This window comes from Lactuca virosa, chromosome 2 (assembly GCF_052849685.1).
Source record: "Lactuca virosa cultivar CGN04683 chromosome 2, Lactuca_virosa_CGN04683_v6, whole genome shotgun sequence".
Lineage (NCBI taxonomy): Eukaryota > Viridiplantae > Streptophyta > Magnoliopsida > Asterales > Asteraceae > Lactuca > Lactuca virosa.
In genome coordinates, this window is record NC_136427.1 from 97,597,423 (window position 1) to 98,174,138 (window position 576,716).

Consider the following 576,716-nt stretch of genomic DNA (forward strand, 5'->3'; position numbering starts at 1 on the left):
GATAAAAAAACTTAATATTAAACATTTCACATAGAAAACATATTTTTCTATGAACTCATAAATATCCACATGTATTCACCTCATCAATTGGTGAAAACTAACTTCTACTTTGGCCTCTAGTTTGTGTTGTCTAACAACTCAACTACTTGTCTAAACATGTTTGGAAAATATACCAAGTTCTTCAGGACTTATCCCAATTTAATCAGAGTTAACTGTAGCAACCATTTGTCAATAGGCTAATCAACTCCTAATCATAACTGCTAAATGACTTAACCCCATAACTCGTTAGCTAAGTCTTAAATGTGTAGCTATTTTATAGATTAGGATTTACAAAACTTATTGTCCAAATCAAAAATCCTATAACATAATCCATATGTTATCCTTAACATTGAGTTCATAATAGCACCATATCATGTTCCTAGTTAGTACTTTGGGTTCAAATAACCCTACATGATTAATGCTACATAAACACAAATACGTACTACCAGATCTAGATGATACCTTATCTCGTTTAAAAATCATACCCTTGTAAACTGGCATCAAGATCTCTGTGTCAAGTACCCATGACTTGTAGGCACCAACAGTGCAACAGTCAAATCCAAAAGAGCAACAACAACTGTTTTACTCAACTACGTTATTCCTTATCAGAGAATTATCAAATAGAATGCTAAGGGAGAACTCCAAACAGTTACAACCACTGTCAACCTACTAATATTTGTCTTGATATTATATTTAGCTAATATCCCCATGTGATAATTCACATACACACACACACACGCACACACACACACACGCATATATATATATATATATATATATATATATATATATATATATATATATATATATATATATATACTTCTTTTATTATGGAAGAAGGACTAAATAAACTTTAACTACATAGATTTTGCCTATTCTTCATGCCATATCTGGTTAAACCAAGTATGGCTACGAGTTACTAACAATATTGGGAAGAAACCAATACATAACATATTTTGGCACTAAATCTCACGCATCTTTTTTTTAAGAATATATGATATTACCATCTTAGAATTACTTGTGAAAAAATCAATGAAAGAATCTCTAAGTACAGGTTACTGCAATACTTAGAATCTCCATTCCATGTATTTATAAGTATTGGTCGCAATCTCTATGCTATGTTCATATCCATGAACAATAAACCAATGATCAATGACAATCTTAAATCGCTACTAACTTATAGAAGTAGAACCGAATGTGGATGTTTGAATAAATTGATATTCTGGAACTGGGTCAAAACATGCAAACGAGGAACACAGTGATAAACTAATGAAATGATTGATTTCCATCATATACTAAGATACCCACTTAATAATCATCAAATCAGATAAAGAAATATACTACTTAAGTTCTCAAAACAAGAACAAACTATAATTAAATATGCCAATCCAAATCTTTTTCAAATCTAATGCCTTTTTGACCTTGTATAACTATCATACTGTAACGATCGCAGATTTGGGCTACACAGTTAAGATATAATTAGCGATAAAGACGACATTTTGATAAAATGTTAGTTAAGATAAATAACCTTAACCAAAGTTATAGTATACGTGGGAAGGATTCCGTACATATAAAAAACGTTGAAATTTGACTTCGTATGACGAAGTTATGCTTCTTCGAAGTTTCATAATTAAAGAGGAATGAATCTATGTATTGTAAAAAGTGAATTTTTGATAGATTACTTTTTAGCCTAAGTAATCTAAACGAAAGTCGTAGCATTCATGAAAGTGAATTCATGAATATAGAGAACGTCTAAATCTGACTTCGTGAGAGGAAGTTATGATTTTTCAAAGTTTCGGCACAATAGTGAGCAACACTGGTATCAAAATGTAGAACGGTTGATTGTTAGTTGATGCAATCTAAACGAGAATCAAAGATCTTGTTAAAAGGAGTCCGTTAATATAAACACAGTAGAGAATGGACGTTGGACAAGAGAGTTATGAATTTTTAACGGACTTTAACGGTCTAAGTCTGTTATAAATATAACTGTAAAAATAATGTCAAGTTTAGCTGACATAGTCTCAATGAAGGTTATAGATCTCATTGATATCTACGTGAGGATATAAAATAAGTTGAAAATGGAGCTTATATGAAGAAAATATGAATTTTTAAAGAAATCACATTTTCCCACGTGCAACCACGCGCACAGAGTATCTGACCAATTCAGCGAAGCCCTTCGGTGTTTGATAGCCGGTGAACATAAGCTCCCGGATCAGAGTTATGCCTGCATAATTCCCATTTTTCACTTGAAGCTCTGTATGTGAAGCTACACTTATTTTATTCAAGTGTAACTTTTAATTATAGTCATAGTCGTTACTGTGAACCTATAATTAAGATTTATCAATGATTCCAAATCATTATACTAATTGATCTACTTACAGGTATGAGATCTAGGCTGGATTTACTGAGGTGTTTAAATTTGGACTTCCAAACATTATACCCTGTATACCAAACGGGCCCTACCTCCGATATGATCCTACCTGGTTGTTCCTTACTTGATAGATCTTGATGTTGACATTGGGATTAGTGAGGAATCTAGATTATCATTATATAGTCACAAGGAGTATTATACTAATACTTAGTAATCATTATAATAGGTAACATCAAATAAAAAAATAAAGCGGTTAGGCAAAGTTCTCTAGAAATCACCAGTCATTCACCTAAGTCAAGTGAGTGCCTAGTTAGTTTCAACTTACACATAAATACCAAGTAATTAATTTTCTTAGATTCCCTATGTGCTTATTATCTGTGTTCCTAATAATTGTGCTAAATGAGATCATGATTTTTTACTCACAATAAATTATATATGTATTTTTACTATACTTATATTGTCTTGGGCAGAAAGGATAGAGAGAGAAAAGAAACAATATAATGGTGAGAGACCATGCCAGAGATAGAATAGTGGTGAGAGACTATACCAGAGATAATATAATGGTGAGAGACCATGCCAGAGATAGAATTGCAGTGAGAGACTATTCCAGCCATAATATAATGGTAAGAGACCATGCCAGAGATAGAATAGTGGTGAGAGATCATACCAGAGATAATATAATGATGAGAGACCATGCCCAACTGAGAGCATTCATCTAGCGGGGTATTGATGACAACGACACACTCTTCTAGACAGTGCAGTGGAACACTAGCAGACTCGAAATCTATAGGTGTTAATGAATCATACTATACGGGAGTATGGATTGTGTGTTCATTCAAGTACTCTATTCCCCCACATGTTTTACTTACAAATATGCATTGCTAAAGAATCCCCGAAGCAGGTTCGTCTACTTGTTGTTAAAGAGATCCTTTAGGATAGGAGCCCTGAGATTATCATTTTAGAATCAAAGAGTGAGAATAACGGGGATGGGTAATCGGGGTTAAATATGTTTGGCGTGTTAAAATATACTTAAAACAATATAATAGGAATATTGAGGAATGAAAATCCTTTATGCTCACCAGGCTCCCAAGTGTGACCCATCCAATTTCTTTGTATCACAGGTAGCGGTACGAAACTACAATCCACTGAGAGATCCAAGGAGTTTAGGACATTAGTACAATAAGTTAATGTAAGACCTGGAATGATTACGTTTATGCTTATGTTTAGTATTATTTATGAACTCCCAAGTTTTAATAATCAATGATAAACTTCCCAGGCGGTCACCCATCCCGGTACTACTCCCGCCCGAGTACGCTTAATTGCAGAGTTCTTATGGGATCTGCTGCCCTCACGGCTTTAAAACGTGTTGTGACAAGGAAGGTATCCACAACCCTTATAAGGAGTGTTTGGTTCTCCTTCCAAACTGATGTGGGATCAGGTGCAACCCACCTTCACCCCATATTATAGGGTTCGACGTCCCTGTCGAACACATCGACCCGTGCCCTAGCTCTGATATCATTTGTAACATCCCCCTCTGGCACGTATCACAATAATGTCCACTATGGGCTCCCGGCACGAGGAATTCCTAGGGGGTCACCCATCCCGGTACTACTCCAGCCCGAGCATGCTTAACTGCAGAGTTCTTATGGGATCTGCTGCCCTCACGGCTTTAAAACGCATTGTGACAAGGAAGGTATCCACACCCCTTATAAGGAGTGTTTAGTTCTCTTTCCAAGCCGGTGTGGGATCAGGTGCAACCCAAGGCGGGTTTCACCTGATCCCACATCAGCTTGGAAGGAGAATGAAACATTTCCTTAAAGGGGTGTGGATACCTTCCTTGTCACAACACGTTTTAAAGCCGTGAGGGCAGCAGATCCCATAAGAACTTCGCAGTTAAGCGTGCCCGGGCGAGAGCAATCCAAGGATGGGTGACCCCCTGGGAATTTTTCGTGCTAGGAACCCAAAGCGGACAATATTGTGATACGTGCCGGAGGGGGATGTTACAAATGGTATCAGAGCTAGGGCACAGGTCGATGTGTTCGACGGGGACGTCGAACCCTATAACGGGGGGTGAAGGCGGATTTCACCTGATCCCATATCGGCTTGGAAGGAGAACGAAACAGTTCCTTAAAGGGGTGTGGATACCTTCCTTGTCACAATGTCTTTTAAAGCCGTGAGGGCAGCAGATCCCATCAGAACTTTGCAGTTAAGCGTGCCCGGGCGAGAGCAATCCAAGGATGGGTGACCCCCAGGGAAGTTTTCGCACCGAGAGCCCAAAGCGAACAATATTGTGATACGTGCCAGAGGGGGATGTTACAAATGGTCTAAGAATCAATGGTATATATTATATAATACTTATTAAATATTAACAATTGATACATAAATACATTTAAAAATAAAATAATTTTTTATTAAGAATATAAACGGGTTGGCGGGTCAACCCGTTTATTTTTTGAGAAACCCATATATGACCCGTTTAATAAACAGGTTGGCGGGTTAGCGGGTTGGCGAGTTGAAAAACTCAACCCAAACCCATTTATTTTGTGTCGTGCTGCGAGTCGTGTCACGGGCCGTGTCGAGAATTGCCAGCCCTAAGACCACCTAAACTACATTGAGAGACCGGTAGAGATCCTCGACCGGAATACGAAAACCTTGAGGAACAAGGTTGTGGGATTGGTGAAGGGACAATGGCAACACCGGAAGGGTTTGGAGTGGACTTGGGAGCCTGGGGAAGAGATGAGGGAGCATTACCTAGAGTTATTTCCGGCAGCAGACTTCGAGGACGAAGTCTGATTCAAGTGGAGGAGAATTGTAACGCCCAAAGCGCTAGGTATAAAGTTTAGTCATTTTTGTTATTAAAATAAAAGACTAGCTGAGACTACGTTGGGTGTACACAGAGTACGTACGACATACTCCCTTTGCATACACGTTTCGGGATGGCCCTTACGTACGTTGGGCATACCCATGCATACGTAGGGTGTACTCATTAAGTGCCTCAAGAACATCACCTATTTATACTCATTAAGTGCCTCAAGAACATCACCTATTTATACTTATTAGCCTCCCTTGCATCTTAAGTCATATCACGAAATCCTAGCCTCCCATAGTGTGTTCTTGAGCTTTGGAAGTAATTTTGTGTTGTTTTGTGAGCATTAAATAAAGGTGGTGCTTGGTGACCATGCTTTGGTTGGACTTGAGGTTGTAGATCCAGAATCTTCATTAAATTTCCAAGCTCTAGAAGGTATAAAGTTCTCATCTTAAAACCTCTTTGTGTTAGATTGAGATTAGGGTTTGTTTTTTAGCTTATTATGGTCTTATGAATCCTCCTTATGAGTTTGAGCCACTACAAGAGCTAGGAATGTTAGATCTTAACCTCTCAGATGTTCCTTGTGTAAAAAAAGTTATCTTCATGAATCATATTGGACCATGGATGAGTTAGAGTCCTTATTATGGGTCTTAACGGAAAAAATCAAGTTTTGGGTCCCATTAAGACATGCAAAGTGGTAAAGTTGCCAACTTTATGTATTAATACCTTGAAATGAAGTAGATATGAGGTTTGGATGTTAAGAGCATAAGTGGTTAAGACAAAAATTGGACAATTGGGACTCTGGCCAGTACGCGAGGCGTAATTCCTGGTACAATGTGCGTATTGGTTCAACTGCTTATTTTCAAGTCAACATTCATACGCCGCATGTACGAGGAGAATGCCGAGCGTACTCGGTGAAGTGGGCTTTCGACGCTTTGAGCCCTTTTTGGACTCAGGATTCTTTTTGGCTTTGGACCTTAGCTCGATTTTGGGCCTTGTGTCTGTTGGGCCATCGTTGGGCCTTAGGTTTATGATTTGGGCCATTTTTAGGCCTTGGGCCATTATTGGGGTTTTGGGCCAAGTGAGTTGGGCCCATTAAGGGAATGGTAAAATAGTCTTTTAACCTAGGAGTGAAGTTGAGGAGTCAGGACCCCGATTATGGTTATTGACCTAATTATTAATTAGGGTTTTGTTTGTCTGGTTAGTGAGGTGATTACCAGTTGGAGCAGCCTGCATATTTCGTTATCAACAGGATTGAGGTGAGTTTGCTCACTATACTATTGGACACTAGGATACGTTATGTGCTTGTAGTCTTTGTGACTCCTGTTGTATGTGTTATATGAATGTGTGCATGTTTTGTACATGTATGTGGGGTGAAATAGACCCGGTACGGCTTGGGCCGACATATGAGTTAAAATAGACTCGGGGTGAAATAGGCCCGATACGGCTTGGGCCGACACATGAGTTGAAATAGACTCGGGGGTGAAATAGACCCGGGGTTAAAAAGACCTGGCATAGCCTTGAGCTGGCAAATATGTATGGTATGCGGTATTTTAGGGAACTCACTAAGCTTCATGCTTACGGTTTTTCAGTTTACATTTCAGGTACTTCCGTATCGAATGGGAAGAGCTCTGGATGACCACATCGCACACACCATATTGTTCTGCACTTTGTTTGATTCTGATGTATTTGGATGATTTTGAAATACTATGATTTCACTATGGTTTTATAATAACATTTTGGATGATAGTTTATTAATATAAAAATAAAAATTTTTAGACTTAAAATTTGGGACCTTACATATTCTCCTGTGTTGTTTGTTCCATTTGAAGTTGTTTTGACTAAAGCAGAAATCAAACCTCTAGCTTCTTCATTAATCGAAATACCTTTCTTTTGAAATTTCGACCGATCAACATTATCTTCAGAACGATTCGTTGTTGAAGTGGTTATTGTTGAAGTTTATACAACTAGCTTCATTAAAATGGATGTGGGGATTCCTGTTGACAAAACCCTTCCCATAACAACCCCTTTTTCTTCGACTGAACCAGTTGAGGAACCAACTCCCCTTTCTTCCTCTTGCGAGACATGCACAAGACATGGAACATTTGTTGGTAGTTAAAGTACCAAATTTAGGATTAGAGCCAACCCAACGTTGATATTGGACTCAATATTTGAAACCATTGCAGAAATAAAATCTTGAGAGATGGAAGGTTGAGTCGAAATATCAACTTTCGACAATGTTTCTTTAAAATCATACAGAAACTCTTCAATCTTTTTCAAACACTTTGTCATCCTTCTGAGTCTTGACCTAAAGATCATTTGAATAATCCTTGTTAAAAGAAGTAAGATCTTCTATCAACCTAGTTGTTGCATTGGCCACTACATCAATCTTTTATTCACAGAAACATAGTAGTTATCTAATTTCTGAGCTTCTTTGGATATCAATTCTCCAAGCTCATTCATCTTCAACTCAAGAGAAGCTTTCGATTCAGACACCATCTTTTCAAAGAGTTCATGGCCTTATTTCGCAACATCACGAAGTTTAGAAATCTCATGTCAAAATTACGAGACTGATTTTCCACTCACTCTTCATTTTTATGATCAACACTTTCAATCAAGGTTCCCAGACAAGACTCTTGATACTTTAAAAGATATTCAACCTCAACTCCACTAACTGAGTTCTTGACACCAATATCATCCAAAAATTGAAGAATAGAACTCATTTTAGAATTAAGGATCTTGAATTGTTTACCCGACATGATTAACTCATCAGGTATATCTTCTTCTTTAGGGTTGAACTGCAAATCAACAAATGAAACCATAACATCATCATCATATGCTTTAGCTTCAGGAATGGTCTTCTCAGGTTCAGTGGATTGAGATGAGAATAAAATAGAAATTGGTTCTTGCATTACACCAGAAAAACTAGGAGAAACAACATAAGTGGATGTAGGTGGAGTAACAAATGTAGGTGGTGGTGAAGATGGTTGTGGTGGTGGAACAATAGTTGTTTTGATTGTTGTTGTAACTGCGGTTGAATTTTCGATGGTTGACATCCTTCACCCATAGTGACATTTGTGTCTGTGACAACCGTCAAATTTCGGTCAAGTCAAAGTCAAACAAAGTCAACAAGTCAAACCGGTCAACTCCAATAACCCTTGTATGTTAGGGTTTACGTTATGTAATCACTATACAATTCGCTATTTTAATGAGAAATCATAATTTGGAAAGTTCATGTGTTTGATTTTCCTTAGCCTTAACAGTGCTAAACAACGAACCAAAACGATAAAACATTATTGCACACTCATCGGGAGTGTGTACGACACTAAAACACGGTTTAACGGGGTTTACGAACCTTGCGTTATGAAGCCGGACACTCAAATTAATCACAAACGAAACCTCTCTAAATCGTTTTCACTCTATCTCTTTCTATTTGAAATCTCTCCCAAATCTCTCTTAAAAGTTCCCATAACTTTTTGGAATCATTCGGGTCATCCCGACCCTTAACCGGGTCAAAAACCACTTGAAACGGGGTAAAAACGGGTAAAATAGCCTTAAGGACCCAAAACGGAAACTTCAGGACCGAAGCCTCTCATCCGAGGCCTCGGATCCGAAGCCTCTCATCAGGACCGAAGCTGAAGCCTCTCAGGAGACCGAATCCGAAGCCATCAGACAGCAGCCTCGCATGCGAGGGTCCGAAGTCTCGGCCCCCATCCGAGAGGTCTCGCAGACGGCCCCATTTTACCGGTTTTTCGACTACGACTTCGTTTTAACTCCGTTTTTCATTATTTTAACGTGGGATTTTCACCCAAAACTTTATTTTATAAACTAAGGCCCCAAAATATATAAATCTCCAGGGTTTTTATAAAAATATATTAAAAGAATTAGTGGTTGAACTAATTATTGAGGGAATATTTGATTTTCCTTAATTTATGGCAAAAGCAAACCACCACCACCTCACTCTATGATTAGCCACTCTTTCCCACTACCCCTTGTCACCTTAGTGGACCTTTACACCCAATCTCCAGCTCTTCCCACGTTCTAAGAGCTGGAGAATTGGTCATCTCTCCTCATTCTCATTAACTTCTTTCATTCTACACTTAGCAACCAAAGAACACTCTCCAAAATTCTCTCATCTTTTCTCTCAACTTCAAGAACTTCAAGGCTTTCTCCAGGGATTTCTTTCTTCAATTAGTAAGTATCTTCATCATTCATGTAATTATTACACTCCATTCTACTCAAATCATTGATATCTTACACAAATTCCATCTTATTCGGTGTTAGATTCTCAAATCATCAAGACATCTTCTTAGTGTTCTTGGGTTGAACACTTCCTCTCTCTTACTTTCATCTACTGAAACCACATAGGGTGAGTTCATACCCCTACATTTACATGTTTTTCTTAAGTTTTAAGGGGGGAATACAAGTAAAATCATCAAGAACACAATTAAACGTTTTCTATCAGATTACATCAGAAAAGATGAACTTCGATCACGGACTGTTTTGGTCAACTTAAATATTTTAGTTTTCAAAACTGTTCCAGGTGCAAGTAGTTCAAACTCTTAGATTTAAAATGGCTACTTGCACATCTCCATATGATTTTTCTACAATTTATGGTGATTTTTACAAAACTGCCTGTCATTTCAGAGGCAAACCCGGACCAGTCTGTGATTATGAACATTTTCACCTCTGTTAGAGATCACTAAAAATCATGATAAAATTTACGAACAAACTAGACTCATATTCCAAACTCTCAGAATTTGTGGATTTGGATTTAGACCTTGATGATTTTTCTATAAATTTTCTAAGAACAGTAACAGAAATTGTATTCAACGAAAAGTTGCTGTCAATTTCATTTCACCTTGTAACATGTTGAGCAAGGTGTATATCTTTATGTGATTATATGTTATTGCAATATATGACATTTCATCTTAATATTTAGACACACATCAGTTTACAAATGGATTTGGACATATAAAATATAAAGAATAACAAGTGATTATAATCAAAGTACAACCGATACATTCAAACATTTAATAAACTATTTTGAATATAGTTTGCATACATTACTACGTACTGCCCTTGGTTGATAAACTATAATAGGTATAGTTTATGATACATTACATAACACATACATTTAAAAAGGGTACATTTATACAAAGGATATTTTCATTAAGCAAGGTACGACCATACGGTACCAAGTTTTCATAACACGTAATTCCGTTAATGACTTTGTGAGACATTTACTTCAAACTACCATTAAGTCATGTATTGTAACCAGAGTCTCCTTGAGGGAGAGCGTGATAGTTGTGTATAGATCTATATTGGGTTTGACAAACCCACATCTAAACTGCATGCAACAGTTAGACCGATAGGTCTGGGGTGACAAATGTCATAACATTTCCGACGCCTGAAGAACGTCGTTTCAGGCCAACTAGGTCATAACATGGTTATAATAAGTCACATGTGGTATTAACAAACATAGAATTTACGGGGATTTCACTAAAATCAAACGAGTTTATGTCGATTTAAGCTTGCATTGTTTTACTATAAGGAACGAACACTACTTGTACATTTCGGTCTTTGGGTTTTAAGACTACATTTACACATTAAGGAAAATATTGGATTTTCTGGAACAAACACTACTTTTACAAGAAAAGACTTTAATAAACTCACATTAAGTATTAATGAATATTGGAATTTACGGGAACTTCATTAAAATTAAATGAGTTTACGTCGATTTAAACTTACATTATTTATTATAAGTAAGAAAAGTTACTTATATATTTTGGTCTGTGGATTTAAGACTACATATACATTTTAAGGAAAATATTGGATTTTTCTAAAACAAATACTACTTTTACAAACGAAAGGCTTTTAATAATACCAAACAAAAGCTTATGAACTCACCAACCTTTGTGTTGACACTTTTTCAAACAACTTGTATTCTCAGGAAATCATTAAACAGGTAACCAAGTGCTTTTGAGGATGGGACGCTAAGGCGTCTACTATTTCATATTTTGTCAACATATTGTAATTGATTCGTAAACATGTAATTCATACAATGATGTAACTTTTTCAATTATATATATGTTGGTTGTGTTTGCTTGAATTACTATTACAATTGTTGTTATGATACTATACATGAAGTCCTCCACCCCGGACATTTCCGCCATCCTTGGTTTGGGGGTGTGACAGATTGGTATCAGAGCACAGTTTATAGTGAATTAAGTATATCAAACCACATAAGATATACAAACTATAAACACAATTGGGACTAATAGTCTCTGATTTGTGCATTTTTCAAATAAATATACTTTTAGAAAATGAATGGTTTCTTATTAAAAGTATAAATACATGCATACATGCTCACATAGTGTCATAACTAGAAGAACATAAAGTAAAAGAAGAGGAGTTGTACATTATGGGTATGCCTTGGTATATGTAAATCAAGTCTGGGAAGGATATAGCCTGATCAACTATATCTGTCCGAGGAGTGACTTGCATATATTGGGGGATAGTCATAATGGGCAACAAATCTAACAACCTAACTACACCCTACAGGGAATACTTTAAGAATCGAATCTAAACACCTAAAAAATACTATAGGAGTATTTGGTGATACTATAACCAACTTATGTGAAAACTAAAGACCTCTATTACTAGGCCTATGATAACTGAGTGCATACGCCAAGGTTATACATAATTAAAGATATTATAGACTTAGAATCTATGACTATTGCTCTACTTCCTGTTCCTTGTTTGGTTGTGGACATAGAGTAGAGTCATTTATTCGAAAGTCTATTCTATCTCAAATTATGTATAACTGATATGCACTACGTGATTATAGACGTAATTAATAAGGATCACCCCTATAAGTAATTATAGGATTAGGCGTCTATTAATTATCTCTTCTACCCCTATTCTCGCACGAGCAACATGATGTGTAAATTTTAACGCCCGTACAAAACCTACTTCTACCCACTACCATAACTCTGTCTCCAAGACGTTAACAGAAACACCAAGAATAGTTCACTAAAGTGCGAAATTATACATGTGTATATAAATGGTAAGGATATTTACTAAAAGGTTTATCAGTGAAATAGGCATGCATTTTATTTAATTGAATCTCACTACTTGGTATTACAAACAATTTACAACTGGTAACTCTAAGATTCTTTAGGTGTACCTCGAAGTTATGTGTAATTAAGGAATGATTGACCTAGAAATGGTGAGTCCGCCTTAGGACCTGTTCCTTGTTTGGTTGTGGACTTAGGGTAGACTCATTAGGATCAACAATCTAATAAAATTTTAATTACACATAACTGGGGGCATGTCAAGTGAATCTTAGGGGTGGATCAGACATGGAACAAATCACAAGATTATAATCAAGTTATTCCTACTAAATTCATAAGTCTATTTTTATAGACCTCTGGTATAGATTCGTCGGCGTAGTCGTGTCGGCAATCTAGAATATGACTAAATACATAATACAAACTATAATACCCAAATCATACAAAATTTTTTGCATTAAAAATCAATAGACAAATACATAAAATGAAACTAAAAAGGGTATCAAACTATCAAGAGAAAAACACATACAATGTAGATTAAAATCCACTAATTATAACAAATTAGCTAAGGATTGTTAAGTCCTCTCTTCTTATAAATAGCTTTGAAGCAAGCTTGCCTAAGCTTCTTTGTTCTTTCTGTCAATTCCATACCTGGCAATTTCTCCATCATCTTCTTGTGCCCTTCTAACGTCTCTATCTCCTCCTTTAATCCCAACTCCTAATTTTTTTTTAAAGGTAGATGCAATATATTTTTCATGTGAGTTCACAAAATTTACAATGAGTTAAGTTTATATAAATATAAATCAGGAAATCGTAGTAAATCAATTGATTTGATGTGGCATATGCCTAGGACCTATGTTTAGTTATAAAGAAACTAACAATTAAAATTTTAGAAAATACCAAAACTACTTTGGTTACCAAGTGCATGAGTAATGTATAGAAGGTTATTATCATAATTTACCTTGGCATTTTCAATGAGGGATTGAAGGCTCTTAAGTTTTCTATGAGGCCATCTGTTTATGTTTAGCTCTCTGCACCTTTTCTTCAACACTGTTAAACTTATCCCTAGTTCCTTTGCTGCTATGATTATCGGCATCTCAAAGTACTTCTCTATCTCTTCAAACTCCAATGGTCTCAATCTCTTTGCCACCTTCCGGCCACCGTGATCAGTGGTGGCAGCACTAGAACTACATGTAGCCTCACCACCGGATTTACAGTCTTCACTGAAACTAACCAATGGTAAATTACCATCCTCCCAACAATCCCATAAGCTTATATCTTCAAGGGGATCAAGATCGTGAAACTCATTTCTAGAAATGATGTTTTGATCTTTGTTAAGTACTGTGGAAACGTTCTGATCGAGCACTTCATGCAATTTTTCCGACAACTCGTAATCATGATGGTTGAGCATGTCACCACTGCAAAAATCCAAAAAAACTCAAGATAATCAAATCCAACACGATGAAAGACTCTTTTGATCACTACAAATCCAAACCATGTTTTGATCAATGTCGACAAAATCACTTTTCTGTGCGTAAGATGGTGTAATGAGTGACGTTTATATATACCTGAAAAGATCTTGATGATCAAAGTACTGAAACCAATCGAGGTCATCTATGGGGTTTTGATGATCTGCAGGTGGATCCATTTGTGAGGGAGAAGTTAAAAGTCGCGGTAAGAATGTGATGATTTATATAAGTAAAGTGGGAGAAGTAATTAATAGCAAATTGTTGGGAATGCAACAAAACAAGTTAAGCACTTCTGAAAAATTGATAAATGATTTCGGTAACACTCGCGGAATATAAACTAGTGAAAATTACAAATGAAATGGAATATATATAGTCTATGATGTTATGGTTATTGTGTATCTAACAAATGAAGAGAAAATGAATATATATATATATTCTTTGAGCCGTAACCTTCTTCTTCAATTCACACATATATACGGATATGTTGCTGCAAATTATGACTTGTGTGCCTCATGCATTTAATGCATCACATGCCTACTGCATATTCTTGACTTTGAAGCTACATACCAGTTTCCAATTTCCCCAGTAGCACAGTTTTCATTAGAAAGTACTCCAAGTCTTCACACATGAACCAGTTAGAAAGTACTCCAAGTCTTCACACATGAACCAGTTAGAAAGTACTCCAAGTCTTCACACATGCAAATTATGACTTGTGTGTCGCTATAGGTATGTCGTTGGCTCTTGTTAAAAACCTATAGCGACAACAACTCATCGTAATAGATTAAACCTGTGGTGACGACAAGTCGTCGCTATAGGTAACTAATAAAACTTTATTTTTTTTTTAACCCCGAGAATATGATTGACAAAATCTATCCGACGAGACCCTCGTGATACCTCTTGATGAAATTGAAATCAGCGAGAGTCTCCACTTCGTGGAAGAACCGGTAGAAATCATGGATCGAGAGATCAAAAGAACAAAGCGAAGTCGTATTCCCATTGTGAAGGTCCGCTGGAACGCTAAACGAGGACCCGAATTCACCTGGGAACGCGAGGATCAGATGAAACAAAAGTATCCACATCTCTTCCCAAACTCTTGAAATCCCAGTCAAAATAAAAATTTCGGGACGAAATTCCTTCTAACGGGGGGATGATGTGACAACCGTCAAATTTCGGTCAAGTCAAAGTCAAACAAAGTCAACAAGTCAAACCGGTCAACTCCAATAACCCTTGTATGTTAGGGTTTACGTTATGTAATCACTATACAATTCGCTATTTTAATGAGAAATCATCATTTGGAAAGTTCATGTGTTTGATTTTCCTTAGCCTTAACAGTGGTAAACAACGAACCAAAACGATAAAACATTATTGCACACTCATCGGGAGTGTGTACGACACTAAAACACGGTTTAACGGGGTTTACGAACCTTGCGTTATGAAGCCGGACACTCAAATTAATCACAAACGAAACCTCTCTAAATCGTTTTCACTCTATCTCTTTCTATTTGAAATCTCTCCCAAATCTCTCCCAAATCTCTCTTAAAAGTTCCCATAACTTTTTGGAATCATTCGGGTCATCCCGACCCTTAACCGGGTCAAAAACCACTTGAAACGGGGTAAAAACGGGTAAAATAGCCTTAAGGACCCAAAACGGAAACTTCAGGACCGAAGCCTCTCATCCGAGGCCTCGGATCCGAAGCCTCTCATCAGGACCAAAGCTGAAGCCTCTCAGGAGACCGAATCCGAAGCCATCAGACAGCAGCCTCGCATGCGAGGGTCTGAAGTCTCGGCCCCCATCCGAGAGGTCTCGCAGACGGCCCCTTTTTACCGGTTTTTCGACTACGACTTCGTTTTTCATTATTTTATAAACTAAGGCCCCAAAATATATAAATCTCCAGGGTTTTTATAAAAATATATTAAAAGAATTAGTGGTTGAACTAATTATTGAGGGAATATTTGATTTTCCTTAATTTATGGCAAAACCAAACCACCACCACCTAACTCTATGATTAGCCACTCTTTCCCACTACCCCTTGTCACCTTAGTGGACCTTTACACCCAATCTCCAGCTCTTCCCACGTTCTAAGAGCTGGAGAATTGGTCATCTCTCCTCATTCTCATTAACTTCTTTCATTCTACACTTAGCAACCAAAGAACACTCTCCAAAATTCTCTCATCTTTTCTCTCAACTTCAAGAACTTCAAGGCTTTCTCCAGGGATTTCTTTCTTCAATTAGTAAGTATCTTCATCATTCATATAATTATTACACTCCATTCTACTCAAATCATTGATATCTTACACAAATTCCATCTTATTCGGTGTTAGATTCTCAAATCATCAAGACATCTTCTTAGTGTTCTTGGGTTGAACACTTCCTCTCTCTTACTTTCATCTACTGAAACCACATAGGGTGAGTTCATACCCCTACATTTACATGTTTTTCTTAAGTTTTAAGGGGGGAATACAAGTAACATCATCAAGAACACAATTAAACGTTTTCTATCAGATTACATCAGAAAAGATGAACTTCGATCACGGACTGTTTTGGTCAACTTAAATATTTTAGTTTTCAAAACTGTTCCAGGTGCAAGTAGTTCAAACTCTTAGATTTAAAATGGCTACTTTCACATCTCCATATGATTTTTCTACAATTTATGGTGATTTTTACAAAACTGCCTGTCATTTCAGAGGCAAACCCGGACCAGTCTGTGATTATGAATATTTTCACCTCTGTTAGAGATCACTAAAAATCATGATAAAATTTACGAACAAACTAGACTCATATTCCAAACTCTCAGAATTTGTGGATTTGGATTTAGACCTTGATGATTTTTCTATAAATTTTCTAAGAACAGTAACAGAAACTGTATTCAACGAAAAGTTGTTGTCAATTTCATTTCACCTTGTAACATGTTGAGCAAGGTGTATATCTTTATGTGATTATATGTTATTGCAATATATGACATTTCATCTTAATATTTAGACACACATCAGTTTACAAATAGATTTGGACATATAAAATATAAAGAATAACAAGTGATTATAATCAAAGTACAACCGATACATTCAAACATTTAATAAACTATTTTGAATATAGTTTGCATACATTACTACGTACTACCCTTGGTTGATAAACTATAATAGGTATAGTTTATGATACATTACATAACACATACATTTAAAAAGGGTACATTTATACAAAGGATATTTTCATTAAGCAAGGTACGGCCATACGGTACCAAGTTTTCATAACACGTAATTCCGTTAATGACTTTGTGAGATATTTACTTCAAACTACCATTAAGTCCTGTATTGTAACCAGAGTCTCCTTGAGGGAGAGCGTGATAGTTGTGTATAGATCTATATTGGGTTTGACAAACCCACACCTAAACTGCATGCAACAGTTAGACCGATAGGTCTGGGGTGACAAATGTCATAACATTTCCGACGCCTGAAGAACGTCGTTTCAGGCCAACTAGGTCATAGCATGGTTATAATAACTCACATGTGGTATTAACAAACATAGAATGTACGGGGATTTCACTAAAATCAAACGAGTTTATGTCGATTTAAGCTTGCATTGTTTTACTATAAGGAACGAACACTACTTGTACATTTCGGTCTTTGGGTTTTAAGACTACATTTACACATTAAGGAAAATATTGGATTTTCTGGAACGAACACTACTTTTACAAGAAAAGGCTTTAATAAACTCACATAAAGTATTAATGAATATTGGAATTTACGGGAACTTCATTAAAATTAAATGAGTTTACGTCGATTTAAACTTACATTATTTATTATAAGTAAGAAAAGTTACTTATATATTTCGGTCTGTGGATTTAAGACTACATATACATTTTAAGGAAAATATTGGATTTTTCTAAAACAAATACTACTTTTACAAATGAAAGGCTTTTAATAATACCAAACAAAAGCTTATGAACTCACCAACCTTTGTGTTGACACTTTTTCAAACAACTTGTATTCTCCGGAAATCATTAAACAGGTAACCAAGTGCTTTTGAGGATGGGACGCCAAGGCGTCTACTATTTCATATTTTGTCAACATATTGTAATTGATTCGTAAACATGTAACTCATACAATGATGTAACTTTTTCAATTATATATATGTTGGTTGTGTTTGCTTGAATTACTATTACAATTGTTGTTATGATACTATACATGAAGTCCTCCACCCCCGGACATTTCCGCCATCCTTGGTTTGGGGGTGTGACAGTGTCCTTATCAGATAAGTTCACAGTGATGTCTGGAATTCCAACCTCCTTCGTAACGAACTCAGTATGTGAAACCCTGGATGGTATGACTTTCGTCTTCTCAGGGATTGTTGTACTTGGTTGCTTACAAGAATCGACGTTTACATCCGTATAAGATACATATGTATTGACACTAGGATTACTTATCTCCTCGAAAATCGACTTCACAGAGGTATCCCTTCATGGTGAAACATGAAATGAACCTCCCATATATGTATCAATACCATCAACATCCTCCATTTTATCTTCAGCAGGAGTAGGATTTCGCTTCTTCAGTTTTTGTACAACTTCTAAAGCATTCCTCTTTCTCGATGCAGGAGAACCAGGAGACGAAACCTAATGAACCATAACTCCTTTCCTTGTAAACTACAACTTCTTAACTCTCTTTTCAACCCCCTTTTTCATAGCAGGTTCACCTATGTGTATAAGTGTTTCAGCAATAGAAGTAGGAGTCTCCTTAGCAGTATTCTCAGTTTGTGTAATGACGGTTTCAACGATAGGATCTTTAGTTGGTTTTGTGGGTTCAGATTCATACTGTTTCTTAGTAGCAGGTATCTTAGTTCCTTTAAGTACCCCCTTTTCCTGTCTTTGTGGCTACGGTCTCCTTAACCACCTCTTCTTCCACTTCCTTTGATTTAACATCTTGCATCTTTTTCTTATTACCCTTAGATGCTTCCGTTGAACCTCAGCACCTTTAGATGTAACCTTTGGTGGAGGAATACCTGTTGGAGTCAAATCCATAAAAGCTTGATACTTAACCAACAATTGATGAGTAGGATTCACTAACTTGAGCATTGAATCAAGAATTCAAGCAACCATTGGGAAAATCGTAGCATTATTCACCACAACTTTAGGAACTGTCATTAGTGGCAATTCAACAATATCAACATCAGAAGTAAAAATAACACCATCTTCAGTATATACTTCCCTCAAAATAGGCCCCAAAACCTATCACTCGAAACTCCAGTTGCTAGTTTGGAATGAGAAATCGAGTACCCAAATTCTTCCCATAACAAAGATACATAATCAACGTTTAATCCATAATACAACCCAACCATCATAGAGTAAACTTCAAGCTTTGCCTTATCTAATACTGAACTTTGTCCTGTTAAACACTGTAGAGTAATTCCGAAGAAGAAACTCCAAATATATGGAAAAATCGACTTCATGAAGTGACTGATAATAGATAGAGTGGGTTGATGACCCATCTCATTCAACATATGGATGATTTGATCAGTGGATACTTCATAAAACGTACATGTAAAATGTAACTTTAGGATTTGGGAAAATTCCTTCTTGGTAAGTTTCTTCGTCTTGTTGAACATCAACTAGAACGTAACAGCTTTTATGGTTTTGTTGTAAAAAGTTATAGAAGCAGCAAGAGACAACCATGGCATTAGAATTGCAAATGAAGATGATAATACATGATTAAGAACAGAGTTGTTCAAAAACAACACTAACATTTGCAGTTCTTCAGGATACACATCAAGCGAAGGATTAAACTAGGGATTGGTGTGGTGAATCTTCATCATCGGTTGTGAAATATCTTTGTCATTGGTGTTGAATTGATCAACAACGTTTTGCTTAGCATCCATTTGAAAATATTGAGAGAAAATTTTTGTGAGAATACTTGCAATGAACAGTTAGGGTTCTTGAGAGAATTCTGGAAACGTAAAATTGGAATTAGAATTATCAATTCCCTTAAATAACTGGCGCGAAATTTGAATTCAAACGTTGCCCTGTTAGATAACACCACATGGAATATAGGTTACTTAACCGTCACCATAGAAAACCTCCACGTGTAAAAGTGATGATCACTTTTTGTCTCGAGCCACATGAAAATATTGAACCGTCACATCCACCAGATTTTTCACTTTTCCCAACAAAAAAGGAACTGCCATGACTTTCGATGCCAGTAAAGAACCATCATTCGTAATGGAGGCTAGGCTAATTCACTTATGGGAATGATAAGCGAAATCATGTGCCAGAATTTGTGAAATCTAGCGCTGAGTTGGTAATACTCATAACTCAAGGATTTTAGTGTGTCAGTGTGCCAAAGAAAAAGATAGAATCAAGTTAAAAAAAAATTGGTATTGTGATAACAAAAAAATCTTTGATATAAAAGTAGATAGATCCTAGACAAAGATACACTTCATTAGTCATCAAGTGCGACGTCGAATTGCTTGTGTGGTTTCCCGTGAATCACAATTGAAAACTCATTGAGGAGTATCAAAGGGCCTCTTTTCTTAAGGTTCATGCATGGCTCCATTTTCACACAAATTTACATCTTGACATTAGTGTTAATAATTGTGCAAAAATACTTGGATGACCAGTGTAGTCAAGAACAAGTAAGCTTTGAAAAAATTGAAATAACAAAAGATAGAGAAAAATGTTTAAACGAAAAATTCATTTCATGAAAATTTAAAAAATTGGATCTATTGGGCAGAAATGACTTGGGATAAGTACATTTCATTAAGATCACACAATAGAAATGAAAATGAGATTTTGAACATCAAAAGTGGTACAGTGAAACAAATGTTTCGTGATAATCTTGAACATAAAATGTTCACCGTCAATTCGTTAAGTTGAGGTTTGTTGGGTTTCACCTTCATCAAGGAAAAATGATTTGGTATCATTAACATAGACTCGTGACATACGTATATCCTGGTTGGTTTCGACCAGAGATGTATCCGACATGTGTCATTGTGTGTGATCGTGTTAGAAATTTTGAGGAAAAAATTGGATATGAAGACTCATTGTACCTCTGCGAAAAATTAGACCTAGCCGAAATCTCTTTACTCAAAATGAGAAGAGAAAGGTAGCTCTTCAACTTTTGTAAATACAGCCTAATTGGGAAGAAAATTTCGTGTGAAAATTTTCATTAAGGCTTTGAACACAAAGAGTCTATGAGGATTGTGGACAACATGTTGCAGCATGCTTCTAGGGACACCGAACGAGGACAAAAGTTTCGTATCATACATGTTCCCAGTGAATGTTCTCATATGAAAGTGCAACATGTTGTTACAATGAGCTTCCAAAAAAAATAAGGAAAATATTTTTGTGTTTTTCGATTTTCCTTTTGATTTTGTAAAGAAAAGACAAAAATAAGAAAATATTTTTGGATTTACGAATTTTATAAAGGAAAGACAAAAATAAGAAAATCTTTTGAATTTTTGAATTTTATAAAGAAAAGACAAAAATAAGAAAAGGATATTACCAACATTGGTTATTTGGTAGAGATAACAAATACTCCGCAAGCGAGTCAATGCTTTCTAATCTCCATAGAAATTTCCCATAGACAAGCTCTCATAAAAGATATGTTCTTCCCATCGAAAGACTAACTCCATACACGAGTTGTAGACTGGCACTAAAGGAATTAGTGAGAAATCAAATGCAAAGGCATGTAAATGTTGAATGTGAACAGTAACCTCTGAACGACAATTAGAAAAGTGACGAAAGATAGTAAAACACATGAAAGTTATTCCAATTAGTCAAAAGGTAGATAAACATTTGAAAGTGAATCCAACAATCGAAAGTAAGTCTAATACATTCACATATCAAATCTAACAAAAATAGTGTGCAGAATGTGGAACATAACATGCTTCCATCATTCCAAATCCATTTAAAATTCTTAAAAATGATTTTAATCCAATGGTTTTGTAAAAATATCAACAGGTTGATCAGTTGTTTTGACAAAATGAACTTTAAAATTCACATCTTCAACATGATCTTTGATGAAATGGTATCGAAGAGCAATATGTTTTGTTTTCGAATGTTGAACTTGATTATGACATATGCGAATTATACTTTGAGAATCACAATATAATGGAATTTTCTTCATGTTAATCGCATAGTCACGTAGTTGGCTTTGGATCCAGATAACTTGAGATGTATAAGCCGGAACAACAATGTATTCAGCCTCAGCTGTCGAAATTGATACACACGTCTGCTTTTTCGACTGCCAACTCACAAGTTTCCTATCTAGCAATTGACATCCCCCTGTTGTGCTCTTTCGATATAATTGACAATCCCCTAGATTCGCATATGATAAAGCTTGAATAAAGAATCCTATTTTCAGCGGATACCATAGGCCTAGAGTCTTTGTACCATGTAGATACCGAAAGATGTTTTTCACTACAATAAGATCAGGTTCTCTTGGATTTTCTTGATACCTGACACAATTACACACATGAAACATTATATTAGGTGGGCTTGCGGTTAAATACAAAAGCAAATTGATCATGTTTATATATGTTTTGATATCAGCTATTGTCTTATCCAACGATGGACCTAAGCGAGTGCCGAATGCCATGGAAAATTTAACTTTCGTGCAATTCGTCATTCCAAATCTTTCAAGCAAGTTTCGAGTGTTATTTTCTTGTTTGATAAAAATTCCTTCCCTTCTTTGATCAATATTTAAACCCAAGAAATGATTTATTTTCCCCATCATGCTCATTTTGAATTTACTCTTTATCTGCTCCTCAAATTCTTTTGAAAACGAAGGGTCAGTTCAACCAAATATAATGTCATCAACATAATTTTGAATGAGCATCAAATGATCCCCTACTTTCTTACGAAATAAAGTGGGATCAACTGATCCTTGCTTAAATGTTGTGATTTTCAAAAAAATTGTAAGAGTCGCATACCAAGCACGAGGTGCTTGTTTTAAACCATAAACTACCTTCTCAAGAATATAGCAATAGTCAGGAAACTTATCATTGACAAATTTGGGTTGCTCTTCGACATAAACTATTTCTTCAAGAACACTATTAAGGAATGTGCACTTAACATCCATCTGGTAGACGTCAAAATCTTTATGAGCTGCATAAGCCAGAAAAATTCGTACATCCTCAAGTCTTGCGACAGGGGTGAAGGTTTGTTCATAATCAATTGCCTCTTGTTGAAAATAAACTTTTACGACTAATATAGATTTGTTTTGAATAATATTGCCTTCTTTCTCCATTTTATTTTTAAAAACCCATTTGAGACAAACAATTGAAACATCATTAGGTTTAGGAATTAACCTCCAAACCTTGTTTCGTTCAAATTCAACAAACTCAGACTGCATTGCAACAACCCAATCGGGATGTTCTAATGCATGCTTGACTGTTTTTGGTTCTATTTTCAAAATAAAGACATTAAACATACATAATTCTTGATGAACATTTCAAAACCTCATTTTGGCTCTAATTTGTGCTCGTGTTAAAACACGTGAACTTGGATCACCAAGAAGTTGTTCTTTTGTATGATCCATTGTCCATTTCTCCATTGGAGGAAAGGACAGATCAAACTCCAAATGTGCATCCTCATACGTTTCTTATGCTTCTGATAATTCATCTGAAATAGAGATATTGTTATTAGCATCAAGAAATTCGTTACCTTGATCATCATCATCACGATTTGATCCACTTGGCTCCCCCTCAACCAATGGATTCGTTGTCGTATACTCCCCCTCAACACCATCTTGAGTAGTCAATAACTCCCCCTCGAAATTTATGTGTGAATTCAATAACTCCCTCCCAGCTTGAGATGAAGGAATCGAATTCCGTATGTCGTTGTTAGATGAAGAATCAAGTGCTCCCCCTACACTTGACCATCAGTCGGATTCTTTATTCTTTCGACATTGACTCTCGAGGTTGGTGATGAATTTGCTTTAATTTCTTCGTTAGTGAGTGTAGTTTTGATGCCTTGGGAACTTGATTGTCTTCAATATTGACCTCAACATCAATTGGCCGGTTAGGAACACCAAAAATTAAATTAAGATCAATATCAAAAGTAAGAATTTCCTCAAATTCTTCATTAGTTTCAGAGATGATCGGTTTCTTTGAAAATTCTTGTTCAACTCTTTTGACATAATAATAATCAAAAGTGAGATTGAATGTTTCTTCAACTTTTCTTGTTCACTTGTTCAACACCCTATAAGCAACATAATTATGAGAATATCCTAAGAAAATTCCCACATCGGCTTTCTTATGAAATTTGGAAAGATTATGTAACACCCCTGATAGGTCATAATATAGTGGTTTGGGCTAGGCATCCATCTTGTATAGGTCTTGGTAGGATTTTGGGCTTTATAATGGTGTTTGTAGTTTGTGTGTGGCTATGTATGGCCGGACTCGTGTGTACGGTCGTTCACCATGTGTACGGCTGTACATGGGTGTACGGATGTACACACGTGTACAGCTGGTGTTCCTATAAATAGAGTGTGTCTGTATCAGTTTTAGGGTGACGTATGTGTGTGTATCCAAGGTGTACCTGTCGTTTTTGTGATATTAACATGTGCATGCTTGGCTTAATCTTTCCTCTACTCCATTCTTGTTCTGATTGATTGCTATCTGTTTGATCACTGGTTTGGATCATTGAAATTGGGACTTACAATTGGTATCAGAGCCAAATCAGTGTCAAATTGGATCTTCGTGTGTGTACGGCCAGAAAAATTCATCATTTTTTAGACTAATTCGAGATTACCTATTGAGTGAATGGTTGGAGTGTACGGCCATACTCGCATGTACGGTTGTACTCCATTCAAGATCCTTGATTGTAATCGAGTGAATGGTTGGAGTGTCCGGTTGAAGTGTACAGTTGAAGTGTACGGTTGAAGTGTACGGTTGGAGTGTACGGCTGGAGTGTATGGTTGGTGTGTACGGTTGTAATCCCTTGTGCGGCCGTAAACCCACTCAGTTGTTATTTGAGTATTTTAAATTTTAGTATTTTTCTTGTTAGATTGTCTGTTTGATCATCTCAGAAAAACCAAAAAAAAAAACAAAACAAAACAAAATGGAATCTCAAACCTCAGTTGCTCATCAGAAACTGGATGCCATCACGGGTACCACCTCACGCATTCCTAGACTATTATCTGTTGGGGGTTTTCCAAAATGGAAATACCGCATAGAGAAGTATATCAAAATGAAAGACTTCAAAATTTGGAGAAGCATTTTAAGAGGACCAATTCGTATCACCACAACACTCGAAGATGAAACAGTCGTTGACAAGAAAATTGAACACTACACCGATGATGACTTTGAAAAAGTTGAAGAGTAAGAAAAAGCACTGGCTACACTCACAATGGCATTATCCCCAGAGATTGCACAAGATTTTAGAGACTACACTTCAGAAAAGGCTCTGTGGGAAGCTTTGATTGAAATACATGAAGGGAATGAAGATATGAAACAAAGCCGTCAAGACATGCTGAGACAGAAATTCAATATGTTTAATCACATTCTTGGAGAAACCTTGGAAGTTCAATTGCAACGCTTTATCATACTCACCACTGAAATGAGTTCCGTTGGGGTTTCAGTGCCAAGATCAGAGGTCAACAAGAAGCTGGTTAATTCTCCCCCAAAGACATGGGATATGAATGTTGTTGTCATCAAGAAAACCAATAATCTTAATCTACTTAGTTTGGCTGAACTCATGGCCATCATTAAAGATTGTGATCTGGATGACAAACAAAGAGAGATCAACCATGTTAATTCATATTCTTCTGCCAATCTCGGGATTCAATCAAACAATGCTTTTTCATCCTTCACTAATCCTCAAGTTCAACCATTTGCTGCTTCTCAATCATCATCATATGCTACACCATTCATGCAAAGTGTTCAGTCTCTAGTATTTTATCTGCAAGTTGCTTCTTCTTCAAAAACACATGTTCCAGTTTCTGCTTCAGCTCCTGCTTCAACTCCAGTTCCCAAAGAAAATAACGAGAATTTGGCCCTTGCAACTGGTCTTGTCAATTGTTATAATGCTTTTGTAGCTGGTGAGCTGCCCCCTCAATTGTCATTTGCTAATTTGGACCAACTTCATCCTAAAGATGTTGAAGAAATGGACATAACATGGAAAATTGCTATGGCGATGTTCAGAGCCAAACAGTTCTCTAAAAGGACAGGAAAAAATAACTGGGGAATGAATGCAGAAAAGAAGGTTGGGTTCAACAAAGGCAAACTTCGCTGTCTCAACTGCCATGAACCCGGTCATTTCGCCAGAGATTGCCCAAAGCCTGACAGAAGGGAAAACAGTGAAAGAACTATGGTGCCAGTAAATAGCAGCAGAGGAGCTACCATCAGCAACCAGACCGCAAATCTTGCTGTAGTGGCTCAGTCATTTGATTGGGAGGATCAAATTCAGGCCCTGAACATCTCAGGACCTGAAAATGCTCATCTTGCCCAGATCAATGATGTTGCTGAAAGAGAAGCTGAAATTGACCCAGAAGTAGAAATAATGGAACTCAAATTTGCATTCATGGTCCAAACTACGCCAGAGCCTGGAAAGCCGGAGGTTAGTGAAAATGTTTGTTCTCAATCTTGCGTTAAAACTGTCAAATTTTTGCGTGACCAATTCGAGTTGATTAAGAGAGAAAATGAGGACCTAAAATACGAAGGATATCAACTCAAGAAAGGACAAAAACCTCTAAAAGCACAACTAGAAGCCAAAACAAAAGATTTTAGGAAACTGCAAGAAGACTATAGCAACAAGTGTGAGAATTATGATCACATCAAAAACAAACTTGCTGTTGTAACCAAAGAACTTGACACATTGAAAATTCGTTTTGAAAATGCTGATTTTAATTTTAAGAAGTTCGATGGGTCAAGTGAAAAGGTTGCAAAAAAAATTGAAAAACAAATGCAGTGGAGAGACCAAAAAGAAGTAGGTATAGGATATAAGAGTGTCCCTCCTCTATTTAATCATTCGTATTATGTTAATCCTTTAACAAAAGAAGAGATAGACAGAGAACATTATATGGTTTATGGTAAACCAGCTGCCGAACAGGCAATAGGACCAAGTGCTAGGGTTTTGGATACTAACATTTCTACTTCAAAGGCAGATGTGTCAGTAAACCAGGGAAAGCAAGGGGATGGGAAGTTTGAGTCAAATAATTTGGTGTCTAAATTTGGTGTTCCTATTTGTGATGAGTCTGTGTCTAATGTTAAGTCTGATGTTTTTACTTGTGATAATGTGATGTCAAACTTAAATGTTTCTGATGTTTCTGATGTTGTTTTTGTAAAATCCACTAAATCTGGTGCTAACACATCCACATCCTCTACATCTGTCACACATTCTAATTCCTGCAATTGCACATGTGGGAAGGTTAGGAAGGTGTATAGAGCATGAAATCCAAAAATGGCAGTATCAGGTCTAAAGATAATAAGCAAATTTGTTTCAACTATGGTACTGCCGGCCACATTGCTCGAAATTGTCCTAATAGGGCATTTGTGCATTTTTCTTCACCAAGGAGAGAGAGAACGAGTCTCGAGGAAGGTATTTAATTAGAAAGTCCTCAAGATCTCGCCCTCGAGATGATGATTGGAAGGTTAATCATAATAAGGAAAGGATCATTTTTCAAACGAACAAATAGGTTTTAAATAAACAAGTCACGAATAATTTGCCAAAATCGAATAAGGCTAAACCAAGGTCGATTTCATCAAAGAGCGAATCTGTATCTTCAACCAATTCTAGTCGAAAATCCACTTGCTCAAAACAAAGAGAAAAGAAAAATATTTCTAAATTACCCGTCATTTTTCAAAAACCTAAATACCAGTGGGTGCCCAAATCAACTTCCAGCGAATCATCATCACCCTCTGAAAGTGTTTCCAATAATGGTAAAAAATAAAAAAGTACAAAGGATAAATCTGTGAATGTTAAGGGTCAACCCAGGGTTGTAATGACCTGGGTCCCCAAATCTACATAATCCCGCTCATTGTGCAGGGACAGTTGCAGAGGAATGTCTTCAGAGCTTGGTATGTCGACAACGGTTGTTCCCGATACGTGACAGGAGACATCTCCCAGCTGAACGACATTCAAACTTTTAATGGGGGATACGTTTCCTTTGCGGGAGGTGAAGGCGGGAAGATCACTCAAAGAGGAACAGTGTCTAATGGAGTGCTGAGTTTTGAGAATGTCAATTACGCTCCCGAGTTAAAGCATAGCCTTTTGAGCGTTTCTCAGATTTGTGACAAGGGTTATTCAACTCATTTCACTGAATGTCTGATTCTGAAGCCAGGCATTGTCATTCCATATGAATGGATTCTTGTAAAATCTAAACGGGATAGCAATGCATACATCATTGAAATGAATAGCAACATTCATGAACAAGTCACTTGCCTCTTCTCCAAAGTCTCTGAACAAAATGCTATGCTGTGGCACCGAAGACTCGGACATGCTAACGCAAAGAACCTGAATCGTCTTGCAAAGAATGATATGGTGCGTGGACTTCCTGTCAGAGACTTCATCACATTTGAAAAGTGTGTGTCATGTGCCCAAGGAAAGCATCATAGAAAACCACACCTACCAAAACAGGTCAATTCAATCAATCAGGTGCTCCACTTATTGCATATGGACTTATTTGGTCCGGTCAATGTCCTTAGCATCAACAGAAATTCGTATTGCCTGGTTGTGATCAATGACTTCTTACGTTTTACGTGGGTCTTCTTCTGTCCAACAAAGTTGGGGTTGCTGATCTGATTGAGAAGTTCATTGTAATGATAGAGAACCAAACCAATCACCAGGTGAAGGCGCTTCGAACTGATAATGGAACAAAATTTAAGAATGTTGTTCTTGATCATTTTTGCACAGAAAAAGGGATCGTGCGTCAATACAGTTCCGTTCGCACGCCTCAACAAAATGGTGTTGATGAACGGAGAAATCGAACATTGCAAGACGCTGCAAGGACGATGCTATGTGACTCCGAGCTACCAATTTTCTTTTGGGCTGAGGCGATCAACACAGCTTGTTATGTTCAAAATCGTGTTTTGATCAACAAAGCCTAAATGAAGACTCCATACAAAATGCTATATGGTCACAAGCCTTCTGTTAGTCATTTCCGCATTTTTGGCTATCCTTGCACCCTTCTTCACCTGGAATCCAACCCAAACTTCAATGCCAAATTTGATGACTGTTACTTTGTGGGGTATGTTGCACGCACAGCGTATAGGGTCTACAATAAGAAGACAAAACAAATCGTAGAATCCTTTGACGTGCGCTGGTTAGAGGAGAACGAGACGGATGCTAGAGTTGGTCCAGATTGGCTGTTTGATTACACATCTTTATTCAAATCCTTTAATGTGTTTTCAAATGATACACCTGGTTCCACTTCTGGTTCGAAGACTGTGATTGAATATGAAGGCGAAAAAGTTGTTTACAGACCGTCGGTGGTGTCCTCTTCGACTCTTCCAGTGGATGAACCTGTTCCAAGTGGTTCGTCACAATCTCCATGTCAACAACATATTCCAGATGCTGGTGCTACTCCTCTTATTCCTGATGAAAGAGAGTTCATGTCCAAAGATACTTCCGCTGTTACTCAAACATTTATGGAACTGCTCTTTCCTGAACCAATCGCTAACGAGTCTGTGGCAAACCCCTCTCACGATGCACGATCGTCTGAGGTGGATCATTCAGCAGATGATGGATTTGTAAATATTCACAACCTTCCCGTCACGCTCAATGACATCTGCCAGAAGATACATTCTAGAATTAAACACGATCACCCGATCAAAAACATCATTGGTCAGCTGGGCGACAGTGTTCAAACGCGGAGTTAGAGTGGAGATGTAAATACATGTCTCTATTCTTGCTTCATATCTCAAATAGATCCAAAGAATTTTCAAATGGCTTTGAATGAGCCTAGCTGGGTAGATGCTATGCATGAAGAATTAAATCAGTTTGAAAAACTTGGGGTTTGGAAATTGGTTGAATTACCTAAGGACAAAAAGTCTCTTGACACGCGTTGGGTTTATCGCAACAAGCAAGATGATTCAGGTGTCATTGTACGAAATAAAGCTCGATTAGTTGTCCGTGGATTTCGACAAATCGAGGGTCTAGACTACACCGAAGTGTATGCTCCGGTGGCATGCTTTGAGGCTATTCGTATTTTCTTAGCGTATGCCTCCTACATGAACTTAACGGTTTACCAGATGAATGTCAAGACTGCCTTCTTGTAAGGCGCAGTGAAGGAAGAAATATACATTGATCAACCTCCTGGGTTTGTTAACTCAAAGTTTCCCAATCACGTATACAAGTCGGACAAGGCTTTGTATGGGCTACATCAAGCTCCTCGAGCGTGGTATGCCACTCTTACAAAGCACTTGCTCGAGCATAGCTATTCACGAGGCACAATTTATCAAACTCTTTTCATCAAGCATGTTGGTTTTGATCAAATTCTGGTTCAGATCTACGTTGATGACATCATTTTCGGGTCCACAAGTCCCCAGCTATGCAAGGAGTTCGAAGGCGTTATGAAGAAGAGGTTCGAGATGAGTTCTCTGGGGGAAATGACCATGTTTCTGGGGCTTCAGGTCAAACAAGACTCAACCGGAATCCTGATACATCAAGCCAAGTATGTTGAAGATATGCTAGAGAAGTTCGGGTTTCGAGACACAAAACCTGCACTAACTCCAATGGCCAAGAGACCCCTGTTGATTCCGGATATTGACGGCGAATCCGTGGATCAGACTGACTAGAGATCAATGTTCGGATCGTTGATGTATCTAACCGCAAGCAGGCCGGATATTATGTTTGCGGTTTGTCAATGCGCACGTTATCAGGCTAATCCTAAACTTTCACATCTTATTGTTGTCAAAAGAATTTTTTGGTGTCTCAAAGGCAGCCCAAAATTGGGTCTTTGGTATTCGAAAAATTCTGAATTTTATTTATATGCTTTTGCTGACAGTAATTACGGAGGTTATGAGCTTGACAGGAAATCAACCTCTGGTGGGTGTCAATTTCTTGGAGACCGGCTAGTGTCATGGCAGTGCAAGAAACAGCACACCGTCTCAACCTCAATAGCTGAAGCGGAATATGTCGTTGCTTCTGCCTGTTGTTCTCAAGTAATCTGGATCCAACATCAGATGTTGGATTACGGGTTGAATTATCTAGAAACCCCTATCTTTTGTTACAATGAGGCTGCAATTCAGATTGCTAAAAATCCAATCCAACACTCGAAAACCAAGCACATCGATATCAAAGTGCATTTCATCAGAGATTGTTATGAGCATTCGCTCATTCGGTTAGAACAGGTTCCCACTACTAATAATGTGGCGGATCTGTTCACAAAACCGTTTAACAAAGCTCGATTCGATGTGCTTATGGGATTTTTGAAAATGATACGCTTTGAGGATTAATTTTTTGTTTTAGGTTAGTTTAAATTTGTGCATTTTAATTTCATTCTCACCCATGCACAAATTGGGGGGGGGGGGGGAATAAACAAAAACCAAACAAAAAATAGAAAATCAAAAACCAAAAAAATAATAATAGAAAATAAAAAAAAACCAAAAATATAGTGTATTTCTGTAGGTGTTGTGACTGGGGAAGTGATATAAACTTGGTGATAACAGGCAATCTAAATCTGTGTAAGGTACCAAAGCTGAATTGTCTAGACTCTGTGCTCAATGCGCTGGTAGGCACAAAAGATTTAAATGGACTTGACTAGGTGTAGATGAACTTAAGGAATCTATAGATTTGACAAATCTTAACCTAGATAGTTCCATTTAGCCTGACAATATGACGCTTAGGTAGATTGAGCAGGGAGAAATATATGAGAATCCACCGGTCACACTAAAGTAATCTGTATCTAGAACCGTGGTTTAACTCTTCCTCAATGTACGGACTCTGTCCTTAATTCCGGTATTGATGGGGCAACTGGGAATTCCGATAAAGTAGGTCTGTAGGAAATTATTTTCTTGCTTTCTTTCTGTTAGCCATATGTTGCCTCCTCTGTGTGATCGAAAGATCCAACCTGGACTGCAACATATGCAACTCTATTTCTCTGCATCTTCTATCTATGCTATTCTTTTTGTCTGTTAGTCATATGTTGTCTCCTTTGCATGATTGAAATACATCCGACCTGGTACACAGCATATGCACCATTCTACTTCTCAATACCTCTAAATATGGTTAGGCATATGTTTCACCCTCTGCGTGATCGGAAGATCCGACCTGGATGTATAGCATATGCATTCTAAATCTGACTTCTCCCATAATAATTATCTGCTCACGTAAAGTATGGAGTACTTTGGAAGTTCCTGATATTGGGGTATGTCAGGAAGCGGGAAACATGTTCTAGTACAGTTAAAATTGAACTATCACTAGCTTGTCTGTAGATATCGCTACTCTATTTAGGTGGACAACAATATCATTGGTTGTCGTCAGATGAATGGTCCTTAGAAATTTTTATCTAGAAACGTAAGGTCACAATGCCATGTCATTAATAGTATGTCAAAATTTTGTCACGATCTTTCATGTTTATGTGGACCACAATACCGGCGATTGGCCAGATCTATTCATGAAAGAGGAGGTACCGACAAGTGGATGAAGGCTGCTCAATAACTTTGATCCCAATTTCACAAAAATATTATCTGCATTAGAAATTAGTGACATTCAATTTCAATTTTATTTTATTTTATTTTATTTTATCTTATTGTCCTTGAAATGTATTATTTTTAATTTTATTATGTTGTTGGGCTTGAGTTCAATGCTAGTTGGGTTGCAGCCCATAACCGGATTTAGGGGAGTATATAACCTGTGTATGGCCGGACACTCTTCTTCATCTCACTTTCTGAGTACGGTCGTACACCCGACGAACTCTCTCTCTCGCTTAAAGCCTTAAAAACTCTCGATTTTCTTGAAATTAACCAATCAATTGTGTAGGTATCTCATTAACGAACCTTGTGATGTTATTCTTGAGCAAAATCGACCAGAAATTCAGGGTTTATTGAAGGAAAAACGGGTTTTCGGCACCAATGAGGCGTGTACGGTGACGAGCGGTCGTTGTCGCGTCAAAAATAAACCTTATTTCCACTAATCTAGCGAGTGGTAAGTAAGGGTCGGATCCAGAGGAGCTTATGGTTAATAGTTTAGTTACTATTTTGATTTAACGATGAAGAAATAATGATTAATTTGAGATTTATAAATATGATGACAAACAAATAAATATATGATTTTAATTCAATTAAAAACAATGATCGCTTCCGGTTTCAGAATTAATAATTATATGAATTAGAAATGAGTGTTATTAATTTTTCATAGTCGATTCAATTAAAGTCTAAGTCCAAAATAGAAAATAAGTGTAACCGCACCCTCCGTCCTACACACCGCTATTGGATGATTTGGCACGGTGGGGAGATCACTTAAAATTATTTTAAACTTGGAATAATTAATTGATAAATGAATAAAATAAATGTAACGATTTTATAATGTTAAAAACATAAACAAAATCCACAAATAATATTCAACAAATTCAAATGTTCACACCCAAAAATAATACAATAAGTAAGAATTAAAACCTACTCCCGGTTGCGATCACGAGAGGATTTAGCCGCGCATTGTAGACTTATACAAACTCATATTTGTATTCTTGAATTCTTGATGTCTTGATCTTGAATCTTGAAAAGTCTTGAATCTTTGATGGCTTGAATTCTTTGAAAAAGAAAGGAATTTGGAAGACTAAAATGCTTCCAAAAAAATATAGAAATTTCCTAAAGAAGGTGGTGGTATGAAAGTAGGTTGGTATAAGAGGTGTCTTAGAGATAAGAGGTGTGTAAGAATGTAAGAGGGTGTGTTGAAATGGTGATTTTGGGGTGGTATTTATAGTGAATTTTTGGAAAATTAAATATCAAAAAGAATGAAATAAAGCTAGGAATATTAAGCTTTTAGATTGGATCTAAGATCCAATCTAAATCTCATGAAAAAGAATTCAAAAGAATTAAAAAGATGGAATTATTGGGTTTTGTTGGGAAGAATTTGGGTTTAAAATAGGAAAAGTGGTGAAAAAGTGGTTAAAATTGGTTGGAAAGTGTTTAAAAGATAGGAAAACCCGTAGGTTCAGCACATGGCATAAGTACTTGCAGCTGGCATCAAAACGACGTCGTTTAGGGCTAATTCTCGCGGATCCAGATCGGGTCGGAACCCGGGTCGGCAGGCGGGTCGAGGCGCGGATCTTCTGTGAGACGAAACGGATCGCGGGTCGGGTCGGAGCTGGGTCGAAGTCGGATGCGGTTCGGATCAGGTGACGTCACGGATGACGTCATATCCGGATAAAAGCGCGGATCCAACCCGGGTCGGAGCCGGGTATGGATCGTCAATTGTCGGATCGTTCTGTGAGTGAAAACGGTTGCGGGCGGACGGATCGGATTCGGTTCGGGTTTTCCGGATACGGGTCGCGACATTTGAACCTGGGCTCCGGGTTTGGGCTCCTGCTTCGGGTTTGGGCTCCGATTTTTCTTTTCTATTTTTTTTTTATTTTTTTTATTTTTTTCAATTTAAATTAAATTAAATTAATTTAATTAATATAAATTATTTAGAAATTAAATAATTAATTCCCAATAATTTATTTTAATTAAACCTCATTAATGAATTTAAATTCTTTTTATTTTTATTAAAAAAAACATGATTTTTATATATTATTTTTAATTTGATTTTATTAAAAATACATTTAATTAAATTAAATTATTTAGAAAATAATAAAATTATTATTTCCTAAATAAATCATTTTAATTAAATTATAATTATTTTAAAAATACAATTTTTCATTTTTTTATTTTGTTTTCTCGTCTTTCCAAACCCGAACATCTTCAATTCTTTTGTTTTCAATCTTGATTTCTCTTCGTGTAATTCCTTGAACTTCTTTTTGCATCTTTTTGTACCATTTTCATCATATTTACCACCTACAAACATAATTCAAATACATGTCAAAGTAGCACCATTCTTAGATAAAATCGGTTATTTTACATAAATTATAGTATATTAAGCGTGATGTAAAATACACCGATCAAACCTCCCCAACTTATCTCTTTCTCGTCCCGAGAAAGATCCAAATGTAATTGATTAGTGTGCTAGAAAACTTCTTTGATGCTTTTGAAAACTAAAGATATGAATTATAAACTAGTTTTCACATGGAACCATAACAGAATTAAATAGCACCAATCAATACCACCTGATCAAGATATAGCAACAAATGAGGTCACATTTCTTTCTTTGAAGTGGAGACGCGTTTCAAGGTCGATTTAAAGATATCGCTTTACCATAGGCTTGATCTACCTCTACTTAGTGACTACTTAAATAGCAATCAAAAGGACTTTCATGTTGTAATGTTCGGCTAAGGGTAGGGTAGGGATGTTTTTGGATTGGTGACTTGGGTCTTTTAGACTTTAAGAGCACAACAAAGATAATTATTATAACTCGATAAATACAATACAACTATATACAAACATTAATAACATCTACAACTTATCTAAAATGACTCAAAACGTTTAGATAAGACAAAAATCTTTTTGGATTATGTCAAATTAAACTTTTATTATTAACAAAAATACAAAAGTTATTCAAACTAAAATGCTTGGTTCTGTTTTTTTTTTTTTTTTTTTTTTTTTTTTTTTTTTTTTTTTTTTTTTTTTGCACAGCAAAACCCCAAAGTGTATATAAATGGACTCAACTTGAAACAAAAAATTGCAAACGTTTACAAACATATAAAATATTTCTAACTAACCTTCACTAACGCTATACTTTTTTTTTTTTTTTTTTTAATTTTTTTTTTTTAATTTTTTTTTTTTTTTTAAACAAAACAGATATATATCAAAGTATGGAAGCTCAAACTTTAGATTTGTTTCTAAACTTTGATTTTCTAAAAATAACAAATAACACAAAAAAAAATCTCACATCATACAACTTTAAACTTAGGCTTAGATTTTCTAAAAATGTCGAAAATTTATGTAAAATGTTTCGAACAACGTTAATTTCTTGATATCTAACCTTAAGTTTATAAAACTATAAATATTTGCACAAACAAAAAGAGAACATTCAAATAAAGGGGTAGCTGTCTTTTTTTTTTTTTTTTTTTTTTATTTTTATATATATATATATTAAACCAATTTTTTAGAACCAAGCAAGAGAAATTTTCTGAAATTTCACAATTTATTTGACTCGCTAAAATATGAACAATATATATAACAAATACATACATGGAAATGATAAAACTTTGCTTATAAAGTCGAAAGACATGGTAGGAAAGTGTTTGGGATATGGCTTAAATCTGCTTAAGAAATGAACAGGCTAAGGCTCAAAGTGGTTAACAACAGGAATTTTAAATACAAATGGGTAGGCTTAAGGGTTAATTGGCTAAAAATAAAAATAAATGAATTGCCTTTATCATTTTGATATTTAGTATTCTTAAAATAGAGTTAAAACAAGTTCTAGAAAGCTGATCTACTGCATGAAATGTATCAGTCTGTTACGGTCCACTTTCTCACTGTTATGCATCCTATTGTTTGTTTCTATATCCATACAAGTAATACTAATTGGTGCTTCAAAATGTTTTTTTTTTTTTTTTTTTTTTATGTTTCCTGCTATAATTTGGTAAAAGCATACTAACATACTAACACAATTACATTCTTTCCTTTTTGGGATAATTTCTTATTTATATAAAAAAAAATCACACAAAACAAACAAAGAATCGAGATCACCTGATAGTTCTTGGTAGAGGGGGCTTTTATATCTTCAAAAATAGGAAAAAAATGTTGAATTTTTTTTCTTGTTGGGCTCCATCAAAACCAAAAATTGCAGCATATTTGGTTTGTCGCCTTTTTCTCATTTAAGTATACCTCCCCAACTTTAAACTTTGTATCGTCCTCGATGTAAAACACAAAAGAAAACCATAAAACAATAAAATGAAATAAACCACAAACACACCAATTAAAATAAATCCATCATTTTCGCTGAGGATCGCGATTGCACTTGGCATGTGCAACAAGCCTTTTAAACCCCTAGGTTACCCTAGTGGACGAGTTAAGTCTCGTGAGGGTTTGCAGTGAACATACCCACAAAGTTCTCGGGTTGCCTCCCGAAGTAGCGCTAAGTTTAACGTCTTCAGCCAGACGTGTTACCTCGAAGTAAAAAAAACTAGATGACGTAAGTGGGTTGTTCTTGTAAAAAGTCAACCCGTTCTACTTGTACCTCATGTCGTGTGGCAGATGAAATATAGGGCTTGAGACGATGCCCGTTTACTTTGAATGACTCACCGCCTTTTTCATCTTTGATCTCAATTGCTCCGTGAGGTGTGACATCAACTACTTCATATGGTCCTGACCATTTGCTTTTCAATTTCCCGGGAAAAAGCTTTAACCGTGAATTAAATAGCCACACTTTTTGTCCTTTTTCAAAAATTTTGATCTTTAATTTTGCATCGTGGAATGCTTTCATCTTGGACTTATATGTGACAGCATTATTGTATGCCTCATCCCGGAGTTCTTCCAGTTCACTCAATTGTAGTTTTCGTTCCATTCCTGCTTGATCATACTCCAAATTTACTTCTTTGATGGCCCACAATGCTCGATGTGCTAACTCAACCGGTAAGTGACATCCTTTTCCAAAAACAAGTCTATAAGGGGTTGTGCCAATCGGTGTTTTGAAAGCAGTCCGATAGGCCCAAAGCGCATCGTCTAGTCGAAGTGACCAGTCTTTGCGGTCAAGTCTAACGGTTTTTTGTAAAATTTCTTTGATCTGTCGATTAGACACTTCCACTTGACCACTTGTTTGAGGGTGGTAAGGTGTGGCAATTCTATGATTCACACCATATTGTTTGAGTAGTTTGCCAAATTTAAAGTTTTTAAAATGTGACCCCCCATCACTGATGATCACACGAGGGATACCATGTCTCACAAAAATATTTTTCTTGACAAACTTACAAACAACATGGTGATCGTTTGTTTTGGTGGCCTCGGCTTCAATCCACTTTGAGACATAATCGACAGCCACCAAAATATAAATATTGCCGAAAGAAGTTGGAAAAGGACCCATAAAGTCAATTCCCCACACATCAAATATTTCAACAACCAAGATGGGGTTTAATGGCATTTGGTCTCTTTTTGAGATCCCCCCAACTTGTTGGCATTTCAAACAGGATTTAACAAACACATGCGCATCATGAAAAATTGTTGGCCAGAAGAAACCCGTGTCTAGAACTCTATGACCCGTCTTTTGAGCACTGAAATGTCCTCCACACGCGTATGAGTGACAATGAGCCAATAAATCTTGAATTTCATGGTCAGGGACACATCTCCGAATTATTTGATCTGGTCCAATCTTGAATAAGTCTGGATTGTCCCAAATAAACCGTTTTGCTTGTGCCATGAAATGTTTCATCTTTTGCTTTGTCCAATACTCTGGTATTTTTCCTGTAGCCAAATAATTCACAATATTAGCAAACCAAGGTAATCCATTGATGTTCAATAATTGTTCATCGGGAAAGGTATCCCGAATTTCCTCCTTGAAAGTGCTTGATACATCAATGGGGAGTCTGGACAAGTGATCAGCTACTACATTATCACTTCCTTTCTTATCCTGAATTTCTAAGTTAAATTCTTGTAGTAGCAATATCCATCTAATAAGCCTCGGTTTTGAATCTTTCTTTTGCATGAGATGACGCAAAGCACTATGGTCCGTAAAAACAACAACTTTTGACCCCCAAACATATGAGCGAAATTTGTCTAAAGCAAAGACAACTACTAACTACTCTTTTTCCGTTGTTGTGTAATTCAATTGTATATCGGAAAAAGTTTTGCTAGCATAAGAGATTACAACGGGCTTTTTATTCACCCGTTGCCCCAATACAGCACCAACCGCATAATCACTTGCGTCACACATGATTTCAAAAGGTTGTGACCAATCAGGTGATCGCAATATTGGTGCTTGGGAAAGTTGTCCCTTTAGATTTTGAAAGGATTTCATACACGATTCATCAAAAGAAAATGGTGCGTCTTTAGAAAGCAAATTGCATAAAGGTTTTGAAATCGCACTAAAATTTTTGATGAATCGTCTATAAAAACCTGCATGTCCAAGAAAAGATCTCACGCCTTTGACATTTATGGGAGGTGGTAGTAAGGAAATGAGTTGTACTTTGGCATGGTCAACTTCAAATCCTCTTTCAGAAACAACATGCCCAAGTACAACTCCTTCTTTAACCATGAAATGACTTTTCTCCCAACTTAAAACCAAGTTTGTCTCTGTGCAACGTTTCAAAACTTTTACCAATTGTTGGAGACATGTGTCAAATGTTGATCCAAAAATAGAGAAATCATCCATAAAAATTTCCAAGGACTCCCCGACCATGTCTGAAAAAATACTAGTCATTAATCTTTGAAAAGTGGCAGGGGCATTACATAATCCGAATGGCATTCGTCGGAATGCGAAAGTACCATAGGGACATGTAAAAGTAGTCTTGGCTTGGTCTTCAGGATGTATAGGTATTTGATTGTATCCAGAATACCCATCCAGAAAACAATAAAACTTTTGACCTGATAATTTCACTATTATTTGGTCAATGAAAGGTAAAGGAAAATGGTCTTTTAAAGTGGCAGTATTTAATTTGCGATAATCAATACAAACCCGCCACCCGGTTACCGGCCGAGTGGTTATCTTTTCACCACTTGAAGTTTCTACGATCGTGATGCCAGCTTTCTTTGGAACGGTTTGCGTTGGGCTAACCCATACACTGTCAGAGATTGGGTAGATGATTCCGGCATCTAACCACTTTAACACTTCTTTTTTCACGACTTCCCTCATATTAGGGTTCGATCTTCTTTGCGTCTCTCTTGATGGTTTTATCGACGGTTCGGTAATGATTCTATGCATGCAAACTGCTGGGCTTATTCCCTTAAGATCGGCAATTGTCCATCCAACTGCGGCTTTGTATGTGTTAAGCACCTTCAGTAATGCTTGTTCTTGTTCCTCTGTCAAATCTGATGCAATGATCACCGGAAGCGTTTGATTTTCTCCTAAAAAGGCATATTTCAAATGCTTCGGTAACAACTTCAATTCCAATGCTGGTGGTTCTTCCAATGATGGCTTTATCTTTAAATCAATTGAATCTGGGAGATCATCAAAATTATTTGACCAAGTTGACGTGCGACCATGGATAGCATTCAGAAACTCTTTTTGATCTTCAATTGTTTGAGATCTGTCACTGTCACAAAAAACATCCTCCAAATCATTGGTTATGTCCAGGAGCATATTTGCGGTATGCTCGTGAACACAATCCCCGATGGTGTCTATCATAAAGCAATCATTATGATCTGGAGAGTTAGCGTTCGGTTCAAAGGCTTGTAGTCTCAACTTGCGGTTGCCAAAAGTCACGTCAATTGCACCATCTCGACAACTAATTTGAGCATTTATAGTTGCTAAAAAGGGACGACCGAGAATGACATTTTGTTGTTTGTCCTTGAAGTGTTTTTCAGAGTCCATAACTATGAAGTCAACTGGGTAATAAAAATCTTCCACCTTGACTATGACATCAGGCAACATCCCCCGTGGTAATTTAAGTGACAAATCGGCCATTGACACAGTAATGTTAGTTGGTTGCAATGGGCCAAGGTCATATTTATCATATAAACTACCAGGAAGGACATTGATACTTGCTCCAAGATCAAGAAGTGCCTTTTTGATTTTTATGTTTCCAATTTCAATTGTAATTAAAGGTGCTCCAGGATCTTTTAATTTGGGTGGAAGTATTCCTGTCAAAGCGGCACTAACATGTGCTGTGCCGTTTGATTTTGTTGGAATTCGGTGACGTCTCTTTTGAGTACATAAATCTTTGAGGAATTTAGCATAAGCCGGAATTTGCTTAATGGCATCGATAAGTGGGATGTTAATTTTGACTTGTCGAAAAGTTTCCCAAATATCATCATTTTTTTTAAAAACTTGTTTTTCTGGGTTTTTCAAAGCTGTTGGGTAAGGGGTGGTATTTGTCTCCACATGTCCTTCCCCAACTTTAGATTGTTCCGACTCATGCAATTTTCCTTTCAATTTATGTTCTCGTTCAATTGGTGTTTTAAGAGTCTTTTCACTTTCATTATCAGAAGATACATAATCCTCCACCAAAACCTCATCAGGATTTTTTAACGAGTTTGGTGTAGGCTTATGCACTTGATTATCATATGATTTACCACTACGCAGAATACTTACCTCATTTACATGTGCGTTGTTGTTGGTGTTGGTGGTGGTGGTGTTGCTAGTTGAAGCTCTTGAGTGTTGAGGATTTACTTGCGTGGTGCCCGGAAGGTTGCCAGGTGGTCGCCGATTTATTTGCTCTGCTATTTGTCCCAATTGCTTCTCAAGTATTGAAATTGATTTGGAGTTAATTTCATTTTGCTTGAGACTTTCCTTCATCATGTTCATCAATTGTTCCATTTGCTTATCATGGTATGGTTCACTTGTCTTTCCATGATTTGCTTGAGAAGAAACCTGCCCATGATGTTGATTTTGACTGGATTGGCCCGAATTGTTGTTGCTGACCTTGTTGCCTTGCCAGTTTGGGTTGAAGTTGTTGTTGTTGTTCCGCCAATTTGAACTTGAATTGTTGTTGTTCCTCCATCGGTCATTGTTGCTTTGATTGTTGAATTGATTGTGTTGTTGTTGTGGTCTATAGAAATTTCGCCTTTCTTCATTCAAATCAGCCTGATCACCGGAAGAATAAAAGACTTCTTCAACTTTATCATTGCTTTGAGCGAACATGTTCCCTTTTCTGCAGTCTTTAGCCTTGTGTGGTCCTTCACATAAACTGCAAACAGTTTGAACATTAGATTGAGGGTTTTGTTTGAGTTGACTGATTTCAGTTGTCAGTTTCCGCATTTGGGAAAGGACTTCAGTCAGCACTTCATCGGTTTGATGTACACTCTCAAATCTAAGTTGTTTGTTTTTGTTGCCACGATATTGGACCGAATGAGCGGGACTGCCATTCATTGCCATTTCATCTATGAGTTCATACGTTTCTTCTGGTGTTTTGTTCCTTATGGAACCTCCGGCAGCTGCATGGAGTGATTGTTGTGTATGAATGTCCAAACTATTGAAGAATGTTTGAACCTGCCTCCACATAGGTAGCTCATGATGTGGGCATCTTTGGAGTAGCTCTCGGTATCTTTCCCATGCTTCGTATAGCGATTCGCCATCTTCAGCTTGAAATGAAAGGATTTCATTGATCATCATGTTTGTCTTTGATGGTGGAAAGTACTTGGTTAGGAATTTGTCAGCCAAGTCTTCCCAAGTGGTGATGGATTCAGCGGGTAATGTTGAGAACCACCTCTTGGCACGGCCTCGTAAAGAGAAAGGAAAGAGGCGTAGTCGGATTGCATCTTCAGTTACTCCATCCATCTTGAACATGTCACAAATGTCCAAGAAACTAGTGATGTGTGTATTGGGGTCACTATCGGGTGAGCCATCGAATTGCGCACTATTTTGCACCATTTGGATCACATGCATCTTGATCTCAAAAGTTGTAGCTCCTACTTCAGGTCGTTTAATGCATGATTTGGTCCCGTCAAGTGAGGGTCGTGCAAAATCTCCCATGGTTTTTCGGTCTGTCATCTTGTCGTCGGTTTTGTTGGCTTCTTCAAAAATTAGGGCGCGGTGAGAAACACGATTTCTTTTTGCCGCTCTTTCGATTTCTGAGTTAAAAAGCAATGGAGAGGATCGTCTCGAATAACGAGTATGCATGCACAACAAAAAAAAAATACAAACGCGTAAAAGGAATTTAACAATTATAAATAAAGACTATAAGAATCAAATAAAATTTTTTTTTTATGTATTTTTTATATTTTTTTTTTATATATTTTCGAAGTAAAAAAAAAATCAAATAAACAAAAAATGTGAATTTTTTTTTTAATTGTATATATATATTCGAAGTAAAAAAAATCAAATAAACAAAAAAAAATATCAAATAAACAACTAGAAAGAAAATGTGAAATTTTTATCAAATTTTTTTTTTTTTTTTAAATTTATTTTAAAATAAAAATCAAAATAAATAACTAAATATTAAGCGCAATAACTCCCCGGCAACGGCGCCAAAATTTGACGAGCGGTCGTTGTCGCGTCAAAAATAAACCTTATTTCCACTAATCTAGCGAGTGGTAAGTAAGGGTCGGATCCAGAGGAGCTTATGGTTAATAGTTTAGTTACTATTTTGATTTAACGATGAAGAAATAATGATTAATTTGAGATTTATAAATATGATGACAAACAAATAAATATATGATTTTAATTCAATTAAAAACAATGATCGCTTCCGGTTTCAGAATTAATAATTATATGAATTAGAAATGAGTGTTATTAATTTTTCATAGTCGATTCAATTAAAGTTTAAGTCCAAAATAGAAAATAAGTGTAACCGCACCCTCCGTCCTACACACCGCTATTGGATGATTTGGCACGGTGGGGAGATCACTTAAAATTATTTTAAACTTGGAATAATTAATTGATAAATGAATAAAATAAATGTAACGATTTTATAATGTTAAAAACATAAACAAAATCCACAAATAATATTCAACAAATTCAAATGTTCACACCCAAAAATAATACAATAAGTAAGAATTAAAACCTACTCCCGGTTGCGATCACGAGAGGATTTAGCCGCGCATTGTAGACTTATAAAAACTCATATTTGTATTCTTGAATTCTTGATGTCTTGATCTTGAATCTTGAAAAGTCTTGAATCTTTGATGGCTTGAATTCTTTGAAAAAGAAAGGAATTTGGAAGACTAAAATGCTTCCAAAAAAATATAGAAATTTCCTAAAGAAGGTGGTGGTATGAAAGTAGGTTGGTATAAGAGGTATAAGAGGTATAAGAGGTGTCTTAGAGATAAGAGGTGTGTAAGAATGTAAGAGGGTGTGTTGAAATGGTGATTTTGGGGTGGTATTTATAGTGAATTTTTGGAAAATTAAATATCAAAAAGAATGAAATAAAGCTAGGAATATTAAGCTTTTAGATTGGATCTAAGATCCAATCTAAATCTCATGAAAAAGAATTCAAAAGAATTAAAAAGATGGAATTATTGGGTTTTGTTGGGAAGAATTTGGGTTTAAAATAGGAAAAATGGTGAAAAAGTGGTTAAAATTGGTTGGAAAGTGTTTAAAAGATAGGAAAACCCGTAGGTTCAGCACATGGCATAAGTACTTGCAGCTGGCATCAAAACGACGTCGTTTAGGGCTAATTCTCGCGGATCCAGATCGGGTCGGAACCCGGGTCGGCAGGCGGGTCGAGGCGCGGATCTTCTGTGAGACGAAACGGATCGCGGGTCGGGTCGGAGCTGGGTCGAAGTCGGATGCGGTTCGGATCAGGTGACGTCACGGATGACGTCATATCCGGATAAAAGCGCGGATCCAACCCGGGTCGGAGCCGGGTATGGATCGTCAATTGTCGGATCGTTCTGTGAGTGAAAACGGTTGCGGGCGGACGGATCGGATTCGGTTCGGGTTTTCCGGACACGGGTCGCGACATTTGAACCTGGGCTCCGGGTTTGGGCTCCTGCTTCGGGTTTGGGCTCCGATTTTTCTTTTCTATTTTTTTTTTTTTTTTTTTTTCAATTTAAATTAAATTAAATTAATTTAATTAATATAAATTATTTAGAAATTAAATAATTAATTCCCAATAATTTATTTTAATTAAACCTCATTAATGAATTTAAATTCTTTTTATTTTTATTAAAAAAAAAACATGATTTTTATATATTATTTTTAATTTGATTTTATTAAAAATACATTTAATTAAATTAAATTATTTAGAAAATAATAAAATTATTATTTCCTAAATAAATCATTTTAATTAAATTATAATTATTTTAAAAATACAATTTTTCATTTTTTTATTTTGTTTTCTCGTCTTTCCAAACCCGAACATCTTCAATTCTTTTGTTTTCAATCTTGATTTCTCTTCGTGTAATTCCTTGAACTTCTTTTTGCATCTTTTTGTACCATTTTCATCATATTTACCACCTACAAACATAATTCAAATACATGTCAAAGTAGCACCATTCTTAGATAAAATCGGTTATTTTACATAAATTATAGTATATTAAGCGTGATGTAAAATACACCGATCATACGGCCGGACACCTGTGTACGGCTGGACACCCGTATACGGCTGGACACCCGTGTACGGTTGGACACACATGTACAGCTGGACTCCCGTGTACGACCGTACACCCCAATTTTGCCCTAAAAATGAAATTTTCTCCATTGAAAGCTTAATTTAACTGTCAAACGGGAAAACACCTGATGTTTATTGATAAATTTTTTGTGTTTCTCTCACTTAGCTTGTTTTGTGCAGATCAATATGGTAGGACTTGAATTTGCTAAAGTTCACAACTTGGCCATTTACCTAGTTGATCCTCCAGAGGCTCACTCTGATTTCCAATTCATTGTCAATGGCTTAAGAAGATGCTGCTTGTTCACTGCTCTCACCATCAATCCGGTCATCTATCAATGATTGGTTAAGGAGTTTTGGAGGAACGCAGCTGTGATAAAGGATGATAAGGGCACAAATTATCTTGAAGCTTCTGTGCGAGTAAAGAAAGTCTTGGTTACTGAACAAATCCTTCGAGAAACTTTGCAGATCAGTGACGAACTTGAATTCCTGAAGGAGACTGATCTATATCAGACTCAAGAGATTCTGGATCAAATGGGATACGAAGGAATTTTCCCTCCCACTCTCAAGAAATTATTGCCTCCGTATTGGAGATACTTAGCTCATGTATTTGTGAGCTGTATCTCCAGTCGGAAATCAGGAACTGATGAAATCTCTCTGATCAACATCGGTGCAATTGCTGCTTTAGCTTCAGGGATAGAGTTCAACTCTCAAAGTCCATTTTGCACGAGATGATTGTGAACATTGAAGGAAACAAAAGAGATAAGTTCCTCATGTATCCAAGATTCCTTCAGTTAATCTTCAATGTCTTGCACCCAGAGTTAGAAAGAGGAGGAGAGACCTTGGACCTTAAGTCTGTTGGTTCAAGTGCCTTTCGATTAATGAAGCAAAATATAAAAGGAAAGTTTAATTTTGAATGAAAGTATCCTCTGATCAAGTTTGGCATCTTTGCTGAAGAGAGTGATCACGGAAACCGAGGATGTTGTTATCTTGGCTTCAGAGCATGAAAACGAAGAAGATCGTGTTCCTCCTGTCGCAATCGTGGCAGAGAAGCATGACCAACTACAAAACGTGGAGGTTCGAGTGATTACGATGGAGATGGTGATGATGAGGATGAGTTTGAAGAAAATTTAATGGATAATATGACGATAAATGACGATGATGTAGTTGATGATTTTATGAAGGACATGGACATTACAGGCTTTAACAATGAGGAAATCCCCCTTAACCTTGGTCTTGAAGATGATGACTTTGGTCCATGTTCGGATTTTGTAACATACACGTTTTAAAATCGTGTTTTGTAAATTGAAATGTTAATAATATTATGAAATATTATGTGAAATTGAGTGTAGAGTTCTAACAGATAGTTTTTACTAGAAATGAAGTAAAACTATCTTTAGAATCACTCATAAAATATTGAAAGTCTTATGAGATTCCAATTAAAAGCCAAATAGTGAAATTTAGCGAAAATATAAAATTTGAAATATTTAAAATTTTATTATTGAAAGTTGTAGATAATCTCGTTAGAAACATTTAGGCGAAAACCTCATCGAAATCCGAGTTATAACGAAGAAGTTATGACCAGTCGAAGATCCGCGACAAAACCGGCACGGCGCCGAATGACGTAAAAAGTGAGTTTTTGATAAACTACTTTTTAGCCTTAGTGATCTAAATGATAGTCGTAGTATTCGTTAAACCGAGAATTTTGATAAAAAGAACGCCAAAATCTGACTTCGTATGAGGAAGTTATGATTTTTCTAAGTTTCAGCTTAGCAGTAGATAGCTAAAAACTCAAATTTTAGATCGAGTGATTTTTAGGCGACACAACCTAAACGAGAATCGAAGGTCTCGTCAATAGTAGCACAACAGTAAAAAGTTTGATGAAAACGGACGTCGGATGAAGAATTTATGAATTTTTAACGGATTTACCAGTCCCGGTCTGTTAAAAATAATTATATAAAAATAAATTCAAAATTTTCCGACGAAGTTTAAACGAAAGTTGTAGAACATAATTTTCCCTACGCGTGCATATAAAGAACGTCAAAAACGGAGCCCGTATGAGAAAGTTATGCATTTTACAAGATTGGGCACAATTTTCGAGAAAATTGGTAGGAATAGTGACAGCCACGTCATCCTCGCTCTGAGCTGGCCACGTGTCCGAAGCAGCTGCATGGCGCATCCAAGAAGCGACGCGTGCCGCACAGGTGTCCGAAGCCGGTCACGTGAACTTCACATGCTTCCCTCGTGCCCGACCCGCGTGTAGCTTCCTGATTCGACCGAGGAAGTAGTTGTGTCATCCGACCAATCCGAAGCGCACACCTGTTCCGACCCTCGCATCCGAGCATCGCCCTGCTGCCACCTGTTCCGAGCCTCGCAGCCACCTGCCCTCTTCCCCTCGCTTCGAATCCGGACCTTCGCACTATAAATAGTGCATGCGAGATCTCCCGGGTAAAGTTTAGAAATTTGTCATTTTTCACCCTTTTTCCACATTTTCACTAATTTGACATCCCCCGAAGCCCCGGTATTGATTCCAACGCCCGTAACACGCCCTGAAATTCCCGAGAAGCCCGAAAAATTTATCTTTTCAGTTTCGAAGCCCAACCCTCGTAGGGCCCGGTTTTCAAGAAAACTCCTGGTTTTCAACGAAGGAAGTCGTATTTAGAGCCGAAGTGCTGCCCAAATTACTATTTTAACCCCCGGTTATTTCACGGTGATTTTAATATATAGCAACAATTGTATGTTATGTGTTATATGTGCTATGTGCTTTTCCATGTTATCATCTCGTGTTATTATTTCTGTTATTTTTATAGCAAGGTTGTACCTCTGACCATGAAGTGTTTGGCATAGGCATCACTTGGGTATTGGTATGAACCGTTGACCATGAAGTGTATGACATAGGCATCACTTTGGCTTCGGCAGTATGCTAAGATAAGGCTGAAAGCCTGAATATTCTAGCACAATGATATTCCTGAGTATTTTCTGTGCCATTTGTGCTGAAACTTTATTGATTGTATATCAAGTATGGAAATTGTTATGTCTCATTGATTGATATGGAAAGCTTTTCACATCATGCCTTTGTTGTTCCTTGTTCCTCTTTGCTTCTGCCATATTGAAGTATATATATGGCATAACGTTATATTGTATCTATTATTGAACTCACTAAGCGTCACCGCTTACCCTCTTAATGTTTAACAAATTTGCAGGGAATAAGTAACCAGTATAGTCATATACTGTTGCAAGGTTTAGAATAGTTGTAATATTACTTTTATATTTCGGTTTATGTTTGTATAAAATTACAATATCCTGGGTAGTTATGTAAAATATTAAAACATAGTCGGTTTGTATCCAATCTTTTGTAATCACTTTATCAATGTAAAACATTATTTTATAAATATGCATGTAGCATGTTTTGGAGTAACTATATTGTCACGTATGAAAGTTTGGGTTCTTTCAATCACGGTATCAGAGCAGTGGTTTAAGTGAACTAAATACCACGGATTGGTATTTAGAGTTAAACTAATGGAAGTTCAATATATGAACGGATTCATTAGGAGTATATGGATACGAACCATAGGAAATACTTAAGTGGGGTATTGGGTAGTAATAAACCCTAGTATTCTAAGAGATTAAGTTACTTCAAAAATTTTAGAGAATTAGTTTATGTGAACTAGGAATTTTGAGAATTTCTAGACTTAAACATGAATTGTTAAGTGAAGATGAGATATGCCTTATAATCTAATATGTGCTAAATGATAAATGAATATTGCATACCTTAGGTTGCTTGCCTTATTGCTATTATTTAAGAGAGTTTACGGTTTGTTGCGGACTTTGATTTAGAAGAGAAAATTTTATGCTGAGAATTCTAAGAATTTCCGTAATAGAATTTACATGAAACTTTTCGAAGTGATAGAGAGACTTATGATAGTTGACATCAATAAGTTTATAAATAAACGATATCGGGATATCGTAAAATAATAAATATAAAATGTTATCGTAAATAATGTATTAATACCAATAGAGTAGTATTATACATTTAAAGTATGTTTGATGAAATAATAACATCTTTAGAAGAATGATGTACGTTTGAAACACATTTGGGCGAGATAAATGTGTTGGTACAAATCCATGAAGTTGTTTCATCGTTGTCCAGATTGAAGCAGTGATTGTTTATAGAGTCAAAAGAACCGAAGTCGGTGATAAATACTTCGACAATATTGAAATTTATGTGGTACAAGATTTAGAGGAATTAAATGAAGATCAAAGGAAAGGCTAATGAAGTTTTTCAGACTCAGTAGGCCAAGACTTTGTGATGTAGTATGTAGTTCGAGTAGTAACCTTATACAAGATGTTCAGACTTAGTATTTAATAATACTGAGTGATGATTCACTTCTATCACATCCTCATGGAAGTCCCATTGTGTGTTAAGCCGACTTTAATATACATGATTAGGAAGGTGAATTAAGTCATTTAGTAATAAAAGGTTAAGTAACTTACTTGTTTAAGTAAGGTAGAATGCTTAGTTGAAGAAACAATACACCCATAGTATTGTATGAGAAGAAATGTTGTAGTTAGGAATGGTAGAGAACCAAGTTGAAGTTAGTACAACTTGCTGAGATGCAGCTATAATGCAGACTTCTTAGGATAGACTCCTATGAAGTAGACTTAGACTTACTCAGATACAAGAATAACGATGTCATGGAAGGATAATGAAATAAACAAAGGTGCATGGTGAATTACATAAGTTAGAAGATGATGCAAGTAGTTGAAAACTGTTTGTCTCTACATTGCTAGAGTAAATTTTGGGTGTAGTATGTCTTGCAGAGTAGACACTACCCGAGAAAGAATTTATATGAAGAATTGGGAGTAAAATTATATCGACCTATGAAAAAGTATTAGAATATGCTAGATCGAGCATATGCGTGAGAAGAATCTTAGAAGGCGAGTATATGTAATTCAAGATATGTTTGATAGAAACGCGAAAACCCTAGTTGAGTCTAGGAGAAATTGTTGTATGTACTTGTTTGAACACACTCAGGTGTGAAAAGTTGTTTTGTGAAAACTTTTGAATGGTGACTTGGGAATTGCGAGACAATACTTGGGACGAGTATGAGTACGTGTGAATAGTAGTAGAGGCTTATACTACTAGAAGCACTGGACTTACACTTGGATCAGGAAAAGTCACAAGGTTACCAAGAAGCTAGTAAATGATTCCGTTTTATTCATGTGTGTCGTTACCTTTGTTTCGGCAACGACTAAGAAGATAATTATATTTCAAATCTTAAGGTCATAAAGAGTGGAGTCCGATTAATATAAATCTACAAAGATAAAGTTGATTGGTTTAGAAAGCCATGTATTGAGTAATGACGAAACTTCAGTCAAGAAGGAGATGGTCGAGATGGTCGATAGAAATATAATGATCTTCATTAAAGAATTGAGCAACCATTAACTAGAGATGTTACCTATTATGAAGGCGATGAAGAATTTAGTTATTCATGGAAGGATTACAGTATGAAATCCGTGATTTAGTAATCAATCGAAATATTCTGTCATTTGAAAAAATTGTTGTGTATGTCCGAAAGCACGAATTATAGATACGTGGGCTATTCTTTCTGTTCCGAAGCATCCACGTGTTAATCAAACTCTTTTTGTTTTCTTTATTCCATCAGCTTGATTTATTCGATCTGATTCTAACACAAGAGTTTGGTTTGTTATGTGTCTTGTGCGTTATAAAATCAAAGGTCATTAGAATATGACCATTCGAGTTGTTGTTATAGCAAAAGTAAAGGCCTTATCTTGGGTTTAGTCTATAAACCAAGAAGGAGCAGGAGTCTGCAATGAGAATTGAGTTTTAACTCAAATATTAGGATCGAAGGCCCAATAGAGAATGATGAGCGGGTGCAGGTGTGAGCACCGCCAGTAATTAAGAAGTTTGAAGAGTTTGACAATCGTTTGGCAAACCAAAAGTTAAATATCGTACATTTTAGATTACCATAGAGGAAGTAAGTTAGGACTCGAATGTTGTGACTAGTAATTTTCTCGTAAACTTTAGATCTGCTCAGATCTTATTTGATTGTGATGCCTCAGATTCTTTCGTGCGTTATAAATTCGCACATTCTTTTCAAAATTGCTTGTTACGCAATTGTCCAATCATTTCATATAGATAACATAGGAAATATATATCATTACTTGCTAATAAAGTCTATAGAAATAGTGTCATAGGAATTGAAAGTTATAATCTTCTTGCTAACCTGATTCCTATCTTCTTTCCCAACTTTGATATTATTCTCGACATCAATCGATTGTCAAAGAACTACGCAGATCTCTTGTGCTACAAAGAGATGATATGCATCCCTATCGAAAAAAAGGATTCTTTTTATGTCTACGGTGAAAATAATAAATTTCTTTCTTAAAAACTCGTAAATTTATATCGAAGGGATATTCTACTTATCCGGCTTATACAGTTAATACCTTGAAAGAGGAGAAGAAAACTGTGAATGATAGCATTTGGATAATTTGTTGGATTAATGTCTAAGTCCATAACTATAATTGGTAAGACTTGACCCGACCCGGCATGGTCCATTTGGGTTGCATGGCATCATGCATTTGGATAGACTATAATGAGAGAAATAACACTTAAGGTTGGTTAATATATTATAAGTTCTAATATATTAATAAGGTTATTTAATTAGTATTGATCAAGAATTAATTTGGAATTAATTAAGTGATCAAAAGGAGACTAATTAAATATATGGGTTGATTGTGTAAATCATTCATTCTTATATATGTGGGCTTGTGATCCAAGATTCCTTATGTTGGACTAAGTCCATGGGGTGACCCATGGAGGTTAAAATCCATGGAGCATAAGGAATGGGTAAAGTTATGAGTTACATGGTGTAACCCTAATAGCCACCATATAAAAGAATCCCATGGCTCAAGAAATCGTGCACTAATGTGTGAGTGTGAGGGCTAGACGATTTCAATGAGTGTTTAAGTTTCTCTCAAGTTATTCCAAGTGTATTTGGTGTTGTGTGAACCATTTGAGGTGTCACACTTGGGGCACTAGGCACTCAAGCTTCATGAAGACATTTTACATGAAAGAGGTATGTATGTATTCTATCTTGTTATATTTATTATTTTGTATGCTAGATTAGGATAATACCTTGGATGTTCATAATTGTATGTATAATAGAGAAAACATAGATCCAAGGTATTTAGGGTTGCATGTACACTTAGGAGTGTTAGAATGCTCATAAGCCAACAGTGGTATCAGAGCCTAGGCTTGTTTTCTTGTTATACTTGCAAAAGTAGCTGAAAAATCGAGTTGGATGCATATATTCGATTGTTTTGGCTGGAATTGGACTAGGAACATTACCCTAAGATGTTTTTGGACTTATAAACTTGTTTTTGATGTGGTAATGTTCATGCTAATCCAATTTCTAAGATAATTGTCATAATTTCAAGATTTGTATTAGTTTGTATGTTCATGCTAATTTCTTGAAGATTGATGATTTGAATTATCTTGTTCTTATGAGGTTCTTAGATTAATAGAAAAGTTGTGTGAAATAGTTGTTTTCAATCCATTTTAATCTAAGAGTTGATTCCAAAGTGTATTTTTGTAACTTGTCCTCAAGTTATATGAAAAATCACATTTAAGAATCATAAAACTCATAAAAGTTGGCAAATGTTACAAAATGAAGAGTCTAGTTCTAATTAAATGGTTTTATGACTCCATAACTTGTCCTCAAGTTATGGAGGTTCAAGAGTCTCTTCATTAAATTAAAAAAAAAATGTAACCTTAATTAGTTCCATAAGTTACAATAAAAAAAAGTTATTTTTTTTATTAATTAATTTAAAGTCTTCCATAACTTGTCCTCAAGTTATGGAACTTGAAGAGTTTTCTTTTAATTAAAACTACTTTAAACTCATAAGTTATGGAATTAATTAGTTTTGAATAGTTTCAAAACTTGCCCTCAAGTTTTGGAATTTGAAAAGTTTTCACTTATGAATACTTTAATTACAAGTTAGCCCTTAGAATTTTAAAAGTTAAAATTCAACCCTTATACTTTATAATATTATAAGTTAATAATATTTATATATATGTATAAGAGTAAAGTCAGTCTTACCGTTAGTAGGCCTCATTCACGAAGCCGGTCTATAAGGGGGGTATAAGGTTACTGCCTATAAAATGGCAGTTTAATGGGTGTCCACTCTCACCCACCGCTTCCTTGACTAGTGGAGGGTCGTTAGCCGAACGGGTAGGACAAGGACTATAGTTCTCCTTTCATTAAAAGTATTAATGATAAATACTAAGTAACTAAACTCTTATTAATACCCAATCTTAGTTACTTAGGAAAATGTGAATTTGGTGCTAACCCATGAAATTACACTTTGCACTTTGCTTAAGTCGTTAGTGGAGCGTGTGTGGTTAACCGGCACACTAACCTGGACTTAACAAGGTAGGCAAAGGGTAACTTAATATTTATCATAGTATCGGTGGAGCGTGTGTGGTTAACCGGCACACTGATTAAGGGGTAAATATTAAGGGTACCAAGTATATTTTCATGGTTATTCACACCTTGTTTTGTGATCCTCGGCATCCCAGTCACAAAACCTGAAGGGCACACTCGAGATTGAAACATGCCTTTAAAGATCTAGGACTTTCAAATCCAATTAAAACCTAATAAATTATTTCGTTTTTCATAGTGGAAATTGGTGAATCGTCATTCACCTACCTTCAAATATTTTATAGCTTGGATTACGGCATCCCTCTTCTAAGTTATAAAATAGTTTGTTGGGTCCTAGCCTTAATATTTCATATTGGGTGTCATATTAAGGACTTTAAATCAACTATCTTGAATATCTCCCAAAAAGATGTCTGGTCTAGACATTTATGATCTTCCCAAATCTCTTGAAACAAGCTTTCCTAAATGAAGATGATGTCCCATGGATATCATACTTCCTCCACCTCCTCCAATTATTCTCCCTAACCCACAAGTTCTTGAAAAGTTTAAGGTCACTCAAGCCATATTGGCAAGCAAAGGTCTATGTGTGATCACATCTTGGAGATGTAGTCACATATTGACAAGCCGGGAGAGTTGGGTTTCAAAGTCTTGAGAAAGTTGGTGGCTCAACTACTTTCTAAGTCACATAGTGAGTTCCTTTGGGACTCCTATGAAACAGACTATGACAAGACCCTTAATGATCTTATCTATTTGCTAAGATCAACTTCCTAAAACTTTATGGACATTGACAATGATGACATTGGATATCTAGTAAAGCTCTCTCTTCCCAATGGAAAGGCATCGGCCATAGCCAACTCGGTTGACCAAATGGTAAAGAGAGAGGCTAAGTCTTAGATAGTCCCATTATCAAGGGTCCATTGCCAAAGGAAGGGGCATTGGTTGCGAAGCTGCCAAATTTACCTAAGGATGTTAAAGTCAATAAGTTTGACTCTACTTCAGGTAAAGTCCATTGTCTAACTCTATTAAGTTCCTACTTGGAGATTCTTATTACATGATGTGACTGGGTCACATGTTGATGTTTGAAGAATCAAAGAAAAGTGAAGAAACTTAAAGAAAGAATATGCTGAATCTGATCGCGTAGATGGATTTCTATCGCATAGTTTGAAGATCGGATTCTTGAGCTACTTCTTAGGAGTTATGATATATTGCTTAGGAATGGATAACAACAAAGTTTTCATGTGCTTTTGCATTGTAAGGATAGTTTTTTCCGCAAAGTTTTTAAAATAAAAGGAAAATTTTTGATTTTATTTATTTTAAAATATCCTTACAATGGCATTTGTGAAAATCTTTGTTGCTTATAAGATTCCATTAAGAGCAAGAGTGAAAATATGAATTTGATTCTTTCATTTGTGGTAGTGTCCAAATTTACCAAATAAGGAAAGATTCTCATCACCCAAGTTTCAGTTGGATAGAAACTTGGAATCATGCAAGTTGTATAGTATGATGAATGAGAATTTTCGACTTTGGAAAATTAAGACTAGTTCCTTGTTCACATGTATATGTGAGTCAAGTGAAGGACTAAGGGATCAAGTACACATTCTTGTGCACTAATCAAGTCCACCATAAAAGATCGATAAGACTATTCGTCATGATTTACTAAGGCTTAGTAAATATGATTATACTTACAAGCTTAAGTATAATTCTGAGACATTGGAAAAGTTTCAATGTATGATAGAACGAATGAGAAGAATCAAATTAGGCAGAAGGATAAAAGTTTCTCAAATCTGAAAAGATGGGAGAGTACTTTAGTATCATGTTTTAAGATCATCTTAATGATTTTGAGACCTTATCACAATTCATCCTCTAAGTGCATTCTGATAGTTAAGAAGAGGAGTTATGAATTGTTGAAGTGGTTAAATCAAGAAGATGATTCATACATCGTTCCAAAAACAATTCTTAGAGTTATACTCTAAGATTGTAACTTGAGTGACATGTCTTAAAAGATGTTTAAAAACACTTGTCAAATGTAAGAGTAAAAGTTTTCTATACTTGTACATTTGAAATTGGTAATTTGTGATGTTTTGGATAAAACAAAGATCAACTAAGGCCAATTGTGTTAAGTGTCTGTCTTGATTAGAATCCACACTATCTCTTGAATATTTGGCAAGAAAGTCTTATAGGTCAAGGAGACAGTGGGAGTCTAAAAGATCCTGAAAGAATTTCAAGAACTAATCAAGAATAAAACCCGAGGTTCTTCACTAGCACACGACTTGAGGTTTATAACCTATCATGTTGACATATTCTGTGCCCATTCCAGTTAAAGTTGGCTTTGCATAGGAGTTCTAAAAGATCTCAGTTGGTTGAACAACTACTTGGAAGCAATGGCAGGCACCTGAGCTGCCAAATGGCAAGAATTTAAGATTGCACAAGTTTAATCAATATGAGTTTGGATTTGTCACTAACCTTGTCTTGTGATTATGGTTTTGACAAATTCACATGGATAAGAACACATACACTATTAAATCTAAGTGTCATATGGTTTCTCTCCGATTCATGAAAATGATGGTGAGGAAACACTTTCACTAAGTAGATTTTAGCTAGATAGCAATTGTGATATTTGCATTCTCAAAGTCGTTAGTGGAGCGTGTGTGGTTTACCGGCACACTAACATGGACTTGTGAGAAGTGGCAAAGGTCTAAACAATTGAGACTATGATTACGGCATCCCTTTTCATAGTTCTAAAATTGTTTAGACACACATGTGAGCTATCTAAGAGAGGTGTATGATTTTGATAAAGTTTTATCAAAACAATCTAGTATCAGAAATCTGAACTTTGGTAAGAAAGTCAGCTGATTTCTGAGTACATGTCAAAGCTAGTGGGAGCATAAGTGTTATGCTAATAATCATCATGTTAGTGGGAGCATGATAATTATGACAAAGGTTGCAAGTTAGCAATGTTAATTATAGAAAACAAAAGTTTCAATTCGTGAGGTTGCAGGGGTTGAAAAAGTTGTTTTGCTATAATTAAGGAAGAGGAAATTATACTTCATTTCAATTCTAAAAGCTTAGATTGAGATTTTAATCGCATTTAATCAAGGATATATATATGAATTTCATGTTGGAATGGCTCAACATAAGGAAATTCTATATATGGGTCCATTATTTGCGTTCTAAAATTCGATTATGATTACGGCATCCCTTTTCATAATCTGAATTTTGAGAACTTGGCAAATTGAAATGGAAATATTATAGCAAACGACTGGTTTAGTCTTTATGTGAGACATCATGAATCGTGTCCCATATGCTTCGGATATAGGATCGATTACATGTGCTATATTCATCCTTTCTAAAATTTTCCAAATGCCTGGGGCATTATGAAGGGAAAAGGTCTAGAATTGGATATGACTAAAATGATTAAGCAATTGTCGAGGACAATCTAAGGTTTACCAAAGATTGGTTGCTCAAGGATAGTTGGAAGTATAATGTTAATTCTGGAAGGACCATATTGACATAATCTATAAGGAGACAACTCTTGTTCAGAAGTGATAGTCAAAATGGAATATGGAAATGTTTCAAAGTTAGAAATTATTCAATCTGTGTAAGATTAGGAAACTTAATGAAAGAAGGATGTTTCCAAGGAGCTGATCTCCTTTGGAATGCTCTGTAATGATTGTTGTCAAGTCTTTCTGACTTCGTGCATAATCATTAAGAGGATCAATGCATATAAGTTTAGAATCTAACAGATTTCAGTAAATGGCATGAATTTGGAATTCTTGCATTTGCAGTAAGTATTTGGGACTGTGAAAAGAGGATCATTGGAGTGATGTTCAATTGATCTATTTTACAAAGTAAAGATCATAGACAAACATAGTATGCATACTTGGTGTATGGCATGACTAGTGTTTAGAAAACATAGTGTACATGCTTGGAGCATGGGACAACTATTGTTTTAAATTCAAGTATAAAGTTGATAAAACCGAAACAATGAATAATGAGTAATCAGTATGGTGATAAATAAAAGTGTTTATTTATATTCATAGGGTGTGATACCATATTTGATTCATTTATTCTTGTGTTTCACTTTGCATGTTTTGACTTCCAGAATAACTAAGCCGCTCTTCCTGAATGATTAAGTTATTCAAACCATCCACAGTCGGTCATATGTTGGAAGTAGATATGAATGAAGACTGTCATGGGTTGGTTTGTAGAGGTCCAAGTTGGTGGACAAAGTGGTGCTACAACACTCATGAGTGCTTATAAGTTCTGAGTATTGGATTCAACCCGCGCTCATTTGAATCACTTCATGGATTTTATCACGAGTGATCATGAGACGATAATATCTTATATTCTTCAAACCTAGAGATATGAGTTGTTACTATGAATTGGTTATACATTGATTGCACGAAAACGCATTGGTAACTCGATGTTATAAAACGTGCCTTTGTGTATGACTCAACAAGTAGTAGAACAAGCCATATGAGTCGAAGTTTATCCATTCCTTTTACCTTCGGGATAAAAGCGATATATGTGGGCCTCTCGATGATTTAAAGATGATACATGTGAGTGCTTGGCCAAGCCAGGACTGATTTGATTTGTTCAATCAGTCAGTCATCATGAATCGGAAATCGGGAAACAACAAATGGACAGAGAGAATGATTGATAATCCATGTCTCAGTCCATATGATATCTAGAATGGAGGAATATATGATCCCTTATCTAATGCACAAGTCATTGACAAAGGTCAGAGTTCATCGACAAGGTCAGAGTTCGACAGAAGCTTTTGAGAGCTACGATTGCTGATCGGTTCCTGACGTCATACGCAATAATAGTTTTAGACTTATCCAAGTGGGAGACTGTTGGATTAATGTCTAAGTCCATAACTATAATTGGTAAGACTTGACCCGACCCGGCATGGTCCATTTGGGTTGCATGGCATCATGCATTTGGATAGACTATAATGAGAGAAATAACACTTAAGGTTGGTTAATATATTATAAGTTTTAATATATTAATAAGGTTATTTAATTAGTATTGATCAAGAATTAATTTCGAATTAATTAAGTGATCAAAAGGAGACTAATTAAATATATGGTTTGATTGTGTAAATCATTCATTCTTATATATGTGGGCTTGTGATCCAAGATTCCTTATGTTGGACTAAGTCCATGGGGTGACCCATGGATACTCCATGGAGGTTAAAATCCATGGAGCATAAGGAATGGGTAAAGTTATGAGTTACATGGTGTAACCCTAATAGCCACCATATAAAAGAATCCCATGGCTCAAGAAATCATGCACTAATGTGTGAGTGTGAGGGCTAGACGATTTCAAGGAGTGTTCAAGTTTCTCTCAAGTTATTCCAAGTGTATTTGGTGTTGTGTGAACCATTTGAGGTGTCACACTTGGGGCACTAGGCACTCAATCTTCATGAAGACATTCTACATCAAAGAGGTATGTATTCTATCTTGTTATATTTATTATTTTGTATGCTAGATTAGGATAATACCTTGGATGTTCATAATTGTATGTATAATAGAGAAAACATAGATCCAAGGTATTTAGGGTTGCATGTACACTTAGGAGTGTTAGAATGCTCATAACCCAACATAATTATCGAACGGCTGATTAAGAGTGCATATATTCTCGCCATACGTGAAACGACTCCATTGGAGAAATACACATAAGTTTACTTAGACGAAATCATCGCGAGACATGGTGTGCCACTAAAGATTATTTCCGATCATGATACTCGCTTCACTTCTCACTTTTGGGCGAGTATGAAACGTGAATTGGGATCTCGAGTTGCTCTCAGCACAGCTTATCATCGCCAGACAGATAGTCAAACGGAGAGAACGATCTAAACAGTAGAAGATATGCTTCGTGCATGTGTGTTACAGTTCGATAGTAACTGTGGACGCCATTATGTTGGCGAGATATAGGACAGAAGATCCTTGGAGGCCCTGAAATGATTCAAGATACCACCGACAAGAACCAAATTGTATGAGAAGGAATGAAAGCAGCCTAGGATCAACAAAAGACCTGTGTAGAAATGGAGGAGACGATCCATAGAATTCCAAGTGGGTGATACTGAAGGTAACCCCGTGGAAAGGTATTATGAAATTTGAGAAAAAAAAAAGAGATTGAGTCCTAGATTTGTTGGACTTTTCAAAATTATCTAGAGAATTGGTCAACAAGCATATCGCTTGGAATTGCCTAAAGATTTGGCAGATATACATGATATATTTCATATAAGATATCTACGTAAATACTTGAGCGTATATGATGAAACGATTCCATTATCTGAGGTAAAACTGGATAATAAGTTAAGTAGAAGAGATCGTAAATGAAAGAACGACTAATCTACATAATAAAGAAGTGAAGTTGGTGCTTGTTAAGTGGAAACACTATCGAGGCCCAAATTATACTTTGGGAAAATAAGAATGAAATAAGAATGAAGTATCCCCATTTGTTTTCATCATTGTGATTTCGGGGACGAAATCCTCAAAAGGATGAGGTATTTGTAACATACACGTTTTGAAATCGTGTTATGTAAATTGAAAAGTTAATAATATTATGAAATATTATGTGAAATTGAGTGTATAGTTCTAACATATAGTTTTTACTAGAAATGAAGTAAACTATGTTTAGAATCACTCATAAAATATTGGAAGTCTTATGAGATTCCATATAAAAACCAAATAGTGAAATTTAGCGAAAATATAAATTTTGAAATAAGTAAAATTTTATTATTGAAAGTTGTAGATAATCTCGTTAGAAACATTTAGGCGAAAACCTCATCGAAATCCGAGTTATAACGAAGAAGTTATGATCAGTCGAAGATCCGCGACAAAACTGGCACGGCGCCGAATGACGTAAAAAGTGAGTTTTGATAAACTACTTTTTTAGCCTTAGTGATCTAAATGAAAGTCGTAGTATTCGTTAAACCGAGAATTTTGATAAAAAGAACGCCAAAATCTGACTTCGTATGAGGAAGTTATGATTTTTCTAAGTTTCAGCTTAGCAGTAGACAGCTAAAAACTCGAATTTTAGATCGAATGATTTTTAGCCGACACAACCTAAACGAGAATCGAAGGTCTCATCAATAGTAGTACAACGGTAAAAAGTCTGACGAAACGGACGTCGGATGAAGAAGTTATGAATTTTTAACGGATTTACCAGTCCCGGTCTGTTAAAAATAATAATATAAAAATAAAGTCAAAATTTTTCCGACGAAGTCTAAACAAAAGTTGTAGAGCATAATTTTCCCTACGCGTTCATATAAAGAACGTAAAAAACGGAGTCCGTATGAGAAAGTTATGGATTTTACAAGATTGGGCACAATTTTCGAGAAAATTCGCATGAATAGTGCCAGCCACGTCACCCTCGCTCTGAGCTGGCCACGTGTACGAAGCAGCTGTGTGGCGCATCCGAGAAGCGACGCGTTTCACACAGGTGTCCGAAGCTGGTCACTTGAACCTGGCATGCTTCCCTCGTGCCCGACCGCGCGTGTAGCTTCCTGATTCGACCGAGGAAGTAGTTGCGTCATCCGACCAATCCGAAGCGCAGACCTATTCCGACCCTCGCATCCGAGCCTCGCCCTGTTGCCACCTGTTCCGATCCTCGCAGCCACCTGCCTTCTTACCCTCGCTTCGGATCCGGACCTTCGCACTATAAATAGTGCATGCGAGATCTCCCGGGTAAAGTTTAGAAATTTGTCATTTTTCACCCTTTTTCCACATTTTCACTAATTTGACATCCGCCGAAGCCCCGGTATCGATTCCAACGCCCGAAACACGCCCCGAAATTCCCGAGAAGCCCGAAAAATTTATCTTTTCGGTTTCGAAGCCCAACCCTCGTAGGGCCCGGTTTTCAAGAAAACTCCCGGTTTTCAACGAATGAAGTCGTATTTAGAGCCGAAGTGCTGCCCAAATTACTATTTTAACCCCCGGTTATTTTACGGTGAGTTTAATATATACGAACAATTGTATGTTATGTGTTATATGTGCTATGTGCTTTTCCATGTTATCATCTCGTGTTATTATTTCTGCTATTTTTATAGCAAGGTTGTACCTCTGACCATGAAGTGTATGACATAGGCATCACTTGGGTATTGGTATGAACCGGCGACCATGAAGTGTATGACATAGGCATCACTTTGGCTTCGGAAGTATGCTAAGATAAGGCTGAAAGCCTGAATATTCTAGCAAAGTGATATTCCTGAGTATTTTCTGTGCCATTTGTGCTGAAACTTTATTGATTGTATATCAAGTATGGAAATTGTTATGTCTCATTGATTGATATGGAAAGCTTTTCGCATCATGCCTTTGTTGTTCCTTGTTCCTCTTTGCTTCTGCCATGTTGAAGTATATATATGGCATAATGTTATATTGTATCTATTATTGAACTCACTAAGCGTCACCGCTTACCCTCTCAATGTTTAACAAATTTGCAGGGAATAAGTAACCAGTATAGTCATATACTGTTGCAAGGTTTAGAATAGTTGTAATATTACTTTCATATTTCGGTTTATGTTTGTATAAAATTACAATATCCTGGGTAGTTATGTAAAATATTAAAACATAGTCGGTTTGTATCCAATCTTTTGTAATCACTTTATCAATGTAAAATATTATTTTATAAATATGCATGTAACATGTTTTGGAGTAACTATATTGTCAAGTATGAAAGTTTGGGTCTTTCAGAAATATGAAAGTTTAGAAAGGGGTTCTTTCAGATTTCGTTGACAAGTTCTTTACAAGGGTCAATTAAGTTGTTCAATCTGCAACTGAGTCTAGGGTTGCTGATGGGACTCTCGAAACTATGCCTCCTACGTCAAGAACGATGGAAGATACTTCAAGCCAAAGGGATACAACTTCATGGATTCCTCCCCTTGATTATGCTATTCCTACATCTGTGCCATCCACAAGTGATCTGACACCGACACAAACCTCCCTGCCTCCTGTAAAAAGAAGTCGACTCGATCCGAGACAAGGAGTGTTTATTCAAGATCAAGCACCGCCAGCTCCATCCACAATCACCACCACAACAGTTACTGCACTACCTGTACCTACCCAACAAGGCCCAAGTACGATATATGAAACTAGAACATCTTCCGCTGTTCAAGGATACTCCCCTACAAGGCCATTGCTAGATGAAGCGTCCATCAGTCTAGCAAGGCACTTGGCACAACATAGTTCAGAACCTTCCTCACGTGGAAAGGGGATATCTATTGAGGAAGGTCATTCAGGGGATGTTGATCCTGTTGTGACCAAGCTCAAAGAAGAAATTGGCATTCTCAATCAGCAAAATATTGAGAAGGACATTTTGATTGGGAAACATGATGTCAGGATCGCTGAGCTTGAAGCAGACAATGCATTGAAGTCAAAATAGATTTCTGATTTGCAAACTAATCTTGGATCCGTGACTGCTTTCTACTTCAGCTTGAATAACAAATTGTTTGAAGCTTTTGGTGATAAGTTCCAGTCCTTGTTTCAACAGCCTCATGGTATTGAAGATCCTCCCACTGCTCCCGTCCAACCTTCCAAAAGAGAAAATCCTGTTGATCAACCACCCCCAAGAACAACAAGAATTTTCAATCTGTTTGAGAAAGAGCCTGTGAATGTCAATCCCCGTATCACAATTAAACATGGCAAGAGAACAGTCACAACTGAGAAGAAAGTAGGTTTGCTCTTCATGAAGAACTCAAATGAGAATCGTAAAGCAAATGAACCTCAACTCACTGTGACAGATCTTAAAAAGAGAAAATTTGGTGATCGATTTGGTGATCGTACAGGGATCAAAATGTGGGCTTATGATCATGAACTTAAACTGTGGGTGGTTAAGAGAAATTCTGGAAATACAGAGTACTACAAAAGTATTCATGACTTCAACTCCTAGACAAAGGTTTATCTCTCTGAACTCTCAAGGGCTCCATTCCACAATCCTTCAAACAATCCTACTGCTTTCAACTTCAAACAGTTTTTAGATATACAGGTCAGGGATAATTTCCCCATGATGAAGACAGCGAAAGCTTTGGTTAGAAAAGACAAAGATATTCTTGATCCTGAAACTAACAAACCGATGAAGATAATGTTGTGGCCAGCTACAAACCAATTGAAGGAGATTCCAATCCCACAACATTTTCATGATCGATATCTTGATGATATGGATTTTTGGGCCTTTGATGATGAAACAGCAACTGCAGCCATAAAATTCAAAAACAGAGAAGGAGTTCTCGGGCTCGTTAGCGCTAAGGATCTTCTGAGATTCAGAGAGAGAGACATTCACACTTTGGGCCGTCATCAAATCATGTGTAGGAGGGAGATCATGGAGGCTTCTGCAAAAGAATTTACAGGAATTGTTGCCACAATTATCAAGGATAGGCTCTGGCTGGGATCTATGGGAAAATCTAAACTAAGGCTGTTCGAGGAACCAAAAGATTGAAGACCAAGTCTATGCTTACCTCAAACCAAGGGGGAGATTGATAGGTCATAATATAGTGGTTTGGGCTAGGCATCCATCTTGTTTAGGTCTTGGTAGGATTTTGGGCTTTGTAATGGTGTTTGTAATTTTGTGTGGCTATGTACGGTCGGACTCGTGTGTACGGCCATACACCCTGTATACGGTCGTACATGGGTGTACGGCTGTACACACGTCTACAACTGGTGGTCCTATAAATAGAGTGTGTCTGTGTCAGTTTTAGGGGTAACGTATGTGTGTGTATCCAAGGTGCACCTAATGTTTTTTTGATATTAACTTGTGCATGCTTGACTTAATCATTCCTCTACTTCATTGTTGTTCTGATCTATTGCAATCTGTTTGATCGCTGGTTTGGATCATTGAAATCGGGACTTACAACCCCGTTTATTAAATAAATAAATAGATAAATTTAATATGAATAGTAGCCCTAAAATCCATAATATTTAGTGGGGTGTTGGTTTTAGGGAGCCAAATGTTATAAGTTGGATTGTTCGGGGGTTAAAGTGTAAATTCAAGACTTATTTTGTAAAGGTTTTTAGAAGACAAGGGTTGTTTGGTATCATTTGGATTTAATATGAAAGGGTTTACGGAAGCAGGGGCTAAAGAGTAAATTTTGGACCTAAGTTGAAAAGGTTTTGTAGAGGATGGAACATTTGGTAACATAAGGACTTCAATTGAAAATAATTTGTAGAGGGACGGGCTTCTTGGTAAAATTTCAGATTTGATTTGTAAGGGATTTCAGAAGGCGTGGTTTAAATGGTAAATTATGGACTTTTTTTGGAAAGATTTTTATGGAGGAGGGACCATTCCTGTCATTATCGGGTAAAGTTTCTTAAGACCGGGTATATAACCCGTCACCACCCTCCCGAAACCCTAACCGTAAAAGAGACATCAACCTCCACCTTCACCTCCCACTCCCTCGAGCCGCCGCCACCATGTCGCCAGCCGCTTTGCCATCGAAACACCACCACCGGACGTCGTGAACAACCGAGAAAGAGAACCGTCGAAGACCGGAGTCGGAGCTATGAACGCGGATGCATGGGTTGAGAACGACGGGAGTTCTATAGCCGATGTACCGCTTCAGTGAAGACGGAATCATCGCCGGACATCGCGACTGTTGTCCCCAGCGACGTCGGTTGCTCCTTTCTACCGTCAACGAGGACTGGTCGGACGCCTTTCTACCGCTTCTTCTATCGCTCATGGTTCCACCATCCTTCTCCTTTCGCCGGTGATTCGTTCCAGCCATAACCACCGTCAGCTGCCACTGTTGCATCCGCTGCCGGCGAAGCGATAGTTCGAGCCCACCGTTGTGTCCGTACGCCACCAGGTGGGTGGATGGGAACATTTTGCGAACCAATGGAGTGTGTGTGTGCTTTGTTTGGCCGGATAACATCAAGAGAAGCCACCACCACCACCGTGTTGTGGTGGCTGCCACCCTCTACCACCGTCAGCCACTACAAGGGTGGTTGTATGGGTGTGTTTATCGTAGTGTGTGTGGGTTTATTTCGAGATATTGCATTGTATAATTGTAATTAGTGACTAGTATAATCAAGAAACTCATATCCACCACCGTGAGGTGGTGGCTTCCGCCTTCCGCCGCCACCAGCCGTTGTTTTGGGTGGCGGTGTGCTTTTTCTTGTGTTTAGATTGCTTTTGGGAAGCTTTGACATAATTGGACTAGAACCATAACCACCATCGTGAGGTGGTGGCCGCCGCCGTGAGCTGCTGTTGACCACTACCCGAGGTGGTAGTTGGTGGTGCCCTACTTATTTAACCCCAATTGTCCTAATGAAATGTTAATTAACCTAAAAACGAAATTTGGATTAATTGCCTTGTAATTTGGTTGGAAACCCTATCTAGGGTTTGGTAAACCCTAAATTTGGAAATATGTATTTTGGATTTGTCAGGACCCGCATTGGATCATTGGAATTGAATTATGAATTTCACTGGAACACACCGTGTGATTTATCTAGTACAGTGATGGACTTAATGGAGTAAGTCCGTAATGGGTTAAGTAAGAAACACTTAACCATAATCGTCATTTTATGTGAAAACCCTAATTTTACTTAGGCCTTAAGTTGGGCATTTCTATTGGGCTTTGGTGATTGGGATATTGATGGGCCATCCAAGAACAATCATATGGACTAATAATATATGGATGGGTTTTAGGGTAAGGCCCATGTGAGGGGTTGGTCCCAATTTGGAAATTGGGCCATAGATAGGCCATATTGGGCCTTGATGATTATGACAAATTGGACCATCAAAATGACAAGTGTTGGACCAAGAATAAATGGTTGGGCCTTAGGGTAAGACCATGTAAAGGTTTGGGCCCAATTTGGAAAATTAGGCCATATGATGGGCTTTGGTTCATAGTTTGACTTTTAGGCCTTTGCATTGGGCTTTGGGCTTGAATCAAGCTAAGTTGGGGGTAAAGTATCCTTTTACCCCAAGCATGGACTTATGGTTATGTGTTGGAACCTAATTATTAATTGCGTATTGTTTTGATGTTGGTAGTTTGGGAATCTGTCATCCAGCTGTCAGGGCTTTGTCTGCGGGACTTCAGTAGTGCGAGGTGAGTTACCTTCCAGTAGAAGTGGGTCTAAGGCACCAATTTCGGCCCACTAGTAGGTGATTATATTTGAGATGATTGTCTTTGTGATAATTTTCTGGTATAGTACTATATGTCATGCTTTACGTGCTAGTATGTTATGTTATTATGTGGTAGCGGTAGGGGTGAAATAGTCCCCAGTTACCGGTTGAAAGATACCGAAGAGGAGGTCATCACCTAGATATGCTGGGCAGTATATCATTTATATGTATATGTTATGTTATTATTGAAGGGTTTTGAGCACTCTAACAACCTTATGGTGCACATTCAACCCTAGATGCTTTGGATCTATGTTTTCTCTAATCATACATGCATTTCATTTTCCAAAGCATACATATTCTAACTAGCATGCAATTGACAATTGAACAATACAAATGGTTAGAAAGTTTACCTCTTGTTGTAGCTAGTTAACTTTGGCCTTTAAAAGCTTAGCACCTCAAATGTGATGCCTCAAATGCTTCACAAAACACCACCAACAATCGAGGACTTGAGAGAGAGTTTCTTGCACACAAAATCGGCTACTATGAACTCTTAGAACATATGTGTATCCGATTTTAGCTATAGGGTAACATATATATATACATATATATATATATATATATATATATATATATATATATATATATATGGTAGAATACTAAGGGTTATGGTTAAACCCTAATCCATACCCTTGGGCTTATTATCCATGATCCATGATCCATATGAACCAACTCTTTATGGATTCATCCATAAACTTAGTCCATCATGTATCATAAGCCCAAACCATATATATAACTAATTTACACAACTAGTCCCCATTAACTTAATTAGCCTCTTGTGATCACTAAATTAATTCCAAATTAATTCTTGATCAATACTAATTAAATTATATGATTTCTCAATATATTATACTTATAATATATTAGCAAATCATAAACAACCTCTCAATCGTCCATCCTATCAGATTATTCTGGTGAAATGCAACCCAAATGGATCTTGCTACTATCGGGTCAAGTATATACCAATTATAGTTATGGGCTTAGACACCTAATCCAACAGTCTCCCACTTGGCTAAGTCTAATAACTATAACTGCAAGTACAACTTAATAAACCGACTAGCAATCGTAGCTTTTAAAAACCTCTGTCTAACTTTGACACGCCATTTATATAAGTGATCATATAATCCTCTGTTCTTCAAGATATCAGCTGGACAAATACATGGAACGTAGTCATACCTATTGTCCAGCAGTTTGTTTCCCAATTTCCGATTTGTTTGACATAGAACTTAATCGAACACATCAATTTAGTTTTGACCGGGCCCGACACATAAGTCAATGCAAAATCATCGAGGAGCCCAAGATATCCCTTTTAATCCTCCAAGAATTAAAAGGAACAGATAAACTTCGACATTATATGCTTATACTAACCACTTGTTAAATCATACACAACAGTGTGTTTTATAACATCAAGTTACTGATGCGTTTTCGCATTATCAATGTACAACCAACTCATAGTCAACAACTCATATATCTTGGTTTGAAGACTTATATGATGTTATCGTCTCACGATCACTCGTGATAAATTCCATGAAGTGATTCAAGTGAGCGTGGATTTAATCCAATATTCGGACCTTATGAGCACTCATGAATATCGCCTCCTTCGACGCTTCACTTGCTGCTATGTACTTTGATTCGCACGTTGAATCAACTATAGTCTCCTGTTTGGAACTTTTCCAAGTTATTGCTCCTCCATTTAAAGTAAATACCCAGCCCGACTGAGACCGGAAATTATCTATGTCGGTCTGAAAGCTGGCGTCACTATACCCTGTGACTCTTAATTCATCACTCCAACCAAGAGTAAGGACCCAATCCTTAGTCCTGTATAGGTACTTAAGAATATTCTTTACCGTAGTCCAGTGAGCTTTACCAGGATTCCCTTGATATCTGTTGACCATGCTCAAAGCAAAGGCCACATCAGGGCGAGTACAAGTCATAACATACATGATCGAGCTAACTGCGGAAGCATACGGTAGTCGACTCATCTCAGCTATTTCAGCCTATGTACTCGGACTCTGAGTCTTACTTAGTTTGGTATTGCCTTGGATGGGTAAGTTACCTTTCTTGGAGTTCTCCATGCTGAATCTCTTCAACACCTTGTCCAAGTAGGTACTTTTACTAAGTCCAATTAGTCTTTTACTCCTGTCTCTCAATATCCTTATCCCTAGGATGTAAGCAGCTTCTCGAAGGTCCTTCATAGCGAAACACTTCCCAAGCCAGGACTTAACCTCATGTAAGGTTGGAATGCCATTACCTATGAGTAGTATGTCATCCACATACAACACTAGAAAGCTAACTGTACTCCCACTAGCCATGACATACACACAGGACTCATCATCGCTTCTCCAAAATCCAAACTCTTTGACTTTCTCATCGAAACAAAGATTCCATCTGCGAGAAGCTTATTCCAATCCATAAATGGATTTCTGAAGCTTACACACTCTATTAGGGTACTTTGCATTGACAAAACCCTCTGGCTGACTTATGTAAACATCTTCAGCCAACTTCCCATTAAGGAAAGCAGTTTTTACATCCATTTGCCATATTTCGTAGTCATGAAAAGCAGCTATGGCTAACATAACCCTAATAGATTTAATCTTCGTTACTGGTGAGAAGGTTGTTGGGTTTTGAGCACTATAACACTCCTATGGTGGACATGCAACCCTAAATGCTTTGGATCTATGTTTTCTCTAATTATACATGCATTTTATTTTTCCAAACCATTCCCCCTAACTAGCATACAATTGTAGCTATATAATATAATACTTGGTTTGGATGCTTACCTCTTGAGTAGAGTAGAGTTCTTGACCGTTGAAAGCTTGATCACCTCAAGTGTGATGCCTCTATCGGTTCACAAACACCAATATGCAAGAGGAGAATTTGAGAGAATAAGAAACTTGACTGAAAAGAGTGTGTAGCCGATTTTGGCTTACGGGTCACTATTTATAATGTGGCAAATGCTAGGGTTACACTTTGTAAACCCTAATGCTCCATGACTTTTCACATTCTTATGCTCCATAGGTTAACCTCCATGGACTATCCATGGATTATCTAATTGGTTTAGCCCAAATATATAGTCATGGATCATTAGCCCACATTACAAGAATCATTGATTTACATAATCAATCGCCATATATTTAATTAGTCTCTTTTGATCACAAAATTAATTCCAAATTAATTCTTGACCAATACTAATTAAATAATATGAGTTCATATTAATATATTATACATGTAATATATTAATAAATCATTAATAATCTTATTCTCAAAAGTCCATCCTATTAAATTGCACTGGTGAAGGCAACCCAAAAAGGACCATGCTACAATTGAGTCAAGTACATACCAGTTATAGTTATGGGCTTAGACACCAAATCCAATAATCTCCTACTTGGATAAGTCTAATAACTATAGCTGCCAATGTAACTTCAGGATCTGACTTAGCAATCGTAAGCATTCAAAAGCCGCTGTCAACTCTGACCCAGTCAGTGACGCATCCTTTAGATAAGGGATCATATACTCCTATGTTCTCAAGATATCAGCTGGACAAATACATGGAACAATGTCATACTTATTGTACAGCAGTTTGTTTCCTGATTTCCGATTCGTCTGACATAGAACATACTAAACATATCAATTTAGTTCTGACCGGGACCGACACATCAGTCAAGATAGAATCATCGACGGGCCCAAGATATCGCTTTTAATCCTCTTAGGATAAAAGGGAACAGATAAACTTAGACATTATATGTTTGTACTAACTACTCATCAAATCATGCACAACGACACTTTTTATAACATCAAGTTACTTATGCGTTTTCGTGCCATCAATGCACAACTAACTTGTAGTCAACAACTCATATATATTGGTTTGAAGATTATATGATATTATCGTCTCACAATTACTCGTGATAAATTCAATGAAGTAATTCAGGTGAGCGCGGGTTGAATCCAATACTCACATCTTATTTCAGAAGTACTCATGAATGGTGTAGCAAGCTGTTGCTATGTCTAACTCCTTAGACAATCTACAAGCCAACTCATGACAGTCTTCTTTCATACTTACTTCCAAAGTATGATCGACTGTGGATAGTTTGAATAAGTCTTATTATTCTGGAAGTCAAAACATGCAAAGTGAAACAATAGTAAATACATGGCACAATACAATAACTTTACTTATAAATAAAAGCCTTTTTATTCAATCATCAAATGTCAATTACAATTTAGGTATTACATGTTTGGGTTTATCTAATCATTAAAACTAAGATCGTCTGTTAGCCCAATGCCCCTTGCATGCTGCAAGTGCTTAACCCAAGTCGGTCCCTCTGAAGTTTTTTATCTAATCATTAAAACTAATTTCCATAGGCTCCTTTATGGATGGAATGACTACAAGGTATCCGATGAAGTTTTTCAACCATATCGCCTCCTTTGATGCTTCGCTTGCTGCTATGTACTCTGATTCGCACGTTGAATCAACTACAGTCTCCTGCTTGGAACTTTTCCTTGTCACAGGTCCTCCATTTAGGGTAAACACCCAGCCCGAATGAGAGCGGAAATTATCTATGTCGGTCTGAAAGCTCGCGTAGCTATACCCTGTCACTCTCAAGTCATCACTCCCACCAAGGGTAAGGACTCAGTCCTTAGTCCTCCGCATGTACTTGAGAATCTTCTTAACTGTAGTCCAATGAGCTTTACCAGGATTCCCTTTATATCTTCTAACCATGCTCAAAGCAAAGGCCACATCACGACGAGTACAAGTCATAACATACATGATCGGGCCACCTGCAGAAGCATATGGAATTCGACTCGTTTATGCTATCTTAGCCTCTGTACTCAGACTCAGAATCTTACTTAGTTTGGTAATACTTAGGATATGTAGATTACCTTTCTTGGAGTTCTCCATGCTGAAACGTTTCAACACCATGTCCAAGTAGGTACTTTGACTAAGTCCTATTAGTCTTTTACTTCTTCTTCTCAATATCCTTTTCCCTAGGATATAGGCAGCATCTCTGAGGTCCTTCATAGCGAAACATTTCCCAAGCCAGGACTTAACCTCCTGCAAGATTGGGATGTCATTTCCTATGAGTAGTATGTCATCCACATACAATACCAGAAAGCTAACTATACTCCCACTAGCTTTGACATATACACATGACTCATCCTCGCTTCTCAAAAATCCAAACTCTTTGACTTTCTCATCAAAACAAAGATTCCATCTACGAGATGCTTGCTTTAATCCATATATGGATTTCTCAAGCTTACACACTCTATTCAGATACTTTGCATTGACAAAACCCTCTGGCTGACTCATGCAAACATCTTCAGCCAATTTTCCATTAAGGAAAGAGGTTTTGAGATCCATTTTCCATATTTCATAGTCAGGAAATGCAGCTATGGCTAGCATAACCCTGATAGATTTAATCTTCGCTACTGGTGAGAAGGTCTCATCATAATCAACTCCCGGAGTTTGAGTAAAGCCATTCGCAACCAGTCGCGTATTATATGTGTGTAATTTCACATCCATGTCGGTCTTCTTCTTGAAGATCCATTTGCACCCGACTGTCTTACGACCCTGGACATTTTCAACCAAGTTCCAAACTTGATTGTCATATATGGACTGAATCTCGTTGTCCATAGCCTCTTTCCATTTTGAAGACTCGGGGCCTGCCATGGCTTCGTTGTAGTTGTTAGGTTTATCCAAATTTACCAGTGTTCTATCACTGATAAATGTATCACCTTCTGCAGTAATATGGAAACCATAAAGCTCAGGTGAAACTCTAACTCTACTGGAACGCCTCATAAGTATGGACTCGTCAATTGGCTCAACCGGGGTTTCCTCCTCAGGTCGATTACTAGTGTTTGAGGTTCCTTCACCGCTTGACTCTTGAAGCTCTTTAAGGTCAATTTGTCTCCCACTGTTTCCTTGGCTTATGAGTTCTCTCTCACAAAAGACTCCTCTCCTCACAACGAAGACAACATTGTAACTCGGTCTATAGAAGATATATCCAAAGGATTGATGTGGGTAGCCGATGAAAATACATCACTCACTCCAAGGTTCGAGCTTGTCGTGAGTTTCTTTTCTCACAAAAGCCTCGCAACCCCAAATTTTGATGTGGTCTAATGTGGGAACTTTCCCTGTCCACATCTCGTGAGGTGTTTTGGAAACCGCTTTGGTAGGGACTAGATTAAGGATATCGGCGGCAGTCTCTAAGGCATACCCCCGTAGTGAGATAGGTAACGAAGCTCGACTCATCATGGAACGGACCATGTCTAGCAAGGTTCTATTGCGCCTCTCAGCCACACCATTAAGCTGTGGTGTCGTAGGTGGTGTCAATTGTGAAACAATTCCACATTCCTTAAGATAGTCAAGGAACCCGATACTAAGATACTCTCCTCCACGATCGGATCGTAGCATCTTTATCTTCCTGCCCAATTGATTCTCCAGTTCTTGCTAAAACTCCTTGAACTTTTCAAAAGTTTCCGACTGATGCTTGATTAAGTAAATATAGCCATATCTACTATAATCACCAGTAAAAGTCACATAGAAGCGGTTAGCATCCCTTGTGGCGGTTCTGAATGGTCCACACACATCAGTGTGTATAAGATCTAATAGACCGTCACCCCTTTCACAAGTACCAGTGAAGGGTGACTTGGTCATCTTCCCAAGTAAACAAGATTCGCAAGTGTCATCCGAATTCAAGTCGAATGACTCCAAAACTCCATCCTTTTGGAGTTGGGCTATGTGCTTCTTGTTGACATGTCCAAGACGACAATGCCACAAGCATGCCTTATCCAAGTCATTGGAAGAATCAATATTCAACACATTATTTCCTAAGTTATCTACAACCATCACGGTTTCATATATACCATTGCATGGTAATGCTTCAAAATAAAATACACCATTACGATAAGCATAAATACCACCATTTTCATTATTGAAGGAAAAGGCAAATCCTTGTTTATAAAAACTGTGAAAGGAAATAACATTTCTCGTCATATCGGTCGAGTAACAACAATTATTCAAATCTAAATTTAAACCATTACTAAGTAATAAATAATAAAATCCAATCTTGGTCACAGGCGAAAATTTCCTATTTTCCATGATTAAGTTTATCATCCTGTGCTCCACATCCCTACTTCTTTTTAGTCCCTACAAATCAGAACAAATGTGAATACCACAACCTGTATCAAGGACCTCAAGAATTAGCATGTGATGAGTTATTAGATTGAATAATGTAAATACTTGCAAAGGAGGGTTTGATCTTTCCATCCTTTATGTCCTGCAAGTACTTGGGGCAGCTTCGTTTCCAGTGCCCTTTTTCATGACAGTGGAAGCACTCTGCTTCCTTCGGATTAAAAGAGGGACTAGCAGAACCAACTTTGGTTTAACTTGAAGAGGATCCATCAAGAGACTTTCCCTTGCGGCTCTTGTAGGGAGCCTTCCTCTGCTTTCCCTTCCCATGTCTGATTTCCAGAACAGGGGCAGATGTAGTAGTAGTAGGATTAGACACAACCGACTTGCCTTTCAGATTGCTTTCTGCAGTCCTAAGAAGGCCTTGAAGCTTGTTAAGAGTGACCTCCTCCTTTTTCATATGATAAGTCGTATGAAACTGATCATAACAAGAAGGTAAAGAGTGTAGAATAATATATATGGCCAACTCTTCATCAAAATTGACATTCAATTTAAGCAAGCGGTCCACGAATCTCTGCATCTTCTACAAGTGGGTCGTGATTGGTTCACCATCCTTCATTTTCGTTGTGATCATGGAGGCAATGATCTCATACCTCTCCTGTCGAGCACTTTGATGGTATCTTTACATCAAATCATGATACATTTCAAAGGGATAGTAGTCCTCATAGGACTTCTGTACCTTTGTAGTCATGGTAGCGATCATAAGACACGACACCTTTGTCGCATCCCTCTCATGAGTAGTGTGTTCAGCGATTTTTTCAGGAGTGGCAGTGGTTACATCAATCTCCTTAAGCTCTTTATGCAGGACATATTCTTTGTCCTCATAGCGAATGACCATTCTAATGTTACGAATCCAGTCATTGAAGTTCGATCCATCGAAAATGACCCTCCCACATAGGTTCATGAGGGACAAAGAGCCTGAAGGGATTAGGTTGGAAGTATTGTTTGGGATAGACATATGAAAAAGAAGAAGAACAAAGTTTGAATTAGATGAGAATCCTTAATATTACACCCAAATAAAATATTAAGGGTAGGACCCAACACAATATTTTACAATGGTGAAGAGGGATGCCGTAATCCAATTGTAAAATATTTGACGGCAGGTAAATGACGATTTACCAATTTCCAGGATGAAAAACGAAATAGATTATTAAGTTTTAATTGGTTTGAAATTCCTAGATCTTTGAGATTCATTGAACTTTTCAATAGCATGTTTGAATCTCAATTGTGCCCTTCAAGTTTGTGACTGGGATGCCGAGGATCACAAACAAGGAGTGAATAACCATGCAAATTAACTTGGTACACCCAATGTTACAAATCACCTAATCAATGTGCCGGTTAACCACACGTGCTCCATTGATCTATGATTAACACCAAACTAACGTTTGCCACACATTGTCAGTCCCAGGTTAGTGTGCCAGTTAACCACACATGCTCCACTAACGACTTAACAAGGTGCAAAGTGTAATATCATGGATTAGCACCATTTTCACATTTTTCCTAAAGTAACTAAGATTGGGAATTTAGTAAAAGTTCAGTTACTTTATATTTATCATTATACTTTTAGTGAGGGAGAATTAGTGCCCTATCCTACCCGTTCGGCTAACGACCCTCCACCAGTCAAGGAAGCGGTGGGTGAGAGTGGACACCCATTAAACCACCATTTTATAGGCAGTAACCTTATACCCCCTTATAGACCGGCTTCGTGAATGAGGCCGAGTAACGGTAAGACTGACTAGTCTTATACATATATCTATATATATATATATATATATATATATATATATATATATATATATATATATATATATATATATATATATATATATATATATATATATATATATATATATATTATTAAAACTATAACATTCTAAAGTATAAGGGTTGAATTTGAACTTTTAAAACTCTAGGGTTTGGAATTAAAGTTTCATTGATGAGACTTTTCAAATTCTAAAACTTGAGGGAATGTTTTGAAACTTGTCAAAACTCTTCACATTCATAACTTATGAGTTTAATTTGATTTTAATGTATGAGACCTTTCATTTTCCATAACTTGAGCACAAGTTATGGAGGTCATTTAACATCATTTAGATCATTTTTCTAACAACTAAATTATCACATAATTCATGATCTAACTAAACTCATAGGCAAGATAATTTCAAGTTAACAATTCGAAAGCAACTTTGTTTATCATATAAAAACAACAATTATTTTAAAACTTTGACAATTATCTTGCGGTTGGATGAGTACAAGCACTACCATATCATAAAAAATATTTCCAATGATCCAAAACAGTTTGTGGTAGTGTTCCTAATCCAAACCAGACCAAGAAACTAAAAACTCTGCAAACATGGCCTTCAACTCGTCGAGTGTATGAACTAACTCGCCGAGTTTCCTTGTTTACTGAGTGGACTCGTCGAGTCAGTTCATGTACTCGGCAAGTTCATCAGTCAGAGGCCAAAATTTCGACTTTTTCAGCTTCGAAAAACTAGTAAGCATCAAATATAATAGAAAACAATCCTAGTCTCTGATACCACTGTTGGGTTTTGAGCACTATAACACTCCTATGGTGCACATGCAACCCTAAATGCTTTGGATCTATGTTTTCTCTGATTATACATGCATTTTCTTTTTCCAAAGCATTCCCCCTAGCTAGCATACAATTGAAGCTATATAATATAATACTTGGTTTGGATGCTTACCTCTTGAGTAGGGTAGAGTTCTTGACCTTTGAAAGCTTGAGCACTTCAAGGTCAAGTGTCATGCCTCTATTGGTTCACAAACACCAATATGCAAGAGGAGGATTTGAGATAATAAGATACTTGACTCCAAAGGGTGTGTAGCCGAATTTGGATTACGGGGTCACTATTTATAATATGGAAAATGCTAGGGTTACACTTTGAAAACCCTAATGCTCCATGACTTTTCATATTCTTATGCTCCATGGGTTAACCTCCATGGACTATCCATGGATTATCTAATTGGTTTAGGCCAACTATATAGTCATGGATCATTAGCCCACATTACAAGAATCATTGATTTACATAATCAATCCCCATATATTTAAATAGCCTCTTTTGATCACAAAATTAATTCCAAATTAATTCTTGACCAATACTAATTAAATAATATGATTTCATATTAATATATTATACTTGTAATATATTAATAAATCATCAATAATCTTATTCTCAAAAGTCCATCCTATCAAATTGCACTGGTGAAGGCAACCCAAAAAGGACCATGCTACAATCGGGTCAAGTCCATACCAATTATAGTTATGGGCTTAGACACCAAATCCAACAAAGGTCTCATCATAGTTAACTCCATGAGTTTGAGTAAACCCTTCGCAACCAGTCACGCCTTATATGTGTGTGCATTCCCATCCATGTCAGACTTCTTCTTGAAAATCCATTTGCACCCGACTGTCTTACGACCCGGTACATTGTTAACCAAGTTCCAAACATCATTGTCATACATGGAGTGAATCTCGTTGTCCATAGCCTCTTTTCACTTTGCAGACTCGGGGCCTGCCATGGCTTCCTTGTAATTCTTAGGTTCATCCAAATTTACCAGTGTGCTATCACTGATAAATGTATCACCCTCAGATGTTATATGAAAACCATATAACACAGGTGGAACACTAACTCTACTGGAGCGCCTCAGAGGTACGAATTCGTCAACTGGTTCAACATGAGTTTCCTCCTCGGGTTGATTGCTAGTGTTTGAGGTTCCTTCACCGCTTGACTCTTGAAGCTCTTCAAGGTCAATTTGCCTCACCCTATCCCCTTGGCTTATGAGTTCTCTCTCGTGAAAGACTCATCTCCTCGCAACGAAGACAACCTTGTCACTCGGTCTATAGAAGAGATATCCACATGATTTATGTGGGTTGCCGATGAAAATACACTGCTCACTACGAGGTTCGAGCTTTTCGTGAGTTTCGCATCTCACGAAAGACTCACAACCCCAAACCTTGATGTGTGCTAACGAGAGAATCTTTCTTATTCACATCTCGTGAGGTGTTTTAGCAACCTTCGTAGTCCGGACTAGATTAAGGATATGGGCGGCAGTCTCTAAGGCATACCCCTAAATTGAGATAGGTAACGAAGCTCGACTCATGATGGAACGAACCATGTCCAACAAGGTTCGATTGCGCCTCTCAGCCACACCATTAAGTTGTGGTGTCCTAGGTGGAGTCAATTGTGAAACAATCCCACATTCCTTAAGATAGTCTTGGAACTCGATACTAAGATACTCACCGCCCCGATCGAAAAGGTCCACAATCATCAATAAAAGTCACATAGAAGCGATTAGCATCCCTTGTGGCGGTTCTGAAAGGTCAACAAACATCGTTGTGTATGTGATCCAACAAACCTTCACCCCTTTCACAAGTACCAGTGAAGGGTGACTTGGTCATCTTTCCAAGCAAACAAGATTCGCAAGTGTCAATTGACCTTAAGTCGAATGACTCCAAGACTCCAGCCTTTTGGAGTTTGCTTATGCGCTTCTTGTTGACGTGTCGAAGACGACAATGCCACAAGCATGCCTTATCCAAACTATTGGAAGAATCAATGTGCAACACATTATTTCCTAAGTTGTCTACAACCATCACAGTTTCATATACACCATTACAAGGCAATGCTTTAAAATAAAAAACACCATTATAAAAAGCATTAATAGCACCAATTTCATTATCACTTGAAAAACTAAAACCTTGTTTGTACAAACCATGAAAGGAAATAATATTTCTCGCCATTTCAGATGAGTAGCAACAATTATTCAAATCTAATTCTAACACACTACTAAGCAATAAAGAATAAACTCCAATCTTGGTGACAGGCGACATTTTCCTATTCCCCATGATCAAGTTCATCTTCCCATGCTCCACATCCTTACTTCTTTTTAGTCCCTGCAAATCAGAACAAATGTGAAATCCACAACCTGTATCAAGGACCCAAGAACAAGAATGTGATGAGTTATTAGATAGAATAGTATAAATACCTGCATGGGTGGGTTTAACCTTCCCATCCTTGACATCCTGCAAGTATTTGGGGCAGCTTCGCTTCCAGTGCCCCTTTTCATGACAATAGAAACACTCTTCTTCCTTAGGAATGGTAGAGGGAGCAGTAGAACCACCTTTGGTTCCACTAGAAGAGGATTGATGAATCAATGAATCAAGTATAAAACGAATCAGAGTATAAAATGAAGTAAGAATGCGAGATTGAACACAGGATGTAAATATGATCTTGTTTCAGCTCTATTACGCTTTCGAATGTTTACAGAGTACAAAGACAGGTCTGTAAAAACTCTTATCTAACTCTAGTAAATAACCCTATTTATAGGGAACAGAAAGCGTACAAAAGATATACTAAGGCATAGACACTTAAGCTTCGAATAAAAGCGCCTTAGTAAAATAGATTACAACACATTCGAAGAGTGCAAAATACACTTCGACTAATTATAACATTTTTACCCTTACAATCTCCCCATTTGTAATCATCGTCGAACTTCTTAATTTGTACGAAGCTGGATGGAATACAGCATCACTCTTCGAATTTCCGTGTACCAGGAAATTATCTTCTTTAGCTCTTTATTATCTCCTTCATTGTTCTTCTTACAATGATTCATACGAACAATTAAGTTCGTATATTGAGACGTTGAATGTCTCTCCACTTCGCATGCCTGGAATAAGAAACGTTTTGCTTTTCCAGCCTTGTCTTTTCCTGCGAACACCATCCCAAAAGGCTTCAAGCAGATTTCACCATCAACATACTTTTTCAATTCTGCTTGAGTCTTCGTAGGTGCCATTGGAGCTTTTATTTCCATACCTTTAGCTGTAGCTAACTCCACATCTGTTAGATCCAAGCACTCATAATAATTTTCGATGAAAATCTTGATGTGAGCAACCCCAAGCTTAAATTCATCAGGTTCAGTGTTTTGAAGATATGAAAATGATTTATCTTTCAGAATCAATGCAACTTGTATAAGATCATACAAGTTCATTAATGGAAAAGATGCAATTGTAAATTCGCAAACATTTCCATTTGCCCTTGCAAACACATACTTGATATTTTGGACTGTGTTTTCGAACACCACATCCTTTTTCATACTAATAACTTTCTTGATCTTCACCAAAGACCAAACTTCCTCAGGGGTTTTTGCAAGAACAGCATGAAATCTAATTTTCATGTGAGTACCATCATCCTTTTCTTTGAAATTTCCTTCTGCTTTAAATTGTGGCATGATGAACATCATTTCATTCATTGGAAAGTCAAGCTGACTTGTATCAGTATTCGTAACCATATAACTCTGCTTTGGTTTCTTCTCGAATGAATACATATGATTAAAAGCTACCTTGGCTTCAATTGTTTCGTAATTGTAGTGTTTTGACGGATCACCTTTGTCCATACCCTTCGGATCACTTGCACGTTGAGTCATTATGCTTTGAATCAACCTTAGCTTTTCAATTTCAGCTTCTACTTCAGCTTTCTTTTCTTCTTTCGACTTTTCCACAACTATCATTTTCCCTTTATCTTTCAAAGCTGAATTATCTATTACCTCTTTTGTTTTCGAACCACTCCCACCATTATCCGTAGATTTACCAATCACAATTTCTTTCGAAATTGGTCTTGTAATTGGCATAGTTGTTACAATTGTTGAAGTAACCGGCCCAACAGATGCAACAATTGGCTTCGTTGATGGGATCTTCGAAGAGAACACCTATCCCACAACCTTCGCATCTTCGCCACCAGCCTTCATATCTTCAACTTTTCTTTCTCCCCCTTGCACCCCTGTAAAAACAGGTGGGGCATCGGTTGTTGGTAGAAGGCTTGATATACGAGAAAGAGGGGTCAGTTGCTTGTGTAAAATAGCTTCGAATTGGGTGAACTTCTGGGATAAGAATTCTAGAGTAATCAAAAAAGACAATCCTGGCTTGACAGATAAATCTTTTGACTCCTTCAACAATGTAAGTGATGGGTTTTGAGCATTCTAACACTCCTATGGTGTACATGCAACCCTATAAACCTTGGATCTATGTTTGACTATGATACATGCAAATAATTATTTTTCCAAGGTTCTTATCCTATCTAGCATGGCATGGGGAACTTGAATCAGAAAAAGCTAGTAGAATTACTTACCTTGTAGTTGTAGTTGATTGCTTGGAGTTTTAGAGCCTAGCACCAATAGTGTGGATGCCTCAAATGGAAATCACAAATCACCACAAACTTGGAACTTTGAGAGAATAGTAATCACCTTCTTGAAATCGGCCCTCTTACTTTACTCACCACAACTCGTGTGATTTCAGGAACCAAAGCCTCCTTTATATAGTGTGGTGGATTAGGATTACATCCATGTAAACCCTAATACCCATGTCTTTTCATTTCCATGAGATCTGTAACATCCGGATTTCCAGGTACTGTATTTATCTAATTATTTTTGAGTTTTGGAGAGGGACTCGGCGAGTAGGCGCTTAGACTCGCCGAGTAGAGCCGCGCATTGTTAGACTGGATTAATGACTAGACTCGGCGAGTCCATACGTGGACTCGGCGAGTCCACGCTGTTTAATGAAACCCTAATTTCTTGGGTTTGGGACCTATTTAAAGGCCCTTAGGGCCGTCACTTGCGGCTACCAAACCCCAGAGAGAAACCCTAAAAGAGCTAGAGCGTTTGTGAGAGGAAAGGAGCCATTTCTTGATCTTTGTGATTGATTCTTGCAAGAAGGAGGTGAATTCAGCTTGGAGGAGACCAAGAAGGTTGTGCATCTGGGGATTTCGAGCAAAAGACTTCATCTTTGAGGTATTATGTCGCCCCTTTATCTGTTTTGTTGAAGGAACCCATAGATGTAGAGTTTTTATGTCTTTTATTGGAAGGAGTTGTGAGAATATGGCCCTTATTCATTTTGAGACTTCGGATCTGGACCCATAGTGGTCTAAAGAGCTTATTCCAGCTTGCTTTATGTTGAACTATGGAGGCAATGAGCTTAGGTTGTTGTGTTTGGGGCTAAATCACCAAGTAAAGCCTCCTAGACGTCACATGAGAGTCAAGATCCAAGATTTACGTGATTATCAGGCTTGGGAATGTCAGATATATGGTTCTAAGGAACAGATCTGACCTCAGGAGGTCATTTGAGTTTGTGCATGACATGAACTCGCCGAGTCCAAGGGCAGACTCGGCGAGTAGGGTTAGGGTTTCCCGTGAATCACTCAGTGAGTGACTTGCCGAGTTGGGGGAATGACTCAGTGAGTCAGAGGGGGAATAGAGGACTCGATTTCACGACTGAACTCGCCGAGTCACATTTGTGCACTCGGCGAGTCTGGTCAAGAGTTGACCGTTGACTTTTGTTGACTTTTAGGGTTTGGTCAACAATGGAACTTGTGGACTGTGTGAAGGGTAAAATATCCTTTTAGCCTTCTTAGAGGACATGTGAGAGTCTAGTATAGCGTAGAGAGTCGTGATTGATTGAGATGATTATGTTATGTGTATAGGCAGAGGCTAGATCAGTATATACACAGGCGGGATATTATCCGAGACATCCGAGGTGAGTCTTCTCACTATACATTACCTAGAGTGGTATTTATGTGTAGACCAGAGGGTCTTGTATGCTATGTGTATGTATGAGATTATGTGCATTATATAGACCGGACCGAAGGGTCCAACGATATAGACCGGACCGAAGGGTCCAACGATACAGACCGGACCGAAGGGTCCAACGATACAGACCGGACCGAAGGGTCCAACGAGCTATGACCGGACCAGAGGGTCCAACGAGCTACGAGACTGGAGGGTCCTGCTGAGACACATCGGACCGGAGGGTCGTATTGTAGCCTCGAGTGGCGTATGTGTTGTATGTGGTATATTGGGGAACTCACTAAGCTTTTATGCTTATAGTTGTTGTGTGATGTGTTTCAGGTACTAGTGAGGATCGCGGGAAGGCGCCGGCATGATTCGTACACACAAGAGAGGATTTATTTATATGAGATCTTGGGACATGTTTTGTGATGATACAGAGATTTATTATGATTTTGTGATTTTTATGTGGTGGAAAGTATGTTTTGAAATGAAGAATTGTTTGAAAAATTGGGTGTTACAAGTTGGTATCAGAGCCTTGGTTTGAGGGATTCGGGTGCACCTTCGGGCATATCTAAACTCAAACTGAGGATTTGAGAGAATTTCAAAATAAAATCCACAAAATTTTATTAAAGAGTAGAATGTTTTGAAAGAGCAGAGCAGAGCAGTGTGTACGATCAGCCAGCGCCCGAACGGTGAATTCCCAAAATACCCTTACCTTATGTGTTATGAGATATTATGAGATATTATGCATGCTAGAGTAGGCTAGGTAATCATATTAGGACTAGAGTGGCCTGATTTGTGATGCCTTAGCCTAGAAATGATTTTGCTGCTATGTGATGCTTGAGAGCGAATAGGTAGCAGTGAGGAGCTGTTGAGAGGCCTACCGAAGGGTAGTCTATGCCAATGAGATATTGTATACTTGTGATCTGGGATCCAAGGAGGAGGACTTAGAGTGAATGCTGATGCGGTGTGGATGGTAGTATAGGGCCCGTACTACTGAAGACACCGGAGCAGCGCGCACCATAAGTAAGAATCCATTGGGTACTAAGGAGCGAGTAGGGTTGAGTTATTGAGTGCGAGTATAATCGAGCGAGTCTCTGATATCTTGTGATGTGTTTCAGAGAGACATCGTGGTTGGGATGCGCCACCGGCCAGGGACTAGCGAGGGGGTTGTGAGCGATGAGGAGCTCCGCCAGATGATTCATGATGAGGTGGCTGCTGCCATCCGCGCTGAGATTCCAGAGATGTTCGGGTCTATCAAGACCACGATGATGGAGGCTTTTCATGAGCGGTACGCCGCTCTTACTGATGCAGCTGTTGCTGCGGCCACCGCAGCCGTTGCTGCTGCCAGGCCGCAGGGGGGTGACTCGTTGTTGTACAGAGAGTTCAGCAACACGAAGCCACCAGAGTTTGATGGGACGCAGGATCCGATTGCTGCTATGAGATGGATTACCGATGTTGAGGGTTGTTTCTATACCTGCTCGTGTCCAGAGCATCTGAGGGTTCGGTTTGCGCTGAACCAGCTTCGCTTGGGAGCGAAGGACTGGTGGAAGTTTGTGACGGCAGACTTCACTACTGCAGAGCTGACTGCGGTGACCTGGGAGAGGTTCACCACGATGTTTCGAGATGAGTATGTTCCTCCGGTGGAGGGGGAGCGATTGGCTCAGGGTACTGATTCGGTTACTGTGGTTACCCGGAAGTTTCATGAGAGGGCGATGTTCTGCCCTGAGCAGGTGTCTACTGAGCAGGCACGTATGAGGCGGTACTTGGGTGTTTTGAGGAGGGATATACGGGAGTTCGTGTCGAACTCGACTTATCGGACATTTGCTGAGCTCCAGGCAAATGCCCGAAAGAGGGAGATTGAGCTGGAAATGCAGGCCAGGGAGGAGGCCGAGTCTCAGAGGGTGGATCGGCGACCGGCACAGTCTCAGCCGGCAGCCAAGCGGGCAAAGTCCGCTGATTCGAGATCTGGGGGTCCGAAGGGCTGCATTTGTGGAAAGTGTGGCAAGGGCCACGAGGGGACATGCAGAGCTGGGGTGTGTTATAAGTGTGGGAAGGAGGGGCATTATGCGAGGGACTGCCCCAAGGGATTCACGGTTTGCTTTCATTGCAACCAGACCGGCCATCGGAAGGCCGAGTGCCCACAGCTACTGCAGAGATCAGCGCAGGGATCTGCGCCTGCTGTTCGAGCTACAGAGAGTCGGTCGGCGAAGGCCGAGGCGCCGAAGGCTCGCGGGAGAGCCTTCCAGTTGACAGCGGAGGAGGTCCGCGCAGCACCCGATGTGGTAGCTGGTATGTATTCTTTCCTCTGTTTATATTGAGTTTGTGATATTATGCTTATTCTGAGGTATGCATAGGTACATTTCTTGTGTGTTCTGTACCTGCTTTGGTGTTGTTTGACTCGGGTGCGAGTCGGTCATTTATGTCGATAGCGTTTAGTCGACACATCAGTGTTCAGCGAGAGGCATTGAGTCGACCTCTACGAGTTTCTATAGCCGACGAGCGAACAGTGTATGCTACTGATGTGATTCGAGGATGTGTACTCGAGATCTTCGGTGTCGAGTTCCCGAAAGATCTGGTCCCGATTGCTATGGGGGACGTATGTGTCATAGTAGGCATGGATTGGTTGAGCCGATTTGGGGCTGTGATAGACTGCGAGCGACAGTTGGTGACGATACGAGATCCCAGTGGGGGAGTACTTACGGTGTACGGCGAGGGTACCCGTTCTGGCTCAGCATTTTGTTCGGCCGCTAGAGCAAGGCAGAGTCTACAGCAGGGCTGTAGTGGGTTTGTGGCTTATGTGGTGGATACGAGAGTAGATGCAGAGAGACCGAGGTCAGTCGATGAGGTCCCGATAGTGCGTGAGTTCCCGGATGTTTTCCCCGAGGAGTTGCCGGGAGTACCTCCCGAGAGGCAGGTAGAGTTCCGTATCGAATTGGTTCTGGGGGCAGCGCCTATCACCAAGGCGCCCTATCGCCTTGCGCCACCAGAGATGCAGGAGTTATCCTCGCAGCTTCAGGAGCTGCTGGGGAAGGGGTTTATACGGCCGAGTAGCTCGCCGTGGGGAGCGCCGATCCTTTTTGTCAAGAAAAATGATGGTTCACACCGGATGTGCAAGTATTACCGGGAGCTGAACAAACTGACGGTCAAGAACCGTTACCCCTTACCGAGGATCGAAGATTTATTCGATCAGTTGCAGGGAGCGTCTTGGTTTTCCAAGATCGACTTGAGATCTGGATATCATCAGATGAGAGTACGAGATGAGGATATCCAGAAGACAGCATTCAGGACTCGTTACGGGCATTACGAGTTCGTGGTGATGCCTTTCGGGCTCACCAATGCACCGGCGGCATTCATGGATCTCATGAACAGAGTATGCAGACCGATGTTGGATCGTTCGGTGATCGTGTTCATCGATGACATATTGGTGTATTCGAGATCCAGAGAGCAGCATGAGGAGCATTTGAGAGAGTTACTTGGAGTTTTGAGATCGGAGAGGCTTTATGCCAAATTCTCCAAGTGTGATTTCTGGTTACGAGAGGTCCAGTTCCTAGGGCACCTCGTTAACCAGAATGGGATTTTGGTCGATCCGTCCAAGATTGAGGCAGTGATGAGTTGGGAGGTTCCGAGATCCCCCACCGAGATCAGGAGTTTCCTCGGGTTGGCCGGCTATTATAGGAGATTTGTCAGGGATTTCTCCAAGATCGCCGTACCACTCACCAGATTGACCCGGAAGGGTGTTGCTTTTTCTTGGGGCCCAGAGCAGCAGGCCTCTTTCGAGACACTTCGCCAGAGACTATGCGAAGCCCCGGTGTTAGCCCTTCCGGAGGGAATGGAGGACTTTGTGGTGTATTGTGACGCATCGATATCGGGGCTGGGAGCGGTGCTGATGCAGAGAGGGCATGTGATAGCATACGCATCAAGGCAGTTGAAGCCTCATGAGACGAGGTATCCCACCCACGATCTGGAGCTGGGGGCAGTAGTGTTCGCCCTCAGGATCTGGCGTCACTACCTGTACGGGGTTCGGTGTACCATATATGCGGAACATAAGAGCTTGAAGTATTTGATGGATCAGCCCAACCTGAACATGCGTCAGAGGAGATGGTTAGATGTGGTGAAGGACTATGATTGCGAGATCCTGTACCACCCGGGCAAAGCTAATGTTGTAGCTGATGCCCTGAGTCGCAGGGCAGAGAGTGCCCCGATACGAGATGTTTGTATGAGATTGACAGTGATGACTCCGGTGTTGGACACCATTCGAGGGGCGCAGGCTGATGCCATTAGGTCAGAGAACCGGAAGAGAGAGCGGGTTATCGGACAGGTATCGGAGTTCGTTACCGATGGTCGAGGACTTATGACCTTTCAGGGTCGGATTTGGGTGCCGTTCGTGGGTGGAACGCGTACCATCTTGATGGAGGAGGCGCATAGATCGAGGTTCTCGATCCATCCCGGGGCCACTAAGATGTATTTGGACCTGAAGAGAGAGTATTGGTGGCCCTGTATGAAGAGGGATGTTGCATGGTTCGTAGAGAGGTGCTTGACCTGTCGCAGAGTTAAGGCCGAGCACCAGAGACCGCATGGTAAATTGCAGCCGTTGGAGGTTCCCGAATGGAAATGGGAACAGATTACCATGGATTTTATCACCAAATTGCCAAGGACTACTAGGGACGTCGATGCAATTTGGGTGATTGTGGACAGGTTGACGAAGAGCGCTAACTTCCTTGCTATCAGTGAGAGCTCTTCCGCTGAGAGGTTGGCAGAGCTGTACGTGGGGGAGGTGGTATCACGGCATGGAGTACCGATCTCGATCGTCTCAGATCGAGATGTGCGTTTCACTTCCAGATTCTGGAAGAAGTTTCATGAGGAGTTGGGTACGAGGCTGCATTTTAGTACCGCATACTACCCCCAGACAGACGGGCAGAGCGAGCGAACGATTCAGACGCTCGAGGACATGCTCCGGGCATGCGTACTCGACTTCGGAGGAAGTTGGGACACGTACTTGCCCTTGGCTGAGTTTTCCTACAACAACAGCCATCATTCGAGCATTGGTATGCCACCTTTTGAGCTGTTGTATGGGAGGAGGTGTCAGACTCCCATTTGTTGGGGTGAGGTCGGGCAGCGTGTGATGGGTAGTACAAAGATAGTGCTTCAGACGACAGAGCAGATACAGCAGGTCAGACAGAGGTTGTTGACCGCTCAGAGTCGCTAGAAGAGTTATGCGGACAGGCGCCGGTCTGAGCTCGAATTTCAGGTTGGTGACTTCGTCCTCCTGAAGGTATCTCCTTGGAAAGGAGTGATCCGATTCAGGAAGAGAGGCAAGTTGGGGCCTCGGTATATTGGTCCTTTCAGGGTGATCGCCAGGGTGGGCAGAGTAGCGTATCGTTTGGAACTACCTGCGGAGTTGAGTCAGATTCATGATACCTTCCACGTATCTCAGTTGAGGAAGTGTATCGCCGATGAGTCGGCAGTGGTTCCCCTTGAGGACATTCAGGTGGATGCGAGCCTGAACTGTATTGAGAGGCCAATCGCGATTCGGGATAGGAGGATCAAGGTTTTGAGAAACAAGGATGTGTCATTGGTTCAGGTCCAGTGGCAACATCGGAAGGGGTCCGAGCTGACTTGGGAGCCGGAGTTAGAGATGCGTGAACAGTACCCAGAGTTATTTGCTGAGAGAGACTTCGAGGGCGATGTCTGATTCTAGTAGGGGAGAATTGTAACATCCGGATTTCCAGGTACTGTATTTATCTAATTATTTTTGAGTTTTGGAGAGGGACTCGACGAGTAGGCGCTTAGACTCGCCGAGTAGAGCCGCGCATTGTTAGACTGGATTAATGACTGGACTCGACGAGTCCATACGTGGACTCGGCGAGTCCATACGTGGACTCGGCGAGTCCACGCTGTTTAATGAAACCCTAATTTCTTGGGTTTGGGACCTATTTAAAGGCCCTTAGGGCCGTCACTTGCGGCTACCAAACCCCAGAGAGAAACCCTAAAAGAGCTAGAGCGTTTGTGAGAGGAAAGGAGCCATTTCTTGATCTTTGTGATTGATTCTTGCAAGAAGGAGGTGAATTCAGCTTGGAGGAGACCAAGGAGGTTGTGCATCTGGGGATTTCGAGCAAAAGACTTCATCTTTGAGGTATTATGTCGCCCCTTTATCTGTTTTGTTGAAGGGACCCATAGATGTAGAGTTTTTATGTCTTTTATTGGAAGGAGTTGTGAGAATATGGCCCTTATTCATTTTGAGACTTCGGATCTGGACCCATAGTGGTCTAAAGAGCTTATTCCAGCTTGCTTTATGTTGAACTATGGAGGCAATGAGCTTAGGTTGTTGTGTTTGGGGCTAAATCACCAAGTAAAGCCTCCTAGACGTCACATGAGAGTCAAGATCCAAGCTTTACGTGATTATCAGGCTTGGGAAGGTCAGATCTATGGTTCTAAGGAACAGATATGACCTCAGGAGGTCATTTGAGTTTGTGCATGACATGAACTCGCCGAGTCCAAGGGCAGACTCGGTGAGTAGGGTTAGGGTTTCTCGTGAATCTCTCAGTGAGTGACTTGCCGAGTTGGGGGAATGACTCAGTGAGTCAGAGGGGGAATAGAGGACTCGAGTTCACGACTGAACTCGTCGAGTCATATTTGTGCACTCGGCGAGTCTGGTCAAGAGTTGACCGTTGACTTTTGTTGAATTTTAGGGTTTGGTCAACAATGGAACTTGTGGACTATGTGAAGGGTAAAATAGCCTTTTAGCCTTCTTAGAGGACATATGAGAGTCTAGTCTAGCCTAGAGAGCCGTGATTGATTGAGATGATTATGTTATGTGTATAGGCAGAGGCTAGATCAGTATATACACATGCGGGATATTATCCGAGACATCCGAGGTGAGTCTTCTCACTATACATTACCTAGAGTGGTATTCATGTGTAGACCAGAGGGTCTTGTATGCTATGTGTATGTATGAGATTATGTGTATTGTATAGACCGGACCGAAGGGTCCAACGATACAGACCGGACCGAAGGGTCCAACGATACAGACTGGACCGAAGGGTCCAACGAGCTATGACCGGACCAGAGGGTCCAACGAGCTACGAGACTGGAGGGTCCCGCTGAGACACATCGGACCGGAGGGTCGTATTGTAGCCTCGAGTGGCGTATGTGTTGTATGTGGTATATTGGGGAACTCACTAAGCTTTTATGCTTACAGTTGTTGTGTGATGTGTTTCAGGTACTAGTGAGGATCGCGGGAACGTGCCGGCATGATTCGTACACACGAGAGAGGATTTATTTATATGAGATCTTGGGACATGTTTTGTGATGATACAGAGATTTATTATGATTTTGTGATTTTTATGTGGTGGAAAGTATGTTTTGAAATGAAAAATTGTTTGAAAAATTGGGTGTTACAAGATCCATGGGTTAAAGCTCCATGGAGTATCCATGGACTTTCCATGCAAGCCTAGCCCATTCCAAATAAGCATTAGCCCACACTATATAAATACAAGAGCCCATATTTAATTAGTCATACTTTTGATCTCTAAATTAATTCTGGATTAATTATAGATCAATACTAATTAAATAATATGATTTTATATTAATATATTAGGACTTATAATATATTAATCAATCATAACTTATACTATTCTCAAACGATTATCCATAAATTGTTCGGGTGAAGTGCAACCCAAATGGACCATGCTGGGTCGGGTCAAGTACATACAAAATATAGTTATGGACTTAGACACTATATCCAACAGTCTCCCACTTGGATAAGTCTAATAACTATAGTTGCAAGTATGACTTCAGGAACCGATCAGCAATCGTAGCTCTTTAAACTCTGTTGAACTATGAAGCGCCATTTTAGATAAGTGATCATATGATCCTCTGTTCTAGATATCAGCCGGACAAATACATGGAACATGGTCTTGCTTATTGTCCAGCATTTGTTTCCCGATTTCCGATTTGTTTGACATAGAACTTAACTGAACACATCAATTTAGTTCTGACCGGGCCCAGTACATAGGTCAAAACAAAATCATCGAGGGGCCCAGATATCGCTTCTAATCCTAGAAGGAACAGATAAACTTCGACTCATATGTTTGCTCTACTACTTGTTGAATTTCACACAAAAGCACGGTTTATAACATCGAGTTACCAATGCGTTTTCGTGCAATCAATGCATAACCAACTCATAGGCAACAAATCATATCTCTAGGTTTGAAGACTTATATGATATTACCGTCTCACGATCACTCGAGATAAATTCCATGAAGTGATACAAGTGAGCGTGGGTTGAATCCAATACTCAGAACTTATGAGCACTCATGAGTGTTGTAGCCCCGCTTTGTCTAACATCTTAGACCTCTACAAGCCAACCCATGACAGTCTTGATTCATATCTACTTCCAACATATGACCGACTGTGGAGAGTTTGAATAATATGATATAAACCATAACATAATTATTCTGGAAGTCAAAACATGCAAAAAGAAATAATAGTAAACGATTGACAAGAGATAGCAACACTTTACTCATAAATAATAGCTTTTATTTATCATCAAATGTCAATTACATTTTACAAATTTCAAGATTATCTAACTACTAAAACTAATATCATCCTTCAGCCCTATGCTCCGAGCATGCTGGAGATGCTTAGCCAGAGTCAGTCCCTTCGTGAGGGGATCTGATGGGTTCTCATCCGATGATACCCTCTTTGCCACGAGGATTCCTTCTTCTATTCGATGTCTGATGAAGTGATATTTTCTGTCAATGTGTCTGGATCTCCCATGATCTCTTGGTTCCTTGGCTAAGGCAACCGCACTATTGCTGTCACAGAAAATCTCCATTGGCTCCTTTATAGCTGGTACAACTCCAAGGTCTCCGATGAAGTTCTTTAGCCATATAGCCTCCTTTGCTGCCTCGCTTGCTGCTATATACTCTGATTCACAAGTGGAATCAGCCACTGTCTCTTGCTTGGAACTTTTCCAAGTAATTGCCCCTCCGTTTAGAGTAAAGACCCAGCCCGACTGAGAGCGGAAATTATCCCTGTCAGTCTGAAAGCTAGCATCACTGTACCCTACAACTCTCAAGTCCTCACTGCCACCGAGGGTAAGGACCCGGTCCTTAGTCCTCCGTAGGTACTTGAGGATATTCTTTACCGCAGTCCAGTGTGCCTTGCCAGGGTTCCCCTGATACCTGCTAACCATGCTCAAAGCAAAGGCTACATCAGGTCGAGTACACGTCATAGTATACATGATCGATCCTACAGCTGAAGCATAAGGTATTCGACTCATTTATGCTATCTCAGCCTCAGTACTAGGGCTTTGTGTCTTACTCAATCTGGCGTTACTCTGGATGGGTAACTCTCCTTTCTTGGAGTTATGCATGTTGAACCTTTTCAACACTTTTTCCACATAGGTGCTTTGACTAAGTCCAATTAGTCTTTTACTCCTGTTTCTCAAAATCCTTATCCCTAGGATATAGGCAGCTTCTCCAAGATCCTTCATATCGAAACACTTCCCAAGCCAGGACTTTACTTCCTGCAGGGTTGGGATGTCATTTCCTATGAGTAGTATGTCATCCACATATAGTACCAAAAAGCTGACTATACTCCCACTAGCCTTGATATAGACACAAGATTCATCTTCACTCCTTGAAAAGCCAAATTCTTTGACTTTCTCATCAAAGCAAAGATTCCATCTGCGAGGTGCCTGTTTTAATCCATAAATGGATTTCTCGAGCTTACACACTCTACTGGGGTACTCTGTACTGATAAAACCCTCTGGCTGAACCATGTAAACATCTTCAGCCAACTTTCCATTAAGGAAAGCGGTTTTGACATCCATTTTCCATATTTCATAATCATGAAATGCAGCAATGGCTAACAGAACCCTAATAGACTTAATCTTGGCCACTGGTGAAAAGGTCTCATCATAATCAACCCCCAGAGTTTGAGAATAACCCTTTGCAACGAGTCGTTCCTTATAAGTGTGTACATTACCATCCATGTCGGTCTTCTTGTTGAAGATCCATTTGCACCCAACTATCTTACGATCAGGTACATTGTCAACCAAGTTCCAAACTTGATTGTCATACATGGACTGTATCTTGCTATCCATAGCCTCTTTCCATTTAGCAGCCTCAGGGCCTGCCATGGCTTCCGTGTAGCTGTTAGGCTCATCCAGATTTACCAGTGTGTTATCACTGATAAGTGTCTCACCTTCTGCAGTAATATGAAAACCATAATAATGCTCAGGTGCATTCCTAACTCTAGTGGAATGCCTCAGAGGTATAGATTCTTCAGTCGGCTGAACAGGAGTTTTCTCCTCAGATTGAGGGCTAGGGTTTGAGGTTCCTTCACCACTTGACTCTTAAATTTCCTCAAGGTCAATTTGCCTCCCACTGTCTCCTTGGCTCATGAATTCTCTCTCTCGAAAGAATCCTCTTCTTGCTACAAAGACCACATTATCACTGGGTCTGTAGAAGATGTAACCAAAGGATTTCTGTGGGTAGCCGATGAAAATACACCTTTCGCTTCGGGGTTCGAGCTTATCATGAGTCTCGCGTCTTATGAAAGCCTCGCAACCCCAAATCTTGATGTGGTCTAGATTGGGAACTTTTCCAGTCCACACCTCGTGAGGTATTTTGGCAACCTTCTTGGTAGGGACTAGATTAATGATATGGGCGGCAGTCTCTAAGGGATTCCCCCTAAATGAGATTGGTAGCGAAGCTCGACTCATCATGGAACGAACCATGTCCAACAAGGTCCGATTGCGCCTCTCAGCTACACCATTCAACTGTGGTGTCCTAGGAGGTGTCAATTGTGAGACAATCCCACATTCCTTAAGATAGTCAAGGAACTCAGTACTAAGATACTCACCACCACGATCGGATCGAAGCATCTTAATGTTCCTGCCCAACTGATTCTCCACTTCTTGCTTAAACTCTTGTGGCGGTTCTGAAGGGTCCACACACATCCGTGTGTATGAGGTCCAACAACCCTTCACCCCTTGCACAAGTGCCAGTAAAAGGTGACTTTGTCATTTTACCAAGTAAACAAGATTCACAACTATCATCTGACTTTAGGTCAAATGACTCCAAGACTCCATCCTTTTAGAGTTGGCCTATGCGTTTCTTGCTTACATGTCCAAGACGACAATGCCATAAGGATGCTTTATCTAAGTTAGTGGAAGAGTTAATACACAATACATTATTTCCTAGATTATCTACAACAGATACAGTTTCATACACGCCATCACAAGGTAATGCTTTAAAATAAAGAACATTATTAAAGAAAGCATCAATACTACCATTATTATTATCAAAATAAAAGGTAAAACCTTGTTTATAAAATGCATGAAAGGAAATAACATTTCTCGCCATTTCTGGCGAATAATAACATTTATTCAAATCTAATGTAAACCCACTATTTAGCACCAAGGAATAAACTCCTATCTTGGTGACAGGTGAAGCTTTCCTGTTTCCCACGATCAAGTTTATCTTTCCCTCCTCCACATTCTCACTTCTTTTTAGTACCTGCAAATCACAACATATGTGAATACCACAACCTGTATCAAGGACCCAAGACTTAGAATGAGGTGAGTTATTAGACAATATAGTGTATATACCTGCATGGTTGGGTTTTACTTTCCCATCCTTCAAATCTTGCTGGTACTTTGGGCAGTTTCGCTTCAAGTGCGACTTTTCATGGCAATAGAAGCATTCAGCCTCATTAGGGTTAGCAGAAGGAGTGACAAAACCTTTCTTGGTTTTGCTTGAAGAGGAGCCTTCAAGGGTCTTACCCTTGGTACCCTTAGAAGGGTTCTTTCTCTTCTTCCCTTTGCCATGCCCGATTGCCAAGACATTGGCCGCAGTTGGAGTAGGAGTAGGAGTAGTAACAACCGACTTACCCTTTAGACCACTTTCAGCGGTCTTCAAGAGTCCTTGAAGTTTGCTGAGGGTGACTTCTTCCTTGTTCATGTGATATGTCATGCGGAATTGATCATAACACGATGGCAAGGAGTGCAAAATGATGTCTATTGCTAACTCCTCAGGGAAATTCACATTCAGCTTCAGTAAACGGTCCACATACCTTTGCATTTTCTGCATGTGGCCCGTGATGGGTTCACCATCCTTCATTCAGGTTGTTATCATGGAGGAGATTATTTCATATCGCTCTTGACGAGCACTTTGATGGTAGCGGTCCATCAAGTCCTGGTGCATCTCAAAAGGATAATAGTCCTCATAGGTCTTTTGGAGCTCGGCTGTCATGGTGGCCATCATGATGCATTTCACTTTTGTAGCATCTCTTTCATGTACCTCATATTCAGCAAGCTCTTCAGGAGTAGCAGTTGGCTCGGGTACCTTCAGCTCCTTGTCGAGAGCATATTCTTTGTTCTCATACTGAGTGACCATCATGATGTTTCTGATCCAATCTGTAAAGTTGGACCCATCAAAGATGACTCTCCCACAAAGATTCATGAGAGAGAAGGAGCTAGTAGGGTTTGAGCCAGAAGCATTGTTATTGGAAGACATCTGAAAAGAAGAGGGAATAGATTAGATTAGATATAGAGATAGTCCTTAACAAAACACCCAAATGTAATATTAAGGCTAGGACCCAACACAATATTTTATAACTTAGAAGAGGGATGCCGTAATCTAAGCTATAAGATATTTGAAGGTAGGTGAATGACGATTCACCAATTTCCACCATGAAAAACGAAATATTTAATTAGGTTTTAATTGGTTTAGAAACTCCTAGATTCTTTGAGATTCATTGAACTTTCTTCAATGGCATGTTTCAATCTCGAGTGTGCCCTTCAAGTTTTGTGACTGGGATGCCGAGGATCACAAAACAAGGTGTGAAGTAACCATGCAAATTACTTGGTACCCTTAATGTATTACCCCTCATTCGATGTGCCGGTTAACCACACACGCTCCATCGATACTATGATAAACATTAAGTCACCCTTTACCTACCTTGTTAAGTTCAAGTTAGTGTGCCGGTTAACCACACACGCTCCACTAACGACTTAAACAAAGTGTAAAGTGTAATTTCATGGATTAGCACCTTATTCACATTTTCCTAAAATAACTAAGATTGGGAATTCAATAAAGTTTAGTTACTTTAGTATTATCATTATACTTTTATTGAGAATTTATAAGTCCTTGTCCTACCCGTTCGGCTAACGACCCTCCACCGATCAAGGAAGCGATGGGTGAGAGTGGACACCCATTAACTTGCCATTTTATAGGCAACAACCTTATACACCCCTTATAGATCGGCTTCGTGAATGTGGCGTACTAGCGGTAAGACGACTTGATCTTATACATATATAAATATTATTAAACTTATAATATTATAAAGTATAAGGGTTGAATTTTAACTTTTAAAATTCTACGGGTTGGAACTAAAGTTTTTAATATGACTTTACATGTTCCAAAACTTGAGGGCAAGTTTTGTAAACTTTCAAAACTTTTCATTTCTCATAACTTATGAGTTAATGGTTATTAAAAATGAAGACTCTTCATTTTTTGTAACCTATGTGTTCTTTTATTGGTTATTTATAAATGTGACTTTTGGTTATCCATAACTTAAGAACTAGTTATGGACTCCATTAAAACACATAAAGATCAATAATTAATCTAATCAATTATTAGCACATAATTTCTATGATCTTCTAAACTCATATGTTTATGAATGTTCATATAAAAAATTTCAAGAATCGTAAGTACATATACAAAACTTGAAATTTTGATACGAGTTTCTGAACAAAACTTCGATTTTCAAGTTTATTTTTTTTATTTTTATTTTTTTTTTTTTTTGCATCAAGTATCAAATAAACAAACCAGGCTCTGACACCACTGATGGGTTTTGAGCATTCTAACACTCCTATGGTGTACATGCAACCCTAGAAACCTTGGATCTATGTTTGACTATGATACGTGCAAATAATTATTTTTCCAAGGTTCTTATCCTATCTAGCATGGCATGGGGAACTTGAATCAAATAAAGCTAGTAGAATTACTTACCTTTTAGTTGTAGTTGATTGCTTGGAGTTTTAGAGCCTAGCACCAATAGTGTGGATGCCTCAAATGGAAATCACAAATCACCACAAACTTGGAACTTTGAGAGAATAGTAATCACCTTCTTGAAATCGACCCTCTTACTTTACTCACCACAACTTGTGTGATTTCAAGAACCAAAGCCTCCTTTATATAGTGTGGTGGATTAGGGTTACATTCATGTAAACCCCAATACCCATGTCTTTTTATTTCCATGAGATCCATGGGTTAAAGCTCCATGGAGTATCCATGGACTTTCCATGCAAGCCTAGCCCATTCCAAATAAGCATTAGCCCACACTATATAAATACAAGAGCCCATATTTAATTAGTCATACTTTTGATCTCTAAATTAATTCTAGATTAATTATAGATCAATACTAATTAAATAATATGATTTTATATTAATATATTAGGACTTATAATATATTAATAAATCATAACTTATACTATTCTCAAACGATTATCCATAAATTGTTCGGGTGAAGTGCAACCCAAATGGACCATGCCGGGTCGGGTCAAGTACATACAAAATATAGTTATGGACTTAGACACTATATCCAACAGTAAGCACTTCCACAAAGTTGTTACTTTCCATGGTAGAAAGTTGAGTAAGTTGAGGACTCATACTTTCGTATAACTTGACAAATTTCGTGACAGCTTCACAAATAATGTCAACCATCTGACTAAGGGATGCAAAATCCTGTTGGACACTAACAACCTCCTTTTGCATATCTTCGCGAAGTTCACGAATCTACAAATTAACATCCTCCCTGACTTTCTTAACATCTTGAACAAAGAGAACATGTCGTTCCTTTGCAACTGTCTTCAAGTCTTTTAAATCTCCAGCAAACTTTGAATTTTGAGAATTTATCCGTAGCTCATTGTTTTGATCAATATGATCAACCTTCTTCAAAATTCTTGACTCAGAGTCTCTAACCATCCCACAGACTTTACCCATTATCTTGGCTTCGAACATTTGCAAAATAGTATCAACTTCCAAACTTCAGACTGACGAACCACCCCCCAAATCAGCTTGAGATTGAATTATAGAATTCAACTTCATATTCAAAATTTTAAACTGTTTCATTTTCATCAACATATGATCTGGAAAATCTTCTTCTTCGTCATCAAACTTTAATTCATCAAACGTGCCTCTAAAACCTTCATTGTCAGTGTCGGTTTCCATAAGAACAGTTTCTTGAACAGGCGAATTAAGTTTAGGTGTATCAGTGGATTGAGAAGAAAAAATGGAAGTAAAGGGTTGATTGATGATATTTTCGAATGTAGGGGAATCAGTGGTTGAAGTAATTGGAGTGATTGGTGGAGGTAAAGAAACAATATTTTCGAAGGCTATAGAAGTAGGATGACCTTGATCTTCTTTCTTCGAATCTCCTTCACCCATATTGACATTTGCATCCGTATCAGATACATTTGCAGGGATGCCTGAAGTTCGTACCTCCTCAGAAACTGATTTGGCAACCAAATCTTCGGGTGGTATGACTATTGTCTGCTCAGGAGTTAAACGTTCTTCGTGAAGAGTTACTTTTGGTGATTCAGGAATTCTTTCATCGTCATCTTCTGTAGACTCAGTGGAAAGCATACGCTTTCGTGTCTTCTTCTTCTTCTTCTTTGACAGATGGTTGGCCATATCCTCAGCCCTTCGTTTCTTTGACAATGGAGAAACAGGTGCTGGCACTTCTCGAATTAAAACACCTTGATGAGTAACTTGAGGTTTTCGGACCACTTTATGTGTTAGAGACTTGCTTTTATGTGTGGACTTCATTTTGATTCTTCGAAACATACCGGTCTTCGAAGGAATGACCACTTGCTCTTGAGTATCTTCAACAACAGGCTCAATCAACTGTGTCTCAGCAACAGACACTTCAACTGTAAGAGGCTTCTTCTTTGGAGATTTCGTAGATTTCAACTCTGTGACTTTGTTTTCAGAAGAAGTAGTTTCATTCTTCTTTGACCGCTTGGATTTCTTATCTTCCCTTTCAAATAGTATCCTAGTTTCGATAGTAGAATCAATAGTTTTCAAATATGCCACCAAGACAGAATTCGAAGGATCAACTCTTTTGAGCATAGCATCAGGAATACGAGCCACAAAGGGAAAATCTTCAACTTTATCTGTGACATCCTTCGGACTATGAAAGATCTGGAAAACAGCTTTTTCTTCATCATTGGGTACCAAAATCCCCTCCTTGTTGTAAAAATATTGGAGAATCAAGCTCCAGTACCTCGCACACAAAATTCCATGAAGAGCATCCGTGTGTTCTACACTCTTTTGAAATTCCTTCCATAACTGTGTAGAATAGTCCACTTGAAGATCATAGTATAGCCCAGCAACCATGACATATACCTCCATTCGTCCTTTATCGAGACCCACAGTTCTACCAGTTAAAAACCTCAGAAAAATACCAAATAGAAAATTCCAGATACTAGGAAGACCAGATTTCTTAAAATCACTGATCTTAGTTAGTGGTGGTTGATAACCCATCTCATTGAACATATGAACAGTTTGAGGGAAAGTGAAATCAACATATGGTGGTGAATTTCGAATTTCAAGAATTTGGCAAAAGAGTTTCGTTGACAATCTGACCTTTTTGTCATTAACCAGATTAAAAGTAATGGCATCAAAAGGTTTGTTGTATGTAGCCGTTGATCCTGCTTGAGAAAGCCATGACATCGGAACTGAAAACGAACTGAACATAGCCTTTGACAGAACAGAACTACTTAAAGCAACAATTAACATCTTCAATTCTTCAGGGTATTGAGAAACATCAGCATCCAATTGATAATTAGTTCCTTGAATCTTCATAATCGGTAATGAAGTCACATCTTCAGTGGTGTGAGAAGGCTCAGCATCGACATGAACAGAAGTCGCCATTGTTAGAGTTTGAAAGCTTTGATGATCAGAGAGAATTGGGAATTTTTTTTACTTTAAACGCGTAAACTGATATGAGACCTTGGAATCCCCTTTTATATGTAACCCTAGAATTTGAATTTGAAGCGGAATGTGCAATTAATGATATCCGATGTGGCACCTTAAAAGTCGCATCTGTCTGCCAAAAAAATGTCCAGGTGTCAAAAAGTAACTATCACATCGCCTTGAAACAAGGAAACGGCTCCTCCCACAGTCTGTTCGTGTCTCGTCAAGGAATAGTAACCGTCAGCATCCTTCGGATGGAGGAAAGGCTCTTTCACTTTTGGGATGAAAAGCGAAGTCATATGCCAGATGTTTGAAATCATCAGCCTGAGTTTGTATTACTCAGAACCTCAAGGATTTCGTGAGTGTAGTGTTCCAAAGAAAAATTAGATGAGAAGCAATAAAAAGAAAAATGTGGGATACTGTGATGTCAAAATATCAATTTGACACGAAGCCTGATATAACCCCGGGCAAAGATTTCTTCGTTAATCACCAAGAGACATGATCAACAACTTGTGTGTGTTCCCGTGAAATACAATCGAATACTTGAAGAGAAGTATTGAAGGTCTTCTTTTATAAGGTTTCATGGGTAGCTTATAAAAATTTCGATACATATCATCCTAAACATAAGGTGATAAATTGTAACAGAAATTACTTGTTTGACCATTGTAATTAGTGACAAGTTTGCTTTGAAAAATTTTAAGTGACTTTGGATTTCGAATGAAACTCACATGGAAAGCATATTCACGAGAAAAAATTTGTGCTGGATCTTGTTGGGTAACAAACATCATGGGTTTCGAATGTTTGATCAAGACCAGTCATATGAACAGAATATGATTTTGAGTTTCGAATATGGGTATAGAAACAAAAGGTTCGTGAAAATCTGGAACATAGTTCCCCGTCAATTCCTTAAAAGTTTAGATTATTGGGTTTCACCTTCATCACGGTCTCATGATGTCAGATCATGAACATAGATTTTTGATATGTCTAAGTCTCGATTGGTGTGTTCAGAGACCTCTCGGACATATGTCTTCGTGTGTGATCGTGTAAGAACTTTTTGGATGAAAAAGATCGATAAAAGACACGAAATGTACCTCTGTTATATTTGGACAATACAGTAAACTCTTAACTCATTGTGAGAAGAGTCAGGTAGCTCAGGAGACTTATGTGAATACAAGCCTGATTTGGAAGAAATTTTCGTATGAAATTTTTCATTAAGGCTTTCGTAGACACACATTGAGTCATTGGAGGCTTTGGACAACATGCAGCAGCATGCGTCTAGGGACAACTTAACTAGTTCAAAAATTTAAAGATTCGTAAGATAAATCTACCTGACCTTAGTACTGCAAGCATTATCCACTGTTTATCATCATGAATATCTGCAACAAAGTACTAAAAAGAAATAAGAAACAAAATATTTTTGTTGTTTTGATTTTTCGAAAATAAAGAACGAAATAAAGAGAAAATCTTTTTGATGTTTTTGATTTTTCGAATGTAGGACAAAATAAACGAAAATCTTTTTGAATTTTTAATTTTTCGAAAATTTAATGACAAAACAAACGAAAACCTTTTTGTATTTTTAATTTCAAAAATTAAATGACAAAACAAACGAAAATCTTTTTGGATTTTTAATTTTTCGAAAATAAAATGACAAAACAAACGAAAATCTTTTTGGGTTTTTAATTTTTCGAAAATAAAATGACAAAACAAACGAAAATCTTTTTGGATTTTTAATTTTTCTAAAATAAAATGACAAACGAAAATGTGATTGTTGCAAATAGACGAAATTTTATCAACCCTTGAAAAATGATAAATCTACGAATTCGAAGGGGTCGAAGCATTGACTATGAACAGTAACCTCTGAACGTTGAATGACGTTGCATTGTCTTTTATTCAGCGCCTCTGAATCATTCCTGGTCAACCATCATTCTCTTTTTTCGCATGGAACAGAATTTTCATCGATCATTCCAAGTCCTTCTAAGATTTTGACAAAGGATTTTTCATCTAAAGGTTTCGTGAAAATATCAGCTAATTGATCAGTTGTTTTCACGAAATGCACTTCAATATTTCCGTCCTCCACGTGATCCTTGATGAAATGGTAACGAAGAGCTATATGTTTAGTCTTCGAATGGTGCACAAGATTATGACAAATTCTTATTGCACTTTGAGAATCACAATATAATGGAATCTTTTTCATATTAATTGCATAATCACGCAATTGACTTTGAATCCATACAATTTGTGATGTGCAAGCAGCAGCAGCCACATATTCTGCTTCAGCTGTTGAAATTGATACACATGTTTGCTTTTTCTATCAAGATTACAACCACCCAAGTCTGCATCTGAATAAGCTTGTACAAAGAACCCAGTTTTCGAAGGATACCACAATCCTAACGAAATTGTTCCTTTAAGATAACGAAATATATTCTTCACAGCAGTGAGATGTGGTTCTCGTGGATTTGACTGATACCTAGAACAATTACACACAGAGAACATGATATCAGGTCTACTTGTTGTAAGATAAAGTAATGAACCAATCATGCTCTTGTAAAGAGTTAGGTCAACTGCAGGTTTATCTAGCGAAGGTGTCAACTTTATGCCAGTTGCCATAGGAACTCGTAACTTTGTGCTATTCGTCAATCCAAACTTCTCTAGCGGATTCTTCGTATATTTTTCTTGATTAATAAAAATTCCTTCTCTGCTTTGATAAATATTCAGTCTAAGAAAATTATTGATTTTTCCCATCATGCTCATTTCGAACTTACTTTTCATCAGATCTTCGAATTCTCTAGACAAGACAGGGTCAGTTGAGCCAAAAATAATATCATCAACATAAATTTGAACAAGCATTAGATGATTCCCAACTTTCTTTCGAAATAATGTGGGGTCAACACATCCTTGTATAAATTTAGATTGATTCAAAAATGAAGTAAGAGTTGCATACCATGCTCGTGGTGCTTGATTTAAAACATAAACTGCCTTATCTAAACTATAAACATGATCAGGATGTTCTTCGTTAATAAAACCTGGGGGTTGTTCCACATAAACTGTTTCTTCAAGCTCTCCATTTAAAAATGCAAAATTCACGTCCATTTGATAAACATCAAAGTCTTTGTGAGCTGCATAAGCCAGAAATATACGAACAGCCTCGAGTCTAGCGATATAGGCAAAAGTTTCTTCATAGTCGATTCCTTCTTGTTGTGAATATCCTTTAACAACAAGTCTGGCTTTGTTTCGAACAATATTTCCATCTTTGTCGGTTTTGTTTTTGAAAATCCATTTTAACCCGACAATCGAAACATTTTCAGGTTTAGGAATTAATCTCCAAACCTTGTTTCGTTCAAATTCAGACAATTCATATTGCATTGCAACAACCCAATCTGAGTGTTCCATTGCAACCTTAACTGTTTTTGGTACAATTTTAGAGATGAAAGCATTGAACATGCAAAATTCTTGATGAGTATTCAATACCTCATTCTTTGCACGAATTTGAGCTCTTGTTAAAACACCCTATTGTGGATTCACAATTACTTGATCCTTCGGATGATCTCTTTTCCACTTTTCCATTGGCGGATAAGCTGGATCAAATTCCAAAGGTGCATCTTCGTATAAATCATCATTCTCTGAACCTGCAATCGAACATACATCATCAAAATCATTATTATTCTCAATGTTTTCTAAATGCTCCCCCTCAACATCAGCATTGAATCTCTTATTCTCCCCCTCGAAAGAATGCTCCCCCTCAACTAGAGTGTTCGAATCCAAGTGATCCCCCTCCACTGGATTATTTTGCATACTTTCGCCTTTCTCTTTAGAAGTTGATGTTGAATCATCAGTAAACTTTGTTAATTCAGAGAGATGATTATCATTTGCATTAATTTCAGCATCAACAACATGATCTGAAATACCAAAAATTAAATCATAATCAATATCTAATGTTTGTGAAGGTTCAGATTCATCTTGTATTTCGTTTAGAATAGGATGATTTTCAAAATGCGTTTTAGTTTGTTTAATATAGTAATCATCAAATGTAAGATTAAAAGTTTCTTCAACTTTTCGTGTTCTTTTGTTCAACACACGATATCCGACCGAATTATGAAAATATCCCAAGAAAATCCCTTAGTCTGCTTTAGCTTGAAATTTTGTAAGATTATCCTTGAGATTCATAATAAAGCACCTGCATCCGAAAACATGGAAAATTTTGAGTAAAACACGTTGTGGATACTGCTTCAGCCCAAAGATATTGTGGAAGATTCGCATATGCCAGCATAGTTCTTGCTGCTTCGCATAGAGATCTATTTCTTCGTTCAAGGACACCATTTTGTTGTGGTGTGTATGGAGATGAAAAATTATGCGAAATCCCTTTGTCCACCAAAAATGAATCAAGAACATTGTTCTTCAATTCAGTTCCATGATCACTCTTAACTTTTCGAACAATCTTCTTCAATGTTGTTTCCATCTTTTTGATAAAGTCAATCATGATTTGTGCAACTTCGGATTTATGCCTGGGAAAATAAACCCACGTAAATCTTGAAAAGTGATCAACATTTACTAAAATGTACCGTTTCTTGTTGAGTGTTGAAACTGTTGATGGACCACACAAATCAATATGTAAGAGCTCCAGAGGTGCGACAATTTTCGAATCTATCGTAATCGGATGACCTTGTTTATGTTTCTTGCCAACTTCACAAGCTGCACATAAAGAATCATTATCAAATTTAAGTACAGGTAAACCTCTTACCAGATCTTGTACAACAAGTTTGTTGATGTTTCGAAAGTTGAGATGAGAAAGTCGTCGATGCCAAAGCCAACTTAAGTCTGATGAAGCTTTCGAAAGAAGACATATAGCAGGTTTGCCTACTATCGGATTGATGTCCAAAGTGAACATGTCACATTTCCTTTTTGATTGAAGCAAAACTTCTTTAGTGTTGACATTCGAAATAATGCTTCCTTCTTCATTAAAAAGAACTTGATTCCAATGCCCACAACAAGTTGTGAAACACTTATCAAGTTATGTTGTAGACCTTCAACATAAGCAACACGATTCACTGTGAATTGTTCGTTCGTGATCTTCCCATATCCTTTGACTTGACATTCTTGATTGTTACCAAACTTCACTACTCCAACATTCTTTAGGCTTCGAAAATCACGTAAATTCTCCTTCTTCCCAGTCATGTGACGAGAGCAACCACTATCAATGTACCATTTATTATCATATTGCTCGTCACATAGTACCTACAATCAGTGGAAAAATTTAGGTACCCAAGGCTTTTTGGGTCCTTGGAAATTAGATTTCAATTTCGAATGTAATGAAGAACTTTTAACCCAATCACAAACTTTGGTTTTGAGACTATCAATTAAGTTCACATCATCATTTATAGGAACCGAAACATAATATTTTGATGGTTTTGGATGGTCACTGAAATTACCCTTCGTATTCTGAGTTTGTGAGTGTACAGTCTTTGCTTTCATTACTGGTTTCCATGCTTTGACTGATATGTTCGAATCCTTAGAAGACGAACTGCCGTTTGATGAAGTATTCACATACCTCTCATATGCTTCGTGAATTTGCTCCTTTGAAAATGTACTCGACTGATACATTTTTCCTTTGCCTTCAAGCCAATGATCAATGTTCTTCCTTGAAGTTATCCCTTTTTCATGTGAAATTTTCAAAGTTTTTTTCTTCGTATGATTAGGAAAATTTGGCTTTTGAGGAACAAAATCAACTTTTGGATTGGTTAGAAAAGATTGAGCATAAGATGTATCAACAGTTGTTTTAAAATGTTGATGTTGAGAGAATTTTTGAGTTGGATTTGATTTATTTGAAAATTTTCTTGGAATATTAGTTTTTGAAATTTTCGAAAACTTTGGTTGTTTATTCACTTCAGACCTTGAATGATTTGATTGTGATGAAGGTTGATTATTTGTTGAAAAAGAGGAATTTTTAGCTTTGAAAACATTTTTGGGTGATTGTGATTCAGACAAGTATTTATTTGTATGAGCGTGATTTTTCCTTTTGTTTGAAAAAGTTGTTGAATCTGTTTTTGTCATTTCATCTGACATCTTTTGAGACTCAATAATCTGCCAAAATATTTTCTTCCTAGCTTGTCTTTTTGAAATGTTATTTTCCTTCGAAAATTTGTCAATTTGATATTTGAATTCCTTGGAGTTTAGTTTGACAACATTTTCATTTTCATTTACAACTGATTTTGAATTCTCTTTTTCAATTTTGGATTTTTTAACCCATTTTCTTTGTGGTTTTTGACGTTGAAAAACGTACGAATTCTTTGTTAGGTTGTTTTCAACTGTGCTTTGATTTGCGAAGAAACCTTCATCAGTAGTTTTCAAATTATCTTCTTCAACTAACTTCTTTACTTCTGGTTTGATATTCTCAACATTTCCAGTAGTTACGAATACTTGATTTGGAAAAATGACATCATCTGTACACTTGAAATTGGGATAAACCACAATGTTCGTTTCAAGATAGTGAGCACCTTGTTCATTCATTACTTTTTCGAACTTTTGTGTATCACCATACACTTGATCAACCACAATTCGAGGAATTTCTTCTTCCTTTGAAGATTTCTTTTTCTTTGAATTTTTTTCTTCAGTTTCATCATCACTATCATCAGTTTGACTATCTCTGATATCCATGAAGTCCAAATCACAAACTTTCGAAGTTGAGGGTATATCAGTTTCTTTCGTAACCATCAAGTCCTTAACTTTTTCTTTCCCTTTAAATGTTGATGCCACATTAACAATAGACACCTGGGAACAATCAACATCCTCAAGATCACTAATTTCACTAATATTGTCAGAATTATCTTCAATATCGGCAAAATTAGATTGAGAATCAGATGTTGAATTCTCAGTCTTTTTCAAAATTTGAATTTGTTCAGATTTAGTCAAAGTATCATTCACAATGTTAACTAATTCATTCGCATCAATACATTCATCAATTTTGACAATTCCTTATTTATATCTATCATCAGGAACTTTGTCAAATTCAGCTATTATCTTCTCACAATCATACGAAATATTATCTACCTTAGCTCTTTCGTATGCTAGAAAATGTAGTAATTTTCTATGTTGCTCTTTAATTATTTCACATGAATGATGTAAATCAGTTAATTTGCCATAAAGTCTCTTAGCAGAATTACAGTATATGTTTCTTTGTGCTAGCAAAAGTTTGACTTCATTTGATAAAGTATCCCTATCACACATAATATGCGTTATCTGTAATTCCAAACAATCAACTTTACTTATTTTCATGTCTAATCGCTTTTTGGTCTCTAATAACTCCATGGACAACTGGTTGGCCTCATTGCTAGCAGACACAACAATTGAATCAAAATAAGTAACAGTCTCATCAAAAGATATTAGTTCAGAGTCATAAGCATGTGTAGGAATATTAAAATATTCAAGAATATTACGTACCTTTGTTGTCATTGGAGATTTGTCTGCTGCCTTGGATACGAAACATCTTCCTTTCACTTCGAATTCCTCTTCATCCGAGTCCTCCTACATCTTCGCACACATTGCTCCATGTGTTGGATTCCTCATTTCTTCATCGTCTGATCCAGATGACCAGATTTGATAAGTTCCATCATCCTCCTGTTCACCTCTTGCGACCAGCGACAAATTCTTAGCTTTCGCACGAACCTCCTCAAGCCTCTCTGCATAATAAGCCTCATCTTTTACTTTATTCTTCCTCTCATCCTTCTTCCGAAGCATACAATCATTCGCAAGATGATTGGCTCCATTGTAATAATGACAATCTATTCCAGCATCACCTTTCAGCTTCTTCTCACTCTTTCCTTCAAACACCTTCGAATCTTTCTTCTCAGCCTTCTTTTTCTCCTCAACAACAGTTTTACTCACAGCACTTCCTTTTACCTCAGCAAGCTTAGCCTTCGGATTGAACGGCTTTTTAAAAAACTTCTTAACACGATTATTCGAATAAAATTCTATGGCCTCATCATCCGAATTCATGATGAATCCCTCTTCCTCCTCTGAATCACCATTTTCAGGTTCTTTCTTAGATATCTTGGACACAAGTGCCAATGGAGCTCCCAAATTCAGCTTCCATTCCTCAGCTATTTCATTAACCTCAATTTCATGTGTCTTCAACTGATTGTACAAATCATTGAGAGTTGATGTATCAAAACTTTGCTGATTCTTCACCATCATACTCACGCTTCTCCATTCTTTTAGAAGACCCATCACAAAGATGAGATTGAATTCCATTGAAGTCTTGGTAATCCATAGCGATTGCAACGATAGATTAACTCGTTCAGACGATCATAGTAAACTTCAATTGTTTCACCTTCTTTTTGTCTGAAATTTTTCAGCTCAACCAAACACTGTTTGACTGAATTGATTTTCGTCTTCTCACTTCCTTGAAACTTATCTTTCAGATTGTTCCAGATCTCCTTAGCAGTTGTACAACTCCTTACGTAATTGTACACAACTGGAGGTAAAGCTCCTCACAATTCCCTCATACATCTCTTCTCTAGTTTTTTCAGACGATCAGTTTGATTTTCAACACCAGAACTTGCAGAAGATGATCCAATTGCTTGAACATTCACTGGAACATTGACATTCCCAGTGATACATGACAATAATTCTTCATCAAGACCATTCAAATAATCATGCATACGATCAGCCCACTGATCATAATATTTAGGGATTAGCATTGGAATTTTGGTCGATGATCCTAACAGATGAGAAAACGAGGTTATCAAATTGAGATTGAAGCTCGCCATTGTTGTACGGAAGATGATTTTGAAATTTTTTGAAGAAGATTTGGAAATTTGAAAACAAACTAGTTGAATCAAATCGGAATTACAAGAAGAACACTCGATTCAACAATTCAAATGCAAAATCGTTTCACAAAGTAAAATCTAGACAAATTTTTCACTATCAAAAAGTGCGGAAACTTTTAAACCAAAAAGTTGATTCAAAAACTTTTTGAATAGGTGAAAATCATATCACAAATGTGATTCCTGCTCTGATACCAATTGATGAATCAATGAATCAAGTATAAAACGAATCAGAGTATAAAATGATGTAAGAATGCGAGATTGAACACAGGATGTAAATATGATCTTGTTTCAGCTCTATTACGCTTTCGAATGTTTACAGAGTACAATAAGAGGTCTGTAAAAACTCTTATCTAACTCTAGTAAATAACCCTATTTATAGGGAACAGAAAGCGTACAAAAAATATACTAAGGCATAGACACTTAAGCTTCGAATAAAAGCGCCTTAGTAAAATAGATTACAACATATTCGAAGAGTGCAAAATACACTTCGAATAATTACAAAATTTTTACCCTTACAAGGATCCATCAAGAGACTTTCCCTTGCGGCTCTTAGAGGGAGCCTTCCTCTTCTTCCCTTTCATATCTCCAATTGCCAAGACAGGGGCAGTTACAGTAGGAGTAGAAACAACAGATTTACCTTTGAGACTACTTTCAGCAGTCCTCAATAGGCCTTGAAGCTTGCTAAGAGTGACCTCCTGCTTGTTCATATGATAGGTCATACGGAACTGATCATAACATGGAGGTAAAGAGTGTAGAATAATATATATGGCCAACTCTTCATCGAAGTTCACATTCAACTTCAGCAAGCGGTCCACAAACCTTTGCATTTTCTGTAAGTGGGCTGTGATGGATTCTCCATCCTTCATCTTTGTTGTTATCATAGAGGCGATGATTTCATACCACTCTTGACGAGCACTTTGATGGTATCTTTCCATGAAATCTTGGTGCATCTCAAAAGGGTAGAAGTACTCATAGGAGTTTTGGAGTTCAGCTGTCATAGTGGCCAACATGATACAAGACACCTTGGTGGCATCCTTCTCATGTGTCCTAAACTCAGTGATCTCCTCGGGAGTAGCAGAAGACTCATCAATTTCCTTAAGTTCTTTGTCGAGGACATATTCCTTGTCCTCGTAACGAGTAACCATCCTGGTGTTCCTGATCTAATCATTAAAGTTGGAACCATCAAAGATAACTCTCCCACACAAGTTCATTAGGGAGAAAGAGCCAGTAGGGTTTGAGCCAGAAGCAGTGTTGGAAGACATCTAAAAAAGAAAGACAAAGTTTAGATTAGATAAAAGTCCTTAATATAACACCCAAATGAAATATTAAGGCTAGGACCCAACACAATATTCTATAATTTGGAAGAGGGATGCCGTAATCCAATTGCAAAATATTTGAAGGTAGGTAAATGACGATTTACCAATTTCCTCCATGAAAAACGAAATTGATTATTAAGTTTTAATTGGATTGAAATTCCTAGATTCTTTTGAGATTTATTGAACTTTTCAATGGCATGTTTAAATATTGATTAAGCCCTTCAAGTTTGTGACTGGGATACCGAGGATCACAAACAAGGTGTGAATAACCATGCACATGTGCTTAGTATACTCGATGTCATTTATCACCTAATCAATGTGCCGGTTAACCACACACGCTCGATTGATCTATAACAAACATCAAGCTACCCTTTGCCACGCTTACTAGTCCAAGTTAATGTGCCGGTTAACCACACACGCTCCATTAACGACTTGGCAAGGTGCAAAGTGTAATTTCATGGATTAGCATCATTTTCACATTTTTCCTAAAGTAACTAAGATTGGGAATTTAATAAAACATTTAGTTACTTTATACTTATCATTATACTTTTAACGAGAATTAATGTCCTATCCTACCCGTTCGGCTAACGACCCTCCACCAGTCAAGGAAGTAGTGGGTAAGAGTGGACACCCATTAAACCACCATTTTATAGGCAGTAACCTTATACCCCCTTATAGACTGACTTCGTGAATGAGGCCTACTAACGGTAAGACTGACTTGTCTTATATATATATATATATATATATATATATATATATATAATTATTAAACTTTTAATATTATAATAGTATAAGGGTTGAATTTTAAACTTTTAAAATTCTAGGGTTTGGAATTAAAGTATTTATAAGTGTGACTTTACAAATTCCAAAACTTTAGGGCAAGTTTTGAAACTCTTCAAAACATTTCATTTTCATAACTTCTGAGTTTAATGACTTTTAAAAGTGAGACTTTTCATTTTCCATAACTTGAGGACAAGTTATGGAATTCACTAAAGGCATTTAGATCAACATTTTAATTAACAAAATAATCAAATAATTTATCTATGATCTAGTTAAACTCATAAGTCAAGATAATTCATATCAACAATTTGCAAGAAATTAGCCTAATCATATAAACTAATACAAATCTTGAAATTTTGACAATTATCTTTTAATTGGATGAGCATGATCACTACCATATCAAGAAAACAGATTTTACGTTTTCAAAAAACAACTTGTGGTAATGATCATAATCCAATTCTGGCTAAAAACTCAAAATTCTGCATCTAGAGCCTTCAACTCGACGACTGCATGATCCTGACTCGTCGAGTAGCCCTTTTACTGAGTGGACTTGTCGAGTCGGCCAGTGGACTCGGCGAGTTCATTAGTCAGAGGCAAAAAATCATTTTTTTTCAACTTTGAAAATTAGTAAACATCAGGTATAACAGAAAACAATCATAGGCTCTGATACCACTGAAGGGTTTTGAGTACTCTAACAACCTTATGGTGCATATGCAACCCTAGATGTTTTGGATCTATCTTTTCTCTAATTATACATGCATTTCATTTTCTAAAGCATACATATACTAACTAGCATGAAATTGACAATTTAACAATTCAATGGTTAGAAAGTTTACCTCTTGTTGTAGCTAGTTAGCTTTGGCCTTTAAAAGCTTAGCACCTCAAATGTGATGCCTCAAATGCTTCACTAAACACCACCAACAATGGAGGAATTAAGAGAGAGTTTCTTGCACACAAAATCGGCTACTAGGAACTCTTAGAACATATGTGTATATGATTTTAGCTATAGGGTAACATATATATATGGTAGAATACTAAGGGTCATGGTTAAACCCTAATCTATACCCTTGGGCTTATTATCCATGATCCATGATCCATATGAACCAACTCTTTATGGATTCATCCATAAACTTAGTCCATCATCTATCATAAGCCCAAACCATATATATAACTAATTTACACAACTAGTCCCCATTAACTTAATTAGCCTCTTGTCATCACTAAACTAATTCCAAATTAATTCTTGATCAATACTAATTAAATTATATGATTTATCAATATATTATACTTATAATATATTAGCAAATCATAAACAACCTCCCAAACGTCCATCCTATCAGATTGTTCTGGTGAAATGCAACCCAAATAGACCATGCTACTCTCGGATCAAGTATATACCAATTATAGTTATGGGCTTAGACACCTAATCCAACAATTATGTGGTAGTGGTAGGGGTGAAATAGTCCCCAGTTACCGGTTGAAAGATACTAAAGGGGAGGCTAGCACCCAATCATGCTAGGCAGTTACCGATTGAAATATACCAAAGGGGAGGCCAACACCCAGTCATGCTAGGCTGTTACCAGTTGAAAGATACCGAAGGGGAGGCCAGCACCCAGTTATGCTAGGCAGTTACCGGTTGAAAGATAACGAAGGGGAGGCCATCACCCAGTTATGCTAGGCAGTTACCGGTTGAAAGATACCGAAGGGGAGGTTGGCACCCGGATATGCTAGGCATTATGTGTTTATATGGTATATGGTATGATGGGGGAACTCACTAAGCTTCGTGCTTACGGTTTTCAGTTTTTGTTTCAGGTATTTTGTTTTCAAAGGAAAGGAGCCGGCTCGATCGCAGCGCATCACACTATGTTTTCCGCACATGAGATTATTGGGATTACACTCTGATATTGTTTTATGATAACATGTTTTAATTATTGACACTTTGGTCTTGACATGTGATGTTAATATGGATGTTTTATACTATTGGTTTTATGAATTATTAAACTAAAAACGAAATTTTTGTTCTTAAATTTTGGGATGTTACAGATTATCCTTGAGATTTATGATGAAGCATCTGCAACCAAAAACATGGAAAAATTTAACATTAGGTTTCCTTTTGTTTTGATCTTGTAAGGTGTAATGTTGAAACAACGATGAATAAAAGAACGATTTTGCTTAAAGCATGTTGTCGAAACTGCTTCTGCCCAAAAGTATTGTGGCAAATTCGCATATGTAAGCATCGTTCTAGCTGCTTCACACAAGGAACAATTCCTCCTTTCGACAACACTATTTTTTGTGGTGTGTACGGAGACGAAAAGTTATGTGAAATTCCCAGTTCAGTCAAAAACGAATCTAAAATTCAATTTTTGAACTCAGTTTCATTGTCGCTTTTTATCTTATAAACTTTATTCTTCAAACTTAGTTTAATTTTTTTGATAAAACTGATTATCACTTGAGCTGTTTCAGATTTCTGTTTAAGCAAGAAAACCCAAGTAAATTGTGAAAAATCATCAACAATAACAAGTAAGTATTTCTTCATATTGAGATACTCAACAGTCGAAGAACTACACAAGTCAATGTAAAGAAGTTCTAACGGTTCAAGGATCTTTGAATCAATTATGATCGGACAACCTTGATGTTGCTGTTTCCCATGTTCAAAAGCTGCACATAACGAATCATTATCAAATTTCGAAACAACAAACCACAAACAAGATCATTAAGAGAAAGTTTGTTTAGATTCTTGAAGTTAAGATGAGAAAGGCGTCATTTATTAGGGAATCTAAACGAAATAGGGTAATTGAAATCTGGATAACAAACAGGAATCGTGTAAACACTTTCCTTGTTTGATATTTCGACCCTAAATGCCTTGGGTGTCACGAAATCCAAACTGGGATAATTCCTGATGTAACAATTCTGATTTTAGGCACAAAAACAGAATCAATTTTGAGAAGAAGATGAAGAAGAAAACGTTTCCAGTTTTCTGTGTTTCAAAGGAGTCGTCCTTTTCCCGGACTTATCCACTCAACGGATAAACGAGAACAGTTTACATCTTTAAAGAATGACCGATTAGTCCTTGAATTTGCATCTTTAAAGAATGACAGATTAGCCCTTGTACTGTTCTAACAATGCTTTTGGGACTCCCGACTTGACACAGTAGATTAGGGTTCGGTACTAACAATGTTTAGTAAATACAAGTGTGCACTCCCACACCTCCTAACTTGTATTATAACTAAAACATTATTCTTGAAACATTTGTTAAGTCCATTACACTAAAATATATTTGGTAATAAAATCACCAACAATCCTCCCCTATTTTAGTGTAACCTTGAATTAACAAACTTAAAAACAAAAGAAACGAAACTAATGCATAAATGAAAATATCGATACGATTGAATTTTCATGTTAGTATATTACACATTTCAAACATTCGAGAAATCAAGGTATCTTAAAGATTGAACCCAGCAACTCTTTTGAATATCTGAAGATAATATACACATTAGTTTTACAATCATCTCAACAAAATAACTTGATACTAATTATAAAGCCATGTGTCCCAATCCATTCTTGATCGTATAAAAGCCAAGTCCCAAGCTCTTTGAAGTGCGGCTACACTTCACGATCATATAGGTGATTCTTTTATTCATGTACACGTACCTTGGGATAGTTATAATATGTGTTCCAATTCATATAAATAAGCTTTCCTGATTTAATTAAACCTCTAACTTTGTATTATAGGGGAATTGGGTGTCTCATTCATAAGAATTTACAAGGACTTTAAGCCCATCCCTATAACAGACTTGTGCACTAACTCTCGTGCCAAACTCTTAGTGAGATGGTCCGCCAAATTTTGTTGTGATTTTACAAACTCAATCGAAATCACACCATCCATGATTAGATTTCTAATCATCCCATGTCTAACATCAATGTGTCTCGATTTACCATTATAAACTTGACTATAAGCTTTACTCAAAGTAGAAACACTATCACAACGAATAGATAATGGTGAAATCGGTTTCCTCCACAATGGAATCTCATAAATCAAATTCTTTAACCATTCTGCTTCCTTACTTGCAGCAGCCAATGCAATAAACTCAGATTCCATTGTTAAACTAGTTATACAAGATTGCTTCTTAGATGCCCATGAGATAGCACCTCCACCAAGCAAGAATACCCAACCAGTTGTAGAAGAATGATCTTCTCTATTGGATATCCAACTCGCATCAGAATATCCTTCCAAGACCGAAGAAAATCCTGAATAACACAAACAATAATCCTTGGTTCCTTTCAAATATTTGAAAACACGATGAACCGCTTGCCAATGTTGAGTACTAGGATTATGAGTAAATCTACTCAATCTTCCCACTGCGAAATCTATATCAGGACGAGTGCTAGTCATAGCGTAGATCAAAGAACCAATAGCTTGCGAGTAATCGAGTTGAGAAACTGATTTGCCTCTATTAGGCATCAACTTCATGCTTGAATCCATAGGGGTGCTAACGGGTGTAAAATCACTGTAATTGAACCGTTTGAGAATTTTCTCAATGTAATGTGACTGTGTAATAGCAAGTCCCTTGTTCACCCGTTTAATCCTTATTCCAAGGATTACATCCGCCTCCCCCATATCCTTCATAGAAAACTTTGAAGACAATAAATTCTTTGTTGCATTAACTTGATTTTGATCAGTGCCAAAAATCAACATATCATCTACATACAAGCAAATCATCACACTGGATCCAGATGAATCAAAACGGCTGTAAACATATTTTTCAGATTGGTTTAAAGAAAAACCATTAGACAAAATAACTTCATCAAACTTCAAATGCCATTGTTTTGGAGCTTGTTTAAGTCCATACAATGATTTTACAAGTCTACACACTTTTTGCTCATTTCCAGGCAGAACAAAACCTTCTGGTTGTTTCATATAAACTTCCTCGTCAAGATCACCATTCAAAAAAGCTATTTTTACATCCATTTGATGAATAACTAGATTGTGAATAGCTGCCAAAGCAAGCAACAATCTAATGGTAGAAATCCGTGCTACCGATGCATACGTATCAAAATAATCGATACCGGCTTTTTGTCTAAAGCCTTGTATAACCAGACGAGCCTTGAATTTATCAATGGTTCCATCTACCTTCATTTTCTTCTTGAAAATCCATTTACATCCCAAAGGCTTAGAACCAATAGGTAAATCAGATAACACCCAAACATTATTCTCCATAATGGATGACATCTCTTCATCAACCGCTTCTTTCCAAAACGCAACATCTCGAGACTCCATAGCTTCCGTAAAAGTCTTTGGATCAGTCTGAAGATGAGAGGAATATGAGTATTGTTTCTTCACTTTATCCCTTGAACCTTCAACCATAAATAGTTGAAAATCCTCGCCAAAATTTTTCGCGACACGACCTCGTTTGCTTTTACGAAGTTGTTGTGTTTCTGGAATTGAAACAACTTCCTTAACATCTGATTTAGGCACCTCACTTGTGCTTGGAATCAGATCCTTTGGTCTTTGAATTGAAGAATACCGTAGCTCATCAAAAATAGCATCTCGCGATTCTATAATGGTATGAACAGAATATGCCTCATTAGGTTCTATAACATAAAACCTATAAGCTTTGGAATGTTCTGCATATCCAATAAATATGCAGTCAATTCCTCTTTCACCCAAATTTTTCTTTTTAGGTTCGGGTAATTTCACAACTGCTCGACATCCCCAAATTCGAAAATAATTCAAATTTAGTGTTTTCTTGTGCCAAAGTTCATAAGGAGTAACTTTGTTCCGTTTATTAGGAACCCGGTTTAGCACATAATTGGCTGTGAGCATAGCTTCACCCCAAAAGCATTCACTTAAACCCGAAAAGGAAAGCATCGAATTTACCATTTCTTTTAAAACTCGATTTTTCCGTTCAGCAACACCATTTTGTTGTGGATTGTAAGGAGCTGTAGTTTCATGAATTATTCAAACCGATTGAAAGTATTCAGAATCCATGTACTCTCCTCCCCTATCTGTCCTAAGACATTTTATAGAAATACCCAACTGTAATTCGACTTCGGTTTTATATACTTTAAACTTTTCCAAGGCTTCATTTTTGGAATGTAACAAGTATACATAACAAAATCGACTTGAATCATCAATAAAAGTAACAATGTACTCTTTATTTCCCAAGGAAGGTGTAGCATGGAAATCACATAGATCACTATGAATCAATTCCAACACTTCAGATTTCCTATTAACATTTGGAAACGGTTGTTTCGTGATTTTAGTTAACATACAAGTTTTGCATTTTTCAGAATTAATGTCAAAAGCTGGAATCAATCCAGATTTTGACATTTCAACCATTCTTTTAATATGAACATGTCCTAATCTATTATGCCATAACATAGAATTATCAAGATTAGATGCAGAAGTCATACAAGTAGATTTGACATGTGATGCAAAACAACTTATAACATCTAACCTAAAAACACGATCACAATAATAACCAAATCCCACAAATATTCCACATGTAGACAACACATACTTGTTCGACTCGATCACTTGTTTATAACCCATACAATTCAACAAACCACTAGACACAAGGTTCTTTCGAACCTTTGGAACATACAATACATCAAACAAATTAATTGTTTTTCCAGAAGTAAACATAATACTAACAACACCAGTTCCTAAAATCGGCTTTGATCCTTCATCCGCCATGTGTAAGACAGAACCTTTCGTGAACCACCATTCATCATTGCACACGTGATGTGTAGAACAGGTATCAAGCCACCATGAATCTGTATCAACCCCCTATACAAAAGAAACTTCTGGAGTTAGTAGCATAACATTGAATACTGAACTTACAAGATCAATAGTAATTTGACCTTTGGTTGCAGATTGATCATGAGATCCACTGCCACCACCACCACCATCTTTTTCACTACCACTTGCACCTTTATTTCCAAGTTTCACCCGACAGTCACGTTTCATATGCCCTTTCAGATGGCATCTCCAACACACAAGTTCCTTGGAATCCTTGTATTTTTTGTTGGACTTTTTGTTGTTACCCTCATACTTACGTTTTTTACCCTTGCCCTTGTGATTAGAATTATCTTCTTTATCACATTCAGCCATATGAACTTGGTGCTGTCCAAAATCAGATTTGCCCTTTCTAGTTCCTTTGTCATTCTCTTGATCATGAAGTCCTTCTTCGATTTTCAAATGACTCCCAAGTTGAATCAAACTTATCTCTTCCTTTCTATGTTTCAGATGGTGTTTGAAATCTTTCCATGAGGGTGGAAGTTTATCAATCACACTTGAAACAGCAAAGGATTCGTCCATGGACATGTTGTGTTGTTTGAATTGACCATAAATTCGTAGGATTTCATTATATTGTTCCATTACAGATCAAGAATCAACCATTTTATAATTGTTGAAATCAAAAACAATGAACTTTTTACTTGAAGCATCTTCTGCAATATATTTTGCTTCAAGTGTGTTCCATAATTCACTTGCTGTTTCAATGTTTTGATGAGTGTCAAAGAGGGAATCACGCATACCATTCAGAATGTGACCAAGGTTGTCATTCTCCCATTTGCTTCTCCTTCTGATTTGTTCCAGACTTGCATCTTCAACCTCTTCTAGTTTTGGAGTAGAGAGAACATAGACAACTTTCAAAGTGGTCAACCAGAAGTGCATCTTCTTTTTCCAACGTCTGAAATCTTGGCCCTGAAATTTCTCCAATTTGCCAAACGAAGTATTCATGTCTTTCAATGAATTGACAGCCATCTTTCCAGAAAACGAAAATATCAAACAAAATTATTGGGGAATCTAAACGAAATAGGGTAATTGAAATCTGGATAACAAAGAGGAATCGTGTAAACACTTTCCTTGTTTGATATTTCGACCCTAAATGCCTTGGGTGTCACGAAATCCAAACTGGGATAATTCCTGATGTAACAATTCTGATTTTAGGCACAAAAACAGAATCAATTTTGAGAAGAAGATGAAGAAGAAAACGTTTCCAGTTTTCTGTGTTTCAAAGGAGTCGTCCTTTTCCCGGACTTATCCACTCAACGGATAAACGAGAACAGTTTACATCTTTAAAGAATGACCGATTAGTCCTTGAATTTGCATCTTTAAAGAATGACATAGTAGATTAGGGTTCGGTACTAACAATGTTTAGTAAATACAAGTGTGCACTCCCACACCTCCTAACTTGTATTATAACTAAAACATTATTCTTGAAACACTTGTTAAGTCCATTACACTAAAATATATTTGGTAATAAAATCACCAACATCATTGGCATAATCAACTAAGGTCTGAAGAAGATTTGATAGTAAGCACATAGAAGGTATGCCCACTATAGGCTTCATGTTGAAAGTGAACATATCACCCTTTCGATTTGATTTCAACAAAACTTCTTTCGTCTCTTTATTTGAAATAATGCTTCCGTCTTCATCGAAAAGAACTTGATTTCCTGTGTCAACCACAAGTTGAGATACACATATTAGGTTATACTTCAACCCTTCAACATAAGCAACTCGTTTCACCGTTAACTTTCCATTTGTAACTTTCCCATATCCTTTAACTTTTCAGTTTTGATTGTTTACAAACTTTACTACTACAAGATTTTCCAACAAACGAAAATCTCTCAAATTCTCTTTCCGTCCAATCATGTGACACGAGCACCCACTATCGATATACCATTTTTCATTATGTTGCTTGTCACATAGTACCTACAATCAATTAGAGAGATTTAGGTTCCCAAGACCTTTTGGGTCCTCAGACATTAGTTTGGAACATATTATGCAACAAAGAGCTAAAAATCCAATTTCGAACTTTGGTTTTAATTTTTTCAATTAAGTCAACTTCTTCGGCTTTAGGCATCGATATGTATTCATGCAATGGCAAAGTTTCAACTTTAAGTTTCCCTTTTTCAACCTTTCCTTGTGACACATCAACTTTCGTTTCTTTGATTTCTTTCCATTGTGATACTTTTAACACTGATTCTTGAGAATAAGTACTTCCATTCAAGGATTCATTCAAGTAATTCTAATAAGCCTCTTGGACTTGTGCTTGAGAAATTGTTTTCCTTTTCCCTCCAACTGAAGAAATTATCTTCCTTTTCCCAAAATTTGTTAGATTTCTTTTCATTTTCTTTGGAAAAAGATTTTTGACTCTTTTGTCGTTGAAAAACATGTGATCTTTTGTTTAACTTGTGTTTCCTCCATATTTTGATTTGAGTAAAAACCTTCATCAGCCACATTTTGATTATCCTCTTTCAACATATTGTTTATTTTGGGATCAATCTTATCTGCATTTCCTTTCATCACAAACACTTAATTTGGAAGACCTTTGATGCACTTGGGATAAAGAACAATATTCGTTTCCAAATATTGTTTTCCATTTTCTTTCAAAATCTTTGAGAATTCCTCTGTATTATCATTCACTTGAGTTTCCACAACTCGAGGAATTTGCTTCTCACTTGAATCATCATCACTATCACTTTCATTATTTGTAACATCCTCAATAACAACTTTCTCTTTATTTGAGAATCACAAGTTTTGGTTGCCGAATAAGACTCATCGTTTAAATTTGCATTTAAATCAACATTATCTTTGTCCTTGGCCAACGAAGTGATATTAATGACTGGAAATTTCGAGCAATCAAAACATTCCTCTTCCTCAATTTTACTAATATTGTCAGAATCATCGTCAATATTAGCAAAATTTTGTTGAGTCATTTTTATCGATTTCTCGGTTTTGTTCAAAATTTTGATTTGTTCACTTTTAGTCAAAGTCTCATCCATATTTTTAACAAGCTTATCATCATTTAAACAATCATTTATGCTAACTACACCATAAGAATATGAATCATTAGGAATGGTCCCATAGTCAACTACTTCACTCTCACAATCGAAAGTAGTCTGATCAACTAACTCTCTTTTGAAAGTAATGAAGGGAAGAAACTTCCTATGTTGTTCAACACAAACGTCTGCAGAATGGTAAATATCAGTTAGGTTGCCATACAATCTTTTCGATGTGTTACAGTACATATTACGTTGTTTATCTAACATTTTATTTTCCATTCTAAGGGTGTCCCTATTACACATAATATTCGTACTATAAAGCTCTCAACTCTCTATTTTAGATTTCTTCTCTTCCAGTCTACTACGAGCTTCATAAAGGGACGCCTTAGAAGCCTTTACTTCAGTAGTAATCGAAATAAGCATGTCATTTAAGTAAGAGCAGGTTTCGTCAAATTCACATCAAACAATATGATAAGAATTCTAAGGAATATTAAATGAGATTAGAAGATCACACAACTTTGCAGTTATTGGAGCTTTTGAAGTTGTCGAAATGAAGCATATCCCAGTAGTCTCACCGTCTTCTTTATCACTTTCCTCATCAACGTTCACATATTCCTCCAATTCCTCATCTGTATCCTCCATGCCTTTCTCAATCAAGCTCTTCTCCCAATATTAACCTTCTACATACATTGCAAATAACATGCGATGAGTAGGATGATGCATTTCTTCATCGTCAGATGTAGATGACCATATTTGATAAGTCCCATCACTCTCATCCCCTCCTGTAGCCATTAGCGAAAGATTTTTCATTTGAGCACAAACTTCCTCCAGTTTTTTCGCATAATAAGCCTCATCTTTCACCTTCTCTTTCTTCTCTTCCATCTTTCTCAACATGCAATCCTTAGCCAAGTGATTGTGGCCATTTCAATAATTGAAGTTGTAGCCTGAATCTCCTTTCAGTTTCACTTCAACCTTTTTCTCATCTTCTTTCTTCTTGGCTTTCGACATCACATTAAGATTTCCACCAACATTCGGCACTTGTTTCTTTTCAAAGTTGTTCTAAAAAATTCCACTGATTGGTTTCTTGAAAAACTTCTTCTCTTTATTATTAGAGTAATATGCAACTACTTCATCATCAGAATTTATCAGAAATCTTTCTTCATCTTCTTTCGCTTCAAGCTCATACTCATCTTCCTTTACATTTTCTTTCGACACCAATGCCATTGGACGACCATTGTTCAACTTGTTCCCCTCACTAATCTCCCTTACCTCTGATTCATGCATTTTAAGAATATTGTACAAAATTGATAGCAAAAGAGTATCAACATGCTCCTGTGTCTTGATCATCAAGCATATGTTTTGCCATTCTTTTCTGAGTCCATACACGAAAGTAATACTGAATTCCATAGAAGTACGATTTACCCCATATCGATTGTACCTGAAGATCAGATCATTCATCATATGGTTGTATGCTTCAATGTTTTTGTTTTCTTTATGCTTAAAGTCAACAAGTTCAGACACACATTGTGTTAGGGAACTCTTCCTTATTCTTTCATTACCCTGATACCTCCTTGTCAAAGTATCCCATATTTCCTTAGCAGTTATGCATCCACGAAAATAGTTGTAGATAATAGGAGGAAGAGCACCTCTCAATTCACGAAGAGTTTTCTTATCACAAGCCTTCCTAGTGTTTGCTTGTGCAACCATGTTTGTAGCTGTTCCGGCAATACCAACAACTTGAACCAAATCTCCACAAAAATTTCCTTCCTTAACAGATTTCCATAGATTTTCATCGATGCCATTAAGGTAGTCCTCTATACGATCAACCCACTGATCATAAGACTCAGGAATAAAAATTGGAATCTTAATTGCAGATCCAAGGAGATTCACGTAGTTCATCATCGTGTTCACATTGAGATTAGCCATTTGATTTGACGAAAAGAAGAATCTGGTAAAAAGAAATTGAGATGATTGTAAGATCGATTGACAAAAACAACAGCAAAATCGATTAATGACACTTGATTATCAAAGAATTACTCTTTCAATTTTGCAGAAAAAGGAATCAGAAATATAGACTGAAAAAGTTGAAAAACGAGATTCAAATTCTTCAATCAAAGTGGTGATTCCTGCTCTAATACCAATTGAAGATTGTTTGAATTTTTGTTTGAATCCATCGAATCAATGAAAGCAATAAAGAACACTGAGATCTAAATAAGATCTTTTTACCTCAATATATTGTCTGGAAGAGTACACAAGTTTTAAATTACATAAAGTATTTCGAGAGTGTTCGTTACCCTATCACCTAAGTACTTACTCTATTTATAGGGTACATCACAGACACACGAAAAATACAAGGACTTGACAATACAATGCAAAACTGAAAATGCCTGGTAAATACATAAGATAACGAAAGTAGTTAACTTTTATAATTTACAGACACAAAACCTAAAGATATAGATTTAGACTATTCACTACAACTTTTTACTCTACAAGAATTATGTGTCTAAGCCTTCCCTGTCTGTATTCTTGTCTCAGTACAATGAACTCCTACTTCAGTGTACAGATCGTCATGATGAAAACTAAGAGTGGATTAGGAAACAACAACAAAAAATAACAACCTGAGCCTCGTGTAGTCGAGCATGCACTAGAGGCAATACTTGCACCCGAACCAATCACAATGGCAATGATACAGGCGATGTTAGATCACCAGATGGAAGAGATAAGGCATTTACTTCATGGGATTAGGGATAAGCCTTCTGCACCCATCATGTAATGTGGGCTGGAAGAGGAACAGTCAGAGGAAGGAAACTATAGTTGGACTGTTAGCCAAGCTGAACCACAAGTAGTCAGGAGAAACAACCTGGACGAAAGGGATGAAAGTAATGGATGCAAGTGCAAAGACTTTAAGACTTGCAAACCATCTAATGTTTAGTGGAATGGAAGGTCTGATCGAAGTTATGTATTGGATTTTTGAAATGGAGTTAGCTTTCATAACTTGTGGATGCAAGGGGAAGTTGCAAAGCACTTACGTTGTACGTCAGTTTAGAGGTGGGGTTTTTCATTGGTGGAATACGTTAGGAAAGATTATAAGCCCTAACGAGCCATTATGACTGACATGGGCAAAGTTCTTGGTTCACTTCAAGCGCAAGTTCTTCTCAGCTAGAACATGCTAGAGCTGGAAAACTAACTGTTGACATGAAAGATGGGAAACATGTCAGTTGAGGAATAAACCAAAGCTTTCACATAGAAAATGGAGTTCGCTTTGCGCCTTCTACCCGAATAGATTACAAAAATTGATAGGTACTCTAAGGGACTACCATGGGAGAACAATGTGCCAGTTAAGCAGGCTCCTACTTTCGAAGCAGTAGTCTAGGCAGTAAGGTCTGTGGAAAGCATAATCAAAGCGAGAAACACTGACAAGGTTGAAGTTGGCGAGAAAAGGAAGAGTGAAGGATTATCGAAGACCGGTAAGAAGAGTACAATATTAAATTCAAAGGATCATAAGTATAGAGAAATAAGGAAAAGTGGTGTGACAAGTGCATAAGGAAGCATTTTGGGAAATGCACTGAAGAGGTGACCTGCTTCAAATACGGGAAGACCGGTCATTATGCTAACGAATGCATGACCAAGAAAGAATTATGGTTTAAGTGTGGTAAAGAGGGACACTTCAAGCAAGACTACCTAAATAGGGAAGGAGCTACGAAGCCACATGTGCCACCAAAGCCAAACGCCAGAGCATACCACATGATACTCCATGAGGGAGCGAGAGGGCGGGAATTCTAAGCTGCTTGTCAGGAGTACTTGAATGAATTAGTCATGATAGTAATATCTGATGTATCCTAATGTAGAATGCATAATAAGTTGGAATAACAATGTAATCATATAAGAAGCAATATAATTTCCTAAATTATGTTATTCAATATGTTAAGTTTTTGTGTGGCTTTCTTATGTGGTAACTGCGAGACAATACTTGGGACGAGTATGAGTAGGTGTGAAAGGTAGTACAGGCCTATACTATCCGAAGCTCATGACTCGTACTTCGATCAGGGAAAGTCACAGGGTTACTAAGTCTCTAAGTAGTTGAGTTGTTTTGTTCATTTCCATTATTACCTCTATTTCGGTAATGACTACGAAGATAAATATTTTGTTACCCTAGTGGTCATATCGAATCAAGTCTGACTAATCTACAAACAAAGTTCGATGTAGTGTCTGACTTTAGATTATAGGAAAAGAAAATCGAAGGAATCAATAGAAGTATCGAAGTCATCATTAAAATTTAGCGGCCTATAGCTAGAATGTGATTATATCACATTAGAACATGAAGGAAGGTATCTTTCGTGGTAGAGTCTGACTCAAAGAGACCTGAGTCTAGCCTTTGCATCATACGATGAAGGGTCCTTAGAGCATGACTCATTGGTCTATTATGATAGTAGAAGTAAAGACCTTATCTTAGGAAGAAGCAGGAGCCTCCAATGGAGATCGAATTTAGAATGAAGAGCAAGTGCAAGATTGAGCATCAGCAACAGTCAAGAAGTCCATGAGTTAGAAACTCATTTGAAAAGAAACAAATGTTACGGTTATTACCAAAGATTGAAAGGTAATGTGTGGGGTCATTATAAAAGCCCTATTTTGCTGATGATTTCGGGACGTAATCATCGTAAGGGGGGGATAATTATAATGCTCGCAGATTCAGGCTAGACAATTAAGATATAATAAGCGACAAAGACGACATTTTGATAGAAGGTTATTTAGGATAAATAACCTTAGCCAAATTTATAGTATGTGTGGCAAGGATTTCGTACATATAATGAACGCTGAAATCCGACTTCGTATGAAGAAGTTATGCTTCTTCGAAATTTCACAATTAAACCGGCACGCCTTTGTATATCATAAAAAATGAATTTTTGATAGATTAACTTTGAGCCTAAGTAATCTAAACGAAAGTCGTAGTATTCATTAAAGCGAATTCATGAATATAGGGAACGTCTAAATCTGACTTCGTGAGAGTAAGTGATGATTTTTCAAAGTTTAACGCAGTAGTGAGCAGCACTGGTATCAAAATTTAGATTGGTTGATTGTTAGCCGAAACAATACAAACGGGAATCAAAGATCTCATTAATAGGAGTTCTTCGATATAAAGACAGTCGAGAACGGACGTCAGACGAGAGAGTTATCAAATTTTAACCAACTTTAACAATCTAAGTCAGTTAAAAATATAACTTTAAAAATTATTTCAAAATTAGCGGACAGAGTTTAAAAGAAAGTTGTAGATCTCATCGATAGCTATGCATGGATATAAAATACGTCGAAAATGGAGCTTATATAGAACGTATGAATTTTTAAAGAAATAATAATGTCCCCACGTGCAGCCGCACACACAGACAAGAGGCACGACATGCTTCTGACCCACCATACGATTTCGACACGTGTCACTACTCGACAACTGCCACGTCATCTAATATGACCAGTTGCACGGTGTGCTCCGACCATCTGTGCGCCATGCACTCCAAATTTGGCTATATATAGCTGCGAGTTTCTGCCTATTTCTCACACACTTTTCTTTGAGTCTCTCTAGAAATATATTCTAGCTTTTAGCTCTTTACTCCCAAGTTTTTGACCACTTAGGCGAACCCCTGCGGTGTCAGATAGCCGGTCAATAGAAGCTCCCGGATCAGAGTTATGCCCACATAATTCCCAGTTTTCGCTAAAAGCTTTGTAAGTTAAGCTGCACTTATTTTATTCAAGTGTAACTTTTAATTATAGTCATATTCGTTATTATGAACCTATTATTAAGATTTATCGGTGATTCCAAGTCATTATACTAATTGATCTACTTATAGGGATGTTGTCTAGCTGGACTTAGTGAGGTGTTTAAAATGGGATTTCGAAATAGTATACCTTATATACCAAATGGACCCTACCTCCGAAATGATCCTACCTGGTTGTTCCTTAATTGATAGATCTTGATGTAGAAATTAGGGTTAGTGAGGAATGTAGACTATCATTATATAGTCACCAGGAGTATTAGACTAAGACTTAGTAATCATTATACTAGGTAACGTCAAAGGAAAAGCTCATGGTATTAGGCGAAGTTCTACCGAAATCTCCATTCATTCACCTAAGTCAAGTGAGTGCATACTTAGTTTCAGCTTACACATAGATATAAAGTAATTGATTTTCTTATATGCCCTATGTGCTCATTATTTGCGTTCCTTATAATTATTCTAAATGAGATCATGACTTTTTACTCGTAATAAATTACATATGCATTTTTACTATAATTATATCGTATCGAGTAAAAAGTTATAGAGAGAAAAGAAATAATATAATGGTGAGAGACCATGCCAGAGATAAAATAGTGGAGAGAGATTATACTTGAGATAATATAATGATGAGAGAGACCATGCCAGAGATAGAATACTAGTGAGAGACTATACCAGAGATAACATAATGGTGAGAGACCATGCCAGATATAGAATAATGGTGAGAGAGCATGCTCAACTGTGAGTAGTCATTTAGCAGAGTATTGATGACAACCACCGACTCTTCTAGACCGTCTAGTGGAACACTATCAAACTCGCAATCTATATGTGTTAAGGAATCATGCTATCCGCGAGTATGGATTGTGTGTTCATTTGAGTACTCTATTCCCCCTCATGGTCGCCTTATAGACATGCATTGCTAAGGAACCCCTGAACTAGTGTCTTTTACTCGTTGTCACAGAGATCCTTTAGGATAAGAGCCTTGAGATTATTATTTTAGAATCAAAGAGTGAGAATAACGGGGATAGGTAATTAGGGTTAAATCTATTTAGCATGTTAAAATATACTTAAAACAATATAATAATAATAATATTGTGGGTTTCAAAGCCAATGTGCTCACCAGGCTCCCAAGCCTGACCCACTCAGTATTTTTGTATCACATGTTGTACGGAAGTACAATCCACTGAGAGATCCAAGGAGTTTAGGCCATTAGTACAATAAGTTAACGTAACATCTGTAATGATTACGTGTATGCTTATGTTTAGTATCAGTTATGACATCCCAAGTTTTATAATCAACGATAAACATTTTCTTTGAAAATTCTTTTTATGGGACAAATTCCGCATTTATAAACAAACTCTGTTTTTAAATAAGAATAAATAAAATGGCCTCTTCTGGCTGAGAAAAATGGGATATCACACATACTTGGTCAATCACATTGGCCTAAAAAATGGATCGACAAGATTCTTCCGATATGACTTTATTATCTATGATGTCTTCACATTCGACTAACTATCAAATGCGATGGTACTTACTGAGTATACGCCACATGATCTTGTGTGACTTAGGATCCTCACTCAAGGTGATTACACCCTTATAGTTACAAAAGTATTCAAAAGGACCATTAATGACTGAATACACCACTGAGACCACATATGAATCTGTTTTAGTCACATAATTTGTGTTTGAAATCTTACCAGCTGCAATATACTCTAATTTTTTGCTATTAAATCCACTCTAGTGTATTACTTGGCACTCTTCCAAACTACTACTTCACCATTTAGTAAGACCACGAACTCCGAATGCGAACAGAATCATCTCTATTAGAATGAAACTTATAATCGGTGTAACTTTTACTTTGATCTCTTCCATACTAACAAGAGCATCTCTTTTTTCCTCATAGGACAATTTCAAATGTTCTTGATTTTGATTCGTCGAATCTTTCCAAGTCTGTTACTGACCTGTCATACTCAAGGCATACAAGTCACTAGACCTACTACATGACGTGACATACATGATCGATTCCATATCACGAACATGTAGGACCTGACTCATTTCCTCTAGCTTAACAGTAGAAATGGGACATTAGCATTGCTTAATGTCATGGCATTGTTTTAAAGCACAAACTCTTTTGGTGTTCTGCATCTTTACCGATGATGACGTCGAAACTTCTAATGACCATTGGCATAAGGTCGACGAGAAAAGTATGACTATCTAACAATAAGGCATAGTTCCTAAATATTTCTTTAACACTTCCGACTTGACCGTTAGCCATTTCTACTCTATAGGCTTCTCTAAGTTTACTAGATGGGTGATCTAACAACTTCCTAAATTTGGGAGTAATATAGCTTCTATCGTCGTCGATATCAAAAAGTATATTTGCATATGAATTATTGATTAGGAACCTACCCGTAAATACCGTTGGATCTTGGGCGGCCTTTCTGGATCCTATAACAAATGCTCTACTTCTAGCATTACCTCCCCGACCTTTTAGCTTTGGACAATCCCTCCAGATCATATGTCCAACTTCCTTACACTCATAGCACACTCGGCTATCTGCTGTTACGGTTCCTCGATTGGTTGGGGTTTCGCAGTTGTTGGCAAGATGACCTTTTTTCCGCAGCTTGTACAGACCCAACATGCTTCATTGTGATGAAACCCACACTCACTGCATCTAGGTCTACTTCCAGAGGTAGTCCCTATCGAGGGTGTTGAAATCGCAAATGCTTGACTAACTTCCCGCTTCTTCTCTGCTGGTTGACTAGCCTTCCATTTGGACTCTTTCCCAAACTTCCTTTTTCTACCTTCCACCTTTGGAAGGCCATCCATCTGAACCATTGTTCCATGACGAAACTCTTGATGGGCAGACTAAAGGCTAGTCTCGTGGCTCTGTCGAAGGCGGTTGGTTTTGAGGCAATGACAAAGCCTTAGATAAGTTGGGGCAAACCCCAAATATACCTCTCTATTTTCTTATCTTCTGGGGTAACCATACCAGGACATAAGGTGGAAAGATTTTTGAAACGGCTTGTGTAGGTGTCAATGTTAGCTTCCTCCATTGTAAGATTCCACAGCTCCTGCTCCAGCTTCTGCATCTCTTCGCGTGGATAGTATTCCCCAATCATGAGTTGCTTTAACTCACTCCAATACATGGTGTTTGCTACATTAATGCCCATGGTCTTTGTGTAAATGTTCCACCAACTTAGGGCTGCTTCTTCCAGGGTTCAGCCAACAAACTTGATTTTACAGTCCTCCGGACAGAAGCTTATCTCGAAAAGAGACTCCATCTTTTCCATCCACCTAGTTTGCCCTACCACGCCTTCATTTCCATAGAAGGGTTTTGGCTTACAATTCATAAAATCTTTATATGAACAAAGTCTAGTTGGACCTCGATTATCTCCTTGTGAACTCTCACCTCCATTACCTCCTGATCCTAAGTTCCTAGGGGTTTCTACGCTTGTTATGGCATCAACAACGCGTTGGGCAACTAATGCCTCAATCGCGGATGAGCTCATAGGCTCGAGATGTGTTTCGGGTTGTCCTGGGTTCTTTCTAGTGTGAGGCATGAGTCTAAATTGAAGGCATATGTTAGTTGTTATTTTGAGTTTTACTTTGATACTTTTAGTTAGAAGAGTTAACTATATCAAGAAAACAAAGCAAACAATAAACACAATAAACATTAAGATCACATAGTTTTCATTAATTTTCATAATCCTTTTACATCATATTTTCAAAAACAAAAGAGCGTACAATGATGTGATTTGAGTAGGAATAGTATATGTTTTACATAAAAGACATAACGGGTCTGATTATTGGCTACACTGCTATTTCTTCCCTCAAACCCAAAAAAATCATAGTTCCTAGCTTCCCTAGGTTAGCAATATCTACCATAACCACAAACAAACTAACATCCAAGCCACTATTTGTGCTAACTGGTGCTAGAGGTAACCGATCATGACCTCCATAGTGTTTGCTCCTATCGCAGACACCAACACCCTCAACTCCATCTCCATCACACATTGCTTAAGACTCTCAATCATGATCTGCTAATCCTGTACTAGATAATGAGTCTCCTCCAGATGATCATATGCATGGAGGATCCTCATCTCGTCGTAATCTCTCCCCTGCTCTAATCCCTTAACTCTACCAGCTAACAACCTGACCTCCCTCCTCAACGAGTCGTGATCATCCTCCACCAAATGTATGATAATCGTGTCGTGCAACACGCGAGACTAACACTGAGATCGCTCAATATGGGGGATCCTCTGGGATGGGATCACGCCTCAGTGCCTGCGACGACTCTCCGATCTCATAAAAACCAATACTATCCTCCTGGATCCAGTCATTCACTTGGGGCGTCTATTTGTAGGTGAGACAAGGTTTCTTTGATGGATTCCGGGATGATGGTGGTGAGGCTGCCTTCTTGTGGGATGGGATAGGAATGGATTTTCTAGGGGTAATAATAATCTTGCACCATAGGGCATTAATATGAGAGAGGATGGGGAAAGTGGGGCAACAATATTTGGGGATGACTCCGACTCAGTAGGGTTCTCTTCATGATCCTGGTGGGAAGACAAATCTGGGTAGGACAAACTGTCTGCAGGTACTCCACCGATCTCATCGCCAGGACGCTCCTCCTCACTGGGTTCTTCCTCATCTTCAAATGGAACCTTGTCAGCTGATACTGGAGTAGGCGGTAGGGGCATCGTCGGATCGTAATCGCTCTCAATCTTGGGCATGCGTGGCAGCACCTGATCTTCTTCCATATAAGGATGCAACACCCAGTCCCATATGTCCTCCATATCGCTCTGATTTCCTGCATAAGATATCAAACATGTAGATGTTTATGAGAAATAATATATAATACATGTAATTTTCTATTATAGTATATATACATATATATATATATATATATATATATATATATATATATAGTAGATAGTATCATGTCTTAGGTAACTTTCTATATGGGAGGTATGTCGTATGCATGTCTCTATTTCGGATATCCTCACGGTGTACCATCCTCTTGCACTAGGTATTGATCTAAGGCTATAGTCTTCAGGGAGTTGATCTATCCTACTGAACCGAAGATCCTCTAGTCGTAGGCCTCGTCCTAATCTCTTAACTAGGCGTACTAAATTACTGATCCATATATCCTTAAACGTTTAGATTGTCAACTACGACATCCAAGTTTAGGCATGCATTGGTCGGACCAAGGGTGGACGTACGTTCAAGGGGGGGGGGGGGGGAAGTGACCCCAATGGATTTTATTTTTTTACATTAGAGTAGGTTTAATTTTTGAAAAAAATACGTAAATGGTATAAGTGCACCCAGCCCAATATTTGTTTATGTTGTTGGACTAAGGCTTTTAGGGGCATTGCCACACTAGGCTAAAATATTGACCACTCCACCAGCCCACTATATTTATTCATTTATGCTTTTTTCAGCCACACGTAAATAAACATAGAAACAAAATATTGCAATTTGCGTCCATTATCTTCCTGTCTCCTGCCAGGAAGCATCACTATTTCCCCCACTTCTGTCATCGCCACTCTCATTCATCAAGAAGAAGCCACCAAATACAAAAACTTATTAATTTCAAGCTTGTGGGCCACAAAAGACATTGAATATTTGGATTCTTCTTTGTTTTCTTTTAGGTAATTTTATAACCTAATTCTTATTTTTTGCATTTTAAGATTACAAACCCTAATGTTCTAAATGTATGTGGATGTGAATCACGTGATTATAATTACAACTTTTGAACCTTACAATGTTAAATTAGTTTATAAATTATGATTTTCAATCTTTAATTTATGATATTTTTTAATGTTGGAATATTAACACAGGAGACTTGTAATTTATGAAGTTTTATATTTATAGTTCGTGTTTGTTATTTGTTAGATGAGATGTTTAAGTTCTTGTTTGTTATTTGTTAGATGAGATTAATTGATATTGTGTGTATTTCGATTTTGGACAAAAATATGGAAAACTACTTTGACAAGATAACATCAACTAAAAGGAAAACATCATGTCCATATTCATCAACATCGAAGTCCAATATTGGTACTTCTGTTCCACTTCCTCAAAGTACATCTAATTTTACAACGCCTATTAATGTAGTTGATTTGGATAATCTTCCTTCGGATCCCTCATGACGGTATTATTTGCTTAAGGGACCTTGTCAACCAGGCGGCCATACATTCTCGAAAACAAAAACTGGGAATAAGTTTAGAGGTTTTGTCCCTACACGGTTTAATCAATATGGTGCTTGGCTAGAGTATAGTATCAAGAAGAATAAAGCATTTTGTTTATGTTGTTACTTATTTAGAGACCATATTGCAAAACAAGCAGGTAATGATGCATTTGTTACTAAAGGGTTTGATGGTTGGAACAAATCGGATAGACTTTTGACGCATGTCGGTGAGGTTAATAGATTTCATAATAGAGCCTTAAAAAAATGTGAAGATCTAATGAAACAAAATCAATCTATTTCATTTTCCTTTCATAAGCAAAGTGAAAGTGCAAGGAAAGAGTATCGTATCCGATTAAATGCTTATGTTGAGGTGTGTAGACATCTACTTAATAGTTCATTACCATTTCGTGGGCATGATGAGTCGGAAACGTCTTTGCATAGAGGAAAATACTTGGAAACAATTAAAGTCATTCGGAAACTTTGTAAGTATGTTCGTAAAGTTACGTTAGAAAATGCTCCAAAGAATAATCATGTGGTTTCACCAAATATTCAAAAAGATATTGCACATTCCTTTTCACAAGAAATACTTAAAGCTATATTCCAAGAAATTGGTGATGATATTTTCGCATTATTAGTTGATGAGTCGAGTGATGTATCAAAGAAAAACAAATGGCCGTGGTTTTGCGATATGTTGATAAACTTGGACTTGTTAAGGAGAAATTTGTAGGTGTTGTTCATGTAACAGATACATCTTCAAAATCTCTTAAATATTCCACAGACTCGTTATTTAATCAACATGGATTGAGTATGGAAAAAGTAAGAGGACAAGGTTATGATGGGGCAAGCAATATGAAAGGTGGATTTAATGGTTTGAAAGCTTTAATTTTAAAAGATAATGTTTCGGCTTTTTATATGCATTGTTTTGATCACCAACTTCAGTTGTGAATGTGGTTTGTGATTCTTGGAAACTTTTTAAAAGATAATGTTGTGGCGGTTGCAAGAAATCACATTGGTGTTGGAAACTTTTTCGACATGCTTTCCCTTGTTGTGAATGTGGTTTGTGATTCTTGCCAACGAAAAGATATGATTCGTGAAGGTTATAAAAAGAGAGTGCAAGAAGAAATTGATATCAGTGAAATTGAAATCGGGACAGGTTTAAACCAAGAGCTTTCACTAATACGAGCTGGAGATACACGTTGGGGTTCTCATTATAGAACAATGTCAAGTTTGGTTTCTTTATTCCCGGAGGTTCTAAAAGTCCTTGAAGCTATTGAAAGTAAAGGTAAAAATGGATTTAGTCGGAGCCAAGCACATGGTGTTACTTTGTATTTCGAAACATTTAATCTTGTGTTTTATTTGCACTTGACGTTGCACATTTTAGAACTTACAAATTTGTTGTCTCAAGCTCTTCAAAAAAAGATCAAGACATAATTGAAGCGCTTTCCGTGTTCGAGATAACAAAGAAAAAATTGCAAAAGTTTAGAGACGAGGGTTTTGAAAATCTTCTTGAGGAAGTATATGCTTTTTGTGAAAAGTATGAAATTGAAAAAGTGGACATGTCATAAAATTATGCAAGGAACCGAAGAGAAAATACTGACATCAACAATCCACATCATTATAAAGTTGATATCTTTACCATGGTTCTTGATATGCAACTTCAAGAGTTTCGTGATCGTTTTAGCGAGATAAGCACGGAATTGCTTACAAATATGGCGGCTTTGAGTCGTTGTTAATCATTTTCACAATTTGACGCATCAAAGTTAGTGAAATTGAGTATGTTATACCCAAAGGATTTTACGGAGGTGGAAAGGAGGAATCTTGCACAACAACTTGATTTTTATTATGACATCGTAAAAGAAGATGTTCGTTTTTCTAATTTGAATGGAATCGCCGATATTTCTTGAGTCATGGTGGAAACAAGAAAACACATTTCATATTACTTGGTGTATCGGCTAGTAAAGTTGGCATTAGTTTTGCCCGTTGCAACCGCAAAAATGGAGAGATGTTTTTCGGACATGAAACTTTTGAAGTTAGATTTGAGAAACCGGATCGGTGATGATTTTTTGAATGCTTCTTTGATTTGTGCAATTGAGAAAGAAGAATTGGAGAAGGTTACAAATGAAGTTGTAATTGATCGTTTCCAAGATATGGCAACACGTAGAGGACAATTATAAACTTATAATATGTATTTGAACATGTTTTTGTTATGTAACTTTCTTACTTTTATTTGAATGCGTTTTGACCCAACTCGAAAAAAAAACCTTATATTTTTTGTGCCCCCTATCTATTAAAATCCTAGATCCGCCGCTGGGTCGGACCATAATAAAACTTAGTTGCGCATTCTAGGTCTAGTTGTGGTACGGCCGCAGTACTAGTCTAACCGTAGGATTCGTTTTTTACCTAAAATCCTAAGCTATGATTTGAATGGATAGTTTTTATGATACATGAGTGTATTTATAAGAGTTTATATAACCCTTTATTTGATTAGTGTTTGAATAGGGTATTTTACTAATTCCATGTTTGTGTACCTCAAGACTACAAGGATCGGACGGGTAGGAAAAGTTGGAGGGCAAGACCTATTTAGCATATTTCCGTTCTAAAATCCAGCAACCGAAACGATAAATTTTTCTAGCCTAGGCACCTCTCCCTTAAGTTGTCTATCCGTACATTAATTAATAATAATAATTTTATTAGGATTAACTTATTCATAGTTTTATGCCCTAGTTTATAGTCGTAGTTCCTAAGGAATTATTAGTTCACTATAACTTGTAGCTCTGATACCAATCAGTCACACCCCCGGCCAGCTGCGGAAACGTCCGGCGGTGCGAACATAGGAAGAATTGGGTTGAGGAAATATATATATATATATATATATATATATATATATATATATATATATATATATATATATATATATATATATATATAGGTTTAGGTTCTATGGAAAACAAAAAAAACCTAAAAAAACCCTAAAAATCATAAAAATGCATAAAAAAATACTTAGAGATCACAAAACTTTTTTTTGAATTTTTTTATCAAAAAATCGCAGCTTTTAACATAAAATCGCAGATTTTAACATAAAATCGGTGAAATATTTTTTGAAAAAAAAAATTTCCAAAAAAAAAAAAATTCATTTTTTATTTTTTTTTCAGCGAAATTGTCAAAGAGGCTGCGATTTTTTGATAAAAAAATTCAAAAAAAAGTTTCGTAATGTCTAGGTATTTTTTTTTTGCATTTTTATGATTTTTAGGGTTTTTTTATGGTTTTTTTGTTTTCCAAATAGCCCCATATATATATATATATATATATATATATATATATATATATATATATATATATATATATATATATATATATATATATATATATATATATATATATATATATATATATATATATATATATTGTAAGGGTCGAATTGTTGTAATTAGTCGAAATATATTTTGTCTCTTCGAATGTTTTATAATATACTTTACTAAGGTGCTTTTATTCGAAGCTTAAGTGTCTATGCCTTAGTATATTTTTTGTACGCTTTCAGTTCCATATAAATAGGGTTATTTACTACAGTTAGATAAGAGATTTTACAGACCTGTTTATTGTACTCTGTAAACATACGAAAGCATAATAAAGCTGAAACAAGATCATATTTACATCCGGTGTTCAATCTCGCATTCTTACTTGAATTCATACTCTGATTAATTCAATACTCGATTCTTTGATTCATCAATTGGTATCAGAGCAGAAATCACATATGTGATCTGATTTTCATCTATTCAAAAAGTTTTTGAATCAAATTTTTGGTTCGAAAGTTTTCCGCACTTTTTGATCGTGAAAAATTTGTCTAGATCTTAGTTTGTGATTTGATTCTGCATTTGAATTGTTGAATCGAGTATTCTTCAAGCAATTCCGATTTGATTCAACTAGCTTGATTTCAAATTTTCAAATCTTCTTAAAAATTTTCAAAATCAATTTCCGTACAAAAATGGCGAGTTTCAATCTCAATTCGATGACCTCGTTTTCTCATCTATTAGGGTCATCAACCAAAATTCCAATGCTAATCCCTAAATATTATGATCAGTGGGCTGATCGTATGCAAGATTATCTGAATGGTCTGGATGGACAATTATGGTCATGTATCACTGGAAATGTCAATGTTCCAGTGAATGTTCAACCAATTGGATCATCTTCTACAAATTCTGGAGTTGATAATCAATCTGATCGTCTGAAGAAACTGGAGAAGAGGTGTATGAGAGAACTGCGAGGAGCTTTACCTCCAGTTGTGTACAACTACATAAGGAGCTGTACAACTGCAAAGGAAATCTGGAATAGTCTGAAAGATAAGTTTCAAGGAAGTGAGAAGACGAAGATCAATTCAGTCAAACAGTGCTTGGTTGAGCTGAAAGACTTCAGACAAAAAGAAGGTGAAACAATCGAAGTTTACTATGATCGACTAAACGAATTAATCTATCGTTGTAATCGCTATGCAATTACCAGGACTTCAATGGAATTCAATCTCATCTTTGTGATGGGTCTTCGAAAAGAATGGAGAAGTGTTAGTATGATGGTGAAGAATCAGCAAAGTTTTGATACATCAACTCTCAATGAGTTGTACAATCAGTTGAAAACACACGAAACAGAAGTAAATGAAATTGCTGAAGAGACGAAGCAAAATTTGGGAGGTCCATTGGCACTTTTGTCAAAAATATCTGAGAAAGAAGCAGAAAATGGTGATTTTGAGGAATAAGAAGGATTCATCATGAATTCGGATGATGAGGCAATAGCTTTTTACTCGAATAATTGTGTTAAGAAGTTTTTCAAAAAGCCGTTCAATCCGAAAACTAAGCTTGCTAAGGTAAAAGGAAGTGCTGTGAGTAAAACTACTGATGAGGAGAAAAAGAAAGTTGAGAAGAAAGATTCAAAAGTCTATGAAGGAAAGATTGAGAAAAAGCTGAAAGGTGATGCTGGAATAGATTGTCATTATTGCAATGGTGCGAATCATCTTGCGAATGATTGTATGCTTCGAAAGAAGGATAAGAGGAAGAAGAAAGTCAAGGATGAGGCGTATTATGCAGAGAGGCTAGAGGAGGTTCGTGCGAAAGCCAAAAATTTGTCATTGGTTGCAAAGGGTGAACATGAGGATGAAGATGGAACTTATCAAATCTGGTCATCAGGATCAGATGATGAAGAAATGTGAAATCCGACACATGGAGCGTTGTATGTGAAAATGGAGGAGGACTCGGATGATGAGGAATTCGAAGTGAGAGGACGATGCTTCGTATCCAAAGCGGCTGACAAATCTCCAATGACAACAAAGGTACGTAAAATTCTCGAATCTTTTAATATTCCCACACATGCTTATGATTCTAAACTAATATCTTTTGATGAGACGGTTACTTATTTTGATTCAATTGTTGTGTCTGCTAGCAATGAGGCCAATAAATTGTCCATGGAGTTGTTAGAGACCAAAAAGAGATTAGACTTGAAAATATGCAAAATTGAATGTCTGGAATTACAAATAACAAATATTATGTGTGATAGGGATACTTTAACGAGTGAAGTCAAACTTTTGTTAGCACAAAGAAACATTTATTGTAATTCTGCTAAAAGACTTTATGGCAAATTAACTGATTTATCATTCATGTGACATAAGTAAAGAGCAACATAGAAAATTACTACCTTTTCTAGCATTCGAAAGAACTAAGGTAGATAATATTTCGTATGATTGTGAGCAAATAATAGCTGATTTTGACAAAGTTCCTGATGATAGATATAAATATGGAATTGTCAAAATTGATGAATGTCTTGATGCGAATGAATTAGTTAACATAGTGAATGATACTTTGACTAAATCTGAACAAATTCAAATTTTGAAAAAGACTGAGAATTCAACATCTGATTCTCAATCTAATTTTGCTGATATTGAAGATAATTCTGACAATATTAGTGAAATTAGTGAACTTGAAGATGTTGATTGTTCTTAGTTGTCTGTTGTTAATGTTGCATCAACATCTAAAGGGAAAGAAAAATTTAAGGATTTGATGGTTGAAAATGAAACTGATATACCCTCAAGTTCGAATGTTTGTGATATGAACTTTATGGATCTCAAAGACAGTCAAACTGATGATAGTGATGATGAAGATGATGAGAAAATTTCGAAGGAAAAGAAATCTTCAAAGGAAGAAGAAATTCCTCGAATAGTGGTTGATCAAGTGTATGGTGATACACAAAAGTTCGAAAAAGTAATGAATGAAAAAGGTGAACACTATCTTGAAACGAATACAGTGGTTTATCCAAATTTCAAATGTACAGATGATGTCATTTTTCCAAATCAAGTTTTCGTAACTACTCGAAATGTTGAAAATATCAAACCAGAATTAAAGAAGTTAGTTGAGGAGGATAATTCAAAAACAACTGATGAAGTTTTTTTCGCAAATCTAAGCACATTTGAAAACAACTTAACAAAGAATTTGTATGTGTTCCAACGTCAAAAACCACAAATAAAATGGGTTGAAAAATCAAAAATTGAAAAAGAGAATTCAAAACAAGTTGTAAAGGAAAGTGAAAAAGTTGTCAAACTAAACTCTAAGGAATTTAAAGATCAAATTGACAAATTTTCGAAAGAAAACAACATTTCAAAAAGACAAGCAAGAAAGAAAATATTTTGGCAAAATGTTGAGACTCAAAAGATGTCTGAATCACAATCACCCAAAAATGTTTTCAAAGCTAAAAATTCCTCTTTTTCAACAAAACCTCAACATTCATCTCAATCAAATCAATCAAGGTCTGAAGTGAATAAACAACCAAGGTTTTCGAAAGTTTCAGAACCTAACAATTCAAGAACATTTTCAAATAAATCAAATCAAAATCAAAAATTCTTACAACGTCAAAATTTTAAATCAAAAGTTGATACATCGTATGCTCAATCTTTTCTAACAAATCCAAAAGTTGATTTTGTTCCTCAAAAGCTAAATTTTCCTAATCATACGAAGAAAGAACATATGAAAACTTCACGGGAAAAAGGAATGAGTTCAAGGAAGAACATTGATCATTGGCTTGAAAGTAAAGGAAAGATGTATCAGTCGAATACATTTTCAAAAGAGCAAATTCACGAAGCATATGAGAAGTATGTGAATACTTCATCAAATGGCAGTTCATCTTCTAAGATTTCGAACATTCCAGTCAAAGCTTGGAAACCAGTAAAAAAAGCAAAGAATGTTCATTCACAAACTAAGAATTCAAAGGGTAATGTCAGCGAACATTCGAAACCATCAACAACTTATGTTTCGGTTCCTTTAAATGAAGATGTAAACTTAATTGATAGTCTCAAAACCAAAGTTTGTGATTGGGTTAAAAGTTCTTCATTACATTTGAAATTGAAATCTAATTTCCAAGGACCCAAAAAGCCTTGGGTACCAAAATTTTTCCACTGGTTGTAGGTACTATGTGACGACCAATATGATAACAAGTGGTACATTGATAGTGGTTGCTCTCGTCACATGACTGGGAAGAAGGAAAATTTACGTGATTTTCGAAGTCTCAAAAATGTTGGAGTAGTGAAGTTTGGGAAGAATCAAAAATGTCAAGTCAAAGGATATGGGAAGATCACGAATGGACAATTCACAGTGAATCGTGTTGCATATGTTGAAGGTCTTCAACATAACTTGATAAGTGTTTCTCAACTTGTTGTGGGCACTGGCAATCAAGTTCTTTTTAACGAAGAAGGAAGTGTTATTTCGAATGTCAACACAAAAGAAGTGTTACTGAAATCCAAAAGGAAAGGTGACATGTTCACTTTGGATATCAATCCGATAGTAGGGAAACCTGCTATATGTCTTCTTTCGAAAGCAACAACAAACTTAAGTTGGCTATGGCATCGAAGACTTTCTCATCTCAATTTTCGAAACATTAATAAACGTGTGGTACAAGATCTGGTAAGAGGTTTACCTGTACTTAAATTTGACAATGATTCTTTATGTGCAGCTTGTGAAGTTGGCAAGCAACATAAACAAGGTCATCCAATTACGATTGATTCGAAAATAGTTGCACCTATGGAACTCTTACATATTGATTTGTGTGGTCCTTCAACTGTTTCAACTCTCAACAAGAATAGGTACATTCTAGTTATTGTTGATGACTTTTCCAGATTTACGTGGGTTTATTTTCTCAGGCTTAAATCCGAAGTTGCACAAATCATGATTGACTTCATCAAAAATATGGAAACAACATTGAAGAAAATTGTTCGAAAAATTAAGAGTGATCATGGAACTGAATTTAAGAACAATGTTCTTGATTCATTTTTGGTGGACAAAGGAATTCTGCATAACTATTCATCTCCATACACACCACAACAAAATGGTGTTGTTGAACGAAGAAATAGGTCTCTATGCGAAGCGGCAAGGACTATCATGGCATATGCGAATCTTCCACAATACCTTTGGGCTGAAGCAGTATCAACCGCATGTTTCACTCAAAACAGATCTTTCATTCATCGTCGTTTTAACATTACTCCATATGAAATTCTCAACAATCGAAAACCTAACGTTAAATTTTTACATGTTTTCGGATGCAGGTGCTTCATTATGAATCTTAAGGATAATCTTACGAAATTTCAAGCAAAAGCAGATGAAGGGATTTTCTTGGGATATTCGCATAATTCAGTCGCATATCGACTGTTGAATAAAAGAACACGAAAAGTTGAAGAAACTTTTAATCTTACATTTGATGATCATTACATTAAACAAACTACCTCTCAGTTTGAATATCATCCTATTCTGAAAGACATACAAGATGAATCTGAATCCTTACAAATATTAGATATTGATTATGATTTAATTTTTGGAATTTCAGATCATGGTGTTGATTCTGAAATAAAAGCAAATGATAATCATCTCTCTGAACTAACAAAGCTTACTGATAATTCAACATCAAATTCTCCAGAGAAAGGCGAAAGTTTGCAAACCACTCCAGTGGAGGGGGAGCAATTGGATTCGAATACTCTAGTTGAGGAAGAGCATTCTTTCGAGGGGGAGAACGGAAGATTGAATGTTGATGTTGAAGGGGAGCATAATGTTGAGGGGGAGCATTTAGAAAACATTGAGAATAATAATGATTTTGATGATGTTTGTTCGATTGCAGGATCAGAGAATGATGATATATATGAAGATGCACCTTTGGAATTTGATCCGGCATATCCACCAATGGAAAAGTGGACAAGAGATCATCCGAAGGATCAAGTAATTGGGAATCCACAAGAGGGAGTTTTAACAAGAGCTCAAATTCGTGCAAAGAATGAGGTATTGAATACTCATCAAGAATTGCATGTTTAATGTTTTCATCTCTAAAATTGAACCAAAAACAGTAAAGAATGCAATGGAACACTCAAATTGGGTTGTTGCTATGCAATCTGAATTGTCTGAATTTGAACGAAACAAGGTTTGGAGATTAATTCCTAAACCTGAAAATGTTTCAATTGTTGGGTTAAAATGGATTTTCAAAAATGAAACCGACAAAGATGGAAACATTGTTCGAAACAAAGCCAGACTTGTTGTTAAAGGATATTCACAACAAGAAGGAATCGACTATGAAGAAACTTTTGCCCCTGTCGCAAGACTCGAGGCTGTTCGTATATTTCTGGCTTATGCAGCTCACAAAGATTTTGATGTTTATCAAATGGACGTGAAGTGTGCATTTCTAAATGAAGAGCTTCAAGAAACTGTTTACGTGGAACAACCTCCAGGTTTTATTAACGAAGAATTTCCAAATCATGTTTATATTTTAGATAAGGCAGTTATGGTTTGAAACAAGCACCACGAGCATGGTATGCAACACTTACTTCTTTTTTGAAACAATCTAAATTTAAACAAGGATCTGTTGATCCCACATTATTTCGAAAGAAAGTTGGGAATCATCTAATGCTTGTTCAAATTTATGTTGATGATATTATTTTTGGCTCAACTGACCCTGCCTTGTCTAGAGAATTCGAAGATCTGATGAAAAGCAAGTTTGAAATGAGCATGATGGGAAAAATCAATAATTTTCTTGGACTGAATATTCGTCAAAACAGAGAAGGGATTTTTATTAATCAAGAAAAATATACGAAAAATCTGCTAGAGAAGTTTGGATTGACGAATAGCACAAAGTTACGAGTTCCTATGGCAACTGGCATAAAATTGACACCTTCGTTAGATAAACCTACAGTTGACCTAACTCTGTATAGGAGCATGATTGGTTCATTACTTTATCTTACAGCAAGTAGACCTGATATCATGTTTTCTGTGTGTAATTGTGCTAGGTATCAGTCAAATCCACGAGAACCACATCTCACTGTTGTGAAGAATATATTTCGTTATCTTAAAGGAATAATTTCGTTAGGATTGTGGTATCATTCGAACACTGGGTTCTTTGTACAAGCATATTCGGATGCAGACTTGGGTGGTTGTAATCTTGATAGGAAAAGCACAAGTGGTGGATGTCAATTTCTCGATGGCAAATTAGTGAATTGGCAGTCGAAAAAGCAAACATGTGTCTCAATCTCAATAGCTGAAGCAGAATATGTGGCTGCTGCTGCTTGCACTTCACAAATTATATGGATTCAAAGTCAATTGTGTGATTATGCAATCAATATGAAAAAGATTCCATTATATTGTGATTCTCAAAGTGCAATAAGAATTTGTCATAATCCTGTGCAGCATTCGAAAACTAAACATATAGCACTTCGTTATCATTTCATTAAAGATCACGTGGAAGATGGAAATATTGAAGTGCATTTCGTGAAAACAACTGATCAGTTAGCTGACATTTTCACGAAACCTTTGGATGAAAAATCCCTTGTTAAAATTATATAAGGACCTGGAATGATCGATGGAAATTCTGTTCAATGCGAAAAAGAAGAATGACGGTTGACAAGAAATGATTTAGAGGCGCTGAATAAAAGACAATGCAAAGTCATTCAGCATTCAGAGGTTACTGTTCATAGTCAACGCTTCGACCCCTTCGAATTCGTAAATTTGTTACTTATTTTACGGGTTGATTCAGAGGTTACTGTTCATAGTCAACGCTTCGACCCCATCGGATTCGTACATTTATTACAAATCAGGGAATGATAAAATTTCGTGTTTTTACAACAAATACAGTATATTTTAATTTTCGAAAATTCAAAAACCAAAAAGATTTTCGTTTGTTTTTTCATTTAATTTTCGAAAATTCAAAAATCCAAAAAGATTTTCTTTTGTTTTGTCATTTCATTTTCGAAAATTAAAAAATCTAAAAAATTTTCTTTTGTTTTGTCATTGCATTTTCGAAAATTAAAAAATCCAAAAAGATTTTCGTTTGTTTTGTCATTTAATTTTCGAAAATTCAAAAATCCAAAAAGATTTACTTTTGTTTTGTCATTTCATTTCCGAAAATTCAAAAATCTAAAAAGATTTTCTTTTGTTTTGTCATTTCATTTTCGAATATTCAAAAATCCAAAAAGATTTTCTTTTGTTTTGTCATTTCATTTTCGAAAATTCAAAATCTAAAAAGATTTTCTTTTGTTTTGTCATTTCATTTTCGAAAATTCAAAAATCCAAAAAGATTTTCGTTTGTTTTGTCATTTAATTTTCGAAAATTGAAACATCCAAAAAGATTTTCGTATGTTCTGTCTTTACTTTCGAAAAATCAAAACTACAAAAATATTTTGATACTTATTTCTTTTTAGTATTTTGTTGCAGTTAAACTTGAAGATACAAAGTGGATTATGCTAGCAGTTCTAGGTTCAGGTACCTTTTTCGTATGAATTGATAAATATTTCATCATTTGAACTAGTTAAGATGTCCCTAGAAGCATGCTGCTGCATGTTGTCCAAAAGCCTCCAATGACTCAATGTGTGTGTACGAAAGCCTTAATGAAAATTTTCATACGAAAATTTCTTCCCAATCAGGCTTATATTCACATTAGTCTCTGAGCTACCTGACTCTTCTCAAAATGAGTTAAGAGTTTACTGTTTGGTCCTACTATAACAGAGGTACTTTTCGTGTCTTACATCAGTCTTTTTCATCTAAAAAATTCTTACACGATCACACACGAAGACATATGTCCGAGAGGTCTCTGATCAAACCCATCGAGACTTAGACATATCAAAAATCTGTGTTTATGATCTGACATCATGAGACCGTGATGAAAGTGAAACCCAATTTTCACTATACTTTTAAGGAAATGACGGGGAACAATGATCCAGTTTCTCACGAAACTTTTGTTTTTGTACCAAAATTCGAAACTCCAAATCATATTCATTTCGAATGAGTGGTCTTGATCAAACATTCGAAACCCATGATGTTTGTTATCCAACAAGATCCAGCACAAATTTTTATTCTTGAATATGATTTCCGTGTGAGTTTCATTTGAATGTCAAAGTCATTTCAAATTTCCCAAAGCAAACTTGTCACTGCCTACACTGGTCAAACAAGTAATTTTGGTTACAATTTATCACCTTATGTTTAGGTTGACATGTAACGAAATATTTTAACTAGCCACGATGCTTAATAAAAGAAGCCCTTCGATATTTATCAACAAATATTCGATTGTAATTCTCGGGAACCCACACAAGCAATTGATCATTTCTCTTAATGATTAATGAAGTAATCTTTGCCCGGGATTTTATCTGCTTTTGTGTCAATTGTTTGACATCACGATATTCCAAAATTTTCTTATATTTGTTTCTCATCTACATTTTTTTTGGAACACTGCACTCACAAAATTCTTGAGGTTCTGAGTAATACCAACTCAGGCTAATGATTTCAAAAATTCTGGCATATGACTTCGCTTTTAATCCCAAAAGTGAAAGAGCCTTGCTTCCATTCGAAGGGTTCTGACGATTACAATATTCTTAGGGAAAACAAGACAGGCTGTTTATAAATGACGTATGGTATTCTGTCCGTCTTTCAAGGCGATGTGACAGCTACTTTTTGACGCATGGCTACTTTTACGAAGTAATGGTCCGATTTTCAAGGTGCCACGTCAGATATCATTAATTACCTATCCCGCTTCAAATTCAAACTTATGGGTTACATATAAAAGGGGATTCAAGGGTTTATTATCAGTTTACGCGATCAAAAAGCAAAAATTCCCAAATTCTCTGCTCATCAAAATCTTCAAACCCTAACAATGGCGACTTCTGCTCATGTTGATTCTCATACCACTGAAGATGCCTCTTCATTACCAATAATGAAGATTCAAGCAACAAACTATCACTTGGAGGGTGATGTTTCTCAATACCCAGAAGACTTGAAGATGTTAATTGTTGCGTTGAAGAATTCTGTTTTGTCAAAGGCGATGTTCAGTTCATTCTCTGTTCCAATGTCATGGCTGTCTCAAGCAGGATCTACTGCTACATACAACAAAGCTTCTAATACGATTACTTTTCATCTGGTGAATGACAAAAAGGTCAGGCTTACCAAGAAACTCTTTTGTCAAATTCTTGTAATTCCGAATTCACCTCCCTATGTTGCTTTCACATTCCCTCAAATCGTTAACATGTTTAATGAGATGGGATATCAGCCTCCATTGTCTAAGATCAGTGATTTTAAGAAATCTGGTCTTCCACGACTATGGAATTTCTTGTTTGGAATCTTTCTACGATGTTTAACTGGGAGAACAGTTGGTCTTGATAAGGGAAGAATGGAGGTTTATGATATGGTTGCTGGCATATATTATGATCTGCAAGTGGACTATTCTACACAATTATGGAAGGAATTCCAAAAGGGTGTAGAACATACAAATGCTATTCATGGTATTTCGTGTGCAAGATACTGGAGCTTGATTTTGCAGTATTTTTACAACAAGGAAGGGATTTTGGTGCCAAATGATGAAGAAAGAGCCGTTTTTCAATCGTACCACTAGCCGAAGGAGGTCACAGACAGTACTGAAGTTTTTCCATCAGTTGCTCGTATTTCTGATGCAATGCTTAAAAGAGTTGATCCTTCGAATTCTGTTTTGGTAGCCTATTTGAAGACCATTGATTCAACAGTAGAAACCGGCATACTATTAGGAAGAGATGATAAGAAATCCAAGAAGACGAAGAAGAATGAAACTGAGTCAAAATCTTTGAAATCTCCAAAGAAGAAGCCTGAAACCATTGAAGTGTCTGTTACTACGACTCAAGTGATTGAACCTATTATTGAAGAAACACAAGAGAATGTCATCATTCCTTCGAAGACTGGTATGTTTCGAAGAATCAAAATGAAGTCATCTCATAAAAGCAAGTCTCCTACACACAAAGTGGTTCGAAAACCTCAAATCACTCATCAAGGGGTGTTAATTCGAGAAGTGCCAGCACCTGTTTCTTCGGTGTCCAAGAAACGAAGGGCTGAGGATATGGCAAAGCATTTGTCAAAGAAGAAGAATAAGAAGACTCGAAAACTCATGATTTCTACTGAGTGAACAGAAGAAGATGATGAAAGAATTCCAGAAACCCCAGAGTAAAATCCTAATGCAGGAAGTTCAACTCCTGAGCAGATAGTCATCATTCCAACCGAAGATTCGGTTACCAAATCAGTTTCTGAGGCGGTACGAACTTCAGGCATCCCTGCAAATGTATCTGATACGGATGCACATGTTCATATGGGTGATGGAGGTTCGAAAAATGATGATCAAAATAAATCTACTTCTACTCCTTTCGAGAGTATTGTTTCTTTACCCTCATCTACTATTCCCATTACATCTACCACTGATTCTCCTACATTCGAACACATTATCAATCAACCATTCACTTCTATTTTTTATTCTCAATCCACTGACACACCCAAACCGACTTCGAATGTTCAAGAAACCATTTTTATGGAGATAGAAACTGATACTGAGGGGTTTGGAGGAACGTTTGACGAATTGGAATTTCATGAAGAAGAAGAGCAGTTTCCAGATCATATGCTGATGACCATGAAGCAGTTTAAAATTCTGAATCAGAAGTTGAATTCGATAATTCAATCTCAAGCTAATCTGGGGGGTGGTTCATCTGTTTCTAGTTTGGAGGTTGATTCAATGTTGAAAATGCTCGAAGCCAGAGTTGTGAGCAAAGTCTCTGGCATGATTACTGATTCCGAATCTTGAATTTTGGAGAAGTTTGATTATAATGATCAAAATAATGAACTTCGGATCAACTCTCAAAATTCAATGTTTTCCAGTGATGTGAGAAATTTGAAGAATGTCACAAAGGAAAGGCATGTTCTTTTTGTGCAAGAAGTGAAGAAGGTCAGGGAGGATGTAAATTTGCAGATTCATGAACTTCGTGAAGACATGCAAAAAGAAGTTGCTACTGTTCAACAAGATTATGCATCCTTGAATCAAAAGGTTGATATAATTTGTGATGTAGTCACAAGATTTGTTAAATTGTATGAAAATTTGAGTCCGCAACTTACTCAACTTTCAACATCTGAAAAAACAAACTTTGAGGAAGTGATAACTTTGCTCAAGGAGTTAAAAGAAATTTCTGACAGACCAGTTTCTTCTTCCTTGATTAGTCTTGAATTTTTATCACAGAAGTTTATCCAATTCGAAGCCATCCTCAACAAACAACTTGCTCCTCTCTTTCGAATATCAAGCCTTCTTCCAACAACAAATGCCCCACCTGTTTTCACAGGGGTGCAAGGGGGAGAAAGAAAAACTGGTGAATCGAAGGCTGGTGGTGAAGATGCGAAAGTTGTAGGAAAAGTATTTTCTTCGAAGATCCCAACAACAAAGCCAGTGATAGTTTCTGCTGGGATGGTGACTTCAACAGTCGTAACAACATTACCTATTACAAGACCTATTTCGAAAGGAATTGTAATTGGTAAATCCACAGAGACCGGTGAAAGTGGTTCGAAACTAAAAGAGACAATTGACAATCCAGCTTTGAAATATAAAGGAAAATCGATTGTAGTGGAAATGTCAAAAGAAGAAAAGAAGGCTGCAGCAGAAGCTGAAATCGAAAAACTGAGGTTGATTCAAAGCATTATGGCTCAGCGTGCTGGTAATCCGAAGGGAATGAACAAAGGTGATCCTGCCAAACACTACAATTACGAAACAATCGAGGCCAAGGTAGCATATAATCACATGTATTCATTTGAGAAGAAACCAAAACAAATTTATGTGATTACGAATACTGATACAAGTCAGCTGGATTTTCCGATAAATGAAATGATGTTTATCATGCCTCAGTTCAAAGCTGAAGGAAATTTTAAAGAAAAAGATGAAGGTACTCACATGAAAATTCGTTTTCATGCTGTTCTTGCAAAAGCCCCTGAGGAAGTGTGGTCACTGGTTAAAATCAAGAAAGTGATCAGTATGAAAAAGGATGTGGTATTCGAAACCACAGTCCAAAATTTCAAATATGTGGTTGCCAGGGCAAATGGAAATATTTGCGAATTCACTGTTGCAGATTTTCCATTGATGAACTTGTATGATCTTATACAAGTTGCATTACTTTTAAAAGACAAATCATTTTCATATCTTCAAAACACAGAACCTGATGAATTCAAGCTTGGAGTTGCTCACATCAAGATTTTCATAGAAGATTACTACGAGTGTTTGGCTCTTACAGATGTGGAGTTATCTACGGCTAAAGGTATGGAAATTAAAGCTCCAATGGCTCCAACAAAGACTCAAGCAGAATTGAAAATGTATGCTGATGGATAAATCTGCTTGAAGCCTTTTCGCATGGTATTCGCAGAAAAAGACAAAGCTGGCAAACCTAAACGGTTCTTATTTCAGGCATGCGAAGTGGAGAGATATTCAACGTCTCAATATACGAACTTAATTGTGTTGGGTTTTGAGCATTCTAACACTCCTATGGTGTACATGCAACCCTATAAACCTTGGATCTATGTTTTCTCTATTATACACGCAAATATTAACTATTCCAAGGTTTCATCCTAACTAGCATATTATGAAGCACCTATACTACAAAGTTCTAGTTAGATGACATACCTTTTGATATAGCTTAATGTCTTCAAGCTTTAAGAGCTTAGCCCCAATAGTGTGGAAGCCTCAAATGGAATCACAAATCACCAAAACACCTTGGAAGAACTTGAGAGAATATGTATGCACACTAAAATTGGCCCACTCTTATTTTCACACACTTGTGCCAATTTTGTGAGCCAAGGACCCCTTTATATATTATTGAGGATTACGGTTACATCCATGTAAACCCTAATACCCATGACCTTTCATTTACATAGGATCCATGGGTTAAAAGCTCCATGGACCATCCATGAAAGCTTAGCCCAACCTAAATGAACTTGGCCCATTCCATATATATAAGAGTCCATATTTAATTCGTTCTTTTTGATCACTTAATTAATTCTAAATTAATTCTTGATCAATACTAATTAAATAATATGATTCCATATTAATATATTAGACTTATAATATATTAATATAAATCATAAATATACTATTCTCAAAAGACTATCCATATAAATTGTGCCGGTGAAGTGCAACCCAAATGGACCATGCCAGGTCGGGTCAAGTACATACCAAATATAGTTATGGACTTAGACATTAATCCAACAGTCTCCCACTTGGATAAGTCTAAAACTATTATTGAGTATGACTTCAAAACCTAACTGGCATTCGTAGCTCTTAAAGCCGTTGTCGAACTCTGACCTTGCCGATGAACTCTGACCTTTGTCAATGACTTGTCCATTAGATAAGGGATCATATATTCCTCAATTCTAGATATTATATGGACTGAGACATGGATTATCAATTATTCTACTGTCCATTTGTTGTTTCCCGATTTCCGATTTATGATGACTGACTGATTGAACAAATCAAATCAGTCCTGGCTTGGCCAAGCACTCACATGTGTCATCGCTAAATCATCGGGGGGCCCACAGATATCGCTTTTATCCCGAAGGTAAAAGGAATGGATAAACTTCGACTCATATGGCTTGTTCTACTACTTGTTCAATCATACACAAAGGCACGTTTTATAACATCGAGTTACCAATGCGTTTTCGTGCACTCAATGTATAACCAACTCATAGTAACAACTCATATCTCTAGGTTTTAAGAAAATAAGATATTATCGTCTCATGATCACTCGTGATAAAATCCATGAAGTGATTCAAATGAGCATGGGTTGAATCCAATACTCAGAACTTATGAGCACTCATGAGTGTTGTAGCACCGCTTTGTCCAACATCTTAGACCTCTACAAGCCAACCCATGACAGTCTTGATTCATATCTACTTCCAACATATGACCGACTGTGGATAGTTTGAATAACTTAGTCATTCAGGAAGAATGACCTAGTTTATTCTGGAAGTCAAAACATGCAAAATGAAACACAAGAATAAATGAATCAAATATGGTATCAAACCCTACGAATATAAATAGACCACTTTTATTTATCACCATACTGATTACTCATTATTTCATTGTTTCGGTTTTATCAACTTTATACCTGAATTAAAAACACTAGTTGTCTCATGCTCCAAGCATGTACACTATGTTTTTCTAAACAATAGTTTTGCCATAGACCAAGTATGCACTCTCTGTTTGTCTATGATCCTTACTTTGTGAAATAAACCAATTGAACATAATTTCAATGATTCTAATTTCACACTCCCAAATCCTTATCGAAAAATGTGAGAATTTCAAATTCCTATCATTTATCGAAATCTGTTTAGATTTTAAACTTATATGCACTGACCCTCCTGTAATGAATATGTACAAAGTCACAAAGACTTGTCAACATTCATTATAAGGTATTCCAATTGAGATCAACTCCATGGAAACTAAGTCTCATATTCAAAGTACATTGCTTTGGACATGCTTCTTGCATTAAGTTTTCTAATCTTACACAGATAACTTCCACCTATGGAGACAACTCCATATTCTCATTTTGACTATCACTTCTGAATAAGAGATGCCTCTTTTCAGAATATGTCAATATATTCTTGACTAAAGATGATTAAGGTCTCAATCTAAGCCTTTAGAACTGAAATGAAGTATAATCTCTCCCTTAATTATAGCAAAACAACTTTTTCAATCCCTGCAGCCTCACGAATTGAAACTTTTGTTTTCTATAATTAACATTGCTAACTTGCAACACTAACAATAATTATCATGCTCCCACTAACATGATGATTATTAGCATAACACTTATGCTCCCACTAGCTTTGACATGTACTCAGAAATCAGTTGGACTTCTAGAAATCAATACTTTATTGACTTTCTTACCAAAGTTCAGATTTCTGATACGAGATGTTTTGATAAAACTTTATCAAAATCATACACATTTCCTTAGATAGCATGCATATGTGTCTAAACAATTTCAGAACTATGAAAAGGGATGCCGTAATCATAGTCTCACTTGTTTAGACCTTTTGCCATCTGCTTCAAATCTACTTGGTGGAAGTGTTTCCTCATCATCATTTTCATGAATCGGAGAGAAACCTTATGACCCTTAGATTTTATGGTGTATGTGTTCTTATCCATGTGAATCGTCAAAACCATAGTCACAAGACAAGGATAATGACAAATCCAAACTCATATGGATTGAACTTATGCAATCTTAACTTCTTGCCACCTGGCAGTACAGGGCCTGCCATTGCTTCCAAGTTGTTATGCAACCAATTGAGAACTTTCAGAACTCCTATGAAAGCCAACTTTAACTGGAATGGGCATAGAATATGTCAACACGATAGGTTATAAACCTCAAGTCGTGTGCTAGTGAAGAACCTCAGGTTTTATTCTTGATTAGTTCTTGAAATTCTTTTTAGGATCTTTAAGACTCCCACTATCCTCTTGACATATAAGACTATCTTGCCAAATATTCAAGAGATAGTGCGGATTCTTTATCAAGACAAACACTTCACACAATTGGCCTTAGTTGGTCTTTGTTTTATCCAAAACATCACAACTTACCAATTTCAAATATACAAGAGTAGGACACTTTTACTCTTACATTTGACAAGTGTTTTAAACCTTTCTTTAAGATATGTCACTCAAGTTACAATCTTGGAGTATGACTCTAAGAATTGTTTTGGAACGAAGTATGACTCATCTTCCTGATCTAACCATTTCAACAATTCATGACTCCTCCTCTTAGTCATAAGAATGCACTAAGATGACCTTTAGAGGACTAATTGTGATATGATTTCTAAATCATTAAGATGATCACAAACATGATACTAAAGTACTCTCCCATCTTTTCAGATTTGAGAAACTTTTATCTTTCAGCCTAATTTGATTCTTCCCATTCGTTCTGCCATACATTGAGACTTTTCCAATGTTTCAGAATTATACTTAAACTTGTAAGTATAACCATATTTACTAAACTTTAGTAAATCAAATAGTCTTAACGAGCTTTGTGGTGGACATGACCAGTGCACAAGAATGTGTACTCGATCCCTTTAGTCCTCCACTTGACTCACACATCCATGTGAACAAGTAATTAGTCTAGATTTTCCAATGCTTGAAAGTTCTCATTCATCATACTATTCAACTTGCATGATTCCAAGTTTCGGTCCAATTGAAACTTGGGTGATGAGGAACTTTCCTGATTTGGTAAATTTAGACACTACCACAAATGAAAGAATCAAATCCATTTTCCAATATTGCTGTCAGTGGAATCATATAAGCAACAATTTTCCACAAATGTCATTGTAAGGATATACTTCCTTTAAGATTTCTCTCTATTCTTTGATTCTTAAAACATCAACATGTGACCCAGTCACATCATGTAATGAGGATCTCAGAATAGAACTTAACAGAGTTAGATAATGGGCTCTACCTGATGTAGAGTCAAACTTATTGACTTTAACATCCTTAGGTAAATTTGGTAGCTTTGCAATAAACGCCACTTCCTTTGGCAAAATAAACATATGTACCCTTTGGTAATGAGACTATCTCAGACTTAGCCTTTCTCTTTACCATTTGGTCAACCGGGTTGACTATGGCCAATCCCTTTCCATTGGGAAGAGAATGCTTTTTCTGGATTTCCAGTGTCACCATTGTCACTGTCCATAAAGTTTTTGGGAAGTTAATCTTCTAATCAAATTCGCTTTACTATCGTTTCAAATCATTGCTGATTCAGCAGCACCAAGAAAATAGATATGATCATTAAGGTTCATGTCATAGTCTGTTTCATAGTAGTCCCAAAGGAGCTCACTATATGACTTAGAAAGTGCTTGAACATCCAACTTTCTCAAGACTTTGACACCCAACTCTCCCGGCTTGTCAATATGTGACTTCATCTCTAAGATGTGATCACACATACACCTTGCTTGCCATTAGGGCTTGAGTGACCTTGAACTTGTGGGTTAGGGAGAATAATTAGAGGAGGTGGAGGAAGAGAAGTTTGACTTCCATGAGCCAAACTCGGGAAGTCATATTCATTAGGAAAGCTTGGTTTAGGAAGATCATTGTTGTCTAAACCAGACATCAACAATGGGAGAAATTCACGTAAAGTTGATTTAAGTCCTTAATATAACACCCAATATGATATATTAAGGCTAGGACCCAACAAACTATTTTATAACTTGGAAGAGGGATGTCGTAATCCAAGCTATAAAATATTTGAAGGTAGGTGAATGACGATTCACCAATTTCCACCAAGATAAACGAAATGTATTATTAGGTTTTAATTGGTTTTGAAACTCCTAGATTCTTTTGAGATTCATTGAAATTTTCAATGGCATGTTTCAATCTCGAGTGTGCCCTTCAGGTTTTGTGACTGGGATGCCGAGGATCACAAAACAAGGTGTGAAGTAACCATGCAAATATACTTGGTACCCTTAATATTTACCCCTCAATCGATGTGCCGGTTAACCACACACGCTCCAACGATACTATGATAAACATTAAGTTACCCTTTGCCTACCTTGTTAAGTCCAGGTTAGTGTGCCGGTTAACCACACACGCTCCACTAACAGCTTAAACAAAGTGCAAAGTGTAATTTCATGGATTAGCACCTTATTCACATTTTCCTAAGTAACTAAGATTGGGAATTTATAAGTGTTTAGTTACTTAGTATTTATCATTATACTTATAATGAAGGGAGAATTATAGTCCTTGTCCTACCTGTTCGGCTAACAACCCTCCACCGGTCAAGGAAGTGGTGAGTGAGAGTGGACACCCATTAAACTGCCATTTTATAGGCAGTAACCTTATACCCCCCTTATAGACCGGCTTTGTGAATGAGGCCTACTAATGGTAAGACGACTTGCTCTTATACATATAATATATTAAACTTTTAATATTATAATAGTATAAGGGTGTATTTTAGACATTTAAAATACTTGGTGGTTTAATCAATTAATTAAACTAGACTTTTAATTTAATTAAACTCAAACCATATATTTATGGATTAATAATACTCTTTTAATTAAACGATTTAATTAACTATTAATAAAGTCCATAAGAGTTAATTTGAACTATTCAACAAAACATCATAATTCCAATTATTAAACTCAAAATTAAAACCATTTAATTAATTGTTTAAGTTATGAACCCAAGAGTTTTAGAATTCAATTCTCTTTTCATAAAAAACTTTTCTCAAATTCCAAAACTTGAGGGCAAGTTTTGTAATTCTTGAAAACCTTTGGATTCCATAACTTATGGAATTAATGGTGTTTTATGATGAAACTTTCCATGTTCCATAACTTAAGAACAAGTTATGGAATTCTTTAAAACATTAACACCAAATTTTGTAACTCCATAAAAAATTTGAATCGATTTTTTTTTAAAAAAAAAACTTTCATATCCATAACTTATGGAAGTTTCAAAAACCCTTAAGATCACAACTTTAAAAAAACTTTTGGAGCTCCAAAATTTTATGACAAAATATGTAACTCCTTAAAACATTTAGATCAAACTTTTAAAACTAATAAAATAATCATATCATTTTATCTTTTACTAAATTTGACCTAATTCAACTCATATAACAAATGATTCAAATTTTACAAATAATTCATTTTTCACAAAACAAGTAATTATCTTAAAATTTGACAAACGTCATGTTTCATTTTCCTTTTTTTTCAACTTGAAAATAAAACATTTGCATCAAAATAACAGAAAACAACCCATGGCTCTGATACTACTGTTGGGTTTTGAGCATTCTAACACTCCTATGGTGTACATGCAACCCTATAAACCTTGGATCTATGTTTTCTCTATTATACATGCAAATATTAACTATTCCAAGGTTTCATCCTAACTAGCATATTATGAAGCACCTATACTACAAAGTTCTAGTTAGATGACATACCTTTTGATGTAGCTTGATGTCTTCAAGCTTTAAGAGCTTAGCCCCAATAGTGTGGAAGCCTCAAATGGAATCACATATCACCAAAACACCTTGGAAGAACTTGAGAGAATATGTATGCACACTAAAATCGGCCCGCTCTTATTTTCACACACTCGTGCCAATTTTGTGAGCCAAGGACCCCTTTATATATTATGGAGGATTAGGGTTACATCCATGTAAACCCTAATACCCATGACCTTTCATTTACATAGGATCCATGCGTTAAAAACTCCATGAACCATCCATGAAAGCTTAGCCCAACCTAAATGAACTTGGCCCATTCCATATATATAAGAGTCCATATTTAATTAGTTCTTTTTGATCACTTAATTAATTCTAAATTAATTCTTGATCAATACTAATTAAATAATATGATTCCATATTAATATATTAGAACTTATAATATATTAATATAAATCATAAATATACTATTCTCAAAAGACTATCCATATAAATTGTGCCGGTGAAGTGCAACCCAAATGGACCATGCCAGGTCGGGTCAAGTACATACCAAATATAGTTATGAACTTAGACATTAATCCAACAAATTGTTCGTATGATTAATTGCAAGAAGAACAATGAAGGAGATAAGAAAGAGCTGAAGAAGATTATCTCCTGGTACACGGAGATTCAAAAAGTGCTACTGTATTCCATCACACTTCTTACGAATTAAGGATTTCGACTATGATTACAAAGGGGGAGATTGTAAGGGTCGAATTGTTGTAATTAGTCGAAATATATTTTGTCTCTTCGAATGTTTTATAATATATTTTACTAGGGCGCTTTTATTCGAAGCTTAAGTGTCTATGCCTTAGTATATTTTTTGTACGCTTTCAGTTCCCTATAAATAGGGTTATTTACTAGAGTTAGATAAGAGATTTTACAGACCTGTCTATTGTACTCTGTAAACATACGAAAGCGTAATAAAGCTGAAACATACGAAAAATGTAATTTCATATCCATAACTTATGGAGGTTTCAAAAAACTCTTTAGATCAAACTTTTAAAACTAATAAAATAATCATATCATTTTATCTTTTACTAAATTTGACCTAATTCAACTCATATAGCAAATGATTCAAATTTTACAAATAAATAGTTTTTCACAAAAACAAGTAATTTTCTAGAATTAATTTAGAATTAATTAAGTGATCAAAAAGAACTAATTAAATATGGACTCTTATATATATGGAATGGGCCAAGTTCATTTAGGTTGGGCTAAGCTTTCATGGATGGTTCATGGAGTTTTTAACCCATGGATCCTATGTAAATGAAAGGTCATGGGTATTAGGGTTTACATGGATGTAACCCTAATCCTCCATAATATATAAAGGGGTCCTTGGCTCACAAAATTGGCACGAGTGTGTGAAAATAAGAGTGGGCCGATTTTAGTGTGCATACATATTCTCTCAAGTTCTTCCAAGGTGTTTTGGTGATATGTGATTCCATTTGAGGCTTCCACACTATTGGGGCTAAGCTCTTAAAGCTTGAAGACATCAAGCTACATCAAAAGGTATGTCATCTAACTAGAACTTTGTAGTATAGGTGCTTCATAATATGCTAGTTAGGATGAAACCTTGGAATAGTTAATATTTGCATGTATAATAGAGAAAACATAGATCCAAGGTTTATAGGGTTGCATGTACACCATAGGAGTGTTAGAATGCTCAAAACCCAACAGTAGTATCAGAGCCATGGGTTGTTTTCTGTTATTTTGATGCAAATGTTTTATTTTCAAGTTGAAAAAAAAGGAAAAAGAAACATGACGTTTGTCAAATTTTAAGATAATTACTTGTTTTGTGAAAAATGAATTATTTGTAAAATTTGAATCATTTGTTATATGAGTTGAATTAGGTCAAATTTAGTAAAAGATAAAATGATATGATTATTTTATTAGTTTAAAAGTTTGATCTAAATGTTTTAAGGAGTTATATATTTTGTCATAAAATTTTGGAGCTCCAAAAGTTTTTTTAAAGTTGTGGTCTTAAGGGTTTTTGAAACTTCCATAAGTTATGGATATGAAAGTTTTTTTTTTAAAAAAAATCGATTCAAATTTTTTATGGAGTTACAAAATTTGGTGTTAATGTTTTAAAGAATTCCATAACTTGTTCTTAAGTTATGGAACATGGAAAGTTTCATCATAAAACACCATTAATTCCATAAGTTATGGAATCCAAAGGTTTTCAAGAATTACAAAACTTGCCCTCAAGTTTTGGAATTTGAGAAAAGTTTTTTATGAAAAGAGAATTGAATTCTAAAACTCTTGGGTTCATAACTTAAACAATTAATTAAATGGTTTTAATTTTGAGTTTAATAATTGGAATTATGATGTTTTGTTGAATAGTTCAAATTAACTCTTATGGACTTTATTAATAGTTAATTAAAGCGTTTAATTAAAAGAGTATTATTAATCCATAAATATATGGTTTGAGTTTAATTAAATTAAAAGTCTAGTTTAATTAATAGATTAAACCACCAAGTATTTTAAATGTCTAAAATACACCCTTATACTATTATAATATTAAAAGTTTAATATATTATATGTATAAGAGCAAGTCGTCTTACCATTAGTAGGCCTCATTCACGAAGCCGGTCTATAAGGGGGATATAAGGTTACTGCCTATAAAATGGCAGTTTAATGGGTGTCCACTCTCACTCACCGCTTCCTTGACCGGTGGAGGGTCGTTAGTCGAACAGGTAGGACAAGGACTATAATTCTCCCTTCATTATAAGTATAATGATAAATACTATGTAACTAAACATTTATAAATTCCCAATCTTAGTTACTTAGGAAAATGTGAATAAGGTGCTAACCCATGAAATTACACTTTGCACTTTCTTAAGTCAGTTAGTGGAGCGTGTGTGGTTAACCGGCACACTAGCTTGATTTAACAAGGTAGGCAAAGGGTAACTTAATGTTTATCATAGCATCGGTGGAGCGTGTGTGGTTAACCGGCACATCGATTGAGGGGTAAATATTAAGGGTACCAAGTATATTTGCATGGTTCCTTCACACCTTGTTTTGTGATCCTCGACATCCCAGTCACAAAACCTGAAGGGCACACTCGAGATTGAAACATGCCATTGAAAAGTTCAATGAATCTCAAAATAATCTAGGAGTTTCAAAACCAATTAAAACCTAATAATACATTTCGTTTATCTTGGTGGAAATTGGTGAATCGTCATTCACCTACCTTCAAATATTTTATAGCTTGGACTACGACATCCCTCTTCCAATTTATAAAATAGTTTGTTGGGTCCTAGCCTTAATATATCATATTGGGTGTTATATTAAGGGCTTAAATCAACTTTACGTGAATTTCTCCCATTGTTGATGTCTGGTTTAGACAACAATGATCTTCCCAAACCAAGCTTTCCTAATGAATATGACTTCCCGAGTTTGGCTCATGGAAGTCATACTTCTCTTCCTCCACCTCCTCCAATTATTCTCCCTAACCCACAAGTTCAAGGTCACTCAAGCCCTAATGGCAAGCAAGGTCTATGTGTGATCACATCTTAGAGATGAAGTCACATATTGACAAGCCGGGAGAGTTGGGTGTCAAAGTCTTGAGAAAGTTGGATGTTCAATCACTTTCTAAGTCACATAGTGAGTTCCTTTGGGACTACTATGAAACAGACTATGACATGAACCTTAATGATCATATCTATTTGCTTGGTGCTGCTGAATCAGCAATGATTTGGAACGATAGTAAAGCAAATTTGATTAGAAGATCAACTTCCCAAAAACTTTATGGACAGTGACAATGGTGACACTGGAAATCCAGAAAAAGCATTCTCTTCCCAATGGAAAGGGATTGACCATAGTCAACCCGGTTGACCAAATTGTAAAGAGAAAGGCTAAGTCTGAGATAGTCCCATTACCAAAGGGTCCATATGTTTATTTTGCCAAAGGAAGGGGCCTTGATTGAAAAGCTGCCAAATTTACCTAAGGATGTTAAAGTCAATAAGTTTGACTCTACATCAGGTAGAGCCCATTATCTAACTCTGTTAAGTTCTATTCTGAGATCCTCATTACATGATGTGACTGGGTCACATGTTGATGTTTTAAGAATCAAAGAATAGAGAGAAATCTTAAAGGAAGTATATGCTGATTCTGATCGCGAAGGTGGATTTCGATCGCATCAGAATTTTGAGCAGTTGCTTAAGAAGTTATGATATATTGCTAAAGGAATAGATAACAACAATTTTCCATGTGGATTGTAAGGATAAGTTTTTCCGCAAAGTTTTAAAATAAAAGAAAATTGTTTAATTTTATTTATTTGAAGTATCGTTACAATGGCATTTGTGGAAAATTGTTGCTTATATGATTCCACTGACATCAATATTGGAAAATGGATTTGATTCTTTCATTTGTGGTAGTGTCTAAATTTACCAAATCAGGAAAGTTCCTCATCACCCAAGTTTCAATTGGACCGAAACTTGGAATCATGCAAGTTGAATAGTATGATGAATGAGAACTTTCAAGCATTGGAAAATCAAGACTAATTACTTGTTCACATGGATGTGTGAGTCAAATGAAGGACTAAAGGGATCGAGTACACATTCTTGTGCACTGGTCATGTCCACCACAAAGCTCGTTAAGACTATTTGATTTACTAAAGTTTAGTAAATGTGGTTATACTTACAAGTTTAAGTATAATTCTGAAACATTGGAAAAGTCTCAATGTATGGCAGAACGAATGGGAAGAATCAAATTAGGCAGAAAGATAAAAGTTTCTCAAATCTGAAAAGATGGGAGAGTACTTTAGTATCATGTTTGTGATCATCTTAATGATTTAGAAATCATATCACAATTAGTCCTCTAAAGGTCATCTTAGTGCATTCTTATGACTAAGAAGAGGAGTCATGAATTGTTGAAATGGTTAGATCAGGAAGATGAGTCATACTTCGTTCCAAAATAATTCTTAGAGTCATACTCCAAGATTGTAACTTGAGTGACATATCTTAAAGAAAGGTTTAAAACACTTGTCAAATGTAAGAGTAAAAGTGTCTTACTCTTGTACATTTGAAATTGGTAAGTTGTGATGTTTTGGATAAAACAAAGACCAACTAAGGCCAATTGTGTGAAGTGTTTGTCTTGATAAAGAATCCGCACTATCTCTTGAATATTTGGCAAGATAGTCTTATATGTCAAGAGGATAGTGGGAGTCTTAAAGATCCTAAAAAGAATTTCAAGAACTAATCAAGAATAAAACCTAAGGTTCTTCACTAGCACACGACTTGAGGTTTATAATGTCACACCCTCAAAACCAAATGAACGGCGGAAACGTTCTGGGGTGGAGGACGTCATGTACAGTATCACAACAATGCAAGTAGTAAACAAGCAACAACATCATCCATTGCATTAATAATATAATTTCATACAAGTGTGTTCCGTTAAGTTTTAAAGACACCATAACAATATACATCAAAATATAAAATGAGTCTTGAACGAACTCCATCTTCTCAAAACCTGGCTCCGGTACCTGTCTACTGGTGACCTGAGAATACAAGTTATTTTGAAAGAGTTTATCAGCTTTAGAGCTGGTGAGTTCATAAGTATATTAGTGTCTGTGTTTGTATGAAAGCATTTGTAAGATGTTTTGTAAGATGTAATGTGTTTTTGTAAAAGTTTTGTATTTGTTTGAACTATCCTAGAAAACCCTATGTTTCCTACTAAAAGTAGCCTTCTACCAAGGTATCTAGTGTCTGTGTGTGTATCCTTTGTAAAAGTAAGTATTTTCCCAAATCCGACTATCATTAACCAAAAATATAGTTTTTACATTATTGTTTATTGTGTGAAATCACAAAGTAAAATGTAAAGGGAAAATGTTATAGTACTTTAATGTAGTATTATGAAACTACTGCTGTACTAACTACCTTAAGTTAATTGTATATTTTAAGGTAACATGTGATCGGCCTGTATCTTGCTACCGACTTAATAGTAAAGTGACAATGTAAGATGCCACAAAAATGACGTTTGGCACCCGTAGACTTGCAAGTCCCACTGTAGCGAGCAGAAAGGTGTAGGATAGTCAATCCAGTATAGATCTATACACAAACTCATGCGCTCCCCAATTAAGGAGATTCTGATACAAAAACAGTCATGGCAGGTAGTGCCATGCCCTGTTTAATGGCTCACATAAATGTATTAATGTAAATGTTATGTGAATTGTGTGCTAGCTGTATTGTATGTTCTTTCTCTGTCTAGCCTGTATGTTTGTTTCTCATCACTCTGTTTCATGTTTATTTCTCACTATAGTATGTATTGACTCATGTATGAACTGACTCATTGTATGTTTCATCGTTCTAGTAATAGTATCTTCCTAAACTACCCCTATGGTAGCTTACTAGCAATGTATGAACATGTTTGTATACCCTTGCTACCCAAGGGTATGGACTTGAATGTAGGAAAACCTTTTGTATCTATATACATATACATAATATATAACTAGGATTCAAACGACCTTCGGACAGCTAACCTTGATACCCTAAGACCACAATCAAACAAGAACAGGAAGCAGGGTAGACTAGCAGTCCTAAGTCCTTCTTAATCCTACTTATATAACTATATTTATATAGATACACATAATATAAGTTAAAAGAGGTTGATAACAAACCTTTTATATCTATATACGTATACATAATATATAACTAGGATTCAAACGACCCTCGGACAACTAACCTTGATTCCCCAAGACCACAATCAAACAAGAACAGGAAGCAAGGTAGACTAGCAGTCCTAAGTCCTTCCAATCCTACTTATATAACTATATTTATATAGATACTCATAATATAAGTTAAAAAGAGTTTGATAAATGTATTGACAATAAAAGAGTTTGTAAAACAGTTTGAGGTAAAACAGTTTGAGAAATAGTTTGATAACCAGTTTGAAAAGTAAGAAAACCATTTGTTTGGTAGTTATTAATCACATGTAATTGATATAATAACTATAATTGTTCAACTTGTACCCCCCCCATAAAAGCATTTAAAACATTTAAAAGGTTAATTAAGGGGTATGGACTCACCTGTAGTTGGTGGTTTGGATGAACTGAAGAAAATAGGATTGCTAGGTGTGAAGTGAAGACTTGTACACACACAATGATCCTATTCAACATATAAATACAACATATATGTATCTAATTAGACTTTAAAAAACTAATTAGCAAAGTTAAGACATCCTAAGACAAGTTAAATACCTTATATAAGTGTTATAAGTCTCAAGGAATGCATCTAAGTGTTGTCGAACAATGCTATAGGGTTTAGGGTTCAAAAGAAACCCTAACTTGAGTTTACGGTTTTGTGACCTCAACCCAATGGGTTTACGGTCGTAAACTCTAGAGTTTACGGCCGTAAACTCCCCCTCTTTTGACCATTTGTTGATTTGAACGTTTCTAAGTCCATTGAAGTGTTTCCTCTTGAAGTATAAGCCTAAGGAAGAAGCTAGGGCACCATTTCACTCCTATTTGGAGTTTACGGCCCAAAGACCACATCCCTTTGGGTTTACGGTCGTAAACCCTAGAGTTTACGGCTGTAAACTCTTATGGATGTTGGTATTTCGATGATTTCAAGTCCTTAACACATCAAGGTAAGGATCCAAGTTAGTTACATAGGCTTAGGAAGCGACTAGGGACATTTTGGTCCCTTAAAATGGGTTTACGGTTCAAGAATGTTCTTGGACCGTAAACACCATTTTCTTGGTGTTTCTTGGATGATTTCATGTTATAATGAAGTATAGCAAGCTTAAACACACTCTAGGATAGAAGTACTTACTATATGGAAGCTTGAAATGAGCCAAAATGCCAAAAACACTAGTGTGTGTTCTTGGTGTTCTTGGTGAAAATGGAAAAATCAACCTTTTGGAATGATTTCACGGTTAGAAGGGTGTTAAAACACTAGATTAAGTGATCTACTAACTTGAAATGGTTGAAAACACTTACTAGATCGAGATTTGGAATAAATCCCGTGATGATACTTGAGAGGATTTGCTTTTGTTCTTGAGAAATTTGGAAAAATGATAATAAATGACAAGTGTCATATATATACCCCAAATTTCTGGGTTTTTGGCTGAAAATATTTTATTCTGGCAGTAAACTCCAATTTCTTGAAGTTTAGGAATAACAGTGTTGCACTATAACCCTAGGGCATCCTCTCTCCTGGTATCTCCTAAAGTGTAAATCCTAAAATAATCAAACTTAATCCAAAAAGTCTGAAAATTTAACTGTAAGTGATTTGACTTCTATTGAATTGACATGTTGTACAGAATAGAAATTTCGGGTTGTCACATCATCCCCTCCTTAGAAGGAATTTCGTCCCGAAATTAGAATTTAAGCAATTAAGTAGTTACAAGGAACTAATTAAAAAGACGAGGATATTTCAGTTTCATCTGATCCTCTCGCTCCCAAGTGAATTCAGGTCCTCGCTTGGCGTTCCAGCGAACCTTCACTATCGGGATGCGGCTTTGTTTCGTTTGCTTGACCTCCCGGTCCATGATCTCTACCGGTTCTTCCACGAAGTTGAGGCTCTCGTTGATCTCGATCTCGTCGAGTGGAATTACAAGAGTCTCGTCGGACAGACACTTTTTCAAATTCGAGACATGGAAGGTAGAATGTACGTTACTGAGTTCGCTCGGTAAGTTAAGTTTGTAAGCTACAGGGCCGATTCTGGCAAGAATTTCGAAAGGCCCAATGTACCTTGGATTTAGCTTTCCACGCTTTCCGAAGCGTATCAAGCCCTTCAAGGGTGAGACCTTCAATAGAACATGGTCGCCCACCTGGAATTCCAACGGTTTCCTTCGTTTATCAGCGTAGCTTTTCTGTCGGTCTCTGGAGGCTTTCAGTCGTTCATGGATCTGAACGATCTTCTCCGTCGTTTCCCGTATGATCTCCGGACCTGTGAGAGTGCTTTCAGGAACTAGTCCCTTAGCTAACTGGGTATCACCCACCTCAGCCCAGCACAGAGGGGATCTGCACTTTCGGCCGTAGAGGGCCTCGAATGGAGCAGCCTTTATGCTTGTGTGATAACTGTTGTTGTAGGAAAATTCTACAAGGGGTAAATGAGTATCCCATGTTTTCCCAAAGTCAATCACACAGGCTCGCAACATGTCCTCTAAGGTTTGGATAGTCCTCTCACTTTGCCCGTCTGTCTGCGGATGGTAGGTTGTACTCATGTCCAGCCTAGTTCCTAAGGAACCTTGTAGCGACTGCCAGAACCTAGAAGTGAACCTACCATCTCTGTCCGAGATAATGGATATAGGGACACCGTGCAATCGTACAATTTCCCTTATATAAGTTCTTGTAAGCTTCTCCATCTTGTCTGTCTCTTTGATAGGCAGGAAGTGCGCGGACTTGGTCAATCTGTCGACGATGACCCATATGGTATCAAGTCCACCCGTTGTCTTGGGCAACTTGGTTATGAAATCCATAGTGATCCGCTCCCACTTCCATTCTGGGATCTCAGGCTGTTGAAGAAGACCTGAGGGTTTCTGGTACTCGACCTTGACCTTTGCGCAAGTAAGGCATTTACTTACGAAGGTAGCAATCTCTGCTTTCATGTTAGGCCACCAGTATAACTTTTTAAGATCCAGATACATCTTATCTGAACCTGGGTGAACGGAATAACGAGTGTTATGCGCCTCCTTCATGACCAACTCTCTGAAACCACCAAGTTTCGGGGTCCAGATCCGGTTCAAGAGATAATAAGCTCCGCCACCTCTGACTTCCAAGTTCTTATCCATTCCTCGCAGGGATTCATTGGTCACATTTTCAGGCTTTAAAGCGTCGAGCTGAGCCGCTTGTATTTGTGTGGATAACTGTGAATGGATAGTCATAGTCAATGACTTGACTTTACGACCAGAATATTCTTTCCGACTTAGGGCGTCAGCTACTACATTGGCCTTGCCGGGATGATAACGAATTTCGCATTCGTAGTCACTGAGTAGCTCGACCCACCGTCGTTGTCTCATGTTGAGCTCCTTCTGATCGAATATGTGTTGTAAGCTCTTGTGGTCTGTAAAGATTGTGCTCTTCGTACCGTACACGTAGTGTCTCCAGATCTTTAGAGCAAATACAACTGCTCCTAGTTCAAGATCGTGCGTCGTATAGTTGACCTCATGTGTTTTCAGCTGCCTCGAGGCATAGGCGATGACCTTACCTCGCTGCATCAGAACACATCCGAGACCTTGGTTCGATGCATCGCAATAGACAACGAAGTCTTCTATTCCTTCGGGAAGGAATAGTATTGGTGCAGTGCATAAGGCTCGTTTGAGCGTTTGAAACGCTCTCTCCTGCTTTTCTTCCCAGTCAAAGGATACGCCCTTCTGGGTAAGTGTTGTAAGAGGCTTCGCAATGCGGGAGAAGTTCTGAATGAATCGGCGATAGTAGCCAGCGAGGCCTAGAAATTGACGAATTTCTGTAGGCGTCTTCGGTGCTGACCAGCTCTCAATGGCTTTGATTTTGGATGGGTCTACGTGGATTCCCTCTTCGCTAACCACGTGCCCTAAGAATTCGACTCGTCGGATCCAAAATTCGCATTTCGAGAATTTCGCATAAAGCTTCTCCGCGCGCAGGGTTTCTAAGACTTGTCGCAGATGTTGACTATGTTCTTCCTTACTACGAGAGTAGATAAGTATGTCATCGATGAAGACGATGACGAACTGATCCAAGTAAGGACGACACACCCTATTCATTAAGTCCATGAATACAGCGGGCGCGTTTGTTAATCCGAACGGCATCACTATGAATTCGTAGTGCCCATAACGAGTTCGGAAGGCTGTCTTTGGAACATCCTCCCCTAGCACTCGTAACTGGTGATATCCGGATCTTAAGTCGATTTTTGAAAAGAAATTCGCCCCTTGAAGTTGATCGAATAAATCGTCTATCCGAGGCAAAGGATAACGATTTTTGACGGTCAGTTTGTTGAGCTCCCTGTAGTCGATGCACATACGAAACGATCTGTCTTTCTTTTTGACGAACAAGACTGGAGCTCCCCAGGGTGAGAAGCTTGGTCTTATAAAGCCCTTGCTGAGCAGTTCGTTAAGTTGAGAGGATAGTTCTTGCATCTCTGCAGGTGCTAGACGATAAGGCGATTTGGCTACGGGGGTAGCCCCTGGAACTAAGTCGATTCTGAACTCGACTTGTCGTTGCGGAGGTAATCCTGGTAGCTCTTCTGGAAAGATGTCGGGAAAGTCGTGTACTACTGGAATGTTCTTGATGTCTTTCGCTTCTTGGCTCACATCGACAACATGAGCAAGGAATGCGCGACATTCCTTTCGCAAGAATTTTTGAGCTTGAATGATCGAGATGATACGAAGGTTTGTGCCGAGTTTGTCGCCATAAACTACTAGGGTTTCGCCAGACGAAAGATTAAGGCGAACTGCCTTTTCGTAACACATGATGTCGGCACGCTGAAGACTCAACCAATCCATGCCAATGATGACGTCGAAACTTTTAATTGAGACTGGCATGAGATCGATCGAGAATGAATGGCTATCTAAAGTTAAGGTACACCCTATGTAAATGCAGCTAGTGCTCTCTGTCTTCCCATTAGCCATTTCTACTGTGAACGGTTCTTTGAGTGCTCGTGATTTTTGCTTAAGTAAATGAGCAAATTTTTGATTCACGAAGCTCCTCTCCGCTCCACTATCAAATAGTATACAAGCATAAGAGTTGTCGAGGAGAAACGTACCAGGACCACTGTGGGGTCGGCAACCGCCTCCTCATGGCCTATAGCCAAAACTCTTCCTACTCCACCGGCATTCCCTTCCTTGGGGCAGTTCCTCTTGTAGTGGCCCACATCGCCACAGTTGTAGCAAGATTGGCCCACTCCAGCGCCGGGGACTTGGGTGATTGGCCTTGCCGGAGATTTACAGAAACGGGGTGTATGCCCCTTCCTGTTGCAGTTTACACACTGCATGTCCCGACAGGCTCCCATATGATGGTAGTTGCACTTGTTGCATAAAGGCAAACTTCCAGAATACTGCTTTATTGGAATAGCAGCAGTGGCAGGTGCTGTCGCACTATGAATTGCCACCGTCTGCTGTTTCTTCGCAGCCTTCTTCTTTTTCTTGTCCTCCTAGAATTTCCGCTTGGACTCTGCAGTTCTGGCGGTTTCTGAGATGGCCAGGGTGGTTGTTGCAGCCGGGGTACGGACCCCGTGGTCAACTAGCTGCTGTGCCAGTCGCTTGGCACTATCAAATGTAGTAGGGCGTGATGACAATACATTTCCCTGGTATGGTGGCACCAGCCCCCATATATACCTCTCGATCTTCTTTCCCTCTGTATGAATCATGTTGGGACAGAGGGCCACCAGTTCACAGAACCTGGCGGTATATGCTACGATGTCGGTGCCTTTCATGGTTAGGCGCCAAAGTTCTTCCTCTAGTTTTTGGATCTCGCCCCTCGGGCAGTACTCCTCAATCATGAGGTCTTTTAAAGTATCCCATCCCATATCATTTGCCACTGTAAGAGATAGTGACTTAACATGGCTATTCCACCATGTTAGGGCTCTGGTTTCAAAGGTGCAAGCAGCGAACTTCACCTTGCTCCCTTCTGGACAGGAGCAGATTGCGAAAACCGATTCGGTTTTCTCAAACCATTGCGAGAGTACAATGACTCCGCCAGTTCCTCTGAAGGATAATGGCTTGCAGTTTGTAAAATCTTTGTAGGAGCACTCTCTCGAGCGTACAGGGGTTTCAACCTGTATTGTTGGAATAGGAGTCCCTCCTCCAGTGGAACTTGAAGAATGATATTCAGCCATGGCTGTTGCCACAGCCGCAGCTACAGCAGCATTGAGGGCTGCTGTATCAAATTGAGGAATAGGTGGTGTAGGATTACGTCTTGTTGACTTACGTGGAGGCATCTTTTAGCTGAAACTTTAGAATGAACAAGATATTGATAAGGATTTGACATGAAAATTGATGAGAATGACTCATGGACTAACTCTCCATAGTCCAACAGCATAATTAAATGGAATACTTGAATGAAGATGAAAGCATTTGGATAATAATTTCCATTAGATTTTTATATCTGTCAAAGATATTGGAATTACAGATGTAATGAGTTTGGGGAAAAATGACCTAGAAGTAGGTCTTACATCATCCAAGATGGGAAAATTTTGACAGCATACTACCAAATCAAAACCTAGCAGGTCTAAGATTTATAAGGATAGGAAATTAGACTTAAGTTTTTACATAACTAAGTTATATCCAAAAGAGAAGTTGGTAAAATTTTAACTACGACGAGAACTGCTTGAGTGAGTCCTTGAATCCGATAGGAGACGCTCTATGTCCCTCACACGCCTATCAGACCTTGCTTGCTGAGCTCGAAGTTCCCTGACTTCGGCTCAGGTTTCAGCAAGTTCCCTCTGAAGCATTGCATTGCTAACCTGAGCCCTTTCGTGTGCGGACTCCAGCTGGCGAATGCGAACAGTGTTAATACCAGAATTGGCATCCACTTCTACTACCCGGTCGATAGATGCTCGACCCTGCTCGGTGTTCCGAGCAATCCTACGAACCATGATAGGTAGGACCCTATCAGCTGAACCTCCCTCAGTAAGGTTGTAGAAACTTCTGTCTCCATCGTAGGGAAAAGGTTGACCTTGTTCCTGACTCCACCTGTTCAAGTTTGTGGCCCACAAAGGTGTGGGTCCTTGAAATGCGGGACGAGGGTTTGGGTTTTGAACAACTGGGAGTTGGTTGTTGACTTCTGGCTCCGAGTCGGAACCATCAGAAAAACCTTCAGCTTCATAATCATCTAAAGGAATTGGGTGATTATCTTCTGGTTCGTCTTCCAGCCATTCTGCGTTGCCGTGGTTGGGAAAGTACGGGTCTCCGGGAAGATAAAATCCAGCCATTAAATCTACGCGAGAAAAGGGATATAAGAAATAACTAAATTAAACTAACTAACTAAATAATTATAAGATGATCTTTATCAGTTGCCCCAATACTTGTTTAAAGCATACCAGTTATATGTCATGCAGACGGGATAGACCTTCGAATAAGTAACCCTAACCCTAAGCCCACAACCAAACAAGGAACAGGAAGTAAGGCAAAGATCACAGATTCTAAGTCTATAACATCCTAGTACATATAACTTTAGTGTATCCACTAAACAACCATTGATATACTAATAAAGACCTTTAGTTCTCGAATAAGTAATTATAGTGATACAAAATACTCCTATAGTATTTTAAGTTTAATGTTTTGTTCTACTGTTCTTGTTGTAGAAGTGTTGGTAAGTTTTTAGACTTGGTGCAACCTCACAACCACACTTAGGCACACGTTAATCACTCCTTGGATAATGTAGTTGATCAGGCTACATCTTCCCAGGGTTGACCATATGTCTCTAAGTCTACTTGTGTTGTCCAACAATCGTAATACTTTTGTTATGTCCTAGTGACACTGATTTTAGTATGAATGCAGGTATGTATACTTTATTAAATATTTTATTATTTAAAGTATAAACTCTTCATCAGAGTATTTTAAATCCCGCTTGTGTTTATAGTTCGTATATCTTTTATGGGTCGATACACTCGATTCACTATAAACAATGCTCTGATACCAATCTGTCACACCCTCAAAACCAAATGAACGGCGGAAACATTCTGGGGTGGAGGACGTCATGTACAGTATCACAACAATGGAAGTAGTAAACAAGCAACAACATCATCCATTGCATTAATAATATAATTTCATACAAGTGTGTTCCGTTAAGTTTTAAAGACACCATAACAATATACATCAAAATATAAAATGAGTCTTGAACGAACTCCATCTTCTCAAAACCTGGCTCTGGTACATGTCTACTGGTGACCTGAGAATACAAGTTATTTTGAAAGAGTTTATCAGCTTTAGAGCTAGTGAGTTCATAAGTATATTAGTGTCTGTGTTTGTATGAAAGCATTTGTAAGATGTTTTGTAAGATGTACTGTGTGTTTGTAAAAGTTTTGTATTTGTTTGAACTATCCTAGAAAACCCTATGTTTCCTACTAAAAGTAGCCTTCTACCAAGGCATCTAGTGTCTGTGTGTGTATCCTTTGTAAAAGTGAGTATTTTCCCAAATCCGACTATCATTAACAAAAAATATAGTTTTTACGTTATTGTTTATTGTGTGAAATCACAAAGTAAAATGTAAAGGGAAAATGTTATAGTACTTTAATGTAGTATTATGAAACTACTGCTGTACTAACTACCTTAAGTTAATTGTATATTTTAAGGTAACATGTGATCGGCCTGTATCTTGCTACCGACTCAATAGTAAAGTGACAATGTAAGATGCCACAAAAATGACGTTTGGCACCCGTAGACTTGCAAGTCCCACTGTAGCGAGCAGAAAGGTGTAGGATAGTCAATGCAGTATAGATCTATACACAAACTCATGCGCTCCCCAATTAAGGAGATTCTGATACAAAAACAGTCATGGCAGGTAGTGCCATGCCCTGTTTAATGGCTCACATAAATGTATTAATGTAAATGTTATGTGAATTGTGTGCTAGCTGTATTGTATGTTCTTTCTCTGTCTAGCCTGTATGTTTGTTTCTCATCACTCTGTTTCATGTTTGTTTCTCATTATAGTATGTATTGACTCATGTATGAACTGACTCATTGTATGTTTCATCGTTCTAGTAATAGTATCTTCCTAAACTACCCCTATGGTAGCTTACTAGCAATGTATGAACATGTTTGTATACCCTTGCTACCCAAGGGTATGGACTTGAATGTAGGAAAACCTTTTGTATCTATATACATATACATAATATATAACTAGGATTCAAACGACCTTCGGACAACTAACCATGATACCCTAAGACCACAATCAAACAAGAACAGGAAGCAGGGTAGACTAGCAGTCCTAAGTCCTTCTTAATCCTACTTATATAACTATATTTATATAGATACACATAATATAAGTTAAAAGAGGTTGATAACAAACCTTTTATATCTATATACGTATACATAATATATAACTAGGATTCAAACGACCCTCGGACAACTAACCTTGATACCCCAAGACCACAATCAAACAAGAACAGGAAGCAGGGTAGACTAGCAGTCCTAAGTCCTTCCAATCCTACTTATATAACTATATTTATATAGATACTCATAATATAAGTTAAAAAGAGTTTGATAAATGTATTGACAATAAAAGAGTTTATAAAACAGTTTGAGGTAAAACAGTTTGATAAATAGTTTGATAACCAGTTTGAAAAGTAAGAAAACCATTTGTTTGGTAGTTATTAATCACATGTGATTGATATAATAACTATAATTGTTCAACTTGTATCCCCCCCCCATAAAAGCATTTAAAACATTTAAAAGGTTAATTAAGGGGTATGGACTCACCTGTAGTTGGTGGTTTGGATGAACTGAAGAAAATAGGATTGCTAGGTGTGAAGTGAAGACTTGTACACACACAATGATCGTATTCAACATATAAATACAACATATATGTATCTAATTAGACTTTAAACAACTAATTAGAAAAGTTAAGACATCCTAAGACAAGTTAAACACCTTATATAAGTGTTATAAGTCTCAAGGAATGCATCTAAGTGTTGTCGAACAATGCTATAGGGTTTAGGGTTCAAAAGAAACCCTAACTTGAGTTTACGGTTTTGTGACCTCAACCCAATGGGTTTACGGTCGTAAACTCCCCCTCTTTTGACCATTTGTTGATTTGAACGTTTCTAAGTCCATTGAAGTGTTTCCTCTTGAAGTATAAGCCTAAGGAAGAAGCTAGGGCACCATTTCACTCCTATTTGGAGTTTACGGCCCAAAGACCACATCCCTTTGGGTTTACGGTCGTAAACCCTAGAGTTTACAGCCGTAAACTCTTATGGATGTTGGTATTTCGATGATTTCAAGTCCTTAACACATCAAGGTAAGGATCCAAGTTAGTTACATAGGCTTAGGAAGGGACTGGGGACATTTTGGTCCCTTAAAATGGGTTTACGGTTCAAGAATGTTCTTGGACCGTAAACACCATTTTCTTGGTGTTTCTTGGATGATTTCATGTTATAATGAAGTATAGCAAGCTTAAACACACTCTAGGATAGAAGTACTTACTATATGGAAGCTTGAAATGAGCCAAAATGCCAAAAACACTAGTGTGTGTTCTTGGTGTTCTTGGTGTTCTTGGTGAAAATGGAAAAATCAACCTTTTGGAATGATTTCACGGTTAGAAGGGTGTTAAAACACTAGATTAAGTGATCTACTAACTTGAAATGGTTGAAAACACTTACTAGATCGAGATTTGGAATAAATCCCGTGATGATACTTGAGAGGATTTGCTTTTGTTCTTGAGAAATTTGGAAAAATGATAATAAATGACAAGTGTCATATATATACCCCAAATTTCTGGGTTTTTGGCTGAAAATATTTTATTCTGGCAGTAAACTCCAATTTCTTGAAGTTTAGGAATAACAGTGTTGCACTATAACCCTAGGGCATCCTCTCTCCTGGTATCTCCTAAAGTGTAAATCCTAAAATAATCAAACTTAATCCAAAAAGTCTGAAAATTTAACTGTAACTGATTTGACTTCTATTGAATTGACATGTTATACAGAATAGAAATTTCGGGTTGTCACATATAACCTATCGTGTTGACATATTATGTGCCCATTCCAGTTAAAGTTGGCTTTGCATAGGAGTTCTGAAAGTTCTCAATTGGTTGCATAACAACTTGGAAGCAATGGCAGGCCCTGTACTGCCAGGTGGCAAGAAGTTAAGATTGCATAAGTTCATTCCATATGAGTTTGGATTTGTCATTATCCTTGTCTTGTGACTATGGTTTTGACGATTCACATGGATAAGAACACATACACCATAAAATCTAAGGGTCATAAGGTTTCTCTCCGATTCATGAAAATTATGGTGAGGAAACACTTCCACCAAGTAGATTTGAAGGAGATGGCAAAAGGTCTAAACAATTGAGACTATGATTACGGCATCCCTTTTCATAGTTCTGAAATTGTTTAGACACACATGCTTGCTATCTAAGGAAAGGTGTATGATTTTGATAAAGTTTTATCAAAGCATCTCGTATCAGAAATCTGAAATTTGGTAAGAAAGTCAATAAAGTATTGATTTCTAGAAGTCCAGCTGATTTCTGAGTACATGTCAAAGCTGGTGGGAGCATAAGTGTTATGCTAATAATCATCATGTTAGTGGGAGCATGATAATTATTGTTATTGTTGCAAGTTAACAATGTTAATTATAGAAAACAAAAGTTTCAATTCGTGAGGCTGCAGGGATTGAAAAAGTTGTTTTGCTATAATTAAGGGAGATGATATACTTCATTTCAGTTCTAAAGGCTTAGATTGAGACCTTAATCATCCTTAGTCAAGAATATATATATAAATTTCATGTTGGATTGGTTCAACTTAAGGAAATTCTATATATTGTGTTCTCAAAATTCGATTATGATTAGGACATCCCTCTTCATAGTCAAATTTTGAAAACATGGCAAATAAAAATATTGTAGCAAAAGACTGGTCTAGAATCATGTCTTTATGTGAGACATCATGAATCGTGTACCATTTGCTTTGGGTACGGGATCGATTGCATGTGCTATAATATTTGTCATTTCTAAATTTTTCCAAATGCCCAGAGGCATTAAGAAGGGAAAAGGTCTAGAATTGGATATGACTAAAATGATTAAGCAATTGTCGAGGACAATCTGAGGTTTACCAAAGATTGGTTGCTCAGGGACAGTTGGAAGTATAGTGCTAATTTTGGATGGACCATATTGACATATTCTGAAAAGAGGCATCTCTTATTCAAAAGTGATAGTCAAAATGAGAATATGGAGTTGTCTCCATATGTGGAAGTTATCTGTGTAAGATTAGAAAACTTAATGCAAGAAGCATGTCCAAAGCAATGTACTTTGAATATGAGACTTAGTTTCCATGGAGTTGATCTCCATTGGAATACCTTATAATGACTGTTGACAAGTCTTTGTGACTTTGTATATATTCATTACAGGAGGGTCAGTGCATATAAGTTTAAAATCTAAACAGATTTCGATAAATGATAGGAATTTGAAATTCTCACATTTTTCGATAAGGATTTGGGAGTGTGAAATTAGAATCATTGAAATTATGTTCAATTGGTTTATTTCACAAAGTAAGGATCATAGACAAACATAGAGTGCATACTTGGTGTATGGCAAAGCTATTGTTTAAGAAAATCATAGGGTACATGCTTGGAGCATGGGACAACTAGTGTTTTTAATTCAAGTATAAAGTTGATAAAACCGAAACAATGAATAATGAGTAATCATTATGGTGATAAATAAAAGTGTTTATTTATATTCATAGGGTTTGATACCATATTTGATTCATTTATTCTTGTGTTTCACTTTGCATGTTTTGACTTCCAGAATAACTAAGTCGCTCTTCCTGAATGATTAAGTTATTCAAACCATCCACAGTCGGTCATATGTTGGAAGTAGATATGAATCAAGACTGTCATGGGTTGGTTTGTAGAGGTCCAAGTTGGTGGACAAAGTGGTGCTACAACACTCATGAGTGTTCATAAGTTCTGAGTATTGGATTCAACGCACGCTCATTTGAATCACTTCATGGATTTTATCACGAGTGATCATGAGACGATAATATCTTATATTCTTAAAACCTAGAGATATGAGTTGTTACTATGAGTTGGTTATACATTGATTGCACGAAAACGCATTGGTAACTCGATGTTATAAAACGTGCCTTTGTGTATGATTCAACAAGTAGTAGAAAAACCCATATGAGTCGAAGTGTATCCATTCCTTTTACCTTCGGGATAAAAGCGATATCTGTGGGCCCCTCGATGATTTAGCGATGACACATGTGAGTGCTTGGCCAAGCCAGGACTGATTTGATTTGTTCAATCAGTCAGTGGTCATAAATCGAAAATCGGGAAACAACAAATGGACAGAGAGAATGATTATAATCCATGTCTCAGTCCATATGATATCTAGAATGGAGGAATATATGATCCCTTATCTAATGGACAAGTCATTGACAAGGTCAGATTAATCATTATCTAGAATGGAAGAATAAATAAACACTTTTATTTATCACCATACTGATTAATCATTATTCATTGTTTCGGTTTTATCAACTTTATACTTGAATTTAAAACAATAGTTGTCCCATGCTCCAAGCATGTACACTATGTTTTCTAAACACTAGTCATGCCATACACCAAGTATGCATACTATGTTTGTCTATGATCTTTACTTTGTAAAATAGATCAATTGAACATCACTCCAATGATCCTCTTTTCACAGTCCCAAATCCTTACTGCAAATGCAAGAATTCCAAATTCATGCCATTTACTGAAATCTGATAGATTCTAAACTTATATGCATTGATCCTCTTAATGATTATGCACGAAGTCAGAAAGACTTGACAACAATCATTACAGAGCATTCCAAAGGAGATCAGCTCCTTGGAAACATCCTTCTTTCATTAAGTTTCCTAATCTTACATAGATTGAATAATTTCTAACTTTGAAACATTTCCATATTCCATTTTGACTATCACTTCTGAACAAGAGTTGCCTCCTTACAGATTATGTCAATATGGTCCTTCCAGAATTAACATTATATTTCTTACTGTCCTTGAGCAACCAATCTTTGGTAAACCTTAGATTGTCCTCGATAATTGCTTAATCATTTTAGTCATATCCAATTCTACACCTTTTCCCTTCATAATGCCCCAGGCATTTGGAAAATTTTAGAAAGGATGAATATAGCACATGTAATCGATCCTATATCTGAAGCATATGGGACACGATTCATGATGTCTCACATAAAGACTAAACCAGTCTTTTTCTATAATATTTCCATTTCAATTTGCCAAGTTCTCAAAGTTCAGATTATGAAAAGGGATGCCGTAATCATAATCGAATTTTAGAACGCAAATAATGGACCCATATATAGAATTTCCTTATGTTGAGCCATTCCAACATGAAATTCATATATATATCCTTGATGAAATACGATTAAAATCTCAATCTAAGCTTTTAGAATTGAAATGAAGTATAATTTCCTCTCCCTTAATTATAGCAAAACAACTTTTTCAACCCCTGCAACCTCACGAATTGAAACTTTTGTTTTCTATAATTAACATTGCTAACTTGCAACCTTTGTCATAATTATCATGCTCCCACTAACATGATGATTATTAGCATAACACTTATGCTCCCACTAGCTTTGACATGTACTTAGAAATCAGCTGACTTTCTTACCAAAGTTCAGATTTCTGATACTAGATTGTTTTGATAGAACTTTATCAAAATCATACACCTCTCTTAGATAGCTCACATGTGTGTCTAAACAATTTTAGAACTATGAAAAGGGATGCCGTAATCATAGTCTCAATTTTTTAGACCTTTGCCACTTCTCACAAGTCCATGTTAGTGTGCCGGTAAACCACACAGGCTCCACTAACGACTTTGAGAATGCAAATATCACAATTGCTATCTAGCTAAAATCTGCTTAGTGAAAGTGTTTCCTCACCATCATTTTCATGAATCGGAGAGAAACCTTATGACACTTAGATTTAATAGTGTATGTGTTCTTATCCATGTGGATTTGTCAAAACCATAATCACAAGACAAGGTTAGTGACAAATCCAAACTCATATTGATTAAACTTGTGCAATCTTAAATTCTTGCCATTTGGCAGCTCAGGTGCCTGCCATTGCTTCCAAGTAGTTGTGCAACCAATTGAGAACTCTCAGAACTCCTATGCAAAGCCAACTTGAATAGGCACAAAAATTTCAACACGATAGGTTATAAACCTCAAGTCGTGTGCTAGTGAAGGACTTTAGGTTTTATTCTTGATTAAGTCTTGAAACTTTCAAGATCTTTAAGACTCCCACTGTCCTCTTGACATATAAGACTCCCTTGTCAAATATTCAAGAGATAGTGTGGATTCTTTATCAAGACTAACACTTTACACAATTGGCCTAAGTTGGTCTCTATTTTATCCAAAACATCACAACTTACCAATTTCAAATGTACAAGAGTAGATAACCTTTTACTCTTACATTTGACTAGTGTTAACAAACCCTCTTTAAGATATGTCACTCAAGTTACAATCTTGGAGTATGACTCTAAGAATTGTTTTGGAACGAAGTAGGACTCATGTTTTTGATTTAACCATTTCAACAATTCATGACTCCTCTTCTTAGTCATAAGAATGCACTAAGATGACTTTAGAGGACCAATTGTGATATGGTATCTTAATCATTAAGATGATCATAAACATGATAATAAAGTACTCTCCCATCTTTTCAGATTTGAGAAACTTTTATCTTTCTGCCATTCTTTGATTCTTCTTATTCGTTCTGTCTCACATTGAAACTTCTCCAATGCTACAGACTTATACTTAAACTTATAAGTATAACCATATTTACTGAACTTAAGTAAATCATGACGAATAGTCTTCTTGATCTTTTGTGGTGGACTTGACCAGTACACAAGAATGTGTACTCGATCCCTTAGTCCTTTCCTTATTCACATAAGGAATTAGTCTTAATTTTCCAAGCTGAAAGTTCTCATTCATCATACTATACAACTTGCATGATTCCAAGTTTCGGTCCAATTGAACCTTGGGTGATGAGAATCTTTCCTTATTTGGTAATATTAGACACTACCACAACCGAAAGAATCAAATCCATTTTTCCAATATTGCTATCAATGGAATCTTATAAGCAACAACTTCTCACAAATGCCATTGTAAGGATACTTAAAATAAATAAAATCAATACATTTTTCTTTTATTTTAAAACTTTGCGGAAAAACTTATCCTTACAATCCATATGAAAACCTTGTTGTTATCTATTCCTAAGCAATATAAATATCATAACTCTTAAGTAATAGCCCAAAATTCTGATCACCGAACCATGCGATTGAAATCCATCTTCGCGATCAGAATCAGCATGTACTTAATAGAGTTAGACAATGGACTTTACCTGAAGTCGAGCCAAACTTATTGACTTTAACATCCTTACGTAAATTTGGCAGCTTCGTAACCAATGCCCCTTCCTTTGGCAATAGTTACCTATGGACCCTTGATAATGGGACTATCTCAGACTTCGCCTCTCTCTTTACCATTGGGTCAACCGAGTTGACTATGGGCGATCCCTTTCCATTGGGAAGAGAGAGCTTTACTAGATATCCAATGTCATCATTGTCAATGTCCATAGCGTTTTAGGAAGTTGATCTTAGCAAATAGATAAGATCATTAAGGGTCTTGTCTTAGTCTGTTTCATAGGATTCCCAAAAGAACTCACTATGTGACTTAGAAAGTAGTTGAGCCACCAAATTTCTCAAGACTTTGACACCCAACTCTCCCGGCTTGTCAATATGTGACTACATCTCCAAGATGTGATCACACCTAGACCTTGCCTTGCCAATAGGGCTTGAGTGACCTTAAACTTTTTAGGAACTTGTGGGTTAGGGAGAATAATTGGAGGAGGTGAAAGAAGTATGATATCCATGGGACATCATCTTCATTTAGGAAAGCTTGTTTCAAGAGATTTGGGAAGATCATAAATGTCTAGACCAGATATCTTTTTGGGAGATATTCAAGATAGTTGATTTAAAGTCCTTAATATGACACCCAATATGAAATATTAAGGCTAGGACCCAACAAACTATTTTATAACTTAGAAGAAGGATGCCGTAATCCAAGCTATAAAATATTTGAAGGTAGGTGAATGACGATTCACCAATTTCCACCATGAAAAACGAAATAATTTATTAGGTTTTAATCGGATTTGGAAGTCCTAGATCTTTGAGATTCATTGAACTGTTCAAAGGCATGTTTCAATCTCGAGTGTGCCCTTCAGGTTTTGTGACTGGGATGCCGAGGATCACAAAACAAAGTGTGAATAACCATGCAAATATACTTGGTACCCTTAATATTTACCCCTTAATCAGTGTGCCGGTTAACCACACACGCTCCACCAATACTATGATAAATATTAAGTTACCCTTTGCCTACCTTGTTAAGTCCAGGTTAGTGTGCCGGTTAACCATACACGCTCCACTAACGACTTAAGCAAAGTGCAAAGTGTAATTTCATGGGTTAGCACCAAATTCACATTTTCCTAAGTAACTAAGATTGGGTATTAATAAGAGTTTAGTTACTTAGTATTTATCATTAATACTTTTAATGAAAGGAGAATTATAGTCCTTGTCCTACCCGTTCGGCTAACGACCCTCCACCAGTCAAGGAAGCGGTGGGTGAGAGTGGACACCCATTAAACTGCCATTTTATAGGCAGTAACCTTATACCCCCTTATAGACCGGCTTCGTGAATGAGGCCTACTAACGGTAAAACTGACTTTACTCTTATACATATATATAAATATTATTAACTTATAATATTATAAAGTATAAGGGTTGAATTTTAACTTTTAAAATTCTAAGGGCTAACATGGAATTAAAGTATTCATAAGTGAAAACTTTTCAAATTCCAAAACTTGAGGGCAAGTTTTGAAACTATTCAAAACTAATTAATTCCATAAGTTATGAGTTTAAAGTAGTTTTAATTAAAAAAAAACTCTTCAAGTTCCATAACTTGAGGACAAGTTATGGAAGACTTTAAACTAATTAATAAAAAAAATAACTTTTTTTTATTGTAACTTATGGAACTAATTAAGGTTACACTTTTTTTTTAATTTAATGAAGAGACTCTTGAACCTCCATAACTTGAGGACAAGTTATGGAGTCATAAAACCATTTAATTAGAACTAGACTCTTCATTTTGTAACCTTTGCCAACTTTTATGAGTTTTATGATTCTTAAATGTGACATTTCATATAACTTGAGGACAAGTTACAAAAACACACTTTGGAATCAACTCTTAGATTAAAATGGATTGAAAACAACTATTTCACACAACTTTTCTATTAATCTAAGAACCTCATACGAACAAGATAATTCAAATCATCAATCTTCAAGAAATTAGCATGAACATACAAACTAATACAAATCTTGAAATTATAACAATTATCTTAGAAATTGGATTAGCATGAACATTACCACATCAAAAACAAGTTTATAAGTCCAGAAACATCTTAGGGTAATGTTCCTAGTCCAATTCCAGCCAAAACAATCGAATATATGCATCCAACTCGATTTTTCAGCTACTTTCGCAAGTATAACAAGAAAACAAACCAGTCTCTGATACCACTGTTGGGTTATGAGCATTCTAACACTCCTAAGTGTACATGCAACCCTAAATACCTTGGATCTATGTTTTCTCTATTATACATACAATTATGAACATCCAAGGTATTATCCTAATCTAGCATACAAAATAATAAATATAACAAGATAGAATACATACCTCTTTGATGTAGAATGTCTTCATGAAGCTTGAGTGCCTATTGCCCCAAGTGTGACACCTCAAATGGTTCACACAACACCAAATACACTTGGAATAACTTGAGAGAAACTTGAACACTCCTTGAAATCGTCTAGCCCTCACACTCACACATTAGTGCACGATTTCTTGAGCCATAGGATTCTTTTATATGGTGGCTATTAGGGTTACACCATGTAACTCATAACTTTACCCATTCCTTATGCTCCATGGATTTTAACCTCCATGGAGTATCCATGGGTCACCCCATGGACTTAGTCCAACATACGGAATCTTGGATCACAAGCCCACATATATAAGAATGAATGATTTACACAATCAACCCATATATTTAATTAGTCTCCTTTTGATCACTTAATTAATTCCAAATTAATTCTTGATCAATACTAATTAAATAACCTTATTAATATATTAGAACTTATAATATATTAACCAACCTTAAGTGTTATTTCTCTCATTATAGTCTATCCAAATGCATGATGCCATGCAACCCAAATGGACCATGCCGGGTCGGGTCAAGTCTTACCAATTATAGTGATGGACTTAGACATTAATCCAATACATGCTTAACTCAGTAGATAATTGAGTCTTTTCTACAAGTCAGTAACAGTTCAAACAAGCATACTAGTAAACTATAATAGGTATAGTTTAGGGGTTCACTATAACTAGAACAGGGAGAAACATAATATAACTAGAATAGGAAAGAACATACTAATTCTAGAACAGAAGAACAAATCACGATTCACGAACTTATACTTTACACTCCAAGTAACCTAGGAAGGTGTGACAACTAGCATTTCGGCCAGGAAATTCTAGTCTCATGTAAACACCATCTACTATGATTCTCTTATTGGGCTTAATGGACCAATAAACCTCCAAGTTGACTATTTTGGGCCTAGGAACCCTAATTGGGCCCTAAGTTGACCCACATTCCTAAGATTTTAGCATTACGGGCCATGTGGACATAGAATGATCCTTCTTATTTCTAATGGGCCGCAAACCATTTTAATTGGGCTTCATTGGGCCGTGAACCCTCATAAGGGCCTAATGGGCCGAAAAATAATTTTGGGCTTCATAAAATCGAACAAGACCAAGAATGGGCCCAAACCAAATCATTTTCATTCCTCTAGCCCAAATTCTCGGTCCCAATAGGGTTATTAGACGGAAAAAAGGGAAAGTGAGGAATTTTGTGCTACTGACACCTCATGTTTGCATGGTGGTTTTCCATGCAAACATCACCTCAATCTCTCTCCCCCCTCGTCTTATTACCCTCGGCCGAAACCCCCACCACACCACCTCCATTGTTTCTTTCAAACACCTTCAAACACTCTCAAGAACTTCTCCTCCTTCCTCTAAATTTTTCGAGATTTCTAGGTAGTTTCAAGAAGGTTTTTCATCAAGATCATCATCTTTGGTAAGTTCTTACTTGGATCTATGGTTTAGCTTCTTGATTTCTTCAAAAATCTCTTCTTAACCCATAACATTTCATGATCTATACTCTTAAACTTCATAGACTTCAAAAACCCCCCTCAAGGAGCTTGCTAGGGCCGAGATCTTCACTTTATTCTTTATCGAAACCGAACCCAAACCTCAAAGTGAGTTCATACCCCCTTGTTTTCGGTATTACTTTGTTTTGGGGGGATACAAGTACATATGTGTAGATATATGTATTAGTGCATGTTATGTGTGATTTTCTTGGTTTATGTTGTGATTATGTGATGAAATATGATAGATCTCGAAATCTATAACAAAAGATCGTGAAATGGGCTTTTCGGTTTTATTGGGCCTATATTGTAAACATCTTGATTTTTATGAAGTAAATTATCATTTAACTCAAGTTTGTTGGGTCCTAGCCTTAATATATCATATTGGGTGTTATATTAAGGGCTTAAATCAACTTTACGTGAATTTCTCCCATTGTTGATGTCTGGTTTAGACAACAATGATCTTCCCAAACCAAGCTTTCCTAATGAATATGACTTCCCGAGTTTGGCTCATGGAAGTCATACTTCTCTTCCTCCACCTCCTCCAATTATTCTCCCTAACCCACAAGTTCAAGGTCACTCAATCCCTAATGGCAAGCAAGGTCTATGTGTGATCACATCTTAGAGATGAAGTCACATATTGAAAAGCCGGGAGAGTTAGGTGTCAAAGTCTTGAGAAAGTTGGATGTTCAATCACTTTCTAAGTCACACAGTGAGTTCCTTTGGGACTACTATGAAACAGACTATGACATGAACCTTAATGATCATATCTATTTGCTTGGTGCTGCTGAATCAGCAATGATTTGGAACGATAGTAAAGCAAATTTGATTAGAAGATCAACTTCCCAAAAACTTTATGGACAGTGACAATGGTGACACTGGAAATCCAGAAAAAGCATTCTCTTCCCAATGGAAAGGGATTGACCATAGTCAACCCGGTTGACCAAATGGTAAAGAGAAAGGCTAAGTCTGAGATAGTCCCATTACCAAAGGGTCCATATGTTTATTTTGCCAAAGGAAGGGGCGTTGATTGCAAAGCTGCCAAATTTACCTAAGGATGTTAAAGTCAATAAGTTTGACTCTACATCAGGTAGAGCCCATTATCTAACTCTGTTAAGTTCTATTCTGAGATCCTCATTACATGATGTGACTGGGTCGCATGTTGATGTTTTAAGAATCAAAGAATAGAGAGAAATCTTAAAGGAAGTATATGATGATTCTGATCGCGAAGGTGGATTTCGATCGCATCAGAATTTTGAGCAGTTGCTTAAGAAGTTATGATATATTGCTAAAGGAATAGATAACAACAATTTTCCATGCGGATTGTAAGGATAAGTTTTTCCGCAAAGTTTTAAAATAAAAGAAAATTGTTTAATTTTATTTATTTGAAGTATCCTTACAATGGCATTTGTGGAAAATTGTTGCTTATATGATTCCACTGTCAGCAATATTGGAAAATGGATTTGATTCTTTCATTTGTGGTAGTGTCTAAATTTACCAAATCAGGAAAGTTCCTCATCACCCATGTTTCAATTGGACCGAAACTTTGAATCATGCAAGTTGAATAGTATGATGAATGAGAACTTTCAAGCATTGGAAAATCAAGACTAATTACTTGTTCACATGGATGTGTGAGTCAAGTGAAGGACTAAAGGGATCGAGTACACATTCTTGTGCACTGGTCATGTCCAACACAAAGCTCGTTAAGACTATTTGATTTACTAAAGTTTAGTAAATATGGTTATACTTACAAGTTTAAGTATAATTCTGAAACATTGGAAAAGTCTCAATGTATGGCAGAACGAATGGGAAGAATCAAATTAGGCAGAAAGATAAAAGTTTCTCAAATCTGAAAAGATGGGAGAGTACTTTAGTATCATGTTTGTGATCATCTTAATGATTTAGAAATCATATCACAATTAGTCCTCTAAAGGTCATCTTAGTGCATTATTATGACTAAGAAGAGGAGTCATGAATTGTTGAAATGGTTAGATCAGGAAGATGAGTCATACTTCGTTCCAAAACAATTCTTAGAGTCATACTCCAAGATTGTAACTTGAGTGACATATCTTAAAGAAAGGTTTAAAACACTTGTCAAATGTAAGAGTAAAAGTGTCCTACTCTTGTACATTTGGAATTGGTAAGTTGTGATGTTTTGGATAAAACAAAGACCAACTAAGGCCAATTGTGTGAAGTGTTTGTCTTGATAAAGAATCCGCACTATCTCTTGAATATTTGGCAAGATAGTCTTATATGTCAAGAGGATAGTGGGATTCTTAAAGATCCTAAAAAGAATTTCAAGAACTAATCAAGAATAAAACCTGAGGTTCTTCACTAGCACACGACTTGAGGTTTATAACCTATCGTGTTGACATATTCTGTGCCCATTACAGTTAAAGTTGGCTTTGCATAGGAGTTCTGAAAGTTCTCAATTGGTTGCATAACAACTTGGAAGCAATGGCAGGCCCTGTACTGCGAGGTGGCAAGAAGTTAAGATTGCATAAGTTCAGTCCATATGAGTTTGGATTTGTCATTATCCTTGTCTTGTGACAATGGTTTTGACGATTCACATGGATAAGAACACATACACCATAAAATCTAAGGGTCATAAGGTTTCCCTCCGATTCATGAAAATTATGGTGAGGAAACACTTCCACCAAGTAGATTTGAAGCAGATGGCAAAAGGTCTAAACAATTGAGACTATGATTACGGCATCCCTTTTCATAGTTCTGAAATTGTTTAGACACGCATGCTTGCTATCTAAGGAAAGGTGTATGATTTTGATAAAGTTTTATCAAAGCATCTCGTATCAGAAATCTGAACTTTGGTAAGAAAGTCAATAAAGTATTGATTTCTAGAAGTCCAGCTGATTTCTGAGTACATGTCAAAGCTGGTGGGAGCATAAGTGTTATGCTAATAATCATCATGATAGTGGGAGCATGATAATTATTGTTATTGTTGCAAGTTAGCAATGTTAATTATAGAAAACAAAAGTTTCAATTCGTGAGGCTGCAGGGATTGAAAAAGTTGTTTTGCTATAATTAAGGGAGATGATATACTTCATTTCAGTTCTAAAGGCTTGGATTGAGACCTTAATCATCCTTAGTCAAGAATATATATATAAATTTCATGTTGGATTGGTTCAACTTAAGGAAATTCTATATATTGTGTTCTCAAAATTCGATTATGATTACGGCATCCCTCTTCATAGTCAAATTTTGAAAACATGGCAAATAAAAATATTGTAGCAAAAGACTGGTCTAGAATCATGTCTTTATGTGAGACATCATGAATCGTGTACCATTTGCTTTGGGTACAAGATCGATTGCATGTGCTATAATATTTGTCATTTCTAAATTTTTCCAAATGCCCAGAGGCATTAAGAAGGGAAAAGGTCTAGAATTGGATATGACTAAAATGATTAAGCAATTGTCGAGGACAATCTGAGGTTTACCAAAGATTGGTTGCTCAGGGACAGTTGGAAGTATAGTGCTAATTTTGGAAGGACCATATTGACATATTCTGAAAAGAGACATCTCTTATTCAGAAGTGATAGTCAAAATGAGAATATGGAGTTGTCTCCATATGTGGAAGTTATCTGTGTAAGATTAGAAAACTTAATGCAAGAAGCATGTCCAAAGCAATGTACTTTGAATATGAGACTTAGTTTCCATGGAGTTGATCTCCATTGGAATACCTTATAATGACTGTTGACAAGTCTTTGTGACTTTGTACATATTCATTACAGGAGGGTCAGTGCATATAAGTTTAAAATCTAAACAAATTTCGATAAATGATAGGAATTTGAAATTCTCACATTTTTCGATAAGGATTTGGGAGTGTGAAATTAGAATCATTGAAATTATGTTCAATTGGTTTATTTCACAAAGTAAGGATCATAGACAAACATAGAGTGCATACTTGGTGTATAGCAAAGCTATTATTTAAGAAAAACATAGTGTACATGCTTGGAGCATGGGACAACTAGTGTTTTTAATTCAAGTATAAAGTTGATAAAACCGAAACAATGAATAATGAGTAATCAGTATTGTGATAAATAAAAGTGTTTATTTATATTCATAGGGTTTGATACCATATTTGATTCATTTATTCTTGTGTTTCACTTTGCATGTTTTGACTTCCAGAATAACTAAGTCGCTCTTCCTGAATGATTAAGTTATTCAAACCGTCCACAGTCGGTCATATGTTGGAAGTAGATATGAATCAAGACTGTCATGGGTTGGTTTGTAAAGGTCCAAGTTGGTGGACAAAGTGGTGCTACAACACTCATAAGTGCTCATAAGTTTTGAGTATTGGATTCAACCCACGCTCAATTGAATCACTTCATGGATTTTATCACGAGCGATCATGAGACGATAATATCTTATATTCTTAAAACCTAGAGATATGAGTTGTTACTATGAGTTGGTTATACATTGATTGCACGAAAACGCATTGGTAACTCGATGTTATAAAACGTGCCTTTGTGTATGATTCAACAAGTAGTAGAAAAACCCATATGAGTCGAAGTGTATCCATTCCTTTTACCTTCGGGATAAAAGCGATATCTGTGGGCCCCTCGATGATTTAGCGATGACACATGTGAGTGCTTGGCCAAGCCAGGACTGATTTGATTTGTTCAATCAGTCAGTCGTCATAAATCGAAAATCGGGAAACAACAAATGGACAGAGAGAATGATTATAATCCATGTCTCAGTCCATATGATATCTAGAATGGAGGAATATATGATCCCTTATCTAATGGACAAGTCATTGACAAGGTCAGAGTTCGACAACGGCTTTAAGAGCTACGATTGCCAGTTAGGTTTTGAAGTCATACTCAATAATAGTTTTAGACTTATCCAAGTGGGAGACTATTGGATTAATGTCTAAGTCCATAACTATATTTGGTATGTACTTGACCCGACCCGGCATGGTCCATCTGGGTTGCACTTCACCGGCACAATTTATATGGACAGTCTTTTGAGAATAGTATATTTATGATTTATATTAATATATTATAAGTTCTAATATATTAATATGGAATCATATTATTTAATTAATATTGATCAAGAATTAATTTAGAATTAATTAAGTGATCAAAAAGAACTAATTAAATATGGACTCTTATATATATGGAATGGGCCAAGTTCATTTAGGTTGGGCTAAGCTTTCATGGATGGTACATGGAGTTTTTAACCCATGGATCCTATGTAAATGAAAGGTCATGGGTATTAGGGTTTACATGGATGTAACCCTAATCCTCCATAATATATAAAGGGGTCCTTGGCTCACAAAATTGTCACAAGTGTGTGAAAATAAGAGTGGGCCGATTTTTGTGTCCGTACATATTCTCTCAAGTTCTTCCAAGGTGTTTTGGTGATTTGTGATTCCATTTGAGGCTTCCACACTATTGGGGCTAAGCTCTTAAAGCTTGAAGACATCAAGCAACATCAAAAGGTATGTCATCTAACTAGAACTTTGTAGTATATGTGCTTCATAATATGCTAGTTAGGATGAAACCTTGGAATAGTTAATATTTGCATGTATAATACAGAAAACATAGATCCAAGGTTTATAGGGTTGCATGTACACCATAGGAGTGTTAGAATGCTCAAAACCCAACACAAGATTCATCTTCACTTCTAGAGAAAACAAACTCTTTGACTTTCTCGTCAGAACAAATATTCCATCTACGAGAAGCTTCTTTCAATCCATAGATTGATTTCTCAAGCTTACAAACTCTATTCAGATACTTTGCATCTACAAAAACCTGTGGCTGACTCATGTAAACATCCTCAACCAACTTCTCATTAAGGAAATCGGTTTCGACATCCATCTGCCAAATTTCATAATCATGAAATGTAGTTATGGCTACCATTACCCTAATAGATTTTATCTTGGACACTAGTGAGAAAGTCTCGTCATAGTCAATCCCTAGGGTTTGAGTAAAGCCTTTCGCAACCAGTCGAGCCTTGAATGTGTGTACCTTTCCATCCATGTCAGTATTCTTCTTGAAGATCCATTTGCACCCAACTGTCTTACGACCTGGTACATTATCAACCAAATTCCCGACTTGATTGTCATACATGGACTTGATCTCGATGTCCATTGCCCCTTTCCATTTGGCTGACTCAGGGCCTGCTATGGCTTCCTTATAGATAGTTGGTTCATCCAAATTTACCAGTATACTATCACTGATAAACGTATCACCATCTGTTGTAATATGGAAACCATAAAACTCAGGTGGCATTCTGTGGCAAACCGAAAATTTGTATTGGATTAGGTCAAACACATCAACTTAAGGTCAAACTTTAAGGCTTCTAGACCGAGTATACGTAAGGGTTGCATATTAGGAAGGGAACCACGTAAGAACCAAGAGCCTAGAACAACATTTGAGCCATAAAACCTCAACAAGTGAGGTTCATGACCAAGGACCATGTTCACGGTCGTGAACCCCTCATGGGTAGTGCACTCTTCGTATATTAGATGAATTTTATCCACTTTTCCTTCACTTCTTCTTCTCTTGGCCGAAAACACTCCATTCTCTCTCAAGTATCATAGTTCAAGAACACCATCTTTCACTCCTAAACACCCCTTTCCTTTGATACTACATAGAAGCTTACTAGGATCTTCAAACACTCACCAAAACACCTAGATCTTCAAGTGTTCTTCAAGTGTTCTTCACAATTGGGCCGTGAACCCTTCAAGATTAGGCCGTGAACCCTTCATGTGTTCATCATTGGGCCGTGAACACTAACTGGGTCGTGAACCATTCATCAAGTTGGGCCGTGAACTCCATTGGGTCGTGAACCATCCTTCCTTTGGGTCGTGAACACCCAATCAGCCTCCTATCTTGTTTCTAACACTTCTTTGGTGAGTTATCCTCGCATCCTAGGTTGTTTCCCGATCACCTTTGTAGTTAGATTTGCTAATTACATGCCTATATGTATCAATATATGTCATTTAGGACTCGTTTGTGTCTGGGGACTTCATTCATGGAACTTCTCATCCTTACTCGAATCTTCAATTGAATCACCCACATAAGGTGAGTTCATACCCCTATAATCAATCTTTTAAATGTTTTAAATGTTTTTAAGGGGGGGGGGGGGGGAATACAAGTTGAACACAATGTTATTGTGTAAATATTTACCTGTGATAACTATCACATTAAAAGATTTCTTATGCTTTTGTAAGTGATCAAAACGATTCAAAAACTCTTTTTAAAGTTATTAGTTGTTGTTTGTAAAACTTCATTTTTAAGGTACATGCTGTTGGGTTATGAGCATTCTAACACTCCTAAGTGTACATGCAACCCTAAATACCTTGGATCTATGTTTTCTCTATTATACATACAATTATGAACATCCAAGGTATTATCCTAATCTAGCATACAAAATAATAAATATAACAAGATAGAATACATACCTCTTTGATGTAGAATGTCTTCATGAAGCTTGAGTGCCTAGTGCCCCAAGTGTGACACCTCAAATGGTTCACACAACACCAAATACACTTGGAATAACTTGAGAGAAACTTGAACACTCCTTGAAATCGTCTAGCCCTCACACTCACACATTAGTGCACGATTTCTTGAGCCATAGGATTCTTTTATATGGTGGCTATTAGGGTTACACCATGTAACTCATAACTTTACCCATTCCTTATGCTCCATGGATTTTAACCTCCATGGAGTATCCATGGGTCACCCCATGGACTTAGTCCAACATACGAAATCTTGGATCACAAGCCCACATATATAAGAATGAATGATTTACACAATCAACCCATATATTTAATTAGTCTCCTTTTGATCACTTAATTAATTCCAAATTAATTCTTGATCAATACTAATTAAATAACCGTATTAATATATTAGAACTTATAATATATTAACCAACCTTAAGTGTTATTTCTCTCATTATAGTCTATCCAAATGCATGATGCCATGCAACCCAAATGGACCATGCCGGGTCGGGTCAAGTCTTACCAATTATAGTTATGGACTTAGACATTAATCCAACAGTCTCCCACTTGGATAAGTCTAAAACTATTATTGCGTATGACTTCAGGAACCGATCAGCAATCGTAGCTCTCAAAAGCTTCTGTCGAACTCTGACCTTGTCGATGAACTCTGACCTTTGTCAATGACTTGTCCATTAGATAAGGGATCATATATTCCTCCATTCTAGATATCATATGGACTGAGACATGGATTATCAATCATTCTCTCTGTCCATTTGTTGTTTCCCGATTTCCGATTCATGATGACTGACTGATTGAACAAATCAAATCAGTCCTGGCTTGGCCAAGCACTCACATGTATCATCTTTAAATCATCGAGGGGCCCACATATATCGCTTTTATCTCGAAGGTAAAAGGAATGGATAAACTTCGACTCATATGGCTTGTTCTACTACTTGTTGAATCATACACAAATGCACGTTTTATAACATCGAGTTACCAATGCGTTTTCGTGCAATCAATGTATAACCAACTCATAGTAACAACTCATATCTCTAGGTTTGAAGAATATAAGATATTATCGTCTCATGATCACTTGTGATAAAATCCATGAAGTGATTCAAATGAGCGCAGTTTGAATCCAATACTCAGAACTTATGAGCACTCATGAGTGTTGTAGCACCACTTTGTCCACCAACTTGGACCTCTACAAACCAACCCATGACAGTCTTGATTCATATCCACTTCCAACATATGACCGACTGTGGATGGTTTGAATAACTTAATCATTCAGGAAGAGCGACTTAGTTATTCTGGAAGTCAAAACATGCAAAGTGAAACACAAGAATAAATGAATCAAATATGGTATCAAACCCTATGAATATAAATAAACACTTTTATTTATCACCATACTGATTACTCATTATTCATTGTTTCGGTTTTATCAACTTTATACTTGAATTTAAAACAATAGTTGTCCCATGCTCCAAGCATGTACACTATGTTTTCTAAACACTAGTCATGCCATACACCAAGTATGCATACTATGTTTGTCTATGATCTTTACTTTGTAAAATAGATCAATTGAACATCACTCCAATGATCCTCTTTTCACAGTCCCAAATCCTTACTGCAAATGCAAGAATTCCAAATTCATGCCATTTACTGAAATCTGTTAGATTCTAAACTTATATGCATTGATCCTCTTAATGTATATGCACGAAGTCAGAAAGACTTGACAACAATCATTACAGAGCATTCCAAAGGAGATCAGCTCCTTGGAAACATCCTTCTTTCATTAAGTTTCCTAATCTTACACAGATTGAATAATTTCTAACTTTGAAACATTTCCATATTCCATTTTGACTATCACTTCTGAACAAGAGTTGCCTCCTTACATATTATGTCAATATGGTCCTTCCAGAATTAACATTATACTTCCAACTGTCCTTGAGGAACCAATCTTTGGTAAACCTTAGATTGTCCTCGATAATTGCTTAATCATTTTAGTCATATCCAATTCTACACCTTTTCCCTTCATAATGCCCCAGGCATTTGGAAAATTTTAGAAAGGATGAATATAGCACATGTAATCGATCCTATATCCGAAGCATATGGGACACGATTCATGATGTCTCACATAAAGACTAAACCAGTCTTTTGCTATAATATTTCCATTTCAATTTGCCAAGTTCTCAAAATTCAGATTATGAAAAGGGATGTCGTAATCATAATCGAATTTTAGAACGCAAATAATGGACCCATATATAGAATTTCCTTATGTTGAGCCATTCCAACATGAAATTCATATATATATCCTTGATTAAATACGATTAAAATCTCAATCTAAGCTTTTAGAATTGAAATGAAGTATAATTTTCTCTCCCTTAATTATAGCAAAACAACTTTTTCAACCCCTGCAACCTCACGAATTGAAACTTTTGTTTTCTATAATTAACATTGCTAACTTGCAACCTTTGTCATAATTATCATGCTCCCACTAACATGATGATTATTAGCATAACACTTATGCTCCCACTAGCTTTGACATGTACTCAGAAATCAGCTGACTTTCTTACCAAAGTTCAGATTTCTGATACTAGATTGTTTTGATAAAACTTTATCAAAATCATACACCTCTCTTAGATAGCTCACATGTGTGTCTAAACAATTTTAGAACTATGAAAAGGGATGCCGTAATCATAGTCTCAATTTTTTAGACCTTTGCTACTTCTCACAAGTCCATGTTAGTGTGCCGGTAAACCACACATGCTCCACTAACGACTTTGAGAATGCAAATATCACAATTGCTATCTAGCTAAAATCTACTTAGTGAAAGTGTTTCCTCACCATCATTTTCATGAATCGGAGAGAAACCTTATGACACTTAGATTTAATAGTGTATGTGTTCTTATCCATGTGGATTTGTCAAAACCATAATCACAAGACAAGGTTAGTGACAAATCCAAACTCATATTGATTAAACTTGTGCAATCTTAAATTCTTGCCATTTGGCAGCTCAGGTGCCTGCCATTGCTTCCAAGTAGTTGTGCAACCAATTGAGAACTCTCAGAACTCCTATGCAAAGCCAACTTGAATAGGCACAAAAATTTCAACATGATAGGTTATAAACCTCAAGTCGTGTGCTAGTGAAGGACTTTAGGTTTTATTCTTGATTAAGTCTTGAAACTTTCAAGAGCTTTAAAACTCCCACTATCCTCTTGACATATAAGACTCCCTTGTCAAATATTCAAGAGATAGTGCGGATTCTTTATCAAGACTAACACTTTACACAATTGGCCTAAGTTGGTCTCTGTTTTATCCAAAACATCACAACTTACCAATTTCAAATGTACAAGAGTAGATAACCTTTTACTCTTACATTTGACTAGTGTTAACAAACCATCTTTAAGATATGTCACTCAAGTTACAATCTTGGAGTATGACTCTAAAAATTGTTTTGGAACGAAGTAGGACTCATCTTTTTGATTTAACCATTTCAACAATTCATGACTCCTCTTCTTAGTCATAAGAATGCACTAAGATGACTTTAGAGGACCAATTGTGATATGGTATCTTAATCATTAAGATAATCATAAACATGATACTAAAGTACTCTCCCATCTTTTCAGATTTGAGAAACTTTTATCTTTCTGCCATTCTTTGATTCTTCTTATTCGTTCTGTCTCACATTGAAACTTCTCCAATGCTACAGACTTATACTTAAACTTATAAGTATAACCATATTTACTGAACTTAAGTAAATCATGACGAATAGTCTTCTTGATCTTTTGTGGTGGACTTGACCAGTACACAAGAATGTGTACTCGATCCCTTAGTCCTTTCCTTATTCACATAAGGAATTAGTCTTAATTTTCCAAGCTGAAAGTTCTCATTCATCATACTATACAACTTGCATGATTCCAAGTTTCGGTCCAATTGAACCTTGGGTGATGAGAATCTTTCCTTATTTGGTAATATTAGACACTACCACAACCGAAAGAATCAAATCCATTTTTCCAATATTGCTATCAATGGAATCTTATAAGCAACAACTTTTCACAAATGCCATTGTAAGGATACTTAAAATAAATAAAATCAAAACCTTTTTCTTTTATTTTAAAACTTTGCGGAAAAACTTATCCTTACAATCCATATGAAAACCTTGTTGTTATCTATTCCTAAGCAATATAAATATCATAACTCTTAAGTAATAGCCCAAAATTCTGATCACCGAACCATGCGATTGAAATCCATCTTCGCGATCAGAATCAGCATGTACTTAATAGAGTTAGACAATGGACTTTACCTGAAGTAGAGCCAAACTTATTGACTTTAACATCCTTAGGTAAATTTGGCAGCATCGTAACCAATGCCCCTTCCTTTGGCAATAGTTACCTATGGACCCTTGATAATGGGACTATCTCAGACTTCGCCTCTCTCTTTACCATTGGGTCAACCGAGTTGACTATGGGCGATCCCTTTCCATTGGGAAGAGAGAGCTTTACTGGATATCCAATGTCATCATTGTCAATATCCATAGCGTTTTAGGAAGTTGATCTTAGCAAATAGATAAGATCATTAAGGGTCTTGTCTTAGTCTGTTTCATAGGATTCCCAAAAGAACTCACTATGTGACTTAGAAAGTAGTTGAGCCACCAACTTTCTCAAGACTTTAACACCCAACTCTCCCGGCTTGTCAATATGTGACTACATCTCCAAGATGTGATCACACCTAGACCTTGCCTTGCCAATAGGGCTTGAGTGACCTTAAACTTTTTAGGAACTTGTGGGTTAGGGAGAATAATTGGAGGAGGTGAAAGAAGTATGATATCCATGGGACATCATCTTCATTTAGGAAAGCTTGTTTCAAGAGATTTGGGAAGATCATAAATGTCTAGACCAGACATCTTTTTGGGAGATATTCAAGATAGTTGATTTAAAGTCCTTAATATGACACCCAATATGAAATATTAAGGCTAGGACCCAACAAAATATTTTATAACTTAGAAGAGGGATGCCGTAATCCAAGCTATAAAATATTTGAAGGTAGGTGAATGACGATTCATCAATTTCCACCATGAAAAACAAAATAATTTATTAGGTTTTAATTGGATTTGAAAGTCCTAGATCTTTGAGATTCATTGAACTGTTCAAAGGCATGTTTCAATCTCGAGTGTGCCCTTCAGGTTATGTGACTGGGATGCCGAGGATCACAAAACAAAGTGTGAATAACCATGCAAATATACTTGGTACACTTAATATTTTACCCCTTAATCAGTGTGCCGGTTAACCACACACGCTCCACCGATACTATGATAAATATTAAGTTACCCTTTGCCTACCTTGTTAAGTCCAGGTTAGTGTGCCGGTTAACCACACACGCTCCACTAACGACTTAAGCAAAGTGCAAAGTGTAATTTCATGGGTTAGCACCAAATTCACATTTTCCTAAGTAACTAAGATTGGGTATTAATAAGAGTTTAGTTACTTAGTATTTATCATTAATACTTTTAATGAAAGGAGAATTATAGTCCTTGTCCTACCCGTTCGGCTAACGACCCTCCACCAGTCAAGGAAGCGGTGGGTGAGAGTGGACACCCATTAAACTGCCATTTTATAGGCAGTAACCTTATACCCCCTTATAGACCGGCTTCGTGAATGAGGCCTACTAACGGTAAGACTGACTTTACTCTTATACATATATATAAATATTATTAACTTATAATATTATAAAGTATAAGGGTTGAATTTTAACTTTTAAAATTCTAAGGGCTAACATGGAATTAAAGTATTCATAAGTGAAAACTTTTCAAATTCCAAAACTTGAGGGCAAGTTTTGAAACTATTCAAAACTAATTAATTCCATAACTTATGAGTTTAAAGTAGTTTTAATTAAAAAAAAACTCTTCAAGTTCCATAACTTGAGGACAAGTTATGGAAGACTTTAAACTAATTAATAAAAAAATAACTTTTTTTATTGTAACTTATGGAACTAATTAAGGTTACACTTTTTTTTTTAATTTAATGAAGAGACTCTTGAACCTCCATAACTTAAGGACAAGTTATGGAGTCATAAAACCATTTAATTAGAACTAGACTCTTCATTTTGTAACCTTTGCCAACTTTTATGAGTTTTATGATTATTAAATGTGACTTTTCATATAACTTGAGGACAAGTTACAAAAACACACTTTGGAATCAACTCTTAGATTAAAATGGATTGAAAACAACTATTTCACACAACATGAACATACAAACTAATACAAATCTTGAAATTATAACAATTATCTTAGAAATTGGATTAGCATGAACATTACCACATCAAAAACAAGTTTATAAGTCCAAAAACATCTTAGGGTAATGTTCCTAGTCCAATTCCAGCCAAAACAATCGAATATATGCATCCAACTCGATTTTTCAGCTACTTTTGCAAGTATAACAAGAAAACAAACCAGTCTCTGATACCACTGTTGGGTTATGAGCATTCTAACACTCCTAAGTGTACATGCAACCCTAAATACCTTGGATCTATGTTTTCTCTATTATACATACAATTATGAACATCCAAGGTATTATCCTAATCTAGCATACAAAATAATAAATATAACAAGATAGAATACATACCTCTTTGATGTAGAATGTCTTCATGAAGCTTGAGTGCCTAGTGCCCCAAGTGTGACACCTCAAATGGTTCACACAACACCAAATACACTTGGAATAACTTGAGATAAACTTGAACACTCCTTGAAATCGTCTAGCCCTCACACTCACACATTAGTGCACGATTTCTTGAGCCATGGGATTCTTTTATATGGTGGCTATTAGGGTTACACCATGTAACTCATAACTTTACCCATTCCTTATGCTCCATGGATTTTAACATCCATGGAGTATCCATGGGTCACCCCATGGACTTAGTCCAACATAAGGAATCTTGGATCACAAGCCCACATATATAAGAATGAATGATTTACACAATCAACCCATATATTTAATTAGTCTCCTTTTGATCACTTAATTAATTCCAAATTAATTCTTGATCAATACTAATTAAATAACCTTATTAATATATTAGAACTTATAATATATTAACCAACCTTAAGTGTTATTTCTCTCATTATAGTCTATCCAAATGCTAGATGCCATGCAACCCAAATGGACTATGCCTGGTCGGGTCAAGTCTTACCAATTATAGTTATGGACTTAGACATTAATCCAGCACATGCTTAACTCAGTAGATAATTGAGTCTTTTCTACAAGTCAGTAACAGTTCAAACAAGCATACTAGTAAACTATAATAGGTATAGTTTAGGGGTTCACTATAAGTAGAACAGGGAGAAACATACTATAACTAGAATAGGAAAGAACATACTAATTCTAGAACAGAAGAACAAATCACGATTCACGAACTTATACTTTACACTCCAAGTAACCTAGGAAGGTGTGACAACTAGCATTTTGGCCAGGAAATTCTAGTCTCATGTAAACACCATCTACTATGATACTTGTAACCCCAATTTGATATTATATATTATGCTCATTCAATGACAACAAACTTAATCAACATTCTTCAGTAAAGCTCAAAATCTTATACGATACATCTCTTATAGTCAATTATGTGTTGAAAACCCTAAAAATTCCGGTTATAGTTTATTATGAACTAGGATTCTCTTATTGGGCCTAATGGACCAATAAACCTCCAACTTGACTATTTTGGGCCTAGGAACCCTAATTGGGCCCTAAGTTGACCCACATTCCTAAGATTTTAGCATTACGGGCCATGTGGACATAGAATGATCCTTCTTATTTCTAATGGGCCGCAAACCATTTTAATTGGGCTTCATTGGGCCGTGAACCCTCATAAGGGCCCAATGGGCCGAAAAATAATTTTGGGCCCAAACCAAATCATTTTCATTCCTCTAGCCCAAATTCTCGGCCCAATAGGGTTATTAGACGGAAAAAAGGGAAAGTGAGGAATTTTGTGCTACTGACACCTCATGTTTGCATGGTGGTTTTCCATGCAAACATCACCTCAATCTCTCTCCCCCCTCGTCTTATTACCCTCGGCCGAAACCCCCACCACACCACCTCCATTGTTTCTTTCAAACACCTTCAAACACTCTCAAGAACTTCTCCTCCTTCCTCTAAATTTTTCGAGATTTCTGGGTATTTTCAAGAAGGTTTTTCATCAAGATCATCATCTTTGGTAAGTTCTTACTTGGATCTATGGTTTAGCTTCTTGATTTCTTCAAAAATCTCTTCTTAACCCATAACATTTCATGATCTATACTCTTAAACTTCATAGACTTCAAAAACCCCCCTCAAGGAGCTTGCTAGGGCCGAGATCTTCACTTTATTCTTCATCGAAACCGAACCCAAACCTGAAAGTGAGTTCATACCCCCTTGTTTCCGGTATTACTTTGTTTTGGGGGGATACAAGTACATATGTGTAGATATATGTATTAGTGCATGTTATGTGTGATTTTCTTGGTTTATGTTGTGACTATGTGATGAAATATGATAGATCTCGAAATCTATAACAAAAGATCGTGAAATGGGCTTTTCGGTTTTATTGGGCCTATATTGTAAAAATCTTGATTTTTATGAAGTAAATTGTCATTTAACTCAAGTTTGAGTCTAAAATGTAAACCTACGGTTTCAAGGGTTAAAAAAGCAATTTTTCCAAAACTTGGGCCAAAAACGTAATTTCTATGAAAAGTGAGACAAAAATGTAAATTTTTATAATCATGGGCCGAAAATGTCATTTTTATAAAACTTGTGTCGAAGAGTGTCATTTTACTTAAAAATGGGTTGAAAATGTAAATCTTTACAATAATGAGCCGAAAATAATTTTTTTTTATATTGTGGGCCAAAATGTTAATTTCGTGATATTGGGCCTAATATATTCATTACATGTCTATTTGGGCCTTTGTGGCCCATTTACATGTTTGTTGGGCCTAATGTGTGTATTACATGTTAATTTGGGCCTCTGTGACCCATTAACATGCTTATTGGGCCCAGTCCATACATCACATGCTTAGCGGGCCATAGTTGCTCCATTACATGTCTGTTGGGCCTTATACATTCACATACATATTCTTTCTGGGCTTTGCAAATCTTAACTATATATACGAAAACATTATACATAGCGTAATTCAATACTCGCGTGAAAACAATTAATGATCTAGTGAGACATGTTGGTTGACACCTTAGAGTGTATGATCGTAGCCTGTAGTTATAACCAGAGTCTCCTGGAGGGGAGAGCGGGAGTTTGTCTATAGATCTATACGGGGGTGACTCCCCCACACCTGAGCTATTCGCTATAGCTAGACATGGCTAGTCTAGAGTGACAAACCTTACCTAAATCAAGTCGGCGCGTAGCAAAACGCCACGACAGACGAATTCGACATCATCAAGTATGGTTAAAACGGCTCACATAGAGATCCTCTCCAACATAATTTTATGGAACACCTATAAAATCTTGTTGATACAAAAACATACACACACTGATATTCGGTCTTAGGGTTGAGACCACAACACTTTTATAAGCAGAAAATATAGGATTTTCTAGGGTAATACATAGCTAAACCATACATTTTTCTTGCTATAGAAAATACAGAGTTTTTATCTAGATTACATTCTATATACATTCCAAATACAAAAAACACGCATGCATTAATACTTGATTTTGATACATCACGTTCAAACCATTTTCAGAAAATATCGGATTTTCTGGTGTTTACAAACAATTCAAAACTTTTCATTCAAATATGCTTATGAACTCACCAACTGTAACGACGTAAATTTCCAAAACAATTTTTCATTTTTAAAACATCATTGTAATCCAATGTATCTCATGTTATCACAATAAACAAATCCCAGAATCTCAAAAACATAATCTCTATGAGTGTGTAGGGATCATGCCGGCGCCTTCCCGCGATCCTCGCTAGTACCTGAAACACATAACACAACAACTGTAAGCATAAATGCTTAGTGTGTTCCTCAAAATACCACATGCAACACATACGACACTCAAGGCTACAATACGACCCCACGGTCAATGTGTCTCAGCGGGCCTAATATATTCATTACATGTCTATTTGGGCCTTTGTGGCCCATTTACATGTTTGTTGGGCCTAATGTGTGTATTACATGTTAATTTGGGCCTCTGTGACCCATTAACATGCTTATTGGGCCCAGTCCATACATCACATGCTTAGCGGGCCATAGTTGCTCCATTACATGTCTGTTGGGCCTTATACATTCACATACATATTCTTTCTGGGCTTTGCAAATCTTAACTATATATACGAAAACATTATACATAGCGTAATTCAATACTCGCGTGAAAACAATTAATGATCTAGTGAGACATGTCGGTTGACACCTTAGAGTGTATGATCGTAGCCTGTAGTTATAACCAGAGTCTCCTGGAGGGGAGAGCGGGAGTTTGTCTATAGATCTATACGGGGGTGACTCCCCCACACCTGAGCTATTCGCTATAGCTAGACATGGCTAGTCTAGAGTGACAAACCTTACCTAAATCAAGTCGGCGCGTAGCAAAACGCCACGACAGACGAATTCGACATCATCAAGTATGGTTAAAACGGCTCACATAGAGATCCTCTCCAACATAATTTTATGGAACACCTATAAAATCTTGTTGATACAAAAACATACACACACTGATATTCGGTCTTAGGGTTGAGACCACAACACTTTTATAAGCAGAAAATATAGGATTTTCTAGGGTAATACATAGCTAAACCATACATTTTTCTTGCTATAGAAAATACAGAGTTTTTATCTAGATTACATTCTATATACATTCCAAATACAAAAAACACGCATGCATTAATACTTGATTTTGATACATCACGTTCAAACCATTTTCAGAAAATATCGGATTTTCTGGTGTTTACAAACAATTCAAAACTTTTCATTCAAATATGCTTATGAACTCACCAACTGTAACGACGTAAATTTCCAAAACAATTTTTCATTTTTAAAACATCATTGTAATCCAATGTATCTCATGTTATCACAATAAACAAATCCCAGAATCTCAAAAACATAATCTCTATGAGTGTGTAGGGATCATGCCGGCGCCTTCCCGCGATCCTCGCTAGTACCTGAAACACATAACACAACAACTGTAAGCATAAATGCTTAGTGTGTTCCTCAAAATACCACATGCAACACATACGACACTCAAGGCTACAATACGACCCTACGGTCAATGTGTCTCAGCGGGACCCTCCAGTCCCGTAGCTCGTTGGACCCTCTGGTCCGGTCATAGCTCGTCAGACCCTTCGGTCCGGTCTACATCGTTGGACCCTCCGGTCCGGTCTATACAACACATAGCATACATATATCACAATGCACATAATCTCATACACATAGCACACAAGACCCTCCGGTCTACACATAAATACCACTCTAGGTAATGTATAGTGAGAAGACTCACCTCGAATGGCGAACAGATCCTATACATGCTGCTGCTACACTCTGGCTTCTATCACTAAGTCAAACCCACAAATAACCCCATTAGGTTCAAAGAACAACCTTAACATTATTAGGTCTAAATATAGTCCACCAATCCGGTCCATAAATATCTCAAGTCCATTAGACCTACCAATGCCCAATCATGGCCCAATTTTCCAAATTGGGGCCAAACCCTCATATGGGCCTTACCATAAAGCCCATCTAAATATTTTAGTTCACATGACTGCTCTTGGATGGCCCATCAATGGCCCAAACACCAACCCCAATAGGAAAGCCCAACACAAGGCCCAAGAAAAATTAGGGTTTTCACATAAAATGACGATTAGGGTTAAGTGTTTCTCACTTACCCATTAAGGTCTTAACCCATTAAGTCCATTATTCCACTAAGATATCATATAATAGAATTGTCTTGAGTTTTATCTTCAGTCCACTGGTCCAAATGCGGGTCCCAAAAGGCCCAACCAACAAACCCAACCATTAGGCTTTTCTAAACCCTAATTAGGATTTCTAGCCCAATCACTATCCAACTAGTCCAGATCAAACATTTGGGCTAATTAGGGTTCACTATGCTAAGCACCACCCACTACCACCTTAGGTAGTGGTGGTCAGTGGCGGCTCACGGCGGCGGCCACCACCTCACGGTGGTGGTGGGGGGTTTTCCAACCACACATACCACTATTTGCCCTCATAAATCCCGAGAACAACAATTTCACCCAAGCACAAACTCAAAAACACACCCACAACCACCTCTCATGGCAGCTGGTGGTGGCGTAGGGCGGCAGGAAGCAAAATAGATGGCAGCCACCACCTTGAGGTGGTGGCGGTGGATTTTTCTTGTCCAGAAGTTCACTCACAACACCATAACACCACCCAACAATATAGATTACGACAGAACACTGAAAAACGTACCTTCCCACGAACACTTTCGCGGCGGCCCAAGGCAGTCGGAGGAAATGAAGAAGATCCGATATGGCTGCTGCTCGGAATAGAGACGGCGACAGCGGCACAGTGACGAAATAGGCGGAGAGGAAGGAAGCAATCACAGTAGGGAACCGGGCTGAGTTCTTCCCGACGAACGGAAGCCACGATCACGCTTCACAGCTCCGGCGAGCATGAGACGCCCAGCAGTTTCGCGTCGTCCAGCAGCCTCGATGGCGTCCCAGCGGCGGATTAGCGGCGGCAACGGTTGGTCTGATCGGAATGGCGAACGAACATGGAGGGTGGCGGCTGGGACGTCTCCCATGGCGGCTGAATGCTCTTGATAGGTTTAGGGTTAGACGCTGGGAGGGAGCACCGGTTATACCCCGTGACTTTCTTCAAACAATTTGCGATTTTTACAATACCAACCCCTCCCTACCAAATCTTCTTCAACTTTGACCCAATATTTACCTTTTTAACCCATACTTCCATAATTCTTTACAAATTAAATCATGAACTTACACATTAACCCTAAAAATCCAAAATTACATCAATTGGCTCCCCGACACCCTCACCCCGCACGGGATGTTACAATTCTCCCCCACTTAATTAGATTTCGTCCTCGAAATCTTTCCTTGCCATCCATTGCACGCGCGACAACTCGAACGGCCTGGCCACAAGCCCGAGCATAACCCAACCGTCCAAATTGACAGAGTTATCCCAACCAACCACATAACCAAGCAATCACTAGGTTCGCTTACTCCAAGCGATATTGCAACTGATTTGTAGTCACACATCATTTCCGACCTCTGTCGTCTAACGCTCATTAACTCCATGAGTGTTGAGGTCCTCCTCAAACTAAAAGAACCGACCCTCCCAGGTCTAGAACATCAAATACAAACCACAACCACTCCAAATGAAATCCATCAGGGACCTAAAATCTCAACTCATCTATCCTTTACACAGATAGGGCCAGACTCAACTCGAGAGTCCGGTTCAACAGTAGAGTTGGAATCACTCATCTCTAATCAGATACTCGACTCACGACCTGTGATCTGCGAATCTACGCATACATTACTCTCCAATTCTCTCCGAATTGCGACAACCTCTTCCCAATTCAAGATATAATGGATCTGGATCATCATGGAGACCCCAGTCTCATTCCTGATCCGGCCACTAGGTTCCCAAAGACTCAGTCGCCAAGGCTACTTAAGCCTAAGAACTCCTCTGTGTCATGCTCTAACCAAGGAATACTACGGGTTCCCGTAGTCTTACAATACTCTCACACTGAATCGTGAATGCTACAACTCCTCGCAGGCTTACATCACCTACTCACTTACTCGTGAATGCTACGGCTCCCCGCAGGCTTACATCACTTACTCACTCGCCATGGGATCTCCCCATGGTTTTTCCCTGATATAACAAAGTGATTACTCCCACCTGGATCATTCCACTCTCTTACCACCACATAATCTCCTCATTAAGCCATCACCATATTGCGCTCATTGAACTCATGCTCTGCGGCCCAGCATAGATAGGTACACACACACACCCATCCGGGCTAAGCAACACTACTTCGGACGGCCACCGTCGTGACAAAACCTCTTTTTCTCGCTGCAATTCACATTCTCAAATAAATCCATTTGATGTCAATTAGCTGAAGGGCCCCCCACCTGAACCATAGACACTTGATACACCACTCGACATCTCAAACTAAAACTCAAAACAATCCGAGATTTTAGGACATTAAACTCGGATACTCCGGAATACCATCACAACGCCTCGCAGTGTCTCGACTCTACCACTGATCTCATACTCGTGGCATCATACTCAGATACTACATTGCTTCCTCGGAACCTCACAACCGGTCTTTCTCTCGTGTCACTTGTAACCCCGGAATACTCCATCCCCCAATTTAAAACACGGAGAAATTGCCAACGACTCAGAACACGAAGTTGACAATCCGAAACTTCCTTCTCTATTGCTCAAAACTAATGCAAGAATACTCATAACGACCCTGAACTTAGTTGCCCAATCAACTTCTTCCCTTCCCATACTGCATATAATAGCCCATACTCTGAACCAGAAATCCTCAACCGCCGAACTAACCTCACAAGCCAACCACCTCGAATTCACCATTTTAACCTTGAAGGGTTCCTAACCCCATAAGGTCTCCAACCAACGGCTAGTTGCCGTGGAGACACGCATCCTTTCTCAAGCACGTACCACATGCACTATCTCACTCTGCACCTCTCATTGATCACCAATAACCCTGGTCTCAGGAATCCATACCGCAAGCCTCTTTATCCATTTCTCTAACCATTCTTGAACCAATCTCATATCTCCTCAAAAGTACACCGGTTCTCCCCCACTCAGGGTTCGAACCATCACCAATTGGTTCGCCAACAATCTAACCCACACACTGTTTTTACCAATCCCATTGCACCTACTCTTGGAAGGTGATACGCAATGCTTGATGATCCCCCCCCCCCCCCCCGATGGAGGTCAAGTAATTCCAGATGCCCCGAATCTCCGATGAAATCCTCAGAAACTCCTCGTCATGACTACCTCTAGTCCTTCAGAATCTCGTATCATCCCACTACCAGACATCTCAACTGTCCAGTCGTAGCCCTGACTCTCAGTCTGAAAATAACAAACTATTATATTCCTCATCCTCGACTCTTCAACCAACGTTCCATCACGTGGGTTGTAATAAGAGTGGAGTCCTCATTGCCACACTCGATACTCGTCATAAACAATAAGAGCCACTGCCCCGATATCTTCTTCTTGATCGTCTGTCGCTGCAGCTAATACATACCCTACTATGCTCAAATAGGGTGTATCCTTGTCCTTAATCATCTCTGTTCTCGCTGACAACCTGCTCATGCTCTAACATTACCTCACGGTAGACATACTGCCATATACTCTGGTTGGAGATCACCATCCGTGCAATCCCACAGGGATCACCCCCAAACTTAACAACCGAATCCTCATTACCTCTTACGTCTCCCACAGGAAACAGAATAGCACCACTCGGGTCTTAGAAAGGGACCTCTCCACTATCGTCCGGTCGCCCGGTCGCCCAACCCAGACCGTATTCTCCCGTAATGCACCATCCCTGAGTCTCGCGACTCCAACTGGCATATCACCCATAATCCCTCGGAGCTCACTCGATTTCCCTTTTTCAAAGGATGCTCCACTAAAACTCGTTCATCAAGGCCTTCACCTCTGATCTCAGTCTAGACAATCCCCACGGAACAACCGGTAAAAACCAGAAATACTAACTGCCACATGTCATGGTACTCAAACCGCGTGGCCACCTCTCGATCTGCTATGAATCATGGTACCTGCACCATGTTATCTCCTCTTACTCTTCTACGAATCATGGTACTCGAACCATGTTCCCTCTTCTCATTCCGCCTCACATCATGACACTCGAACCATGACATCACCTCTCGACCTGCTACAACTTATGGTACTCGAACCATTTCATCACTTCTCAACCCGCTACTTATCATGGTACTCGAACCATGACATTACTTCTCAATCCGCTACTTAGCATGGTACTCGAACCATGACATCACTTCTCAATCTGCTACTTATCATGGTACTCGAACCATGACATCACTTCCCGATCTGCTACTTACCATGGTACTCGAACCATGACATCCCTTCTCAATCCGCTACTCAAAATCCTCCGGATTAGCCTTCCGGATCATCGCGGTCATCTCGTCATGAATCATACGACGAATCTCATCATCGCTAACACCGCTGCTCTCCGGCGTGTGTGGTGTACCAACCATGATGTCTCTGAAACACAACATGAAGATACCAGAGACTCGATCGAGTATACTCGCACTCGATCGCCCAACCCCACTTGTTCCTTGGTACCCTAAGGATTCTTACTTGGACTGCTCACTGATCTGGTGTCTACAGTAGTACGGGCCCTATACTACCGTCCACACCACATCAGTACTCACCCCAAGTCCTCCTCCTTGGATCCCAGATCACAAGTACTCTACATCTCGCTAGTATAGGCTACCCTTCGGTAGACCTCTCATAAGCTCCTCACAGCTACCTACTTGCTCTCAAGCATCTAATGGCAGCAGAAACCTTCCTAGGCTAAGGCATCACAAATCAGGCCACTCTAGTCCTAATATGAATACCTAGCCTACTCTATCATGCATAACATATCATAACATATCTCACAACACATAATGTAAGGGTATCTTGGGAAATCACCTTTCGGGCGCTGGCTGATCGTACACACTGCTCCTTTCTGCTTTTCTCAAAGTCTTTTACTCTTTTAGAAAAAGTTCCTTTTTATGAAAACTTTCTGAAATCCTCAGTTTAAGTTCAGATACGCCCGAAGGCGCAACCGAATTCCCTCAAACCAAGTCTCTGATACCAACTTGTAACGACGTAAATTTCCAAAACAATTTTTCATTTTTAAAACATCATAGTAATCCAATGTATCTCATGTTATCACAATAAACAAATCCCAGAATCTCAAAAACATAATCTCTATGAGTGTGTACGGATCATGTCGGCGCCTTCCCGCGATCCTCATTAGTACCTGAAACACATAACACAACAACTGTAAGCATAAATGCTTAGTGAGTTCCCCAAAATACCACATGCAACACATACACCACTCAAGGCTACAATACGACCCTACGGTCAATGTGTCTCAGCGGGACCCTCCAGTCCCGTAGCTCGTTGGATCCTCTGGTCCGGTCATAGCTCGTCAGACCCTTCGGTCCAGTCTATGTCCTTGGACCCTTCGGTCTGGTCTACATCGTTGGACCCTCCGGTCCGGTCTATACAACACATAGCATACATATATCACAATGCACATAATCTCATACACATAGCACACAAGACCCTCCGGTCTACACATAAATACCACTCTAGGTAATGTATAGTGAGAAGACTCACCTCGAATGGCGAACAGATCCTATACATGCTGCTACTATACTCTGGCTTCTATCACTAAGTCAAACCCACAACTAACCCCATTAGGTTCTAAGAACAACCTTAACATTATTAGGTCTAAATATAGTCCACCAATCCGGTCCATAAATATCTCAAGTCCATCAGACCTACCAAGGCCCAATCATGGCCCAATTTTCCAAATTGGGCCCAAACCCTCATATGGGACTTACAGTAAAGCCCATCTAAATATTCTAGTTCACACGACTGCTCTTGGATGGCCCATCAATGGCCCAAACACCAACCCCAATAGGAAAGCCCAACACAAGGCCCAAGAAAAATTAGGGTTTTCACATAAAATGACGATTAGGGTTAAGTGTTTCTCACTTACCCATTAAGGTCTTAACCCATTAAGTCCATTATTCCACTAAGATATCATATAATAGAATTGTCTTGAGTTTTATCTTCAGTCCACTGGTCCAAATGCGGGTCCCAAAAGGCCGAACCAACAAACCCAACCATTAGGGTTTGCTAAACCATAATTAGGATTTCTAGCCCAATCACTATCCAACTGGTCCAGATCAAACATTTGGGCTAATTAGGGTTCACTATGCTAAGCACCACCCACTACCACCTTAGGTAGTGGTGGTCAGTGGCGGCTCACGGCGGCGGCCACCACCTCACGGTGGTGGTGGGGGGTTTTCCAACCACACATACCACTATTCGCCCTCATAATTCCCGAGAACAACAATTTCACCCAAGCACAAAATCAAAAACACACCCACAACCACCTCTCATGGCGGCTGGTGGCGGCGTAGGGTGGCAGGAAGCAAAATAGATGGCAGCCACCACCTTGAGGTGCTGGCGGTGGATTTTTCTTGTCCAGAAGTTCGCTCACAAGACCATAACACCACCCAACAATATACATCACGATAGAACACTGAAAAACGTACCATCCCACAAACACTTTCATGGCGGCCCAAGGCAATCGGAGGAAAAGAAGAAGATCCGCTATGGCTGCTGCTCGGAATAGAGACGGTGACAGCGGCACAGTGACGAAATAGGCAGAGAGGAAGGAAGCAATCACAGCAGGGAACCGGGTTGAGTTCTTCCCGACGAACGGAAGCCACGATCACGCTTCACAGCTCCGGCGAGCATGCGACGCCCAGCAGTTTCACGTCGTCCAGCAGCCTCGATGGCGTCCCGGCGGCGGATTAGCGGCGGCAACGGTTGGTCTGATCGGAATGGCGAACGAACATGGAGGGTGGCGGCTGGGACATCTCCCATGGCGGCTGAATGCTCTTGATAGGTTTAGGGTTAGACGCTGGGAGGGAGCACCGGAAACAATTTGCGATTTTTACAATACCAGCCCCTCCCTACCAAATCTTCTTCAACTTTGACCCAATATTTACCTTTTTAACCCATACTTCCATAATTCTTTACAAATTAAATCATGAACTTACACATTAACCCTAAAAATCCAAAATTACATCAATTGGCTCCCCGACACCCTCACCCCGCTAAATATTATAAATTTATTAAACGGGATGTTACACCAACATTATATATGTTCACGTTTTTCAAAATAACTTGTATTCTCAGGGAATCGTTAAGCAGAAAGGTCAGCAGGAAATGGTGGAATTTGTTATATTTTGTTATCATCATACATTAAATATTTTGAACATGTAATTTATGATATTGTACTTGATGTAAAAAATGTTGGCTGTATCTTGATATGTATGATGATGGTGTTGTCTTGTTTCAATTATATACAATTGTGATTATTACAAGATGAAGTCACGCGCAAGCCCCTGGACGTTTCCGTCGTCTCGTTCGGGGGTGTGACAGATTGGTATCAGAGCATTGTTTATAGTGAACTAGCATATCTAATCATACTTGATATGCAACTATAAATACAATGGGACTAAAACACTCTGAATAAAATGCATACCTAGGTATACATTAAAACTATAACACTAAAAGTCTCTGGAGGAAATGGAACACTGTGATTAAACCCGGGCAGTTATGTAGTCATATGGGGGACAAATATAGCCTGGTCAACTATGTCTATTCAAAATATGACCAACATGTGTTTGGGGGTAATCATGGCGGGAAATTGACCTAGAAACTTACCTCGTATCCAAAACTTCTCAGGAACTCAAACACAAGTAATTAAAATACTATAAGAGTATTTTGAAATTCTATATACACACACTCCCTTTACACACTTCTCACTCCCAGTTTTTCGTGCAATCGCCATGGATGGAGCACATCAGGGCGTTCTTTTCTATCAGAACCTAGTGGCCCACAGAGTAATTAAGGAAGACCCTGTGGTGGAGGCAGCCCCCGATGTCGGGCCTGAAGAATACATGGAGATGGACTATGAGTTTGGAGAGTCCGATGAGGTCGCGAGGGAGGGCGTAGATACTAATAAAGTCCACAGTGCCACGGAGAGTCCGTAGTGGACCTCCCCCTTCCGAGACAGTACAGGATCACTCCACAGTGCCACGGGATCCCGTAGATAGGACTCACTCCCTAGAGGAGGAGGTTGCCACTCTTCGGCAACAACTTTTAGCGACAGAGGCCCGAGCTGTTCAGGCCGAGCACGAGAGAGACGAGGTAATCAGGGAGATGGCTGAGATGGCTGATCTTGTCGCACGACATTTCGGCATATGATATCATTGACAGACCCATCTCATTTTAGCTAGTACCCGTTCATGTACTATCATTATCATTTCCTTATATGTATTATTCTATGTACTATCGACCATATATTTAAGTGATTACACTACTCATAGGGTCGTCATACTGTCGCATGTATTAAAAACGATTATTATTAATGGAAATGCTCTATGTTTTATCGTGATGTTGTTACCAGTTATGTGTTTTATTTCATTGTTTTATGTTAATACATGGAATCACTTAGATGCACAAATCAATTCGCCGAGTCTGTGAAATTGTAAACACGGAATGCGATATGTACTCAACATCTTCCCATTCTTTGACATAAAGATGTCTCAAAGACCAAACCGTGGAAACAACGCAACACCGACTCCACCAGAAATAAACTCAGTTGCATTCCAAGCAGCAATGTCTGATGCGGTCACTGCAGCACTTGCGTAGATTCGCAACGGAAACCATGGAGAAGGCAACGGGCAGGGAACCGAAAGCACAAATCAGGGAACAAACCACAGAACCACAAGAACCTGCACCTACTAATACTTCACCAACGCCAAGCCTCGAACCTTCAATGGAACGGGAGGCGTAATAACCCTGAAACGATGGATAGAGAATGTGGAATCAGTGTTTGAAATTTACGGATGTCCGGATGGGTGCAAGGTCAAGTTTGTGGCCTGCACATTCGTTGATCAAGCTCTCTCCTGGTGGAATGGTCACGTAGAGGCCATGACACTCCCGGTGGCAAACGTGATGCCATGGAGAAGCTTAAGGAAATGTTGTTGGCTGAATACTGTCGAATGAGAGAAATCCAGAAAATGGAGCAAGAGCTGTGGAACCTCACGGTTCAAAATTCCGACATCGATGAATACATATCAAGGTTTAGTGAGCTGTCTCTCTTGTGTCCCGGAATGATCACATCTGAAGGGAAGAAGATCGAGAGATTCATCTGGGGATTAACCGCGCCAATCCAAGGGAATGTAATTGCAGCAAACCCTGAGACGTATGATAGTGCAAAGAGGCTGGCCAAGAATATGTACGATCATGGCAACAAAAGGGTGCCAAAGCAGGAGAAGTGGAAGTTAAGAAAGAAGGTGAGAACAAGAAGGGAAAAACAACAAGCAGAAGGGAAAACAAAATTATGAATCATCAAAGAAACAACAAATTGCGACTATCCTGCTGCTACTCAAGCTACCACAACACCACATGCTCCAGCCGCATCCACACCAAATAATCCCAAGCAATACACAGGGACCCTACCCAAGTGCAGCAAATGCAATTTCCACCATCATGGAGAATGTAGAGAGATGCACTGCACAAGCTACAACCGAAAGGGTCACACTGCAAGATACTACAGGGCTTATCCACAACAAAACCAACAGCCAAACAACAACAACAACAACAACAAAAACAACAACAACAAAAACAACAACAATCGCAACAACAACAACAGCAATGTTGGGGCCAGTTACACCTGCTATGGGTGTGGAGAAACAGGCCATTTCCGGTGCAACTGCCCCAAGGAAAACAATCAGGGGGCAGGAACTTCAGGAAGAGTGTTGACAATGGGTCAAGGTGAAGCAGTGCAGCACCCAGCAATTGTTACTGGTACGTTCCTACTTAACAACTCATATGCATGCATCTTATTTGATAGTGGGGCGGAGCGAAGTTTCGTTAGTAATAAATTCAAACACTTACTAAATCAACAACCCCAGAAGCTCAACGACGCCTTCACGGTGGAAATGGCTAATGGGAAAACTGAAACAACCAAAGATATCTATGTAGGGTGCGCATTAACACTACACAATCACTCCTTTCAAATAGAATTGATGCCAGTAAATATTAGGAGTTTTGATGTGATAATCGGCATGGATTGGTTAAGCCCCCGCCATGCTGATATTATGTGTTGCGAGATGGCCGTTCCCCTTCATCTCCCCAATCACGAAACCCTAATAATTTATGGTGATAAACATGGTGCCAACCTTCGCCTTATCTCGTGCATCAAGGCACAAAAGTGCGTACACAAGAAGAACTACGCATTCCTCGCTCATGTGGTGGATAAGACCAAAGAAGAAGTAAACATTCAAGACATTCCAGTGGCATGTGACTACCCGGATGTGTTTTCCGAAGACCTTCTGGGAGTACCCCCAGAAAGACAGGTCGAATTCCGAATCGACCTAATACCAGGAGCCACACTAATTGCCAAATCACCCTACAGGTTAGCTCCCGCCGAAATGCAGGAGTTATCTAGCCAATTAAGCGAGCTGCTGAGCAAAGGGTTCATCCGACTAAGCTTCTCACCCTGGGGAGCTCCGGTCTTGTTTGTCAAGAAAAAGGACGGATCCTTTAGAATGTGCATCGATTATAGGGAACTAAATAAGCTTACCATCAAAAATCGGTACCCACTTCCTCGAATCGATGATCTATTTGACCAGCTTCAAGGAGCTAGTTATTTCTCAAAAATAAATCTGAGATCCGGTTATCATCAACTCCGAGTTCGGGAAGAGGATATTCCCAAAACTGCTCTTCAAACACGATACAGTCATTACGAATTTGTTTTGATGCCCTTCGGACTAACAAATGCCCCCGCTGCATTTATGGACCTCATGAATCGAATCTGTCGCCCATTCCTTGATAAATTCGTGATTGTCTTCATCGACGATATTCTCATTTACTCTCGAAGCAAAGAAGAGCATGGTCAACGTCTCCGCCAAATCTTGGAAAACCTAAGAGCTGAAAGACTTTATGTGAAGCTTTCCAAATGCGAATTCTGGATCCGCAGTGTAAACATTTTGGGTCATGTAGTCAGCAAGGAAGGGATTCACATAGATCCTTCCAAGATAAAGGCCATTGAAGGATGGGCTATCCCAAGAAACCCAATAGAAATCCGCCAATTCTTGGGTCTCGCAGGCTACTACCGGAGGTTTATCCAGAATTTTTCTAAGATCGCCAAACCCCTTACCGCCTTGACACAGAAGGGTGTGTCTTTCAATTGGACGGCAAAGCAAGAAGCCGCCTTCCAAACCCTAAAGTGAGCCCTTTGTAGTGTACTAGTTCTATCCTTACCAGACGGAAGCGAATATTTCATGGTCTACTGCGATGCTTCGAATCAAGGGTTAGGTTGTACCCTCATGCGGCGCGGAAAGGTGATAGCTTACACATCCAGGCAACTAAAGACGCATGAAGTAAATTACACCACATGTCGTGAACCCGCATAAGGGCCCAATGGGCCGAAAAATAATTTTGGGCTTCATAAATTTGAACAAGACCAAGAATGAGCCCGAACCAAATCATTTTCATTCCTCTAGCCCAAATTCTCGGCCCAATAGGGTTATTAGAAAAAAAAGGGGGAAATGAGGAATTTTGTGCTAGTGACACCTCATGTTTGCATGGTGGTTTTCCATGCAAACATCACCTCAATCTCTGTCCCCTCCTCTTCTTATTACCCTCGGCCGAAACCCCCACCACACCACCTCCATTGTTTCTTTCAAACACCTTCAAACACTCTCAATAATTTCTCCTCCTTCCTCTAAATTTTTTGAGATTTGTGGGTATTTTCAACAAGGTTTTTCATCAAGATCATCATCATTGGTAAGTTCTTACTTGGATCTATGGTTTAGCTTCTTGATTTCTTCAAAAATCTCTTCTTAACCCATAACATTTCATGATCTATACTCTTAAACTTCATAGAGTTCGAAAACCCCCCTCAAGGAGCTTGCTAGGGCCGACATCTTCACTTCATTCTTCGTCAAAACCGAATCCAAACCTCAAAGTGAGTTCATACCCCCTTATTTTTGGTTTTACTTTGTTTTTTTTGGGGGGGGGGGGGATACAAGTACATATGTGTAGATCTATGTAGTAGTGCATGTTATGTGTGATTTTCATGGTTTATGTTGTGATTATGTGATGGAATATGATAGATCTCGAAATCTATAACAAAAGATCGTGAAATTTACAAACTATAACACTTTACACACCATAACATGGGAATGAAAGTGTACATATGTGATGATTGTTGGAAAAATGAAACAAAATCTTGAAATAGGGCCATTTTTGACAAGTAAACAAAAAGATGAGATTTTTATGACACTTTCAGTTTTACAAGGACTAAAAGAGTCACTTTTATACAAAAATGAGTTTTTATGATATTCTAGGGAGTAAAAGGGGTCAAAAATGCAATTTTTTGTATATTGGGCCATAAAAATGGGCTTTTCGGTTTTATTGGGCCTAAATTGTAAAAATCTCGATTTTATGAAGTAAATTGTCATTTAACTTAAGTTTGAGTCTAAAATGTAAACCTACGGTTTAATGGGTTAAAAATGCATTTTTTTTCAAAACTTGGGCCAAAAACGTAATTTCTATGAAAAGTGAGACAAAAATGTAAATTTTTATAATCATGGGCCGAAAATGTCATTTTTATAAAACTTGTGTCGAAAAGTGTCATTTTACTTAAAAATGGGCTGAAAATGTATATCTTTACAATAATGAGCCTGAAATAATATTTTTTTATATTCTAGGCCAAAATGTTAAATTCGTGATATTGGGCCTCATATATTCATTACATGTCCATTTGGGCCTTTGTGGCCCATTTACATGTTTGGTGGGCCTAATGTGTTTATTACATGTTAATTTGGGCCTTTGTGTCCCATTAACATGCTTATCGGGTCCAGTCCATACATCACATGCTTAACGGGCCATATCTGCTCCATTACATATCTGTTGGGCCTTATACATTCACATACATATTCTTTCTGGTCTTTGCAAATCTTAACTATATATACGAAAACATTATACATAGCGTAATTCAATACTCGCGTGAAAACAATTAATGATCTAGTGAGACATGTCGGTTGACACCTTAGAGTGTATGATCGTAGTCTGTAGTTATAACCAGAGTCTCCTGGAGGGGAGAGCGGGAGTTTGTGTATAGATCGATACGGGGGCGACTCCCCCACACCTGAGCTCTTCGCTACAGCTAGACTAGGCCAGTCTAGGGTGACAAACCTTACCTAAATCAAGTCGGCGCCTAAAAAACGCCACGACAGGCGAATTCGTCATAATCAAGTATGGTTAAAACGACTCACATAGAGATCCTATCCAACATAATTTTATGGAACACCTATAAAATCTTGTTGATACAAAAACATACACACACTGGTATTCGGTCTTAGGGTTGAGACCACAACACTTTTATAAGCAGAAAATATATGATTTTCTGGGGTAATACATAGCTAAACCATACCTTTTACTTGCTACAGAAAATACAGAGTTTTTATCTGGATTACATTCTATATACATTCCAAATACAGAAAACACACATGCATTAATACTTGATTTTGATACATCACGTTCAAACCATTTTTAGAAAATATCGGATTTTCTAGTGTTTACAAACAATTCAAAACTTTTCATTCAAATATACTTAAGAACTCACCAACATTATATACGTTGACGTTTTTCAAAATAACTTGTATTCTCAGGGAATCGTTAAGCAGAAAGGTCAGCAGGAAATGGTGGAATTTGTTATATTTTGTTATCATCATACATTAAATATTTTGAACATGTAATTTATGATATTGTAGTTGATGTAAACAATGTTGGTTGTATCTTGATATGTATGATGATGGTGTTGTCTTGTTTCAATTATATACAATTGTGATGATATTACAAGATAAAGTCACGCGCAAGCCCCCGGACGTTTCCGTCGTCTGGTTCGGGGGTGTGACAGAAGGGAACGTATCATTAACTCATTGTTTATATCAAAATATCATAATATACAAGGTAAAAGGATATATATGTGGTACATCTACAAAGTACCGGAGTTATATATGGGGTACATCTACAAAGTACCGGATGTTATTTATAAAGGCTGCATCTACAAAGTACCGGACAATAATAAATATAACATATTAATATATACAAAACTCACAACATTATCGAATGAGGCGTTTAGAGTACAAGATTTCATTGCTTCTAGTAGTCTTCCTAACAAATAGAACAGCGCCGCATAACTTCATAGTGACACAAACATTAAGTTAGAAGGGGGCCTATAATGCTAACTTTATGATTCCTTAGTGGATACAATAGGGATATATATTAATCGGATCCGACAGGCAGTAGGATGCGTGCTTTCCGCTTCATTTCGTGTTCCTTGTTTGGCTGTGGGCTTAGAGCAGATTCACACAGTCTACTATCTATTCGATCTTATATATATATATATATATATATATATATATATATATATATATATATATATATACATATATATATATATATATATATATATATATATATATATCATGTATACACCAAGTAATCATAGGGAGTATCAAGTATGGGTCAGGTTATAACATACAAATTCAGTATACCGTTTTCTAGCACAAAAACATACTTTTCAGATAGAACATTAAGTAGGTTGGCTAAACTAGAAACTTATCTATAAAAGGTTTAATTCGTTTTATTAAACCAGTATAACTTAAAGGACCTTTAGTGGTTAATTCTATAATACATTAGTTTATACATCAGGGTTATATATAATTAATATCTGACAGGCAGTTGGATATGTGTTTTCCGCCTTACTTCCTGTTCCTTGTTTGGTTGTGGGCTTAGGGCAGATTCACACAATTAACTGTCCGTTCGATATTAGATTATATATAGCTAGTATAAACTAAGTGATTATAGAAGGAACTATTGTGGTTACCATTTTTACTAAAGGAAATATATGATTTTCTTAAAGAATGTTTTCATCAAATATAAAAGAACTCTTACAGTTAACTCCATAAGTACCAAATGAATACGCCAGGGTTATATTCAATGAAGATCTAACAAACAATGGGATGTGTGATTTCCGCCTCCTTTCTTGTTCCTTGTTTGGTTGTGGGCTTAGGGAAGATTCACACAATCGATTGTCTGTATAATTTGGATTCTATATAACTTGTATCCATTTAGTACTCATAGAAGGAATTATAGAGTCATTTTTACTTATCTTCATCATATCAGAAAATATAGGATTTTCTGGAGGAACAGGCGAACTTTGCTAAAAAGAACTTACAGTTTACTTTTGACACTAAAATACTTATGAACTCACCAGCTTAAATGTTGATCTACTCTTTCAAAATAACTTGTATTCTTAGGGAACTAGTAAACAGGTACGTGCTCAGGGATTCAGAAGATGGAGCATAGTAGCTTCATGTCCTGTTTTGTTATTTACTTGGAGTCAACCTTTTATGAATCACATACTTTGTAAACACTTTAATATTAATGCAATGGTTGTTTGTTACTTTGATTACTATGATGCATGTGTTGTGATACTACATATGACGTCCTCCGCCCCCAAACGTTTCCGCCGTTCCGGTTTGGGGGTGTGACACATTCTAACTCTATTGGAATTTCTAAGAGTTAATGACTCGTCAATTGATCCAACTGGAATTTCTTCCTCAGGTTGAGCCCTAGCAATTTCAGAAGTTCCTTTATCGTTTGACTCTTGAATTTCTTCAAGATCAACGGTACTCCCACTGTTAGGGATGTCAACGGGGACAAACAGGATGGGGATTGCATCCCCCACCCCGCCCCTATAATTTCCTTTTCCCCCGCCCCCGCCCCCACCCCCAAAATCTCCATCCTTTCCACCCCCGCCCACGTCCCCAAAATCCCCTTCTTACCCCCGCTAAAGGAAGCTCTTGTTTGGGCTAAAAGAAACTATTTTCTGGGTAACAAATAGTTATTTATAGCATAATTTTACATATTACAAACCACTTAAATCTCCATCCTTTCCACCCCCACCCCCAAATTCTCCTTCTTACCCCCGCTTCCGCTGACGTTCCCCCGCCCCCGATTGATTTTGGGCTACCTTCTTTGGGCTAAAAGAAGCTCTTGTTTGGGCTAAAAGAAACTATTTTTGGGTAACAAATAGTTATTTATAGCAAAATTTTACATGTTACAAACAACTTAAAAATATGTTTTTTGTTGAATTTTGGTATGTAAAAATCATTCTATTGTTTATTATATTTATATAATTAATATATATATATATATATATATATATATATATATATATATATATATATATATATATATAATTTATTAACGGGGCCCCCATTGGGTTTTCGGGACTAGACCGCTAACCCCTGCCCCCGCCCCTGAAATTAAAACGGAGGTTAACCTTGCCCCCGCCCCCGCTCCCGTTCCCGATTTTTTTAGCAAATACCCCCATATGGGACGGACCGCTCACGGGATCGGGATCCCACAAGACTTTTTCGACATCCCTACCCACTGTCCTCTTTTCATATGAGCTCTCTCTCACGAACGACTCCCCTTCATGCTACGAAAACCATGTTTTTACTAGGTTTGTAAAACAAATATCCAAAGGTCTTCTGTGGGTAGCCGATGAAAATAGATCTCTCACTACGAGGTTCAATCTTGTTGTCAGTCTCTCGTATAATAAAAGCTTCACAACCCCAAACCTTGATATATGCTAACGAGGGAACTTTCCCTGTCCACATCTCGTGAGGTGTTTTGGAAATTTTCTTTGTTGGGACAAGATTAAGAATGTGGGCGGAAGTCTCTAAGGCATACCCCCAGAAAGAGATTAGAAGTGAAGCTCGACTCATCATGGAACGAACCATGTCCAAAAAGGTTCGATTATGCCTCTCAGCCACACCATTAAGTTGTGGTGTCCTAGGAGGAGTATATTATGAAACTATTCCGCATTCCTTGAGGTAGTCGTGGAACTCAATACTAAGATACTCACCGCCTCTGTCGGATCTAAGCATCTTTATTTTCCTGCCCAATTGATTCTCGAATTTTTGTTTAAACTCTTTGAACTTTTCAAAAGTTTCTGACTTATGCTTGATTAAGTAGATATAGTCGTATCTGCTATAATCATCAGTAAAAGTCACATAGAATCGATTTGCATCCCTTGTGGTGGATCTGAAGGGCCCACACACATTTGTGTGTATGAGGCCCAACAATCCTTCACCTCTTTCACAAGATCCAGTGAAAGGTTATTTTGTCATCTTTCCCAATAAACAAGACTCACATGCGTCATCTGATCTTAAGTCAAATGATTCCAACACTCCATCCTTTCGGAGTTGGGCCATGCGTTTCTTGTTAAAATGTCCAAGGCAACAATGCCACAAGCATGCTTTGTCTATAGCATTAAACGAATCAATATGAAAAACACTATTACCTACATTGTCTACAATCATCACAGTTTCATACACACCATCACAAGGTAAAGCTTCAAAATAAAACACACCATTTTTATAAGCATAAATAGAACCATTCTTATCATCAAAAGAATATCTAAAACCTTGTTTAAATAAATCATGAAATGAAATGATTTTTCATGTCATCTCTGACGAGTAACAACAATTTATTAAATCTAACCCTAACCCACCGTTAAGCACTAACTTATAAACTCCAATCTTGGTGACAGGTGAAGATCGACTATTCCCCATGATAAAGTTCATCCTTACATGCTCCACATCTTCACTTCTTTTTAGCCCCTGCAAATCAGAACAAATATGAAAACCACATCCTGTATCAAGGACCCTAGAATGAGAATGTGATGACTTATTAGATAAGATAATGTAAATAACTACCGAAGTTGTCTTCACCTTGCCATCCTCGATATCCTGCAAGTATTTCGGGAAGCTTCGTGTCCAATTCCCCTTGTCATTGAAATAGAAGCAAGTGGCCTCATTAGGGTCAGAGACAGGGGGAGCATCAGAATTGGATTTTCTATTGGGTCCTGAACTTGACGACCCAGATTGGGACTTTCCCTTTCAGTTTTGTTTGGGAGTACCTTTCCTCTTCTTACCTTCCCCTTGCCATATCGTCAGAACAGGTGCGCTTGTAGGAGATGAGGCAATACCATTTTCCCTTCATTCCCGCTTCACCTATTCGAAGGAGGTTGTGCAATTGTGATAAAGTATTTCCATTGTTGTTGTTCAAATGATAGGTCAAAATGAACTGATCATAACAACTTGGCAGAGAGTTCAACACTATGTCAATTGTCAATTCTTCATCAAAATTCACATTGAGCTTGATTAGTCTATCCACATATCTTTGCATTATCGAAACATGGTTGCTCGCAGACTCTCCATCCTTCATCTTGCTAGCAATGAGGGACTTTACCACCTCATATTTTATTGATGAGCTCGCTTATGGTATTTCTCCATAAGGTGTGTGTTCATCGCGTACGGCCATTAATTCTCATAGTGATTTTGTAATTATGGAGTCATCGTCGTCGCCATGATGGACGCAACCATTGTGGCATCATTATAGTGTTTTCTGTAGGCGACCATTTCTTCAGGAGTGGCCTTCGTTTCGTCGATCTCGTCCAAAAGTTTTTCAAGGACGTATTCCTTGTCCTCGAAGCGAAGACCCATTTTGATGTTGCGCATCCAATCATTGTATTTGGTGCCTTCCATGTTCACCTTTGAGCAGATGTTCAACATAGAGAAGTTGTTGTTGTTGTTGTTGGAGGAGGAGGAGGAGGAGGAACCAAAAGCATCAGTTGGAGTAGACATCTGAAAAGAGTGGAAAAGATTGTTTTAGTTAGATAAGAATAGCATGTTCATCAATATAACAACCAAAATGAAATATCAAGACTAGGATCCAACTAAATAACTCCCAACTTATAAAAGGGATGACGTAATCTAATTGCAAATTATATAAAGTTAGGTAAATGACGATTTACCAATTTCACCATCGAAAAACGAAATTTTAACGAATTTAGTTTTGAATGAAATTCCTAGATATTTTTTAGAATCATTGAACTTTTCAATAGCATGTTTAATCTCGATTATACTCTTCCATTTGTGACTGGGATACCGAGGATCACAAACAAGATGTGAATAAGCATGCAAATTAACTTTGTACTCTCGATGTTGTTTATCATCTCATTTTAATGTGCCACTTAGCCACACGCGCTCCATTAATCAGTGATAATTTTTGAGACACCCATTGCCACTCTTTATTCGTCCCTATTAGTGTGTCGGTTAACCACATACGCTCCACTAACGACTCATAAAGTGCAATGTGTAATTTCAAGGATTAGAATACAGGTTCACATTTTTCCTAAAGTAACTAAGATTGTGAATTTTATAAAAATGTGTTTAGTTACTTTATAAATCATTATACTTATTAATGAGGATTAAGTTGCCCTATCAAACCCGTTCGGCTAACGAACATCTACCAATCAAGGAAGCGGTGGGTGAGTATGAACACCCATTTAATCGTCATTTTATAGGCAATTTCGTTATACTCCACACCCCCCACCCTTATAGATCAGCTTCGTGAATGAGACGTACTAGCGGTTCGACTGACTTGTCTTATATATATAGTAATAGTAGACTTTTAATGTTACATATTATATATGAGTGTACTTTTAAAACTTTTTCAAAAATACTAAGGTTATATTTTAAATTTTCAAAATTAATATTCAATTACTTAAATTAAAATAAACCAATCATGAATTAAAGATAAGGATATCAAATTACTTTAAAGAAAATATATTCAGTTTTATACTATTAAAACATTATTAAAGGTAATTATCCTAATCAATTCATGAGATATCTTAAAACCAAATTTTTTGAATCTGACAGCCTACCACATCGTGGTAGGGAAAAATCGTAAGTCACCACGTCGTGGTGTCGGCACAAAATGACGATTCGATTTTATTCTCCTCGTTTAAGTTCAACAATTGTATCAACTCAATAGAAAACTAAACCTAGACTCTGATACCATGTTGGGTATTATGCAAAACATGTAATCCTATGTGTGTATGGAAACCTAAAACTTTTGATATATGTTTTATCTAAATGAACATAAAACTTGAACAACAAAATAGAAAACCCTAGCATGCTTCTATAATTTCGAAATACACAATTAGGGTTAGCATAATCATACCTTAATTACTATATAGTAATAACAATTCAAATCCTTGTGTTGTTGAAGCCTCGAGAGCAAGTGTCACAATTGTCACGCCTCTAGTGGGTCACACCCAACACTAGCAAGGAAGAATGATTGAGGAGGAGGAGAGAGATTGCAAAATTCGGTTGGATCTCTTAAGAAACAAGTGGACGAAAATCAAAGGGTAATAGCCCTATTTATAGTGCAGTCAGGAAACCCTAGATAAACCCTAATCCAAGAAAATCTTAAACCGGGTAATTATCCACTTTCCTGTTTACCCATTAGGGATTATTCTACAATCCCTTAACCCTTAAGAAACCGCCCAATGCTCTATGGAGGGTTCTAGATTGCCTCTTGCTCAACTATTGAACAATTACAACACAATCCCCGCACTTTTAATTAATTCCTTTTAATCAAAAATTAATTCCAATTAAATTTGATTAAATACTAATTAAATATTACTATTTCTAACTAATATATTATTTTCATAATATATTAATAAATCATTTATTTCAATTTATTAATCAAATAATAAATCAACCTCTATCTCCAAAATCATCCTGCCTAGTTGTTACTCTTGAGAGCAACCCAAAAGGACTATGCTACTATCAATTTAAGTATAAATACCAATTATAGTAGTGGGCTTAAACACGTAATCCAACAGGTGAATGCATAGGTTTTTATCATTTTCGGCTTTTATTAGGTTGTATTATTTTAAGAATCCTTTTTCTTTTAGAAAACCTTTCCTAATGTATTTTATCAACCCTAGCTTACTATCTTTTCAGGATATCTAACGATACTATCTTATTATCTTTTAGGATGTATTTATTAATCCTAATTTATTATCTTTGTAGGATATCTAACGACTCTAACATATTTTATCTACCACTCTAAGGCGTCCCTAATGGTAGTCGGATCTCTAAGCTGTTCTAATGTATTACGATGAGCCTCCATAATTGATGTTGTTTGACTAATAATTTGCCCTGCCACGACGCTTCATCGAATAGTGAAAAATAAGAAAGTTATCATGTCGGCATTGTATCTAGCTGTCACAACTAGCATTTTGGCCAGGAAATTCTAGTCTCATGTAAACACCGTCTACTATGATACTTGTAACCCTAATTTGATATTATATACTATGCTCATTCAATGACAACAAACTTAATCAACATTCTTTAGTAAAGCTCAAAATCTTTTACGATACATCTCTTATAGTCAATTATGTGTTGAAAACCCTAAAAATTTCGGTTCAAGTTTATTATGAACTAGGATTCTCTTATTGGGCCTAATGGACCAATAAACCTCCAACTTGACTATTTTGGGCCTAGGAACCCTAATTGGGCCCTAAGTTGACCCACATTCCTAAGATTTTAGCATTATGGGTCATGTGGGCCTAGAATGATCCTTCTTATTTCTAATGGGCCGTAAACCATTTTAATTGGGCTTCATTGGGCCGTGAACCCTCATAAGGGTCCAATGGGCCAAAAAATAATTTTTGGCTTCATAAATTCGAACAAGACCAAGAATTGGCCCAAACCAAATCATTTTCATTCCTCTAGCCCAAATTATCGGCCCAATAGGGTTATTAGACAAAATAAAAGCGGAAATGAGGAATTTTATGCTAGTGACACCTCATGTTTGCATGGTGGTTTTCCATGCAAACATCACCTCAATCTCTCTCTGTAACATCCGGAATTCCAGGTATCATATTTTAATTATTTAGTTTGTGTCAAGAAGAGGGACTCGACGAGTTGACGCCTAGACTCGTCGAGTAGGATCGCGATTGCTGACTGGATTTAATGAATGGACTCAACGAGTCGACAAGTTGACTCGACGAGTCTGCGTTGTGGACAGAAACCCTAAATCCTCGGGCCTGTGCCCTATTTAAGGGTTCTTATGTCCCTCATTTGCGGCCACCTTCACCCTTGAGAGCACCAGAGAACCTGAGAGCCTTGTGAGTGAGAAAAGAAGCCATTTTCATCATTTCTAGTGTGATTTTGCAAGAAAGAAGGAAGGAGGGCAAGCTAGGCAGATTAAGGAGCTCAGATCTACTACCATTTGATCAGAAGAGGCTGCTAGAGGTATAAATCTATGCTCATTCTCGTGTATATGGTGATCTACTTGAATTTAGGGTTTTCTTATGCCTTCTTTAGCTTGGATTCGAAACATATGAGGTCCCAAGGTGGAATTCCTCTTAGATCTGGACCTTAAGAGGTCCATAGTGTCCTAACTATCCTGGTTTACGTTATTCCTTTGGAGATATGAACCTAGGTTGCCATTTTAGAAGCTATTTCACCCAAAGAACCCCTATGAGTGTTGCATGAGTGTAAAGGTTGGACCTTTACGTGATTATTGTGTATTGGAAGGTCAGATCTATAGGCTAGAGAAGCAGATCTGGCCTCAGAAGGTCTTTTGAGTGTTGCCATGGAGGGAACTCGCCGAGTCCATAAGGGGACTTGACGAGTCGAGTCGGGTTGCCCTGCGTTTTGTGACCAGCGGTAACCCGTCGAGTGAAAGGTTAACTTGACGAGTCGAGTGAGGATTTATGAGGATTAAGAGGACACACATGGACTCGCCGAGTCACACGAGTGCACTCGACGAGTTTGGTCAAAGTTTGACCGTTGACTAGAGTTGACTTCAGTTGACCTTAGGGTTTTGGTCAAGCTGGTTCAAGAGAGGTCGGGGAGGGGTAGAATGGTCTTCTACCCATTCTTTACAAATGAGGACAAGAGAAAGTACTGATTAGAGATGTTATTATGTTGATAGGAGGAGGCTAGGTCGGATTATAGAGCACGAGAGGTTATCTGACATCGTACGAGGTGAGTCTTCTCACTATACTTTACCTAGAGTGGTAATTATGTGTGACCGGAAGGTCTTATGTGCTATGATGAGTATGTGATGTATGTTGTTATATGATATGTATGTGCTATGTTATGTTATGAGTATTATGATATGGACCGGAAGGTCAACGGTGTGTGGGCCGGAAGGTCAAGATGATACAGACCGGAAGGTCATAGAAGTGGGACCCGAAGGTCTATCAGGGTTATGGGACGGAAGTCCCCTGAGACACACGGACTGGAAGGTCTTGTAGAGCTATAGCCTTGAGTGGCGTATGTGCGTATGTGGTATTTTGGGGAACTCACTAAGCATTTATGCTTACCGTTTACGTGATATGTGTTTCAGGTACCAGCGAGGATCGCGGGAAGGCGCCGGCATGATCTGTACACATTGATGGAGTTTTATTTATTTGAGATCTTGGGATTGTTTTATTTGGAGGACATGTGTTACATTGGATTTTGATACTTAATATGAATGAAATTATGTTTTAAAAGTGAAAAAAAATTGTGTTGGAAATTTACGTTGTTACAAATTGGTATCAGAGCCCTAAATATTGATTTGAGGGATTCGGATGCACCTTCGGGTGTATTTGAACTCAAACTGAGGATTTGAGAAAGTTTTTCATAAACGAAACAATTTTTCTAAAAAGTAAAGGAATGTGAGGAAAGCGGAAAGAAGCAATGTGTACGATCAGCCAGCGCCCGAACGTTGATTTCCCAAAATACCCTTACATTAAGTGTTATGAGATATGATATGATATGTTATGCATGCTAGAGTAGGCTAAGTATTCCTATTGGGACTAGCGTGGCCTGATTTGTGATGCCTTAGCCTAGGAGATTACTGCTGCTATGAGATGCTTCGAGAGTGAGTAGGTAACAGTGAGGAGCTTATGAGAAGTCTACCGAAGGGTAGCCTATGCTTAGCGAGAGGTAGAGTACTTGTGATCTGGGACCCTGGGAGGAGGACTTGGAATGAATGCTGATGCGGTGTGGAAGGTAGTATATGGCTCGTACTACTGAAAACACCGGATCAGTGCGCAGTCCAAGTAAGAATCATTAGGGTACTAGGGAACAAGTAGGGTGGAGTTATCGAGTGAGAGTATACTCGAGCGAGTCTCTTATATTTTTTTATGTCATATTTTAGATACATCATGGTTGGGACACGTTACAGACCAGAGACCAGCGGCGTGAGTGACGAGGAGCTTCGTCAGATGATCCACGATGAGGTAGTTGCGGCTATCCGAGCAGAGATACCAGAGATGTTTGGGTATATTAAGACCACGTTGATTGAGACATTCGATGAGCGGTACGCTGCGGTTACTGAGGCTGCAGCTACGGAAGTTGTTGCTGCTGCTAGACCTCAGGGGGGTGACTCGTTGCTGTTCCGGGAATTCAACAACACGAAGCCACTAGAGTTTGATGGGACACATGACCCGATTGTTGCGATGAGATCGATTTCTGATATTAAGGGATGCTTCTACACCTGTTCGTGTCCGTAGCATTTGAGGGTACGGTTCGCTCTAAACCAGCTCCGCTTGGGAGCGAAGGATTGGTGGAAGTTTGTGACGGCAAACTTCACTCTTGCAGAGATCTCAGAGGTGACCTAGGAGAGGTTCACCACCATGTTCAGAGACGAGTATGTTCCCCCAGTGGAGAGGGAACAGTTGGCACAGGAGTTCTTATCCCTCAAGCAGGGGACGGAGTCCGTGACTGTGATTACACGGATGTTCCACAAGAGGGCGTTGTTTTGCCCTGAGCACGTGTCGTCTGAGCAGGCACGCATGAGTCGGTATTTGAGCATTCTGAGGAGGGACATTCGGGAGTTCGTGGCGAACTCGACTTAACGGATATTTGCTGAGCTCCAGGCAAATGCCCGGAAGAGGGAGATTGAGCTAGAGACTCAGGCCAGGGAGGAGGCCGAGTCTTAGAGGAGGGACAGGCGACCGGTACAGGTGCAGCCGGCAGCCAAGCGGGCTAAGCCCACTGATACGAGATCTGGAGGCCAGAAGGGCCGCACTTGTGGGAAGTGCGGCAAGGGACATGATGGAGTGTGTCGAGCGGGTGCTTGTTACAAACGTAGCAAGGAGGGGCATATAGCCAAGGACTGCCCCAAGGGATTTATGGTTTGCTTTCATTGCAACCAGACGGGTCACCGGAGGGCCGAGTGCCCACAACTGTTACAGGGATCTGCCCCTGCTACTGCACGAACTACTGAGGGTCGGCCAGTGAAGGCCAATGCACCAAAGGCTCACGGGAAAGCCTTCCAGTTGACAACGGAGGAGGTCCGCGCAGCGCCCGATGTCGTGGCTGGTATGTATTCTTTCATTTATTTATGCTGAGTTGAGATATTGTGCTTATATTATGATATGCGTAGGTACTTTTCTTGTGAATTTTGTACCTGCTTTGGTGTTATTTGACTCGGGTGCGAGTCGATCATTTGTGTCGTTAGCGTTTAGTCAGCACATCAGTATTCGACGAGAGGCGTTGAGTCGACCTCTACGGGTTTCCATAGCTGACGAGCGAGTTGTGTATGCTACTGACGTGATTCGAGGATGTGTACTCGAGATCTTCGGTGATGAGTTCCCGATAGATCTGGTCCCGATTGCGATGGGGGACGTTTGCGTTATAGTGGGCATGGATTGGTTGAGCCGATTTGGGGCGGTTATAGACTGTGCACGACAGATGGTGACGATACGAGATGCTAGTGGGGGAGTGCTGACTGTATATGGCGAGGGTACCCGATGTGGGTCAGCATTTTGTTCGGCTGCCAGAGCGAGACAGAGTTTACAACAGGGCTGCAGCGGGTTCGTAGCTTATGTGCGTGAGTTCCCGGATGTTTTTCCTGAGGAGTTGTCGGTGTGCCTCCCGAGAGGCAGGTGGAGTTCCGCATCGATTTGGTTCCGGGGGCAGCGCCTATCGCCAAGGCGCCTTATCGCCTTGCGCCGCCATAGATGCAGGAGTTATCCTCGCATCTTCAGGAGCTGCTGGGGAAGGGGCTTATTCGACCGAGTAGCTCGCCGTGGGGAGCGCCGATCCTTTTTGTCAAGAAAAAGGATGGTTCACACCGGATGTGCATTGATTACCGGGAGTCGAACAAGTTGACGGTCAAGAACCGTTACCCCCTACCAAGGATCGATGATCTGTTCGATCAGTTACAGGGAGCGTCTTGGTTCTCCAAGATAGATTTGAGGTCTGGATATCATCAGATGAGAGTACGGGATGAGGATATCTAGAAGACGGCGTTCAGGACTCGTTATGGGCTTTACGAGTTCGTGGTGATGCCTTTTTGGCTCACCAATGCACCGGCAGTGTTCATGGATCTCATGAACAGGGTGTACAGGCCGATGTTGGATTGATCGGTGATCGTGTTCATCGACGATATTCTGGTGTATTCGAGATCCCGAGAGCAGCATGAGGAGCATTTGAGGGAGATCCTTGGGGTTTTGAGATCGAAGAGGCTTTACGCCAAATTCTCTAAGTGTGATTTCTGGTTACGAGAGGTCCAATTCTTGGGGCATCTCGTTAATCAGAATGGGATATTGGTCGATCCGGTCAAGATTGAGGCGGTGATGAGTTGGGAGGTGCCGAGATCCCCCACCGAGATCAGGAGTTTTCTAGGGTTGGCCAGCTACTATCGGAGATTTATCCAGGATTTCTCCAAGATTGTCATGCCACTCACTAGGTTGACCCGGAAGGGCGTTGCTTTTACGTGGGGTCCAGAGCAGCAGACCTCGTTTGAGACTCTTTGCCAGAAGCTGTGCGAAGCCCCGGTGTTAGCCCTTCCAGAGGGAATGGAGGATTTCGTGGTGTATTGTGACGCATCGATATCAGGGTTGGGTGCGGTGCTTATGCAGAGAGGGCACGTGATAGCGTACGCATCGAGGCAGCTGAAGCCTCACGAGGTAAGGTATCCCACCCACGATTTGGAGTTGGGGGTCGTGGTGTTCGCCCTTAATATATGGCATCATTATTTGTATGGGGTTCGGTGTATCATATACACGGACCACAAGAGTTTAAAGTACTTGATGGATCAGCCCAACCTGAACACGCGCCAGAGGAGATGGTTGGATGTGGTAAAGGATTATGACTGCGAGATCATGTACCACCCGGGCAAGGCTAACGTTGTAGCCGATGCCCTGAGCCGTAGGGCGGAGAGTGCCCTGATACGAGATATTTGTATGAGGATGACGGTGATGACTCCGGTGTTGGATACAATCCGAGAGGCCCAGGAAGAGGCTGTGAGTCCGGAGAACCGCAAGAGAGAGCGGGTGATTGGGCAAGTATCTGAGTTTGTTACCGATAGCCGAGGGCTTATGACCTTTCAGGGTCGGATTTGGGTGTCGTTTGCGGGTGGGGCACGTACCATCCTGATGGAGGAGGCACACAGATCGAGGTTCTCGATCCATCCCGGAGCCACTACGATGTATTTGGACCATAAAAGAGATTATTGGTGGCCATGTATGAAGAGGGATGTTGCGTGGTTTGTTGAGAGGTGCTTGACCTGTCGCAGGGTTAAGGCCGAGCACCAGCGTCCGCATGGCAAGTTGCAGCCACTTGAGGTTCCCCAGTGGAAGTGGGAACAGATTTCTATGGATTTCATCACCAAATTGTCGCGGACCGCGAGGGGTGTCGATGCAATCTGGGTGGTCGTTGACCGGCTGACAAAGAGCGCTCACTTCCTTGCTATCAGTGAGAGCTCTTCCGCAGAGAGACTGGCAGAGATGTATGTGAGAGAGGTGGTATCACGGCATGGAGTACTGATCTCGATTGTGTCAGATCGAGATGTACGTCTCACTTCCAGATTCTGGAAGAAATTCCATGAGGAGTTGGGTACGAGGTTGCATTTCAGCACCGCTTACCACCCACAGACGGACGGACAGAGTGAGCGGACGATTCAGTTGCTTGAGGACATGCTTCGAGCATGTATGTTGGACTTCAGAGGAAGTTGGGACACGTACTTACCATTGGCTGAGTTTTCCTATAATAACAGCCACCATTCGAGTATTGGTATGCCTCCTTTTGAGTTGTTGTATGGGAGGAGGTGTTGGAGTCCCATCTGCTGGGGAGAGGTAGGGCAGCGAGTGATGGGTAGAACTGAGATAGTGCTCCAGAAGACTGAGCAGATACAACAGGTTAGACAAAGGTTGCTGACAGCTCAGAGTCGCCAGAAAAGTTATGCGAATAGGCGACGATCCGAGCCTGAGTTTCAGGTTGGTGACTTCGTACTCCTGAAGGTATCTCCTTGGAAAGAAGTGATCCGACCCAGGAAGAGGGGCAAGCTGGGGCCCCGGTACATTGGTCCTTTCAAGGTGACCGCGAGGGTGGGCAGGGTAGCGTATCGTTTAGAGCTACCTGCGGAGTTGAGCCAGATACATGATACCTTCCACGTGTCTCAGTTGAGGAAGTGTATAGCTGACGAGTCGGTGGTAGTGCCACTAGAGGATATTCAGGTGGATGCGAGCCTGAATTATGTTGAGAGGCCGATCGCGATCCTGGATCGGAGGATCAAGGTTCTGAGGAACAAGGAGGTGCCCCTAGTTCAGGTCCAGTGGCAACATCGGAGAGGGTCCAAGCTGACTTGGGAGCCGGAGTGGGAGATGTGGGAGCAGCATCCACAGTTGTTTGCAGAGCGAGACTTCGAGGGCGAAGTCTAATTCTAGTGGGGGAGAATTGTAACATCCGGAATTCCAGGTATCATATTTTAAGTATTTAGTTTGTGACAAGAAGAGGGACTCGACGAGTTGACGCCTACACTCGTCGAGTAGGATCGCGATTGCTGACTGGATTTAATGAATGGACTCGAGGAGTCGATAAGTTGACTCGACGAGTCCGCGCTGTGGACAGAAACCCTAAATCCTCGGGCCTGAGAGCTTTGTGAGTGAGAAAAGAAGCCATTTTCATCATTTCTAGTGTGATTTTGCAAGAAAGAAGGAAGGAGGGCAAGCTAGGCAGATTGAGGAGCTCAGATCTACTACCATTTGATTAGAAGAGGCTGCTAGAGGTATAAATCTATGCTCATTCTCGTGTATATGGTGATCTACTTGAATTTAGGGTTTTCTTATGCCTTCTTTGTTGGATATAGTGTCTAAGTCCATAACTATATTTGGTATGTACTTGACCCGACCCGGCATGGTCCATTTGGGTTGCACTTCACCCGAACAATTTATGGATAATCGTTTGAGAATAGTATAAGTTATGATTTATTAATATATTATAAGTCCTAATATATTAATATAAAATCATATTATTTAATTAGTATTGATCTATAATTAATTTAGAATTAATTTAGAGATCAAAAGTATGACTAATTAAATATGGGCTCTTGTATTTATATAGTGTGGGCTAATGCTTATTTGGAATGGGCTAGGCTTGCATGGAAAGTCCATGGATACTCCATGGAGCTTTAACCCATGGATCTCATGGAAATGAAAAGACATGGGTATTAGGGTTTACATGGATGTAACCCTAATCCACCACACTATATAAAGGAGGCTTTGGTTCTTGAAATCACATGAGTTGTGGTGAGTAAAGTAAGAGGGCCGATTTCAAGAAGGTGATTACTATTCTCTCAAAGTTCCAAGTTTGTGGTGATTTGTGATTTCCATTTGAGGCATCCACACTATTGGTGCTAGGCTCTAAAAATCCAAGCAATCAACTACAACTACAAGGTAAATAATTCTACTAGCTTTATTTGATTCAAGTTCCCCATGCCATGCTAGATAGGATAAGAACCTTGGAAAAATAATTATTTGCATGTATCATAGTCAAACATAGATCCAAGGTTTCTAGGGTTGCATGTACACCATAGGAGTGTTAGAATGCTCAAAAACCCATCAGTGGTATCAGAGCCTGGTTTGTTTATTTGATACTTGATGCAAAAAAAAAAAAAAAAAAAAAAAAAAAAAAAAAAACTTGAAAATCGAAGTTTTGTTCAAAAGCTCGTATCAAAATTTCAAGTTTTGTATATGTACTTACGATTCTTGAAATTTTTGATATGAACATTCATAAACATATGAGTTTAGAAGATCATAGAAATTATGTGCTAATAATTGATTAGATTAATTCTAGATCTTTATGTGTTTTAATGGAGTCCATAACTAGTTCTTAAGTTATGGATAACCAAAAGTCACATTTATAAATAACCATTAAAAGAACACATAGGTTACAAAAAATGAAGAGTCTTCATTTTTAATAACCATTAACTCATAAGTTATGAGAAATGAAAAGTTTTGAAAGTTTAGAAAACTTGCCCTCAAGTTTTGGAACATGTAAAGTCATATTAAAAACTTTAGTTCCAACCCCTAGAATTTTAAAAGTTAAAATTCAACCCTTATACTTTATAATATTATAAGTTTAATAATATTTATATATGTATAAGATCAAGTCGTCTTACCCCTAGTACGCCTCATTCACGAAGCCGGTCTATAAGGGGGGTATAAGGTTGTTGCCTATAAAATGGCAACTTAATGGGTGTCCACTCTCACCCACCGCTTCCTTGATCGGTGGAGGGTCGTTAGCCGAACGGGTAGGACAAGGACTTATAAATTCTCATTAAAAAGTATAATGATAATACTAAAGTAACTAAACTTTATTGAATTCCCAATCTTAGTTATTTTAGGAAAATGTGAATATTGTGCTAATCCATGAAATTACACTTTACACTTTGTTTATGTCGTTAGTGGAGCGTGTGTGGTTAACCGGCACACTAACTTGAACTTAACAAGGTAGGTAAAGGGTGACTTAATGTTTATCATAGTATCGATGGAGCGTGTGTGGTTAACCGGCACATCGATTGAGGGGTAATACATTAAGGGTACCAAGTAATTTGCATGGTTACTTCACACCTTGTTTTGTGATCCTCGGCATCCCAGTCACAAAACTTGAAGGGCACACTCGAGATTGAAACATGCCATTGAAGAAAGTTCAATGAATCTCAAAGAATCTAGGTGTTTCTAAACCAATTAAAACCTAATTAAATATTTCGTTTTTCATGGTGGAAATTGGTGAATCGTCATTCACCTACCTTCAAATATCTTATAGCTTAGATTACGGCATCCCTCTTCTAAGTTATAAAATATTGTGTTGGGTCCTAGCCTTAATATTACATTTGGGTGTTTTGTTAAGGACTATCTCTATATCTAATCTAATCTATTCCCTCTTCTTTTCAGATGTCTTCCAATAACAATGCTTCTGGCTCAAACCCTACTAGCTCCTTCTCTCTCATGAATCTTTGTTGGAGAGTCATCTTTGATGGGTCCAACTTTACAGATTGGATCAGAAACATCAGGATGGTCACTCGGTATGAGAACAAAGAATATGTTCTCGACAAGGAGCTGAAGGTACCCGAGCAAACTGCTACTCCTGAAGAGCTTGCTGAATATGAGGTACATGAAAGAGATGCTACAAAAGTGGCATGCATCATGATGGCCACCATGACAGCCGAGCTCCAAAAGTCCTATGAGGACTATTATCCTTTTCAGATGCACCAGGACTTGATGGACCGCTACCATCAAAGTGCTCGTCAAGAGCGATATGAAATAATCTCCTCCATGATAACAACCCGAATGAAGGATGGTGAACCCATCACGGGCCACATGCAGAAAATGTAAAGGTATGTGGACCGTTTACTGAAGCTGAATGTGAACTTCCCTGAGGAGTTAGCAATATACATCATTTTGCACTCCTTGCCATCGTGTTATGATCAATTCCGCATGATATATCACATGAACAAGGAAGAAGTCACCCTCAGCAAACTTCAAGGACTCTTGAAGACCGCCGAAAGTGGTCTAAAGGGTAAGTCAGTTGTTACTACTCCTACTCCTACTCCAACTACGGCCAATGTGTGACAACCCGAAATTTATTCCGTCACTGTAACCCTTTCCGTTAATAAAATTTATTTTATTATTAAAAATTATCCATTAACTTTTAAGTTAAATAATTCATCTAGGGATATTGTCATAATTTCTTACGTGTAGGAAATCAATAAAAATCACATATAATACCCTCGATAATCCTTTGGAAAAATTTCTAGTTTACGACTAAGTCGGGTTACGGTCACTTAATCGGGTAAAATCTTAAACTCCGTTTAATGTCGGGATTGGGTGTGTCCCCACCTGGCCACTAACTCAAGGCCTATATAAAGGTTGAGTTGCCACCATTTGAGTCCTTTCCCACCTTAGAACTTTCTCTCTCTACACTATCTCTCTAAAAATCGGATTTTTTGCACAAGAATCACTCATTCAAGCTCCAAAATCGTAAGTAATCCTACCTAGCTTGTTGTTTAACTTAACATGCATGCAAATCTATGGGTTAAACTCTCAAAAACCCCAAAAACTTGTGTTTACGGTTTGGGAACACCTCCCAAAACCGTAAACTCCCATAAGGGGGTTTTGAAGCCCCAAAACCCTTTCAAACCTCTTCTAATGTTTAGCTATGGCTTAGGAACTTGCATGCATGAACTTAGAACATCAAAATCATGTCTTTATGGGACTAAACATGAGTTTACGGTCCATGAACATTCATGAACCGTAAACACCCCAAAATGGGGTTTTGATGCCCCAAACCCTCTTCAATGCTTGGCTAATGACCTAGAAACTTGCTGGAAAGATCTTAGAACCCTAAAACATGGATTGAATGGTGCAAACAAGAGTTTACAGTTTGGGAAGGCCTCCCAAAACCGTAAACACCTTCTAAGGGTGTTTAAGTGCCTTAAAAACCTTCCTATGCTTGTATAAGTGACTAGAAACTTGCATGCATGAGCTAGGAACACCAAAACACGAAAAGGTTTAGGCATACATGAGTTTACCGCCGTAAACTCATGGGTTTCCGACCGTAAACCCAAGTATTTACGACCGTAAACTTTCAAGGATGGTCCAACGACCGTAAACTCCAATGAGGGGTCCTCTTGTGCCCTAACCACTTCCTAAGCCTTTGATTCGAACTTAGAACCCTTCCTTGTGCGATATAGGACCTTGAAACACACAAATGCACCACTACCATGAGTTTACGGCCGTAAACTCATGGGGGAAATGGTCCAGAAACCGTAAACACACATAAGGACTACCAAATGAGGAGTAAACTCCAATGTGAGGCCATACTCTCCTTATATGCAACCCTTTGCACTCCTAGCACTTGAAACAAAGTGTTTTCATGCATTAGAGTGTCTTTACTTGATTAATTAGTGATTAAATAACTAATTAGATACATTTATGTATCACTACATGTTATATAGGATCCGTGTGTGTGTTCAAGTCCTCACTTGACACCTAGCATCCTACCAGGCACTTCCATCTACTCCACTCACTGCAGGTGAGTTCATACCCCTAAATCAACCTTTTAAATGATTTTAAATGCTTTTATGGGGGGGAATACAAGTTGAACTGTTATAGTTATTGTGTCAATCATATGTGATTAATAACTAGAACAGACTACAAGATTTATTGCTACTTTCAGATTTCCATCAAACTTTGGGTTTTCAAGTGTTTCAAACCTTTTATCAAATTCTTTAAATGCTAAAACTGTTTTCAAACTCTTTTAAACTTGTTTTATCTTCAAAACCATATCTATACTAATATATTTATATAAGTAAGACTTGAAGGACTTAGGACTGATAGCTCACCTTATTTCATGTTCCTCGTTTGGTTGTGGACTTAGGGTATTCGGTTATTTGTCCGATTGTCATTAAATTCTTAGTTATATATCATATATATTTGTGTTAGATATAAAAGTCTTCACTTCAGTTCGATACCTTTGTGTAACAAAGGCATGCAACCAACATTACTATTTAACTATAATAGGTATAGTTAAAGATTACAACTCCTTACTACTATTACAATGACACCTACCAGAGTCAGTACAATAATGAGTCAATACATGCTAAACACTATAAAAAGAGAATACTATATACTATACAAGAGAACACTCTATACACTAAACCAGAAAGTACATTATACATTATACAAAGAGAACATACTACAACAGAATGTGACATACTATCTCTCGATACGACACTTCACTGTGCTATCACCGTGTAACCAGAGTCTCCTGGAGGGAGAGCGGGCATTATGTGTATAGATCTATACGGGACAGACACTCCCACATCCCGACTGCTAGCTACAGTCCGAGCCGACTAGGCCCAGGGGTGACAAATGTCACATTTCTACAGATGACTCGGTGGGTCATCAGGGATTCGATCGTCAATCAGCATGGTTACATACAAGTTCACATTTCGACCTTTAATTAATACATTAAGAATTAAAGGCAAAACAGACTCCCCGAGGTGTATTGTACATTTAATACTACCTGGAGCCTGCATTTTCATTTCATTAGTTGGCAGTGATACTGCTGGGGTAAAACACGATTTTCCCAATTACTTTACATGAATGAAGTCCAAAACTATATTTTCCTACTAATAGTTTCTCTGGGAAAACTTTTACATTTTCAAAGGATCAAACATACATACAACTGGGTCTTGGTAGAAGACCACTTTCACTGGAAAACATAGGGTTTACCTAGGGAGCATACTATTTTCCAACATTGAGATCAATTATTATACAACATGGTTGTAATCATTTTTATACAAGCAATGACACTAAAGTACTTATGAACTCACCAGCTTTATGCTGATACTCGCTTTCAAAATAACTTGTATTCTCAGGTCATCAGTAGACAGGTACAGATGTAGCTTTTGAGAAGAAGGAGCACATACAAGACTCCTCTTTATTTTGATTATACTTTTGGTGTCTACCAAACTGTACAGAACACGCTTGTATTACAATTATTATATTAATGCAATGGATGTTGTTGCTTGTCTTTACTATTATGCATTGTTATGATACTGTACATGACGTCCTCCACCCCAGAACGTATTCCGCCGTTCTCGGTTTTGGGGTGTGACAGATTGGTATCAGAGCATTGTTTATAGTGAATCAAGTATATCAACCCATAAAAGATATACGAACTATAAACACATCGGGATTAAAACACTCTGACCAAGAATATATACTATTAAATAAGAAAATATTTAACTAAGTATATATATACATCCATTCACACTAAGGGTCAGTATCATACTAGAACAGAACAAAAGTATTAAGATTGTTGAACAGCACAATTAGGCTTAGAGACATATAGTCAAATCTGGGAGGATGTAGCCTGATCAACTACATTTACCTAGGAGTGACTAGCCTGTGCCTAAGAGTGATTGTGGTGTTGCAACAAGTCTAAAAACTTACCAACACTACTACAAGAACATTTGAACAAGAATACTATAGGAGTATTCTGCATTTCCTGTAATTTACATATGTGAGAACTAAAAAGGTCGTTACTAGTAGGGCAATAGTTGCTAAGTGGATACACTACAGTTACATGTGACTAAGACGCTATAGACTTAGAATCTGTGATCTTTGCTTTACTTCCTGTTCCTTGTTTGGTTGTGGATTTAGAGTTAGGGTAACTTATTCGAAGGTCTATCCTGTCTCGATTACATGTAATTGGTATGCATTATGCAAGTATTGGGTCGACTAATAACGATCATCTTATAAGTATCTTAGGATTAGTATGCCTACTAACTATCTTCTCTCCATTCTCGCATAGATATAATGGCTGATTCAAGGGTAACCCAGAGAGGGGTGCCCGTCGCCAGCAGAAGATTATCTACTCATCCTCTCTCTTCCTAAGAAGAATAGCCTTCCCTTTCAATACCTCCGTCTCACCTGTCTGTAAAACATTCCCGACTTTGAAAGTACAATAACTAGCCCTCTAAACTGTCAACATTCTCCTTATGGTTTGATGTAAGACCAATTGTTAGGTCGTTTTTCCTGAACTCATTTTACATCAGTAATACCAGTGATATTGGCAGTTGTCTAATCTATTTGGAAGTTCATGCTCTTGTGTTTTCTTACTCTATTGATATGCATCTATCTAATTGATGGACTATGGCGATTTATTCCATGAGACACTCTCATCATACTTACAATTGATCCTCACTGTTGTCATCATCTTTTAAAATTTTTCAGTAAAAGATGCCTCCTCGCAAGCGTCCGACCAGACGCACGCCTGTGGATCAAACACCACCACCACCTCCCCCACCGCAGTTCGACCCGGTGCTATTTCAAGCAGCTGTGACTGCAGCTGTGACCGCCGCGCTGGCGCAAGTCAACTCTGGTGGTGTTAGTGGAACGGGAACTGGCACAAACTCCATCCATGGTGAAATCCACCCACGTGCATGAGAGTGCACCTATAAGGATTTCATCAGCTGCAAACCCACTTACTTCAATGGAACTGGAGGGATCCATGCACTGTCCCAATGGATTGAGAGAACCGAAGCGATCTTCGAAATGTGCTCATGCACCTTCACCCAAAGGGCCTTGACGTGGTGGAATGGCTATGTCAAATCGCTCTCTCTAGTCGCAGTCAACGCCATGGGCTGGGACACACTGAAGGACCTCATGACGAGGGAGTACTGCCCGAGGGGCGAAATTCAGAAACTTGAGGAGGAACTATGGAAACCTCAAAATGCAGGGTTCCGACATCGTAGCCTATACGGCCAGGTTCTGCGACTTGGTGGCTCTGTGCCCAAACATGGTGGCCACCGAAAGCAAGAAAATCGAACGATACATCTGGGGATTAGTACCCCCATATCGAGGGAATGTTCTAGCGTCACAACCTGCGACCTTTGACAGTGCCAAGGAATTGGCCCAAAGGTTGATTGATCATGAAGTCCCTTACACTTCATCAACAACCACTACAACTACCTCTACACCAACCCACACATCTGACAACAAAAGGAAGCGTGGGGACCGAAGGAAGGGCAAATCAAACCAATCCTTTTCCAATAACCAACAATCAGTGGTTGTCCATGCTGCCACTACTCCTGCTGCCCCTGTACCTGCCAAAACTTATGCAGGAAGCTTACCCAAGTGCAATAAGTGCTCTTTCCATCATAACGGCCCCTGCCGTGAGATACACTGCACCAATTGCGACTGGAAGGGCCATACCGTCCGGTTTTGCAGAGCACCTCCCAAACCCATTTCCCAAATTCCTAGTTCGGGAACAAGCCAGGCCTGCTATGGCTGTGGCGAAGTCGGACATTTCAAAAGAAACTGTCCAAAGGCTGGAAATGCGGGAGGAGCGGGTACACTACTTGCTATTGGCCATAATGAGGCTGTAGCAGACCCCACCGTAGTCACGGGTACGTTCCTTCTCGATAACTCTTATGCTTGTATTCAATTCGATAGTGGGGCAGAAAGAAGTTTCGTAAATCAAAACTTTAAACACTTACTCAAACAAACACCGCGATCACTGAAAGAAACATTCGTCGTAGAAATGGCTAACGGCAAGACGGAAAGTTCTAACGAAATCTACATAGGTTGTACCCTCACGCTAGATAATCATTCGTTTCCTATCGACCTCATACCAGTAGCGATCAAAAGCTTCGATGTCATCATAGGCATGGACTGGCTGAGTCTCCACCATACCGATATCCTGTGTTTCGACAAAGCCATCCGTCTAAACCTACCCAATAACGAAACCTTAATGATCTACGGAGACAAACCCAGTACGAGCCTTCGTATCATCTCGAGCATTCAAGCCCAGAAGTACCTGCGTAAGGAATATCGTGTATTCCTTGCACACGTCGTCGACACGAGCCAGAAAACGAAAGACCTAAAAGACTTTCCCGTAGTACGTGATTTCCCCGACGTCTTCCCTGAAGAACTACCGGGTTTACCTCCACAACGTCAAGTCGAGTTCCGAATCGACTTAATCCCAGGAGCGACCCCCATAGCCAAGGCGCCCTACCGTTTAGCGCCTGCTGCGATGAAAGAACTGTCCGGCCAACTTAACGAACTGCTCAGCAAGGGCTTTATAAGACCAAGCTTCTCACCCTGGGGAGCACCAGTCTTGTTCGTAAAGAAGAAAGACGGATCGTTCCGCATGTGCATCGACTACAGAGAACTCAACAAGCTGACGGTCAAGAATCGTTACCCTCTTCCTCGTATAGACGATTTATTTGACCAATTGCAAGGGGCGAGTTACTTTTCCAAGATTGATCTAAGGTCCGGGTATCATCAGTTACGAGTGCTCGAGGAGGATGTTCCGAAGACAGCCTTCCGGACTCGCTACGGACACTACGAGTTCGTAGTGATGCCGTTCGGACTAACCAATGCGCCCACAGTCTTCATGGACTTGATGAATAGAGTATGCCGTCCTTACTTGGATCAGTTCGTCATCGTCTTCATTGATGATATACTTATCTACTCTAGAAGAAAGGAAGAGCATAGCGATCATCTGCGACAAGTCCTAGAAACCCTACGATCGGAGAAACTATACGCGAAGTTCTCCAAGTGCGAATTTTGGATCCGAAGAGTCGAATTCTTAGGACATGTGGTTAGCGAAGAAGGAATCCACGTGGACCCATCCAAGATTAAAGCGATTGAGAACTGGTCAGCACCGAAGTGATGGGTTTTGAGCATTCTAACACTTCCTAAGTGTACATGCAACCCTAATAACCTTGAATCTATGTTTTCTCTATATACATGCAAATTTCTTTTTCAAGGCTATTTCCTAACTAGCATGGCATGGGGATTACATAAAACATAAAACTAGTAGAAATACATACCTTGTTGTTGCTTGGATTCCTTCAAGACTTTGTGAGCCTAGCACCCCAAAATCGGTTATGCCCTCTCTAGTAACACTATGTCCACTAGGTCACGATTTTGCTAGCCATAGGGTTCCTTTTATAGTGTTGTCACAATTAGGGTTTACACATGAATGCCCTTAATTGTCATGACTCTTGATTTCTCATGACCCATGGGTTTGTAACTCCCATAGACTATCCATGGAGCTCCATATGGTTATAACCAAACCCATAAACCATGGATCATTAATCCACCATAAAAGAATTGATGATTGTCATAATCAAGCCTATATATTTAATTAGTCTCACTTTGATCACTAGATTAATCCTAGATTAATACTTGATCAATACTAATTAAATAATACTATTATTAATATATTAGAACTTATAATCTATTAATAATCATAAGTGCCTTATTCTCTCATTTAGTCTATCCAAGTATTGCAATGCCATGCAACCCAAATGGACCATGCCGGGTCGGGTCAAGTACATACCAAATAAAGTTATGGACTTAGACACTATATCCAACAGTCTCCCACTTGGATAAGTCTAATAACTATATTTGCAAATATGACTTCAAAATCCGACTAGCAATCGTAGCTCTTTCAAAGTCTCTCGGAACTGAGATGATGATGATACGCCATTTAAGATAAGTGATCATATAATCCTCTATTCTCATGATATCAGCCGGACAAACACATGGAACATGGTCTTACTTATTGTCCAGCATTTGTTTCTCGATCTCTGATTTGTTTCGACATAGAACTAAATTGAACACATCAATTAGGTTCTGACCGGGCCCGGTACATAGGTCAAAACCAAATCATCGAGGGGCCCGGATATCGCTTCTATTTCTAGAAGGAACAGATAAACTTTGACTGATATGCTTGTACTAACTACTTGTTGAATTATTCACAAAGGCACGTTTTATTACATCGAGTTACCAATGTGTTTTCGTGCAATCAATGAATAACCAACTCATAGTCAACAACTCATATCTCTAGGTTTGAAGATTTATATGATATTACCGTCTCACGATCACTCGAGATAAATTCCATGAAGTGATGCAAGTGAGCGTGGGTTGGATCCAATACTCAGCCCTTATGAGTACTCATGAATGTTGTAGCAACCATTGCATTGTCCAAAGCACTTTTAGACAAATCATACAAGCCAAATTCATCACAGTCTTAAATCAATACTTACTTCCAAAGTTTGACTGACTGTGGATGGTTTGAATAATAACATAATTATTCTGGAAGTAAAAAATGCAAAATTGAAACATAGTAAACAATCAACACAAGATAGTAACACCTTACTCATAAATAAATAACAACTTTTATTTATCATCAAATGTCAATTACATTTTACAAGTTTCAGGAATCTAATTATTGAAACTAATATCATCCTTCAGCCCAATGCGCCTCGCATGCTGTAAATGCTTAACCCTGCTCAGTCCCTTCGTGAGGGGATCTGCCGGGTTCTCATCTGATGATACCCTCTTAGCCACGAGGAGTCCTTCTTCTATTCGATGTCTGATGAAATGGTATTTTCTGTCAATGTGCCTAGATCTCCCGTGATCTCTTGGTTCCTTAGCCAAAGCAACCGCACTTTCGCTGTCACAGAAAATTTCCGTTGGCTCTTTTATAGCTGGTACAACTCCAAGGTCTCTGATGAAGTTCTTTAGCCATATCGCCTCCTTAGCTGCTTCACTTGCTGCTATGTACTCTGATTCACAAGTAGAATCAGCTACTGTCTCCTGCTTGGAACTTTTCCAAGTAATTGCCCCTCCATTTAGGATAAAGACCCAGCCTGACTGAGAGCGGAAATTATCCCTATCAGTCTGGAAGCTAGCATCGCTATATCCTTCCACTCTCAAGTCATCACTGCCTCCGAGGGTAAGGACCCAATCTTTAGTCCTCCGCAGATACTTGAGAATGTTCTTTACCGCTGTCCAGTGTACTTTGCCAGGGTTCCCTTGATATCTACTGACCATGCTCAAAGCAAAGGCCACATCAGGGCGAGTACAAGTCATAACATACATGATCGAGCCCACAGCGGAAGCATATGGTATATGACTCATTTCAGCTATCTCAGCCTCTGTACTCGGACTTTGAGTTTTACTCAGCTTGGCATTACTCTGGATTGGTAATTCTCCTTTCTTGGAATCTTGCATACTGAACCTCTTCAGCACCTTATCCAAGTAAGTACTTTGACTAAGTCCAATTAGTCTCTTACTCCTATCTCTTAATATCCTTATCCCTAGGATATAGGCAGCTTCCCCAAGGTCCTTCATAGCGAAACACTTCCCAAGCCAGGACTTAACCTCCTGCAAGGTTGGGACGTCGTTTCCTATGAGAAGTATGTCATCCACATACAACACCAAGAAGCTAACTATGCTCCCACTAGCCCTGACATACACACAAGACTCATCCTCACTCCTAGAAAAGCCAAACTCTTTGACTTTCTCATCAAAGCAAAGATTCCATCTGCGAGATGCTTGTTTCAATCCATAAATGGATTTATCAAGCTTACACACTCTATTAGGGTATCTTGTATCGACAAAACCCTCTGGTTGAGCCATGTAAACATCCTCATCCAACTTTCCATTAAGGAAAGCGGTTTTGACATCCATTTGCCATATTTCATAATCATGAAATGCAGCTATGGCTAACAATACTCTAATAGACTTAATCTTAGCTACTGGTGAGAAGGTCTCATCATAGTCAACTCCCGGAGTTTGAGTAAAGCCCTTCGCAACCAGTCGCGCTTTGTAAGTATGTACCTTCCCATCCATGTCGGTCTTCTTCTTGAAGATCCATTTGCACCCAACTGTCTTACGACCTGGTACATTGTCAACCAAGTTCCAAACTTGATTGTCATACATGGACTGAATCTCGCTGTCCATAGCCTCCTTCAATTTAGCAGACTCAGGGCCTGCCATGGCTTCCCTGTAATTATTAGGTTCATCCAAATCTATTAGTGTACTATCACTAATAAATGTATCACCTTCAGTGGTGATGTGATAACCATAATAAAAATCAGGTGCGTTCCTCACCCTAGTGGAACGTCTTGGAGGTACAGACTCATCTATCGGATCAACATGAGTTTCCTCCTCAGGTTGGTCGATAGCATTTGAGGTTCCTTCACCACTTGACTCTTGAAGCTCTTCAAGGTTAATTTGCCTCCCACTGTCCCCTTGGCTTATGAATTCTCTCTCACGAAAGACTCCTCTTCTTGCTACAAAGACCACATTATCATTGGGTCTGTAGAAGAGGTAACCAAAGGATCTCTGTGGGTAGCCGATGAAAATACACCTCTCACTTCGAGGTTCAAGCTTATCATGAGTCTCACGCCTCACGAAAGCTTCACAACCCCAAATCTTGATGTGGTCTAAATTGGAAACTTTCCCAGTCCACATCTCGTGAGGTGTTTTGGCAACCTTTTTAGTAGGGACTAGATTAAGGATATGGGCGGCAGTCTCTAAGCCATACCCCCAGAAAGAGATTGGTAACGAAGCTCGACTCATCATGGAACGAACCATATCCAACAAGGTTCGATTGCGACTCTCAGCTACACCATTCAACTGTGGTGTTCTGGGAGGTGTCAATTGTGAGACAATCCCACATTCCTTAAGATAGTCAAGGAACTCAATGCTAAGATACTCTCCTCCCCGATCGGATTGGAGCATCTTGATGTTCCTGCCCAATTGATTCTCCACTTCCTGCTTAAACTCTTTGAACTTTTCAAAGGTTTCTGACTTATGCTTGATTAAGTAAATATATCCATATCTACTATAATCATCAGTAAAAGTCACATAATAGCGATTAGCATCCCTTGTAGCAACTCTGAAGGGCCCACACACATCCGTGTGTACAAGCTCCAACAAACCTTCACCCCTATCACAAGTACATGTGAAGGGTGACTTTGTCATTTTTCCAAGTAAACAAGACTCGCAACTATCATCTGACTTGAGGTCAAATGATTCCAAGACTCCAGTCTTTTGGAGTTGGCCTATGCGCTTCTTGTTAACATGTCCAAGACGACAATGCCACAAGGATGCTTTATCCAAGCTATCTGAAGAATCAATATACAACACATTATTTCCTAGATTGTCTACAACATTCACGGCATCATATACACCATCACAAGGTAATGCTTTAAAGTAAAATACATCATTGTAATAAACATTAATAGCACCATTTTTATTATCAAATGAAAATGAAAAACCTTGTCTGTACAAGCCATGAAAAGAAATAATATTTCTCGCCATTTCGGGCGAGTAACAACACTTATTCAAATCTAACATTAACCCATTATTAAGCAATAAAGAATAAACTCCTATCTTGGTAACAGGTGATGCTTTCCTATTGCCCATAACTAAGTTTATCTTCTCGTGCTCCACTTGCTCACTTCTTCTTAGTGCCTGCAAATCAGTACAAATGTGAATACCACACCCTGTATCAAGCACCCAAGAATTAGCATTAGATGAGTTGTTAGACAATATTGTGTAAATATCTGCATGGGTGGGTTTAACCTTCCCATCCTTTAGATCTTGCAGATATTTGGGGCAGCTTCGCTTAAAGTGTCCCTTATCCTGGCAATAGAAGCACTGTGCTTCCTTTGGGTTTGAAGAAGGAGTAATGGGACCTTTCTTTGTCCCACTTGAAGAGGAACCATCAAGAGTCTTACCCTTGGTACCCTTCGAAGGGCTTTTCCTCTTCTTACCCTTTCCCTGCCCAATAGCCAGAACAGGAGCTGTTGAAGGAGTAGAAGTAGCAACCGCTTTACCCTTAAGGCCATTTTCAGCTGTCCTTAAGAGTCCTTGAAGTTTGCTAAGTGTGACTTCCTCCTTGTTCATATGATAAGTCATACGAAACTGATCATAACTTGGAGGTAAGGAATGGAGAATGATGTCAATCGCCATTTACTCAGGAAAGTCAACATTTAGCTTCAGCAACCGGTCAACGAACCTTTGCATCTTCTGCAAGTGACCGGTGATGGGTTCACCATCCTTCATCCTTGCGGTTATCATGGAGGAGATGATTTCATACCTCTCCTGACGCGCGCTCTGATGGTACCTTTCCATCAGATCCTGGTGCATCTCATAGGGGTAGAAATCTTCATAGGATTTTTGAAGTTCAGGAGTCATGGTGGCCATCATGACGCATGCTACTTTAGTAGCATCCTTTTCATGTGCAACAAACTCCGCAAACTCTTCAGGAGTAGCAGTGGCTTCATTCACAACCTTAAGCTCCTTATCGAGGACATATTATTTGTCCTCATAGCGGGTAATCATTCTGATGTTTCTGATCCACTCATTGAAATTGGATCCATCAAAGATGACCTTACCACACAAGTTCATAAGGGAAAAGGAGCTTGTTGGGTTTGAGCCAGAAGCATTGTTGGAAGACATCTGAAAGGAAAGAAAGACAAGTTTCATTAGATTAGGAATCCTTAATAATTCACCCAAATGAAATATTAAGGCTAGGATCCAACAAACTATTTATAGTTGGAAGAGGGATGCCGTAATCCATACTATAAAATATTTGAAGGTAGGTAAATGACGATTTACCAATTTCCACCATAAGAACGAAATATTTTATTATTAGGTTTTATTGGTTTTGAAACTCCTAGATCTTTTGAGATACATTGAACTTTTCAATGGCATGTTTGAATCTCGATTGTGCCCTCTCAAGTTTGTGACTGGGATGCCGAGGATCACAAACAAGGTGTGAATAACCATACAAATTGACTTGGTACCCTCAACAATATTACCTAATCGATGTGCCGGTTAACCACACACGCTCCACCGATCTATAATAAAGTCAAGTTACCCTTTGCCACTCTTACTAGTCCATGTTAGTGTGCCGGTTAACCACACACGCTCCACTAACGACTTGGTAAGGTACAAAGTGTAATTTTATGGGCTAGCACCAATTTCACATTTTCCTAAAGTAACTAAGATTGGGAATTTATAATGTATAGTTACTTTATAATTCATTATACTTTTAACAAGTATTTAAAGTTGTATCCTACCCGTTCGGCTAACGACCCTCCATCGATCAAGGAAGCGGTGGGTGAGAGTGGACACCCATTAAGTCACCATTTTATAGGCAACAACCTTATACCCCCCTTATAGACCGGCTTCGTGAATGAGGCCTACTAACGGTAAGAATGACATATTCTTATACATATCTATATAATAAAATTATGATAATAGTATAAGTGTTGATTTTTAAACTTTTTAAAATTCTAAGGTTTAATTTGGAATTAAAGTATTAAAGTGTAAGACTTTTCAAATTCCAAAACTTGAGGGCAAGATTTGAAACTATTCCAAGTCTCTTCAATTTGTAACTTATGAGTTTTAATGGTTCATAAAAATGAAGACTCTTCATTTTATGAAACCTCTTTAGTTCTTTAATCATAATTAAAAGAAGTGACTTTTGGTTATCCATAACTTGAGGACAAGTTATGGACACCATCATAGCCATTAAGATCATGAATTAAACACACATGGTGGTTACACATAATTCCTATGATCTTCTAAAAACTCATAAGAACACAAATTCATGTCAAGCAATTTCAAGAAATCATATAAACATATACAATACTTGAAAATTGATAAAAGTCATGTAAAATGGGTTAACATAATCATTATCATTTTGAAAAACAGATTTTACAAGTCCAAAACAGATTGGGATAATGATCTTAATCCATTTCCAGCAACAAAACTCGAAAAAACTGCCCAGCACGCTCCTACTCGCCGAGTGCATTATTCTACTCGTCGAGTAGGATGAATTTGTTCATGGACTCGGCGAGTCCTCCCCATGGACTGGGCGAGTCCAGTCGTCAGAGTGCAGAATTTTCGGTTTTTAAGCAGTTTTGCATCAAGTATACAGAAAACAATCCTAGGCTCTGATACCACTGATGGGTTTTGAGCATTCTAACACTTCCTAAGTGTACATGCAACCCTAATAACCTTGAATCTATGTTTTCTCTATATACATGCAAATTTCTTTTTCAAGGCTATTTCCTAACTAGCATGGCATGGGGATTACATAAAACATAAAACTAGTACAAATACATACCTTGTTGTTGCTTGGATTCCTTCAAGACTTTGTGAGCCTAGCACCCCAAATGTTGTGCCTCAAATGCTTCACACAACACCACAAGACTTGGAATAACTTGAGAGAATACTTCTAGCACTCAAAATCAGTTATGCCCTCTCTAGTAACACTATGTCCACTAGGTCACGATTTTGCTAGCCATAGGGTTCCTTTTATAGTGTTGTCACAATTAGGGTTTACACATGAATGCCCTTAATTGTCATGACTCTTGATTTCTCATGACCCATGGGTTTGTAACTCCCATAGACTACCCATGGAGCTCCATATGGTTATAACCAAACCCATAAACCATGGATCATTAATCCACCATAAAAGAATTGATGATTGTCATAATCAACCCTATATATTTAATTAGTCTCACTTTGATCACTAGATTAATCCTAGATTAATACTTGATCAATACTAATAAAATAATACTATTATTAATATATTAGAACTTATAATATATTAATAATCATAAGTGCCTTATTCTCTCATTTAGTCTATCCAAGTATTGCAATGCCATGCAACCCAAATGGACCATGCCGGGTCGGGTCAAGTACATACCAAATAAAGTTATGGACTTACACACTATATCCAACACGAAGACGCCTACAGAAATTCGCTAATTTCTAGGCCTCGCTGGCTACTACCGCAGGTTCATTCAAAACTTTTCTCGAATCGCGAAACCCCTGACCACATTGACCCAGAAAGGCGTGGCCTTTGACTGGGAGGAGAAACAAGAAAGGGCATTCCAAACCCTGAAGCGAGCCTTATGCACCGCACTGATACTGTCCCTCCCCGAAAGGATAGAAGACTTTGTGGTGTACTGCGATGCATCCAACCAGGGGATCGGCTGTGTTCTAATGCAACGAGGTAAAGTCATCGCCTACGCCTCAAGGCAGCTGAAGACACACGAGGTCAACTACACCACGCACGACCTCGAACTAGGAGCGGTTGTGTTCGCCCTAAAGATCTGGAGACACTATCTGTATGGTACGAAGAGCATCATCTATACCGACCACAAAAGCCTCCAACACATCTTCAACCAGAAAGAACTCAACATGAGACAACGACGGTGGGTCGAGCTACTCAATGACTACGAATGTGAAATTCGTTATCATCCGGGTAAAGCCAACGTAGTAGCAGATGCTCTAAGTCGGAAAGATTATTCTGGTCGAAGAGTCAAGTCATTAACAATGACTATCCATTCGCGTCTCTCCACACAAATAAAGGAGGCTCAGTTCGAAGCCTTGAAACCTAAAAATATAGCAGGAGAATCCCTGCGAGGAATGGATAAGAACCTACAGGTCAAGGGTAACGGAACCTTATATCTCATGGACCGGATCTGGACCCCGAGGCACGGTGGCTTCAGAGACTTAGTCATGAAGGAGGCGCACAACACTCGATATTCCGTCCACCCGGGTTCAGATAAAATGTATCTGGATCTCAAGAAATTATACTGGTGGCCTAATATGAAAGCGGAGATCGCTACCTTCGTAAGTAAATGCCTTACTTGCGCCAAGGTGAAGGTCGAATATCAGAAACCCTCCGGTCTACTCCAACAACCGAAGATACCTAAATGGAAGTGGGAGCAGATCACTATGGACTTCATAACCAAGCTACCCAAGACAACGGGTGGGCTTGATACCATATGGGTCATCGTCGATAGATTGACCAAGTCCGCACACTTCCTACCCATCAAAGAAACTGACAAGATGGAGAAACTCACAAGAACATACATCAGGGAGATCGTACCACTGCATGGTGTTCCTATATCTATTATCTCTGATAGGGATAGCTGATTCACTTCGAGGTTCTGGCAGTCCCTACAAAGCTCCTTGGGAACGAGGCTGGACATGAGTACAGCCTACCATCCTCAGACCGACGGACAAAGTGAGAGGACCATCCAAACTCTGGAAGATATGCTGCGAGCCTGTGTGATCGACTTTGGTAAGGTTGGGATACCCACTTACCCCTCGTCGAATTTTCCTACAACAACAGTTATCACACGAGCATCAAAGCTGCTCCATTCGAAGCCCTCTACGGCCGAAAGTGTAGGTCCCCTCTGTGCTGGGCTGAGGTGGGTGACACTCAATTAGCTAAAGGACGAATTCCTGAAAACACTCTCACAGGTCCAGAGATCATTCGGGAAACAACGGAAAAGATCGTTCAGATCCGTGAACGATTGAAAGCCTCCAGAGACCGACAGAAAAGCTACGCAGACAAACGAAGGAAACCTTTGGAATTCCAGGTGGGAGACCGGGTCCTTTTGAAAGTCTCACCCTAGAAAGGCTTGATACGCTTCGGAAAGCGTGGAAAGCTGAATCCAAGATACATAGGGCCTTTTGAGATTCTCGCTAGAATCGGCCCCGTAGCTTACAAACTCAACCTACCCCACGAACTTAGTAATGTACATCCTATCTTCCACGTCTCGAACTTGAAAAAGTGTCTATCCGACGAGACTCTTGTAATCCCACTCGATGAGATCGAGATCAACGAGAGCCTCAACTTCGTGGAAGAACCTGTAGAGATTATGGACCGAGAAGTCAAACGAACGAAACAAAGCCGCATCCTAATTGTGAAGGTTTGCTGGAACGCCAAGCGAGGACCGGAGTTCACTTGGGAGCGCGAGGATCAAATGAGACTTAAATATCCTCATCTTTTTACTTATTTATTGCATAATAACTTAGTTTGCTTGAACTCTAATTTCGGGATGAAATTCCCTCTAACGGGGGGATGATGTGAAAACCCGAAATTTATTCCGTCACTATAACACTTTCCGTTAATAAAATTTATTTTATTATTAAAAATTGTCCATTAACTTTTAAGTTAAATAATTCATCTAGGGTTATTGTCATAATTTCTTACGTGTAGGAAATCAATAAAAATCACATATAATACCCTCGATAATCCTTTGGAAAAATTTCTAGTTTACGACTAAGTCGGGTTACGGTCACTTAATCGGGTAAAATCTTAAACTCCGTTTAATGTCGGGATTGGGTGTGTCCCCACCTGGCCACTAACTCAAGGCATATATAAAGGTTGAGTGGCCACCATTTGAGTCCTTTCCCACCTTAGAACTTTCTCTCTCTACACTCTCTCTCTAAAAATCAGATTTTTTGCACAAGAATCACTCATTCAAGCTCCAAAATCGTAAGTAATCCTACCTACCTTGTTGTTTAACTTAACATGCATGCAAATCTACGGGTTAAACTCTCAAAAACCCCAAAAACTTGTGTTTATGGTTTGGGAACACCTCCCAAAACCGTAAACTCCCATAAGGGGGTTTTGAAGCCCCAAAACCCTTTCAAACCTCTTCTAATGTTTAGCTATGGCTTAGGAACTTGCATGCATGAACTTAGAACATCAAAATCATGTCTTTATGGGACTAAACATGAGTTTACGGTCCATGAACATTCATGAACCGTAAACACCCCAAAATGGGGTTTTGATGCCCCAAACCCTCTTCAATGCTTGGCTAATGACCTATAAACTTGCTGGAAAGATCTTAGAACCCTAAAACATGGATTGAATGGTGCAAACAAGATTTTACGGTTTGGGAAGGCCTCCCAAAACCGTAAACACCTTCTAAGGGTGTTTAAGTGCCTTAAAAACCTTCTGATGCTTGTATAAGTGACTAGAAACTTGCATGCATGAGCTAGGAACACCAAAACACGAAAAGGTTGAGGCATACATGAGTTTACGGCCGTAAACTCATGGGTTTACGACCGTAAACCCCAGTGTTTACGACCGTAAACTCTCAAGGATGGTCCAAGGACCGTAATCTCCAACGAGGGGTCCTCTTGTGCCCTAACCACTTCCTAAGCCTTTGATTCGAACTTAGAACCCTTCCTTGTGCGATATAGGACCTTGAAACACACAAATGCACCACTACCATGAGTTTACGGCCGTAAACTCATGGGGGAAATGGTCCAGAAACCGTAAACACACATAAGGACTACCAAATGAGGAGTAAACTCCAATGTGAGGCCATACTTTCCTTAGATGCAACCCTTAGCACTCCTAGCACTTGAAACAAAGTGTTTTCATGCATTAGAGTGTCTTTACTTGATTAATTAGTGATTAAATAACTAATTAGATACATTTATGTATCACTACATGTTACATAGGATTTGTGTGTGTGTTCAAGTCCTCACTTGACACCTAGCATCCTACCCGGCACTTCCATCTACTCCACTCATTGCAGGTGAGTTCATACCCCTAAATCAACCTTTTAAATGATTTTAAATGCTTTTATGGGGGGGAATACAAGTTGAACTGTTATAGTTATTGTGTCAATCATATGTGATTAATAACTAGAACAGACTACAAGATTTATTGCTACTTTCAGATTTCCATCAAACTTTGGGTTTTCAAGTGTTTCAAACCTTTTATTAAATTCTTTAAATGCTAAAACTGTTATCAAACTCTTTTAAACTTGTTTTATCTTCAAAACCATATCTATACTAATATATTTATATAAGTAAGACTTGAAGGACCTAGGACTGATAGCTCATCTTATTTCCTGTACCTCGTTTGGTTGTGGACTTAGGGTATTCGGTTATTTGTCCGACTGTCATTGAATTCTTAGTTATATATCATATATATTTGTGTTAGATATAAAAGTCTTCACTTCAGTTCGATACCTTTTTGTAACAAAGGCATGCAACCAACATTACTGTTTAACTATAATAGGTATAGTTAAAGATTACTACACCTTACTACTATTACAATGACACCTACCAGAGTCAGTACAATAATGAGTCAATACATGCTAAACACTATAAAAAGAGAATACTATATACTATACAAGAGAACACTCTATACACTAAACCAGAAAGTACATTATACATTATACAAAGAGAACATACTACAACAGAATGTGACATACTATCTCTCGATACGACACTTCACTGTGCTATCACCATGTAACCAGAGTCTCCTGGAGGGAGAGCGGGCATTATGTGTATAGATCTATACGGGACAGACACTCCCACATCCCGACTGCTAGCTACAGTCCGAGCCGACTAGGCCTAGGGGTGACAAAATGTCACATTTCTACAGATGACTTGGAGGGTCATTAGGGATTCGATCGTCAATCAGCATGGTTACATACAAGTTCACATTTCGACCTTTAATTAATACATTAAGAATTAAAGGCAAAACAGACTCCCCGAGGTGTATTGTACATTTAATACTACCTGGAGTCTGCATTTTCATTTGATTAGCTGGCAGTGATACTTCTGGGGTAAAACACTATTTTCCCAATTACTTTACATGAATGAAGTCCAAAACTATATTTTCCTACTATTAGTTTCTCTGGGAAAACTTTTACATTTTCAAAGGATCAAACATACATACAACCGGGTCTTGGTAGAAGACCACTTTCACTGGAAAACATAGGGTTTTCCTAGGGAGCATACTATTTTCCAACATTTAGATCAATTATTATACTACATGGTTGTAATCATTTTTATACAAGCAATGACACTAAAGTACTTATGAACTCACCAGCTTTATGCTGATACTCGCTTTCAAAATAACTTGTATTCTCAGGTCATCAGTAGACAGGTACAGATGCAGCTTTTGAGAAGAAGGAGCACATACAAGACTCCTCTTTATTTTGATTATACTTTTGGTGTCTAACAAACTATACAGAACACGCTTGTATTACAATTATTATATTAATGCAATGGATGTTGTTGCTTGTCTTTACTATTATGCATTGTTATGATACTCTAAATGACGTCCTCCACCCCAGAACGTATTCCGCCGTTCTCGGTTTTGGGGTGTGACACAATGTCTTGGCAATCGGGCATGGCAAAGGGAAGAAGAGAAAGAACCCTTCTAAGGGTACCAAGGGTAAGACCCTTGAAGGCTCATCTTCAAGCAAAACCAAGAAAGGTTTTGTCACTCCTTCTGCTAACCCAAATGAGGCTGAATGCTTCTATTGCCATGAAAAGTCGCATTGGAAGCGAAACTGCCCAAAGTACCAGCAAGATTTGAAGGATGGGAAAGTAAAACCCAACCATGCAGGTATATACACTATATTGTCTAATAACTCACCTCATTCTAAGTCTTGGGTCCTTGATACAGGTTGTGGTATTCACATATGTTGTGATTTGCAGGGACTAAAAAGAAGTGAGAATGTGGAGCAGGGAAAGATAAACTTGATCATGGGAAACAGGAAAGCTTCACCTGTCACCAAGATAGGACTTTATTCCTTAGTGCTAAATAGTGGGTTTACATTAGATTTGAATAAATGTTATTATTCGCCAGAAATGGCAAGAAATGTTATTTCCTTTCATGCATTGTATAAACAAGGTTTTACCTTTTATTTTGATAATAATAATGGTAGTATTGATGCTTTCTTTAATAATGTTCTTTATTTTAAAGCATTACCTTGTGATGGCGTGTATGAAACTGTATATGTTGTAGATAATCTAGGAAATAATGTGTTATGTATTAACTCTTCCACTAGCTTAGATAAAGCATCCTTATGGCATTGTCGTCTTGGACATGTAAGCAAGAAACGCATAGGCCAACTCCAAAAGGATGGAGTCTTGGAGTCATTTGAACTAAAGTCAGATGATAGTTGTGAATCTTGTTTGCTTGGTAAAATGACAAAGTCACCTTTTACTGGCACTTGTGCTAGGGGTGAAGGTTTGTTGGACCTCATACACATGGATGTGTGTGGACCCTTCAGAACAGCCACAAGAGATGCTAATTGGTTCTATGTGACTTTTACTGATGATTTTAGTAGATATGGATATGTCTACCTAATCAAGCATAAGTCAGAAACCTTTGAGAAATTCAAAGAGTTTAAGCAAGAAGTGGAGAATCAGTTGGGCAGGAACATTAAGATGCTTCCATCCGATCGTGGTGGTGAGTATCTTAGTACTGAGTTCCTCGACTATCTTAAGGAATGTCGGATTGTCTCACAATTGACACCTCCTAGGACACCACAGTTGAATGGTGTAGCTGAGAGGCGCAATCGGACCTTGTTGGACATGGTTCGTTCCATGATGAGTCGAGCTTCGCTACCAATCTCATTTTGGGGGTATGCCTTAGAGACTGCCGCCCATATCCTTAATCTAGTCCCTAAAAAGAAGGTTGCCAAAACACCTCACGAGGTGTGGACTGGAAAAGTTCCCAATCTAGACCACATCAAGATTTGGGGTTGCGAGGCTTTCGTGAGATGCGAGACTCACGATAAGCTCGAACCCCGAAGCGAAAGGTGTATTTTCATCGGCTACCCACAGAAATCCTTTGGTTACATCTTCTACAGACCCAGTGATAATGTGGTCTTTGTAGCAAGAAGAGGATTCTTTCGAGAGAGAGAACTCATGTGCCAAGGAGACAATGGGAGGCAAATTGACCTTGAGGAAATTCAAGAGTCAAGTGGTGAAGGAACCTCAAACCCTAGCCCTCAACCTGAGGAGGAAACTCCTGTTGAGCCGACTAAAGAATCTATACCTCCGAGGTGTTCCACCAGAGTTAGGAATGCACCTGAGCATTATTATGGTTTTCATATTACTGCAGAAGGTGAGACACTTATCAATGATAACACACTGGTAAATCTGGATGAGCCTAACAGCTACACGGAAGCCATGGCAGGCCCTGAGGCTGCTAAATGGAAAGAGGCTATGGATAGCGAGATACAGTCCATGTATGACAATCAAGTTTGGAACTTGGTTGACAATGTACCTGATCGTAAGATAGTTGGGTGCAAATGGATCTTCAAGAAGAAGACCGACATGGATGGTAATGTACACACTTATAAGGCACGACTGGTTGCAAAGGGTTATTCTCAAACTTCGGGAGTTGATTATGATGAGACCTTTTCACCAGTGGCCAAGATTAAGTCTATTAGGGTTCTTTTAGCCATTGCTGCATTTCATGATTATGAAATATGGCAAATGGATGTCAAAATGGCTTTCCTTAATGGAAAGTTGGCTGAAGATGTTTACATGGTTCAGCCAGAGGGTTTTGTCAGTACAGAGTACCCCAGTAGAGTGTGTAAGCTCGAGAAATCTATTTATGGTTTAAAACAGGCACCTCGCAGATGGAATCTTTGCTTTGATGAGAAAGTCAAAGAATTTGGCTTTTCAAGGAGTGAAGATGAATCTTGTGTCTATATCAAGGCTAATGAGAGTATAGTCAGCTTTTTGGTACTGTATGTGGATGACATACTACTCATAGGAAATGACATCCCAACCCTACAGGAAGTAAAGTCCTGACTTGGGAAGTGCTTCGCTATGAAGGACCTTGGAGAAGCTGCCTATATCCTAGGGATAAGGATTTTGAGAAACAAGAGTAAAAGACTAATTGGACTTAGTCAAAGCACCTATGTGGACAAAGTGTTGAAAAGGTTCAACATGCATAACTCCAAGAAAGGAGAGTTAGCCATCCAGAGTAACGCCAGATTGAGTAAGACACAAAGCCCTAGTACTGAGGCTGAGATAGCAGAAATGAGTCGAATACCTTATGCTTCAGCTGTAGGATCGATCATGTATGCTATGACGTGTACTCGACCTGATGTAGCCTTTGCTTTGAGCATGGTTAGCAGGTATCAGGGGAACCCTGGCAAGGCACACTGGACTGCGGTAAAGAATATCCTCAAGTACCTACGGAGGACTAAGGACTAGGTCCTTACGCTCGGTAGCAGTGAGGACTTGAGAGTTGTAGGGTACAGTGATGCTAGCTTTCAGACTGACAGGGATAATTTCCGCTCACAGTCGGGCTGAGTCTTTACTCTAAACGGAGGCTGATTCCACTTGTGAATCAGAGTATATAGCAGCAAGCGAGGCAGCAAAGGAGGCTATATGGCTAAAGAACTTCATCGGAGACCTTGGAGTTGTACCAGCTATAAAGGAGCCAATGGAGATTTTCTGTGACAGCAATAGTGCGGTTGCCTTAGCCAAGGAACCAAGAGATCATGGGAGATCCAGACACATTGACAGAAAATATCACTTCATCAGACATCGAATAGAAGAAGGAATACTCGTGGCAAAGAGTGTATCATCGGATGAGAACCCAGCAGATCCCCTCACGAAGGGACTGACTCGGGCTAAGCATCTCCAGCATGCTCGGAGCATAGGGCTGAAGGATGATATTAGTTTTAGTAGTTAGATAATCTTGAAATTTCTAAAATGTAATTGACATTTGATGATAAATAAAAGCTGTTATTTATGAGTAAAGTGTTGCTATCTCTTGTCAATCGTTTACTATTATTTCTTTTTGCATGTTTTGACTTCCAGAATAATTATGTTATGGTTTATATCATATTATTCAAACTCTCCACAGTCGGTCATATGTTGGAAGTAGATATGAATCAAGACTGTCATGGGTTGGCTTGTAGAGGTCTAAGATGTTAGACAAAGCGGGGCTACAGCACTCATGAGTGCTCATAAGTTCTGAGTATTGGATTCAACCCACGCTCACTTGTATCACTTCGTGGAATTTATCTCGAGTGATCCTGAGACGGTAATATCATATAAGTCTTCAAACCTAGAGATATGATTTGTTGCCTATGAGTTGGTTATGCATTGATTGCACGAAAACGCATTGGTAACTCGATCTTATAAACCGTGCTTTTCTGTGCAATTCAACAAGTAGTAGAGCAAACATATGAGTCGAAGTTTATCTGTTCCTTCTAGGATTAGAAGCGATATCTGGGCCCCTCGATGATTTTGTTTTGACCTATGTACCGGGCCCGGTCAGAACTAAATTGATGTGTTCAGTTAAGTTCTATGTCAAACAAATCGGAAATCGGGAAACAAATGATGGACAATAAGCAAGACCATGTTCCATGTATTTGTCCGGCTGATATCTAGAACAGAGGATTATATGATCACTTATCTAAAATGGCGCTTCATAGTTCAACAGAGTTTTAAGAGCTACGATTGCTGATCGGTTCCTAAAGTCATACTTGCAACTATAGTTATTAGACTTATCCAAGTGGGAGACTGTTGGATATAGTGTCTAAGTCCATAACTATATTTGGTATGTACTTGGCCCGGCCCGCCATGGTCCATTTGGGTTGCACTTCACCCGAACAATTTATGGATAATCGTTTGAGAGTAGTATAAGTTATGATTTATTAATATATTATAAGTCCTAATATATTAATATAAAATCATATTATTTAATTAGTATTGATCTATAATTAATTTAGAATTAATTTAGAGATCAAAAGTATGACTAATTAAATATGGGCTCTTGTATTTATATAGTGTGGGCTAATGCTTATTTGGAATGGGCTAGCCTTGCATGGAAAGTCCATGGATACTCCATGGAGCTTTAACCCATGGATTTCATGGAAATGAAAAGACATGGGTATTAGGGTTTACATGGATGTAACCCTAATCCACCACACTATATAAAGGAGGCTTTGGTTCTTGAAATCACATGAGTTGTGGTGAGTAAAGTAAGTGGGCCTATTTCAAGAAGGTGATTACTATTCTCTCAAAGTTCCAAGTTTGTGGTGATTTCTGATTTCCATTTGAGGCATCCACACTATTGGTGCTAGGCTCTAAAACTCCAAGCAATCAACTACAAATACAAGGTAAGTAATTCTACTAGCTTTATTTGATTCATGTTCCCCATGCCATGCTAGATAGGATAAGAACCTTGGAAAAATAATTATTTGCATGTATCATAGTCAAACATAGATCCAAGGTTTCTAGGGTTGCATGTACACCATAGGAGTGTTAGAATGCTCAAAAAACCATCATTCTTTAGCTTGGATTTGAAGCATATGAGGTCCCAAGGTGGAATTCCTCTTAGATCTGGACCTTAAGAGGTCCAGAGAGTCCTAACTATCCTGCTTTATGCTATTCCTTTGGAGATATGAACATAGGTTGCCATTTTAGAAGCTATTTCACCAAAAGAAGCCCTATGAGTGTTGCATGAGTGTAAAGGTTGGACCTTTACGTGATTATTGTGTATTGGAAGGTCAGATCTATAGGTTAGAGAAGCAGATCTGACCTCAGAAGGTTTTGTGAGTGTTGTCATGGAGGGAACTCGCCGAGTCCATAAGGGGACTCGACGAGTCGAGTCGGGTTGCCCCGCGTTTTGTGACCAGCAGTAACCCGTCGAGTGAAAGGTTAACTCGACGAGTCGAGTGAGGATTTATGAGGATTAAGAGGACACTCATGGACTCGCCAAGTCATACGAGTGCACTCGACGAGTTTGGTCAAAGTTTGACCGTTGACTAGATTTGACTTCAGTTGACCTTAGGGTTTTGGTCAAGCTGGTTCAGGAGAGGTCGGGGAGGGGTAGAATGGTCTTCTACTCATTCTTTACAAATGAGGACAAGAGAAAGTATTGATTAGAGATGTTATTATGTTAATAGGAGGAGGCTAGGTCGGATTATCGAGCACGAGAGGTTATCCAACATCGTACGAGGTGAGTCTTCTCACTACACTTTAGCTAGAGTGCTAATTATGTGTGACCGGAAGGTCTTATGTGCTATGGTGAGTATGTGATGTATGTTGTTATATGATATGTATGTGCTATGTTATGTTATGAGTATTATGATATGGACCGGAAGGTCAACGGTGTATGGGCCGGAAGGTCAAGATGATACGGACCGGAAGGTCATAGAAGTGGGACTGGAAGGTCTATCTGGGTTATGGGATGGAAGTCCCCTGAGACACACGGACTGGAAGGTCTTGTAGAGCTATAGCCTTGAGTGGCGTATATGTGTATGTGGTATTTTGGGGAACTCAGTAAGCATTTATGCTTACCGTTTACGTGATATGTGTTTCAGGTACCAGCGAGGATCGCGGGAAGGCGCCGACATGATCTGTACACATTGATGGAGTTTTATGTATTTGAGATCATGGGATTGTTTTATTTGGAGGACATGTGTTACATTCGATTTTGATACTTATTATGAATGAAATTATGTTTTAAAAATGAAAAAAAATTGTGTTGGAAATTTACATTGTTACACTCTCCCCCCTCTTCTTATTTGTGACAAACCGAAATTTTCATTTGTATAATTCCCACAGCCAAACACTTCAAAAATTAGTTAAAAACATTTTAGTACATTTTTGGCCGGATTTAAGCCCGTCTGGGTGTTTTATTTTAATTTCGTCAAACGATTTAATAAAAAGGAAGTGTCGTTATGAGTGAGGTGTAACGAACAAAACAATCAACTCATTTACTAGGTGTTTACGGCCAAACAAGTCGTGTTTGGGCCGTAAACACCATTTTCCCAAGACTCATGCATATAGCATGAGTTTACACATCTTTTCCTCATTCTCCACTTCCCACCTCAAGAACACAAGGCTTTTCTCTCAAGTATCATAAGTCCATTCTTCCAAATCCGCCAAAAGAGTAAGTTTTCCTTCCTAAATTCGTTCATACAACACATAATCTAGTGTTTATACATCATTTCATCCATGGATTCTTGGTTTTTACATAGATCTTCAAGTATTCTTCAAAACACCAAGAACACACACTAGTGTTCTTGGGTCCTAAACACTCTTACAAGCTTCCTATAAGTAAGTATACTCTTCCTAACTAGTTATTTGCTTAGTGTGCTTACAAATCCATGGAATGAACACCAAAAATCCCCAAGAACATGTGTTTACGGTTTGGGGATCTCTCAAAACCGTAAACACCCCTAAAGGGTGTTTTGATGCCCCTAACACCTTCTAATGCTTGGATAAGAGGCTAAGAACTTACATGCATGAACTAAGAACCACAAAACACGAAAAGAATGAAGTGGCCAAGGGTTTACGGCCGTAAACTCTAGGGTTACGACCGTAAACTCCCAAGGAGTGGTCCAAGCACCGTAAACTCCAAGGGAGTGCCATTTCGAACCCTAACCACTTCCTAAGCCTTTGATTCAACCCTAGGACACTTATTTGTAAAACATGAGACCTTGAAACACCCAAATGCACCATTCCCATGAGTTTACGGCCGTAAACTCATAGGGGGAATGGTCCATCGACCATAAACACATATAGGGTGATCATTTGAAGTGTAAACTCCATAGTGAGTTCATACACCTTAATTAACCTTTTAAATGTTTTTAAATGCTTTTATGGGGGGGAATACAAGTTGAATCAAACAAGTTATAGTATCAATCACATGTGATTTATAACTTGCAACCAAAAGGATTTTCTATATTTTCAACTGCTTTGCCAACAAAACTGCTTCAAATGTTTATCAAACTCATTTTCATATTAAATTGTTATAAAACTATTTCCAAACTTTTTTAAACTTCTTTTATTCCCAAACCATATCTACACCATTATATATATATATATATATATATATATATATATATATATATAAGTAAGACTTGAAGGACTTAGGACTAATAGCTCACCTTACTTCTTGTTCTTGTTTGATTGTGGGCTTAGGGTATTTTGTTATTTGTCCGACTGTCGTTGAATTATTAGTTATATATCATCTATATTTGTGTTAGATATAAAAGTCTTCATTTCAGTTCAGTGCCTTTGTGTATCAAAGGCATGCAACCGACATTACTATTTAACTATAATAGGTATAGTTAAGGATTACTGCTCATTACTATTATTACAAAGACATCTACCAGAGTCAGTACAGTTACGAGTCAATACATGATAAATACTATACAAAGAGAATACTATATGCTGTCCAAGAGAACACTCTATACATTATACCTGAAAATACATTATACAATATACAAGAGAATATACTAAAACAGAATGTGACGTACTACTTCTCGATACGACACTTCATTGTGCTATCACCGTGTAACTAGAGTCTCCTGGAGGGAGAGCGGGCATTATGTGTATAGATCTATACGGGACAGACACTACCACATCCCGACTGCTAGCTACAGTCCGAGCCGACTAGGCCCAGGGGTGACAAATGTCACCATACTACGTGTGACCTGGAGGGTCATCAGTTATTCGATCGTCAATCAGCATGGTTACATACGAGTTCACATTCAGACCTTTAATTAACACTTTAAGAATTAAAGGCAAAACAGACTCCCCGAGGTGTATTGTACATTTAATACCACCTGGAGTCTGCATTTTCATTACATTCAGCCGGCAGTGACACTGCTGGGGTAAAACATTATTTTCCCATTTCTTTACATTAATGAGGTCAAAAACTATATTTTCATAATAGTAGTTTCACTGGGAAAATCTCTACATTTATGAAAGAACAAATATACAAACAATTGAGTCTTGGTTGAAGGCTACTTTTTACTGGAAAACATAGGGTTTTCTAGGGAGTATACTATTTTCAAATCATTGAAACCAGTTATTATACCACAGTGTTGTAAACATTTTTATGCAAGAAATGACACTAAATACTTATGAACTCACCAGCTTTATGCTGATACTCGCTTTCAAAATAACTTGTATTCTCAGGTCATCAGTAGACAGGTACAGATGCAGTTTTTGAGAAGATGGAGCATATACAAGACTCCTATTTATTTTCATTATACTTTTGGTGTCTAACAAACTGTACAGAACACGCTTGTATTACAATTATTATATTAATGCAATGGTTGTTGTTTCTTGTCTTTACTATTATGCATTGTTATGATACTGTACATGACGTCCTCCACCCCAGAACGTATTCCGCCGTTCTCGGTTTTGGGGTGTGACAGATTGGTATCAGAGCATTGTTTATAGTGAATCAAGTATATCAACCCATAAAAGATATACGAACTATAAACACATCGGGATTAAAACACTCTGACCAAGAATATATACTTCTAAATAATAAAATATTTAACTAAGTATATATATACATCCATTCATACAAAGGGTCAGTATCATACTAGAACAGAACAAAAGTATTAAGATGGTGGAACAGCACAACTAGGCTTAGAGACATATAGTCAAATCTGGGTGATTGTAGCCTGATACACTACATTTTCCAAGGAGTGACTAGCATGTGCCTAAGAATGGTTGTGGTGTTGCCACAAGTCTAAAAACTTACCAACACTACTACAAGAGCATTAGAACAAGAATACTATAGGATTATTCTGCATTACTATGAATTACATATGTGAGAACTAAAAAGGTCGTTACTAGTAGGACAATAGTTGCTAAGTGGATACTCTGCGGTTACATGTGACTAAAGCGCTATAGACTTAGAATCTGTGATCTTTTCTTTACTTCCTGTTCCTTGTTTGGTTGTGGATTTAGAGTTAGGGTCACTTATTCGAAGGTCTATCCTGTTTCAGTTCCATGTAATTGGTATGCACTATGCAAGTATTGGATCAACTAATAACGATCAACTTATAAGTATCTTAGATTAGTACGCCTATTAACTACTCTTTCCCCATTTCTCGCGTAGATAGCATGGCTGGCTTTCATCTCCCTGGCGATCCGTACTATCCAAACCAAGGCATTGGAGGATGGCTTGATGATGAGCCGGAAGATGATCACCCAATCCCTTTGGATGATCACCTCGCAGAAGGCTTTTCAGATGACTCCGACTCCGAACCAGAAGTCAACAACCTACCCCCAGTGGCTCCAAACCCCAACCCCCGTCCGGCATTTCAAGTTCCCACCCCCATGTGGGCAACAACCTTAAATCGATGGAGTGACGAGCAGGGTCAGCCTTTACCTTTCAACGGAGATCGAAGCTTTTACAACATAAGCGAGGGAGGATCAGCTGACCGAGTCTTGCTCATCATGGTCCGTAGGATTGCTAGGAACGTCGAACAAAGTCATGCAGCCATCGCCAGAGTTGTGGAAATTGACGCCAACTCTAACCTTAACGTTGTCCGTATCCGCCAACTCGGAGAAGCTATGGATAGGACTAGGAGGACCAATGAGGCTCTGCAGCAACAACTAGCTGCATCCCGAGCTGAAGTCATGGAACTTCAAGTGCGTCAGAGGGCGCATGAGCGACATCTTCAAGAAGTTGTACGCCAACTGGCTGATCTTAGGGTTCGCCCAAGGGATACCCGTCGCCAGTAGGAGATGTCAACTCATCCTTCTATTTTGATTAAGGAATAGCCTTTTCTTTTCTATGCTCGGTAGAGCACTTGTCTGTAAACATTCCTAACTTTGAAAATACTCTAACTAGGCTTCTAAACTGCCAACATGTTACCTGTGGTTTGATGTAAGACCTATTGTTAGGTCATTTTTCCTGAACTCATTTTACATCATTAATACCAGTAACATTGGCAGTTGACTACTCTATGGGAAAGGCTATACTCTTATGTTTCCCTACTCTATTTGTTATGACTCTATCTGACAGTTGGACTATGCCGATTTAGTCCATGAAACACTCTCATCATACTTACAATTGATTCTCACTGTTGTCATCATCTTTTAAATTTTCAGTAAAAGATGCCTCCCCGCAAGCGTCCGACCAGACGCACGCCTATGAATCAAACTCCACCACCACCACCTCCTCCTCCGCAGTTCGATGCGGTGATGTTTTAGGCAGCTGTAACTGCAGCTGTGACCGCAGCTATGGCCCAAGTAAATTCTGGTGACGCAAGTGGAGCCGTAATGGGCACCAACTCTAGACATGGTGAAATCCACCCACGTACACAGGGGTGTACCTATAAGGATTTCATGAGCTGCAAACCAACATTCTTCAATGGGACCGGGGGGATCATTGCACTGTCCCAATGGATCGAAAGAACTGAAGCCATCTTCGAGATGTGCTCGTGCCCCGAGGAGAGCAAGATAAAGTTCGCAGCTTGCACCTTCACCGAAAGGGCCTTGACGTGGTGGAATGGCCATGTCAAATCACTCTCTTTAGTAACAGCCAACCCCATGGGCTGGGACACACTGAAGGACCTGCTGACAAGGGAGTACTGCCCTACGGGCGAAATTCAGAAACTCGAGGAGGAACTCTGGAACCTCAAGATGAAGGGGACCGACATAGTGGCTTATACAGCCAGGTTCTGCATCCTGGTAACTCTTTGTCCTAACAAGATCCCCACCGAGGGCAAGAAAATTGAACGATACATCTGGGGATTAGTGCCCCCGTATCGAGGGAACGTTCTAGCATCACACCCTACGACCTTTGAAAGTGCCAAGGAATTGGCCCAAAGGCTGATTGATCATGAAGTTCCCTACACTCCATCAACCGCTACCACGGTTGCCACCGCACCAACAAAGACATCTGACAACAAGAGGAAGCGGTGGGACCGAAAGAAAGGCAAATCAGCCCAGTCCTCTTCAAAGAACCAACAAACGGTGGTTGTCCATGCTGCCACTACCCCAGCTGCCCCTGTACCAGCCAAAACATATGCTGGGAATCTACCCAAGTGCACCAAGTGCTCTTTCCATCACAACGGCCCCTGCCGGGAAATGCACTGCACTAACTGTGACCGAAAGGGCCATACCGCCCGGTTTTGCCGATCACAACCCAAACCCATTTCCCAGGTGCCCAGCACAAGAGTAAGCTAGGCCTGCTACGGCTGTGGCGAGATAGGGCAATTCAAAAGAAACTGCCCAAAGGCTGGGAATGCAGGAGGGACTGGCAGACTACTTGCTATTGGCCACAATGAAACAGTAGCAGACCCCACAGTAGTCACGGGTACGTTCCTTCTCGGTAACTCTTATGCTTGTATCCTATTCGATAGTGGGGCAGAAAGAAGCTCCGTTAACCAAAAATTCAAACACTTACTTAAACAATCACCGCAACCACGAAAAGAAACCTTCGTCGTAGAAATGGCTAACGGAAAGACAGAGACTTCTAACGAGATTTACATAGGTTGTTCCCTCACACTAGATAATCATTCATTTCCAATCGACCTCGTTCCAGTAGCTATCCAGAGTTTCGACGTCATCGTAGGCATGGACTGGCTGAGTTTTTATCGAGCCGACATTCTGTGCTTCGAAAAAGCAGTCCGCCTGAATCTACCGAATAACGAACCCTTGTTGATCTACAGAGACAAACCCGGTATGAGCCTTCGTATCTTCTCAAGTATTCAAGCACAAAAGTACTTGCGTAAGGAATATCGTGCATTCCTTGCACACGTCGTCGATACGAGCCAGAAAACAAAAGACCTAAAAGACTTCCCCATAGTACACGACTTCCCCGACGTCTTTCCGGAAGAACTACCGGGCTTACCTCCGCAACGTCAAGTCGAGTTCCGAATCGACTTAATTCTAGGAGCTATCCCCGTAGCCAAATCGCCTTATCGTCTAGCGCCTGCTGAGATGCAAGAACTGTCCGGTCATCTTAACGAACTGCTCAGCAAGGGCTTTATAAGACCAAGCTTCTCACCTTGGGGAGCACCGGTCTTGTTCGTGAAGAAGAAAGACGGATCGTTCCGTATGTGCATCGATTACAGAGAACTCAACAAGCTGACGATCAAGAATCGTTACCCTCTTCCTCGTATAGACGATTTATTCGACCAACTGTAAGGGGCGAGTTACTTTTCCAAGATTGATCTGAGATCCGGGTATCACCAGTTACGAGTGCTCCAGGAGGATGTTCTGAACCCGATAACAGCCTTCCGAACCCGATACGGATACTACGAGTTCGTGGTGATGCCATTCGGACTGACCAATGCGCCCGCAGTATTCATGGACTTAATGAATAGGGTATGCCGTCCTTACTTGGATCAGTTCGTCATCGTCTTCATTGATGACATACTTATCTACTCTCGAAGTTAGTAGGAGCATAGCAATCATTTACGACAAGTCCTGGAAACCCTACGATCGGAGAAGCTGTACGCGAAGTTCTCTAAGTGCGAGTTTTGGATCCGAAGAGTCGAATTCTTAGGACACGTGGTTAGCAAAGAAGGAATCCATGTGGACCCATCCAAGATTAAAGCTATTGAGAACTGGTCAGCACCAAAGACGCCTATAGAAATTTGCCAATTTCTAGGCCTCGCTGGCTACTACCGCAGGTTCATACAGAACTTCTCTCGAATCGCGAAACCCCTTACAACATTGACCCAGAAAGGCGTGGCCTTTGACTGGGAAGAGAAACAACAGAAGGCATTTCAAACCCTGAAACGAGCCTTATGCACCGCACCGATACTATCCCTCCCCGAAGGGATAGACGACTTTGTGGTATACTACGATGCATCCAATCAGGGGCTCGGTTGTGTTCTGATGCAACGAGGTAAGGTCATCGCCTACGCCTCAAGACAGCTGAAGACACACGAGGTTAACTACACCACACACGACCTCGAATTAGGAGCAGTTGTATTCGCCCTAAAAATCTGGAGACACTACCTGTATGGTACAAAGAGCACCATCTATACCGACCACAAAAGCCTCCAACACATCTTCAACCAAAAAGAGCTCAACATGAGACAACGACGGTGGGTCGAGCTACTCAATGACTACGAATGGAAATTCGTTATCATCCGGGTAAAGCCAACGTAGTAGCAGACGCCCTAAGTCGGAAAGAATATTCTGGCCGGAGAGTCAAGTCATTAACAATGACTATCCATTCGCATATATCCGCACAAATTAAGGAAGCTCGGCTCGAAGCTTTGAAACCTGAACATGTAGCGGGAGAATCCCTGCGAGGAATGGATAAGAATCTAGAAGTCAAGGGTGACGGAGCCTTATATTTCATGGACCGGATCTGGACACCGAAGCACGGTGGCTTCAGAGACTTGGTCATGAAGGAAGCGCACAACACTCGATACTCCGTCCACCCAGGTTCAGATAAGATGTATCTGGATCTCAAAAAGTCATACTGGTGGCCTAACATGAAAGCAGAGATTGCTACCTTCGTGAGTAAATGCCTTACTTGCGCCAAGGTCAAGGTCGAATAGCAGAAACCATCAGGACTACTCCAACAACCGGAGATACCTGAGTGGAGGTGGGAGGGGATCACTATGGACTTCATAACCAAGCTACCCAAGACAACGGGTGGACTTGATACCATATGGGTCATCGTCGATAGATTGACCAAGTCCGCACACTTCCTACCCATCAAAGAAACCGACAAAATGGAGAAACTCACGAGAACCTACATTAGGGAAATCGTACGACTGCATGGTGTTCCTATATCCATTATCTCCGACAGAGATAGTAGATTCACTTCGAGGTTCTGGCAGTCGCTAAAAAGCTCCTTAGGAACGAGGCTGGACATGAGTACAGCCTACCATCCACAGACCGACGGACAAAGTGAGAGAACTATCCAAACTTTGGAAGATATGTTGCGAGCCTGTGTGATCGACTTTGGTAAGGCATGGGATACCCACTTACCCCTTGTCGAGTTTTCCTACAACAACAGTTATCACGCGAGCATCAAGGCTGCTCCATTTGAAGCCCTCTACGGCCGGAAGTGCAGATCCCCTCTATGCTGGGCTGAGGTGGGTGACACTCAATTAGCTAAAGGACGAGTTCCTAACAACACTCTCACGGGTCCGAAAATCATTCGGGAAACGACAGAGAAGATCGTTCAGATTCGTGAACGATTGAAAGCCTCTAGAGACCGGCAGAAAACCTTTAGAGTTCCAGGTGGGAGACCGAGTCCTTTTAAAAGTCTCACCCTGGAAAGGCTTGATACGTTTCGGAAAACGTGGAAAGCTGAATCCGAGATACCTAGGGCCTTTCGAGATTCTCGCTAGAATCGACCCCGTAGCTTACAAACTCAGTCTACCCCACGAGCTTAGTAACGTACATCCTACCTTCCACGTCTCGAACTTGAAAAAGTGCCTATCCGACGAGACTCTTGTAATCCCACTCGACGAGATCGAGATCAACGAGAGCCTCAACTTCGTGGAAGAGCCTGTGGAGATTATGGACCGAGAGGTCAAACGAACGAAACAAAGCCGCATCCCAATCATGAAGGTTCGCTGGAACGCCAAGCGAGGACCGGAATTCACATGGGAGCGTGAGGACCAAATGAAACTTAAATATCCTCATCTTTTTGCTTAGTTATGTTGTAATAACTTAGTTGCTTGAACTTTAATTTAGGGACGAAATTCCCTATAACGGGGGGATGATGTGACAACCCGAAATTTTCATTTGTATAATTCCCACAGCCAAACACTTCAAATATTAGTTAAAAACATTTCAGTACATTTTTGGCCGGATTTAAGCCCGTCTGGGTGTTTTATTTTAATTTCGTCAAACGATTTAATAAAAAGGAAGTGTCGTTATGAGTGAGGTGTAACGAACAAAACAATCAACTCATTTACTAGGAGTTTACGGCCAAACAAGTAGTGTTTGGGCCGTAAACACCATTTTCCCAAGACTCATGCATATAGCATGAGTTTACACACCTCTTCCTCATTCTCCACTTCCCACCTCAAGAACACAAGGCTCTTCTCTCAAGTATCATAAGTCCATTCTTCCAAATCCGCCAAAAGAGTAAGTTTTCCTTCCTAAATTCGTTCATACAACACTTAATCTAGTGTTTATACATCATTTCATCCATGGATTCTTGGTTTTTACATAGATCTTCAAGTATTCTTCAAAACACCAAGAACACACACTAGTGTTCTTGGGTCCTAAACACTCTTACAAGCTTCCTATAAGTAAGTATACTCTTCCTAACTAGTTATTTGCTTAGTGTGCTTACAAATCCATGGAATGAACACCAAAAATCCCCAAGAACATGTGTTTACGGTTTGGGGATCTCCCAAAACCGTAAACACCCCTAAAGGGTGTTTTGATGCCCCTAACACCTTCTAATGCTTGGATAAGAGGCTAAGAACTTACATGCATGAACTAAGAACCACAAAACACGAAAAGAATGAAGTGGCCAAGGGTTTACGGCCGTAAACTCTAGGGTTACGACCGTAAACTCCCAAGGAGTGGTCCAAGCACCGTAAACTCCAAGGGAGTGCCATTTCGAACCCTAACCACTTCCTAAGCCTTTGATTCAACCCTAGGACACTTATTTGTGAAACATGAGACCTTGAAACACCCAAATTCACCATTCCAATGAGTTTACGGCCGTAAACTCATGGGGGGAATGGTCCATCGACCATAAACACATATAGGGTGATCATTTGAAGTGTAAACTCCATAGTGAGTTCATACCCCTTAATTAACCTTTTAAATGTTTTTAAATGCTTTTATGGGGGGAATACAAGTTGAATCAAACAAGTTATAGTATCAATCACATGTGATTTATAACTTGCAACCAAAAGGATTTTCTATATTTTCAACTGCTTTGCCAACAAAACTGCTTCAAATGTTTATCAAACTCATTTTCATATTAAATTGTTATAAAACTATTTCCAAACTCTTTTAAACTTCTTTTATTCCCAAACCATATCTACACCAATATATATATATATATATATATATATATATATATATATATATATATATATATATATATATATATATATAAGTAAGACTTGAAGGACTTAGGACTAATAGCTCACCTTACTTCTTGTTCTTGTTTGATTGTGGGCTTAGGGTATTTTGTTATTTGTCCGACTGTCGTTGAATTATTAGTTATATATCATCTATATTTGTGTTAGATATAAAAGTCTTCATTTCAGTTCAGTGCCTTTGTGCATCAAAGGCATGCAACCGACATTACTATTTAACTATAATAGGTATAGTTAAGGATTACTGCTCATTACTATTATTACAAAGACATCTACCAGAGTCAGTACAGTTACGAGTCAATACATGATAAATACTATACAAAGAGAATACTATATGCTATCCAAGAGAACACTCTATACATTATACCTGAAAATACATTATACAATATACAAGAGAATATACTAAAACAGAATGTGACATACTACTTCTCGATACGACACTTCATTGTGCTATCACCGTGTAACCAGAGTCTCCTGGAGGGAGAGCGGGCATTATGTGTATAGATCTATACGGGACAGACACTCCCACATCCCGACTGCTAGCTACAGTCCGAGCCGACTAGGCCCAGGGGTGACAAATGTCACCATACTACGTGTGACCTGGAGGGTCATCAGTTATTCGATCGTCAATCAGCATGGTTACATACGAGTTCACATTCAGACCTTTAATTAACACTTTAAGAATTAAAGGCAAAACAGACTCCCCGAGGTGTATTTTACATTTAATACCACCTGGAGTCTGCATTTTCATTACATTCAGCCGGCAGTGACACTGCTGGGGTAAAACATTATTTTCCCATTTCTTTACATTAATGAGGTCAAAAACTATATTTTCATAATAGTAGTTTCACTGGGAAAATCTCTACATTTATGAAAGAACAAATATACAAACAATTGAGTCTTGGTAGAAGGCTACTTTTTACTGGAAAACATAGGGTTTTCTAGGGAGTATACTATTTTCAAATCATTGAAACCAGTTATTATACCACAGTGTTGTAAACATTTTTATGCAAGCAATGACACTAAATACTTATGAACTCACCAGCTTTATGCTGATACTCGCTTTCAAAATAACTTGTATTCTCAGGTCATCAGTAGACAGGTACAGATGCAGTTTTTGAGAAGATGGAGCATATACAAGACTCCTATTTATTTTCATTATACTTTTGGTGTCTAACAAACTGTACAGAACACGCTTGTATTATAATTATTATATTAATGCAATGGTTGTTGTTGCTTATCTTTACTATTATGCATTGTTATGATACTGTACATGACGTCCTCCACCCCAGAACGTATTCCGCCGTTCTCGGTTTTGGGGTGTGACAGATTGGTATCAGAGCATTGTTTATAGTGAATCAAGTATATCAACCCATAAAAGATATACGAACTATAAACACATCGGGATTAAAACACTCTGACCAAGAATATATACTTTTAAATAATAAAATATTTAACTAAGTATATATATACATCCATTCATACAAAAGGGTCAGTATCATACTAGAACAGAACAAAAGCAATAAGATTGTGGAACAGCACAACTAGGCTTAGAGACATATAGTCAAATCTGGGTGAATGTAGCCTGATCAACTACATTTTCCAAGGAGTGACTAGCATGTGCCTAAGAATGGTTGTGGTGTTGCCACAAGTCTAAAAACTTACCAACACTACTACAAGAGCATTAGAACAAGAATACTACAGGATTATTCTGCATTACTATGAATTACATATGTGAGAACTAAAAAGGTCGTTACTAGTAGGACAATAGTTGCTAAGTGGATACTCTGCGGTTACATGTGACTAAGGCGCTATAGACTTAGAATTTGCGATCTTTGCTTTACTTCCTGTTCCTTGTTTGGTTGTGGATTTAGAGTTAGGGTCACTTATTCGAAGGTATATCCTGTTTCAGTTGCATGTAATTGGTATGCACTATGCAAGTATTGGATCAACTAATAACGATCATCTTATAAGTATCTTAGATTAGTACGCCTATTAACTACTCTTTCCCCATTTCTCGCGTAGATAGCATGGCTGGCTTTCATCTCCCTGGCGATCCGTACTATCCAAACCAAGGCATTGGAGGATGGCTTGATGATGAGCCGGAAGATGATCACCCAGTCCCTTTGGATGATCACCTCGCAGAAGGCTTTTCAGATGACTCCGACTCCGAACCAGAAGTCAACAACCTACCCCCAGTAGCTCCAAACCCCAACCCCCGTCCGGCATTTCAAGGTCCCACCCCCATGTGGGAAACAACCTTAAATCGATGGAGTGACGAGCAGGGTCAGCCTTTACCTTTCAACGGAGATCGAAGCTTTTACAACATAAGCGAGGGAGGATCAGCTGACCGAGTCTTGCCCATCATGGTCCGTAGGATTGCTAGGAACGTCGAACAAAGTCATGCAGCCATCGGCAGAGTTGTGGAAATTGACGCCAACTCTAAGCTTAACGCTGTCCGTATCCGCCAACTCGGAGAAGCTATGGATAGGACTAGGAGGACCAATGAGGCTCTGCAGCAACAACTAGCTGTATCCCGAGCTGAAGTCATGGAACTTCGAGTGCGTCAGAGGGCGCATGAGCGACATCTTCAAGAAGTTGTACGCCAACTGGCTGATCTTAGGGTTCGCCCAAGGGATACCCGTCGCCAGTAGGAGATGTCAACTCATCCTTCTATTTTGATTAAGGAATAGCCTTTTCTTTTCTATGCTCGGTAGAGCACTTGTTTGTAAACATTCCTAACTTTGAAAATACTCTAACTAGGCTTCTAAACTGCCAACATGTTCCCTGTGGTTTGATGTAAGACCTATTGTTAGGTCATTTTTCCCGAACTCATTTTACATCATTAATACCAGTAACATTCGCAGTTGACTACTCTATGGGAAAGGCTATACTCTTATGTTTCCCTACTCTATTTGTTATGACTCTATCTGACAGTTGGACTATGCCGATTTAGTCCATGAAACACTCTCATCATACTTACAATTGATTCTCACTGTTGTCATCATCTTTTAAATTTTCAGTAAAAGATGCCTCCCCGCAAGCGTCCGACCAGACGCACGCCTGTGAATCAAACTCCACCACCACCACCTCCTCCTCCGCAGTTCGATGCGGTGATGTTTCAGGCAGCTGTAACTGCAGCTGTGACCGCAGCTATGGCCCAAGTAAATTCTGGTGACGCAAGTGGAGCCGGAATGGGCACCAACTCTAGACATGGTGAAATCCACCCACGTACACAGGGGTGTACCTATAAGGATTTCATGAGCTGCAAACCAACATTCTTCAATGGGACCGGGGGGATCATTGCACTGTCCCAATGGATCGAAAGAACTGAAGCCATCTTCGAGATGTGCTCGTGCCCCGAGGAGAGCAAGATAAAGTTCGCAGCTTGCACCTTCACCGAAAGGGCCATGACGTGGTGGAATGGCCATGTCAAATCACTATCTTTAGTAACAGCCAACGCCATGGGCTAGGACACACTGAAGGACCTACTGACAAGGGAGTACTGCCCTAGGGGCGAAATTCAGAAACTCGAGGAGGAACTCTGGAACCTCACGATGAAGGGGACCGACATAGTGGCTTATACAGCCAGGTTATGCGACCTGGTAACTCTATGTCCTAACATGATCCCCACCGAGGGCAAGAAAATTGAACGATACATCTGGGGATTAGTGCCCCCGTATCGAGGGAACGTTCTAGCATCACACCCTACGACCTTTGAAAGTGCCAAGGAATTGGCCCAAAGGCTGATTGATCATGAAGTTCCCTACACTCCATCAACCGCAACCACGGTTGCCACCGCACCAACAAAGACATCTGACAACAAGAGGAAGCGGTGGGACCGAAAGAAGGGCAAATCAGCCCAGTCCTCTTCAAAGAACCAACAAACGGTGGTTGTCCATGCTGCCACTACCCCAGCTGCCCATGTACCAGCCAAAACATATGCTGGGAATCTACCCAAGTGCACCAAGTGCTCTTTCCATCACAACGGCCCCTGCCGGGAAATGCACTGCACTAACTGTGACCGGAAGGGCCATACCGCCCGGTTTTGCCGATCACAGCCCAAACCCATTTCCCAGGTCCCCAGCACAGGAGTAAGTCAGGCCTGCTACGGCTGTGGCGAGATAGGGAATTTCAAAAGAAACTGCCCGAAGGCTGGGAATGCAGGAGGGACTGGCAGACTACTTGCTATTGGCCACAATGAAGCAGTAGCAGACCCCACAGTAGTCACGGGTACGTTCCTTCTCGATAACTCTTATGCTTGTATCCTATTCGATAGTGGGGCAGAAATAAGCTTCGTTAACCAAAAATTCAAACACTTACTTAAACAATCACCGCAACCACTAAAAGAAACCTTCGTCGTAGAAATGGATAACGGAAAGACAGAGAGTTCTAACGAGATTTACATAGGTTGTTCCCTCATACTAGATAATCATTCGTTTCCAATCGACCTCATACCAGTAGCTATCCAGAGTTTCGACGTCATCGTAGGCATGAACTGGCTGAGTCTTTATCGTGCCGACATTCTATGCTTCGAAAAAGCAGTCCGCCTGAATCTACCGAATAACGAACCCTTGTTGATCTAAGGAGACAAACCTGGTATGAGCCTTCGTATCATCTCAAGTATTCAAGCCCAAAAGTACTTGCGTAAGGAATATCGTGCATTCCATGCACACGTCATCGATACGATCCAGAAAACAAAAGACCTAAAAGACTTCCCCGTAGTACGCGACTTCCCCAACGTCTTTCCGGAAGAACTACCGGGCTTACCTCCGCAACGTCAAGTCGAGTTCCGAATCGACTTAATTCCAGGAGCTACCCCCGTAGCCAAATCGCCTTATCGTCTAGCGCCTGCTGAGATGCAAGAACTGTCCGGTCAGCTTAACGAACTGCTCAGCAAGGGCTTTATAAGACCAAGCTTCTCACCCTGGGGAGCACCGGTCTTGTTCGTGAAGAAGAAAGACGGATCGTTCCGTATGTGCATCGATTATAGAGAACTCAACAAGCTGACGATCAAGAATCGTTACCCTCTTCCTCGTATAGACGATTTATTCGACCAACTGCAAGGGGCGAGTTATTTTTCCAAGATTGATCTAATATCCGGGTATCACCAGTTACGAGTGCTCGAGGAGGATGTTCTGAAAACAGCCTTCCGAACCCGATACGAACACTACGAGTTCGTGGTGATGCCATTCGGACTGACCAATGCGCCCGTAATATTCATGGACTTAATGAATAGGGTATGCCGTCCTTACTTGGATCAGTTCGTCATCGTCTTCATTGATGACATACTTATCTACTCTCGAAGTAAGGAGGAGCAGAGCAATCATTTACGACAAGTCCTGGAAACCCTATGATCGGAGAAGCTGTACGCGAAGTTCTCTAAGTGCGAGTTTTGGATCCTAAGAGTCGAATTCTTAGGACACGTGGTTAGCGAAGAAGGAATCCACGTGGACCCATCCAAGATTAAAGCTATTGAGAACTGGTCAGCACCGAAGACGCCTACAGAAATTCGCCAATTTCTAGGCCTCGCTGGCAACTACCGCAGGTTCATACAGAACATCTCTCGAATCGCGAAACCCCTTACAACATTGACCCAGAAAGGCGTGGCCTTTGACTGGGAAGAGAAACAACAGATGGCATTCCAAACCCTGAAACGAGCCTTATGCACCGCACCGATACTATCCTTCCCCGAAGGGATAGACGACTTTGTGGTATACTACGATGCATCCAATCAGGGGCTCGGTTGTGTTCTGATGCAACGATGTAAGGTCATCGCCTACGCCTCAAGACAGCTGAAGACACACGAGGTTAACTACACCACACGCGACCTCGAATTAGGAGCGGTTGTATTCGCCCTAAAAATCTGGAGACACTACCTGTATGGTACAAAGAGCACCATCTATACCGACCACAAAAGCCTCCAACACATCTTCAACCAAAAAGAGCTCAACATGAGACAACGACGGTGGGTCGAGCTACTCAATGACTACGAATGTGAAATTCGTTATCATCCGGGTAAAGCCAACGTAGTAGCAGACGCCCTAAGTCGGAAAGAATATTCTGGCCGAAGAGTCAAGTCATTAACAATGACTATCCATTAGCATCTATCCGCAAAAATTAAGGAAGCTCAGCTCGAAGCTTTGAAACCTGAACATGTAGCGGGAGAATCCCTGCGAGGAATGGATAAGAATCTAGAAGTCAAGGGTGACGGAGCCTTATATCTCATGGACCGGATCTGGACACCGAAGCACGGTGGCTTCAGAGACTTGGTCATGAAGGAAGCGCACAACACTCGATACTCCGTCCACCCAGGTTCAGATAAGATGTATCTGGATCTCAAAAAGTCATACTGGTGGCCTAACGTGAAAGCAGAGATTGCTACCTTTGTGAGTAAATGCCTTACTTGCGCCAAGGTCAAGGTCGAATACCAGAAACCATCAGGACTACTCCAACAACCGGAGATACCTGAGTGGAAGTGGGAGCGGATCACTATGGACTTCATAACCAAGCTACGCAAGACAACGGTTGGACTTGATACCATATGGGTCATCGTCGATAGATTGACCAAGTCCGCACACTTCCTACCCATCAAAGAAACCGACAAAATGGAGAAACTCACGAGAACCTACATTAGGGAAATCGTACGACTGCATGGTGTTCCTATATCCATTATCTCCGACAGAGATAGTAGATTCACTTCGAGGTTCTGGCAGTCGCTACAAAGCTCCTTAGGAACGAGGCTGGACATGAGTACAGCCTACCATCCACAGACCGACGGACAAAGTGAGAGGACTATCCAAACTTTGAAAGATATGATGCGAGCCTGTGTGATCGACTTCGGTAAGGCGTGGGATACCCACTTACCCCTTGTCGAGTTTTCCTACAACAACAGTTATCACGCGAGCATCAAGGCTGCTCCATTTGAAGCCCCCTACGGCCGGAAGTGCAGATCCCCTCTGTGCTGGACTGAGGTGGGTGACACTCAATTAGCGAAAGGACGAGTTCCTGACAGCACTCTCACGGGTCCAGAAATCATTCGGGAAACGACAGAGAAGATCGTTCAGATTCGCGAACGATTGAAAGCCTCTAGAGACCGGCAGAAAAGCTACGCAGACAAACGAAGGAAACCTTAGGAGTTCCAGGTGGGAGACCGAGTCCTTTTAAAAGTCTCACCCTGGAAAGGCTTGATACGTTTTGGAAAACGTGGAAAGCTGAATCCGAGATACATAGGGCCTTTCGAGATTCTCGCTAGAATCGGTCCCGTAGCTTACAAACTCAGTCTACCCCGCGAGCTTAGTAACGTACATCCTACCTTCCACGTCTCGAACTAGAAAAAGTGCCTATCCGATGAGACTCTTGTAATCCCACTCGACGAGATCGAGATCAACGAGAGCCTCAACTTCGTGGAAGAACCTGTGGAGATTATGGACCGAGAGGTCAAACGAACGAAACAAAGCCGCATCCCAATCGTGAAGGTTCGCTGGAACGCCAAGCGAGGACCGGAATTCACATGGGAGCGTGAGGATCAAATGAAACTTAAATATCCTCATCTTATTGCTTAGTTATGTTGTAATAACTTAGCTGCTTGAACTCTAATTTCGGGACGAAATTCCCTCTAACGGGGGGATGATGTGACAACCCTAAATTTTCATTTGTATAATTCCCACAGCCAAACACTTCAAAAATTAGTCAAAAACATTTCAATACATTTTTGCCGGATTTAAGCCCGTCTGGGTGTTCTATTTTAATTTCGTCAAACGATTTAATAAAAAGGAAGTGTCGTTATGAGTGAGGTGTAACGAACAAAACAATCAACTCATTTACTAGGAGTTTACGACCAAACAAGTCGTGTTTGGGCCGTAAACACCATTTTCCCAAGACTCATGCATATAGCATGAGTTTACACATCTTTTCCTCATTCTCCACTTCCCACCTCAAGAACACAAGGCTTTTCTCTCAAGTATCATAAGTCCATTCTTCCAAATCCGCCAAAAGTGTAAGTTTTCCTTCCTAAATTCGTTCATACAACACTTAATCTAGTGTTTATACATCATTTCATCCATGGATTCTTGGTTTTTACATAGATCTTCAAGTATTCTTCAAAACACCAAGAACACACACTAGTGTTCTTGGGTCCTAAACACTCTTACAAGCTTCCTATAAGTAAGTATACTCTTCCTAACTAGTTATTTGCTTAGTGTGCTTACAAATCCATGGAATGAACACCAAAAATCCCCAAGAACATGTGTTTACGGTTTGGGGATCTCCTAAAACCGTAAACACCCCCAAAGGGTGTTTTGATGCCCCTAACACCTTCTAATGCTTGGATAAGAGGCTAAGAACTTACATGCATGAACTAAGAAGTACAAAACACGAAAATAATGAAGTCGCCAAGGTTTTACGGCCGTAAACTCTAGGGTTACGATCGTAAACTCCCAAGGAGTGGTCCAAGGACCGTAAACTCCAAGGGAGTGCCATTTCGAACCCTAACCACTTCCTAAGCCTTTGATTCAACCCTAGGACACTTCTTTGTGAAACATGAGACCTTGAAACACCCAAATGCACCATTCCCATGAGTTTACGGCCGTAAACTCATGGGGGGAATGGTCCATCGACCGTAAACACATATAGGGTGATCATTTGAAGTGTAAACTCCATAGTGACTTCATACCCCTTAATTAACCTTTTAAATGTTTTTAAATGCTTTTATGGGGGGGAATACAAGTTGAATCAAACAAGTTATAGTATCAATCACATGTGATTTATAACTTGCAACCAAAAGGATTTTCTATATTTTCAACTGCTTTGCCAACAAAACTGCTTCAAATGTTTATCAAACTCATTTTCGTATTAAATTGTTATAAAACTATTTCCAAACTCTTTTAAACTTCTTTTATTCCCAAACCACATCTACACCAATATATATATATATATATATATATATATATATATATATATATATATATATATATATATATATAAGTAAGACTTGAAGGACTTAGGACTAATAGCTCACCTTACTTCTTGTTCTTGTTTGATTGTGGGCTTAGGGTATTTTGTTATTTGTTCGACTGTCGTTGAATTCTTAGTTATATATCATCTATATTTGTGTTAGATATAAAAGTCTTCATTTCAGTTCAGTGCCTTTGTGCATCAAAGGCATGCAACCGACATTACTATTTAACTATAATAGGTATAGTTAAGGATTACTGCTCATTACTATTATTACAAAGACATCTACCAGAGTCAGTACAGTTACGAGTCAATAAATGATAAATACTATACAAAGAGAATACTATATGCTATCCAAGAGAACACTCTATACATTATACCAGAAAATACATTATACAATATACAAGAGAATATACTAAAACAGAATGAATGTGACATACTACTTCTCGATACGGCACTTTATTGTGCTATCACCGTGCAACCAGAGTCTCCTGGAGGGAGAGCGGGCATTATGTGTATAGATCTATACGGGACAGACACTCCCACATCCCGACTGCTAGCTACAGTCCGAGCCGACTAGGCCCAGGGGTGACCAATGTCACCATACTACGTGTGACCTGGAGGGTCATCAGTTATTCGATCGTCAATCAGCATGGTTACATACGAGTTCCCATTCAGACCTTTAATTAACACTTTAAGAATTAAAGGCAAAACAGACTCCCCGAGGTGTATTGTACATTTAATACCACCTGGAGTCTGTATTTTCATTACATTCAGCCGGCAGTGACACTGCTGGGGTAAAACATTATTTTCCCATTTCTTTACATTAATGAGGTCAAAAACTATATTTTCATATTAGTAGTTTCACTGGGAAAATCTCTACATTTATGAAAGAACAAATATACAAACAATTGACTCTTGGTAGAAGGCTACTTTTTACTGGAAAACATAGGGTTTTCTAGGGAGTATACTATTTTCAAATCATTGAAACCAGTTATTATACCACAGTGTTGTAAACATTTTTATACAAGCAATGACACTAAATACTTATGAACTCACCAGCTTTATGCTGATACTCGCTTTCAAAATAACTTGTATTCTCAGGTCATCAGTAGACAGGTACAGATGCAGTTTTTGAGAAGATGGAGCATATACAAGACTCCTATTTATTTTTATTATACTTTTGGTGTCTAACAAACTGTACAGAACACGCTTGTATTACAATTATTATATTAATGCAATGGTTGTTTTTGCTTGTCTTTACTATTATGCATTGTTATGATACTGTACATGACGTCCTCCACCCCAGAACGTATTCCGCTGTTCTCGGTTTTGGGGTGTCACAGATTGGTATCAGAGCATTGTTTATAGTGAATCAAGTATATCAACCCATAAAATATATACGAACTATAAACACATCGAGATTAAAACACTCTGACCAAGAATATATACTTTTAAATAATAAAATATTTTACTAAGTATATATATACATCCATTCATACAAAGGGTCAGTATCATACTAGAACATAACAAAAGTATTAAGATTGTGGAACAACACAACTAGGCTTACAGACATATAGTCAAATCTGGGTGAATGTAGCCTGATCAACTACATTTTCCAAGGAGTGACTAGCATGTGCCTAAGAATGGTTGTGGTGTTGCCACAAGTCTAAAAACTTACCAACACTACTACAAGAGCATTAGAACAAGAATACTATAGGATTATTCTGCATTACTATGAATTACATATGTGAGAACTAAAAAGGTCGTTACTAGTAGGACAATAGTTGCTAAGTGGATACTCTGCGGTTACATGTGACTAAGGCGCTATAGACTTAGAATCTGCGATCTTTGCTTTACTTCCTATTCCTTGTTTGGTTGTGGATTTAGAGTTAGGGTCACTTATTCGAAGGTCTATCCTGTTTCAGTTGCATGTAATTGGTATGCACTATGCAAGTATTGGATCAACTAATAACGACCATCTTATAAGTATCTTAGATTAGTACGCCTATTAACTACTCTTTCCCCATTTCTCGCGTAGATAGCATGGCTGGCTTTCATCTCCCTGGCGATCCGTACTATCCAAACCAAGGCATTGGAGGATGGCTTGATGATGAGCCGGAAGATGATCACCTAATCCCTTTGGATGATCACCTCGCAGAAGGCTTTTCAGATGACTCCGACTCTGAACCAGAAGTCAACAACCTACCCCCAGTAGCTCCAAACCCCAACCCCCATCCGGCATTTCAAGGTCCCACCCCCATGTGGGCAACAACCTTAAATCGATGGAGTGGCGAGCAGGGTCAGCCTTTACCTTTCAACGGAGATCGAAGCTTTTACAACATAAGCGAGGGAGGATCAGCTGACCGAGTCTTGTCCATCATGGTCCGTAGGATTGCTAGGAACGTCGAACAAAGTCATGCAGCCATCGGCAGAGTTGTGGAAATTGACGCCAACTCTAAGCTTAACGTTGTCCGTATCCGCCAACTCGAAGAAGCTATGGATAGGACTAGGAGGACCAATGAGGCTCTACAGCAACAACTAGCTGCATCCCGAGCTGAAGTCATGGAACTTCGAGTGCCTCAGAGGGCGCATGAGCGACATCTTCAAGAAGTTGTACGCCAACTGGCTGATCTTAGGTTTCGCCCAAGGGATACCCGTCGCCAGTAGAATATGTCAACTCATCCTTCTCTTTTGATTAAGGAATAGCCTTTTCTTTTCTATGCTCGGTAGAGCACTTGTCTGTAAACATTCCTAACTTTGAAAATACTCTAACTAGGCTTCTAAACTGCCGACATGTTCCTTGTGGTTTGATGTAAGACCTATTGTTAGGTCATTTTTCCCGAACTCATTTTACATCATTAATACCAGTAACATTGGCAGTTGACTACTCTATGGGAAAGGCTATACTCTTATGTTTCCCTACTCTATTTGTTATGACTCTATCTGACAGTTGGACTATGCCGATTTAGTCCATGAAACACTCTCATCATACTTACAATTGATTCTCACTGTTGTCATCATCTTTTAAATTTTCAGTAAAAGATGCCTCCCCGCAAGCGTCCGACCAGACGCACGCCTGTGAATCAAACTCCACCACCACCTCCTCCTCCGCAGTTCGATGCGGTGATCTTTCAGGCAGCTGTAACTGCAGCTGTGACCGCAGCTATGGCCCAAGTAAATTCTGGTGACGCAAGTGGAGCCGGAATGGGCACCAACTCTAGACATGGTGAAATCCACCCACGTACACAGGGGTGTACCTATAAGGATTTCATGAGCTGCAAACCAACATTCTTCAATGGGACCGGGGGGGATCATTGCACTGTCCCAATGGATCGAAAGAACTGAAGCCATCTTCGAGATGTGCTCGTGCCCCGAGGAGAGCAAGATAAAGTTCACAGCTTGCACCTTCACCGAAAGGGCCTTGACGTGGTGGAATGGCCATGTCAAATCACTCTCTTTAGTAACAGCCAACGCCATGGGCTGGGACACACTGAAGGTCCTGCTGACAAGGGAGTACTGTCCTAGGGGCGAAATTCAGAAACTCGAGGAGGAACTCTGGAACCTCAAGATGAAGGGGACCGACATAGTGGCTTATACAGCCAGGTTCTGCGACCTGGTAACTCTATGTCCTAACATGATCCCCACCGAGGCCAAGAAAATTGAACGATACATCTGGGGATTAGTGCCCCCGTATCGAGGGAACGTTCTAGCATCACACCCTACGACCTTTGAAAGTGCCAAGGAATTGGACCAAAGGCTGATTGATCATGAAGTTCCCTACACTCCATCAACCGCTACTACGGTTGCCACCGCACCAACAAAGACATCTGACAACAAGAGGAAGCGGTGGGACCGAAAGAAGGGCAAATCAGCCCAGTCCTCTTCAAAGAACCAACAAATGGTGGTTGTCCATGCTGCCACTACCCCAGCTGCCCATGTACCAGCCAAAACATATGCTGGGAATCTACCCAAGTGCACCAAGTGCTCTTTCCATCACAACGGCCCCTGCCGGGAAATGCACTGCACTAACTGTGACCGGAAGGGCCATACCGCCCGGTTTTGCCGATCACAGCCCAAACCCATTTCCCAGGTCCCCAGCACAGGAGTAAGTCAGGCCTGCTACGGCTGTGGCGAGATAGGGAATTTCAAAAGAAACTGCCCGAAGGCTGGGAATACAGGAGGGACTGGCAGACTACTTGCTATTGGCCACAATGAAGCAGTAGCAGACCCCACAGTAGTCACGGGTACGTTCCTTCTCGATAACTCTTATGCTTGTATCCTATTCGATAGTGGGGCAGAAATAAGCTTCGTTAACCAAAAATTCAAACACTTACTTAAACAATCACCGCAACCACTAAAAGAAACCTTCGTCGTAGAAATGGATAACGGAAAGACAGAGAGTTCTAACGAGATTTACATAGGTTGTTCCCTCATACTAGATAATCATTCGTTTCCAATCGACCTCATACCAGTAGCTATCCAGAGTTTCGACGTCATCGTAGGCATGAACTGGCTGAGTCTTTATCGTGCCGACATTCTATGCTTCGAAAAAGCAGTCCGCCTGAATCTACCGAATAACGAACCCTTGTTGATCTAAGGAGACAAACCGGGTATGAGCCTTCGTATCATCTCAAGTATTCAAGCCCAAAAGTACTTGCGTAAGGAATATCGTGCATTCCATGCACACGTCATCGATACGATCCAGAAAACAAAAGACCTAAAAGACTTCCCCGTAGTACGCGACTTCCCCAACGTCTTTCCGGAAGAACTACCGGGCTTACCTCCGCAACGTCAAGTCGAGTTCCGAATTGACTTAATTCCAGGAGCTACCCCCGTAGCCAAATCGCCTTATCGTCTAGCGCCTGCTGAGATGCAAGAACTGTCCGGTCAGCTTAACGAACTGCTCAGCAAGGGCTTTATAAGACCAAGCTTCTCACCCTGGGGAGCACCGGTCTTGTTCGTGAAGAAGAAAGACGGATCGTTCCGTATGTGCATCGATTATAGAGAACTCAACAAGCTGACGATCAAGAATCATTACCCTCTTCCTCGTATAGACGATTTATTCGACCAACTGCAAGGGGCGAGTTATTTTTCCAAGATTGATCTGATATCCGGGTATCACCAGTTACGAGTGCTCGAGGAGGATGTTCTGAAAACAGCCTTCCGAACCCGATACGAACACTACGAGTTCGTGGTGATGCCATTCGGACTGACCAATGCGCCCGTAATATTCATGGACTTAATGAATAGGGTATGCCGTCCTTACTTGGATCAGTTCGTCATCGTCTTCATTGATGACATACTTATCTACTCTCGAAGTAAGGAGGAGCAGAGCAATCATTTACGACAAGTCCTGGAAACCCTACGATCGGAGAAGCTGTACGCGAAGTTCTCTAAGTGCGAGTTTTGGATCCGAAGAGTCGAATTCTTAGGACACGTGGTTAGCGAAGAAGGAATCCACGTGGACCCATCCAAGATTAAAGCTATTGAGAACTGGTCAGCACCGAAGACGCCTACATAAATTCGCCAATTTCTAGGCCTAGCTGGCTACTACCGCGGGTTCATACAGAACTTCTCTCGAATCGCGAAACCCCTTACAACATTGACCCAGAAAGGCGTGGCCTTTGACTGGGAAGAGAAACAACATAAGGCATTCCAAACCCTGAAACGAGCCTTATGCACCGCACCAATACTATCCCTCCCCGAAGGGATAGACGACTTTGTGGTATACTACGATGCATCCAATCAGGGGCTCGGTTGTATTCTGATGCAACGAGGTAAGGTCATCGCCTACGCCTCAAGACAGCTGAAGACACACGAGGTTAACTACACCACACACGACCTCGAATTAGGAGCGGTTGTATTCGCCCTAAAAATCTGGAGACACTACCTGTATGGTACAAAGAGCACCATCTATACCGACCACAAAAGCCTCCAACACATCTTCAACCAAAAAGAGCTCAACATGAGACAACGACGGTGGGTCGAGCTACTCAATGACTACGAATGCGAAATTCGTTATCATCCGAGTAAAGCCAACGTAGTAGCAGACGCCCTAAGTCGGAAAGAATATTCTGGCCGAAGAGTCAAGTCATTAACAATGACTATCCATTCGCATCTATCCGCACAAATTAAGGAAGCTCAGCTCGAAGCTTTGAAACCTGAACATATAGCGGGAGAATCCCTGCGAGGAATGGATAAGAATCTAGAAGTCAAGGGTGACGGAGCCTTATATCTCATGGACCGGATCTGGACATCGAAGCACAGTGGCTTCAGAGACTTGGTCATGAAGGAAGCGCACAACACTCGATACTCCGTCCACCCAGGTTCAGATAAGATGTATCTGGATCTTAAAAAGTCATACTGGTGGCCTAACATGAAAGCAGAGATTGCTACCTCTGTGAGTAAATGCCTTACTTGCGCCCAGGTCAAGGTCGAATAACAGAAACCATCAGGACTACTCCAACAACCGGAGATACCTGAGTAGAAGTGGGAGCGGATCACTATGGACTTCATAACCAAGCTACCCAAGACAACGGGTGGACTTGATACCATATGGGTCATTGTCGATAGATTGACCAAGTCCGCACACTTCCTACCCATCAAAGAAACCGACAAAATGGAGAAACTCACGAGAACCTACATTAGGGAAGTCGTACGACTGCATGGTGTTCCTATATCCATTATCTCCGATAGAGATAGTAGATTCACTTCGAGGTTCTGGCAGTCGCTACAAAGCTCCTTAGGAACGAGGTTGGACATGAGTACAGCCTACCATCCACAGACCGATGGACAAAGTGAGAGGACTATCCAAACTTTGGAAGATATGCTGCGAGTCGGTGTGATCGACTTTGGTAAGGCGTGGGATACCAACTTACCCCTTGTCGAGTTTTCCTACAACAACAGTTATCACGCGAGCATCAAGGCTGCTCCATTTGAAGCCCTCTACGGCCGGAAGTGCAGATCCCCTCTGTGTTGGGCTGAGGTGGGTGACACTCAATTAGCTAAAGGACGAGTTCCTGACAGCACTCTCACGGGTCCGGAAATCATTCGGGAAACGACAGAGAAGATCGTTCAGATTCGTGAACGATTGAAAGCCTCTAGAGACCGGCAGAAAAGCTACGCAGACAAACGAAGGAAACCTTTGGAATTCCAGGTGGGACACCGAGTCCTTTTAAAAGTCTCACCCTGGAAAGGCTTGATACGTTTCGGAAAACGTGGAAAGCTGAATCCGAGATACATAGGGCCTTTCGAGATTCTCGCTAGAATCGGCCCCGTAGCTTACAAACTCAGTCTACCCCGCGAGCTTAGTAACGTACATCCTACCTTCCACGTCTCGAACTTGAAAAAGTGCCTATCCGACGAGACTCTTGTAATCCCACTCGACGAGATCGAGATCAACGAGAGCCTCAACTTCGTGGAAGAACCTGTGGAGATTATGGACCGAGAGGTCAAACAAACGAAACAAAGCCGCATCCCAGTCGTGAAGGTTCGATGGAATGCCAAGCGAGGACCGGAATTCACATGGGAGCGCGAGGATCAAATGAAACTTAAATATCCTCATCTTTTTGCTTAGTTATGTTGTAATAACTTAGCTGTTTGAACTCTAATTTCGGGACGAAATTCCCTCTAACGGGGGGATGATGTGACAACCCGAAAATTTCATTTGTATAATTCCCACAGCCAAACACTTCAAAAATTAGTTAAAAACATTTCAGTACATTTTTGGCCGGATTTAAGCCCGTCTGGGTGTTTTATTTTAATTTCGTCAAACGATTTAATAAAAAGGAAGTGTCGTTATGAGTGAGGTGTAACGAACAAAACAATCAACTCATTTCATAGGAGTTTACGGCCAAACAAGTGGTGTTTCGGCCGTAAACACCATTTTCCCAAGACTCATGCATATAGCATGAGTTTACACATCTTTTCCTCATTCTCCACTTCTCACCTCAAGAACACAAGGCTTTTCTCTCAAGTATCATAAGTCCATTCTTCCAAATCCGCCAAAAGTGTAAGTTTTCCTTCCTAAATTCGTTCATACAACACTTAATCTAGTGTTTATACATCATTTCATCCATGGATTCTTGGTTTTTACATAGATCTTCAAGTATTCTTCAAAACACCAAGAACACACACTAGTGTTCTTGGGTCCTAAACACTCTTACAAGCTTCCTATAAGTAAGTATACTATTCCTAACTAGTTATTTGCTTAGTGTGCTTACAAATGCATGGAATGAACACCAAAAATCCCCAAGAACATGTGTTTACGGTTTGGGGATCTCCCAAAACCGTAAACACCCCCAAAGGGTGTTTTGATGCCCCTAACACCTTCTAATGCTTGGATAAGAGGCTAAGAACTTACATGCATGAACTAAGAACCACAAAACACGAAAAGAATGAAGTGGCCAAGGGTTTACGGCCGTAAACTCTAGGGTTACGATCGTAAACTCCCAAGGAGTGGTCCAAGGACCGTAAACTCCAAGGGAGTGCCATTTCGAACCCTAACCACTTCCTAAGCCTTTGATTCAACCCTAGGACACTTCTTTGTGAAACATGAGACCTTGAAACACCCAAATGCACCATTCCCATGAGTTTACGGCCGTAAACTCATGGGGGGAATGGTCCATCGACCGTAAACACATATAGGGTGATCATTTGAAGTGTAAACTCCATAGTGAGTTCATACACCTTAATTAACCTTTTAAATGTTTTTAAATGCTTTTATGGGGGGGAATACAAGTTGAATCAAACAAGTTATAGTATCAATCACATGTGATTTATAACTTGCAACCAAAAGGATTTTCTATATTTTCAACTGCTTTGCCAACAAAACTGCTTCAAATGTTTATCAAACTCATTTTCATATTAAATTGTTATAAAACTATTTCCAAACTCTTTTAAACTTCTTTTATTCCCAAACCATATCTACACCATTATATATATATATATATATATATATATATATATATATATATATATATATATATATATATATATATATATATATATATATATATATATATATATATATATATATATATATATATATATAAGTAAGACTTGAAGGACTTAGGACTAATAGCTCACCTTACTTCTTGTTCTTGTTTGATTGTGGGCTTAGGGTATTTTGTTATTTGTCCGACTGTCGTTGAATTATTAGTTATATATCATCTATATTTGTGTTAGATATAAAAGTCTTCATTTCAGTTCAGTGCCTTTGTGTATCAAAGGCATGCAACCGACATTACTATTTAACTATAATAGGTATAGTTAAGGATTACTGCTCATTACTATTATTACAAAGACATCTACTAGAGTCAGTACAGTTACGAGTCAATACATGATAAATACTATACAAAGAGAGTACTATATGCTATCCAAGAGAACACTCTATACATTATACCAGAAAATACATTATACAATATACAAGAGAATATACTAAAACAGAATGTGACGTACTACTTCTCGATACGACACTTCATTGTGCTATCACCGTGTAACCAGAGTCTCCTGGACGGAGAGCGGGCATTATGTGTATAGATCTATACGGGACAGACACTCCCACATCTCGACTGCTAGCTACAGTCCGAGCCGACTAGGCCCAGGGGTGACAAATGTCACCATACTACGTGTGACCTGGAGGGTCATCAGTTATTCGATCGTCAATCAGCATGGTTATATACGAGTTCACATTCAGACCTTTAATTAACACTTTAAGAATTAAAGGCAAAACAGACTCCTCGAGGTGTATTTTACATTTAATACCACCTGGAGTCTGTATTTTCATTACATTCAGTCGGCAGTGACAATGCTGGGGTAAACCATTATTTTCCCATTTCTTTACATTAATGAGGTCAAAAACTATATTTTCATAATATTAGTTTCACTGGGAAAATCTCTACATTTATGAAAGAACAAATCTACAAACAATTGAGTCTTGGTAGAAGGCTACTTTTTACTGGAAAACATAGGGTTTTCTAGGGAGTATACTATTTTCAAATCATTGAAACCAGTTATTATACCACAGTGTTGTAAACATTTTTATACAAGCAATGACACTAAATACTTATGAACTCACCAGCTTTATGCTGATACTCGCTTTCAAAATAACTTGTATTCTCAGGTCATCAGTAGACAGGTAAAGATGTAGTTTTTGAGAAGATGGAGCATATACAAGACTCCTATTTATTTTCATTATACTTTTGGTGTCTAACAAACTGTACAGAACACGCTTGTATTACAATTATTATATTAATGCAATGGTTGTTGTTGCTTGTCTTTACTATTATGCATTGTTATGATACTGTACATGACGTCCTCGACCCCAGAACGTATTCCGCCGTTCTCGGTTTTGGGGTGTGACATTATTACCCTCGGCCGAAACCCCCACCACACCACCTCCATTGTTTCTCTCAAACACCTTCAAACACTCTCAAGAACTTCTCCTCCTTCCTCTAAATTTTTCGAGATTTCTGGGTATTTTCAAGAAGGTTTTTCATCAAGATCATCATCTTTGGTAAGTTCTTACTTGGATCTATGGTTTAGCTTCTTGATTTCTTCAAAAATCTCTTCTTAGAACATAATATTTCATGATCTATACTCTTAAACTTCATAGAGTTCGAAAACCCCCTCAAGGAGCTTTCTAGGGCCGAGATCTTCACTTCATTCTTCATCAAAACCGAATCCAAACCTCAAAGTGAGTTCATACCCCCTTGTTTTCATTTTTACTTTGTTTTGGGGGGATACAAGTACATATGTGTAGATCTATGTATTAGTGCATGTTATGTGTGATTTTCTTGGTTTATGTTGTGATTATGTGATGAAATATGATAGATTTCGAAATCTATAACAAAAGATTGTGAAATTTACAAACTATATCACTTTACACACCATAACATGGGAATGAAAGTGTACATATGTGATGATTGTTGGAAAAATGAAACAAAATCTTGAAATAGGACCATTTTTAAAAAATAAACAAAAAGATGAGATTTTTATGACACTTTCGGTTTTACAAGGACTAAAAGAGTCACTTTTATACCAAAATGAGTTTTTATGATATTCTTGGGAATAAAAGGGCCAAAAATGCAATTTTTTGTATATTGGGCCATAAAAATGGGCTTTTCGGTTTTATGAAGTAAATTGTCATTTAACTCAAGTTTAAGTCTAAAATGTAAACCTATGGTTTCATGGGTTAAAAATGCAATTTTTCCAAAACTTGGGCCAAAAACGTAATTTCTATGAAAAGTGAGACAAAATGTAAATTTTTAAAATCATGGGCCGAAAATGTCATTTTTATAAAACTTGTGTCGAAAAGTTTCATTTTACTTAAAAATGGGCTGAAAATGTAAATCTTTACAATAATGAGCCGAAAATAATATTTTTTTATATTTTGGGCCAAAAATGTTAATTTCGTGATATTGGGCCTAATATATTCATTACATGTCCATTTGGGCCTTTGTGGCCCATTTATATGTTTGTTGGGCCAAATGTGTTTATTGCATGTTAATTTGGGCCTTTGTGACCCATTAACATGCTTATTGAGCCCAGTCCATACATCACATGCTTAGCGGGCCATAGCTGCTCCATTACATGTCTGTTGGGCCTTATACATTCACATACATATTCTTTTTGGGCTTTGCAAATATTAACTATATATACGAAAACATTATACATAGCATAATTCAATACTCGCGTGAAAACACTTAATGATCTAGTGAGACATGTTGGTTGACACCTTAGAGTGTATGATCGTAGCCTGTAGTTATAACCAGAGTCTCCTGGAGGGGAGAGCGGGAGTTTGTGTATAGATCTATACGGGGGTGACTCCCCCACACCTGAGCTGTTTGCTATAGCTAGACTAGGCCAGTCTAGGGTGACAAACCTTACCTAAATCAAGCTGGCGCCTAAAAAACGCCACGACAGGCGAATTCGTCATAATCAAGTATGGTTAAAACGGCTCACATAGAGATCCTCTCCAACATAATTTTATGGAACACCTATAAAATCTGGTTGATACAAAAACAATCACACACTGATATTCGTTCTTAGGGTTGAGACCACAACACTTTTATAAGCAGAAAATATAAGATTTTTTGGGGTAATACATAGCTAAACCATACCTTTTACTTGCTATAGAAAATACAGAGTTTTTATCTGGATTACATTTTATATACATTTCAAATACAGAAAACACACATGCATTAATACTTGATTTTGATACATCACGTTCAAACCATTTTCAGAAAATATCGGATTTTCTGGTGTTTACAAACAATTCAAAACTTTTCATTCAAATATGCTTATGAACTCACCAACATTATATATGTTGACGTTTTTCAAAATAACTTGTATTCTCAGGGAATCGTTGTGACAACCCGAAATTTCTATCTTGTACTGTTATTCAAATCAATCAAAGTCAGACTCGTTTCTGCTACCTTCTAGCATTGTTGAGTCAATTTGAGTGTTCTAAACCTATTATCTTCAACTTAGAGTTTAGATTTGGGTTCCGCGAGTTCACCCCTACCCAAAAATGGCCAAACACTCCAATATGAGGAGTGTACGGCCGTACACTTGGGTGTTTGGCCGCACACCCCTCCTCTGGCAGCACACTCTCGACTATAAAGTAAAGGCTTGCCCTTCATTCAACCCTTTTCACCCCCTAGTCAAGAACTCATTCTCTCTCAAGTAGCATCCGATTTTTCAGCTAGATCTTCAAGTGGTAAGTGTTTCTTTCATTTGATTTGTTGATTCCTTACTCCATCTAGTAAATATCACTGATTCCATCCATGAAATCACTCCTTTTTAGTAAATCTTCAAGTGTTCTTCAGTTTCACCAAGAACACCAAGAACACCTACTAAGTTCTAGGGCTCCAAACACCCATAAACGCTTATATATCGTAAGTACCCATCTTCTGCTTGTTACTTGCTAGTTATGAGCCTTAGAAAACATCCAGATCATGATCATCAAGGAGTGTGCGGCTGCACACACCCCTTGTGGCCGTACACCCCTTTGTTTAGTGCTTAAGGGCCTTAAACTCAAGTTGTACGCTAGCACATGATCAAATACACTTAGGGGATGCAATATATAACCTTAGAATGCATTTTTTAACCATTTTTCCTAGGAGTGTGCGGTCGCACACTCCATGGCCTCACACACCAGGCCGCACACCCAAGGGGCATCACACCTGGTGGCCGCACATGCACATGTGTGGTCGTACACCCATTATATGCAACCTTTGGTGCTTCTAACACTCCAACCTAAGTGTTTTCTAAGTCCTAGGGTGTTTTCCTTTCATGATTAGTTGTATAAAGACCAATTATATACATATATGTGCCAATATATGCTAATTAGGATCCGTTGTGCTCAAATCTTCACTTGGCACTTAGCATCCTACAAACCGAACTTTCATTCGTACCACTCACTGCAGGTGAGTTCATACCCCTTTAACTTACCTTTTAAATGATTTTAAATGCTTCTATAGGGGGGGATACAAGTAGAAACATTATAGTTATTATATCAATCGCATGTGATTAATAGCTATCGAAAAATGGATTTCTTATACTTCAAACTGTGTTTTCAAACAAACTACTTCCAATCGTTTTACAAACTCTTTTATATGCAAAACTCTTTAACAAACTCTTTTATATGCAAAAATCTTTATCAAACTCTTTTAAACTTATACTTTGTCAAAAGCATATCTATATAGATATAGTTATATAAGTAGGATTGAAAGGACTTAGGACTGATAACTCGCCTTACTTCTTGTTCCTTGTTTAGTTGTGGACTTAGGGTATCGGTTGTTTGTCCGAAAGTCGTTTGAATCTTAGTTGTATATTATGTATATGTATATAGATATAAAAGTCTTTATTCAGTTCAGATCCTTTGGGTAGCAAAGGTGTTCAATCATGTTCATTCATACCAACAACTTTACTAGTAAACTATAATAGGTATAGTTTAGGAAGTCACTAATACTATTACTAGAACAACGAAACATACTAAGAGTCAGTACATACTATAACGAGAAACAACACTCGCTATAAAGAGAAACAGATAGAGAATACTATAACGAGAATCAATACATATTACATACTACATACTAGAGAACATACTACATACTAGAGAACATACTACATACTAGACGGAGAGAATACTACACTAGAACATACTATAATACTAGAATACTATAACATTTATGTGAGATACTACTTCATGGCTCGGCATACACTGATGTGTCAGGCTTTGTACCCAGAGTCTCCTGGAAGGAGAGCGTGAATTTGTGTATAGATCTATACGGGATTGACCATCCCACACCTTGCTGCTAGCTACAGTGGGACCTGCAGGTCTACGGGTGACGAATGTCATATCTTTTTGACGTCTCGAACGTCGTGTTATACTAAGTCAAATCAAGTATGGATACAATCATATCACATTTTACCTTAATTAAACTAACAAGTTTAAGGGTAGTTAGTACATCAGTAGTCACTTAGATAAAACTACTAGTACATCGTTATTTCCCATTTCATTCACACTGTGATCTTCTCACATAACGGTAATGGAAAACTATATTTTTATTAATGATAGTTACACTTGGGAAAACTCACACTTTTACAAAAGAACAAACATAGAAAACAGTTGGGTCTTGGTAGAAGACCACTTTAGTAGAAAATATAGGATTTTCTAGGACGTTTACAAACATTTTCAACAAACACTTACAAACTCTTACATCAAACATTTACAAATACTTTCTTCAACTCATACAACAACGACACTAAAATACTTATGAACTCACCAGCTTAAATGTTGATCTATGCTTTCAAAATAACTTGTATTCTCAGGTTGCCAGTAGACAGGTACCGATGATCAGGTTTTTGAGAAGATGGAGCACATTCAAGACTCATCTTTCATTTTGATTATTCATTTTTGGTGTCTTATAAACTACAGAACACACTTGTATTAAAATTATTACTATTAATGCAATGGATGATGTTGTTGCTTGTTTACTATTATGCATTGTTGTGATACTGTACATGACGTCCTCCATCCCCGAACGTTCTGCCATTCCGGTTTTGGGGTGTGACAGATTAGTATCAGAGCGTTGTTTATAGTGAATTAAATATATCAACCCATAAAAGATATACAACTATAAACACAACGGGATTAAAATACTCTGACGAAGAGTTTATACTTTTAAATAATAAAATATTTAACCTAAGTATACATACCTGCATTCATACTAAAATCAGTGTCACTAGGACAGAACAAAAGTATTACGATTGTTGGACAGCACGAGTAGTCTTGGGGACATATAATCAGATCTGGGAGTGATATAGCCTGATCAACTATATCTTTCCGAGAAGTGATTAGCATGTGTCCAGGAATGTTTGTGATGTTGCAGCAAGTCTAAAACTTACCCACACTACTACAATGAAAACACTAGAACATAACATAAACTTAAAATACTATAGGAGTATTTTGTGTTTCTATAATTACTTATCTGCAAACTAAAAAGATCTTTATTAGTATGCCAATAGTTGCTGAGTGGATACGCTAAGGTTATATGTGAATAAGGCGTTATAGACTTCAAATCTGTGATCTTTGCTTTACTTCTTGTTCCTTGTTTGGTTGTGGATTTAGAGTTACGGTCACTTATTCGAAGGTCTATCCTGTTTTGGTTACATACGACTGGTATGCACTACGCACATGTTGGAGTAACTGATAAGGATCATCTTATAATTATCTTAATTAGTTCGTCTATTAATTACTTCTTTTACCCCTTTTCTCGCTTAGATAACATGGTTGGATTCCATATCCCCGGAGACCCGTACTTTCCCAACCAAGGCAACGGAGGATGGCTTGATGTTGAGCCCGAAGGGCAACCTACAATTCCACTGGACGATGACTTTGCTGAGAACTTTCCGGAGGATTCTGACTCTGAGCCAGAAGTTAACGATCAACCCCTGGTAGCTCCAAACCCACTTTCGGCTTTTCAAGGCCCGACGCCTCTGTGGGCGGAAAGTCTAGAGACATGGAGTCAGGAACAGGGTCAACCCATTCCATACAACAGAGACCGAAGTTTCTACAACGTGAGCGAAGGAGGCTCAGCGGACAGAGTCCTGCCTATTCTGGTCCGCAGAGTTGCTCGTAATGAAATTCAAGGAAGGACAGCCCTCCACCGAATTGAGGAGCTTGATGCCAATACAGGATCAACACTGTCCGCATTCGTCGGCTGGAAGATACCCGTGAGAGATCTGAAAGAGACCATGAGTCTCTACTTCAAGCACTAGCTGAGACTAGGCCTGAAGTCATAGAGCATCGCGTACGCCAGCGAGTGTACGAGCGACGCCTTCTTGAATTGGAGCGTCAGATGGACAACTTAAGGGTTCGCCCAAGGGGTTCCCGCTGTCAGTAGGGGATGCTCTACTCATCCCTTTTCTTTTGGATTTAAGGATTAGCCTTCTTATCTATGGTCTAAGTAGCACTTTTCCCTGTAAATTCCTGTTATTTTAAGACCTTGAACTTTCGGTAGATATGTCTTTATTCTGTCAAAATTTTCTTATCTTGGTATGGTGTAAGACCTTCTCTTAGGTCATTTTTCCAAAACTTATTACATCTATAATACCAACTTTATTGACAGATATCTAATCTCATGGAAATTATTATCCAAATGCTTTCATCTTTCTAGTGCTAGATTTCTATTCAATCATACTTTCATTTGTGTTGTTGGGCTATGGAGAGTTAGTCCATGTTTCACTCTCATCATTCTCTCTCTTTGAATTCTTATCAATATCTTCATCTGTTAAACTTATAGCTACAAGATGCCTCCACGCCGAGTAACGAGACGTAACCCTCCGAATCAAACTCCACCTCCTCTTCCTCAATTCAACCCAGCAGCTGTCCAAGCTGCTGTGAATGCGGCTGTTACGGCAGCCCTAGCACAATTCAACTCAACCGGTACCAGCGAGAGTGGGACGAATGTGCCTCCCACCCCAGTTGAAACTCCAGTACGCTCTAGGGAGTGCTCGTACAAGGACTTCACCAGCTGCAAACCCAGGGAATTCAACGGTACTGGCGGAATCATTGCCCTCTCGCAATGGTTCGAGAAGACGGAGTCGATCTTTGAGATATGCGCCTGTCCGTAGGGGAGCAAGGTAAAATTTTCCGCTTGCACCTTCGCGGACCGAGCTCTGACGTGGTAGAACAGCCATGTCAACTCACTATCTCTAGTAGTGGCTAATGTTATTGGCTGGGAAGCTCTTAAGGAGCTAAAGATCGAGGAATACTGCCCTAGGGGCGAAGTACAGAAGTTGGAGCAGGAGCTCTGGAGCCTAACCATGAAGGTCTCCGACATAGTCTCCTACACTGCCAGATTCAGCGATCTGGTGGCGATATGTCCATCAATGGTCCCCACCGAAGGGAAGAAGGTGGAGAGGTATATTTGGGGGCTGGTGCCTCCATTTCAGGGGAACGTTCTAGCTGATGGGTTTTGAGCATTCTAACACTTCCTAAGTGTACATGCAACCCTAATAACCTTGGATCTATGTTTGTCTAATTATCATGCAAAGTTGAATTCCAAGGTTATATTCCTATCTAGCATACATGGGGAACAAATTTTAACTTGCATGAAAGATAGAATAACTTACCTTGTTGTTGCTTATGATCCTTGAAACCTTGTGAGTCTAGCACCCCAAGTGTGATGCCTCAAATGCTTCACACAACACCAAATACTTTTGGAATGACTTTAGAGAGAATACACACTTCTAAAATCGGCCTAGCCCTCTTGTTTCTTATTTTCGCCGATTTTGGTGGAGAACACGTTGCTTATATAGTGTGTCACATCTAGGGTTACACCATGTAAACCCTAATGTGGCATGACTCTTCATTTCCATGACCCATGGGTTTGTAACTCCCATGGAGCCTCCATGGAGCATTCAATGGGTTTAACCCAACTTGATTATCCATGGAGCCTTTTAGCCCACTATACAAGTTATGGATGATTTACATGATCAACCCATATATTTAATTAGTCATCTTTTGATCACTTAATTAATCCTAGATTAATTCTTGATCAATACTAATTAAATAATATTATTAATATATTAGAACTTATAATATATTAATAAACCACAAGTGTTATTTCTCTCATTTAGTCTATCCAAATGCATGATGCCATGCAACCCAAATGGACCATGCCGGGTCGGGTCAAGTACATACCAGAAATAGTTATGGACTTAGACACCTTATCCAACAGTCTCCCACTTGGATAAGTCTAATAACTATAACTGCAAGTATGACTTCAGGAACCGATCAACAATCGTAGCTCTTTTCAAGGTTTCTCGGAACTAAGAAGATGATGATACGCCATTTCAGATAAGTGATCATATAATCCTCTGTTCTAGATATCAGCCGGACAAATACATGGAACAATGTCTTACTTATTGTCCAGCAGTTTGTTTCCCGATTTCCGATTTGTTTGACAAAGAACTTAATTGAACACATCAACTTAGTTCTGACCGGGCCCGGTACATAGGTCAAAACAAAATCATCGAGGGGCCCAGATATCAGCTTCTAATCCAAGAAGGAACAGATAAACTTCGACTCATATGTTTGTTCTACCACTCATTGAATTATACACAAAAGCACGTTTTATAACATCTAGTTACCAAAGCGTTAACGTACAATCAATGCATAACCAACTCATAAGCAACAAATCATATCTCTAGGTTTGAAGACTTATATGATATTACCGTCTCACGATCACTCGAGATAAATTCCATGAAGTGATTCCAGTGAGCGTGGGTTGAGTCCAATGCTCAGAACTTATGAGCACTCATGAGTGTTGTAGCCATGTCCAACAACTTAGACCTCTGCAACCAATCATGACAGTCTTGATTCATACCTACTTCCGACATATGACCGACTGTGGAGGTTCGAATAATATGATATACCAAACATAATTATTCTGGAAGTCAAAACATGCAAAAGAAATATAGTAAACGATCGACAAGAGATAACAACACTTTACTCATAAATAAAACACCTTTTATTCATCATCTAATGTCAATTACACTTTACAAATTTCAAGGTTATCTAACTACTAAATCTAATATCATCCTTCAGCCCTATGCTCCGAGCATGCTGGAGATGCTTAACCCGAGTCAGTCCCTTCGTGAGGGGATTTGCTGGATTCTCATCCAATGATACCCTCTTTGCCACGAGGAGTCCTTCTTCTATTCGATGTCTGATGAAATGGTATTTTCTGTCGATGTGTCTGGATCTCTCGTGATCCCTTGGTTCCTTGGCTAAGGCAACTGCACTTTCACTATCACAGAAAATTTCCATTGGCTCTTTAATAGCTGGTACAACTCCAAGGTCTCCAATGAAGTTCTTCAGCCATATCGCCTCCTTTGCTGCCTCGCTAGCTGCTATATACTCTGATTCGCAAGTTGAATCAGCCACTGTCTCTTGCTTGGAACTCTTCCAAGAAATTGCTCCTCCATTTAAGGTAAAGACCTAGCCTAACTGAGAGCGGAAATTATCCCTATCAGTCTAAAAGCTAGCATTACTATACCCTACAACTCTCAAGTCTTCACTCCCACCGAGGGTAAGGACCCAGTCCTTAGTTCTCCGTAGGTACTTGAGGATATTCTTTACCGCAGTCCAGTGTGCCTTGTCAGGGTTCCCCTGATACCTGCTAACCATGCTCAAAGCAAAGGCTACATCAGGTCGAGTACACGTCATAGCATACATGATCGATCCTACAGCCGAAGCATAAGGTATTCGACTCATTTCTGCTATCTCAGCCTCAGTACTAGGGCTTTGTGTCTTACTCAATCTGGCATTACTCTGGACGGGTAACTCTCCTTTCTTGGAGTCCTGCATGTTGAATCTCTTCAACACCTTATCCAAGTAAGTACTCTGACTAAGTCCAATTAGTCTTTTACTCCGGTCTCTCAAGATCCTTATCCCTAGAATATAGGAAACTTCTCCTAGGTCCTTCATAGAGAAACACTTCCCAAGCCAGGACTTAACTTCCTGCAGAGTTGGGATGTCATTTCCTATGAGTAGTATGTCATCCACATACAATACCAAAAAGCTAAATATACTCCCACTGGCCTTGACATATACACAAGATTCATCTTCACTCCTAGACAAAACCAAATTCCTTGACTTTCTCATCAAAGCAAAGATTCCATCTGTGAGGTGCTTGCTTTAACCCATAAATGGATTTCTCAAGCTTACACACTCTATTAGGGTACTCTGTGTTGACAAAACCCTCTGGCTGACTCATGTAAACATCCTCAGCCAACTTTCCATTAAGGAAAGCGGTTTTGACATCCATTTGCCATATTTCATAGTCATGAAATGCGGCTATGGCTAACAGAACCCTAATAGACTTAATCTTGGCCACTGGAGAAAAGGTCTCATCATAATCAACTCCCGAAGTTTGTGAGAAACCCTTTGCAACCAGTCGTGCCTTATAAGTGTGTACATTACCATCCATGTCGGTCTTCTTCTTGAAGATCCATTTGCACCCTACAGTCTTACGACTTGGTACATTCTCAACCAAGTTCCAAACTTGATTGTCATACATGGACTGTATCTCGCTGTCCATTGCCTCTTTCCACTTGGCTGACTCAGGGCCTGCCATGGCTTCCGCGTAACTGTTAGGTTCATCCAGACCTATCAGCGTCTCATCACTGATAAGTGTATCACCTTCCGCAGTAATATGGAATCCATAGTAATGCTCAGGTGCATTCCTAACCCTTGTGGAACGCCTCAGAGGTACAGACTTGTCAATTGGCTCAACAGAAGTTTCCTCCTCAAGTTGAGTGCTAGGGTTTGAAGTTCCTTCACCACTTGACTCTTGAATTTCTTCAAGGTCAACTTGCCTCCCACTGTCTCCTTGGCTTATGAACTCTCTCTCTCGAAAGAAAGCCCTCCTAGCTACAAAGACCACATTCTCACTAGGTCTGTAGAAGAGGTAACCAAAAGATTTATGTGGGTAGCCGATGAAAATACACCTCTCACTTTGAGGTTCGAGCTTATCATGAGTCTCGCGTCTCACGAAAGCCTCGCAACCCCAAATCTTAATGTGGTCTAGTTTGGGTACTTTACCAGTCCACATCTCATGAGGAGTTTTGGCAACTTTCTTTGTGGGAACTAGATTAAGGATATGGGCGGCAGTCTCTAAGGCATACCCCCAAAATGAGATTGGTAGCGAAGCTCAACTCATCATGGAACGAACCATATCCAACAAGGTTCGATTACGCCTCTCAGCTACACCATTCAACTACGGTGTCCTGGGAGGTGTCAATTGTGAGACAATCCCACATTCCCTAAGATAGTCGAGGAACTCTGAACTAAGATACTCACCACCTCGATCGGATCGAAGCATCTTAATGTTCCTGCCCAATTGATTCTCGACTTCCTGTTTAAACTCTTTAAACCTCTCAAAAGTCTCTGACTTATGCTTGATTAAGTAGACATATCCATATCTACTGTAATCATCAGTAAAAGTCAAATAATAACGATTAGCATCCCTTGTGGCATGTTTGAAGGGCCCACACACATCCGTGTGTATAAGATCCAACAAACCTTTACCCCTCTCACAAGAGCCTGTGAAGGGTGACTTTGTCATTTTTCCAAGTAAGCATGATTCGCAACTATCATCTGACTTTAGGTCAAATGACTCCAATACTCCATCCTTTTGGAGTTGGCCTATGCGTTTCTTGCTTATATGTCCAAGACGACAATGCCATAATGATTCTTTATCCAAGTTATTATCATTAACAAAATCAATACACAATACATTATTTCCTAAGTTATCAACCACAGATACAGTTTCATACACACCATCACAAGGTAATGCTTTAAAATAAAGAACATTATTAAAGAAAGCATTAATCGAACCAACTTCATTATCAAATGAAAAGGTGAAACCTTGTTTATACAATGCATGAAAGGAAATAATATTTCTTGCCATTTCTGGCGAATAACAACATTTATTCAAATCTAAACTAAACCCACTACTTAGCGATAAAGTATAAACTCCAATCTCGGTGACAGGTAAAGTTTTCCTATTCCCCGTGATTAAGTTTATTCTTCCATGCTCCACATTCTCACTTCTTCTTAGTCCCTGCAAATCAAAACATATATGAATACCACAACCGGTATCAAGGACCCAAGAGTTAGAATGTGGTGAGTTATTAGATAAGATAGTGTAAATACCTGTATGGTTGGGTTTAACTTTCCCATCCTTCACATCTTGCTGGTACTTTGGGCAGTTCCGCTTCCAATGTGACTTTTCATGGCAATAAAAGCATTCAGCCTCTTTAGGGTCAGAAGAAGGAGTGACAAAACCTTTCTTGGTTCCACTTGAAGAAGAGCCATCAAGGGTCCTAGCCTTGGTACCCTTCGAAGAGCTCTTCCTCTTCTTCCCTCTACCTTTCCCGATTGCCAAAACCGGGGCGGAGTTTGGAGTAGGAGTGTTAACAACCGACTTACCCTTAAGACCTGTTTCTGCGGTCTTGAGAAGTCCCTGAAGTTTGCTGAGTGTGACCTCTTCCTTATTCATGTGATATGTCATGCGAAATTGATCATAGCACGATGGTAAGGAGTGCAAAATGATATCTATTGCAAGCTCCTCAGGGAAGTTCACATTAAGCTTCAGCAACCGATCCACATACCTTTGCATTTTCTGCATGTGGCTTGTGACGGATTCCCCGTCCTTCATCATGGTTGTTATGATAGAGCATATGATTGCATACCTCTCGTGTCGTGCACTTTGATGGTATCTTTCCATCAGATCTTGGTGCATTTCAAAAGGGTAGAAGTCCTCATAGGACTTTTGGAGTTCCGCTGTCATGGTGGCCAACATGATGCATGCCACTTTTGTAGCATCCCTTTCATATGCCCGGAAGTCAGCGATCTCCTGGGGAGTTGCAATGGTCTCATCAATCTCCTTAACCTCCTTGTCAAGGACATATTCTTTGTCCTCGTAGCGGGTAATCATCCTGATGTTTCTGATCCATTCATTGAAGTTGGATCCATCAAAAGTGACTTTCCCACACAAGTTCATAAGGGTAAAGGAGCCATTAGGATTAGAGCCAGAAGCAGCATTGTTTGAAGACATCTGAAAGAAGAGAACAAGATTAGTTTAGATATTAAGAGAGTCCTTAATAAAACACCCAAATGTAATATTAAGGCTACGATCTAATCACAATATATTATAACTTAGAAGAGGTATGCCGTAATCCAAGCTATAACATATTTGAAAGGTAGGTGAATGACGATTCACCAATTTCCACCATGAAAAACGAAATATAAATATTAGGTTTTAATTGGTTCTTAGAAATTCCTAGATTCTTTTGAGATTCAATGAACTTTTCAAAGGCATGTTTCAATCTCGAGTGTGTCCTCCAAGTTTTGTGACTGGGATACCGAGGATCACAAAATGAGGTGTGAAGTAACCATGCAAATCACTTGGTACCCTCAAGGTTTATCACTCAATCGATGTGCCGGTAAACCACACACGCTCCACCGATGTTATGGTAAACCTTAAGTCACCCTTTACCTACCTTGTTAAGTCCAAGTTAGTGTGTCGGTTAACCACACACGCTCCACCAACGACTTAAACAAAGTGTAAAGTGTAATTTCATGGATTAGCACCTTATTCACATTTTCCTAAAGTAACTAAGATTAGGAATTTAATAAAAGCATTTAGTTACTTTATAATATTCATCATACTTTTAGTGAGAATTTATAAGTCCTTGTCTTACCCGTTCGGCTAACGACCCTCCACCGATCAAGGAAGCGGTGGGTGAGAGTGGAAACCCATTAAGTTGCCATTTTATAGGCAACAACCTTATACCCCCCTTATAGACTGGCTTCGTGAATGAGGCGTACTAGCGGTAAGACGACTTGTTGTTATACATATATATATTAGTAACTTATAATATTATAAAGTATAAGGGTTGAATTTTAACTTTTAAAATTCTAAGGGTTGGAACTAAAGTTTTAATCAAGACTTTACATGTTCCAAAACTTGAGGGCAAGTTTTGTAAACTTCCAAAACTTTTCATTTCTTATAACTTATGAATTAATTGAGTAATAAAAATGAAGACTCTTCATTTTTATAACTCTTGTGTTCTTTTAATGGCTTTAATAAAAGTGAGACTTTTTGTTTTCCATAACTTGAGGACAAGTTATGGACTCCATTAAAACACATTATGATCATGAATTAAACTACCATGAAGGTTACAAACAATTCCTATGATCATCTAATCTTCATAAGTTCAAGAACATGAATATGAACACTTTCAAGAATCAAAAATTACACTTAAAAAAAACTTGTAATTTTAATAATTGCCATTGTAAATGGATTAGCATAAACATTACACCATCTAAAACAAGCTTTAAAACATCAAAACAGTTTAGGGTAATGTTTCTAGTCCATTTCCAGCAACAAATGTGCAAACTTTCATACGAGCAGAAAACAGAAAAAACGATTTTTTTTCAAGCTATTTGCACACAAAAAAAAACAACAAACAAACCTGGCTCTGATACCGCTGATGGGTTTTGAGCATTCTAACACTTCCTAAGTGTACATGCAACCCTAATAACCTTGGATCTATGTTTGTCTAATTATCATGCAAAGTTGAATTCCAAGGTTATATTCCTCTCTAGCATACATGGGGAACAAATTTTAACTTGCATGAAAGATAGAATAACTTACCTTGTTGTTGCTTATGATCCTTGAAACCTTGTGAGCCTAGCACCCCAAGTGTGATGCCTCAAATGCTTCACACAACACCAAATGCTTTTGGAATGACTTTAGAGAGAATACACACTTCTAAAATCGGCCTAGCCCTCTTGTTTCTTATTTTCGCCGATTTTGGTGGAGAACATGTTACTTATATAGTGTGTCACGTCTAGGGTTACACCATGTAAATTCTAATGTGGCATGACTCTTCATTTCCATGACCCATGGGTTTGTAACTCCCATGGAGCATTCAATGGGTTTAACCGAACTTGATTATCCATGGAGCCTTTTAGCCCACTATACAAGTTATGGATGATTTACATGATCAACCCATATATTTAATTAGTCATCTTTTGATCACTTAATTAATCCTAGATTAATTCTTGATCAATACTAATTAAATAATATTATTAATATATTAGAACTTATAATATATTAATAAACCACAAGTGTTATTTCTCTCATTTAGTCTATCCAAATGCATGATGCCATGCAACCCAAATGGACCATGCTGGGTCGGGTCAAGTACATACCAGAAATAGTTATGGACTTAGACACCTTATCCAACACAAGCTTCCATAGGCGATTGGCACAAAGGATCATTGACCATGGGGTCCGTACCCCGTCAGCAACAACAACCCTAACCATCTCAGAACCCTACAAAACCGCTACCAACAAGCGGAAGTTCTGGGATGACAAAAAGAAGAAGAAAGCTGCCAAAAAGCAGCAGGTCGTAGCTGTTCATGCTGCGGTGGCACCTGCCGCTGCTGTGCCGGTAAATCAGTACGCGGGAAACTTGCCCAAGTGCAATAAATGTAGCTTCCATCACAATGGACCCTGCCGGGAAATGCAGTGCTCTAACTGCAACAGGAAGGGGCACACTGCCCGTTTCTGCAAAGCTCTGGCAAGGCCGATCACCCAAGTCCCTGGCGCTGGTGTGGGCCAGGCTTGCTACGGTTGTGGCGAGGTGGGTCACTACAAAAGGAACTGCCCGAAGGCAAGGAACGCCGACGGAGTGGGAAGGGTTTTGAGCATTCTAACACTCCAACGGTGTACATACAACCCTATAAACCTTGGATCTATGTTTTCTCTATTATACATGCAAATATTAACTATTCCAAGGTTTCATCCTAACTAGAATATTATGAAGCACCTATACTACAAAGTTCTAGTTAGATGACATACCTTTTGATGTAGCTTGATGTCTTCAAGCTTTAAGAGCTTAGCCCCAATAGTGTGGAAGCCTCAAATGGAATCACAAATCACCAAAACACCTTGGAAGAACTTGAGAGAATATGTATGCACACTAAAATTGGCCCACTCTTATTTTCACACACTTGTGCCAATTTTGTGAGCCAAGGACCCCTTTATATATTATGGAGGATTAGGGTTACATCCATGTAAACTTTAATACCATGACCTTTCATTTACATAGGATCCATGGGTTAAAAGCTCCATGGACCATCCATGAAAGCTTAGCCCAACCTAAATGAACTTGGCCCTTTCATAAATATACTATTCTCAAAAGACTATCCATATAAATTGTGCAGGTGAAGTGCAACCCAAATGGACCATGCCGGGTCGGGTCAAGTACATACCAAATCTAGTTATGGACTTAGACATTAATCCAACAGTCTCCCACTTGGATAAGTCTAAAACTATTATTGAGTATGACTTCAAAACCTAACTGGCAATCGTAGCTCTTAAAGCCGCTGTCGAACTCTGACCTTGTCAATAACTTTTCCATTAGATAAGGAATCATATATTCCTCCATTCTAGATATCATATGGACTGAGACATGGATTATAATCATTCTCTCTGTCCATTTGTTGTTTCCCGATTTTCGATTTATGATGACTGACTGATTGAACAAATAAAATCAGTCCTGGCTTGGCCAAGCACTCACATGTGTCATCGCTAAATCATCGAGGGGCCCACAGATATCGCTTTTATCCCGAAGGTAAAAGGAATGGATAAACTTCGACTCATATGGCTTGTTCTATTACTTGTTGAATCATACACAAAGGCACGTTTTATAACATCGAGTTACCAAATGCGTTTTCGTGCAATCAATGTATAACCAACTCATAGTAACAACTCATATCTCTAGGTTTGAAGAATATAAGATATTATCGTCTCATGATCACTCGTGATGAAATTCATGAAGTGATTCAAATGAGCGCGGGTTGAATCCAATACTCAGAACTTATGAGCACTCATGAGTGTTGTAGCACCACTTTGTCCACCAACTTGGACCTCTACAAACCAACCCATGACAGTCTTGATTCATATCTACTTCCAACATATGACCGACTATGGATGGTTTGAATAACTTAATCATTCAGGAAGAGCAACTTAGTTATTCTGGAAGTCAAAACATGCAAAGTGAAACACAAGAATAATTGAATCTAATATGGTATCAAAACCTATGAATATAAATAAGACACTTTTATTTATCACCATACTGATTACTCATTATTCATTGTTTCGGTTTCATCAACTTTATACTTGAATTAAAAACACTTGTTGTCCCATGCTCCAAGCAAGTACACTATGTTTTTCAAAACAATAGCTTTGCCATACACCGAGTATCCACTCTATGTTTTTCTATGATCCTTACTTTGTGAAATAAACCAATTGAACTGAATTTCAATGATTCTAATTTCACACTTCCAAATCCTTATTGAAAAATGTGAGAATTTCAAATTCCTATCATTTATCGAAATTTGTTGAGATTTTAAACTTATATGCACTGACCCTCCTGTAATGAATATGTACAAAGTCACAAAGACTTGTCAACAGTCATTATAAGGTATTCCAATGGAGTTCAACTCCATGGAAACTAAGTCTCATATTCAAAGTACATTGCTTTGAACATGCTTCTTGCATTAGGTTTTCTAATCTTACACAGATAATTTCCACCTATGGAGACAATTCCATATTCTCATTTTGACTATCACTTCTGAACAAGATATGCCTCTTTTCAGAATATGTCAATATGGTCCTTCCAAAATTAGCACTATACTTCCAACTGTCCCTGAGCAACCAATCTTTGGTAAACCTTAGATTGCCCTCGACAATTGCTTAATCATTTTAGTCATATCCAATTCTAGACATTTTCCCTTCTTAATGCCTCTGGGCATATGGAAAAATTTAGAAATGACAAATATTATAGCACATGCAATCGATCCTGTACCCAAAGCAAATGGTACACGATTCATGATGTCTCACATAAAGACATGATTCTAGACCAGTCTTTTGCTACAATATTTTTATTTGCCATGTTTTCAAAATTTGACTATGAAGAGGGATGTCGTAATCATAATCGAATTTTGAGAACGCAATATATAGAATTTCCTTAAGTTGAACCAATCCAACATGAAATTCATATATATATATATATATATATATATATATATATATATATATATATATATATTCTTGACTAAAGATGATTAAGGTCTCAATCTAAGCCTTTAGAACTGAAATGAAGTATATCCTCTCCGTTAATTATAGCAAAACAACTTTTTCAATCCCTGCAGCCTCACGAATTGAAACTTTTGTTTTCTATAATTAACATTGCTAACTTGCAAAAATAACAATAATTATCATGCTCCCACTAACATGATGATTATTAGCATAACACTTATGCTCCCACCAGCTTTGACATGTACTTAGAAATCAGCTGGACTTCTAGAAATCAATACTTTATTGACTTTCTTACCAAAGTTCAGATTTCTGATACGAGATGCTTTGATAAAACTTTATCAAAATCATACACCTTTCCTTAGATAGCAAGCATGTGTGTCTAAACAATTTTAGAACTATGAAAAGGGATGCCGTAATCATAGTCTCAATTGTTTAGACCTTTTGCCATCTGCTTCAAATCTACTTGGTGGAAGTGTTTCCTCACCATAATTTTCATGAATCGGAGAGAAACCTTATGACCCTTAGATTTTATGGTTTATGTGTTCTTATCCATGTGAATCGTCAAAACCATAGTCACGAGACAAGGATAATGACAAATCCAAACTCATATGGACTGAACTTATGCAATCTTAACTTCTTGCCACCTGGCAGTACAGGGCCTGCCATTGCTTCCAAGTTGTTATGCAACCAATTGAGAACTTTCAGAACTCCTATGCAAAGCCAACTTTAACTGGAATAGGCACAGAATATGTCAACACGATAGGTTATAAACCTCAAGTCGTGTGCTAGTGAAGAACCTCAGGTTTTATTCTTGATTAGTTCTTGAAATTCTTTTTAGGATCTTTAAGACTCCCACCTCTAGACATATAAGACTATCTTGCCAAATATTCAAGAGATAGTGCGGATTCTTTATCAAGACAAACACTTCACACAATTGGCCTTAGTTGGTCTTTGTTTTATCCAAAACATCACAACTTACCAATTTCAAATGTACAAGAGTAGGACACTTTTACTCTTACATTTGACAAGTGTTTTAAACCTTTCTTTAAGATATGTCACTCAAGTTACAATCTTGGAGTATGACTCTAAGAATTGTTTTGGAACGAAGTATGACTCATCTTCCTGATCTAACCATTTCAACAATTCATGACTCCTCTTCTTTGTCATAAGAATGCACTAGGATGACCTTTAGAGGACTAATAGTGATATGATTTCTAAATCATTAAGATGATCACAAACATGATACTAAAGTACTCTCCCATCTTTTCAGATTTGAGAAACTTTTATCTTTCTTCCTAATTTGATTCTTCCCATTCGTTATGCCATACATTGAGACTTTTCCAATGTTTCAGAATTATACTTAAACTTGTAAGTATAACCATATTTACTAAACTTTAGTAAATCAAATAGTCTTAACGAGCTTTGTGGTGGACATGACCAGTGCACAAGAATGTGTACTCGATCGTTTTAGTCCTTCACTTGACTCACACATCCATGTGAACAAGTAATTAGTCTTGATTTTCCAATGCTTGAAAGTTCTCATTCATCATACTATTCAACTTGCATGATTCCAAGTTTCGGTCCAATTGAAACTTAGGCGATGAGGAACTTTCTTGATTTGGTAAATTTAGACACTACCACAAATGAAAGAATCAAATCCATTTTCCAATATTGCTGTCAGTAATCATATAAGCAACAATTTTCCACAAATGCCATTGTAAGGATACTTCAAATAAATAAAATTAAACAATTTTCTTTTATTTTAAAACTTTGCGGAAAAACTTATCCTTACAATCCACATGGAAAATTGTTGTTATCTATTCCTTAGCAATATATCATAACTTCTTAAGCAACTCCTCAAAATTCTGATGCGATCGAAATCCACCTTCGCGATCAGAATCAGCATATACTTCCTTTAAGATTTCTCTCTATTCTTTGATTCTTAAAACATCAACATGTGACCCAGTCACATCATGTAATGAGGATCTCAGAATAGAACTTAACAGAGTTAAATAATGGGCTCTACCTGATGTAGAGTCAAACTTATTGACTTTAACATCCTTAGGTAAATTTGGCAGCTTTGCAATCAACGCCCCTTCCTTTGGCAAAATAAACATATGGACCCTTTGGTAATGGGACTATCTCAGACTTAGCCTTTCTCTTTACCATTTGGTCAACCGGGTTGACTATGGTCAATCCCTTTCCATTGGGAAGAGAATGCTTTTTCTGGATTTCCAGTGTCACCATTGTCACTGTCCATAAAGTTTTTGGGAAGTTGATCTTCTAATCAAATTTGCTTTACTATCGTTCCAAATCATTGCTGATTCAGCAGCACCAAGCAAATAGATATGATCATTAAGGTTCATGTCATAGTCTGTATCATAGTAGTCCCAAAGGAACTCACTATGTGACTTAGAAAGTGATTGAACATCCAACTTTCTCAAGACTTTGAAACCCAACTCTCCCGGCTTGTCAATATGTGACTTCATCTCTAAGATGTGATCACACATAGACCTTGCTTGCCATTAGGGCTTGAGTGACCTTGAACTTGTGGGTTAGGGAGAATAATTGGAGGAGGTGGAGGAAGTAAAGCTCCAAGAGATTTGGGAAGATCATAGATGTCTGAACTCGACATCTTTTGGGAGATATTCAAGATAGTTGATCTAAAGTCCTTAATATAACACCCAATATGAAATATTAAGGCTAGGCTCCAACAACCTATTTATAACTGGAAGAGGGATGCCGTAATCCGAGTTATAAAATAGTTGAAGGTAGGTAAATGACGATTTACCAATTTCCACCATGAAAAACGAAATAATTTAATTAGGTTTTTACTTGGATTTGAAACTCCTAGATATTTTGAGAGTCATTGAACTTTTCAATGGCATGTTTCAATCTCGAGTGTGCCCTTCAGGTCTTGTGACTGGGATGTCGAGGATCACAAAACAAGGTGTGAAGTAACCATGCAAATATACTTGGTACCCTTAATATTTACCCCTCAATCGATGTGTCGGTTAACCACACAAGCTCCACCGATACTATGATAAATATTAAGTTACCCTTTGCCTACTTTGTTAAATCCAGGTTAGTGTGCCGGTTAACCACACACGCTCCACTAACGGTTTAAACAAAGTGCAAAGTGTAATTTCATGGATTAGCACCTTATTCACATTTTCCTAAGTAACTAAGATTGAGAATTAATAAAAGGTTTAGTTACTTAGTATTTATCATTAATACTTTTAATGAAGGGAGAATTATAGTCCTTGCCCTACCTGTTCGGCTAACGACCCTCCACCAGTCAAGGAAGCGGTGGGTGAGAGTGGACACCCATTAAGCTGCCATTTTATAGGCAACAACCTTATACCCCCCTTATAGACCGGCTTCGTGAATGAGGCCTACTAATGGTAAGACGACTTGCTCTTATACATATAATATATTAAACTTTTAATAATATAATAGTATAAGGGTGTATTTTAGACATTTAAAATACTTGATGGTTTAATCTATTAATTAAACTAGACTTTTAATTTAATTAAACTCAAACCATATATTTATGGATTTAATAATATTGTTTTAATTAAACGCTTTAATTAACTATTAATAAAGTCCATAAGAGTTAATTTGAACTATTCAACAAAACATCATAATTCCAATTATTAAACTCAAAATTAAAACCATTTAATTAATTGTTTAAGTTATGAACCTAAGAGTTTTAGATTCAATTCCTTTTTTCATAAAAAACTTTTCTCAAATTCCAAAACTTGAGGGCAAGTTTTGTAATTCTTGAAAACCTTTGGATTCCATAACTTATGGAATTAATGGTGTTTTATGATGAAACTTTCCATGTTCCATAACTTAAGAACAAGTTATGGAATTCTTTAAAACATTAACACCAAATTTTGTAACTCCATAAAAACTTTGAATCAAATTTTTTTTTTAAAAAAAACTTTCATATCCATAACTTATGGAAGTTTCAAAAACCCTTAAGATCACAACTTTAAAAAAAAACTTTTGAGCTCCAACATTTTATGACAAAATTTGTAACTCCTTAAAACATTTAGATCAAACTTTTAAAACTAATAAAATAATCATATCATTTTATCCTTTACTAAATTTGACCTAATTCAACTCATATAACAAATGATTCAAATTTTACAAATAATTCGTTTTTCACAAAACAAGTAATTATCTTAAAATTTGACAAACGTCATGTTTTTTTTTCCTTTTTTTTTTCCAACTTGAAAATAAAACATTTGCATCAATATAACAGAAAACAACCCATGGCTCTGATACCACTGTTGGGTTTTGAGCATTCTAACACTCCTATGATGTACATGCAACCCTATAAACCTTGGATCTCTATTTTCTCTATTATACATGCAAATATTAACTATTCCAAGGTTTCATCCTAACTAGCATATTATGAAGCACCTATACTACAAAGTTCTAGTTAGATGACATACCTTTTGATGTAGCTTGATGTCTTCAAGCTTTAAGAGCTTAGCCCCAATAGTGTGGAAGCCTCAAATGGAATCACAAATCACCAAAACACCTTGGAAGAACTTGAGAGAATATGTATGCACACTAAAATCGGCCCACTCTTATTTTCACACACTTGTGCCAATTTTGTGAGCCAAGGACCCCTTTATATATTATGGAGGATTAGGGTTACATCCATGTAAACCCTAATACCCATGACCTTTCATTTACATAGGATCCATGGGTTAAAAGCTCCATGGACCATCCATGAAAGCTTAGCCCAACCTAAATGAACTTGGCCCATTCCATATATATAAGAGTCCATATTTAATTAGTTCTTTTTGATCACTTAATTAATTCTAAATTAATTCTTGATCAATACTAATTAAATAATATGATTCCATATTAATATATTAGAACTTATAATATATTAATATAAATCATAAATATACTATTCTCAAAAGACTATCCATATAAATTGTGCCGGTGAAGTGCAACCCAAATGGACCATGTCGGGTCGGGTCAAGTACAAACCAAATATAGTTATGGACTTAGACATTAATCCAACAATACATAGGATGTACACTAACACTAGATAGCCATTCATTTCCGATCGACCTCATGCCGGTCTCAATTGAAAGTTTCGACGTCATAATCGGCATGGATTAGTTGAGTTCTCATCGTGTCAACAATATGTGTTACGAAAAGGTTGTTCGCCTTAATCTGCCGTCTAGCGAAACTCTAGTAATCTACGGCGACAAAACCGACACGAACCTTCACCTCATCTCGAGCATTCAAGCCGAGAAATTCTTGCGAAACGAATGTCACGCATTCCTTGCTCATGTTGTCGACGTGAGCCAAGAGACGAAAGACATAAAGAACATTCCGGTAGTACGCGATTTTCCCGACATCTTTCCAGAAGAACTCCCAGGATTACCTCCGCAATGTCAAGTCGAGTTCAGAATCGACTTAGTTCCAGGGGCTACCCCGGTAGCCAAATCGCCCTATCGTCTAGCACCAGCTGAGATGCAGGAGCTATCCAGTCAACTTAACGAATTGCTCAGCAAGGGCTTCATTAGGCCAAGCTTCTAACCATGGGGAGCACCGGTCTTGTTCGTCAATAAGAAAGACGGAGCGTTCCGTATGTGCATCGACTACAGAGAACTGAACAAACTGACCGTCAAAAATCGTTACCCTCTGCCTCGCATAGACGATTTGTTCGACCAGCTTCAAGGGGCGAATTTCTTTTCAAAGATAAACATGAGATCCGGATATCACCAGTTACGAGTACTAGGGGAGGATGTTCCGGAGACAGCTTTCCGAACTCGTTATGGGCACTACGAGTTTGTAGTGATGTCGTTCGGATTGACCAATGCGCCCGCAGTATTCATGGATTTAATGAATAAGGTGTGTCGTCCTTACTTGGATCAGTTCGTCATTGTCTTCATCGATGACATACTTATCTACTCTCGTAGTAAGGAGGAGCATAGTCAACACCTTCGACAGGTCTTAGAAACGTTGCGATCAGAGAGGCTCTATGCGAAGTTCTCGAAATGCGAATTTTGGATCCGAAGAGTCGAATTCTTAGGACACGTGGTTAGTGAAGAAGGAATACACGTGGACCCTTTCAAAATCAAAGCCATTAAGAACTGGTCAGCACCTAAGACGCCTACAGAAATTCGTCAATTTCTAGGCTTTGTTGGCTACTATCGCAGGTTCATTCAGAACTTCTCTCGGATTGCGAAACCACTTACAACATTGACCCAGAAGGGCGTTGCCTTTGTCTGGGAAGAGAACCAAGAAAAAGCATTCCAAACGCTAAAGTGAGCCTTATGCACTGCACCGATACTGTCCCTCCCCGAAGGGACAGAAGACTTTGTGGTTTATTGTGATGCATCCAACCAAGGGCTCGGCTGTGTTCTGATGCAACGAGGAAAGGTCATCGCCTATGCCTCAAGACAGCTGAAGACACACGAGGTCAACTACACCACACATGATCTTGAGTTAGGAGCAGTGGTGTTTGCTCTGAATATCTGGAGACACTACCTATACGGTACGAAAAGCACTATCTTTACAGACCAAAAAAGCCTACAACACATATTCGACCAAAAGGAGCTCAACATGAGTCAACGACGGTGGGTCGAGCTACTCAGTGATTACGAATGTGAAATTCGTTATCATCCCGGCAAGGCCAACGTAGTAGCTGACGCCCTAAGTCGGAAAGAATATTCTGGTCGTAGAGTCAAATCATTGACTATGACTATCCATTCACACTTGTCCACACAAATTAAGGAGGCTCAGCTCGAAGCTTTGAAACCTGAAAATGTGGTGGGTGAATCCCTGAGAGGGATGGATAAAAACTTGGAAGTCAAGGGTGACGGAGCTTTATATCTCATGGATCGGATCTGGACACCGAAGCATGGTGGTTTTAGAGACTTGGTCATGACCGAAGCGCACAACACTCGATATTCCGTCCACCCAGGTTCAGATAAGATGTATCTGGATCTTAAAAAGTTATACTGGTGGCCTAACATGAAAGCAGAGATTGCTACCTTCGTAAGTAAATGCCTTACTTACGCCAAGGGTAAGGTCGAATACCAGAAACCATCGGGGTTGCTTCAGCAACCGGAGATACCTGAATGGAAGTGGTAGCGAATCACGATGGACTTCATAACCAAATTACCCAAGACAACGGGTGGTCTCGATACCATTTGGGTGATCGTAGACAGGTTAACAAAGTCCGCACACTTCATGTCGATCAAAGAAACTAACAAGATGGAGAAGCTAACAAGAACTTACATTAGGGAGATCGTACGACTGCATGGTGTTCCCATATCCATTATCTCCGATAGAGATAGTAGATTCACTTCGAGGTTCTGGCAGTCGCTACAAAGTTCCCTAGGAACTAGGCTGGACATGAGTACAGCCTACCATCCTCAAACCGACGGACAAAGTGAGAGGACTATTCAGACTTTGGAAGACATGTTGCGAGCCTGCGTGATAGACTTTGGGAAAGCATGGGATACTCATTTACCCCTTATCGAATTTTCCTACAACAATAGTTATCACACGAGCATAAAGGCTGCTCCATTTGAAGCCCTCTATGGCCGTAAGTGCAGCTCCCCTCTGTGCTGGGTTGAGGTGGGCGACACACAGTTAGCTAAAGGACGAGTGCCTGACAGCACTCTCACAGGTCCGGAAATCATTTGGGCAACGACAGAGAAGATCATTCAGATTCGGGAACGATTGAAAGCCTCTAGAGACCGACAGAAAAGCTACGAGGACAAGAGAAGGAAACCGTTGGAATTCCAAGTGGGTGACCGTGTTCTATTGAAGGTCTCACCCTGGAAGGGCTTGATACGCTTCGAAAAGCATGGAAAGCTAAATCCAAGATACGTAGGGCCTTTTGAGATTCTCTCCAGAATCGGCCCTGTAGCTTACAAACTCAAACTACCTCACGAACTCAGTAATGTACATTCTACTTTCCACCTCTCGAACTTGAAAAAGTGTCTGTCCGACGAGACTCTTGTTATCCCACTCGACGAGATTGAGATCAACGAGAGCCTCAACTTCGTGGAAGAACCGGTAGAAATCATGGACCGAGAGGTCAAGCGAACGAAGCAAAGCCGTATCCCGATAGTGAAGGTTCGCTGGAACGCCACGCGAGGACCTGAATTCACTTGGGAGCGTGAGGATCAGTTTAAACTGAAATATCCTCATCTTTTCGCTTAGTTATTTGTAATAGCCTATTTATTTAAACTCAAATTTCGAGACAAAATTCTCTCTAATGGGGGGATGATGTGACAACCCGAAATTTCTATCTTGTACTGTTATTCAAATCAATCAAAGTCAGACTCGTTTTTGCTACCTTCTAGCATTGTTTTGAGTCAATTTGAGTGTTCTAAACCTATTATCTTCACGTTAGAGTTTAGATTTGGGTTCCGTGAGTTCACCCCTACCCAAAAATGGCCAAACACTCCAATATGAGGAGTGTACGGCCGTACACTTGGGTGTGCGGCCGCACACCCCTCCTCTGGCAGCACACTCTCGACTATAAAGTAAAGGCTTGCCCTTCATTCAACCCTTTTCACCCCTTAGTCAAGAACTCATTCTCTCTCAAGTAGCATCTGATTTTTCAGCTAGATCTTCAAGTGGTAAGTGTTTCTTTCCTTTGATTTGTTGATTCCTTACTCCATCTAGTAAAGATCACTGATTCCATCCATGAAATCACTCATTTTTAGTAGATCTTCAAGTGTTCTTCAGTTTCACCAAGAACACCTACTAAGTTCTTGGGCTCCAAACACCCTAAACGCTTCTATATCGTAAGTACCCATCTTTTGCTTGTTACTTGCCAGTTATGAGCCTTAGAAAACGTCTAGATCATGATCATCAAGGAGTGTGCGGCCGCACACACCCCTTGTGGCCGTACACCCCTTTGTTTAGTGCTTAAGGGCCTCAAACTCAAGTTGTATGCTAGCACATGATCAAAGACACTTAGGGGATCCAAGATATAACCTTAGAATGAATTTTTTGACCATTTTTCCTAGGAGTGTGCGGCCGCACACTCCATGGCCGCACACACCAGGCCGCACACCCAAAGGGCAGCACACCTGGTGGAAGCACACGCACATGTGTGGCCGTACACCCATTATATGCAACCTTTGGTGCTTCTAACACTCCAACCTAAGTGTTTTCTACGTCCTAGGGTGTTTTCCTTTCATGATTAGTTGTATAAAAACTAATTATATACATATATGTGCCAATATATGCTTATTAGGATCCGTTGTGCTCAAGTCTTCACTTGGCACTTAACACCCTACAAACCGAACTTTCATTCGTACCACTCACTGCAGGTGAGTTCATACCCCTTTAACTAACCTTTTAAATGATTTTAAATGCTTTTATGGGGGGGGGTGTGACAACCCGATATTTCAAGGCAATATAATGACCTAAAGTAAAGTATTGTAATCTATTTTCAATAAAAATAGCGTCAAAAACGAATTTTTCTAAAGTCTCAATTGGGTTACATAAAATGTTAGATATCGTGTCAAGGTTTTCAGAAATACAAAGAACACTCAAATCCGAGTTACAACGAAGAAGTTATGACTAATCAAATATTCGCGACAAAACCGGTAAAACACTGTCAAGTGTAAAAGTGAAATTTCAATAAAATACTTTTTAGCCTTAGGTATCTAAACGAAAGTCGTAGATTATGTTAAACCGTAAACATGTATAAAAAGAACGTCCATATCTGACTTCGTATGAGGAAGTTATGATTTTTCTAAATTTCGGATATAGCAGTAGACAGCTAAAAACTCGAAATAAAGATCGAGCGACTTTTAGCCGACGCAACCTTAACGAAAAGCGGAGATCCCGACAATAGTAGAAATACGGTAAAAAGACAGACGAAAACGGACGTCAGATGAAGAAAATATGAATTTTTAACAGACTTTTCCTTGCCCGACCCGTTAAAAATATAATATTAAAAACTTAAATCAAAATTAGCCGACGGAGTCTAAACGTAAGTTGTAGAGCATAATCTCACCTACGTGTGGATATAAAGAACTTCGAAATCGGAGCTCGTATGCGAGAGATATGAATTTCTGAAGTTCGGGGCACGCAAAACAACCTTATCCGAAGACCCACGACGTGAGCTAGACTCACGACGTGAGTCTATGACTGATGTGTGCCAGAGTTAGACCACCAGACGTCGTGTCTACGAACCAAACTCACGACGTGAGCCATCCCATGCTCACAACGTGAGTCCTGAAATTGCACCCTATAAATAGAAACCGAGGGTTTCGGTTTTATTTGCTCAATTCTATCTTCTATCCCACTCTTACTCAGTGTTAAGCACCCCGAGACAACCCCGACACCCCGGTTACATATCCGAACCCCGACGAAGGCCCGAAACTCCGAAACGCCCGAGAAACTTACCACTTCTCGGTCGAAGTGCTACCCGAGTAAAGTCTCATTTTCTTCAAATCATCACACTTTCCAGGTGAGTTCATACCCCTACATTTTCACGTCTTTTTCATGTTTTAGGGGGGGAATACAAGTGAAACACAAGAAAAACTTATGTTAAAATACGCACCGTTACATATGGTTTCAAATACTTTACCTACATTTTGTTTATAAATGTTAAACAATATTACTACCAACGTTACACTTTACATTCAAAGTTGGTATTACACTGAGTTTTATTACCAAATGGAACACACTTTCGAAAAACTATAATGGGTATAGTTTACAAGTTATTCATGACATTTTTACATAAACACTATAAAAAGGAAATACTTACATTTACAAGAAAGATGGACTATTCATTTCGTAAATCTATTGATACTAAATTTTGTGAGACATCTGGCTTCACCGTACTCTCAAGTATGCATTTCAAGTTCTGTATTATAACCATAATCTCTTGTAGGGAGAGCGTGATACTTGTGTATAGATCTATACGGGATTGACAATCTCGCACCTAAACTGTTAGCTACAGTTAGACCGGCAGGTCTGGGGTGACAAACGTCTAACACTACAACGCCTGAAGAACGTTGTTAAAGCAGTCTGGGTCAATAGCATGGTTATAAAACTCACATGGAGTATCAAAGTATCTTTGATTTACGAGACTATTAAATGCATTCCAGTCTTTGGAACTTTTTCAAACTACCACACATACATGGAAAATATTGGATTTTCTAAAAACACGCTCAGTTATTTTTACCGAAAGACATACAATTTTAGTACAAAAACGCTTATGAACTCACCAACTTAATTGTTGACACTTTTTCAAAACTACTTGTATTTCTCAGGGATTCAGTAATACAGGTAAAACAACAGCTTTTGGAGAAGGGACGCTAAGGCGTCAGTTTTCAAAACTTATTAAGTCATCATATTGTAATATTCTTTTGAGATATGTATCATATGCAACAATGTAACTTTTAAATTATATTTATGATGGTTGTGTTTACTTTCTTTACAAATATTCAACTGTTATGATACTACGTGAAGTCACCCACCCCCGAATGTTTCTGCCATTCTGGTTTGGGGGTGTGGCAGATTGGTATCAGAGCATTGTTTATAGTGAACTAAGTATATCGAACCACATAAGATATACAAACTATAAATGCAAAGGGACTAAAACCCTCTGACAAAACGTTTTCGCAAACTATACTTTTAAGAAAATAAAATGGTAGTTTTATAAAAGTATAAATACATGCATGCATCGGTCTAGTATCATAGCCAAAATTTTACAAAAGTATTAAGACAAGTTGAGACGCTACGACTAGGCCTCGGGGTATGTAATCAGATCGAGAATAAATATAGCCCGATCAACTATGTTTATCCAAGATATGACCAACGTATGTCGAGGAATAGTCTTAGTGAACAACAAGTCAAAAACTTACCAAAGGAAATACTAGAATCAAACTTGCAAATTTGAAATACTATAGGAGTATTTTAAGAACTGTAATAATCGTACGAACCTCGATATTTAGTTAGAACTAGGAATCGTCAAATAAATAAAATTATGCTTAACAAAAATTACCTATTTACTCTCAAGTTTTATATGATTCTCTTACCTCTATTCTCGATCAGACGAAATGGCAGGATTTCACATCCCCGGGGATCCCTACTACCCTAACCAGGGTAATGGAGGCTGGATCGTTGAGGACCCAGAAGAAGATCCCGAAGAAATTCCCGAGGAAGATCCAGAAGAGGATTCTGAGGAAGAACCAGAAGAGGATTCCGAAGAGGATCCCGAGGAAGACCCAGACGATGATTCAGAAGAGGATGGAGATGGTGGGAGCATTGACTCGGAACCGGAGGTATACAATCCTCCCCGGGGAGCGGCAAATCTCCGATGGAACTTTCAGGGCCCGGCGCCCCGCTGGGCTGTGTATCTGAAACGATGGAGAAGGGAACAAGGACAACGCCCACCTTACGGCATGGAGCGAGGCTTTTATAACCTCAACAACGGGGGTGCGGCTGACAGGGCACTCCCTGTCATGGTTCGTCGCATTGCCAACCAAGGCGAGCAAGCAAGAGTGAATGCCAGCCAACTCTTGGACATTGGGGCCACCGTTGCTGTCACTGCGGTACGTCTTCGTCGTCTGGATGAAGAACATGAGCGAACGATAGAGCACACCTTTTCCATTCATAAGGACATTACTGCTACTAGATCTAAAGTGAGAGAGTTCCGTAAAAGCCAAGCCGCAATGGAGAGGTGCATCATCGAGGTTGAACGTCAAGTAGCCCGAGCTCAGACTTCCACAACCCCATACCATGGTCCTCAGTGTACCACCCGTTCGGAGTAGAACGCGTACTACTAGCACTATGTTATATATTAGGTTTATCGAGTGAGCGTAGGTGCTACTCTTTCTTTTATGAATGTAAACCCGTCAGATTGTGAACACACAATATAGGGGTCTAAGCGATGTCAAAATTTTCCCCACCTTCATTGATGTACCCTAGACCTATGTAAGGTCAAATTTTCCTGATCGTTGTATCAAATATTAATATCAATGAGATTGACACGCATTATAAGTTCATCGAGTATTTTCTTAAATGTCTAAAGATACTAAGAAATCATGTACTTATCTTGTAAGTTTCCATCTTGGCAATTATCTTACAAATTCTAAAATGTCCAGAACATAAAGCAAATAATACTAGGACTCTCTATAACCATTTCTGAAGACTTATCAAGATGTCGTCTTTTAACTTGTGGCAGAATCATGCCACTAAGGAGGAATCCGCGACGCTTCAATACTATAGGATCACCACCACCACCACCTCCCTCAATGGATGCTGCTACCTTTCAGGATGCTGTAACAGCTGCCGTAACCGCAACAATGGCACAAATGAGTAACAACGGATCAGGAGGAGGAATAAATTGTTGGGTTTTGAGCATTCTAACAGTCCTATGGTGTACATGCAACCCTATAAACCTTGGATCTATGTTTTCTCTATTATACATGCAAATATTAACTATTCCAAGGTTTCATCCTAACTAGCATATTATGAAGCACCTATACTACAAAGTTCTAGTTAGATGACATACCTTTTGATGTAGCTTGATGTCTTCAAGCTTTAAGAGCTTAGCCCCAATAGTGTGGAAGCCTCAAATGGAATCACATATCACCAAAACACCTTGGAAGAACTTGAGAGAATATGTATGCACACTAAAATCGGCCCACTCTTATTTTCACACACTTGTGCCAATTTTGTGAGCCAAGGACCCCTTTATATATTATGGAGGATTAGGGTTACACCCATGTAAACCCTAATACCCATGACCTTTCATTTACATAGGATCCATGGGTTAAAATCTCCATGGACCATCCATGAAAGCTTAGCCCAACCTAAATGAACTTGGCCCATTCCATATATATAAGAGTCCATATTTAATTAGTTCTTTTTGATCACTTAATTAATTCTAAATTAATTCTTGATCAATACTAATTAAATAATATGATTCCATATTAATATATTAGAACTTATAATATAATAATATAAATCATAAATATACTATTCTCAAAAGACTATCCATATAAATTATGCCGGTGAAGTGCAACCCAAATGGACCATGTCGGGTCGGGTCAAGTACATACCAAATATAGTTATGGACTTAGACATTAATCCAACAGTCTCCCACTTGGATAAGTCTAAAACTATTATTGAGTACGACTTCAAAACCTAACTGGCAATCGTAGCTCTTAAAGTCGTTGTCGAACTCTGACCTTGTCAATGACTTGTCCATTAGATAAGGGATCATATATTCCTCCATTCTAGATATCATATGGACTGAGACATGGATTATAATCATTCTCTCTGTACATTTGTTGTTTCCCGATTTTCGATTTATGATGACTGACTGATTGAACAAATCAAATCAGCCCTGGCTTGGCCAAGCACTCACATGTGTCATCGCTAAATCATCGAGGGGCCCATAGATATCGCTTTTATTCCAAAGGTAAAAGGAATGGATAAACTTCGATTCATATGGCTTGTTCTACTACTTGTTGAATCGTACACAAAGGCACGTTTTATAACATCGAGTTACCAATGCGTTTTCGTGCAATCAATGTATAACCAACTCATAGTAACAACTCATATCTCTAGGTTTTAAGAATATAAGATATTATCGTCTCATGATCACTCGTGATAAAATCAATGAAGTGATTCAAATGAGCGTGGGTTGAATCCAATACTCAGAACTTATGAGCACTCATGAGTGTTGTAGCACCACTTTGTCCACCAACTTGGACCTCTACAAACCAACCCATGACAGTCTTGATTCATATCTACTTCCAACATATGACCGACTGTGGATGGTTTGAATAACTTAATCATTCAGGAAGAGTGACTTAGTTATTCTGGAAGTCAAAACATGCAAAGTGAAACACAAGAATAAATGAATCAAATATGGTATCAAACCCTATGAATATAAATAAACACTTTTATTTATCACCATACTGATTACTCATTATTCATTGTTTCGGTTTTATCAACTTTATACTTGAATTAAAAACACTAGTTGTCCCATGCTCCAAGCATGTACACTATGTTTTTCTTAAACAATAGCTTTGCCATACACCAAGTGTGCACTCTATGTTTGTCTATGATCCTTACTTTGTGAAATAAACCAATTGAACATAATTTCAATGATTCTAATTTCACACTCCCAAATCCTTATCAAAAAATGTGAGAATTTCAAATTCCTATGATTTATCGAAATCTGTTTAGATTTTAAACTTATATGCACTGACCCTCCTGTAATGAATATGTACAAAGTCACAAAGACTTGTCAACAGTCATTATAAGGTATTCCAATGGAGATCAACTCCATGGAAACTAAGTCTCATATTCAAAGTACATTGCTTTGGACATGCTTCTTGCATTAAGTTTTCTAATCTTACACAGATAACTTCCACCTATGGAGACAACTCCATATTCTCATTTTGACTATCACTTCTGAATAAGAGATGCCTCTTTTAAGAATATGTCAATATGGTCCTTCCAAAATTAGCACTATACTTCCAACTGTCCCTGAGCAACCAGTCTTTGGTAAACCTCAGATTGTCCTCGACAATTGCTTAATCATTTTAGTCATATCAAATTCTAGACCTTTACCCTTCTTAATGCCTCTGGGCATTTGGAAAAACTTAGAAATGACAAATATTATAGCACATGCAATCGATCCTGTACCCAAAGCAAATGGTACACGATTCATGATGTCTCACATAAAGACATGATTCTAGACCAGTCTTTTGCTATAATATTTTTATTTGCCATGTTTTCAAAATTTGACTATGAAGAGGGATGCCATAATCATAATCGAATTTTGAGAACGCAGTATATAGAATTTCCTTAAGTTGAACCAATCCAACATGAAATTCATATATATATATATATATATATATATATATATATATATATATATATATATATATATATTCTTGACTAAGGATGATTAAGGTCTCAATCTAAGCCTTTAGAACTGAAATGAAGTATATCCTCTCCCTTAATTATAGCAAAACAACTTTTTCAATCCCTGCAGTCTCACGAATTGAAACTTTTGTTTTCTATAATTAACATTGCTAACTTGCAACACTAACAATAATTATCATGCTCCCACTAACATGATGATTATTAGCATAACACTTATGCTCCCACTAGCTTTGACATGTACTCAGAAATCAGCTGGACTTCTAGAAATCAATACTTTATTGACTTTCTTACCAAAGTTCAGATTTCTGGTACGAGATGCTTTGATAAAACTTTATCAAAATCATACACCTTTCCTTAGATAGCAATCATGTGTGTCTAAACAATTTCAGAACTATGAAAAGGGATGTCGTAATCATAGTCTCAATTGTTTAGACCTTTTGCCATCTGCTTCAAATCTACTTGGTGGAAGTGTTTCCTCACCATCATTTTCATGAATCGGAGAGAAACCTTATGACCCTTAGATTTTATGGTGTATGTGTTCTTATCCATGTGAATCATCAAAACCATAGTCACAAGACAAGGATAATGACAAATCCAAACTCATATGGACTGAACTTATGCAATCTTAACTTCTTGCCACCTGGCAGTACAGGGCCTGCCATTGCTTCCAAGTTGTTATGCAACCAATTGAGAACTTTCAGAACTCCTATGCAAAGCCAACTTTAACTGGAATAGGCACAGAATATGTCAACACGATAGGTTATAAACCTCAAGTCGTGTGCTAGTGAAGAACCTCAGGTTTTATTCTTGATTAGTTCTTGGAATTCTTTTTAGGATCTTTAAGACTCCCACTGTCCTCTAGACATATAAGACTATCTTGCCAAATATTCAAGAGATAGTGCGGATTCTTTATCAAGACAAACACTTCACACAATTGGCCTTAGTTGGTCTTTGTTTTATCCAAAACATCACAACTTACCAATTTCAAATGTACAAGAGTAGGACACTTTTACTCTTACATTTAACAAGTGTTTTAAACCTTTCTTTAAGATATGTCACTCAAGTTACAATCTTGGAGTATGACTCTAAGAATTGTTTTGGAACGAAGTATGACTCATCTTCCTGATCTAACCATTTCAACAATTCATGACTCCTCTTCTTAGTCTTAATAATGCACTAAGATGACCTTTAGAGGACTAATTGTGATATGATTTCTAAATCATTAAGATGATCACAAACATGATACTAAAGTACTCTCCCATCTTTTCAGATTTGAGAAACTTTTATCTTTCTGCCTAATTTGATTCTTCCCATTCGTTCTGCCATACATTGAGACTTTTCCAATGTTTCAGAATTATACTTAAACTTGTAAGTGTAACCATATTTACTAAACTTTAGTAAATCAAATAGTCTTAACGAGCTTTGTGGTGGACATGACCAGTGCACAAGAATGTGTACTCGATCCCTTTAGTCCTTCACTTGATTCACACATCCATGTGAACAAGTAATTAGTCTTGATTTTCCAATGCTTGAAAGTTCTCATTCATCATACTATTCAACTTGCATGATTCCAAGTTTCGGTCCAATTGAAACTTGGGTGATGAGGAACTTTCCTGATTTGGTAAATTTAGACACTACCACAAATGAAAGAATCAAATCCATTTTCCAATATTGCTGTCAGTGGAATCATATAAGCAACAATTTTCCACAAATGTCATTCTAAGGATACTTCAAATAAATAAAACTAAACAATTTTCTTTTATTTTAAAACTTTGCGGAAAAACTTATCCATACAATCCACATGGAAAATTGTTGTTATCTATTCCTTAGCAATATATCATAACTTCTTAAGCAACTGCTCAAAATTCTGATGCGATCGAAATCCACCTTCGCGATCAGAATCAGCATATACTTCCTTTAAGATTTCTCTCTATTCTTTGATTCTTAAAACATCAACATGTGACCCAGTCACATCATGTAATGAGGATCTCAGAATAGAACTTAACAGAGTTAGATAATGGGCTCTACCTGATGTAGAGTCAAACTTATTGACTTTAACAACCTTAGGTAAATTTGGCAGCTTTGCAATCAACGCCCCTTCCTTTGGCAAAATAAACATATGGACCCTTTGGTAATGGGACTATCTCATACTTAGCCTTTCTCTTTACAATTTGGTCAACCGGGTTGACTATGGCCAATCCCTTTCCATTGGGAAGAGAATGCTTTTTCTGGATTTCCAGTGTCACCATTGTCACTGTCCATAAAGTTTTTGGGAAGTTGATCTTCTAATCAAATTTGCTTTACTATCGTTCCAAATCATTGCTGATTCAGCAGCACCAAGCAAATAGATATGATCATTAAGGTTCATGTCATAGTCTGTATCATAGTAGTCCCAAAGGAACTCACTATGTGACTTAGAAAGTGAATGAACATCCAACTTTCTCAAGACTTTGACACCCAACTCTCCCGGCTTGTCAATATGTGACTTCATCTCTAAGATGTGATCACACATAGACCTTGCTTGCCATTAGGGCTTGAGTGACCTTGAACTTGTAGGTTAGGGAGAATAATTGGAGGAGGTGGAGGAAGAGAAGTATGACTTCCATGAGCCAAACTCGGGAAGTCATATTCATTAGGAAAGCTTGGTTTGGGAAGATCATTGTTGTCTAAACCAGACATCAACAATGGGAGAAATTCACGTAAAGTTGATTTAAGTCCTAATATAACACCCAATATGATATATTAAGGCTAGAACCCAACAAACTATTTTATAACTTGGAAGAGGGATGTCGTAATCCAAGCTATAAAATATTTGAAGGTAGGTGAATGACGATTCACCAATTTCCACCAAGATAAACGAAATGTATTATTAGGTTTTAATTGGTTATGAAACTCCTAGATTCTTTTGAGATTCATTGAACTTTTCAATGGCATGTTTCAATCTCGAGTGTGCCCTTCAGGTTTTGTGACTGGGATGTCGAGGATCACAAAACAAGGTGTGAAGTAACCATGCAAATATACTTGGTACCCTTAATATTTACCCCTCAATCGATGTGTCGGTTAACCACACACGCTCCAACGATACTATGATAAACATTAAGTTACCCTTTGCCTACCTTGTTAAGTCCAGGTTAGTGTGCCGGTTAACCACACACGCTCCACTAACAGCTTAAACAAAGTGCAAAGTGTAATTTCATGGATTAGCACCTTATTCACATTTTCCTAAGTAACTAAGATTGGGAATTTATGAGTGTTTAGTTACTTGGTATTTATCATTATACTTATAATGAAGGGAGAATTATAGTCCTTGTCCTACCGTTCGGCTAACGACCCTCCACCGGTCAAGGAAGCGGTGAGTGAGAGTGGACACCCATTAAACTGCCATTTTATAGGCAGTAACCTTATACCCCCCTTATAGACCGGCTTCGTGAATGAGGCCTACTAATGGTAAGACGACTTGCTCTTATACATATAATATATTAAACTTTTAATATTATAATAGTATAAGGGTGTATTTTAGACATTTAAAATACTTGGTGGTTTAAACTATTAATGAAACTATACTCTTAATTTAATTAAATTTAAACCATGTCATAATGGAATTATTAATTCTCTTTTAATTAAACACTTTAATTATCTATTAATAAAGTCCATAAGAGTTAATTGAATTATTCAATAAAAACATCATAATTCCAATTATTAAATTCAAAATTAAAACCATTTAATTAATTGTTTAAGTTATGAACCCAAGATTTTTAGAATTCAATTCTTTTTTCTTTTTTTTATCATAAAAAACTTTTTCCAAATTCCAAAACTTGAGGGCAAGTTTTGTAACTCTTGAAAACTTTTGGATTCCATAACTTATGGAGTTAAATACTTGTTTTATGATGAAACTTTTCATGTTCCATAACTTAAGAACAAGTTATGGAATTCTTTAAAACATTAAGACCAAGTTTTGTAACTCCATAAAAAACTTTGAATCAATTTTGTTTAAAAACCTTTTCATATCCATAACTTATGGAGGTTTCAAAAAACTCTTTAGATCAAACTTTTAAAACTAATAAAATAATCATATCATTTTATCTTTTACTAAATTTGACCTAATTCAACTCATATAGCAAATGATTCAAATTTTACAAATAATTAGTTTTTCACAAAAACAAGTAATTATCTTAAAATTTGACAAACGTCATGTTTTTTTTTCTTTTTTTTCCAACTTTGAAAATAAAACATTTGCATCAATATAACAGAAAACAACCCATGACTCTGATACCACTGTTGGGTTTTGAGCATTCTAACACTCCTATGGTGTACATGCAACCCTATAAACCTTGGATCTATGTTTTCTCTATTATACATGCAAATATTAACTATTCCAAGGTTTCATCCTAACTAGCATATTATGAAGCACTTATACTACAAAGTTCTAGTTAGATGACATACCTTTTGATGTAGCTTGATGTCTTCAAGCTTTAAGAGCTTAGCCCCAATAGTGTGGAAGCCTCAAATGGAATCACAAATCACCAAAACACCTTGGAAGAACTTGAGAGAATATGTATGCACACTAAAATCGGCCCACTCTTATTTTCACACACTTGTGCCAATTTTGTGAGCCAAGGACCCCTTTATATATTATGGAGGATTAGGGTTACATCCATGTAAACCCTAATACCCATTACCTTTCATTTACATAGGATCCATGGGTTAAAAGCTCCATGGACCATCCATGAAAGCTTTGCCCAACCTAAATGAACTTGGCCCATTCCATATATATAAGAGTCCATATTTAATTAGTTCTTTTTGATCACTTAATTAATTCTAAATTAATTCTTGATCAATACTAATTAAATAATATGATTCCATATTAATATATTAGAACTTATAATATATTAATATAAATCATAAATATACTATTCTCAAAAGACTATCCATATAAATTGTGTCGGTGAAGTGCAACCCAAATGGACCATGCCGGGTCGGGTCAAGTACATACCAAATATAGTTATGGACTTAGACATTAATCCAACATAAATAGCTCTACTAATGGTCAAAACCAGGGTCGTTCCGGGGAATGTACTTACAAGGACTTTACCAACAGCAAACCCATACCCTTTAATGGGACTATGGGAGTGATGGCTCTATCTCAATGGATAGAGAAAACGGAAGTAGTCTTTGAGATCTGGTCATGTCCATAAGGGAGCAAAGTAAAATTTGTTGCCTGCACTTTCTCCGAACGTGCCCTAACATGGTGGAATGGCCATGTTAAGTTGATAACACTGGTAGTGGCTAACTCCATGGGTTGGGAGAACCTGAAGCAAATGCTAATGCAAGAGTACTGCCCAAGGGGCGAGATTCAGAAACTCGAACAAGAGCTTTGGGGCCTTACTATGGTGGGCTCGGACATCACAACCTATACGAATAGGTTCAGTGACTTGACAATACTTTGCCCAGGGATGATGGCCCTAGAAAGAAAGAAGGTGAAAAGGTATATCTGGGGGTTGTCGCCCTAGCTTCGAGGCAGTGTGCTAGCTTCCAAACCCACGATGTTTGATAGTGCCAAACAACTGGCACAGTCCCTCGTTGATCATGGAGTCTGCCAAGATGTCATGACCGTCGTCCCAGAACCAACCAGAGGAAGCAACAACAATAACAGCAATGCCAACAACAACAACAACAAGAAGTTTTGTAACAAGAGGAAAGGTCAATCTTCGCAAGAACCTTCAAAGAAACAACAGATAGTGGCAGTCCATGCCGCTACTGCCCCCACTGCTGTTCCTGTTACCCCTACGCCAGTAAAACAATATGCTGGGAATCTACCAAAGTGTGAAAAGTGCAAATACCATCACCACATAAATTTCCGGGAAATGCACTGTAAAAACTGCAACAGGAAAGGGCACACTGCCCGTTTCTGTAAGGCACCGGCGCAACCAATCACCCAAGTTCCTGGTACTGGAGTGGGCCAGGCGTGTTATGGGTGTGGGGAAACTGGGCACTACAAGAGAGTTTGCCCTAAGGCTAGTAATGGTGGCGGCGTAGGAAGAGTGCTGGCAATAGGGCAGAACGAAGCAATAGCAGACCCCACGGTGGTTTCGGGTATGTTTCTCCTCAACAACATCTATGAATGCATACTCTTTGACTGTGGTGCGAAGAGAAGTTTCGTGAGTCATAAATTCAAACACTTACTTAACCAAAAACTCCAATCACTCAAAAAGATATATACCGTAGAAATGGCCAACGGTAAAACAGAAAGCACAAACGATTTGTATGTAGGACGCACTCTAGCTCTAAATGAACACTTTTTCCAAATTGATCTAATCCCGATCACTAAGAAGCTTTGATGTCATTATCGGTATGGATTGGTTAAGCCTTCACCATGCCGACATACTGTGTCACAATAGGGTCGTTTGCCTAAATCTCCCAAGTGGCGAAACTCTTGTCGTTTATGCTGACAAACCCGATACCAATTTACAAATCATCTCTTGCGTCAAAGCCCAAAAATACCTGCGCAAGGAATATCATGGCTTCCTAGCCCACGTGGTAGATAAGAAACGAGAAACGACAAACATTAAAGACATTCCGAAAGTCTGCAACTTCCCCGAAATTTTCCCTGAAGATCTTCCAGGAGTCCCACCAGAACATCAAGTCGAGTTCAGAATCTACTTGATTCCCGGAGCTACCCCCGTAGCAAAATCGTCGTATCGTCTAGCACCAGCAGAAATGCAGGAATTATCCAGCCAGCTGAACGAGCTTCTAAGCAAAGGATTCATCAGACCGAGCTTCTCACCTTGGGGAGCACCGGTTCTGTTCGTAAAGAAGAAGGACGGATCTTTTCGCCTGTGCATCGATTACCGGGAACTAAACAAGCTCACGATCAAAAACCGATATCCCCTACCACGCATAGACGATCTGTTCGACCAACTGCAAGGAGCGAGCTACTTATCAAATAAAGATTTAAGATCTGGGTATCACCAGTTGTGTAACATCCGGATTTCCAGGTATCATAAATTGAGTATTTATTTTTGAGTCAAGGAGAGGGACTCGACGAGTTGACGCCTAGACTCGTCGAGTAGGATCGCGACTGCTGACTAGGATTAATGAATGGACTCGACGAGTCCGTGCTGTGGACAGAAACCCTAAATCTTTGGGCATGTGCCCTATTTAAGGGTCCTTATTGCCTTCAATTGTGGCCACTCATACCCTGGAGAAACCCTAGCGAGCCAAAGAGCTTAGAGAGAGAGAGAGGGCTAATTTCACCACCATAGTGCATTCTTGCAAGGAAGGAAGGAAGATTCAAGCTAGGCTGCGTAGAGGGGGCTCATAAATTCTTCTATTTCTTCAAGGGCTTTTGTTTGAGGTATGAATCCATACTTATGTTCGTGTATATGGTAGATTTATGGAATCTAGGGTTCCTTTACCCTTTCTTTAGTTGGATTATGGAGCATGTGAAGTCCCATTGAGGAATAGACTTTAGATATGGACCTTAAGAAGTCCAGAGTGTCCCAACAACCAAGCTTTATGATGTTACATGGGATTATTGAGCCTAGGACTCCATTTTTAGAGCTATTTCATCAAATAGAGCTATATGTGCGATGCATGAACGTAAAGTTCAGACCTTTACGTGACTTTTGGGTGTTAGAAGGTCAGATCTATAGGTTAGAGAAACAGATCTGACCTCAGAAGGTCGGTTGAGCATTCTCATGAAAGAAACTCGTCGAGTCCATGAGCGGACTCGACGAGTCGGATCGTGTTGCACCACTATTCGTGATCAGTGGTAACCCATCGAGAGAAAGATTAACTCGACGAGTCGAGTGAGACCCTAGGACGATTCAGAGGACACGCATGGACTCACCGAGTCACCCGAGTGCACTCGACGAGTCTGGTCAAAGTTGGACCATTGACTGGGGTTGACTTTTAGGGTTTGGTCAACATTTGGACATTGGACCATTGGAGGGGTAAAATGGTCTTTTCCCCTTCTGAGAGAATATAGGGAGGGACTAGTCTAGCCTTTGAGAGCGGTATTAATCAGAGATAATTACTTTATATGATTAGGCGGAGGCTAGATCGGGGATATCGAGCTCGAGATTTTACTAGACATCATACGAGGTGAGTTTTCTCACTATACCTTACCTAGAGTGGTAATTATGTGTGACCGGAAGGTCTTATGTGCTATGATGAGTATGTGATATATGTTTCTATGTGATATGTATGTGTTATGTATGTATTGAATAAGAATGGTATGGACCGGAAGGTCAGTATGGTATGGACCGGAAGGTCAGCAGTGTATGGACCGGAAGGTCAATATGGTATGGACCGGAAGGTCGACAGAGTAGGACCGGAAGGTCTACTCAGATTGTGGGACCGGAAGGCCCTTGAGACAAATTGACCGGAAGGTCTCATAGAGCTACAGCCTCGAGTGGCTTATGTGTTGTATGTAGTATTTTGGGGAACTCACTAAGCATTTATGCTTACCGTTTTATGTGATATGTGTTTCAGGTACCAGCGAGGATCGCGGGAAGGCGCCGGCATGATTTGTACACACTGGCAGAGGATTATGTTTTGAGATTCTGGGATATGTTTTATTATGATGAAATTTGATACATGAGATTTTGAGAATATTATATGAGTTTTATTATGTTGAAAAATGAAAATTTGTTTTAAAATTTACATCGTTACAAATTGGTATCAGAGCCTTGGTTTGAGGGATTCGGATGCACCTTCGGGCGTATCTGAACTCAAACTGAGGATTTGAGAAAATTTTGCATAAAAGAAACAATTTTTCTAAAAAGAGAAAAAGATTTTTGAGAAACGCAGAACGGAGCAGTGTGTACAATCAGCCAGCGCCCGAACGGTGATTTCCCAAAATACCCTTACATTATGTGTTATGAGATATTATGTGATATGCTATGCATGCTAGAGTAGGCTAGGCATTCATAGTTAGGACTAGAATGGGCCTGATTTGTGATGCCTTAGCCTAGGAGTTATTGCAACTATGAGATACTTCGAGAGTGAGTAGGTAGCAGCGAGGAGCTTATGAGTGGTCTACTGGAGGGTAGCCTGAGTTTAGTAAGATATAGAGTACTTGTGATCTGGGATCCTAGGAGGAGGACTTGGGGTGAATACCGATACGTTGTGGAAGGTAGCATAGGGCCCGTACTACTAGAAACACCGGATCGGTGAGCAGTCCAAGTAAGAATCCTTAGGGTACTAAAGAACAAGTAGGGTTGAGTATCGAGTGCGAGTATACTCGAGCGAGTCTCTGACTTCTTTTGTGTTGTATTTCAGAGACATCATGGTTGGGACGCGCCCCCACCCAGGAGGCAGTGGTACCAGTGATGAGGAGATCCGTAGGTTGATTCACGAGGAGGTGGCCGCAGCCATACGAGCGGAGATTCCTGAGACTTTTGGGTCTATCAAGACCACTTTGATTGAGACGTTTGACGAGAGGTATGCTTCTCTTACCGAGGCTGCTGTTGTTGCAGCCACCGCAGCCGTCGCGGCTACCAGGCCACAGGGGGGTGACTCGTTGCTGTACCGAGAGTTCAGCAACACGAAGCCACCAGAGTTTGATGGGACTCAGGATCCGATAGCCGTGATGAGGTGGATCTCTGACATTGAGGGATGTTTCTACACTTGTTCCTGTCCGGAACATTTGAGAGTACGGTTCACACTAAACCAGCTTCGCTTGGGAGCGAAGGACTGGTGGAAGTTTGTGACGGCAGATTTTACTCCTGCAGAGCTTACCGCGGTGACCTGGGAGAGGTTCACCACTATGTTCAGAGAGGAGTATGTTCCCCCGGTGGAGAGGGAACGTTTGGCCCAAGAGTTCTTGTCCCTCAAGCAGGGGACGGAGTCTGTGACGGTGATCACGCGGATGTTTCATGAGAGGGCGTTGTTCTGCCCTGAGCACGTGTCTACTGAGCAAGCACGCATGAGTCGATATTTGAGCATACTGATGAGAGACATTCGGGAGTTCGTGGCGAACTCGATGTACAGAACATTTGCCGAGCTTCAGGCAATTGCTCGGAAGAGGGATATTGAGCTAGAGACTCAGGCCAGGGAGGAGGCCGAGTCTGAGAGGAGGGACAGGCGGCCGATGCAGTCTCAGCCGGCAGCCAAGCAGGCAAAGCCCGCCGATACGAGATCTGGAGGCCAGAAGGGTCGCACTTGTGGGAAGTGCGGTAAGGGACATGATGGAGTTTGTCGAGCATGTGCTTGCTACAAATGTAGCAAGGAGGGGCATATAGCCAAGGATTGCCCCCAAGGGATTTATGGTTTGCTTTCACTGCAACCAGACAGGCCATCGGAAGGCCGAGTGCCCACGGCTACTTCAGGGATCAGCACAGGGATCTGCACCTGCTGCTAGAGCTACCGAGGTCCGGCCAGAAAAGCCTGAGGCACTGAAGGCTCGCGGGAGAGCCTTTCAGTTGACAGCAGAGGAGGTCCGCGCAGCGCCCGATGTCGTGGCTGGTATGTGTTCTTTTATTTACTTATACTGAGTTTGAGATATTGTGCTTATTATGTGGTATGCATAGGTACTTTTCTTGTGAGTTATGTACCTATTTTGGTGTTATTTGACTCGGGTACGAGTCGATCTTTCGTGTCATTAGCGTTTAGCCAGCACATCAGTACCCGGCGAGAGGCGTTGAGTCGACCTCTATGAGTTTCCATAGCTGACGAGCAAGCGGTTTATGCTACTAATGTGATTCGAGGATGTGTGCTCGAGATTTTCGGTGTTGAGTTCCTGATAGATCTGGTACCGATTGCGATGGTTGATGTCTGTGTCATCGTGGGCATGGACTGGTTGAACCGATTTGGAGCTGTTATAGACTGCGAGCCGCAGTTGGTGACCATACGAGACCCTAGTGGGGGAGTGTTGACGGTGTATGGCGAGGGTACCCGATCTGGGTCAGCATTTTGTTCGGCTGCCAGAGCGAGACAGAGTTTACAGTAGGGCTGTAGAGGGTTTGTAGCCTATGTGATGGATACACGAGTTGCCGCAGAGAGGCCGAGTTCTGTCAGCGAGGTACCGATAGTGCGAGAGTTTCCGGATGTTTTCCCCGAGGAGTTGTCGGGTGTGCCTCCCGAGAGGCAGGTGGAGTTTCGCATCGATTTGATTCTGGGGGCAGCACCTATTGCCAAGGCACCCTATCGCCTTGCGCCACCGGAGATGCAGGAGTTATCCTCGCAGCTTCAGGAGCTGCTGGGGAAGGGATTCATCCAACCGAGTAGCTCGCCGTGGGGAGCGCTGATCCTTTTTGTCAAGAAAAAGGATGGTTCACACCGGATGTGCATTGATTGTCGGGAGTTGAACAAATAAACGGTCAAGAACCGTTATCCATTACTGAGGATCGACGATCTGTTCGATCAGTTGCAGGGTGCGTCTTGGTTTTCCAAGATAGACTTGAGGTCTGGATATCACCAGATGAGGGTGCGTGATGAGAATATCCAGAAGACAACGTTTAGGACTCGTTATGGGCATTACGAGTTCGTGGTGATGCCTTTTGGGCTCACCAATGCACCAGCGGCGTTCATGGACCTCATGAACCGAGTATGCAGGCCGATGTTGGATCGATCGGTGATTGTGTTCATCGACGACATTCTAGTGTATTCGAGGACCAGAGAGCAGCATGAGGAGCACCTGAGGGAGATCCTTGGAGTATTGAGATCGGAGAGGCTTTATGCCAAATTCTCCAAGTGTGATTTTTGGTTACGAGAGGTCCAGTTCCTGGGACATCTCGTTAATCAGAATGGGATATTGGTCGATCCGGCCAAGATTGAGGTTGTCATGAGTTGGGAGGTGCCGAGATCCCCCACCGAGATCAGGAGTTTTCTGGGGTTGGCCGGCTACTATTGGAGATTTATCCGGGATTTCTCCAAGATTGTCGTCCCCCTCACCAGATTGACCCGGAAGGGCGTTGCTTTTTCTTGGGGTCTAAAGCAGCAGACCCCGTTTGAGACCCTTTGCCAGAAACTATGTGAAGCCCCGGGGTTAGCCCTTCCGGAGGGAATGGAGGATTTTGTGGTTTACTGTGATGCGTCTATATCAGGGTTAGGTGTGGTGCTTATGCAGAGAGGGCACGTGATAGCATACGCATCGAGGCAGCTGAAGCCTCATGATATGAGGTATCCCACCCACGATTTGGAGTTGGGGGCAGTAGTGTTCGTCCTCAAGATATGGCGCCATTATTTGTATGGGGTTTGGTGTACTGTATACACGGACCATAAGAGTTTGAAGTATCTGATGGATTAGCCCAACCTGAACATGCGTCAGAAGAGATGGTTGGATGTGGTAAAGTTTTATAACTGTGAGATCCTATACCACCCGGGCAAGGCTAACGTGGTAGCCGATGCTTTGAGTCGCGGGGCGGAGAGCGTCCCGATTCGAGATATATGCATGAAGATGACGGTGATGACTCCAGTATTAGATACCATCCGAGAGGCCCAGGCAGAGGCTGTGAGACCAGAGAACCTCAAGAGGAAGCGGGTGGTTGGGCAGGTATCCGAGTTTGTGACAGATAGCCGAGGGTTGAGGACCTTTCGAGGTCCGATATGGGTGCCTTATACGGGTGGGGCACGTAGCATTCTGATGGAGGAGGCGTATAGATCAAGATTCTCGATCCATCCCGGGGCCACTAAGATGTATTTGGACCTGAAGAGAGACTATTGGTGGCTCTGTATGAATAGGGATGTTGCATGGGTAGTAAAGAGGTGCTTGACCTATCGTCGGGTTAAGGCCAAGCACCAGCATCCGCATGGCAAATTGCAGCCACTAGAGGTTCCCCAGAGGAAGTGGGAACAGATTTCTATGGATTTCATCACCAAATTGTTGAGGACCGCGAGGGGTGTTGATGCAATTTGGGTGATTGTGGACCGGCTGACGAAGAGCGCTCACTTCCTTGCTATCAGTGAGAGCTCTTCTGCAGAGAGGCTGGCAGAAATATATGTGAGAGAGGTGGTGTCGCGGCATGGGGTGCCGATCTCGATTGTGTCAGACCGAGATGTACGTTTTACTTCCAGGTTCTGGATGAAGTTTCATGAGGATTTGGGTACGAGATTGTACTTCAGTACTGCTTATCACCCACAGACGGACGGGCAGAGTGAGCGGACGATACAGACGCTCGAGGACATGCTTCGAGCATGTGTTATGGACTTCGGTGGAAGTTGGGACACACACCTACCTTTGGCTGAGTTTTCTTACAACAACAGCCACCATTCGAGTATTGGTATGCCTCCATTTGAGCTTTTATATGGGAGGAGGTGTCGGACCCCCATCTGTTGGGGAGAGGTATGGCAGCGAGTGATGGGTAGCACTGAGATAGTGCTTAAGACGACTGAGCAAATACAGCAGCTCAGACAGAGGTTACTGACAGCCCAGAGCCGTCAGAAGAGTTATGCGGATAGACGGCGATCCGAGCTCGAGTTCCAGATTGGAGATTTCGTACTCCTGAAGGTATCTCCGTGGAAAGGAGTGATCCGATTCAGGAAAAGGGGCAAGCTGGGGCCCCGATACATCGGTCCGTTTAGGGTGACCACGAGGGTGGGTAAGGTAGCATACCGTCTGGAGCTACCCGAGGAGTTGAGTCAGATCCATGATACCTTCCATGTATCCCAGTTGAGGAAGTGTATAGCCGATGAGACGGCGGTTGTGCCGCTAGAGGATATTCAGGTGGACGCGAGTTTGAATTACATTGAGAGGCCGATCGCGATCTTAGATCGGAAGATCAAGGTTCTGAGGAATAAGGAGGTGCCCCTGGTTCAGGTCCAGTGGCAACATCGGAGAGGGTCTGAGCTGACTTGGGAGCCGGAGATGGAGATGCGGGAGCAGCATCCAGAGTTGTTTTCCGAGCGAGACTTCGAGGGCGAAGTCTGATTCTAGTGGGGGAGAATTGTAACATCCAGATTTCCAGGTATCATAAATTGAGTATTTATTTTTGAGTCAAGGAGAGGGACTCGACGAGTTGACGCCTAGACTCGTCGAGTAGGATCGCGACTGCTGACTAGGATTAATGAATGGACTCGATGAGTCGGCGAGTCGACTCGACAGGTCCGCGCTTGTAACTCCCAAAAATTCAAGCCACTTTAAAACATTTTAACCCATTCAAAAACCATTAAGTTATTACAACTTGTTTCCAAAATAGTTTAAACATCAGAATATCCCCAGAACCAAATCACAAAATCATGAAATATGAGGAGCGGTACGATCACGCCTTTGCCTTGCCACGATCACCTGATGTACCTGAAATAATAAACTGAAACCGTAAGCTCGAAAGCTTAGTGAGTTCCCCCAAAATACCCGTACACACATAACCATACACATACAACAATGAACAGCATATTATGGGTCCAATCAACCATCAGGTTGGAATACCCCAGGCCCTCAACCGTCGGGTTGGAATGCCAACATACTACGAGTCCAATCATCCTCGGGATGGAATACTCTCGGCCCACAACCATCGGGTTGGAATGCCCACACACCTATACATACAATAACTATTATGGGTCCAATCATCCCTCAGGATGGAATACCCCAGGCCCTCAACCATTAGGTTGGAATGCCCATCTACTATGAGTCCAATCATCCTATCGGGATGGAATACTCCTGGACCTCAACATCGGGTTGGAATGCCCACCTACTATACATACACTAACTACTATGGGTCCAATCATCCCTCGGGATGGAATACCCCAGGCCCTCAACCATCAGGTTGGAATGCCCACCTACTATGAGTCCAATCATCCTACCGGGATGGAATACTCGTGGCCCTCAACCATCGGGTTGGAATGCCCACATACTAGCAAACATGTACATCTATCAAATAACCATATAAAAGTCTACAAGACAACATACTAGGGCCCTATCATCCTACCGGGATGGAATACCCTCTACTACTGCTCAACACGTGCACATATAACAGGTAATCTCCTACCAGCATACAGACAGTCAGACCAACTACAGGTCACTAAGCATAGCCACATCCAATCTACCAGAATACCGATCTAACAGAGCATACCATCATACATCCATCCTATCTACCAGGATGTCAACTAACAGAACATACCATCATAAAGCCATCCTATCATGTCCAGCTCACTGAGTTACCACTCAACTGACTGATCTGAGTCTTAAGTAGAAGAGGTTGGGATCTTGCGTTCTGACTCGCCGAGTCCAAGAACAGACTCGCCGAGTCCACGGCAATCTTCAATAGACTCGCCGAGTTGTTCCTCCAACTCGTCGAGTCCACGCCTATCTTCAACAGACTCGCCGAGTCCAAGAACAGACTCGCCGAGTATCTTCAGTCCTTTATTCATATAGAGGCTTTTCGAGTCATGTAGGGGCTCCAAACTGTAGATCCACTCTTCTAGGGCATGACTCTCATGTAAAGTTGCAAACTTGTTTCCAAAATAGTTTAAACATCAGAATATCCCCAGAACCAAATCACAAAATCATGAAATATGAGGAGCGGTACGATCACGCCTTTTCCTTGCCACGATCACCTAATGTACCTGAAATAATAAACTGAAACCGTAAGCTTGAAAGCTTAGTGAGTTCCCCCAAAATACCCGTACACACATAACCATACACATACAACAATGAACAGTATACTATGGGTCCAATCAACCATCAGGTTGGAATACCCCAGGCCCTCAACCGTCGGGTTGGAATGCCAACATACTACGAGTCCAATCATCCTCGGGATGGAATACTCTCGGCCCACAACCATCGGGTTGGAATGCCCACACACCTATACATACAATAACTATTATGGGTCCAATCATCCCTCAGGATGGAATACCCCAGGCCCTCAACCATTAGGTTGGAATGCCCACCTACTATGAGTCCAATCATCCTATCGGGATGGAATACTCCTGGCCCTCAACCATCGGGTTGGAATGCCCACCTACTATATATACACTAACTACTATGGGTCCAATCATCCCTCGGGATGGAATACCCCAGGCCCTCAACCATCAGGTTGGAATGCCCACCTACTATGAGTCCAATCATCCTACCGGGATGGAATACTCGTGGCCCTCAACCATCGGGTTGGAATGCCCACATACTAGCAAACATGTACATCTATCAAATAACCATATAAAAGTCTACAAGACAACATACTAGGGCCCTATCATCCTACCGGGATGGAATACCCTCTACTACTGCTCAACACGTGCACATATAACAGGTAATCTCCTACCAGCATACAGACAGTCAGACCAACTACAGGTCACTAAGCATAGCCACATCCAATCTACCAGAATACCGATCTAACAGAGCATACCATCATACATTCATCCTATCTACCAGGATGTCAACTAACAGAACATACCATCATAAAGCCATCCTATCATGTCCAGCTCACTGAGTTACCACTCAACTGACTGATCTGAGTCTTAAGTAGAAGAGGTTGGGATCTTGCGTTCTGACTCGCCGAGTCCAAGAACAGACTCGCCGAGTCCACGGCAATCTTCAATAGACTCGCCGAGTTGTTCCTTCAACTCGTCGAGTCCACGCCTATCTTCAACAGATTCGCCAAGTCCAAGAACAGACTCGTCGAGTCTCTTCAGTCCTTTATTCATACAGAGGCTTTTCGAGTCATGCAGGGGCTCCAAACTGTAGATCCACTCTTCTGGACCAAGACAAGTCTAGATCTGAAGTAGCAACCTCAGATCTAGACCCCTAACCCGAAATAGATCCTTAACATGCCAAAATGGCCCCAAATCTCATTCTTGAATAGGTATAAATGCAATAGAGTCAAGGTAACAGCTTGTTACCTCCAAAATGTGCCCAAGCTGAAGTAGATTCTGGATCTACACCAATCCCTTGATGCTAGCCTCTTGATCTTCAAGCTCCCTTCTCAATATTCCTCCTCCAAAGCTCAAATCTCTTTAACAATGGAAGCTCACACGATTTTTAGGGTTTACTGACTCTCAAGGGCAATAAGGAGGCTGAAGGGAGGACATATGGTCCTTTAAATAGGGTGCAACCCTTAAGATTAGGGTTTTCTCTTTTCAGCACCAACTCGTCGAGTCCAGCTGCCGACTCGGCGAGTTGGTCACTTAACTCGCGACCAGAACCCGCTCCGACTCGACGAGTAAGCGTACCTACTCATTGAGTACCTTCTTCAATTTACACTTATGTCCTTCAATCATACTTCTAAATTATGGGATGTTACACCTCTCCCCCACTTTAATTAGGCTTCGTCCTCGAAGCCTGCTGCAGTATACGATTCTGAATATACCTCTTGCACTGCAGACTCCGATTTCCCAATCAACTCAGGCCCTTCCAGACCCCACCACTGTACCCCTTTTAAAATAACTTCCTCTCGTGTGGTATCCTTGCCAATACTCCCGGCCGACCACCGGCCTTTTCTACTTAATGTCAGAACCCATCAATCCAGTATCACCCGATGATAATGCCACCTTCTTGACCTGAACACACCTTCGAGACTTGCGAAAGCTAGACACCACCATAATCCACTGAGCTCTGCTATAACACTAATCCACCTTTCCTTCGCCCAAAACTGGCGATAACCCGGATAACCTGCAATAGGGAACGAATCCTGTTCCCATCCCGAATCTATTCCCTTTTTACCATAACAGGTTACTACATCCTTCAGCTTCTAGCAACTCCCATGAATCAACCAGCTATATCACATAATCATTCGTACCTAGCCAATCAACCTCAGGCTGGAATACTAGGTACGCCTATAACGGGTCCCGTCATCCTAAGGATGATATACCCTCGCATTCCCACGCATGTTTTGGCCCAATCAACCCTCGGGTTGGAATACCAAACACACCAGGTCCAATCAATCATAGGGTCCGGTCATCCTCATGATGGAATACCCTAGATTGGAATAGCACTACTCACATAACCCATGCCTACAACCATACTTGAAGCCCAAGGATCCAACCTTGCAGCTCCCTCAATATACTCTTATTCGACACAACCGAGTGTAACTCACCCAAATCTCGACATCATGTCTACTCCAAACGTACCACGACAGGGAACATCACTCACGCGATCTCTAGGTCCACGACCTACGACTGGAATATCCTCACACGGTTCTCAGCGCCGGTCTAGACTGCTCCCGAGTCTATCAACTCCGCTATCTCTAACTCCTCTGTCCAAATGTCCAATCTGGAGCTACTCACCTTCTCCTCTTCCAAGGAGACCTGAACCATGACTTCGCATCATCAGTCAGTGCCGAAATGTCGGAACCTCACTCTACATCTTCCACTTGTGGAGCACGTCGCTATCCCATAACACGTATATATACTCAGCAACTGATTGCATAACCCACCATCCATAAAGAGTCTTTCGCATGCCCCTCAACATTTTCGACACTTGGGAACAACCCCACTGATTGTTATAGCATAGCAGTATCCTCACTGCTCGCTCAAAGATCCACCATACAGACATGGTTCTTACCATAATTGGAACGCCTCATCTCACCACTTCCCGTAACCGACATCCAAACTGCGTCAGGCGACATCCTTCCAAACCACGCCCCATCCGAGAATTTCCAATTCTCCCCCACTTAGAGCACTAACTAATGTCTACCGGTGGCGAAGCTGGTATGCGACTCAATCATCCCAATCCGAGACAACGAACTTCAAGGGATCCGAGTTCCCGCTGAGGATTCTGAATCTCTGGATCATGACCTTCCTCTCTCTTGAATGCATCACCAGATACTACCCCTCTATAATTTCTCAATAATAACTTCTCACTATCATCTAATATGCTCTAATAACTTATGCAGAGAACAAACACCTCATAATAACATGAACAATATATAGAAGGAAAAGACATATCGGCTGTCACCTCTGGCGTTGTCCCAATCTCCTCGGCCACAAGCTGATAAGCACGCCGTGGAGCCTTCGGAGGCTCTGATCGACCCTGACCCCCGTCAGTAAGTCTCAACGTGGCTGGTGCTGGGACCTGCACTGGTCTGGCAGCCAAGAGAGGACACTGGGCTTCATATGGCCCACCTGATCGCAATGATAACAAAGTCGGACTCCGGCAGCTGGAGCCTGCTGCCTGCAATCCCTGGCTATGTGGCCCTCCTTGTCACACTTGTGGCACCCAGAAGAAGATTGAAAAACTCCATCATGTACCTTACCGCACTTCCCACAAGTGCGACTCCTCTGGCTCTCCTGACGATAATCAGCGGCCCTCATCCGTTTCGGCGCAGGCTGCGATTGCTTTGGGGCCTGCCTCTGCTCCCTCAGCTGGAGCTCAATCTCTAGCTCGCGCCGCCTGGCGGCCTCCTGCAACTCCAACAAAGTATCACATCTATGCGTGGATACAAACTGTCTGATGTCCCTCTTGAGCATGCTCAGATACCGGGTCATCTGGGCCTGCTCCGAAGCAAACTCGGGGCAGAACGTAGCCCTCTCCGTAAACATCCTGGTGATCTCCGTCACCGACTCTGAATCCTGTCTAAGCTCCAAAAACTCCTGAGCCAATCTCTCCCGCTCTACCCGCGGAACATAACGGGTACTGAACATGTCTCGGAACTGATCCCAAGTAACCGCAGCCCGCTGCGCGTCAGAATATGATCCCGTAGTCAACCTCCACCAATCCTTCGCCCCGAGCCTTAAAAGGTTCAGAGCACACCTCACCCTCTGCTCAGCAGGGCACGAACACGTGAAGAAACATCCCTCCACGTCCGACAACCATCTCATCGCAACAATCGGATCCTGAACTCCGTCAAAGGTAGGGGCTTCGTATTATCGAATTCCCGATACTGGAAGCCCCGACCGGCTCCTGCCCCTGCCGCTGTTACAGCCGATGTAGCTGCCACGGCAGCTGCCTCAGTAAGAGCTGCATAAAGATCATCGAAGTACTCCCTCATAGCGGACTTAATAGTCCCAAACAACTCCGGAATCTGACCCCGGACAATCTCGACCACCTCCTTACGGATGATCTCCCTGACCCGATCCTCTGTCAACATTGGCCCCTCCTGACCGATAATCTCAGGTGCCACTAGGGCCCCCTGATCACCCTGACCTGATCCCGATCCAGATCCAGTCACGACACGCCTCGTAACCACCATACTGAAAATAGAAAGAGGAAAAATATCAGACAATCCGCCTAGATAACCGGGGACCAACTCCCTCCTAAACCCTAGGGGTTGTGACTTCCTTGCTACGCGTATGGGTCCTGTGCTTTCAGTAGTACGGGCCCATACTACCTTCCACACCTACCCATATTTGTCTCAAGTATCACCACAACACCCTAATAATATACATAACATAACGAATGCTCAATCCTCACTCCTAGAGGAATGCTAAATATCTCATAACTGGCCTCCCGGCCTCTCACAACCTACCCATCCATGAAACTTCCACCAACCCTGCAGCACTAGTGTATGCTAGCCATACATGACGTTGGACCCTATAGACTTTCGAATATCCAATCCTACCCTAAGCTCCCAATCAAACAAGAACAGAACATAAGGCCAAATCAAACATTCTCAGGCTATAAGATCTTAATTATACATAGCCGTGATGCATACACAAGTAACTATAGTAATGATGTCAACCTCATACAAGGAAAACCCTCAACCATCAGGTTGGAATGCCCACCTACTATGAGTCCAATTATCCTACCGGGATGGAATACTCCTGGCCCTCAACCATCGGGTTGGAATTCCCACCTACTATACATACACTAACTACTATGGGTCCAATCATCCCTCGGGATGGAATACCCCATGCCCTCAACCATCAGGTTGGAATGCCCACATACTATGAGTCCAATCATCCTACCGGGATGGAATACTCTTGGCCCTCAACCATTGGGTTGGAATGCCCACATACTACCAAACATGTACATCTATCAAATAACCATATAACAGTCTACAAGACAACATACTAGGGCCCTATCATCCTACCGGGATGGAATACCCTCTACTACTGCTCAACACGTGCACATATAACAGGTAATCTCCTACCAGCATACAGACAGTCAGACCAACTACAGGTCACTAAGCATAGGCACATCCAATCTACCAGAATACCGATCTAACAGAGCATACCATCATACAGCCATCCTATCTACCAGGATGCCAACTAACAGAACATACCATCATAAAGCCATCCTATCATGTCCAACTCACTGAGTTACCACTCAACTGACTGATCTGAGTCTTAACCAGAAGAGGTTTGGGTCTTGCGTTCTGACTCACCGAGTCCAAGAACAGACTCGCCGAGTCCACGGCAATCTTCAACAGACTCGCCGAGTTGTTCCTCCAACTCGTCGAGTCCACGCCTATCTTCAACAGACTCGTCGAGTCCAAAAACAGACTCGCCGAGTCTCTTCAGTCCTTTATTCATACAGAGGCTTTTCGAGTCATGCAGGGGCTCCAAACTGTAGATCCACTCTTCTAGGGCATGACTCTCACGTAAAGTTGCAAACTTTATGTGGAAACGAGGAGCTATGAGCCCAAATCACTCTAGGGCTAAGGTTTAAGACAAGGATGCTTCACCAACAAACCAAGGGCTAATACTTTGTGAGTTTCTGGACCAAGACAAGTCTAGATCTGAAGTAGCAACCTTAGATCTAGACCCCTAACCCAAAATAGATCCTTAGCATGCCAAAATGGCCCCAAATCTCATTCTTGAATAGATATAAATGCAATAGAGTCAAGGTAACAGCTTGTTACCTCCAAAATGTGCCCAAGCTGAAGTAGATTCTGGATCTACACCAATCCCTTGATGCTAGCCTCTTGATCTTCAAGCTCCCTTCTCAATATTCCTCCTCCAAAGCTCAAATCTCTTTAACAATGGAAGCTCACACGATTTTTAGGGTTTACTGACTCTCAAGGGCAATAAGGAAGCTGAAGGGAGGACATATGGTCCTTTAAATAGGCTGCAACCCTTAAGATTAGGGTTTTCTCTTTTCAGCACCAACTCGTCGAGTCCAGCTGCCGACTCGGGGAGTTGGTCACTTAACTCGCGACCAGAACCCGCTCTGACTCGACGAGTAAGTGTACCTACTCGTTGAGTACCTTCTTCAATTTACACTAATGTCCTTCAATCATACTTCTAAATTTTGGGATGTTACAGTGTTGTGGACAGAAACCCTAAATCTTTGGGCTTGTTCCCTATTTAAGGGTCCTTATGGCCTTCAATTGCGGCCACTCATACCCTGGAGAAACCCTAGCGGGCCAGAGAGCTTAGAGAGAGAGAGAGAGATGGCTAATTTCACCACCATAGTGCATTCTTGCAAGGAAGGAAGGAAGATTCAAGCTAGGATGCTTAGAGGGGGCTCAGAACTTCTTATATTTCTTCAAGGGCTTCTGTTTGAGGTATGAATCCATGCTTATGTTCGTGTATATGGTAGATTTATGGAATCTATGGTTTCTTTACCCTTTCTTTAGTTGGATTATGGAGCATGTGAAGTCCCATTGAGGAATAGACTTTAGATCTGGACCTTAAGAGGTCCAGAGTGTCCCAACAACCAAGCTTTATGATGTTACATGGGAGTATTGAGCCTAGGACTCCATTTTTAGAGCTATTTCATCAAAGAGAGCTATATGTGCGATGCATGAACGTAAAGTTCAGACCTTTATGTGACTTTTGGGTGTTAGAAGGTCAGATCTATAGGTTAGAGAAACAGATCTGACCTCATAAGGTCGTTTGAGCATTCTCATGGAAGAAACTTGTCGAGTCCATGAGTGGACTCGACGAGTCGGATCGTGTTGCACCACGATTCGTGATTAGTGGTAACCCATCGAGAGAAAGGTTAACTCGACGAGTTGAGTGAGACCCTAGAAGGATTCAGAGGACACGCATGGACTCGCCGAGTCACCCGAGTGCACTCGACGAGTCTGGTCAAAGTTGGACCATTGACTGGGGTTGACTTTTAGGGTTTGGTCAACATTTGGACATTGGACCATTGGAGGGGTAAAATGGTCTTTTCCCCTTCTGAGAGAATATAGGGAGGGACTAGTCTAGCCTTTGAGAGCCGTATTAATCAGAGATAATTACTTTATGTGATTAGGCGGAGGCTAGATCGGGGATATCGAGCACGAGAGTTTACTAGACATCATACGAGGTGAGTTTTCTCACTATACCTTACCTAGAGTGGTAATTATGTGTGACCGGAAGGTCTTATGTGCTATGACGAGTATGTGATATATGTTTCTATGTGATATGTATGTGTTATGTATGTATTGAGTAAGAATGGTATGGACCGGAAGGTCTACTCAGATTATGGGACCGGAAGGCTCCTGAGACACATTGACCGGAAGGTCTCGTAGAGCTACAGCCTCGAGTGGCTTATGTGTTGTATGTAGTATTTTGGGGAACTCACTAAGCATTTATGCTTACCGTGTTATGTAATATGTGTTTCAGGTACCAACGAGGATCGCGGGAAGGCGCCGGCATGATTTGTACACACTGGCAGAGGATTATGTTTTGAGATTCTGGGATATGTTTTATTATGATGACATTTGATACATGATATTTTGAGAATATTATATGAGTTTTATTATGTTGAAAAATGAAAAATTGTTTTAAAATTTACGTCGTTACAAGCTACGAGTTCTGGAAGGAGACATTCCCAAAACGGCATTCCGAACTCGCTATGGCCACTACGAGTTTGTAATAATGCCCTTCGGATTGACGAATGCATCGGCGGTGTTCATGGACTTGATTAACCGAGTATGTCGTCCCTTCCTGGATAAATTTGTGATCGTATTCATAGACGATATACTCATCTATTGAAGGAGTAAAGAGGAACATAGCCAACACCTCCGACAGGTCTTGGAAACATTACGGACAGAGAAGCTATACGCAAAATTCTTAAAGTGAGAATTTTGGATTCGGAGAGTAGATTTCCTAGGTCACGTGATCAGCAAGGAAGGGATACACGTGGACCCTTCCAAAATCAAGGCAATCGAGAACTGGACAACTCCAAGGACTCCAACGGAAATCCGACAATTCTTGGGCCTTGCTGGGTATTACCGAAGGTTCATACAAAACTTCTCGAAGATTGCTAAGCCACTTACCACCCTGACTCAGAAAGGTGTAACCTTCAGCTAGGGAGAAAAACAAGACGCTGCGTTCCAACCACTGAAGCGAGCCCTATGCAGCGCACCTATATTATCCTTGCCAGAAGGAACAGAAGACTTTGTAGTCTACTGTGATGCGTCAAACCAGGGCCTTAGATGTGTTCTAATGCAACGAGGAAAAGTCATCGCATACGCCTCGAGACAGCTCAAGACGCACCAGGTTAACTACACCACGCACGATCTCGAACTGGGAGCAGTCGTTTTCGCTCTAAAGATCTGGAGGCACTATCTCTATGGCACGAAATGCACAATCTTCACCGATCATAAGAATCTTCAGCACATCCTCAATCAAAAGGAACTCAACATGAGACAAAGGCGGTGGGTAGAACTACTAAGCGATTACGAATGCGAAATTCGTTATCATCCCGGAAAAGGAAATGTAGTAGCCGATGCGCTCAGCCGAAAGGAATACTCGGGCCGCCGAGTGAAATCCTTAACCATGACGATCCATTCACACCTGTCCACACAAATCAAGGAAGCTCAAATAGAAGCCTTGAAATCTGAAAATGTAACGGGGGGAAGCCTTAAGAGGTATGGATAGGAATCTTGAAGTCAAGGATGACGGAGTTCGTTACTTCATGAATCGGATCTGAACGTCGAAGTTTGGCGGATTCAGAGATGTTGTCATGAATGAAGCCCACAAGACTCGATACTCTGTACATCCCGATTCAGACAAGATGTATCTGGATCTCAAGAAACTGTATTGGTGGCCAATCATGAAAGCTGAAATTGCTACCTATGTAAGCAAATGTCTGACTTGCGCCAAAGTCAAGGTAGAGTACCAAAAGCCCTCGGGATTATTGCAACAACCTGAAATACCCGAGTGGAAGTGGGAACGGATAACCATGGACTTCATAACCAAGTTACCCAAGACAGCGAGTGGACTTGACACCATCTGGGTGATCGTCGACAGGTTAACCAAATCCGCGCACTTCCTACCAATAAAGGAAACAGACAAGCTGGAGAAACTAACTAGAACATACATCAGGGAGATTATGCGTTTGCATGGAGTACCAATATCCATTATCTCGAACCGAGATAGTAGATTCACCTCGAGGTTCTGGCAGTCACTACAAAAATCTTTAGGAATGAGACTAGACGTGAGTACCGCCTACCACCCACAACCTGACGGCCAGAGTGAGAGAACCATTCAAACCTTGGAAGATATGCTAAGAGCTTGTGTGATCGATTTTGGTAAGGCTTGGGATACCCATTTACCATTGGTCGAGTTCTCATACAATAATAGCTACCACACTAGCATCAAAGTTGCTCCATTCGAAGCCCTCTATGGCCGAAAGTGCAGATCACCTCTGTGCTGGGCTGAAGTGGGTGACACGCAACTAGCTAGAGGTCAAGTACCCGACAGCACTCTCACTGGCCCGGAAATCATAAGGGAAACTACCGAGAAGATTGTCTAAATCCGAGAACGACTAAAGGCTTCAAGAGACAGACAACAGAGTTATGCGGATAAAAGACGGAAACCCTTGGAATTCCAGGTTGGGGACCGTGTACTATTGAAAGTCTCACCCTAGAAGGGATTAATACGTTTCGGAAAGCGTGGGAAACTAAACCCTAGGTATGTCGGACCATTCGAGATCCATGCCAGGATCGGCCCGGTGGCATACAAACTTCGATTACTGCAGGAACTCAATAACGTACACCCTACCTTTCACGTGTCAAACCTAAAGAAGTGCTTGTCCGATGAGACCCTCGTCATCCCTCTAGACGAAATTGAAATCAACGAGAGTCTCCACTTCGTAGAAGAGCCAGTAGAAATCATGGATCGGGAAATTAAGAGAAATAAACAAAGTCGCATACCCATTGTGAAGATCCGTTGGAATGCCAAGCGAGGACCTGAATACACCTGGGAGCGCGAGGATCAGATGAAACAAAAGTACCCGCATCTTTTTCCTAGTCCATGAACTCTACCTTAGATTAAATTTTGTGGCGAAATTCCCTCTAACGGGGGGATGATGTGACAACCCGATATTTCAAGGCAATGTAATGACCTAAAGTCAAGTATTGTAATTTATTTTCAATAAAAATAGCGTCAAATTTGTTTTTTCTAAAGTCTCAATTGGGTTACATAAAATGTTAGATATCGTGTCAAGGTTTTCAGAAATACAAAGAACACTCAAATCCGAGTTACAACGAAGAAGTTATGACTAATCAAAGATTCGCGACAAAACCGGTAAAACACTGTCAAGTGTAAAAGTGAAATTTCAATAAAATACTTTTTAGCCTTAGGTATCTAAACGAAAGTCGTAGATTATGTTAAACCGTAAACATGTATAAAAAGAACGTCCAAATCTAACTTCGTATGAGGAAGTTATGATTTTTCTAAATTTCGGATATAGCAGTAGACAGCTAAAAACTCGAAATAAAGATCGAGCGACTTTTAGCCGACGCAACCTTAACGAAAAGTGGAGATCCCGACAATAGTAGAAGTACGGTAAAAAGACAGACGAAAACGGACATCATATGAAGAAGATATGAATTTTTAACAGACTTTTCCTGTCCCGACCCGTTAAAAATATAATATTAAAAACTTAATTCAAAATTAGCCGACGGGGTCTAAACGAAAGTTGTAGAGCATAATCTCACCTACGCGTGGATATAAAGAACTTTGAAATCGGAGCTCGTATGCGAGAGATATGAATTTCTAAAGTTCGGGGCACGCAAAACAACCTTATCCGAAGACCCACGACGTGAGTCTATGACTGATGTGTGCCAGAGTTAGACCACCAGATGTCGTGTCTACGGACCAAACTCATGATGTGAGCCATCCCATGCTCACGACGTGAGTCCTGAAATTGCACCCTATAAATAGAAACCGAGGGTTTCGGTTTTATTTGCTCAATTCTATCTTCTCTCCCACTCTTACTCTGCGTTAAGTGTTGGAACCTGAAAGTGAACCTCTAGCAATCCTAAGTACATATTCCGAAGTGTGTTGGTTCCGAAAGGAAAAGTAATCCGGAACCTGTCCGGAGCTGAAGAAAAGAAGAGGAGAAGTATTTTGAAGAGGAACACATTCCGAAGCTAATCTTTATGTCCGGAATGTATGCTGGTCCGGATCAAACTTTTATCTCCGGAATAATACTTGTCCAGAATGAAGTCTTTCTGTCTTTTGTGCATTTATTACTTTTGTCTTGTATTTGATGTAACGTTTCATAGGACTTAATCTAAACTTGCTTTAGGACAATCAGAATGTCAGACTTATGTCTTTTGTCCGGTCTTATGTAAACACTTGGGTTAATTCGCTGTAACATTCACTCCTTTAAATAGGAGCTTTCAATACAAGTCAACTACGGATCTTTCACTTACTTTTGGCATTTACTCTTATGACATTAAAACATTCTTCTTGTTCTTCATTTATTAACTTTACCTTGATCATTTACTACTTGTTCTCAGTTAATGTCTTGATCATTTGTTGAACTGATTATCTAAGACTTGACTGGTCTTTCCAGTCTAGACTTGAACATCCATTATCAAGCAGACATTGATCTCAAGCATTCACTCAAGGTTTGAGTTTTCAAACCTTGTCCTTGCGCATAGATCGTGTTCTCACAATTGGTATTAGAGCCTGAGTGGTTGTCCTTTGAATCCATAAGATCAGATTATAGTTGGTTTGAATTTACCTTGGTATTTCAACCATTTCTGTGTTAAGGATAAAAGTTATTCTATATACCACTTAAGCTTGAAGATATCTTGACTTCAATGGCTGCTTCTAATCCTCAGCAAATGATTTCAATGCAAATCGCAAATAGCATGGGTGGCCCTACACGTGCCCCATTGCTAGTTGTGGAAGAATATGATCATTGGAAAGTTAGAATGGAAAGGTTTTTACTAGCTAAAGAGAAAGGTGAACAAATCTGTAGATCCGTCAAAGAAGGCCCTCATGTTCCCGTAAGAACAGTTGTAAGAGATGCATCTGCTCAGCTCATGCGAGAGGATGAAGCGCGTCCAGCCCCTCTAACTGCAGATGATATTGAAAAGCTGCATGCTGATCAAGTTGCCTTCTCAGAAATGGTGTTTGGTGTTCCTCCATCACTCTTTGAGCATATCAACCTATGCAAATCAGCCAAAGAGATTTGGGACACTCTTCAGGATCTGATTGAAGGTTCTGAAAATATGAAGGACAAGCGCCTCACCTCGGTTGTCAATGACTTTGACACCTTCACCACTACTCCAGGTGAATCTGTAGCCTCAGCCTCCAACCGATATTGAATCGTTGTCAATAACATGACTGCTCATGGGATTGTTGGAACTCCTCTCGAGTACAATCTTAAGTTCATTAACAGTCTTGGTAAAGGATGGGGAAATGTAAAATCCTGTCTTCAAAGCAATGGTTCCTTAAAAAAATTAAAACTCTATCAACTTTTTGATGAGCTTCAAGGACACGAATCAAACGTTGCTCAAACAATAAGAGAACTTTCCGGAGGTCCACTTGCTCTCGTCAGTTCTTTTGAATCAACCATTCCGAACTCACCTGCTCCGGAACCTTACAAACCCACTGTTCCATTAACTCAGTCCTCCTTAACCACCTTACCCACACACATCTATCCTGACGATGATTCTGAAACCTTGGATTCAGAACTCCGTTTCCAACAAGAGTTCGCCTTACTCTCAATGAAATACAAACGTCCTTTCAATCCTTCTTTCAAACCATACCAAAACAGATTCAGTGCTCCTCACCAAACCCATCCTCAACCATATTCCTCTCCAGAACCAAAACAAACCTCCAAAAATCCTCCTGCATACAAGCCTAACCTCACTAAACCAAACTCCGCTCCGGAATCTTCTCAAAATTCCAAATCAGACAAACCAAAGATCTTGTGTCATAAATGTGGTCATGCAAACCACTTTGACAAAGATTGTCTAGCTGATGCTCCACAAAAACCAAAAGTCAAAGACTCAGCTTACTATGTCCGAAGAGCACACGAAATGGCTGAAAGTGAGAAGGCATTTGTTACTACGGCTTCAAGAGATGTCGAAGGATATTGGTCATCCGGAGATGATGATGATTTGGTGACTGGAAGAAACATGTGTTTGATGGCAAGACAAACGGTTGAATGTGATGAAGTTTATTGGTCTTCTGGGTCTGAAGAAGAAGATGATGTTGCTGAACCTCACTACTGCTACATGGCCACTAACGATCCACCAGGTCGAAGCATCGTTCAGCAGGTAAAATCCATGATCTCTGATAATAATTTTGATTTGACTTTATGTGAACCTTATCTGACCCAGATCCAAACAGATATGAAAACCATCTATAAAGCCTATGAGTCTGCCATAGAAGCCAGTGAGAAGAAGGACTGTGAACTAAGTCGTCTTAGATTACGTTTTGAGGATAAGAAATTGAAAATTGAGTCTTTAGAGCATGAACTTGTAATGTCAAAAGATGAATGTATCATTTTGAAAGATACATGTGAAATCACTTATTCTGAATGAAATATTTTGATTTTTGATAACAAACGTCTCAATGCTAAAATAGATGATTTGCATAACTCTGTAGACATACTTGAAGCTGACATTCATATGACTCATAATTTTCGTCATCCATTGTCCAAAGCTCCTGGTCTCGGAAGCGAGTTTCCGAAACCAATTGTTAGTCCCCTGAAGGAATTGAAAATTTTGACATTCATGGGAGAAGTTCCGAACATCAAACATTCGGACACCCCTATTTCTCCCTTGTCACCTCTTCCGGAGACTAAAAGACCTTTTGAGTCCCTAATTCCTGAGTTCAAACCCATAGTTGTCAAGTGTCCTGATTCCACGCCTCTTCCGCCTCTGATAAACCTGGACCTGAATCAGACCACGAAATATCATTATAGTCTTCCAAATTGTGTAGAATATGTTCCTAAAAGTAATCACGTGAACAACTGTGTGATTGAGGAAATTATTTCGGAAACAACTGAAATCAATGCCTCGGAGCTTGTATGGGCTTCTTTAGATGATAAAGTTGAAGTCCCAAGCCATGTGTCCCTGATTCATGTGAATCGGACTCCTTAGTACTTTCAAAGACCAAATTGGTTCCCATTACTCCTGAGTTTACAAATCCATCCAAAGGAAAAACTTCTAGATCCTCTCCTCATCCTAAGAGAAAACCAATGTTGAATAGGAAAGATGGTGTAGAGCCCAAGGTAGAAGCTAGAAATGCTTACAAAAAGGAAGTCAAGACTAGACAAAATTCCAGGTTCCTTGCTAACTCCAAACCAAATTCATCCCGGAATTCTCGTGTCTCCACTCATAGTCAAAATTCTTTTGTTCCCACTAGGATCCTAAAAAGACCTTCTGAACCTCTTGCTCATCCGGAACCTAAGGAAGTCCTTAGCTCCAACTCACCTCAAGCTCATGTCAATGTCAATGTCAAAACCATCCGAAATACTTCACCAACACCTCGAAATGTTTCATCTGTCTTTATTGCAAAATCTGATGGCACAATTTTTAAACCTATAATCCCAAGAAACAATGTGTCATCAAACAAATCCACAAGTACAAGAACCACTGTTTCAAAATCTTCAAAGAAAAATCTTGTGTGGAAAATCAAAACATCTGTCAACAAAACACCAATTCCGGAGGTAACAAAAATTGCCAATCCTCCGGATGTCAAAAGTCTGAAGAAGTCAGTTCCAAACCCACAAGTAGTGGAATATGACTACTGGATAGATGAAAAGACATTAGCATTCTGTCTGTTTCCAAATAATTCCAGGAATATCACCCAGAAACACAAAGTTGTTCCCAAGTCACAATCAAAGTCCAAAGCCCATGCCTACGTCCCAAAGTCTAACTCGGAGCCTAAAAACTCCATTGCTCACTAATTTTGCAGGCACTCTGTGCTTCGGAGCAAGAAACAATATGGTATATTGGTAGTGCTTGCTCCATGCACATGACGGGGCAGAAGGATTTTATGCGCGATTTAAAGCTTTCTCCAAATGTTGGTTACGTGACATATGGCAACAACTCCAATTCTCAAATTTGTGCTTATGGAACTCTCACCAATGGAAACTTCTCTATTTCACATGTTGCTTATGTAGCTGATTTGAAACATAACTTAATAAGTGTTGCTCAGCTCACTGACTCAAGTCGACGTGTGGAATTTTGCAAAAAGTATAGCTATGTGATGACTGAAGACCGAAAAGAATGTTTGATAAAGTCACTTCGCAACAAGAACATGTACCCGCTTGACATCAACATGATTATTGGCAAACCGCAACTCTGCCTTCTCTCCAAAGTTGTTCCTGACGTCAGTTGGTTATGGCACCGAAGGCTCGCCCATCTGAACTTTCGGTACATGAATGATCTTGTATCAGGCGAAATGGTAAGAGGTTTACCTCTTCTCAAGTTCGAAAATGATCATTTATGTGTTGCGTGTGAGTGTGGTAAGAAATCAAAGAAGGGTCATCCTGTTATCATAGAAAAGTACATCTCGGAACCATTGGAACTTCTACACATTGATCTTTGTGGACCATCCACTGTAGAAAGTCTTCATCATAAGAAATACATTCTTGTGATTGTTGATGACTTTACAAGGTTCACCTGGGTCTTCTTCCTAAGGCTGAAATCCGAAACAGCCTCTGAGCTCATCAATTTTATCAAAGGAATAGAAGTTCTTATCAAACTCCCGGTCAGGAGAATCCGAAGTGATAATGGTTCGGAATTTGTTAATTCCACCATTGAGAAATTTCTCACAGAAAAAGGAATCGATCACAACTTCTCAGCTCCCTATACTCCACAACAAAATGGTGTAGTTGAAAGACGCAATAGAACACTCATTGAAGCCGCTCGATCGATGCTAAACTATGCAAAATTACCACTCTATCTTTGGGCTGAAGCTGTATCCACTGCTTGCTTCACTCAAAATCGAAGTATCATCAATCGACGTCTCAACATGACACCATACGAAGCAATGAATGGTCGAAAGCCAACAATCTCATTTTTGCATGTCTTCGGATGTAGATGCTTCATCAAAAACAACCGTGATTAGCTTACAAAGTTCCAACCTAAAGCTGATGAAGCCATCTTTCTTGGGTACTCTTCCAAATCAAAGGCTTACAGAGTTCTCAACCGGAGAACTCGTGTTCTGGAAGAAAGTTTTGATATTACCTTTGATGACAACTTCGTTCGGAATTCTGGCCCTACTCACATCACAACTCACATCATGGAGTCTGATGCTCCTCCGCCAGGATGTCCGAACCCTCAAACCATTCTTAAGGTTGACTTTGAAACTCTCTTTAGCCCTGCCGAAACCGCTCTTGATTCAGAATCTCGATCAAGACCATCTCTAATTCCAATTCCTCCTTCGGAAGCCCCAGTTTCTCACAACCTCTCCGGTCCACTTCCGAGCCTCCCTCAATTTGATTCCGAACCATTTCAACCTTCTCAGGTTGAGGGGGAGAATAATGCAAATCCCTCTCTTGAATCAAATGTGGATGGCTTCCAAGATGCAGCTGCTGATTTTGATGACTCTAATCCTCTCAACATTGATGAAAACTAAAATTTCTTTGAGTTTCCTTCTGATGATGATGTTAACCTCTCTGGTTCAGAAGTTCAGGGGGAGCATCATCCCAATATTCAAATCATTCAGGGGGAGCAAATCAATTCCACTGTTGATGTAGGATCTTCGGCTGCACAAGAACTCCCTCGATTACATGTTTGGACGAAGGATCATCCTCCGAACCAAGTGATCGGCAATCCGAATGTTGGTGTACAAACTCGCTCAGCTACCAACATCCAAAATGAATGTCATTTTTCAGCATTCATATCCATGGTTGAACCCAAATCCATCAAGGAAGCATTAGAGCATGTTGATTGGATTACAACCATGCAAGAAGAACTGGCAGAATTTGACCGAAATGAAGTCTGGACTCTCGTGCCTCCTCCTCAACATCACCCTATTGTAGGTACAAGATAGGTATTTCGCAACAAGCTAGACGATGCAGGATTTATCATCCGAAATAAGGCAAGATTGGTAGCTAAAGGTTTTACTCAATTTGAAGGTCTTGACTAAGAAGAGACATTTGATCCTGTTGCACGACTTGAAGCTATCAGAATCTTTCTTGCTTATGCTGCTCACAAAGGCTTCAAAGTTTACCAAATGGATGTTAAGAGTGCCTTTCTTAATGGTGAACTTGACACTGAAGTATACCTTCAACAGCCCCCCGGATTTATTAACCTTTCCTTTCCAAACTACTGTTATAAACTCCGAAAGGCTGTCTACGGACTCAAGCAAGCTCCTCGGGCTTGGTACGAGACTCTCACCGATTTTCTCAAACGCTTAGGTTTTCAAAGAGGAATACTTGATCCCACTCGATTCCGAAGATCAAATGGAAAGCATCTCATGCTGGTACAAATTTATGTGGACGACATCCTTTTTGGATCTACGGATTCATCTGTGGTTGCTGATTTTGCCAAACTTATGATCAGTCGATTCCAAATGAGCATGAATCGAGAATTAAGCTTCTTTCTTGGCCTTCAAGTCAAACAGACTAACAAAGGTATTTTCATTCACCAAGAGAAGTACATTTCTGAACTACTCAAGAAATACTCAATGGACACCTGTGCCTCAGCCAAGGTACCTATGGGCTTCAGACACAAAATCTTTGCCGACCCTTCGGGTGTTTCCGTTGATGAAAAGAAGTATCGTGGAATGATTGGATCCTTACTCTATCTCACTGCAAGTTGCCCGGAAATTATGTTCTCAACATGTTTATGTGCCAGATTTCAAGTCAATCCGAAGATGTCTCATCTTTTGGCTGTGAAACAAATATTCTGATACCTCAAAGGTACAAAGAGTCTCGGAATCTGGTATCCAGCAAATGAAAGTTTCCTTCTGCAAGCTTAATCTGATTCAAACTATGGTGGTCTTCAACTCGATAGAAAAAGTACATCAGGAGGATGTCAATTCCTAGGTGGTCGATTAGTCAGCTGGTCCTCCAAGAAACAGAACTGCATTGCTCTCTCTACAGCCGAAGCCGAATACATTGCTGCTGCCAGCTGTACCTCTCAAGTTCTTTGGATGAAATCTCAACTCCTGGATTATGGTTACCGATTTCAACGCATTCCTATCTACTGTGACTCTCAAAGTGCCATTGCAATCTCTCACAATCCAATTCAGCACTCCATGACGAAGCACATTGATATCCGGTACCATTTTATTAAAGATCATGTTCTAAAATGCAACATTGAACTTATTGTTGTTCCATCTGATGATGAGATTGCTGATGTCTTTACTAAGGCATTAGACGAAACCAAATTTAATGGTTTTCTAAACAAAATGGGTATGATGATGCATGATCCTCATTTCTTTCATGAGACATGTTCTCTTTGATAGAAGTATTCAGAAGAAAAATTTGCTCCGAACTCAATTATTTTTGCTTCGGAACTATTTTCTCTCTAAATACATAGGATCATTTTACTTGTCTTTATTTATGATTATCCCTTGAGTTTTTTAAGCTATACAGTTCATTCTATTCATCACGATTATCAAGTTCAACCATCATCCGAATCTTTATTTCGGAACTCACTTCATAAAGGAATTCTGGAAATCCACTCCGGAAAGGTAATCTTCTCTGTACTTCGAAATTTTTTTCAAAATCTGCTCCGGAATTTTCAAGTTTGCTCCGGAATTTTCAAAATCTGCTTCGGAATTTTCAAGTGTGCTCCGGAATTTTCAAAATTTGCTCCGGAAATTTCAAAGTGCTCCGGAATTTTCAAGTTTGCTTCGGAATTTTCAAGTGTGCTCCGGAATTTCAAAAGTGCCCCGGAATTTTCAAAAATGCTCCGGAATTCTCAAAATTTGCTCCGGAATTTTTTATCATATATGTTCCGGAACACAACTTCTACCCTCCGGATCATACACTGTCCGGAACAACTCTTCCGGAATACCAAAAGGTAATAAGGCGAAACGGTTTTCTCAACGGTTACTTTTCAGGAAGATCCTTATCTGATCTTCCTCGATTTGCGTGACACGATTGCACGCCCACTAAACTAGAAATCGAATTGACGGTTAAATTCTCTTTTTTAGCCCCAATTTGCCTTGCCCTTTCACCTCACCTGTCAAATCTCATTCCCAAACATTAAATGCGACCCGGTGGATCTCGGACCCTCATCATTACCCTCTTCAACCCGACCCATCTTTCCCTACCTATAAATACTCTTTCACATTCCCTTTTACCTCTTTACGCTCTCTCGACTCTCAAACCTCCAAACATCTCTCACTGTTCTTCGTGTTCATCAAGCTTTCTTCATTCTTCATCAATGGAGTCTTCAAAGAACCCAACTCAAACTGCACCAACTCCTAAGAAATCAATCGCCAGGAAGAAATCATCTAAAGGATCAAAGGGCTCATCCTCATCTGCCGATCAAGAACCCTTTCTTAGGGACACAACTCAACTATTCTCCTTAAACCCTCTCGACTACGATGAATCGATCAGGATAATGATTGAGTTCATTGCAAATCATCCTCTCTCCATTCCACTTACCAAAACCCCTAATCCTCCACTCCCACTCTCTCATCTTCATCGCGCATTCACCAGCATCAAACTCGAAGATGGCGTTCTGTTAACTACTATTATTGGTGATCGCACCATTCCTGTCTACAAATCGACCTTCCTCAAGGCGATTGGTATCACACCAAATCCTACTGGTTTCGAAGTTGTTGAACCAACGGCTGAAGAGTTTCAGACGTTTCTAAACTTTATTGGCTACACGCAAGACTTCAAGGCAAAGGATTTCAAGAAAACTGTTGTTTCTGGGGTTTGGACCGTTCTTATGCATCTCATCATCCGTGGGTTATCTGGCAAGCATGGAAGTACTAATACCTTGAGCAGGGATTGGCTGAATGTAGTCTTCAGCATTTACTCCGGACGCAACAATGTTGTAGATCTTCCTGAAGTCTTGTGGCAAGACTTCTGCAAGTTCGCCATCAAAAGGAAGCCGAACGAAATTTCAAGCCCTAGATTTTGGGCTCTGACGATTGAACAAATCTTCAAGGAACTCAACGTACCAATTCTGGTTAGCACCATTCCTCCGGAGGTATGTGTCTCTTTTAAAATTGTTAAGGCATATAGAATTCCGGACCAATCATCATTTGGTCCGGACAGACGTCTTCCGGACAACATGTTGGCCATCATTCCTTCCGACTCTCCCTATTTAAAACAACATATTGAGACTTCGGTTGTGTTCGAACCAACACAACCTGCCCCGGTCTCTCACCCAACAGTCTGTACCATCAATGGCAAAAAGAGAAGCTCACCTTGATCAGCTGATTTCCATCCGGCTGAAGCACACCGTTGAGCAAATTGACTCCAAATATGACGCTCTGGTTGACAATTATCTCAACACCATCTCCTCAATGCTCAAGGTTCATGACGATCTGGTGTCTGCCACCAACAACCTAATCAAGCAGACCCATGTTCGTCATGAGACACAAATTCAACGACTGGAGAAGGAGATCCAGAAGAAGGATGAGATGAACCTCATTATTCAACAAGTCCTCATCAAACTCCTGCGCTCAACTTGGAACATTGTTGATGTTCCGAACAGGAAGTTTGATGAGATGATTGCCATCCTCAGCAGCACATTCCAGCATCTCTCTGAACAAGCTCACACTGCCGAAGCCTATGACACTCTCACTCTTCAACTCTCCACATGTCTTCAGAAGGTTTTCTCCAAACTTGATGATATCAAGGAAGACTTGACGCTTGCACCGGTCTCAAGATTCACCGATGCAAGAGGGGGAGAAGGCCCAAGTAGATGATGGGAACCAACCTCGAAATTCACACTCAGGGATGAGGACCTCGATTCCGAAGATGAAGATGTTTAAATCGTCTCCGGAATCCTGGGAATCACTGAAGGAAGCGAAAATGATAAAGATAATGAAGTATACATTCTGGATGAAGCTCCCAAAGGAGTTCTTGGTCTTCAAGCTCCAAAGCTGACCACTCCGAAGGAATTAACTGAGGAACAAAAGAGGATCTGGTCCGCAGTCTCTTGGTCATCCTCTCTTCCGGAAGCTTTTGATATGGCCGTCAAAATGGCTAAGGCAAAATCAGTTCTTACAGCTCAAGCCTTCCGAGCCACTCCTTATGTGCTGTCTCCCACTCCCATTCCGGAACCAAAAATATCCCCAATCGACCAGGGCTCTCCTCTCCAGACCCCAGATGAAATTTCGGAACAACCGCTTCCAATTCCCACTCCGGAATTCATCATTGATGAAAACATGAAGATGGTCATTGATGCGCTTCAAAGAGACAAAGGGAAGAAACCGACTTCCGAACATCAAGCCTTCCACTCCGGACCTCCTCTCAAACAAAAATATGGATGGTCTCAGGAGGAAATTCATAAGGCACTAGAGGACAGCATCCGGATTCAAGCTTTAAAAGACAATCCCGATCCGATGCGTGGTATCTCTCCTCTTTGTCGTGAAGGCATCCTTCAAGCACAAGAAATCATCCCAACACTCTACTATGACCTTCCCACAAATGACACTGATCAACTGGATCTTCCTCTCTCTCCTTACAGCAAATTCTATACGAAATTTGCTCCGCTCCACCCAACCGATAATCCGGAAGTGATCATCCGGACAGAGCGTGAAAGGCTCAAAACCTTCTATGCAAAGAATGCTCAACCCTTCAAGGAAGTATGGACAAGAAAGAGTATCACCAAAGTTCAAGGCTTTGGAAGAAAAATTTTAGTAAAATTTGAGCTGAACTGTCCTCTATTCCGTTTCCATCTCCTCCAGAACAAGCCAACACCCCGGACCGTTACTGATGCGGATTTTCCTTCAATGAATTCGAACGCCATCCTTACCCTAGCTGCTTACTTCAGAGAAAATCAAAAGGATGACATCAGTATGGGTGCTTACCATGCAACTCTCAGCTTTCTCAAAGATTATGTTGCTGAGTTCTGCCGTTGTGATTGCGAACTTGCTCACCTCTACAGAACCGAACAATTTGTTGCCAAGATCGACTTTGTTCTTCCGGAAGCTGAAATTCTTGCAGATGGTCCGATTGAAGAACCGGTTCTAGGGTTTGTCTACACCACCAGAAGAACAAACAAGAAGGACTTCTTCCGAGTCCTTGACAAACACCTAGTACCTACCAAAGCTCTGAAGAAGTTCATATCCCGGGCGTCCAAGTCTGATGCTCCGGAACAGGTTAAGGCAAAGTTTGTAAGTCAACTGACTTGGTACATTGCGGTGCGTGAATGGTTGTTCAGAGCATACACCTTCATCAAGGAAGAAATGAACTAAGCTTGCTGGATTGCTAAGTTCACTTAGGGGGAGATTGTTGGAACCTGAAAGTGAACCTCTAGCAATCGTAAGTACATATTCCGAAGTGTGTTAGTTCCGAAAGGAAAAGTAATCCGGAACCTATCCGGAGCTGAAGAAAAGAAGAGGAGAAGTATTTTGAAGAGGAACACATTCCAGAGCTAATCTTTATGTCTGGAATGTATGCTGATCCGGATCAAAGTTTCATCTCCGGAATAATACTTGTCTAGAATGAAGTCTTTCTGTCTTTTGTGCATTTATTACTTTTGTCTTGTATTTGATGTAACGTTTCATAGGACTTAGTCTAAAGTTGCTTTAGGACAATCAGAATGTCAGACTTATGTCTTTTGTCCGGTCTTATGTAAACACTTGGGTTAATTCGTTGTAACATTCACTCCTTTAAATAGGAGCTTTCAATACAAGTCAACTACGGATCTTTCATTTACTTTTGGCATTTACTCTTATCACATTAAAACATTCTTCTTGTTCTTCATTTATTAACTTTACCTTGATCATTTACTACTTGTTCTCAATTAATGTCTTGATCATTTGTTGAACTGATTATCTAAGACTTGACTAGTCTTTCCAGTCTAGACTTGAACATCCATTATCAAGCAGACATTGATCTCAAGCATTTACTCAAGGTTTGAGTTTTCAAACCTTCTCCCTGCGCATAGATCTTGTTCTCACATTAAGCACCCGAGACAACCCCGACACCCCGGTTACATATCCAAACCCCAACGAAGGCCCGAAACTCCGAAACGCCCAAGAAACTTACCACTTCCTGGTCGAAGTGCTACCCGAGTAAAGTCTCATTTTCTTCAAATCATCACACTTTCCAGGTGAGTTCATACCCATACATTTTCACGTCTTTTTCATCTTTTAGGGGGGAATACAAGTGAAACACAAGAAAAACTTATGTTAAAATACGCACCGTTACATATGGTTTAAAATACTTTACCTACATTTTGTTTATAAATGTTAAACAATATTACTACCAACGTTACACTTTACATGCAAAGTTGGTATTACACCGAGTTTTATCACCAAATGGAACACACTTTCGAAAAACTATAATGGGTATAGTTTACAAGTTATTCATGACATTTTTACATAAACACTATAAAAAGGAAATACTTACATTTACAAGAAAGATGGACTTTTCATTCCGTAAATCTATTGATACTAAATTTTGTGAGACATCTGGCTTCACCGTACTCTCAAGTACGCATTTCAAGTCCTGTATTATAAACCATAATCTCTTGTAGGAAGAGCGTGATACTTGTGTATAGATCTATACAGGATTAACAATCCCGCACCTAAACTGTTAGCTACAGTTAGACCGGCAGGTCTGGGGTGACAAACGTCATAACACTACAACGCCTGAAGAACGTTGTTACAGGCAGTCTGGGTCAATAGCATGGTTATAAAACTCACATGGAGTATCAAAATATCTTTGATTTATGAGACTATTAAATGCATTCAGTAATTACATTATATATGTATAAATCCACTTACACCATTTTTAGTATGAAAAATACTTATGCGTTCCAGTCTTTGGAACTTTTTCAAACTACCACACATACATGGAAAATATTAGATTTTCTAGAAACACGCTCAGTTATTTTTACCGAAAGACATACAATTTTAGTACAAAAACACTTATGAACTCACCAACTTAATTGTTGACACTTTTTCAAAACTACTTGTATTTCTCAGGGATTCAGTAATACAGGTAAAACATCAGCTTTTGGAGAAGGGACGCTAAGGCGTCCGTTTTCAAAACTTATTAAATCATCATATTGTAATATTCTTTTGAGACATTTATCACATGCAACAATGTAACTTTTAAATTATATTTATGATGGTTGTGTTTACTTTCTTTACAAATATTCAACTGTTATGATACTACGTGAAGTCACCCACCCCTGAATGTTTCCGCCATTCTGGTTTGGGGGTGTGACAGGGGAATACAAGTAGAAACATTATAGTTATTATATCAATCGCATGTGATTAATAGCTATCGAACAATGGATTTCTTATACTTCAAACTGTGTTTTCAAACAAACTACTTCCAATCATTTTACAAACTCTTTTATATGCAAAACTCTTTAACAAACTCTTTTATATGCAAAACTCTTTATCAAACTCTTTTAAACTTATACTTTGTCAAAAGCATATCTATATAGATATAGTTATATAAGTAGGATTGAAAGGACTTAGGACTGATAACTCGCCTTACTTCATGTTCCTTGTTTGGTTGTGGACTTAGGGTATCGATTGTTTGTCCGAAAGTCGTTTGAATCTTAGTTGTATATTATGTATATGTATATAGATATAAAATTCTTTATTCAGTTCAGATCCTTTTGGTAGCAAAGGTGTTCAATCATGTTCATTTATACCAACAACTTTACTAGTAAACTATAATAGGTATAGTTTAGGAAGTCACTAATACTATTACTAGAACAACAAAACATACTAAGAGTCAGTTCATACTAAGAGTCAGTACATACTATAACGAGAAACAACACTCACTATAGAGAGAAACAGATAGAGAATACTATAACGAGAATCAATACATATTACATACTACATACTAGAGAACATACTACATACTAGACGGAGAGAATACTACACTAGAACATACTATAATACTAGAATACTATAACATCAATGTGAGATACTACTTCATGGCTCGGCATACACTGATGTGTCACGTTTTGTACCCAGAGTCTCCTGGAGGGAGAGCGTGAATTTGTGTATAGATCTATACGGGATTGACCATCCTACACCTTGCTGCTAGCTACAGTGGGACCTGCAGGTCTACGGGTGACGAATGTCATATCTTTTCGACGTCTCGAACGTCGTGTTATACTAAGTCAAATCAAGTATGGATACAATCATATCACATTTTACCTTAATTAAACTAACAAGTTTATGGATAGTTAGTACATCAGTAGTCACTTAGATAAAACTACTAGTACATCGTTATTTCCCATTTCATTCACATTGTGATCTTCTCACATAACGGTAATGGAAAACTATATTTTTATTAATGATAGTTACACTTGGGAAAACTCACACTTTTACAAAAGAACAAACATAGAAAACAGTTGGGTCTTGGTAGAAGACCACTTTAGTAGAAAATATAGGATTTTCTAGGAAGTTTACAAACATTTTCAACAAACACTTACAAACTCTTACATCAAACATTTAAAAATACTTTCTTCAACTTATACAACAACGACACTAAAATACTTATGAACTCACCAGCTTAAATGCTGATCTACGCTTTCAAAATAACTTGTATTCTCAGGTCGCCAGTAGACAGGTACCGATGATCAGATTTTTTGAGAAGATGGAGCACATTCAAGACTCATCTTTCATTTTGATTATTCATTTTTGGTGTCTTATAAACTACAGAACACACTTGTATTAAAATTATTACTATTAATGAAATGGATGATGTTGTTGCTTGTTTACTATTATGCATTGTTGTGATACTGTACATGACGTCCTCCACCCCCAAACGTTCCGCCATTCCGGTTTTGGTTGTATCTTGATATGTATGATGATGGTGTTGTCTTGTTTCAATTATATACAATTGTGATGATATTACAAGATGAAGTCAGCGCAAGCCCCTGAACGTTTCTGCCGTCTGGTTCGGGGGTGTGACACTAGCAATCGTAGGTGGGGTTGTTAGACCCCGTATAGATCTATACATATCTTCCTAGCTCTTGCAAGATTAATGATAATAGGTATCGGGGAATGCCGAATTTAATCAAGGCCTTTGGATGAATATTAACAGATCAGTAACACATTGGCCTTAGGTATGTATCTTTTATATTTTATATTTTATATTTTATCTTTTATCTTTTATCTTTATCCTTCATAGGGATTTCCTACATTAGGAAAGGTTTTTCCAAAAAAAAAAATTCTTAAATTAATACAACCCAACAAAAACCAAAAACTATAAAAACTTGTATACTCACCAAGATTATGTTGACGTTTTCAAAAATACATGTATTCTCAGGGAGATGAGTGTGGAGTATGGTCATGTCAAGGAGGAGGAGGTCTTCAAGGAAGTTGTTGGAGTTTAGTTACATCTGTTTATCATTTTTAGTCATGTTTAGGAAGCGTGCTTGACTTTTAAAACAATGTAATCCCAGTATAATTTATAATAAACAAAAAGAAATGTTTGTAATATACTTTTGTGTTATGTTATATATATATATATATATATATATATATATATATATATATATATATATATGCCTCGGTCCAATTCTTCCCATGTTCGCATCGTCCAACGTTTCCTCCGCCGGTCGAGGGTGTGCCATTCATGCATCTCAAGACTTCATGAATCCTTTCTTTAAGATAAAGCTGAATTTTTGTTGATTATGTGTTGATGTTGACATTTTATAACAAAAAATGTAAGCTTTTTAAGAAAATATATTTTTATTAGACTTTTTCAATTGAAATCAAATACTCAAATCAAACCCAATATACTTCAACTTCTTGTATTCATACAGAAAAATAATGGTCTAGGTGACATCCAAACCAAACCTAAATTCACATAGGGTTAATTTTGAGATAAAAATAATATATGAAACGAAAACAACTACAGAAACAACCCATTCCCCATGCATGTATTCTACAAATTCACAAGGTTGTAGTAAGAATAAGACCCAATACACTATTAAAAACCCTAAAATCTTGCCAAAAACAATTAAAATTTTAATAATGTCAAAAAGGAAGCAAACCCAAACTCTTCCAAGCTAATTCCATAGCCAAGGTAATCATGTAGCCAAGTTGATCCTTCAAACTGCGATCATAACTTGCAAAGCTCAGCCAAATTAGGAAAAAGATCTCTAATATAAGCCCCTGTCAATATATTATTCAGAAAAATTCAAATAAAACCAACATTTAAGATGCATGATATACGAATTTCATAAACTAATAAAAGCCTCTACAAATTTCATATAGTCATATGTTTTCGGGCACATAAAGTACCTCAAAGATAAATCTATCCATTCGAATGAACACTAAATTAAATTAACATTCAAGGAAAATAACTAACCTTAACAATCAGGAAATCGATTATAAATCACCGATTATAGAAAATTAACAATTAATAAATAAATAATGAAAATCTTTTAGTAGGTATTTACAAATATGTTATTTGTAACATGAGTGACGATACTTTAGGTTGAATCGGTGAATGATAGTTTGTCGGCAACGAATGCATACCAGTGTCATGTGGCAATGGTGGAGCCGAATTAGGGTTAACAGTTCCGTGATTTAGGTTACGAATGAAATACAATTTTGGAAACTTTGAATATCATTAAGGAGACGTGTAATTCTTCAAAAGAAACAATGTTTGACTTCTTATTTGGTCTAGATTATATCAACAATTTAATCTAAGGATGAAAAGGTTATAAATGAAACACAATCAAAGGTCCTTATTGCTTCAATGATAAATTAAAGTTTCTCTTTTAATTTTAATATATATTAGAGATCAGAGATTACCTTTTAAAATCATTATGTCTAAAGATAATCGACAATTCAAAAGGAAATTTTGACAAAACATTATCTTTCCATCGTATGGGCGGTTTATAAAATAATATTTAGAGTGTAAGAAGGATTCATATATTAAAATCAAATAACAAAATCACCGTCAACTATATCAGCCAATAAAATAACTATATCAACTTTACGCCCATTGCCCCATTATATGGGTATCCTGAACGCCTCTTCCACTTGGTCATTGCTATAAAATGGCGAAGTGAGAGGGAGAAAAAGAGAGGGGGAGAGAGGGATTAGCTCCCAAAATCATATCCACACAATCCCATACTCTAAAAAGTTGATCTTTCAAGGCAGCCGCACACACACGTAAAGATAGACAATCCTTTCTTATCAGTTATCATCCTTCTTCGCTACATCAACTATCGTCCATAACCCGTTTGACAAAATTCCCCAAAGAAAGCAAAAAGATAAAGACGGAAAGGGGAAAGACATAAGCCAACGCATTTTCTTTTCTTGAAGTATGTTTTTGTGGGTGTGCGTAAGAACATTGTGTAAATGAGTTGTTGACGAGAAGACTCCAGTGAACTACCAATCAAACTCCATCATAATATATCTTTTCTTCTTCTTCATCCTTACCACGACTCTTCCATCATCATCTCAAGCTCTCTTTTTGGAATATACCATTAAATTGTTTATTGTGTATTGGAAATAAACCATTGTTTACATTTATCCTTTCATTTTTAGTTGTTGGGTTCACCTAACTCTTGGTACAATCTCAACTACCCTGATCTGTTTCTCCTAATTTACAATTTTGTACTTGATTTCTATCCAAAACTTTGTGTTTTCTTTCTCAACGATTTATTGGATGCGTTCATCATGTTTCAGAATCTAATCTGATACACATGCCCACTGATTTTTCTGTCAGAAAACCCGTCTTAGATCTGACGTTCTCTCTCTTGATTGGCGAAAGAGGTAAGTCTTGACCCTTTCATTCTCTCTCATCTCTCTCAATCTTGAAACTTTTTTCTGGTTTAAGTTTTCATCGAAGAAGACGAGGCCCACAAGCTGGGTTTTGGGTGGGCTTCGTATGAACAGAAACGAAAGAAAACCCCATTAATTTTGGAAGGTGGGGGCTTTTGAAATTCTTGAAGAATAGAAGCTGGTGCTTTGTTCTACACATCTTCCGCCTTTTTTAAAATGCTTTTTATCTTCGTTACTTGCTTCTCATTCATCCTCTTTTTTAAATACTCTCTTCCCATCAAACCACTTCCTTCGTGGGCATATGAGATGAGGTTACTCTCTTTCTATTTCTGGAAAGATTTGTCTACCCTTTTCCCCTCTGTTAAACTCTTGAAGAAGACCCTCTTGTTTATGTTTTCAGCAAAGGGTATTATCAAAAAGAATAACACCACAAGAAACTCCGAAAATATGACATCATCAGAGGTCAATGAGAATGAGAATGAGATGTCTGTGTTGGATTTGCCTAATTTGGCATTGGAATGCGTACTTGAAAAGCTTGAACCCGATGGGCTTTGTAAAATGGCTTGTGTTTGTAGCTATTTAAAGGATATGTGTTTGAGTGATCACCTTTGGGAAGATCATATGAAGAAAAGATGGGGTAGAGTGATTGGTGACGTGGCTTACAAAGAATGGCAATTACATATTGCTTCTAAAAAGCAATCGAATTACTTTCTTGATGGTGAAAATCGAAAAGGTTTAATGGGTTATTTGTGTAAACTTTGGCCTGTTATTTTACTTAAATCTAGCTCTATTACTTATGGTGATAGCAAAAACATGAAGCTTTCTTCTCAACCTCCCATTGATTCCATAGTTTCTTGCTATCGTGCGCTTCAGACTGGAAAGTTTTGGTTCCCTGCTCAAGTCTTCAATCGTGAGGTATGATTTCCTTGTTTCTTGGCAGTGTTTGGTACCATGGAATTGTTCATTCCATGGAATATGATTCCGATTACCATGTTTGATAATTATTGTTTTACAGAATGGGCATGTTGGGTTCATGCTATCTTGCTATGATGCTGACCTTAGCTATGATTCTCATACAGATACATTCCAGGCTAGGTAGAGCTCAATTACTACTTCCAATTTTATTTCTCATTAAGACATTACTTCAAAAATCAAATAATGAAAGTAAATTGCTATTTATTGGAAATATTGCAGATACCCACCTCATGGGAGGAGGGCAGCTGCAATAGAGACAGGTGTCACATGGGATAGGCTGAGGGCCCCACCTGTTGATAATTCACCTCATGATCTTCATATTTCAGATTGTTTGAATGATTTACGCCCAAAAGATCACATTGAGATTCAATGGAGAAGGAACAAACAGTTTCCTTATGGTTTGTACTTTCTTCTCCCTCCTTATTTAAAGCATTGTATATACATGACATAAAATTTTCAAAGTTCAATATGGTAATAGGAAAAAAATAAAAATAAGATTTTATAATAAACAAATAAATCAAAGTACATTGCTATTTCTTGATATAATAAAAAATGTCTCGGTAATTGATTCCATGTAAAGAATGATATCATCCTCCAATGCCTTGTGAAATCTTTTATATTATAAAGAAAGAAAAGCAGATGCTCTTTACAACATGACACATTCACTTGTGTAGTTGGCTGCGATTAATTTGGAATCCTTTTTTTTTTTTTCTTGTCTTGCTCTAAAGTTGTTTTATTGGAATATAACCAATAATTCACCCCCACTTTGCTTTTTTTATTTTTTTAATGAAAGATAACGTTTCCTTCATTTTGGGAAAAGCCAGCTATTCAAAGTTTGGCAGAAAGTTGTGTCAAAATTGATCACTTGTTTTCTTGAGATAACAAACAATTTGAAAGAATCTTTTCATGTCATCTTTTTCCTTGTATATGATCTCAAAAGATGTTCAAATTTTTTTATTCTTGTAGGTTGGTGGTATGGTGTTGTGGGCCACTTAGAAGCATGTGATGGTATCCACACTTATTGCCACTGCCATGAAAATGGTAAGTTTTTATTACTTTACAAAAAAATACCAGGGTTCGAGTCTCAGCAACCACAGTGTTGAGTGTTGGATTCATCTGTGTGGGCCAGATCAGGGGTTGCTGAAAGAATAATTTATTTATTTTTACATAAAGAAAATAAACAACCATATAACTAATTTGCCGTTCATAATGAATATCATATGGGATCCATGATGTGGCTTAATGTTGTTCATATGACAACAACTAAACGTGTCCAACTATTAAATAGACCCCATAAAAGTGATAGTTGACAATTATTTCCCTTTTGAACATTGACATCTTTGATTATATATGCCTATCACCCGACAACCTCTCTATTCTATAAGGTCCATACCTACATAAACATTAAAATCTATGATTAGGCATATGTCACATTTCAATGCACACCCTCTTAAAAAAGTGGTCCTGAAAGATGTTGTACCCTTATCAATTTGTCATGATCTATTAAAACAATGCACTTGTTTTGTCAAGTGGTATGGACCATGGTGTATGCCATTCATTAAAATCATTAATGTTCTTCTCGAGTTTTTGATTGAGTTATAATGATTCAACTTGTGGTTGTAATTATGTTGTCGGTTTTGTTTTCGTTGGTTTAATTTTGTGGGGTCGAGCCTCGGGGCATTTGCGTAATTTTGACTTTTACGTTTTAAGTACACGAAAACGTCCTCTTTAGTGCAATTAAAAAGTTTCTACAAAATGGTTACACTACACGTGACCCCTTTTAGTATATACTACACGTGACCCCTTTTAGTATATAGGTGCAAAAAAAAAAATTAAAGTATCTTGTGAGACACAAATGTAAAAGCCCAAAACCTCGTATACTCAAATCTCACCAGGAAACCAAAAAAAAACACAAATTTAAATAAATTTAACAAATGAATTTTTAGGCCAAAATAAATAAAAGACGCTATTTTAGCCAATAAAAACCATCCAAATTTATACTTCGACCACTATGACTAGTCAAATTTTAGTGGCTTTAGTGGAACATTAGTATAAAAAATTTCTGTAAAGCCACTACATTTAACAATTTTCTATTGCAACTGTTTTAATATGCTATATCATGTCATAACAAGTCAAAGTCGTCAATATGGAGAAAAAATAATCAAACTTGGGTGACTTTTATTGGCAAAACTGTAATATAGCAGTAAAACCATAAAAATGGGGGAAATACAGTGGCGTTTATGTATTTTGTCAATTTTTTAAACCAATATATTATTGTTTTAGATTAGATGATGAAAAAAGTTATATTTGTGTTTAGATACTGTGGTGTTGGAGTTCAATCAATATGCTCCTGGATCACGATGGAGACATACGATGATAAACAGGAAAGAGCATCGTGAGGAAGGAAACGAGGCAGATGGGTTTTATGGAGGAATCAGAAAACTAAATCGTAAAGATGAGATTTCAATGTGGGAACAATTTTGGCCTGCTGAAATCTTGGAATAATAATAGAAAATCTCATTTATAAATATGTATAACACTCAAGTAGGAAGTTACTTGTAGGTTACTTTTCATATACCCGTACGTTTTAGAATTAGAGATTAAATTACAGTTTTAGTCCCTGTGTTATATCATTTTTACATTGCTTCCAAAAAGAATAATTTTTTTGTAATAATTGTCCTTATATGTTTACAGTGAAAAATGACTTTCGCCCAGTTTCTTAAAGAATCATACAAATCAAACGTGAGGACGAAAAATGTTATGAAATTGTAAAATAAGGAGGATACATGCAAAAAGATTCACTTTTGAATTTGATATTGAATTAAACAGTGAATGAACGAGATACGTGGGCTAATTCCATAAAAACCCCCAAATTTTCAAAAAATGTTCGGTTATGTCCTAAGTCCATTTTTTTGTCCATAGAAACCGCACATTTACGTAAAAATTGCCATAATTACCCTCTTTTCCGATTTTACCCTTCTATCACATAGGGTATGTTTGGTTCTAACCTCACCATCACTACCTATCCGATCAATTCCCCTTCCCTCACACACCCTCACACAATGACACCAGATGCCGGCGCTACCAACATCTACAACACCACCGTCGGAATCCTCCATGCAAACCATCCATGGTTCGACGACTTCCTCTCTTCCTTTACTCTCCCTACTCATCTTCATCTTAACCCTAATTCTTCGCCCAATCGTTGCAATCATGTTCCTGTTCACCATCATCGGTTGGATCTTCCTCTTCTTCGTCAGATACGAAGGTTAATCGTTTTCGATTTCGAGTTCGGCCATCTTTTGGTTATGATTTAGTTGATTGTGATTACGATCGTTGCGGTTACTATCACCGGAGTTTGGTGGAACCTCTTTAGCTCGATTCTAATTGCGGCTCCTCTGTTGAGCTTACGTGCGATATTGAGGACTCCTGATGATTCTGAATCGCCATATGGAGCTTTGCTTTCAGGTGTTGATGAAGATGAAGATTCACGAGGAGCCTACATACAGGTTTGATGAATTTTTGAAGAACAAATTCGATTTGATTCTAACAATACTTTTGCTTGTACGATTTTTATATACATGTAAAACGATTGATGATTATGTCACTATGTTGTTTCAATGGCTATTTTTGTTTCATATGACCTCATATTTTTTGCTAGTGGAATGTGAATTGTGATCCAAGTTGTGTTCTTGTTGGCAATTACTGCATTCACATAACACTGAAACTCAAAATTAAAATCAAAATCAGAATCGGTTATCTATTGAATCGAGTTTAGGTTCTCTCAGGTTGGATTTTTATTTGTATCAAACATGCGACCTTCGGGAAAAATTGCAACATGTTATATAACAAGCAAACCAAACACACTTTAATCCTAGAACCAAACATCCCCTAATGCCATAGAAGGGTAAAATCGGAAAAAAATGGCAATTATGACAATTTTTGCACAAAGGTGCGGCTTCTGTGGACACAAAAATAGACTTAGGACATAACCGAACATTTCTTGAAAGTTTGAAAGTTTGGGGGCTTTTATGGCATTAGCCCTTTTTAAGTAAACAATGAAATCTCGAGTTTTTATAGAATTAATGACGAATTCCAATTCTGTGGCTAATCGTTTGAAGTAACTTATATTTGATACCCATTTTGGATTCCATCGCTTCTTTCTTCCTCCAGTTCTTGAAGTAACTTACTTTCCATATCGTCACGATTTCTCTTTTTTGGTTGATTTCCTTCTTTCGAGAAGCATACCTGAGCAAAATTGATTTCATTTTCCCCATCTTTGATTCCGTACAGGTGGTCGATTCACTTGTGTTCTTCAATGGATTCACAGGTTCGATGATTCGATCCATTTGGCTTTGATTCTTGATCATGCTTATGGTTAATTCCTTTTGGTCCGATTCTATGGTGCGTGAAATGTTACGAGCCCTAAACGGTGAATATGAACGAGATCGCCGATGAACGCTCATCCTTCTACCTGGTTCTTCGCTAACTTTTTCTAACGCAATCAAGAAAGGATCAAAATCGTCGTTCCATTTGCACCGGTGAGGAAATGGGTTTCTGGTGCGTGACCTAACAGCCGTCGGCGACGTGGGAACTGAGCGCTGGAGGCGGGGAGGGAGTTTTAAGGGCAAAACTTTACCGTTGCAGAAAAGTTCATCGGCAAACGCGGTGGTGGAAATCGATGGTGACCATCCATCATCTAATCTCCGATTAGAACCGAAATCAAACTCGTCGTCGATGGTTTTCCGATCACCGACCTGGTGGAGTGGGCTTGATCTTGTGCTGTAGAATCGGAGATTTTGTGGGCTGCAACCACCTGGAGTTGTGGGTGCGCTAAGATAGAACGGAGGGAGGGATAGCGAGTCCATTGTTGACTGAGTTTTGGAGAATGTGGTGGCGAATGATGAGGCTATAACGCCATTAATGGGAGAAAGTGAGAAACGATGGCCTGAAAAAGGGGAGTTGAGGAGGTAGTGGGTGTCAACGAGAATCCTGAGTTTAAGGTTGAAGAAATTCAAATGTGTTTGACCACTTTATGGGCAATTAGGACAAAACTAGCATGTAACTTTCTTTTCTACCATTTTTTAAATGTTGAAAAAAAAATTGAATACCATTTTTATACATATTCAAAACGACAACCATGTCTTACTCATTATATCGACTTTCTAAGTTACTATGTCGACATAAATAAGAAAATTTAGATATAAAAACTCATAAAGAATAGATATTGCAATTTCTAAGAACAAAAAAAGAAAAAACTTAATAAAATAAAATATTGTATTTATTTTATCATTATGATGTTAAATAAAGATTTGTGATAGAAATAAGAGGATGGATTGTACGTCGAATCATTTGAAGGAGGATTTTGTTTGGCCATGTATCCAAAAATTTGTCCTTGAGAAATCACATCTTAATGAATAATGACTTATCATACAACGACCACAGTTATGTATTATGTGTTGCGTTAAGATCATTTAAGCGCGAACAATAATTGTTAAGTGCGGAATTAGTAAAATAAACAATATTATAAGAATAATATCTAAACAAATGAAAAATAATACGAAGAACTAAGTTGTGTAATAGAACTTCCAAGTATATTTGGTGTATGCAAGAAATGATAAAGACTTACAATACATACTTTTATTATTTAGAAAGTGTGACAACAATTGAATATAGTATGTTTTATGAGTTATATGGTATGAATTTGATTAGGACATGTTACAATATTTATACAAAATTTTACAAATGATCATTTTGGTTTTAAACATATCTTTCAAATAGTCTTTATAAAACTTTTTTTTTTTTTTTGCATTAATGATATTTTGGAGAAAACTTCTCACTCAAATAGTCCTTATGACTAATGTCCGATAAAAAGAGACGTTAAGTCCTCATAAAAACCATTTGTGAAATTTTCTAAAACTTCACATAAGTACTATTTATGAAATTTTTTTAAACATCACATAAAGACCATTTGTGATTTTTTTAAAAAAATCTATTAAATCTTGTATTAATCATCACAAAATCAAATAAAAAAGGAAAAAAAAAACATAAAAAGTGTAATATTTATATAAATTAAAAAAAAACTTACCAATTTTAATCACCATATAAATACTTTTTATTTAATATATAAATAATTTTAGTTATCAAAGTTTTATCTAAAATATTTAAACCGCAATACATAATTAACTATTTTCTTTTCTATATTTTTTTATCTAAAGGTGTTTGTAGTTTAAAAACATCATTTATCTTCAAGTATGTAGATAAAAAAAACAATAATTGAAAATGTTTAATAATGTATTGTCTTTTAAATATTTTTTATAAATTTTAGACAGCAAAAAGCATTTATATATTGCATAAAATATATTTGTATGCTGATTAAAATTAGCAAGTTCTATTTTTTTATATATAATTATTATATTTCTATGTTTTAGTTTTTTGCTTTTTTATTTGATTTATGATAATTAATACAAGGTTTAATAAAAAAAATTTCAAAAAGAAAACAAAATTTTCACAAATGGTCTTTATGCGAAGCTTCAGAAAAATTTATAAATGGTCCTTATGCGAAGTTTCAGAAAATTTCACAAATGGTCCTTATGTGGACTTAACATCTATTTCTAAAAGACGTTTAGTCATAAAGACAATTTGTTTGCGAAGTTTTCTTCAAAATTACCATTCATGCAAAAAACAGTTCCATAAGGATTGGTTTGGGGATAAATTTAAAACCAAAATGACCATTTGTGAAACAAGTTCACGCACCTACACATCAGATTTAGGCCTGTCAACCGTGTCGTGTTCGGGTTGGTATGTCGCGGGTTGACGGGTCAAAATATGTCAGCCCAAATACGACCCATTTAAATATAAATGTCACAGGTTGGCGGGTCACGGGTTGGCGGGTTTGGAACATAAACTCATATATGACCCGCCAACCCATTTATTTATACGGGTTCACAGGTTGGTGGGTTCGTAGGTCAGATTTGGGTTTGTGGGTCAGATTTCATAAATAAAATTGACAATTAAACATGAATAAATTATTGATGGTTGATGCAAACATATCCGAATTTTAGACACTTAACTACTTAAGTCTTAAACATCCAAATGAAAATTAAAAACATTCATAGAAACATGTTCAAACTAAACATTAATACAAATATAGATAATTCAAGGTCATCCACCACGAGTAAAAATGTCAAAACAGTCAAATGGTTTATGAATCAATTGTATATATTATATAATACTTATTAAATATTAATACTTGATACATAAATACATTTAAAAATAATATATATATATATATATATATATATATATATATATATATATATATTATTAAAAATATAAACGGGTTGACGGGTTGAAAAAATCAACCCAAACCCATTTTTTTCGTGTCGTGTCGCGGGTCACATCGAAAATTGCCAGCCCTAATCACATTCCACGAAAATCAAACCACCTCAAACATAATGGATTTCTTCTTTGTGCTAACACATATTCTGTCGGAACTATGACATCTAGATTATCTTCGAAAAACATGAAATGATCCCACATATCTGCAATTCGCTGGAAAGAATCACAACCCAAATGCCGACAAGGTTAATGCCGCTAAGTTAATTACAACAAATTTTAGCTTCTTTTTTTTACCGATTTAGATGAAAGACATAACATGTCTTAAGTTCAGAAAACCATTGAGTCAAGTGCACCCACTCTTACAACACCAAGAAGAATTATAAAAAAAAACTACCCCTAAGGGCAAAATGGTAAAGATACCAATCAAAAAGAATTAGGGCAACAACCTGAACACTATGAAATGAATTTTATGTAGGTAATTTAACATTTCAGCACATCAACAACATCGTATTAGTCCCAGAACGCGTTTAAACAACATCAGGGGTAAAATGATCAATGGTAGGTAAAATACATAAGACTCCATGAATTAACATTGCAAATGCAATTAGAGATCCATAATTTCTTTAACTATATACACAACAACTCCGGGTAACACACAACATAGCCGAATGATCCTAACCCGAACCAAAAATAAAAAACCACCAAAGTCGGCTTTACTGCTTTATAGGAAGGAGCTTTGTATGAGGCATTAAAATGTTGCAACAACACCAATAAATTTAAGTAAAAAGCCAAAAATTCTCGAGGACTTTCATAAACCATCAACCGCCAATAAGGATCATTTTTATAGCATCTTGACATGAATAGAACAAGATTTGTAAGAAGAACCGAAGACCATCTATACTGGTAAGTAGGAATCAAAAACTAATCTAAATCAGAATTAAGTACTTGTAGATTGATTTATCAATTAAAACCTCAAACTCGGATCAAACAATAATGGATATGTACGTATTAAAAAACACCACACAAAGAGGAACAAATGAATAGAGAAACAAGATGGCATATTTTTGGTTTTTTTCTTACATATTTACCAAACAAGCAAGATTTTATGATGAATTATTCACTTCTTGAAACTATTGTGAAGTAACGTATAACGAGGGGACTTCATCAAACATTCGTGATTGCTTCTTGAAAAATGAAGCGCCATCTATCGGAAAGGCACATCAAAAAGAAAAATAAATAAATAACTGAAGTGTAATGTATTAAAAAAAGATGACAAATGCAAGAATCGAACACGAGGCCTCCACCATGCAAATTTGTAACGCCCGTGTTTCTAGGCTAGACATTAATAATGATGTAATAGTCTAGGTCAACCTTTGTAATATGCTTTGAAATAATAAGATGTATTATTTGAGTATTATGTGTTTTATACTTAATTATTATAATTTAATGAATTAAGGATAAAAATAAGCGTCGAAAATAAATGATAGATAACCCCGATATCTATGAAAAAAGTTGTAGTGGTTGAAATAAGGATTCCGTAAATCTAAAGAATACCGAAATCCAAGTTATAACGAAGAAGTTATGACCTGTCGAAGTTTCGCGACAGAACCGGCACGACGCTGTATGACGTAAAAAGTGAATTTATGATAAAGTACTTTTTAGCATTAGTGATCTAAACGAAAGTCGTAATATACGTTAAACCGAGAGCGTGCATAAAAAGAATGTCCAAATCTGACTTCGTATGAGGAAGTTATGAATTTTCTAAGATTTGGCATAGCAGTATGTAGCCCGAAACTCGAATTTCAGATCGAGTGATTTTTAGCCAAAACAACCTAAACGAGAAAGTAAGATCTTTTTGATAATAGTTCGACGGTAAAAAGACAGACGAAAACAGACGTCGGATGAAGAAGTTATGAATTTTTAACAGACTTTTCCTGTCCCGGCCTGTTAAAAATATAACTTTAAAAATAAAGTCAAAATTAGCCGACGTAGTCTAAATGAAAGTTGTAGAGCACGGTCTCACATACGCGTGGATATAAAGAACGTCAAAAACAGAGCTCGTATGCGAAAGTTACGAATTTTTGAAGTTTGAAAATTCGGAGTACGCCCAGCTTACGGGAGTACGCCCACCGTACTCGTGTTCACGGTCCGAGATTGGCCATGTAGCCCTACTCCTTCGCATGAGAGACACTTGTCATAGCCTTGACGCGTCCGAGCTGATCCTTTAGTACGCCCCGCGTACCATGATGTACGCCCATCGTACTGGTTGAAGAAGGAGTACGCCCAGCGTACTCTAAAGTTACGCCCAGCGTAACTCGAGTGTTCAGTCACTATAAATAGTGGACGATGCCAGCCGTATTTATGTTACAAATTTTAATCCTCTCACCCTATACATTCTTCTATATTGCAAAAAATTTGCGGTCAGACAACTGAAGACCGAAGTTTTAAGCTGTTGGAAGTTATTAGCGGACACGATGCCACATGGAGAAGCCCTGAAAATGTCTTGGGAAATGTTCTTGGAGTAGTTAAAGATGCAGTACTGCTCAGAGATAGATCTGATAGATCTAAACAATGAATTTCAGAACTTGAAGAAAGGGAAAATAAGCATAGACGACTATGCTACTGCGTTTACCGAAAAGATGAAATTATTTCCATACTTAGTGCCAACTGAACTCTAAAAAATTGAGAGGTTCGCAAACAGACTGCCATACGACTTTAACCCAACGGTCAAGATGGCAGCTACTCTGAAGACAAAAGTCCGAGCAGCTAAAAATATGGAAACCTAGTTAAAAGAAAGGAGTCAGGAGAGGGTAGAGGTTGGTGAGAAAATAAAGTTCGATGGATCTTCGAGGTCCAACAAGAAAAGTAAATTCTCAAAGTCTGATTCGAGAGGAAGAAGAGGCGAAGCAAAATGGTGTGATAAATGTAAGAAGAAACATGTTGGGAAATGTGGCGAGGAGGTCACTTGTTTTAAATGTGGAAAGTCAGGGCACTACGCCAGCGAGTGCACAACCAACAAAAGGGTGTGCTATGGATGCCATGAAGAAGGGCACATTTTGAAGGATTGCCCGAAGAAGAAAGAGGCAGCGAAGCCCAATCTCCCACCAAAGCCAAAAGCCAGAGCTTTCCAAATGACATTGGAAGCCACAAAGGATGCAACGGATGTCGCTTCAGGTACCTTTCTAGTAAATGGATTGTCTGCCAATTTATTGTTTGATTTCGGAGAAAATTACTCCTTTATATCACATAAATTTGGTGAAAGACTAGCATTGCCTATAGAAAAACTTGATGATGCCTTAATTATAGAAGTTGCTAGTGGCAAATTCATACCTGTTAGCGATTGTATTAGGAATATCGTCATCGATTTGAATGGAAATGAATTCCAAGAAAAGCTATTACCCATCGAGTTAAATGGTTTCGACATCGTTCTGGGGATGGATTGGCTTAGCGCCTACTGTGCAAGAAAAAGATAGTAAGGGTAAACCCGCTTGGAAATGAGTCGTTTATGGTACACGGAGATAAGCGCAGAGTAAATTCTGGAATCATTTCCCTAATGAAAACCAGAAAATGTTTATCTAAAGGATGCACCTCATACTTGGCATTCGTGATCGATGCTAAGAAGGAGAAAAAGGATATGCAAAGTATACCAGTGGTGTGTGAATATCCGGAAGTTTTTCCCGAAAATCTTCCTGGATTGCCCCCTGATAGACAAGTGGAGTTTAGAATAGACTTGTTACCAGGAACAACACCGATAGCAAAAGCCCCATATCGATTAGCACCGACAGAGATGAAGGAGCTTATGACACAACTTCACGAGTTGTTGGACAACGGTTTCATTAGACCTAGTTCATCACCCTGGGGAGCTCCGATGTTATTCGTGAAGAAGAAAGATGGGAGCATGATAATGTGCATAGATTACAGAGAGCTGAACAAGGAAAAAATAAAGAATAAGTACCCGTTGCCAATGATTGATGACCTGTTCGATCAGCTGCAAGGTTCGAGCTATTTCTCGAAGATCGATCTTAGGTCAGTATATCATCAGCTAAAGGTAAGAGAGCAGGATATTAAGAAGACTGCGTTCAGAACAAGATATGGACACTACGAGTTTTTGGTTATGTCGTTTGGACTAACCAATGCTCCAGCAGCATTCATGGATTTGATGAACAGGGTTTGTAAATCATTCCTCGATAAATCCGTGATAGTGTTCATAGATGATATTTTGATTTATTCAAAAAGCAAGCAGGAGCATGACAAACATCTGCGTGTAGTGCTAGAAGTTCTAAAAAAGGAGAAGCTGTATGAAAAGTTCTCTAAATGTGATTTTTGGATTCAAGAAGTCCAATTTTTGGGTCACGTGGTTAACCAAGAAGGGATTATGGTTGACCCAGCTAAAATTGAAGCTATAACAAAGTGGGAACAACCAAAGAGTCCTACGGAGATCCGAAGCTTTCTAGGATTAGCTGGATATTACCGAAGGTTTATCCAAGGCTTTTCTTCGATAGCTGCTCCATTGACAGCTTTGAACCACAAAGGAGCTACTTATACTTGGAGTGAGAAGCATAAGGAAGCATTCGAGAAGCTAAAGAAGAAATTATGTGAAGCACCAATTATTTCTCTACCCGATGGAGTTGAAGACTTCGCAGTGTATAGCAATGCGTCGGGAGTCGGGTTGGGATGTATTCTAACTCAAAGAGAAAAGGTGATAGCATATGCATCTCGACAATTGAAAGAGCATGAAAAGAACTACCCCACTCATGATCTGAAGTTGGCAGCGGTAGTATTTGCCCTAAAGATATGGAGGAATTACCTCTATGGCACAAAGTGCAAACTTTTCACTGATCGTAAGAGTCTTCAATATCTCTTTAATCAGAAGGAATTGAACATGAGGCAACGACGCTGGCTAGAGTTACTCAAGGACTACGACTGTGAGATACTTTACCACCCTGGTAAAGCAAATGTTGTCGCTGATGCTCTCAGTCGGAAGGTAAACCCTGAAAAGAAAAGGCCAAGAGCGTTGAGAATTGAAGTTGTCTCGACAATTGTGGAAAGTATAAAGACAGCTCAAGAGGAAGCTTCAGAGAAAAATGACCGAAAGGAAGAACGTTTGGGCAAAACGTTAGTGTTCGGTACAAACAACCAAGGGCTAAAGGTATTCCAAGATAGGATTTGGGTACCTAAGACAGGAGGAATGGGAGATCTTCTGATGGAGGAAGCTCACAAGACCATGTACTTGATTCATCCCGGCAGCACAAAGTTGTATAGGGATCTGAAACCCTACTATTGGTGGCCGACGATGAAGCTCGATGTTGAAAAGTATGTGGCCGAGTGTGTGACATGTGCGAGGGTTAAGGCACAACATCAGAAACCGTATGGGAGTTTAGAACCTTTACCTGTACCCATGGGTAAATGGGAAGACATCACTATGGATTTTGTAACTAAACTGCCCAGAACAAAGAACGGTCACGACATGATTTGGGTGGTCGTTGATCGGTTCACAAAAAGTGCACATTTCATAGCTGCTAATGAGAAATGGTCTATGGAAAAGCTTAAAAAGGTTTACGTGATAGAGATAGTGAAAGCTCATGGTGTTCCCCTGACGATTGTGTCAGATCGCGATAGTCGTTTCACGTCAAGGTTTTGGAGAAGTCTACAAGAGGAATTGGGTACGAAATTATGTTTAAGTACAGCCTACCATCCGCTAACCAATGGTCAGAGTGAACGAACAATTCAAACATTGGAGGATATGCTGAGAGCATGTACCCTGGAATTCTAAGGTAACTGGGATGAACATTTACCTCTGGTAGAATTTTCCTACAATAATAGTTTCCACTCAAGCATCAAGATGGCACCTTATCAAGCTTTGTATGGACAAAAGTGTCGAACGCCGTCGTGTTGGCTTGAAGCTGGGGAAAAGCAGTTTATGGGACCCGAGATAGTCCATCAAACTGCTGAAAAGCTGAAAATGATTAGGGAAAGGATGTTAGCAGCTCAAGATCGTCAAAAGAGCTATGCTGACAAGAAAAGACAACTGATATCATTCGAAGTTGGAGATTCGGTTTTACTTAAAGTCTCGCCGTGGAAGGGACTTATAAGATTTGGTAAAAGGGTAAAATTGAGTCCAAGGTTTATTGGACCGTTTAAAGTTCTTCAGAGGATCGGGAATCAAGCTTACAAACTAGAACTACCAGAAGAACTAGAAGGTATTCATAACACCTTCCACATGTGTTATTTGAGGAAGTTCACGGGAGAAGTTCCCGACATCATTCCAATTTTTAAATTAAGGTTGGATGAAAGCAAGAGGTTAATTGAAGAACCGGAGGCAATTGTTGACCGTAAGACTAAGAAGTTGCGACGCAAGATGGTCGATTTAGTGCTTGTGCGATGGAAACATACGAATGGGCCAAATCTCACCTGGGAAACGGAGAGTGACATGATGAGTCGCTATCCGCATTTGTTTACTGATGTATGATTCCGGGGACGGAATCATCCTAAGGGGGAGAGAATTGTAACGCCCGTGTTTCTAGGCTAGACATTAATGATTATGTAATAGTCTAGGTAAACCTTTGTAATTTGTTTTGAAATAATAAGATGTATTATTTGAGTATTATGTGTTTTATAGTTAATTATTATAATTTAATGAATTAAGGATAAAAATAAGCGTCGAAAATAAATGATAGATAACCCCGATATCTATGAAGAAAGTTGTAGTGGTTGAAATAAGGATTCCGGAGATATAAAGAATACCGAAATCCGAGTTATAACGAAGAAGTTATGACATGTCGAAGTTTCGCGACAGAACCGACACGACGTTGTATGACGTAAAAAGTGAATTTACGATAAAGTACTTTTTAGCATTAGTGATCTAAACGAAAGTCGTAGTATACGTTAAACCGAGAGCGTGCATAAAAAGAATGTCCAAATCTGACTTCGTATGAGGAAGTTATGAATTTTCTAAGATTTGGCATAGCAGTATGTAGCCCGAAACTCGAATTTCAGATCGAGTGATTTTTAGCCAAAACAACCTAAACGAGAAAGTAAGATCTTTTTGATAATAGTTCGACGGTAAAAAGACAGACGAAAACAGACGTCGGATGAAGAAGTTATGAATTTTTAACAGACTTTTCCTAACCCGGCTTGTTAAAAATATAACTTTAAAAATAAAGTCAAAATTAGCCGACGAAGTCTAAATGAAAGTTGTAGAGCACGGTCTCACCTATGCGTGGATATAAAGAACATCAAAAACAGAGCTCGTATGCGAAAGTTACGAATTTTTGAAGTTTGAAAATTCGGAGTACGCTTAGCGTACAGGAGTACGCCCAACGTACTCGTGTTCACGGTCCGAGATTGGCCATGTAGCCCTACTCCTTCGCATGAGAGACACTTGTCATAGCCTTGACGCGTCCGAGCTTATCCTTTAGTACGCCCTGCGTACCATGATGTACGCCCAGCGTACTGGTTGAAGAAGGAGTACACCCAACGTACTCTAAAGTTACGCCCAACGTAACTCGAGTGTTCAGTCACTATAAATAGTGGACGATGCCAGCCGTATTTATGTTACAAATTTTCATCCTCTCACCCTATACATTCTTCTATATTGCAAAAATTACCCCCAAGCCTATTATATCATCCTAGCATCATAAGCAAGTCCCGGAGAGCCCGAAGATCCCGAGAAAAAGAGTTTTCGAGCCGAAACTCTGCCCGCGTGAAGCCCGGTTTTTGGGAAAACATCCCGGTTTTATTGGAAACGATCGTTTTAAGAAACGAAGTGCTGCCCGATTATCGTTAAATCAAGTGAGTGTGTAGTCACTTTCATCTTACACATAGATATGAAGTATTTTCTATAAAATACGTGCTATGTGTAATTATATTGTTTGTTTGAGATGGGTGTTGAATAGATGTTTTATACAAGTTTTAAATTGTATATGTATTTTAATCTACAAATATGTTGGGTAAAACATGGGTAGATGAAATAGTTGATGTGTGTTAAAATGATGAGAGGCCTCGATATTGTTATTGTTTCAGTCATCTAGCGGAGTATAGATGATGACCACAGACCTTTCTAGACAGTCCAGTGGAACGCTAGCAGGCTCGCAACCTGTAGGTGTTTGTGAACTTAGTGTTCAATGGTATACTCTATCCCCCACATGGTTCCTTATTTGACATAAATTGCTGAGGAATCCCTAAAGCAGTGTTGTCACCCCAATGAAAATCCTTAGGCTAGGTCCCTTATGAAAGGTGTTTAGGGACGTAAAGTGAGGATAACGGGAACGGGTAATCAGGGTTATTGTTGTTTGATGAAATTAATAAATTTTATTTATTGTGGGTTGAAAACCCTATATGTTCACCAGGCTACCAAGCCTGACCCACTCAGCTTTCTATATTACAGGTAGCGGACCCCGAACATAATTGGATGATGACGTGGGATTTTTGGATTATAAGCCAGTAGTTGTAAATAATTGTTGTAAGGCTTATAATTTACTGTTTATGATTTTGGTCTGTATCGGAACATGACATCCCGAGGTTTTGTTATATAATGAAAATATATTTCTTTAAGAAATGCTTTGATAAATTTTTATTATATTTTGTTTTGGGAACAAATTCCACAACATCTTTTGGAAAATTACTCTGATTTTATTTTAAAAGCATAAACTAAATCGGTCTTTTCTGGCCGAGAAAAATGGGGATGTCACAGTTGGTATCAGAGTATTAGTTTAAGCGAACTAGGAATTTGTAGGATTTCTAGACTTAAACTTAGAATGCTAAGTGATGATCGTGAGATGAGTGTCTACCATATTTTAGACACGAGCACTAGTATATTTTAGGAAAGATGCCTAAAATACTTTTATGTGCTAAATGTTATATGTTTGTCATATATGCCATTATTTGTTCGGATCTATGGTCTGTTGCCGACCGGATCTGGAAACCTTATGTGTTTAGGATTCTAAGCGTACGACTACGATATTAGAACTAGCATGTAAACGTTTCGGAGTGATAAGGAGAATTTAAATATCTATAGTGAATAAAGATCTAAATTCGCCTTATTTGGTGTACAGATTATAATGGCATGAACTCGAAGTGGAGCTGGAAATGCAAACAGAAACCAGCAACCTCAACCCCAAGTGATGGAACAGGTGCCTATAGCAAGAGCTGCACCAGAACCCATCACCATGGCTGGAGTACAAGCCATGATTCAGGCAATGATGGATGAACAAAGGGAGGAAATGAGGCAACTATTGCTGAACAACAGGAGTGAACCTTCAATGCCTGTTGCACAACCTGAATTAAATGATGGACGGTCAGAGGAAGGAAATTACAGTCGTACTGTCAGTCAAGCGGAACCTACAGTGGCAGAAAGGAATAACCCGGAAAGGGAAATCAACAGAGATGGGCATATGTATAAGAATTTCTTGGGCGCCAAACCGCCAAGTCTTGCCGGAAGCCCAAAACCTGTTGAGATCATGGAATGGATCTCCGAAATGGAGATGGTATTTGAAAGCTGCAACTGTAGCGACAGGCAGAAAACTGTTTTTGCGGTCAGACAACTGAAGACCGGAGTTTTAAGTTGGTGGAAGTTATTGGCAGACACGATGCCACATGGAGAAGCCCTGAAAATGTCTTCGGAAATGTTCTAGACAGTCCAGTGGAACGCTAGCAGGCTCGCAACCTGTAGGTGTTTGTGAACTTAGTGTTCAATGGTATACTCCATCCCCCACATGGTTGCCTTATTTAACATAAATTGCTGAGGAATCCCTAAATCAATGTTGTCACCCCGATGAAAATCCTTAGGCTAGGTCCCTTATGAAAGGTGTTTAGGGACGTAAAGTGAGGATAACAAGAACGGGTAATCTGGGTTATTGTTGTTTGATGAAATTAATAAATTTTATTTATTGTGGGTTGAAAACCCTATATGCTCACCAGGCTCCCAAGCCTGACCCACTCAGCTTTCTGTATTACAGGTCGTGGACCCCGAGCATAATTGGATGATGACGAGGGATTTTTGGATTATAAGCCAGTAGTTGTAAATAACTGTTGTAAGGCTTATAATTTACTGTTTATGCTTTTGGTCTGTATCGGAACATGACATCACGAGGTTTTGTTATATAATGAAAATATATTTCTTTAAGAAATGCTTTGATAAATTTTTATTATATTTTGTTTTGGGAACAAATTCCGCAACATCTTTTGGAAAATTACTCTGATTTTATTTTAAAAGCATAAACTAAATCGGTTTTTTCTGGCCGAGAAAAATGGGGATGTCACAAAATTTATATGAATAACCATCTCAACTCCAAATAACTTTGTTTCATTTCTTCATATTATATTTTATATTATGCCAAACTATATATACGTATAGTAATTGTAACTTGTAGGGGGCCCTGATTTTGTTGAGGCCCGAGGCGGTCGCCGAGCTTGCCTATTCTCTAGGGCCAACCCTGGGTTAATGATTTAACCTCCTACCACACCATCTATTCCTCAACCACAAAAATTATTGCTTATTCGGTTGCCTTCTTTAAGAAAACCTTTTAAGCTGATATTCTTTTGAAACGCAAGAACATGCCTCCGAGTTTCGAAATTCATTCGGAACCCATAAGCCACAAACATTCATGATCTTAAGCTCCACATATCCCTCATTCAAACAAATTTGATAGAGATTAAGTAAAGTTGAAGTCTCCCTAACCTTAGCAACCAAAATATTGTTAGAATCATGTAATCTTAACACGTCTTTTTTCCTTTAAGATAACTTTTTCTTGGGTCCCATCACATTCGATGCTGCATTATTATCATTATTGCCCGTAACAACATTCACATAGGATGTTTTAAGACCACCAACAACCCTTCCATGTCCTTGACCACCAAGTTTCGATCCTCCAACAACTATATAATCAATTGAAGGTGAAGCCCTATGTTGTTGTTCATATTTAACTGAATCTATTAATATTACAAACATTATGATCGACTACCTTAATAAAAATGTAAATTGACTTATCAGGGTAATTACCTTTTCGTTTTGTTCATATTTGGGTAACTTTTTTTTATATACATCTAGATAACGAAATTGTTGAAAGTGTTCTCGTATGACCATTATGACCGGATGTAACCTATTACAGCCCGTCATAATGATCATATTTGAATACTCCCAATAAGTTTGTTATCTACATACATACAAAAAAAATTATTACCTAAATATGGACAAAATACAAGTTAATTACCTTAATAAATCAATTTTCTGTTTTTCCAAAATGTTATCCTTAAAACATTTCAGGAAAATGACATTCGAGGGTATTTACCTTTTCGTCTTGTTCACGTTTACGTAACTTCATTTTTTTGTATACATTTGACCATTTAACTTGTTAAATATGTTCACATATTACCATTGTTACCTGCTATAACAAGTGACAATGGTAATATGTGAACATATTTAACAAGTTAAATGGTCAAATATGTACAAAAAAAGAAAGTTGTTTAAATATGAACAATTTTTTTTTATAAATTTCTTAAATTTTTTTATAATTTCTTACAACATTTTTATGATATTTTTTCACATTTTTTTTACAAAATTTTTAAAATTTTTTATAATTTCTTACAATATTTTTATGATATTTTTTATAGGTTTTTCTAATACAATGTTTTAAACTTTGCTTATAATTTTTTTTTCAACTTTTTTTATACTTTCATATAATTTTAATACAATGCTTTTAAACCAAATATTTTGTAAATGTTTTAAAATTCTCTTACAAGTTTTTTACTTTTTTTTTACATTTTCATACAATTTTTCTATAAATTTCATACATTTATTTCTAAACTTTCTTTACAGTATTTTTAAAGTGTTTTACAGATTTTGTATGACAATTTAATATTTTTTATAAGATTTTAAAATACTTTCGTTAAATACTAGTTTAAAACGTTGTATTAAAAAAATTAAAAGTTTATAAACTTCTAAGTAAAAAGCATTAAAAAGTTTGAATAATTTTAAAACATTTACATTATATAGATTTTTTTGGTTTTTTTATTTGGTAAGTAATATTTTCTTTTTAATTTTTTAAACGAACCTTCATACTTATTGTTACATATTTAATTTATTTAATTTTATTGTTAGAGGCTATTTACTTTAAAAATATTGTATATGCTTCAAAACAAAAGAAAAAAAATATAAGAGGCTACATAAAACATTTCACAAAACAAAAACATATTTATTAATTAAAAAGTAAAGTTTAAAATTGATAAATATTTAATTAATATTTAGGAAATTATGGATATTTTAAAAATAACGTTTGAAAAAAATAATACAAACAAATATGAAAAATAAAATCGCTATTAAAAGTGGGGAAAATGACTTATCAGGGTAATTAACTTTTCGTTTTGTTCACATTTAGGCAACTTTTTTTTGTACACATTTAACAATTTAACTTGTTAATTTGTTTACATATTACCATTGTCACCTGCTATAGCCGATGACAATGACAATATGTGAGCACTAGGCCGGTCCAAGCAAATCTGAGGTCCGGGGCAAATACAAAAAAGAGGCCCTTCAAGTTAATACTAGCATCAACATATGGATTTACTAAGCTTGCAAAGAATGATAGTAATGCACTTTCACAGGATAAAACTCTCCAGAAAATATGTAACCAGAAAATATCTTCGCTTTTATTGATAAGTTGATTCAGATGTATCTATGTGTGTAACCATTAACTTTTGCAATTAGCAAGAATACATAAAGACAAGTATGCCTATAATCAAATAACTTATTACGAATCTTGAATCTTCTAGCACTGTGCAATAAGATTAAAGAAATTAAATAGTTGTAATAAAAAAATAGAAGCAAAAGGTAAGAAACCGCATTAATGTAAATTACATCTTTTTTTAATTGCTATAGTACCTAAATTGTTCTAGTCTTAAAAAGGTAAAAAACAAATAAAGGTAGACACCCTTGTACCTTAGGGAGAATTTCACTAACTTCAATTATAATTATATATTTGTAAATTGTTTTTTGAATAAATATTTAAACCCAAAATTCTTAATATAATTAATTAACTAAGACACATTACCAATCTCTATTTTTTCGAGTTTAACAAAAATGAATCCATGAAAAAAACTCCAAAATAACAACGAAGTTAATTAAATCAAATAACCCATCAAAAATCATAAAGATCAGATATGTAATCCCAAAACTTTAAATAAAAAATTCATCAAAATCGAGAAAAGATGGAAACCAAGTACCATTACCATAACATGTGCTTTTCTCCTATGAATATCCTACAAAACGGAGCTGAACGCATGATCATAATAACATAAACACAATGGTTTCTAAATCCATTCAGAGCATTAATAGCTCGAAATTAAAAAAATCAACACTTTAAAAGCTTAATTAACTCAGAAAAAATAAAAAGTATAAGAAAAGAGGTGTTTCAGCTCGCTTCTCATGGTCGATGGATGAAACATAATTGTTTTCGGACGTCAAAGATGAGGATTTGCTATTTCATTTTGCTAATTGCTATGAATGAAAAATAAGGAATATTTTTAAGGTTGCAAGCGACCCCTCATTTACCACTTTTCTTTTGAAATCCTGCCTCCTCATTTACCACATTACCTCTGGAATCTCACCTCTTTTTCTATTTTCCAGAAAGGAAAAAAAAACAAGATAAGTAATACTAATGGGAGAGGTTCGAACACGGGAATCTTCTCGTGGATTAAAATTGTCATTCGACTGAACCATAACTAGAATCAATTTGTGGTTTTCCTTGCATATTAATACTTTACATCCTCTAAACCCATATATATATATATATATATATATATATATATAACCATAACTAGAATCAATTTGTGGTTTTCCTTGCATATTAATACTTTACATCCTCTAAACCCATATATATATATATATATATATATATATATATATATATATATATATATATATATATATATATATATATTGTAAATTTTGGGGGCCCCAAGATTTGGCGAGGCTTGGGGCGGTCGCCCAGCATGCCCACCCTTTAGGACCGGTCATGATGAACACATATAACAAGTTAAATGCTTAAATGTGTACAAAAATAAAGAAGTTACCTAAATGTAAACAAAACGACAAAGATGATTACCGTGTAAATGTCATTTTCCCAAATTTAGGTATACTACCCCATATTTTGGTGTGGATCGACCACGGTTCTTTTAATCCTCCCTTCCCCATATTTGCGTTATTGTTGTCGCTTGCATTTGTTGTCTAGCCCACAAAAGAAAGTGCTACCCCAGTAAGCCACTCAAGAGTCGAGAGCGAATCAGGCTTTGAGTGTGTGCGAGCGGACCCAGCAAGAAACTCGAACCCTCCTTGCTTCTCAAAATCTATTAACACCCATCAAAATTCAAAAAATCGAAATCGCAGCTCTCCTTCTCTCAAAATCGATCGTAGGTTCTTTATCCCTATTCTTCTCCCTCCAATCGATCACCAGATGTGTCTCCTTCTTCCCTCTTCCCCCTATTCAACTTATGTTTCGACCCATGATGTGACTACGATTTCTCCAATTTTTCTGCTGGTTTCTTTTGTTTTCTAGATACCCGTGTTTGATGATTTCTTTTGGCGTGTTTGGTAGTTCCTTTCATTTGGGAAATTTAGGCTCATTTTGAATCGTTTTTTAAGTTTCTCTTTGTGCCTCTTGCCACCCACTGAAACGAAGGTTTGCTCATTTTGGTTTTGCACACCAGGTGTTTGATGTTTCGTTTGTTTGAACATTAGAAGATTCTCCGCCAACTGCTACTGGTTCAACCCAACAAGATGACCTGGATGTTCCTTAGAAGGGCAATCATCTTTCGAGAAATAGTGAATTACCATTTTCAATCAAAAAAACGCAGCCTTTCCTCAAGTATCTTACGTTCTGTCCGTAGTAGAATTGAAGCAACTCGTGATTCGAAAAATGAATCCAGTTCTTCAAATTATAATCACAACCTTCACCATTTACCATTGTTTTCAAAAGTTTGTGATCAACCCCATGATTACAAACTTGACATCGTAGATGATGAGACTTGGGAAATTTCAACAGGTTTCGCAGATGCCATGAAAGATGCTACTTCCCCATCACAGGTAACTAATTCCTCTCGTGCTCAAATGGTTAATCATGCACCTCAAAACCAAAACGACCCTGATTTTGATGAAATCGATGATTTGAGAATATGTGGAAATCTGTTTTATAAGCTTGACAAATCTTCAAAAGAATACGAAGAATACAATTTTGATTTCCACAGGAGGAAATCTTCTAAAAGGAAGGGTGATTCAATTTCAAAAGAGTCCCCATCTTCAAGACTTGAAAATGTTTCAAACAGACAAGATGAGTTCACAGAAAGCAAAAAGAAAGGAAACCAACTTTCCAAATTTCATAAATTGGATAAACTGGAAGAATCTTTAATGGGAAATAAGCATAAGCAAAAGGAAAGGGTTCCAACTTTCAATCAGTTAACAGCAGCTTATCATGAGCCATTTTGTTTGGACATTTACATCTCAAAAGCATCTGTACGTGCATGCATTGTTCATCGAGCAACAAGTAATGTTGTTGTTGTGGCTCATTCCATTTCTAAAGACATGAAGTTTGATTTGGGTTCAACTAAGAATGTTGTTGCTTGTGCTGCTGTTGGGAAAGTATTAGCACAAAGAGCTTTAGCTGATGATATTCACAATGTGATTTATACACCAAGAAAAGGTGACAAATTGGAAGGGAAACTTCAAAGTGTACTTCAGTCTTTAATAAGTAATGGTGTATGGGTGAAGGTGAAGGTTAAGAAGACGAAAGCTCGAAAACCTGGATTTCAATCTGCAGATTATAAGTGTTAGATAGAATTTTCTCTTTAATAGAATCCTTAAGGAGAGAGGTGATATAAAGGCAGATGTGAAATGACTATCTTGTCCTTTGTCAAATCTTAGAACAACCTCCCTGTTGTACTTAATGGATTTAATGAGGAAAAGCTTATGTCATCTATGAGGAATGAATGCTTCTTTGAAAGGTAGAAGAAAATTGATGTGGTGGCTCTTAGAGAAGAAAGTCCCATATATAAATGAAATAAAGGATAGAACTAAATACAAGACATAGCAACAGATTTTCATTATAACATCTTACTTTTATTTCTATATATTATTGCATTGTAATTTCAATTTTTATTTCTTTTAAGTCGTACTTTGAAAAATCTACCCAATTATAGTAGTGAAATCGCTTTATATTCGGATGAAATTGTTATAAATATAATAGGCTACATTTTTCAAAGTAAAACGTTATAATAAAGAAATTAATAAAAGTATGTTGTTATTTCTTGTATTGTAATGGTCTTTTGGAGCAAGCCTTATTCTTGTGCATCTAATCTTTTTAATCCTTGTTTGGTAAAGAGAGTCCTAGTTTTATATATATATATATATATATATATATATATATATATATATATATATATATTGTATTTAAAGTAATTATTGTATTGATGTAGGATTAAATGTGGGCAAATCAAATTTTTAATTTTTAATACAAATTGATTAATATTAAATTAATATGAATAAAATAAAAAAACATCACATTTAATGAAAACGGGTGCATAAGGGTATTTGTGTATATTTCTCATCTCCATTAAAATAGGAAACTGTCTCGATTGATCTCAACTGCCCACATAATCCCTATAACATCGCATAAACCCGGATTCGACTCCCATTTCTATCGGAACACAAAATCAAAGAATATTTACTATAATCAACAAAAAAATCGGTGGATTTTGTTCTTGTTTTTGTATATACTCATCAATTCTCCAAGAGTTGTTTACTGAAGTTGCATTGTGATATTTCAAAGAAGAAAAATTGGAGTATAATGAGGAGTACAAGGTCGACTGCTTTCAAATCGAAATTTAAGAACACACAAGCAATGGTGTTGAATCTAGATGAAGACGATGATGATTTTGTTTCTCCCGCTATAGGTAATTTTTTTTAATTAAATTTTTACGTTTGAATCCATAAAATTCTGTTTGAAAACGTATATTTTTTTATTAGGGTTTTCTCTAATCGAAAAAGAAAAATCTATCAGAATGTTTGAATTTTTGGATATATGATTGTGGTTCTATAATAATAGGGGATGTGATTGTTGTTTTGTAATGTGTTTTTGAAGAATAAGAAGTTAGTTTTTTTTTTTTTTTTTTTTTTTATGTTTTATGGTTGTGATTTTGGGGGTTTTCTTTATTGATTATGTTATGGATTCTGTAAGTATTATTTGACTCGCAATTCTGTAAGATAAGTGATCATACATGAATTGCATTCTGTCAGAATCAAAACATGCAAATTCTTGTATGTGGTTGTGGTTCTGTAATAATAGGGGATGTGATTGTTGTTTTGTTATGTATATTTGAAGTATAAGAAGATAGTTGTTTTATGTTTTATTGCTGTGATTTTGGGGGTTTCTTTATTGGTTATGTTATGGATTAAGTAAGTAGTATTTGACTTTCAATCCTGTTAGAATAAGTGATCGAACATGTATTGCATTCTGTCATAATGAAAACATACAAATTCTAGTTTGTGGTTCAAGGGATTGAAGTATGGCTGGTTATTTTGGAAAATATTACTAAGTAACTGTAATTATTTGATTCATCAGTTGCTGCAGAAGCTGAGCAGGAGCCAATTAATGTTGTTACTACAAGTGAAAAAAATATACAAAGGAAATATTGTACCAGATCAACACCTGTGAAAGACAATATCATTTCTCCACCTACTTTCTGTTTTTGCTTTATGATTTATAACAACAATTATTTAGAATATGTTATAATGTTAATAAATGATATTCATTAGTAATTAATGTAAATTTTATCATTATAACAGAATCAGTTATATGAATTGTACAATCTATTCACTTATAATCTAATGTTGAAAAAAAAAATATTCTGTTAAGATATTTTGATAATACGTATATGTTTTTATTTGATCAAGCAGTTGGTGAACAAGGTGAACAGATTCATATAAATATTGTTGGATTAAGTAAAACAAAGGACAACAGGAAAAATTCTTCAAGAACAGAACATGGAAAGAACAATATAGCTTCTGGAAATTCAGGTAATTTCTTAATTTGGTTTATTTTCTTATTTGGTTCAGTAAAACTTGTAATTTATAATATATGATTATGTTAAAATTGGTGTACAATTAAGTGTTCTTACATAGTGATTTATAATATATAATATGATAAAACTAGTATACAATTAAAACTTGTATACTAGTTCTAGTAGAACTTGTAATTGTATACAATATAAGTCTATTATAATTGGTATACAATTAAATATTCTAAAAAACTTATTTATAAAACTTCTATTATATATTTAAATAACTGTTAGTGGGTAATTAAATAATTATTGTGTAATCCCAATGAGTAGAGCATAATTAAGTATGTTTATGTGATTCAGTAGTTGATAACAAAGGTGAACAGGAGATGATACGTATTGATAGTACAAGTGTAAAAAGGTTGAAAAGGAAGGATTCTGCAAGAACAACAACTGAAAAGGATAAGAAGAATTCAGTAGAAGCAAGGGCTGAAAGTAAAAAACCAAGAAGTTTAAATGAATTACTTGTGGAGAGTATGAGTGGATCAAAGAGAAAAAAATGAAAAGGTAGACATTGGTATCGATGTGGAAGATAAGGAAGTTGTTGGTAAAAGTAAAAAGGTAGTAAATGATCCACAGTCAAAGAAATCTCCAAAGAAAAAAAAAGGGGAAAATAGAACATGAGAATGTGTCACAACCCGAAAATTTCTATCTTATAAAGTCAAACACATCAACTTAAGGACAAACTTATGGGTTTTTAGACCGAGTATACGTAAGGGTTGCGTGTTAGGAAGTGAACCACATAAGAACCAAGAGCCTAGAATAACATTCGAGCCATAAAACCTCAACAAGTGAGGTTCACGGCCGTGAACCCCTCTTAGGCCGTGAACCACCCTTATATATATAATATACTTCATTCTTGATTCATTTCTCACCTCTTGGCCGCGATCCTCTCAAATCTCTCTCAAGAATCATCCACAAGAACTTTATCTTTCACTCTTTTTCATCCCTTTTCGTTACCATCTTCTTGGAATACATCAAAGAGCCTTCAAACACTCACCAAACAACAAGATCTTCAAGTGTTCTTCACCATTTATGGGTCGTGAACTTTCCCAAGGCCGTGAACCATTCATCATTTGGGCCGTGAATCCTCCCAAGGCCGTGAACCATTCATCATTTGGGCCGTGAACCTTCATTTGGGCCATGAACCATTCTTCAATTTGGGCCGTGAACACCCCATAGGGCCGTGAACACCTCAAGCCCAGTCGTGAACACCCTTTCAGCCTCCTAACTTGCTTTTAACACTCCTTTGGTGAGTTATTCTTGCATCCTAGGTTGTTTCCCAATCACCTTTGTAGTTAGATTCACTAATTTCATGCCTATATGTATCAGTATATGTCATTTAGGACTCGTTTGTGCCTCGGGACTTCATTCGTGGAACTTATCATCCTTATTCGAATCTTCAATTGAATCACCCACATAAGGTGAGTTCATACCCCTATAATCTATCTTTTAAATGTTTTTAAATGCTTTTCAAGGGGGGTAATACAAGTTCAACACAATAATATTGTGTTAATATTTACCTGTGATAACCATCACATTAAAGGAATTCTTATGCTTTTATAAATTAGTAAATCAATTCAAAAACTCTTTTAAAAGATGTTAGATTGTTGTTTATAAAACTCCGTTTTTAAAATACATGCTTAACTCATTAGATAATTGAGTCTTTTCTACAGGACAGTAACAGTTCAAACAAACATACTAGTAAACTATAAAAGGTATAGTTTAGAAGATTACTACTTACTACTTCTAGATCAGTGAAACTTACATGAGTCAGTTCATCCATGAGTCAGTTCATACATACTATAACAGGAACATAAAAGAACATATATTCTATAACAAGATCAAGATAACAATAATGTGAGCCACTATTTCATGGCATAGCAATATACTTGTTGTGTCACGTTTTGTAACCAGAGTGTCCTGGAGGGAGAGTGTGAGTTTGTGTATAGATCTATATGGGATTGACCATCCTACACCTTGCTGCTAGCTACAGTGGGACCTGCAGGTCTATGGGTGACAAATGTCATACCATTTTCCACGTCTTTAGATCATCGTGTTTTATACTAGTCAATCAAGCATGGTTATAACCTCATCACATTTTACCTTAATTTAACTAAATGGTTTTAAGGTAGTTAGTACTTCAGTAGTTATTTTATACAACAATACTGTATATCTTCATTTTTCCATTACATTCATATACTGATATTCTCACATCGAGTAATGCAAATGATTTCCTAGTAACATGAACATTCAGTTTGAAAGGGGCCTATAATGCTAACTTTATGATTCCCCGGTAGATACATTAGGGATATGTATTAATCGGATCTGACATGTAGTAGGATGTGTGCTTTCCGCTTCATTTCCTGTTCCTTGTTTGGTTGTGGGCTTAGAGCAGATTCACACAGTCTACTATCTATTCGATCTTCATATGTATATATATATATATATATATATATATATATATATATATATATATATATATATATATATATATATATATCCTGTATACACCAAGTAATCATAGGGAGTAACATGTATGGGTCAGGTCACATCATACAAATTCAATATACCGCTTTCTAGTACAAAAACATACTTTTCGGATAGAACATTAAGTAGGTGAAACTAGAAACTTATCTACAAAAGGTTTGATACGCATTATTAAACCAGTATAACTTAAAGGACCTTAGGTTGTTAATTCTATAATACCTTAGTCTATACATCAGGGTTATATATAATTAATATCCGGTAGGCAGTTGAATGTGTGTTTTCCGCCTTACTTCCTGTTCCTTGTTTGGTTGTGGACTTAGGGCAGATTCATACGTTCAACTGTCCGTTCAATATTAGATTATATATAGCTAGTATAAACTAAGTGATTATAGAAGGAACTATTGTGGTTACCATTTTACTAAAGAAAATATATGATTTTCTTAAGGAATGTTTTCTTCAAATATAAAAGAACTATTACAGTTAACTCCGTAAGTACCAAATGAATATGCCAGGATTATATACAATGAAGATCTAACAAATAATGGGATGTGTGACTTCCGCCTCATTTCCTGTTCCTTGTTTGGTTGTGGGCTTAGGGAAGATTCACACAATCGATTGTCTGTTTACTCTGAATTGTATATAACTTGTATCCATTTAGTACTCATAGAAGGAATTGTAGAGTCATTTTTACTTATCATCCATCACATCAGAAAATATAGGATTTTCTGGAGGAATAGGCGAACTTTTCTAAAGAACTTATAGTATACTTTTTATAACTAATATACTTATGAACTCACCAGTTTAAATGCTGATCTACTCTTTCAAAATAACTTGTATTCTCAGGAAACTAATAGACAGGTACACGCTCAGGGATTCAGAAGATGGAGCATAGTAGCTTCATGTCTTTGTTTTGTTATAAATCTTTTGTGAATCAAATATATGTAAACACTTTAATATTTATACAATAGTTGTTGTTGCTTGCTTTACTATGATGCGTGTGTTGTGATACTGAACATGACGTCCTCCGCCCCCGAACGTTTCTGCCGTTCCGGTTTGGGGATGTGACAGATTGGTATCAGAGTATTGTTTATAGTGAACTAAGTATATCAACCTATAAAAGACATACAACTATAAGTACAACGGGGCCGAAGTGCTCTAACTAAAAGTATATTTTAAAAAAAAAATATATAACAATATTCTTATAAAAGTATACATACCTGCATACATATATACATACTAGAACAAGTATCACAGGAAGAACAAAACAAAAGTATTTAAAGGTTGGACACTGCGGTCAAACCTGGATAGTTATGTAATCATATATGGGATCAATATAGCCTGATCAACTATATTTATTTGAGATATGACAACCATATGTTTGGGAGTGATGTGGTGTTGCAACAGACTTAAAACTTACCTAACTCTATATACGAAGGATTTCTAGGTCAGAACATAAAGTTAAAATACTATAGGAGTATATATGATACTATAAGATAACAACAAGTTTAAAAACTTACCAAGTTCATGATGGGTTTTGAGCATTCTAACACTCCTATGGTGTACATGCAACCCTAGAAACCTTGGATCTATGTTTGACTAAGATACATGCAAATAATAATTTTTCCAAGGTTCTTATCCTAACTAGCATGGCATAGGGTACTTGAATCAAATAAAGCTAGTAGAATTACTTACCTTGTAGTTGTAGTTGATTGCTTGGAGTTTTGAGAGCCTAGCACCAATAGTGTGGATGCCTCAAATGGAAGTCACAAATCACCACAAACTTGGAAACTTGAGAGAATAGTCACAACCTTCTTGAAATCGGCCCTCTTAGTTTACTCACATCAACTAGTGTAATTTCAAGAACCAAAGCCTCCTTTATATAGTGTGGTGGATTAGGGTTACATCCATGTAAACCCTAATACCCATGTCTTTTCATTTCCATGAGATCCATGGGTTAAAGCTCCATGGAGTATCCATGGACTTTCCATGCAAGCCTAGCCCATTCCAAATAAGCATTAGCCCACACTATATAAATACAAGAGCCCATATTTAATTAGTCATACTTTTGATCTCTAAATTAATTCTAAATTAATTATAGATCAATACTAATTAAATAATATGATTTTATATTAATATATTAGAACTTATAATATATTAATAAATCATAACTTATACTATTCTCAAAAGATTATCCATAAATTGTTCGGGTGAAGTGCAACCCAAATGGACCATGCCGGGTCGGTTCAAGTACATACCAAATATAGTTATGGACTTAGACACCATATCCAACAGTCTCCCACTTGGATGAGTCTAATAACTATAGTTGCAAGTATGACTTCAGGAACCGATCAACAATCGTAGCTCTTAAAACTTTGTTGAACTATGAAGCGCCATTTTAGATAAGTGATCATATAATCCTCTGTTCTAGATATCAGCCGGACAAATACATGGAACATGGTCTTGCTTATTGTCCAACATTTGTTTCCCGATTTCTGATTTGTTTGACATAGAACTTAACTGAACACATCAATTTAGTTCTGACCGGGCCCGGTACATAGGTCAAAACAAAATCATCGAAGGGCCCATATATCACTTCTAATCCTAGAAGGAACAGATAAACTTCGACTCATATGTTTGCTCTACTACTTGTTGAATTACACACAAATGCACGGTTTATAACATCGAGTTACCAATGCGTTTTCGTGCAATCAATGCATAACCAACTCATAGGCAACAAATCATATCTCTAGGTTTGAAGACTTATATGATATTACCGTCTCGCGATCACTCGAGATAAATTCCATGAAGTGATACCAGTGAGCGTGGGTTGAATCCAATACTCAGAATTTATGAGCACTCATGAGTGTTGTAGCCTTGCTTTGTCTAACATCTTAGACCTCTACAAGCCAACCCATGACAGTCTTGATTCATATCTACTTCCAACATATGATCGACTGTGGAGAGTTTGAATAATATGATATATACCATAACATAATTATTCTGGAAGTCAAAACATGCAAAAAGAAATAATAGTAAACGATCGACAAGAGATAACAACACTTTACTCATAAATAACAGCTTTTATTTATCATCAAATGTCAATTACACTTTACAAATTTCAAGATTATCTAACTACTAAAACTAATATCATCCTTCAGACCTATGCTCCGAGCATGCTGGAGATGCTTAGCCCGAGTCAGTCCCTTCGTGAGGGGATCTGCTGGGTTCTCATCCGATGATACCCTCTTTGCCACGATGATTCCTTCTTCTATTCGATGTCCGATGAAGTGATATTTTCTGTCAATGTGTCTGGATCCCCCATGATCTCTTGGTTCCTTGGCTAAGGCAACTGCACTATTGCTGTCACAGAAAATCTCCATTGGCTCCTTTATAGCTGGTACAACTCCAAGGTCTCCGATGAAGTTCTTTTGCCATATAGCCTCCTTTGCTACCTCGCTTGCTGCTATATACTCTGATTCACAAGTGGAATCAGCCACTGTCTCCTGCTTGGAACTTTTCCAAGTAATTGCCCCTCCGTTTAGAGTAAAGACCCAGCCCGACTGAGAGCGGAAATTATCCCTGTCAGTCTGAAAGCTAGCATCATTGTACCCTACAACTCTCAAGTCCTCACTGCCACCGAGGGTAAGGACCCAGTCCTTAGTCCTCCGTAGGTACTTGAGGATATTCTTTACCGCAGTCCAGTGTGCCTTGCCAGGGTTCCCCTGATACCTGCTAACCATGCTCAAAGCAAAGGCTACATCAGGTCGAGTACACGTCATAGCATACATGATCGATCCTACAGCTGAAGCATAGGTATTCGACTCATTTCTGCTATCTCAGCCTCAGTACTAGGGCTTTGTGTCTTACTCAATCTGGCGTTACTCTGGATGGGTAACTCTCCTTTCTTGGAGTTATGCATGTTGAACCTTTTCAACACTTTGTCCACATAGGTGCTTTGACTAAGTCCAGTTAGTCTTTTACTTATGTTTCTCAAAATCCTTATCCCTAGGATATAGGCAGCTTCTCCAAGGTCCTTCATAGCGAAACACTTCCCAAGCCAGGACTTTACTTCCTGCAGGGTTGGGATGTCATTTCCTATGAGTAGTATGTCATCCACATACAGTACCAAAAAGCTGACTATACTCCCACTAGCCTTGATATAGACACACGATTCATCTTCACTCCTTGAAAAGCCAAATTCTTTGACTTTCTCATCAAAGCAAAGATTCCATCTGCGAGGTGCCTGTTTTAATCCATAAATGGATTTCTCGAGCTTACACACTCTACTGGGGTACTCAGTACTGACAAAACCCTCTGGCTGAACCATGTAAACATCTTCAGCCAACTTTCCATTAAGGAAAGCGGTTTTGACATCCATTTGCCATATTTCATAATCATGAAATGCAGCAATGGCTAACAGAACCCTAATAGACTTAATCTTGGCCACTGGTGAAAAGGTCTCATCATAATCAACTCTCGGAGTTTGAGAATAACCCTTTGCAACCAGTCGTGCCTTATAAGTGTGTACATTACCATCCATGTCGGTCTTCTTCTTGAAGATCCATTTGCACCCAACTATCTTACGATTAGGTACATTGTCAACCAAGTTCCAAACTTGATTGTCATACATGGACTGTATCTCGCTATCCATAGCCTCTTACCATTTAGCAGCCTCAGGGCCTGCCATGGCTTCCGTGTAGCTGTTAGGCTCATCCAGGTTTACCAGTGTGTTATCACTGATAAGTGTCTCACCTTCTGCAGTAATATGAAAACCATAATAATGCTCAGGTGCATTCCTAACTCTGGTGGAACGCCTCAGAGGTATAGATTCTTCAGTCGGCTCAACAGGAGTTTCCTCCTCAGGTTGAGGGCTAGGGTTTGAGGTTCCTTCACCACTTGACTCTTGAATTTCCTCAAGGTCAATTTGCCTCCCACTGTCTCCTTGGCTCATGAATTCTCTCTTTCTCGAAAGAATCCTCTTCTTGCTACAAAGACCACATTATCACTGGGTCTGTAGAAGATGTAACCAAAGGATTTCTGTGGGTAGCCGATGAAAATACACCTTTCGCTTCGGGGTTCGAGCTTATCGTGAGTCTTGCGTCTCACGAAAGCCTCCCAACCCCAAATCTTGATGTGGTCTATATTGGGAACTTTTCCAGTCCACACCTCGTGAGGTGTTTTGGCAACCTTATTTGTAGGGACTAGATTAAGGATATGGGCGGCAGTCTCTAAGGCATACCCCCAAAATGAGATTGGTAGCGAAGCTCGACTCATCATGGAACGAACCATGTCCAACAAGGTCCGATTGCGCCTCTCAGCTACACCATTCAACTGTGGTGTCCTAGGAGGTGTCAATTGTGAGACAATCCCACATTCCTTAAGATAGTCAAGGAACTCAGTACTAAGATACTCACCACCACGATCGGATGGAAGCATCTTAATGTTCCTGCCCAACTGATCCTCCACTTCTTGCTTAAACTCTTTGAATTTCTCAAAGGTTTCTGACTTATGCTTTATTAGGTAGACATATCCATATCTACTAAAATCATCAGTAAAAGTCACATAGAACCGATTAGCATCTCTTGTGGCCGTTCTGAAGGGTCCACACACATCCGTGTGTATGAGGTCCAACAAACCTTCACCCCTAGCACAAGTGCTAGTAAAAGGTGACTTTGTCATTTTACCAAGCAAACAAGATTCCCAACTATCATCTGACTTTAGGTCAAATGACTCCAAGACTCCATCCTTTTGGAGTTGGCCTATACGTTTCTTGCTTACATGTCAAAGACGACAATGCCATAAGGATGCTTTATCTAAGCTAGTGGAAGAGTTAATACACAATACATTATTTCCTAGACTATCTACAACAGATACAGTTTCATACACGCCATCACAAGGTAATGCTTTAAAATAAAGAACATTATTAAGGAAAGCATCAATACTACCATTATTATTATCAAAATAAAAGGTAAAACCTTGTTTATACAATGCATGAAAGGGAATAACATTTCTTGCCATTTCTGGCGAATAATAACATTTATTCAAATCTAATGTAAACCCACTATTTAGCACTAAGGAATAAACTCCTATCTAGGTGACAGGTGAAGTTTTCCTGTTTCCCATGATCAAGTTTATCTTTCCCTGCTGTGACAACTATCAAATTTCGGTCAATTCAAAGTCAACAAGTCAAACCGGTCAACTCCAATAACCCTTGTATGCTAGGGTTTACGTTATGTAATCACTATACAATTCGCTATTTTAATGAGAAATCCTCATTTGGAAAGATCATGTGTTTGATTTTCCTTAGCCTTAACAATGCTAAACAACGAACCAAAGCAATAAAACACTATTGCACAATCATCGGGATTGTGTACGACACTAAAACACGGTTTAATGGGGTTTACGAACCTTGTGTTGTGAAGCCGGACACTCAAATTAATCACAAACGAAACCTCTCTAAATCGTTTTCACTCTATCTCTTTCTAATTGAAATCTCTCCCAAATCTCTCCCAAATCTCTCTCAAAAGTTACTTTAACTTTTTGTAATCATTTGGGTCATCTCGACCCTTAACCGGGTCAAACATCGCTTGAAACGGGATAAAAACGAGTAAAATAGCTTTAAGGATCCGAAACCAAAGCTTCTGGTCCGAAGCTGTGTCCGAGGTCCGAGGTCCGAAGTCCCGTGTCCGAAGCGAAGCAGTGTCCGAAGTCCCGAGGTCCGAGGTCCGAAGTTCCCGTGTCCGAACCGAAGCCGTGTCCGAAGTCCGAAGGTCCGAAGTTCCCGTGTCCGTCCGAAGTGTCCGAAGCGAGGTCCGAAGTCAGGCCCTTTTTACCGGTTTTTCGACTACGACTTCGTTTTAACTCCGTTTTTCATTATTTTAACGTGGGATTTTCACCCAAAACTTTATTTTATAAACTAAGGCCCCAAAATATATAAATCTCCAGGGTTTTTATAAAATATATTAAAAGAATTGGTGATTGATCTAATTATTGAGGGAATATTTGCTTTTCCTTAATTTATGGCAAAAGCAACCCACTACCACCTCACTCTATGATCAGCCACTCTTTCCCACTACCCCTTGTCTCCTTAGTGGACCTTTACAACCAATCTCCAGCTCTTCCCACGTTCTAAGAGCTGGAGGATTGATCCTCTCTCCTCATTCTCCATAAAAACTCTTTCATTCTACACTTAGCAACCAAGAACACTCTCCAAAATTCTCTCATCTTTTCTCTTAACTTCAAGAACTTCAAGGCTTTCTCCAGGGATTTCTTTCTTCAATTAGTAAGTATCTTCATCATTCACATAATTATTAAACTCCATTCTACTCAAATTATTGATATCTTACACAAGTTCCATCTTATTCGGTGTTAGATTTTCGAATCATCAAGACATCTTCTTAGTGTTCTTGAGTTGAACACTTCCTTTCTCTCACTTTCATCTACTGAAACCACATAAGGTGAGTTCATAACCATACATTTACATGTTTTTCTTAAGTTTTAAGGGGGGAATACAAGTAAAATCATCAAGAACACAATTAAACGTTTTCTAACAGATTGCATCAGAAAAGATGGATGTTAATCACAGACTGTTTTGGTCAACTTAAAAATTTTAGTTTTCAAAACTGTTTCAGGTGCAAGTAGTTCAAACTCTTAGCTTTAAAATGACTACTTGCACATCTCCAAATGATTTTTCTACAATTAATGGTGATTTTTACAAAACTGCCTGTCATTTCAGAGGCAAACCCGGACCAGTCTGTGATTATGAACATTTTCACCTCTGTTAGAGATCACTAAAAATCATGATAAAATTCACGAACAAACTAGACTCATATTCCAAACTCTCAAAATTTGCGGATTTGGATTTAGAGTTGTGATGATTTTTCTATAAATTTTCTAAGAACGGTAACATAAACTGTTTTTAACGAAAAGTTGCTGTTAATTTCATTTCACCTTGTAACATGTTGAGCAAGGTGTATATCTTTATGTGACTATATGTTACTGCAATATATGACATTTTATCTTAATATTTAGACACACATCAGTTTACAAATGGATTTGGTCATATAAAATATAAAGAATAACAAGTGATTATAATCAAAGTACAATCGATACATTCAAACATTAAATAAACTATTTTGAATATAGTTTGCATACATTACCACGTACTACCCTTGGTTGATAAACCATAATAGGTATAGTTTATGATACATTACATAACACATACATTTAAAAAGGGTACATTTATACAAAGGATATTTTCATTAAGCAAGGTACGGCCATACGGTACCAAGTTTTCATAACACGTAATTCCGTTAATGACTTTGTGAGACATTTACTTCAAATTACCATTAAGTCCTGTATTGTAACCAGAGTCTCCTTGAGGGAGAGCGTGATACTTGTGTATAGATCTATATTGGGTTTGACAAACCCACACCTAAACTGCATGCAACAGTTAGACCGATAGGTCTGGGGTGACAAATGTCATAACATTTCCGACGCCTGAAGAACGTCGTTTTAGGCCACCTTGGTCATAGTATGGTTATAATAAACTCACATAAAGTATTAACAAACATTGGAATTTACGGGAACTTCATTAAAATTTAACGAGTTTATGTCGATTTAAACTTGCATTGTTTTACTATAAATATGACAAATTACTTGTACATTTCGGTCTTTGGGTTTTAAGACTACATTTACACATTAAGGAAAATATTGGATTTTTCTAACACAAATACTACTTTTACAAACGAAAAGCTTATGAATTCACCAACCTTTGTGTTGACACTTTTTCAAATAACTTGTATTCTCAGGAAATCATTAAACAGGTAATCAAGTGCTTTTGAGGATGGGACGCTAAGGCGTCTACTATTTCATATTTTATCAACATATTGTAATTGATTCGTAAACATGTAATTCATACAATGATGTAATTTTTTTCAATTATATATATGTTGGTTGTGTTTGCTTGAATTACTATTACAATTGCTGTTATGATACTATACATGAAGTCCTCCACCCCCGGACGTTTCCGCCATCCTTGGTTTGGGGGTGTGACAGATTGGTATCAGAGCGCAGTTTATAGTGAATTAAGTATATCAAACCACATAAGATATACAAACTATAGACACAATTGGGACTAATAGTCTCTGATTTGTGCATTTTTCAAATAAATATACTTTTAGAAAATAAATGATTCTTTTTATTAAAAAGTATAAATACATGCATACATGCTCACATAGTGTCATAACTAGAAGAACCTAAAATAAAAGAGGAGGAGTTGTACATTATGGGTATGCCTTGGTATATGTAAATCAAGTCTGGGAAGGATATAGCCTGATCAACTATATCTGTCCGGGAATTGACTTGCATATACCGGGGGATGGTCAGGATGGACAACAAATCTAACAAACTCGTCTTACCGCTAGTACGCCTCATTCACGAAGCCGGTCTATAAGGGGGGTATAAGGTTGTTGCCTATAAAATGGCAACTTAATGGGTGTCCACTCTCACCCACCGCTTCCTTGATCGGTGGAGGGTCGTTAGCCGAACGGGTAAGACAAGGACTTATAAATTCTCATTAAAAGTATGATGAATATTATAAAGTAACTAAATGCTTTAAGAACTCAAAACTAAACATTTACAAATACTATAGAAGTATTTTGTGTTACTATAATAAAAATATTTTATACTTTCATTTTACCTCATAACCCAATGTATTGGGTCAATAAAAAGTATAAAATCGTATGTATCGTAAACATACCGGAAAACAACGTAATAATATACTTTATGTATAAAAGATTTCTCTCCCTATAAATACACTTTTACTAAAAGTACATTGGTTTACGACTTATGACAGAACCATGCCGCCAAGAAGAAGACCAAGACCTTCCAGCAACACAGCAACACCTCCTCCTCCGCCGCCTCCACAGTTTGATCCCGCGATGTTCCAGGCTGCAGTAACAGCAGCCGTAGCGGCCGCAATGTCACATATAGGGACCAACGGAGCTGGTGGTTCGGGATCGGGAGCTACACACTCTATCCACGGAGACAGTACGTGGCGTGCAAAAGAGTGTTCATACAAGGACTTCACAAATGGCAAACCCGACAACTTCAATGGAAGCGGGGGAGTCATCACGTTGATGCAATGGTTTGAAAAGACCGAAGTAGTCTTTCAGGTGTGCTCCTGCCCCGAAGCGAGCAAAGTTAAGTTCGCAACCTTAACCTTCACCGGCCGGGCCCTTACTTGGTGGAACTGCCGGGTTAAGTCACTTACTCTCGAAGTGGCTAGCTCCATAACCTGGGCAGAACTAAAAACGTTGATGATGAAGGAGTACTGCCCGAGAGGTGAAATTCAAAAGCTGGAACAAGAACTCTGGAACCTCAGGATGACGGGCTCTGACCTTGAAACCTACACCACCCGATTCAATGAATTGGCTCTCCTCTGCCCAACAATGGTTACTCCGGAGGAGAAAAAGGTGGAGCGATACCTTTGGGGACTGTCTCTCCACGTGCAAAGTAGTGTCCTGGCTTCAAGGCCAACTACTTTTGACAGTGCCAGGGAGCTGGCACAACAACTTGTTGACCACCGAGCCGGTCATAATACTACAACCACCACCACTGATAAATCAAAAGGGGGAAATAACAAAAGGAAGTTCTGGAACGAAAAGAAGAGCCAACCAGCACAGGACCCCGCTAAGAAGCAACAAATTGTTGCTGTCCATGCTGCCACTAATGCTGCCACTACTGCTACCACTCCAGCACCACCGAAGCCATATGCGGGAAAACTACCTAAGTGCAACAAGTGCAACTTTCACCACAATGGTGCTTGTAGGGAGATGCACTGTAACAACTGCGACAGGAAGGGGCACACTGCTCGTTTCTATAAAGCGCCGGCTCAACCAATCAACCAAGTCGCCAGTACGGGGGCAACCCGGACCTGCTACAACTGTGGAGACGCAGGTCACTTCAAAAGAGACTGCCCCAAAGCACAAGCCCCTAATGCTGGTGGAGTAGGAAGAGTCCTGGCAATAGGACATGGGGAAGCAGTCGAGGATCCCACGGTGGTTACCGGTACGTTTCTCCTCAATAACTCTTATGCATGCGTACTATTCGATAGTGGAGCGGAGAGGAGTTTCGTGAGCGACCAATATAAACATTTACTTGAACAAAAACCCCAATCACTAAAGGATACTTATGTAGTAGAAATGGCAAATGGGAAAGTAGAACGCACTAACGATATATACTCAGAATGTACTCTCACTCTAGACAACCATACATTTAAAATTTACCTGATGCCAGTCACCATAAAAAGCTTCGACGTAATCATCGGGATGGATTGGTTAGTTCCTCACCGTGCCGACATTCTATGTTACGAAAGGGCCGTTCGCCTCAATCTACCAAATGACGAAACCCTTCTTATCTATGGTGACAAACCTAGTGCGAATTTACAAATCATCTCATGCATCAAAGCCCAAAAGTATCTCCGGAAGGAGTACCACGCCTTCTTAGCCCATATAGTAGACAAGAAACAAGACGTGAAAGACATCAAGGACATCCCCGAAGTGTGTAACTTCCCGGATGTGTTCCCAGAGGATCTTCCTGGTGTACCACTCGCACGACAAGTCGATTTCAGAATTGACTTAATACCCGGAGCTACCCCCGTAGCCAGAGCTCCATACCGCCTCGCACCATCAGAAATGCAGGAGTTGTCCAGTCAGTTAACCGAGCTTTTGAACAAAGGATTCATCAGACCAAGCTTCTCACCTTGGGGAGCACCAGTCCTTTTTGTAAAGAAGAAGGACGGATCCTTTCGCATGTGCATCGACTATCGGGAACTAAACAAGCTCACCATCAAAAACCGATATCCTCTGCCCCGAATCGACGACCTTTTCGACCAACTCCAAGGAGCAAATTTCTTCTCAAATATCGACCTAAGGTCAGGCTACCATCAGCTACGAGTTCAAGAAGAAGATATTCCCAAAACTGCATTCAGAACTCGCTATGGGCACTACGAGTTTGTGGTGATGTCCTTCGGTTTAACAAACGCACCTGCGGTATTCATGGACCTAATGAATAGAGTGTGTCGACCCTACCTAGACAAGTTTGTAATCGTATTCATCGATGATATCTTGATCTACTCGCGAAGCGAAGAAGAGCATCGCCTACATCTACGCCAAGTGCTAGAGACGCTAAGAGCGGAGAAGCTTTATGCTAAGTTCTCTAAGTGTGAATTCTGGATTAGAGAAGTGGATTTCCTTGGACATGTGGTAAGTGAGAAAGGCATACATGTGGACCCCTCCAAGATCAAGGCAATCGAGAATTGGTCAGCACCCAAGACGCCAACCGAAATTCGACAATTCCTTGGGCTTGCTGGCTACTATCGAAGATTTATACAAAACTTCTCCAAGATTGTGAAACCACTCACCACCTTGACGCAGAAAGGTGTGATATTCAAGTGGGAAAATAAACAAGAAACTGCTTTCCAAACGTTAAAACAAGCCCTATGCAGCGCACCGATCTTGTCTCTCCCAGAGGGAACCGAGGACTTCGTAGTGTACTGTGATGCTTCGAATCAAGGCCTCGGATGTGTGCTCATGCAGAGAGGGAAGGTTATCGCGTATGCATCAAGACAGCTTAAGACGCACGAGGTTAATTATACTACGCACGACCTGGAATTAGGAGCAGTGGTATTCGCTTTGAAGATCTGGAGACACTACCTCTACGGCACGAAATGCACTATCTTCACTGATCACAAAAGTCTTCAGCATATCCTCAATCAGAAAGAGCTCAACATGCGACAGAGGAGATGGGTGGAGTTGCTGAATGACTACGAGTGCGAAATTCGTTATCATCCGAGAAAGGCCAATGTAGTGGCCGATGCTCTAAGCAGGAAGGAGTACTCGGGCCGCCGAGTAAAATCCTTAACAATGACAATCCATTCCCACCTGACCATACAAATCAAGGAAGCTCAACTGGAAGCTTTGAAACCAGAAAAGGTGGCAGGAGAGACATTAAGGGGAATGGATAAAAACTTAGAAGTCAAGGATGATGGAGCACGTTATATCATGAACCGGATTTGGACACCGAAGTTCGGTGGACTCCGAGATGTCGTCATGAATGAAGCACACAAGACTCGATACTCCATCCATCCCGGGTCGGATAAGATGTATCTGGACCTCAAGAAATTATACTGGTGGCCGAACATGAAAGCTGAGATTGCTACCTATGTGAGCAAGTGCCTGACTTGCGCTAAGGTCAAAACCGAATACCAGAAACCATCCGGGCTATTGCAACAGCCGGATATACCTGAGTGGAAGTGGGAACGAATAACAATGGACTTCATAACCAAGCTGCCTAAGACATCGGGCGGTCTTGAAACAATATGGGTAATTGTAGACAGATTGACCAAATCAGCACACTTTCTACCAATAAAAGAAACCGACAAGATGGAGAAGCTGACTAGAACGTACATCAGAGAGATTGTACGACTCCATGGTGTGCCGATATCCATTATCTCTGATAGAGATAGTAGATTTACCTCACGGTTTTGGCAGTCTCTACAAAAATCATTGGGAACTAGGCTTGACATGAGTACGGCCTACCACCCACAAACCGACGGACAGAGCGAGCGAACCATTCAAACGTTGGAAGACATGTTAAGAGCTTGTGTGATAGACTTCGGTAAAGCATGGGATACCCATCTACCGCTTATCGAATCCTCCTACAATAACAGCTATCATACTAGCATCAAAGTCGCTCCCTTCGAAGCTCTTTACGGTCGCAAATGCAGATCACCCCTGTGTTGGGCTGAGGTGGGGGATACACAGCTAGCTAGAGGGCAAGTCTCTAATAGCACTCTCACCGGTCCAGAAATCATCCGCGAAACCACCGAAAAGATCGTACAAATCCGAGCACGACTTAAAGCCTCAAGAGACCGACAGAAAAGCTACGCAGACAAGCGGAGGAAACCCTTGGAATTCCAGGTGGGAGACCGAGTCCTTTTGAAAGTCTCACCCTGGAAAGGCTTGATACGCTTCGGAAAGCGTGGGAAGCTGAATCCAAGATACATAGGGCCTTTTGAGATTCTCGCTAGAATCGGCCCCGTAGCTTACAAACTCAATCTACCCCGCGAACTTAGTAATGTGCATCCTACCTTCCACGTCTCGAACTTAAAAAAAATGCCTATCCGATGAGACTCTCGTTATTCCACTCGAGGAAATCGAGATCAATGAGAGCCTCAACTTCGTGGAAGAACCTGTGGAGATCATGGACCGGGAAATCAAACGAACGAAACAAAGTCGTATTCCCATCGTGAAGGTACGTTGGAACGCTAAACGAGGACCCGAATTCACCTGGGAACGCGAGGATCAGATGAAACAAAAGTATCCACATCTCTTCCCAAACTCTTGAAATCCCAGTCAAAATGAAAATTTCGGGACGAAATTCCTTCTAACGGGGGGATGATGTGACAACTGTCAAATTTCGGTCAATTCAAAGTCAACAAGTCAAACCGGTCAACTCCAATAACCCTTGTATGCTAGGGTTTACGTTATGTAATCACTATACAATTCGCTATTTTAATGAGAAATCCTCATTTGGAAAGATCATGTGTTTGATTTTCCTTAGCCTTAACAGTGCTAAACAACGAACCAAAGCAATAAAACACTATTGCACAATCATCGGGATTGTTTACGACACTAAAACACGGTTTAATGGGGTTTACGAACCTTGTGTTGTGAAGCCGGACACTCAAATTAATCACAAACGAAACCTCTCTAAATCGTTTTCACTCTATCTCTTTCTAATTGAAATCTCTCCCAAATCTCTCCCAAATCTCTCTCAAAAGTTACTTTAACTTTTTGTAATCATTTGGGTCATCTCGACCCTTAACCGGGTCAAACATCGCTTGAAACGGGATAAAAACGAGTAAAATAGCTTTAAGGATCCGAAACCAAAGCTTCTGGTCCGAAGCTGTGTCCGAGGTCCGAGGTCCGAAGTCCCGTGTCCGAAGCGAAGCAGTGTCCGAAGTCCCAAGGTCCGAGGTCCGAAGTTCCCGTGTCCGAACCGAAGCCGTGTCCGAAGTCCGAAGGTCCGAAGTTCCCGTGTCCGTCCGAAGTGTCCGAAGCGAGGTCCGAAGTCAGGCCCTTTTTACCGGTTTTTCGACTACGACTTCGTTTTAACTCCGTTTTTCATTATTTTAACGTGGGATTTTCACCCAAAACTTTATTTTATAAACTAAGGCCCCAAAATATATAAATCTCCAGGGTTTTTATAAAATATATTAAAAGAATTGGTGATTGATCTAATTATTGAGGGAATATTTGCTTTTCCTTAATTTATGGCAAAAGCAACCCACTACCACCTCACTCTATGATCAGCCACTCTTTCCCACTACCCCTTGTCTCCTTAGTGGACCTTTACAACCAATCTCCAGCTCTTCCCACGTTCTAAGAGCTGGAGGATTGATCCTCTCTCCTCATTCTCCATAAAAACTCTTTCATTCTACACTTAGCAACCAAGAACACTCTCCAAAATTCTCTCATCTTTTCTCTTAACTTCAAGAACTTCAAGGCTTTCTCCAGGGATTTCTTTCTTCAATTAGTAAGTATCTTCATCATTCATATAATTATTAAACTCCATTCTACTCAAATTATTGATATCTTACACAAGTTCCATCTTATTCGGTGTTAGATTTTCGAATCATCAAGACATCTTCTTAGTGTTCTTGAGTTGAACACTTCCTTTCTCTCACTTTCATCTACTGAAACCACATAAGGTGAGTTCATAACCATACATTTACATGTTTTTCTTAAGTTTTAAGGGGGGAATACAAGTAAAATCATCAAGAACACAATTAAACGTTTTCTAACAGATTGCATCAGAAAAGATTGACGTTAATCACAGACTGTTTTGGTCAACTTAAAAATTTTAGTTTTCAAAACTGTTTCAGGTGCAAGTAGTTCAAACTCTTAGCTTTAAAATGACTACTTGCACATCTCCAAATGATTTTTCTACAATTAATGGTGATTTTTACAAAACTGCCTGTCATTTCAGAGGCAAACCCGGACCAGTCTGTGATTATGAACATTTTCACCTCTGTTAGAGATCACTAAAAATCATGATAAAATTCACGAACAAACTAGACTCATATTCCAAACTCTCAAAATTTGCGGATTTGGATTTAGAGTTGTGATGATTTTTCTATAAATTTTCTAAGAACGGTAACATAAACTGTTTTTAACGAAAAGTTGCTGTTAATTTCATTTCACCTTGTAACATGTTGAGCAAGGTGTATATCTTTATGTGACTATATGTTACTGCAATATATGACATTTTATCTTAATATTTAGACACACATCAGTTTACAAATGGATTTGGTCATATAAAATATAAAGAATAACAAGTGATTATAATCAAAGTACAATCGATACATTCAAACATTAAATAAACTATTTTGAATATAGTTTGCATACATTACCACGTACTACCCTTGGTTGATAAACCATAATAGGTATAGTTTATGATACATTACATAACACATACATTTAAAAAGGGTACATTTATACAAAGGATATTTTCATTAAGCAAGGTACGGCCATACGGTACCAAGTTTTCATAACACGTAATTCCGTTAATGACTTTGTGAGACATTTACTTCAAATTACCATTAAGTCCTGTATTGTAACCAGAGTCTCCTTGAGGGAGAGCGTGATACTTGTGTATAGATCTATATTGGGTTTGACAAACCCACACCTAAACTGCATGCAACAGTTAGACCGATAGGTCTGGGGTGACAAATGTCATAACATTTCCGACGCCTGAAGAACGTCGTTTTAGGCCACCTTGGTCATAGTATGGTTATAATAAACTCACATAAAGTATTAACAAACATTGGAATTTACGGGAACTTCATTAAAATTTAACGAGTTTATGTCGATTTAAACTTGCATTGTTTTACTATAAATATGACAAATTACTTGTACATTTCGGTCTTTGGGTTTTAAGACTACATTTACACATTAAGGAAAATATTGGATTTTTCTAACACAAATACTACTTTTACAAACGAAAAGCTTATGAATTCACCAACCTTTGTGTTGACACTTTTTCAAATAACTTGTATTCTCAGGAAATCATTAAACAGGTAATCAAGTGCTTTTGAGGATGGGACGCTAAGGCGTCTACTATTTCATATTTTATCAACATATTGTAATTGATTCGTAAACATGTAATTCATACAATGATGTAATTTTTTTCAATTATATATATGTTGGTTGTGTTTGCTTGAATTACTATTACAATTGCTGTTATGATACTATACATGAAGTCCTCCACCCCCGGACGTTTCCGCCATCCTTGGTTTGGGGGTGTGACAGATTGGTATCAGAGCGCAGTTTATAGTGAATTAAGTATATCAAACCACATAAGATATACAAACTATAGACACAATTGGGACTAATAGTCTCTGATTTGTGCATTTTTCAAATAAATATACTTTTAGAAAATAAATGATTCTTTTTATTAAAAAGTATAAATACATGCATACATGCTCACATAGTGTCATAACTAGAAGAACCTAAAATAAAAGAGGAGGAGTTGTACATTATGGGTATGCCTTGGTATATGTAAATCAAGTCTGGGAAGGATATAGCCTGATCAACTATATCTGTCCGGGAATTGACTTGCATATACCGGGGGATGGTCAGGATGGACAACAAATCTAACAAACTCGTCTTACCGCTAGTACGCCTCATTCACGAAGCCGGTCTATAAGGGGGGTATAAGGTTGTTGCCTATAAAATGGCAACTTAATGGGTGTCCACTCTCACCCACCGCTTCCTTGATCGGTGGAGGGTCGTTAGCCGAACGGGTAAGACAAGGACTTATAAATTCTCATTAAAAGTATGATGAATATTATAAAGTAACTAAATGCTTTAAGAACTCAAAACTAAACATTTACAAATACTATAGAAGTATTTTGTGTTACTATAATAAAAATATTTTATACTTTCATTTTACCTCATAACCCAATGTATTGGGTCAATAAAAAGTATAAAATCGTATGTATCGTAAACATACCGGAAAACAACGTAATAATATACTTTATGTATAAAAGATTTCTCTCCCTATAAATACACTTTTACTAAAAGTACATTGGTTTACGACTTATGACAGAACCATGCCGCCAAGAAGAAGACCAAGACCTTCCAGCAACACAGCAACACCTCCTCCGCCGCCGCCTCCACAGTTTGATCCCGCGATGTTCCAGGCTGCAGTAACAGCAGCCGTAGCGGCCGCAATGTCACATATAGGGACCAACGGAGCTGGTGGTTCGGGATCGGGAGCTACACACTCTATCCACGGAGACAGTACATGGCGTGCAAAAGAGTGTTCATACAAGGACTTCACAAATGGCAAACCCGACAACTTCAATGGAAGCGGGGGAGTCATCACGTTGATGCAATGGTTTGAAAAGACCGAAGTAGTCTTTCAGGTGTGCTCCTGCCCCGAAGCGAGCAAAGTTAAGTTCGCAACCTTAACCTTCACCGGCCGGGCCCTTACTTGGTGGAACTGCCGGGTTAAGTCACTTACTCTCGAAGTGGCTAGCTCCATAACCTGGGCAGAACTAAAAACGTTGATGATGAAGGAGTACTGCCCGAGAGGTGAAATTCAAAAGCTGGAACAAGAACTCTGGAACCTCAGGATGACGGGCTCTGACCTTGAAACCTACACCACCCGATTCAATGAATTGGCTCTCCTCTGCCCAACAATGGTTACTCCGGAGGAGAAAAAGGTGGAGCGATACCTTTGGGGACTGTCTCTCCACGTGCAAAGTAGTGTCCTGGCTTCAAGGCCAACTACTTTTGATAGTGCCAGGGAGCTGGCACAACAACTTGTTGACCACCGAGCCGGTCATAATACTACAACCACCACCACTGATAAATCAAAAGGGGGAAACAACAAAAGGAAGTTCTGGAACGAAAAGAAGAGCCAACCAGCACAGGACCCCGCTAAGAAGCAACAAATTGTTGCTGTCCATGCTGCCACTAATGCTGCCACTACTGCTACCACTCCAGTACCACCGAAGCCATATGCGGGAAAACTACCTAAGTGCAACAAGTGCAACTTTCACCACAATGGTGCTTGTAGGGAGATGCACTGTAACAACTGCGACAGGAAGGGGCACACTGCTCGTTTCTGTAAAGCGCCGGCTCAACCAATCAACCAAGTCGCCAGTACGGGGGCAACCCGGACCTGCTACAACTGTGGAGACGCAGGTCACTTCAAAAGAGACTGCCCCAAAGCACAAGCCCCTAATGCTGGTGGAGTAGGAAGAGTCCTGGCAATAGGACATGGGGAAGCAGTCGAGGATCCCACGGTGGTTACCGGTACGTTTCTCCTCAATAACTCTTATGCATGCGTACTATTCGATAGTGGAGCGGAGAGGAGTTTCGTGAGCCACCAATATAAACATTTACTTGAACAAAAACCCCAATCACTAAAGGATACTTATGTAGTAGAAATGGCAAATGGGAAAGTAGAACGCACTAACGATATATACTCAGAATGTACTCTCACTCTAGACAACCATACATTTAAAATTGACCTGATGCCAGTCACCATAAAAAGCTTCGACGTAATCATCGGGATGGATTGGTTAGTTCCTCACCGTGCCGACATTCTATGTTACGAAAGGGCCGTTCGCCTCAATCTACCAAATGACGAAACCCTTCTTATCTATGGTGACAAACCTAGTGCGAATTTACAAATCATCTCATGCATCAAAGCCCAAAAGTATCTCCGGAAGGAGTACCACGCCTTCTTAGCCCATATAGTAGACAAGAAACAAGACGTGAAAGACATCAAGGACATCCCCGAAGTGTGTAACTTCCCGGATGTGTTCCCAGAGGATCTTCCTGGTGTACCACTCGCACGACAAGTCGATTTCAGAATTGACTTAATACCCGGAGCTACCCCCGTAGCCAGAGCTCCATACCGCCTCGCACCATCAGAAATGCAGGAGTTGTCCAGTCAGTTAACCGAGCTTTTGAACAAAGGATTCATCAGACCAAGCTTCTCACCTTGGGGAGCACCAGTCCTTTTTGTAAAGAAGAAGGACAGATCCTTTCGCATGTGCATCGACTATCGGGAACTAAACAAGCTCACCATCAAAAACCGATATCCTCTGCCCCGAATCGACGACCTTTTCGACCAACTCCAAGGAGCAAATTTCTTCTCAAATATCGACCTAAGGTCAGGCTACCATCAGCTACGAGTTCAAGAAGAAGATATTCCCAAAACTGCATTCAGAACTCGCTATGGGCACTACGAGTTTGTGGTGATGTCCTTCGGTTTAACAAACGCACCTGCGATATTCATGGACCTAATGAATAGAGTGTGTCGACCCTACCTAGACAAGTTTGTAATCGTATTCATCGATGATATCTTGATCTACTCGCGAAGCGAAGAAGAGCATCGCCTACATCTACGCCAAGTGCTAGAGACGCTAAGAGCGGAGAAGCTTTATGCTAAGTTCTCTAAGTGTGAATTCTGGATTAGAGAAGTGGATTTCCTTGGACATGTGGTAAGTGAGAAAGGCATACATGTGGACCCCTCCAAGATCAAGGCAATCGAGAATTGGTCAGCACCCAAGACGCCAACCGAAATTCGACAATTCCTTGGGCTTGCTGGCTACTATCGAAGATTTATACAAAACTTCTCCAAGATTGTGAAACCACTCACCACCTTGACGCAGAAAGGTGTGATATTCAAGTGGGAAAATAAACAAGAAACTGCTTTCCAAACGTTAAAACAAGCCCTATGCAGCGCACCGATCTTGTCTCTCCCAGAGGGAACCGAGGACTTCGTAGTGTACTGTGATGCTTCGAATCAAGGCCTCGGATGTGTGCTCATGCAGAGAGGGAAGGTTATCGCGTATGCATCAAGACAGCTTAAGACGCACGAGGTTAATTATACTACGCACGACCTGGAATTAGGAGCAGTGGTATTCGCTTTGAAGATCTGGAGACACTACCTCTACGGCACGAAATGCACTATCTTCACTGATCACAAAAGTCTTCAGCATATCCTCAATCAGAAAGAGCTCAACATGCGACAGAGGAGATGGGTGGAGTTGCTGAATGACTACGAGTGCGAAATTCGTTATCATCCGGGAAAGGCCAATGTAGTGGCCGATGCTCTAAGCAGGAAGGAGTACTCGGGCCGCCGAGTAAAATCCTTAACAATGACAATCCATTCCCACCTGACCATACAAATCAAGGAAGCTCAACTGGAAGCTTTGAAACCAGAAAAGGTGGCAGGAGAGACATTAAGGGGAATAGATAAAAACTTAGAAGTCAAGGATGATGGAGCACGTTATATCATGAACCGGATTTGGACACCGAAGTTCGGTGGACTCCGAGATGTCGTCATGAATGAAGCACACAAGACTCGATACTCCATCCATCCCGGGTCGGATAAGATGTATCTGGACCTCAAGAAATTATACTGGTGGCCGAACATGAAAGCTGAGATTGCTACCTATGTGAGCAAGTGCCTGACTTGCGCTAAGGTCAAAACCGAATACCAGAAACCATCCGGGCTATTGCAACAGCCGGATATACCTGAGTGGAAGTGGGAACGAATAACAATGGACTTCATAACCCAAATGTAATATTAAGGCTAGGACCCAACACAATATTTTATAACTTAGAAGAGGGATGCCGTAATCTAAGCTATAAGATATTTGAAGGTAGGTGAATGACGATTCACCAATTTCCACCATGAAAAACGAAATATTTAATTAGGTTTTAATTGGTTTAGAAACTCCTAGATTCTTTGAGATTCATTGAACTTTCTTCAATGGCATGTTTCAATCTCGAGTGTGCCCTTCAAGTTTTGTGACTGGGATGCCGAGGATCACAAAACAAGGTGTGAAGTAACCATGCAAATTACTTGGTACCCTTAATGTATTACCCCTCAATCGGTGCCGGTTAACCACACACGCTCCATCGATACTATGATAAACATTAAGTCACCCTTTACCTACCTTGTTAAGTTCAAGTTAGTGTGCCGGTTAACCACACACGCTCCACTAACGACTTAAACAAAGTGTAAAGTGTAATTTCATGGATTAGCACCTTATTCACATTTTCCTAAAATAACTAAGATTGGGAATTCAATAAAGTTTAGTTACTTTAGTATTATCATTATACTTTTAATGAGAATTTATAAGTCCTTGTCCTACCCGTTCGGCTAACGACCCTCCACCGATCAAGGAAGCGGTAGGTGAGAGTGGACACCCATTAAGTTGCCATTTTATAGGCAACAACCTTATACCCCCCTTATAGACCGGCTTCGTGAATGAGGCGTACTAGCGGTAAGACGACTTGATCTTATACATATATAAATATTATTAAACTTATAATATTATAAAGTATAAGGGTTGAAATTTAACTTTTAAAATTCTAGGGATTGGAACTAAAGTTTTTAATATGACTTTACATGTTCCAAAATTTGAGGGCAAGTTTTGTAAACTTTCAAAACTTTTCATTTCTCATAACTTATGAGTTAATGGTTATTAAAAATGAAGACTCTTCATTTTTTTTTGTAACCTATGTGTTCTTTTAATGGTTATTTATAAATGTGACTTTTGGTTATCCATAACTTAAGAACTAGTTATGGACTCCATTAAAACACATAAAGATCAAAAATTAATCTAATCAATTATTAGCACATAATTTCTATGATCTTCTAAACTCATATGTTTATGAATGTTCATATCAAAAATTTCAAGAATCGTAAAAACATATACAAAACTTGAAATTTTGATACGAGCTTTTTGAACAAAACTTTGATTTTCAAGTTTTTTTTTTTTTTTTTTTTTTTTTTTTTTTTTTTGCATCAAGTATCAAATAAACAAACCAGGCTCTGATACCACTGATGAGTTTTGAGCATTCTAACACTCCTATGGTGTACATGCAACCCTAGAAACCTTGGATCTATGTTTGACTAAGATACATGCAAATAATAATTTTTCCAAGGTTCTTATCCTAACTAGCATGGCATGGGGTACTTGAATCAAATAAAGCTAGTAGAATTACTTACCTTCTAGTTGTAGTTGATTGCTTGGAGTTTTGAGAGCCTAGCACCAATAGTGTGGATGCCTCAAATGGAAGTCACAAATCACCACAAACTTGGAGACTTGAGAGAATAATCACAACCTTCTTGAAATCGGCCCTCTTAGTTTACTCACATCAACTAGTGTAATTTCAAGAACCAAAGCCTCCTTTATATAGTGTGGTGGATTATGGTTACATCCATGTAAACCCTAATACCCATGTCTTTTCATTTCCATGAGATCCATGGGTTAAAGCTCCATGGAGTATCCATGGACTTTCCATGCAAGCCTAGCCCATTCCAAATAAGCATTAGCCCACACTATATAAATACAAGAGCCCATATTTAATTAGTCATACTTTTGATCTCTAAATTAATTCTAAATTAATTATAGATCAATACTAATTAAATAATATGATTTTATATTAATATATTAGAACTTATAATATATTAATAAATCATAACTTATACTATTCTCAAAAGATTATCCATAAATTGTTCGGGTGAAGTGCAACCCAAATGGACCATGCCGGGTCGGGTCAAATACATACCAAATATAGTTATGGACTTAGACACTATATCCAACAGTTCATACCATTAAAAATACTATAGGAGTATTTTAGGCACTATAAATAACTTATGTAAAAATTTAAAAGACCCTTATTGGTAGGTCTATAATTTTGGAGTGTATACTCCCAAGGTTTTATATAATTGAGATTTTATAGACTTAGAATTTGTGATCTATGCTCTACTTCCTGTTCCTTGTTTGGTTGTGGTTTTAGAGTAGGATCACTTATTCGAAGGTCTATTTAATCTTAAATTATATACAACTTGTATACACTGCGCAATTATAGGAGGGCCCGGTAAGGATCACCCCATAATGTTTCATTTAATCTCATAGATTCATTAGACACTTCCATTTGCGCACGAAAAACCTAGGTAGATGTAACCACTCCACCATAGCCGTCAGCAGAGAAGTCAAGGAGGAACAAGAAGAGGTTCATAAGGAGTTTTCCAAGAAGGATCAGCCGAAGAAACCAAAACGTCTTATGCGTCACACTAATAAATAATAACCTTAAATGACTTAGTGACCTAGTGAATACACTACTCACATTATGTGTTAAGATTATTTCTTTTTCGTACAACTGGTAACCGTTATTCAATTCACAGAAATTCATTCGAGGATAGTCACTTCTGATTCATAAAGTTTATTTTATATAGACTCCCATTATGAATTGTTTTTCAGAACCCTATGAAAGTCAGAACCGGATACACTCAGAACTAGGAAAACTTAGTTATTCAACATTCGGATTATAACCACTGCTATAGACTTATTCCGCTTCACTTTGTATTCATTTTAGCAAAAGATGCCTCGCGGTAGACCTGTCAGGCGCGTAGTCAATAACACAACAGATAATCCACCACCACAATACGACCCTGCTGCTCTCCAAGCAGCGGTAACAGCCGCAGTAACAGCTGCTATAACTCACATCCACAGAACTGGTACCAGTGGATTTGGTAGCGGTACCCACCTAACTAACCCCGGAGTTACCCGCGGACACCCACGGGAGTGTTTGTATAAGGACTTCATGAAATGTAAACCCAAATCCTTTAATGGAAATGGGGGAGTCATTGCTCTAATACGATGGTTCGAGAAAACAGATTCAGTTTTCGAAATCTGTCTGTGCCCAGAAGGGAGCAAAGTGAAGTTTGCTGCCTGTACCTTCTCCGACAGAGCACTAACATGGTGGAATGACCATGTTAAGTCACTGACCCTATCAATGGCTAACTCGATAGTTTGGGAGAACCTAAAAGAGATGATGTTGGAAGAATACTGCCCAAAAGGCGAAGTTCAAAAGCTGGAGCAAGAGCTATGTGAGCATACCATGGTCGGCTCAGACATAGTGGCCTACACTGGCAGGTTTAGCGACCTGGCAGCACTGTGCCCCGGGATGGTTACCCCGGAGAGTAAGAAGATAGAAAAGTACATCTGGGATTTATCTACCCTGATTCAGGGGGATGTACTGTCTTCTAATCCAACTACCTTCGATAGCACCAAACGCCTGGCCCAGTGACTCATTGACCATAGAGTCCGCCATGGCGTGGTGGTACCCGTTCCCGAGCCATCAAGGGGAGGGGACTATAAACGAAAGTCGGGGAACAAGTTGAAGGAGCGAACAACATAAGAACCCCCGCATGAGCAACAAGTGGTTACTGTACAAACTGCCACAACGACTGCCACTCCAGCATCTGCCAGTCGATATGCTGGAACTCTCCCGAAGTGTAGTAAGTGTAACTACCACCACACCGGAGTATGCCGGGAAATGCAGTGCATGAATTGCCGCAGGAAGGCGCACACTGCCCGTTTCTGTAGGGCGCCGGCACAACCAATCTCCCAAGTACCCAGAGTAGAAGTAAGCCAGGACTGTTATGGGTGTGGCGAGACAAGACACTACAAGAGGGACTGCCCGATAACGAAGAATTCTGGCGCGGATGGACAAATTCTGATGATCACCACATGAGAAGCTGCCCCGGAACTTTATTGCTTAGTAGTGGGTTAAATTTAGAATCAAATAGTTATTGCTACTCGTCTGATATGGCGAGAAATATTATTTCCTTTCATGGTTTGTATGAACAAGGTTTTACTTTTTCATTTAATAATGCGATTGGTAGTATTAATGCTTATTATAATGGTAAATTTTATTTTGAAGCATTGCCTTGTAATGGTATATATGAAACTGTGATGGTTGTAGAAAACTTAGGAAATAATGTGTTGCATATCGATTCGTCTAATGGTTTGGAAAAAGCATGCTTATGGCATTGTCGTCTTGGACATGTCAACATGAAGCGCATAGCCCAACTCCAAAAGGATGGAGTGTTGGAGTCATTTGACTTAAAGTCGAATGACACATGTGAATCTTGTTTGCTTGGAAAGATGACCAAGTCACCCTACACTGGTTCTCGTGCAAGGGGTGAGGGTTTGTTGGATCTCATACACACAAATGTGTATGGACCTTTCAGATCCGCCACAAGGAATGCTAACCGCTTCTATGTGACTTTTACTGATGATTATAGTAGATATGGGTATGTATACTTAATTAAGCATAAGTCAGAAACCTTTGAAAAGTTCAAAGAGTTTAAACAAGAAGTAGAGAATCAACTGGGCAGGAAGATAAAGATGCTCCGATCTGATCGAGGTGGTGAGTATCTTAGTATATTGTTCCACGACTATCTTAAGGAATGTGGAATTGTTTCACAATTGATGCCACCTAGGACACCACAGCTTAATGGTGTGGCTGAGAGGCACAATCGAACCTTGTTGGACATGGTTCATTCTACGATGAGTCGAGCTTCGTTACCTATCTCATTCTGGGGTTATGCCATAGAGACTGCCGCCCATATCCTTAATCTAGTCCCAACTAAAAAGGTTGCCAAAACACCTCACGAAATGTGGACAGGGAAGGTTCCCTCGTTAGCACATATCAAGGTTTGGGGTTGCGAGGCTTTCGTGACACGAGAGACTCACGACAAACTCGAACCTCGTAGTGAGCGATGTATTTTCATCGGCTACCCACATAAATCCTTTCTATAGACCGAGTGACAATGTTGTCTTCGTTGCGAGCAGAGGGGTTTACCGCGAAAGAGAACTCATATGCCAAGAGGACAGTGGGAGGCAAAGTGACCTTGAAGAGCTTCAAGAGTTAAGTGATGAAGGAACCTCAAACACTAGCGCTCAACTCGAGGAGGAAACTCTAGTTGAACCAGTTGACAAGTCCTTACCTCTGAGACGATCCAGTAGAGTTAGAATGGCACCTGAGTTTTATGGTTTCCATATTACTACTGAAGGAGATACATTTATCAGTGATAGTACACTGGTAAATTTGGATGAACCTAACAACTACAAGGAAGCCATGGCAGGCCCCGAGTCTGCAAAATGGAAAGAGGCGATGGACAACGAGATTCAGTCCATGTATGACAATCAAGTTTGGAACTTGGTTGACAATGTACCAAGTCGTAAGACGGTCGGGTGCAAATGGATCTTCAAGAAGAAGACCGACATGGATGGGAAGGTACACAATTATAAGGCGCGATTGGTTACGAAGGGCTTTACTCAAACTCCTAGAGTTGACTATGATGAGACCTTCTCACCAGTGGCTAAGATTAAATCTATAAAGGTTATGCTAGCCATAGCAGCATTTCATGATTATGAAATATGGAAAATGGATGTCAAAACCGCTTTCCTTAATGGGAAGTTGGCTGAAGAACGTTTACATGAGTCAGCCAGAGGGTTTTGTCAATGCAAAGTACCCTAATAGAGTGTGTAAGCTTGAGAAATCCATTTATGGATTGAAACAAGCATCTCACAGATGACATCTTTGTTTCGATGAGAAAGTCAAAGAGTTTGGTTTTTCGAGAAGCGAGGATGATTCCTGTGTCTATGTCAAAGCTAGTAGGAGTATAGTTAGCTTTTTGGTTTTGTATGTGGATGACATACTGCTCATAGGAAACGACATCCCGACCTTGCAGGAGGTTAAGTCCTGGCTTAGGAAGTGTTTCGCTATGAAGGACCTCGGGGAAGCTGCTTACATTCTAGGGATAAGGATATTGAGAAATAGGAGTAAGAGACTAATAGGACTTAGTCAAAGTACCTACTTGGACAAGGTCTTGAAACGTTTCAACATGGAGGATTCTAAGAAAGGAGAATTACCTATCCAGAGCAATACCAAACTAAGTAAGACTCAGAGTCCGAGTACCAACACTGAGATAGCAGAAATGAGTCGAATACCATATGCTTCTGCAGTTGGCTCGATCATGTATGCTATGACATGTACTCGCCCTGATGTAGCCTTTGCTTTGAGCATGGTTAGTAGATATCAAGGGAACCCTAGTAAAGCTCACTGGACTGCAGTAAAGAACATTCTTAAGTACCCGCAGAGGACTAAGGACTGGGTCCTTACCCTCGGTGGTAGTGATGACTTAAGAGTGACAAGGTATAGTGACGCCGACTTTCTCACCGACAGAGATAATTTGCGCTCTCAGTCGGGCTAGATATTTACCTTAAATGGAGGAGCAGTAACTTGGAAAAGTCCCAAACATGAGACTATAGTTGATTCAACGTGCGAATCAGAGTATATAGCACCAAGTGAAGCGTTGAAGGAGGCGATATGGCTAAAGAACTTCATCGGAGACCTTGGAGTTGTACCAGTTGTAAAGGAGCCTATGGAGATTTTCTGTGACAAGGAGGGTGCGATCGTCTTAGCCAAGGAACCAATGGATCATGGCAGATCCAGGCACATCAACATAAAATATCACTTCATAAGACATCGAGTAGAAGAAGGACTCCTCGTATTGAAGGGGGTATCGTCAGAGGAGAACCTAGCAGATCCCCTTCCGAAGGGACTGAGTAGGGTTAAGCACTTGCAGCACGTTAGGAGTATCGGGCTGAAGGACGATATTAGTTTTAATGATTAGATAGACATTTAGAAACTTGTAATAGTGCAAATGTAATTGACATTTGATGATTAAATAATAGGAGTTTTTTTATTTATTTATAAGTAAAGTTACTATCTTGTGTCAATTGTTTACTATTGTTTCATTTTGCATTTTTTGACTTCCAGAATAATAAGATTATTCGAACTATCCACAGTCGATCATACTTTGGAAGTAGGTTATGAAAGTAGACTGTCATGAATGGGTTTTTGTAAGATTGTCTAAGGTGTTAGACATAGCAAAAGTTTGCTACAAACATTCATGAGTGCTCTTGAAATAAGATTTGAGTATTGGACTAAACCCAAGCTCACATGAATCACTTCATGGAATTTATCACGAGTGATTGTGAGACGATAATATCGTATAGTCTTCAAACCAAGATATATGACTTGGTTGTACATTGATAGTGCGAAAACGCGTCAGTAAATTGATGTTATAAAACGTGCTGTTATGTATGATTTAACGAGTAGTTAGTACAAGCATATAAGTCAAAGTTTATCTGTTCCATTTATCCTTAGAGGATTAAAAGCGATATCTTGGGCCCCTCGATGATTTTATTTTGACTTATGTCTCGGGCCCGGTCAGGACTCAATTGATGTGTTCAATTAAGTTCTATGCCAAACAAATCAGAAATCGGGAAACAAACTGTTGGACAATAAGTATGACTTTACTCCATGTATTTTTCCACACGATATCTTGAAGAACAGAGGATTATATGATCCCTTATCTAATGGATGCGTCAGAGTTTGACATCGGCTTTTTGAGAGCTACGATTGATAATCGGATTTCGAAGTTACGTTGGCAGTTATAGTTATTAGACTTATCCAAGTGGGAGACTGTTGGATTAGGTGTCTAAGCCATAACTATAATTGGTATGTACTTGACTCGATAGTAGCATGGTCCATTTCGGGTTGCCTTCACCACAACAATTTGATAGATGGATATTTGAGAAAGAGTTTATTTGTGATTTAGTAATATATTATAAGAATAATATATTAATTGAGAACTCATATTATTTAATTAGTATTGATCAAGAATTAATTTGGAATTAATTTAGTGATCAAAAGAGACTAATTAAATTAACGGGGACTGATTATGTAAATCAGTGATACATATGGTTTGGGCTAATGATCCCTGATTGATTTGTGATGGGCTAAGGTTATGAGTTAGTCCATGAAGTGTTAGTCCAAATCAATTGTTGGATCATAAGCTTAAGTGTAAGAATTAGGGTTAAACATATGACTCTTGGAATTCTACAATATAAATGTATACCCTAAGCCCTAAAATCGGACACCCTTGTATTCCAAGAAGAGCTAGCCGATTTTAGAGTCTCATAAACCTCTCTCATATTCATCTAATTGTTTATTGGTGCTTGTGACTTGTTTGAGGCATCACACTTGGGGTGCTAAGCTCTCTTAAGTCCAAGTTCTACAAGCTACTACACAAGGTAATCTTCTAACTAGTTTTTATGATTCAAATATCACCTTTGCATGCTAGTTAGGCTTCATGCTTTGGAAAATGAATTTTGCATGTATAATTAGAGAAAACTTAGATCCAAAGCATTAGGGTTGTATGTATACCATAGGGATGTTAGAGTACATAAAACCCAATAGTTTTGTCCTATAGTGGGCACATGTCGCTCCTTTTAGGGCTGATAGCTCAGGGTTGCTGATAACCCACATTATTATATGTGAGAGGCTGAAAGCTCGGGGTTGCTTTGTGTGATACATTGGCAAACTCATTAAGCTTTGGATTATAGTTTTGGATTTGAAGGTTTTAGGTACTTCTGAGGATTTAAGAAAAGCAAAGACATGACTGTACACACTCTGCAACTGTCTTCATGATTTTGGGAAAACATTTTGATGTGATACTCTGGTTTGGATTTATGTTTGGAAACAAATATTTGATTCTGAATGACTAGGCTCACCCAATCTGATGTTATGAGAAAGGTTTAAGGAGGTCTCTTTTATTTTGAATGAGGTCTGTTTTTAAAAGCCCTTAGGCTTACCACACTTAGAACCTTTTTCATTTTGAAATTGGAGTTATAGAAAGGGTTTGATAGGATAATTTTTTGAAAGTTAAAATTATTAACTAAAGTATTAAAACAAAATTCTCATTTTATATTAAAAACATGAGTCATGTGTTACCCATGAAAACATACACATTGTTTATATTTTGATGATGGAGCATGTGTGGTTAACCGTCATGTCATTGTGAAAAATATATGTTAATATGATGTGTAACTCGTAAAATTATTTTGTTGACGGAGCGTATGTGGTTAACCGACATGTCAATGTGAGAATAATTTAAGTCAAGGGTTACAAGGTTTTGCATGGTTGATTCACCATCTATTCAATGATCCGTGGCATACTCATCATTGAATCGAGATGAGCACAATATAAGATTAACTTGTCATTGAATGTGTAACGTCCCATTTTTCACAACCAAAATTTTTCATTTTTATTAAGGTAAGACTTCCCAATTTATAAATCCGTTATTAAGAAAACCGTTTATTCCAAATTACATTTATTAAAAATCAGAGTATCATAGAAAATGTGAAATCCTCAATGCTGCTGATGAGTGTGTACAATCCCGCCTTCGCATTCCCATAGCCACCGATGATACCTGAAACAATAAACAACTGGGTAAGCATAAAGATTAGTGGGTTTCCCCCAAAATAACCCATACGATAAACATGTAAGCATGCATCGGGTTCGCTCAGCCATCGGCTGGAATACCCAGGGTTTGTTTGCCTACCACCTCAACCCAACCACTCTTCTATAGCCTCCATGCCTACGGCTTACAGCCGGGCTTCACCTACCCTAAATAGTTTATATGTTTGTTCGCATTGAATTGGTGTTTCGTGCATTGATAAGATAATTGTTTCATAAACTATACCTATTATAGTTTATTCATTTGTTAATGTATTCAATTCGTGTTTTACACTGAAACTCTACAATTATATTGAAAACTTCCCTTATGCTCAACATTTTACAAAAGGGATAAATATCTAAGTGATTTATAAAAAGTAATAATCTTTGGTTTGAATTAATCGTCTAATTTTAATCCTGTTTAAATTTCCGTTATATAAGTCATTAAATTTATTTGTGTCTTGCTTGTATCCTCCCCCTAAAAACGTTAAAACAGCAAAAGTGTAGGGGTATGAACTCACTGTTAGTTGCGTGAAGGTGTCGGACTGTGAAACTGAATGAGGACCTTCGAATCGTTGAACACGGAATTAACGGAATCCTAATAATATCTAAACACATATACGCGTAATATTAGCGAAACCATTAATTATAGTGTTGGAAAACACTTGCTTTTAGTTAAGGAATGTTACCGGGACTCGATTGAATCGGGAAAAAACGGGTTTTCAGCCAAGTTCACGACTTGGGAAGGTCTGCGGCCGTGAATGGTTTCCAGCCGTGAACTGTTCTCGGCCGTGAACTGTTCTCGACCGTGAACAATTTACTGCTTTTGAATGGTTTATGACCTTTGAAGGTTTGAAGGGTTCACGGCCTGTTCTTGATGAAATATGAAGATTTGAAAGGTTCACGACCGTGAACTCAGGAACAACAACACTTGATTTTGATGAAAAGGAGGGTGTTTGATGCTCCAAAACGTGTTCCAAGGCGGATAGAGTGATAGATGAAGAGAAATCTTGTGTTTTCGGGTGATAATTTTTAGAGAGAGAGAGGGTGTTTGCGGCCAGAAAAGTGCAAATGAGGGGTATGAGCACATATATATAGTTGGGGTTCATGGTCGGTGGTGGGGTCCACCCACTGTGAACGGGTTTACGGCCGTGATCGGGTTCACGACCGTGAACACCACTCAGGCCGGAATCCGCTGATTTTCGAAGGGAACTCGGGTTTTCGCGTGATTTTGTTTCTGACTATTATAAAAACGATCTTCTAAACCATAAGAATTTAATGGAACAAATATAATTCGTAATTTATTTAACGGAAAACGACTAACTTTAACGGAAAAAGGTTCGGGTTGTCACATCATCCCCCGATAGAGGGAATTTCGTCCCGAAATTCAAACGTAGAATACAATCATGGACTCGGAAAAAGATGCGGGTATTTCTGTTTCATCTGATCTTCGCGCTCCCAAGTGAATTCAGGTCCCCGCCTAGCATTCCAGCGAACCTTCACTATCGGTATGCAACTTTGTTTAGTTCGTGTGACCTCCCGATCCATGATTTCGACTGGTTCTTCCACGAAATTAAGGTTCTCGTTGATCTCGATCTCATCAAGAGGGATCACAAGGGTTTCGTCAGATAGGCACTTTTTAAGGTTCGACACGTGGAAGACAGGATGAATATTGGTAAGCTCTTGGGGTAAACGAAGTTTGTACGCTACGGGATCGATCCTGGCGAGGATCTCGAATGGTCCTATGTATCTCGGATTTAGCTTTCCACGCTTTCCAAAGCGTATCACGCCCTTCCAGGGTGAGACCTTCAACACGACGCGGTCACCAACCTGGAACTACAAAGGTTTTTGTCTCTTATCGGCGTAGCTCTTTTGTCTATATCTTGAAGCTTTTAGTCGTTCTCTGATTTGTACAATCTTTTCTGTGGTTTCACGGATGATTTCTGGGCCTGTGAGAGTGCTATCGGGGACTTGACCTTTAGCTAGCTGCGTGTCACCCACCTCAGCCCAGCACAGAGGGGATCTGCACTTACGTCCATAGAGGGCTTCAAACGGCGCAATCTTGATGCTAGAATGATAGCTGTTGTTATAGGAGAATTCGACCAAGGGCAAATGAGTATCCCACAACTTACCAAAGTCGATAATGCACGCTCTCAGCATGTATTCTAAAGTTTGGATGGTCCTCTCACTCTGCCCATCGGTCTGTGGATGGTAAGATGTGCTCATATCCAGTTTAGTTCCAAGAGCCTTCTGCAGTGATTGCCAAAATCTCGAGGTGAATCTGCTACCCCGATCGGAGATAATGGACACAGGCACACCATGCAGACGAACTATCTCTTGGATGTAGATTCGTGTCAGTCTCTCCATCTTGAATGTTTCTTTGATTGGCAGGAAGTGGGCGGATTTAGTCATTCTATCGACGATTACCCAGCAACTGTCATGGCCACTCTGGGTCTTTGGCAACTTGGTAATGAAGTCCATTGTGATTCGTTCCCACTTCCACTCAGGTATTTTTGGCTGTTGAAGTAGACCTGAGGGCTTTTGATATTTCACCTTCACCTTGGCGCAAGTCAGACACTTGCCCACGAAGGTAGCAATTTTAGCTTTCATGTTTGGCCACCAATATAGCTTTTTGAGATCCAAATACATCTTATCCGAACCTGGATGAACGGAGTATCGAGTACTGTAAGCTTCGCTCATAACAACCTCTCTGTAACCACCGAACTTCGGGGTCCAGATCCGGTTCATGAAATAATAAACTCCGTCTCCCTTGATCTGTAAGTTTTTTTTGTTGGATTAGATGTCTAAGCCCATAAATATTATTGGTATGTACTCGACCCGAGAGTAGCATGGTCCATTTGGGTTGCATAACACCGGGACAATTTTTTAGGATGGACTCTTGAGAGAAGGTTATATATGATTTATTAATATATTATAAGTTCTAATATATTAATATGAAATCATATGTTTTAATTAGTATTGATCAAGAATTAAATTGGAATTAATTTACTGATCAAAAGAGACTAATTAAATCTATGGGGACTAATTATGGTAATTAGTTATATTTATATGTGTTGGGCTTATGATCCATGTTGGACCAAGTTTATGTGTGGACATATAAAGAGTTGAGCCACACGAACCATGGATCAGAATACCCATGGGTATGGATTTGGGTTATATCCATGACCCTTGGAATCCTACATATAAATAGGTCACTCCATAGCCAAAATCGTGACTAGTAGTTCTTGAGCTTATGGAGTTGATTTTGGTGTGGATGGAATTCTCTCTCAAGAGCCACCTTTGTCCTAGGTGAGTTGTGAGCCATTTGAGGCATTCATACTTTTGGTGCTAAGCTCTTAAGGCCAAATACATCAAGACTTCAAGCTACACAAAAGGTATGTTACTCTAACTAGTATTTTGTATGGTATATAACAATTGCATGCTAGTTATAGGCTTAATACCTTGGAAACATCATTGCATGTATAATTAGTGAAAACATAGATCCAAAGTATTTAGGGTTGCCTGTGCTCCATAGGATGTTGTAGCATAGAAAACCCAACACTTTTCCATTCCCCTCAAGGCTTCATCCACGACGTTCTCTGGTTTTAAGGCTTCTAACTGAGCCTCTCTGATTTGTGTGGACAGATGGGAATGGATAGTCATCATAAATGCCTTCGCTCTGCGACCTGAATATTCTCTCCGGCTGAGGGCATCTGCTACCACATTGGCCTTGCCAGGATGATAGCGTATATCGCACTCATAATCGCTGAGTAGCTCAACCCATCGCCGTTACCTCATGTTCAAATCCTTCTGATCAAAAATGTGTTGAAGGCTTTTATGGTCGGTGAAGATGGTGCACTTAGTTCAGTAGAGATAATGCCTCCAAATCTTTAATGCGAAAACCACTGCTCCTAACTCCAGGTCGTGAGTTGTATAATTGTCTTCGTTTGCTTTCAGCTGTCTCGAGGCATAGGCAATAATCTTTCCTCGTTGCATGAGCACACAGCCTAGGCCCTGACTGGATGCATCGCAATAGACAATGAAGTCCTCCGTACCTTCTGGCAGGTATAAGTGTTGGAAAACACTTGCTTTTAGTTAAGGAATGTTATTGGGACTCAATTGAATCGGGAAAAAGCGGGTTTTCAGCCAAGTTCACAACTTGGGAAGGTTTGCGGCCGTGAAGGGTTTCCAACCGTGAACTGTTCTCGACCGTGAACTGTTCTCGGCCGTGAACAGTTTACTGCTTTTGAATGGTTTACGGCCTTTGCAGGTTTGAAGGGTTCACAGCCTATTCTTGATGAAATATGAAGATTTGAAGGGTTCACGACCGTGAACTCAAGAACAGCAACACTTGATTTTGATGAAAAGGCGGGTCTTTGATGCTCCAAAATGTGTTCCAAGGAGGATAGAGTGATAGATGAAGAGAAATCTTGTGTTTTCGGGTGATGATTTTTAGAGAGAGAGAGAGGGTGTTCGCGGCCAAAAAAGTGAAAATAAGGGGTAGGAGCACATATATATAGGGGGTTTCATGGTCGGTGGTGGGGTCCAACCACCGTGAACGGGTTTACGGCCGTTATCGGGTTCACGACCGTGAACACCACTCAGATCGGAATCCACTGATTTTCGAAGGAAACTCGGGTTTTCGAGTGATTTCGTTTCCGACTCTTATAAAAACGATCTTCTAAACCATAAGAATTTAACGGAACAAATATAATTCGTAATTTATTTAACGGAAAACGACTAACTTTAACGGAAAAATGTTCAGGTTGCCACAACCGAGAGGTGAGATAGCCACCCGAACGGATGATCCTACTCTAGAGCCATAACCAAACAAGGAACAGGCAATAAAGTCTAGATCAAGAGTTCTTACGCTATCCTACATGACTACACACAGTCCCTAGGGCATTCCATTAGACGATAACCAGCAATACAAATAAAGATATAGTTCTACATATCACTACCTCATAGCAACATTCTATATACCAGGATACCGTTCTAACAGATCACTATAACATAGCAACATCCTATATACTAGGATACAGATCTAACAGATCACTACAACATAGCAACATATCAAGTACCATGATACATATCTAACATACCACTACGACATAGTAACATACTCGATGTTAGGATGCAAATCTAACAGATCACTACAGCATAGCAGCATACTAAATATCGACATACTAGGAATGCATAACCATATATACTTAGAGGTGAGATAGCCACCCAGATAGGTGATCCTACTCTAGAACCACAACCAAACAAGGAACAAGTGAAAGAGTCTAGACCAAGAGTCCTCAGTTTATCCTACATGACTATATACAGTCCCTAAGGCATCCCTCTACTAACAGATAACCACAACTAGTGGGTCGGCATTGGTGCCTTCAACCCAAGGTACAATGAGGCGAAAGTCACCTGAAATGAAGAAACCCGAGAACACTGTGATACGCTCCCTGCTACACTTGCATCAGAACCATATAAAATCATAATCACCAATCAAAACCCTCATGTTTGACTTAAATTCAAACTTGGTCAAAAAATCAACGGTCAACGTAGTGAACTAAAGTCAAAGTCCAAGGGTGGTTGAGTACGCCCTGCATACTCAACTTATGCCCCGCGTACATGGGATGGCTTAGTATGCCCAACATATAAAAAAATTACGCCCAACATACTCGAGCTGATTCCATCCTTTCCATTAAGCTCTTAATCCCTTAAGGACTTTTCACCCAAACTCATATCTAACCTCAAGACATTGTCTTAAGTTATAAAGTTACCACCTTTATGACTTTCCATGGATATGGAAGGTCCAAAAGCTAAAACCCTAACTTATTAATCCATTAAGACATCACAACTCTTTCATGGAAGGGATAGAAGGACCAAGATCATATTTTTATGGTTCATAATAGCTTCATAAAGGATAAAGTTTCCAACTTTATCCATTAGAATGGTCCCAACAAACAAGATCTAGTCTTTAAGTCTCAAAGGGACCCAAAAGAGCATCTTTTTCAACTTAATTCATTAAGTCTAAGTCTCCAAACTTCAGATCTGAATCAAAATGATGATTATATGGATAAAGTTTCCAACTTTATGCATAGCAAGGTCCCAAACTTTCATGATCTAAACTTTGTGCACTTAAAGTTACCAAAAGCTCATAACATTCAAAACTAGCTAGATATAACAGTTTCATCATCAAGATTCAAACTTTATACCTCTAGAAGAAAGATCAAGGTGAACAAAGTCTGGATCTACAAGATCTAATGTAACCAATGCTACTTCAATGAGTTCCTTATTCTCTAAGGTGCACCAAGAACACTCCAAAGCATATAAAACACCTTCTTTTTGCTCACAAGGCTTAAACTAGGGTTAGGGTTTTAAAAGAGGGTGTTGGAGAGGTGGAGGCCGAGAATGGAGTGGGTTAGGGGAAGTTAAGGATCCTAAATAGGGCTCAAACCACAAAAATAGGGTTTGGGCACTGATCGCATATTCCCTGCGTACTTTTGGTACGCTCAACATACTAGGGATGTCCTAGTACGCCCTGCGTACACGGCTAACCCAAAAATGGTCCTAACTTCAAACGGTCATAACTTCTTCGTTCCAACTCCATTTTCGACGTTCTTTATATCCACAGAAAGGTATCGAAGAGCTCTAAAATATTATCTAGATATTTTGAACTAAAAACTTCTCGAATAAAAATCCATATTTCATGCAAGAACACGACTCATGACTTTTCTCGTTCTACCATTCGATCCAAAACACAATTCAAAGGTTTGGATATCATAACCATAATTCCCTCCTTCCAAAAGGTCTAAAAATTACATTCTTAAGGCCCAAATCATTTACACAGTCGACTTCCGGCCCACAGCCCTGAAATAAGAAATGACGGGAAACAGGATGTTACAGAATGTCTTATGATAAATGCAAATCTTGTTTATCAAGATAGATGACATTTGCATCATTGGGTGATGTAAATATATATTGGAATTAGTTAACACTAATGGTCCATTTAGATAAAATACAATACATAGTAAGAACAACTTCGAAAGAATGAGCATAAGTCTTGAACCTTCTAGGTGTTGGGAGCTCTCATAAAATGAAGTTGAGAATTAACTGGGCAAAAGGATAAGATAATGAAATCCTATAGGTATATTGATATCTTAGTCAAGAATAATGTCGTTCATCTAAAGGATTACAAAAAGGTTTCATAAGCTATCTTCACCCAGAACACTGCTACAAGGAGTGTAGTTTGAAAGAGAAACAATTCAATGTTTAATTAGATACTTGATGAGTTGTATTATGCTTAAGAAAACAGTTCATGATATGTATCATGAATGAGTGTTACAAGATTACTTGCTCTTTCACCTACTAAGAAGGTTATGCAACATTCTTTGAGATATGGAGTAAGGGTTCATACCTCACTAGCGCATATTGAAGTCTACGATTATGAGGCTTAGGTTCTTTGTGAAGCACTCTAAAATCTAGGACATATAATAAAGGCGTGTTATCTCATTGGACATATGTAACATCCCGATGATGAGGTATTTTCAATTTTAACCCTAAGTATGTAGAGATATTGCATTTTAGCCCTTGTGCATGAGAAAGCTTGCAAAATGGCCCATAGTGGCATTTTTGTAATATTTGGTGTAACACCTGGTTTTCGTAACAGGTGTTATTTTACGAAATATAGTTATTATGAGTTGAGTAAATGAGATAAAGCCTTGAGTTGCTTTATTTTTAGAAATAATATTTATAAAAATACAATCACATAATGGTGTAGAGCTTGTTGAGAAGATTCCGTGCATAAAAAGATCATCAAAAACGGAGTCCGTATGAGGAAGTTATGACCATTTGAAGATTTGATGAAAGTAAGCTGCTATATTGAGAAAGTCAACGAAAATCAAGTCAACGGTCAAACCTTTGACTCTCACGACGTGAGGAATGTTGTCTCAAGACGTGAGCAACATGAATCGACAAAAATACGTGTTGAAAGACCAGGACACGTGGCAAAAACCGGTCTAAACACTTCTCACGACGTGAGAGGTATATGCTCACGACATGAGCATCCCTAGAGTATAAATATGAGTGTTTTGAGTATTTTGGCGTACGTGAGGAGAGATGCTGCTCGGGAGCTATTATGGGGAGTCTTTACCAGAGATTTTATGTTGGAGTACGGGTGATACAGAGTTGAGTTGCGGGATACAATAAGGTATCTTTTACCCGATAAATTGTATTTATGATATCTGATTATTATTAGATATATGAGACCCGTGTAAGGGTTACGAGTATTCGTGATATGGAGCTATTATGAACCCGTTGGTGAGATTAGTGAGAAAATCTCATGATTAGATCTTGAGTTTGATTGATAAGGGTTATAAACCCTATTACCCGAGAAATACCCGATATGAGAGAATTAGACATGGGATTAGCCTATTATGATATTTGGTTATTGTTGTTATAAGAAGTCACAGGGTATAATTATTAGTGAGTCTGGATAGGTTCTGAGGAAGTTGTTATTTGATAAATAGGTGTTACCATGTGACGAACTGATAGATAATGGAAGAGCAAAGTTGAGACTGAAATAAGTCTATCAAGTAACCAGGTGAGTAACACTACTCTAACATCTAATATTGTGATAATTGTGATAATTTCTATATGGTTGATTATTATTGACAATACTTAATTGTTGATTGAGATATTGAGAAATAGATAATCATTGAGAGATTAGATTACAGATATTTAATTGATAAGTATACTATAACTGAAAGATAGAACATATTTGATAGATTGGTCATGGATCGAGATATTGAATATGAGAGAGGTATTGATTATTGATAAGATAAATATTTGAGAGATAGATCATTACTGAGAGATAGATCCCTTAATGAAATTATTATATTGGATATGTGACAATTATGTGAAATTCATATAATTTGCATGAATTGTATGATTTTATGCTTTATCTGATTTATATGATTATGGTATAGTAGTTGTTATTCACTAAGCCGTGAGGCTTACGTTTTTGTGATAATCTATTTTGCAGGTAGATTTATTGTGACGCCCGACTCGATCCTGTGCTTGCTGCCAACATGATCCTTGTGATAACTTCTTGTATGCCAGAGTGCCAGTGTACACCAAGATTATTTGAAAAACTTTTAAATGATTTTTGATAAATTTGGGTGTACCTTGGTAGAAAAATTTGGGTGTTACAAGTTGGTATCAGAGCCGAGGTTTAAGTGAATTAGGTTCTTATAGTAGATTCCTAAAGTTAAACCTTAAGAGTAGAGATGATACTTGATTGATTTGATAAATGTGTTAGATAAATTGATTTGATTTGATGATAATGAGTTAATTTTGCTATTAGAAAATTAGAGAACCTTGAGGCAAATAATTATATTTGTATGTATTTTATTATTTTCTTATAAAACAAATGTGATAGAGTATTGCAGAGAGCGTTGCGATAATTATGATAACCGATGGGATTTAATTATGTGATATTTAGATATGATAATTTATTTGATCTTGTGTGTATGAGTTAGATAAATAAATTGATATCTAAGGAATTTTGAGATAACTAAATAATTATAATTATTCTTAAAAAAATAATGTCGTGGAGCACTTTGGAGGGAGTTGCAATGTATGACTGCGAGATTCACAGCAAAATACAAGGTGCGACAATTCGAGATACGCAACGTAGTGATTGGAAATACGCGATGAAACTAGATCAAGAAATAGCAATATACTTTAACCCTCACGACGTGAGCATGTTTGATCAGACGTGAGCATTAAAGTATGATGCTATAGTTGATTTATGAAGCTCACGACGTGAGATATGTAATATCACGACGTGACACGTGTAAAGTTGACGACGTGGCAAGGCAGAGATCACGACGTGGCGAGGCAGAGATCACGACGTGGCGAGGCGGAGATCAGGATGTGGTGAGGCAGAGATCAGGACGTAGCGAGGTGGAGATCGCGACACGATGTAGCCATGAAGATTTAGTAGATGATGTACTTTGAGTAACTACGACGAGGCGAGAGTTTCCCATGACACGAATTTAAATTTAGATTACTATACGATGATTTATGATGATGAATTGCGTGGCAACGAGAAAGTTATCATGACGAGATATGTGATGAAGATGAGTTAAAATATATTTAAATATATGTATAGAGTCAAGAGTGTATAGAAAACGAGAGTATAAAATTAGAGTGATTCGATAGCTTTTAAAGTTGAGATAATATGAGAGTTATAATGAATAGATCTGAATCAAAGAGCTCATATTAAAAGAATTGCTAGAGCATGAGATTAGATGGAGTATGGGAGTGTGAGACAGAGAGATAGTATTACTCTTAAAACGAGATAATGTGATAAAGATTAATATTAAGAAAGAGATAAAGACGTAGGAAACTTTCGATAGATATTTTGAGACTCATGAGAGAGAGGGATGATGAATGAGTTAGGATAGAGATAGAAAAAGACGAAAAGAGAAGGAGAGAGAGAGAGATTGAGAGAAAAAGAGAGAAAGGGATGAAGAATACAGATGAAATAGGATTTGAGAAATAAATACTTTTACTCGAGATCATATAATTTACACAAAGATCCATGAGAAGTGACTGGATCTTACAAAATGAGAATTTTGATTAAAATCATAGACTTACATGATTATATCATGTAGACGATTTGACATACATGTATATGATTTGACATACATGTAGATGATTTGAAACACATGTAGATGATTTGACTTACATGTAGACAATATTTTGTGATTGAGTCTCTGAGAGGTGACGAGACCTAATCCTAATATGAGACATATTATGATCGAATTGAGTTATTGATTTGAGTAAATGATATTGATCCGAGTAATTGATCTGAGTAGATAATATTAAACTGAGTGATTCGATAAGTTGAATTGAGTGAAAAGTATTAATATGAGCGATTGATCCAAATAATTTGAGTGATTGATTTGATTAAACTAGGTGAGCGATCCAAGTAATTGATCAGAGAAATCAATGCTGATTAGAATAGTTAATCAATAGATTTGAGTGATTAATCTGAGCAATTAAAAGTTTTTATTAAAGTGATTAATAACAATTAGAGTAATTAACATGAATGATCGATTTAAGCCATCTGAGTGATAAATTTGAATGATTAATTAATCATTGATTTAAGTAATATGAGAGATTAAATTGAGAAAGTGGTTTGAACGACCTGAGTGATTAATTTGGATGAGTTATGAACCTGTAATGACCCAATTTTTCAAAGAAAATTTTCATTTTTAAATAGTTAAAACACTTTACTATAAACCATAAAATCTCAATTGTTTTCAAATTCATAACCAAGACAACATTATTTCCAAATATCAGAGTGTCCCATAAAATGTCTGAGAGAGTGCACGTCGCGCCATCAAGCCTTGCCCTTGCCATTGGGCTCAGATGTACCCGAAACATATCCAGAAACTGTAAGCTAATGCTCAGTGAGTCCCCTAGAGCATACCCCACACACAATCCACATAACACATACCATATTATCTATGAAAGCTACACATATCACATAAGCCATGCATACTAACATATAAGGATGTCGTGGGCTCCCCCCAGGGTCTTATACCTTCATGCCATGGGATCCTCCCATGTTATTTACCTAGAAATGCCATGAGCTCCCCCACATGGTCTTATATTCATCTGCCACAGGCTCCTCCGGGGTCTTCCATGCAATAACATAATAATCAACTAGCATATCATATATCACAGAAGTATCTATTATACTACAAAACTCATACATAAACATATAAGGAGGCAGTCGGCTCCTCCTAGGGTCTTACACCATCATGCCATGGGCTCCCCCCATGGTCTTTACCTAGAAATGCTATGGGCTCCCCCACATGGTCTTATATCCAAATGCCACGGGCTCCCCCGTGGTCTTCCATGCAAATATCACATAATCACTAGCATACCACTTAGCATAAAGCTAACTATCGTACCACATATCTCTACTACAGCTAGTGTACCACATATCATAAAATGGGCCGGCCTTGGTGCCGTAGGCCCATTGTTATGGTGAGAAGACTCACCTCTCGTGTGCTGAACTGTCAAGCTACGATCAGATATATCCCACGTACCACTTCTCCTCAATTGCCTATAACCAACATCCGATTAACTTGTCATAATCCCATAGTTACCCCCATAGTCAACCCTGGTCAAAGTCAAGGTCAACAGTCCATGTTGACCTCAACTCGTCGAGCGCATTCAATAACTCGCCGAGTTCCTGTATGACTCGTTAACTTACCGAGTTACCTTTGTAACTCATCGAGTTCCTCCCGAGTCCATTCCACTGAATCCCGCATCAACTCGCTGAGTCCCCCTAGTGACTCGTCGAGTTCATCATATGTCCATAAAACTAATGTCTGAATGGACCAAAACTCCATTCCTTCATTGCACTCATCCAAAAACTCAAAAAACCACAAACCCTACCCCGACTTGTCGAGTAAGCTAAGGGACTCGACGAGTTCCTTCAGTCCTTTCCAAGTTCAGCCATTTTCAATGGCATCTAAGGTCCCAAACTCCAGATTCAAACTCCCTTAGTGTAGATTCCACGTAAAGTTGCAAACTTTACGTGCATGCAAGGCCTTACAAGGCCATAACCTCAAAATTAGGCTTCTTACAAGGTTTTTGTGCATGGAAAGGGGCTAGACTGTATAAAGTGAGAAACTTTATGCCATTGGGGACCTTGAGAGGTCCAGATTTGGAACCATATCCTTGTGATAAGTCCAGATCCAAGATTTACTCCATTTTGCACCAAAAATGGCCATTTACTTCCAAGAAAGGGATCTAATCAACTAGAGATCAAGGTGGCGACTTTATACCTCAAAATGATGGCCAAGACAGAGTAGATGTCGGATCTACTGCTCCTATCCTCGCTCTTTCCTCTTCAAGCTCTAGAATCCTTCACAAATACCCCAAAATCACTCACAAAAGCTCTCACTCTCACTCAAGAAGATGCAAGGTCGAAATAGGATTCTCTATGGCTAAAAGGGTGATAAGGGAGGCCACAAGAGGCAGGTTATGTTCCTTAAATAGGGTGCAAACCCTAAAAATTAGGGTTTCTCTTTACAGCTCCTACTCGTCGAGTCGGGGCCTTCCGACTCGTCGAGTCGGGGCCTTCCGACTTGTCGAGAAGGACGCAAACCCCGTGTCCCCTAACGGTCTCTACTCGACGAGTTGGAGCACCCCAACTCGCCGAGTCCATGCGCAAAACCCTAAAAATGATATAAATTATCAACCCCTGGGATAGGTGTTACAGAACCCGTAATAATATTTGAAGATATGATTTATAATATACCGATCTGCTGAGTGTCTAGTTGATATCCATTATGTGGAAGGATTAATGATAATGAAAAGGATGATAATCATGGAATAAAAGTAGATTTCTTAATATTAATTATGATAATTTAAAGAATAACGAGATAGAAATAAAATGAAGTATGAGAGTATGATTTAGAGTAAAGATGTAACGCCTGGTTCTTGGTACGCATTCAAATTATTAAATTCTTCATTTTTAAGTAGGAACTCGATGAGTTGGAGACCCCAAACTCGTCGAGTAGGGATTGTATTTGGACGCGGGTTTTGAAATCTACTCGATGAGTAGGGATGCCAGAATGAAAACCTAATTTAGGGGTTTTGCACCCTATTTAAGCATCTTAATCCCCATTTGCTGGCCTCATTGCCAGCCTCCAAGTCCCAGACCCTAGATTCAGAAACCCTAATGCATTTGTGAGCTTGTGAGCCATTTGTGAGTGAAACTTGGTGTGTTTTGAAGCATGTGAAGGAAGGAGAAGCTTGGGGATTCAAAAAGAAGCTAGTAGATCCAGAGACTCCATTTCATTCTCATCATTTTCTGGTAACCAAGTCTCAAACTTGCTTAGTAACTTCTTAGATATCTTTATTATCATTTTGTGGGTAGAGCCAGTTGCGGAGTAGGGACTTTCAGCTATTCATGACATTGAGGTGAGTTTCCTTCAGTAGGAACGGGTCTACGGCACCAAGGCCGGCCCGTATATATGATATGATTAGTAGCTGAGTGTGGGCGGGGCCCGTATCTCATAGTAGCTGATATGGTACAGATTTATATTCTTAGTTATACTTGTTGTCTGTGTGATACGTGTATGTATTTTCATGACTAGTTGAGTGTGGGTGGGGCCCGTATCTCATAGTAGCTGAGTGTGGTCGGGGCCCGTATCTCATAGTAACCGAGTGTGGGCGGGGCCCGTATCTCATAGTAGCTGAGTGTGGGCGGGGCCCGTATCTCATACTAGCTGAGTGTGGGCGGGGCCCGTATCTCCTAGTTGCATGTTATATGTATGGTATATGGTAGTTTGGGGAGACTCACTAAGCTTCATGCTTACAGTTTTCAGTTTTGGTTTCAGGTACTTCCGGTAGCAAGGGGAAGAGCTCGGGATGACTGCATTGCACACACCACAGTGTTTAGCCTGGGATGATTTACTCTGATATTTGGACATGTGATTTTGATATGATGTTTCGAGATATTATTACTTATGGTTTCTGAGATGATTTGAGTTACTATGGTTTTATATATAAATAAAAAATGAAATTTTTGGACCGTATTTTTGGGGTGTTTCAAGTTGGTATCAGAGCCTTGGTTTGAGTGATTCGGGCACACTCTCGGGTGTGTCTGAACTCAAACTAAGGACTTGGTATAAAATATTTAAAAGAAAAACCATTTTTACAAAAAGGATTTAAAAAAAAGAGAAAAAGGGTGTGGTGCATGCAATCAGTCGAGCTCAAGTAAATACTCCCAAATTACCCATAGAAGTTTATGTTATGATATGATTTTGAGAACTGCATGCTAGATTAGGGTGAAGGATCCAAGAATGATGCCTTGTATTCTTGTTATACGTGTATGAGAACTGCATGCTAGTTTAGAGCTAAGGATCTAGGAAGGATGCCTTATATGCCTGTTGTATGAGCTTATTGAACTGTATGCTAGAACTGATCAGTCAGTAATATGATGACCTGAATAGGATATGCATGATTATGGTTACTCAATGCTCGAATGCTGCTTGATTTGTGCTTTTAGGAGTCCTAGTTATCTTTAACTAACTAGTAAACGAATATGTTAAGTTACATATTATGAGGACTAAATAATTTCAGAAGGTTAGGTCTAGCTCTATTTCGCAACTATTGTTTGGGTCCATCCGTTGTAGGATAGGACCTCTCATTCGAAGAATTATCTAGTCTTAGTGATATGTAATGGTATTCGCAAGGTAGTTAGGGGAGATAGCAGGGACTTCTTATGCAGCTGATGGCGGAGAGTGGGTTTGTGATTACCCTAGGGCAAGCCTAGGATGAGATTAGCATGAGAACAACAATAGTAGTAGAAGGGATTTGGTGGAGTCAAGGCAGTTCTTGAGGAAAGTACGGATAGATGTGGAAGGTAGTACTGACTCGTACTACTGAAAGAAGAGGATTCGTACTCGAGTCAAGGAAGGCTAAGATGAATCCAGGGAACTTGTCGTGTGTGTAATCCCTCGAGTTATGATGAGTATTCTGATGTTTTTTATGGTGTATTTTCAGAATGGTGACGCTACGCACTAGACCAGTCGGCACTTCGGGAGCTGGTGAGGGACCAGGATCTGGCTCTGGAGCCAGGCAGCTAGATGACCAGATGAACGAGTTCATCTCATCTGAGATCACACACATTATTTTGGACCAGACTCCTGTGATCTTCGGTACGGTCAAAGAGGGTAACCTAGAGACTCTTGACGAGAGGTTGAGTGCTTTCCGCACTGAGGTGGCAGCCATGCCAGGGGCACACATGATGATATTCAGGGAGTTCCGAGCATGCGGAGCTCCAGACTACCATGGGGCTCGGGACCCCATTGCTAGCAGCAGATGGTTGGCTGATGTCGCCAACGCTTTCCGTACAAGAAGATGTCCCGAGGGGGACAAGGTCCGAGTTACTTCTTGTCTTCTGAAGGACAGAGCATGCAAATGGTGGGAGGAGGTCGCACATGCCATCAGTGATGATGCAGTTCTTGATGCTATGACTTGGAGTGACTTTTCGGCTAGGTTCAGGGCCGAGTTTGCACCTGTGATCGAGGTGCAATAGCTTGCTAGGTAGTTCCAGGATCTCCAGCAAACGACTGAGATGGTGACGAAGATCACCGCCTTGTTTAGGGAGAGGGCCCTTCTGGTTCCACAGTACGTGGCGAACGAGGATATGAAGAAGGCCCGATATCATGAGATGTCGAGGAGCGACATCAGATAGTTTGTGAGCCGATCCAGCTGCAAGACGCTGGAGGATATGATAGCGAGGGCTCGTGAGAGGGAGATTGATTTAGAGATGGAGAGGAAGAGGAAGCTAGAGGCGGTGTCTGGCGTGGAGGGATCGAGCAAAAAGCCCAAGGTAGATTCCTGAGGGAAGGTCAGCAGGGCCAAGGCCGCAGTGGAAAGTGTGGTAGGATGCACGAGGGCACGTGTAGGGTGGGTAGTTCGGGCTACTTCAAGTGTGGCCGAACTGGACATGTCAGCAGGGATTGCACTGCTACCACCACTACCACTGCATATGATCTGATTTGCTTTCATTGCAATCAGATGGGCCACAAGAGGTCCTAGTGTCCGAATTTAGCAGCAGCAGGGAAGGTAGCGGCACCCGCCCGTGCTACGATGAGGATTATAGACGGCCGACAGGGTCGGACAGAGGCGCCAATGGCGAAGAGCGGAGCCTTCTAGTTGACAGCAGAGGAGACACGTGCAGCTCCTAATGTTGTTACGGATATGTATCTTCTCCTTATCTCTTTATTTATATTTCTTGTCACTCATGTTTATGTGTTTCATTATAGGATCGTTCTTAGTGAACGGTATATCTGCTATGGTATTGTTCGATTCAGGGGCTACCCAATCTTTTGTGTGACAACCCGTAAATTTCTATCTTATAAGGTCAATCCAATCAACCAAAAGTCAGACATAATTCTATTGCCTTTTAGCCTTGTTACGGGTCATTTTAATGAGTTCTAAGCCTAATACACTTATGGATTGAGTGTTTTGAAGTATTAGCTCGAGATCAGAAGGCTGCACCTGAACCATAAAACCCATCAAAGAGGGTTTACGGCCGTAAATCCAAGAGTAGCCGTGAACACACTTCTAGCCGTGAACCACCCTCCATATATAAGAGATTACTTCATTTCTACTTCATTTCTCCAAGTTCCAGCCACAAACACTCCATTCTCTCTCAAGTATCATCCAAGAAAAGCTATAATTTCACTCCAATATCGTAAGCATCTCATCCCTTACTTGTTCATGCTTCACAACCCCTTTGTTCTAACCTTGATTCATCACACTTTGTCACGATCTTCAAGATCTTCAAGATCTTGAAGGGTTTACGGCAGTAAACCCTTCATAAGGGCCGTAAACCCTTCAAAGGATCTTGGGCCATAAACTCTCCCAAGGCCGTGAACTCTTAGACTTTGGCCGTGAACTCCTTGTGATCAATCATATATGATTCTAACACTCCATTGTAGACTTTGGCCGTGAACTCCTTGTGATCAATCACATGTGATTCTAACACTCCATTGTGATTGTTTCCAAGTTCCTAAGGTTGATTCCCTTCATGATTAGTTGTTTTAAACACTAATCATATACATATATGTATCAATATATGTCATTTAGGACTCGTTTGTGCCTCAGGACTTCATTCGTGGAACTTCTCATCCTTACTCGAATCTTCAATCGAATCACCCACATAAGGTGAGTTCATACCCCTATACTCAATATTTTAAATGTTTTTAAATGCTTTTAAGGGGGGGGGGGGGAATACAAGTTGAACATAATGATATTGTGTTAATATTTTACCTGTGATAACCTTCACATTAAAGGATTTCTTATGCTTTTGTAAGTGATCAAATTTATTCAACAACTCTTCTAAAAAGATGTTAGTTTATTGTTTATAAAACTCCATTTTTAAGGTACATGCTTAATTCAGTAGATAATTGAGTCTTTTCTTCAAGTCAGTAACAGTTCAAACAAGCATACTAGTAAACTATAATAGGTATAGTTTAGGGTTTCAGTTCATACTATAACCAGAACAGGAAGGAATATACTATAACAAGAACAGGAAGGAACACACTATATTCTAGAACAGAAGAACAAATCATGATTCATGAATTTGTTCTTTACACTCCCAGTAACCTAGGAAGGGAACGTATCATTAACTCATTGTTTATAACAAAATATGATAATATACAAGGTATAAGGATATATATATATATATATATATATATATATATATATATATATATATATATATATATATATATATATATATATATATATATATATATTGTAACGCCCAGATTCTCAGGTATTGATATAAATAAGAAATTCTTTGATTTCCAAGGTCTACTCAACGAGTTTGTTTCCGTACTCGTCGAGCAGCAGTGGATTGGTCCACGTATTTTAGTGACCTACTCACCGAGTCCAAGAATGGACTCGACGAGTAGAAGCTGGCAGATTAAACCCTAAATTTCGGGGTATTGCACCCTATTTAAAGGATCATTGGCCCCCCCAGCCTCCCCTTTACTGCTTCTTGTCCCTCTCAAACCCTAAATCGCGTGTGTGTGTTCTTTTGGTGTGTTTAAGCTTGGAGGAGGAACTTTGGAGAAGGAAACACTTGGGGAAGCAAGGAAATCAAGGCAAGGAACTCGTGGGGAGCTAAGAGATTCATCAGTTGTCACTCTCTGGAAGGTATTAAGCTGTTCCTTTAGCTCATCTCTCTTTTAACCTCTTTTGGATGGGTTTTATGAAAGGCTTCTCATGTTTGAGCTAAGATCTGAAGTTGTAACTTCAGATCTGGACTCCCTTTGACCTCTAGATCCATAAAGTCATCAGCCTTGCCTAGTAGGAGCCTTCCCTCAAGTGTGAGACTTCATTGCAAGCTTAGTTTTGCCATTTAAGGGTCTTAAAGCTTTGCATGCACGTAAAGTTTTCAACTTTACGTGATAATCAGGCCTTAGGACGTAGGATCTGCAATATGGAGCCGCTGCATGGCTTAAAAAGTGTCTGTATGGGTGAAGGTCTGAAGAGACTCGGCGAGTCGCATAGTCAACTCGACGAGCCTCATGAAGATAGTCCTGTACTCGACGAGTTGGATGAACAACTCGGCGAGTGCAATGAAGATTGCCTTGAACTCGTCGAGTTAGTTGAATGAATCGGCGAGCCGGCTAGGGTTTTCCCAACCTTTGGACACGTACGAGCGAGGCGAGTTGTAGGGGGAAACCCGACAAGTTGGCCAAGGGGTTTGAGGCCACTGACACTAGAAACTCGACGAGTTACTCAAGTGACTCGGCGAGTTGGCAAGTTATGTCAGGAACTCGGCGAGTAGTTGAGGGTACTCGACGAGTTGAGGTCAACATGGACTGTTGACCTTGATAGTTGACTTTGACCTTGACCAAGGGTTGACCAGTGACTTCTGAGGGTATTTTGGTAAATTGAATATTGATAGAAAAGGACATTTGTGAATATAGGTGTTGGAGTTGGAGATACTTTTGGAAGAGTTTGACGTTACCTTCCGAGCTACTTGCGAGGTGAGTTATCCTCACTATATCAACAAGGTCTAAGGAACCAAGGCCAGCCCTTTATGGATTGTATTCAGATTATTGCATGTTATGCTTACTGATTTACATTCTGGTAGTTAGGACGGTGTTATGCTTACGCTTAGGGCCCTGGTTAGGTCAGCGTCCTGGTTATAGGATGATGCTATGTTAGAGACCGGTTAGGTCTGTATCCCAGTTATTGGGATGTTGTTATGATTAGGGATCTGCTAGATAGGCTGACTGTTATATAATATGAGCTAGCGTATGATATTTATGAGCACATGTTTGTTTGATTGGGGGTTGGGTTGAGGCGGTCCTGCTTTGTGCTGAAGGCCAACATACCCGGTGAGCGGTCCGGATAGGCTGTAGGCCCGGAGAGGCGGTCCAGTCATGCCGAAGGCTCGGGAGCGGTCCAGATAGAATGTAGGCCCTATGAGGTGGTCCAGTCAGGTTGAAGGCTCTTTATGCATACTATTCTGTATTTGTTATATGATTTTTGTATGGCGTTGGTATTTTAGGGGAACTCACTAAGCTCTCGGGCTTACAGTTTCAGTTTATTGTTTCAGGTACACCAGGGGATCGCGGCAAGGCGAAGACATGATCGTACAACTCCTAATGATTTGTTTACGTTTCTGGGAAAACTCTGATATTATACATTTTGAAAACAAATTTGTAATGATTTTAATGATTTGATATGTGTTTAAAAGTTTTAAATCGGCTGAAATTTTTGGGTGTTACAAGTTGGTATCAGAGCCTTGGTTTGAGTGAATTGGAGGAACACTCGTGTGAATCCAGTCTCAAATCAAGGAAAGATTTTCAAAATAATTTTAAATGGTTTTCAAAATAAGTAAAAGAGGATGCGAAGTGTACGATCAGCCGGAGCCAGTAAGTAGACCCCAAAATACCATACAGTTATTTGATGTTGTAATGTGATTAGAACATCATGCTAGTACTAGGCTAGGGATCTTCAGGAATTGCATGATAGAATTGTCTGATTGTATGATGCATGATAGCCTAGGGTTTTCCTTATATGAAATTGACATCATTACTGGAGTTGCTTAGTGTATGCGTCACGGCCGGACATAATTAAGATCTTATAGCCTGAGAATGTTTCATTTAGCCTTATGTTCTGTTCTTACTGATTGGGACATAGGGCAGGATTGGATAGTTGAAAGTCTATAGGATCCAGCATTATGTATGGCTAGCATACACTAGTGCTGCGGGGTTGGTGGAAGTTTCATGGATGAGTGGGTTGTGTGAGGCCGATAGGCCAGTTATGAGATAATTAGCATTCCTCTAGGAGTGAGGTTTTATCGCTCGCCACATATATGTATATTGTAGGGTGTTGTGGTGATACTTGAGAAAAATATGGGTAGGTGTGGAAGGAAGTATGGGCCCGTACTACTGAAAGCACAAGACCCATACGCGTATCAAGGAAGTCACAACCCCTAGGGTTTAGTCGGGGGTTGGTTACCAGTTATTTATGTGAATTATCTGATATCTTCTGGCATGTTTCAGAATGGTGATGACGAGACGCTTTGTGGCTGGATCCGGTTCGGGATCAGGATCAGGAGATAGAGGCCAGGAGGGGCCAACAGCACCTGAGTCGGTGGTGCAGATGGGTACAGAGGAGTTGGACGCCATGATTCGGGAGATCCTGCATGACGAGGTTGCCGCTGCGTTCCGAGCCCAGCTACCGGAGATGTTTGGGTTTATTAAGACCGCCATGGTCGAGTACTTCGATAAGCGATACGCAGCCCTTGCAGAGACGGCTGCCGCAGCAGCTGCATCAGCTGTATCCGCGGCAGGGGGAGGGGCCAGTAGGGGCTTCCAGTACCGGGACTTCGATAACACGAAGCCCCCTACTTTTGATGGGATGCAGGATCCCATCAATGCTATGAGGTGGATCTCAGATGTAGAGGGGTGTTTCTTCACCTGCTCGTGTCCTACTGACCAGAAGGTCAGGTGTGCTTTGAACCTGCTAAGGTCCGGGGCCAAGGATTGGTGGAGACTTGTGTTAGGGTTCAAAGTTATTCATGTTTGACTTTGTAATGTGTTGAATTTTGTAAAACCCATTTGCATGTGGTGCATTAGCCTTTTGACTCATGAGATAGAGAGTGAGAGAGACATGTAAACACCTCTATATAAGGTGGGTTCATACCACTTGTAGAGGTGTGCTTGAGAGGTGTAAAAGTGAGTGTGTAAGTGTGTGTTATTTATGTAGACTACATCTAGATCCCTTTTTGTAACACCATATACAATCAATACATCTCTTGAACACCCAAATCACCATGTTCATTGTGCAATCTTTAATTCCGCATGCCAAATCATGTTCTATAATCACTACAATTGGTATCAGAGCGGGTCTTCAAGATCAACGTGATTTTTGAAGAACGATTCTCGGTTTGGCAACATTTGTCACAATTGAAGCAAGTTTGGTGAGTCTCTCTCTATGATCTCTGTTAATTTTGTTGAATCGTGTGTTGCGTTTTTGATTTTTGATCGTTTGATTCGTTGGATCAAATTTTTCTTGAAAAACCCCATTGATGATCCAATAATTTTTTTTTAAGATCAATTCTAACTAAAAACAAAATCAAATTTGCGTCTACTGTTCATTGATCCAATATCTAAGCCCAAACTTCAAATTTGATTCAAATAGTTTTTAAACCCAAAGGTTTGATCCAAATTCATAAATCCTTTACTGTTCATCAATTCGTGTCCAATCCAATATCTACTTACTGTTCATGATCTCGGTTGAGCCCAAAATTGATTTCACATTTGTTCATCAAACACGTTTTAGCCCAAAGTCTTTGTATGAGTCTACGCGTTTTAGTTCATACTTTTGACTTGTACACACGCATGTTGTTCTTGTACTATTGACTCATTGTTCTTCATGATCGATTGTTCTTGTGTTCTAGTTTTCGTTTATCGTGTCGTTTAATCAATCAATATTCTTTGATAATCTAAGGTTATAAATCGATTTCATATGATTTGCGATATGATGATATCGATTGTATTAGAGCTATATTTGAGAAATCGAAGATTGGATTTTTGATTTGGATGAATATAATGTTGTTGATAGAAGAAAATTGGGTTTGATGTTTATCGGCATATGAAATCGATTTGAAAATGGTCGATGCGTGAAGGAAAAGTCAAACACGAGTAAAAAGGAATCAAAGTCGATTTTGTTACTTGATACGTTGAATTAGATATTTTGAGCAGATTAATTTTTGATTTGAAAGCGATGTCGAGTGACGAACTGGAGTCTGAACGATTTCAAATAATTTTAAGCTATCTGTGTCAAGGATCAAATGAGATGATCGGTGATTTGGTTTGGCTGTTAGGGCTTCGTTATTTGATCGATTTGAAGTTGATAAGTCAAATTCATGTTTTTGGTGTTTTGTACGAAGGCTTGATGTCCGGATTTTTGATGTTTATTGAAATTGTTTGATGAATGGACGAAGCAATTGATCTGGGAACGAACAGGCTCAATTTTGGGAAGCTTAATTGATGTGGATGATTTCAATGATCGATGGCAAGTAACGAAGGGTTGGTTGGATCTGATTTTGAATATTGTTGTTCTTGGATTGATGTTGATGAAATAGACTGTGATTTCGATTTTGGAGTCAAAGTTCGACTGTATTGGTGATCGATTTGGGATAATTTGTTTTGGATTGGTTTTGAAGAGTTGGAAAGGATTTCTTTAGAATGGAATTTTTTTTTTAAAATGGGGTAGATGAGTTCGTACGATTGGAACAAATGCCTGAGATACGAAATTAGGGAAGAAAATTTTCGTTAATTTGGTGTTATAGATTTCTAACGAAGGGGAGAGAGAAAAGGGTGATGAGGTTTCATACGAAGAGGAGAGAGAAAATGGGCAGATGATGTTTCATTCGAAGAGGAGAGAGAAAATAGGCTGATGAAGTTTCGTACAAAGAGGAGAGAGAAAATGGGTTGATGAAGTTTCGTACGAAGAGGAGAGAGAAAAAATCTTCGTACGTTACCTGGTTCAAATTGGGAAAGAAACACAATTGTTTCGTAAATGTCCCGTGAAATTTCGTTAGTTTAACACCTTTTCAAGATTTCGTACGAAGGGTTGAATTCTTCGTATATATGGAATGATAAAGCAAAGTTTCGTATATGGCCCTTGACACTTCGTATGTTTGTCACTTTTCACCCGAGGAAATTTCGTAAATATGAGCAACTTTCGTATGTTTTAAAGTAAAATGGAAAATATTTCGGAATTGGTTCCTGAAGTTTCGGACATATGGCATAAATGGTCCAGTTTCGAATATTGAGCAAAAATTGTGAAGAATGCAGAAATTTCATGTTTAATCCCTGCAGTTTATGCAAATTGACGCTTTCTACCCAGCTTCGGAAAAGGGGGAGAGTTTTGCATTTTTGGCTGTTTTGGGAGCACCGGGTCACTGCAGAATTTTGAAATTGACAATTTCTACCCATTTTTGAGAAATTTTGTCAAAGGCGGTCCGTGAACGAAGCTAAAAATTCAATATTTTTTGGATTTACCGGATTAAGGCACAAAGTTTATGCCACATGTTAAGGGGGAGTTTTGACACGAAAAATTCCGAATAGAACACGTTCTCTTTCCTTGAAGGTTTTATAATCAAAGTTTGATTATAAAAAGGGGGAGAAATTTATATGGAAATTCGAACTTGAATTTTTCATATTACGCGGATTTGAAGATCGAAGTGACCTTGAATTTTTGAAGCTGACGAAATGATGCGATTGGAAGTTTGGAAGTGATTTATTCGAAATGGGTTTGGTTTTATTGAAGATTTTTGGGGTGTGCTTTTATGCTCAACTTTTGGTGATCAATTTGGAGTTTGAGAAGCTCGTGATCATTCGTTGATGCTCGGTTTGTATGGTCTCACATCCTAGAGCCCAAATTGAAGAATCATGGAAGAATTGAAGATTGAAGTTCGTTTCGACATGTGTCACCCTTGAGGCTCGGATCGCGTAGTTGCTCGATTTTGGAAGAATTGAAGTGGGTCATCCATTCCTAACTTTGAGGGGGAGAATGTTAGGGTGCAAAGTTATTCATGTTTGACTTTGTAATGTGTTGACTTTTGTAAAACCCAATTGCATGTGGTGCATTAGCCTTTTGACTCATGAGATAGAGAGTGAGAGAGAGACATGTAAACACCTCTATATAAGGTGGGTTCATACCACTTGTAGAGGTGTGCTTGAGAGGTGTAAAAGTGAGTGTGTAAGTGTGTGTTATTTATGTAGACTACATCTAGATCCCTTTTTTGTAACACCATATACAATCAATACATGTCTTGAACACCCAAATCACCATGTTCATTGTGCAATCTTTAATTCCGCATGCCAAACCATGTTCTATAATCACTACAACTTGCGACCGGGGCGTACACTGATGATCAGAGAGCTGCTGTTACTTGGGACCAGTTTCGGGACATGTTCCGTGCCCGTTACATTCCACGAGTCGAGCGGGAACGGCTGTCGCATGAGTTTTTGAGTTTGAGACAGGAGGGGGAGTCGGTGACGGAGATCACCCGCATGTTCACAGAGAGGGCGATGTTCTGCCCGGAGTTTGCTTTTGAGCAGGCCCAGATGACCCGTTATCTGAGCATGCTCAAGACTGACATCCGTCAGTTTGTGTCTACCCAGCGATGTGATACTCTTTTGGAGTTGTAGGAGGCCGCTAGGCGGCGTGAGTTGGAGATTGAGCTGTAGATGAGGGAGCAGCGGCAGGCCCCAACGCAGTCGCAGCCGGCGCCCAAGAGGTCTAAGACTGCTGATGCTAGGATCGGGGGCCAGCAGAGCCGCACTTGTGGAAAGTGCGGCAAGAGTCATCCTGGGGATTGTCGGGCGGGTAGTGGGTGCCACAACTGTGGCAAAGAGGGAAACTATGCTAGGGATTGTCGTCAGACAGCCCCCACATTGGATATGAGGTTATGCTATCACTGTCATCAGGTTGGTCACGTGAAGACCAACTGTCCACAGCTCGTAGCCAGGCCGGCGCAGACTCCAGCGCCGGCTACATTGAGGATACAGGATGGGAGGCCAGTTAAGACAGAGCCTCCGAAGGGTCAGGGGCATGCTTTCCAGTTGACCACAGAGGAGGCCAGGGCAGCACCAAATGTGGTTGCTGGTATGTTTCTCTCCTTTATCTCATTTATTATAATTGTATTATGCTTATCTGTTGTACCTGTGATTAGGTTCGTTTTTGGTGAACACCTTGCATGCTTTGGTTTTATTTAACTCTGGGGCGAGTCGGTCCTTCGTATCTCAGTCATTTAGTAGGGAGTTCCGTGTGCCAGTAGGCGAGTTAGAGTGTCCGTTGCGAGTGTCTGTCGCCAACGAACACGGGGTTTCTGCTTCTTCGGTTTATCGAGGGTGTGATTTGGAGATTTTTGGGGTGTCCTTTCCGATAGATTTGATTCCGATCCCCATGGGGGAGTTGTGCGTGATTGTAGGCATGGATTGGCTCAGTCGGTTCGGTGCTATGATTGATTGCGAGGGCCAGCGAGTGGTAGTTCGAACCCCAAGTGGGAGAGAGCTGATTGTATATGGTGAGGGCACCAGAGTAGGATCAGGGTTTTGTTCAGCTGCCAAGGCTCGGCAGTACATTCAGCACGGGTGTGCGGGTTATCTAGCGTAGGTGGTAGATACGCGGGTGAGAGATCAGACATCAGTTTCAGAGGTTCCGGTAGTTAGGGAGTTTGCCGACGTGTTCCCGGAGGAGTTGCCAGGGATACCTCCGGAGAGGCAGGTGGAGTTCCGGATCGACCTGGTGCCGGGTGCAGCTCCTATCGCTAAGGCGCCGTACCGGTTGGCGCCACCCGAGATGCAGGAGCTGTCTTCACAGTTGCAGTAACTGCTGGGCAAGCAGTTCATTCGACCTATCAGTTCTCCATGGGGAGCGCCTATCCTTTTCGTCAGGAAGAAGGACGGTTCGCACCGGATGTGCATTGATTACCGGGAGTTGAACAAGTTAACGGTGAAAAACCGTTATCCTCTCCCGAGGATAGATGACCTTTTCGATCAGTTGCACGGTGCATCTTGGTTCTCCAAGATTAATTTGAGGTCGGGGTATCATCAGGTCCGGGTCAGAGAGGAGGACGTGGAGAAGACCGCGTTCCGAACACGTTATGGACATTACGAGTTCGTGGTGATGCCATTTGGGCTCACCAACGCACCAGCAATATTCATGGACCTGATGAATCGGGTCTACAGACCGATGCTTAATCGCTCGGTCATAGTGTTTATAGACGATATCTTGGTGTATTCCGAGACCCAAGATCAGCACGGGGAGCATCTCAAGGAGTTATTGGGAATTCTGAGGCTAGAGCGGCTATACGCCAAGTTCTCGAAGTGCGAGTTTTGGTTATGGGAGGTCCAGTTCCTTGGACACCTCGTTAACCAGGAGGGAATTTTGGTCGACCCGGCCAAAATCGAAGCAGTTATGCAGTGGGAGGTTCCGAAATCTCCCTCAGACATCAGAAGCTTTTTGGAATTAGCGGGATACTACCGGAGATTCATTCAGGATTTCTCCAAGATTGCAGTACCCCTTATTCATCTGACGAGGAAGGGGGTAGATTTCCGGTGGGGCCCTGAGCAGCAGAGGGCGTTTGAGACCCTCCGACAACGGTTGTGTGACGCTCCAGTTTTGACACTCCCGGAAGGGGTTGAGGACTTCTTGGTTTTTCTGTGATGCCTCCATCACAGGTTTAGGGGCAGTCCTCATGCAGAGGGGACGAGTGATAGCTTATGCGTCGCGGTAGTTGAAGCCGCATGAGACGAGATACCCTACGCACGATTTAGAGCTGGGAGCAGTGGTGTTCGCTCTCAAGATATGGAGACATTACCTTTATGGGGTCCGCTGTACCATATACACGGATCACATGAGCTTGAGATACCATACGCATGATTTAGAGCTGGGAGCAGTGGTGTTCGCTCTCAAGATATGGAGACATTACCTTTATGGGGTCCGCTGTGCCATTTACACGGATCACAAGAGCTTGAGACATATCATGGACCAGCCGAACCTGAACATGAGGCAGCGCAGGTGGCTGGATGTAGTCAAGGACTACGATTGCGAGATCCTTTACACCCTGGTAAAGCGAATGTGGTTGCGGACTCTTTGAGCCGCAAGTCAGTTGGGTCTTCCACCCCAGTGGTATGTATGAGGATAGCAGTGGACTCTCAGCTTGTGAGTCTGATCAGAGATGCCCAGGTTGAGGGCATGCGACCAGAGAATTAGAAGTTGGAGCGGATCAAGGGTGAGAATAACTGGTTTGAGCAGGATAGTCAGGGATTATTGACCCGATGCGGTCGGGTTTGTGTTCCGATGTCTGGTGGAGTTAGGCAGACGGTTATGGAGGAGGCTCATAAGTCTGACTTCTCTATTCACTCGGGGGCCACCAAGATGTACCGGGATTTGAGTTTGAGCTATTGGTGGCCGTGCATGAAGCGCGAGATCGCTTGGTACGTCGAGAGGTGCTTGACCTGTAGGATGGTCAAGGCTGAGCATCAGAGGCCGCATGGCCAACTGCAGCCCCTGGAGATTCCCATGTGGAAATGGGAACATATCACGATGGACTTTATCCCAAGCTACCGAGGACGGCGAAGGGGTTTGATGCCATTTGGGTCATCGTGGATCGATTGACCAAGAGTGCCCATTTCTTGGCCATACGGGAGAGTTCATCGGCCGAGAATTTGGCCGACGTGTACGTCTGCGAGATCGTGGCTCGCCACGGGGTTCAGGTCTCCATTGTCTCCGACCGGGATGTTAGATTTACCTCCCGTTTCTGGCAGAAGTTCCACGAGGAACTGGGCACGCGGTTGCACTTCAGCACAACATTCCATCCGCAGACTGATGGTCAGAGCGAGCGGACTATTCAGATCCTCGAGGATATGTTGAGGGCGTGTGTTATTGACTTTGGTGGGAGCTGGGATTCCTACCTACCACTTGCGGAGTTCGCCTACAAAAACAGCTATCATTCTAGCATTGGCGCCCCGCCTTTCGAGATGTTGTATGGACGGAGATGTCGCACACCAGTTTGTTGGGGTGAGGTCGGACACAGGGTGATGGGACGGACGGAAGTAGTCTTGGAGACTACCGAGAAAATTCACCAGATTAGGCAGCGATTGCAGACCACTCAGAGTCGGCAGAAGAGTTACGCCGACAGACGTCGATCTGAGTTAGAGTTTCAGGTGGGGGATATGGTTCTCCTGAAGGTCTCACCCTGGAAGGGTGTGATTCGCTTCAGGAAGAGGGGGAAATTAGGTCCCCGTTACATTGGGCCGTTCAGGGTCATTTCCAGGGTTGGCAAGGTGGCTTACAGTCTAGAGCTACCGGAGGAGCTTAGTGGGATCCACATCACATTCCACGTTTCGCAGTTGCGAAAGTGCATTATGGATCAGGAGGCAGTGGTGTCACTAGATGATATTCAGGTCGACGAACACCTGAATTATGTGGTGAGGCCTGTGGCCATACTGGAGAGGAAGACGAAAGTTCTGAGGAACAAAGAGATACCTTTGGTGAAGGTACAGTGGGAGCATCGTAGGGGGTCCGAGTGGACGTGGGAGCCAGAGGCAGAAATGCGGAAGCACTATCCGGGACTATTCGCCGCAGCAGACTTCTAGGACGAAGTCTGGTTCAAGTGGGGGAGAATTGTAACGCCCCAATTCTCAGGTGTTGATTTAAATAATAAATTCTTTGATTTCCAAGGTCTACTCGACGAGTTTGTTGCCCTACTCGTCGAGTAGCATCGGATTGGTCCACGTATTTTAGTGACCTACTCGCCGAGTCCAAGAATGGACTCGACGAGTAGAAGCTGGCAGATGAAACCCTAAATTTTGGGGTATTGCACCCTATTTAAAGGATCATTGGCCTCCCCCAGCTTCCCCTTTACTGCTTCTTGTCCCTCTCAAACCCTAAATCGTGTGTGTGTGTTCTTTTGGTGTGTTCAAGCTTGGAGGAGGAACTTTGGAGAAGGAAACACTTGGGGAAGCAAGGAAATCAAGGCTAAGAACTCGTGGGGAGCTAAGAGATTCATCAGTTGTCACTCTCTGGAAGGTATTAAGCTGTTCCTTTAGCTCATCTCTCTTTTAACCTCTTTTGGATGGGTTTTATAAAAGGCTTCTAACGTTTGAGCTAAGATATGAAGTTGTAACTTCAGATCTGGACTCCCTTTGACCTCTAGATCCATTAAGTCATCAGCCTTGCCTAGTAGGAGCCTTCCCTCAAGTGTGAGACTTCATTGCAAGCTTACTTTTTCCATTTAAGGGTCTTGAAGCTTTGCATGCATGTAAAGTTTGCAACTTTACGTGATAATCAGGCCTTGGGAGGTTGGATCTGCAATATGGAGCCGCTGCATGGCTTAAAAAGTGTCTGTATGGGTGAAGCTCTGAAGAGACTCGGTGAGTCGCATAGTCAATTCGACGAGCCTCATGAAGATAGTCCTGTACTCGACGAGTTGGGTGAACAACTCGGCGAGTCCAATGAAGATTGCCTTGAACTCGGCGAGTTAGTTGAATGACTCAGCGAGCCGGCTAGGGTTTTCCCAACCTTTGGACACGTACGAGCGAGGCGAGTTGTAGGGGGAAACCCGACGAGTTGGCCAAGGGGTTTGCGGCCACTGACACTAGAAACTCGACGAGTCACTCAAGTGACTCGGCGAGTTGGCAAGTTATGTCAGGAACTCGGCGAGTAGTTGAGGGTACTCGACGAGTTGAGGTCAACATGGAATATTGACCTTGATAGTTGACTTTGACCTTGACCAAGGATTGACCAGTGACTTCTGAGGGTATTTTGGTAAATTGAATATTGATAGCAAAGGACATTTGTGAATATAGGTGTTGGAGTTGGAGTTACTTTTGGAAGAGTTTGACGTTACCTTCCGAGCTACTTGCGAGGTGAGTTATCCTCACTATATCAACAGGGTCTAAGGCACCAAGGCTGACCCTTTATGGATTGTATTTGGATTATTGCATGTTATGCTTACTGATTTACATTCTGGTAGTTAGGATGGTGTTATGCTTACACTTAGTGACCTGGTTAGGTCAGTGTCCTGGTTAGAGGATGATGCTATGTTAGAGACCGGTTAGGTTTGTATCCCGGTTATTGGGATGTTGTTATGATTAGGGATCTGCTAGATCGGCTGACTGTTATATAATATGAGGTAGTGTATGATATTTATGAGCACATGTTTGTTTGATTGGGGGTTGGGTTGAGGCGGTCCTGCTTTGTGCTGAAGGCCAACATACCCGGTGAGCGGTCCGGATAGGCTGTAGACCCTGCGAGGCGGACCAGTCATGTCGAAGGCTCGGGAGCGGTCCAGATAGACTGTAGACCCTGTGAGGCGGTCCAGTCAGGCTGAAGGCTCTTTATGCATACTATTCTGTATTTGTTATATGATTTTTGTATGGCGTTGGTATTTTGGGGGAACTCACTAAGCTCTCGGGCTTACAGCTTCAGTTTATTTTTTCAGGTACACCAGGGGATCGCGGCAAGGTGAAGGCGTGATCGTACAGCTCCTCATGATTTGTTTATGTTTCTGGGAAAACTCTGATATTATACATTTTGAAAACAAAGTTGTAATGATTTTAATGATTTGATATGTGTTTAAAAGTTTTAAATCGGCTGAAATTTTTGGGTGTTACATATATGTGGTACATCTACAAAGTACCAGGTTATATATGGGGTACATCTACAAAGTACCAGGTTATATATGGGGTACATCTAAAAAGTACCGAATTTTATTTATAAAGGCTACATCTACAAAGTACCGGAAAATAATAAATCAAACATACTAATATATACAAAACTCACAACAGTATCGACTGAGGTGTTTAGTGTACATGATTTCATTACTTCTAGTAGTCTTCCTAACAAATAGAACAACGCCACATAACTTCCTAGTAACATGAACATTCAGTTAGAAGGGGGCCTATAATGCTAACTTTATGATTCCTTAGTGGATACATTAGGGATATATATTAATCGGATCCGACGGATAGTAGGATGTGTGCATTCCGCTTCATTTCCTGTTCCTTGTTTGGTTGTGGGCTTAGAGCAGATTCACCCAGTCTACTATCTATTCGATCTTAGTTATATATATATATATATATATATATATATATATATATATATATATATATATATATATATATATATATATATATATCCTGTATACACCAAGTAATCATAAGGAGTATCAGGTATGGGTCAGGTCATAGCATACAAATTCAATATACCGTTATCTAGTACAGAAACATACTTTTTCGGATAGTTCGTTAAGTAAGAGAAACTAGAAACTTATCAGTAAAAGGTTTAATTCATTTTATTAAACCAGTATAACTTAAAGGACCTTTAGTGGTTAATTCTATAATACCTTAGTTTATACATCAGGGTTATATATAATTAATAGACGATAGACATTTGGATGTGTGCTTTCCGCCTCATTTCCTGTTCCTTGTTTGGTTGTGGGCTTACGGCAGATTCACCCATTTAACTGTCCGTTCGATATTAGAATATATATAGCTAGTATGGTTACCATTTTTACTAAAGGAAATATATGATTTTCTTAAAGCAAGTTTTAATCAAATACAAAGAACTGTTACAGTTAACTCCGTAAGTACCAAATGAATACGCCAGGGTTATATACAGTGAAGATCTAACAAACAATGGAATGTGTGACTTCCACCTCATTTCCTGTTCCTTGTTTGGTTGTGGGCTTAGGGCAGATTCACACAATCGATTGTCTGTTTGATCTGGATTGTATATAACTTGTATCCATTTAGTACTCATAGAAGGAATTATAGAGTCATTTTTACTTATCATTCATCACATCAGAAAATATAGGATTTTCTGGAGGAACAGGCGAACTTTCCTAAAAGAACTTACTTTTGACACTAAAATACTTATGGACTCACCAGCTTAAATGCTGATCTACTCTTTCAAAATAACTTGTCTTCTCAGGAAACTAGTAGACAGGTACGTGTACTGGGATTCAGAAGATGGAGTATAGTAGCTTCATGTCTTGTTTTGTTATTTACTTTTGGAGTCAACCTTTTTTGAATCACATACTTTGTAATCACTTTAATATTAATGCAATGGTTGTTTGTTACTTTGATTAGTATGATGCATGTGTTGTGATACTACATATGACGTCCTCAGCCCCCGAACATTTCCGCCGTTCCGGTTTGGAGGTGTGACAGATTTGTATCAGAGCATTGTTTATAGTGAACTAAGTATATCAACCTATAAAAGATATACGACTATAATTACAATGGGGCCGAAGTGCTCTGACTAAAAGTATATTCTAAAATATAACAATATTTTATAAAAATATACATACATGCTAATACATATATATACATAGTAGGACAAGTATCACAAGAAGAACAGAACAAAGGTATTTAAAGGTTGGACACTGCGGTCAAACCTAGACAGTTATGTAATCATATCTGGGATCAATAGAGCCTGATCAACTATATTCATTTGAGATATGACCAACATGTGTTTGGGAGTGATGTGGTGTTGCAACACTCTTAAAACTTACCTAACTCCATTCAAGGGATTTCTAGATCAGAACATAAAGTTAAAATACAATAGGAGTATTTTATGAAACTATAAGACAACAACAAGTTTAAAACATACCAAGTTCTTTACATTAAAATACTATAGGTGTATTTTAGGCACTATATAAATAACTTATGTGATAATTTAAACACCCTTCTGGTAGGTCTATAATTTCGGAGTGTGTACTTCCAAGGTTTTTTATAATTGAGATTTTATAGACTTAGAATTTGTGATCTATGCTCTACTTCCTGTTCCTTGTTTGGTTGTGGTTTTAGAGTAGGATCACTTATTCGAAGGTCTATTTAATCTTAAATTATATACAACTTGTATACGCTGCGCAATATAGGAGGACCCGGTAAGGATCACCCCATAATGTTTCACTTAATCTCATAGATTCTTTTGACACTTCCATTTTTTCACGACAAACCCAGATAGATGTAACCACTCCATCATAGCAGTCAGCAGAGGAGTCAAGGAGGAACAAGAAGAGATTCATAGAGAATTTTCCAAGGTGGGACCAGCCGAAGAAACTAAAACGTCCTATGCGTGACACTAATAAATAATAACCTTAATTGACTTTGTGAGCTAGTGAATACGCTACTCACACTATGTGTTAGGACTATTCCTTTTTCATGCAGCTAGTAACAGATATTCAATTCACAGATTTTCATTCGAGGATAGCCACTTCTGATTCATAAAGCTTATTTTATATAGACTCCCTTTATGAATTGTTTCCAGAACCCTATGAAAGTCAGAACCAGATACATTCAGAACTAGGATAACTTGGTCTTTCAGCTTTCGGCTTGTAACCTCTGCTATAGACTTAATTCCATCTCATCTTTGTATTCGTTTTAGCAAAAGATGCCTCGCTGTAGACCTGTAAGGCGTGTAGTCAATAGCACAATAGAGAATCCACCACCACAATTCGATCCTGCTGCTCTCCAAGCAAAAACGGCCGCAGTAACAGCTGCTATAACTCACCTTCGCGAAAGTAGTACCAGTGGAGCTGGTAGCGGTACCCACTTAACTAACCTCGGAGTTACCCATGGACACCCACGGGAGTGTTCGTAGAAAGACTTCATGAACTGCAAACTCAAATCCTTTAATGGAAATGGGAGAGTCATCGCTCTGATGCGATGGTTCGAGAAAACAGATTCGGTCTTCGAAATCTGTCTGTGCCCAGAAGGGAGCAAAGTGAAGTTTGCTGCATGAACTTTCTCTGACAGAGCCCTAACATGGTGGAATAGCCATGTTAAGTCACCGACCCTATCAGTGGCTACCTCTATAAGTTGGGAGAACGTAAAAGAGATGATGCTGGAAGTCTACTGCCCAAGAGGCGAAGTTCAAAAGTTGGAACAAGAACTATGGGAGCATACCATGGTCGGCTCACACATAGTGACCTACACTGACAGGTTTAGCGACCTGGCAGCACTATGCCCCGGGATGGTTAACCAGGGAAGTAAGAAGATAGAAAGGTACATCTGGGGTTTCTCTACCCCGACTCAAGGGGAAGTACTGTCTTCTAACCCAAGAACCTTCGATAGTGCCAAACGCCTGGCCCAACAACTCATTGACCATGGAGTCCGCCATAGCGTGGTGGTCCCTGTTCCCGAGCCATCAAAGGGAGGGGACTATAAATGAAAGTCGGGGAATAAGAGGAAGGAGCGAACAACATAGGAAACCCCGAAGGAGCAACAAATGGTTACTATATACTACGCCACAACACCTGCTACTTCAGCATCTGTCAGCTGATATGCTGGAACTCTCCTGAAGTGTGGTAAGTGTAACTACCACCATACAGGAGTATGTCGGGAAATGCATTGCATGAATTGCAGCAGGAGCGGGCATACTGCCCGGTTCTGCAGGGCGCCGACACAACCGATCTCCCAAATCCCCGGAGTAGAAATAAACCAGGCCTGCTATGGTTGTGATGAGACATGGTACTACAAGAGGGACTGCCCGATAACGAAGAACTCAGGAGCGGATGGACGAATTCTGATGATCACCGCAGGAGAAACTACCCCGGAGTCACCAGCGACCAGCGGTATGTCCTCGAAATAAGAATTACTTTAAATTTAATTTATATTTATATAAGATTAAAACTTGGGGAACATTTAAAATTAATTATAATAACTCACTCGTCTGAACAAGTCACAACATTCATAAGAGAACTAAAGATCCGTACATGTGAGCTATGATGGCTTAGTATGTACATCAGGGTTGTGCATAGCTAAGATTTTGCAGGCTTAGAGTAAGTGATTCCGCCTCATTTCCTGTTCCTTGTTTGGTTGTGGATTTAGGGCAGAGTCACTCAGTCGACCGTCTTATTCATCTTAATTATACATAACTTGTATATACCAGGCGATCATAGAGGTACTGAGGAGGATCGTAATATAAAGTATCGGCACTAGTTATCAAAGCACTTTCACTATTAGTACTCGCTCATCGCGGTACGATTTGTGGCAGTGGTAATATCAAGGAGAAAACTGAAAGCACTAGAAAGTCTATACATAATACATTGTCGAGCACACTCGGGATACATCATCGTATAACAAACATTTCTTTCAAATCGGCCTAACATTTGTTTCTGTAAAGATTCCGTTGTCATCATTCGTCATGGATTGGTGTGGTCCTCACCATACCAAGTTCATGTATTTCGAAATTCCATCGCCTTAACCGACAAATTAATGAAACCCTCGTCATTAGTAACGACAACCCGACCTAGACCTCAGTATTGTCTCTTGTCTTCTAAACCCCGAAGTACTCATACGAGGAGTACCTTGCCCTTCGAAACCTTGCCACCGTATACTCATCAGACCTTCCCGAACTACCACTCGTCCAACAGATCAAGTTCAAGCACAGAGGCTAAGAACGAATGCAGCCCACCTATCACTATGAAGTGTATAAGCGAGAGTGGTATATAATTATGATTATGCGGATTTAGTATGTGTGTTTCCGCCCTATCTCCTGTTCCTTGTTTGGTTGTGGACCTGGGGCAGAGTCGCACATCCGACCGTCTTACTAATCTTAATTATATACGACTTGTATACACGAGATGATGACAGATGGACCAAGTATGAATCTTATCATGAGCGTTAGGGCAAAGTTGCCCAGGTCTACGAGTGGATATTCTACCATTCAGAGGAGCACAACCCAGGAGTGCTACTAAGAAACCTAATTTCAGGACGAAATTCTATCTAACGGGGGGATGATGTGACAACCCGTAAATTTCTATCTTATAAGGTCAATCCAATCAACCAAAAGTCAGACTTAATTCTATTGCCTTTTAGCCTTGTTACGGGTCATTTTAATGAATTCTAAGCCTAATACACTTAAGGATTAAGGGTTTTGAAGTATTAGCTCGAGATCAGAATGCTGCACCTGAACCAGAAAACCCATCAAAGAGGGTTTTTAGTCGTAAACCCAAGAGTGGCCGTGAACACTCTTCTAGCCGTGAACCACCCTCCATATATAAGAGATTACTTCATTTCTACTTCATTTCTCCAAGTTCCAGCCGCAAACACTCCATTCTCTCTCAAGTATCATCCAAGAAAAGCTCTCATTTCACTCCAATATCGTAAGCATCTCATCCCTTACTTGTTCATGCTTAATAACCCCTTTGTTCTAACCTTAATTCATCACTCATTGTCACCATCTTCAAGATCTTCAAGATCTTTAAGGGTGTACGGCCGTAAACCCTTCATAAGGGCCGTAAACCCTTCAAAGGATCATGGGCCGTAAACCCTCCGAAGGCCGTGAACTCTTAGACTTTCGCCGTGAACCCCTTGTGATCAATCACATGTGATTCTAACACTCCATTGTGAGTGTTTCCTAGTTCCTAAGGTTGTTTCCCTTCACGATTAGTTGTTTTAAACCCTAACCATATACATATATGTATCAATATATGTCATTTAGGACTCGTTTGTGCCTCGGGACTTCATTCATGGAACTTCTCATCCTTACTCGAATCTTCAATTGAATCACCGACCTATGGTGAGTTCATACCCCTATAATCAATCTTTTAAATGTTTTTAAGTGCTTTTAAGGGGGGGAATATAAGTTGAACACAATGATATTGTGTTAATATTTTACCTGTGATAACCACCACATTAAAGGATTTCTTATGCTTTTGTAAGTGATCAAATTTATTCAATAACTCTTTTAAAAAGATGTTAGTTTATTGTTTATAAAACTCCGTTTTTAAGGTACATGCTTAATTCAATAGATAATTGAGTCTTTTCTTCAAGTCAGTAACAGTTCAAACAAGCATACTAATAAACTATAATAGGTATAGTTTAGGGGTTCAGTTCATACTATAACTAGAGCAGGAAGGAATATACTATAACAAGAACAGGAAGGAACATACTATATTCTAGAACAGAAGAACAAATCATGATTCACGAACTTATACTTTACACTCCCAGTAACCTAGGAAGGGAACGTATCATTAACTCATTGTTTATAACAAAATATGATAATATACAAGGTATAAGGATATATATGTGGTACATCTACAAAGTACCAGGTTATATATGGGGTACATCTACAAAGTACCAGGTTATATATGGGGTACATCTACAAAGTACCGGATTTTATTTATAAAGGGTACATCTACAAAGTACCGGACAACAATAAATAAAGCATATTAATATATACAAAACTCACAATAGTATCGACTGAGGCGTTTAGAGTACAAGATTTCATTACTTTTAGTAGTCTTCCTAACAAATAGAACAGCGCCACATAACTTCCTAGTAACATGAACATTCAGTTACAAGGGGGCCAATAATGCTAACTTTATGATTCCTTAATGGATACATTAGCGATATATATTAATCGGATCCGACAGATCGTAGGATGTGTGTTTTCCGATTCATTTCCTGTTCCTTGTTTGGTTGTGGGCTTAGAGCAGATTCACCCAGTCTACTATCTATTCGATCTTAGTTATATATATATATATATATATATATATATATATATATATATATCTATATACACCAAGTAATCATAAGGAGTATCAAGTATCGGTCAGGTCATAGCATACAAATTCAATATACAGTTTTCTAGTACAGAAACATACTTTTCGGATAGTTCATTAAGTAAGAGAAACTAGAAACTTATCAGTAAAAGCTTTAATTCACTTTATTAGACTAGTATAACTTAAAGGACCTTTAGTGGTTAATTCTATAATACCTTAGTTTATACATCAGGGTTATATATAATTAATACCCGATAGGCAGTTGGATGTGTGCTTTCCGCCTCATTACTGTACCTTGTTTGGTTGTGGGCTTAGGGCAGATTCACCCATTTAACTGTCCGTGTCCGTTCGATATTAGATTATATATAGCTAGTATAAACTATGTGATTATAGAAGGAACTATTATGGTTACCATTTTTACTAAAGGAAATATATGATTTTCTTAAAGCATGTTTTCATCAAATATAAAGAACTGTTACAGTTAACTCCGTAAGTACCAAATGAATACGCCAGGGTTTTATACAGTGAAGATCTAACAAACAATGGAATGTGTGACTTCCGCCTCATTTCCTGTTCCTTGTTTGGTTGTGGGCTTAGGGCAGATTCACACAATCGATTGTCTGTTTGATCTGGATTGTATATAACTTGTATCTATTTAGTACTCATAGAAGGAATTATAGAGTCATTTTTACTTATCATTCATCACATAAGAAAATATAGGATTTTCTGGAGGAATAGGCGAACTTTTCTAAAAGAACTTATAGTATACTTTTGACACTAAAAAACTTATGGACTCACCAGCTTAAATGCTGAGCTACTCTTTCAAAATAACTTGTATTCTCAGGAAACTAGTAGACAGGTACCCGCACTGGGATTCAGAAGATGGAGTAAAGTAGCTTTATGTTATGTTTTGTTATTTACTTTTTGAGTCAACCTTTTGTGAATCACATACTTTGTAAACACTTTAATATTAATGCAATGGTTGTTTGTTACTTTGATTAATATGATGCATGTGTTGTGATACTACATATGACGTCCTCCACCCCCGAACGTTTCCGCCGGTCCGGTTTGGGGGTGTGACATTTTGTATCGCTCGCGCTTAGCAAGCAATTTTTTTGGAGCTACGGGGGAGCTAGACTGTCCGCTGGATCTAGAGATAGCAGATGATAGGACCGTGCAGGTTGCCAGAGTTCATCGGGGGTGTACACTGCAGTTGTTCGACGAGCAGTTTTCAGTAGATTTGGTCCACATTCCCCTGAGAGGGACGACGATGTGCAGAAGACAACCTTTAGGACTCGCTATGGTCACTATGAGTTCCTGGTGATGCCGTTTGGGCTCACCAGTGCTCCTTCCGTGTTCATGGATCTCATGAGCCGCAAGTGCAGACCGATGTTGAACCTGTCTGTGATAGTTTTCATAGATGATATCTTGGTTTATTCCAAGACTCAGGAGCAGCATGAGGAGCACATGATGGAGGTGCTGGAGACACTGAGGAGGGAGAGACTTTTCACAAAGTTCTCCAAGTGTGAGTTCTGTTTGCGCGAGGTGTAGTTTCTGGGGCACCTTGTCAACCAGAAGGGTATTCTGGTCGATCCGTCCAAGATAGAGATCGTGATGCAGTGGGAGGTTCCGAGGTCTCCATCTGAGATTCGAAGTTTTCTTGGTCTGGCGAGTTACTATTGGAGATTCATCCAGGATTTCTCCAAGATTGTTGTTCCCTTGACCCGACTGACCAAGAAGTCGGTGACATTCCGCTAGGGGCCTGAGCAGCTGGCAGCCTTCGAGACTCTCAGACAGCGGTTATGCGAGGCACCGATTCTGACGTTGCCGGAGGGAATCAAAGATTTCGTGGTTTACTGTGATGCTTCGATCACAGGTATGCGTGCGGTACTGATGCTGCAGGGTCATGTGATAGCTTACGCTTCGAGGCAGCTGAATGCTCACGAGGCTAACTATGTGACACACGATTTGGAGTTGGGGGTTGTGGTTTTCGCCCTCAAGATTTGGCGGCATTACCTCTATGGAGTTCGTTGTACCATTTACACGGACCACAAGAGTTTGAGGTACCTCATGGATCAGCCGAATCTGAACATGAGGCATCGTCGGTGCTTAGATGCGGTGAAGGATTACGATTGTGAGATCCTTTATCACCCAGGGAAGGCCAATGTGGTGGCTGATGCGCTTAGCCGCAAGGCAGTGGCAGCACCGATACGAGACATATGTCCGAGGATGACAGTGGTTACCCCGTTGCTGGAGCAAATCCGCGAGGCTCAGGTCAAGGGTATGAACGAAGAGCGTCGGATGTGTGAGCGGATCGTAGGCTAGGTAGCCTCATTTGACTACGACATCCATGGATTATTGACCCTGCATCGACGGGTCTAGGTTCCTTAGTATGGCGGGGTGCGGCAAGTTCTGATGGATGAGGCCCACAAGTCGAGATTATCCATCCATCCCGAGGCGACGAAGATGTTGTTGGATTTGGTGTCTAAGCCCATAACTATAACTGTTGGGTTATCATATAATACAACATCATATGGTGCACATACAACCCTAAATACCTTGGATCTATGTTTTCACTATTTATACATGCAAATGATTTCCAAGGTATTGAACCTATAGCTAGCATGCAATTGTCATATAAACTACATAAAATACTAGATAGTGTAACATACCTTTTTGTGTGGCTGGAAGTCTTGATGTATTTGGCCTTAAGAACTTAGCCCCAATAGTGTGGAAGCCTCAAATGAAGTCACAACACATCAAGGACAAAGGTAGGACTTGAGAGAGAATCTCCATGCACTCTAAAACCTTCATGAACTCCAAGAACATTCACACACACACTAAGGGTTGGCGGTTTTAGGTCATAACATATGTATTTATATGTGTTGAATTATAAGAGTCATGGGTATAAACCAAACCCATATCCATGGATCTTATGATCCATGGTTCATGTGGCCCAACTCTTTATGTATCCATACATAAACTTGGTCCAACATGGATCATAAGCCCAACACATATAAATATAACTAATTACCATAATTAGTCCCCATAGTTTTAATTAGTCTCTTTTGATCACTAAATTAATTCCAAATTAATTCTTGATCAATACTATTTAAAACATATGACTTCATATTAATATATTAGAACTTATAATATATTAATAATCATATATAACCTCTTCTCTCAAAAGTCCATCCTAACAAATTGTCCTGATGATATGCAACCCAAATGGACCATGCTACTCTCGGGTCGAATACATACCAATAATAGTTATGGGCTTAGACACCTAATCCAACAGTCTCCCACTTGGATAAGTCTAAAACTATTATTGCGTATGACTCCAAGACCCGACTAGCACTCGTAGCTCTTAAAGCCGCTGTCGAACTCTGAACAAATCAATGACACGTCCATTAGATAAGGGATCATATATTCCCCATTCTAGATATCATATGGACTGACACATGGATTATAATCATTCTCTCTGTCCATTTGTTATTTCCCGATTTCCGATTTATGACGACTGACTAATTGAACAAATCAAATCAGTCCAGGCCCGGCCGAGCACTTACGTTTGTCATCACCAAATCATCGAGGGGCCCACAAATATTGCTTTTATCCCTTTAAGGGTAAAAGGAATGGATAAACTTCGACTCATATGCTTGTTCTACTACTTGTTGAATCATACACAAAGGCACGTTTTATAACATCGACTTACCAAATGCGTTTACGTGCAATCAATGTATGATCAACTCATAGGCAACAAGTCATATCTCTAGGTTTGAAAAATATAAGATATTATCGTCTCATGATCACTCGTGATAAAATCCATGAAGTGATTCAAATGAGCGTGGGTTGAATCTAATACTCGGATCCTTATTCCAGGAGTACTAATGAATGTTGTAGTAACTCTTACTATGTCCACTACCTTGGACATCTACAAACCCGATTCACGGCAGTCTTGCCTTAATACCTATTTCCAACGTATTATCGACTGTGGATGGTTTGAATAACTTATTCATTCGGGAAGAATAATGTAACATCCCGAAATTCCGGTACAACTATTTAGCCCTTCTTTTATTCAAAGTGTTAAGTTAAGCCCTTAAGAGGAATTGGTAGCAAATGAGTACGCTGGGCGTACTCAAGAGTACGCTGCGCGTACTCATGCGCTTATTTTGGACGCGGACTCGCCTGAGTACGCTGGGCGTACTCAGGGTTACGCTGGGCGTAATGTGTCCAGGTGCAAACCCTAATTTCTGACTTGTGCCCTATATATTGGATGCTAAGGCTCATTTCTCAGCCTCCATAGCAGTGAGTAAAACCCTAAGAGAGAACTTTTCATCGTTCTTAGTGAGTGTGTGTGATTTTGGAGCTAAAAGTGCCTTGGTGTGCTAGTGAAGAAGAAGGAGAGCAGTTTGTGGAGACTAGAGTTTGAAGTGCAAGTTTGGATCTGAGATCTACAGAGGAAGGAGCTGCATTTGGAGGTATAAAGTTCAAAACTTTCCTCTTCATTTGGTTTGTTGCTTCATGGACCATTTTAGGGTTAAAAGTCCCAAAGGTGGAGACTTTATGAGTGTAATGTGTTCCATGGACCTAGATCTGTCCCATTTCAGTGGTATTTGTGTTATAGATCCATAAAGTTCCCATCTTGGTCGTGGATATGAGATCATGCTTGAGTATTGGGCTTTCTAGTGTTAGGAAATGGTATATTTTGGGTGTTAGTGACTTGTTCAGCCATGCAAAGGCTTAAAGTCATCGACTTTATGGATTAAGAGGCTTAAAAATGGTTAGATCTAAAAGTTGGACGTGAGTCTTAACTGTTTAAGACCTCAAGAGCTAAGGGACTGAAACTGGGATTTACGCCAGGCGTAATCCCAATACGCGCTGCGTACGGGGTGGCGTTCCCCGATTCTGAGAGACTGCCGGGTACGCCCAGCGTACACATCTGGTATGCGCAGCGTAACCCGGAGGGTTGACTTTTGGTTGACTTTTAGGGTTTGGTCTATAGTGGGGCCTTTGAGTTATGAGAGGGGTAAAATAGTCTTTTACCCTTCTGAGAGTACTAAGAGGAGGAATAGTCTAGCCTTGAGAGATGTATTGATTGAGAGTATTTATTTTACATGATTAGGCGGAGGCTAGACCTGATTTTACAGAGTTCGAGCTTTACCGAGTTACCCGAGGTGAGTCTTCTCGCTATACTTTACCTAGAGTGGTAATTAGAGCTATGAGACAGAGTATGTTGTATGCTTTTGCATGATGTGATTTCTATGTGTTTTATGCTATGCATGTTACAGAGGGTCCACAGAGTTAGGACCGGAAGGTCCACAGAGTTAGGGCCAGAGGGTCCACAGAGTTAGGACCGAAAGGTCCACAGAGTTAGGGCCAGAGGGTCCACAGAGTTAGGGCCAGAGGGTCCACAGAGTTAGGGCCAGAGGGTCCACAGAGTTAGGGCCAGAGGGCCCACAGAGTTAGGGCCAGAGGGCCCACAGAGTTAGGGCTAGAGGGCCCACAGAGTTATGGGACTGGAGGGTCCCACAGAGACACCTTGACCAGAGGGTCATCAGAGTTATAGCCTCGAGTGGCTAATATGTGTTGTGTGTGGTATTTTGGGGAACTCACTAAGCATTTATGCTTATAGTGTTGTGTTATGTGTCTCAGGTACCAGCGAGGATCGCGGGAAGGCGCCGGCTTGATCAGTACACACATGGGGAGATTTTTATTATGATCTTGGGATATGATGTTATGATTGACTATGTGATCCAATGGTGTTTTTATAACGATTATGAATGAAAATGTGTTTTATAAAATGTGAAAAATTGTTTTGAAAATTTGGGTGTTACAAGTTGGTATCAGAGCCTTGGTTTGAGGGATTTAGATTCATCTTCGGGCGTATCTGAACTCAAACTGAGGATTTGAGAGAAATTTTGATGACTAAAAACTTTTTAAAAGAGTAAAAAGAGTTTTGAGACAAACAGAGCAGAGCCGTGTGTACGATCAGCCAGCGCCCGAACGGTGAATTCCCAAAATACCCTTGCAATTAGTGTTATGAGATATATTATGTTATGATATGCGATGAGTTATGCTATGCATGCTAGAGTAGACTAGGTATTCTTATTAGGACTAGAGTGGCCTGATATGTGATGCCTTAGTCTAGGAGTTTTGCTGCTAGGGATACTTGAGAGTGTTTAGATAGCAGCGAGGAGTTATGAGAGAGCTGCTAGTGAGTAGCATATGGTTAAAGAGAGTAGAGTACTTGGGACTTGGGATCCAAGGAGGAGGACTTAGAGTGAATACTGATGCGGTGTGGACGGTAGTATAGGGCCCGTACTACTGAAGACACCGGAGCAGCGTGCACCCTAAGTAAGAATCCATTGGGTACTCAGGAACAAGTAGGGTTGAGTTATCGAGTGCGAGTATAGTCGATCGAGTCTCTGGTATCTTCATGTTGTGTTTCAGAGACATCATGGTTGGAACACCGCACACGCTGGAGGGCAGCGGTATTAGCGATGAAGAGATTCGCAGTATGATTTTGACGAAATGACCGTGGCGATCCGGAGGATTGTGAGTAGCGGATCGAGGGGTGATGTCATGGTTCGAGTACCATGATTAGTAGCAGATCGAGAGGTGATGTCATGGTTCGAGTACCATGATTAGTAGCAGATCGAGAGGTGATGTCATGGTTCGAGTACCATGATTGGTGACAGGTCGAGAAGTGATGTCATGGTGCGGGTACCATGATTGGTAGCAGATCAAGAGGTGATGTCATGGTTCGAGTACCATGATTGGTGGCAGATCGAGGGGTGATTTTGTGGTTCGAGTACCATGATTTGAGGCGGGTTGAGAAGAGAGGACATGGTTCGAGTACCATGAAATGTGGCGGTGAGTACTTCTGGTTTTGCCGGTTATTCTGCAGCGATTATCTAGACCAAGGTCGGATGTGAAGGAGTATGGGCCCAAAAGGCCAGGGAGAATGAGTTTTAGTGGAGCATCCCTTGATAAGGAAAACGAGTTAGCTCTAAGGGATTTGTTGGTGATATGCCAGTGGAGTCACAAGACTAAGAGATGAGTAGGGACGGTGCATTATGGAGGGGTACGGTCGGAGCTGGAGAGCCGGCCGATAGTAGATATGTCACTTTCCGTGACCCGAGTGGTGCTATTTCCATTTCTTATGGGAGACGTAAGGGGTGTTGAGATTTCGGTTTCTGAGTTGGGGTGAGCCCTGTGGAATCGCACTAATGGTGACTTTTCAATCAGAGTATCCGGCAGTAGGTCTGTCGCAAGGGAATGGTATAGCTTGAGCAGGTTGACAGTGAAGACTGAAATGGTCAAGGATCAGGAAACACCCTATTTGAGTATAATAGGGCACGTGTTAGCCGCATTGTTGGGCGATCAAGAGGGGTATATCAGGGCAGTGACTCCTATGGTTCTTGAGAGGTATAAGGAGTGGAAATGTGGTTTCTGCTCTTATGATAAGGGGCATGTTGGAACGTTTGGCAAGGAGTCAAGGATGAGAAGTATGATGGTTCATTATTTCCAGATCCAGGGTTAATGTTAACACTGGACAGTTGGGAGGTCCGGTGACGGTATAGTGTGAGATCCTAAATGACTAGAGGCAGTTACGATGGTAAGTACTGAAGGTTGCATACGAGATCCTGGTATTTGGAGTTGTTTGATCTCTGTCAGGAGATCATCGAGAGTTGCGTATCACCTTCCAAGAGTAGGTGCGATGATTACTGGTGGGGACAGTCGGGGTGATAGATTGTTGGTACGCCAATTGGGGATGGTTCGAACCCTAAGCGGGGAAGAACCGAGTATTCTATCTGAGGAAAGCCGCACCTGCTGCTAGAGTTACCGAGGCCAGGCCAACGAGGGCCGAGGCAACCGAGGCTCGCGGGAGAGCCTTCCAGTTGATGGCGGGGGAGGTCCATGCAACGCCCGATGTCGTGGCTGGTACTTTTCTTATGAGTTATGTACCTGCTTTAGTGATATTTGACTCGGGAGCGAGTCGATCATTTGTGTCAATAACGTTTGGTCGGCACATCAGTAGCCGACGAGAGGCGTTGAGTCGACCTCTACGAGTTTCCATAGCGGACGAGCGAGCGGAGTATGTTATGAATGTGAGTCGAGGATGTGTACTCGAGATCTTCGATGTTGAGTCCCCGATAGATCTGGTCCCGATATCGATGGGGGACGTGTGTGTCATAGTGGGCATGGTTGGGTTAAGCCGATTTGGGGCTGTCATAGACTGCGAGCGACAGTTGGTGACGATACGAGACCCCAGTGGGGGAGTACTTACGGTGTACAACGAGAGTAACCGATGTGGGTCGGCGTTTTGTTCAACCGCCAGAGCGAGACAGAGTTTTCAGCAAGGCTGCAGCGGGTATGTGTCCTATGTGATGGACACACGAGAGGCCGCTGGGAGGCCAAGTTCGATGGATGACGTTCCGATAGTGCGAGAGTCCCCGGATGTTTTTCCCGAGGAGTTGCCGAGAGGCAAGTAGAGTTTCGCATCGAGTTGGTTCCGGGGGCAGCGCCTATCGCCAAGGCGCCTTATCACTTTGCGCCGCCAGAGACGCAGTATTTATCCTCGCAGCTTCAGGAGCTACTATGAGAGAGCTTGTTGTGATACTCTGGGGAGCCGTAGTACTCACTAGTCAGAGAGAGGTTGTTGTGATACTATGGGGAGCCGTAGTACTCACTAGTCAGAGAGAGGTTGTTGTGATACTATGGGGAGCCGTAGTACTCACTAGTCAGAGAGAGGTTGTTGTGATACTATGGGGAGCCGTAGTACTCACTAGTCAGAGAGAGGTTGTTGTGATACTATGGGGAGCCGTAGTACTCACTAGTCAGAGAGAGGTTGTTGTGATACTATGGGGAGCCGTAGTACTCACTAGTCAGAGAGAGGTTGTTGTGATACTATGGGGAGCCGTAGTACTCACTAGTCAGAGAGAGGTTGTTGTGATACTATGGGGAGCCGTAGTACTCACTAGTCAGAGAGAGGTTGTTGTGATACTATGGGGAGCCGTAGTACTCACTAGTCAGAGAGAGGTTGTTTTGATACTATGGGGAGCCGTAGTACTCACTAGTCAGAGAGAGGTTGTTGTGATACTATGGGGAGCCGTAGTACTCACTAGTCAGAGAGAGGTTGTTGTGATACTACGGGGAGCCGTAGTACTCACTAGTCAGAGAGAGGTTGTTGTGATACTATGGGGAGCCGTAGTACTCATTAGTCAGTAGGAGGTTGTGGTGATGTTATGGGGAGCCGTAATACGCACTAATTAGCGAGAGGTTGTTATGAGGAAGCCTTCTTGATCTGAGCATGACACAGGAGGGTTTTAGGCTTGAAAAGCCCTACGCATGAGTTTTGGGAACCTGGTGGTCGGACCAGGGGTGAGACCGGGGTCTCCTCAATGATTGGGAATCATTACATTCTGAGTAAGTGTGGACATCCAATCCGAAGGGATTGCATAAGTGAAGTACACATGGGTTGCGGGTCCCCAAGCTATGAGTTGAATGAGTCATTGGAACGAGCGATTCCAACTACGGGCGGACCAAACTCTTGAGTTGAGTTGAGTCCTGGTGATGTGTTGTACAGACCGAATCGAAGGGTCCAACGATATAGACCGGACCGAAGGGTCCAACGATGAGTATCAGATGACAGAGGTCGGGGTTGAGTCGATCTCCAGTTGGGTACGAGGTTGCATTTCAGTACCGCCTACCACCCACAGACAGACGGGCAGAGCCGGCGGACGATTCGGACGCTCGAGGACATGCTTCGGGCATGTGTATTGGACTTCGGAGGAAGTTGGGACACGTATTTACCCTTGGTTGAGTTTTCCTATAACAACAACCATCATTTGAGCATCAGTATGCCACCCTTTGAGCTGTTGTATGGGAGGAGGTGTCGGACTCCCATTTGTTGGGGTGAGGTCGGGCAGCGTGTGATGGGTAGTACAGAGATAGTACTTCAGACGACTGAGCAGATTCAGCGGGTCAGACAGAGGTTGTTGAACCACTCAGAGTCTCCAGAAGAGTTATGCGGATAGGCGACGATCCGAGCTTGAATTCCAGGTTGGTGACTTAGTACTCCTGAAGGTATATCCTTGGAAGGGGGTGATCCGATTCAGGAAGAGGGGTAAGTTGGGACCTCGGTATATTGGTCCTTTCAGGGTGACTGCCAGGGTGGGCAGGGTAGCGTATCGTTTGGAGCTACCTACGGAGTTGAGCCAGATTCACGATACCTTCCACGTGTCTCAGTTGAGGAAGTGTATCGCTGATGAGTCGGCAGTGGTTCCATTAGAGGACATTCAGGTGGATGCGAGCCTGAATTATGTTGAGAGACCGGTTGCGATCGTGGATCGAAGGATCAAGACTTTGAGAAACAAGGAGGTGCCATTGGTTCAAGTCCAGTGGCAACATCGGAAGGGTTCTGAAATGACCTGGGAGCCGGAGTTAGAGATGCGCGAGCAGTATCCAGAGTTATTTGTTGAGTGAGACTTCGAGGGCGAAGTCTAGTTCTAGTGGGGGAGAATTGTAACATCCCGAAATTCAGGTACAACTATTTAGCCCTTCTTTTATTCAAAGTGTCAAGTTAAGCCCTTAAGAGGAATTGGTAGCAAATGAGTACGCTGGGCGTACTCAAGAGTACGCTGCGCGTACTGATGCGCTTATTTTGGACGCAGACTCGCCTGAGTACGCTGGGCGTACTCAGGGTTACGCTGGGCGTAATGTGTCCAGGTGCAAACCCTAATTTCTGACTTGTGCCCTATATATTGGATGCTAAGGCTCATTTCTCAGCCTCCATAGCAGTGAGTAAAACCCTAAGAGAGAACTTTTCATCGTTCTTAGTGAGTGTGTGTGATTTTGGAGCTAAAAGTGCCTTGGTGTGCTAGTGAAGAAGAAGGAGAGGAGTTTGTGGAGACTAGAGTTTGAAGTGCAAGTTTGGATCTGAGATCTACAGAGGAAGGAGCTGCATTTGGAGGTATAAAGTTCAAAACTTTCCTCTTCATTTGGTTTGTTGCTTCATGGACCATTTTAGGGTTAAAAGTCCCAAAGGTGGAGACTTTATGAGTGTAATGTGCTCCATGGACCTAGATCTGTCCCATTTCAGTGGTATTTGTGTTATAGATCCATAAAGTTCCCATCTTGGTCGTGGATATGAGATCATGCTTGAGTATTGGGCTTTCTAGTGTTAGGAAATGGTATATTTTGGGTGTTAGTGACTTGTTCAGCCATGCAAAGGCTTAAAGTCATCGACTTTATGGATTAAGAGGCTTAAAAATGGTTAGATCTAAAAGTTGTACGTGAGTCTTAACTGTTTAAGACCTCAAGAGCTAAGGGACTGAAACTGGGATTTACGCCGGGCGTAATCCCAATACGCGCGGCGTACGGGGTGGCGTTCCCCGATTCTGAGAGACTGTCGGGTACGCCCAGCGTACACATCTGGTACGCGCAGCGTAACCCGGAGGGTTGACTTTTGGTTGACGTTTAGGGTTTGGTATATAGTGGGGCCTTTGAGTTATGAGAGGGGTAAAATGGTCTTTTAACCTTCTGAGAGTACTAAGAGGAGGAATAGTCTAGCCTTGAGAGATGTATTGATTGAGAGTATTTATTTTACATGATTAGGCGGAGGCTAGACCTGATTTTACAGAGTTCTAGCTTTACCGAGTTACCCGAGGTGAGTCTTCTCACTATACTTTACCTAGAATGGTAATTAGAGCTATGAGACAGAGTATGTTGTATGCTTTTGCATGATGTGATTTCTATGTGTTTTATGCTATGCATGTTACAGAGGGTCCACAGAGTTAGGACCGGAAGGTCCACAGAGTTAGGGCCAGAGGGTCCACAGAGTTAGGACCGAAAGGTCCACAGAGTTAGGGCCAGAGGGTCCACAGAGTTAGGGCCAGAGGGTCCACAGAGTTAGGGCCAGAGGGTCCACAGAGTTAGGGCCAGAGGGTCCACAGAGTTAGGGCCAGAGGGCCCACAGAGTTAGGGCTAGAGGGCCCACAGAGTTATGGGACTGGAGGGTCCCACAGAGACACCTTGACCAGAGGGTCATCAGAGTTATAGCCTCGAGTGGCTAATATGTGTTGTGTGTGGTATTTTGGGGAACTCACTTAGCATTTATGCTTACAGTGTTGTGTTATGTGTCTCAGGTACCAGCGAGGATCGCGGGAAGGCGCCGGCTTGATCAGTACACACATGGGGAGATTTTTATTATGATCTTGGGATATGATGTTATGATTGACTATGTGATCCAATGATGTTTTTATAACGATTATGAATGAAAATGTGTTTTATAAAATGTGAAAAATTGTTTTGAAAATTTGGGTGTTACAAATAACCTAGCTATTCTGGAAGTCAAAACATGCAAAGTGAAACACAAGAATAATACTAATCACTCTATGGTCCCAAGCACCTTTGAGAGTAAATAGAACACCTTTTATTTAAACACCATATTGATTACTCATTATTCATTGTATAATGTTTCAAATAATCCACTTTATACTTGAATTAAAACAATAGTTGTCTCATGCTCCAAGCATGTAGACTATGTTTTCTAAACACTAGTCATGCCATACACCAAGTATGCACACTATGTTTATCTATGATCTTTACTTTGTGAAGTAGATCAATTGAACATGATTCCAATGATGCTCATTTCACAATCCCAAATCTTTATCGTAAATGTAAGAATTCCAAATTCCTACCATTTAACGAAATATGTTAGATTCTAAACTTATATGCATTGATCCTCTCGTAATGACTATGCACAAAGTCACAAAGACTTGTCAACAGACATTACAGAGTATTCCAATGGAGATCAATTCCATGGAAACGAAGTCTCACATTCAAAGTACATTCCTTTGAACATCCTTCTTGCATTAAGTTTTCTAATCTTACAAAGATTTGAAGAACAACTTCCACCTATGGAAACCTTTCCAGATTCCCATTTTGACTAACACTTCTGAACAATAGTTTCCTCTTTTCAGAATATGTTAATATGGTCCTACCAAAATTAACAATATACTTCCAATTGTCCGTGAGCAACCAATCTTTGGAAAACCTTAGATTGTCCTCGACAATTGGTTAATCATTTTAGTCATATCCAATTCTAGACTTTTCCCTTCTTAATGCCCTGAGCATTTGGAAAATTTAGAAAGGATAAATATTATAGCACACGTAATCAATCCTATATCCGAAGCATATGGGACACGATTCATGATGTCTCACATAAAGACGCGATCATAGACCACTCTTTTGCTACAATATTTTTATTTGCCATGTTTTCAAAATTTGACTATGAGGAGGGATGCCGTAATCATAATCGAAGTTTGAGAACGCAATATATATAGAGTTTCCTTATGTTTGGCCATTCCAACATGAAATTCATATATATATATATATATATATATATATATATATATATATATATATATATATATATATATATATATATATATATATCCATGACTCAAGATTATCAAAATCTCAATCTAAGCTTTTAGAATTGAAATGAAGTATAATTTCCTCTCCCTTAACTATAGCAAGACAACCTTTCCCAATTGAAACCTTTTGTTTTCTATAATTAACACTTAATACAATGATCATGCTCCCACTTACATGATAATTATTAGCATAACACTTATGCTCCCACTAGCTTTGACATGTATCCAGAAATCAGTTGGACTTCTAGAAATCAATACTTTATTGACTTTCTTACCAAAGTTCAGACTTCTGATACGAGATGCTTTGATAAAACTTTATCAAAATCATACACCTTTCTTTAGATAACTCATATGAGTGTCTAAACAATTTTTAGAACTATGAAAAAGGATGCCGTAATCGTAGTCTTAATTGTTTAGACCATTGACATTTCTCACAAGTCCATGTTAGTGTACCGGTTAACCACACACGCTCCACTAACAACTTTGAGAATGCAAATAACACAATTGCTATCTACTTAAAATCTACTTAGTGAAAGCGTTTCCTCACCATCATTTTCATGAATCGGAGAGAAACCTTATGAAACTTAGATTTTATGGTGAATGAGTCCCTATCCATGTGAATTTGTCAAAACCATAATCACAAGACAAGGTTAGTAACAAATCCAACCTCATATGGATTGAACTTGTGCAATCTTAACTTCTTGCCAACTGGCAGCACAAGGGCCTGCCATTGCTTCCAAGTTGTTATGCAACCAATTGAGAACTCTCAGAACTCCTATGCAAAGCCAACTTTAACTGGAATAGGCACAGAAATGTCAACATGATAGGTTATAAACCTCAAGTCGTGTGCTAGTGAAGAAACTTCAGGTTTTTATTCTTGATTAGTTCTTGGAACTTTCAAGAGCTTTAAGACTCCCACTGTCCTCTTGACATATAAGACTCTCTTGTCAAGAACCATTTCTTATCAAGGGTCAGTGCGGATTCTTATCAAGACTAACACTTCACATAATTGGCCTTAGTTGGTCTCTGTTTAACCCAAAACATCACAAATTACCAATTTCAAATGTACAAGAGTAGAGACACATTTTACTCTTACACTTGACAAGTGTTACAAACCTTCCTTAAGATATGCCACTCGAGTTACAATCTTGGAGTATGACTCTAAGACTTGTTTAGAAACGAAGTATGACTCATCTTCTTGATTTAACCATTCCTACAATTCAAGATTCCTCTTCTTAGTCATAAGAATGCAGTAAGATGTCCTTAGAGGACTAATTGTGATATGGTTTCATAAACACTAAGATAATCATAAAACAAGATACTCAAGTACTCTCCCATCTTTTCAGATTGGAGAAACCTTTATCTTCCTGCCTTATTTGATTCTTCTTATTCGTTTTTCCTAACATTGATACTTTTCCAATGTTTCAGAATTATACTTAAAATTGTAAGTATAACCATATTTACTAAGCTTTAGTAAATCATGACGAATAGTCTTATCGATCTTTGTGGTGGGCTTGACCAGTGCACACTCAAGTGTACCCGATCCCCTGATCCTTTCACTTGACTCACATATACATGTGAACAATGAATTAGTCTTAATTTCCCAAAGATGAAAATTCTCATTCATCATACAACTTGCATGATTCCAAGTTTCTACCCAACTGAAACTTGGGTGATGAGGATCTTTCCTTATTTGGTAAATTATGACACTACCACGGTCGAAAGAATCAAATCCATTTTCCAATATTGCTATCAATGGAAACATATAAACAACAATTTGTCACAAATGCCACTGTAATGATATTTTAAAATAAAATAAAAACTTTTCTTTTATTTTAGAACTTTGCGGAAAAACTTATCCTTACAATGCAAATGCATGTGAAAAACTATGTTGTTATGTATTCCTAAGCAATCTATCACAACTCTTTAAGTAACAGCTCAAAATTCTTCCTTTAAGCTTCCTCTTCACTTTGATTCTTAAAACATCAAAATGTGATCTAGTCACACCATGTAATAAGAATCTCCAAATAGGAACTTAAATAGAGTTAGATAGTGGACTTTACCTGAAGTAGAGTCAAAACTTTTGACTTTACCATCCTTACAGACTATCAGGTAAATTTGGCCAGCTTCGCAACCAATGCCCCTTCCTTTGGAAATAGAAGGTTTGGGAAGTCGATCTTCTAATCAAATTTGTTTTTACCAGTGCTCAAAATCATTGTTGATTCAGCAGCATCAAGCAAATGGGTAAGATCATTAAGGGTCATTTCTTGGTCTGTCATATAGTAGCTCTAAAGGAACTCACTATGTGACTTAGAAAGTGATTGAAGAAACAAGTTAACAATCAACTTCCTCGGGACCTTGACACCCAACTCTCCCGGCTTGTAAATATGTGACTTCTTCTCCAAGATGTGAGCATACATAGAATTTCCTTGCCAATAGGGCTTGAGTGACCTTGAACTTGTGGGATAGGGAGAATAGTTGGAGGAGGTGGAGGAAACAGATTTGGGAAGATCATACTTGTCTGAACCAGACATCTAAAATGGGAGATATTCAAGTTAGTTGATTTAAGTCCTTAATATAACACCCAATATGAAATATTAAGGCTAGGACCCAACACAATATTTTACAACTTGGAAGAGGGATGCCGTAATCCAAGCTATAAAATATTTGAAGGTAGGCGAATGACGATTCACCAATTTCCACCATGAAAAACGAAATAATTTATTAGGTTTTATTTGGTTTTGAAACTCCTAGATCTTTTGAGATTCATTGAAGTTTTCAATGGCATGTTTCAATCTCGATTGTGCCCTCTCAAATTTTGTGACTGGGATGCCGAGGATCACAAAACAAGGTGTGAATAACCATGCAAATTCACTTGGTACCCTTAATATTATCACCTAATCGATGTGCCGGTTAACCACACACGCTCCACCGATCTATGATGAACATTAAGTTACCCTTCGCCACTCTTACTAGTCCAATGTTAGTGTGCCGGTTAACCACACACGCTCCACTAACAACTTGGTAAGGTACAAAGTATAATTTTCATGGGTTAGCACCAAATTCACATTTTCCTAAGTAACTAAGATTGGGAATTTATAAGTGTTTAGTTACTTAGTATTTATCATTAATACTTTTAATGAAGGGAGAATTATACTCTTGTCAAACCCGTTCGGCTAACGACCCTCCACCAGTCAAGGAAGCGGTGGGTGAGAGTGGACACCCATTAAACCGCCATATTATAGGCAGTAACCTTATACCCCCTTATAGACCGGCTTCGTGAATGAGGCCTACTAACGGTAAGACTGACTTTTACTCTTGTACATATATATAAATATTAAACCTATAATATTATAATAGTATAAGGGTTGAATTTTAAACTATTAAAATTCTAAGGGTTTAACTTGGAACTAAAGTATTCATGGGGGGAAACTTTACAAATTCCAAAACTTGAGGGCAAGTTTTGAACAATTCAAAAACCTTTCAATTCCATAACTTATGAATTTAAAGTAGTTTTAATAAAAACTCTTCAAGTTCCATAACTTGAGGACAAGTTATGGAAGACTTTAAAATCATTCAAGAAAATAAGACTCTTCATTTTTCCTAACTTATGGAAATATTATGAGTTTTAAAGAATCATAAATGTGACTTTTCCTATAACTTGAGGACAAGTTACAAAAACACATTTTATGCGCAACTTTAAGATTAATATGGATTGAAAACAAATTATCACATAACTTTTCAATTAATCTAGACTAAGTCATAAGAACAAGATAATTCAAGTCAAACAATTTTCATGAAATTTGCCTAACCATTAAACTAATACAAAACATGAATCTATTGACAATTATCTTTGAAATTGGTTTAGCATGAACATTACCACATTAAAAACAGGTTTACAAGACCAAAACATCTTAGGGTAATGTTTCTAGTCCAATTCCAGCCTTAAAAGTCGAAAATATGCTGTCAGGGGGTCCTACTCGTTGAGTGCACCTTGTCAACAAGAAGGGTATTCTGGTCGATCCGTCCAAGATAGAGGTCGTGATGCAGTGGGAGGTTCCGAAGTCTCCATCTGAGATTCGAAGTTTTCTTTGTCTGGCGAGTTACTATTGGAGATTCATCCAGGATTTCTCCAAGATTGTTGTTCCCTTGACCCGATTGACCAAGAAGTCGATGACATTCCGCTAGGGGCCTGAGCAGCAGGCAGCCTTCGAGACTCTGAGACAGCGGTTATGTGAGGCACCGATTCTGACGTTGCCGGAGGGAATCGACGATTTTGTGGTTTACTGTGACGCTTCGATCACGGGTAAGGGTGCGGTACTGATGCTGCTAGGTCATGTGATAGCTTACGCTTCGAGGCAGCTGAATCCTCATGAGGCTAACTATCCGACGCACGATTTGGAGTTGGGGGTTGTGGTTTTCGCCCTCAAGATTTGGCGGCATTACCTCTATGGAGTTCGTTGTACCATTTACACGGACCACAAGAGTTTGAGGTACCTCATGGATCAGCCGAATCTGAACATGAGGCATCGTCGGTGCTTAGATGTGGTGAAAGATTACGATTGTGAGATCCTTTATCACCCAGCGAAGGCCAATGTGGTGGCTGATGCGCTTAGCCGCAAGTCAGTGGCAGCACCGATACGAGACATATGTCTGAGGATGACAGTGGTTACCCCGTTGATGGAGCAAATCCGGGAGGCTCAGGTCGAGGGTATGAACGAAGAGCGTCGGAAGTGTGAGCGGATCGTAGGCCAGGTAGCCTCATTTGACTACAACATCCATGGATTATTGACCCTGCATCGACGGGTCTAGGTTCCTTAGTATGGCGGGGTGCGCCAAGTTCTGATGGATGAGGCCCACAAGTCGAGATTATCCATCCATCCCGAGGCGACGAAGATGTTGTTGGATTTGGTGTCTAAGCCCATAACTATAACTGTTGGGTTATGGTATAATACAACATCCTATGGTGCACATACAACCCTAAATACCTTGGATCTATGTTTCACTAATTATTCATGCAAATGATTTCCAAGGTATTGAACCTATAGCTAGCATGCAATTGTCATATAAACTACATAAAATACTAGATAGTGTAACATACCTTTTTGTGTGGCTGGAAGTCTTGATGTATTTGGCCTTAAGAACTTAGCCCCAATAGTGTGGAAGCCTCAAATGAAGTCACAACACATCAAGGACAAAGGTAGGACTTGAGAGAGAATCTCCATGCACTCTAAAACCTTCATGAACTCCAAGAACATTCACACACACACTAAGGGTTGGCGGTTTTAGGTCATAACATATGTATTTATATGTGTTGAATTATAAGAGTCATGGGTATAAACCAAACCCATATCCATGGATCTTATGATCCATGGTTCATGTGGCCCAACTCTTTATGTATCCATACATAAACTTGGTCCAACATGGATCATAAGCCCAACACATATAAATATAACTAATTACCATAATTAGTCCCCATAGTTTTAATTAGTCTCTTTTGATCACTAAATTAATTCCAAATTAATTCTTGATCAATACTATTTAAAACATATGACTTCATATTAATATATTAGAACTTATAATATATTAATAATCATATATAACCTCTTCTCTCAAAAGTCCATCCTAACAAATTGTCCTGATGATATGCAACCCAAATGGACCATGCTACTCTCGGGTCGAATACATACCAATAATAGTTATGGGCTTAGACACCTAATCCAACAGTTTCCCACTTGGATAAGTCTAAAACTATTATTGCGTATGACTCCAAGACCCGACTAGCAATCGTAGCTCTTAAAGCCGCTGTCGAACTCTGAACAAATCAATGACACGTCCATTAGATAAGGGATCATATATTCCCCATTCTAGATATCATATGGACTGACACATGGATTATAATCATTCTCTCTGTCCATTTGTTATTTCCCGATTTCCGATTTATGACGACTGACTAATTGAACAAATCAAATCAGTCCAGGCCCGGCCGAGCACTTACGTTTGTCATCACCAAATCATCGAGGGGCCCACAGATATTGCTTTTATCCCTTTAAGGGTAAAAGGAATGGATAAACTTCGACTCGTATGCTTGTTCTACTACTTGTTGAATCATACACAAAGGCACGTTTTATAACATCGACTTACCAAATGCGTTTACGTGCAATCAATGTATGATCAACTCATAGGCAACAAGTCATATCTCTAGGTTTGAAAAATATAAGATATTATCGTCTCATGATCACTCGTGAGAAAATCCATGAAGTGATTCAAATGAGCGTGGGTTGAATCTAATACTCGGATCCTTATTCCAGGAGTACTCATGAATGTTGTAGTAACTCTTACTATGTCCACTACCTTGGACATCTACAAACCCGATTCACGGCAGTCTTGCCTTAATACCTATTTCCAACGTATTATCGACTGTGGATGGTTTGAATAACTTAGTCATTCGGGAAGAATAATGTAACGTCCCGAAATTCAGGTACAACTATTTAGCCCTTCTTTTATTCAAAGTGTCAAGTTAAGCCCTTAAGAGGAATTGGTAGCAAATGAGTACGCTGGGCGTACTCAAGAGTACGTTGCGCGTACTCATGCGCTTAATTTGGACGCGGACTCGCCTGAGTACGCTGGGCGTACTCAGGGTTACGCTGGGCGTAATGTGTCCAGGTGCAAACCCTAATTTCTGACTTGTGCCCTATATATTGGATGCTAAGGCTTATTTCTCAGCCTCCATAGCAGTGAGTAAAACCCTAAGAGAGAACTTTTCATCGTTCTTAGTGAGTGTGTGTGATTTTGGAGCTAAAAGTGCCTTGGTGTGCTAGTGAAGAAGAAGGAGAGGAGTTTGTGGAGACTAGAGTTTGAAGTGCAAGTTTGGATCTGAGATCTACAGAGGAAGGAGCTGCATTTGGAGGTATAAAGTTCAAAACTTTCCTCTTCATTTGGTTTGTTGCTTCATGGACCATTTTAGGGTTAAAAGTCCCAAAGGTGGAGACTTTATGAGTGTAATGTGCTCCATGGACCTAGATCTGTCCCATTTCAGTGGTATTTGTGTTATAGATCCATAAAGTTCCCATCTTGGTCGTGGATATGAGATCATGCTTGAGTATTGGGCTTTCTAGTGTTAGGAAATGGTATATTTTGGGTGTTAGTGACATGTTCAGCCATGCAAAGGCTTAAAGTCATCGACTTTATGGATTAAGAGGCTTAAAAATGGTTAGATCTAAAAGTTGGACGTGAGTCTTAACTGTTTAAGACCTCAAGAGCTAAGGGACTGAAACTGGGATTTACGCCGGGCGTAATCCCAATACGCGTGGCGTACGGGGTGGCGTTCCCCGATTCTGAGAGACTGCCGGGTACGCCCAGCGTACACATCTGGTACGCGCAGCGTAACCCGGAGGGTTGACTTTTGGTTGACTTTTAGGGTTTGGTCTATAGTGGGGCCTTTGAGTTATGAGAGGGGTAAAATAGTCTTTTACCCTTCTGAGAGTACTAAGAGGAGGAATAGTCTAGCCTTGAGAGATGTATTGATTGAGAGTATTTATTTTACATGATTAGGCGGAGGCTAGACCTGATTTTACAGAGTTCGAGCTTTACCGAGTTACCCGAGGTGAGTCTTCTCGCTATACTTTACCTAGAGTGGTAATTAGAGCTATGAGAAAGAGTATGTTGTATGCTTTTGCATGATGTGATTTCTATGTGTTTTATGCTATGCATGTTACAGAGGGTCCACAGAGTTAGGACCGGAAGGTCCACAGAGTTAGGGCCAGAGGGTCCACAGAGTTAGGACCGGAAGGTCCACAGAGTTAGGGCCAGAGGGTCCACAGAGTTAGGGCCAGAGGGTCCACAGATTTAGGGCCAGAGGGTCCACAGAGTTAGGGCCAGAGGGCCCACAGAGTTAGGGCTAGAGGGCCCACAGAGTTATGGGACTGGAGGGTCCCACAGAGACACCTTGACGAGAGGGTCATCAGAGTTATAGCCTCGAGTGGCTAATATGTGTTGTGTGTGGTATTTTGGGGAACTCACTAAGCATTTATGCTTATAGTGTTGTGTTATGTGTCTCAGGTACCAGCGAGGATCGCGGGAAGGCGCCGGCTTGATCAGTACACACATGGGGAGATTTTTATTATGATCTTGGGATATGATGTTATGATTGACTATGTGATCCAATGGTGTTTTTATAACGATTATGAATGAAAATGTGTTTTATAAAATGTGAAAAATTGTTTTGAAAATTTGGGTGTTACAAGTTGGTATCAGAGCCTTGGTTTGAGGGATTCAGATTCATCTTCGGGCGTATCTGAACTCAAACTGAGGATTTGAGAGAAATTTTGATGACTAAAAACTTTTTAAAAGAGTAAAAAGAGTTTTGAGACAAACAGAGCAGAGCCGTGTGTACGATCAGCCAGCGCCCGAACGGTGAATTCCCAAAATACCCTTGCAATTAGTGTTATGAGATATATTATGTTATGATATGCGATGAGTTATGCTATGCATGCTAGAGTAGACTAGGTATTCTTATTAGGACTAGAGTGGCCTGATATGTGATGCCTTAGTCTAGGAGTTTTGCTGCTAGGGATACTTGAGAGTGTTTAGATAGCAGCGAGGAGTTATGAGAGAGCTGCTAGTGAGTAGCATATGGTTAAAGAGAGTAGAGTACTTGGGACTTGGGATCCAAGGAGGAGGACTTATAGTGAATACTGATGCGGTGTGGACGGTAGTATAGGGCCCGTACTACTGAAGACACCGGAGCAGCGCGCACCCTAAGTAAGAATCCATTGGGTACTCAGGAACAAGTAGGGTTGAGTTATCGAGTGCGAGTATACTCGATCGAGTCTCTGGTATCTTCATGTTGTGTTTCAGAGACATCATGGTTGGAACACCGCACACGCCGGAGGGCAGCGGTATTAGCGATGAAGAGATTCGCAGTATGATTTTGACGAAATGACCGTGGCGATCCGGAGGATTGTGAGTAGCGGATCGAGGGATGATGTCATGGTTCGAGTACCATGATTAGTAGCAGATCGAGAGGTGATGTCATGGTTCGAGTACCATGATTAGTAGCAGATCGAGAGGTGATGTCATGGTTCGAGTACCATGATTGGTGACAGGTCGAGAAGTGATGTCATGGTTCGGGTACCATGATTGGTAGCAGATCAAGAGGTGATGTCATGGTTCAAGTACCATGATTGGTGGCAGATCGAGGGGTGATTTTGTGGTTCGAGTACCATGATTTGAGGCGGGTTGAGAAGAGAGGACATGGTTCGAGTACCATGAAATGTGGCGGTGAGTACTTCTGGTTTTGCCGGTTATTCTGCAGCGATTATCTAGACCAAGGTCGGATGTGAAGGAGTATGGGCCCAAAAGGCCAGGGAGAATGAGTTTTAGTGGAGCATCCCTTGATAAGGAAAACGGGTTAGCTCTAAGGGATTTGTTGGTGATATGCCAGTGGAGTCACAAGACTAAGAGATGAGTAGGGACGGTGCATTATGGAGGGGTACGGTCGGAGCTGGAGAGCCGGCCGATAGTAGATATGTCACTTTCCGTGACCCGAGTGGTGCTATTTCCGTTTCTTATGGGAGACGTAAGGGGTGTTGAGATTTCGATTTCTGAGTTGGGGTGAGCCCTGTGGAATCGCACTAATGGTGACTTTTCAATCAGAGTATCCGGCAGTAGGTCTGTCGCAAGGGAATGGTATAGCTTGAGCAGGTTGACAGTGAAGACTGAAATGGTCAAGGATCAGGAAACGCCCTATTTGAGTATAATAGGGCATGTGTTAGCCGCATTGTTGGGCGATCAAGAGGGGTATATCAGGGCAGTGACTCCTATGGTTCTTGAGAGGTATAAGGAGTGGAAATGTGGTTTCTGCTCTTATGATAAGGGGCATGTTGGAACGTTTGGCAAGGAGTCAAGGATGAGAAGTATGATGGTTCATTATTTCCAGATCCAGGGTTAATGTTAACACTGGACAGTTGGGAGGTCCGGTGACGGTATAGTGTGAGATCCTAAATGACTAGAGGCAGTCACGATGGTAAGTACTGAAGGTTGCATACGAGATCCTGGTATTTGGAGTTGTTTGATCTCTGTCAGGAGATCATCGAGAGTTGCGTATCACCTTCCAAGAGTAGGTGCGATGATTACTGGTGGGGACAGTCGGGGTGATAGATTGTTGGTACGCCAATTGGGGATGGTTCGAACCCTAAGCGGGGAAGAACCGAGTATTCTATCTGAGGAAAGCCGCACCTGCTGCTAGAGTTACCGAGGCCAGGCCAACGAGGGCCGAGGCAACCGAGGCTCGCGGGAGAGCCTTCTAGTTGATGGCGGGGGAGGTCCATGCAACGCCCGATGTCGTGGCTGGTACTTTTCTTATGAGTTATGTACCTGCTTTAGTGATATTTGACTCGGGAGCGAGTCGATCATTTGTGTCAATAACGTTTGGTCGGCACATCAGTAGCCGACGAGAGGCGTTGAGTCGACCTCTACGAGTTTCCATAGCGGACGAGCGAGCGGAGTATGTTATGAATGTGAGTCGAGGATGTGTACTCGAGATCTTCGGTGTTGAGTCCCCGATAGATCTGGTCCCGATATCGATGGGGGACGTGTGTGTCATAGTGGGCATGGTTGGGTTAAGCCGATTTGGGGCTGTCATAGACTGCGAGCGACAGTTGGTGACGATACGAGACCCCAGTGGGGGAGTACTTACGGTGTACAACGAGAGTAACCGATGTGGGTCGGCGTTTTGTTCAACCGCCAGAGCGAGACAGAGTTTTCAGCAAGGCTGCAGCGGGTATGTGTCCTATGTGATGGATACACGAGAGGCCGCTGGGAGGCCAAGTTCGATGGATGACGTTCCGATAGTGCGAGAGTCCCCGGATGTTTTTCCCGAGGAGTTTCCGGGTGTGCCTCCCGAGAGGCAAGTAGAGTTTCGCATCGAGTTGGTTCCGGGGGCAGCGCCTATCGCCAAGGCGCCTTATCGCTTTGCGCCGCCAGAGACGCAGTATTTATCCTCGCAGCTTCAGGAGCTACTATGAGAGAGCTTGTTGTGATACTATGGGGAGCCGTAGTACTCACTAGTCAGAGAGAGGTTGTTGTGATACTATGGGGAGCCGTAGTACTCACTAGTCAGAGAGAGGTTGTTGTGATACTATGGGGAGCCGTAGTACTCACTAGTCAGAGAGAGGTTGTTGTGATACTATGGGGAGCCGTAGTACTCACTAGTCAGAGAGAGGTTGTTGTGATACTATGGGGAGCCGTAGTACTCACTAGTCAGAGAGAGGTTGTTGTGATACTATGGGGAGCCGTAGTACTCACTAGTCAGAGAGAGGTTGTTGTGATACTATGGGGAGCCGTAGTACTCACTAGTCAGAGAGAGGTTGTTGTGATACTATGGGGAGCCGTAGTACTCACTAGTCAGAGAGAGGTTGTTGTGATACTATGGGGAGCCGTAGTACTCACTAGTCAGAGAGAGGTTGTTGTGATACTACGGGGAGCCGTAGTACTCACTAGTCAGAGAGAGGTTGTTGTGATACTATGGGGAGCCGTAGTACTCACTAGTCAGTAGGAGGTTGTGGTGATGTTATGGGGAGCCGTAATACACACTAATTAGCGAGAGGTTGTTATGAGGAAGCCTTCTTGATCTGAGCATGACACAGGAGGGTTTTAGGCTTGAAAAGCCCTACGCATGAGTTTTGGGAACCTGGTGGTCGGACCAGGGGTGAGACCGGGGTCTCCTCAATGATTGGGAATCATTACATTCTGAGTATGTGTGGACATCCAATCCGAAGGGATTGGATAAGTGAAGTACACATGGGTTGCGGGTCCCCAAGCTATGAGTTGAATGAGTCATTGGAACGAGCGATTCCAACTACGGGCGGACCAAACTCTTGAGTTGAGTTGAGTCCTGGTGATGTGTTGTACAGACCGGACCGAAGGGTCCAACGATATAGACCGGACCGAAGGGTCCAACGATGAGTATCAGATGATAGAGGTCGGGGTTGAGTGATCTCCAGTTGGGTACGAGGTTGCATTTCAGTACCGCCTACCACCCACAGACAGACGGGCAGAGCCGGCGGACGATTCGGACGCTCGAGGACATGCTTCGGGCATGTGTATTGGACTTCGGAGGAAGTTGGGACACGTATTTACCCTTGGTTGAGTTTTCCTATAACAACAACCATCATTTGAGCATCAGTATGCCACCCTTTGAGCTGTTGTATGGGAGGAGGTGTCGGACTCCCATTTGTTGGGGTGAGGTCGGGCAGCGTGTGATGGGTAGTACAGAGATAGTACTTCAGACGACTGAGCAGATTCAGCGGGTCAGACAGAGGTTGTTGAACCACTCAGAGTCGCCAGAAGAGTTATGCGGATAGGCGACGATCCGAGCTTGAATTCCAGGTTGGTGACTTAGTACTCCTGAAGGTATCTCCTTGGAAGGGGGTGATCCGATTCAGGAAGAGGGGTAAGTTGGGACCTCGGTATATTGGTCCTTTCAGGGTGACTGCCAGGGTGGGCAGGGTAGCGTATCGTTTGGAGCTACCTACGGAGTTGAGCCAGATTCACGATACCTTCCACGTGTCTCTGTTGAGGAAGTGTATCGCTGATGAGTCGGCAGTGGTTCCGTTAGAGGACATTCAGGCGGATGCGAGCCTGAATTATGTTGAGAGATCGGTTGCGATCGTGGATCGAAGGATCAAGACTTTGAGAAACAAGGAGGTGCCATTGGTTCAAGTCCAGTGGCAACATCGGAAGGGTTCTGAAATGACCTGGGAGCCGGAGTTAGAGATGCGCGAGCAGTATCCAGAGTTATTTGTTGAGTGAGACTTCGAGGGCGAAGTCTAGTTCTAGTGGGGGAGAATTGTAACATCCCGAAATTCAGGTACAACTATTTAGCCCTTCTTTTATTCAAAGTGTCAAGTTAAGCCCTTAAGAGGAATTGGTAGCAAATGAGTACGCTGGGCGTACTCAAGAGTACGCTGCGCGTACTGATGCGCTTATTTTGGACGCAGACTCGCCTGAGTACGCTGGGCGTACTCAGGGTTACGCTGGGCGTAATGTGTCCAGGTGCAAACCCTAATTTCTGACTTGTGCCCTATATATTGGATGCTAAGGCTCATTTCTCAGCCTCCATAGCAGTGAGTAAAACCCTAAGAGAGAACTTTTCATCGTTCTTAGTGAGTGTGTGTGATTTTGGAGCTAAAAGTGCCTTGGTGTGCTAGTGAAGAAGAAGGAGAGGAGTTTGTGGAGACTAGAGTTTGAAGTGCAAGTTTGGATCTGAGATCTACAGAGGAAGGAGCTGCATTTGGAGGTATAAAGTTCAAAACTTTCCTCTTCATTTGGTTTGTTGCTTCATGGACCATTTTAGGGTTAAAAGTCCCAAAGGTGGAGACTTTATGAGTGTAATGTGCTCCATGGACCTAGATCTGTCCCATTTCAGTGGTATTTGTGTTATAGATCCATAAAGTTCCCATCTTGGTCGTGGATATGAGATCATGCTTGAGTATTGGGCTTTCTAGTGTTAGGAAATGGTATATTTTGGGTGTTAGTGACTTGTTCAGCCATGCAAAGGCTTAAAGTCATCGACTTTATGGATTAAGAGGCTTAAAAATGGTTAGATCTAAAAGTTGTACGTGAGTCTTAACTGTTTAAGACCTCAAGAGCTAAGGGACTGAAACTGGGATTTACGCCGGGCGTAATCCCAATACGCGCGGCGTACGGGGTGGCGTTCCCCGATTCTGAGAGACTGTCGGGTACGCCCAGCGTACACATCTGGTACGCGCAGCGTAACCCGGAGGGTTGACTTTTGGTTGACGTTTAGGGTTTGGTATATAGTGGGGCCTTTGAGTTATGAGAGGGGTAAAATGGTCTTTTAACCTTCTGAGAGTACTAAGAGGAGGAATAGTCTAGCCTTGAGAGATGTATTGATTGAGAGTATTTATTTTACATGATTAGGCGGAGGCTAGACCTGATTTTACAGAGTTCTAGCTTTACCGAGTTACCCGAGGTGAGTCTTCTCACTATACTTTACCTAGAATGGTAATTAGAGCTATGAGACAGAGTATGTTGTATGCTTTTGCATGATGTGATTTCTATGTGTTTTATGCTATGCATGTTACAGAGGGTCCACAGAGTTAGGAGCGGAAGGTCCACAGAGTTAGGGCCAGAGGGTCCACAGAGTTAGGACCGAAAGGTCCACAGAGTTAGGGCCAGAGGGTCCACAGAGTTAGGGCCAGAGGGTCCACAGAGTTAGGGCCAGAGGGTCCACAGAGTTAGGGCCAGAGGGTCCACAGAGTTAGGGCCAGAGGGCCCACAGAGTTAGGGCTAGAGGGCCCACAGAGTTATGGGACTGGAGGGTCCCACAGAGACACCTTGACCAGAGGGTCATCAGAGTTATAGCCTCGAGTGGCTAATATGTGTTGTGTGTGGTATTTTGGGGAACTCACTTAGCATTTATGCTTACAGTGTTGTGTTATGTGTCTCAGGTACCAGCGAGGATCGCGGGAAGGCGCCGGCTTGATCAGTACACACATGGGGAGATTTTTATTATGATCTTGGGATATGATGTTATGATTGACTATGTGATCCAATGATGTTTTTATAACGATTATGAATGAAAATGTGTTTTATAAAATGTGAAAAATTGTTTTGAAAATTTGGGTGTTACAAATAACCTAGCTATTCTGGAAGTCAAAACATGCAAAGTGAAACACAAGAATAATACTAATCACTCTATGGTCCCAAGCACCTTTGAGAGTAAATAGAACACCTTTTATTTAAACACCATATTGATTACTCATTATTCATTGTATAATGTTTCAAATAATCCACTTTATACTTGAATTAAAACAATAGTTGTCTCATGCTCCAAGCATGTAGACTATGTTTTCTAAACACTAGTCATGCCATACACCAAGTATGCACACTATGTTTATCTATGATCTTTACTTTGTGAAGTAGATCAATTGAACATGATTCCAATAATGCTCATTTCACAATCCCAAATCTTTATCGTAAATGTAAGAATTCCAAATTCCTACCATTTAACGAAATATGTTAGATTCTAAACTTATATGCATTGATCCTCTCGTAATGACTATGCACAAAGTCACAAAGACTTGTCAACAGACATTACAGAGTATTCCAATGGAGATCAATTCCATGGAAACGAAGTCTCACATTCAAAGTACATTCCTTTGAACATCCTTCTTGCATTAAGTTTTCTAATCTTACAAAGATTTGAAGAACAACTTCCACCTATGGAAACCTTTCCAGATTCCCATTTTGACTAACACTTCTGAACAATAGTTTCCTCTTTTCAGAATATGTTAATATGGTCCTACCAAAATTAACAATATACTTCCAATTGTCCGTGAGCAACCAATCTTTGGAAAACCTTAGATTGTCCTCGACAATTGGTTAATCATTTTAGTCATATCCAATTCTAGACTTTTCCCTTCTTAATGCCCTGAGCATTTGGAAAATTTAGAAAGGATAAATATTATAGCACACGTAATCAATCCTATATCCGAAGCATATGGGACACGATTCATGATGTCTCACATAAAGACGCGATCATAGACCACTCTTTTGCTACAATATTTTTATTTGCCATGTTTTCAAAATTTGACTATGAGGAGGGATGCCGTAATCATAATCGAAGTTTGAGAACGCAATATATATAGAGTTTCCTTATGTTTGGCCATTCCAACATGAAATTCATATATATATATATATATATATATCCATGACTCAAGATTATCAAAATCTCAATCTAAGCTTTTAGAATTGAAATGAAGTATAATTTCCTCTCCCTTAACTATAGCAAGACAACCTTTCCCAATTGAAACCTTTTGTTTTCTATAATTAACACTTAATACAATGATCATGCTCCCACTTACATGATAATTATTAGCATAACACTTATGCTCCCACTAGCTTTGACATGTATCCAGAAATCAGTTGGACTTCTAGAAATCAATACTTTATTGACTTTCTTACCAAAGTTCAGACTTCTGATACGAGATGCTTTGATAAAACTTTATCAAAATCATACACCTTTCTTTAGATAACTCATATGAGTGTCTAAACAATTTTTAGAACTATGAAAAAGGATGCCGTAATCGTAGTCTTAATTGTTTAGACCATTGACATTTCTCACAAGTCCATGTTAGTATACCGGTTAACCACACACGCTCCACTAACAACTTTGAGAATGCAAATAACACAATTGCTATCTACTTAAAATCTACTTAGTGAAAGCGTTTCCTCACCATCATTTTCATGAATCGGAGAGAAACCTTATGAAACTTAGATTTTATGGTGAATGAGTCCCTATCCATGTGAATTTGTCAAAACCATAATCACAAGACAAGGTTAGTAACAAATCCAACCTCATATGGATTGAACTTGTGCAATCTTAACTTCTTGCCAACTGGCAGCACAAGGGCCTGCCATTGCTTCCAAGTTGTTATGCAACCAATTGAGAACTCTCAGAACTCCTATGCAAAGCCAACTTTAACTGGAATAGGCACAGAAATGTCAACATGATAGGTTATAAACCTCAAGTCGTGTGCTAGTGAAGAAACTTCAGGTTTTTATTCTTGATTAGTTCTTGGAACTTTCAAGAGCTTTAAGACTCCCACTGTCCTCTTGACATATAAGACTCTCTTGTCAAGAACCATTTCTTATCAAGGGTCAGTGCGGATTCTTATCAAGACTAACACTTCACATAATTGGCCTTAGTTGGTCTCTGTTTAACCCAAAACATCACAAATTACCAATTTCAAATGTACAAGAGTAGAGACACATTTTACTCTTACACTTGACAAGTGTTACAAACCTTCCTTAAGATATGCCACTCGAGTTACAATCTTGGAGTATGACTCTAAGACTTGTTTAGAAACGAAGTATGACTCATCTTCTTGATTTAACCATTCCTACAATTCAAGATTCCTCTTCTTAGTCATAAGAATGCAGTAAGATGTCCTTAGAGGACTAATTGTGATATGGTTTCATAAACACTAAGATAATCATAAAACAAGATACTCAAGTACTCTCCCATCTTTTCAGATTGGAGAAACCTTTATCTTCCTGCCTTATTTGATTCTTCTTATTCGTTTTTCCTAACATTGATACTTTTCCAATGTTTCAGAATTATACTTAAAATTGTAAGTATAACCATATTTACTAAGCTTTAGTAAATCATGACGAATAGTCTTATCGATCTTTGTGGTGGGCTTGACCAGTGCACACTCAAGTGTACCCGATCCCCTGATCCTTTCACTTGACTCACATATACATGTGAACAATGAATTAGTCTTAATTTCCCAAAGATGAAAATTCTCATTCATCATACAACTTGCATGATTCCAAGTTTCTACCCAACTGAAACTTGGGTGATGAGGATCTTTCCTTATTTGGTAAATTATGACACTACCACGGTCGAAAGAATCAAATCCATTTTCCAATATTGCTATCAATGGAAACATATAAACAACAATTTGTCACAAATGCCACTGTAATGATATTTTAAAATAAAATAAAAACTTTTCTTTTATTTTAGAACTTTGCGGAAAAACTTATCCTTACAATGCAAATGCATGTGAAAAACTATGTTGTTATGTATTCCTAAGCAATCTATCACAACTCTTTAAGTAACAGCTCAAAATTCTTCCTTTAAGCTTCCTCTTCACTTTGATTCTTAAAACATCAAAATGTGATCTAGTCACACCATGTAATAAGAATCTCCAAATAGGAACTTAAATAGAGTTAGATAGTGGACTTTACCTGAAGTAGAGTCAAAACTTTTGACTTTACCATCCTTACAGACTATCAGGTAAATTTGGCCAGCTTCGCAACCAATGCCCCTTCCTTTGGAAATAGAAGGTTTGGGAAGTCGATCTTCTAATCAAATTTGTTTTTACCAGTGCTCAAAATCATTGTTGATTCAGCAGCATCAAGCAAATGGGTAAGATCATTAAGGGTCATTTCTTGGTCTGTCATATAGTAGCTCTAAAGGAACTCACTATGTGACTTAGAAAGTGATTGAAGAAACAAGTTAACAATCAACTTCCTCAGGACCTTGACACCCAACTCTCCCGGCTTGTAAATATGTGACTTCTTCTCCAAGATGTGAGCATACATAGAATTTCCTTGCCAATAGGGCTTGAGTGACCTTGAACTTGTGGGATAGGGAGAATAGTTGGAGGAGGTGGAGGAAACAGATTTGGGAAGATCATACTTGTCTGAACCAGACATCTAAAATGGGAGATATTCAAGTTAGTTGATTTAAGTCCTTAATATAACACCCAATATGAAATATTAAGGCTAGGACCCAACACAATATTTTACAACTTGGAAGAGGGATGCCGTAATCCAAGCTATAAAATATTTGAAGGTAGGCGAATGACGATTCACCAATTTCCACCATGAAAAACGAAATAATTTATTAGGTTTTATTTGGTTTTGAAACTCCTAGATCTTTTGAGATTCATTGAAGTTTTCAATGGCATGTTTCAATCTCGATTGTGCCCTCTCAAATTTTGTGACTGGGATGCCGAGGATCACAAAACAAGGTGTGAATAACCATGCAAATTCACTTGGTACCCTTAATATTATCACCTAATCGATGTGCCGGTTAACCACACACGCTCCACCGATCTATGATGAACATTAAGTTACCCTTCGCCACTCTTACTAGTCCAATGTTAGTGTGCCGGTTAACCACACACGCTCCACTAACAACTTGGTAAGGTACAAAGTGTAAATTTCATGGGTTAGCACCAAATTCACATTTTCCTAAGTAACTAAGATTGGGAATTTATAAGTGTTTAGTTACTTAGTATTTATCATTAATACTTTTAATGAAGGGAGAATTATACTCTTGTCAAACCCGTTCGGCTAACGACCCTCCACCAGTCAAGGAAGCGGTGGGTGAGAGTGGACACCCATTAAACCGCCATATTATAGGCAGTAACCTTATACCCCCTTATAGACCGGCTTCGTGAATGAGGCCTACTAACGGTATGACTGACTTTTACTCTTGTACATATATATAAATATTAAACCTATAATATTATAATAGTATAAGGGTTGAATTTTAAACTATTAAAATTCTAAGGGTTTAACTTGGAACTAAAGTATTCATGGGGGGAAACTTTACAAATTCCAAAACTTGAGGGCAAGTTTTGAACAATTCAAAAACCTTTCAATTCCATAACTTATGAATTTAAAGTAGTTTTAATAAAAACTCTTCAAGTTCCATAACTTGAGGACAAGTTATGGAAGACTTTAAAATCATTCAAGAAAATAAGACTCTTCATTTTTCCTAACTTATGGAAATATTATGAGTTTTAAAGAATCATAAATGTGACTTTTCCTATAACTTGAGGACAAGTTACAAAAACACATTTTATGAGCAACTTTAAGATTAATATGGATTGAAAACAAATTATCACATAACTTTTCAATTAATCTAGACTAAGTCATAAGAACAAGATAATTCAAGTCAAACAATTTTCATGAAATTTGCCTAACCATTAAACTAATACAAAACATGAATCTATTGACAATTATCTTTGAAATTGGTTTAGCATGAACATTACCACATTAAAAACAGGTTTACAAGACCAAAACATCTTAGGGTAATGTTTCTAGTCCAATTCCAGCCTTAAAAGTCGAAAATATGCTGTCAGGGGGTCCTACTCGTTAAGTGCACCTTGTCAACAAGAAGGGTATTCTGGTCGATCCGTCCAAGATAGAGGTCGTGATGCAGTGGGAGGTTCCGAAGTCTCCATCTGAGATTCGAAGTTTTCTTTGTCTGGCGAGTTACTATTAGAGATTCATCCAGGATTTCTCCAAGATTGTTGTTCCCTTGACCCGACTGACCAAGAAGTCGATGACATTCCGCTAGGGGCCTGAGCAGCAGGCAGCCTTCGAGACTCTGAGGCAGCGGTTATGCGAGGCACCGATTCTGACGTTGCCGGAGGGAATCGACGATTTCGTGGTTTACTGTGACGCTTCGATCACGGGTAAGGGTGCGGTACTGATGCTGCTGGGTCATGTGATAGCTTACGCTTCGAGGCAGCTGAATCCTCATGAGGCTAACTATCCGACGCACGATTTGGAGTTGGCAGTTGTGGTTTTCGCCCTCAAGATTTGGCGGCATTACCTCTATGGAGTTCGTTGTACCATTTACACGGACCACAAGAGTTTGAGGTACCTCATGGATCAGCCGAATCTGAACATGAGGCATCGTCGGTGCTTAGATGTGGTGAAGGATTACGATTGTGAGATCCTTTATCACCCAGCGAAGGCCAATGTGGTGGCTGATGCGCTTAGCCACAAGGCAGTGGCAGCACCGATACGAGACATATGTCTGAGGATGACAGTGGTTACCCCGTTGCTGGAGCAAATCCGGGAGGCTCAGGTCGAGGGTATGAACGAAGAGCGTCGGAAGTGTGAGCGGATCGTAGGCCAGGTAGCCTCATTTGACTACAACATCCATGGATTATTGACCCTGCATCGACGGGTCTAGGTTCCTTAGTATGGCGGGGTGCGCCAAGTTCTGATGGATGAGGCCCACAAGTCGAGATTATCCATCCATCCCGAGGCGACGAAGATGTTGTTGGATTTGGTGTCTAAGCCCATAACTATAACTGTTGGGTTATGGTATAATACAACATCCTATGGTGCACATACAACCCTAAATACCTTGGATCTATGTTTCACTAATTATTCATGCAAATGATTTCCAAGGTATTGAACCTATAGCTAGCATGCAGTTGTCATACAAACTACATAAAATACTAGATAGTGTAACATACCTTTTTGTGTGGCTGGAAGTCTTGATGTATTTGGCCTTAAGAACTTAGCCCCAATAGTGTGGAAGCCTCAAATGAAGTCACAACACATCAAGGACAAAGGTAGGACTTGAGAGAGAATCTCCATGCACTCTAAAACCTTCACGAACTCCAAGAACATGCACACACACACTAAGGGTTGGCGGTTTTAGGTCATAACATATGTATTTATATGTGTTGAATTCTAAGAGTCATGGGTATAAACCAAACCCATATCCATGGATCTTATGATCCATGGTTCATGTGTCCCAACTCTTTATGTATCCATATATAAACTTGGTCCAACATGGATCATAAGCCCAACACATATAAATATAACTAATTACCATAATTAGTCCCCATAGTTTTAATTAGTCTCTTTTGATCACTAAATTAATTCCAAATTAATTTTTGATCAATACTATTTAAAACATATGACTTCATATTAATATATTAGAACTTATAATATATTAATAATCATATATAACCTCTTCTCTCAAAAGTCCATCCTAACAAATTGTCCTGATGATATGCAACCCAAATGGACCATGCTACTCTCGGGTCGAATACATACCAATAATAGTTATGGGCTTAGACACCTAATCCAACAATAACTGGGATGTACTTGACTTGATTGTTGCATGGTCCTTTTTGTGTTGCCTTCACCAATGCAATTTGATAGGATGGATTTTGAGAACAAGGTTATTTATGATTTATTAATATATTACAAGTATAATATATTAATATGAAATCATATTATTAAATTAGTATTGATCAAGAATTAATTTGGAATTAATTTTGTGGTCAAGCGAGACTAATTAAATATATGGGGATTGATTATGTAAATCAATGATTCTTGTAGTGTGGGCCAATGATCCATGATTTTGTAGATGGGATAAACTAATCCATGGATAGTCCATGGAGGTTAAATCCATGGAGCATGAGAATATGGAAAGTCATGGGTCCTTAGGGTTTACAAAGTGTAACCCTAGCATGTGAAACACTATAAATAAGCCCCTCCTAGAGCCAAAATCGGTTGCCACTTACTTTCCAAGAAGGTGAAGTTGATTTTGTTGGATTAATGTCTAAGTCCATAACTATATTTGGTATGTACTTGACCCGACCCGGCATGGTCCATTTGGGTTGCACTTCACCGGCACAATTTATATGGATAGTCTTTTGAGAATAGTATATTTATGATTTATATTAATATATTATAAGTTCTAATATATTAATATGGAATCATATTATTTAATTAGTATTGATCAAGAATTAATTTAGAATTAATTAAGTGATCAAAAAGAACTAATTAAATATGGACTCTCATATTATATGGAATGGGCCAAGTTCATTTAGGTTGGGCTAAGCTTTCATGGATGGCCCATGGAGCTTTTAACCCATGGATCCTATGTAAATGAAAGGTCATGGGTATTAGGGTTTACATGGATGTAACCCTAATCCTCCATAATATATAAAGGGGTCCTTGGCTCACAAAATTGGAACAAGTGTGTGAAAATAAGAGTGGGCCGATTTTAGTGTGCATACATATTCTCTCAAGTTCTTCCAAGGTGTTTTGGTGATATGTGATTCGATTTGAGGCTTCCACACTATTGGGGCTAAGCTCTTAAAGCTTGAAGACATCAAGATACATCAAAAGGTATGTCATCTAACTAGAACTTTGTAGTATAGGTGCTTCATAATATGCTAGTTAGGATGAAACCTTGGAATAGCTAATATTTGCATGTATAATAGAGAAAACATAGATCCAAGGTTTATAGGGTTGCATGTACACCATAGGAGTGTTAGAATGCAGAAAACACAACAGTGGTATCAGAGCCATGGGTTGTTTTATGTTATATTGATGCAAATGTTTTATTTTCAAAGTTGAAAAAAAAGGAAAAAAAAACATGACGTTTGTCAAATTTTAAGATAATTACTTGTTTTTGTGAAAAACTAATTAGTTGTAAAATTTGAATCATTTGCTATATGAGTTGAATTAGGTCAAATTTAGTAAAAGATAAAATGATATGATTATTTTATTAGTTTTAAAAGTTTGATCTAAAGAGTTTTTTGAAACCTCCATAAGTTATGGATATGAACAGGTTTTTAAAAAAATTGATTCAAAGTTTTTTATGGAGTTACAAAACTTGGTCTTAATGTTTTAAAGAATTCCATAACTTGTTCTTAAGTTATGGAACATGGAAAGTTTCATCATAAAACACCATTAATTCCATAAGTTATGGAATCCAAAGGTTTTCAAGAATTACAAAACTTGCCCTCAAGTTTTGGAATTTGAGAAAAGTTTTTTATGAAAAAAAGAATTGAATTCTAAAACTCTTGGGTTCATAACTTAAACAATTAATTAAATGGTTTTAATTTTGAGTTTAATAATTGGAATTATGATGTTTTGTTGAATAGTTCATATTAACTCTTATGGACTTTATTAATAGTTAATTAAAGCGTTTAATTAAAAGAGTATTATTAAATCCATAAATATATGGTTTGAGTTTAATTAAATTAAAAGTCCAGTTTAATTAATAGATTAAACCACCAAGTATTTCAAATGTCTAAAATACACCCTTATACTATTATAATATTAAAAGTTTTAATATATTATATGTATAAGAGCAAGTCGTCTTACCATTAGTAGGCCTCATTCACAAAGCCGGTCTATAAGGGGGGTATAAGGTTACTGCCTATAAAATGGCAGTTTAATTGGTGTCCACTCTCACTCACCGCTTCCTTGACCGGTGGAGGGTCGTTAGCCGAACAGGTAGGACAAGGACTATAATTCTCCCTTCATTATAAGTATAATGATAAATACTAAGTAACTAAACACTTATAAATTCCCAATCTTAGTTACTTAGGAAAATGTGAATAAGGTGCTAATCCATGAAATTACACTTTGCACTTTGTTTAAGCTGTTAGTGGAGCGTGTGTGGTTAACCGGCACACTAACCTGGACTTAACAAGGTAGGCAAAGGGTAACTTAATGTTTATCATAGTATCGTTGGAGCGTGTGTGGTTAACCGACACATCGATTGAGGGGTAAATATTAATGGTACCAAGTATATTTGCATGGCTACTTCACACCTTTTTTTGTGATCCTCGGCATCCCAGTCACAAAACCTGAAGGGCACACTCGAGATTGAAACATGCCATTGAAAAGTTCAATGAATCTCAAAAGAATCTAGGAGTTTCAAAACCAATTAAAACCTAATAATACATTTCGTTTATCTTGGTGGAAATTGGTGAATCGTCATGCACCTACCTTCAAATATTTTATAGCTTGGATTACGGCATCCCTCTTCCAAGTTATAAAATATTTTGTTGGGTCCTAGCCTTAATATATCATATTGGGTGTTATATTAAGGACTTAAATCAACTTTACGTGAATTTCTCTCATTGTTGATGTCTGGTTTGGACAACAATGATCTTCCCAAACGAAGCTTTCCTAATGAATATGACTTCCCGAGTTTGGCTCATGGAAGTCATACTTCTCTTCCTCCACTTCCTCCAATTATTCTCCCTAACCCACAAGTTCAAGGTCACTCAAGCCCTAATGGCAAGCAAGGTCTATGTGTGATCACATCTTAGAGATGAAGTCACATATTGACAAGCCGGGAGAGTTTGGTGTCAAAGTCTTGAGAAAGTTGGATGTTCAATCACTTTCTAAGTCACATAGTGAGTTCCTTTAGGACTACTATGAAACAGACTATGACATGAACCTTAATGATCATATCTATTTGCTTGGTGCTGCTGAATCAGCAATGATTTGGAACGATAGTAAAGCAAATTTGATTAGAAGATCAACTTCCCAAAAACTTTATGGACAGTGACAATGGTGACACTGGAAATCCAGAAAAAGCATTCTCTTCCCAATGGAAAGGGATTGACCATAGTCAACCCAGTTGACCAAATGGTAAAGAGAAAGGCTAAGTCTGAGATAGTCCCATTACCAAAGGGTCCATATGTTTATTTTGCCAAAGGAAGGAGCGTTGATTGCAAAGCTGCCAAATTTACCTAAGGATGTTAAAGTCAATAAGTTTGACTCTACATCAGGTAGAGCCCATTATCTAACTCTGTTAAGTTCTATTCTGAGATCCTCATTACATGATGTGATTGGGTCACATGTTGATGTTTTAAGAATCAAAGAATAGAGAGAAATCTTAAAGGAAGTATATGCTGATTCTGATCGCGAAGGTGGATTTCGATCGCATCAGAATTTTGAGCAGTTGCTTAAGAAGTTATGATATATTGCTAAGGAATAGATAACAACAATTTTCCATATGGATTGTAAGGATAAGTTTTTCCGCAAAGTTTTAAAATAAAAGAAAATTGATTAATTTTATTTATTTGAAGTATCCTTACAATGGCATTTGTGGAAAATTGTTGCTTATATGATTCCACTGACATCAATATTGGAAAATGGTTTTGATTCTTTCATTTGTGGTAGTGTCTAAATTTACCAAATCAGGAAAGTTCCTCATCACCCAAGTTTCAATTGGACCGAAACTTGGAATCATGCAAGTTGAATAGTATGATGAATGACAACTTTCAAGCATTGGAAAATCAAGACTAATTACTTGTTCACATGGATGTGTGAGTCAAGTGAAGGACTAAAGGGATCGAGTACACATTCTTGTGCACTGGTCATGTCCACCACAAAGCTCGTTAAGACTATTTGATTTACTAAAGTTTAGTAAATATGGTTATACTTACAAGTTTAAGTATAATTCTGAAACATTGGAAAAGTCTCAATGTATGGCAGAACGAATGGGAAGAATCAAATTAGGCAGAAAGATAAAAGTTTCTCAAATCTGAAAAGATGGGAGAGTACTTTAGTATCATGTTTGTGATCATCTTAATGATTTAGAAATCATACCACAATTAGTCCTCTAAAGGTCATCTTAGTGCATTATTATGACTAAGAAGAGGAGTCATGAATTGTTGAAATGGTTAGATCAGGAAGATGAGTCATACTTCGTTCCAAAACAATTCTTAGAGGCATACTCCAAGATTGTAAATTGAGTGACATATCTTAAAGAAAGGTTTAAAACACTTGTCAAATGTAAGAGTAAAAGTGTCCTACTCTTGTACATTTGAAATTGGTAAGTTGTGATGTTTTGGATAAAACAAAGACCAACTAAGGCCAATTGTGTGAAGTGTTTGTCTTGATAAAGAATCTGCACTATCTCTTGAATATTTGGCAAGATAGTCTTATATGTCAAGAGGATAGTGGGAGTCTTAAAGATCCTAAAAAGAATTTCAAGAACTAATTAAGAAAAAAACCTGAGGTTCTTCACTAGCACACGACTTGAGGTTTATAACCTATCGTGTTGACATATTCTGTGCCCATTCTAGTTAAAGTTGGCTTTGCATAGGAGTTCTGAAAGTTCTCAATTGGTTGCATAACAACTTGGAAGCAATGACATGCCCTGTACTGCCAGGTGGCAAGAAGTTAAGATTGCATAAGTTCAGTCCATATGAGTTTGGATTTGTCATTATCCTTGTCTTGTGACTATGGTTTTGACGATTCACATGGATAAGAACACATACACCATAAAATCTAAGGGTCAAAAGGTTTCTCTCCGATTCATGAAAATGATGGTGAGGAAACACTTCCACCAAGTAGATTTGAAGCAGATGGCAAAAGGTCTAAACAATTGAGACTGTGATTACGGCATCCCTTTTCATAGTTCTGAAATTGTTTAGACACACATGCATGCTATCTAAGGAAAGGTGTATAATTTTGATAAAGTTTTATCAAAGCATCTCGTATCAGAAATCTGAACTTTGGTAAGAAAGTCAATAAAGTATTGATTTCTAGAAGTCCAGCTGATTTCTGAGTACATGTCAAAGCTAGTGGGAGCATAAGTGTTATGCTAATAATCATCATGTTAGTGGGAGCATGATAATTATTGTTAGTGTTGCAAGTTAGCAATGTTAATTATAGAAAACAAAAGTTTCAATTCGTGAGGCTGCAGGGATTGAAAAAGTTGTTTGCTATAATTAAGGGAGATGATATACTTCATTTCAGTTCTAAAGGCTTAGATTGAGACCTTAATCATCCTTTGTCAAGAATATATATATATATGAATTTCATGTTGGATTGGTTCAACTTAAGGAAATTCTATATATTGCGTTCTCAAAATTCGATTATGATTACAGCATCCCTCTTCATAGTCAAATTTTGAAAACATGGCAAATAAAAATATTGTAGCAAAAGACTGGTCTAGAATCATGTCTTTATGTGAGACATCATGAATCGTGTACCATTTGCTTTGGGTACAGGATCGATTGCATGTGCTATAATATTTGTCATTTCTAAATTTTTCCAAATGCCCAGGGGCATTAAGAAGGGAAAAGGTCTAGAATTGGATATGACTAAAATGATTAAGCAATTGTCGAGGACAATCTGAGGTTTACCAAAGATTGATTGCTCAGGGACAGTTGGAAGTATAGTGCTAATTTTGGAAGGACCATATTGACATATTCTGAAAAGAGGCATCTCTTATTCAGAAGTGATAGTCAAAATGAGAATATGGAGTTGTCTCCATAGGTGGAAGTTATCTGTGTAAGATTAGAAAACTTAATGCAAGAAGCATGTCCAAAGCAATGTACTTTGAATATGAGACTTAGTTTCCATGGAGTTGATCTCCATTGGAATACCTTATAATGACTGTTAACAAATCTTTGTGACTTTGTACATATTCATTACAGGAGGGTCAGTGCATATAAGTTTAAAATCTAAACAGATTTCGATAAATGATAGGAATTTGAAATTCTCACATTTTTCGATAAGGATTTGGGAGTGTGAAATTAGAATCATTGAAATTATGTTCAATTGGTTTATTTCACAAAGTAAGGATCATAGACAAACATAGAGTGCATACTTGGTGTATGGCAAAGCTATTGTTTAAGAAAAACATAGTGTACATGCTTGGAGCATGGGACAACTAGTGTTTTTAATTCAAGTATAAAGTTGATAAAACCGAAACAATGAATAATGAGTAATCAGTATGGTGATAAATAAAAGTGTTTATTTATGTTCACAGGGTTTGATACCATATTTGATTCATTTATTCTTGTGTTTCACTTTGCATGTTTTGACTTCCAGAATAACTAAGTCGCTCTTCCTGAATGATTAAGTTATTCAAACCATCCACAGTCGGTCATATGTTGGAAGTAGATATGAATCAAGACTGTCATGGGTTGGTTTGTAGAGGTCCAAGTTAGTGGACAAAGTGGTGCTACAACACTCATGAGTGCTCATAAGTTCTGAGTATTGGATTCAACCCACGCTCATTTGAATCACTTCATGGATTTTATCACGAGTGATCATGAGACGATAATATCTTATATTCTTAAAACCTAGAGATATGAGTTGTTACTATGAGTTGGTTTTACATTGATTGCACGAAAACGCATTGGTAACTCGATGTTATAAAACGTGCCTTTGTGTATGATTCAACAAGTAGTATAACAAGTCATATGAGTCGAAGTTTATCCATTCCTTTTACCTTCGGGATAAAAGCGATATATGTGGGCCCCTCGATGATTTAGCGACGACACATGTGAGTGCTTGGCCAAGCCAGGACTGATTTGATTTGTTCAATCAGTCAGTCATCATAAATCGAAAATCGGGAAACAACAAATGGACAGAGAGAATGATTATAATCCATGTCTCAGTCCATATGATATCTAGAATGGAGGAATATATGATCCCTTATCTAATGGACAAGTCATTGACAAGGTCAGAGTTCGACAGCGGCTTTAAGAGCTACGATTGCCAGTTAGGTTTTGAAGTCATACTCAATAATAGTTTTAGACTTATCCAAGTGGGAGACTGTTGGATTAATGTCTAAGTCCATAACTATATTTGGTATGTACTTGACCCGACCCGGCATGGTCTATTTGGGTTGCACTTCACCGGCACAATTTATATGGATAGTCTTTTGAGAATAGTATATTTATGATTTATATTAATATATTATAAGTTCTAATATATTAGTATGGAATCATATTATTTAATTAGTATTGATCAAGAATTAATTTAGAATTAATTAAGTGATCAAAAAGAACTAAATAAATATGGACTCTTATATTATATGGAATGGGCCAAGTTCATTTAGGTTGGGCTAAGCTTTCATGGATGGCCCATGGAGCTTTTAACCCATGGATCCTATGTAAATGAAAGGTCATGGGTATTATGGTTTACATGGATGTAACCCTAATCCTCCATAATATATAAAGGGGTCCTTGGCTCACAAAATTGGAACAAGTGTGTGAAAATAAGAGTGGGCCGATTTTAGTGTGCATACATATTCTCTCAAGTTCTTCCAAGGTGTTTTGGTGATTTGTGATTCCAATTGAGGCTTCCACACTATTGGGGCTAAGCTCTTAAAGCTTGAAGACATCAAGCTACATCAAAAGGTATGTCATCTAACTAGAACTTTGTAGTATAGGTGCTTCATAATATGCTAGTTAGGATGAAACCTTGGAATAGCTAATATTTGCATGTATAATAGAGAAAACATAGATCCAAGGTTTATAGGGTTTCATGTACACCATAGGAGTGTTAGAATGCTGAAAACCCAACAGATTTTGTGCAAGTAACCTATTCTCTCAAGCCTCCTCTTGCATTTTGGTGTTTGTGAACCAATAAAGGCATCACACTTGAGGTGCTCAAGCTTTCAAAGGTCAAGAACTCTACCATACTCAAGAGGTAAGCATCCAAGCTAAGTTTTATTATATAGCTTCATTTATATGCTAGCTAGGGTGAATGCTTTGGAAAAACAAAATGCATGTATAATTAGAGAAAACATAGATCCCAAGAATTTAGGGTTGCATGTGCACCATAAGAGTGTTATAGTGCTCAAAACCCAACAGTGGTATAAGAGACTAGGATTCTTTTCTATTATATTTGATGCTTACTAGTTTTTCAAAGCTAAAAAAGTCGAAATTTTGGCCTCTGACTGGTGAACTCGCTGAGTCCATGAACAGACTCGACGAGTCCACTTAGTAACATAGCAACTCGCCGAGTCCAGTTCATGCACTCGACGAGTTGAAGGCTCTGTTCGCAGAATTTTGAGTTTCTTGGCCTGGTTTGGATTGGGAACACTACCACAAACTGTTTTGGATCATTGGAAATGTTTTTTATGATATGGTAGTGCTTGTACTCATCCAACCACAAGATAATTGTCAAAGTTTTAAAATAATTGTTGTTTTTATATGATAAACAAAATTGCTTTCAAATTGTTGACTTGAAATTATCTTGTTTATGAGTTTAGTTAGATCATAAATTATGTGATAATTTTAGTTGTTAGAAAATTGATCTAAATGAATTTTAATGACCTCCATAACTTGTAACGCCCCGATTCTCAGGTATTGCTTAAATAAGAATTTAATTGGTTTCAAGGCCTACTCGACGAGTTGGTTGCCCTACTCGTCGAGTAGCAGCGAGCTTGGTTCGCGTATTTAATGGCCTACTCGCCGAGTCCATGAAGGGACTCGACGAGTAGGAGCTGGCAGATGAAACCCTAAATCTCGGGGTTTTGCACCCTATTTAAGGAAGCATAAGCCTCCTTTGGCCTCTTGGCAGTCCTTTGATGTAACGTCCGTGTTTCTAGGCTAGGCATTAATATTGACAAAATGGTCTAGGTTAACCTTTGTAACTCATTTAGAAGAAATGAAAAGAAATTATGTAAATATTATGTGAATTATGTGTTTTATGCTTAATTATTAGGGTTTAATTAATTAAGAATAAAAATGACGTCAAAAATTAAATTTTAGATAAAGCCGATATCTATTAAGAAACTTGTAGTGGGCGTGACAAGGATTACGGATATATAAAGAATGCCGAAATCTGAGTTATAACGAAGAAGTTATGACCTGTCGAAGTTTCGCGATAAACCGGCACGGTGCCGAATGTCGTAAAAAGTGAGTTTTTGATAAACTAATTTTTAGCCTTAGTAATCTAAACGAAACTCATAGTATTCGTTAAACTAAGAAGTTCGATAAAAAGAACGCCCAAATCTGACTTCGTATGAGGAAGTTATGATTTTTCGAAGTTTCAGCTTAGCAGTAGACAGCTAAAAACTCGAATTTTAGATCGAGTGATTTTTAGCCGACATGACCTAAACGGGAATCGAAGGTCTCGTCATTAGTAGCACAACGGTAAAAAGTCTGACGAAAACGGACGTCTGATGAAGAAGTTATGAATTTTTAACGGATTTCCTGTCCCGGTCTGTTAAAAATAATAATATAAAAATTAAAGTCAAAATTAGCCGACGAAGTCTAAATGGAAGTTGTAGAGCGTAATTTTACCTACGCGTGAATATAAAGAACTTCAAAAACGGAGCTCGTATGAGAAAGTTATGGATTTTAAAAGTTTTGGCGCGAAAACCGAGAAATTTCGCATAGGTGGCTTCGGCCACGTCACCTTCGCTTGTAGTGTGCCACGTGTCCGAAATTGCTGAGTCATCCGACCAGCTGGCGAGGCGTGTCGCTTCCGGATTCGACCGAAGTCTCGACCCTTGCACATCCGACACGTGTGCAGCCCCGTGTCCGAAGCAGCTTAGTCACCCGGTGACGAGGCTCGTCCGAAGCGCTGGCACCTCGCATGCGCGCCACCTGTCCTCGCGAAGACCGAGCCGCGTGTCCTCGCTGCTGACTCGCCTTCTTAACCGACCACCGAACCTCGCCCTATAAATAGAAGGCCTGCGAGCCTTCTCGGGTAATTTTGAGAAATTGCCATTTTCACCCCTTTTTCAATATTTTCACCATTTTGATATCCCCCGAAGCCCCGGTATCGATTCTAACACCCGGAATACGCCACGAAGTGCCCGAGAAGCCTGGAAAATTTATTTTTTCAGTTTCGAAGCCCGACCCTTCGCAGAGCTCGGTTTCTCAATAAAACTCCCGGTTTTATTAAAAACGATCGTTTTAGGAAACGAATTGCTGCCCGATTTTCATTAAATCAGGTGAGTGTGTAGTTACTTTCACCTTACACATAGATATGAAGTATTTTACATAAAATACGTGCTGTGTGAATATTTATTGTTTGTTTATTTGAGTTGGATGTTGAAGGTATGATTTATACATGTTTTTAAATAATTTAAACTGTATATGTATTTTTATCTACAAAAATGTTGGGTAAAACATGGGTAGATGAAATAATGGGTGTGTGATGATAGGTGAGTTGGATAAAGGAGATGATCAGTAATATTGATCATGAGTTGAGGGTGAGTGGTGAAATTTGAGAGAATCACTTACCCAAAATGTTGGCCCCCGTCATTCAGCAGAGTAGGGATGACAACCATGGACTATTCTAGATGGTCTGTGGAACACTAGCAGGCCCGCAACCTGTAGGTGTAATGAACTATATGTTCATTTGATGTACTCTAAAAACCCATTGACATGTATTGCAGGGGGGGGGAATACCTGTAAATAATACTGTCGATAAATGAGAGCTATGGACTTAGCACATGTTGAATAAACCTTGGCAGCTATGGACTTAGTGCGTGTTGTATAAACCTTGGCAGCTATGGACTTAGTGCGTGTTGTATAAATCCTGGTGATGGTGTGACCTTGTGCCTATTCCTTAGGATGAATCCTTAGGAAGTAGTGATAGTTTAATCTTAGGGCAAACCCTTAAGAAATTAATAAGATAATGGGGTTGGGGTAATTTGGTTGATTGATTGATGTTTAAGTACAGTAAATTCATTTATTGTGGGTTGAAACCCTATATGCTCACCAGGCTTCCAAGCCTGACCCACTCAGCTTTTTATATATTACAGGTAGTGGACCCCGAGCATAGTCGGATGATGATGATGAGTGATTTTTGGATTATAGGCCAGTAGTTATAAATAACTGTTGTAAGGCTTATAATCTCTTCTTTATGCTTTTGATCTGTATCGGAACATGACATCCCGAGGTTTTGATATAAAAGGAAATTATATATTTCTTAAAGAAAGGTTTTGACAAACTTTTATCATGTTTTGTTTTGGGGACCAATTCCGCAACATCTTTTAAAAAGATTTCTCTGATTTTATTTTAAAAAGCATAAATTAAATCGGTCTTTTCTGGCCGAGAAATTAGGGGATGTCACAGTTGGTATCAGAGCATTAGTTTAAGCGAACTAGGAAATTTGTAGGATTTCTAGACTTAAACTTAGAATGCCAAGCGATGATTGTGAGTTGAGTGTGTCTATTATATTTTAAGTAGTAAACCTAAATTGACACGAGCACTAGTTTCTTTTAGGAAAGATGCCTAAAATGCTTTTATGTGCTAAATGATATATGTTTGTCATATATGCCATTATTTGTTCGGATCTATGGTCTGTTGCCGACCGGATCTGGAAACCTTATGTGTGTAGGATTCTAAACGTATGACTACGATATTAGAACTAACATGTAAACGTTTCGGAGTAATAACGAAGATTTAACGCCTATCGAAAATAAAGATCTAAATTCACCTACGATTGGTGTATAGATCGAAATGGCGAGTACTCAAAGTGGATTCGGAAACGATAATCCAAAGCCTGAGCCAATCACGATGGCTGGGGTGCAGGCAATGGTGCGTATGATGTTGGATCAACAGATGGAAGAAACAAAACATTTACTTCAACAAAGTAAGGATGAACTTACTGTGCCAGTACGTCAGGCACTTACTTTGGAGGCAGCTATCTGGGCTGCCAAGTCTGTTGAAGATATGATCAATGACAGGACTGCCAACAAGATTGAAGTTGGCAAGAAGAGGAAATTTGAGGGGTCTTCAAGGACCAACAAGAGCAACATATCCTCAAAGTCTGACAAAAGAGGAGGTAAAGGAAAATGGTGCGGGAAGTGCAAAAATAAACACTCTGGGGATTGTGACAGGAAGGTGAAGTGCTTTAGGTGTGGTGAAATAGGGCATTACGCCAATAAGTGTACGATTCCCAAGGAGGTGTGTTATGTATGTAAGGAAGAAGGCCATATTTCTAAGGACTGTCCGAAGAAAAATGAAGTAACAAGGCCAAGTGCATCGCCAACACCAAAGGAATTTCAGGATATCCTTGACGAAGCAATTAATAATGCTAGGAAGTAGAAGTAAAGACTTGATACCCGAAGATCAAGTTACGAAGTAGTAATGTGAATAGTAACAAGTGGTTTAGCCTATTAGAGGCATAGTATAGGGTAAACTTGAACCTTTGTGTAATCGTTTCAAGGAAATAATATAAACCCTAGTTTTGTCATCTGATGAATGGAATGGTTGGTGTAATTCTTGAAGTTGTCCCATCGTCTGGAATTTCCATCACCAACCAAGTTGAAGCAGAATTGATCATTGAAGATACGCATGGAAGAAGTCCTAGTAGAGTCTAGGAAAATTTTATGATTAATTGGACACATTCGTATGTGTTAAATTGTTTTGTGATTTTAGGACTTGGAGACTGCGAGACCGTACTTGGGACGAGTATGAGTAGGTGTGAATAGTAGTAGAGATCTATACTACTGGAAGCACATGACTCACACTTGGATCAAGGAAAGTCACAAGGTTACCAAGAAACTAGTAATTGATTCCGTCTTATTCTAGTCTGTCGTTACCATCGTTTCGGTAATGACTAAGAAGATGATTGTTATTCCGACCTTAGAGGTCATATCGAATCGAGTCTGACTAAGATGAGTTTATTATGTGGTTCAGAGAACCAAGTTCGATGTAGTATTTGACTTAAGCCAGAAGATTGAAGTGAGAAATGATCAAAGCGATCAATAGAAGTATCGCACTCATTGTTAAAGAAGTAGGTAGTTAGAAATGATACATGTTGAACTGTGATTGTATCACATTAGAACATGAAGGAAGGTATAGTTTGCTCCGAAATTTGTCCCTAGGAGATCTGAGTCTAAGTAGTGCAGTATACAATGAGAGATCATTAGAACATGACCCATCGGTCTGTTACAATAAACGAAGGAAAATACTTATTCTAAGAAGAAGAAGGAGTCCTCAATAAGGATTTATTTTGTAACTCGAAGGTTACGATTGAAAGTCCTATGGAGATCTTAAGCTTTTTAGGATTAGCTGGATATTATCGCTAATTTATCCAAGGCTTTTCTTCGATCGCGACTCCATTGACAGCTTTGACCCACAAAGGAGTTGTCTATACTTGGAATAAGAAGCATATGAAGCTTTGAGAAGTCAAAGAAGAAGTTGTGTGAAGCACCGATTCTTTCGTTACCTAAAGGAGTTGATGACTTCTCATTTTATAGTAATGCCTCTGGAGTTGGGTTAGGTTGTGTTTTGACCCAAAGGGATAAAATGATAGCGTATGCATCGAGGCAATTGAAAGAGCATGAAAAGAACTACCCCACTCATGGTCTGGAGTTGGCAGTGGTAGTATTCGCCTTAAAGGTATGGAGAAGGAATTGAACATGAGGCAACGACGCTGGCTAAAGTTACTCAAGGACTACGACTGTGAGATACTTTACCACCCTGGTAAAGCAAATGTTGTTGCTAATGCTCTCAGTCGGAAGGTAAATCTTGAAAAGAAAAGGCCAAGAGCGTTGAGAATTGAAGTTGTCTCGACAGTTGTGGAAAGTATAAAGAAAGCTCAAGAGGAAGCTTTAGAGAGAAATGACCGAAAGGAGGAACGTTTGGGCAAAACGTTGGTGTTTGATACAAACGGTCAAGGACTGAAGGTATTCAAAGATAGGATTTGGGTACCTAAGGCGGGAGGAGTAAGAGGTCTTCTGATGGAAGAAGCTCACAAAACCATGTACTCGATTCATCCCGGTAGTACGAAAATGTATAGGGATCTAAAACCCTATTACTGGTGGCCGACGATGAAGCTCGATGTCGCAAAGTATGTGGACGAGTGTGTAACTTGTGCTAGGGTTAATGCACAACATCAGAAACCATATGGGAGTTTAGAACCTTTGCCTATACCCATGGGCAAATGGGAAGACATCACTATGGATTTTGTGACTAAACTGCCCAGAACAAGGAACGGTCACGGCATGATTTAGGTGGTCGTTGATCGCTTCACTAAGAGTGCGCATTTCATAGCAGCCAACGAGAAATGGTCTATGGATAAACTTGTGAATTCTTATGTGAAAGAAATTGTGAGGCTTCACGGTGTTCCGTTAACGATTGTATCCGATCATAACAGCTGTTTTACCTCAAGGTGTTGGAGGAGTCTGTAAGAGGAATTGGGTACCAAGTTGTGTTTGAATACGGCTTACCATCCGCAAACCGATGGTCAGAGCGAATAAACGATTCAAACGTTGAAGGATATGCTGAGAACCTATACCCTGGAATTCCAAGGTAACTGGGATGAACATTTGCCTTTAGTAGAATTTTTCTTGGGTAATAGTTTCCACTCAAGCATCAAGATGGCACCTTATCACGCTTTGTATGGGGAAAAGTGTTGAATGCCGTCATGGTGACTGGAAGCTGGGAAAAAGCAGCTTATGGGACTTGAAATAGTCCATCAGACTGCTGGAAATTTGAAAGTGATTAGGGAAAGGATGTTAGCTGCTCAAAAGAGCTATGCTGACAAGAAAACACAACTGATATCATTCGAAGTTGGATAAAGCCGATATCTATTAAGAATAAAAATGAGCGTAAAAAAATAAATTTTAGATAAAGCCGATATCTATTAAGAAACTTGTAGTGGGCGTGACAAGGATTACGGATATATAAAGAATGCCGAAATCTGAGTTATAACGAAGAAGTTATGACCTGTCGAAGTTTCGCGATAAACCGGCACGGTGCCGAATGTCGTAAAAAATGAGTTTTTGATAAACTACTTTTTAGCCTTAGTAATCTAAACGAAACTCGTAGTATTCGTTAAACCGAGAAGTTCGATAAAAAGAACGCCCAAATCTGAATTCATATGAGGAAGTTATGATTTTTCGAAGTTTCAGCTTAGCAGTAGAAAGCTAAAAACTTGAATTTTAGATCGAGTGATTTTTACCCGACATGACCTAAACGGGAATCGAAGGTCTCGTCATTAGTAGCACAACGGTAAAAAGTCTGACGAAAACGGACGTATGATGAAGAAGTTATGAATTTTTAACGGATTTCTTGTCCCGGTCTGTTAAAAATAATAATATAAAAATTAAATTCAAAATTAGCCGACGAAGTCTAAACGGAAGTTGTAGAGCGTAATTTTACCTACGCGTGCATATAAAGAACTTCAAAAACGGAGCTCGTATGCGAAAGTTATGGATTTTAGAAGTTTTGGCGCGAAAACCAAGAAACTTCGCATAGGTGGCTTCGGCCACGTCACCTTCGCTCGTAGTGTGCCACGTGTCAGAAATTGCTGAGTCATCCGACCAGCTGGCGAGGCGTGTCGCTTCCGGATTCGACCGAAGTCTCGGCCCTCGTACATCCGACGCGTGTGCAGCCCCGTGTCCGAAGCAGCTTAGTCACCCGGTGACGAGGCTCGTCTGAAGCGCTGGCACCTCGCATGCGCGCCACCTGCCCTCGCGAAGACCGAGCCGCGTATCCTCGCTGCTGACTCGCCTTCTCGACCGACCACCGAACCTCGCCCTATAAATAGAAGGCCTGCGAGCCTTCTCGGGTAATTTTGAGAAATTGCCATTTTCACCCCATTTTTCAATATTTTCACCATTTTGATATCCCCCGAAGCCCCGGTATCGATTCTAACACCCGAAATATGCCACGAAGTGCCCGAGAAGCCCGAAAAATTTATCTTTTCAGTTTCGAAGCCCGACCTTTCGCAGAGCCCGATTTCTCAATAAAACTCCCGGTTTTATTAAAAACGATCGTTTTAGGAAACAAATTGCTGCCCGATTTTCATTAAATCAGGTGAGTGTGTAGTTACTTTCACCTTACACATAGATATGAAGTATTTTACATAAAATACGTGCTGTGTGAATATTTATTGTTTGTTTATTTGAGTTGGATGTTGAAGGTATGATTTATACATGTTTTTAAATAATTTAAACTGTATATGTATTTTTATCTACAAAAATGTTGGGTAAAACATGGGTAGATGAAATAATGGGTGTGTGATGATAGGTGAGTTGGATAAAGGAGATGATCAGTAATATTGATCATGAGTTGAGGGTGAGTGGTGAAATTTGAGAGAATCACTTACCCAAAATGTTGGCCCCCGTCATTCAGCAGAGTAGGGATGACAACCATGGACTATTCTAGATGGTCTGTGGAACACTAGCAGGCCCGCAACCTGTAGGTGTAATGAACTATATGTTCATTTGATGTACTCTAAAAACCCATTGGCATGTATTGCAGGGGGGGAATACCTGTAAATAATATTGTCGATAAATGAGAGCTATGGACTTAACACATGTTGAATAAACCTTGGCAGCTATGGACTTAGTGTCTGTTGTATAAACCCTGGTGATGGTGTCACCTTGTGCCTATTCCTTAGGATGAATCCTTAGGAAGGAGTGATAGTTTAATCTTAGGGTAAACCCTTAAGAAATTAATAAGATAATGGGGTTGGGGTAATTTGGTTGATTGATTGTTGTTTAAGTACAGTAAATTCATTTATTGTGGGTTGAAAACCGTATATGTTCACCAGGCTTCCAAGCCTGACCCACTCAGCGAGTGAGTTAGTACTTCAAGGAACTCGATGAGTCACTCAGGTGACTCGGCGAGTGAGTTAGTACTTCAAGGAACTCGGCGAGTAGCCGAGGGTACTCGGCGAGTCAAGGTCAACATGGACTGCTGACCTTGACTGATAACTTTCACTTTAACCAGGGTTTGATTAGTTGGCTTATGGGTATGTTTATACTATGGTAATAGGTGGTGGAATTTGTGGCAGTGATCCGAGGGTTGAAGTTTATCTACTGAGACGACATCTGCAAGGTGAGTTATCCTCACTATATCGATAGGGTCTAAGGCACCAAGGCCGGCCCTTTAGTTGTTATCGCTATGGTATGTTACATGTGGATATGATCTGTTAGACCGGAATCAGGATAGACAGTATGTTATGCTCTTATGATCCGTAGGGATTAATATGTGAGTGAGCTGCTAGGTCAGTGCTCTAGTTATGAGAGATTGCTATGTTTGGTGATCAGTGAGATAGATATGTTTGATGTTTGTATATGCCAGTACATGTTAGTTATGCACACATGGTTAATTGCTTGTTGCTTGGGTTGAGGTGGTCCTGCTTTGTGCTGAAGGCCAACACACCCTATGAGCGGCCCGGGGAGACTGTAGGCCCACGTGGCGGTCCAGTTATGCCGAAGGATCGGTATAGATTCAGTTAGACTGTAGGCCCTGTAGGGCGGTCCAGTCAGGCCGATGGCCCAGTATCCATGTTGATTGATTGATTATTACGGATATGGTATTATCAGTGTGGTATTGGTATTTTGGGGGTAGCTCACTAAGCCCTCGGGCTTACAGTTTTCAGTTTATTGTTTCAGGTACTTCAGGAGATCATGGCAAGGCGAAGGCGTGACCGTACCGCTCCCCATCCTTATGATCTGCTTTTGGGACACTCTGATCGAATAAAGATTTGAAAACATTTTTGTAAACAATACTATTGGGTTTCATTTATTATTGAAAAGTTTAAATTTGGCGTAAATTTTATGGGTGTTACATAACTTGTCCTCAAGTTATGGAAAATGAAAAGTCTCATACATTAAAATGGCATTAAACTCATATGTTATGAAAATGAAAGGACAATTGTCAAATATTAAGATAATAGGTTAATTATTTGTATTATTTGATATGAATTGCCATGCTACATGAGTTAGATTAGATCAATAGAATATTATATGATAATTTTTCCTTGTTAGAATTGATCTAAATATTCTTTAATGAGTTCCATAACTTGTCCTCAAGTTATGGAACATGAAAAGTCTTTTCATAAATGTTTTTAATGAACTCCATAACTTGTCCTCAAGTTATGGATTATCAAGAGTCTTTCCATAAAACACACATTAAACTCATATGTTATGGATATGAAGAGTTTTGACACATTTTCAAAACTTGCCCTCAAGTTTTGGAATTTGTAAAGTCTCACTTTTGAAACATTTAAATTCCAAACCTTAGAATTTTAAAAGTTTAAAATTCAGCCCTTATACTTTATAATATTAAAAGTTATAACTTACATATATATATATATATATATATATATATATATATATATATATATATGTATAAGACAAGCCAGTCTTACCGTTAGTAGGCCTCATTCACGAAGTCGGTCTATAAGGGGGGTATAAGGTTACTGCCTATAAAATGACAGTTTAATATGTATCCACTCTCACCCACCACTTCCTTGACTGATGGAAGGCCGTTAGCCGAACCGGTAGGATAGGACATTAATTCTCCCTCATTAAAAGAATAATGATAAAAAATAAAGTAACTAAACTTTTATTAAATTCCCAATCTTAGTTACTTTAGGAAAATGTGAAAATGGTGCTAATCCATGAAATTACACTTTGCACCATGTTAAGTCGTTAGTGGAGCACGTGTGGTTAACCGACACACTAATATGGGACTGACAATGTGTGGCAAAGGGTAACTTGGTGTTAATCATAGATCAATGGAGCGTGTGTGGTTAACCAACACATTGATTAGGTGATTTGTAACAGTGGGTGTACCAAGCTAATTTTCATGGTTATTCACACCTCGTTTGTGATCCTCGGCATTCCAGTCGCAAACTTGAAGGCAACAATCGAGATTTAAACATGCCTTTGAAAAGATCAATGAATCTCAAAGATCTAGGAATTTCAAATCAATTGAAACTTAATAATTTATTTCGTTTTTCATGGTGGAAATTGGTAAATCAACATTTACCTACCTTTAAATATTTTACAATTGGATTACCTACCTATTTACTAATTGCTGCTGAATCTGCAATGATTTGGCGCACTAGTAATGCAAATGTGATTGAAAGATCTGTTTCCCAAAATTTCATAGACATTGGAAACATTGGAAGTTCAGAAAAGATTTCTCTTTCTGAGAGAAAGGGAAAGGCTAAGTCAAAGATTGTCCTGTGTACCATTCCCAAAGAGTCCATTTGTTTCTATTGCCAAGAGAAGGGACATTGGTTGCGAAGCTTCCGTATCTACTTGAAGGACCATAATGATGGTAAAGTCAGAAAATTTGACTCTGCTTCAGGTAAGTCCACTATCTAACTCTATTAAGTTTCTATTTGGAGATTCTTAATACATGATGTGATAGGGTCGCGTTTTGATGTTTTTTAGGATAAAAGAAAATAAAGGAAGCTTAAAAGAAGAGTGAGTTGAATGTGATCGTGAAAAGATGGATTTTGATCGCCTGATTCGATTATCAGATTTTTGAGCTACTTCTTAGGAGTTATGATAAATTGCTTAGAGATTTGTAATAGCATAGTTTTCGTATGTAATTGCATTGTAAGGAAAAATTTTTCCGCACCTTTTATAAATAAATAAAATTTTGACTTTTATCTTATTTATATCTCCTTGCAATGGCATTTGTGAAAATTGATGTTTGTATGTTTCTATTTTAGCAATATGGATTTGATTATTTCGTTTGTGGTAGTCTCTAAATTTACCAAATAAGGAAAAATTCTCATCACCCATGTTTCAATTGGAAAGAAACTTGGAATCATGCAACTTGTATTGTATGATGAATGAGAACCTTTATCTTTGAGAAATTAGGACTAATTCCTTATTCACATGTAAATGTGAGTCAAGTAAAGGATCAAGTACACCACAAAGAACGATAAGGCTAGTCGTCATGATTTACGAATGTTTAGTAAATATGGTCATGCTTACAAGAACATGTATAATTATGAGTCATTGAAAAGTCTCAATGTATATAGCAGAACAAATAAGAAGAATCAAAGTCGGAAGAAAGATAAAGGTTTCTCCATTCTGAAAAGATGGGAGAGTACTCGAGTATCGTGCTTTATGATTATCTTAGTGATTATAAAACCATATCACAATTGATCCTCTAAGGACGCCTTAGTGCATTTGTTTGGCTAAGAAGAGGAATCAGTAATTGTTGAAATGGTTAAATCAAGAAGATAAATCATACTTCGTTCCAAAAATCAGGTCTTAGAGTAATAGTCCAAGATTGTAACTTGAGTGACATATCAACAAGTGTAGAGTAAAATGTTTGCTACTCTTGTACATTTGAAATTGGTAAGTTGTGATGTTTTAGATAAAACAAAGACCAACTAAGACCAATTGTGTGAAGTGTTGGTCTTGATAAGAAACCGCGCTAACTCTTGAATATTTGTTTGTCAAGTAATGTTTCTTGACAAAGAGAATCTTATATGTCAAGATGTTAGTGGGAGTCTTAAAGGTCTTGAAAAGTTTCAAGAACTAATCAAGAGTAAACTTATTGTTAATCACTAGCACACGACTTGAGGTTTGTAACGTATCGTGTTGACATATTCTTGTTTCTGTGGCCATTCAAGTTAAATTTGATTATGCATGTGAGTTATATGAGTTCTCAATTGTTTGCATAACAACCTGGAAGAAATGGTAGGCCCTTATGCTGCCAAGTGGCAAGAAATTAAGATTGAACAAGTTCAGTCCATATGAGTTTGGATTTGTCACTAACCTTGTCTTGTGAGCATGGTTATGACAAAGTCACATGGATAGGAACACATACACCATTAAAAAAATCTAAGTGTCATCAGGTTTCTCTCCGCTTCATGAAAATGATTGTAAGGAAACGTTTTCACTAAGTAGATTTTAAGGAGATAGCAATTGTGATATTTGCATTCTCAAATTCGATTATGATTACGACATCCCTCTTCATAGTTCGAATTGTGAGAAATGGCAAATAGTTTGCACATTCGGAACTTATTGTTGTAAGTTCTGAATGGTTTAGACACACATATGAGCTATGTAAGGAAATGTGTATGAGTTTCAGAAGCCTAGATAAATTCTTATTGAAGCATCTTGTGTCAGAAATCTGAACTTTGGTAAGAAAATCAACAAGTATTGATTTCTAGAAGTCTAGCTATTTCTGAGTACATGTCAAAGATAGTGGGAGCATAATTATTATGGTAAGTGTTGCAAGTTAGCAATGTTAATTATAGAAAACAAAGTTTTCAATTTGCAAAGTTGCAGGGTTGAAAAGTTGTTTTGCTATAATTAAAGGAGAGGAACTTATACTTCATTTCAATTCTAAAAGTTTAGATTGTGATTTTAATCAAATTTAGTCAAGGATTTATATGAATACCATGTTGAAATTATTCAACATTGAAAATTCTATAGCAAAAGACTGGTCAAGTATCATGTCTTTATATAAGACATTATGAATCGTATTCCATATGCTTCGGGTATAGGATCGATTGCATATGCTATAATATTCATGTGTTCTAATTTTCCAAATGCCTAGGGCATTAAGAGGGGAAAAGGACTAGAACTAGATATGACTAAAGTGGTTAAACAACTGTCAAGGACAGTCCAAGGTTCGCTAAGGATTGGTTGCTTATGGATAGTTGGAAGTATAGTAATGAATGGACCATATTGATATAATTTTGAATAGATAGGATTCTGTTAAGAATGGATAGTCATATGGCAATTATGGAAAAGTTTCCATAACGGGAGTTGGATATCAAGAATATATGAGTAAGTTAGAAACTTTTATGCAAATAAGGATGTTCAAAGGAATGTACTTTGAATTTGAGACTTCATCTCCATGGAATTGTTTTGTAACAATCTCCAAAGGAATACTTTGTAATACCGTTGGTCAAGTCTCTGTGACTTTTGGTACCTAGACATTACAAAAGAAATCTTTGCATAATAGTTTAGAACTAACACATTCTACTAGTGGCAAGAATTTGGTATTCTTACACTTAAAGATTTGGAATTGTGAAATGAGTTTAATTGGAAATCAAATTGATTTATTTCACAAAGTAAGGACCATAGGTAAACATAGTGTGCATGCTTGGAACATGGGATAACTATTGTTTTAATTCAAGTATTAAGTTGATCAATCGAAACATTATACAATGAATAATGAGTAATCAATATGGTGATTAAATAAAAGGTGTTTTATTTACGCTCAAAAGGTTTGGGGCCATATAGGATTAGTATTATTCTTTGGTTTCACTTTGCATGTTTTGACTTCCGGAATAACTAGGTTATTCAAACTACCACAGTCGATCATACGTTGGAAGTAAGTATGAAAGAAGACTGTCATGAGTTGGCTTGTAGATTGTCTAAGGCGTTAGACATAGCAACAGTTTGCTACACCATTCATGAGTACTTTTGAAATACGATTTGAGTATTTGATCAACCCGCGCTCACTTGAATCACTTCATGGAATTTATCATGAGTGATCGTGAGACGATAATATCATATAAGTCTTCAAACCTAGATATATGAGTTGTTAAATATGAATTATTTGTGCATTGATGATACGAAAGCGCATCAGTAACTTGATGTTATAAAACGTATCGTTGTGCATGATTTAATGAGTAGTTAGTACAAGCATATAATGTCGAAGTTTATCTGTTCCCTTTTATCCTAAGAGGATTAAAAGCGATATCTTGGGCCCCTCGATTATTCTGTTTTGACTTATGTACCGGGCCCGGTCAGAACTAAATTGATGTGTTGAGTTATGTTCTATGTCAGACGAATCGGAAATCGAGAAACAAACTGCTGGACAATATTTATGACATTGTTCCATGTATTTGTCCAGCTGATATTTTGAGAACAGAGGATTATATGATCACTTATCTAAAGGATGCGTCACTGACTGGGTCAGAGTTGACAGCGGCTTTTGAAAGCTTACGATTGTTAAGTCGGATCCTAGAGTTACATTGGCAGTTATAGTTATTAGACTTATCCAAGTGGGAGACTGTTGGATTTGGTGTCTAAGCCCATAACTATAACTAGAATGTACTTGACCCGATTGTAGCATGGTCCTTTTTGGGATGCCTTCACCGGTGCAATTTGATAGGATGGATTTTGAGAACAAGCTTATTTATGATTTATTAATATATTACAAGTATAATATATTAATATGAAATCATATTATTAAATTAGTATTGATCAAGAATTAATTTGGAATTAATTTTGTGGTCAAAAGAGACTAATTAAATATATGGGTATTGATTATGTAAATCAATGATTCTTGTAGTGTGGGCCAATGATCCATGATTATGTAGATGGGCTAAACTAATCCATGGATAGTCCATGGAGGTTAAATCCATGGAGCATGAGAATATGGAAAGTCATGGTTCATTACGTTTTACAAAGTGTAACCCTAGCATGTGAAACACTATAAATAAGCCCCTCCTAGAGCGAAAATCGGTTGCCACTTACTTTCCAAGAAGGTGAAGTTGATTTTGTGCAAGTAACTTATTCTCTCAAGCCTCCTCTTGCATTTTGGTGTTTGTGAACCAATAGAGGCATCACACTTGAGGTGCTCAAGCTTTAAAAGGTCAAGAACTCTATCCTACTCAAGAGGTAAGCATCCAAACTAAGTTTTATTATATAGCTTCAATTATATGCTAGCTAGGGTGAATGCTTTGGAAAAACAAAATACATGTATAATTAGAGAAATCATAGATCCAAAGCATTTAGGGTTGCATGTGCACCATAGGAGTGTTATAGTGCTCAAAACCCAACAGATGTATCGGGATCTTCTCCCGGATTATTGATGGCCCTGCATAAAGCGGGACATAGCATGGTACGTAGAGTGGTGATTGACCTACAGGAAGGTCAAGGCCGAGCAACAGCGACCTCACGACAAGATGCAGCCGTTCGATATCCCCATGTGGAAATTCATCGGTTTTGAGCATTCGAGCACTCCTAAGGTGTACATGCAACCTTAAATACCTTGGATCTATGTTTTCTCTATTATACATGCAAACTTTCATTTTCCAAGGTATTACCCTAAGTAGCATACAAAGCTTTGATACTTGGGTAATAAAACAAGTTAGATAACATACCTTTTGTTGTAGCTTGTTGTCCTTGATGTATTTGGCCTTTAAGAACTTAGAACAAATAGTGTGAATGCCTCAAATGTAATCACAACACATCTAGGACAAAGGATGACATTTTGAGAGAGAATCTTGAACACAAAATCGGCTCATAGTTCTCTAGGAATAGAAGCACCCGATTTTGGTCATGGAGCAACATATTTATATGTAGGATTCCAAGGGTCATGAGTTAACCCTAATCCATACGCATGGGTTTATGATCCATGGTTCATGTGGCCCAACTCTTTATGTATCCATACATAAACTTAGTCTAACATGGATCATAAGCCCAACATATAAATATAACTAATTTACACAATTAGTCCCCATTGATTTAATTAGTCTGTTTTGATCACTAAATTAATTCCAAACTAATTCTTCATCAATACTAATTAAATCATATGATTTCATATTAATATATTAGAACTTATAATATATTAATAAACCATAAATAACCTCTTCTCAAAAGTCCATCCTAACAAATTGTCCTGATGATATATGCAACCCAAATGGACCATGCTACTCTCGGGTCAAGTACATACCAATTATAGTTATGGGCTTAGACACCTAATCCAACAGTCTCCCACTTGTATAAGTCTAATAACTATTATTGCAAGTATGACTCCAAAATCCCGACTAGCATACGTAGCTCTTAAAAGCCGCTGTCGAACTCTGACCTAGTCAATGACGTGTACATTAGATAAGAGATCATATATTCCTCCATTCTACAAGATATCATATGCACTGAGACATGGATTATAATCATTCTATCTGTCCATCTGTTGTTTCCCGATTTCCGATTTATGACGACTGACTAATTGAACAAATCAAATCAGTCCAAGCTCGGCCAAGCGCTTAGGGTGTCATCACTAAATCATCGACGGGCCCACATATATCGCTTTTATCCCTCTAAGGGTAAAAGGAATGGATAAAATTCGACTCATATGCTTACTATATCTACTCATCAAATCACACACAACGATATGTTTTATAACACCAAATTACCGGTGCATTTACATATGTCAATGTGCAACCGACTTGTAAATACAATTCACATGTCTCTGTTTCAAGAATATAAGATATTATCATCTTACAATCACTCATGATAAAATCCATGAAATGATTCAGGTGAGCATGGGTTGAATCCAATACTCGAATCTTATTCCAAGAGTACTCATGAACACTATTGCCACCTTGTCCTAGACAAACTACAGACCCATTCATGACAGTCTTGCCTCAATACCTACTTCCAAAGTATGATCGACTGTGGATGGTTTGAATAACCTAGTTATTCGGGAAGTCAAAACATGCAAAGTGAAACACAATAATAATACTAATCCTATATGGCCCAAAAACTTTTGAGTCATATTGATTACTCATTATTCATTGTATAATGTTTTGAATAATCAACTTAATACTTGAATTAAAACAATAGTTATGCCATGCTCCAAGCATGCACACTATGTTTGTCTATGGTCCTTACTTTGTGAAATCGATCAATTGAACTTATCTTCAATGAAACTCATTTCACAATTCCAAATCTTTATCACCAGTGTAAGAATTCCAAATTCTTGTCACTGCCAGAATGTGTTACATTCTAAATTATCATCTAATGAATCCTTTGTAATGTCTATGTACCAAAAGTCACGGAGACTTGACCAACGATATTACAAAGTATTCCTCTGGAGATTGTTACAAGACAATTCCATGGAAGCGAAGTCTCAAATTCAAAGTACATTCCTTTGAACATCCTTCTTGCATTAAGTTTTCTAATCTTACACAGATTTAAAGAATAACTTCCACTTATGGAAACATTTCCCTATTTCCATTTTGACTATCACTTCTAAGCAAGAGTTACCTATTCTCAGAGTATGTCAATATGGTCCTTTCTAAAATTTAAAATATACTTCCAACTGTCCATGAGCAACCAATCTTTGGTAAACCTCAGATTGTCCTCGACAATTGCTTAACCATTTTAGTCATATCCAGTTCTAGACCTTTTTCCCTCTTAATGCCCTACGCATTTGGAAAATTAGAACGGATGAATATTATAGCACATGTAATCAATCCTATACCGAAGCATATAGGACACTATTCATGATGTCTTACATAAAGACATGATAGTCTTTTGCTATAATATTTATATTTGCCATGTTCTCATCATTCAAATTATGAAAAGGGATGCCATAATCATAGTCGAATTTTGAGAATGCAATTAACACATCCATATATAGAATTTCCTTATGTTGAACCATTCCAACATAGCATTCATATATATATATATATATATATATATATATATATATATATATATATATATATATATATATATATGACTAAATCTGATTAAAAATCTCAATCTAAGCTTTTAGATTTGAAATGAAGTATGAATTCCTATCCCTTAATTATAGTAAAACAACTTTTCAAACCCTACAACTTGCAAACTGAAACTTTTGTTTTCTATAATTAACATTGCTAACTTGCAACATTCATCATAATTGATTATGCTCCCACTAGCATAATAATCATTACTTTTACTAGCATAACATTTATGCTCCCACTAGCTATGACATGTACCCAGAAATCAGTTGGACTTCTAGAAATCAATACTTATTGACTTTCATTACCAAAGTTCATATTTCAGATACGAGATGCTTTGATAAGACTTTATCTAGGCTTCTCAAAATCATACACCTTTCCTTAGATAGCTCACATGTGTGTCTAAAAAATTTAAGAACTTACAGCAATAAGTCTCAAATGTTTAGACGTTTTTCCATTCCTCATAATTCCAACTATGAAAAGGTATGCCGTAATCATAATCAAATTTGAGAATACAAATATCACAACTGCTATCTCCTTAAAATCTATTTAGTGAAAGCGTTTCCTCACCATCATTTTCATGAATCGGAGAGAAACCTTATGACACTTAGATTTTATGGTGTATGTGTTCCTATCCATGTGCATTAGTCAAACCATAATGAAAAGACAAGTTTAGTGACAAATCAAAACTCATATGGATTGAACTTGTTCAATCTTAATTTCTTTCCACTTGGCAGCACAAGGACCTACCATTGCTTCCAGGTTGTTATGCAAACAATTGAGAACTCATAGAACTCACATGCATAGACAACTTTTAACTGGAATGAGCGCAAAAATAAGAATATGTCAACACGATAGGTTACAAACCTCAAGTTGTGTGCTAGTGATAAACAACAAGTTTTATTCTTGATTAGTTCTTGAGACCCTTTTCAAGATCATTCAGACTCCCACTGACTCTAAGATATATATTCAAGAGTTAGTGCGGATTCTTATCAAGAAAAACACTTCACACCATTGGTCTTAGTTGGTCTTTGTTTTATCTAAAACATCACAACTTACCAATTTAAAATGTACAAGAGTAGAAAGCATTTTACTCTACATTTGACAAGTGTTATAAAACTTTCTTAAGATTATGTCACTCGAGTTACAATCTTGGAGTATGACTCTAAGACTTGCTTTGGAACGAAGTATGACTCATCTTCTTGATTTAACCATTTCAACAATTCACGATTCCTCTTCTTAGCCAAACAAATGCACCAAGATGTCCTTAGAGGATCAATTGTGATATGGCTTTCCATAACCTTTAAGATGATCATAAAACATGATACTGAAGTACTCTCCCATCTTTTCAGATTGGAGAAACTTTTATCTTTCTGCCTAATTCGATTCTTCTCATTCGTCCTGCCATACATTGAAACTTTTCCAATGTTTCAAAATTACACTTAAACTTGTAAGCATAACCATATTTACTAAACTTTAGTAAATCATGATGAATAGTCTTATCGATCTTTGTGGTGAACTTGACCACTACACAACCAAGTGTACCTGATCCCCTAGTCCTTCAATTGACTCACATATACATGTGAACAAGGAATTAGTTTTAATTTCCCAAAGATGAAAATTCTCATTCATCAAACAAGTTGCATGATTCCAAGTTTCTATCCAACTCAAACTTGGGCGATGAGAATCTTTCCTTATTTGGCAAATTCTCGACACTACCACAAACGAAAGAATCAAATCCATTTTTTCAATATTGCTACCAATGGAATCATATAAACAATAATTTTCACAAATCCCATTGTAAGGATACTTAAAATAAATAACATCAAAATTTTCCTTTTTATTTTAAAATTGCGGAAAAACTTATCCTTACAATGTAAATACACATGAAAACTATGTTGTTATCCATTCTTAAGCAATCTATCATAACTCTTAGCAGCAACTCAAAATTCTGATCTTCAGATCATGCGTTCGAAATCCATCTCTTCATGATCAGAATTAGCTTATTCTTCCTTTAAGCTTCCTTTCTTTTCTTCGATTATTCAAAACATCAAAATGTAATTACCTTACATCATGTATTAAGAATCTCCAAATAGGATCTTAATAGAGTTAAATAGTGGACTTACCTGAAGCATAGTCATACACTTTGACTTTACCATCCTTGTGGTCCTTCAAGTAAATATGGCAGCTTCGCAACCAATGCCCCTTCTCTTGGAAATAGAAACATATGGACTCTTTGGAATGGTATACGGGACTATCTCAGACTTAGCCTTTTTCTTTACCATTTGGTCAAATGACTTGACCATGACCGATCCCTTTCCATTGGGAAGAGAAAGCTTTTCTGGACTTCCAATGTTACCATTGTCAATGTCCATGGAAGTTTGGGAAATAGACCTTCCAATCAAATTTGATTTACCAGTGCACCAAATCATTGCTGATTCAGCAGCAACAAGCAAATAAGTAAGATCGATAAGGGTCATGTCGTGGTCTCCCATATAGTAGCCCTTAAGGCAACCCACTATATGACTTAGGAACCTATTGAAGAACCTAGTCAACCACCAACTTCCTTGAGACTTCGACACCCATCTCTCCCAGCTTGTCAATATGTAACTTCATTTCCAAGGAGTGAGCACATACAGACTTTCCTTCTTGCCAATAGGGCTTTGAGTAACCTAGAACTTGTGGGTTAGGGAGAATTATTGGAGGAGGTGGAGGAAGTGAAGTTCCATTACAACATGAAGAAGGGATTAATCTTTCACCTTGATCGCCTTGTGGAAAATCATCTTTATAAAGAAAGCTTTTTCTAAAGATTCGGGAAGACCATAGTTGTCTGAACTTAGACATTTATGAAGGAGAAATTCAGGTTTACTTGATTTTACTCCTTAATATAACACCCAAATGAAATATTAAGGCTAGGACCCAACACAATACTTGAAGAGGGATGTCGTAATCCAAACTGCAAAATATTTGAAGGTAGGTAAATGACGACTTACCAATTTCCACCACGAAAAACGAAATTGATTATTAAGTTTTAAATGGATTGAAACTCCTAGATCCTTTGAGATTCCTTGAAAAATTCAATGGCATGTTTAAATCTCTATTGTGCCATTCAAGTTTGTGATTGGGATGCCAAGGATCATAAACAAGGTATGAATAACCATGCAAATTAGCTTGGTATACCCAATGTTACAACCACCTAATCAATGTGCCGGTTAACCACACACGCTCCATTGATCAATGATTAACATCAAGCTACCCTTTGCCACACACTGTCAGTCCCATGTTAGTGTGTCGGTTAACCACACACGCTCCACTAATGACTTAACAAGGTGCAAAGTGCAATTTCATGGGTTAGCACCAAATTCAAATTTTCCTAAGTAACTAAGATTGGGAATTTATAAGTGTTTAGTTACTTAGTATTTCATTATACTTTTAATGAGAATTTAAATGTCTTGTCAAACCCGTTCGGCTAACGACCTCCACCAGTCAAGGAAGCGGTGGGTGAGAGTGGACACCCATTAAACTGTCATTTTATAGGCAGTAACCTTATACCCCCTTATAGACTGGCTTCGTGAATGACGCATACTAACGGTAAGACTGACTTTACTCTTATACACACACACACACACATATATATATATATATATATATATATATATATATATATATATATATATATATATATATTAAACCTTTAATATTATAATAGTATAAGAGTTGAATTTTAATTTTTAAAAACCTACGGTTTGGAACTAAAGTATTAAAAAAAAATGAAACTTTACAAATTCCAAAACTTGAGGGCAAGTTTTGAAACTTGTCAAAAATTTTCAAATACATAACTTATGAGTTTAATATATACGTTAATGAAAAGACTCTTGAAAATCCATAACTTGAGGACAAGTTATGTAGTTCATAAAAACGTTTATGGAAAAAAAAAGTATTCAAGACCATAACCTATGAGTTTAATGAACTCTTTAAAAGAAAAACTTTTCACATTCCATAACTTGAGGACAAGTTATGGAGTACATTAAAGGCCATAAAGATCATCAAATAAACTAACAAGCATGTCAAATAATGTCCATGATCTAGATTTAACTCATATGAACAATATAATTCATATCAAACAAATTTCATGTAATTAGCATAATCATATAAACTAATACAAAACATGAAACTTTGACAATTATCTTATAAATTGGATAATAATGATCATTACCACATCAAAAATAGGTTTATAAGTTCAAAAATAGCTTAGGGTAATGATCCTAGTCTAATTCTAGCCAAAACATCGAAAATCTGCATTCTCGAGCACCAACTCGTCGAGTGCAAGAACAAACTCGGCGAGTTGGTTAGAATTGTGCTGGGACTCGGCGAGTCCACTGTCCAGAACAGCAGAAAATCGATTTTTCAAGCTTAAACAACAAGTAGCATCAAGTATAATTGAAAACAAGCCTAGGCTCTGATACCACTGATGGGTTTTGAGCATTCTAACACTCCTAAGGTGTACATGCAACCCTAAATACCTTGGATCTATGTTTCTCTATTATACATGCACACTTTCATTTTCCAAGGTATTACCCTAACTAGCATACAAAGCTTTGATACTTGGGTAATAAAACAAGTTAGATAACATACCTTTTGTTGTATCTTGTTGTCCTTGATGTATTTGGCCTTTAAGAACTTAGCACCAATAGTGTGAATGCCTCAAATGGAATCACAACACATCTAGGACAAAGGATGACATTTTGAGAGAGAATATTGTACAGAAAATCGGGTCATAGTTCTCTAAGAATAGATGCACTCGATTTTGGTCATGGAGCAACATATTTATATGTAGGATTCCAAGGGTCATGAGTTAACCCTAATCCATACCCATGGGTTTATGATCCATGGTTCATGTGGCCCAACTCTTTATGTATCCATACATAAACTTAGTCTAACATGGATAATAAACCCAACATATAAATATAACTAATTTACAAAATTAGTCCTCATTGATTTAATTAGTCTCTTTTGATCACTAAATTAATTCCAAAATATTCTTGATCAATACTAATTAAATCATATGATTTCATATTAATATATTAGAACTTATAATATATTAATAAACCATAAATAACCTCTTCCAAAAGTCCATCCTAACTAATTGTCCTGATGATATGCAACCCAAATGGACCATGCTACTCTCGGGTCAAGTACATACCAATTATAGTTATGGGCTTAGACACCTAATCCAACAGAAATGGGAAGATATCACTATGGATTTTATCACGAAGCTTCCCAGGACCGCACATGGAGTGGATTCGATATGGGTAATTATGGATCGGTTGACCAATAGTGCTCATTTCATCCCGATCCAGGAGAGTATATCAGCTGAGAAACTAGCCGAGATCTACGTTCGATAGGTAGTGGCATGTCATGGAGTGCCAGTTTCGGTTGTGTCGGACCGAGACGTCCATTTTACTTCCAAATTTTGGAAGCGGTTTCACGACGAGGTGGGTACTTGTCTCCTCTTCAGCACCACTTTCCACCCTCAGACGGATGGGCAGAGCGAGAGGACGATTCAGACTCTCGAGGACATGTTGCGTGCATGCGTTTTAGATTTCGGTGGCAGTTGGGATACGTATCTCCAGTTAGCAGAATTTTCATATAACAACAGCTACCACGCCAGCATAGACCAACCTCCCTTCGAGATGCTCTACGGGAGGAAATGCAGGACCCCAATCTGTTGGAGCGAGGTCGGTCAGAGGTCATGGGGAGTACTGAGGTGGTACTCAAGACTACTGAGAGGATCTAGTAGGTCCGGAGCAGGCTCCAAACTACTCAGAGTCAGCAGAAAAGCTGTGCCGACAAGCGTCATTCCAACATGGAGTTTCAGGTAGGCGACATGGTTCTCCTGAAGGTGTCACCTTGGAAAGGTGTCATCCGATTCAGGAAGCAGGGCAAGTTGGGCCCCAGGTACATCGGTTCTTTCAGGGTTATAGCTCGGGTGGGCAAGGTGGCGTATCGATTGGATCTTCTAACAGAGCTCAGCCAGATCCACAATACTATTCATGTTTCCTAGTTGCGGAAGTGCTTGGTGGATGACTTCGCGATTGTGCCTTTAGAGGATATCCAGGTTGACGACAGCCTGAACTACATTGAGAGGCCTGTGGAGATTCTGGATCGCAAGACCAAAACCTTGAGGAAAAAGGTTGTTCAATTAGTGAAGGTGCAGTGGCAGCACCATAAGGGCTCAGAATGGACTCGGGAGCCAGGGGAGGAGATAAGGGAGCACTACCCAGAGTTATTCGAGGCAGCAGACTTCGAGGACGAAGTTTAAGACAAGTGGGGGAGAATTGTAACGCCTAGTTCCTGGTACGCATTTACATTATTTAATTATTCATTTTTATGTAGGAACTCGACGAGGTGGAGGCCCCAAACTCATCGAGTAGGATTGGATTTGGACACGGGTTTTGAAGCCTACTCGACGAGTTGGAAGCCTCAACTCGACGAGTAGGGCTGCCAGAACGAAACCATAATTTTGGGGTTTTGCACCCTATTTATGCATCTTAATCCCCACTTGCTGGCCTCATTTCCAGCCTCCAAATCCCAAACCCCAGATTCAGAAACCCTAATGCATTTGTGAGCTTGTGAGTCATTTGTGAGTGAAACTTGGTGTGTTTTGAAGCTTGTGAAGGAAGGAGAAGCTTGGGGATTCAAGAAGAAGCTAGTAGATCTAGAGACTCCGTTTCATTCTCATTATTTTCTGGTAAGCAAGTCTCAAACTTGCTTAGTAACTTCTTAGATCTCTTTATTATCATTTTATGGTTTTTTGGTCCAAAAAGCTTGATCTTTGCGTTATGGATGTCCCAAGAGAGTTTACTGATCTGGACGCATGGAGGGCTTTCATGGCATAAAGGTGCAAACTTTATGGCCATTGAAGCCCCACGCAAGCTAATGAATGTCATTTTGGTCTTTTAAGCTCCAAAAGGCCATGCATGGAGAAAAAGGTGGAAGCTTTATGTGTTCATGTAGTGTTTAGGGTCTAGATATCTGTTTGTATGCTTTAGTTTGGAGTATGGATGACTTGTGGACCAAGATCTAGGTCCTAAAGAGTTAGGGATTTAGCAAAATCCTTCAAGTAAGGGTATTAACAGGTAAAGTTGGAAATTTTACCCTTAAAAGGACAATTTCAGTGTATAGGTCGAGTATAGGACTTGGATCTAAAGATTAGCGGCTTAATCTATTAAGATGGCTTAACAGACTGAAGAATTCGTCGAGTCCATAGAGGAACATGACGAGTTGGGACGAAGTGTCCCGATTCTGTTAAAGGAAAAAACTCAACGAGCTCAAGGATGACTCGACAAGTTGATTTGAGCAGTCCCGATTCTTTAGATAGGAGGAACTCGATGAGTTTTGAAAGAACTCGTCGAGTGGGATCGCGATTTAAGGGTTCATGATTCATGGAACTCGAAAGGCTGATGGACCAACTCGGTGAGTTGAGTCAACCCAGGATGTTGACTTTGACTTTGACTTTGACCAAGGTTGACCCGTGAAGAGGTTTTGAGTATGGAATGTTATCTAAGAGGTTGTTTAGTATAGGGTGTGAGTAGAGCCGGTTGCGGAGCAAGGACTTTAAGTTATTCACGACATTGAGGTGAGTTTCCTTCAGTAGGAACGGGTATACGACACCAAGGACGGCCCATATATGTGATATGATTAGTAGGTGAGTGTGGGCGGGGCCCATATCTCATAGTAGCTGATATGGTACAAATTTATATGCTTAGTTATACTTCTTGTCTGTGTGATACGTATATGTATTTTCATGACTAGCTGAGTGTGGGTGGGGCCCATATCTCATAGTAGCTGAGTATGGGCGGGGCTCGTATCTCATAGTAGTTGAGTGTGGGCGGGGACCGTATCTCATAGTAGCTGAGTGTGGGCGGGGCCCGTATCTCATAGTAGTTGAGTTTGGGCGGGGCTCGTATCTCATTGAGTGTGGGTGGGACCTGTATCTCCTAGTTGCATGTTATATGTATCTTATGTGGTAGTTTGGGGAGACTCACTAAGCTTCGTGCTTACAGTTTTCATTTTTGGTTTCAGGTACTTCCGGTAGCAAGGGGAAGAGCTCGGGATGACTTCATTGCACACACCACAGTGTTTAGACTGGGATGATTTACTTTGATATTTGGACATGTGATTTTGATACAGTGTTTTGATATGATGTTTCGAGATATTATTACTTATACTTTCTGAGATGATTTGAGTTACTATGGTTTTATATATAAATTAAGAATGAAATTTTTGGACCGTATTTGTGGGATGTTTCAAAAAATATAAGTCCTAAAGTTTATATGAAGTGAGAAACTATAGTAAGAAATTTTTGATCAAGATAAGAGATGATTAGATCAAATATGAGATTGATATTCCTTTAGGAATGAGATTGAGATATGAGATTGATATTCGTTCGGGAACGAGATTGAGATATGAGATTGATGTTCTTTTGGGAATGAGATTGAGATATGAGATTAACATTCCTTGGAAATGAGACTGTGTTATGAGTTGATGTGTCACGGGCTGACACTATTGCTATTTTTTGACGTGTCACGGGATGACATAGTTGTTATTTGTTGATATGTCACAGGCTGACACTGTTGTTTTTCGTTGATTTTTCACGGGTTGACATTGTTATTCGATATTTATTGGAAAGTCACGTGATGGCATTACAATGTGATGTTGGGTTAAATGTTACGAGTTGATAAACAGCCAGGTTTAATTACAAGGAAAAATAAGATATCATGATTATAATGTTATGTATAATTATGATTCATAAAATTTGCAACTACATAAAGTAATTAAATAACCGATCTGAGCAATTAACCTGATCGATTGATTAGAGTGAATGATTTGGTTGATTGTGTAATTTGAGTGTTTAAAAATAATAATACGTAGGAAGAAGAATCAAACAGAGTGGATGTGTAGTGAATAAGATATGATTATTTAAAGTTAGTTGTTTAAATACATGAAATTGCTAAAATATTCAAGACCTTCATGTTCACAGCTGAATAACTCCAGTTTTAGACATATTCAAATGGAGCGGATTATATGAAGTTATAGTACTCCTAACAGGCTTTCCAACGATATATATTTTGTCCAAATCGGAGTCCGTATGAATTAGTTACAAGGCTGGAAGGATTGAGAAAAACCATAAATTTTGTTGGGAGATTATCCTGAGTCAAGTGTAGTAAGGGTGATTGATGTGGGGAGTCGTTCCAATTCATTTAGAGAATCTGAGAGATTAAATTGAGCGATTGATATTGATCTGAGAGATTGACCTAAGCAATTGAGATTGATTCAAGTAATTGATTTAATTAGAGTGATCGATCAGAGTAATTGATTAGAGCAATTTGATTGAATGATATGAGAAATTGATGTTAATATAAGTGATTGATTTTGATCTAAGTAATTTATGAGTATTTGAGTAGATTAACAATGATAGGATTTTATAGCCTGAGAATATTTGATTTAGCCTTATTTCCTGTTCCTTGTTTGGTTGTGGGCTTAGGGTGGAATCAATTATTCGACTGTCTATCGGATCCAATGTTTGGTACGATTATGATGAATACAATTAGCAATTACACTAATTGATCAAAGTAACCAATCCGAGTGATTGATCTGAACGATTGAGATTAACTTTGGTAATTGATTTTGATCAAAGTGATTGATATTGAGTAGAGTAATTGACATGAGTAAATAATATTAATCTGAGCAAATTTAGTAATTGATTTATATGAGTAATATTAATATAATTAACTGACTCGATTGATCAGAGTAAAGTATTTAATTAATCAATAATTTGAGTAATTCGAGAGAGTTATTTAAGAAATTGACCTGAGTAAATTGAGTGGTTGATCTGAGTAATCTGAGTAGTTGTGAACATTTTAGTAAATTAATCACATTGTGGATATTGTAGAGATTAATGAGATTGAAATTAATTTGAGTGATTTGTGAACGAGTGGTCATATTCGAAATATAACTTATAATAAGATTGACTTGCGAAGTGTCTAGTTTATATTTAATGATGATAACTAATATGAGTGTTTACACTCGTGACGTCAGGATGAGCCATAAGTCAAGTGTCGAATGATTATTGAGGAAGACTAAGAGAAATGTTGGTTTGAGTTATGATAATGATTTTAGATAAATATAATATACGAGAAGAATAATAGAGAAACATTTTGAATATTAGTATTGAACAATTATTATTGATATGAGTTATTAGTCATCGATCTGAGTAATCGGGGAGTTTGATTTTAATATTTGGGAAGAATATTAATAATAATAATAATAATAATAATAAGTATCGATTTGTAATTGTCGAGACCTTTTTCCCTACCAATTATAGTCGATCACCAGTGAAGAGTTAGATGTAAGAAATATAAGTTAAAGACACATGAAGTGTCTAGATATAGGAGAAACTATGTAAGTTGTTTAAACCTACAGAGGATATGAGACATAAGAGTTGAATAATAACTTTGATGAGAATTTGTAAATGAGTAAAGAGATGAGATGAATAACATATGAGGCTTGAATGAGTATAAGATAAGATAAAAAAAAACCTGAGATCATATAAGAACAAGAGTGAGATTAGATGAGATAAGAGTAAAGTGAGAAAATGAAATGAGATATATGATGTGAGAAGAGTCAATTTACCCTAGATTAGTAGCACGAGATTTCAATACATTCCGAGGACTAAATCTTTTGAAGGGGGGAAGTGTTGTAACACCCGGTTTTAGTAAAAGGTGTTATTTTACGAAATATAGATATTATGAGTTGAGTAAATGAGATAAAGTCTTGAGTTTCTTTATTTTTAGAAATAATATTTATAAAAAGATAATTAAATAATGTTTTAGAGCTTGTTGAGAAGATTCTGTGGATAAAAAGATCATCAAAAACAGAGTCCGTATGAAGAAGTTACGATCGTTTGGAGATTTGATGAAAGTACGCTGCTATATTAAGAAAGTCAACGAAAATCAAGTCAACGGTCAAACATTTGAATCTCACGACGTGAGTATGTTGTCTCACGACATGAGCAACATGAATCGACAAAAACACGTGTCGAAAGAGCAGGACACGTGGCAGAAACCAGTCTAAACACTTCTCACACCGTGAGAGGTATATGCTCACGACGTGAGCATCTCCATAGTATAAATATGAGTGTTTTGAGTCGTTTTGGAGTATTTTGGCATACGTGAGGAGAGATGTTTCTAGGGAGCCTTTATCGGGAGTCTATACCAGAGATGTTATGCTGGAGTACGGGTGATAAAGAGTTGAGTTGCGGGATACAATGAGGTATCTTTTACCCGATAGATTGTATTTATGATATCTGATTATTATTAGATATATTAGACCCGTGTAAGGGTTATGGGTATTCGTGATATGGAGCTATTATGAATCCGTTGGTGAGATTAGTGAGAAAATATCATGATTGTTGTTATAAGAAGTCACAGTGTATAATTATTAGTGAGTCTGTGGACAGGTTCTGAGGAAGTTGTTATTTGATAAATAGTTGTTACCATGTGACGAACTGATAGATAATGGAAGAGAAAAGCTGAGACTGGAATAAGTCTATCGACTAACCAGGTAAGTAACACTACTCTAACATCTAGTGTTGTGATAATTATGATAATTATTATATGGTTGATTATTATTGACAATACTTAATTGTTGTTTGAGATACTGAGAAATGGATAATTATTGAGAGATTAGATTATGGATATTTGATTGATAAGTATACTATAATTGAAAGATAGAACTTATTTGATAGAGTGGTCATGGATCGAGATATTGAATATGAGAGAGGTATTGATTATTGATAATATAAATATTTGAGAGATAGATCATTACTGAGAGATAGATCCCTTAATGAAATTATTATTTTGGATATGTGACAATTATCTGAAATTCATATAATTTGCATGAATTGTATGATTTTATGTTTTATCTGATTTATATGATTATGGTATAGTAGTTGTTATTTACTAAGCCGTGAGGCTTACATTTTGTGATAATCTGTTTTGCAGGTAGATTTATTTTGATGCCCGACTCGATCCTGTGCTTGCTGCCAACACGATCCTTGTGATAAGTTCTTGTATGCCAGAGTGCTAGTGTACACCAAGATTATTTGAAAAACTTTTAAATGATTTTTGATAAATTTGGGTTTACCTTGGTAGAAAATTTTGGGCGTTACATTTGGGGCAGACTCACGTACGCTGGGCGTACTCGTAGCATACGTGGGGCGTACGTAGGTGAGCCACAAACCCTAATTTTTAGGGTTTGGACCATATATAAACATCATTAACCTTCAAGTGCTCACTCCCTCACCAGCCTCCAAACCTCATTTCGTCATTTGCAAACCCTAATCCACTTTTGAGCATTATTTAAGCTTTGTGTGTGTTTTGGTCACCTTGAAGGAGAGAGGGAGAAGATAAGGTTAGCTTGGAGAAAAAGAACTCTTTGGATCCAGGATGTGATAACCTTTTGGCATCAATTGGAGGTAAAAAGATTTAAAATTGATGAAGTTATGCATAGATCTAAGTTAGCCATGAAGTTTGTGTTCTTTTGGTCCCATTAGTTTGGTATTTTAAGTATGAGCTACTCCAATCCATTTAAGTTGTCCTTCTAGACGTTTTGAGTTGTTTAGAAGCATAAAAATGTGGTCTTGATCATCTCTTCTCTTCCATGCATGAGTTGTAGGGTCTTAATGGGCTAAGTAGTTAAGGTTTTTAGTATTGAGCACTTTTTGGCCATGCAAGACCATAAAGTTGGAAACTTTTTGGTCAAATACGTCTTTTGGGTCTTGGATCTGACTTTGGGAGAAAGGACTTGATGTATTAAGCTCTTAACGAGAAAAGAGGTTGACCAGGTGCGTACGCTAGGCGTACCAAATGGTACGTTGCGCGTACGCGATCAGAGCCCCTTGTTTTAGTCAACAAGCGAGTTTGCCCCACGTACATAGGAGTACGCCTAGTGTACTCGGCTGGGTTGTTAGGTTTGACCAATATTAACCAAAGGGTATTTTGGGTAATTTGTTATTAATTTTAATTGTGCATTATTTTGGGTAATAGGTGTAGAGGAGAGCCGATTTTCGGAGCAGAGATTTATTCAGCTTGCATTCAGACTGAGAGGTGAGTTTTCTTCATTGTACCCGTGGGTCGAAGGCTCCAATGTCGGCCCACTAAATTATTTATCATGATTAGGATAGTGATATGCTAGTATATGGCTAGTTAGTAGATCTGCATGATTATCTGTAATTGCTGGTCCAGATAGGTTGTAGGCCCTCTGAGGCAGTCCAGTCAGGCTGGTTGCTCATCTTTGTATGCTTGTTTGTCATGTAGTGTGTTGGTAATTTAGGGGAAGTCACTAAGCTTTGGCTTACAGTTTTAGTTTATTGTTTCAGGTACATCAGAGGATCGTGGAAAAGCAAAGGCCTAGTCGTGCACATCTTCCTATTTTCATGTGATTGGTTTACGTGGGACACTCTGATATGATGTTACTTTTGAAACAATGAGTATTCTTGTAAACAATGATGGTTCATGGTTGATTTTGAAAATTTTAAATTTTTGTGATTTTTGGAATGTTACAAGTTGGTATCAGAGCCTTGGTTTGAGATTTGGATGAACATTCATGTGAATCTAGACTCAAACTAGTGAACTACAAAGGTTTTCAAAATGGTTTTCAAAAGTAACCAAGGAAGGATGCGATGTGTATGATCAGCCGGAGCAAGAAAGTATACCCCAAGTTACCCACACTATTATTTGATATTATGTTTACGATAGAACGACATGTTAGTAGTAGGCGAGGGTTTTCATGAATTGCATGGTAGAATTGCCTGATATATGATGCCTGGTAGCCTAGGGTTATTTCTTGTATGAAATTTACATAATTACTGTAGTTTCTTAGTGTATGCATCGTAGTTGTGCATAACTAAGATTTTATAGCCTGAGAATGTTTGGTTTGGCCTTATTTCCTGTTCCTTGTCTAGTTGTGGGCTTTGGGTACAATCAAGTATTCGACTGTCTATACGATCCAATGTTATGTATGTTTAGCATACGCGAGTACTACATCGTTGGTGGAAGTTTCATGGATGGGTTTGTGTGCGAGCAGTTGGCCAGTTGAGGAATGTCTAGCTATTCTCTAGGGAGTGAGGGTAGGATGTATGCCTATCTTAGTGTGTGTTGTTAGGGCTGTTGTGAGCATCTTCTGAGACAAATACGGGTAGGTGTGGAAGGTAGTATTGGCCCGTACTACTAGAAGCATGGGACCCATGCGCGTAGGCGGAAGTCACAACTCCTAGGGTTTTGTTATTTAGAATAGGTCATATGGTATGAAATACGCCTTAACTGATATTTCTGGTTTATTTTAAGGATGGTGTTTACGAGGGGATTCAGATCAGGAGATGGAATGGGCGGCCAGGATAGGCCATGGTTGACTGGTTGAGTTCTTTGACGACCATTACGCTGCACTTTCTGAGGGTGATGTTGCTGCAGCTACCATGGTTGTTGCGGCCACTGGGGTTCATGGAGAGAGAGCCTTCCAATACTGGGATTTCGATAATACGAAGCCCCCCGATGTTCGATGGAGTTTAGGACCTGATCATTGCGATGAGGTGGTTGTCCGATGCTGAGGGATGTTTCTTTACTTGCTCCTTCCCAGCTCACCAGAATGTCGAGTGCGCGCTAAACCTTCTCCGGTTGGGGACGAAGGATTGGTGGATGTTGGTTACTAGCTCATACACTCCGGGGCAAAGGGTTGTTGTGTCATCGGAGCAGTTTTCTGAGATGATTAACAAACTGTATGAGGATAAAAAAAAATTTGCGCGAAGGGAAGTCTTCCAAGAGAGGGAGCTAATATCCAAAAGACCTTGTGGGAGCCATAGTGATATTGACAAGATTCAAGAGTCAACCACGAAGAACCTAAAGTTGACCCTAGCTTTCAATTCGAGTGTAAAAGAGCTATTTAGGATACCGACATACCTCCACCTGTTCTTGATAAAAGTTGATAGAAGACTTCATACACCTAGTTATATAGACATTATATTACTGAGGTGAATGAATCACTGATATATGACAATCAGAGTATATTAGGTATCAGAAGCTATGAAGCTATGAGACTAAAAAAGATTCATTAGTGACATCATTGTTGGAATTCAATCGTTAATGATCCTTTTGAAGGTTCTTGTGACTGTAAGGGTGAACTCACCTCGATTATGGATCCCAAAGTCACACAAGCTCACATGTAATATACTCAATAAGTACCATCACATTTGATAGTTGTTTGAATGTGAAGACATCATAATTAATAGAATCATATCGAATGAATATCATGTTGATCCATTCGCCAAGTCAGTATTACCGACCAAGTCTGATAGTAAGACTCGATCGTGAGGCATTTGATTTTCAAAATGATTTGGATTTAGCACACGTGGAATAGTTTGTTTTAAAATTGAGAACTTAATCAATATAAGTATAGAAACTAAGATTGTCATGAGGTTGGTAGATTATTCATAGAGATTGGACATTACATAAAGATTGTGTTAACATTCATGAGTACCAAAAAATGGAGATTTAAGTACTGGAACAACCCGCATCTAGTCACGGGTAATTCTAAGATTCTAATATCTTTTATTTTTCAAACCAAGATACATATGGGGTATTTCTTTATGAAATCTATTGTGCATTGGTATGCTCTACTGCTATCTGTAACTAGTAGTCATAAATGGTATGTCCATGTATGCTATGACTAGTAGAAAAAAACTATGTAGTCAAACTATATTTTTTTCCTTCTGCCTTAACATGAGAAGGGATAACTGTGGGCCCCTCGATGATTTAGTGTTGACATCTAATGTTCCTGGCCGGGTCCAGACTGAAATTGATGTGTTTAATTTTGTATTTGGATGTAGTCGTGACAAATATTTATTGAATTACAAATATTTGAATATTGAGATTGACCTGATGTTCATACATATATCTAGATCAAATGAATAATTGATCAGTTATTGTCACACCCTTCCCGACCGATGGCGGAAAATGTCGAGTGGTGATGGTATAAAGATTTCCCAAATCACAGAGCGCCAATCATAATTACTTATCTAAATGAAAATCAACAAGTCTTCAGGCTGATAATCCTTCCTTGACTTGATTTCTACCCCATCCTAGGAACACATGCGATTTTTGAAAATGTCAACATAATGTTGGTGAGTGCACATGTTTTTATATTTTTCGGCTTTTATTGAGTTGTATTCTGAGAAACCTTTTTCTTTTAGAAAAACAATTCCTAAAGTATTTTATCAACCCTAGCTTACTATCTTTTATGATATATCTAACGATCCTAACTTATTATCTTTTAGGATATATTTATTAATCCTAATTTACTATCTTTGTAGGATATCTAACGATCCTAATGTATCTTATCTACCATTCTAAGGCGTCCTTAATGGTAGTTGAATCTCTTAGGTGATCTAATGTATTACCATGAGCCCCCATAATCGATGTTGTTTGGCTAATAATTTTGCCCCGCCATGACGCTTCATCGGACGTCGAGTAGTGAATAATAAGAAATTAAACCTGTCGGGATTGTAGCTAGCAATGTACGTGGGGTTGTTAATCCCCATATAGATCTATACATATCTTTCTAGCTCTCGCAAGATTAACGATTATAGGTATCGGGCAATGTCTAATTTAATCAAGGCCTTTGGATAAATATAACGACTCACTAACGGATTGACCTTACTTATTTATCTTTTATCATTTATCTTTTATCTTTTAATCCTTCCTAGGAATTTCCTATTACTATCACAATATAAATCCTTTATCTTATATTTGATAATTATAACTTTTGACCTCATAATTATTTTGTATATATAAGTATTCATATATATATATATATATATATATATATATATATATACACACCCTAATTATGGTTATTTGAAAACATGATATTTAGGCAGAGTAACAACTAAGTACAGTGCATATCCTTATATTTGACCAACATAACTTCTAGCTACTACGTTATCCTAGGGATTTGGCCATTATAACATCTAGGTATTATCTCTTCCTAGACTATCGGGCATCATATCTCTTAGGCATTATATCATAGCTTACAACTAGGTTTAGTATCTACAGCTATATTATCCTAAGGCTTTAAGCTTTATAAAATGATTTGATATTTATAGATATAAATATATTTGGATAAAACCATTTGATAAGCATGTATCCCCCCAAAAAAAACATTTAAAATAGTAAAATATGGGTCGTGTACTCACTCTATTAGCGTATTCTGAAGCATCCCAGCTATTGTATCCGAAGCTTTGCGCCATCAAGAGGGTTTCCGAAACAACTTGAGAGGTATAGAGAGAGTGTTTGGAAGAGTGTATGGGATGAGAAAATCAAAAAGTGAGCACCTCTATTTAGCGGTGCACTTCATGCGTGAAGTGCACTCGCTTCGTGGCTCCATCCAGAGCTTGCCACGTGTCAAACTTCTAATGGTCTACGTCTCCCTAATCTTTGATGAATTTGGGTGTCAGGTGTACGCGACGGGCATGATGCGTACCTGGCATACACCCCTAAATCTTTTATAAAAATTTATATCTTCCTTATATGAATCTTGTTTCTTACCCTCTTTGTATATTTGTGTAGCTCTCTACTAGTACTACCACTTTCCTTTAGGCCGTGTTGCCAAATTTTGATTTTCGTTTTTAACCTGTATTTTATACTTTTCTGAAAATCGTATCTCCTTCATACGAACTCCATTTTTGACCTTTTTCCTTTCAAAGTTCTTATCTCACAGGTTGCTATGATTTTCATTTTAGTGACGTTAGCCAAAACTCAACTGATGTTTATATGTTATTTTGATGTTAATAACTCCTCCAATCGGAATCAGATTTTTGCAACACTTACTTTCCAAATACAATAACTGTCATAAAAATTGATATAACTTTTTGGTCACCCATTTTGACATATTATTATCATTTAACTGATCATATTTTCTTTCAATATGAAAAGTTCTATCATTATCATTGGTTGATACTAATCTTTAGTAACAATTGGTGACGAGAAATTCCCAATTGTTACATTCTCCCCTTGTTTTAGAAATTTCGTCCTCGAAATTCGAACCTTATGGTAATCTTATTAAGGGAGACCGGTTTCATAATCAGGAAGTCGATTCATTTTTCCTAGTAATGTGGGGTACAATTTCAAGGGTTTCCAATTCCCTTACTCGACCATTACATAATTATTCATATAGAGCTTTTTCCTAAATCTCCTTATTCTAATAACCAGTATTCCTTCTACTGGCCTGGTTGACTCTTGCAAACATTGGCGGTGTGCCCTGGCCTTCCGCAGTTGTTACACCTAAACTTCTCACATTTGCCAAGATGATGAAGTCAATAGTTACTGTACAAGGGGAATTTTACTAAGTATCCCCTTGGTGAAGTGGGTGATCTCTCATGAGGCTTCATTTCCTCTTTTGCCTTCCACAAGGGCCGACTAAATTTGACCTTGGCGATTCCTCCCCACTTGTTCTTAAGCTCTTTGGACTTCATCTTGCTTCTTCTTGGGTTCTTGGGCACAGGATCCTTGAGACTGAAGGCTAAATATTTAGCTTCCTCATAGGTATTGGGTTGGTGTGATTGCACTTCGACTCTGATATGGGGAGATAATCCTTGGAGATATGTATTTATCTTCTGGATCTCCGAGTTAACTAATTCAGGGCATATGGTGACTAGGTACTCAAAGCGTACCATATAGAAAGCCAAGCCTGACTCTTTGGTGCTCAGATTATTGAATTCCTATTCGGCTCATGCCACGTCTCTACCAGAACGGAATTATGTAATCATCTGCTTCTTCAACTCTTCTCAAGAGGTTGCATAGGTTTCGTCTACTCCCAAATCCTTGATCTGGATACTCCGCCAGAGGATAGCTCTTCCCATGAACAAGCAAGTTGCGAACTTAACTCTATATATTCACTAGCACACCTGCTCTCTGTCTCTTTCGCCCAATAAATCACATTATCTACTCACCTATCTCCATTGTAACATCCATAAAATTACAACAAATTTAAACTTTTCAAAACAACCCATTTATTAAAATAAGTGTTTACAAAACCATTGTTTCCAAAACATTATTTAACATCAGAGTCTACCAAGAACCAATCAGTCGAAAAACCAAGAATGTGTATGGTCACGCCTTCACCTTGCCACAATCATTCGAAGCACCTGAAACAATAAACTGAAACTATAAGCATGAAGCTTAGTGAGTTCCCCCAAAGTACCACCACATAAACATAAGTACAATAACAAAAAACATGCATACAAAGCCTTCAGCCTGACTAGAACGCCGCACCATCCTACAGACTATCTGCTACGCTCACAGAGCCTTCAGCATGACTGGAACGCCTCACCGGCCTACAGACTATCTGGTACGCTCACAGAACCTTCAGCATGACTGGAACGCCGCACCGGCCTATAGACTTTATGCTACGCTCATAGAGCCTTCAGCATGACTGGAACTCCTCATCGGCCTACAGACTATCTGGTACACTCAAAAACCTTCAACATGACTGGAACGCCACACCGGGCCTTCAGCCTATCTGGAACGTTCTCCGGGCCTTTGGCCTGACTGGTACGCCTCTCAGGCCTGCAGTTTATCCGGGACGCCCTGGGTCTCTTGGCCTTCAGTATCCACTGATCTGCCTCAACCCAAGCATACATAACAACATATCAATATAAACATTACCGGGTTTGTTGACTGGCAACACAAAGCAGTATAGTCTCCACCCAACTACACATAACATGTCGACATATACATAACATATAACCAGTCAGCAGACAACAAGCAGATCTAACATATCACAACAGAATCGCAAAATCCTATATATCAGAATACATGTCTAACAAATCACTATTGCATAGCAACATCCTATATACAAGGATATAGATCTAACAAATCACTACAACATAGCAACATACAGTAAACCAGGATATCAATCCAATGGGCCGACCTTAGTTCCTTCGACCCACAAGTACAGTGAGGAAAACTCACCTCAATCCGCTGATAATCAAATGACTGCTCGGGTTGCTGAACCGGATAACCTCGTGCCAACTAACCTAAAATCTGAGGCCCACTCCATAAACAAACCTGCTAAAGGGTAAAAGACCATTTTACCCTATTCTCATTCGGCCCAAAACCAAGGCCCAACCCAATCACACAAAAGCCCAAGATGGAAACTCAAAGCCCAATATGGCCCAACAAAGCCCAAAACCACATCTCATGTCGTGACTAGCCTTGGTCACGTCGTGAGAGCTCCCTCAGCCAGATCGCAACACACCACGACTCAATTTAGCCAACTTAACCAAGGGAAAGTCAACGGGGCTGCCCTCACGTCGTGAGAAGCATCCCCATGTCGTGAGCCAAGCAGATAATAAAAAACGAGACCAAACGCTTCTCACGTCGTGAGACCTTGTGTCTCACATCGTGGGAATAGTCTGAGGCTAAAAATCCAACTTTTAAGTCCTTAATTCATTAAACTTTCAATCCTAATTCTTCCAGAAGTTAAAAAGGAATCGAAAAGCCAATAAAAATTATTACTTGACGGACATGCATGCCCCAAGCATGTCGCAAACCCATCTTAGGTCAAAATGACAAGAAATTGCCCCAAGCTCAAACAAGATTCATAAATTATAACCATACTTCAGATCCATAAGACTAAATCATAGAAAATGACTCATTGATCCATAAAGTTGCCAAATTTATGGATCCCAAGCATGCAATCGATCATAAACATGCAAAAAGGATCTTAGAATTTAGATCTAACAATTTGAGCTCATAAAGATTGGATCTTGGACATTTACAATGGTCCAAAATGTGCACAAGATAATGATGATGAAGCCTCCTTGTTGAACCAACACTTTAGAACCTCTTCTTCTTCTTCTTCTAGCCACCAAAACACTAAAATGGATCCAAAATCACCAAGATGGATTAGGGTTAGGGTTTTTCTAAGTTAGGGGAAGGTAGATGATAAGAAATGATCCCTAAAACCGAGTTAAGGGGGCTTAAATACATAGGAAACCCTAAAACTACATGGGCTTGGTCTGCAGCGATCATCACGTCGTGAGCTCTTATTGCTCACGTCGTGAGAACGATCCCGGATAGAATCTTCATGGAGCCCTCCACATGTAGTGAGCCTCCACGCCTCACGTTGTGAGGACCCCTTTTTCTCCAAAATCCAACCATAGTCCCTCTAAAAGCCTAATTCGAATCATCCAAGAAAACGAATGTTACATCAATAGAATGCTCTCAGCTTACTGTTGAGAAAATCCAGATAGGTTCTTATCAACTAACTACCTTCCTTATTTCTTCCCTCATCCTTGTTGGCTCTAAGATTCCCTAATGCATTACAGAATTAACGCTAAATAATGGTCTGAATGATGGTCGGGTCAATCAAAGTTAACATAGAAAGGTTTTTGTCGAGCAATAATGGCAAGAAGGGTTTTTGTTATTCCTAAAGGGTTAACACTACTTTTCAATTTGTGGGGTGTGAGAACAAGGACGATCTGATGCGCAGGGATAAGGTTCAAAAACTCAAACCTTGAATGAATGCTTAAGATCAATGTCTTCTTACTAAAAGGTATTCCAGTCAAGTCTCGTAAGACCAGTCAAGTCTGAGTAAATGCATTCAACAACATGTTCAAGACATAAATGAAGAGAGAAGATAATGATCAAGGTAAAGATAATAAATGAAGAACAAGGAGAATGTTTGAGAGAATAACTTGAAAGGTGAAGTAACTAGAATATTGTTATATTTAAGTGAATGATCCTTTTTTAGATTTAACTTTGAATGCTCCTATAAATAGGAGAACAAGGTACATAGTACTGACTGATTACATACATAGGACTGGATAAAAGAGTTACTTCTGACACTCTGGATATTCGTGTTTGACAAAAGAGACTAAGTCCTATGACGAGTTAAATCAAGCTAAAAGACAAATACAATAAGTGCACAAAGACAAAACATTGATTCGGTTAGACAAACATTCCGGACGCATAGTCCATTCCGGAATGCCTTCAACAGATCTTCTCATCCGGAGCATATATTCAAGTCCGGATACAAAAGTAATTCTGGAGCAAAGCTTCAAGTCCGGACACCAACTAATTCATTTCAGAACTCTGACTGACTTCGGATCTTCAAAGGTGATTGGGATTGCTAGAGGTTCACTTTCAGGTTCCAACAATCTCCCCCTAAGTGAACTTAGCAATCAAGTCACATTAGTTCGCTTCTTCCTTGATGAACGTGTAAGCTCTGAACAGCCAATCTCTGACATCAACATACCATTGTAATTGACTTACAATTTTCCTTGACCTGTTCAGGAGCTTCGGATTTGGATGCTCGACCGATGAACTTCTTCAGGGCTTTTGTTGGAACTAGGTGTTTGTCAAGGACTCGGAAAAAGTCCTTTTTGTTTGTCTTCTTTGTCTTGTACACAAACCCTAAAACCAGATCTTCAATAGGACCTTCAGCTATCAGTTCAGCTTCTGGAAGCACATATTCGATCTTGGCAACAAAGTCTTCAGTTCCGAACAAGTGAGCCAACTCATAGTCGCATCGACAAAATTCCACGACAAAGTCCTTGAGAAAGCCTAAGGTTCCGTGGTAAGCACCCATGCTTATGTCATCTCTTTGAATACTCCGGAGATGAGCAGCAATGGTAAGGACATCGTTCGGATTCATTGCAGGAAAGTCAGCATCAGTGATGGTGCGGTATGCAGGTTTGTTCTGGATGATGTGATATCGAAACAATGGACAGTTGAGTTCATATTTCACCAAGATCTTTCTTCTGAACCTAGAGATCTTTGTTATCCTCTTCCTTGTCCACACTTCCGTTTGAGGTTGTGCGTTCTTGGAGTAGAATGTTTTCAATCTTTCATGCTCTGTCCGGATGATCATCTCTGGATCGTCATTTGGGTGGAGAGGAGCAAACTTGGTGTAGAACTTGCTATATGGTGAGAGAGGCAGATCAAGTTGTTCTGAATCAGTTGTTGGGATATCGTAGTACATGAAAGGTACTATGTCTGAATCAAGAAGAATGCCTTCACGACATAGAGGAGAGATATTGTGCATCGGATCAGGATTATCTTTAGGAGCTTGGATTCGGATGCTATCCTCCAGGGCTTTGTTGATTTCATCCTGAGACCATCCAAACTTTTGCTTTGGTGGAGGTCCGGAGTGAAGGGCTTGAAGTTTTTCTGTGATTGGTTTCTTGCCTTTGTCTTTTTTGAGAACAGAGATGACATGCATCATGTTCTCATCAATAGCGAACTTTGGAGGAGAGGATGGAAGAGGTTCTTTCGGAATGTCGTCTGGAGTCCGAAGGGGAGAACCTTCATCGATCGGAGCAATTTTGGGAGCCGGAATTGGTGGCAGCATGGATGGAGTGGCCCGGAAAGCATCAACCGTTAGCTTGGTCTTAGCTTTGGCCATTTGAACACTTCTTTGAAATACATCCGGCAGAGTGGATGGCCATGAGACTGCGGACCAAATTCTCTGCTCTTCCTCCGTGAGCACTTTAGCAGGAAATCTTTTAGGAGCATGGATTCCAATGACAGCATTGGTGACATATTCCACTTCCTCTTCATCACTTCCATCATCATCATCAGCATTTGCTAGAAGTCTGAAAAGAACTTGGACTTCATCATCGGAATTTTCATCTTCATCTCGGAGTTGGAATTCCGAGACAGTCTTCCAAGGTTGACTTAGACCTTCTCCCTCTCTTGCACCAGTAGGCATGACAACCGGAGCAAGCATGAGTGACTCCTTCACTTCGGAAAATTTCTCAAACACCTTCTGAAAGCTGGTTTTGATTTGAAGGGTGAGGGTGTCATAAGCATCATCAGTGCGGGATTGAGCTTTGAGATGGTTGAATAAGGAGGAGAGTATAGCGATCATTTCATCAAACTTTTGGTTCGGAACATCCACAATGTTCAAGCATGAACGAAGAAGCATGAGGAGGACTTGTTGTATAATGAGATGTTGGATTATGTGTCTAAGCCCATAACTATTATTGGTATGTATTCGACCCGAGAGTAGCATGGTCCATTTGGGTTGCATATCATCAGGACAATTTGTTAGGATGGACTTTTGAGAGAAGAGGTTATATATGATTTATTAATATATTATAAGTTATAATATATTAATATTAAGTCATATGTTTTAATTAGTATTGATCAAGAATTAATTTGGAATTAATTTAGTGATCAAAAGAGACTAATTAAAACTATGGGGACTAATTATGGTAATTAGTTATATTTATATGTGTTGGGCTTATGATCCATGTTGGACCAAGTTTATGTATGGATACATAAAGAGTTGGGCCACATGAACCATGGATCATAAAATCCATGGATATGGGTTTGGGTTATACCCATGACTCTTAGAATTCAACACATATAAATACATATGTTATGACCTAAAACCGCCACCCCTAGTCACCCCTTTAGAGTGTGTGAATGTTCTTGGAGTTCATGAAGGTTTTAGAGTGCATGGAGATTCTCTCTCAAGTCCTACCTTTGTCCTTGATGTGTTGTGACTTCATTTGAGGCTTCCACATTATTGGAGCTAAGTTCTTAAGGCCAAATACATCAAGACCTCCAGCCACACAAAAAGGTATGTTACACTATCTAGTATTTTATGTAGTTTGTATGACACTTGCATGCTAGCTATAGGTTCAATACCTTGGAAACCATTTGCATGTATAATTAGTGAAAACATAGATCCAAGGTATTTAGGGTTGTATGTGCACCATAGGATGTTGTATTATACCAAAACCCAACAGTGGTATCAGAGCTAAGGCTTGTTTTCATGTTATACTTGCTGAAATGGCTGAAAAATCGAAAATTTTGGCTGTCTGAGCACTGGACTCGCCGAGTCCACTGATGAACTCGCCGAGTCCATGAAGAAATTCATCCAACTCGTCGAGTTGGTTCATGCACTCGACGACTAGGACCCCCTGACAGCATATTTTCGACTTTTAAGGTTGGAATTGGACTAGAAACATTACCCTAAGCTGTTTTTGGTTTTGTAAACCTGTTTTTGATGTGGTAATGTTCATGCTAAACCAATTTCAAAGATAATTGTCAATAGATTCATGTTTTGTATTAGTTTAATGGTTAGGCTAATTTCATGAAAAAGTTTGATTTGAATTGTCTTGTTCTTATGAGTTAGTCTAGATTAATAGAAAAGTTATGTGATAATTTGTTTTCAATCCATATTAATCTTAAAGTTGCTCATAAAATGTGTTTTTGTAACTTGTCCTCAAGTTATATGAAAAGTCACATTTATGATTCTTTAAAACTCATAATATTTCCATAAGTTAGGAAAAATGAAGAGTCTTATTTTCTTGAATGATTTTAAAGTCTTCCATAACTTGTCCTCAAGTTATAGAACTTGAAGAGTTTATTCATTAAACTACTTTAAACTCATAGGTTATGAAAATGAAGAGTTTATTTTTCCTTAAATGTTTTTTTAAAGTCTTCCATAACGTGTCCTCAAGTTATGGAACTTGAAGAGTTTTTATTAAAACTACTTTAAATTCATAAGTTATGGGATTGAAAAAGGTGTTTGAATTGTTCAAAACATGCCTTCAAGTTTTGGAATTTGTAAAGTTTCCCCCCATGAACACTTTAGTTCCAAGTTAAACCCTTAGAATTTTAATAGTTTAAAATTCAACCCTTATACTATTATAATATTATAGGTTTAATATTTATATATATGTATAAGAGTAAAAGTCAGTCTTACCGTTAGTAGGCCTCATTCACGAAGCCGGTCTATAAGGGGGGTATAAGGTTACTGCCTATAAAATGGCAGTTTAATGGGTGTCCACTCTCACCCACCGCTTCCTTGACTGGTGGAGGGTCGTTAGCCGAACGGGTTTGACAGGACTATAATTCTCCCTTCATTAAAAGTATTAATGATAAATACAAAGTAACTAAACACTTATAAATTCCCAATCTTAGTTACTTAGGAAAATGTGAATTTGGTGCTAACCCATGAAATTTACACTTTGTACCTTACCAAGTCGTTAGTGGAGCGTGTGTGGTTAACCGGCACACTAACATGTACTAGTAAGAGTGGCGAAGGGTAACTTAATGTTTATCATAGATCGGTGGAGTGTGTGTGGTTAACCGGCACATCGATTAGGTGATAATATTAAGGGTACCAAGTGAATTTGCATGGTTATTCACACCTTGTTTTGTGATCCTCGGCATCCCAGTCACAAAATTTGAGAGGGCACAATCGAGATTGAAACATGCCATTGAAAAGTTCAATGAATCTCAAAAGATCTAGGAGTTTCAAAACCAATTAAAACCTAATAAATTATTTCGTTTTTCATGGTGGAAATTGGTGAATCGTCATTCACCTACCTTCAAATATTTTATAGCTTGGATTACGGCATCCCTCTTCCAAGTTGTAAAATATTGTGTTGGGTCCTAGCCTTAATATTTCATATTGCGTGTTATATTAAGGACTTAAAAATCAACTAACTTTAAGATCTCCCATTGTAGATGTCTAGTTTAGACATTTATGATCTTCCCAAATCTCTTGGAATTTCACTTCCTCCACCCCCTCCAATTATTCTCCCTAACCCACAAGTTCAAGGTCACTCAGGCCCTATTGGCAAGCAAAGTCTATGTGTGCTCACATCTTGGAGATGAAGTCACATATTGACAAGCTGGGAGAGTTGGGTGTCAAAGTCTTGAGAAAGTTGGATCTTCAATCACTTTCTAAGTTACATAGTGAGTTCCTTTGGGACTACTATGTGACAGACCATGACTTGACCCTTAATGATCTTACCTATTTGCTTGGTACTGCTGCGTCAGCAATGATTTTGAGCACTGGTAAAAGCAAATTTGATTAGAAGATCGACTTCCCAAACCTTCTATTGCCAAAGGAAGGGGCATTGGTTGCGAAGCTGGCCAAATTTACCTGATAGTCTGTAAGGACGGTAAAGTCAAAAGTTTTGACTCTACTTCAGGTAAAGTCCATTATCTAACTCTATTAAGTTCCTATTTGGAGATTCTTATTACATGATGTGACTAGATCACATTTTGATGTTTTAAGAATCAAAGTGAAGAGGAAGCTTAAAGGAAGAATTTTGAGTTGTTACTTAAAGAGTTGTGATAGATTGCTTAGGAATACATAACAATATAGTTCTTCACATGCATTTGCATTGTAAGGATAAGTTTTTCCGCAACGTTTTAAAGTAAAAGAAAAGTTTTGATTTTATTTATTTTAAAATATCCTTACAGTGGCATTTGTGAGAAATTGTTGTTTATATGTTTCCATTGATAGCAATATTGGAAAATGGATTTGATTCTTTCGACTGTGGTAGTGTCATAACTTACCAAATAAGGAAAGATTCTTATCACCCAAGTTTCAGGTGGATAGAAACTTGGAATCATGCATGTTGTATGAAGAATGAGAATTTTCATCTTTGGAATATTAAGACTAATTCCTTGTTTACATGTATATGTGAGTCAAGTGAAGGACTAAGGGATCGAGTACACATTCTTGCGCATTGGTGAAGTCCACCACAAAGATCGATAAGACTATTCGTCATGATTACTAAGGTTTAGTAAATATGATTATACTTGCAAGGTTAAGTATAATTCTGAAACATTGCAAAAGTTTCAATGTATGGCAGAACGAATGAGAAGAATCAAATAAGACAGAAAGATAAAAGTTTCTCAATCTGAAAGGATGGAAGAGTACTTGAGTATCTTGTTTTATGATTATCTTAGTGATTATGAAACCATATCACAATTGTTTCTCTAAGGACACCTTAGTGCATTTGTTTGGCTAAGAAGAGAAATCGTGGATTCTTGAAATGGTTAAAATAAAAAAGATGAATCATACTTCGTTCCATAACAAGTCTTAGAGTGATACTCCAAGATTGTAACTCGAGTGACATATCTTAAGGAAGGTTTGTAACACTTGTCAAGTGTAAGAGTAAAATGTGTCTCTACTCTTGTACATTTGAAATTGGTAAGTTGTGATGTTGTGGGTTAAAGAGAGACCAACTAAGGCCAATTATGTGAAGTGTTAGTCTTGATAAGAATCTGCACTGACCCTTGATAAGAAATGGTTCTTGACAAGAGAGTCTTATATGTCAAGAGGACAGTGGGAGTCTTAAAGCTCTTGAAAGTTCCAACAACTAATCAAGAATAAAAACCTGAAGTTCTTCACTAGCACACGACTTGAGGTTTATAACCTATGGTGTTGACATTTTTGTGCCTATTCCAGTTAAAGTTGGCTTTGCATAGGAGTTCTGAGAGTTCTCAATTGGTTGCATAACAACTTGGAAGCAATGGCAGGCCCTTGTGCTGCCAGTTGGCAAAAAGTTAAGATTGCACAAGTTCAATCCATATGAGTTTGGATTTGTCACTAACCTTGTCTTGTGATTGTGGTTTGACAAATTCACATGGATAGGAACTCATTCACCACAAAATCTAAGTGTCATAAGGTTTCTCTCCGATTCATGAAAATGATGGTGAGGAAAAGCTTTCACTAAGTAGATTTTAAGTAGATAGGAATTGTGTTATTTGCATTCTCAAAGTCGTTAGTGGAGCGTGTGTGGTTAACCGGCACACTAACATTGACTTGTGAGAAGTGGCAAAGGTCTAAACAATTGAGACTATGATTACGGCATCCCTTTTCATAGTTCTAAAATTGTTTAGACACACATATGAGGTATCTAAGGAAAGGTGTATGAAGTTGATAAATTCTTATCAAAGCATCTCGTATCAGAAAACGGAACTTTGTTAAGGAAGTCAATAAAGTATTGATTTCTAAAAGTCCAGCGGATTTCTGAGTACATGTCAAAGCTAGTGGGAGCATAAGTGTTGTGCTTATAATTATCATGTTAGTGGGAGCATGATTATTATGATCAGTATTGTAAGCTAGCACTGTTAATTATAGAAAACAAAAGTTTCAATTCGTGAAGTTGCAGGGGTTGAAAGTTGTTTTGCTATAATTAAGGGAGAGGAAAATATACTTCACTTCAATTCTAAAAGCTTAGATTGAGATTTTAATCATCTTTAGTCAAGGATATATATATATATATATATATATATATATATATATATATATATATATATATATATATATATATATATATATATATATATGAATTTTATGTTGGAATGGCCAAACATAAGGAAACTCTATATATATTGCGTTCTCAAAGTTCGATTATGATTACGACATTCCTCTTCATAGTCAAATTTTGAGAACATGGCAAATAAAAAAATATATATATTGTAGCAAAAGACTGGTCTATGATCACGTCTTTATGTGAGACATCATGAATCGTGTCCCATATGCTTCGGATATAGGATCGATTGCATGTGCTGTAATATTTATCCTTTCTAAATATTCGAATGCCTAAGGCATTAAAAGGAGAGAAGATCTAGTATTGGATATGACTAAAATGATTAAGCAGTTGTCGAGAACAATCTGAGGTTTACCAAAGATTGGTTCCTCATGGACAATTGGAAGTATATTGTTAATTTTGGAAGGACCGTATTAACATATTCTGAAAAGAGGCAACTCTTGTTCAGAAGTGATAGTCAAAATGCAAATCTGGAAAGGTTTCCATAGGTGGAAGTTGTTCTTCAAATCTTTGTAAGATTAGAAAATTTAATGCAAGAAGGATGTTCAAAGGAATGTACTTTGAATGTGAGACTTCGTTTCCATGGAATTGATCTCCATTGGAATACTCTGTAATGTCTGTTGACAAGTCTTTGTGACTTTGTGCATGGTCATTACGAGAGTATCAATGCATATAAGTTTAGAATCTAATAGATTTCGTTAAATGGTAGGTATTTGGAATTCTTACATTTGCGATAAAGATTTGGGATTGTGAAATGAGCATCATTGGAATCATGTTCAATTGATCTATTTCACAAAGTAAATATCATAGATAAACATAGTGTGCATACTTGGTGTATGGCATGACTAGTGTTTAGAAAACATAGTTTACATGCTTGGAGCATGGGACAACTATTGTTTTAATTCAAGTATAAAGTTGATTATTTGAAACATTATACAATGAATAATGAGTAATCAATATGGTGTTTAAATAAAAGGTGTTTTATTTACTCTCAAAGGTGCTTGGGACCATAGAGTGATTAGTATTATTCTTATGTTTCACTTTGCATGTTTTGACTTCCAGAATTGCTAGGTTATTCTTTCCGAATGACTAAGTTATTCAAACCATCCACAGTCGATAATACATTGGAAGTAGGTATTAAGGCAAGACTGTCATGAATCGGGTTTGTAGATGTCCAAGGTAGTGAACATAGTAAGAGTTACTACAACATTCATGAGTACTCCTGGAATAAGGATTCGAGTATTGGATTAAACCCACGCTCATTTGACTCACTTGATGGATTTTATCACGAGTGATCATGAGACGATAATATCTTATATTCTTCAAACCTAGAGATATGACTTGTTGCCTATGAGTTGGTCATACATTGATTGCACGTAAACGCATTTGGTAACTCGATGTTATAAAACGTGCCTTTGTGTATGATTCAACAAGTAGTAGAACAAGCATATGAGTCAAAGTTTATCCATTCCTTTTACCCTTGGAGGGATAAAAGCGATATCTGTGGGCCCCTCGATGATTTGGTGATGACAAACGTAAGTGCTCGGCCGGGCCTGGACTGATTTGATTTGTTCAATTAGTCAGTCGTCATAAATCGGAAATCGGGAAACAACAAATGGACAGAGAGAATGATTATAATCCATGTCTCAGTCCATATGATATCTAGAATGGAGGAATATATGATCCCTTATCTAATAGACGCGTCATTGATTTGTTCAGAGTTCGACAGCGGCTTTAAGAGCTACGATTGCTAGTCGGGTTTTGGAGTCATATGCAATAATAGTTTTAGACTTATCCAAGTGGGAGACTGTTGGATTAGGTGTCTAAGCCCATAACTATTATTGGTATGTATTCGACCCGAGAGTAGCATGGTCCATTTGGGTTGCATATCATCAGGACAATTTGTTAGGATGGACTTTTGAGAGAAGAGGTTATATATGATTTATTAATATATTATAAGTTATAATATATTAATATTAAGTCATATGTTTTAATTAGTATTGATCAAGAATTAATTTGGAATTAATTTAGTGATCAAAAGAGACTAATTAAAACTATGGGGACTAATTATGGTAATTAGTTATATTTATATGTGTTGGGCTTATGATCCATGTTGGACCAAGTTTATGTATGGATACATAAAGAGTTGGGCCACATGAACCATGGATCATAAAATCCATGGATATGGGTTTGGGTTATACCCATGACTCTTAGAATTCAACACATATAAATACATATGTTATGACCTAAAACTGCCACCCCTAGTCACCCCTTTAGAGTGTGTGAATGTTCTTGGAGTTCATGAAGGTTTTAGAGTGCATGGAGATTCTCTCTCAAGTCCTACCTTTGTCCTTGATGTGTTGTGACTTCATTTGAGGCTTCCACACTATTGGGTCTAAGTTCTTAAGGCCAAATACATCAAGACCTCCAGCCACACAAAAAGGTATGTTACACTATCTAGTATTTTATGTAGTTTGTATGACAGTTGCATGCTAGCTATAGGTTCAATACCTTGGAAACCATTTGCATGTATAATTAGTGAAAACATAGATCCAAGGTGTTTAGGGTTGTATGTGCACCATAGGATGTTGTATTATACCAAAACCCAACATGAGATTCATGTCATCCTTTTTCCGGATCGCCTTTTCCAGACGCTGGATTTGCTTGTCATGACGAATATGTGTTTGCTTAATGAGTTCATTGGAAGCATTCAACATATCGTCATGAACCTTCAACATTTTTGTTATCGTGTCAAGGTAGTGATCGACACTTTCATCATACTTCTTCGCAACTTCCTCAATGGTATGCTTGAGCCATAAGGAGATGAGTTGATCCAGCTGGGCTTCACTTTCAGCCAAAGTAGTTCCGGAATTGTTGGCTTCAGACAAAGATTTAAGGATGGCATCAAGCTTCGAATCCAGTTCGGAGACTTTCTCATCAAGCTTGGAGTTAAGCCCTGCTACGGAAGTTTCAAGAGAGTTGACCTTCTTCATGGTGTCTGGCACACTGGTTTGAATATCAAGGAGAGCAAACGGATCAATGTGGTCTCCTGCTGAGGATCCATTGTCTGAACCGGAATGTTGAGGCTTGTGCTTCTGAGATTCAGGATTGATTGGAGTAACCGAAGGACCAGGGTCGTTGGTAGTTGCATCATCATGAAGTTTCTGAGTCGATTCTGATTCATTTTCATGAGTGGAGGAGGAGGATCTGAAATCAAAAGCAGGCTTGGACGAAGATGACTTGGAGTGAAGTTGAACAGAAGAAAACACATTTGTATCAACAACATGTGCATCATCATCATCTTTTGTTAGCAGCACTTCTTCGGAAATTTCATCATCTGAAGCTGAATGATTGGAAGTATGAGGTGGAGTCTTGGAAATGAGTGTGGCTTCAACATAAGGAAGGTTGCTCTGAATAGCCCGATTTTGCATGGAAATGAGTGTGGCTTCAACTTGAGATCTTGTAAGTTCTGGGTGCCTCGAATGAGCCCTGTTCACAAAATCTTCCCACAAAGGATCATTAATACCTGGTCGTCCTGTACCCTTACCGGGTATCAGACCAGTTGATGCACCTGAGGTTGGAGGGACAACTCCAGCCTCAGAATGCTTGGGGTCCAGAACAGGGGTTCCAGAGTGTGTGTGTGTGTAGAAGAAGTGGGGATAGCAAATGTGACATGTGGGTTTGTTCTAGAGAGGGGCAAGGAACTTTCTTCAACACCGGTATCAACTTTTTGAGACGGTGAGGGTGGATTATGTGCAGACTCCCCGTGAGTGTGTGCTTGTGTTTTTGAAACATCAAGGGGAACATCGGATGAGTGGGTTGGTGGGGTGTTCGGAAGGCCAGAGTCAGCCTGAATGTCATGAGCTCCTTCCTGTTGAGAAGAAGAGCTGACTTTGGATCTCTTTTTAGGCTTTGACTTAGTGGGAGAGGTCTTCCTTTTAGCATATTTTTTAATCTTTCCTCCGGAGGTAGTGGGATGGGCCTCTTCCGAAATAGGCTCAACAGAGACAGGGGCAGGTTGTGTTGGGTTGAACACAACCGAAGTCTCTAGATGATGTTTCAAGTAAATTGAATTGGAAGGTATTAAGGGCAACATATGGTTCAGAAGACGTCTAACGGGACCAAAGGAAGATTGGTCTGGAACTCTATAGTGCTTAACAGTTTTGAAGGATAGATATACCTCTTTCGAAATTGTAGCCACTGGGATTGGTTCAGATCATTCCTTGTAGAGTTCTTGAATTGCCAGAGCCCAAAACCTAGGGCTTTAGATTTCATTGCTCTTCCTTTTGACAGCGAATTTTCGGAAATCCTGCCATAACACTTCCGGAAGATTGACTGCGTTGTTGCGTCCGGAGTAAATGTTGTATACTACATACATCCAGTCCTTACTCAGGGTGTCTGTACCACCATGCTTTCCAGATAACCCTCGAATGATGAAATGCATCAGCACGATCCAAAGACCTGAAACTTCCGACTTCTTGAAGTCCTTGGCCCTGTAGTCTTGATTATACCCAATGTGATTTAGGAATTGTTGAAATTCTTCAGTGGTTGGTTCCTGAACTTTGAACCCTTCAGGGTTTTCATCGACGCCAATAGCCCTGAGGAATGTGGATTTGTGGATCGGCACGATTCTGTCACATGTGATCTTTGTTTCGAGAATGCCATTGTCGATCTTGATTCTTGTAAAGGCGGTGCGCAAGAGACTGAGTAGTATAGGAGGATCTGGTATTTTGGTGAGTGTGATGGATATGGGATGATTAGCAATGAACTCAATCATCACTCTAATGGGTTCATCAAAATCCAGAGGGTTTATCGAGAAAAGTTGTGTGGTGTCTCTAAGAAAAGGTTCAGATGAATATGAAGATGATGATTCTTTGGAAGATTTCTTCTTGGTGACAGATTTCTTGGGTGTTGAGGCAGTTGTAACAAGTTTTTGGGAAGAAGTTTGGGACGCCATTGATGAAAGATTATGATAGCTTGAAGAAAATGATGAACACAGAGAATGTGGAAATTTTGGAGAGTTTGAGCGCTTAAAGAGGCAAATGGGGGTTTAACAAAGTTTATATAGGTGATGGAAACGGGTTGCGTCAGAAAGGGTAATGATGAGGATCCGAAATGGAAATGGGTTGCATTTAATATGTTGCCGTTTTGGGGTGAGTTGACTAATGATGATGAAAGGTTTCTATGGAATGAAGTGAGGAATAGAAACCGTCAAACGGCAATGGGATGTTTGCTTTAAAGGATGTGCAAACATGGCACAAATTTCAAGGAACACGATAAACATCTTTTAAAAGTAACTGTTTGAAAAAGTATCTCCTTAAAAACCTTTGGACTTCCAAATGATTGATTTCGGACAGTTTGAGAACCATAGGGTAAAGAGGTGAATTCCGGATCATGGTGATTTGAGAAAAAGGTCCGAAATTTGAACAATCCGGAGTGAAACTTTGAGGATCCAGAGTCAAACACATTTAAATTCCAGAGCAGAGTTCCTTAAAAAAATCGGAGTAAGTAATTTTCAATGATTTCGAAAAAGGTTTTGAGAAATGAGTCCGGAGCAAAATGCGAAATTCCGAGAGGATCATATTGATGTTCCGGAGTGAAATTTTGAAAGAATTTTCGGAACAAGATTTGCAAGACTTCCGGAACAAGATTTTGAAAAAAAATATTTCGGAGTGGGATTTAGGCAAATTCCGAAGTATGAAATGAAATACCTTTCCGGTTTTGAATTCCGGGATGACCTTATGAAGTAAATTCCGAGGTGAAAATTTTCCATTGACTATGTAGACTGTGGACATCATATGATAAGATGAACTGTACAACTTAAAACTCAAGTGGTGGTTAGAGATAAAGACAAGTAAAACGATCCTATGTATTCCGCGAGACAATAGTTCCAAGATAAAAGGAATTTTGAGTTCAAAACCAATTTTCTAATTGATGTTACCATCAGAGAGAGCAAGTGTCTTGAAAGAACTGAGGATCAGGCATCATCATACCCATCTTGTTCAAAAAACCATTAAATTTGGTTTCTTCTAATGCCTTGGTAAAGACATCAGCAATTTCATCGTCAGATGGAACAAAAATGAGTTCAATGTTGTCATTTAAGACATGATCTTTTATGAAATGGTATCGTATGTCAATGTGCTTCGTCATGAAGTGCTGAATTGGATTGTGCGAAATCGCAATGGCACTTTGAGAATCACAATAGATAGGAATGCGTTGAAAGCGGTAACCATAATCGAAGAGTTGAGACTTCATCCATAGAACTTGAGAGGTACAGCTGGAAGCAGCAATGTATTATGCTTTGGTTGTAAAGAGTGCAATGCAGTTCTGCTTCTTGGATGACCAACTAACCAATCGTCCACCTAAAAATTGACATCCACCTGATGTGCTTTTTCGATCCAATTGCAGACCACCATAATTTGAATATGAATATGCTTGAAGTAGGAAGCTCTCATTTGCTGGGTACCAGATTCCGAGGCTCTTTGTACCTATAAAGTATCGGAAAATTTGCTTTACAGCCAAAAGATGAGACATCTTTGGGTTGACTTGAAATCTGGCACACAAACATGTTGAAAACATGATGTCCGGACGACTTGTTGTGAGATAGAGCAGGGATCCAATCATTCCTCTTTACTTCTTTTCATCAACTGCTACACCTGAAGGGTCGGCAAAGATCTTGTGTCTGAAACCCATTGGTACCTTGGCTGAGGCACAAGTGTCCATTGAGTACTTTTTGAGGAGTTACGAAATATACTTCTCTTGGTGAATGAAAATTCCTCTGTCAGTATGTTTGACTTGGAGGCCAAGAAAAAAGATTAATTCCCGATTCATACTCATTTGAAATCTACTGACCATTAGCTTAGCAAAGTCAGCAACCATTGAAGAATCGGTGGATCTGAAAATGATATCGTCAACATAAATTTGGACCAGCATGAGATGCTTTCCATTTGACCTTCGGAACAGAGTAGGATCTAAAATTCCTCTTTGAAAACCTGAACGCTTGAGAAAATCGGTGAGGGTCTCGTACCATGCGCGAGGAGCTTGCTTAAGGCCGTAGACAGCTTTCCGAAGTTTGTAGCAGTAGTTCAGATATGAAAGATTAACAAAACCAGGAGGCTGTTGAAGATATACTTCAGTGTCAAGTTCACCGTTTAGAAAAGCACTTTTGACATCCATCTGGTAAACCTTGAAGCCTTTGTGAGCAGCATAAGCAAGAAAGATTTTGATAGCTTCAAGACGTGCAACATGAGAAAAGGTCTCATCATAATCAAGGCCTTCAACCTGTGTAAAACCTTTAGCCACCAATCTTGCTTTTTTCGAATGATATCTCCTGTATCATCTAACTTGTTGCGAAACACCCATCTAATACCGACAATGGGATGGTTCTGAGGGGGAGGGACGAGAGACCAAACTTCATTTCTATCAAATTCTGCTAATTCTTCTTGCATGGTTGTGATCCAATCAGCATGTTCGAGTGCTTCTTGGATGGATTTAGGTTCAACCATAGAGATAAATGCTGAAAAATGACATTCATGTTGAAGACTTGTAGCATATCGAGTTTGTACGCCATCGTTTGGATTTCCTATCACTTGGTTAGGAGGATGATCCTTGGTCCAGACATGTAACCTTGGGAGTTCTTGTGCAGTAGATGATCCAATATCAACAATGGGGTTGAGTTGCTCCCCCTGAATCGTTTGAACATATGGATGATGCTCCCTCTGAACTTCTGAACCAGATAGGTTGACATCATCTTCAGGTGGGAATTGAAAGAAGTTTGCGTCATCATCAATGTTGATAGGATGGGAATCATCGAAATCAGCAGCTGCATCTTCAAATCCATCTACATTTGATTCAAGGGAAGAGTGACCATTCTCCCCCTCAACCTGAGAAGGTTGAAACGGTTCGGAATCAAATGGAGGACGACTTGGGATCGGACCAGACATTGTTTGAGAGAACGGAGCTTCGGACATGGTTGATCTTGTTCGAGATTCCGAATCAAGAGTTGTTTCTGAGGGTCCGAACAAGGTCTCAAAGTCAACTTCAAAGATTGTTTGCGGGTTCGGACAGTCTGGTACTTGAGCATCGGACTCCATGATGTGAGTTGTAACATGGGTTGGGCCAGAATTTCGAATGAAATTGTCATCAAAGGTAACATCAAAGCTTTCTTGCAGAACACGAGTTCTCCGATTAAGAACTCTGTAAGCCTTTGATTTGGAAGAGTATCCAAGGAATATGTCTTCATCAGCTTTAGGTTGGAACATGGTAAGCCGATCACGGTTGTTCTTGATGAAGCATCTGCATCCGAAAACATGAAGAAACGAGATAGTTGGCTTCCGACCGTTCATGGCTTCATACGGTGTTTTCTTGAGGCGTCGATTAATGATGCTTCTATTCTGGGTAAAGCAATCAATAGAGACAGCTTCAGCCCAAAGATAGAGTGGCAGATTTGCAAAATTAAGCATGGATCGAGCAGCTTCAACAAGTGTTCTGTTTCGTCATTCGACTGCACCGTTTTGTTGAGGAGTGTATGGAGCAGAAAAATTATGGTCGATGCTCTTATCGGTAAGGAAGCTTTCAATGGTGGAGTTAGTGAATTCCGAACCATTGTCACTTCGGATTCTCCTTATTGGGAGTTTGATGAGAACCTTTATTCCTTTGATAAAATTGATGAGCTCAGAGGCTGTTTCTGATTTCAGCCTTAGGAATAAGACCCAAGTGAGCCTTGTAAAGTTATCCACAATCACAAGAATGTACTTTTTGTGATGTAGACTCTCTACTGTTGATGGTCCACACAGATCAGTGTGTAGAAGTTCTAATGGTTCTGAGATAGATTTTTCAATGATGATGGGATGACCCTTCTTTGACTGCTTTCCACATTCACATGCAACACATAGATGATCGTTTTCGAATTTGAGGAGTGGCAAACCTCTAACCATTTCACCCGAAACAAGATCATTCATATATCTAAAGTTCAAGTGAGCAAGCCTTCTATGCCATAACCAACTAACGTCAGGAACAACTTTTGAGAGTAAGCAGAGTTGGGGATTGCCAATGATCATGTTGATTTCAAGAGGATACATGTTCTTGTTGCGATTGGACTTGATCAAGCATTCCTTTCGATCTTCGGACATGACGTAGCTATGTTTCTTACAGAATTCAACTCAACGATTTGCATCAGTGATTTGAGCTACACTTATTAAATTGTTCTTCAAGTCAGCCAGATATGCCACATTTGAAATGGAGAAGTTGCCATTGGTAAGGATGCCTTAACCTCGGATCTGAGAATTAGAGTTGTTGCCATACATCTCATAGCCAACATTTGGTGCAAGTTTGAGATCTCGCAGAAAGTCCTTCTGCCCCGTCACGTGCATGGAGCAAGTACTATCAATATACCATATTGTCTCTTGCTCCGAAGTACATATTGCCTGCAAAATTAGTGAGTGGTGGAGTTTTTAGGCTCCATGTTAGGTTTTGGGACAAAGGTCCGAGTCTTAGGCTTCGAAAGTGACTTTTGAGCAACAATTGGTTTAGAAGGTTTGTTTTGAGATTCCTTAGGAAACAAACAGAATGACATGGTTCTTTCATCTATCCAATAGTCATATTCAATAACAGAAGAGTTCGGAACAGCTTTCTTTGGACTTTGAACTTCCAGAGTAGTGGTTACTACTTCGTCTTTCGGAGTGATTGTTTCATCAATGTGAGTTTTGACTTTCCACACAAAGTTCTGTTTTGAAGATTTTGAAAATTTTGTTTTCTTAACACTTTTCGGTTTGCTTGATGACACATTTGATTTTGAAAGTCGAGGCCTAAAAATTGTGTCATCGGATTTTGCAATGAAAATAGATGAAACAGTCCGAGGAGAGGTGTTTCGGACAGATGTGGTGCTTACTCTTGACTTTTCCTGAGTGGGACTAACCACTCTCTTTTGTTCTATAGGACTTGGAGGATTTGAGGGTCTCTTGAGGATCTTAGTGGGTGTGAAGGAGTTTTTAACTATGGGTTGATGAACAAGAATTCATAGATACACTCTTTTTGGAGTTCTTAAGGAATCTTGAATTTTGTCTAGTCTTAACTTCCTTTTTGTGTGCATTCCGAGCTTCCACTTTAGGATCTACAATATCCTTCCTATTTAACATTAGCTTTTTTTTGGAATGAGATGAAGATTTGGAAGTCTGTCCTACTGAGGGATTGTTGAACGCAGGCTTAATGGAAACTAGATTTGTTTTTGAAAGCACTTGAGGTTCAGAATCACATGAGATTGTCTCATCGACTTCACTATCGAAAGATGCCCAAACACACTCTGAAGGTTCAGAAGAAGTTGATTCCGGAAAAATTTCCTCAACAACACAGTTGTTAGGAGGGCTGAGGTTCGGATTTTGAACAACAGACTTTTGAGTGCTAGAGTTAAGTTCAGAGGTCCGATTCAGGTCCAGGTTTATCAGAGGCGGAAATTGCGTGGAATCGGGACTCTTGACAACTATGGGCTTAAATTCAGGAATCAAGGATGCGAAATGGTCAGAAGTCTCATTAAGAGGTGACAAGGGAGAAATAGGAGTATCCGAATTTTTGAGGTTCAGAACATCTCCCATAAAAGTCAGATTTTGCAATTCCTTTAAGGGACGGACAACTGATTTCCGAAAATCGCTTCCGATAACAGGAGCTTTTGACCAAGGATTACGAAAATTGTGAGTCATCCGTTCAGTTGCTTCAAGAATGTCTATGGCATGGTGAATGGCATCAATCTTAGCATTAAGACGTTTGTTATCCGAAATTCAAATATTTCTTTCAGAATAAGTGATTTCACATTTGTCTTTAAGAATGATACATTCATCTTTTGACATTACAAGCTCATGTTCTAAAGACTCAATTTTTAACTTCTTATCCTAGAAATGTAACCTAAGACGAGTCAGTTCACTGTCCTTCTTCTCACTGGCTTCTATGGATAACTCATAGGCATTGTAAATGATGGTCATATCTGATTGGATCTGGGTTAGATATGGTTCACAAAGAGACAAATCAAAATTATTATTAGTAATCATAGATTTTACCTGCTGAACGATGCTTCGGCCGGGTGGATCATTAGTAGCCATGTAGCAGTAGTGTGGTTCAGCATCTTTATCATCTCCTTCGGACCCAGAAGACCAATAGCCTTCATCACATTCAATTTCTTGTCGAGCCATAAGACACATGTTTCTGTCAGTGGTTACGTCATCATCATCTCCAGATGACCAATAACCTTCCACATCCCTTGACACAGTTGTGATAAAATCATTTTCACTTTCAGCCAATTCTTGAGCTCGGCATGCATAGTAAGCAGAGTCCTTGATCTTTGGTTTTTGTAGGACTTTGGCTAGGCAATCTTTGGCAAAGTGGTTTGCATGTCCACACTTGTGACACACAATCTTGGGTTTCTTAGGTTTCGGAAGTTGTGGAGGTTCCGAGGTATTATTCTGAGTAGGAAGATTTGGCTTGTAGGCTGGAGGGTTTTCGGAAGGTTTGTTGAAAGGTTGATGACTGCTTTGATGAGGAGCTTGAAAGCGGTTATTTTGGTAAGAAGTTTGGAATCGATTGTTGTGAGGCTTGTTGAAAGGAGGATTGTACTTCATGGAGAGTAGGGAAAACTCTTGTTGAAAGCGTAGTTCAGAGTCCATTTCATCGGGGTTAGGGTCACTCATAGATTGAAAGTTTGAATTTGTAAGAGCAGGAACGTTAGGATGTGAGGTTTATACAGAAGGAATATATGGAACAACAGTAGTAGGAGGGTCCGAAACATTTTGATTTGAGGTTTGTGGATCAAAGGAACTAACTAAGGCAAGAGGAGCTCCAGTGAGTTCTCATAGAGTTTGAGCAACATTTGACTCATGACCTTGAAGCTCATCAAAAAGTTGATAGAGCTTGAGCTTTTTCAGAGATCCATTGCTCTGAAGACATGATTTCACATTTCCCCATCCCTTTCCTAAACTGTTAATAAACTTGAGATTATACTCAAGTGAAGTTCGGACTATCCCATGAGTTGTCATGTTGTTGATAACAATTCGGTATTGGTTTGAGGCTGAGGCAACAGATTCACCAGGTGTTGTAGTGAAAGTGTGGAACTCATTGACAACCGAAGTCAAGCGCTTATCTTTCATGTTCTCTGACCCTTCAAATAAATCTTGAAGTGTGTCCCAAATCTCTTTTGCTGACTTGCACAGCTTGATGTGCTCAAAGAGAGATGGTGTAACACCAAACACCTTTTTCGAAAAGGCAAATTGATCAGCATGCAACTTTTCTAGGTCATCAGCAGTGAGAGGTGCTTGACGTTGTTGATCTTGTCCCAAGAGAGTTGCAGCAGCATCTCTAACCACGGTTCGAACTGGAACATGAGGACCTTCTTTAACGGATCTCCAGATAGATTCACCTTTCTCTTTTCCAAGTAAAAATCTTTCCATTCTAACTTTCCAATGATCATATTCTTCAACAACTAGCAGTGGAGCACGAGTAGGGCAACCCACGCTATTTGCTATTTGCATTTAATACATTTGTTGAGTATTAGAAGCAGCCATTGAAGTTAAGATATCTTTGAGCAGAAGTGGTATATAGAAGAACTTTTATCCTTAACACAGAAATGATCGAAATACCAAGGTAATTTCAAATCAACTATAATCTGATCTTATGGATTCAAAGGACAACCACTCAAGCTCTGATACCAATTGTGAGAACAAGGACGATCTGATGCGCAGGGACAAGGTTCGAAAACTCAATCCCTGAATAAATGCTTAAGATCAATGTCTGCTTACTAAAAGGTATTCCAGTCAAGTCTAGTAAGACCAGTCAAGTCTGAGTTAATGCATTCAACAAAGTGTTCAAGACATAAATGAAGAGAGAAGATAATGATCAAGGTAAAGATAATAAATGAAGAACAAGAAGAATGTTTGAGAGAATAACTTGAAAGGTGAAGTAACTAGAATATTGATATATTTAAGTGAATGATCCGTCTTTAGATTTAACTTTGAATGCTCCTATAAATAGGAGAACAAGGTACATAGTACTGACTGATTACATACATAGGACTGGATAAAAGAGTTACTTTTGACACTCTGAATATCCGTGTTTGACAAAAGAGACTAAGTCTTATGACGATTTAAATCAAGCTAAAAGACAAATACAATAAGTGCACAAAGACAAAACATTGATTCGGTTACACAAACATTCCGGACGCAGAGTCCATTCCGGAATGCCTTCAACAGATATTCTCATTCGGAGCATATCTTCAAGTCCGGATACAAGAGTAATTCCGGAGCAAAGCTTCAAGTCCGGACACCAACTAATTCATTTCGGAACTCTAACTGACTTCGGATCTTCCAAGGTGATTGGGATTGCTAGAGGTTCACTTTCAGGTTCCAACATGGGGTACTACAGTTGCTCTCCTAGCAACCTATTTCCTTACTACTTTGATAATTAAATACTTTATTGGTATCTTTTGTCATTTCTTTTCTTATTATGACGTCGTTTCTTTCTTAGCGACCTATAATTTACTGATTATTGCATGCTACTGTTGTTTTCCAAACAACCTTTATAATTTACTGTAAGGTCACACCTTATGATCTAATGAGTTAAACACTCTACACGCTAACTGTGCACGCCAGCCTCAACATCAGCATCAACGCCAACGCCTCAAGTCTTATCAGCGTCAGCGCCTCAAGTCTTTTCAACACCAGCGTGTAGTGATACGATCTAATGTAATCTTTGTATATTAGGTAATTTTACGGTTATATATAGAATATATAGCATATCTGATATCTTTGTGATGAGGATCAATTCTTAGTATAGATTAGATACAATCCTTTCAATCAAGGGATATACTAGTATAGATTAGTATTTATACAACATTGGGGTGAAACTCTAATGTATAAGGTCTTGGTGACCGTCTTTGTGACAACTTGTTTTCTTGGTGAAACCAACCCCTTTCTTGGTGAAAGACAATTTGGAAAATTCTTCGTGTTCTTTACTTTTTCTGTTCTTTATTTGCTTAGTTTAGTTCGTTCTTGTTTATTATACTTGAAGTGTATCCGATCGATACAAACCTTCAATTGGTATCAGAGCAGGTTTTTGATACACTCAAGTTATCATGTCGACTTCCTACAATCCCAAGTCTTTTGATCTCAACAAGATTCCTCCTTTCGATAAGCACAAGTTCGCTATGTGGAAAACTAAGTTCGTGATTTCTCTTGAAACCATAGACTATGAGATGCTTCAAATTGATGAAAAAGGCCCTCACGTTCCTATGTATCAACCTATGGTCAACAATTCTCCCGTTGGTCCTTTAAAGCAAAAACCAGAGACTAGCTATGATGACGATGACAAGAAGCTGATTAGTCTTGATGCGAAAGCTAGAGAAATGATAGGAAACTCTTTTCCCAATCACGTGTATCATCTTGTACAAAATTGTGAATCGGCTCAAGAAATGATGGATACGCTGACAGTGGCATATGAAGGCACTGTGGAAATTTAAGCCACTACCATCAATAGCCTTAATCGGAGATATGAGCATTTCTTCGCTCAACAAGGTAAGTCTGTAATCCAAACCTTTAATAGGTTTAACTTTTTGGTTAATGATATGCATAGGTTGGGAATCGTCAAGCATTCTTCTCAGTTAGTTTTAAAGTTCATTTACTCTCTTGGGAAAAGCTACGAACATCACACCGATGTCCTTAAGAATAGTGAAAAGATCAATGCCATGGATCTAAATTCCTTGTTTGGAAATCTACGAAATTACAAAGAGACCAAAGCTCTTCGTAAAGAAATCATGAAGGACTCAAGCAAGGAAAATTATGTAGCCTTGGTTTCTCGAAAGGAAGCAATGAAGCATATCAGCGACTAGGATGACTCAGATCAGGTTGAAGAGAGTGGTGAAGATATCACTGATGAACTTGTTGCTAGCACCGCACTTATTGTCAAACATTACGAAGTAAGCATATCAAATGGGGTTCGAAGAGCTCAGTTTAAGGGAGGCAGTTCAACAAGGAGATACACCACAGAGAAGAAAAACTCAGGTAATTGTTTTAACTGTGGAAGTCCTGACCATTTTGCCATAAGGATGAAAACTGTAACGTATAAGGACCATTTACGTAACTTTTAAATATTTATATGAGATGTGTGGGCCAACAGCCCCATTTGTACAAAGCAATCTAAAATAACCCTATATGTACAAATGAATTCCAAAAAAACACCATTTTTGCAAATAACTCGATGAAATGTAATCACAAAAACAAAAAAGATTAAGAGGAGCTACTAAGAATATTGGAATCTGAGGTGATAATAATCTTGAAGTTTAAGTTTCGATTTAACCATCAAATTGCCTCCCTAATTAATTGTTTTTGTATTTTTTGTTTTAGTTACTTGCCAAAGAAATCATATTATAACATTAATCTACTTTCAAATTTTTTTTTTCTTATATGGACATTGTAATTTGAAACAACATTGTACTTTGGTTTTTGTTTTAAAAATAACAATGTAATTTGGTTTAAATGGAAGAAATAACAATTTACTTTGGTTTAAAACCAATGTACAATAATGTTTTGAACTATATTTACCAATGTACATTATTGTTTTGAAACCAAAAACCAAAGTACAATGTTATTTTAAAATATAATGCCATAATAATAAATTTTATTTTTGCTAAGTATAATCTTATTATATAAAAGATGTTCATAATAAAATGACTATAATTTAATCTTTTTGACAAAAAAAAATGTCAGAGATAAAAGAAAGACCAGTCAAATTGAAGCTTGGTTGTTGGTCCTAAAATGAATGAAAATGAAAAAAATCGGACTTGGATTGTTCATGGGAACAAATGAAACTAGGATGTTATGAAATAAAGTAAAATGGATCCATTGTCTTTACATCTGTAAACCCATCAACGGGCAGGCATCACACTAGTTAAAAAAAGAAAAACAATGTGATTTATATACATATTCCACGGATATCAATAAATGAGATTCTTTTTTGCCCATTAACGAATTAACTCTAGTTTGTAAACATACTTGCAAGTAAACTAAGAAATACGGAGTGCATGTTTCATGTTTGGAACTTGAGGAGCATAACCGAAGCATAGTAGAGGTTTTGTGTCATGTTTTACAACAGCTATTTTGGATTCTATCAATTCCTTTCTCCTGAGATTTGTCTTGAATGAAAGGCTCAATCGCTTGAAGTAACTTATTTTCGACATAGTTACTATTTCTCTTTTTTGATTGAGTTCCGGAGTTTCCTTCTTTAGAGATGCATACCTGAGCAAAACTGACTTCACTTTCTGCATCTTTGATTCTGTACATGACGTCGGTTCACTTGGCTTTATCATCGGCTTCAAGATTTCCTTGTGGCTAAAATTTGCATCTCTCACCCGTCTGCCCAGCCTTTTTATCATGGTTCGGGCTTTTGGGCTTTGATTTTTGATCATGGTTTGACTTCTCACCCATCTTGAGTACATCGAACCTTTGCGCTCCATGGTTACGATTGGTTCATTTGCTTCCAAATCTCTAACGAGATTTTTGTGTTGCGGCTGCTCTTGTTTCCAGTTTACAGTGTGTGAAATAGTACGGGCACTAAAAGGTGAATATGAGCGAGACCGCCTATGGATGCTCATCCTTCCACGTGTTTCATCACTCACCTTCTCCAATGCAATCATGAAAGGATCAAAATCATCATTCCATGTGCACTGCTGTACAAATGGGTTCTTGATGCGTGAGCTCAGTGACCTTGGTGACGTAGGAACTGATCGCTGGAGCCGTGGAGGAAGTTTCAAAGGCAAAACTTGACCATTACAGAAGAGTTCATCTGCAAACGCCATGGTTGAAAACGAATTAGCTCGAGCTGGTAGCCTATACTCGTGCTCCTGGTCAAATCCATTAGTTAATCTCTTACTAGTCCCGAAATCAAACTCCTCATCACTGTTCTCCTGGTCATTGATCTGGCGTAATGGGCTCGTTCTTGTGCTATAGAATTGGAGGTTTTGTGGACTGCAACCAATAGGACTTGTGGGTGCGCTGAGGTAGAAGGAAGGGAGGGAAAACGAGTCCATTCTTTGATTGAAAGTAGTAAAAAGTTTGGTAGTGAATGATTAGGCTATAACACCACTACGTAGTGGGAGAAAGAGTGGTCAGAAAAAGGGGATTTGAGGACATCGTGGATGGCAATGAGAATCCTGAATTTAAGGTTGAAGAAATTCACGTGTTTGACCACTTTGATTTTACGCTAGTATTCAATGCTTATACATGTCCCTTGTGGGCAGCTAAAACGAACTAATGTGCTTTTGGAATCACTTTGTTTATAATATTTTTGTTCAAACTAATCCAAATGATTGCTGAAATGTTGTTTCTTTCGCATATACCAGATAATTACATATCTTCGGAAACATATATTTTTGTTCAAACTAATTCAAATGATTGCTGAAATGTTGTTTCTTTCGCATATACCAGATAATTACATATCTTCGGATCAACGAAAGTGACTAATATAGAGTTTACAACACTTACATAATTGAAAAGGTTAGATTTAAAAGTCAAAAAAGTATGTATTGCATTTTTTTAAACAAAAAAAATATGCTTATTATAGCATTGGTGATAGAAAAAAGACGGTTGTTGTGTCAAACCCTTTGAAAAAGGATTTTGTTTGAAAGTTTATCCTTGATTTTGTCTAGATCTTTTTTAAGTTCACGTGATATTTTTATCATGCTAGGACCATAATAATGTATATTAGTATAAAATATCAAATTTCATGGTAAAAATGATTCTTGTGTCAGATCAATGAAGTATATTGTAAACGGAAATGTGACCAGAAGTTTGTCCATGGTTATGCTTTTATGAGTTCATCCTTATTAAAACTAGTATTACAATATATATTTTATTATGCTGAAATACATAAATTTTGGGATTGATAAAAGTTTGCTTGTTATGCCATTGAACGAAAACCAATTACAGGAGATGATTATATACTATGTATAAAAGAGAGTCCTAGATAAGGTCTAAAACTAAGATAAATACTAGACTATTTGAAACAAGATATATATAAAGATAATTATAATCTCAACACTCACTCTCAAGTTGGAGTGTGTAGATCACGAACACTCAACTTGCCACGGAGAAACTTGAAACGATCCGCTCCAAGTGCTTTAGTAAAAATGTCGACGGTTTTGAAATTCAGACCGGATAGCAAGCGTTTTGATCTCCCCATTATTGACCATTTCACAAACAAAATAACAGTCCATCTCGACGTGTTTTGTCCGTTGATGATAGATTGGATTTGCTGCAATGTGTCTAGCAACTTCATTGCCACACACTAGAGGTGTAGGACCCACTTGAGCAACATCCAAGTCTCGAAGGAGCCACCTTCGCCATAAAACTTCGCGTACAGTGCTAGCCATGGATCTATATTCTGCTTCTGCCGAGGATCTAGACACCACTGTTTGTTTCTTCGTTCTCCATGAAATTGGAGATCCTCCAAGATTAATAAATTACATATGCATGACCTTCTAGTAGTAGGGCAACTTAACCATCTGGCATCACAATAACCAGTGAGATCTAAAGTTCCAATTGAGGGAAAGAATAATCCTTGGCCAGGAGTGGTTTTTAGATAGAGAAGTACTCTATGGGCTGCATCCATATGAGACTTTCAAGGTTTTCTTAAGATCTGACTTAGCTGATTGACTGCAAATGTTATGTCAGGTCGTGTGACTGTTAAGTAAAGACGTCGTCCAACCAATCATCTGTAACGTGAAGCGTCGAATTTTGGAGTTTCATCATCCTTTCTCAACTTTATGTTTTGCTCCATTGGAAAAGCACTGGGTTTGCTTCTTGTAACACCGCAGTCTTCAAGAATGTCACACCGCAGTCTTCGAGAATGTTGTCACACCCCCAAACCAGGATGGCGGAAACGTCTGGGGGTAGATGACTGTCACACCCCAAAACAGGAACGGCGGAAACGTTCTGGGGTGGAGGACGTCATGTTTAGTATCACAAGTCATGCATCATAGTAAGCAAAGTAATAAACAATCATTTCATTAGAAAGAAAGTGTTTACAAAGTATGTGTTCACATAATATAGACTACAAAGTAAATAACAAAACAAGACTTGAGCTATACTGCTCCATCTTCTGATTTCCCAGAGCGCGTACCTGTCTACTGGTCTCCTGAGAATACAAGTTATTTTGAAAGCATAGATCAGCATTTAAGCTGGTGAGTTCATAAGATTTTAGTGATGTAATGTAAGTTGTAGAAAGTTGTAGTAAGTGGTAGTAAGTTTGTAAGTTCTGTTTAGAAAAGTTCGCATGTTCCTCTAGAAAATCTTATATTTCCTGCTTTGACGAAAGATAAGTAAAAATGACTCTACAATCCTTTCTATGAGTACTAAATGGATACAAGTTATATAAAACCCAGAGTAAACAAACAATCGGTTGTGTGTATCTGCCCTAAGCCCACAACCAAACAAGGAACAGGAAATGAGGCGGAAGACACACATCCCATTGTTTGTTAGATCATTGTTACATATAACCCTGGCGTATTCACTTGGTACTCACGGAGTTAACTGTAATAAATCCTTTATATTTGATGAAAAGATTCTTTAAGAAAACCCTTATTTCTTATAATAAAAATGGTAACCACAGTGGTTCCTTTTATAATCACTTAGTTTATACTAGCTATATATAATCTAATATCGAACAGATAGTTAATTGTGTGAATCTGCCCTAAGCCCACAACCAAACAAGGAACAGGAGTTGAGGCGGAAAGCACACATCCAACTACTTATCGGATATTAATTATATATAACCTTGATGTATAAACTAAGGTATTATATAATTAACCACCTAAGGTCTTTTAAGTTATATTGGTTTAATAAAAATGAATTAAACCCTTTACTGGTAAGTTTCTAGTTTTGTATTCAAAAGTTCTTTATTTGAAAAGTATGTTTTGTACTAGAAAACGGTGCATTGAATTAGTGTCCTATGACCTGGCCCATACCTGGTACCCCTTATGATTACTTGGTGTACACAGAACATATATTTAGCTAATATCGGATAGATAGTAGGCTGAGTGAATCTGATCTAAGCCCACAACCAAACAAGGAACAAGAAATGAAGCGGAAAGCACACATCCTACTACCTGTCGGACCCGATTAATATATATCCCTGAATGCATACACTAAGGAATCATAAAGTTAGCATTATAGGCCCCCATCCTACTGAATGTACTAGACTCGACTGTTCTGTTTGTCATTTCTAAAATGTAAGTTTTCCCTAGTTTATAACTATCTTGACTCGAAAATAGTTTGCATTAACTTTCAAGTGGAACTATCACAAAATGAAAGTAATGGGAAATTATAAGTACACAGTTGTCTTTTGAATTGACATCCTACAGTACTGATTACCTTAAAACATGTTTGTTTAATTAAGGTC

General features: G+C 38.9%; 3 protein-coding genes across 3 annotated transcripts; all 3 read left to right on the forward strand.

Moving 5' to 3' along the window:
- Positions 1–130,704: 130,704 nt before the first annotated feature.
- LOC145157628 (uncharacterized) lies at positions 130,705–133,663 on the forward strand. The gene is made up of 9 exons (XM_079076652.1): positions 130,705–130,711; positions 131,253–131,394; positions 131,584–131,590; positions 131,674–131,824; positions 131,927–132,541; positions 132,592–132,798; positions 132,910–133,255; positions 133,312–133,464; positions 133,507–133,663. The coding sequence occupies exons 1-9, from the start codon at positions 130,705–130,707 to the stop codon at positions 133,661–133,663; spliced, it is 1,785 nt and encodes a 594-aa protein (XP_078932778.1).
- A 232,829-nt stretch (positions 133,664–366,492) lies between these two features.
- On the forward strand, positions 366,493–370,841 carry LOC145159320 (F-box family protein). The gene is made up of 5 exons (XM_079078262.1): positions 366,493–368,165; positions 368,266–368,345; positions 368,445–368,623; positions 369,192–369,266; positions 370,543–370,841. The coding sequence occupies exons 1-5, from the start codon at positions 367,467–367,469 to the stop codon at positions 370,728–370,730; spliced, it is 1,221 nt and encodes a 406-aa protein (XP_078934388.1). The 5' UTR covers positions 366,493–367,466; the 3' UTR covers positions 370,731–370,841.
- Positions 370,842–389,749: 18,908 nt separating this feature from the next.
- Positions 389,750–391,680, forward strand: LOC145159321 (Ribosomal L18p/L5e family protein). The gene has a single exon (XM_079078263.1). It carries the CDS (start codon positions 390,337–390,339, stop codon positions 391,384–391,386), a length of 1,050 nt encoding a protein of 349 aa, XP_078934389.1. The 5' UTR covers positions 389,750–390,336; the 3' UTR covers positions 391,387–391,680.
- Positions 391,681–576,716: the final 185,036 nt, after the last annotated feature.

Bases quoted from the DNA above. Each gene is read 5' to 3' on its own strand.
- LOC145157628 (XM_079076652.1), top strand. The intron at 131,825-131,926 runs GTACATCTAATT...CTTGTCAACCAG, and splicing joins TTCTGTTCCACTTCCTCAAA to GCGGCCATACATTCTCGAAA. The intron at 132,799-132,909 runs GTTTGAAAGCTT...ACTTTTTAAAAG, and splicing joins TATGAAAGGTGGATTTAATG to ATAATGTTGTGGCGGTTGCA.
- LOC145159320 (XM_079078262.1), top strand. From the start codon at position 367,467: ATGCTTTTTATCTTCGTTACTTGCTTCTCATTCATCCTCTTTTTTAAA. The intron at 368,624-369,191 runs GTTTGTACTTTC...TTATTCTTGTAG, and splicing joins GAACAAACAGTTTCCTTATG to GTTGGTGGTATGGTGTTGTG. The intron at 369,267-370,542 runs GTAAGTTTTTAT...ATTTGTGTTTAG, and splicing joins TTGCCACTGCCATGAAAATG to ATACTGTGGTGTTGGAGTTC.
- LOC145159321 (XM_079078263.1), top strand. From the start codon at position 390,337: ATGACCTGGATGTTCCTTAGAAGGGCAATCATCTTTCGAGAAATAGTG.